Source organism: Gorilla gorilla, chromosome 18 (assembly GCF_029281585.2).
Source record: "Gorilla gorilla gorilla isolate KB3781 chromosome 18, NHGRI_mGorGor1-v2.1_pri, whole genome shotgun sequence".
NCBI classification, from domain to species: domain Eukaryota; kingdom Metazoa; phylum Chordata; class Mammalia; order Primates; family Hominidae; genus Gorilla; species Gorilla gorilla.
In genome coordinates, this window is record NC_073242.2 from 12239513 (window position 1) to 12814456 (window position 574944).

At 47.4% G+C, this 574944-nt stretch overlaps 8 protein-coding genes and 1 non-coding gene across 29 annotated transcripts; 5 read left to right on the forward strand and 4 right to left on the reverse strand.

Moving 5' to 3' along the window:
• Window positions 1–26386: 26386 nt before the first annotated feature.
• METTL22 (methyltransferase 22, Kin17 lysine) lies at window positions 26387–51036 on the forward strand. The gene is made up of 11 exons (XM_004057170.5): window positions 26387–26508; window positions 30232–30534; window positions 33450–33830; window positions 39758–39798; window positions 39887–40031; window positions 43819–43890; window positions 45870–45923; window positions 46865–46945; window positions 47201–47303; window positions 49291–49459; window positions 50922–51036. The coding sequence occupies exons 2-11, from the start codon at window positions 30402–30404 to the stop codon at window positions 50955–50957; spliced, it is 1215 nt and encodes a 404-aa protein (XP_004057218.5). The 5' UTR covers window positions 26387–26508; window positions 30232–30401; the 3' UTR covers window positions 50958–51036.
• A 15880-nt stretch (window positions 51037–66916) lies between these two features.
• On the forward strand, window positions 66917–187671 carry ABAT (4-aminobutyrate aminotransferase). 7 transcript variants are annotated; one of them, XM_063699984.1, is made up of 17 exons: window positions 77357–77453; window positions 83763–83884; window positions 136854–136964; window positions 147037–147134; window positions 149126–149155; window positions 151438–151555; window positions 158757–158806; window positions 165063–165143; window positions 165732–165824; window positions 167182–167244; window positions 169163–169226; window positions 169795–169943; window positions 173731–173868; window positions 176161–176328; window positions 179447–179593; window positions 182575–182686; window positions 184418–187671. In XM_063699984.1, exons 2-17 carry the CDS (start codon window positions 83803–83805, stop codon window positions 184537–184539), a joined length of 1626 nt encoding a protein of 541 aa, XP_063556054.1. In that variant the 5' UTR covers window positions 77357–77453; window positions 83763–83802; the 3' UTR covers window positions 184540–187671. The 7 variants fall into 7 exon arrangements, with proteins under 7 accessions (XP_055221241.1, XP_004057219.1, XP_055221242.1 ...); XM_063699985.1 differs by lacking the exons at window positions 77357–77453; window positions 83763–83884 and adding exons at window positions 114629–115902; window positions 116331–116705; XM_063699986.1 differs by lacking the exons at window positions 77357–77453; window positions 83763–83884 and adding exons at window positions 114629–115746; window positions 116331–116705.
• LOC115931120 (U7 small nuclear RNA) lies at window positions 108216–108277 on the reverse strand. The gene has a single exon (XR_004067674.1). It is a non-coding gene; the product is annotated as a U7 small nuclear RNA (small nuclear RNA).
• TMEM186 (transmembrane protein 186) lies at window positions 182852–201926 on the reverse strand. 3 transcript variants are annotated; one of them, XR_010131490.1, is made up of 3 exons: window positions 201585–201926; window positions 184402–184569; window positions 182852–183041 (listed from the first exon to the last, which is right to left on the reverse strand). XR_010131490.1 is itself a non-coding variant. In XM_004057174.5 (2 exons), exons 1-2 carry the CDS (start codon window positions 200733–200735, stop codon window positions 199074–199076), a joined length of 642 nt encoding a protein of 213 aa, XP_004057222.2. In that variant the 5' UTR covers window positions 200736–200856; the 3' UTR covers window positions 198570–199073. The 3 variants fall into 3 exon arrangements, 1 of the variants encoding a protein (XP_004057222.2); XR_002003133.4 differs by lacking the exon at window positions 201585–201926 and adding an exon at window positions 200733–200856; XM_004057174.5 differs by lacking the exons at window positions 182852–183041; window positions 184402–184569; window positions 201585–201926 and adding exons at window positions 198570–199712; window positions 200733–200856.
• PMM2 (phosphomannomutase 2) lies at window positions 200802–252897 on the forward strand. 2 transcript variants are annotated; one of them, XM_004057175.5, is made up of 8 exons: window positions 200802–201069; window positions 204901–205012; window positions 207857–207933; window positions 209395–209486; window positions 214173–214272; window positions 214731–214806; window positions 216087–216202; window positions 251294–252897. In XM_004057175.5, the coding sequence occupies exons 1-8, from the start codon at window positions 201004–201006 to the stop codon at window positions 251393–251395; spliced, it is 741 nt and encodes a 246-aa protein (XP_004057223.1). In that variant the 5' UTR covers window positions 200802–201003; the 3' UTR covers window positions 251396–252897. The 2 variants fall into 2 exon arrangements, with proteins under 2 accessions (XP_004057223.1, XP_063556058.1); XM_063699988.1 differs by lacking the exon at window positions 251294–252897 and adding an exon at window positions 240908–244676 and having other exon boundaries at window positions 200938–201069.
• Window positions 252898–256496: 3599 nt separating this feature from the next.
• On the reverse strand, window positions 256497–272818 carry CARHSP1 (calcium regulated heat stable protein 1). 9 transcript variants are annotated; one of them, XM_019012105.4, is made up of 5 exons: window positions 265377–265515; window positions 264175–264296; window positions 262876–263040; window positions 262051–262173; window positions 256497–258981 (listed from the first exon to the last, which is right to left on the reverse strand). In XM_019012105.4, coding segments are annotated over exons 2-5 (453 nt in total). In that variant the 5' UTR covers window positions 264177–264296; window positions 265377–265515; the 3' UTR covers window positions 256497–258818. The 9 variants fall into 9 exon arrangements, with proteins under 9 accessions (XP_018867650.1, XP_018867655.1, XP_018867648.1 ...); XM_019012110.4 differs by having other exon boundaries at window positions 264076–264296; window positions 265377–265514; XM_019012103.4 differs by having other exon boundaries at window positions 265288–265454.
• Window positions 272819–287462: 14644 nt separating this feature from the next.
• Window positions 287463–287663, forward strand: LITAFD (LITAF domain containing). Its single transcript, XM_055365273.2, has one exon. It carries the CDS (start codon window positions 287501–287503, stop codon window positions 287633–287635), a length of 135 nt encoding a protein of 44 aa, XP_055221248.2. The 5' UTR covers window positions 287463–287500; the 3' UTR covers window positions 287636–287663.
• A 6267-nt stretch (window positions 287664–293930) lies between these two features.
• USP7 (ubiquitin specific peptidase 7) lies at window positions 293931–364270 on the reverse strand. 4 transcript variants are annotated; one of them, XM_031002701.3, is made up of 31 exons: window positions 363545–364270; window positions 331484–331588; window positions 324408–324606; window positions 322315–322453; window positions 321522–321610; window positions 320197–320305; window positions 318184–318314; window positions 317651–317705; window positions 316594–316674; window positions 316403–316493; window positions 311882–311964; window positions 309458–309567; window positions 307541–307697; window positions 306299–306443; window positions 305543–305673; window positions 304361–304495; window positions 303487–303588; window positions 303188–303293; window positions 302268–302360; window positions 302116–302183; window positions 301657–301757; window positions 300729–300882; window positions 300247–300314; window positions 299657–299765; window positions 299486–299563; window positions 298149–298249; window positions 296799–296898; window positions 296189–296308; window positions 295942–296013; window positions 295708–295798; window positions 293931–295264 (listed from the first exon to the last, which is right to left on the reverse strand). In XM_031002701.3, exons 1-31 carry the CDS (start codon window positions 363621–363623, stop codon window positions 295158–295160), a joined length of 3309 nt encoding a protein of 1102 aa, XP_030858561.1. In that variant the 5' UTR covers window positions 363624–364270; the 3' UTR covers window positions 293931–295157. The 4 variants fall into 4 exon arrangements, with proteins under 4 accessions (XP_030858561.1, XP_004057230.1, XP_063556059.1 ...); XM_004057182.5 differs by lacking the exon at window positions 363545–364270 and adding an exon at window positions 337775–337871; XM_063699989.1 differs by lacking the exon at window positions 363545–364270 and adding an exon at window positions 336995–337013.
• A 128924-nt stretch (window positions 364271–493194) lies between these two features.
• On the forward strand, window positions 493195–520675 carry HAPSTR1 (HUWE1 associated protein modifying stress responses). The gene is made up of 4 exons (XM_004057184.5): window positions 493195–493870; window positions 494522–494602; window positions 504592–504867; window positions 518264–520675. The coding sequence occupies exons 1-4, from the start codon at window positions 493645–493647 to the stop codon at window positions 518506–518508; spliced, it is 828 nt and encodes a 275-aa protein (XP_004057232.1). The 5' UTR covers window positions 493195–493644; the 3' UTR covers window positions 518509–520675.
• The last annotated feature ends 54269 nt before the right edge of the window (window positions 520676–574944 follow it).

Here is a 574944-nt window from a genome sequence, read left to right on the forward strand (position 1 = left end):
CTTGGGAGTCTGAAATCAGGCTCCCTGGGCTAAAGTGAAAGTGTGGGGAGGGCTGTGCTTCATCTGGAGGCTCCAGGGGAGAAATCATTTCCTTGCCATTTCTGGCTTTTAGAAGCCACCTGCATTCCTTGGCCTGTGGCTCTTCCCTCACCTGCAAAGCTGACCTCTGCTTCCACCCTTCTATCTTCTTTTTCTGACCCTCTTACCTGCCTCTTAGAAGGTACCTTGTGATCACACCAAGCCCACCTAGTTAGTCCAGAATAATTTCCCCACCTCAAGATCCTTAACTCAATCCCACCTTAAAGTCACGTTGCCACGTAAGGTAACAGAGTCACAGGTTTGGGGGATTAAAATGTGGACATCTTTGGTGGGCCATGACCGTACCTTCCACAAACCCTAATAAGGTAGGGACTCTCGATCACTCCTGCACTAGAGATGAGGAAACTGAGGCCTAGGGAGATAATGTGGCATGCAAAGTCACAAAAGCAGCAGGGATTGGAAACCAGGTTTATCTGAGCTGTGAGAGTTGGGTCTGGTTTCCACTGGGCTACAAAAGGCAATGCAGAAGTCAAGAGCAGGCCAGAGAAGAAGGCTTCCAGGAAGACAGGGACCCGAGACAAGTTCTGTAAGATAAACAGGGCATTGCAGGGTGGCAGTGCTACACTCTGGCTCTCCAGAGTGACATCTATGCATGCGACGTCCCCAAAACACACCAGGCCAGGTTCCCCTGTAATTCCATAATGTCAAGGCAAAAATACTAGGTTCAGTAAGGGCTTCAACAGTTCAGCTGGTGATCTCCATTCCGGAATTCATTTTAATGTTTGGGACCTTTCTTGAAGATCAGTCTCCTGTCTGAAAACTGGGCATTATTAATGCCTATTAATCCAAGCACATTAGCCATCCTCCTCTACCTGCTTTCTTTCTTCTCCCTGACCCTGGAGAGGGTTTTTTGTTGTTGTTGTTGTTGTTGTTTTGTTGTTGTTGATGTGTGAGACAAGGTCTTACTCTCTTACCCAGGCTGGAGTGCAGTGGTGCAATCTTGGCTCACTGCAACTTCTGCCCCCAGGGCTCAAGCAACCCTCCCATTTCAGGCCCCCTGAATAGCTGGGACTACAGGCACACCACCACACCCAGCTAACTTTTATACTTTTGTAGAGACAGGGTCTCACTATGTTGCCCAGGCTGGTCTTGAACTCCTGGGCTCAAGCGGTACTTCCACCTTGACCTCCCAAACTGCTAGGATTACAGGCGTGAGCTCTCTCGCCTGGCCTTGTTTTTGTTTTTGTTGTTGTTGTTGTTGTTGTTGGTTGGTTGGTTGTTTTTGAGACGGAGTCCTTCTCTGTTGCCCAGGGTGGAGTGCAGTGGTGTAATCTCGGCTCACTGCAACCTCCCCCTTCTGGGTTCAAGCAACTATCCTGCCTCAGCCTCCTGAGTAGCTGGGATTACAGGCGTCCGCCACCATGTCCCGCTAATTTTTGTTTTTTAGTAGAGACAGGGTATTGCCATGTTTGCCAGCCTGGTCTCGAACACCTGACCTCAGGTGATCTGCCCACTTCGGCCTCCCACACTGCTGGGATTACAGGTGTGAGCCACAGCTCCCATCACTTGTTTGTTTTTTAATAATTTTTTTTATTTGTATAAATGTAAGAGATCCAAGTGCAACTTTGTTACATGCGTGTATTGCCTAGTGGTGAAGTTTCGGCTTTTAGTACACTCATCACCCGGGTAATGTACATTGGATCCATTAAGCAATTTGTCATCACCCACTCCCCTTCTGCCTCCAGTCTTCCAAGTCTCCAATGCCTGTCATTTCACACTCTGTGTCCATGTGTACATATTAGTTAGCTCCCACTTACAAGTGAGAACATGCACTATTTGGCTTTCTGTTTCTGAATTTTGTTTCGCTTAAAATAATGGCCTTCTGTAATCCCAGCTACTCGGGAGGATCACTGGAGCCTAGGACCAGCCTGGGAAACATAGTGTGACCCCATCTCAAAAATAAATAAATACGTAAACTGTTTTTTAGAAAAACTTTAGTTTCAGAGAAAAACTGAGCAAGATACCCAGACTTCCTGTGTACCTTCTTCCCATCCCTGTATGGCCTCTCCCATTATCAGCATCCCCCACCATCTGTTGCAATTGATGAACTCACACTGATATATTATGATCTCCCAGAGCCTGGGGTTTTGTTCAAAAACATTTTCCAGTATTAAGGAGCATCTTGTTTCTACAGCAGGAGAGGGAAATAAACTGTCTAGACACAGGCCAGACTAGCCTGGCCTTTTCCAACCTTAGCCATTACTTAAAGTCTGAATAGAATCCCCCAGAGAACTTGTAAGCAGAGACTCCTGGGGTCGTCCAGGCTGGGAAGGAGCAAACATACTTATTATAAAAATAGTATGTAACTTTTTTAAACTTTGCGGAAAATAAGAAAATAAAAGTCACCTATGATCTCACAACCAGAAAAGACTCTATTAACATGTCAGGTGCATTTCTTTTACAATGCTTTTTCTATGAATAAAATAATGATAATAGCATCTACTGAGCTTATTCTGAATGCAGGGCCCTGTTTTAAGTGTTTATGTGCTTGGTCCCAATCCTCACTGCCATCCTTCCAGGCAGGGACTATTATTATCTCAGTTAACAGGTGAAAATATAGAGGCAAAGAGAGATGAAACTATAAAAGGATGGATAGATGTAAATATATATGAATGGAAATGGAAGCCAGGATGGTGGATAAGAGTATGGTCTTTGGAAGAAGACCGCTTCCTATTTTTCTCTAATTTTATGTATTCCTTATATGGTAATATTGACACAAGTTGTAAAATGCATGTGTTTTAAAATTCAACAGGTACAGAATGTCATACTGTGAAAAGTCCCCTTCCCTCTCCTGAGCCCAGCTAATCAGAGGCAACCACATTTAGCAATTTCTTTGTATCTTTCCAGAGTTGTTTTACGCAGACAAATATAGCTTTGGAGGTGTGTGTGTGTGTGTGTGTGTGTGTGTGTGTGTGTGTGTGTATCTGTCTGTGCATACATTTCTCTCCACACAGGTGACAGTATAGTCTACGCTTTGCTTTGTTATAACAAAACATCTCACAGGTCATTACATGTCAGTCAAGAGTGGTTTCTAATTTTATGAGTTGCATGGTGTTGAGAGGATATTTGACGAGTTCCACCTCCATTTGGGTCATTGTGAGAAGTAAATAAAATAATGCAGGTAAAACACCTACCCAGAGCCTGTTACATAGTAAGTACTCACATGTAAGATATGATTATTAGAATTTTCACCATCCTGCATGTAGGGTTTTCCATTTTGTGCTTTATGACTAAAATTATGTCATTCCATTGGATATCACTTGAAAAAGTAAAAATAAACCTCTGTTCTTACCTTGTACCATATAGAAAAATTAACCGTAAATGGATGCCAGATCTAAATGTAAAAGCAAAAGCTATAGAGCTAAAAGAAAAATAGGAGAAAATCTGTGTGACCTTGAGTTAGCAAGGATTTCTTAGCTAGGACACAAAGAGCACAATTCATTAAAAAAAAAAAAAAAAAAAGTGGTAACCCCCAAGTGATCGCTCATCCTGGTATTCATCCCCTCTTTCTGAATGTGTGGTTGAGTTCTGTGACTTGATTCTATGAGTAGAATGCAGCAAAGTTGATGGGATTTCATTTCTATGATTGTGTTACATGGGCTTGTAATTGTCATCTTGCTAGCGGTCTCTGTCTATTTGCCTTCTTAGGTTGTTCACTTCATGTTGGACAGGCCAACATGGCTAGAAACTGAGTCTGGCCAGCAAGGAACTGAGACCCTCTGTAAGCAGCTCTGGAGGAACTTAATTCAGCAACAACATGAGTGACTTGGAATTCAAAAGGTACAGAAAATTCCAAAGGTACAGAAAGCTCCTTCCCCAGTTGAGCTTTCAAATAAGACACTGGTCCCAGCTGACAACTTGATTGCAGCCTCATGAAAGATGGAGAAGCAGAGGACCCAGACAAGATGCTCCTGACCCACAGAAACAGTGAGATAATTAATGTGCATTGTTTCAAGTGACAAAGTTTATGGTGATTTGACCCACAGCAACAGGTAACTAACACAACTGGTATGATTCTGGAGAGTGGTTTGGTCCAGTGAGTCAAGGATCTAAACAAATAAATACCCTTTGATTCTAAAATTCCAATTTGGGAATTTATCCTAAGGGAAAAAAAAAAGAGGCAATTGCACCCAAAAGTACATGCAAAGATATCAATCACTAAATTCCCCCATCAAAGAAAATGCTCTAACATTTATTGGGGGCCAACTATGTGCCAGGAACTCTGTATTCTTGGCTTCACTTGAACCTCACAACAGTCCTATTCTTATAAGATCACCCCCATTTTACATACCAGAAAATGAAGTATCCAAGAGGTAAAGAAACTCACCCATGATTAATCAGACATGCTTATTAAATTCGAAGTACAGTCTCTGGCACAAGGCAAATGCTCAATAAATCATACAGTGTTAGGAAGAATTCAGCTTCAAGTTGTAGAAACTTAACCCATAATGTCTTAAGCCAAAAAAGCTCATGGAACTGGGTAGTTTAGCAGTGCAGAAGTGCAGCTGGCTCCAGGCATGGCTGTATCCAGGAGCTGGAAGATCATCAGGGCTCTATCTTTACCAATCTACTAGCTCTGCTTGCTTCTGTTTCTCAGGCTCTTACCACATGACAGGCAAAGGCCCAGACTTATTTCCTCCTGGCCGAGAAGTCTACAGAACAAGAGCATCTCTCTCCCCAAATCCGGAGACTAATCCCAAAGAAGAATCTGATTGGCCATGGGACTGGATCACATGCCTCTTTCTGAAATTATGTCACCAGGAAGTTTAGGCTCTATAATCGGCCATTCCAGATCACATGACACTCCCCCAGGGCATGGTTGTCATGATTGACAGTCTCTCCTAGGACCACAAGGGTGAAGCAGAGCAGTTCCCACAAGGAAGAAATGCTGCAGACAATGATTACTCTAGTGTAGATATTGAGCGGTAAAGATTGTAGTCAGACCATGACCTTCCAGCTCCAGAGCTCACATTGTCTCCGTCACACACACCTCATCTCCCACCCCCCTTCCCTAACCTTTTCAAACTTCAGGGAAGATCAGGAGATGAGAACTGAAGGCTGCTGTCAACATGCCTGGAAAACAACTCATCCACTCAATAGTGTGCAGCAAAAAGCATCTTGTAAAAGATTCTCCCTTGGTGAACACAAGCCAGCCAGATGCAAAGGTCAGAGCCAAGAGGAGCTCATGCACCCCCCTGTCCTCGCACACAAGGACTCTAACACTGCCAACATCATCAGCAACACAGCAAGCCCAGGAGAGGCTCTTGAGAAGGCTGGGGGTCAGTAGCTTCTCCCTGGTCCTACCAAGACAGTGAAACGTTATAAAAATGGCTGATGTTTATTGGGTACTTCCTATTGGCCAGGCCCTGTTCTAAGCACATGGACTCACTCACTCTTCACAACAACCCTATCAGGAATGTACTATCAGCTGGGCATGGTGGCTTATGCCTGTAATCCCAACACTTTGTGAGGCCAAAGCGGCCAGATCACTTGAGTTCACGAGTTCGAGACCAGCCTAGCCAACATGGTGAAACCCCATCTCTACTAAAAGTGCAAAAGTTAGTCAGGCCTGGTGGTGGGCGCCTGCAATCCCGTCTACTGAGGAGGCTGAGGCAGGAGAATCGCTTGAACCCGGGAGGCAGAGGCTGTAGTGAGGTTGTAGTGAGCCGAGATCACACCGCTTCACTTCAGCCTGGGAGAGAGAGTGAGACTCAGTCTCAAAAAACAATAATAATAAAGGAATGTATTATCATTATTCCCATTGTATAGGCAGGGACGTTGAGGCACACAGAGAGGCAAAGTAACTTGCCCAAAGGCACAGAGTTGAACTTGGGAATCAAACCCAGACTGTATTGTTTCAGGGACTGTGATATTATATTAACCATTTGGCCATATGGTCTTTGCCTGGGACCACATAAACCAGTCCATCACAGACCCATTGAGGACCCACTGAGTTCCAACGTGGGCTCCACCCCTAAGACTACCAGGACAGAACTCTAAGGGGAAGGCACACAGAGTGGGCCTCCCTTCTCTTCTCCCCCAGGTTAGTGTTAGGTACTATCTGCTGCCTACTCACCCCCACCAAGGTGACTCTGTGACCCAGACTCAGGAAGTAAGGATTTATAAAACCTATTGCACACTGAGTACCTACTAGTGATACCTACCGTTTACCATGTGCCAGGCACTGTGCTCAGCACCTTCACATACTATCTCATTTAAACTTCACAACAACCCTGTACTAGAGGCATCATTACTATTACCATTACTATTATCTCATTTTTGAGATAAAAACTGAGGCTGAAGGAGGCGTATTAGAGACCACACCTCTGAAAAGCAATTGTGCAAAACCTCCTAGTACAGAGTAGGTCCTCTATAAGCAATCATAATTAACCCGTGGTGTAAATAACCACGGTACACTGCCCTTGGCATTCAAGAACTGAGGTGCCACCTGGCACCAGGTAAGCCCCAGACTCTGCACCTATCTTGCTCCGAATCCCAAATCTACCCCTGAGTAGCTGTGCTGAACACACTCTCAGATGGCCCCATGATTCCACCTCCTGGTGTCTAATCCCTATGCAGTGCCCTCTTGTTGAGTGTGGGTGCAACTGTTAATTTGCTTTTAACTGATGTAGTGTGGTAAGGTGATAAGATGTCATTTCGGTGATTAGATTACATGGGATCGTGATCTCCACCTTGCAAGGAGATGCGTTCCCTGCTGGCTCTGATGAAGCAAGTGGCCGTGTTGAGGAGACTCACAGGGCAAGGAACTGAGGCAGCCTCCTCTAGGAACCAAGGGCAGCCTTCGACAACCAGCAAGAAACTGAGGCTTCAGCCTCACAGCCTCAAGGAAATGAATTTTGCCGACAACCATGTGAGCTAGAAGCAGATCCTTCCCCAGTAAAGCCTCAAATAAGACCACAACCCCAGCCAACACCTTGATTGCAGCCTAAAGGGACCCCAAAGCAGAAGACCCAGCTCCTGATCCACAGAAACTAGGAAATAATAAATGTGTGTCGTTTTAAGTGCCAAAGTTTGTGGTAATATAATTATGCAGACATGGGAAATCACACAGTAGCTGCATGACTCTGAGCAAGTTACTTGACCTCTCTGTGCCTCAGTTTTCTCATCTGTGAAATGGGAGTGATCATGATCGTGGTATACCTACCTCATGGGATTGCTGGGTAAATTAAATAAGCTGGCATGTGAGCATTGTTTGTCATGCAGTATGCCCTGTGTAAGTGTTAATTATTATTGCTTATAGAGGACCTACTACGTGCTAGGCAGCCCTCTGTCTCTCAAGAGCCCTGAATTCCAATTTTGTTATTTTTGGCTGTTGTTCTTGTTAAGTCAAGAGACTTTTCCGCCTAGAAGGCACTTTTAAGATCATTGGCTCCAGCCCCTTTATTTCCCAGATAGGAAGACCACTGCTCAGATTGGGAAAGGGACTTCCCTAAGGTCATGTAATGGATAGTTGGAAGAGGAGAGTCTTGAACCTGAGGCTCCTGGCTGTTGGTTTGGGGAGGAGCCAGATGGGCCCTGAGCTTGCACTAAGCTAGAGGAGAGAGTCCCACGGCCTTGAACACTGGTCTCTCAATGAGCCCACAATTCCAGCCCCTAGGAACTGGAAATCCCCTCCATTTTTGACAGGGAGAAATGCGGGTGTCACACCCTAAAACAGCAGCAGTCTGCCATTAAAGAAGCACTGGCGGCCGGGTGCAGTGGCTCACTCCTGGAATCCCAGCATTTTGGAAGGCCAAGGCGGGCGGATCACGAAGTCAGTATATCGAGACCACCCCGGTTAACACCATGAAACCCTGTCTCTACTAAAAAATACAAAAAATTAGCCAGGCATGGTGGAGGGCGCCTGTAGTCCCAGCTACTTGGGAGGCTGAGGCAGGAGAATGGCATGAACCCGGGAGGCAGAGCTTGCAATGAGCCGAGATCATGCCACTGCACTCCAGCCTGGGCAACAGAGCAAGACTCCATCTCAAAAAAAAAAAAAGAAAAGAAAAGAAACACTGGCAGGCATCTCCAGGGGTGCTGCAGCCTGCTGCTGAGGTGGGTCCTGGGAAGCGCAGCGACAGGCATTGATTCACATGCCGAGGACATCACCCTCATGATCTCATGCAATCCTGGAAACCTGAGTCCAGGAGGTCAGGGTATAGTGAGCCATCGTCGCGCCACTGCGCTCCAGCCTGGGTAACAAGGCGAGACTCTGTCTCAAAAAATAAGAAAACAACAACCTGGGAAGTTGGGACAAATATTGCTGGAGCATTATAGACAAGAAGAAAGGAGGCCCCATATGTGACTTGCCCAAGGTGATACCTGTGTCTAGTGATGAGCAAAACTGGGGTTCCATCTAATCTGTCAGTCTCCAAAGCCAAAGTTCTGAATCCCACCACTTCCACCCTCAAAGAGGAACAGGATGCCCACAGCCCACTAGAAGGAGAGCCGTGTCCCCCAGAAAGCCTGGCTTTTAAGGCCAGAAATGTTTATCTAGGCATTGCCAGCAATGCTCCCTCCTGCCTTGTTGGGGAGTTAAGGGGAAGGGCGCTCTCCCTGTCCACCCCTGGACAATATGTCTAATGCACCACTGCAGATTATATTGTTTATTGAGCCTGTCCCATTTCTGCACTATCTCTAACTGTAGCTCCATTATGTGCTCACTAAGGCTTGCAGATCTAGGTGGGAGATATGAGGCTCTGCCATTATGCACAGCCACTTCACACCGCTGCCCCATGCCCAGTGCTGATTAAGGAATAAATTGGGGGGGGGGGGGAGGCGGAGCTTGAGAGTCGCTAGAGTAAGGCAGGATGTAGGGGCCTCAACTCTTATTTATTGAGCATCTGCTATGTGCCAGGCCTTAGGCCAGACCCTGGGGAGAGAATGGTGAGCAAAACAGCCACAGGTGCCCTTCACGAGCTTACACATAGACCAGTTTCTCAAGGTGAGAAGCATATCCAGAGATGGGGAGATCAGAGATTATTTGCAGATGGTTCATGTCAAAGGGCTGGGCAACATCTTATCACACAATGAGACGGCCAATGCCTCTCCAATTCTCCCTCCATCCTTCTGATTTATCACCCCAGGAAAGAGTGTCAATCTGATGCTAAAACAAAAGCCTTTCTTACCTAACACTTGTCAATTTCCCTTTTTAACAAAGAAGGAGCAGGCCTCAGACTCAGACGTGCGCATGGGACAGTTCCCGGCTAGAATCTCATGTCCCTATCCCATTTCCATGATACTCATTTTCACAGCTAGTTTCTCTTCATGGCAAGAAATGACACTTTTTCATTTCAGTACCAGTGCACAGAATTATTTTGGAAATTATTTTACCTAGATACATCAATTTAAAGGAAAAATACTAAGTAAATATTAAAACGATCTTAAAAGTGCCTTCTAGGTGGAAAAATCTCTTGACTGAAGTCAATAAGAACAACAGCCAAAAATAACAAAATTGGAATTCAGGGCTCTTGAGAGACAAAGGGCTGCCTAGCACATAGTAGGTTTTCTACAAGCAATAATAACCTTTACACAGGGTTAAGCAACTTAACAACTAAACTTTGGCAAAAATCATGAAGCAGGAATTTTGGGGCAGATTTTATAAAGTATATATATTACAGCTGTGCTGTCCAAAAAGATAGCCTCTAGTCACATGTGGCTATTTAATTTTAAACTACTCAGAATTTTAAGAACTTGTAGTTCATAGTATATATGTAGTATATAGCGTGCACTCAATAAGCACTTCTTGCATGAATAAACAAATTTCTTAGCATGAAATCCTCATCAAACATGAAAAACAAATACACAAGAAGGAAGACATGGAGGACTTCCCATTTCAAAAAGAAAATGGGTGATAACATATTCACCTACAGATGTGTTTATAGAAGCAAACCATATACTGGCATAACCAGACTGGCCCCTGTGAGAATTTGAGCTTGGGTCCTCTAGTCTACAGAGAATATTAGGGAAATCTAGAGAGAAGTGAGGCTCTATATAAAATACATATTTTATCTATACAAGGGGTTGGCCATCTTTTGTGTTTGTTTTTGTTTTTTTGAGATGGAGTCTCGCTGTGTTGCCCAGGCTGGAGTGCAATGGCGAAAGGTTGGCTCACTGCAACCTCTGTCTCCCAGGTTCAAGTGATTATCCTGCATCAGCCTCCCGAGTAGCTGGGATTACAGACGTGTGCCACCACACCCGGATAATTTTTGTGTTTTTAGTAGAGACAGGGTGTCACTGTGTTGGCCAGGCTAGTCTTGAGCTTCTGACCTCAGGTGACCCGCCCGCCTTGGCCTCCCAAAGTGCTGGGATTACAGGCGTAAGCCACCGCACCCGGCCTTTTTTTTAAGGGCCAGGCAGTAAATATCAGGCTTTCCAGGTCACAGCATCTCTATCCCAGCTTCTCAACTCTGACACTGTAGCACAAAGGCAGCCATAAACAAGTGTAAATAAATGGACCTGGTTGTGTTCCAATAAAGCTTTATTAACAAAAGCAGGTGGCCAGTTTCATTGGCTCATGCCTGTAATCCCAGTGCTTTCAGAGGCTGAAGTAGGAGGATTGCTTGAGCCCAGGGGTTTGAGACCAACCTGGGCAATACAGTGAGACTTTGTCTCTGCAAAAAATTTAGAAATTAGCTGAGCATGGTGGCAAACGCCTGTAGTTCCAGCCACTCAGGAGGCTGAGGGGAGAGGATTGCATGAGCCCAGGAGGTTGAGGCTGCAGTGAGCCATGATCGCGCCACTGCACTCCAGCCTGGGTGACAGAGCGAGACCCTGTCTCAAAAAAAGAAAACAAAGAATAATAAAAGCAGGCAGTGGGGCTGGATTTGGCCTATGGGCTGTGGTTTGATAACTCTTGTTCTACATGAGCACTTCAGGGACTGTTGTTTAAGCAGAGCAGAAGGCAGGAAGACGTGACCAGCCGTGGTGGCTCACGCCTGTAATCCCAGCACTTTGGGAGGCCAAGGCGGGAGGATTACTTGAGTCCAGGAGTCCTAGATCAGCCTGGCCAACACAGCAAGATCCCATCTCTACAAAAAAATAAAAGAAATTAGCTGGGCACGGTGATGCATGCCCATGATCCCAGCTACCCAGGAGGCTGAGGCGGGAGGATCGCTTGAGCCCAGGAGGTTGAGGCTGCAGTGAGCTATGGTGGCGCCACTGCACTCCGGCCTGGGGGACAGAGCAAGACCCCATCTCTAAATAAAATAAAATAAAGGAAAATGTGTTAATTGAACGATTATCTACTGGTACCAAGCTGAGCTGTTTCATTTAATCCTTAAAACAACTCTGTCAGCTGGGCACTCTTACCCTCATTTCACAGATGAAGGAAACTGAGGCTCCCAGTTACTAATAACTTGTCCAAAGTCATGTAGCTCGTTAGGGAAAGGGGCAGAACTTGAAACCAAGACTCCAGAGCCCAGGTTTTGTGCCCACATCACGCTGCCTCCCCTGGATATCCCATTACAGGTCCTTCAGCCCCCGTGTGCCCCCAGGCATCCTGGCCTCCCACATCCAGCTCCCCCAGGCTCCCTCCCTCCCGGCCCATGCCAGCTCTCCCGCCTTCTTCTCCACAGAGCTCAGCAGCATTGCTCTGTCTGCACACATTTTCCCAGGTGAGAAAGAAAAAGTCGAAAATTTTGTTTTCGTACAAGCTGCCCTTTTTGCCTGTGGCTAAAATTCCCCTCAAAGAACAGGAATAACAACCAAAGTCATACAAAAGGGAAGCTGGCAACTTGGCCCTCCTTCAGGAATAATCCTTAAGCTTGCACCATGGCCAGCCGCTGCCTAGGGGCTGGAGAGATGAGGAGGAAGAAAACCAAGCCTCCTCGGAGAGCTGATAGAAACAAGCACAGGTCCCCCATAGAACAGAGTCCGCTTAATTCAGCCTGCTCAGGCAATGGACAAAACTGTCCAAAGGATGGAGAGCTTGAAGGATGTGTAGAAATTCATCAGTGGGCAAGTCAGGAGGGAGAGCATTTCAGGTGCAAAGATCCAGAGGTAGGGCATGGTCTCTGGAAAGCAACCAACAGCCCAGTGTGGCAGTCACACCAGGAGTGACCAGGGGCTCTGTGGGGGGCATCTGAGCATTGGAACTGCCCAGCACCCTTTCTTCCTTCTTCAGGTAATGGTACCCCAATTTTCCTTAAGGGAACCATCCCTTCCCACTGCACAGTCTTAGCGGGACTGCCAGTCAAGTTGACCTACTCACCTACAGCCAACGTAGACCGGATGCTTTCTCTCTGGAATTTGCATCATAAACAGAAAATATAATGATGGAAAGTATTTGGGGCATAAAGTTTAATCGTTTCTGAGACAATGCCTTGAAGAAGGTCTCTGCTTTTGTCTTAAATTTCCTGAGGCTTTCTGGACCCTTTCTTTTTCAAGGCTTCAGTTTTCCAGCTTTTCTTTACATTTGATGTCAGATACACCTCATTACATTTTTTAGCACATATTAGCCATTGCTGGTTTCAGGGGCTTCCAATCAGGCCATGTAAACAGACACAGAAATACATCTAGCCAGGTGTGAGGACTCAGTCACATGGCCATGGGGAGAGTAGAGAATGGATTAGACACTATAAGGAGTGAGTTTGGGATCAGAAATGCCAGGTAGGTGGCGACTGCAGACATACAGATGAGCAACTAGGTGGCCCGAACTGTGACAATGAGCTTTGGGATACAGAGAAGGGCTCATGGCCCAACCCAAAGAGTAGATGCATGTATCACTCATTCAATCACAAGCATTTCTTAAGCACCTAAAGTGTGGCCAATATTTGCCCATCTTTGTGGCCACCTGCCTGTTTCTTTGTCATCTGCCGCTTGTCTCCTGGATCAGCTACCTATTGCTGCATAATACATTACCCCAAAACTTACTGGCATAAAATCATAATGATAAGGAAGGTCCATTGTCTTCTGTGGGTCAAGAATTCAAGACAGTCTTGGGTGGTCTCATGAGGTTGCAGTCAAGATGTCAGCCAGGGCTGCCATCACTTGAAGGCTTGACTGAGGCTGGAGGATTTGCTGCCAAGGTGGCTCCCTCATATGGCTGGCAAGTTTCTGATTGCTGCCAAGAGGTGGTGAGGAGAACACCACCTCCAGGAAATGGCCTGGAGCATGACCAGCCATGTGGAGAGAGAGACCAGGGGCCATCGATATAACAGACACATGAGTGAAGAATCCAGCCCAGAAGTGGATCCTGCAGCCCCAGCTATTCTGGCCTATACTGTGTGCATCAGAGAGAAACAGCCCAGCCAAACCCTTCCTAAATTCCTGCCCCACAGATCTAGAAGCAAAATAAAACAGTTGCATTAAGACAGTACATTCTAGAGTAGTTTTTTCATTTGTTTGTTTGTTTTTGCGACAGAGTCTCCCTCTTTTGCATAGACTGGAGTGCAGTGGTGCAATCTTGGCTCACTACAACCTCTGCCTCCCGGGTTCAAGAGATTCTCGTGCCTCAGCCTCCCAAGTAGCTGAGATTACAGGTGACCGCCACCACACCCGGCTCATTTTTGTATTTTTAGTAGAGTCAGGGTTCCACCATATTGGCCAGGTTGGTTTTGAACTTCTAACCTCAAATGATCTGCCTGCCTAGGCCTCCCAAAGTGCTGGGATTATAGGCATGAGCCACTGCACCCAGCCTAGAGTAGTTTTTTACTCAACGTTAGATAATGGAAACATATATTTGATTCCCTATTACCATGTTTTGCATCTACCCACAGGGTCTATAAGCTTGACTTCTTCTAATAGACTTTCTTGAGGGGACGGGAGGTACTGGATTACTCTGTCTACACTAGCAGAAAGCTGGTAGTGCCTGGGGGTTCACATCCTCCCATGGTGCCCCTTAGCCAATCACCGACTAGAGTAGGAGTATGAAAGCCCAGTTTCCTTGCTCTCATGGGTTAAATGGTGCCCTCCAAAAAAATAGGTCCACACATGGCCAGGCATGGTGGCTTATGCCTGTAATCCCAGCACTTTGGGAGGCCGAGGTGGGCTGATCATGAGGGGAGTTCGACACCAGTCTGGCCAACATGGTAAAACCCCATCTCTACAAAAAATACAAAAAATTAGCTGGGTGTGGTGGCATGCGCCTGTAATCCCAGCTACTTGAGAGGCTGAGGCAGGAGAATTGCATGAACCCGGAAGGCAGAGGTTGCAGTGAGCTGAGATAGCACCATTGGACTCCAGCCTAGGCGGCAGTGTAAGACTCCATCTCACAAAAATAAATAAATAAATAAATAAATAAATAAATAAATAAATAAATAAATAAAAATAGGTCCACACAGAAACTGTGCATCTGGCCTTATTTGGAAAAATGGTCTTTGTAGATGTAATTAAATTAAGGATATTGAGATGAGATAGCCCTGGATTATCCAGGTCAATGAGCCAATGGCAACTGTCCTTACAAGAACAGAAAAAGACATCGACACAGAAGATAAGAGAAGGCCATATGATGATGGAGGTACACGTGGAACAGATGTGTCTACAAGCCAGGGGACTCCCAGGATTGCAGGGCCACCAGAAGCTGGAAGAAAGGCATGGAACAGATCCTCCTCTAGAGCTTGTAGAGGAAGCCGACCCTGCCAACACCTTCATTTCAGACTTCTGGTCTCTAAAACCGTGAGAGAATAAATTCCTGTTGATTTTTTCTTTCTTTCTTTTTCTTTTCTTTCTTTTTTTTTTTTTTTTTGAGATGGAGTCTTACTTTGTCACCCAGGCTGGAGTGCAATCGTGCAATCTCAGCTCACTGCAACCTCCATCTCCTGGGTTCAAGCGATTCCCCTGCCTCAGCCTCCCAAGTAGCTGGCATTACAGGCATGTGCCACCACACCTGGCTAATTTTTGTATTTTTAGTAGAGACGGGGTTTCACCATGTTGGCAAACCTGGTCTTGAACTTCTGACCTCAGATGATCCACCCGCCTCAGCCTCTCAAATTACTGGGATTAGAGGTGTAAACCACCGCGTCCAGCCAATTCCTGTTGTTCTAAGCCACGCAGTTGTGGTAATTTCTTAAGACAGGTCTAGGAAACTACCACACTTGCTTCAAGGCAGGACAAATGCTAAAATGTAATTTATGCTCCAGAAACCCACAGAATCAGACTGAGGATGGAATCTCACTTGAACTTGCCCTTCCCCTTCCCTAGTCTGCTTTCCTCACTCCACTTCCAGTTTCTCCTGGGAGCCCTTCCTCAATAAATCATTTGCATATCAATTCCCATTTTCAGTCAGTTCTGGGGCAATCTGACTTAAGACAGGTAATAAGGGGCGGGGCTAAGATTTGCACCGAGACTATCTAACCCCAGAAAGTTAGAAGACTCATGTCATTTATTTCAGAATCAGACCTACCTGGGCCAGCCCCCTAGGAACTGAGTGACCGTTAGGTAAGGGGCTTAGCATCTCTGAGCCTTAGTTTCCTGATCTGCAAAATGGGGCCAGTCTTGCTATCTCCCCCTCAGGGCAGCCAGGATAATTAGAGATGGTGCATGTAAGGATGCAGCAGGAGTCCAGGCCTTGGATACTGTGTTCTGCATCACTGGGTGGGTATGGGGCAGATACATCTAGCCGGGTGTGAGCACTCAGGTGATGCAATCTCATCCCCAGGCAGTGCTCTGGAAGATGTGGACCCTCCATGAGCCCTCAGTGTCCTGTATTGATTAGATTTGGTTTGCGTAGTGTTCCCAAGATGAAAGGAGCTAATGGTGAGCCATCTTATCAAAGCATATCTGTTAGATCTGAAGGCTCGTGGTGTATCATCAGCTGAAAAAGAGAAAAATGCGAGGGGGAAGGGAAAAATCACAAAGGCCAGGAACACAATGAAAAGGGCAGTCTGTGTTCTAAATCTCTAACAGCAGCCCCACTCTTGTTCTCAGGGGATGGTGCTGATAGGGAAGGCATTTCAGGTAGGGAGGCATTGACTAAGCCTGTCCCATTTCACTCATGAGGAAACTGACCCTCAGAGAGGTTGCCCAAGGTCTCACAGGTGGGGTTGAATCCAGGTCTGCTCAAATGCAGAGGCCAGACTCTCAACCCCAGCCTCCCTTAAGCTGGCTAAGGTCTCTCCTGACCTGATTCCATTCTTCCCTTCACCCTCCAGCCTAGTCCTTATCCAGCAAGTCCAGCATTTCAAACCACAACATGTTCTTGGAGGTTTTTACTCAATGCAGCTATGACACCCAGAGGAGTCTCAGAAACAAACAAGAAAGCCTGTCTATGAGCAGAACCACAGTCACCCACCCCTTCATGATCATGGATTCACAGTCATCTATCATGGCCCCATGTCACTAAATGTCAAGACCATGCCTGCACACCTGCACTGGAGATTTCAAGATGCCACTAAGAAATAGGAACTAACACTCAGCACAAAATGTTCTCTGGAGCTAGTTTGGACATTCTCTGTAAAGAAGAGACCTAGTGGGATAATCTGAGATGCCTCAGTGTTTTATAATTATATGAGTCATTTCCACCCAGATAGGACTGGATAGAGTTTAGAATGTTACTTGCACTGTGTGCTACTATACCCCTGAAAGAGGGGTGGAACTTGCTGGAGCAAATTAACTGTGGCATTTTCGCTCCATGTGGGGTCAACCCAGCCTAATACTGTGGCAAGAACAGAGGTGAAATAGCTAAAATGGAATCAACCCAATGTCCATCTCAGTGGTTTGAATAAATCATCGTATTACATTCATTCCTTGAAATATACTGCTATGAAATGAACAAACCATATGAGACCAAGCATAGATTCATCATATATATATATGTGTGTGCATATATATACACTTCATCATATATATGTGTATATATATATACATCATCATATATGTATATATATGTGTATATATATACATCATCATATATGTATATATATGTGTATATATACACATCATCATATATGTATATATATGTGTATATATACACATCATCATATATGTATATATATGTGTATATATACACATCATCATATATGTATATATATGTGTATATATACACATCATCATATATGTATATATATGTGTATATATACACATCATCATATATGTATATATATGTGTATATATACACATCATCATATATGTATATATATGTGTATATATACACATCATCATATATGTATATATATGTGTATATATACACATCATCATATATGTATATATATGTGTATATATACACATCATCATATATGTATATATATGTGTATATATACACATCATCATATATGTATATATATGTGTATATATACACATCATCATATATGTATATATATGTGTATATATACACATCATCATATATGTATATATATGTGTATATATACACATCATCATATATGTATATATATGTGTGTGTGTATGTATATATACACATCATCATATATGTACATATATGTGTGTGTATATATATATATACATCATCATATATATATATATTTTTTTTTTTTTTTGAGATGGAATCTCTCTCTGTCACCTAGGCTGGAGTGCAATGGCATGATCTCGGCTCACTGCAACCTCCGCCTTCCAGGTTCAAGCGATTCTTCTGCCTCAGCCTCCCGAGTAGCTGGGATTACAGGCGTGCACCACCACACCCAGCTAATTTTTGTATTTTTAGTATAGACAGGGTTTCACCATGTTGGCCAGGATGGTCTCGATCTCCTGACCTCATGGTCTGCTCGCCTCGGCCTCCCAAAGTGCTGGGATTATAGGTATGAGCCACCACGTCCACCCAATTCATCTTATAATATTGAGTAAACAAAAAATCAAACACAAAAGAATACAACACAGTGTGATTCTATTTAAGGTTCAAAGCAAGAAAAGCTAAACTATATTGTGAGGGTGCATGCTCAGGCAGTAAAACTATAAAAACAAGGAAACTACTGAGAACCACGGAAGAAAGGATGGTGAGTATTTCTAGGGGAGTGAAGGGGAAATAAACAGAAGTTTCTGGGGTTCTGGCAATATCTCTAACTTGAACTTGTTGGTAATTACATGGGTGTTTCCTTTATAACTATTTGTTATACTTTATATACTGTATATGTTGCATAGATGTGTTATATGAATGCCATATATCACAATAAAAATGTTTTAAGACTGTCATTTGGGGCCAGGCATGGAGGCTCACACCTGTAATCCCAGCACTTTGGGAGGCCAATGTGGGAGGATCACTTGAACCCAGGAGCTTCAGACCAGCCTGGACAACATAGCGAGATCTTGACTGTACTGAAAATAAAATTTAAAAAATTAGCCAGGCATGATGGCATGCACCTGCAGTCCCACCTATTTGGGAGAAAGAGGTGAGAGGATTGCTTGAGTCCTGGAGTTTGAGGCTGCAGTGAGCTGTGATTGCACCACTGCACTCCAGCCTGCGTGACAGCACAAGACCCTGTTTCAAAAAAAAAAAAAATTAAAGAATGTCATTAGGGAATTACAAATTATAGACAACAATGGGATATCACTATACACCTATTAGCATGGCCAAAATCCAGAATACTGACAACCCCAAATGCTAACAAGCATGTGAAGAAACAGGAATTCTCATCCATTGCTGGTGGGAATGTAAAATGGTACAGCCACTTTGGGAGATGGTTTGGGAGTTTCTTACAAAGCTAAACATACTCTTATTATATGATTCAGCAATTATACTCCTTGATATTTACCCAAATGAAGTGAAAATTTATGTACACATAAAAACCTGCACACAGATGTTTATAGCAGCTTTACTCATGATTGCCAGAATTTGGGAGCAACCAAAATATTTTTCAGCAGGTGAATGGATAAAAACTGAAGTACATCCAACAGTGGAAAATTATTCAGTGCTAAAAAGAAATGAGCTATCAAGCCATGAAAAGATATGGACAAACTTTAAATTCATATTACCAAGTGAAACAAGCCAGCCTGAAGAGGGTACATATAGGATGATTCCAACTCTAGGACATCCTGGTATGGAGACAGTGAAAAGATCAGTGGTAGCCAGGGGTTGGGGAGGAAGAACGGATGAACAGGCAGAGCAGAGGATTTGTAAGGCAGTGAAACTCTTCTTTATGATACTTTAATGGTGGGTACATGTCATTACACATTGGTCCGAACCTACGGAAGGTACAATACCAAGAGTGAGCCCTAATGTAAACTATGGACTTGGGTGATAAATGATTGATATGTTTTGGCTGTGTCCACAACCAACTCTTACCTCGAATTGTAATAATCCCCACGTGTTAAGGGCGGGGCCAGGTGGAGATAATTGAATCATGGGGGCAGTTTCTCCCATACTGTTCTCATGATAGTGAATAAGTCTCATGAGGTCTGATGGTTTTATAAATGGGAGTTCCCCTGCACAATCTCTCTTTCCTGCTGCCATGTAAGATGTGACTTTGCTCCTCATTTGCCTTCCATCATGATCGTGAGGCCTCCCCAGTCATGTGGAACTGAGTCAACTAAACCTCTTTCCTTCATAAACTACCCAGTCTCAGGTATGTCTTTATTCACAGTGTGAGAACAGACTACTACAATGATGATGTGTCAATGTAAGTTCACCGATTGTAACCCATGCACCACTCTAGAGGGTAGGGAAGGAGGATGTTGCTAGTGAGGGAGCTTAAGGGCAGGGGCAGGGAGAATATGATCCACGCACAGGGAATCTCCGTATTTTCCACACAGTTTTGCTGTGAACCTAAAACTGCTCTAAAAATAAAGTTTATTATTATTTTTAAGTTTTAAGAAATAAAGAGAAGGCAAAGGAAGAAAAGAAAAGGAAAAGGGATCTTGGGCACATAACTTACTCTCAGCACCTCGTCTATAAAATAGGAACAACAATATCTTACTCACAGAGTTGTAAGGACAAAAAGTGAGAAAATATGCTAGCTGTCCACTGTATCTTCCATTCATCTGGAAGTTACTGACCAGGACATGAGTTCATATTCCAGAGCCACTGCCCCCTTACTAGCTAGAAAAAAACCAACTGGCCAGGAGAAGTGGCTCAGGCCTGTAACCCCAGCACTTTGGGAGGCCATGGCAGGAGGATCACTTGACCCCAGGAATTTGAGATCAAGCTTGGCCTTAGTGAGATGTCATTTCAGTGGCACATGCCTTTAATCCAGCTACTCGGGAAGCTGAGGCGGGAGGATCACTTGAGCCCAGGAGATCCAGGCTGCAGTGAGCTGTGATCTTGCCATGCACTCCAGCCTGGGTGATGAGATCTAACCAAAAAAGCAAACAAACAAACAGACAAAAAACACGCCCACTAACTTGAAGGAAACAGATGTAGTTTATTTATTTATTTATTTTTTAGACAGGGTCTTACTCTGTCACCCAGGCTGGAGTGCAGTGGCATAATTGCAGCTCGCTGTGGCATTTATCTCCCAGGCTCAAATGATCCTCCCATTTCACCCTCCCCAGTAGCTGGGACTACAGGTACATGCCACCACACCCAGCTAATCTTTTAATTTTTGTAGAGAAAGGATCTCACTATGTTGCCCAGGCTGGTCTCAAACTCCTGGCCTCAAGAGATCCTCCCACCTTGGCCTTCCAAAGTGCTGGGATTGCAGGAGTGAGCCACTGCACCTGGCCAAGATGTAGTTTAAATAAAATAGGATAAATAAATAAATAAAATAGAAACAGAAATCAAATGAAAGACCCAAAGGCTGTCGGAGAGTGACAAGTTCGAAAGTGGCTAATCCTTCCCTGGGGACAAAGGTACATTAGCCTCCCCACCCCTCATCTCACACTCTGGTTGCTCTGTGTATTTGAGGCTGAGGATTGCAGTCTGCTGGGATTCTACAATCAGCGCCAGGATTCAGGGAGGAGAGGCTCGTCAGGAAAAGACACTGCCCACGATCCTCTACCACATTTTTGGCCTCCCCAGGGTCCTGGGGGTAACCTAGAAAGAAGATAAACAGAGCAGGCTTGTGACAATTGAAAATGTCTATTTTTCTCCCAAAGCCAGACACAAGAAGGAACAGGGTGACTTCTTCAGCTCATCTCAAGGGAACACTTTGATCCAGGTCTAATGGATCACTAAAGTCTCTTCTCCCTGCTGAGTGGGTGGAATGTCAACAGCCCAGAGCAACAGTACCCCCAGTTGTGTTCCAAATGTCTTCAGTCTCTCATTCATTCTGCAAATAACCCCACCTCCAGGTCCAGCTCCTGTGATGTGCCAGGTGCTGGCATTATAGCAGCCAGGCAAGGCTCTGCTCTCAAGCAGCTAACATTGTAGCTCAAATAAAAAATAACAAATAGGCCAGGTGCAGTGGCTTACGCCTGTAATCCCAGCACTTTGGGAAGTCGAGACAGGCGGATCATGAGGTCAGGAGATCAAGACCATCCTGGCTAACGGGGTGAAACCCCGTCTCTACTAAAAATACAAAAATAGCAGGGCATAGTGGCACGCACCTGTAATCCCAGCTACTCAGGAGGCTGAGGCAGAAGAATCGCTTGAACCGAGGAGGCAGAGGTTGCAGTGAGCCGAGATCGCACCACTGCACTTCAGCCTGGGTGACAGAGAGATACCCTGTCTCAAAATAAATAAATAAATAACAAATAGGTCATTCCAGAGAGTGACAGATCTAAAAAGAAAATATAAGTTGCCAGGTGCAGTGGCTCATGCCTGTCATCCCAGAAATTTGGGAGGCCAAGGTGGGAGGATTGATTGAGCCCAGGAGTTCAAGACCAGCTTGGATAACACAGCGAGACCCCATTTCTACTTTTAAAAAATGAAATGAAATAAGAAAGAAAATTAAAGGGTGTGTAAAGGAGAGCTACTTGGGCAGACAGTAGGGGTCAACACATGATGGGATGGGCAGGGAACGGCCAACTGAGCAGATAATATTTAAGCTATGGGTCGGGCACAGTGGCTCATGCCTGTAATCCCAGCACTCTGGGAGGCCAAGGTAGGTGAATCACCTGAGGTCAGGAGTCGGAGACCACCGTGGCCAACATGGCGAAACCCTGTTTCTACTAAAAATACAAAAATTAGCCAGGCGTGATTGCGGGTGCCTGTAATCCCAGCTACTCGGGAGGCTGAGGCAGGAGAATTGCTTGAATCCAGGAGGCAGAGGTTGCAGTGAGTAAAGATCGCGTCACTGCACTCCAGCCTGGGTGACAGTGAGACTCTGTCTCAAAAAATAAAAATAAAAAATAAAAATAATTTAAGCTATGCTGGATGAGAAGGAACCAGTTGTGATGATGGAAACTGGGCTGAGAGTGGGCTTTCTGAGCCAAGGGGAATGCAAATAAAAAGACCTGTAGGCACAAATTAGCTAAAACCTTGTATTAGTCTCTTAACTAAATAAAACTGGGTGACTTCAACCAACAGACCTGCATTCCCGCACAGTTCTGGAGGCCACGAGTCCAAAATCAAAGTATCAGGATGGCTGGGTCCTTCTGGAGGCTCTGAGGGAGAATCCGTTCCGCGTGTCTGTCCTGCCGCATGGAGGCTGCCGGCAATCCTGGGCGATCCTTGGCTCTTACATGCCTCACCCCAATCTCCGCCTGTCTCCACATTGTCTTCTTTCTGAGTCCTCTCCTCTTGTGATAAGGACAGCTGTCATTGGACTTAGGGCCTGCCCTAAATCCAGGATGATTTCATTTCAAGATCCTTAACTACTTACATCTACAATGACCCTATTTCTTTTCTTTTTTTTTAATACAGGGTCTCTCTCTGTTGCCCAGGCTGGAGTACAGTGACGCAAACACCACTCACTGCAGCCTCAACCTCCTGGGCTCAAGTAATCCTCCCTCCTCTGCCTCCCAAGTAACTGGGAACATAGGCATGCACTACCATCCCCAGCTGATTTTTTAAAGCTTTTTTGTTTATTTTGCTTTATTCCTTTTTACAGCTGAATAATAATCCCTTGTATGCATACACCACATTCTGTCTAGCTTGAGAAAACATATAATTGTGAGAGTTTTTTTATTTTACATAATTGATCTTATACAGTATGAATGGCACTGTAACTTATTTTGTTTTTTGTTTTTTGTTTTTCATCTACCAATGTGACGTGGTGAAGTGAGTAAAACTGGTGGGTTCTTTAAAATATAACAGACACTGTCAGATTATCTCAAGAAATGGAAGGGAGTTATTGTCTGGAACTCTCCACGGGTGATATGCCACTCATTCTCACAACACGCCAAGAAAGGTATTATCAGTATTCGAGCCACTAGGAAATTAAGTTTCAAAGAAGTAAAGCAATTGCCCAAGTACCAAGGATATGAAAAGCTCTTCAAAATTAGGTAGTGAATGGATGAATATAATTAATCAGTGGCCGAGCTGGGGATTTGAACTCAGCTCTGTGCTCTTGAAGGTCAACCTCCTGCCTCTGCACACAGAACCAGGAACCAGAGCGTGGACTGCTGTGCATTCAAAGCAGCTGCCGTTATATGCTGATGGGAGGCGGGGGCAGAATTATCATCACCCACTTTCAGCAGTCCTGGGGGACAAGCTCTCTCTCCAGGAGGACAAAATTTTCTAGGGCTGACTGGGAAAACACATCAAGCATTTGGTAAATGCACGACCTTTGGAGAAAGGGCTGTTCTGAATAACCCAGCTAATAATAATCACCCGACAGCAATTTCCTGCAAGCTGGTTTCTTAATACACATCTGGCAGTTCATCCGCCTTCCCTCTGCTGCAGACGTGGTTTGATATTAGTCCAGGTGGTGGGAGTGATGGACACTCCAGCGTGTGTGAGCATGCACCTTAACCCTTGCTTCGCCAAGTCTGGGGGAGACTCTCAAAGCAAAAGACCTGCCTGGGACACTAGGAAGGGCATTTAACCCTAAGGCTCCACCCAGCAGACTCACTGGGACATTTTGAAAATGTGAGTCTGAGGCCAGGTGTGGTGGCTCATGCCTGTAATCCCAGCACTTTGGGAGGCCAAGGCGGGCAGATCACGTGAGGTCAGGAGTTTGAGACCAGCCTGGCCAACATGGTGAAACCCCGTCTCTACTAAAAATACAAAGATTAGCTGGATGTGGTGGCACACGCCTGTAATCCCAGCTACTCAGGAGACTGAGGCAGGAGAATTGCTTGATCCCAGGAGGCAGAGGTTGCAGTGAGCTGAGATGGCGTCACTGCACTCCAGCCTGGTCGACAAAGGGAGACTCTGTCAAAAAGAAAAAAGAAAAGAAAAGAAAACGTGAGTCTGCATCTCACTGGCTAGGTAACACTGAGCAAGGCACTTCGCCTCTCTGAGCTTAGGAATGGGTGTGAGAATGAAGCAAAACCACAGGATGAAGGGGCCAGCAGTGTGCCTTGTTTATAACTGAGGCTCCGGAACTGAGGGCCCCCTCCCACACTCCTCCAGCTACCATCTCTTCGCAGCCCTGCCAAGAAGGGCTGGCTTTCTTTCCCCTTACCTGGTGACCTATTACTGTGTTGCAAACCACCTCAAAATTTGTGGCAGAAATAATAACCCTTTTGGGGCCATCTGGGCTGCTATAACAGAATACCATACATGGGGTGGCTGATAAACACATTCATTTCTCATGATTCTAGGGGCTGGAAAGTCCAAAATCAAGGCACTGGCAGATTCTGTGTCCAATTCTTGGTCATAGATGGCTGTCTTTTTGCCGTGTCCTCACATGACAGAAGGAGTGAGGCAGCTCTTTGGGGCCTCTTTTGTAGGGGCACTAATCCCCTATAAAAGATTACAGGTTTGACAAGAGGAGGAATGTGATCTTTTCATTTTTAAGGGTCATTCCCCCGGTTTAAATTTGAAGACAAAACTCCCAAGGGTGTGAACAATGCCTTCCTAGTGCCCTCCCCACCACCCAACATCCTCTGGGGATAACTAAGAGAATCCTCAGCAAACTAGAGAGAAAACTATGAATAGAATCTGGTCCCAAGACACCCAACTGGCTCTCTGTGTACTGTCCTGGGGGATTTCAGGAAACATAATCTGTTTCTTAAAAAAAAAAAAAAAAAATTCTTATTTGTGTCGCTTAGTCACCCTATCAACTCTCCATGTTTTATCATCAGTAACCATGAAATTGATGTTGATTTAATTCTATTTTGAAAAGAGAAAAAAAGTAATTTAGACAAAGGTTGCCAGCTGAGGCCATGTGTGTGCGTGTGTGTATATGTGAACACACAGGGATATAGATTTTACATATGTGGACTTTACATATGTTCCTGTGTGTATGTTTGTATGTTCACTGACGTGTCTGAGAGTGAGCACCACTGTGTGTGTCCGGGCACGTCTGTGAACACGTCAGTGTGTATATCCCTGGCAGCTCCCCATCTCACACACAGTAAAATCCAAAGTTCTTACAATGTCACAAAAGTTCTAACCCTGGCTGCCTATGTATCCTCGTTTCCTGCGGCCCATCCCCTGGCTTACTCCATTGTGGCCAGGCTGACTTCCATGATGTCACTGAATATACAGGTTGAGAAAAGGGCCAATATCATTGACTGTACTTTTTCTAAAAATGCAGTGACTCAGGCAAGAGACGTGAGAATCTGTGCTCTATCCTGCTCATCCTCTTCAGGGGATTCTTCTGAGGGCTGTGCTCAGTCACCGACTCAGAGGCTTTCTGAAATTCTGCAGGCAAGAAAAAACGAGCAAACATGGAGTCTTATGTTTGCCACGCTGTCTCACCCCCTTGGTGTTGGAAACTTGATGAGCATACGAATTAACGAAATCACTACCACCTAATGAAATCACTACCACCTATTAATAATAACAAGTACTGGCTGGGCGTGGTGGCTCACGCCTGTAATTTATGAGCTTTAGGAGGCCGAAGCAGGAGGACTGCTTGAAGCCAGGAGTTTGAGACCAGCCTGGGCAACACAACAAGATACAGTCTGTACAAAAAAAAAAAAATGGTGCCACGCAACTGTAGTCCCAGCTACTAGAGAGGCTGAAACAGGATTCCTTAAGCCCAGGAGTTCAAGGCTGCAGTGAGCTAAAATTGCGCCGCTGCACTCCAGCCTGGGTGACAGAGCAAGACCATCTCAAATAAATAAATAAATAAATAAACAAACAAACAAACGAGTACTAAGAGCATGGATGACGGTAACACCCGTTATAATAAATGCAGTAGCATGCTGGTTAAATAGCACAGGTTATGATCCCACATCCCGGGTTCGAATCCAGGCTTTACCACTTAGTAGCTGGGCGAGTTATTTAACTCCTATTTAAGTCTTTTAGAGGAATGAGTTTAGCCACCCATATGCGGAGATGACCCCACCTAGGCGGGTCCCCCCCAGCAAACACGCCTCTCCCGCGACCAGAGCGAAGGCTACAGGTGCCCGCCGGCAACCCTCGGACGCATGCGCGGCCCGGGCAGGTAGGTGGAGCTACGGTGCGGGGCAGTCGGATGGTCGCACGCGGGGGCGGGGCCGCGCCTGCGCAGACCGCCTGTTATGGCGGCCGCCTAAGTCCCACAGAGACGGGAGTCGGGTGGGACCCCAGGCTGGGCCCCGCGGCGGGTAAGTGCCTGGGAGAGGCGGCGGGATAGGGTAGGGTGCAGGGAACCTCCTGGCGCCGAGCCTGACTTTGACATCCGAGCTCCCACAGATCTGAGGCCCAGATCCCTAAGGCCCCACCCCACTCTCAGCGTCAATTTCCCCTTCTCAACACGGGTGTTGGGGAAAGAAGTCCACGTCCTCACCTGGGTTTCCGTTCTGGGTCCAGGCACCTCTCCTTCGGTTTTAGATTAGGAAGGGAGGGCAGTGCCCGACCTGTGACTGTTTTTTGAGAGGGCAATAGTTAACCCACAAGGGTGGCGTCAGGAAGGCGACAAGACAAAGAGGACGAGTAGCCCCACGGGGGACGTCCCCGGAGCCCCTCACTACCACTCTACGCGCCGTGGCCAGGCCACGTCTTTCCTGCCCCCAGCCTGGGCCTTCACACCCTGCCCTCCCCAGCTCCTGGCCTAAATCGTCATGGGATCGCGCCAAATTCTTGATTGTTAAGTGAGTTGCAGTTATCAGAAAGAAAGATGAGGAGGGAAGTTATTTCAACACCGTGATCCCACCACACTGCTTATTTGGGACAACTGACTGGGGACCTATAGGAGAAGAAAGCTGGTAGCGTCTCAGTCTAGCCCCCACAGCCTTAGAAGAGCCAAGAACACGTTAGCTCCTGCTGCAGGGATGAGCCTGCAGCCCTATGGAGAGGTGGTGGGGCAGGTCCCCATCTGCAGCCTGGGTCTCCTTTCTCAGCTCTGCCCAGTGAAGAGAGGAGCCTGAAGCCCATACAGACCCTGCATTTCCGGAAAGAGACTTTTCCTGACTAGAGAAACTGTTACCTTTTTTCTTTCTTCCCAGCATTCACTTTAATCATTATTATATTGCTATAATGATAGTACTTACTATTGTTGCTTATTGAACGTTTACTATATGTCGTAAGCCCGAAAAGTGGTAATTGTCTCATATACTCCTCTGAGTATATGAGGGCCTGATATAGGTTCAAGAGGGCCTCCTTATTCCCAGATAGCTGATTCTAGGGAAAGCCACTTAAAGGGAATCTCCTTCATCTGGAACTTACATTGCAGCGTACATTTCTTGGGAAGCCTGGTTGGATTGAATTTAAAAATGGAAAATTCAACTAGAGATTAAGAATTTGAGGGGTTTTTTTTTGTCTATACTTAAAATTTGGTGTGTAATATTATGCTCACTTTTGGAAAAAGCAAAGAACATTGATTTTTCTGGGATGTAAGTTTTCCAATAAAATTGCACTATAGGCCATGCGTGGTGGCTCACACCTATAATCCCAGCACTTTGGGAGGCCAAGGTAGATGGATCTACCTTGGTCAGGAGTTCAAGACTAGCCTGGCCAACATGGCAAAACCCCATCTCTACTAAAAATACAAAAATTAGCTGGACATTGTGGTGCATGCCTGTAGTCCCAGTTACTCGGGACTCTGAGGTAGGATCACTTGAGCCCAGGAGGCGGAGGTTGTAGTGAGCCGAGATGGCACCACTGCACTCTATCCTGGGCAACAGAGTGAGACTCTGTCTCAGAAAAAAAAAAAAAAAAATGCGCTATGGCAAAAAAAGAAATGGCATCCTTTGGTTCACTTTTGATTTTTACAGCAATATTAGAGAGGATCTTCCCCACCCCCTTCAAAAAAAACTGTATGTGAAAGTCCTCAATTTTCCCCCAGGACGTCTCTAAGTCCTGAGAGAGCTTGATCTGCCTTTGAAATGAGTGGTAGGTATAAGCTGTATTTTCTCTTCTGGAATCTGGTCTGGTTTTGCCAGTCCCATTGATTAAGAGTGTTGGCCTTCAGGTCCAGCATTTCTCCATCACTTTCAATGACACCATGAAATTCTGCATTGATTTGCCAGATTCACAGACTTTCTTCACAACCCACTTGCATTTTGATGGCTTTATGGTGTTGAGTAGGAAAGCTAGCATGGAGATGAATAAGGAATCATCTTTTTCTTAAAAATTTTTTTGTTGGGACAGCTTTTGCTGCCCCATAGCAACCACTTAAATGTAGGAACTCCAGCAGTGTACTGGGATCATTAGGACAGCCTGAGTCATGATGACCTCATTTTGCAGTTGAAGAAATGGGGGCCCTGAAGATTTCATGACATCTACCCAGGTAGGAACAGCTCCTGTAGGCAGTCAGGGGTTACAGGCAGGTTTGGGTCAAATACCTGAAACCAACCCCAGGACAAGGAGGTTGGTGGTGTTTTATTAACACCTACTGTGAGCCAAGGACTCTGCTCAGCACTTTACCCACCCAGTAACACTGCGTGAGATTGTGGCTGAAGAAACAGATGCAGAGAGGCGAAGTGATTTTCCTGAAATCACATGGCTAGAAGGTGAGAGACCAGGGATCCCCACCTGGTCTGTCCAGCTTCAAAGCCCATCAGACTACTGCTGTTTGATGATGCTTTTTGATTAGGTGAAACAGTTGGAGGGAGGTCCCCCTGTTCTTGACCACTTTGCCTCAGCCTTGGTTTTCCAAGTTTTAGTTATTAATGTGTCACCTGCATTATTTTGCCATATCTGTGTATCACCAGTGTAGTGACTCCCTTACTACTTTTCCTTTAAATCCACTCACTCTTTTTTTTTTTTTTTTAATTTCTTTTTGAGACAGGGTCTTGCTCTGCCACCCAGCCTGGAGTGCAGAGTGCAGTGACGCATTCTCAGCTCACTGCAACCCCCGCCTTTTGGTGTCAAGCGATCCTCCCACCTCAGCCTCCCAAGTAGCTGGGACTACCGGCGTGCGCCACCACACCCGGCTAATTCCACTCATCTTTTTAAATTCAGTAGCAGAGCTTTAAGCCAGGCATGATGGCTCACGCCTGTAATCCCAAGCACTTTGGGAAGCTGATGTGGGAGGATGGCTTGGGCCCAAGAATTTGAGACCAGCCTGGGAAACATAGTGAGACCCTTGTCTCTACAAAAAAAAAAAAAATTTAATGCCAAGTATGGTGGCATAGCTGTAGTCCTAACTACTAAGGAGGTTGAGTCAGGGGGATCGCGTGAAGTTTGAGGCTGCAGTGAGCCATGATTGTACCACTGCGCTCCAGCCTGGGCAACAGAGCAAGCCCCTGTCTGCAAAAAGAAATGTTTAAAAATAAAACATTGTTTAAAATAGGAAAGCTTTATAACAACAAATGATGTGGGGACAGTTGATAACAGCTTCTAGAATAAAAAAGAAAGAGTAAAGGGCCATAACAACTAAATGCAAAGTGCAGATTGTGATTGGATACTGGTTTCAGGGGAAAAAAACCTCAAAGACCTTTGGGAGACAGATGGAGGAAATTGACTTTAATGCTATTAGGGAATTATTAATTAACTTAGATTTGCTAATGGTCTTATGGTTATATAGGGAAATGCTCTTAGGGGACAGACATTAAATAATTTAGGGGCAAAATGTCATGATGTCTGCAATGTACTCTCAGCTCAAGGAGAAGAAACCAGGGAGGGCAGGCACGTGTGGCAAAATGGTGATGATCATTGAATCTAAGCAGTAGTTCTATGGTTATGATATTCCCCTGTATCCTTACTGTTTGAAATTTTTTTGTAATAAGTTGAAAAAAAAGGGAAAGGAAACTTTATAAATGGAAATTCATATCCCTTGCTATAAATAAAAGGTTACTATGAAAATGAATATAATGAATATATGAATGAATATAAAATGAATATACTGAGTGAAATGAATATAAACAAAATGACACATTAATTTCCAGCTGGATTCTCTTCCCTGGCCAAGTCTCTGAGACCTTCTCCCAGGGCGATGCAAAGCTACTGGCTACCAGCTTGGACCTGTCTGCAGTATCTCCTCTGGGACCTGCCATGCTGAGGACCCATTCTCACCTCTGAGGGACTCCTGTCCTAGGACTAAGGTGGAGCCTGGGCCATGGTACAGCTGGCTCCTGCTGCAGCCATGGACGAGGTCACCTTTAGGAGCGACACTGTGCTGTCAGACGTCCACCTCTATACCCCGAACCATAGACATCTCATGGTACGGCTGAACAGCGTGGGGCAGCCAGGTAAGGTCCTGGGCCCAGGTGCCCTGCGGATCCTATTTTGTTTTCTGCTTTCTCATACTCATCTTTTTGGGGAAAATATTGGGAAGACTGGATTACGTAACTGTTATCCTCAGACCACTTTTTAAGTGCCCTTTTTTCTTTATGATTTTTTAAAAACCTTGTACTCTGCAATTTTTGTGTGTGGGGGTTTGTTTTGCTTTTGTTTTTGCTTTTTTTAAAGACAGTCTCACTCTGTCACCCAGTCTGGAGTGCAGTGGCACAGTCATGGCTCACTGCAGCCTCAAACTCCTGGACTCATGTGATCTTCCTTCCCCTGCCTCCAGAGTAGCTGGGACTACAGGCTCACATCACCACACCTGTCTGGTTTTTATTTTGTAGAGATGGAGTCTTGCTAGCCCAGGCTGGTTTTGAACTCCAGGCCTGAAGCAACCCTCCCACCTTAGCCTCTTGAGTCCCTGGGATTACAGGCAAGCTGCTGTGCCCCTACTTTCATTAAGCAAACTCCTGTGGTTTCCTGAGCACCTGTTGTGCGCCTGACCCAGGACTTGATGCTGGGAATGCAGATATGAATGAGCCAAACTTTGCCGTCAGCAAGCCCAGGGTCCACTGGGGAGACAAAGTGCTGGGGTTCCATCTGTCCTCTGCTCTTTTTTTTTTTTGAGACGGTAGCTCGCTCTGTCACCCAGGGGGCAGTGCAGTGGCGCGACCTCAGCTCACTGCAACCTCCGCCTCCCGGGTTCAAGCAACTCTCCTGCCTCAGCCTCCCGAGTAGCTGGGATTACCGGCACCTGCCAACACGCCCAGCTAATTTTTGTATTTTTAGTACAGACAGGGTTTCACCATGTTGGTCAGGCTGGACTTGAACTTCTGACCTCAGGTGATCCTCCCACCCTGGCCTCCCAAAGTGCTGGGATTACGGGCATGAACCACCGCATCCAACCCTGTCCTCTACTCCTTTTTTTTTTTTTTTTTTTTTTTGAGGCAGCGTCTCGCTCCGTCACCCAGGCTGGAGTGCAGTGGCACACGATCTCGGCTCCCTGCAAGCTCCGCCTCCCGGGTTCACACCATTCTCCTGCCTCAGCCTCCCAAGTAGCTGGGACTACAGGCACCCACCACCACGCCTGGCTAATTTTTTTGTATTTTTGGTAGAGACAGGGTTTCACCGTGTTAACCAGGATGGTCTTGATCTCCTGACCTCGTGATCCGCCCGCCTCGGCCTCCCAAAGTTTATCCCCACTCCCTTTACCCTAGTCCAGCCACCTCTGTTGCTTGCCTGGCTGCCTCTGTCTTCTCCCACTGAGTTCACTGCTGCACACCCTCCCCGCTTATCTCTGCAGCAGCCAAGGACGTCTTTTGAAAATGCAGATCAAATCACAGCACTTCCTGAGTTAGACCTCCAGTGGCTTTCCATTGCTCTCAGAATAACATCCAGGTTCCTCAACTTGGTCTGTGAGGCCAGCCTGACCCAGCCTCTGCTTGTGTGCCTACCCTTATGTCACTCTCTGTTGCTCTTCTGTGGCCACTCTCAGGTTCTTTCTGTCCCTCAAACACAGGGAAGGGAGAGAAGCAACCATAAGATACAAGGCCAGGGAGAAAACACCTGCTTTCCTCCCCTCCTGGCTCCTCAAGTATCATCTCCACAGACAGCCCCTCCCTGGCCACCCTCCCTAACCCCAACTACCCTGTATTAGCTTGTTATGGTGTGATTATTAATAATTCCCATTGCCCTCCTGCCCTAATTTGGATGGTACATTATACCAGGGGTATACAAACTGCAGCCTGTGAGCCAAATCTGGCCTGCAGCTATTTTTATAAAGAGTTTTATGAAGCCACAGCCATGCCCATTCATTTACGTGTTTTTACAGCTGTTTTTGTGCTATAACGGCAGAGTTGAGGAGTTGCAGCAAAGATCACAGGGCCCACAAAGCTTGAAAATAGATACATTTTATGAGACAGGGTCTCATTCTGTCACCCAAGCTGGAGTGCAGTGGTGCAGTCTTGACTCACTACAGCCTCGACCTCCCCAGGCTCAGGTGATCCTCCCATCTCAGCCTCCCAAGTAGCTGGGACTATAGGCACATGCCACCATACCTGGATAATTTTTTTGTAGAGAAGGGGATTTACCATGTTGCCCAGGCTGGTCAAATTCCTGGGCTCAAGAAATCTTCCTGTCTTGGCCTCCCAAAGTGCTGGAATTACAGGTGTAAGCCACCATGCCCAACCAAAAAACTTTTTTATCTAACCTGTTACAGGAAAAGTTTGCTCACTCCTGCCTTATGTGGTTGCCACATCTGTGTCACACAGAATGCAGTTTTACTATATTCCTGGTAATTAACACAGCCTGTAATTATCTTGTTTACTTGCTTAATGTTTCTTCCCCGACTTCACTCCTAAAATGTAAGGCCCTAACATACCAAATCCTGCTTTGTACCCCCAGCACCTGGCATGGTACTTGGCACACACTGTTCGGTGATGAATGAATGGATGATCGGACAGATCCAAAAACTGGCTTAAACCCGGGATGCTGTGGGAGCTTAGAGGAGAGGCCCCTGAGCTCATTCCTAAAAGTTGTGTGGCCTTGGTCAGCTTACTCCTCTAAGCCTCAGTTTCTGGGTCTGTAAGATGAAGCTGATAATGGTATCTTCACAGCAATTGTGGAGATTGAATGAGATGATATGAGCCAAGTGCCTCATAGATTCTCATGAAATGGCGGCTGCTCTTGGTGGTGGCCCCAGCCTCCTGGCTGGTGGTGGTCACAGCTGAATCAAGTGGGCCTTTTCTGCTGGCATTAGTATATCTCTACCTGGCCTTTAAAAATCTTTCCTATTGGTAATCAGATATTCTCAAAGAAGAAGAGGAAGGTAAAAAAGAAAACATCTTGGAATTCTCACTTTGCGTTTTGTCTTGCCTTTCAGTTTTCCTGTCCCAATTCAAGCTTCTATGGAGCCAAGACTCTTGGACAGATTCAGGGGCCAAGGGTGGCAGTCACAGAGATGGTCACACAAAGGAGCCTCCTTCTGCCGAGACAGGCAGCACAGGGTCCCCTCCAGGAAGTGGCCACGGTAATGAGGGTTTCTCCCTCCAGGCCAGGACTGACACCACTGGCCAGGAAGTGGCTGAAGCTCAGCTGGATGAGGATGGGGATTTGGACGTGGTGAGAAGACCACGAGCCGCCTCTGATTCCAACCCAGCAGGGCCTCTGAGAGACAAGGTACATCCCATGATTCTAGCGCAGGAAGAAGACGACGTCCTGGGAGAGGAAGCACAAGGCAGCCCGCATGATATCATCAGAATAGGTAAATAGAGGTGTGGTGTGGCCCACCTGTCACCAAGGCAACTCCGCAGTGTCACTGCTCAGGACTCAGTATGATCTGAGCGTGGACTCTGCAGGCCCAGGCAGCACAGGTTATGAGAACCAGCTCGGGTGAGACTGGGGAAGCTCTCTACAACCCCATCACTCCTGCCCGGCTCACACCACCACAGCCTCACCCTGTGCACTTTCTTCTCTGTGCTGTGCCTCCTTGCTAGAGTGCTTGCTCCCAGCCTCTGCTCCCTTAACATGTTCCCCATTGCCGTACAGTTTCCAGCTCAGCCACACCTCCTCCAGGAAGCCTCCCTGCTGCTGCCTCCCACATCTGTGCTCTTGCTCTAACTCAGCGTGTTGGGGGTGTGGGACAGGCTTGGCCTGGCTGGGCTGGCAGTAGGGAGCCATGGGAGGTTCTGGAGCTGGAGTGTGGCAGAGGGAGAGAGCTGTAAATGAAAATGAATGGGGCGTGGACCAGTCAGATGGACTGGGAGCTGGGAGCTAGAAGCCAGGTAAGAAAGGGGAGTGATGAAGTGGCGGGAAAAGTGGGACAGGAGAGAGGTTTGGACAGATACTCAGAGGTGGGATCAAAGAGGAACTGCTACCCAGGTATGGGGGCAGAGCAGAGGGGTTTGGTGACTCTAGGATTTGAAATCTAGGGACCTGGCACTCTAGAAACACCGGGAGCAGTAGGGAGCTGGGCCAGGAAGTGATCGGTCCTGGTTAAGCACCTACTGTGTTTTGGATATCTTCACTCGTATCGAGTGGCCTAGTCTGCACAGCCCCTCCTGAGGGGGTGCACGGACGAGGAAGTGAAAGGCCTAGCGCCATGCTGCTTGGTGGTGGTGAGCGAGCTTCAAATCCACACAGTGTCAACACCAGGGCTTTGCCTCCCCCTGGCGCTGCTCATCTGGGGAGCGGAGCTGTGATTTGAGGCCGTTCGTTGAGATCCAGGGTCCCCAATGGTGTCTTGAGTTCCCAGGGAAAGGCCTCCCCCAGCACTGGCCTTGGTCAGAGAATGGGGGTCAGTGGGTCACTCTCAAAAACAGACAAAACAGCAGCTCTGTATCTATCTGCTCAGCAAACAGTTACTAAGCGCCTCCACGGTGGTACCAAGCAGCCTCTGTTCTAGACTGTCCCAGAGAGGGCAACGTGGAACTCATACCAGTACCCAGTTCCTTGTATCCCATGGGTGACCTCTGCCCTCATGGCCTCTGCAGATAGGGATGAGTATTCCCATTTCACAGAGGAAGAGACTGAGGCTCAGCGAGGTTGAGGAACTTGCTGGGGTCACACAGCTAGTCAGTGGCAGAGCTGAGACTTGTACCTAGGTCTGTCTGACGCCACAGCCTGTGCTCTCATTCCACATCATGGGGGCAGAGCTTTCGAAAGAGGCTTGGAAAGTCCTGCTTCTCAGGGGGGCCGACGATGGCTCATTTCCCTCTGAGCCCTCACTGTTATTAGCCTCCCCAAGCTGGGGAGCAAACCTGTCAGTTACTCCACAGTGAATTGTTGTGTCTGTAGTGAATGTTCTGGGAATTTACCATCGTATGAGCTAAGAACAAAGTCCCTCGGGAAGAGGCTGGCCTGTGACCAGCTTCCCCTCCTGCCCTGTTGCGGTGACCTCACGGTGAGGCCCCCTTGTCTGTATACCTGGAAGTTCACTTTTTCAGCTGTCAGTCACTCACTACCTGCCCTGACGGAGGAGAGTGGAAAGGTAGCTAATGCATGAACCTAGGTAGTAATTCGTGATTATTTCAAACTGGCTAGAGCACTTTCATCTGCAAAACTTGATCTAATCCTGCAGGGCTGGATTTTGAGCCCAGCTCCATCTTCACAAGCCAGGTGACCAGAGACAAATGTCTTACCCACTCAGAACCACATGGTCAGAACTACGTGATCAGGGGAACCACTGTCCCTGGGTTTTAGTGATAATTTATTGAAACATGCCCAGTGAGTGCCAGGAGCAGGGCCTGGCGCAGAGTTGATGGTAAGCAGACGTCATTCGCCTCACAACCCTTTTCCTCTGACCCATAAATCAACCCATTTTTTTCAAGTTATAGACCCATTTGAGAAACTGGTTTTTCTAAAGAAAAAGAAAAATAGGTGTTTTCTTAACTATTCCAAGGGATTGACAAAGCCTTAAAAAGTTTATCCAGGGATCTGCCAGGAATCCAGAGACCCAGAATTCAAAAGAAATTATGTTCAATTCCCCCACTGTAGAAATAAAGTGAGACCCCAAGAGAACTCGAGAGAGGCAGGGCTGGAACTCAGGCCGTCAGATTCTGAGTCCCGTGCCTTCCTGCTGGAGAATCGGGCAAGTCGCTTAGCCTCTCTGAGCTCAGTTTCCTTGTCTGTACAAGGGGTACAACCTCCTCCAGTTGTAAGGAATTCAGAGAGACAGCACATACAAAGCTCTTAGCGTAATGCCTAGCACGGATTCAGTGTTCCATAAATGTGAGCCTCTGTCCTGGGGACTGGCCCAAGCTGGGAGGAGGGAGACTGGCTGACGAAGAGTCTAGGTTCCTGCAGGTCTAGAGACCCAGTTTGCAAATGAGATAAGACGTAATTCTAGAATCTGATAAGGACAGGTGAGATTCTAACACTGTCTCATCCCATTGCTAGCCCTAGAGTTTCTCATGGGGATAGTTCCTCAGGCTGGCCTTTTATGTTCTCATGATACCTTTGGGATTATTTAAATATAAACTCTGACTTTTCACAGGAGTGGGAGCCACAAGATGGCCCTGGGTAGGGAGGTCGCTAAGTCACCTGGGCCTCCACGCCTAGACTGAATCCTTCTTCCTCACCCCTACGCAGCCACCTGGACCGGGCCCGGCCCAGGGCTGACATAGTGGGCATTTGTTGTGATCTCTGACTATCCTGATGAGTCATGAAGAAGCATATTTACCCATTCGAACACTAGCAAGTGCCTGAAACAGGGCAGGGGTCGGGTAGACCTCGGAATCTCTGCACTCCGGACTCGAGGATGTCAGACACAAGAAAGGAGTGCCCTTAAGGTCGGCCACACTCAGCTTCCTGGGGAATTCATTCTGGCTTTTTCCATCTGGCCCCAGGGAGTCGCAGAGCATCCGCTTCTTCCTTTGATCCATCCCTGAGCCTCTCGTTTTCTCCCTTATCAATTCGCCCTGGTGTTTTCTCGTGTCATCAGCATCAGCAGAAAGCACATCTTAGATCAGTTTTTGGTCAGACTCCCAAATGACTTCATTTTAAATCCTCTTTTGTTTCTATTTGGCTTTAGAAAAACATGGGTCTCACTTTGCACTTTGTTACCCAGGCTGGTCTCAAACTCCTGGCTTCAGGCGATCCTCCTGCCTTAGCCTTCCAAAGTGCTGGGATTATAGGTGTGAGCCACTACCCGGCCATCTTGACACATTTTGATCTAATTAGATGTTTTTTTTCTCAGACTATGACCCTGGGCTGGTCATGTCCCCCTTCTGGGCTTCAGTGATCTCCAGCTGTGCAAGGGCTGGGGTCCTTGACCGCCTCAGTCGTTCTCAGATATCTGCTGAGCCTGTGCTCTCTCAGAAGCGCTGTCTGGTTAAACACTGTTACAGCCTTAGAAATGAGGGATGAGGCTACGTCTGCATTTTGCAGAAGAGGAAACTGTAGCTCTGTCTCCAAGAAGTTAAGTGACTTGTCACCCAGCTAGGAAATGACAAAACTGGGTTGTCATACAGGTCTCTGACCTCAGAGTCCTCATTCTCCCTCAAGGGAAGCTAGCCACCTGTTGAGGACAGCTGGGAGGCAGAACTTACGTCCACGAGACCCCTGGAAGGACGTGACCAATCACATAGGACCAAGATCGCTATGGGAAGGTTCCCCTGGCAGCAGGAACCCTTAGGACAGCTGGGGTTAGGGAGCAGACGGCAAGGAGGAAGCTTTCCCAGGCCAATGGAGGGAGAGGAGAGGAGAGGAGGCTACGAGCCACACCCAGGAGATGGCATGGGTGGGACTGGGGAAGAGGAACTGGGCAGGGACACTGACACAGAGGGCCTGGGGCCGGGGTGTAGACCACAGACACCCCTTCCCCTCCACGCACAAGCACACAAGCCTTCAGCCTGCCCAGCGAGTCCCTGTGCCTTTCATCCTGGGAGGCTCTGCCCCAGGCTTTTTAAACCGTGTCCCTGGCATGGTTCAGATTCTACATCTCCCTTCCCCAAGCAGGCTGAAGAGCTAGAAAAGGCCGGGCACGGTGGCTCACACCTATGATCCCACTTCGGGAGGCCAAAGCAGTGTATCACTTGAGCCCAAGGGTTTGAAACCAGCCCTAGCAACATGCTGAGACCCTATCTCTACAAAAACTACAAAACTAAAAAAATTTAGCCTGGCATGGAGGCATGCACCTGTAGCCCCAGCTACTCGAGAGGCTTAGGTGGCAGGGTCACTTGAGCCTGGGAGGTGGAGGCTGCAGTGAGCCTTGGCCGTGCCACCACACTCCAGCCTAGATGACAGAATGAGACCCTGTCTCAAAACAGAAAGAGACAGAAAACTGCAGACGACCTGACTTGGAACCCTGCATCTGCCACTCACCCTCTCTGTGACCACAGCCTGCTAATCTCACCCAGCCACCTTTTCCTCATCCAATAATACTCGAACCTGTCATTGGGTGATTTTGAGGATTAAATGAGAAAGCATTTAGCCCAGTGCCTCATGCAGAGAAGGTGCTTTTTTTTCTATTAACTTTACAAACAGTAATGCTGAACCTCAGTCAGTGTCTTTCTCTGTAATATACATGTGAGCCAATCAGGTAGAATCTCAGTGGCACCCAGGGCTGGCTCACAGAATGTGTCTGTCTAGTGAATGTTGGTTCAGTGAAGGAACTTGGCATCAGGTGGCTCGGCAGGTGTATCTCTGTTCCAGTTTCAAAGCAGGTGACTACGTGTTAGGACATAGCAATCTGAAGCCCTTCTGAAAGGAACATGTTTTATTAAAAGTGCCTTGTAAGCCACCATGTCAAATCTAGCCAAGATGCTGGTGGACGACCCATTAGTCACTTTATTCAGAGATCAGATTCTAACTGCCCATAGGGCTGAAATCTTTGGCCAGATTTTCCCAGGAGGAGCCCTCAGAGAACAGTGGCCCAGGTGCCCAAGAGGACCCTACACAGTCGGTTTCTTTCCTGGTTTGGGGACAGACAGAGCGATTGGCGATAGCTGTTACCATCTCACTTAAAAATACTTGAGCAAGTTATTTTCCCTCCTCGGGAGCTCTTAGACAAGCAAGTTCTTACTTAACAACAAAAAATGTTTTGCTTCATTCCTTTTCTCCTTGTTCTTATATTTCCATTGTGTTCTCCCATCCACCAGAATTTGATCCTATTAGGGTATATTATAAATACAAAATATATTATATTTTGCACTTGAGAATACTTATACTACTTTTCAACGTTTTTAAAAAGGATGTAAATTTAAACTTATTTTGTTAACTTCTAATGTAGATTTCTAAGTATAAGAAAATAATGAAGTTAAGTATGTTTCTCAGTATAAGAAAATACTTTTGAATGAGTTGCGATTATTAGTAGTATATAAATTAATATATTATGATTGTAACTTTGCAATTATTGGTCATGAAAAAAGTAGTGCACTGCATGTGGGTGCAATTAAATTGCGTGAAAACCTAATTGTGACCCTCCCTAGCCTTGGGCTGTAGGGCAGAGATACCCAGTTACATGAAAGAGTGTGAGCCCCATTCCAAAAAGCTCCCATCCTCTGAGTGGTGCTCAAAAGTCGCCTCCTAACCAGTAGCACAGCCTGTGTTTCTGCTGCTCTCTAGAACGCCTCATTCCAACCTCTGACGCCCATCTGACCGTGCTGGCAGTTGCCACACTGTCCTGTCTTGTGGTTTTCTGTCCATCCCCATTTCACAGTGGGCATTTCTCTTGGTTTCTGTCCCATCCAGAGCACACCATGGCCACGCCCCTGGAGGATGTTGGCAAGCAGGTGGGTAGGTCTTGTCCGCTTCCTGTGGCCCTGATGGGTCCCTGCAGAGCCTCACGCTGCTTGTCGCTCCTTGTCCTCTTCCCTCCAGGTGTGGCGGGGCGCCCTGCTCCTGGCAGACTACATCCTGTTCCGACAGGACCTCTTCCGAGGATGCACAGCGCTGGAGCTCGGGGCCGGCACGGGGCTCGCTAGCATCATCGCAGCCACCATGGCCCGGACCGTTTATTGTACAGGTAATGAGGTAACATCTCAGGCTGCAGGGAAGTAGTGACCTTCACAAAGCATGCACTGACTGTATAAAAAAAGAGGCAGAGGCACTGGAAATTGGATGTTAGCTGCTGTTGATTTTGCCATCCTGGTCCCCTGGCCCTCTCCACTGTCCATTCTTTCTCAGTGACATCAAAATGACCCAGCAATACCCACTCAGCAGCAGCAGCGTCACCCAGTGGCTATAAGGCCATTGAGCTTCAGGAGGTGCCTAGCACCCCTGCTGGTACCTCTCTCCCCACTCCTGAGAAAGAGCAAATATCTCCAAAAACAGGAGGAATGTACCCTTTTAGAAGCCTTTGAAAGCAAGTTTATTATTTTTTTCCTGGGTATAGAAGCCTTGCCCATTCTTTGTAGGAGATTTTTAAAACAGTAAATAAAAATTACTCTAAATTTTACAATCCCTAGATTGAATCAACAATATGCAACTTATGGGTCACCTCCCGTGTGCCACTCATTTCTAGATGTAGGAGGCCCTGCGGTGAATGGAGCTGACTAGGCACTGCCCTCAGGGCGCTTACGTTGTAAGAATCTCCTCCAAATGATAGCTGAAATCAAGCTGCAGCAGCACTGTATTCTGCTGAAAATGTTGAAAAACATTTTTAAGAGCATTTTCTTTTTTAAATATGTATATATTTAGGGGGCACAAGTGCGGGTTTCTGATGTGCAGCTATATTGCAGTGATGACATCCGTCTGGGCTTTTAGTGGACTTTCCACTCAAATAGTGAACATTGTACCCAATAGGGAAGCTTTAATCCCCCACCCCTCCCACCGTGTCACCTTCTGGAACCCCCAGTGTCTGTGTTTCCACTCAGTATGTCCATGTTTACCCACTGTTTAGCTCCCACTCATAAGTGAGAACATTTTGAGAGCATTTTCTCGTGCCATTAAAAATTATTATATAGGCCAGGTGCGGTGGCTGACATCTGCAATCCCGGCCCTTTGGGAGACTGAGGCAGGCAGATCACCTGAGGTCAGGAGTTTGAGAACAGCCAGGCCAACATGGTGAAACCCTGTCTGTACTAAAAATACAAGAATTAACCAGATGTGGTAGCGGCGGGCACCTGTAATCCCAGCTACTTGGGAGGCTTGAACCTGGGAGGCAGAGGTTGCAGTGAGCTGAGATTGCACCACTGCACTCCAGTCTGGGCCACAGAGTGAGACTCTGTCTCAAAAAAAAAAAAAAAACAAAAAACTTTATATATGACTTTTAATGACCAGATAATATTTCATCTTCTTTGTAACCCTTCTCCTATTGCTGAGCATTTTGGCCATTCCTATGGGTTTTGGTTTTTTGGTGTTTTTTTTTTTTTTTTTTTTTTTTGCATTTGTCGGTTACACTGTGATGAACATCTTTGTATATTGTCTAATCTGTCACCTAGGTTCCTAGGAGTGGACGGTGTTAGTTACATTGCAATGAACATCTTTGTGTATCATTGTCTAATAACCTGTCACTAGGTTCCTAGAAGTGGGTGAGACTATTCTTAAGCTTTTGATGAACATTACCAACTAATTTCTTTTTTAGTATTTAATTTTGAAATAATTTCAGACTCAAAAGGAGTTGTTAAAATAATCCAGCAAGTGCCATGTGCCCTTCCTCTGGCTCCGCAGTGGTGACATCACACACAACCGTAGTACAGTGATGAAAACCAGCCAGTGAAGTTAACTAAACTCCTAACGTGCCAGAGTGCTTTCTTTAGAACAAATATACCAGTTTACAAGAGAGTAGTGATCTCGTCAAGTGAACATTGTTGTTATATTTTAAATCTTTAATATCTGCTGGACAAAAAGAGGTATCAGCTGATGTGGTTTACACCTCATTGCTTCCTAGTGAACGTTTCCTGGCACAGACTCTTGTTTCTGAGATAGGAAGGAAGAAGCTAGAGATCACCAGTCCCTGAGGCACAGTTTTCAAATATGCTGAGTTAACCACTGGTCAGGAGTCTGCAGTGCAGCCACGCTATTGGCTGCTTCTTGACAATGTCATGTAAATTATCAGTGAGTGCTTCTCAGAGTCAAGCCGTCCAAGAGCTTTGCTTCGTCCCTGGTGCCTAATAGCAGGCTATAAAGAAGTCTTATCCCTGAGAGAGATTTACCAGCATGGGGAAGAAAGCTTGCATTTAGATGCCATGTTCCAGTTGGAAAAGTCCTTTCAGATGCATCAGTGCCTGGCTGTAACTTCACAGTGACTCTGGGCAGAGCCCAGGGTTCCTATCTCTGTTGTCCAAATGGGCAGACTGAGGCTGGCCCAAGGTCATCCACAGCTGCTGATGAGACCCGAGGCCCTTGATGTGGACCTGCTGGCCCACAGGGCAGTGCCCTTGTGACGTGGTGGAATTTCAGATTGTGTTGCATGGAGCAGAGCTCCCATGAGCTGGCCAAGGGATGCTGGGGAGAATGCACTCAGGGCACCAGGGCTCCTACCCCACTCAGCCAGAGCTGCTCCTGTCTTACCTGTTTTATGGGTTAAAAGCTTTTGACAGAAACTATCATAAAGGTTTAAAAACTGCTGACCCTGGCCAGGCGTGGTGGCTAATGCATGTAACCCCAGCACTTTGAGAGGCCGAGGCAGGTGGATCACCTGAGGTCAGGAGTTTGAGAGCAGCTTGGCCAACATGGTGAAACCCCATGTGTACTAAAAATACAAAAAAAAAAAAAATTAGCCAGGCATGGTGGCGTGCGCCTATAATCCTAGCTACTTGGGAGGCTGAGGCAGGAGAATTGCTTGAACCTGGGAAGTGGAGGTTGCAGTGAGCCGAGGTTGCACCACTGTACTTCAGCTTGGTCAACAAGTGTGAAACTCCGTTTCCAAAAAACTGCTAAGCCCATCGTGTGCTGTCAGGTACATATCATCAGTATTCTCTTGGCCTAGGAGATAGGGTAGATCCCTCCCTTCTGCGAGCGGGGAGCTCCTCCCGTACCTGGCTCTGTGTGACCCCTGGGGTGCAGATGTTAGTCCCAGGGAGATTGCACTGTGGGTCCACGCCCACAGTGGACCAAGCAAATGTCATTAACAAGACATCCTGTACTTTCTACACGCACATTCTTCTAATTAGAAGTTTATTTTTGGTAAAACACTGCTTCCGCCAGTGAGGATTCACTGTACCACAAGTTAGTTCTTGAAATGATGAGAAATCCCACTTGTCAGAGTAGCAGGCGGCTGGGAGGGAGATCTGGGTGGCAGCAAAGTGAATCGCGCTCAAGAGAGTGGGCTCAGCCTGTTTGAATCTGCTCTGTGTTCTGACGAATCATAAGAAAAAATCCTTCTGACCGGAAGACTGGTCCAGTCAGTTTTCCTAGAGTTTCAAAGAACGAGCCTAAATTTGGAGTTAGAAAAACCTGGATCAAATCCCAACTCTTGCTCTCAATAGCTGTATGACTTTGCTCAAGTCACTTAATCCGTGAAATGGGATTCATGATCCCAGCTCCTGTGTGGCCATAAACATGAAAAGGATGAACTAGGGAAGTGCACACGTGTTGCATGTGCTCGGATGATGTTGGGAGCTCACACTCCTTCTCTCTGGAATGCACACTGTCTCTCCCCATCAGGAGGAGAATCTCTTATTTAGGGAACAAGCCAATGAAAAGAGCCTTAAGGTGAGGGTATTTAATTTTGGCAGTAAGACACATAGGAGAAATGTTTCTCTAATTTCTGCAGTTGTGCTGTTGATCACAGCTCTCTCTAGGCAAAAACGTGGAGATAAAAGTGTCGTAGTGGCCGGCGCTTTATGGCTTGCCCTCTGTCATTCCAGATGTCGGTGCAGATCTCTTATCCATGTGCCAGCGAAACATTGCCCTCAACAGCCACCTGGCTGCCACTGGAGGTGAGGCCCAGGGGGTCTTCTGCCAGGGAGGGAGGTTTCTCTGTTTAGCAGGTAGGACAGACACCCAAGACCATGACATTGGGAGGCAGGGCTCCGTCTCTGTCCCTTGCAGCAGGTGAGTAAGGGGAGCAGGCGTCATCTGGGCATCACAGAGCTTCAGAGCATTGAGGACGCTCCTTGGGTCACCTCCTCATTCCCAGATCCACTGCGTCATCCTACTCCAGCTCTTTCTCTCCCGGACACTGGCAGCGGCCCCTGAGCTGGTCTCCCCAGCTCCTTAGTTGACCCGTCCAAGATGTCCTCATGAAACATCCAGAGTGCCCTTTCTCAGATGCAAGCCGGTCCGCTTCACTTGCTGCTGAAAACCTTCCAGGGGCGTCATCACCTGTGGGGTGAAGTCTAAGCTCCTTGAATTCCCAGGCCTCCCTGGCCCAGCCCCGGCCTGCTCTCCTTGCCTCCTCCTGACAGTCTCCTTTCCAGCCCTGCATCCAGCACAGCCAGGACTCACTCACAGGCCAGTCCCCTGTGCAGATGGGCCCCCGCCTCCATCTGCCTGGTTCTCTGCTCCCTGCACGGCCTGCAGGGATGAGTGTATGTGATGGGTGACGACAGTTATGTCCTAATGCCTCCTCCGAGCAGCCCCCAGGCTTCAAGCCCTTCAGTGGTTTCCTGTTGCTTGTCTCATCTTCTTGGGGATCTGGCCCCTGTCTGTCTGCAGCGCCCCCCCCCCACCAACAGCCGACCTCACCGTCTTTCATATCACATTCCCTCGAGTCCTTTGCCCTTGCTCTTCCCTCCACCTGAGTGCTCTGCCCTCCCTCGTCCCAGCAAGTCCTCATCACGCTCGGGGCTTCAGACCTCCAGATTTGAGGCCAGAGCCCCCAACAGACTCCAGGCACACCTTGCATGATTGCATTTTACCATCTGCTCGTGTGACTAGTTATTGGTGTTTTCCATTCCCACCGGACTACAAGCTCTGTGGGTGCAGGTACCCTGTCTGCATTTGCTCTCCACTGTCACAATGTTTGTTGAGTGCTCAGGGTACAGTAGGCAGTCAGCAGAGCTGGGAGGACGGAGGGAGCGTGCTGGTGGAAGCCTTCCCTGACATCCGCTGTCTGACATGAGTTCCTCTCTCTCCTCCTGTGCGTTTGCCTCATCCTTCTGGCATCACCCAGCCACACAGTCTTACCGTTGTTGGTTAACCTGCCAGTCTCTCCTAGGGGGGCTGGTCTGCAAGGATGGGGAGCATGACTCTTAAATCTTTATTTAAGAGTCTGGCACCGTCCCTGACACGTAGCACTCAAAAAATGCTGGAAGAATGGACAGATAAATGGAGGGAAGGGACAGAAAATGGATGATGGATGAGAAGAAGGGAAGGAGGATAATAAGGATGGGTGGGTGGATGGGTGGGAGGGTAGAAGGATGGATAGATGGGTAGATGAGAGGATGGATGGATGGATGGGAGGGAGGGAAGGAAGATGGGTGGGTGGGTGGATGGATGGATGGATGGATGGATGGATGGATGGATGGATGGATGGATAGATGGAAGGGCAGGAAGATGGGTGGGGGGGTGGGTGGATGGATGGATGGATCGATGGATGGCTAGAAGGAAGGATGAGAAGATGGATGGGAGGGAGGGAGGGAAGGAAGATGGGTGGGTGGGTGGATGGATGGATGGATGGATGGATGGATTGGATGGATTGGATGGATGGAAGGAAGGAAGGAAAGGAAGGAAAGGAAGGAAGGGAGGGAGGGAGGGAGGGAAGGAAGATGGGTGGGTGGGTGAATGGATGGATGGATGGGTGGATGGCTGGCCGGCTGGCTGGCTGGCTGTAAAGATGGAAGGGCAGGAAGATGGATGGGTGAGAGCAAGGGTGGGTGGGTGGATAGATGGATCTTCATATATAGTGTAAAAGTTTATCTTTTTTTCCTGATGATGTTTAGAGTTTGGAAAGTTCTCTTTTTGTTTGTTTTTACAGGTGGTATAGTTAAGGTCAAAGAACTGGACTGGCTGAAGGACGACCTGTGCACAGGTGTGTGTTTCTCTTGGACGTCCCCCAGTATGATTCAGTGATTGCTTTGTAATACCTCAGTGCCGCTGGCTCTGTGGTCTTGACAGAGCTGTAGTCCCAGCTGCTGCCACAGTCCCATCGGCGTGTGGCAGCTTCTCTCCATTGGCCGATGAGCATCAGCTGTCATTCTCTGAGCGCCTGCTGCATGCTGGGCACCTCACGTTCATTTTCTTCTCCAGGTGTTGTGGTTTCCCTTTGTGGTAGCATAATAATCCCTGAATTGTGAGTGCAGACTGCCCATGGGCACAGCTGGTACACAGCAGGGTAGGGGCCTGGACCCGAGTTTGTCAGACTCTGGGGCACAGACCATTTCCCAACAAACAGTGGTGCCAGGAAACCCCCTGGGTAGGACACTTTCCATATTTCTTACACAGACTACTTCAGACCTGGGTGCTTGCTCTTTCTTTGTATAAAGATGTCTTTTCTTTTTCCCTGTCAGATGGCAGATGGGGAAAGTCGTTCCTTGAGTACTGGTCACCTGCCTAGCACTTTGCGTACCGTAGGCCCTTCGACCCTCCCAATAGTCCTGTGAGGAAGTAGTACTGTGCCCTTTCTGTGAGTGCGAAACTGAGGCTGTTTTCCTGGGCCACCCAGCAGGCAGAAGGGGGAGATCACATCCTGCTCTGGGCCACAGGCCAAGGCAGAGGGTGAGGCTGAAATCCGCCCGTTGCTCACTGGCTAGAGCAGACACTCAGCAGAAAAGGTGCCTCTTCCACCATGACTCTGCACCCGGGCAGCAGTGGGCCTGAAGCAGGGAGTCTGGTCTGCCTGGCGGTGCCCACTGCACCGAGCTACCCCCAGCCCTGTTTCTTCTCTTGAAGTGCCTTTTGGTCAGTCCCAGTGAGAGTTGGTGGCCAGGAGAGAAGGCAGTGGGCACAGAGTGTGCTTTTGTTCTTTCTTAGATCCCGAGGTCCCCTTCAGTTGGTCACAAGAGGAAATTTCTGACTTGTACGATCACACCACCATCCTGTTTGCAGCCGAAGGTAAGAAAATTTCTCCTTCGCCATACACGCCCTTTGTTGTAGCATGAAGTCAAGTGCAGTCTCTCCTCACTTCCCCCGGGAGTTCAGTTTTAGAGGTGACTTTCTGGTACATGCCACCACATCTGCAGTTTTAATTCTGGGAGCTGCTGCTGTTCCATGGTGATAAGCATTCTCTCTGTGCGGATTGCTCTGAAAAGTCAATTTCTGTAATATTTGCATGTTTTCCTCTAATCCTGGCCTTTTTGCTTCCCACAGTGTTTTACGACGACGACTTGACTGATGCTGTGTTTAAAACGCTCTCCCGACTCGCCCACAGATTGAAAAATGCCTGCACAGCCATACTGTCGGTGGAGAAGAGGTGAGCTTTGCGCCACGGGAACCGTGCTGACGTCCCGAGTATCAGCGGAACTCTCACCTCCTAATTGTGTCCTTGTCAGTGTCATTATGATTGTTACTCAGTGCCACTTATTGAGCACCTACTATGTGCCAGGTCTGTGCTCATCCTTTGTGTACGTTACTGCACTGAATCTGCATCCTAGCCCTGTGTGCAGGTGCTGCTGTCCCACTTGACTGATGAAGAGAGGAAGGCTGGGAAGAATCAGGGGCCTTGGCCAGGGCACAGCTAGTTAGTGATAGACAAGGACTTGAATGCCGACTGTACTGGAACCTCAACGCTTGGCCAGTACGCACTGTCGAGAGCTTCTCTTCCTGAATGTTCTCTCTGTGGTGCCTGTCTCTTCAGCTCCCCCAGGTCTCTTTCTCTTGCTGAATCGGACAGCTCCTCACCCAACAGCCTCTCCCAGACATTTCCACTAGAATATCCTGAAATGTTAGGTTCCATTTATTGAGTGCCCACCTTGTGATAGCTACACACATTCTCCTGTAATACTTAACGGTAGTCCACAGCTTTTCTGAAGATCGTTCAGAATCCACAGCAAAAGCTGTAAAACGAAACAGACTTCTTCACCCAGCAATTCAGCATCTGGAAATTCACACTCATGGTTGTGTACAAAGCTGTATGTACTTGCACATTTATTGCAGTGTTACTTATACCAGTAATACCGAGGGCTTGCTTTGAGGCACACACTGAGCAATAGCAATGTACAGACCTCATTTGGATCCTGATTTCATAAACTGTAAAGGAAAAACATCAGGACAGTTGGAAAAAGTTGAATACTGAATATTTGATGTTAAAGGGGGATTGTTAAACTTTAGTTGAAAAGGTCTCCATCTTCTTGAGACACACACTGACATTTCCAGCTTCACAGAGGAAATGGGTTGGTGTCTGGCATTTGCTTTTTAATAACTCAGTGAGGGCAGGGGGCCCAGGAAGAGCCAAGGTGGCAGAGTGGCTGGAAGTGGACAGTGGCTGAAGCTGGTAATGGGTTCATTAGACAGTTTTGTTTTTTTTGTTTTTTTGAGGCAGAGTCTTGCCCTGTCGGCCCAGGCTAGAGTGTGATGGTGCGATCTCGGCTCAGCACAAGCTCCGCCTCCCGGGTTCACACCATTCTTCTGTCTCAGCCTCCCAAGTAGCTGGGATTACAGGCATGCGTCACCACACCTGGCTAATTTTTGTATTTTTAGTAGAAACGAGGTCTCACCATGTTGTCCAGGCTGGTCTCAAACTCCTGACCTCAGGTGATCTGCCCACCTCGGCCTCCCACAGTGCTGGGATTACAGGTGGGAGCCACCACGCCCAGCATAGACTGTTCTTACTCCTGTTGCATGTCTGGAATTTTTCTTGATAAAAAAATTTGGAAAGAAAAGGGAAAAAGGCAAAGAGCTTTAATTTCAAGTGAAACCATCTTGTAGACTAAGGTTTTGAAAGGCAAGTGGCAGGGTTGGGAGACCTGTTTCTGAAGGTGCTCACTCTCTGAAATCTCTCAGACCCCAGCTTCCCAGCAGTTTTCTCTCTGTTCTCTGTGCTTCCGGAGTCCTCTGCACCGCCCCCTGCCACTGCCTCTCGTTCATTCATTTCTCAGATAGTTATGCGCAGCTCCAGGCACCAGATTCTGTGCTGGGTGCAGGCAGGACCTGGAGGGCGTCCTCAAGGGTTGATCTGCAGGACTCTCTTGATCTTTCCAGCGGTGTCATTGTGGGCACTTGACCTGAGCTTTCTGAGCCTGTTTCCACATCTGTAAAGTGCTATCCACTTCCACCTCCTGGGCTGTCGTGCAGATGTAGGAAGGAATTGCACTCACACACTCAGCATGAGACAGGCGCTCAGTAAAAGCCCTTCCAGGGGATATGGGATCAGTGAGGGATAGGAAAGCAAGGTGGGCGGAAACAGCAAAACCCTTCCCATTGATGACGGCAGTTTGTGTGTCCGGCTGGCTGGTTTGCAGGCTCAACTTCACACTGAGACACTTGGACGTCACATGTGAAGCCTACGATCACTTCCGCTCCTGCCTGCGCGCGCTGGAGCAGCTCGCAGATGGCAAGCTGCGCTTCGTGGTGGAGCCCGTGGAGGCCTCCTTCCCACAGCTCCTGGTTTACGAGCGCCTCCAGCAGCTGGTAGGTCCAGGCCCCGAAGCAGGGCCGTTGGTTGCTTTATTGTGAAGCGGGTGACTCCGGGGCAAAGAGGTGATGAAGCAAGCCCTCCAAGCACAGGCTCCACCCTAGTCCTGCAGCGGGTGAAGTCTGCGTGCCTGGCACCATCTGTAGTGGAACCTGTTGGGGGAGCTACATCCTGTTCTTAGCAGCTACCATGTCTGGAGGCGGGCCTACAGGCGAACCTTATCTTTTACTTTATAGCACATATTCCCCCCGTGGACAGTTCAGACTCCAGAGGAGGCAAGACCGAGGCAGAGGTTGTTTGGGGAACAGGAAGTCAGTGGAGGGAAGTTTGTGGGTTGCAGATCTTGGTGCAGGCGCCCCGCTGTGGTGGCCGCTGCTCACATCTTCACTGTGGAAGGATACCAGCCCCTCTCGGACTGAACTGGCTTTTCTATTAACTGGAGTCCAAAGATTGAGAATTAACTTCTTTTGTTCTGTTTGCCTTTTGGCTGTGGCCTCCCTTTCTCTATGTCTGTGGAGACCCGGGCCTAGTTCTAAGGAAAAAAGGAGGAAGAGGGAGTCACGAGGAGCTGCCGCCCTCGCACTCTGTCTCGCGTCCTGAGCGAGGGCAGCATGGAATTCGTGTGGTTTTGTGTGCGAGGAGGATCTTGTATTTATTGCTCTGCCACTTCTGGGCAGCATTAAAAGTAGCATCACATGACCAAGAACACACATTTCTTACAAATCAGCAGCCCCAATACATGATGCCTAAGACGTCCCAAAAAGGCCAGGTACGGTGGCTCCCACCTGTAATCCCAGCACTCTGGGAGGCCACGGTCGGAGGGTTGCTTGAAGCTAGGAGTTCGAGACCAGCCTGGGCAACACAGACCCTATCTCGACAAAAATCAAGAAAAAAAATTAGCCACACATGGTGGTGCACACCTGTGGTCCCAGCTCCTCTGGAAGCTGAGGTGGGAGGATTGCTTGAGCCCAGAAGTTCAAGGCTGCAGCAAGCTGTGATGGTGCCACTGCACTCCAGACTGGGCAACAGAGTGAGATCCTGTCGCTAAAATAAAATTGTTTATAAAGATCTCCCCCAAAATGGAGAGATATGGCAACTCACTGCTATTCTGGTCTCTTCCGATTGTTTGACATCCTCTGATGCCCCTTCCCTTAATGCTGGGACTTCATCCGTCCAGCCTCTCTGCCACAGTAAAACAGAACAGCCCAGAGCAACAAAGAAAGGAGGAAGCCGCCCGTCCACTCCTGCCCCTGCTCGCCTGCTCCATGGCTGACATGTTGTCTAACTACTCTCCTTGCCTGCTCCGTGGCTGACGTGTTGTCTTAACTACTCTCCTTGCCTGCTCCATGGCTGACGTGTTGTCTAACTACTCTCGTTGGTGAATCACTTTCCTTCATGAAATTGTGATGCTCTTGTATGTGCACTTCAGAAACCTGTTGTTTTCTCTGTTTGCTGCAGGAGCTCTGGAAGATCATCGCAGAACCAGCAACATGACCCATCGCCTCCACAAGGTGCGGCGTCTCGACTGTTCTTAGAGTATATTTCTAGTAAAATCAGAAGCTCACCAAAGCAACATGCTTGAGATTTTGTCATTTTAAAAATATGGTTACATGTATCTTAGACGACCCAAGATGGTTTTCTGGGGTCTGTCCCTGCCTCCCAGTTGTAGCCAGAGAAGGTTGTTGCTGTGGGCTGGAGGTCACTTTAGTTGCCTGTTTCTCATGGTTGTGATGTGTGCTCCAGGGTCAAGCCGAGCCACGTTCCTTCTCAGCTCAGTTCCACCCGGGTCAGTCATTTCAGCTGTGTGCTTTACTTGCGGTTGCGGCCCTGGCTGTGAGGTGGATTCTTGTACTGCCCTCTGTCAGCTGTTTACAGATGGGTTGACTACCACTGCCAGTATTGCCATCATATCGCCGCTCGGCACAAAAGCCTCATTTCCTCCCAGGGTTGGGTATGCTCCACCCCATCACTCTGGTGAGGGCCCCATGAGAAGGAAGAGGCAGGAGCTGGCGCCAGGGATGGACTGGCATTGGCCTTTGTATTTAATTTTAACTCTTTATCACCCAAATCAGGTACGTTTGGAATAAACCTAAGAGCCACTCTTTGGGGTCACATGCAGCTGACCAGGGTTTGTGCAGTGATCTTCCTCAGAGGTGTTCCCTTCCACCTGGACTCATTTTTCCTCCGCCCCTTGGTCTCTCTGTCTTATCACGTGTGCACATGTCTGTCTGTCTGGTTTTTTATCTTCTCCGTCTGTGCCTCTCTCCTCCCATCTCCACCCCTTCCTGTCATCCTCTATGTCCCACTGTCTCTCTCCTTCTCTCCAGTTTCGGTCCCATCTTCCTGCTACCCTTGGCCCTCCCTGCAGCCCCTTCCCCCTGCCTTGCTGCTGCTGCACACTTTGCACCAGGGCCTTGCATGGCCCCTTTCCGCCTCCCTTGCAGCTCAGGTTTCCTGGCTTCTCCATGCACTGTCCCTGCCCACACTCGCTTCTCCCCAAGCTCCCAGGTTCCATCCCTAGGCCCATCATACCCCTGGCATTGGCTAATCCCTCATGCCAGGGGCCAGGCACTTGCAAGTCTAACTTCATCTTCCCAACAATTTTAGGAGGTCCGCAGCCTTGTGGTACCCACATTACAGCGGAGAATACTGAGGTCCAAAAAGGAAAAAGTCTCCATGAGGTCAGGGACCTTGTTTGTCTTAAATATCACTACATCCCTGGTGTATGGTCTGGCAAACAGTAGATGCTCAACACATATTGTTGAATGAATTACTAATATAAGTTACTAATTAGGTCATTATTTCCTATTTGTGAGTGATTTTGCCTCCAGGAACATTTGGCAGTGCCTGGAGACATTTTTGGTGGTCACAAGTAGGGGAGACGGGTGCCATCAGTATCCAGTGGGTGAGGCCAGGGATGCTGCTAAACATTCTATAATGCGGTATTGCACGGAACAGCCCCCACAACACAATATGATCCAGCCCAAAATGTGAGTAGCGCGAGGCGGAGAAATCCTGACTTGGAAGAAGAAAGCCAAGTACGTTAGGGAAGAAAAACGGTCTCAGCTGAACCTGTAGTGAGAGCATGCAGGAGAGTGACCTCACCCTGCCCCTCTGGGAGGAAGAAGAAAACCTATGCATGTACGTTATTATAAATCTTCAAAGAACCTAAAAGGCAGAAGTGATCCCTATTTTACACATGAGAAATCCAAAATTCAGAGAGGTTAAGCAACTTGCCCAACATCACACAGCAACCAAGGGCAGAGTCAGGTTTAGAGCCCATGTCCACCCATGTCCATCTGACTCCTGAGCCTGTGCTTTTCCCACATTCCCGCTGGAGCAGCAACAGCATCTGTGGCATCACGTGGATGCTGGTTAGAAATGCAACATCAGGCTGAGCATGTTGGCTCACTCCTGCAATCCCAATACTTTGGGAGGCCAAGGCAGGAGGATCAATTAAGGCCAGGAGTTCAACCAGCCTGGACAACAAAGCAAGACCCCATCTCTATTAAAAATTAAACAGCCAATTAGTCTGGCATGGTGTTTTGTGCCTGCAATCCCAGCTACTTGGGAGACCGAGGCAGGAGAATCGCTTGAACCTGGGAGGCGAAGGTTGCAGTGAGCCAAGATCGCAACACTGCCCTCCAGCCTGGGCGACAGAGCAAGACATCTCAAAAAAAATTAAAAAGCCAGGCAAGGTGCCGGGCGTGGTGGCTCATGCCTGTCATCCCAGCACTCTGGGAGGCCGAGGCGGGTGGATCACCCAAAGTCAGGAGTTCAAGACCAGCCTGGCCAACATGGTGAAACCTTGCCTCTACTAAAAATACAAAATTAGCCTGGTGTGGTGGCTCATGCCTGTAATCCCAGCTACTTGGGAGACTGAGGCAGGAGAATCACTTGAACCCAGGAGGCAGAGGTTGCAGTGAGCCAAGATCATGCCATTGCACTCTAGCCTGGGCAACAAGAGCAAAACTCCATCTCAAAAAAAAAAAAAAAAAAAGCCAGGCGTAGTGGCTAACGCCTGTAGTCCCAACTACTCATAAGGCAAGGTGAGAGGATTGCTTGAGCCTAAGAATTTGAGGCTGCAGTGAGCCATGACTGCACCATTGCACTCTGGCTTGGGCAACAGAGAGAGATCCTGTCTCCAAAAGAGAAGAAAAGTATCAAGCCTCAGCTCAGGACCTGATTCTGAATCTGCATCTCAACGAGACACTGGGTGATTTGCGTGCACAGTAGTTTGAGAAGCTCTGGGGCCTACCTCATAGCCCTCAACCTATTGCTGTTTTCTAAAATTCCTACACAAACTCCGTTCCTGACAGGCTTGCCATAATGGAGCAGCATTGCAGATCACTACAGGGAATATTAATAATGAGTCTTCAAATCAGAACCCCACTAGACAGAGCCACCAACTGGCAGTACGTCAGCACTAATGGTGACAATTTCGTAGCACTCCTGGGTACAAGTCCATAAATGTAATTGGCAGCAAGCAATAGAATTGTCACAGCTTTCACCTGCCGCATTAGGGCAAACTGCTTTTATGTCTAAACCACTGGGCCTGAAAGCTTCCTCTAAGTAGAGCCTGGAATTAATCTTGATCCACTGTAACTCAAAGTATCGTCAGATTTTCATTTCCCAGAGTGGGAGCGCGCCCCCATTGCCATGTTTTATGGCCTTGTTTGAGCCTCTACAAGTGCTTGTTTGGCAGCGATATTCAGAATCACCAAACCATGGGGATGTTCTGCTAGGTAATTAGCCCAGGCCAGTGGACTCAATTTTTTTTATAACATTTTCAGAAAAATATGTGACCCAAGGAGGGGACTTGGCTGTTCAGCTGCAGCCTGCATGGGAAAGAACTGTTAAAACCAACAAAGCCAGGCACAGTGGCTCACACCTGTAATTCCAGCATTTTGGGAGGCCGAGGTGGGTGGATCACCTAAGGTCAGGAGTTCGAGACCAGCCTGGCGAACATGGTGAAACCCCGTCTCTACTAAAAATACCAAAAAAAAAAAAAAATTAGCTGGGCGTGGTGGCGGTCGCCTGTAATCCCAGCTACTTAGGAGGCTGAAGCAGGAGAATCTCTAGAACCCGGGAGGTGGAGGTTGCAGTGAGCCAAGACTGCGCCATTGCACTCTACCCTGGGCAACAAGAATGAAACTCTGTCTCAAAAGAAATTAAAAAAAAAAAATAGTGACACTGTGGTCCCCAAAGCTTCTCAAACTAGTATGCACACGAATCACTTGGGATCTTGTCAAAATACAGATTCTGACTCAGGCCCTGGATGTGGCCTGATGCTGCAGTTTAACAAGCTCCCGGGTGATGCTGATGATGCTCGTCTATGGGCCACACTGTGAGGAGTGAAGTTGCAACATGTCATCCCTGGTTAAGAGCACAAACTCTGGGTTGGATGTGGTGGCTCATACTTGTGATCCCAGCACTTTGGGAGGCAAAGGCAGGAGGATTACTTGAGGACAGGAGTTTGAGATCAGCCTGGGCAACATACAGAGACCCTATCTCTAAAAAAAATTTTTTTTAATTAGCCAGGTGTGGTGACATGCACCTGTACTCCGAGCTACTCAGGAGGCTGGGGCAGGAGGATTGCCTAAGCGAAGGAATTCTAGGCTGCAGTGAACTGTGATTGTGCCACTGCACTACACCCTCACAGCCTTACAGACAGAGACGCTATTTCTAAAGAAAAAAAAAAACCCACCAACTCCGGAGTTGAGCAAGCCAGAGTTTAAATCCTTCCTCTGCTGTGTAACAGCAATGACCTTGGACAAATGACCTAGCCTCTCTCAACCTGAGTTTCCTCACCTGTAAAATAGTAAAACTTCTTGATAGGTTGGTGAATGGGTACAAACTTAGGGAAGAAATACCTTCTAATGTTTGGTAGCAGACTAGGGTGGCTACAGTTAGCAACAATATGTTGTGTATTTCCAAGTTGCTAGAAGAGAGAACTTGAAATGTTCCCAACACATAAAATGATAAGTTCTCAAGGTGGTGAATACCTCAAATACCCTGGCTTGATAATTACACATTCTGTGTATATAAAACACATTCACATGCACCCCATAATATGCAAAATTTCATGTATCGATAAATGAAAAAAAGCCAGATGTGGCTCATGCGTGTAATCCCGGCACTTTGGGAGGCCAAGGCAAATGGATCACCTGAGGTCAGGAGTTCAAGACCAGTCTGGCCAACATGACAAAACCCCGTCTCTACTAAAAATAACAAAAAAATAGCTGGGCATAGTGGCGCACCTGTAATTCCAGCTACTCAGGAGGCTGAGGCAGGAGAATTGGAACCTGAGAGGTGGAGGTTGCAGTGAGCTAAGATTGCACCATTGCACTCCAGCCTGGGTGACAGAGAAAGACTCCGTCTCAAAAAATAATATAAATAAATGGAAAAAAGGGTAAGACTTCTTTCTTCACAGAATTATTGTAAAGATCATACTAAATGGGCCAGGCGCAGTGGCTCATACCTGTAATCCCAGCACTTTGGGAGGCCGAGGTGGGCAGATCATGAGGTCAGGAAATCAAGACCATCCTGGCTAACACGGTGAAACCCCGTCTCTACTAAAAATACAAAAAATTAGCCAGGCGTGGTGGCGGGCACCTGTAGTCCCAGCTACTCGGGAGGCTGAGGCAGGAGAATGGCGTGAACCCGGGAGGCGGAGCTTGCAGTGAGCCGAGATCGAGCCACTGCACTCCAGCCTGGGCAACAGAGCAAGACTCCGTCTCAAAAAAAAAAAAAAAAACATACTAAATGATCCATGAAAGATGCCTAGAGTTATACTTGGCACTGGTGAAGTTTTCATTAAATTGCAGACTTAGTCCTAAGGTAGAGTTTTTGGCTTGGAGGAATTTTCAACTTGCACCTTGCAGCCTGTGTGATTTATAAGGTTGGATTGTCTCAACATCGTCACCTGCTAGAGACATCACTGGGAGCAATCTCTCCCTCTCTCTATAAATAAAAGGGATCCTGTTTGCTACCCTATCCTGAAGCAATAGCTGGACAAAAAGCAAATCTGAAAAGTCAAATGGAAAAAGCCTGACTTCAATTTCAGGTTCCGTGTTGTACACGAGCATCATTTTGGAGGACCTGGGCAACTCTGAGAGAGAGAAAAGTCATGCTTTTGTTCTTACTCATAAGTGGGAGTTGAACAATGAGAACACAAGGACATAGGGAGGAGAACATCACACACCGGGGCCTGTTGGGGGATGGGGGACGAGGAGGGAGAGCGTTAGGACAAATACCTAATGCATGCAGGGCTTAAAACCTAGATGACGGGTTGATAGGTGCAGCAAACCACCATGGCACACATATACCTATGTAACAAACCTGCACATTCTGCACATGTATCCCAGAACTTAAAATAAAAATAAAACAAGCGAAAAAGAAAAGTCATGCTTTATCCTGCTGATCCCAGCTCCACTCCACGGGCTGCCAGTTGGGGGAGAAATGCTGCCAGGGACACAGCCTCAGAGTTCATGCTCTTCAGTATAGAGTCCAGATAAAAGTGAGATGTAGGCCGGGCGCGGTGGCTCAAGCCTGTTATCCCAGCACTTTGGGAGGCCAAGGTGGGAGGATCATTTGAGGTCAGGAGTTCAAGACCAGCCTGGCCAACATGGTGAAACCCCATCTCTACCAAAAATACAAAAATTAGCCGGGCTGGTGGTGCACAGCTGTAATCCCAGCTACTCAGGAGTCTGAGGCACAAGAATCGCTTAAACCAAGCAGGCGGAGGTTGCAATGAGCCAAGATCATGCCACTGCACTCCAGCCTGGGCAACAGAGGGAGACTCCGTCTCAAAAAAAAAAAAAAAAAGTGAGATGTAGTGTGTGCCCTTGCCCTTGCTTGCTGTGAAACCCTCATGTGTGGCCAGGTGCAGTGGCTCACACCTGTAATCCCAGCACTTTCGGAGGCCGAGGCAGGAGGATCACTTGAGCCAGGAGTTTGAGACCAGCCTGGGAAACATAGACCCATTCTTATGTAATTTAAAAAAAATAATTATTTAAAAAAAATTTTTTTTTAATTTTAGACTCATCTAAACTAAGGGAGCTGGGAGTAGGTGGCCATACCTTGGCCCTATGTGAGTGACTGTGATGGAAATATCAGTAGGTAACCAAGCTTATGGGTCTGTGCATCAGTGATCCACACATAACACACATCTTGGCTGTCAGCTGCAGCAGCCATGTGTCCCCTGAGTGGGGAAGGGCAAAAGGAGCTATGGCTATGTGCCTGGGAGGTGGTCTTCCCCACAGGATGATGATGCTGTGTTTCCTGTCTGAGCCTTCTAGATGCTAAGTAAATGTGCTCTTAGATTAAAGCCTGTTGCATCTCAGGTGACTGCCAGTTCAAACCCACTTCTGCTGCTCAACCAATGCATGCGCCGGGCAAATGGTGGTGCTGCTGATATTGGAAGCAGGCAGTGGATCCCAGCTTCAACCAGGGAGGCCTTCCAGACTGTGCTGTTTCTTACATGGCAGTGTGGTACAGTGGCCCCAAGCAGGTATCAGCAGGAATTTGCTTTTCTAACACTAGTTACTGATAAACAGACTGATCAATCACTCTGACAGTTTTGTGAATTTTAACCCTCTGTTAAAATCACAAGGGACAACGCTAAGTTTTAATATCTAAACTGGAATTTTAGGGGGCAAGATCAGCCCCTTAGATTGAAAGAGACCCATGGAGTTGGGTGATGTCAGGTGCCTCGGACTCTTGGGGACAGCACCGATCTCTGTCCCCACATGGGCACACACTCTTGTCAGGCCTATCTGGCATTCAGTGATGACTTCTGTGTTGACAGGAAAATATTGACGGGATGAATGGAAAGGGTATAAAACATGGAAGAAGAAACTATTCTTTCATCAGTGATTAAAGCCAAGTAAAGTTCAGTGTACAAATTAATAAGGAAATCAGTCTCTGTTGATTACTAGATGCCTGGTTGAAGTGGATCTTGAATTGGTTTCCCATGGGAAGGACTTGGAGATTTTAAGTGGCTGAGTGGTAATGATTAAAATCCAACTTTATTCTAAAGCTACCATACATAGTAAAGCCTTAATTAACTAAGACTCAGTTAGTTAAACCTGCTTCCCCATCATTTCCAAGGCTCAAGCTACTGAAACGTTTCAGTAGGACCAGGACTTAGAGACAGGAACGCTGGAACCATCTCCTATATCTAAACAGCTGGGTAGTGAGAACCCAGGAAGAAGGATGATGTCAGGGAAGAATTTTGTGGAAAGCCTGACTTCAGAACCAAGCTCAATGTGGGAAGCTGAAATTGCAGTGACCCATGAGTACACCACTGCACTCCAGACTGGGTGTCAGAGCAAGACCCCATCTCAAAAAAAGAAAAAACAGGCTCAAGCAAAATGGGAGATCTCAGAGGATGGAGACGGTGATAGCCAACTGTCCTAAACATTTTAGATACATTAGCTCAGTAAATCTCCCTCCGCTCACGTGAGGCCCCACTTCATAGATGGGTAAACTAAGGAGGGAGTAGGCAAGGGGGCCAGGTAACTCTCCCAAGGTCACATAAGTTGTGAGGGATAGAGCCAGGCTTTGAACCTGAGAAGTTTGGCTTTATAGTCTAAGAATTTATCCCCCAGGCTCTTCACCACTCCTGGTAATTTGCTCATCATCACATAACTTATAAATGGCAGCTTGAAGGTATGTGTTTATAGGTGGAAAGTTACATACCACATGGTTAACCTTGATTAACCCCAGGGCATGGAATTGGGGGAATGGAATTGATGAGACTTTGCCCTTTATGTTATATACATGTATTTTGTTTTTACAAACATGGGTCATTTTTGTGTCTTTTTTACTAAAAATAAAGTTAAAAGAAGTTAAGTACATGTGCACACATGCACGCATGCATACACACACAGCCAAAATGCTACTCTCTAACAAGAGATGTATTTGAAAACAGATAGGTCAAGCCAAGCTTTTGGGAAATAAAATTTATTTTAGCCCAAAGGTTCTAGAAAGACTCAGAGAAAAGTTCGGAGGGCAAATCATCCCTTGGGTGGGTCTGGGGCTACAAGACCCTGGGCTTGGTGCTTCTCCAACTGAGCCTCAGAATGCATACAATGAGACTATGCCAGGCTCATCTGAACTCCATGTTGTCTGGTTCCCCAGTGGGAAATTTGTCATGTCCAGACTCAGGGGAGTGTGGCCATGATCTGTACTAAAGGCTGAAGTTCCACCATAAGTTTTATCCATGTTTCTAGCCCATTACATTTTTACAGAGAACGCTAATGGACATAGCAGCAAACTGAAGGTGGACATAAATCCAGCCACCATGTGGGAAGGGAAAAAAGGGAGTAACTCAAACCTGCCGGGCCTCTTCCCAATAGTTAGAAGACTCTAAAATAAGCCAAGCCCTGTGTGGGGCATTGGGGAAAGGAACTGTATTATCTATTTGCTGCATGACAAAATACCCCAAAACTTAGAAGCTTAAGACAACAAACATTTATTATCTTACAGTACCTGTGGGTCATAAATCTGGGCTTAGTTTAACTGGGTGCCTCTGTCTTAAGACCTCTGCTAAGGCTACAAGGAGTTCAGCTGTGGTCTTATCTGAAGGTTCAACTAAGAGTGGATCCACACTGAGGCTCCCTCTTGTGGTTGGTGGCAGGATTCAGTTCCTCACCGGCTATGGGTCTAAGGGCCTCAGTTCCTCACTGGCTGCTGACCACAGACTTCTGTCATTTCTCTGCCATGTGGGCCTCTCTAGGGGGCCTCTGATAAAGCCAGGACATGTGTGCTTTCTCAGAGCAAGCACACAAGACTAGAGAGAGTTTACTGGGAGGTAACCTAATCTGAGAAGTGACACTCCATCACTTTTGTCACATTCACTTCTTCAGAAGTGAGTCACTAAGTCCAGCCCACACTCAAGGGGAGGGGATTACACAGAGTGGGAATACCCAAAGGTGGGATCACTGGGGACCATCTCAGAGGCTGCCCACAAGAGAGATGCAAAGGACACATCCTTGCCCTGAAGAGGCACTGAATCTGGAAGGAAGTGGGCAAGCCCACCAGGATTGTGATGCAGAGATTGTGTTCTCATACCCACAGCTGATGTCCATTGAGCACCAACTTCCATCCAGGTGCTCTTCTAAACAAAGCCGTTCAACCTATTATCCACCTAAATGTGCAAACGAAGATTTATTTCTGAGGCATTTGGGGGATTCAGGAAGAGGAGAGGGCTGAGGGTGATGCCTAGCTTTCTGGCTTGGAGGACTGTGTCTTCTGACAAGACATAGTTCTTGAAGACTCACCACCATGCCCTTCACCAAGGTAAATTCTCCTGATGACCACATCTTTGCTCTAACACAGTGTTCTCCAAAGTATGGCGAGTTATGATACCAGTGGTATGTGGCAGGTTTTTGTTGTTGTTTTAGAGACAGGTCTCGCCATGTTGCCCACTGGAGTGCAGTGGCTATTCACAGGCATGAGCATAGTGCACCACAGCCTCCAACTGCTTGGGCTCAAACAGTCTTTCTACCTCAGCCTCCCAAGGAGCTAGGACTACAGGTGTGCACCACTGTTCCGGGCTCAGAGAGGTTTTAAGAGAAAAGCATTCTGGCCTATGAAGGCAGAGATCAGAGTGATGCTGCCACATGAAGGAGCACCCGGGATCACCAGAAACTGGAAGAGGCAAGGAAGAACCCTCCCCTCGAGCCTTTGGAGGCATGAGTCCCTGCTGACACCTTGATTGCGGACTTCTGGTTTACAGAACTGAAATAATCCATTTCCACTGTTTTAATCCCCCAGTTTGTGGTCATTTGTTACCAAAGCAAACTCATCCAGAACCCAAGGGATATAGTCTCAGAAATGTGCACCCCATGGTAAAGAAACATTACAAGCCACTGCAAAGCTGAAGGAGACAGGGAATGGGGAGGAAGTCCCCAGGCTCAATCTCAAAGATCTTGGCTGAAGCCAGGTTGCTCCTCGGCTCCAGAAGAGCTAGGTGGACATGGTATGCCTCATATCCTCAGGTGAATACTTGGCATCGGTCAGAAGGATATCCTGAGCTGCTGTGAGGGATCTTTGAAAATATTTACTCTCCAGCATGTAAATATACCGAAAGATCTTCCTGCTACGAACATATCTCCGTCTTTGTGAGGGCGGGGACTTGGCTTTTTAGTCCAGATTTGAGCAGAGTGCAAGTCAAGGCTCTACTGTAGACACCCATTCTGAGAGGTCATTGCACAAAGCCCAAATCCCTTTGCAGGGCCCACAAGGCCCTCCAAGGCCTGGCCCCTGCCTCCCTTCCCAGCCCCATCTCATCCACCATATTGAATCCTCCCCACTCCTGGAATGCACCACTCTCTTGGCCATGTGCCTTAATGCAACCCCTCCTCACCCTCTGAAACCACCCACCCAGCCCCTCTCCCTGCCCCTTCTTCCACAGAGCCTTCCCCGGTGTCCACAGCCCATTTAAAACTTGGTGTGATAATCAGCCAGGCACGCTGGCTCACACCTGTAATCCCAGCACTTTGGGAGGCCAAAGTGGGCAGATCACTTGAGGTCAGGAGTTCAAGACCAGCCTGGCCAACATGGTGAAACCCCATCTGTACTAAAAATACAAAAATTAGTTGGGCACAGTGGTTGTGCCCCTGTAGTCCCAGCTACTTGTGAGGCTAAGAAGGGAGAATTGCTTGAACCTGGGAGGCAGAGGTTGCAGTGAGCCAAGATTGCGCCACTGTACTCTAGCCTGGGCAACAGAATGAGAAAAAAAAAAAAAGAACAAAAAAAACTTGGTATGATAATCATCCATCCTTCACCAGATCATGAGTCCTGGAATGATAGGGCTGGCATCATATGAATTGCCCAGCCTGACCCTCCCAGCCATTCTGCAAATATCTACCAAGGACTGTCCACATGCTGGATATTTATGAGCTATTGGGAGGCAGCAGGGAGCCAGGCATTCTACCTGTCTGCCCTCACGGAGCCTACATTCTAGAGGAGACAACCTGCAATAAACAAATAAATGCAAAATATAATGTCAGGTAGTGTAAAGAACCACAATCCAAAAGCTACAAGTGAGGCAAAAAGGTGACTGCGTGCTAGAGCCATCAGGACAGTGCAGCACTTGTGTATACAATTGATTAAATTGATTAGGGTGCAAGGACTTCGCTTTTTTTTTTTTTTTTTCCAGACAGCATCTTACCTTGTTACCCAGGCTGGAGTGCAGTGGCGCAGTCTTGGCTCACTGCAGCCTCGACCTCCTGGGCTCAAGCGATCCTCCCACCTCAGCCCCCCCAAGTAGCTGGGATTACAGGCACAAGTCACCATACCCAGCTAATTTTTTGTATTTCTTGTAGAGACGGGGTCTCACTATGTTGCCCAGGCTGGTCTCAAACTCCTGAGCACAAGCCATCCTCCCACCTCAGCCTCACAAAATGCTAGGATTATAAGTGTGAGCCACCACATCTGGCCACATTTTTCATTTCTGTTAAACTGAAATCATGTGATGCTTTTCTCTTCTGTCTAGTAGGAAGATCACCCCAAGGGGTACAGTGATTTTGCCCTGTAGGACATTAAGCAACTTTATGTGTAACATGGCCTGTTTTTGGTTTTGTTTTTGTTTTTTTATTTGTTTGTTTTGAGATGGAGTCTCGCTCTGTTGCCCAGGCTAGAGTGCAGTGGTGCGATCTCAGCTCACTGCAGCCTCCGCCCTCTGGATTCAAGCAATTCTCGTGCCTCAGCCTCCCAAGCTGGAACTACAAGCGCACACCACCACACCTGGCTAGTTTTTGTATTTTTTTTTTTAGTAGAAATGGGGTTTCACCATGTTGGCCAGGCTGGTCTCGAGCTCCTGACCTCAAGTGATCCGCCTGCCTCGGCCTCCCAAAGTGCTGGGATTACAGGTGTGACCCACTGAGCCCAGCATAATATGGCAATTTTATCTCCTCATTTTTCCTACTTCCTAGAAGAATCCCTGTTTTTCGAATTCTCATTGGAGCCAGCTTTGTCATTCTGCCTAGGCCCTCATTAGTAAAGTAAATAAGACTTTTAATACATACTCACTACTGACTTTAAGATAATTATGTTTTAATGGTTTGAGAATTATAGCCTTCGCAGTGTTGGTAAGTACTAGAAAGAACAATAGAGCCATCGGGGGCTGGAAGAGTGTGAATGAGGGCGGTCGCTGCTTCAGGTGGGGAGATTGGGCCGGAAAGTGGGCAAGTCTTGGAGGAGGAGGAGGTGGAGCACCTGTGCTGAGTGGGTGAGCGGATGAGTGAACGGAAACCCAGAGCTACCAGGGCTCCGGACTCTGGCCCGACCAGTGGGGAAGACAGGTGAGGAGTTTGGTCTCGGCTTCAAGTCTCCCAAAGGGTCTGGAGGTCCTGTTCTCCTCCCCCAGGTTCCGCGGCTTGAGGGAGGCAGGGCCGTCAGGCACCTTGCGTCCTCGCTGGCCCCTGGCAGGATTCTCACCACAAGGTGGTGCCCCAGCCTCATGAATCCAGGGCCAGACGTGCCAGAAAGGAATCCAAGGTAATCATCAGTCCTGGCAGCCATGCCAAAGTGTGGGTCTACAGTGACTCTCGGGGGACCCTAACTAACCTGCTATACATTGTACAGCAGCACGTGAGTTCTGAGAGCCGCCAGTACCCAGCTAGCCCCAAACCCGAATTCAGATAAAACCCACCTTTGTTAAGAACTTACCGTTGGCGGGGCGCGGTGGCTCACACCTGTAATCCCAGCACTTTGGGAGGCCGAGGCGGGCGGATCACGAGGTCAGGAGATCGAGACCATCCTGGCTAAAATGGTGAAACCCCGTCTCTACTAAAAACACAAAATATTAGCCGGGCGTGGTGGCGGGCGCCTGTAGTCCCAGCTACTGCGGAGGCTGAGGAGGAGAATGGCGTGAACCCAGGAGGCTGAGCTTGCAGTGACCCGAGATTGAGCCACTGCACTCCAGCCTGGGCGACACAGCGAGACTCCGTCTCAAAAAAAAAAAAAAAAAGAGCTTAAAATTGATCTCATTTATCTGCCCAACAACTCTGTACTCTTATTATTTTATTCTATTTTATTTTATCACTATTATTATTATATTTTTGTAGAGACAGGGTCTCACTATATTGTCCAGGATGATGTCGAACTCCCGGCCTCAAGCAATCCTCCCACTTCGGCCTCTCAAAATGCTGGAATTACAGGCATGAGCCACTGTGCCCAGCCTCCTGTACCCATTTTAGGGACACGTAAGCTAAGGCTCGAATCTTTACAGAGGCTGTCCGAGGTCACAGGACTCAGAAGTAGCAAGAATGGGCTTGGTATGGTGGCTCACGCCTATAATCCCAATACTTTGAGAGACAGAGGTGGGAAGATCACTTGAGTCCAGGAGTTCAAGACCAGTCTGGACAACATACCAAGACTGTCTCTACCAAAAGAAAAACAATCAGCTGGGTGTGGTGGCACGTGTCTGTAGTCCCAGCTACTCAGGAGGCCAAGGCAAGAGAATCGTTTGAGCCCAGGAGTTTGAGGTTACAGTGAACTGTGACCGCACCACTGCACTCCAGCCTGGGCAATAGAGCGAGACTCTGTCTCTAAAAATAAAAATAGCAAAGAAGTAACAAGAGGTGGGATCTAACACCGGTTCTGTCTTTCCATTGGAAACCCAGAGCTCTTTCTGTGACCCCTGCCCAGGGTGAGTATTGTTTGTCTGAAGGAATCCAGGAGCCCTGTGGATTAGAGCTTATGCTGTGCCATTGTCTTTGGAAGGATCGAAGGGTTTGACGTGCCAGGGCTGGGACATGATGACAGTCTTATTCTGCCTGCCTCAGGCTTCAGGAACCAACTGCTGTTAGAGCCATGTGGGAGCGTTTCTTGGGGGTGTTTCTTTGGAGCATTTCTTCTAGACCAGGAAGATGACAACCTTCACAGTGGGATGCATGGACTGGTGGTGGAGTTTCCAGCTTCAGAGCTCACCAAGAAAGAGCATGAAGCTGATGGTTTGGGTCCTGGAGACAGGGACAAAAGGTACACAGCCTTCCCCCAGTACCCCTTTCCACTGGAGGTTCCTCAGAGGCAATAAAGCTTGATGGTTAGAACATGGCACCTGGCATCTGAACTCAAACCAGCCCCAACACTCACCTCTCTGAGCCTCAGAATCGTGGTCTATAAAATGCACACACTACTAGTACTTACTTCTCAAAATTGGACTTGGTAATGTCTGTCAAGCACCTAGCATATAACCGGGCAAGGAAGAAAAGCTCAAACAATGGTAGCCATCACCAGGCGTGGTGGCTCACACCTGTAACCCCAGCACTTTGGGAGGCTGAGGCGGGTGGATCACCTGAGGTCAGGAGTTCGAGACCAGCATGGCCAACAGGGTGAAACTCCGTCTCTACTAAAAATAACAAAAATTAGCAGGGCATGATGGCAAGCGCCTATAATCAGCTACTTGGGAGGCTGAGGTAGGAGAATCACTTGAACCCGGAAGGCAGAGGTTACAGTGAGCCAAGATTGCACCACTGCACTCCAGCCTGGGTGACAAGAGCAAAACTCCGTCTCAAAAAAAAAAAAAAAAAAAAAAAGTGGTAGCCATGCCATCATCATCATCATCTCCCTATTATTATTAATCTCTGTTGCATTTCTATTAACTGTCTGTCTTGGGAGAATGGAAATTCCCCAAGTAGGCGGCCTGCTCAACAGTTAATGATGGTAAAACAGTCTCACTTGCCTAACCACTTCGCCTAAGTGTTACTTGACTGACAGGGTGGGTTATTTTGGGGAGAAAAAAAATCAGTCAAGCTCTCGAGTGCACCGTCCCTGAAAGGTTTCTATGACAACACATACCTGGATGTTCCAGTGGGAGGGTCACCTGGGGAAGAGTTCAGAGCTAAAATCAAGAGGGGGGCCCCACCCAGGTGGGGGCCCCACCTGGAGGCTGGGGGAGGTCCTCACACTCCTCCTATTTTTCTGCCTGTGTTTTCCCAGCCCTGACTCTGTATCCCTTTTAAACCTCTTCACAGCCCTGTGGAGTAAGTACTATTATTCTTACGTCCATTTTACAGATGAAGCAACTGAGGCTTGGAGAAATTAAAGCTTGCCCAAGGTCAGTCTGCTGATCACACCTTGGATCATCTTAGACCTTTCTGGGTTTCATTTGTCAGACTAGAGGAGTTATACTAGAGTGAGGTTTCTCAGTCTCAGCACTGCCAACATGTTGGGCTCAGTAATCCTGTGTCATAGGAGACTGTCCTATGCATTGTAGAGCATTCAGCAGTCCCCTCGGCCTCTACCCACCAGATGCCCTGTCTCCCACCCCCCACCACAGTCATGACAACCAAAACTGTCTCCAGCTGTGGCTAGATGGCCCCAGTTAATAACCACTGGGCTAGGCAATAATCTTTCCTCTTTCCTTACGCTTGTGCATTCTAAGTTTTTTAATTTTTTTTTTTTTTTTAAATGGAGTCTCGCTCTGTTTCCCAGGCTGAAGTGCAATGGCATGATGTCGGCTCACTGCATCCTCCGGCTCCTGGACTCAAGCGATTCTCCTGCCTCAGGCTCCCAAGTAAGTGGGACCACAGACATTTTCTATTTCTTTGCAAGCATTTTCTATTTCTTTGCAAGTTCACCTGTCTGTTCACGTGTGACACCATGCCCAGCTAATTTTTGTATTTTTAGTAGAGACAGGTTTTCACCATGTGGGCCAGGCTGGTCTCGAACAACTGACCTCAGGTGATCCACCTGCCTCAGCCTCCCAAAGTGTTGCGATTACAGGTGTGAGCCACTGCGCCCAGCCTACATTTTATTTATGTATTTATTTTTTTGAGATGGGGTCTTGCTCTGCCACCCAGCCTGGAGTGCAGTGATGCTATCACGGCTCACTACAGCCTCAGCCTCTCAGGCTCAAGCAGTGCTCCCACCTTGGCCTCCCGAGTAGCTAGGACCTAGGCACACACCACCACACCAGGCTAATTTATTTATTTTTTGTATTTTTGTAAATATGAGGTCTCCTTATGTTGCCTGGGCTGGTATCAAACTCCTGGGCTCAAGTGATCTTCTTCCCACCTCAGCCTTCCAAAGTGCTGGGATGACAGGCATGAGCCACCACGTCTAGCCCACTCTAAAGCTCTTTCCCAGGACCCATCTTATGTGATCCATGTGTGTTCATGTGACATTGAGGTCTTTCATGCAAAGATCCTTATCCAGGGCCCTAGAGCAGCCCAGCACCTGAGCCAGGTGCTCAGGAAATCAGAATGAAAATCATCTCACCTGCTTGGTTGTCTGGCACGTCTCACTGTATCACCCTGCTTTAAAGGCACAGAAACTGAGGGTCCCTGGGAAGGAGGGACCCACTAGGGATCCCACAGTCTGTGAGTGAGAAAGCTGGGTGAGAGCCCTGATGGGCCTGACTCTAGGGCAGGAGTTTCCACGGTATCCTCTAAGGAGTTTGAGACCAGCCTGGGCAACATGGTGAAACCCCGTATCTACTAAAAATACGAAAAAATAATAACAATAAACAGGTATAGTGGTGCACATCTGTAGACCTAGCTGCTCAAGAGTCTGAAGTGGGAGAATCACTTGAGTTAAGGAGATCGAGGCTGCAGTGAGCCAAGACCGCACTGCAGCCTGGGTGATGAGAGTGAGACGCTCTCTCAAAACAAAATAAAACAAAAATAGCTGAGGCTGAGAGAGACAAATGCCTGAGAAGGAACGGTGGGTCTGACCTTGAACCCTGGTGACTCCAAGTCAGGAGCTGCCTCTGGGACCCAGCATACAGCCTGGCACCTTCCAGGCAAAGCCCCTCCCTCTGCTGCCTCTGAATTCAGCAGGAGACTGAGCGTTTGCATACACTTCATGTCTAAAAACTTCCAGGATTCCCAAGATTCATTTCACAAAGACTTTTCTCATAGGACAGGTATTTGAAACATCAGGTTAACAAGTACCCAGCTTGAACAAAGCCTGGATCTTCACAGCATGCTCAGTTTGTAGAAGAGAAAAACCCTACTCTGGGCTCTAATTTGCTTCAGCTCCATTAAACACATCCTGAGCCCTGCTGTGTGCCAGATGCTGTGCTAAATACCTGGCACCAGAAGACCAATCGGGCCCAGGGCTTCTCCCCAAGGAGCTTCCTGGCCAGGCGGAGACACCCCTGGAATAGACCATTTAAGAGCCTGAGGCCTGCATGTAGCATTTAGTCAGCAGTTAAGTCTAGAAGTATAAGTGAATAAATAAATGGATGAATACATGAGGGTGTGAATCAACTAGAGAATTAATGACTGAATGAATTAATGAAGTTGACAAATGCTATTACAGAAGTGAGCACAGACTATGATAGCCCAGCAGAGAGGCATTTAGAACCTTAGCTGTGGCCACAGGTGATGGTGCAGGAGGAAAAGTCAATATCTGTGCAGCATTTTCCATTTCTTTGCAAGTTCACCTGTCTCTATCATCATCTGAGACTCACCCTGAGGGTGTTCTTTGGTCTGAGAGTCTGCTCAACCTGAAAAGGACAGGTGGCCAGAAGTGCTGGGGACTTGACATCCTGAGCAAGCAGTTCTTGGCCAATGACGGGGAGTAGTTGGTGTATAAATACCCCAGCTTCCTTGCTCCACGGTGGGATAATCCTAAAGTGACTGTTCTGTGCCGGCTCCCAGTGTTCCCCAATGGAATGGAGCTCCAGTCACCCACAGTGATTATTTGCTAGATAACCCACCCTTTATTATCGACCCACCAATATCTCCTGGAATCATCCTGAGATCACCTCCCAAATAAAGCACTCAAATCTTTGTCTCAGAATCTATTTCTAGGAGAACCCAAACTACAAGAGTGATGATTATGAAAACATTGATGGTCATAGCTAATATGTTGAGTGCTTACTACATGCCAGCCACTGCCTGCTATGTGCTCTAAGGCACTTCTCCCACTTAACACTCATGAAATCTCTGAGATGCAGGCATTATGATCATCATCCCATTTTACAGATGGGACTGAGGCTCAGAAGTGAAGTCATCTATGTAAAGTCACGTAATTCTTCATCATCACAGCCAGAATATGAGCCCAACTCTCTTTAACTCCAGAGTTTGAGGATATAACCATTCTGCCATGCTGTCTCCTGATTTTCTTTTCTTTCTTTCTTTCTTTTTTTTTTTTTTTCTTTGAGATGGAGTTTTGTTCTTGTTGCCCAGGCTGTAGTGCAATGGCACCATCTCGGCTCACTGCAACCTCTGCCTCTCGTATTCAAATGATTCTCCTGCCTCAGCCTCCCTAGTAGCTAGGATTACAGGCACCCGCCACCATGCCCAGCTAACTTTTTTGTTTTTTGTATTTTTAGTAGAGACAGGGTTTCACTATGTTAGCCAGGCTGGTCTCGAACTCCTGACCTCAGTTGATCTACCCGCCTCAGCCCCCAAAAGTGCTGGGATTACAGGCCTGAGCCACCGCGCCCAGCTCTGTCTCCTGATTTTCATCTTCCATTGTCTGTAGGGAGGAGAGATGAGGACAAGAGGGAGGAAGGATGCCTGGGCTTGCTTTCTCAGTGGGGAGGAGTTCAATCTCAGTTCAGGTTTTCTTTTAACAAAATTTTTATGTTAATAAAATTAATAAAGTTGTTTTATTTATTTATTTTAAATTTTTATTTTCTTTATTTTATTATTTTATTTTAAGTTCTGGGATACATGTGCAGAATGTGCAGGTTTGTTACATAGGTATACATGTGCCATAGTGGTTTGCTGCACCTATCAACTCATCATCTAAGTCTTAAGACCCGCGTGCATTAGGTATTTTTCCTAATGATCTCCCTCCCCTTGCCCCCCATCCCCTGACAAGCCCCTGTGTGTGATGTTCCCCTCCCTGTGTCCATGTGTTCTCACCGCTCAACTCCCACTTATGAGTGAGAACACGTGGTGTTTGGCTTTCTGTTCCTGTGTTAGTTTGCTGAGAATGATGGCTTCTAGCTTCATCCATGTCCCTGAAAAGGACATGATCTCATTCTTTTTTATGGCTGCATAGTATTCCATGGTGTATATGTGCCACATTTTTGGGGTTTTCTCCTCCTCTGTAAAGTTTCAGCACAGAGTTCCTGGACGGCGCCTCAGGGCCAAGAGCTCCCCAAGAGCTCCCCAAGATGTCCTTCCTCAGCATCCTGCTGTCCTTTTCATGCAGTGAAATTGATACGTATTCCTAGGACTCCTACTGCATGCCAAGCACTGTCAGAAGTCAAGTCATCAAAGATCTCAGAAAAGAAGTACATGTTTAGCTATTTTCTCCATCAGTCTCAATGAGGGAGCTACACTCCAACTGATCCCTGGAGATACCACAGCCATGTATTGTCAAGAAGAATTGGGGTAAATAGGCAGGGTATCTCTAGCCACAGGAGGAAGGGACCCAGGATGTACTAAGCTCCTTCTATATTCTTGGAACTACATACACATTAACTCAGGCAGGGTTTCTCAAGCTCGGCACCACTGACATCTTGAGCATGAGAATTGTCTGTTGTTCACTTTCTGCCTTTAGGAAGTCCTGCAGAGCATGGGGGTGGCAGTATGACCCAGCTCCCCTGTCATTTCACTACGTCTTGAGCCAGAAGGGGGACTGCACTGCCGGGCGTCCTTTGGGCTGGCAGTGCTGGCAGTCCCAGTCATCACAATGACAGCAGAACAAAGCCCTGACATGTGTGTGACATGTCAGATGCAGCAGCTGCCTGTTGGGCCTGGCCCACTTTCTCATGCTTTCCGCATATTACCTGAGATGTTCAGAGGAGGAAAGCTGGAGGCAGCCCTTGGGTGTTCTAGGAGCCTAGCACGAGGGCCAAAATGCATAAGAACAAGCATAAGATAATCCCATAGAAGCCTTCCTCTTAGCATTCAGGCCTCAGATTAAATGTCACAGCCTTGTGGACAACTCCCTGAGCATCATGGCTGGTGTACCCACCCTGATCCCAGGAACATCATCTTATTTTGCATTTCCCTAGAGCACTTATTATCAGAAATTAGCTTCTTAGGCTGGGCACAGTAGATCACACCTGCAATCCCAGCACTTTGGGAGGCCAAGGTGGGAAGACTTGAGACCAGGAGTTCGAGACCAGCCTGGCCAACATGGCAAAACCCCATTTCTACTTAAAATACAAAAACTAGCTGGGTGTGGTGGTACACGTCTGTAATCCCAGCTTCTCGGGAGGCTGAGACACAAGAATCGCTTGAACCGGGGAGGCAGAGGTTGCAGTGAGCCAAGATAGTGCCACTGCACTCCAGCCTGGGTGACAGAGCAAGACTCCGTCTCAAAAAGAAAGAAAAAAAAGAAAGAATGAAAGAGAGAGAAAAAAAAAAGAGAGAGAGAAAGAAAAGAAAGAAAGAAAGAAGAAAAAAGAAAAGAAAAAAAAAAAGAAAAGAGTTTTCTTAGTTACACATTCACCTTCTTATACACTGTCTCCCAGCTGCAGAATGGAAGTTCCATGGGGTCAGGACCACAAACCCCAATGCCTAGAACAGTTTAGCCCCTGGCACGCAGTAGGTGCTAAATGTGTATTTGTTGACTGAACAAATTGATGGAACAATTACTAAATGAATGAATGAGTTCTGGCCCACCTCTCACAATCAAGCAGATAGTTTGGTGAAACTAGTACAACTACGTACAGGGCCAATGCACAGTGCCCAGCAGGGACCAGGAGCAAACTTCCCTTACTTACCCCACCCAATGACCTACTGTGGTATGTACTTTTTTCCTTATTATGGTAAAATACACATTGCACAAAATTCACCAATTTTTACCATTTTAGAGTGTACAATTCAATGGCATTAAGTACAATCAAAATGCTTTTTTGTTGCTGTTGTTTTTGAGATGGAGTCTTGCTCTGTCACCCAGGCTAGGTGGAGTGCAATGGCACAATCTTGGCTCACTGCAACCTCTGCCTCCCAGGTTCAGGCAATCCTCCCACCTCTGCCTCTTAAGTAGCCGAGACCACAGCCACACACCACCACACCTGGTTAATTTTTGTATTTTTTCTAACAGTGGGGTTTTGCCAGGTTTCCCAGACTGGTCTCAAATTCCTGGGCTCAAGTGATCTGGCAGCCTTGGAGCTCCCAAAGTGCTAGGATTACAGGCGTGAGCCATCGCACCTGTTCCCCCTTCCCAAGTTTTCTTCTAAGAATTTTATAGCGTTAGGTCTTATATTTATTTAGGTCTTTGATCCAATGTTGAGTTAGTTTTTTTATATGGTGTGAGGTAATGGTCTATCTTCTTTCTTTTACATGTGAAAACGTGGTAGATACTTTATTCAATTTACAGATTAGAACATAGAGACTGAGAGGGAGTAAATGACATGTCCAGAGTCACATAGCCATTGGGAGTTGGAACTAGAATTCAATATTAGGTCTGACTCCCAAGTTGATCCCCTTTCCACCACATCAAAATGCCCTTTATTATTTTGTATAGATGATATCTCTTTATTATTTTGTGACTAGGGATGTGGAAATCACAGGCCTAGTCAATAAAATATGTGCTTTAATCTGGCTCTGGACAAGTTATTCCTCCTCTCTGGGCCTAAGTCTCCTCTTCTGTACAATGGGCTGCTGATCTCTAAGAGTCTCTCCTGTGGAGACCACTGGTACCCTTGGAGCCTCGTTCACCCTTGCCTTCGTTTTCATTTCTCCTCTCCAGAGTGCAGTGGGGGCCCTCCCAGCTACAGCTGCGCTTCTGGAAGGAGCTTATTGATAGGCACAGAGTATGGGTGAGTCTTCATCCCAGGCCTCAGCCAAACTCTGGGAAACACTCTGCATTCCCTGGCAGACAGCTGCAACCCCAAGCAGCTCCACAGGAAAACTGCAGAACGGCAGAAAATGCAAGGAAAGCCAATATGGGAAGGGCTTTTTCCACATGCTGACAGTTTTCTTCACAAGTATCACAATGAAGCTATTTGAGAATCAGCTTGCAAAGCACCTGGCTCTAAATAGCCTTCTCTCCCCAGTCCTTAAGTAGAGACAAAGCAGCTCCTTTCATCCTCTAGAAGTGCCCTTTCCTAGGGCCTGACCCACAAATGGGTGCTCAATACCTAGTTGAATGAATGAATGAACAGATGAATGAAGATGGCTACACATACTTCTGATTTCCCTTGATTGCCTTAGACCAGGACACGGCAGATTTTTCCGCAAAGGGCTGGAAGGTAAATATTGTTGTCTTTTCAGGTCACAGAGTCTCTGTCACAACTACTCAGCTCTGCTGTTGTAGCTCACAGACAGCCATAGACAATGCATAAATAAATGGGCCTGGCTGTGTTCCCATAAAATTTTATTTATGCACAGTAAAATTTGAATTTTATGTAGTTTCTATGTGTCACATAACATTATTCTTCTTTTGAATTTTTTTAACCATTTAGTATGTAAAACCAATCTTAGCTCATGGTCATAGGAAAACATGATCAACTACATTTGGTCTATGAGCTATGGTTTGTCAACCTTTGGCTTAGACTCTTTTTTAAAAAAAAAAATTTATAAATAGAGATGTGGTTTCGCCATGTTGGCCAGGCTGGTCTCGAACCCCTGGCCTCAAGTGATCTGCCCGCCTCAGCCTCCCAGAGTACTGGGATTACAGGTGTGAGCCACCACTCCGGGCCCTTTGGTTTAGACTTTTCCTTTCTGTTTTTCATTTTAAATATTTTCTTCTTAGTACCAGAGTAATATATATTCATTATAGAATAATTAGAAATTAGTGACATTGTAAAGTTTATCCTCTATTAAAAATAAACCAAAGGGGATAAAAAGAAATTACTGACATGGACATGCAAATAAAGTAATATTAGAATAATCTATAATTTCAATACACAAAAATAACCATTCTCCTACTGAACACAGTTTTTCACTCAGCATTGCTAGCTAGCTATATCGGTGCCTTTTAATATGATAGCCACTAGCTACCTGTTACTGTTATACCTTAAATTAAAATTAGATACAGGCTGGGCGTGGTGGTTCACACCTGTAATCCCAGCACTTTGGGAGGCTGAGGCAGGCAGATCACTGGAGGCCAGGAGTTTGAGACCAGCCTGGCCAACATGACGAAACCCTGTCTCTACTAAAAATTAAAAAATTAAACAACGAGCCAGGCGTGGTGGAGCACGCTTGTAATCCCAACTACTCAGGAGGCTTAGGCAGGAGAATCGCTCGAACCTGGGAGGCGGAGGTTGCAGCGAGCTGAGATCGCACCACTGCACTCCAGCCTGGATGACAGAGCGAGACTCCACCTCTAAAAAAATAAATAAATAGATACAATTAAAATACAGTTATTCGGATGACTAGTCATTGCTTTTTTCAAAATTTTAAATTTATTTTTCCCTTTTCCTTTTTTTATTATTTCTTTCTTTTTTTTTTTAAACATCTTGGATACCAAAATTAGTCATTTCAGGTGTTCAATACCTCCATGTGGCTAGTGGCTACCACACGGGACGGCACAGATATAGAGCATCATAGAAAGTTATATTACACAGCATTGATCTAGCTCTACCTGGTAGATTTAACAAAAAGTAAGTAAGATGTTTAACAAAAAGTAAGACAGTACCAAATATACTGTTTTTGCAAATAACTTAACATTTTGAGATTTGTTTTGTTTTGTTTTTGAGACAGGGTCTCACTCTGTCACCCAGCTGGAGTACAGTGGTGTAATCTTGGCCCACAGCAGCCTCAACCTCCCAGGCTCAAGGCTGCCTCAGTCTCCTGAGTAGCTGGGACTACATGCATGTGCCACATCGCCCGGATAATTGTTGTATTTTTTGTAGAGACAGGGTTTCACTGTGTTACCCAGGCTGGTCTTGAACTCCTTGGCTCAAGCGATCCTCTTGCCTTGGCTTCCCAAAGTGCTGGAATTACAGGCGTGTCACCACACCCAGCCCCATTCAATATTTCATACCTATGTTTATTGTTCAATTTCATGCAACAGTTTCCCTCTGAGTCCCTGCTGTTGTGCATTCAAGTTGTTCCCAGTTTTTCCCTGTGATAAACAAAATGCTAGTAAGCTACTTTATCATTAAATCTTTGTACCTTTAAATGTTTTCAGATAAGTTCATAGGGATTGGATTGCTAGATCAAAGGGTCACCTTACTTTTAAGATTTTTAAAATAGAAATACCCAATTTCTCTCCAGAAAGGCTGTGATCTTTCTACTGCCATCATCAATACATGAAACTCCTTGAAGTCTTTGCAAAGAATAGTAATTATAATAATAAAAACAAGGTCATTTTGGTAGGTAAACTGTTTCCCTCTTTTGGTTTTAACTTGCCTTTCCTTTGCAAAATGTCATCTCCCATGTTTATTGGCTGTTGTATTTCTTTGGGCAGGTCAAGGGTAGTAAAGGGGATTGTCTTCATGGCTTTGGTTTTAAGAAAAAATTGCTAGATTTTCAGCACAGGCCCCATCAAATTCTTCAAGCAAGGTGACAATCACCCAGGCTAGAGTGCAGTGGTGCCATCTCACCTCACTGCAACCTCTGCCTCTCCATTCAAGCGATTCTCATGTCTCAGCCTCCCAGGTAGCTGGGATTACAGGCAGGTGCCACCATGCCAGGCTAATTTTTGTATTTTTAATAGAAAGGGGGTTTCCCCATGATGGCCAGGCTGGTCTCGAGCTCTGGGCATCAAGTGATCTGCCTGCCTCGGCCTCCCAAAGTGCTGGAATTACAGGCATAAGCCACTGTGCCAGGCCTCAATTATTCTTATTTACTGCTGTGTGTGCGTGTGTGTGTGTGTGTGTGTGTGTGTGTGTGTGTGTGTGTGTGTGTTGGGGGGGAGGGTCCCCAGAGGTGACATTAGGAGGTGAATGATTTGTTTGGCAGCTTTCTGTTTCTCTATGTGTTTACTTTATCTTAATTCTTTAATTTCAAGGACTATAGCTCTTGTGTAATCAGAGATAGGGCAGCCTGGATTCCTGGACAGCAGGAGAGACCTCAGGGTTCTACAAGACTCCACGGACCAAGTTATCAGCGATCAGGCTTAGTAGGGAGAACCAAGCTGAACTCTATCTCTGCCTTTAAGGTCTGTACCCTCCATCCATCCATTCATTCATTATGAGGACTTGGTGATCGCCTGTTGTCTTGATGAGCAGTTCTTTGTGTCTTTGATTTTGTCACTGAAAGATTGCATCCTCTTTCCAAATACCTCTAGAAAGCTGTGGGGGCTATCCATCCGTCACACCTGAGTATTAACTAGCTTCCACACAGCATTTTATACAACGGTAGAAAGGCACCTTCATCATATCTAGGGTCTCGTTTATACCCACGAAGGAAGTACAATCTCTGTTGTCCCAATTTCAGGAAATTGAGGATCAGGAGGCGCAGTGACCTGCTCCAGGTCATGCAGAAGGAACCACCTCTGACTCCCAGCGCCCTGTTTGTCTTCCGGAGCGCTGGGGCCAGGCGGAGGAAAGTAGCTGGGAGCAAGAAGGGCTGGCAGGGCCCTGAGCGCCGAGATGGGGAGTGAGGTGGGGAGGGCGGGATGCTCCTTCCCTCCTCCGCAAAGGAAACCCTTCTGATTCCGACTCTGGAGCTCCAGAGACCGGATCCGAGACGCGGATGGAGGTGGAGTTACACTCGCCTGCAGCCCTGAGGGTGTAAATGGCCCATGAAGATACAGGTTAAATCAACCTATGGAGCTGCCCCCCAGAGGGTCAGGATCCCCACAACTTGACGGGGGTCCTCAGCCGTCTCCTCCCCAGCCCCAGCACTCCCTCCCAACCCTCGCGGTCCCTCTGGTGGGTCCAGCCCCAGCCCCCGTCTCCCCCGCCCGCGGAGGCTGGACTCTGCCCCCGCCCCGCCTGCCCCCTCCCTCCCGGGGGCGGTGGCCCGTGGCGAGCGCACCCATTGGCTGTGGCGAAAGCGAGGGCCGGGGCTGGCGGCGCTGATTGGCCGGGACGCTCGGCGGAGCCAGGGAGTCCGGCGAGTCGCTGGGGGAAGTCGAGCAGACACCCAGCGCTGCCGGAACTCGGGGCGCGCATCCCGCAAGTCGGAACCTGGCGGATTGGATCCCGCAGATCGGAGCCGGCGCCTGGAGGTGAGCGCGAGGCGCCGGGTGGCTTGGGACGGGCCCTTCCGAGGGGAGCCGAGAGGAGGTCCTTCTGCCCTGCCCCCAGGAGAAAAACCTGGGCATCTTCTCCTAGAAACGGAGCCCTCATCTTCCCAAGACGCGGGGCCCTCCCCCGAAAAGACAGGGGCTCCCACCCCCAGAGAGCAAAATACCTTCCTTTCTCCTTCAGAAATGGGCCCTTCCTCCTGGCTCCAGCTCTAGACAGAAGTCCTCTCCCTTTTACCCCTTGAAATAGAATGCGGCCCCAAAAAGTGGTCTCCAGGTCTCTAGAGCCCCCTCACCTCTTGGGAGACTGATGCCCCTTCCCCATCCTTAAAAAACTAAGTTTGGGTGTCTTCCTTCTCCCCTCTCTTTCGGAATAATGGGGGTCTTCTCAGCTTATAAATTACAGTGACCTCCCCCTCCATGACAAATTGAAGCTCTCCCCGCATCATAAGACAAGGAAATCCCGGATCAGAGACTCTGCAAGTCACCCTCCCACCCCAGATACTGGGCTCTGGAGAGATAGATGATTCACCCTTAGCCCTGCCGGAGACCCCTCCCTACCCGTCGAGAGGCAGGGTGGCCTCTGACACCAGCACATTAAAGATTTTTGGGGATTTCCCCTCTCCTCCCCACTAAAGATGTAAAATGAGGGACCTTCATACTCAGGAGCAGGGCAAAGGTCTGGCCACCCCTCCAAGTCATCCACCTCCCTCCACTCCACCCAAGCCCTTTCACACAAACCCCATCCTAGTAACCCCCTGCACCATCCTCTCATCTCTCCCAATCCCATCCTTCTCCACCTCACCCCAACTCCACTCCCACACCTGGCTGCCCCACCTATTTCACATCGTCTCACCTTTCCTCACCCACCCTGGCCAAGGTAAGACTAGAGGGGGTTCAGTGAGATTTAGTAAGACTGGAGTTCTTAAAACTGGGATCTGGGGCCTAGAGACCCTTCCAGGAGTCTTCAAACTCTGACAGCAGAGATGGCCTCTGAGGCGGCAGGACCAGCAGAGACCACCCGCCACCTCTCCCCCGCTCCCTGCCCCAACACACGCACAAAGGCTGTGTTCAGTGCATTCTCTCTTGCAGTCTGGGAGGACAGCTGGCCCTCTTCCAAGAGGGCCCGCATTTCCCCCCTAAAGTGTGCACCCCCGCAAGCGCCTGTGGACATTGCCTGGTGGAATTCCCTGGGCACTCAGCCAAGAGAAATGGGTGCTGCTGGGCCCATCCACTGGGGAGGAGACAGTGTTGGCTTTGCTGCTTTGATGAAGCTAGACTAAGGGACAGGATGTTGGTGATCTGGGGGTGGGGAGGGGGTGGAAAGAGCTCTTCTCTGGTGGGTCAGGTTGGGAGGCAGGAGAGAGGGAGGCAGTGAGTTGTGTCTTGCTCTTTGGAGCCTGTGTTGCGGCGTGGAGTCATAGAGAAATGTGTTTTCTCGAGGCCCAAAGAGGTTAGCCACGGGGAGAGGTAAATGGTCCAGTCTGGAGTCCTAAGACCTAAAAGGGCTTCTACATTAAAGACGTGGCCCCATCATTTGACAGTTAAACACACAGAGGCACAAAAGGGGAAGGGACTTGCTCAAGGTCACCCAGCCTGTGGGTGACAGCTGGCCCCAACCCCTCCAGGACCCTTAAGGTGCTAGGATCCCTGACACAAGCCCCAGTCCTCACATTTACAATGGGGACTTGGGGACTGCTGGGTCCCAAGTCCCCACTTGTTAGAGGAAGCGCCAAGGCTCTGCGAAGGTCATGAAGCCAGGAAGGGGCAGAGCTGGAACTCAATGCCATCCCCCAGCAGGCTGCCTCGTGGAATCCATTCCTGGGTGTCAGCACATCCCTTCTTACCCTGTGCGATCTTTGTATTGAGGCCATTGCCAAATCTAGGCTTGCCAAAATCCAAACTGACCCAGGATAACTAATAAGATCAGTTGCAGCTAATGAGAATCAGATGCTGGAGTGGAGGCTACTGCAGGAACCTCACTTGCATAGCTGGGTTTGCTCCAAGAACTTTGGACAGGCCCTGAGGATGTCATATTCCTTCCCTCCAAGGTCCCCTCCCTCTTAGCCCCTGCCCACGCCCTCTGGCTTTGAGTTCCCTGCACATTGTCTCATTTCTGTTCAGAGGCCTGCGTCTTTTCTCCTGGGGCATTGCATGGGAAAATAGCTGAAATTCTGGCAGATTCTCTAGGACCACCCAGCTGGGCAGCAGGGACTGGGTCCCTACAAATGAGAGGGTCTGAAGTAGAGGCTCTCTCTGTTTCTGCCCCCACCCAGTGCCCAGCTAAAGGATTGGTTGTTGTGCCCCAACTTTGCCAAGGCGAAGTTCAAAGCATGAGGAGGACCACGGTAGAGAGGCCGAGAGGTTGGTCCCTGGAGACCTCTTATCTGGGTCGAGAGCACAAATCTGCCACTTAGTGTCTGATCTTAACCTCTCTGTGATATATCCTTGGGGTAAAATGAGTTAATCCTCATAAAATGTTCAGCACACAGCAAAATGAGCAGAAACAATGATTACAAGTGCAAAGTCATAAAACCTCTAATCATGAAGTGGGGAGGTGCTTATGCCTTAAGGCACAACTTGTAACCCTTGCTGTAGATAATCTGCCAGGGCCAAGGTGCTTGGGGGACAAGGGGATGTCTTCCTAGAGAGACAGTGTAGTATGTGGAATGGACCACAGACCCTGAAGCCAGATGGAGTAGAGAGTTGGCCACTGGTAGCGGCTGTCTGTGGAACCTTAGGCAAGTCATTCATGTCTCTGAGCCTCAGTTCCTCATCTTTGAATGAGGTTTGTTGGGGTTGGACATCAGAAGAGAGACAGGTCTAGATGAGGGGTTCTCATTTTGGGCACTGTTGACAGTTGGGTCAGAGGATTCTTTGTTGTGGGACTCCCCTGTGTATTGTAGGATATTCAGCAGCGCCTCTGGTCTCTACCCACTAGATGCCAGTGACACTCCCTACCCCATGAGTCATGTCCATCAGAAATGTCTGCAGACATTGCCAGATGTGCCCTGGGGAGCAAAATCTTCCTTTTCCTTCCCTATTGTGAACTGCTGGTCTAATACATGGCCTTAAACATAGTTGATACTTAATATAAAACAGCTTCCTAGCTGAGGCGGGTGGATGGCTTGAGCCCAGGAGTTTGAGACGAGCGTGGGCAACATGGCAAAACCCCATCCCTGTAAAATACAGCAAAAAAAAAATTAGCTGGGCATGGTGGCATGCGCCTGTAGTCCTAGCAACCTGGGAGGCTGAGGTGGGGGGATTGCTTGAGCCCGGGGAGGTCGAAGCTGCTGTGAGCCGTGATCACACCACTGCATTCCAGCATGGGTGACAGAGTGAGACCCTGTCTCCAAAAAAAAACAAAATGAAAACCAAAAACAGCTTCTTTCTTGCACAAGCTCCTCGTTTTGGTTTCTGTGTAATGAGGAGAAGGAGATGTGTCTAGCTGCAGAGCCTTCCAATATTAATAACAATTTTTAATTTCTCACATTTACACAAGACTTTTTTGTCTGGTTTTTGTTTTTCTCTTTAGTAGAGACAGAGTCAGGTAGTCTCTAACTCCTAGGCTTAGGCGATCCTCCCGCCTTGGCTTCCCAAAGCGCTGGGGTTACAAGTGTGAGTTACAACCAAAGCGCTGGGGTTACAAGTGTGAGTTACAGGAATAAGCCACAGCACCCAACCTACACAGGACCTTATCATCTCCAAAGCACTGTTGTGTCTGTGACACTGTTTTTCACTCTACAGATAAGCAAACTACGCCTCACAAAGGTTAAAAGACTTGTCTAAGACCATCACCCGCTTCTCCACCAGGCATCAGAGAAACATCCGTGCCAGAAATTGTTTGAGAAACAACTGAGTTCTGGGCCTTCTTCAGATTAGTTGTCAGGGTCTTTCAAAACTTCAATGGCATGCCCTTTGGTCCAGCAATCCCACTTTGAAAAATCTCACACAGAAATGCTCACACTTGCACTGACATAACATAAAAAGTCCATGGCAGAGTTTGCAACACCAGTATGGGAAGGGATTACAGTATATGCATTCATGTGGGAGAATGAGTAGATTTTAGATGAATGAGGTGGATCCACATTCCTGACCTTGAAAGGTTCCTGAGGCATATTATTTAGTGAAAAAGATAAAGTCACAGAATCAACATAGCCAGTATGATCCTATTTTTTTTTAAATGTAAATATGCATGAACATGGATAGTTAGGGAAGTGGGGAATTAAAGGGACCTAGATAGTATGTATGTATGAGAACATATTCCTGGGGGAAGAAGAAGAAAATAAATCTCTGCCAGCTTCCCATGCATTAAAAATGAGCAAAGTGGGCTGGCCACCTTGTCTCACGTCTGTGATCCCAGCACTTTGGGAGGCTGAGGCGGGAGAATCACTTGAGCCCAGGAGTTTGAGGCTGCAGTGAGTTGTGAGTGAGCCACTGCACTCCAACCTGGGCAACAAAGGGACACTCTAAATAATTAATCATAAGATAAAAATTAAAATGAATAGAGCACAACCCACAGAGGTTGAGAGACTTGCTAACACCAGAAGTTGCCAGTGGTGAAATTCAGCTTTGAGTTTGCTGATAGTTACGGGGCCAAGAGACAGGAATCTGAGGCTCATCTCAGCAGGCCAAGCCTCCTTCCTTACTGTGGGGGAATTCCTTCTCTGAGCGCCTAGAGGGATCCTGGTGTCAGACTGACCTCACCTGAATCAGGCTTCCACCCACGTGATGACCTCAGGCCAGCCACTTTAACTCTCAGTGCCTCATTTCTCTATCTTTAAAATAGCTAAAAGGCAAAGGAAAAAACATGAAAGCCAAAAAAAAAAAAAAGGTAGAAGGAGGAGGCAATAGTAGAACCTCCCTCATTGGGCCGCTGTGAGGATTACATAAAACCATGTGTTCCGACCCCCAGTACTTAGTAGGTGCTTACTTAACACGAGCCCTGGTCTCTCCTGCCTTTTTCTCTGCTTGCCTGCTCCTTGCCAGGATGCAGAAGACAAAAGCCTCAGAAAGGACAGTGGGGGCTCCTGAGGCCCCAAGAATGCTTAGCAGGCTGAATCAGTTGTCCTCACTTCTTCACTTTGCCCTCTGATCCACCATGACCAGTCTGCTGCAGGAGCTTTTAACAGAAAGCCTGGGAGAGCATTCTGAGGGGGTCTGTGCTATAGCTCCTCCTCCCTGAGGTCTAACCATCCTTGCTTTCTCTAGACACTCCACACATTAAACTGTCTTGCCCGTTGCAGGGATGGGATGGCATCATGTGGCCTCTAATTACACATCCCTTCAATAAGATTGACTCTCCAAGGGCAAGTTTTCCTCCTCCTTCAAAAGCTATCTCACATTGCGTCTTTTACAAGTAGTCTTCCCCGACCCTCCCCCACCTCCAGCCAGGAAAACCATTTCTCCTCCTCCCAACTCCTGTCATCCACATCCTAGACTTCCTGGGTCTGCCACATCCTATTCTTCCTGGGTCCATCACATCCTAGATTTCTTGGGTCCATCACTGTTTGCTGGATTTCTTCCCAATCCATAATTGCCTGGAAGCAGCCATCACATCCATCACATTTATTCTTGTGTCTCAAATGCATAGCACACTTCCCTATGCACACAATAGATATTCAAGGAGCATTGACTGAATGCAGAAATGTATTTTTTAAATTGGGGTAAAATACACATAACATGAAATTGACCATTTTCACCATTTTATTTTTATTTATTTTTTGTGGGGGCAGGGGGAATCTTGCTCTGTCACCCAGGCTGGAGTGCAGTGGTGTGATCTCGGCTTACTGCAACCTCCGCCTCCTGGGTTCAGGCAATTCTGACTCAGCCTCCCAAGTAGCTGGGATTACATGTGTGAGCCACCACCACGCCTGGCTAATTTTTTTGTATTTTTAGTAGAGACGGGGTTTCACCATGTTGGCCAGGCTGGTCTTGAACTACTGACCTCAAGTGATCCACCTGCCTCGGCCTCCCAAAGTGCTGGGATTATAGGCATGAGCCACTGCGCCCGACCTCCATTTTTTTATTATTATTATTGGGGTCACTGTGGCAGGTGTGAAGCAGTACCACATTGTGGTTTTGATTTGCATTTCCCTAATGACTGATGGCATTGAGCATCTTATGTGTTTGTTGCTTATTGGTATATTATCTTTAGAGAAATGTCTACTCAAGTTCTTTGCTCATTTTTAAATTGAGTTGTCTTTTTGTCTTTTTGTTCTTGAGCTTTAAGAGTTCTTCTTTTCTCTTTTTCTTTTTGTTTTTTTTTTTTTTTTTTTTTTTTTGAGACAGAGTCGCACCCTGTCTGTCACCCAAGCTGGAGTGCAGTGGCATGATCATAGCTTACTGCAGCCTTGACTTCCCGAGCTCAAACAATCCTTCTGCCTCAGTCTTCCAAGCAACTGGCACAACAGGTACCACCACACCTGGCTAATTTTTTAAAAAGCATTTTTTTGTTGTTGTTGAGATGGAGTATCCCTATGTAGCCCAGGCTGGTTTTGAACTCCTAGGATCAAGCGATTCTCCCACCTCGGCCTCCCAAAGTGCTGGGATTACAAGTGTGAACTGCCTTGCCTGGCCCAGAGTTCTTTATATAAATAAATGTTTCTTTCTGTCACTATTTCTTCATCCACTTAAATATTTGCTCAGCTCCTGTAGGTCACACACTGTCTTGTGATCCTGGGAATACCACCAGTTCCTGCCTATCAGGAACTCACAGCCTACTGCAAAGTTTCTCAGCCTCTACACTTTTTTTTTTTTTTTTTTGAGAGGGAGTCTTGCTCTGTTGCCCAGGCTGGAGTGCAGTGGCATGATCATGTTTACCCGGAACCTATGAATAGGACCTAATTTGGATATAGAGCCTTTGCAGAAATAGTTAGGTTGAAATGAGGTCTTCCTGCATTCGAGTGGCCCCTAATCCAATGACTGCTATCTTTTTTTTTTTTTTTTTTTGAGATGGAGTCTCGCTCTGTTGCCCAGGCTGGGGTGCAGTGGTGCAATCTCAGCTCACTGCAACTTCTGCCTCCCGGGTTCAAGCGATTCTCCTGCCTCAGCGTCCTGAGTAGCTGGGATTACAGGCACCCGCCACCACACCCAGCTAATTTTTGTATTTTTAGTGGAGACAGGGTTTCACCATGTTGGCCAGGCTGGTCTTGAACTTGTGACCTCAGGTGATCCACCCGCCTCGGCCTCCCAAAGTGCTGGGATTACAGGCTGAGCCACCTCTCCTGGCCCACCTCTATACTACTGATGTGGAAGCGAGGCTGTCCTGTGCCGGATGTTTAGCAGCATTCTTGGCCTCCACCCATGAGATGCTGGCAACATACCTTCCTCCAAGTTGTGACAGCCAGAAATGTCTCCAGGCATTATGAAGTGTCCCCTGGGGAACCAGATTGCCCCTGGTTGAGAATCACCGGTTAGAGGCTAAGACAGCCGTGTATATCTATAATTTCAATCAGATTGCTTGTGCCTAACAGGATACACACACACACACACAAACACACACACACACACACACACACACAGGAGGCATTCAGGATGTATTTGTTGGGTGTTGGATGGCTGGGGGTGTAGATGGATGCATGGATAGACAGACACAACTCCTTTGTTGGTTGGCTAGATTGATGGATGCATGTGTGAATGAATGGATGAATAAATGAATCCAATTTACAAATTCCACTGTGGGAAAACAGAACGCTATTCTTCCAACCAAAGTAGCCTACCCCTTTATCTCTGTCTAGCACAGTGTTTTTCAAACTTTAGCATCAGAATCCCCTCAAGAGTTTGTTAAAACACAGATTGATGCCCCTGCCCACCAGAATTATGATTTAGTAGAATCACCGTCGGGCAGAATGCTCCCAACTCTATTTCCATGTTCTCTAGGAATCCTGGACCAGCCCCCGACCCTGCCAACCTTGTCCTTGTCCAGAGGTCCCATAATCTTCACTGCCAGCATCTCCCATTTAGGTGCTAACATCTATTATCTTGGATATCGGCAACTTGCCAGCACTCTGTCCCTGGGCTGCACTGAGAATTCCTTCAAAGGTGGGACCCACTATATTCTAGTACCTTACTACTGAAAGTGTGGTCCAGCGGCCAGCAGCATTGCATCATCTAGGAGCTAGGTAGAAATGCAGAATCTTGGGCCCCACCCAGAACGCAGAATGTGAATCTGCATTTTAACAATATCCCCTGGGGTGATCTGTGTGCACTTTTAAGTTTGAGAAGCCTATTTTAGACAGATCTGTAAACCCCACACTCAGAGCTAAGCTAGGGATAGCTTTGCTGATAAGTTACATTGACAGCATCTGTTACCATGTAATTGGTGCCTGAGCTGAAGCATCTTTCAGGCATTACTGGCCATTTGTACCTCTGCCTGACGTTATCTCTTGAAATGTCTAAACTGGCCTCGCTTTACCCGTGGGAAAACAGAAGCCCAGAGGAGCAGTGCCTTGCCCAAGGTCACACGATGACCATGAAAGCAGAGTGGAGATCACTCTCCACTCCTTAAAGGGAATGGGATCAAGAGGATTGAAATGCTGTATCCACTGAGCAGGGCAGCACAAGCCTGTAGTCCCAGCTACTCGGGAGGCTGAGGCAAGAGGATTGCTTGAACCTAGGAGTTCTGGGCCGTACTGTACTATGCCAATCAGGTGTCTGCATTAGTTCGGCATCAATATGGTGACCTCCTGGGGGTGGAGGACCACCAGGTTGCCTAAGAAGGGGTGAACCAGCCCAGGTCAGAAACAGAGCAGGTCAAAACTCCTGTGCTGATCGGTAGTGGAATTATGCCTGTAAATAGCTACTGCACTCCAGCCTGGGCAACATAGTGAGACCCTGTTTCTAAAAAAAAAAAAAAAAGAGAGAGAGAGAGAGAAAAGAACTGAAAAGCTGCAATGATACTGAAAATATGGGGTGTAGGGGGAGCATTCTGAAGCTACTTAGGTCTGTCCTCTGAAAGTGGAGAAAGGAGAGATGACTTAAAAGTGATGCAAGAACAAGAACTTAAGTTGTATTCTTTTGTTCATCCAACCAGTGTTTATTGGGTACTTACTAGACTCCAGGCATGGTTGTCTGGTATCTATAGTATTGAACAAGGAAAGCCAGGCCTCCCTTTTGGTGGCTTATCTGGAGTGGACAGACATAGCCATCTGGCATTCATTCATTTGTCAATGAGTGTGTTCATTTATTGCATGATTTCCGTGTGCTGTGTACAGTAGTAGGGGTGTGTGCGTGTCTATGTGTCTGTGTGTGTGAGAGAGACAGAGAGAGAGAGAGATGGAGGGAGAGACAAAGACTCAGCTACTACACCAGCGCCTCTTCTAGACTAGCCATGAGGAAACAGGCCCCAAAACAAGGACCACACAGTGAGGAGAGTGCCGAAGGTGTGTGGGAGTGAATACAGGTTCAAGCTCAAAGTAAAAAGAGGTTACCACTCCCTGTTCCTGGGGATTCTAGGGAAGAAATTTCAGGAGGAAAAGGCAGAAAAGAAGAGAAAGAGACTCTGTGCAGGGAGAGCATCATGAACAGGCCCAGAGAGTTCATAGGAAGCCGTTCCAAGAAAATCGCAGGGGAAAAAGGAAGGATAGACCGCGTACGGTGGCTCGCACCTGCAATCCCAGCACTTTGGGAGGCCGAGGTGGGTGGACCACTTGAACCCAGGAGTTCAAGACCAGCCTGGCCAACATGGCCAAACCCCGCCTCTACAAAAAATACTAAAATTAGCTGGGCATGGTGATGCATGCTTGTAGTCCCAACTACTCAGGAAGCTGAGGCAGGAGGATTACTTGAGCCCAGGAGTTTGAGACCAGCCTGGGCAACATAGCAAGACCCCTCAAGACCCCTTCTCTACAAAAAATTTTAAAAATTAGCCAGGTGTGGTAATGTGCACCTGTAGTCCCAGCTACTCAGGAGGCTGAGGCAGGAGGGTCACTTGAGTCAAGGAGGCCGAGCGAGGCTGCACTGAGCCACAATCATGCCACTACACTCCAGCCTGGGCAACAGAGTGAGATCCTGTCTCAAAAAAAAAAAAGGTGGAGGGTAAAATCATGAATCTCATACAGATACAAAAACACTCAATGATTTTATTAGGCTCATTCAGTGAGGGAACCAGGCAGACATTAGAACCAGTTCAAAGGAAAAGTCAAATAAAGCACAAATATGTAAAGAGTAAAGGGATGTCTAAATAGATTCAAAACAGAGGCAAACATGGTTGGACAAGGCAGAATTTGCTTGTCTATCGGTTTTCTACAACTTAAAAAGGAGTCAGCAAAGTAGTTTGAAAATAATGAACAAGGCCAGGCACGGTGGTTCATGCCTGCAATCCTAGCACTTTGGGAGGCCGAGGTGGACAGATTGCTTGAGCTCAGGAGTTCGAGACCACCTTGGGCAACATGGTGAAACCCTGTCTCTACCAAAAATACAAAAAATTGGTCAAGCATGGTGGTGCGTGCCTATAGTGCCAACTACTCGGGAGGCTGAGGCACAAGAATCACTTGAGCCTGGGAAGTGGAGGTTGCAGTGAGCCAGGATCATGCCATTGCACTCCAGCTTGAGCAATGGAGACCCTGTCTCAAAATAACAATAACAATGAACAAGTGAACAAGGCTAGAATCAGATAATCCAAAAATTTGTGTTGTAAGTAGGTAGTGCATAACTCTTTTTCTATAAAACCAATGTTCGGCCGGGTGCGGTGGCTCTCGCCTGTAATCCAGCACTTTGGGAGGCCAAGGCAGGCGGATTGCCTGAGCTCAGGAGTTCGCGACCAACTTGGGCAACACAGCGAAACCCTGTCTCTGCTAAAAATACAAAAAAAAAATTAGCCTGGCGTGGCAGCCTGCGCCTGTAGTCCCAACTACTTGGGAGGCTGAGGCAGGAGAATCGCTTGAACCCGGGAGGCGGAGGTTGCAGTGAGCCAAGATTACGCCACTGCACTCCAGCCTGGGCAACAGAGCAAAACTCTGTCTCAAAACAAAAACAAAAAAACAAACAACAGCAACAACCAAAAAACAAAAAAACAAAAAACCAATGTTCAAGTGATGGAGAGGCATGGGTGGATGAGGAGTGGCAAGAGGAGGCTGTAGGAAGAGTAGGTCATGCCCCGCCAGGTGACCCATGATCTTGAATTTGGACTTGACTCAGAGACCCATAGGGAACCATGGAAGAGATTTAAGCAAGGCAGTGATGTGATTTTGTTATCACTTGAGAAAGATCCTCCTGGAAGCTGAATGAAGAGTAGACAGACACCTTCTCCCACTAGCCTCTGAGCTCAGGTTTCCTTAGGGAAACAGCCAATCCCAGGGGCGGATTGCTGACCTTCCTGCAAAAGGTTTTAGAATATGGAAGCTCCTTCAGGGCAAGGTTGGCCGAATACCAGCCAAAAGAGCAAGGCACCACCCCGGCAGGACAGGGCTGTTTTGTGCACGGGAACAAAGCCTGCCTCCTCTCTCTGCCCAGAGCTGTAAATAGCACTGTGCTGGCTTCGCAGGCTGAGTGCCGGTCTGGGGACAGGCTGAAAATGCACACACCAAGGATCATTTGTGCAAATGAATGCCTGCATGCAGATTTGCATTCCTGGCGTCCTGCCCCAGCCCTAAGTGTCCAGTCCTGCAAGGGGCTGGAAGCAAGGCTCAAAAAAGAGCCACACACAGAAAAGTGTGGACATTCTGACCTGGGGACAGGTTCCAGGAGGGACTCAGAGGCAGGCTGGCAGGGTGAGTGGGAGAAAACACGCAGAGAACCCTGGACAGAGTTTTGGCTCCAGCTTTACCCGTGATAATGACAATGACCCATGAGTAGTGGCCACTCACATTGGCTGTGTATTTGTGTGTAGTTGCTCACCTTGTCACTCACAACAGCCCTATGAGGAAAGGCTGATCAGATTTCAGAGACAGGAAATGGAAGCTCAGAAAGGATGACTGACTCGCCCAGGGTCTCCTACTGAAAGGAGCATTTCTAGTGAGAAACCGAGGCTTGAAGACTCTGGAGTCCTGGTGTCTAGGACTGACCCACATGGATGCCTCTGCATATGCCCACTGCTGGCTCTGACCTCAGTTTACTCCTTCATCAAAGGGTGCAATTGTGTCTTTGCACCTAATGATCACAGCAGAGTTTGGGAAGATGAACTACCCCTGCAAATGAGAAAGGCTTGAAAAGTCATCAGTGCTGAATATGAACTGGTGGTATGTGGAGAAAGTCTGAAAGTGCTTTCCTTAGCCCCAGAGACAGGGTGTGGAGTGCAAGGCCAACCTTGTTTGTACTCAGGGGCTTTGGAAGTGCAGAGTGGCCTTGGATGGGTGGAGGTGAAGGCATGCTGAAGCTTGCTGAACCACTCCCGGATCATAGGTGAGCCAGGTTGGGTCTAGTCTGTTTTTTTTCCCTTGAGAGGAAGAGATGGTGGGTGCATTGCGGAGAGAGAGGGAAACAGTGACCCTGAGGTGGGGACGCACATCTGGACGCAAAGTGTTTGCCGAGAGCACTTGGCCACCTGCCCTCCCACGGAGCAGGTGCTAGTCTTGGGTCCCGCTCTTCCGGGTTCTTCAGAAGCTGAGCTCCGGTCTGTAATCACAGCACTTTGGGAGGCTGAGGCGGGCGAATCACGAGGTCAGGAGATGGAGACCATCCTGGTCAACACGGTGAAACCCCGTCCCTACTACAAATACAAAAAAAATTAGCTGGGTGTTGTGGCGCATGCCTGTAATCCCAGCTACACGGGAGGCTGAGGCAGGAGAATAGCTTGAACCAGGGAGTCGGAGGTTGCAGTGAGCCGAGATCACACCACCGCACTCCAGCCTGGCGACAGAGTGAGACTCCGTCTCAAAAAACAAAAAAAAACAAAACAAAAACAGAAGCTGAGCAGCTTGCTGTTTGTTTGGGCTGAGCAGTCCTTCCAGCAGCAGCCACCTGCCAACAAATCAGATCATTTGCGGGTCATCCATCAGGTCCCACGCGGTGCATCCCCTGAAAGGCCTGTGGCGGGGCTTGGGCTGAGACCTGTGTCTTAGACCTGTGAGATCAGGGGAAAGTCCTGAGTCTGGAAAGCAGCTGTGCTGCTGGCTCCCTGAGTGCCCGGGAGCCAGTGATTTCTGTCCAGGCCTCAGTTTCCTCATCTGTAAAATGGCAACAACAAAACTACCTTTTGAAACATTATATGAATGGTTGTTAAATTGGAAAACTGGATGATAAGAGTTGAATGCTCTTTTTTTTTTAAGAGACAGGGGTCTCACTCTGTTGCTCAAGCTGGAGTGCACTGGCACCATCGTGGCTTACTGCAGCCTCGGCCTCTAGGCTCAAGGGATCCTCCTGCCTCAGCCTCCCCAGTAGCTGGAACTATAGGCACATTCCCTGCCCCGCTATTTTACTTATTTTTTATTTTTTTTGTAGAGGCAAGGTCTTGCTGTGTTGCCAAGGCTGGTCTCAAACTCCTGGCCTCAAGCAATCCTGCCAAAGTGCTGGGATTATAGGCATGAGCCACCGCACCCGGCCAAAAGTTGAATGCTTCCTACCTACAAGACACTGGGTAACACTGGGTACTACTTGGACTATCTCATTTTTAGCCTCTCAATAAGGTGGGAAAGGTCTTCTTCTTTTAAGCTTCTTCACCAAGGTCACAGAGGTAGCAAGAAGTTGAAATAGGACTTGAACTAGGATCTGCCTGGCTCCAAAACCTAAGTCTGCAAACATGGGGTTATTGGAGGACCTCCCAGGGCCAGGGACTTAGAAGCCCTCCTCCTTCCCTTCCTGTACCTTTATTCCTCAAGTCTGTATAGACTTACTCTGTTTTTTTAACAATTTACTTTTTGAATAGGCAATCATGGCACGTGGTAAAACATCAAACACTGCAAGTCAATCTACAGAAAAAAAAGTAAATTTTTCTCCCTCATCCCAATCCTGTGGACCCCTTTGCCTCATTGGAGGCAAATAGTCACCAAGGCCAGGGTCTTACTATGTTGCCCAGGCTAGTCTCAAACTCTTGGCCTCAAGTGATCCTCCCATCTCAGCCTCCTGAAGTGCCGGGATTACAGGCATGAGCCACCAAGCCTGGTCTTCCTTTATGGTTAATGCTTTTTGTGTCCTACTTAAGAAGTCCGGCTGGGCATGGTGTCTCACGCCTGTAATCCCAACACTTTGGGAGGCCAAGGCAGGTGGATCACGAGGTCAGGAGTTCGAGACCAGCCTGGCCACCATAGTGAAACTCCATCTGTACTAAAAATACACAAAAAAATTAGCCAGGCATGGTGGCAGGTGCCTGTAGTCCCAGCTACTTGGGAGGCTGAGGCAGGAGAATCACTTGAACCCAGAAGGCAGAGGTTGCAGTGAGCCGAGATTGCACCACTGCACTCCAGCCTGGGTGACAGAGTGAGACCCTGTCTCAAAAAAAAAAGTCCAAGGTCATTTGTATTGTTTCTTCTATTATCTTCTGGAAGCTTTCATGTTTTGCCTTTCATATTTATCTCCAGCATCCACCTGGGGTTGATTTTTATGTATTGTATTAGGTAGAATCATGATTAATTTTTTCCCACATAGATAGTTCATTTGGCCCAGTATCACTGCCTCCATTGTCAAAAATCAAGTGTCCATATATGCATGTATGTGTTTCTATTCTCTGTTCAGTTCTATTAATCCGTGTGTTTAATCTTTGCCCCCATACCACGTCTTGACTGCTGTAGCCTTAGAATATGATAGGCATTGCCTCGTTGCCCTCTAAAGAGACTGCACCAATCAAGACTTACTAACAATTTGACAAAAATGTATTGGGCTTCCAATACAGTGCCAGATGGTATCATGATGGGAATTCAAGTGTAATCATATGCACAGCTTCTACCTTAAAGTGTATAGTCTTATAAGTGACAAGACATGAACCAAATAATTCCACAAATAGAGGTAACATATGAATGTGATGGGGCCACAAAAGGGAGTCGTGTAGGATTCTTTGCTAAAAGGAAGATTTGATCTTGTGGGAGAGGTTCGGGGAAGTCTTCTCTGAGAAAGTGAGTCATGAACTGATATCAGAAGTGTGAGTAGAAATGAAGGAATCAGAAGCAAGGGAAAAGCATTTTGGGTGGTGGGAACAGCATCTGCAAAGACTGAGTAGAAGCCTTCCCAGGACAAACACTAGATCCTCGCGGCCAAACCCAGAGTCAGGAAGGTGCTATGCACAGAAATTGGAATGGTGATAGGGACCAGACCTCAAGGCCTTTAAACTACATTCAACAGCTGGTTTTTATACCTAGAACAACTATCCTAAGAACAATAACAAGAGTCACCTTGAATATTCTGGATTTAGGGTAGTTCCAAGAGCCTTTTCAGCACAACTAGGGTTGCTTCTTGGCAGGAGAAGAATGTGTATGGCAACCCCTGGAGTGACACATCAGTTTTATTAAGCTTCATCCCCCAGCTCCTGGCACTGAATATTTCATTTTTGCTAGCAGTGGAAGCAACAGTTTTACTGTGCAGTCAGCCCAAGTTCTGGCAGCAGCAGCATCTGCCTGGCACCATCTCAGGTCTGGAACTCTTTTCTCCCCAGCCTGGTGAGTGTCTTGCTTGCTGGAGTGTCCCTTAAGGTGGACCTGGTGCCAGCCACAGTGCTGTGAACTTGAACTGTTTCTCCTCATTCACCATCATCTCTACTCCTCACCCATGGAGGCATGATTCCTACTCTATGGATAAGAACACAGAAGCTTAGAGAGCTTAAGTCACTTGCCTAAGACCACACACATTCCAAAGGGCAAATATAAAAGTCTCCAACTGTATATTTTTCTACATTTTTTGTGGTACTTTTTTCCTTTTCAAAATATAGAGTGAGTCATACTCATCAGGAATTTTACGTACAGAATGACAACATTTCTGGGGAGTAGGACAGGATTCTGAGATGTTTCCAATCTGTGCCTTGAGCGGATCCAATGATTTATCCAGATGTAAGACCTTCATCTCATTCTCGGCAGTGCCTTTTAAATTTGGCAGCCAACATGGGATTTTGGTTCTTTCTGCACCAAGTGGAGTAATTAAGAAGGTTTTCATCAAGGTAAATATCTGCTGGGTTTCTATAGAATTGTGGAGAGGAAGTTGAATATACACCAGCACCCAAAATCTCATTAAATGGGTCTGCCCCTTGTTCCAGGACAGGAGAGCCAAACATAGCGGACAGGATTGATGTTGTTTTCATGAATGTAGGTGGCCGCTGTGTTCTTTGTAGGTTTTCAAGGTGGGAATTTGTTGGCAAATGAATGTATGAAGAAGCCAGGAGTTAACACTGCTTCAGGGAGGTTTTAGAGCCTGGGGGAAATAATGTTGTTTTAGAATTTTTAGAATAAGTATTCGCAGTGTGTTGGGGGAGAAAAAAAACCCTGAAAAATAGAATACAGATTTCAGTTAAGCTCTCCCTTCATCAAACCACACTTGCCCATATTGGCACATAGCTTGTTGCTATAGCCACACCTCCTCTGTTTATTATCTACTTAGTTCTTGGTAATATACTGTGTACTATGAGTACCCTCTCTGGGAACCCCACAATAACCCTTTGATGTGATTTCAGACCCATTTTACAGATGAGGGGCTATTACAGAACTTGCACCAGGTCCTCAGAAACCAAGTGAGGGAGTTGGGATTTGAACCCCTTCACCTGAACACTTGCGCCTGCCTGCAGTTAATACATCACATTGGAGCAGATAACCTGCCACATTTCCTGGAGAGCAGGGTTCTCTGCTGCAACTGTGCTCCCCCGGGAACTTTTTTTTTTTCCAAGACAGACTCTCACTCTCTTACCTAGGCTGGAGTGCAGTGGCACAATCTTGGCTCACTGTAATCTCTGCCTCCTGGGTTCAAGCAATTCTCCTGCCTCAGCTTCCTGAGTAGCTGGAATTACAGTCGTGCACCACCACACTCGGCTAATTTTTGTATTTTTAATAGAGACGGGGTTTCGCCATGTTGGCCAGGCGGGTCTCAAACTCCTGATCTCAGGCGATCCTCTGGCCTCAGCCTCACAAAGTGCTGGGATTACAGGTGTGAGCCACCGCACCCAGTGCCAAGGGACTTTTGGCAAGGTCTGGAGATGCTTTTGGTTGTTACAACTGGTGGGGGAATGAAGAATGCTACTGGCATCTGGTGGGCAGAGGCCAGGGATTCTGCTAACCATTCTAACTCCTCCCTCCGCAGCAAAGAATTACCTGGCCCCAAAAGTCAATAGTGCTGAGGTTGCAAAACCCTGAATAAAAGAGCACAACTTTTCTATACCCCTTCCAGTGTTTTCACAGGAAGTTCTGTTACGAACCACACCTGTTTTCAGTACCTTGTCCCTGGTGACTGGTTCTTATCGGGTTTCTGGGCTTTCCTTCCAGTAGAGTGGCAGGACCTGGGTTCCATGTTACAGTCAGTAAAACGTGGGCCGGTCACCGTGGCTCATGTCTGTAATCCTAGAACTTTGGGAGGCCAAGGTGGGAGGATCACTTGAGGCCAGGAGTTAGAGACTAGTCTGGGCAACAAAGTGAGACTTTGTCTCTACAGAAAATAAAAAAATTAGCCAGGCACTGTGGTTCATGCTTGTGGTCCCAGCTACCTGGGAGGCTGAGTTGGGAGGATAAGCCCAGGAAATCAAGGCTGCAGTGAGCTGTGATCACACCACTGCCCTCCAGCTTGGGCGACAAAGCAAGACCCTATCTCAAAAAAATACATTATAATTAATAAGTAAATAAGTAAATAGAGTCCATAAAATGCTTTTGGCAACATGGCTAAGAAGGAGGCAGTTGAGCAGGTGAGGTTTGCCTCTTACAAGCTGCATTCCAGGACATTTCCAGTACTGCAGACTCATACCTTTTTTGCTAGGGGGATTGAGAGGAAAATCCCCCCCAAAGGGCCTGAAGCTCTTAGCACTTGCCATGTCATATTCTTTTCCTCCTGATGGGAATGGAGCATGCTCACAAATTCACACCTTTGCTGCTGAACATGGTATGCCAAAGGTCACTGCACTCCGCTGGGCTAGCTATCTGCATTTCTATCTTGAAGGAGCAAGCAAACGCAAATCTCTCGCCTTGCCCTTTGTGCGGGGGTTCGGCTACCTGGCTGATTGAAAGAACACTTCCCCTACTACATTTAAGGAGAACTTTGCTTGGCTCAGAACTTTGAAGGATCCAAAGGTACCTTTTTCTTTTTTGAGGTGGAGCCTCACTCTGTCGCCCAGGCTGGAGTGCAGTGGTGCAATCTCAGCTCACTGCAATCTCCACCTCCCAGGTTCAAGTGATTCTCCTGCCTCAGCCTCCTGAGTAGCTGGAATTACAGGTGCACACCACCACATCTGGCTAATTTTTGTATTTTTAGTAGAGAATGGGGTTTTACCATGTTGGCCAGGATGGTCTCGAACTCCTGACCTCAGGTGATCCACCTGCCTCAGACTCCCAAAGTGTTGGGATTACAGGCGCGAGCCACAATGCCCGGCCTCCATGTGTAACTTTTGACTCCCCAAAAACTTTACTACTAATAGCATCCGGCTAACCTGAAGCCTACTTCAGTTAATTACAAGATTAGCCTCTCCATATATTTTATGCATCCATGACATACCTAGCTTTTTCTTAAATTTTTTCAATGTTTCTAGGCTACACAGTTTGTCTTTGAGTTTTTCTAATTGTCACAAATCTCCAAAAAAAATTCCAGTATATTTATTGAAAAAAATCCTCATATTAGTGGACCCATGCATTTCAAATCCGTGTTATTGAAGGGAATACTCTTTTTAGGTCTTTTTATTTTTATTTTTTTGAGACAGACTCTGAGTGTCGCTCTGTCACCCAGACTGGAGTGCAGTGGCGCGATCTCAGCTCACTGCAACCTCCGCCTCCCGGGTTCACGTGATCCTCATGCCTCGGCCTCCTGAGTAGCTGGGATTACAGGCATGTGCCATCATACTGGGCTAATTTTGGTATGTTTAGTAGAGACTGGGTTTTGCCATGTTGGCCAGGCTGGTCTTGAACTCCTGACCTCAAGTGATCTGCCCACCTCAGCTTCCCAAAGTGCTGGGATTACGGGTATAAGCCACCATGCCCAGCTTGTTTTTAGGTCTTGAACTTGCTTGGAGGGTTTTATTTTGTTTCACTTTGCCCATTCTTTTAAGTACATTTTTTGTTTTGAGATTAGTGTAGATTCACACACAGTCATAAGAAATGATACAGAGAGATCCTATGGGTCCTTCATCCTATTTTCCCCAACGGCACCATCTTACTAACCCATAGAGTACAATATCACAACCAAGATACTGACATTGATACAGTCCATCCATTTTAATTTTAATTTTTTTATTCTTTATTTTTATTTATTTGTTTATTTTTTGAGACAGAATCTCACACTGTCACCCAGACTGGAGTACAGTGGCACGATCTCCGCTCACTGCAAGCTCTGCCTCCCAGGTTCACGCCATTCTCCTGCCTCAGCTTCCCAAGTAGCTGGGACTACAGGCGCCCGCCACAATGCCCAGATTTTTTTTTTTTTTTTCAGTAGAGACAGGGTTTCACCGTGTTAGCCAGGATGGTCTCGATCTTCTGACCCGCCCGCCTCGTCCTTCTGATCCGCCCGCCTCGGCCTTCCAAAGTGCTAGGATTACAGGCGTGAGCCACCGCGCCTGGCCCAGTCCATCCATTTTATTCAGATTTTCCCAGCTTTACATGCATTCACCTTGCACGTTTTTTGTTTGTTTGTTTTGTTTTGTTTTGTTTTTGAGACAGGGTCTTGCTCTGTCACCCAGACTGGAGTGCAGTGGTGCAATCAATGGCTCACAATAGCCTTGAGCTCCTGGGCTTAAGCAATTCTCCCGAGCAGCTGGGACCACAGGCACATGCCACCATGCCTGGCTACCTTTTTTATTTTTTGTAGAGATGGGGTCTCACTATATCACCCAAGCTGGTCTGGAACTCCTGGGCTCAAGCCATCCTCCCACCTCAACCTCCCAAAGTGCTTGGATTACAGGCATGAGCCACCGCACCTGGGGCCAGCTTTGAAAGATTTTGATTTGAGGTTCGCAGTTGCCATTGCCACTTTGCTGAAAAAAGGGGCTCAAATTCCAGTGGAGTGTGGAGTCAGTCATGATGGGTGCATTTCCAAGGCTGAGACATCCCTGGAGTAACTTTAGGTGTCTGTCCTGGGCTGTGTCCTGGCAGAGAAGGAAGGCAGGCCGCCGCATCCTAACACCTGAGTTCCTGTTTGGGACACACAGAGAACTCTGTGCTCCCGCCTACACTCTGCCTTCCCTGACTTCCTCCCCATTCCCGACGTTTCACTTGATTGTCAGGCCCAGCTGGCAGCATTCTGCTGGAACCACTGGGCCAGCAAGCCTGAGAGGTGATGACCCTTTAGTACCTCGGGACAAGGGCATTCACCCTTGTCTGACCAGTGACTGTCCCCGTGAGCTCAGTTCTTTGTTCTGGGTCTCGAGTCTGGAGAGCCCCACCTTTGCTTGGGGACGTCCTTTGCAAGTAAGAGCAGCATGTCAAAGCTACGCGGTTTTGGGAGAAAGTGCTGAGTCTACAAGACATCTCCCCACTGGAGCTGGCATTGTGGGAGAGAGAGGAGAACTCTTCAGAGATTTCTGTTAAAAGACTGGAATGAGAAGCAGATGGTTCATACTGGTTGAGATAAGAGGCCAGCGCCTTGCTGTAGTTTTAATTTTCCGCAGGATCCCAGTGATTGTAAAGATTTTGTTTCTCTACCTCTGCAGAATCACCCCTAAGCACTGCATTCATGATTCTGCAGAAAAACTAGGCAGACAGACAGACCTGGTTCAAATCCCAACTGCCTCTTACTTGTGGCAAGAATAGGATGAGTTTTGCTCAACCTTATCTCAGCCTCAGCTTCTCAGTCTGCAAACTGGCACTACTCCACTACATCACAAGATGTTTAAGAGCATCAGTGATGTCTGGAAATCAGTTAGCATCGGGTTAGTGTAGATAAAGCCTAATCCACCGCAGGGCCTTTTGGCTTTCTTTGCCTCCGTTTTCTCATCTGCTAAGTGGAAAGAAATTTTCCTTGCATTGGAGTGATGTTAAGTCTGAAAATACATAGCACTCGACGTCAGTAGAGATACAGAGCAGTTTTCAGTGGAAGCTGAACAGAGTGGTTTGACTCCAGTACACCAGCTCAATGCCAGTTCTTGGGGCAGAGCAGTTGACCCGAGGGAGTGGATAATTAAACAATGCACAGAACCTTAGAACCTGGGACTAGGAGGGATCTCTGAGCTGATTGGGTCTAAACCAAGTCCCTTTGCCTGATGCTTAAAGCCCCTCTCCTGCATCTTAGACAAGAAGGCGTCCAGCCTCCAGAGTGGATCCCACTCCAAGGCAAGGAGCTTTCTTAGTTATTGAGCCAAAATCCGCCTTCCATTTTGTAACTTATTGAAGATTGCAGCCATAGTACAGGACAGAGCTGGGACTCAAACCCAGGTCTGAGTGCACAGCCCATGACCCTAACACCTGGGCCCCATTGCCTCTGTAATCCAAGGTTCCTACTGTTGCACTCCATTCTGTCCAGAACTCAGCACAGCACTGGGAACCCAGGAGGATTAAAGAAGGGCCAGGGTGACTGTGCAGGGGGACCCTGGGGAAGAAGGCTGACCTCTGGTCGGGAACTCTCAAAAATTTTGGGATCAGGCCAGGCGTGGTGGCTCACTCCTGTAATCCCAACACTTTGGGAGGCTGAGGCAGACAGATCACTTGAGGTCAGGAGTTCAAGACCAGCATGGCCAACATGGTGAAGCCCTGTCTCTACTAAAAATACAAAAATTAGCCGTGTGTGGTGCACGCCTGTAATCCCAGCTACTCAGGAGGCTGAGGCAGGAGAATCACTTGAAAGGAGGCAGAGGTTGCAGTGAGCCAAAATTGTGGAGCCACTGTACTCCAGCCTGGGTGACACAGCGAGACTCTGTCTCAAAAAAAAATAAAGAGAGAAGTTTGGTATCAGCAACCTGACTGTGGTCCCTGAGCTCTGGCCAGCCCTTCTTCTGGCTTGTAGATGCTGATGGGCCCATGGGACCATTACAGGAGTGAATAGGAAGTGTTCCCAGCAGCCGGGTGCCTGGGGGGCAGATTGGAGAAGCCTGGTCTTGGACAGGCCTCTTCAAGCTGACCCCAGGACATCCACTTCCCCTGTGGAGGAAGCTCCTCAGGTTAAGTGAACATTCACTGATTTTAATTTTTTCTCCTGGAAAACTGGCTTGCTGCTCCCATCCCCAGAGGTATCCATGTCCCAGGGAATTACCAACTCTCAACATGTAACTTACATTGCGCATCGACTGTGAAATCAAGGAGAACAAGAGACGAGGAGCTTGCGTGCTGGCGGAGAGCGACCGATGAATCATGAACGAATGAGAAAGAGACAGATAAGGGTGACAAAAATAAAATGTGTTGGTCTGAAAGCAGTGGGACTACTTTAAGTTGGAGTCAAGGAAGGCTGTTCTGAGCAGGTGGTATTTGGGCTGAGGAATGAGACAGCCGTTTCAGGCCCGGGGGAAACTCATTCTAGGCAGGGACACAGCAGATGCATGGCAGGTCCCGTGTTGGGAGGTCATCATTAGAAGGTTGGGTTTTATTCTCTCTGCAATTAGAGATCTTTGGTAGGTTATTAACTAGGGAGTGACATGATGTGTTTCACTTTAAAATAATCCCTATGGCTGCTCCGTGCAAAGTGGATTGAACAAGACCTCGATGGGATCAGAGAGACCACTTAGGTGGCTGCCACAGTCAATTACAAGTGGAAGTGGCTTGGATTCAGGTGGGGACAGGAAGAGAGGATGATCTGGAAATGCCCGGAACAGTCCAGGCATGAGTAACTGCAGTCAGTGCCTGGGTTCAGATCCAAGCCTTTGTAATAATGTATGAATTTGAAACTCCCTTTCCTCCTGCGCAAGTTAAAGGTTTTTTGTTGTTTGCTTTTTGTTTTTTGGTTTTTTTTTTTTTGGAGATGGGGTCTTGCTCTGTCACCCAGGCTGGAGTACAGTGGTGTGATTGCAGCTCACTGCAACCTCCACCTCCCAGGTTCAAGAGATTCTCCTGCCTCAGCCTCCTGAGTAGCTGGGATTACAGGTACAAGCGACCACGCCCAGCTAATTTTTTGTAGTTTTAGTAGAGAAGGGGTTTCACCATGTTGGCCAGGCTGGTCGCAAACTCCTGACCTCAAGTGATCCACCTGCCTCAGCCTCCCAAAGTGCTGGGATCACAGGCGTGAGCCACCTCGCCTGACCCTGTGCAAGCTTTAAATTGCAGGAGGTGATCCTTTGTACATTGGAGGTGGTAGTAGTAATAGCTGACATGATCAGTAAAAATATTCATTGAGATCATACATTCACTTCCTGGAGCTGCTGCAAAAAATTTGTCACAAACTGAGTGACTCAAAACAATGGAAGTTTATTCTCTTACAGTTCTAGAGGCCAGAAGTCCAAAATCCAGAGATCAGTAGGACTGTACTCTCTCTGATGGCTCTAGGGTTCCAACCTTGCCTGCTGCCAGAGGAGTGGCTGAGAATAACTGTGTACATGGCCCTCCTTCAGCAATTGCTCTGTTCTGTTGTGTGGAGAGATCACATTTTGTTTATCTGCTCATCTGCTCATGGTCCCTTGGGTTTGTTTCCCCCTTCTGGCTCTTTTTTTTTTTTTTCTTTGAGACAGAGTTCCACTCTTGTCCCCCAGGCTAGAGTGCAATGGCGCGATCTCAGCTCACCACAACCTCCGCCTCCTGGATTCAAGTGATTCTCCTGCCTCAGCCTCCCAAGTAGCTGGGATTACAGGCACCTGCCACCACACCCAGCTAATTTTTGTATTTTTAGTAGAGATGGGGTTTTCACCATGTTGTCCAGGCTGGTCTCGAACTCCTGACCTCAGGTGATCCACCTGCCTCGGCCTCCTGAAGTGTTGGGATTACAGGCGTGAGCCACTGCGCCCGGCCTTCTGGCTTTTATGAATAGTGCCGCAATTGGCAGGGCACGGTGGCTTATGCCTGTAATCCCAGCACTTTGGGAGGCCAAGGTGGGCAGGTCACGTGAGGTCAGGAGTTCAAGACCAGCCTGGCTAACATGATGAAGCCCCATCTCTACAAAAAAAATACAAAAATTAACCAGGCGTGGTGGCACACACCTGTAATCCCAGCTACTCGAGAGGCTGAGGCACAAGAATCACTTGAACCAAGGAGGTGGAGGTTGAAGTGAGCCAAGATTGCGCCACTGCACTCCAGCCTGGGCAATAGAGAGAAACTCTGTCTCAAAAAGAAAAAACAAACAAACAAAAAATAAGTAGTGCTGCAACGAACAGCAGCAGATAAGTATCTGTTTGAGTCCTTGCTCTCAGTCTTTGGGGTATGTACCTAGGGGTGGAATTGCTGGGTCATATGGTGATTCTGTGTCTAACTTTTTGAGGAACTGCCTGTTTTCCACTCTGTGCCACACAGTTTTGGTTGAAGTAGTTACGGAACCGCCCCAGATCAAATGTGGGGAGAGATAGATGCCACCTCCCAGTGAGGGACTACTAGGTCACAGAGGGAAGAGATTGGGGATGGGAGATGCTGTTGCGGCCATCTTTGGAATGTACAAATGGCCACTTGAGTAGTGATTCCTTCATTTATTTATTTTTGCAGGGAATTATTTTTTTTAAAGGGCCTCGGATCACCTAAGGTCAGGAGCTCAAGACCAACCTGGGCAACATGGTGAAACCCTATCTCTACAAAAATTAGCCAGGCATGATAGCAGGTACCTGCAATTCCAGCTACTTAGGAGGTTGAGTCAGGAGAATCACTTGAACCTGGGAATCGGAGTTTGCAGTGAGCCGAGATCGTGCCATTGCAATCCAGCCTGGGCGACTGACTGAGACTCCGTCTCAAAAATAATAATAAAATAAAATAAAACAGGGCCTCACTCTGTCACCCAGGCTGGAGTGCAGTGGCATGATCACGGCTCACTGCAACCTCGACCTCTTGGGCTCAGGTGATTCTCCCACCTCAGCCTTCCAAGTAGCTGTGACTATAGGCGTGTGCCACCTGGCTAATTTTTGTATTTTTTTTGTAATTTTTGTAGAGACTGAGTTATACCATGTTGCCCAGGCTGGTCTTAAACTCCTAGGCTCAAGTGATCCACCCACCTCTGCCTCCCAAAGTGCTGGGATTACAGGTGTGAGCCACCATGCCCAGCCTGCAGTGAACACTTCTTGCTGCTTGCCCTGAACGCACACCGTGCTGGATGTAGGACACAGACATGAGTATTGCACGTGTGGTTTTTGCCCTCTCACAGCTTGTGGTTACTTGGAGAAGAGCCATTAACTAAAATTGCAAAATTAATTTTGGGGAAAGGGGGCTGGACTTTCCTGATATTTTCTTCCTCCTTTTATCTTTAAGTTGATGAATAACTTAACATAGCAAATTGCACTAAACTTACATACGCGGCTCCATGAATTTTTACCTGTGAATACAACCATGTAACCAGCACCTAGATCAAGATCTAGACCGTCCCGAGCCCCCAGAAAGTTCCCTCATACCCCAGTGGGTAACTGCTATTTAACATCTTCGCCATAGATTAGCTGAGCCTATTTTAGAACTTTATAAACGGAATCATACAGTAGATACTCCTTGATGTCAGGCGTCTCCCTCTGCACTGTTTGTGAAATCCCGCAATTAATCCCTTTTTTAAAGAGACATTGACTTGCTGTCACCCAGGCTGGAGTGCTGTGGCTTGATCATAGCTCCCCTGCAGCCTTGAGCTCCTGGGATCAAGCAATCTTCCCACTCAGCTTCCCAAGTTGCTGGAACTACAGGTGTGCACCACTACACCTGGCTAATTTTAAAACATTTTTTTTTTTTTTAATTTAGAGACAGAGTCTCGCTATGTTGCTCAGGCTGGTCTTGAGCTCCCCAGCTCAAGCAGTCATCCTGCCTCAGCCTCCCAAAGTGCTGGCATTACAGGCATGAGCCACCATGCTGGCCTTAATTCTTTTTTTTTTTTTTCTTTGTTTTGTTTTTTCTCTTTGAGATGGAGTGTCACTCTGTCTGTCACTCAGGCTGCAGTGCAGTGCTGCAATCTTGGCTCACTGTAACCTCTGCTACCCGGATTCAAGCAATTATCTTGCCTCAGCCTCCCAAGTAGCTGGGACTACAGGCACGCACCACCACACCTGGCTAATTTTTGTATTTTTAGTAGAGACGGGGTTTCACCCTGTTGGCCAGGCTGGTCTCAAACTCCTGAACTAAAGTGATCTACCTGGGCCTCCCAAAGTGCTTGGATTGTAGGCGTGAGCCACCATACTAGTCTTGACCTTAATTCTTTAACAACAGCAGTATAGACTGTAAAGGAAACATGTTCTGTGCCACAGGAGCATATAGTAGTGAGCTGTAATCAAATCTGGAGTGAATAATGTGAACACTGGGTAGAGAAGCACTCACGCTTACTAAGCATGCACTATTGGCCAGGCCCTGCCCTTAGAAGGAGAGGGTGGGACCTGCCTGGCCAGAGGCCACAAGCTCTGGAACAGTCCCCCATGGGTTGGACCCCACCTCTGCTCTTCACTATCCGATGTGACTGAGCAGGTGACTTCACTTTGCTGTGCCTCAGATTTTCCTTCTGTATAATTAAAATACTGATGGTTACTGCATTATCCCCCAAACCTCAATGATCAATAAACATGGAGCTCTGTAATCAGGGAGCTTGCATTGTTCTGGGGATGCTGAGGAGATAGAGGTAAAATAGGGGATACGTGTTAAGCAGGAAGAGGGGAGGGAAGGGGAGAGGGAGGGCAGGGGTGCAATTGAAAGTCAGACAGCCAAGACCTGAGGAAGACAGGACGGGAACCCCTGTCTCTCTGTGGAAGAGATTTTTGGGGAGTGGAATGGGCAGGAGCAGGCTCTTGGGTCAGGCTCATCTGGCACGTTCAAGGAACCACGAGGGGGCCAGTGTGGCTGGAGCAGAGCAGGAGGGGGTGGCAGGGAGGGGAGAGACATGGAGGTGTAGGTGTAGGGGGGTCCTGCAGGCCTCCTGGAGGCCACTCTGATGGCATTGGCTGTCACTCTGGGATGGGGGTGTATTGGTTCATTCTCAAACTGCTATAAAGAAATACCTGAGACTGGAGAATTTATAAAGAAAAGAGGTTTCATTGGCTCATGGTTCTGCGGGCTGTACAGGAAGTATAGTAGCTTCTGTTTGTGGGGAGACCTCAGGAAACTTACAGTCATGGCAGGAGGTGAAGGGGGAGCAGGCATCTTACATGGCCAGAGCAGGAGGAAGAGAGAGAGCAGAGAGGTGCTGCACTCCTTTTTTTTTTTTTTTTTTTTTGGTGTTTTGCCCAGGCTGGAGTGCAATGGCACGATCTTGGCTCACTGCAACCTGGGTTCAAGCAATTCTCCTGCCTCAGCCTCCCAAGTAGCTGGGATTATAGGCATGCACCACCACGCCCAGTTAATTTTTATATTTTTAGTAGAGACAGGGTTTCACCCTGTTGGCCAGGCTGGTCTCGAACTCCTGACCTCAAGTAATCCTCCCGCCTCGGCCTCCCAAAGTGCTGGGATTATAGGCGGGAGCCACTGCACCTGGCTACACTCTTTTCAACAACCAGATCTCATGAGAACTCTTTCACAAGAACAGCACCAAACCGATGGTGCTAAACTATTCATGAGAAGCCCACCCCCATGATCCAGGCCCCTCCCACCAGGCCTCTCCTCCAACATTGGGGATTACGTTTCAACGTGAGATTTGGGTGGGGACATGGATCCAAACCATATCAGGGGACCATTGGAAGGTTTTCACCAGAGGGAGGACTGGTGTGATCTGACCTAACTTTTGCAAAGGACTGCTCTGGCTCCTGTGTTGATTGCACACAGACCACAGCCCATGAGAGGAGAAGGTTGATGCTTAGGACACGGCAGGAACCCTGGGGCTTGGATCACAGGGGAAGTGATGGAGGCAGGAAAGTGGGCAGACTCTGGATCTGTTTTCAAGGTGGAGCCAACAGGATTGACTGATGGACTAGGTGTGATGCATGAGAGGGTGCCAGGAAGATGCAGGCACCGAGATCCAGGCAGAGTTGACGAACACCTCTCTACTGTCAATGTATTGTTTTTACGGGTACCTTGTATTTATATGAAAGGATACTGGCTTTCTAGATACAGTAATGATATAAAAGTTTCCACTTAAATTACTGCTGTTAAGGGCCGGGTGCAGTGGCTCACACCTGTAATCCCAGCACTCTGGGAGGCTGAGGTGGGTGGATCACCTGAGGTCAAGAGTTCAAGACCAGCCTGGAGTTTCGGCCAACATGGAGAAACCCCGTCTCTACTAAAAATACAAAAAATTAGCCGGGCGTGGTGGTGTGCGCCTGTAGTCCCAGCTACTCAGGAGGCTGAGGCAGGAGAATAGCTTGAACCCGGAAGGCGGAGGTTGCAGTGAACCAAAATCGTGCCATTGCTCTCCAGCCTGGGTGACAGAGTGAGACTCTGTCTCAAAAAAAAAAAACCAAAAAATTATTGCTGTTAAAAAGCAAGATAATTTCGAGCAAAAGTCTTACAAATATTGGTAAATAATAGAGCGTTTAGGTGGATGGCAAATGGTGACTTAGGGAAAGCACACACTTTGTGTGTTGCTGACATGTTAGCAGAAAAAGGAGACAGTGTCTGAGGGCAATAGTGGCCCTCTTGGGTCTGTGTCCGTTCTCTAAAAACTGAACTCTGCTTGAAATTGAGTGAAATGGATCACCAGTTTGTTATTGGGAAGACAGGAAAGACCTATAGTTTGAAGGCTTGGAATGCCTACATGGGGGACCAGCAAACTGTTTCTGTAAAGGGCCAGACAGTAAGTATTTTTGGCATGTGGGCCATGTGGTTTCTCTTGCCACTATTCAGCCCTGCCATTGTAGCGCAAAGCAGCCATGAATGAATAGGTGTAGCTGTGTTTCAATAAAGCTTTATTTAAAAAAGCAGGCCAGTGGCCATAGTTGTGGATCCTTAGCCTACAGTCTGCATCCCAGAACACAGAGCCTCAAGAGCATCCTCTTTCCTGGCCTTCCAGAAATTTGAGACTTCTTAACTCCAAGCTTTCCTTTCTTCCACTATCTTGGGATAAGTCGAGAAGTTTCCCTTTGTGTCACCTGCAGGTGCACCAAACTCCCTGAATGTGCTGACCTACTTTCAACTTTAAGTATTTCCACCTGGGAACTAGAATCAAATTTGACTGGTTCAATGCTAGAAAGCTAATGTCCTTTTTATAGTCTGTTTGGAAGCTCATCTCCTCTTGCCACACCTTCGGAAACCAAACTGAACACGGATCAATTTCCAAGTGCCTCTGGGGCTCTCTGTTAATGCCACGTCGAGTTACTCAGTAGTTGTTTTCCTATAATTAAACATCTGGACACATTGGGCTGCCATCCACTGAAGTTACTCTCATGCCCTGGTGAAGTATCTCTGTGCCTATTATTTGAGAATGCTAGAGAGACTTCTTTTCTCCAAACATTTGATAAAATTAATAATACAGGTTATTAATGAAGAATCAGAAACTACAAAAAGGTGGCAACAAATAGACAGCCATGCCATGGCCTCATATCCAAAATGCAACGGTGCTAAACAGAAAACACATGTCTTTCCAGCCTTGCTTTGTTGTGTAGCAGTTTATGATTTTGTTTTTTTGTGCCTGTAAAAAATTGTAGCCAGACTGCATATAAAATTTTATGTTCTTTTTTTCTCTCATTACATGGCTTAAAAAATCCCTTCCCTATCTTTTTACACAGTTTTCAGTTAATGTCATATAATCAAGTTGTTGTACCACAACTTATTTGAGCAATCCTCTACCATTGGTCATTTACATTGTTTTCAACTGAGCACGCTTCTTTTTTTAAAAAAATTTTTTAAATTTTTGTACAAATGGGGTCTCACTATGTTGCCCAGGCTGGTCTCGAACTCCTGGCCTCAAGCAATCCTCCCACCTCGGCCTCCCAAAATGCTGGGATTATAGGCATGAGAGACTGTGCCTGTGGCTTTCACTGCTCTGAACATCTCTGAGCGTAGAACTATTCCTTCATGTAGTATTGCTTGCATTAGCTAAATTTCTAGACTTGGGATTTTTTTTTTTTTGATGGGGTGATGTATTAGTCCATTTTCACACTACTATAAAGATACTACCTGAGGCCGGGCGCGGTGGCTCACGCCTGTAATCCCAGCACGTTGGGAGGCCGAGGTGGGCGGATCATGAGGTCAGGAGATCGAGACCATCCTGGCTAACACGATGAAACCCCGTCTCTACTAAAAATGCCAAAAATTAGCCGGGCGCGGTGGCGGGCGCCTGTAGTCCCAGCTACTTGGGAGGCTGAGGCAGGAGAATGGCGTGAATCCGGGAGGCGGAGCTTGCAGTGAGCCGAGATTGCGCCACCGCACTCCAGCCTGGGCAACAGAGCGAGACTCCGGCTCAAAAAAAAAAAAAAAAAAATACTACCTGAGACTGGGTAATTTATAAACAAAAGAGGCTTAATTGACTCACAGTTCCACATCGCTGGGGAGGCCTCAGGAAATTTACAATCATGGCAGAAAGTGAAGGGGAAGCAGGCACCTTCTTCACAAGGTGGTGGGAGAGAGAGAGAGAGCACGCAGGGAAAACTACCACTTTAAAACCGTCAGATCTCGTGAGAACTCACTATCATGAGAACAGTATGGGGGAAACTGCCCCCATGATCCAGTCACCTCCCACCAGATCCCTCCCTTGACACATGGGGATTACAATTCAAGATGAAATTTGTATGGGGACACAGAGCCAAACCATATCAGGGGCTTTCCAGTCTTTACTGGAAAGACTGCTAGACAGATTTTAAAAGAGCTATAACACTGAGTTGGGATTTCTTGAGGTCAAAATATTTAATATCTCTTTATGTTGTTTTCCAAAAGGTCTGGATTCAGATACTCTCCAGCAGTGTCTGTTGGGAGAGAGAGAGCCAGGGGTGATGGTCTGACTTTCAGACCTGAGATCAGACAGGCAGATAGCTGAACTCCCAGGCAGTTGGTTGGTTGGTGGTTGGTTTTTTGCTAGGTTGGTTGTTCTTTTGTTCTGAATCTCATTTCAAAGAGAGCAGATTGACTCCACACCTAATGCACATCCTCAGTTTCACAAAGCAGCTAAGAGTGAAGTCAGGTTTCATAGTCCAAATGATGCTATTGCTTGAGTATAATTGTGCACCAGCCATTAGCCCACATTTCTTGGTAGAGCCTCGGTGCCCTTGGATTATGAATTTGCACACAACGGAATCACAATAATTTGTTTTATAGTTCTGTCCTTTGAGGGAGTGACATTTCTTCCAAGGTCTCAGCTCCTTTAATCTGTAAAATGGGAATAATAAGAATTCACTGGACAAATATTCAGTGTGCCTGTTGGGAGTGTTGGGCACTGTGCAGTCCATCTCTGGGGCTAGCATGGAAGGCGTACATTAAAAAGATACTCATGCTGGCTGCAGTGGCTCATGCCTGTAATCCCAACACCCTGAGAGGCTGAGGTAGGTGGATCACTTGAGACCAGTCTGGGCAACATGATGAAACTCTGTCTCTATAAAAATATATATATATATATACAAAAAATTAGCCAGGCATGGTGGCACACACCAGTAGTCCCAGCCAAGAGGCTGAGGTGGCAGGATCACCTGAGCCCTGAAGGTAAGGCTGCAATGAGCTGTGATTTTACCACTGCACTCCAACCTGGGCAACAGAGTGAGACCCTGTTTCAAAAAAAAAAAGAAAAGAAAAGGCCAGGCATGATGGCTCATCATGCCTGTAATCCCAGCACTTTGGGAGGCCGAGGTGGGTGGATCACTCGAGGCCATGAGTTCAAAACCAGCCTGGCCAACATGGTGAAACCCCATCTCTACTAAAAATACAAAAATTAGCTGGGCATGGTGGCACGCTCCTGTAATCCAGCTACTCAGGAGGCTGAGGCACGAGAATCAATTGAACCTGGGAGGTGGAGGCTGCAGTGAGCCAAGATCGTGCCACGGCACTTCAGCCTGGGAGACAGAGCAAGACCCTGTCAAAAAAAAGATACTCATGCAAATAAATGTGTAAGTACTAACTGTGATGAATGGAAAGAATTACGCAAGAAGCTATAAGAAATTACAGCAAGACAATTGTATTTCCACAAGAAGGTTTATAAATGCTTCTCTGAAGAGATAACATGGAGTGTTTGAGACCTGAGTGATTCCTAGGTTTTGGCTAAGGAGGAGTGAGGGAAGCAGACGGGGCTGCAAGAATGGCAGGTGCAAAGGCCCTGAGGCTACAGAGCTCTGTGCCCTCCAGGAATCAGAGGGTGGAATGGGTGGGGTGGCATGTCAGTACTCAGAAAAGAGATGCAGGCAGAGGTGGATTAGGCAAGGTCCCAGATGCCTCATGAAAGGCTGGGAGCCACCACTGAGCTAATAAGTGACAGGCTACGGGAGTGGAGGCTGGAAGATGACTCTCTCCCTGTGCTAGTGAGCAATGCCCATGGTGGTCTAGCAGAATAATCACTTTTTTGGTTGTTTTTTTGAGACCAGGTCTCCCTCTGTCACCCAGGCTGGAGTACAGTGGTGCAATCATGGCTCACTGCAGCCTCGACCTCCCAGACTCAAGCCATCCTCCCACCTCAGCCTCCCTAGTAGCTGGGACTATAGGCACACACTACCATGCCAGGGTAATTTTTTTTTTTTTTTTTTTTTTTTTTAGCAGAGACAGGGTTTCACTATGTTGCCCAGGTCTCCAGCTCCTGGGCCCAGGCAATCCTCCCATCTCAGCCTCCCAAAGTGCTGGGATTACAGGCATGAGCCAATGTGCCCAGCCCAGAGTTAGAGACATTTTAGAGGCAAATGAGAGTCCCTTTTCTTCCTCCCTTCCCTAATTTCACCCTCAAGCTGATGACCATGTAATTGTGGTTATGTTCAAGAAGTGAGAGCTAAAATGGGATTTACCTTTACGTCAGTTTGCAAGAGGCAAGAGAGAAGCTTACATTTCTAAAACAGCAGCCACACCGTGGAACCTAAAAGCTAGCTGGACTTAACTCCAGTGCATCCTAGCCAGGAATTAGGGAACTTTTTTTAAACTTTATTTATTTATTTTGTAGAGACAGTTTCCCAGGCTGGTCTTGAACTCCTCAGCTCAAGCAAACCTCCAGCCTTGGCCTCCCAAAGTGCTGAGATTACAGGAGTGAGACACTGCACCCGGCCAGGAGTTAGGGATATTGGCAACCCCAGGTTATCATCCCAGAACCGGTCATGAAACTCATGAAATCATCACCACCATCCCCATCTCCAAGAGAATCTCTCTAGTAGTTGCATGTCATAATTAAAATCAGTGGTGAGTCTTGGCCTGAGTAGGAGGAGAAAGCTGGAACCAGTGGACTTCCTGATATGTGATCCCATGAAAGAGTGAAGTCCGTCTTGTGTTCCTATGGGTAGCTGCTCTGGAGGGTGGAAGCCTGAACTTGATCATTCCCTCTAATTCTCAGCCCATCTAGACAAAAGGAGTCTTGCTGGGAGAGAGAAATTGTTTGGTTTATTATCAGTTCTGAAGGTCTCATGCTGGTAAGAAGTTCAGAATTAGTTGCATACTTTTTAACTCAAGAGACAGGGTCTTGCTGTGTTGCCCAGGCTGGAGTGCAGTGGCATGATCGTAGCTCACTGCAGCCTCAAACTCCCTTGTTCAAAGGATCTTCCTGCCTCAACCTCCCATGTAACTGGGACCACAGGTGCACACCACCACACCTAGCTAATTTTTTTATTTTCTGTAGAGACAGGGATGGCAGTGGTGGGGTGGTGGGGGGCGCAGGTGGCTCGGGGGCAGGGTTGTGTGTCTCACTTTGTTGCCCAGGCTGGTCTTGAACTCCTGGGCTCAAGCAATCTCCCTGCCTCTGCCTCCCAAGGTGCTGGAATTACAAGTGTGAGCCAGCGCATCTGGCCAATCAAATTCTTTAAAATTAAGTGCTACAAGTTAAATTCTTTTCTTAGAGGTTTAAATGTTACAGACACATGACTGACAGGTAATAAATATTCAGCATTCATTGGCAAGAACAGGAGAAGCCAGGTGGCTGGATGAGCTTTGGGCTTTGGTTCAAACTGCAGCTCCCCAGATAAATAGCTCCGGGATCTTGGGCATGTTCTGAACTACCTGGGCTTTATTTTTTCCCTCTGTAGCTTGTAAGAGCACCTACTCCATAGACTCATGACAATAAACAGCAGGTGCTCAATAAACGGTGTCCAGTATTGTTATTTAAGGTTTAGACTCACTTTAGGTGTATGTCAGTCCCACCTGAGCTACATTTGCCAATGAGTCATGCCTGGCTAACAAGTGCCCGAAATGGGGCTCGTCTGAATGGGGGTGTGCTGTAAGCATAAAACACACATCCAATTTTGAAGACTTGCTATGCCAAAAAGGATAGCAAAATATTAACATTTCGCTAATTAGTTTTCATACTAATTAGTTTTATGCTAATTTATTACCTGTTGAAATGATGAGATTTTGAGGACACGTCAGGTTAAATAGAATTAACATTAATTTCTTTATTTTTAGTGATTTATTTTTTAATGTATTATTTATCTTTTTTCAATTTTTGCCTTTTTCCATGTGTTCCAAAAGATTAATTTCATCTGTTTCTTTTCTTTTTTGATGTGACCACTAGAAATTTTTAATTGGCACATGTGACTCACATTTTTATTTATTTATTTATTTATTTATTTATTTATTTATTTTTGAGATGGAGTCTCACTCTGTCGCCCAGGCTGGAGTGCAGTAGCACTATCTCAGCTCACTGTAACCTCCGCCTCCTGGGTTCAAGCGATTCTCCTGCTTCAACCTCCGGAGTATCAGGGATTACAGGCGCCTGCCACCATACCCAGCTAATTTTTGTATTTTCAGTAGAGACGGGGTTTCACCATGTTGGCCAAGCTGGTCTCGAACCCCTGACATCAAATGATCCACCCGCCTTGGCCTCCCAAAGTGCTGGGATTACAGGCGTGAGCCACCAAGCCCAGCCTATATTTATTTTCAATAGTACAGGTCTAAAGACATGATATAGAAAGTAGGAATGGTTAAGGAGTGAGAAAAGTGTGGACTTGGCAATCAGAAAGATGTAGGGGCTTATCAGGGTAGCAGTACTCCCTGTATGCTATTAGAGCAGTCAGTTAACTTTTTTTTTTTTTTTTTGAGACAGGGTCTCACTTTGTCACCCAGGCTGGAGTGCAGTGGCACGGTGGCACAATCTCGGTTCTCAAGCCATCCTCCCTCCACCCCCTGAGTAGCTGGGACTACAGACATATGCTGCCACTCATAGCTGATTTTTGTATGTATGTATTTTTTTATACGGACCTGCTTTCACTATATTGCCCAGGCTGGTCTCGAATTCCTGAGCTCAAGGAATCCGCCCACTTTGGCCTCCCAAAGTGCTGGGATTACAGGCATGAACCACCAAGCCCAGCCAGTTAACTTTTGTGTGCCTCCACTAATATCTGTGAAATGGAAGCAAAAATCCCCAGCACAAAAGCATTGTTTCAATCAATGAGATGATACGTGGAAAGTACTTAGCTCAGTCCTAGGCACAAAATAGGTGCTCAAACACAAATAAAGGTTATAGCTTTTGTTACATGTATTAGGGATGTTTAGTATTCAGAAGGGGGCTAGGTAAACCCTGAAGACAAATGAATAACAGTAACTCTCATTTGTTTAGCAAGATAGACTTTTGCATGCCATTTCTACCTCCATGTTGACATTTGACCTTCAGAATGACCTTGGGAGGTATGATCAAGCCCTTAGAGAGATGAGAGGCTGGGCATAGTGGCTCACACCTTTAATCTCAGCACTTTGGGAGGCGAGGTGAGAGGATTGCTTGAGCCCAGGAGTTCATAACCAATCTAGGCAACATAGCAAGTCCCCATCTCTACAAAAAAATAAAAACATTACCCAGGGGTGGTAGTGCATGCCTGTAGTCTCCCAACTACTCAGGAGGCTGAGGTGGAAAGATCACTTGAGTCCAGGAGGTTAAGGCTGCACTGAGAGAGAGAGAGAGAGAGAGAGAGAGAGAGAGAGAGAGAGAGAGAGAGAGAGAGAGAGAGGAAATAGGCTCAGGAGCGAGCACCTTCACATCTGAGCAGGAACTAGAACTAGGCCTTCTTGTACCAACCCTCTGGATTCTCTCAACTTTCCAAGCCTCCAAAGTTTGTTTCTGTGTTCACTTCACTCTCTGGTTAGGTGGTTTCTACAGGAGTCTTTAGAACAAGAGAGAAGACCAACATTTATTACAGCCAGCAACCAACATTAATCACTTTCCCACATCAGTACATAAAGCGCCATCGCATTCTTTTTGTTGAATGCAGGTTATTCTGCATGATGGATGTACCCAAGTTTATTTTAACCAGTTCCCACTCATGGACAATTAGGTTATTTTCAGTTTATATCAATGAGACAAATTCCTTCAAGTAGAATTATGCTAGGGATCAATGGTTTGTGCATTTACAATTTTACAGATTTTGACAAATTGCTCTCCAAGCCATTTGTATGAATTTCCTCTCCTGCCAGCAATGAATGAAGTGCCAGTTCCCCTGCATCATGAATATGGCCAAATATTTCATGATAAAAAGTCAGTGTGGAGAAAGCAGAGGAAAGGTGAGATAGCAGCTGGGAGGCCGTCAGGAGGTGGGGGCAACTGTCCAGGTAGGAAACGATGGGTACCTGAACAAGGACAAAGTAAGGAGGGAGAGGGTGGAGCCCAGAGCTACCGTGGAAGTCAAATTCTGTGGCGTGGTGGTGAAGGAAGATAACAGGAAGGAGGAATCAGATTTCTTGAGTTTCTGGCTTGAACAAATGAGTAGGCAGTGGGTCTGTTAATGGAGATGCTCAACATAGGAAAGGAGATAGGTGTAGTGAAGAGAAGATGATGACTGTGAGAACGTATTGCACTTGATATGCAAGACACCCTGCTGATCCAGGGAGAGGATTTGGGGATAGTGAATCATTTGTGGAAACCGTGAGTGTCCATGAGCTCTCCCAGAGATGGGTGGGTGGAAGGATGGATGGATGGATGATTGGATGGATGGATGGATGGATGGATGGATGATTGGATGGATGGATGGATGGATGATGATTGGATGGATGGATGGATGGATGGATGGATGGATGGATGGGAAGATGGATGCGTGGATGGATGGGACGATGGATGGATGGATGGATGGATGGGAAGATGGATGGAGAGATGGAGGGAGAGAAGAATAGATGGATGGATGGAAAAATGGATGGGAAGATGGATGGAGAGATGGAGAGAAGGATAGATGGATGAATGAATAGACAGACAAAAAACAGAAACCTAGACTTTATTGTCTTTAGATTGAACCATATGAAATTACTATTTTTGGCCAGGTGCAGTGGCTCATGCCTGTAATCCTAGCACTTTGGGAGGTTGTGAGGTCAGGAGTTCGAGACCAGCCTGGCCAACATGGTGAAACACCGTCTCTACTAAAAATACAAAAATTAGCTGGGCGTGGTTGCTTGTACCTGTAATCCCAGCTACTTGGGAGGCTGAGGCAGGAGAATCACTAGAACCCGGGAGGCTGCGGTTGCAGTGAGCCACGATGGTACCACTGCACTCCAGCCTGGATGACAGAGCAAGACTCCATCTCATAAAAAAAGAAAAGAAAGAAATTACTATTTTTGTTTTAAAAATTACCAAGTGCTTAATTTTATGCAGGTTGAAATATTTTGGGGGGAAGGATACTGATGTCTACAGTTAACTTTGAAATGCATCAAAAATAGGATGTGATAAAGCACATGTGGTAATCATGTTAATGGTAGAGGCTAGTAGTGGGTATACAGGAATTTACCGTAAAATTCTTTCGGCTTTGCTGTGCATTGGAAAGTTTCATAAAAAATCATGGGAAATGGTCTAGGCGCCGTGGCTCATTGGTGAATATTGTCAATTTCATGTGGTTCCCCTCAATTTATGTTTTATTTAGCCAAAAAGATCCTTCCAGGTTCCCAATCTGTAGCATCAACAGATCTGATTTGTGGAGTCCCCTTTGGCCCTTGTTCTGCCCCGATTTGGGGGCTGGGGGCTGGGGGCTGACGTTTCTCCCTCTCAAAGTTCAGGTTGAATTGCCCTAACGTGCTGATTACTGCACCGAGGATGCCGGTATCTGGCTTGCAATAATTATAGATTTCCTCTGCGATTTGATCCCATTGGTTGCCTCGGCAACGGCGTAATAGCTCAACCGAAGCTCTGTCACGGTGATTTAGAACCAGTGTGTCTCTCCTGCAGCCTCCATTCTGGGTGCCTCCACCCCCTTGCCGTCGTCATGGTAACTGATGAGCAGCATGTGACCGAAAGCTCTCTGCCCCCCAACCCCGTACCCCCTCCCCATCTTGTGATCACCCTCATTACCTCTTCTAGGCCCCCTGAGGACCTGCGTTGACCCAGCATGGGCTACAGTGGGGGAGTTGGGTAATTGCTCCCGGTAGGTTCCTCCCCAACCCCCCAGACGGGGTCAGGTGGAGCATGGGCGCCAGAGCAGCCCCTCTGCCTTGGGTGTCTTGGAGATGACTTGGCACCCCCCGGAGCCCCGTGATGGCTGTGGCTGCGTCCACAACACTGCAACAGCAGAGTCCTGGGGAAGCCATTTAGGAATCTGAAGCCCTGGATTTCTGCTTTGTCCCTTCAGGGGTTCCTGAGCCTGTTAAAAAAAAAAAAAAATCTAGGAAGAGGCCCTGGAAGGAAAAAGGGGAGAGAGATAGCCTATTTTACAAGGTCTGAAATGATGTGGCTTATCCTTCTGGCTTAAACTGAGCTGGGCTTAAAACATCTTTTTTAAAAAATCTGTATTCTATTTTTTTCTCTCTGTTTATCGCTCTCTTTCTGCCTCTGTTAATCTTTGTTTCTGTGTAGTTGCATCCTGTTTCTGTCTGAAAACCCTTGTCTTTCTGAATCCGTCTTTCAGTCTCTCATGTTCTGTCTCTCCCCTCCTCCTTCACCTTCCCTCCATCCCTCTCCCTTGCGCACTTGCCGGGTACCAGCTGAGTGCATCCTTTTCCCAAACCTGCTCTGCTTCCAAGGGGCCCTTTCCTGTCTCCTCCACCTGTCCCTATGTTTTGGGGACTGCCTGGAAATCCGGGACACCCTCCTGAGGAGGGAGCTGGTGCCCAACGGCACCTCTTAGGATGAACCCAGCCAGCTGCGTTCCTGGCCTCTGCAGAATGGCATACAGAAGGCATTTTAAGCAAGCGAGCTGAGCTCGCCGCAGGACTCCGACTACCAGGCACCGTGAGTGCAAATGTGTTATGTGTGTCTCTGTGTGCATCCTTACATGTGTATGTATTTGCTGCCATGGGGAGGTGGTGCCAGTGTCTGTCAGTGCCTGTTATCTGTGGTGTTGGGGTGTGCAGGTTGGGGGGGCACACACCCTTGTGCACCTGTGTACATGCGTGCACATGTGCCTGGCTCTCTGTGTGTAGGACACACAAATGTACTTAACAGATTTTTCAAGGACACTTTCTGAACACAGCAGGAGGAGACCCTTTAAAATGGGGACAAAATAATGCAAGATGGATATAGAAATGATGAGATAAGGAATTGCTCTTATCAATAGGCTTGCAACACCACAGTCCGCCTGCATCTGGTCCTAGGAAATGAAGTGAGGGTCACCTTGAAAAGGCATTTTTATTCAAGCCGCTAAATAAATCCTTTCCCTTCGTTCTAAGGACAAGAACAGCACAAACACACACACCCCTTTCTCTTTGAAACTCAGGGGAATGGAAGGCTCAGGGGGCGCTGTCACTGGGCATTTCAGATAGAGTTTGCAGTGAGAATCTCAGTTGACAGCCAGGGCGGCTCACGCCAAGAGTAGATGTCAGGAAGCTCTGGACAGCCGCTCTCTTCACATCTTGTGGCTGATTAGAAGTTCATTTTGAATTTTTTCCCAGAAGCAGCCTATGCGCCAAGAGGCAACCAGAAGAAAGCAATTTTAGAAAATGCAATTTCATTTGCAGGGCAAGATGTGGGAATCCTGACAGGTTGCCGCTGAAGATCCTGCAGTTGGTGTGTGCAAGCTGGCAGCCAGGCCGCTGCCAGAGGAAGGGGGTCCTCTGTGCTTTGCATGTCCCTGGGTATTTGGGAAACTTGGCAGCCAGTTGCTTAAGTGAACCCTGACTCTGGAGTAGGCACTGGGCACCCTGGCGGAGAGGACAGAGCCGGAGACAAAGACTGGCCTCAGGGAGTTTCCAGTTCAAATAGGAACAGACCCGATCACACGCGATACGCTCACCCTCAGACACATTGCTGCTGCCTGCATTTCCTCCGGGCTGCCATCCCCCTTCCCCTGCCCTGGCCTCTGTCTACCACGGCCGCCCTTGTCTACCTGCCAAGCTCTAATTATCGTTAAACTTCCCCTGTCACTGCTTCCCGGAAATCTTTAACTTCCACCCAAGAACAGCTAACACTATACGCCCTCCTCTACCTGCAGAAATCACTTGGAGCCTCTGACATCACGTGTCCAACCGACCTCTTTCTCCACATTTGCCCGTGAGCTGCACTTCATTTTGCAAGGACATAAAGAAGACTATTCACGCAACTACATGCAAAATGACTGGCTGGGATTCCTAAAATGCCAATGTCTTTTAAAAGGCAAAAGGGCTGAGAAATGGTTCCAGGTTAAAAGAGATTAAAGAGCCATAAGCCCAAATGCAATGTTTGATCCTAGGATGAAGCCTGGATCAGGGGAACAGAAAACACTTGTGGGCTGGGCTCAGTGGCTCATACCTGTAATCCCAGTGCTTTGGGAGTCCGAGGGAGGAGGATCACTTGAAGTCAAGAGTTAGAGACTAGCCTCAGGAATATAGCGAGACCCCATCTCTACAAAAAAATAAAATAAAAATAAACTAACCAGACATAGTGGTGTGTGCCTGTGATCCCAGCTACTCAGGAGGCTGAGGCAAGAGGATCACCTGAGCCCAAGAGTTCGAGGCTGCAGTGAGCCATGAGCCATGATCATGCCACTGCACTCCAGCCTAGGTGATAGAGCGAGACCCTGTCTCTAAAAAAAAAAAAAAAAAAAAAAAAATTAAAGACATTTTAGGGATAAGTGGGAATATCTGAATATAGATTGTATGTTAGATAATAGTATTTATAGTATTTTTATGTCATGAATATGCCAATAATAAATAAATAAATAAAAGATAATAGTATTTTATTAATGATACCTTCATGAGAGTGACTTTGTATCTCAGATCATTTGTACTGAGGTTATGTAAGAGAACGTTCTTGTTCTTAGAAGATACAGGCTGAAGGATTCAAGGATGAAATATCACAATGTCCACAACTAACTCAAATAATTCAGAAGATAGATAATAGAGTGGGCACGAGTGTGGCAAAATGTTAACAGTTTCAAGGATTACAGGCGGTTGTGGAACTATGTTCATAACTTTTATGTGGGTCTGAAGATTTTCCAGTGCCCAGGCTGGACACTCTGCTTAGCTTTGTGCGTGGATTATCTCATTTCATCCTCAGAGCAGCTTGGGGATGGGAGAGCTCTATCACACCCATTTTCCAGTGGAGAAAACAGAGGCACAGCTAGTTGTAAGCCCAGGCCACATTATGCCCCCACCCCTTGTTTTGTGAAATTTAGTACTAAAGATACTACATGGCTGTGTGATGTCAGGCAAATCACTTAACCTCTCTGTGATCTGTTTCCTTTTTTTTTTTTTTTTTTTTTTTGCTACGAGTGGATAATTATAATATCAGAAGGTTGTTCTGATGGGTATTATGATATATAAAGAACTTAGAACAGGGTTTGGCCTAAAGTAAGTGATGAGCAAGTGTCTGCTGTTGCTGCTGCTAATTGTATTTGTTGCTGCAGTCGTGATCCCAGCACCCTCGCCTTGGCCAGTGATGGGGAAACCTGGAGGGTGTTTTTTCTTCTGTACCCAGGGCGTGCTTCATGGGTTTGTGATCTATATGGTCACACAGGGTCCCGTGTTCAGAAGATCCCCCCATGTCACTGGCTTGCAATTCGTAACCATTTTCTCACAAGGGGCCTCGAATATTTATTTTATGCACTGGGTCCCACACGTCATGTAGCCAGCCCTGTCTGCTCTTCCTTTTTATTGGATCCCGTTGAGAGCCTCTCCTAGACTAAACTACTTGTGCCTACCTCATTGCAGCAGACAGGCCCAGGCAGGCCGTGGCATTTCAGCAGATCAGATTGTATGTTCCTGTGACCACACTCCAATCCTGATGCAATGCATCAGCCCGCACAGGCCAGTACAGTAGCCATTCATCACATCTGGTCATTGGGCATCTGAGACGTGGCTATTCTAAACTGTGATGTGCTGTGAGTGTGAAATTCACACCAGATTTTGAAGACTTAGCACACATCCGAAAAAGAAATGCAAAATATCTTATTAATAACTATATTGATGGCTGGGCACGGTAGCTCGCGTCTGTAATCCCAGCACTTTGGGAGGCCAAGGCAGGTGGATCACTTGAGGTCAGGAGTTTGAGACCAGCCTGACCAACATGGTGAAACTTTGTCTCTACTAAAAATACAAAAATTAGCCAGGAGTGATGGCACACACCTGTCATCCCAGCTACTCAGGAGGCTGAGGCAGGAGAATCGCTTGAACCTGGGAGGCGGAGGTTGCAGTGAGCCGAGATTGTGCCACTGCACTCCAGCCTGGGCAACAAGAGCAAAACTCCATCTCAAAAGTAATAATAATAACTATATTGATTATGTATCAAAATTATTACATTTTAGATACAATGGGTTAAATAAGATACATGAAAAAAATTGGTTTCAGCTGTTTTTGCTTTTTTCATGTGGCTACCAGAAAATGTAAAATTACCTATGTGATTTGCATTGAAAGCTTGTGTTATATTTCTTTTGGGCAGTACAGTCTTAGAGCAAACTACCTGTGCCTTCATTGTGACTCCAAACCAAACCAGACCAGCAGGTGACAGTGCAGTGAACTGATTTCTAAGTTACATTAATACACTGTGGCCCTGGTGCTGTAGCTTAGACCAGAGTCTCCCAATCAATCCATCAGGCACCTCTTTCTGTTCCTTCTTTTCTATTCCTTTCTCTCTTAAGATAGTCCAAGACACTGATTTTTATACCCAGTGAGTTTGTCAAGTAGCCTAAAGATATTTTTGAGGCAATGTATTGGGTAAAAAGAAACTGAAGTTGGAATCAGAAGAACTAATTTAATAATTAAATTAAAATCCCAAATCACCTCTTTTTTTTTTTTTCTTTTAGAGATGGGGTCTCGCTCTGTCACCCAGGCTGATCTCCATCTCCTGGGCTCAAGCGATCCTCTCACCTTGGCCTCCCAACGTGCTGGGATTACACATCAGGTCCCAGGTCACCTCTTCTCCATGAGGTGAGCTTGGGCATGTTATCTCTCTGTGCTAGGAAACAGAACAGCACTGGCTTTAAAGCCTCACAGACCCGAGTTTGAAGACTGGCTCTGCCGTTGACAAGCTATGTGACACAGGATAAGCCACAACCCTCTCTGAACCTCAGTCTCATCCTCAGTCTCATAGCGTTGATGATGCATACTGTGTAATACTGTTGCAAGAATGGAATAAGATGAAGCAGAACAAATGTCCAACCCAGCAACTGGCACATGGCAGGTGTGCGCTTAATCCCTGCATTCTTAGTGGGATCAGTATTCCCAAGAGAGTGAACATTTATGGGGAAGAAAAGAAATCTTACTCTTTATGAATAAAGTACAGATATAAAATACAATACATAAGCAGATGTACAATTTATCTGTGGAATTAAAATTTCATGGGGTATGTAGCTAATAAAGAATCTTTAGGGGAATGGCAATGAAAAAAAGTTTGAGAAACATTGCATTAATCTGACGGATGGGACTCAGAGGTTGCTTTTCAGTTCAGTTCCTGTAGTTGTCAGAGTATAGGGCTGAAACTCCATGATTGAATTCAACAAGTGTTTTTGAGCACCTACAATAGCCAGGCACCGTTCTGGACCCTGGAAATGGAGGGCACCCTCCAGGTACATGCTTCCCAGAGCTGGTCTCTGAGGTCCCCTGAGCCAGCCCCTGGCTCTGGGAAGATGACCCCTAAATGGCAGCCTCAGTCAGGGGGCAGAGTTTTAGAGAACAACAGGAATAGAAGTATTTGCCTCCCAGGAGTAGATAAGATGGTGTATGTGAAACCTTGACATGATTGGCATTCATTCATAAAATCAGAGCAGATACCTGCACACACAGGCATAAATGAAAGATACTTTGAATTACAGAAAAGTTAAGATCTTTGCAAGTGCATGTAGGAATGCTGCCAGGCACACAGCGTGACTCCAGCCACCAACAAAGTGTTTCCAAGTCTGGAGCTGTGTGGTCCTTGAAGGAGATATAAATGTTTCACTTGTTATACACTGTGATTTTTGCGTACTTAGCAGTTTCTGGAGTCCGTGAGAGTGGTTTGTTTTCTCTGAACGGGAAGTGTGTTTCCTGCAATCACACCGACCTGATTTGTTTGCTGCTTGTTGGGCCTCCCCACGGGAACACGAGATCCCACAGAACACAGAAGGACGTGTCCTTGTTTACTGAGGAATCTCTGGGGCTCAGCACAGGTGTGCAGAAAGCATTTATTGAACTGAACAAACAGATTTTACAAGCCGGACCTTCTGTGGCGTTGGCCCAGGTAGCTACTTCAGCACGGGTACAAGCATCCTTTCTAAGCCAATTCCATTCTTTCACTCCTCCTCCCTTGTAGGATCAGAAATCCAAAGCTAGCTTATCCTTTTGTAGATGTTTCTTTCCATATTATTTCCTACCTCCAGAACAAGGGCTATCTGTGTCTCACATTTGGAAGCTTGGATTTGAAGCCCTGTCTGTTCATTTTTCTCTCCAGTTTTTTCACAGGCTGGGTAACTACCTGCCTGCTAGCAACGATGTGTTCGTTCTCCCTGGATTCCTGATTGAGGTGGGCAGAGAGGACTCTGAGACAGGAGCATGAGGATGAGGCAGATCAGCTTCTTTCTCATGAAATCTGGATGTTGAGGCTGGTAGCAGGACCACCGCATGTGCCAATAGTCTTTAGCAGCTCATCAGGCCATAGAAGTGCCTTTACTAACTTCAAGTCCAGCCTGGGAAACGTAGTGAGACCTTGTCTCTCCCTGTCTAAAAAAAGAAGAAAGAAGAAGGAGTAGGAGGAGGAGGAGGAGAAGGAGAAGGAAAAAAAGAAGTTGTTCACAATTTTTGTTTACTCGTTTACTTATTTTTGAGATGGAGTTTCACTCTTGTCGCCAGGTTGGAGAGCAGTGGCACGATCTCTACTCACTGCAACATTTGCTTCTCAGGTTTAAGCAATTCTCCTGCCTCAGCCTCCCAAGTAGCTGGAACTACAGGCACCTGCCACCACACCCAGCTGATTTCTGTATTTTTTGTAGAGTTGGGACTTCACCATGTTGGCCAGGCTGGTCTTGAACTTTTGACCTCAGGTGATCTGCCTGCCTCGGCCTGCCAAAGTGCTAGGATTACAGGCGTGAGCCATCGCACCCAGCCAAAACGCACAATTTTAAAGAGCTCTTTGGAAACAGAAAATGGCCTGCAACAGGCATCTCTTCCACATCCTATGTACTTTCTTCAATTGACCCTAAGCCAGTTGAGTGCCTCCTGACCTCACAAATAGATTTCATTCTTCCCATTTTACAGATGCAGAAACTAAGGCCCTGATGAGTTCAGCAACTTGCCTAGGTAATAAATATGGCCCAGCCACACTTTAGACCCAGTTTCTGGCTCTCGTTACTTTCCCCACATCATTCTCAGTCTTTATTAGGAATGGACATTTGCCTGTTTCCAAGAACAGTATTTCTGTCTCCCTAAACAAGTCACTGATAATTTTATGATGCCCAAGAGGCAGGTGATAGGAAGTCATGCCTGCAGGGAGAGAGGGCTGGGGCCCATGCAGAGGAGAAAGTCAGAAGAGGCTGTTGCAGCTGAAGTCGGAGGAGAAAGGTGGATGTGAGATAAAGCCTCTGTCCCTGTGCCACTGCCCCTGAATGGGGCCCTGTTAGCCCCATCTGCACAGGCCCACGGCTCCGGCTTTATGGGTTGCTATGGCAACCCCTGGCCTTGACAACTGAAGTGCACTTGGCTGAGTGTGTCTTTGTGTCCCTTTGAGTCTGCAGAGAAGCCAGCAGCTGGGGCTGCAGACGGGAAAGGAATGTCCTCAGCGTCTGCCAGCACTTTTGTCTTGGTCCCAACGGCTGATAGGAAAATGAGAGGCAGGGTCTTTTCTAGAGAGATCTGGGGGGTCCATTTCTAGCCGATGATGCATGCAAAGAGTTCGTGTTCACAGGACCTGGGAAGCAGCGGAGTAGAAAGGTGAGTCAGACGCCATCTTCATAGGCTGCTTGTTGAGCATTTACTGTTTATTCAATGATTGTTTGCAGCCAGGCACTGCTCTGGGGCTGGGGAAACAGTAAGGACTTCTGCCAGCCCACAAAATAGTTCCAACTGCTATTACTCCCATTTTACAGATCAGGAAACTGAGGCACAGAGACGTTACTTAATGTGCCTGAGGTTATACAGCAGGTCAGTGAGAGGCCAGGGATGTCTAGTCTGGGGGTAAGATCATTTTGAAGGATGCAAGACTGGGGAGATGCAGGGAAGAAGCAGTTTCATATCCAGCACCTCACACTCTGCCTTCACAGGCTTTTTTCTCCCTGTATCCATGGGATGTTTGACCTCCAGTTCCAGGGATTTGAGGATCATGAAGACCTGTGGTCATATGCAGGGCCCACCGTCCACCCTTTATGGTAATTAACAGTAGTTCTCAGACTCCGAGCCTCCAGAGCTTCCCCTGGTGCCCAGGTCACACCTGTGAGACTCAGACCTACTTAGTCTGGGTGGGGCTTTGAAACAAGTGTAAGCTTCTGGTGAGCGAGCGTCAGGTGCAGCCAACGCTAGAAATTTCTGGCTTTTGAGCTCTAAGACCTTGAACAAGCCTTTTAGGCTTCTGAACCGGTTTTATAAGGCCAATCCTGCAGATTACCGAAAGCATGTATGGAAGGTCTATTGCATGTGGTAGGTGAACAGTAAGTAAATAAATGGGAGCTGGTACTTTTACTATGATTATTCTTTCTCCACAGCAAATTGGAAGAGTTTGTTTCCACTTCCACCTGAATTCCTCTCACTTTTACTGATTTAAACATTGAACTCGGCCTCTTAGCTCATCTCGCCCCTCCCCGCAATGCACCAGGCACACGAAGGAAGCAGAGAGAGCTAATTTGCATTTTAATCAAAAGAAAAAGGACGAGGAGAGGTGGGTGGGACTGAAGAGCTCACTATCTGGCTAGACCAGGGTTTTGACTTGTTTTGACTGAGACACACAGTAAGGAATAGAACTTACTTCAGGCCCACTGCACAGCTGAAACAAAAATTACCAGCATTTGCTATGTACCCTGACAATTCCTATTCTGTTTGATTTACTGATGTATTTAAATTTCTCTTTCAGTTCTGATCATGTCAAGGAAAAGGTCCCCATGTGATGCCAGCCTGCCTTTAACACCTGTCTGCTCTCTGCCAGTCTCTAGGGAAAGGAGGGGGCCAGGCCTGGGGCTATAGCCTTGGGCAGTCCACTCTGTCCGGCTTTTAATTGAATAACTTAATTTGATTTTATTATGTTCTTTTCCTAGTTGCCTTGTAGCAAATAAAACTTGAGGGGGGAAGGTAGCAATTAGGTTTTTTAATTTGTTATATTTTTCTTTGTAGAGACAGGGGTTTCACCATGTTAGCCAGGCTAGTCTCAAACGCCTGGCCTCAGCTGATCCATCTGCCTCGGCATCCCAAAATTCTGGGATTACGGGCATAAGCCACCACACCTGGCCAGAAGGTAGCAATTGGAAAGGATCCTAGGAAAATTACTTTTTTAAATTGAAAAAGCAAGTTGATTTCAGGAAAAATGTTAAGTAAACACAAGTCATATGAGACATGAGAGCTCAAAGGAAGGGTAGTATGCTAAGAACTGAGGTTCGGGAAATGCATGGGGGAGATTGAGGGTCTCAGAGACCAGGAGGGCCAACAACCAGCCTGCTGTGACTTCAGATGTTCAGATTTCTCCAACCTCCTTGGTCACAATTTCATGGCGTGCCAGTGCTCTGAAAGCACGTCCCTTCTAACCAGGAATCTTTCACCTGCTTCTTTCCCCACATGTGCACATCCAGGGTCTAGCAGATTGCAAAGGGCCTGGTAGAATCAAAGAGGGATATACTAACGCCACTTCAGGTAGGAGCAAGGCTTGGGGAATATGCTGTGGCAAATTCTCAGTAATATGGAACTCTTAGCACGCTTGCCAGGTGTTTCTCAGAGTCCGAACGGGCCTTAGAAACAATGTGATCCAGCCAGGCAAGGTGGCTCATGCCTGTAATTCCAGCACTCTGGGAGGCCGAGGGATCACTTGAGGTCAGGAGTTCAAGACTAGCCTAGCCAACATGGTGAAACCCTGTCTCTACAAAACATACAAAAATTAGCCAGGTGTGGTGGCGTGCACCTGTAATCCCAGCTGCTCAGGAAGCTGAGGCAGGAGAATCACTTGAATCCGGGAGGCAGAGGCTACAGTGAGCCAAGATCACACCAGTGCACTCCAGCCTGGGTGACAGAGTAAGACCGTGTCTCTCAAAAAAATAAAATAAAGAGAGGAAGCCAAGAGGCTATTTAGGATATCATTGCCTTCATCCAGGAGAAGGATGATGGCAAGTTGGACCAGAGCATGTTGGAGACTTGCGCACAAGCAGGGATATACTGGAACCCTGGGCACCCAGCTCCCTTCTATCATCATTGATGCTTCAGGCATCTGTACCAAGAAAGAGAGCCTTCCCTTGTGGCAGCCTGCATCTGGGGTTTCCAGTGCAAGCCTGCAGGGAAAGTCTGCCTATCTGTGAGGTCTCTTTCCTTGGCAACTCCAGAAATCTCCAGGGATCTCAGACCATAGGGCTCTAGAATCAAGTATTAAGACAGGAGCAAGTCAGGGACAGAGTAAATGCAAATGACTTGTGTGCCTATGATTGTCCAGGATGTGTTCATCCATTATCCCTAATTCCCAGCACAACCCTGCAGTGAGAGAGGCATCACTATCTCCAATCTACAAATCAGGAAACAGGCTCAGAGCGTTTTCGTAAGTTTCACCCTGTTATACAAGTACCTAAGATAGGGCAGTGGTTTGGATCCAAGCTTTATATATATATATATATATATATATTTTTTTTTTTTTTTTTTTTTTTTTTTTTGAGACGGAGTCTTGCTCTGTCGCCCAGGCTGGAGTGCAGTGGCACGATTTAGGCTCACTGCAACCCCCACCTCCTGGGTTCAAGCAATTCTCCTGTCTCAGCCTCCCCAGTAGCTGGGATTACAGGCGCACGCCACCATGCATGGCTAATTTTTATATTTTTAGTAGAGACAGGATTTCACCATTTTGGCCAGGCTGGTCTTGAACTCTTGACCTCAGGTGATCCATCCACCTCAGCCTCCCAAAGTGCTGGGATTCCAAGTGTGAGCCACTGCGCCCAGCCCCAAGCTTTATATTCTAAAACCCAGGCTCAAATACCACCTCCATGCACAACCCACATATCTTAATTATCTATTATGCTGCACATAACAGACATCACTAATCTATCACATTTTGTTCACCTGAAAACCTAAAAGAGTGCTTCCTGCTAACAGGTCAAAAAATAATGAAAAATAAAAAATAAATTAAGTAAACCTAAAAGAGGCCGTAAAATCTTTTTGTTCGCTGCTCCAAATAGGCAATACTCATTGGCTAGCACTGGCACGTGTTGTAACATTTGTTTGCCATTTCAATACTGCACAGAAAATTAGCTTCTCTCGGCTAGGCATGGTGGTTCACACCTGTAATCCCAGCACTTTGGGAGGCCAAGGTGGGAGGACTGCTTGAGCCCAGGAGTTCAAGATCAGCCTGGGCAACATGGTGAAACCCCATCTCTCCAAAAAAGAAATACAAAAATTAGCCAGGTGTGGTGGCATGTGCCTATAGTCCCAGCTACTCGGTAGGCTGAGATGGGAGGATCACTTGAGCCTGGGAGCCAGAGGTTGCTGAGATGGCACCACTGCACTCCAGCTTGGGCAATAGAGCCAGACCTTGTCTCAGAAAAAAAAAAAAAAAATGGCAATCTTGGGGTCACACAGCCTGTAGCAGGTGGAAATTGAAGAATAAGTCTGTGTGATCAGAGTGTGTCATTACTCTACACGCACTTCTTTGGTCCTCTCTCTTCCCATCTACAAAAGACAGCCAACTCCATAATCTCTTTTTCTTTTTTCTTTTCTTTTTTTTTTTTTTTTGAGATGGAGTCTCACTCTGTTGCCCAGGCTGGAGTGCAGTGGTGCCATCTCGGCTCACTGCAACCTCCGCCTCCCGGGTCCAAGCGATTCTCCCGCCTCAGCCTCCAAAGTAGCTGGGATTACAGGCGCCTGCCACCACGCCCAGCTAATTTTGTGTTTTTAGTAAAGACGGGGTTTCTCCATGTTGGTCAGGCTGGTCTCGAACTCCTGACCTCAGGTGATCTACCCGTCTCGGCCTCCCAAAGTGCTAGGATTATAGGCGTGAGCCACTGCACCTGGCTTTTTCATTTTTATTAAGATAAACATAACATTAACCTTTTTAAGTGAAAATTCAGACCCTTTTAGAACATCCACAATGCTATGCAGCCACCAGCGCTATCTAATTCCAGATTTTTTTCATCACCCCAGAGACCCCTGTACCCATTAAGTAGTCATCTCTTACTCCTCCCAGGCCCCTGGCAACCACTAACTTATTTTCTGTCTTTATAGATTTACCTACTCTTGAAGGTTCCTATAAATGGATTCGTTGACTATGGGGCATTTTACCTCTGCATTCATTCATATAGCATAAAAAATGTTTTGAGATTTATCCATGTTGTAGCATGTGTCAGAACTTCATTCCTTTTTATGACTGAATAATATTTCGTTGTAAGGATAGACCATGTTTTGTTTATTCATTCATCCATTGATGGACATCTGGGCTTTTTCTACCTTTCGGCGATTGTGAATAGTGCTGCTATGTGTATTTGTTTGAGTCTCTGTTTTCAGTTCTTTGGGTTGATGCAAAGGTCATTTCCTTTTGCACCAACCTGTACTTAGGGGTGGAATTGCTGGGTCATGTAGTAGTAATTCTATGCTTAACTTTTTGAGGAACTTGTAGTTCTTAAAAGGCCATGCCAACTCTAGGACTGAGGGTTTAAGAGCTAACCCCTGCCTTCTTACTCCTCATCAACTCCCACCCCAGTGGGTGCCCTCCAACATACCTGCCTCGAGAACCCCCTCCCCAGCTCAGTGACCCCAGCATCTCATTGACATGCTGAGTGCATGCTCCCTGCCCCTCCCTGGGAGCCTGCCTAAACACAGACCCTTCTATTCTTTCTAATTTTTTTTGTACCCATTAACTATCCACCTCCCATTCAACCCCCCCACTACCCTTCCCAGCCTCTGGTAACCATCCTTCTACTCTCTATGCCCATGACTTCAATTGATTTGATTTTTAGATCCCACAAATAAGTGAGAACACATGCCACTTGTCTTTGTGTGCCTGGCTTATTTCACTTAACATGATGATCTCCAGTTCTATCCACGTTGTTGCAAATGACTAGATCTTTTTTTTTTTTTTTTTTTTTTTTTTAAGATGGAGTCTCGATCTGTCGCCCAGGCTGGAGTGCAGTGGCGCCATCTCGGCTCACTGCAACCTCCGCCTCCCAGGTTCAAGCGATTCTCCTGCCTCAGCCTCCCTAGTAGCTGGGACTACAGGCATGGGCCACCACACCCAGATGATTTTTGTTTTTTGTAGAGATGGGGTTTCGCCATGTTCGCCAGGCTGGCCTCAGGTGATCCACCTGCCTCAGCCTCCCAAAGTGCTGGGATTACAGGTGTGAGCCACTGCGCTGAATAGTACTCCATTGCATGTATGAACCACATTTTCTTTATCCATTCATCTGTTATTGGACACTCAGGTTGCTTCCAAATCTTAGCTATTGTAAGCAGTGCTGCAACAAACATAGGAGTGCAGATATCTCTTCGATATACTGAGTTCCTTTCTTTTGTGTATTTGCCCAGCAGTGGGATTCCTGGATCATATGGTAGCTCAATTTTTAGTTTTTTGAGGAACTTCCAACTGTTCTCCATAGTGGTTGTACTAGTTTACATTCCCACTAACAATGTACAAGGGTTCCCTTTGCTCCACATCCTCTCCAGCATTTGTTATTGCCTGTCTTTTGGATATAAGCCATGTTAACTGGGGTGAGTTGACAGCTCTTTGTAGTTTTGATTTGCCTTCTCTGATGATCAGTGATGTCAAGCACCTTTTCATATGCTTGTTTACCATTTGTATGTCTTCTTTTGAGAAATATCTATTCAAATCTTTTGTCCATTTTTTGATCGAATTATGAGATTTTTTTCTATAGAGTTGTTTGAGCTCCTTTGTATATTCTGGTTATTAATCCCTTGTCAGAGGAGTAGTTTGTAAATATTTTCTCTTGTTCTGTGGGTTGCCTCTTCGCTTTGTTGATTGTATCCTTTGCTGGAGCACAGACCCTTCTGGATGCAACTAGAGCAGCTGGGCTCCCTCCTCCCTTTGAGAGGGTCTCCAGAGGGCCCTATCAATCAAGATCAGCCTAGAAATTGTTGCTGGGAGTTGGCTCCAGCTGACCGCACCTTCACCTTCCCTCCCAGTGCTTTATGATTTCATACCACACCCACTCTCACTGTGCACCAGGATCCTTAGCTACTCCGTGTCATCATACACCTCCGAGCACTTGCCTTATCCCTGCTTTCTTCTTTGCCTTCTGAAATCTCCTAACTTTTGAAGATGCAGCTCAGGCAACACCTCCCTGACATTGTCACCCCAGCCAGAAAGAATCTCCCCATGTTCCCTTAGCACTTCCCTCACACCAGCAAAATAGTCGTGATTCTGTTCTATCTTATGCAGAATTTGTTGTTGACAGTGAACTGGAAAATTTTTATGTACATATCATGCTGGGTTATTTTAAGAAATTATTCACATGATGGGTAAAGCAGCCTAGTACATTAAATTCTTCCATTTTCTTTCTGCTCATAGTTCTCTGCCACTAAATTATGAGCTTCAGAAAGAAAGCAATTTATCCATCTTGGTTTCTCCTAAGAGAAGTGATGACTTGGCCAGGAGCGGTGGCTCATGCCTGTAATCCCAACCCTTTGGGAGTCCAAGATGGTAGGATCACTTGAGCTCAAGAGTTCGAGACCAGCCTGGGAAAAATAGCAAGACCTCATCTCTACTAAAAATTTAAAAAAATTAGCCAGGCATGATGGCACATGCCTGTAGTCCCAGCTACTTGGACGGCTGAGATGGGAAGATTGCTAGAGCCCGGGCGATAGAGGCTGCAGTGAGCCCTGATCGCCCCACTGCACTCCAGCCTGGGCGACAGAATGAGACCCTGTCAGAGAGAGAGACAGATTGATTGATTATATCTAAACGATGCAGTGCCTTGCTGATAACAGGTGCCTAATTAACTTTTGTTGATTGAATTAGTGGGTGAGAGGGAGTGAATGAATGACATTAACTCTTCCAATTGTTTGAAATATATTGTGCTAAGAATTAATGTCTAACAGAGATCAGATTTTGTTATAAGGTCAATTTTCAACTGCAGGCCACCAAAATGTCAACACGGTATATTTTCCAATGTGACATTTTGTAATTGAAAACGTGGGTTTGGCTCTCACTTTTGCAGAATATTCAAATGTTGAGTTCTCTGAGATACTCGGAGTTTCAAAAACGTGTTTAATGGAAATTGAATTGTGTGACGCCTCAGTGCTCCCTGTTTGAGACAAGTGGTTTTAAGGGAAAGACATGAACTGCACTTTCTACGTAGTTACTGTTGCTAAATTAATAGGCTTGCATTGAGTTGGATATCCTAGAATAGAAAAAAAAAATCCATTGAGTTATTAAGAAAAGAGTTTGGGCCGTGCACAGTGGCTCACACCTGTAATTCCAGCACTTTGGGAGGCCGAGGCGGGTGGATCACAAGGTCAGGAGATTGAGAACCTTCTGGCCAACATGGTGAAACCTCATTTCTACTAAAAATACACAAATTGGCCAGATGTGGTGGCGCATGCCTATAATCCCAGCTACTCGGGAGGCTGAGGCAGGAGAATCGCTTGAACCAGGGAGTCAGAGGTTGCAGTGAGCCGAGATCACGCCACTGCACTCCAGCCTGGCAACAGAACGAGACTCCATCTCAAGAAAAAAGAGTTTGGTTTCTCAGTTAATTCATGGCCACACTTTCCAAGCCCACACTTTCTCAAAAAGTTTCCTCTGGTGAAAAGCAATAAAATTTATTCTGTGAACTAGGTCATTTTTATTCATGAAGCCTCATATCAACAATAGCTAGGGGCCGGGCACGGTGGCTCACGCCTGTAATCTCAGCACCTTGGGAGGCCAAGGCAGGCAGATCACTTGAGCTCAGGAGTTCAAGACCATCCTTCACAACATGACAAAAACCTGGCTCTACTGAAAATAAAAAAATTAGCTGGGCGTGGCAGCATTCGCCTGTAGTTCCGGGTACTTGGGAGGTGGCAGGATGGCCTGACCCTGGGGGAGGCAGAGGTTGCAGTGAGCTAAGATTACACCACTGCTCTCCAGCCTGAGTGACAGAGCCAGACCCTGTCTCAACAAAAACAAAAACAGCTAGGTGTTTTGTTATTAGCTGGATTAACTGATGTTACAATGCATAGAGGCAGGGGCTTTGGGGTCAGACAGTCTCAGGTAAGCCTATGACTGAGGCCGAATGTCATAACCTCTCTGAGCCTCCCTTTTATCATCTCTGAACAGGGAGATTACCCTACTCCTATAGATGGTTGAGCAAAGTGAAGGGAGTAATGTACCCTTCAGAATGTCTCACAAAGACCAGGCACCATGGCTCATGCCTATAATCCCAGCACTTTAGGAGCCAAGATGGGAGGATCATTTGAGCACAGGAGTTTGAGACCAGCCTGGGCAACATAACGAGACCCCTGTCTCTAAAAATATATATATTCAAAAATTAGCTGGGCATGGTGGTGCATGCCTGTAGTCCCAGCTACTTGGGGGGGCTAAGGTGGGAGGATCTCTTGAGCCCAGGAGTTCAAGGCTGCAGTGAGCAATGATCACGCCACTGCTCTCTAGTCTTTCTTTTGTCTAGCCCTTTTTTGTCTTAAAAAAAAAAAAAAAAAAAAAAAAAAGACCCTGTTTGAATGCTGGATCATCTCAGTGGGTAGAGGGTGTCAGGACTCTGGCCCAGCCCTGTCTATCAACCATGGCCAGTAGGGCCAGGTCTACGCCCCCGCAGAGGAATGGGGAAGTATCTGAGAATGGGGAGGAAGGAAGTGCAGAGCAGACACCCCAGAAGATACTTCCTGCACCAACCCCACCCCACCCGTGATAGTACCTCAGTTGCCTGAAGACAGGATAATGACCTGTCTCTGTCTTCTAGGAGCTGCCTCCTAGAGCTCTGGGGATGAAACGAGATAGTTCTACAGCACCAGCTGAGAGCCTGCACGTAGCAAGTGCTCAGTGCTTGATGATGCTTAGAGGGTAAGGACGGCCTCTAACTGATCTTTGAATGCCCTAGTGCCCAGTGAAGGGTCTGGCACACGGTAGGTGTACCATGAATGTTCGTAGCACAAATGCATCAATGGCAACCGCCTCCCTCCTTCATTCACTCTTTCCTTCTAATAATACAGCCAACATTCTATTAGCTCTGTGGGCAGCCAGAGTGTGCTGGAACTCGCCATCCTGGGCTCCCTGCCTGATTCTCCACACTATTCCTGCCCTGTGCTGCTGAGCCCACGTGTTTCCCAGCACCTGCACCTGTACTCTGAACCCGCCTGTCATTCCTCCTTGCCCTGTTCTCTCTCCTTGGATTCAGGCCTCCCCTCCAGCTGTGGGATCTCTCTAGGTCTGTATTTATCACCTCTGGTTGGCACTTCCTATATGCTGTCATCACAGGAGCAGGGGGTGGGGGAAGACTCTTGGTCTTCATCCAGGTCTAGGATGGAATTTCTGTCCACTGTGGGGCTGGGTAGAGTCAGGCAGCCCAAGCCAGGGCTGCATGAGGAGAGGGCTGTGTCCGCAGGGTCTGTCACAGAGTAAGTTTCAGGTGTTACAACTCACAATAAATCCATGCATTAGGCACAAGCCAGGACTCCTGAGCCAGATACCTCTCAACCCCAACGCTGGCTCCACCACCAACTTGCTGTGTCCTGGGTAAACCACATGGCTTCTTTTAAAAAAATAGTTTTACTTTGTTTACTGTCCAAAGTACTCATTAATTGTTTATTTATCAAGAGAAACTATTTCTAATTTTTTGTGTGTGAGACGGTGTCTCACTCTATCACCCAGACTGGAGTGCGGTGGTGTGATCTCGGCTCACTGCCATCTCTGCCTCCCAGGTTCAAGTGATTCTTGTCCCTCAGACTCCTGAGTAGCTGGGATTACGGGCGTGCGCCACCACACCCAGCTAATTTTTGTATTTTTAGTAGAGACAGGATTTTACTGTGTTGGCCATGCTGATGTCGAACTCCTGACCTCAAGTGATCCACCTGCCTTGGCCTCCCAAAATTCTGGGATTACAGGAGTGAGCCACCCTGCCAGCCCAAAGAGAAACTATTTCTTAGCCCCCATATTCATGTTTCATAGTTCAGGAACACAGGTCAGTGATAAACTTCTAGGTAACTCAACCCAAAGAAATTCTTTATATTCCAAAATCACTTTGCACTCTGAACAATAATAGCCGTCCTCATCGCTTCTACATATGCCTTCTTTCTTGGTTCAGCCACAGCAAACTTATAGAGAGCTGCAACTCTCAGGGATATAGTGACTGCTCCAACAATGTGAAATGGCAGACTCTGGACCGGAAGGCCACACACCTGAGTTTTGTCAAAGCACTGGAAGCCGTGGTAGTTGTCTAGTTGTCCTTGATAGGTATGTCAACCTAAACACCAATGTCTTTCCTGGATCACTTTTCTTTCTTTTTTTTTTAATTGTTATTTTTAAAATCACACACATAACATAAAATTTACCATCTTCGCCATTTTTAAGTATACAGTACGGTATTATAAGCACTTTTGTTGTATAGTGAAGCTCCAGAACTACTTCATCCTGCAAACTGAAACTCCAAACACACTAAACAATGTCCTTTTTTCCCTTCCCCCAGCCCTTGGCAACCACCATTCCTCTTTTTCTGTTTCTCTTTTTTTCCCCCCTTGAAACAGAGTTTCGCTCTGTCGCCCAGGCTGGAGTGCAGTGGTGCGATCTCAGCTCACTGTAACCTCTGCCTCCCGAGTTGAAGTGATTCTCCTGCCTCAGCCTCCCAAGTAGCTGGGATTACAGGAGCTCGCAACCACGCCCGGGTAATTTTTTATATTTTTGGTAGAGACGGGGTTTCACTATGTTGGCCAGGCTGGTCTTGAACACCTGACCTCAAGTGATCCGCCCATCTTGGCCTCCCAAAGTGCTGGGATTAGAGGCATGAGTCACCATGCTCAGACCCTCTTTGTGTTTCTAGGAGGTTGACTACTTTAGGTTTCATATGACAGGAATCATGCAGTATCTGACCTTTGGTGACTGGCTTATTTCACTTAGCATAATGTCTTCCAGCCTCATCCATGTTGCAGCATATAACAGGAATTCCTCCTTTTTTAAGGCTGCATAATATTCCACTCTGTGGATATGGCATATTTTTTCCCATTCATCTGTCAATGGACGTCTAGGTTGCTTCCACCTCTTGGCTATTGTGAATAATGCTACAGTGAACATGGGTTACAATACATCACTTCTGGAGCCTCCATTTCCTCATCTGTAAAATGGGGATAATCACGCCCGCCCCATTGTTGCTGGCACGTGAAAGAAGCCTGATAAATCATGCTCCTAGCACCTTTCACTTTTCCTTCAAGGCACTTCTCCCCATTATAATGATGCCCTTGTTTATGTTATGATTCATTTCATTCTCTTTGTTCCTCATGAGGATGTAAGCTCCAGGCCTGCCTCATTCATCCCTGTATGTCCAGTCTGAGAAACAGTACTTGGTACAAAGTCAGCACTCAATGGAGTACTTGTTGCAAAATAAATAGAGGGATTTTGATGGAGTGTTTGGGCTAAGTGTTGCGTGACTGTGAGGTTTGCTGACTCTGGGGTCACACACATCTGAGTTCTGCTTTCAGATCCACCACTTAACCTCTCTGTGTCTCAATTTCCTCCTCTGTAAAAAGACCATGGAGCATGGTTGTACATGTTAATAATAGTAATAAATATTAATCATACTGTATATAAAGCGTTTTGTGCAGCATGCATCACACAGAAAGGACTCGGGAAACAGGGTCCATGAAGAGGAATGACACATGAATGGTGCTGTCGCTGTTCTGAGATACAATACCATTTATGTAAAAAATACACATACCAATTAACAAAACAGGTTTTAGCAGAAAGATCTACAGACAGAAGGAGACACACAAAACACATTTAAATGATGTTCTGGGGAGAGGGAACAGGGAGCAAGGAGAGATGATTAAAGGAAACAAACTGGGGGATAGGGGGTGCTCCAGGCTCCCAATAAGAATGGCAATCAGGGCTGGACACAGTGGTTCATACCTGTAATCCCAGCACTTTGGGAGGCCAAGGCAGGCAGATTACTTGAGGTCAGAAGTTCGAGACCAAACTAGCCAACATAGTGAAACCCCGTCTCTACTTAAAAAAAAAAAAAAAAAAAAAAAACTCGCTGGGCATGGTAGCACATGCCTGTAGTCCCAGCTACTCAGGAGGCTGAGGTTACAGTGAACCGAGATCAAACCACTGCACTCCAGCCTGGGCGATAGAATGAGACTCCATCTCAAAAAAACAAACAAAAAAATGTGAATTGAAGTATATATTCAGTATAATATAGTTTTGGGTTGGTTTTTTTTGTTTTGTTTTGGTTTGGTTTTTTTTGAGACAGGGTATCACTTTGTCACCCAGGCTGGAGAGCAGTGGCACGATTATGGCTCACTGCAGCCTCAAATTCCTGGGCTCAAGTGATCCTCCCACCTCAGCCTCCTGAGTAGCTGGGACTATAGGCAGGCACCACCACACCCAGCTAATTTTTAAAGTTTCTGTGAAGATGGGATCTTGCTATGCTGCCCAGACTAGTCTGGAACTCCTGGCCTCAAGAAATCCTCGGTCTCCCAGTGTGGCTGAGATGACAGGTGTGAGCCACCTTGCCTGGCCTAATATATAAAGTCCATGTTCAGTATAAAACCCAAGCATTTGACAATGTCAGAAGAACTTTCCCCATTAGGTGGGAAGTGGTGGGGATGGGATCTTTGGCTGAGAGGGGAGTGGTCTTCATGGGCCTAAGTCTGCATTTCTGGTTTCTTTCAGGGTGGCAGCACGCAAAGGGCGTCCCTGTCCCTCAAGGGGTCATGGCCTCCATGTTGCTCGCCCAGCGCCTGGCCTGCAGCTTCCAGCACAGCTACCGCCTGCTGGTGCCTGGTAAGCCCCGGGGGTCTTGATAAGAACTGGTACTAATGGAAGATACCACCCAGACTAGGGATTCCTGGGCTGGAAGAGCCCTTGGGAGTAAAGGGACCAGCCAGTGAGTGTTTCTGGGACTGTCCCACTGTATTAGTCTGTTCTCATGCTGCTAATAAAGGCACACCTGAGACTGGGTATTTTATGAAGAAAAAGAGGCTTAATGGTCCCACAGTTTCATATGGCTGGGGAGGCCTCACAATCACGGCGGAAGGCGAAGGAGGAACAAAGGCACGTCTTACATGGCGACAGGCAAGAGAGCGTGTGCAGGGGAACTGCCGTTTGTAAAACCATCAAATCGTGTGAGACTTAATCAATTGACTATCATGAGAACAGCATGGGAAAGACCCACCCCCATGATTCAATTACCTCCCACTGGGTCCCTCCCATGACATGTGGGAATTATGGGAGCTACGATTTAAGACGAGATTTGAATGAGGACACAGCCAAACCACATCACCCACTATCCATAAAACTATCACCATCGCCACCTCCTTTCTCTCTCCCATCTCTATCGTATGATCCTGTCCCAAGTGCCTCAGTCTGATGGGATTGGATCCACCCTGGAGCCACTCTGCCTGCAGGTAGGCAGTGGCCTCCACAGCCAGATGGTCCCAGGCCATCTCTGCAGGGACCGCTGGGGAAAACACACATCTGGGGTTGCTGCTAAGGAACAAAGAAAGCCATAAACGACTCTGAAATTGACCTAAAGCCCAGCTGTGCTTCAAGGTCACTGGATCACTGGATGGGAGGCACCATCTTAGGAATGTCTCACCCCCACTCTGCCCCACACCCATGGCCACTTGCACTGGCTCCTTCTTCCTTCTGTTTGACCTCTTTGAGACCTCCCTCCCAATAGTCCCATGAGGGAGGCTCAAGTGAATCCTATTTTATAGGTGAGAGAACTCAGGCTTAGAGAAGTAAAGCCATTTGCCCAAGGTCACACAGCCACTTGCAAGCAACTCTGTCCGGCTCCAATGCGAACTACTCCTCCGTGTGCCTCCATGTGGCTCTGGAGGCAGAGCCGCCAGCAGGAGCCTCCCTTCAGATGCCCCAAGAATGGCCTCCTGCAGAGATATAAACTGCCTGGCTCGGGGCTGGCCATGAAATAGGTTCAGAAAGACCAGTGAGCCTCCAGTCTGTCCCCAGCTCTCTCAGAGCCCCTGTGCTTGTCATCATGGTGTCCCTTGTTGTCAGGCCTTACTGCCTTCTGAAGACAAACTGCTAGCCGTGTCCTTGGTCTGCATGTTGAATGCTGGTGTGTATGTCCTGGGTGGGATAAACAGTAGGAGTGTTCACCCCTCCCCAAAGGGTATTAGTAGGATTTATTTTAAAATAAACATCTTGGCCAGGCGCAGTGGCTCACAACTGTAATCCCAGCACTTTGGGAGGCGAGGTGGGCAGATCACCTGAGGTCAGGGGTCGAGACCAGCCTGGCCAACATGGTGAAACCCCGTCTCTACCAAAAATACAAAAATTAGCCAGGTGTGGTGGTGGATGCCTGTAATCCCAACTACTCAGGAGGCTGAGGCAGGAGAATCGCTTGAATCCAGGAGGTAGAGATGGCAGTGAGCTGGATCGTGCCACTGTACTCCAGCCTGGGCAACATCAAGGCTCTGTCTCAAAAAAATAAAAAATAAATAAATAAATATCTTATTTTTAAAAAATTTTAGATTTACAGAGAAGTTACAAAGATATTACAGGGAGACCCCATATGGCCCTCACCAGTTTCCTCCGTTGTTAACATCGTACATCACCAAGATGCAGTTGTCAATACTAAGAAACTAGCTGGCCAGGCGCGGTGGCTCACGCCTATAATCCCAGCACTTTGGGAGGCCAAGGCAGGAGGATCATCTGAGGTCAGAAGTTCGAGACCAGCCTGGGCAACATGGTGAAACCTCATCTCTACTAAAAATACAAAAAAAAAATTAGCCGGGTGTGGTGGCAGGCACCTGTAATCCCAGCTACTTGGGAGGCTGAGGCAGAAGAAGCACTTGAACCCAGAAGGCGGAGGTTGCAGTAAGCTGAGATTGAGCCACTGTACTTCAGCCTGGGCAACAGACCGAGATTAAAAAAAAAAGAAAGAAAGAAAGGAAAGGAAAGCAAGAAAGGAAGAAAAGGAAGGAAGAAAGAAAGAAAGAAAGAAAGACAGTGGCTCACAGCTGTAACCCCAGCAATTTGGGAGGCTGAGGCAGGAGGATCGCTTGAACCCAGGGGTTTGAGACCAGCCTGGGCAACATAGGGAGACCCTGTCTCTGTGAAAAATACAAAACTTAGCTGGGCATGGTGACATGTGCTTGTAGTCTCAGCTGCTGGGGAGGCTGAAGCGGGAGGATTGCTTGAGCCTGGGAGATCGAGGCTGCAGTGAGCCATGATCATGCCACAGCACTCCAGCCTGGGTGGCCTTGTCTTAAAATAATAATAATAGATAAATAAATTTTCAAAGACACTAAGAAACTGACCTTGGTATGTTACCATTAACCAAACTCCAGACTTTTATTTGGCTTTCACTCATTTTTCCTTTAATGTCTTTTTCTGCTCCAGGATCCAATCCAGGTACACACATTGCATTGATTTGTCTCGTCTTCCATGGCCTCCTCTGGTCTGTGACAGTTTCTCAGTCTTTTCCTTATTCTTCTCGACCTTGGTGGTTTTAAGAAGTTATCAATGGCTTTTGAGGTTTTGCTTTTCCTTTTTTCTTTTTCTTTTGTGTGTGTGTGTGTGTGTGTGTGTGTGTGTGTGTGTGTGTGTTTGAGATGGAGTCTCACTCTGTTGGCCAGGCTGGAGTGGTGCCGTGGTGCAATCTCGACTCACTGCAACCTCCACCTCCCAGATTCAAGTGATCCTCCTGCCTCAGCCTCCCAAGTAGCTGGGATTACAGGCACCTGCCACCATGCCCAGCTAATTTTTATATTTTTTGTAGAGACAGGGTTTTACCATGTTGGCCAGGCTAGTCTCCAACTCCTGACCTCAAGTGATCCACCCATCTTGGCCTCCCAAAGTGTTAGGATTACTGGCATGAGCCACTGCACCTGGCCAAGGTTTTGCTTTATTTATTTATTTATAAGAGAAGCATATTAATGTTTACCCATAATTATGCTAAAATAAATGAGAAAGATGTAGGTATGGAGGGTTCCAAGTCAGAAAGAGAGTCTGGCACAGACGATCCATTCATCCCATAACTAAGGCTGTTGGGCACCTACTGCATGCCAAGTGCTGTGCTGGGTATTAAGGATGTGGCAGTGAAGAAGGACATGTGGCTCTTGTGGAGCTCTAGCCTGGTGGCACATGTGGCACCATCTTTAAAGGTCATTCTCCAGGACATCTGAGCCTTCCTAAGGAGACACCATGGGAAGAGCACTAGATCAAGATTCATGTGATTGGGTTGCTAGCTTCACCACACATTAACCAAGTGAGCCTAACCGATAGATCTTATCCAAGCCTCAGTTTTCTCATCAGGAAAACGGGTCTAATAATCATATCCTTCCTATTTCACAAATTTCTTGCATTAGAAGAAATGGTTCATATGGGCCAGGCACAGTGGCCCACACCTATAATACCAACACTTTGGGAGGCTGAGGTGGGTGGATCACCTGAGGTCAGGAGTTCAGGACCAGCCTGGCCAACATGATGAAACCCCGTCTCTACTAAAAATACAAAAATTAGCTGCGCGTGGTGGTGCACACCTGTAATCCCAGCTGCTTGGGAGGCTGAGGCAGGAGAATGGCTTAGAACCCAGGAGGCGGAGGTTATGGTTCATGTGAAAGCACTTTATTTATATTTACGGTAAGGTGGGAAGTGTCCTAACTCCCATTTTACAAGCATGGAAATACAGGCACAATGCAAAAAACAAAAAAAAAACAACAACAAAAAATAGAAATGGCTAAATCACAGAGTTTCTTACCTTTACCTCTTCAGCATTTTCTTGGCTGGAGCTGAATCTTTTTTGGCACATTTATGATTTAGAGAACCATGTGGTGAGATTTTGTCTTTTCTTTTGACTTATTGATTTGGGATATCTAGTAAGCCAGAATATGGTTTTTTAAGAATACTAAAACACAGTGTTGGCAAAGATAGAGGAATATGTGTTCTCTCGTACGCTGCTATTAGGCAAGTAGCAACCAGGGGAAGGATTAAAAAGTGATAGGAATTACAGCTTACTTTTAACCCATTTAGCTCTCACCACCACTCTTTCAGGTAAAGGAAACTTCAAGTCAGGGAAATTAAGTTGCCAGAGCCACAGAGCTGATGAGCGGCTAAGCCAGGCTTTTGCGCTAAGCCCAGTTGGCTCCAGGACCCGAGCCACTGTATTGGTTATCTGCCGCCACATAACACATACCTCCAAATTTAGCAGATTGGGATCCTATGTTTATTATCTCAGTTTCTGCCGGTTGGGAATCCAGGGGTGACTTAGCCAGATCCTCTGGCTCAAGGTCTGTCTTGAGGGTGTAATGGAGCTGTCAGCTGGGGCTGTGGTCTCATATGATGGCTCAACTTGGCGGTTGGAGGATCTACTGGCAGTCCCACTAACGGGGTTGTGGCTGGATTCAGTTCCTTGGAGGCTGTCAGCCAGAAGCCACTCTCAGTTCCTTGACATGTGGACCTCTTCACAGAGCCGCTTACAATGTGGCAACTGCTCCCTCAAAGCAAGAGAGGGTGCCAAAAATGGAAGCCTCAGCCTGCAACCATACCCACAGCATTTTCCTGCTTCTCCATGGTGTCTCCACCAGGTCCCTGTGAGGCCATTAAAGTGACGACAGTTAACGATCTGACATGGTGTTCCCAATGGTATCATTTTATGCCTCCCCAAAATTAATAATCTTATGTTGGTAAATAGAATACAGAGAGTGGGAGACCACATCAAAATTGTTATCGCTGGGTAGAAAATTAAATGTGTTTTCTTTTTTCCATGTTGCTTATTGGTATCTTCCTCAATGAGCATTTTATCACAAAATAAGTGGGGTGGACAGTTGCAGGAGCAGATAAAAAAAATTTTTTAACAGAAAAGCAGAGCAAACAACTCCAGTTGGACTTGACCTTCATTCTGGCCCGGCTCATGTACAGAGCTTTGGCCGTTTAGGAACACGACATTCGTTTATCACTCTCGGTCTAAAGATCAAGAGAACATTAAAAATGTTTGCTAGCTACTGTATAGTTTGGAGCTAAAAATGGACTCTGGCTTGGCATGGCCATTGAGGGCTGTGAACCCCAGAGGGCCAGGCTGGATGGACCATTCACATAGTGTGTCTGGTCTTGTGTGTCAATAACATACTCTTGCCTTCTGGATGTGTTATTTTATTCAAGAATGAAAATGCTTGATCATTCAGTATTAATTCAAACTGGTTTTTTGCATCTTTGTGATCATGATCAAAATTTGCCTTTAGGAGAAGTGTGTTGTTTTGCTGCAAATGTTTCATTCAAGGGCTAGCACTAGATGAAATCAAAGATAGCCTCAGTTCCATTCATAGCTTTTAGGAAACAGGTCAGATGGGCAAATTTCCTGCTAACCACTTGCTAGCTGTGTGATCTCGGGCAAATTAATTAACGTCTCTGAGCCTCAGTGTCTTCTTCTGTAATGTAAGAGTAATAACATTTACCTCATAGGAGTTTGTGAGAATTAAATGAGATAAGCCATGTAAATTGCTCCAGATGATTCCTGGTTTGTTCACCCTAAGTGCTCAATACACACTTGAATCTGCTTCTATGTCTTCATAGATGAGATCTAAGAGAAGGTTTACTTGTCCCTTCAATTTTTGTTCTGTTCTCTTGTGGTGTATTGTGTTATATGTCATCATTAAGAGAATATTCATTGTAATAGTACTTGGTTATTTTCCTTTTTTAAAAATGCCAACATTGAGATATAGAAGGAAAAGCAGAAGTATTGGGATTGCAAGAACCTGGGTTCCAATGCTGACTCTTCAACTCACTAGCTGTGTGACATCGGGAAAGTCACTTAACATCTCTGATCCTCATCTGTAAACTGTGAACAACAATACGTATCTATATTGTTGTATTTAATTGTGGATTACTTAAAATAGATGGAAGTCTGCCTAAATAGGGCCAGCCTAGCATTTTAGTAAAGATTGAATATGTGTTAATTTCCCCATTCCCCCACTTTCTGTTAGCGCAGTTGCAAACAAACTTATGGAAAACATGATAGGAACTGATACAGTTCTCGGAACAGACCCATCTGCCTTGCACCTGTCCTCAGCATTCCTGGCTTGTGCCCCATAGCTCCCAGTTGGCCAGTTCTCACCCTTTCTTCACCACCTCTCCCAGCTCCTGTTTCCCCATGGCCTTGACATGCTCATTATTGCAGCTCCACTTGATCCCACACTCTCCAGTCATTTCTCTCTGGATCCATTCAGCCGCAGCTCCCCCTGTGAACTGCTCCCATTCCCAGTATTTCCACACTCCAGTTCCCAAGACATCTGATTGCTACAATGCAATGTCAAGACACTTTCTGGAGAAAAGAAAGGAGGACGTGTGTGTCCTCATTTAAGAACAGCTTGCTAATTTCTGATTTTTCATTTTCCCCCTTTGCTGGAAACAAAGCAAGATCTGCACTGGTGAAGAGCTATTTTTATCAAAATATGCGTCCCTGAAGATCTAGTTGGAATCAATGCTGTCCATTTATCCTGAGTTCTGGCAAAGGAAAAGATAAATAGTTTAGTGTAGAAAACTAGGGCCGGGTACGGTGGCTTATGCCTGTAATCCCAGCACTTTGGGGGGGCCGAGGCAGGTGGATTGCCTGAGCTCAGGAGTTCCAGACCATCCTGGGAAACATGACAAAACCCCTTCTCTGCCAAAAAGGCAAAAAATTAGCCGGGCATGGTGACGCATGCCTGTGATCCCAGCTACTCAGGGGGCTAAGGTGAGAGGATTGCTTGAAACCGGGATGCAGAGGTTGCAATGAGCTGAGATCGCACCACTGCATTCCGGCCTGGGTGACAGAGTGAGACCCTGTCTCAAAAAAAAAAAAAAAAAAAGTAGCCGGGTGCAGTGTTGTGCCTGTAGTCCTAGCTACGTGGGAGGCTGAGGCAGGAGGATCACTTGAGCCCAGGAGTTCAAAGCCAGGCTGGGCAACATAGCGAGACCTCATTTCTTTTTTAAAAAAAAAAAAAAAAGGTCATCGATATGTTCTAGGACCTTTAGCTCTCTTCTAATGGAATACTTTTAGGAATTCCCTTTTTCAGATCAAAGAGAAGAAAATAAAAGCTGTTTTTCTTCATCCTTATATAAGTATAGTGCTGTATTTTAACAGTACTTTATGTTCAAAAGACAGCATGATGTTACATAATTAATTCAGAAACCTTCTTTGATAACCAAAGCAATTATGGAAAATTAAGAGTGAATTTAAATATGTTTCCAAATCGCATAGCTTTGTATAGTTCGACAAGCTATCTGCGTGTGTGTCTCTGTGTGTGTGTGTGTGTGTGTGTGTGTGTGTCACGGGAGATCTTGGCACATTTCTTCTCTGAGCTTTAGAGTCCCCTCTTGTGTAATGGAAACAGTTATATATATATACATTTTATAATATATAATATATATTTTAGTTATAATGTATTATATAATATATATTTTAGTTATAGTATATAATATGTATTTTAGTTGTAATATATAATATATATTTTAGGTGTAATATATATATTTTAGTTATATGATATATATCTTAGTTATAATATATAATATATATTTTAGTTATAATATATTATATATTTTTAGTTATAATATATGTAGTTATATTATGTAATATATATTTTTGTTTATTATATATATGAAGATGAAATTAGATTATTTATGTAATATATATAAAGTGTCCACTGATTCCCTAGTTTGGTACAATTATGGCAACCCCAATAAGAGGAACTAACATTTCCCAACCACCAAATAGTACCAGGAAGGTGAAAGATCAAGAGTAACACTGAAGGGATTTCTAGGGGTTCCTGACAGTAAACCCTCACACACTTGTCTTGGATTCACCGCACCTGTCTTTCACTCAGGGATCAGCAAGGCTTGGGCCTGAGCTGCCCTTTGTGTTTCAGCAACATGTGGAGCTAAAAAGATTGTGGGATTCACCCGGGAAATCAAACGCCCTCTGTAAACTCATTATACATTATGTGGAAAACGTGAAATGCATTCAAACAAATGATGGGTGACCATGTATTAGTCTGTTCCCGCAATGCTACAAAAAAAAAATACCTGGGATTGGGTAATTTTTAAAGAAAAGAGGTTTAATTGGCTCATGGTTCTGCAGGCTTTACAGGAAGCATGATGCTGGCATCTGCTCAGCTTCTGGGGAGGCCTCAGGAAACTTCCAATCATGGTGGAAGGCAAAGGGCAAGCGAGGTGTCTCACATGGTAGGAATAGGAGCAAGAGAGCAAGCAGGGAGGAGCCACACATTTCTTTTTCTTTTGAGATGGAGTCTCGCTTTGTTACCCAGTCTGAAGTGCAGTGGCACAATCTTGGCTTACTGCAGCCTCTGCCTCCTGGGTTCAAGCGATTCTCATGCCTCAGCCTACCTAGTAGCTGGGATTACAGGTGCCTGCCACCACCTGCCCGGCTAGTTTTTATATTTTTGGTAGAGACGGGATTTTGCCATGTTGGCCAGGCTGGTCTTGAACTCCTGACCTCAGGTGATCCACCTGCCTGAACCTCCCAAAGTGCTGGGATTATAGGCATGAGCCACGGTGCCCAGCCAGCCACACACTTTTAAACAACCAGACCTCAGCCAGGCTAAAAATACTAAAATTAGCCGGGTGTAGTGGTAAGCACCTGTAATCCCAGCTACTTGGGAGGCCAAGGCAGGAGAATCACTTGAACCTGGGAAGCAGATGTTGCAGTGAGCCCAGATCGTGTCTCTGTATGCTAATACCATGGGCATCTTTCCATATCCATAAATATTTAAAATGTCAACCTCAAAACAATGGGTGCATAATATTCCATGAAATGGTTGACTATGCCACATTCTGCTTAGCTGACCTCCGGTGCTGGACATTTAGGTTGTTTTCCCTTTGTTTTTTGTTTGTTTGTTGAGACAGCGTCTCACTCTGTTGCCCAGGCTGAAGTGCTGTAATCATGGCTCACTGCAGCTTCAACCTCTCAGGCTGAAGCAATCCTCCCACCTCAGCCTCCCAAGTAGCTGGAACTAAAGGCATCTACCACCATGCCCAGCTAATTTTTGTTTTGTGGTAGAGATGGGGTTTCACCATGTTGCCCAAGCTGGTCGTGAACTTCTGAGCTCAAGGGATCCACCCACCTTCGACCCCCAGAGTGCTGGGATTACCGGAATAAGCGACCGCATCTGGCCCTCTTTGCTGTTAAATAGACAATATATGATGAATATTGTCTACCTCCATCTTTGTGTACTGGTCCCATTATTTTCTTAGGATGAATCATAAAAAACGAGATTACTCAGTTGATAGCAATAGAAAGCTGGCGTCAGATCAGGCATGGTGGCTCACACCTGTAATCCCAGCACTTTGGGAGGTCAAGGCAGGTGGATTGCTTGAGCCCAGGAGTTTGAGGCCAGCCTGGGCAACATGGCGAAACCCTGTCTCTACTAAAAATACCAAAATTAGCCAGGCATGGTGGTGCGTGCCTGTAATCCCAGGTACTCAGGAGGCTGAGGCAGAAGGATCAACTGAGCCTTTGGAGGTCAGGGGTGCAGTGAGCCTTGCTGGGGCCAATGCACTCCAGCCTGGGCAATAGAGCAAGACTCTGTCTCAAAAAAATAAATGAATAAATAAATACAAAGAAAGCTGGCATCAGCTTGTACTCATGCCAGTAAAACAGGAGCATGCCTATTTGCCTACAACTTTGCTGACACTGGGTTTTCCCTTTTTTAAAATCTACAGTGTCCTTGTGGTGGCCCAGTTGGTCTGTCCAGACACAGTGTTCTGGGGTGCTCTGGCTGGGATGAGGCTAAGGTCCTGGCACTACCTCTGTTAGGGACATTGGGCATCTGTCAGGGCAGAATCCTCATGATCTCTGCTGTCACCAGGGATTTCTCATTGTCTTTGTTTACTGCAGGATCCAGACACATTAGTCAAGCCGCAGCCAAAGTCGACGTTGAATTTGATTATGATGGGCCTCTGATGAAGACGGAAGTCCCAGGGCCTAGATCTCGGGTGAGTTGAGCACACCTGAGTGGGGTATTTTGGAAAAGGGAAAAAGGCGCCTAAGAAGCAAGAGCACAGCCAAGCTTAGGGACCTGTATTGATTGTCAGCTGCTTTCAGAGAGTTCACCACCAGAGATCCGAGATACTCAATTAGGCCATTTTGCCATACGAAGGCAAAGAAGGGCTGGGCGCGGTGGCTGACGCTGTAATCCCAACACTTTGAGAGGTTGAGGCGGGCGGATCACTTGAGGTCAGGAGTTCAAGACCAGCCTGGCCAACATAGTGAAACCCCGTCTGTACTCAAAATACAAAAATTAGCCAGGAGTGGTGGCGGTCGCCTGTAGTCCCAGCTACTCGGGAGGCTGAGGCAAGGGAATCACTTGACTCTGGGAGGCAGAGGTTGCAGTGAGCCTCCTGAGTAGCTGGGATTATAGGCACGCACCACCACGCCTGGCTAATTTTGGTATTTTGAGTAGAGACAGGGTTTCACTATGTTGGCCAGGCTGGTCTTGAACTCCTGACCTCAAGTGATTCACCCACGTCAACCTCTCAAAGTGTTGGGATTACAGGCGAGATGGTGCCCCTGCACTCCAACCTGGGCAACAAAGCAAGACTCTGTCTCAAAAAAAAAAAGAAAAAGAAGCCAACGAAGGCATCACAGAGGAGATGTATCAGTTTTCTCCTACCACAGTAATGCTTCATAACAAACAGCCACAAAAATCCCACTAGCATAGAGCAAGCCAATTGCTCATGCATTTAAGGTTCATTGGGAGTTGGGTAGACAGCTCTGTTGGGCTCACCTCCATGCCTGGGGGACAGCTGGCTGTTGGTTGATCTAGGTTAGGCGTGGCTTGAATCACTGCAGTGATTTGGTTCTGCTCCATGTGTCTGCCATGCTCCAGAAGGCTGGATGGGGCTTGTCCTCATGGCAATGGCAAAGGTGTACAAAAGCCAGAGGAGAACATGCTATAGTTTTACTGAGGCCTGGGTTCCGCATGGGTCCGCCATCACTGCTGCCTCCTTCTGCTGGCCAAAGCAAGTCATAGCTTGCCTTAAGTCCAGAGTCAAGGGCTGGGGTACAACATCCAAACAACAGTGAAAGAACATGGCAATGTTACATGGCACAGGGCTCAGAGATCAAATGCGCACCTTTCTAATGCAAATTTATTTTTTCTTTGCACATTTTGCATATTTTGTCCATAATGTCTTTTTTTTACTGTCAAAACATACTTCTTTTGTCATTACAACTATTTTATAAATCCAGAAATCTTTGTACTAATATAAGTGATTGTAGTTATTTTGGATAGTGTTTTGCTAACAAAACGGGAGACATTTTAAATGCATATTTCTATTGGGGAGATAGATTTTAATCTAGTAGTAGTAAAATTCTTGGAATACTTTTTCATATTCTTGTCATGAATATTATCCTGTATTTTTATTGGAAATATATAATTTTATGACACTAACTGCTAACATCTATTTTATATTGAATTACTTTTGGAATTGAAATCTTTGTAATATCAAAGCGGCTAGTTTCTAATTCCCTGTTTCTGTATAGGATAAAGTACAAGTGGTTTATGGAGTGTTTGGATTATAATTATAAATGGTTCTTTGATATGCAAGTTAATATTTTCAGTTATTTATATTCTTAATGAAGTGTTAACACCTTTTTTCCCCTAAATAACAGAGAATCTGTTTTTATGGACACTAGATAAACACCTTCAGCTTAAGATTTTCTTGCTAAATATTTTAGTTTATTTTATCTTTCAGGTGTCTGAATTTCCAGCCTGTCTATCATACTAGTAATTTAAGCATGTAATGGAATAGTTTCCTGCCAACTATTTATATCAAGTAATTTTAAAGTAATATTGTTGACTAATAAAATATTTAGTTATTGGCAAAAGAAAAAAATGCCAAGACTTGGGAAAACATGAAAGATTTTAAGCTATTTTGGCAAGAGTGTGGACTTGCTATAATGCTTTTGTTGTTCTTGCCTGCAGGAGTTAATGAAACAGCTGAATATAATTCAGGTAAGTGAGGATGAGGTAACCTTCCTTCTGTTGCTTCTTTATCACAATTGAGCTAAAAGACAGATGCTTAATCTGTTCTGGCTCTTTTTTAAAAAAAATGTAGTTGACTTTTGTTCTAAACATTTTTTCTCATTTCCTTTGTGATTCCTTCTTTGACCCATTAGTTACTTACATGATGTTTAATTTCTACGCTTTGGTAAATTTCCCAAATTTCTCTCTGTTATTGATTTCTAGTTTCATTCCATTATGGTTGGAAACATATTTTTGTGATTTCAATCCTGTTAAATTTATTGAGCCTTTTTTTATGGCCTAGCGTATGGTCTAGCCTGGAGAATATTCCATATGTACTTGAGAAGAATCTATATTCTGCTGTTGTTGGGCAGAGTGTTCTATAGATGTTTCTTAGGTCTGGTTGCTTTTAGAATATTGTTCAAGTCTTCTATTTCCTTGCTAATCTTCTGCCTAGTTGTCCTATCCATTATGGAGTGCCAGATGTTGACATCTCCAACTATTATTATAAAATTGTTTTTCCCTTTGATTCTGTTTTTGCTCTGTGTATTCAGGGCTCTGTTTTTGGGTGCAAATATGTTTATAATTGTCATATCTTCTTAGTGGATTGACCCTTTATAATATTCTCTCTTTCTCTCTAGTAATATTTTTATAGTCTATTTTTTTCTGATATGAGTACAACCCCTTCTAGCTTTCTAATGGTTGCTGTGTGCATCAGATTCCTTTCTCCATCTTTTTACTTTCAAACTATTTGTGTTCTTGAATCTAAAGTGTCTCCTGTAAACAGCATAGAGTTGGTTCTTTTTATCCAGTCTGACAATCTCTGCCTTTTGATTGGATTGTTTCATCCATTCACAGTTAATGTTATTATTCATATGGTTGTGTTTACAGCTGCCATTTATTGTTGTTCTCTATATGTCTTCTGTCTTTTGTTCTTTTGTTCCTCTTATTTTTTTTTTTAAGACAGAGTTTTGCTCTTATTGCCCAGGCTAGAGTGCAGTGGCGCAATCTCGGCTCACTGCAACCTCTGCCTTCCGGTTTCAAACAATTCTCCTGCCTCAGCCTCTCAAGTCACTGAGATTACAGGCACCCGCCTCCACACCCAGCTAATTTTTTTGTATTTTTAGTAGAGATGGGGTTTCACCATGTCGGTGAGGCTGGTCTCGAACTGCTGACCTCGTGATCCACCTGCCTCGGCCTTCCAAAGTGCTGGATTACAGGTATAAGCCACCGCACCCGGCCTTTTTTTTTTTTTTTTTTTTTTTTTTGAGATGAAGTCTCACTCTGTCTCCCAGGCTGTTGTGCAGTGGCACAATCTTGGCTCACTGCAACATCCGCCTCCTGGGTTCAAGTGATTCTCCTGCCTCAGCGTCCCAAGTAGCTGGGATTACAGGTGCCCGCCACTATGCCTGGCTAATTTTTGTATTTTTAGTAGAGACAAGATTTCACCATGTTGAGGCTGGTTTCGAACTCCTCACCTCAGGTAATCCACCTGCCTCAGCTTCCCAAAGTGCTGGGATTACAGGCATGAGCCACTGCACCCAGCCCTTTTGTTCCTCTTTTAATGTTTTTGTATTTTATTTGAGATGGAGTCTCACTCTGTCACCCCAGGCTGGAGTGTAGTGGCACAATCTAAGTTCACTGCAACCTCCGCCTCCCGGGTGCAGTGATTCTCCTCCCTCAGTCTTCTGAGTAGCTGGGATCACAGGCGTGCACCACCACGCCTGGCTAATTTTTGTATTTTTTAGTAGATACAGGGTTTCACCATGTTGCCCACGCTGGTCTTGATCTCCTGACTTCAAATGATCCACCTGCCTCGGCCTCCCAAAGTACTGGGATTACAGGCATGAGGCACTGCACTCAGCCCTCTTGTGATGTTACTCATTTTGCATTAAGTGAGTACTTTCCAGTGTAACATTTTTATTTCTTTAATGATTACTACATATTTTAGTTTTCTTTGAGTTTGCTCTAAGGTTTACCATACATATCTTAACAGAATCGACTTCAGATTTGTATCTCTTTTTTTGTTCTGATGTATAAAACACATACAGAAAAATTCATAAAAAATAAAATCACAGCTTACTGAACTATTATAAAGCAAACCACCCATGTACTTAGCCAAAACAAGAAATACATTGCTGGCACCCACAGATGCCTCTGTGTGTCCACAGATAGTCACGATATGGTGTACTTCACTGATTCAAGCTTAATCCTGAAAGCCCAAGAATCTAGGGAGTGGCAGTGAGCCTGAGTTGGTCTTTTCTTTCTCCAAGAATGCAGAGGCTGTGCATTTTTTCTGCAATTACGAAGAGAGCCGAGGCAATTACCTGGTTGATGTGGACGGCAACCGAATGCTGGATCTTTATTCCCAGATCTCCTCTGTCCCCATAGGTAAGAGTTGGGAAATCATTCCTTGGATATAACCTCTGTTTCTGTCTCTCCTAGTCGTGGCTATCCAGGTATTAGGATGTGGCTTCCAGCAGGCACATCCCAGAGTGTTGCCTGACACTTCACCCAAGGGTAGGAAAAAAATAAATAATGTGTAACGGGTATATTATTAGACATATTATATGTCCTCTCTCATCTACTCCTTCCCCAAATTCCACAGGGTAAGTATGTATTAATATCCCCATTTTGCAGGTAGGTAAACAAAGCATAGAAAGGTTTGGTACCTTGCATGGGAATCATAGCTGGAATGCAAACCCATCTGTGTGACCACAGTGGCACCCAGGTAGGTGTCTTAGGTTGAGTTTCCTCGAAGAAGAGCCTGAGGTGAGGATTTCCTTTTTCCCTGCTTTTTTTTTTTTTTTTTTTTCCCCCAGACGAAGTCTTGTCCTATCGACCAGGCTGGAGTGAAGTGGTGTGATCTTGGCTCACTGCAACCTCTGCCTCCCGGTTTCAAGTGATTCTCATGCCTCAGCCTCCCAAGTAGCTGGGATTACAGGCACACACCACCATGCCTATCTAATTTTTGCATTTTTAGTAGAGACGGGGTTTTACCATGTTGGCCAGGGTAGTCTAGAACTCCTGACCGCAAGTGATCTGCCTGCCTCAGCCTCCCACAGTGCTGGGATTACAGGTGTGAGCCACTACACCCAGCCTAATTTTTTTATTTTTTGTAGAGACGGGGTCTCACTATGCTGCCCAGGCTGGTCTCGAACTCCTGGACTCAAGTGATCCTCCCACCTTGGCCTCCCAAAGTGCTAGGATTTCAGGTGTGAGCCACTGAACCCAGCCAGAGGTAGGGATTCTTGGGCAGGTTATTGATTGAGGGAGAGCTCTCAGGAGAAAGGGAAGGAAAGGAAACAGCCTGGGGCAGGGGGAAGAAGCTAAGAAGGATGAGGTCTTAGCTAGAACTATCCACAGCCTGACCCCACTTCGGGCTCTGGTGCATACACCACACCCCAGAGTTGGTCTCAGACTGAAGCAAAGGGCCTGGCTTTTTATGCCCCTTCACCAGCCAGTCATCGCCCATCAGCTGCCAGAGGGGAGAAGTTGTATAATCTCCTAGGCAAAGTGGCTTCCATTTGCCAAGGGCAATTTTCCAGGCAAGGAGGCAGCTGGAGTTATTATCAACCAACACACACAGCAGCTGGGAAACGGTGACCTGCCCAGTAAAAGTTACCTTGGTGGGATGCCCATAGTGTCTGCCTCCCCAGCCTCGCCTCCCAGCCATATAGAGTGTTCACTCGCTGTATAAAAGGGCACACAGACAGGATGGACAGGGCTAAATTGGAAATGCAGGTAGCTGCTATCTGCAGCTTGGATGGTTAATGTTTCTTTGGCTGATGGATTCCTGGCTACATTGAGTAGTCCATAGGCTGTGTCTGATGAAGCCTGTCCCTTCACAGATAATGCTGGTTCTTCTGCTGCAGAAGAGCCCGGGGCATCCTTCGCTCCCCATCAGCACCTCCCTTTGGACCCTGCTTAGAAGCCTGGAGCCTTTCCCTGAGACCCAGCCTTGGCTGTCCCTCCTCCTCTTCTTCCCCTGCTCATTTCCTCACACCTATTTATTTCCCACTAACATGAGATTAGACAGTAAGCGGATGACTCATTCTTTTGGGGAAGTCCATCATTCAGGAATGCCTCAGCTATGGAAGGCATTTTGGAGACAAGAATTAAAAAACCCCATCTCCCCTTTGTGTGGGAGTGGAAGGGATGGGCTCTTGAGTTGTCCTGGGTTCAAATCCTGGCTCTACTATATATTAGCTGTGGGATTGTGACCCACCCCCGAGGACTCCCTCAGTCTGAATGCCCAGCTAGCCACTGTGTGCATGAAGGTCAGCGAATCAGATTAGCAGCATTTGTTTAAAAAACTAGAAGTTTGGTCGGGCACGGTGGTGCACGCTGGTAATCCCAGCACTTTGGGAGGCCAAGGGAAGAGGATTGTTTGAGGCCAGGAGTTTAAGACCAATCTGGGCAATATAGTGAGAACCAACCCCAATCTCTACAAAAGAGTTTTAAAAATTAGCTAGTCATGCTGGTGCATGCCTGTAGTCCCAGCTACTCTGGAGGCTCAGTCAGGAGGATCTCTGGAGCCCAGGAGTTTGAGGCTGCAGTGGGCTATGATCACACCACTGCACTCCAGCCTGAGGCAACAGTGCAAGACCCTGTCTCCGTAAAAAACAAAAACAGAAAAATTCTAGAAGTTCTAAAAGTTCTCTCTCTCTGGCCACCTGTCCTCCCATATCTGTAGCCTTTGAAAAGATTTTTTTAAGTTAATACTTATAGAGAATTTACTATGCACTTGGCATATTGCCAAGTGCCTTATACATTGTCTCATTAAATGGCTACAACCGCCTTGGAGTAGGGTCTTTTAACATCATCTCCAGTTGACTGATGGGCCCAAGTCTCAAGAGCTTGCAGGATTTTCCTGGCATACACAGGGAGTCCAAGGCTAAGCCAGGCTGTGCACAAACAACTCTCTGCCTCCCAAGCTTATTCCTTTTTTTTTTTTTTTTTAGACGGAGTCTTGCTCTGTCGCCCAGGCTGGAGTGTAGTGGCATCATCTCGGCTCACTGCAAGCTCTGCCTCCTGGGTTCAAGCGATTCTCCTGCCTCAGCTTCCCAAGTAGCTGGGACTACAGGTGCCCACCATCATGCCTGGCTAATTTTTTTTGTATTTTTAGTAGAGACGGGGTTTCACCGTGTTAGCCAGGATGGTCTCGATCTTCTGACCTCGTGATCCACCCACCTTGGCCTACCAAAGTGCTAGGATTACAGGCGTGAGCCACCGCACCTGGCCCTCCCAAGCTTATTTCTATGGTAGCTGCCTTGCAGACGCCTGCCCCTGCCCTGCCCTGAAATGTGGGGGTCCCACAGCATCGAAAGCCCAAGGCAGGATTTCCCTGATCAGAGGGACCAGCTCCGCTTTCATCTCTTCTTCAGAAGCCAGTAAAGAACGCCACATCTGAGGCTTAATGAGGTCTACCTGGAACAGGCTTAGCTCTCCAGAGGCAGAAAAGTCATGAACACACAGGCAGTGGTGATAAGGAGCCAGGACTTAAAGACCTTTGGCCCCGAAACAGTTGGAGAAACCCAGAGCGTTCCTTTCTTGAGTAAGGTGTACTTTTCAGCCTTGGGGCCAGCGTGTGTTGGAGTAGGATGGGGGAGTGCCAGGGATGAATGTTAACCACCTTGGTCCCCCTCCAAGGCTCTCCCATCCATCTTCTCGACCAGGCAGAGTGGAACCCCAAGGCATTTCAAATCACTTTCACTTTTCTATTCTATTAGCAGAAAGTCTCCCCTGGGTGATGCCAGGTCTTTAATACCTGTCTGCACTGGCTGATCTCTTACTGTGGAGGAGTGCGCGCCCAGGCTCAGAGGCTTGGGCAGGCGACAGAAAGATTGCTCCTACTGCATTCAACCTCTGGCCTCATTGACATAAAGTCTCCTTTCAAAGTAAATGTATTTGGATGGGCACAGTGGCTCACGCCTGTAATCCCACACTTTGGGAAGCCAAGACAGGAAAATAGCTTGAGCTCAGGAGTTTGAGACCAGCCTAGCCAACATGTTGAAACCCTGTCTATAAAAAAAAAAAAAAAAAAAATTAGCCAGGCATGGTGGTGCACACCTGTAAGCCCAGCTATTCAGGAGGCTGAAGTGGGAGGATTGCTTAAGCTAGGGAGGTTGAGGCTGCAGGGAGCCATGATTACACCACTGCACTCCAGCCTGGGCAACAGAGTGAGACCATGTCTCAAACAAAGAAAACAACAAAAAGAAAAGGTTCAAGGGGTGGATTCTGAGATTAGCCGGTGACTGGTAGAAGGAAGAGGGGGTGGTCTGGAAAGTCCTCAGGCGTGGACAGTTATGTCCATGCTACTGCAGCGATTGCATGTTCAAATTCAGGAGGAGTTAGTGTGAACCTTGTGGTGGAAATTCAGGCCATAACGTCAGCAAGCTCGTTCTGCACAAACTCCATTTGACCATCTTGGTCCCAACAGATTTCAGCTCTTTTCTCCTTGATCTCATAAGCAGAGAGAGTTTCAGCATTTTCAGCAAGTTGATTTCTTTCTTTCTTTCTTTCTTTTTTTCTTGAAAACGGAGTCCCATTCTGTTGCCCAGGCTGGAGTGCAGTGGCACAATCTCAGCTCACTACAACCTCTGCCCCCCTGGTTCAAGCGATTCTCCTGCCTCAGCCTCCCAAGTAGCTGGGATTACAGGCACCTGCCACCACGCTGGGCTAATTTTTGTATTTTCAGTAGAGATGGGGTTTCACCATGTTGGCCAAGCTGGTATCAAACTCTTGAGCTCAAGTGACCCACCTGCCTCAGCCTCCCAAGTGAGATTCCTTTCTTATCTGCTATTCTTCAAACTCAAGAATTTCTGTTAGTTACTGGCTTCTTACTCTTTGGGGTACAGTTTCAGCTTTTCAGCATGTTGTTTCTTTCTTTTCTCTGCTTTCCTGTAAGCCCAAGAATATAGTCATTGATTCGTTTTTTTTTTTTTTTAACTCTTTGAGGCATGGTGTCAAGTCCTGGTTGGCCCCAGTGGCTGCCATGGATGTACTAACACTGAGGTGGGTCTCGTATGCCTCCCTCCCTCTGGTCTTCTCGACAGGGAGGGCCAGGCACAACCACAAAGTGTCCCGGGCCTGTGGAGCAGCATCACCATGGACAGGGGACTCTGCGTAGGAGGCAGAGGTGGGAATGAGCATTGTCCACCATCACTGGCCACAGAGGTGATGTGGCCACTTCCCAGGGCTTCAAGACACATGAAAGTGAGGATGCATTCATCAGGGTGAGAGCTGTGATTTTTGGAAACTCAAGTCAAACAAATGAGGTTGGCTGCTGAGTTCTTTTCTCAGAGAGAGACCCTGCTGCTCTGTTGTGCTCCAACCTTATGTGTAATTATCTCCCAGTACTGACTGGGAGATGACCTGCAGGGCAGGTGCATTAATTACCAGGAGATAGAAAATGGCTTGACTTCAGGCCGGGTTCGGTGGCTCACACCTGTAATCCTAGCACTTTGGAAGGCCGAGGTGGGTGGATCACTTGAGGGCAGGAGTTCAAGACCAGTCTCGCCAACATGGCAAAACCTCATATCTACTAAAAATACAAAAAAATTGGGGCTGGGTACGGTGACTCCTGCCTGTAATCCCAGCACTTTGGGAGGCTGAGGTGGGTGGATCACGAGGTCAGCAGATTGAGACCATCCTGGCTAACACGATGAAACCCCGTCTCTACTAAAAATACAAAAAATTAGCCAGGCATGGTGGTGGGCGCCTGTAGGCCCAGCTACTCGGGAGGCTGAGGCAGGAGAATGGCGTGAACCCAGGAGGCGGAGCTTGCAGTGAGCCGAGATTGCTCCACTGCACTCCAGCCTGGGCAACAGAGCGAGACTCTGTCTCAAAAAAAAAAAAACAAAATTAGCCAGGCATGGTGGCACACACCTATAAACCCAGCTACTCCGGAGGCTGAGGCACGAGACACGAGAATCGCTTGAACCTGGGAGGCAGAGGTCACAACGAGCCACAGTTGTGCCACTGCACTCTAGCCTGGGCAACAAGGCAAGACTCTGCTGAAAAGAAGAGGGGAGAGGAAGGAATGGGAGCTTGACTTGTTTGGGGAGGCCAACATGCGATAGAATGGTTAAGAATGTCTTTCAAAAAGCCCTAGAAGATTACAACAATCTTGCTTGAGTTTAACATAACTACAGAGTAATTCTTATTAATTAACGTCAAACATTTTTATTTTAATTTTTTTCTTTTTTTATTCTTTTTTTAAAAAAAGGGATACATGTGTAGAACCTGCAGTTTTGTTACATAGGTAAACGTGTGCCATGGTGGTTTACTGCACGTATTGTCTCATTATTTTAATTTTAATAGAGTGGGGACCAGTGCCTTTCCTAAGCCTGATCCCCATCTCAATTCCTCTCTCAGAAGCAACCTGCTTCTTCTAGAGAGATATTCAGTGCGTGGGTAAGCATACACATATCCTGTGTCTCTCCTTCTTCACTTTGCAGATCTCAGAGATTATTCTAACTCAGCACAAATAAATCTCTCTCACCCTTTTCTACAGCTGATTCGTTACATTAGAAGGCTTATTTCCCTGACCCACTATTGATGGATGTTAGGTTGCTTTCAAGTCTTGAGATATGAGAGTGTCACAATTAAGATCCATGCTCACAGATCTTTATACACACTGGTAGGATAAATTCATAGAAGAGCAATTGCTGAATCCGAGTGTGCTAAGCCTTGTTGTACAATGTCAGGCCCAGTCTGGATGGTAAATGCTGTAGGACTCTGGGAATAAGCAGATGTATGAAGGCAGGATGAGGCATGCGGGTCACAGATCGCAGGTGGCATCACTACTCGCTCAGCCTCTGAGCAAACATTTGTCGAGATTTGACTCAGCCCATGGGCGCTGGGAAGGAAGGTGAGGATCCTATCTGCAATCCAGCACTAGGGCCTGTTGAACCACGCTCCCCAGCCAGCCCCAGGCTTGAAATTTTCTTGCATTTATCTCCCTTTTTATTTATTTATTTATTTATTTATTTATTTATTTATTTATTTATTTATTTATTTAAATAGAGTCTCACTGTCACCCAGGCTGGAGTGCAGTGGCGTGATCTCAACTCACTGCAACCTCCACCTCTTGGGTTCAAGAGATTCTTCTGCCTCAGCCTCCCGAGTACCTGGGATTACAGGCACGTGCTACCTCACCCAGCTAATTTTTGTATTTTTAGTAGAGACAGGGATTTGCCATGTTGGCCAGGCTGGTCTGGAACTCCTGACCTCAAGTGATCCACCCGCCTTGGCCTCCCGAAGTGCTGGGATTACAGGTGTGAGCCACCACACCTGGCACATTTATCTCACCTTATGTTTATGTAGTCCAGTAGGTCTCAAATCTGAACAAGCATCAGAATCTCCTAGAGAATTTGTTGGATTTCTAGGCTGCCCCTTGAGAGATTCTGAGTCAGGGATGTTAGGTGGGGCCCCAGGAATCTCTTTTTGTCAACAAAGGATAAAAGACCCTTTGGTGTTTAAAGAGAGTTGGGGGGTTGGAAAGGAAGGGAGAGGGAAGGAGAGGTGGGAGGGGCATGGGGAACCCTTGGATGCAATGAGATCTCTAACAGTACTCTCCTGCCCTCAGGTTACAGCCACCCCGCCCTGCTGAAACTCATCCAACAGCCTCAAAATGCGGTAGGTCTTGGGGTTACACAGAAGAAAGACAAAATATGTTCATGGCCATTCACAGAATCACTGGGCAGACTTTGGCAATAGTCCTTTCATTCATTCATTCATTCCATAAATATGTATTGAGCCCATACTATGTGCCAGGTATGTGGCATGCCTTGATGAGTGAAAACGCAGTGCCGACATTCCCACGGAGGCAGTCAATTAACCACACACATGAATAGAGAATTGCAACAATATTAAGTGCTACAGAGTCAGGTAGGCAGCGCTTTGTGGGCATAAAAGAATGATGCTAATAGTTAATGTTTATGGAGAGCTTAATTTGTACCAAACACTGTGTTCAGCACTTTATAGCGACAATATTGACAAGTCTGTGAAGCAGGTACTCTTGTTATCCCCATTTTTCAGATGCAGAAACTGAGGCACAGAGTGGTTAAGTATTTGCCCAAGGTCACACAGCTAGTGGAGGCGCTGAGAATAAACCCACAGGAGCTGAGCTATTTGGGGATGGAGAGGGTGGGTGTCAGGGAGGCTTCCCAGGGAAATGACTTTTCAGCTGAGATCTGAAGGAGAGGAAGGTCTGGCAGGCCACGAGTCGGGAGGAATGGTCTCAGCAGGAAGAAGAGGGGCAGCGGCGAGGGCAGCAGTGTGGCTGGAGCAGAGAGAGTGGGGAGGGACCCAAGGAGGACTGGAGTAGCAGCAGGGCACAGGGTTTTCAGACGCCACCTAGGCCAGGGGTTCAGAACTCTGGCACTGTTGACATCCGTAGCCAGATAATTCTGTGTTGTGGGGGGCTGTCCTGTGCGTTGAGACATTGAGCAGCATCCCTGGACTCTACCCACTAAATGCCAGTAGCAACTGTCTCCTGAGGTTGTGATAACCAAAAATGTCTGCAGACATGGCCAGATGTCCCCTGGTGGATACAGTCACCCCACATGAGAACCCCTGCAATACAAGACACCTGTCTCTATCCTAAGAGAGGTAGAAAGCCATTGCACATTTATACTAAAGAATATGGCCAGGCACGGTGGCTCACGCCTGTAATCCCAGCACTCTGGGAGGCTGAGGCAGGCAGAGCACTTGAGGGAGGTCAGGAGTTCAAGACCAGCCTGGCCAGCATGGTGAAACCCCGTCTCTACTAAAAATACAACAATTAGCCAGGTGTGGTGGTGTGAGCCTGTAATCTCAGCTACTTGGGAGGCTGAGGCAGGAGAATTGCTTGAACCCAGGAGGTGGAGGTTGCAGTGAGCTGAGATGGTGCCACTGCACTCCAGCTTGGGCGACAGAGGGAGACTTTATCCCAAAAAATAATAATAATAATAAAATAAAAAATAAAAAGTATAACACCCATGCAGGCAGGCGTACAGCCTAAATGCACCACTCAATGAATTTCCCATGTAACCAATGTTTCACAACTCTTTTTGTTATTGGAACATCCCCTTAAGGAGCATTTTTAGACATTATTTTCCTAGTTGTTCCCTATCATGAAATTGTAATAGAAAAATACAGTACATATGGAGTGTATCTTTGTGTTGTATTTATGTCCGTGCTTTACATGGAACAGAGTAAAAATTTTTTTTTTTTACTCCCACTGAGAATGCATGAGTTGTAATGAGGAATCAGAACATGCCCCCACCCAGTTATTATTCCTTCCAACCAAATTAAGTAGACCCCTCCCCTTACTTTTAACAGATTGCTGTATTTCTCCAGTTTTGTTTGCTTGTTTTTTTCTTGAGACAGAGTCTTGCTCTGCTGCCCAGGCTAGAGTGCAGGGGTGCAATCATAGCTCACTGCAGCCTCGACCTCCCAGGCTCAAGTGATCCTCCCACCTCAGCCTCCTGAATAGCAGGGACTACAGGTGCCCACCACCATGCCCAGCTCATTTTTGGTTTTTTGTTGGTTTGTTTGTAGTTTTGTTTTGTTTTTGGTAGAGATGGGGTTTCACCATGTTGCCCAGGCTGGTCTCGAACTCCTGGGCTCAAGTAATCCTCCTGCCTCGGTCTCCCAAAGTCCTGGGATTACAGGCGTGAGCCACCACACCCAGTTGTATTTCTCCAGTTCTTTATTGCCATGTAAATGGAGTTTTGCAGTGTGTATCTTTACCTCGTCTGGCTTATTTCATTCAAAATTACATCTGGGTGATTCCTCCTGGTGTGTGTAATCACAGACTGTGTATCCTCATGGCTTTAGAGCATTCCGCTCTGCGGATATCCTGCAATCCTACTGTCCATGGGTATTTGCATAGCTCCAGTTCAGGGCTCTTAAGAAGACCACTGCTGTGGACGTTTGCGTGTGTGTGTTTTGCTGTACCCATTTATGTGTTTCTGTTAGATACGAAGCTTGGAGTAGAACTGCTGGCCATGTACAGCTCCTGCAGATCCTGCCAGACAGTTCTCCAAATTGATCGCACCAACTCCACTCCCACAGCCGGGGGAGGGTTCCAGTCTCGCCATATCCTCGCCAACACGGGGTATCACTGGAGGGTTTTTCTTTGACTCAGAGAGTAACATACTTATCCACACATGACAAGGAACTTGATCCCAAAAAGAAATCTAAGAAAGGCAGAAGGAACAAAGACCCAATCCTGTTCAGAAAAGGGGTCCCTAGCCCTAAAACGTTCTTCACTTTAAATAAACAGAGTTGGAGCTAATAGGAAAGAACCACATTTTCTTCTTTCTGAATGGGTGTGCCCTGCCTGGGAGGGGCCAGGGGACACTCTTGTCTCTGATTAGTTGACAGGTTTAGGGGCTGCTGTACAGGGAACTGGTGTCCTCCTGAAGGTGTCTGATGAGGCCCACTGCGGCCGGAGGCTCCGGAATGTGTTTACATCTAAAGCCTGGCTTTGTTTTGAAATGTTGTGCGAATCCCAGATGCCTTGGCAGTTGGTGCTGAAAAAAAATGTGTCAACAAACATGTCAGACACGTTTGCAGTGTCACCCGCCTCCAGAGGCAGAAACGTCCTCAACAACACACGACGTCAAGGCCCAGAGATTCCAGCTGCGTGTGGTGGCTCACGCCTGTAATCTCAGCACTCTGGGAGGCTGAGGCAGAAGGATCCCTGAGGCCAAGAGTTGGAGACCAGCCTGGGCAACATATCGAGACCCTGTCTGTACGATAACTGTTTTTAAAAAATTAGCCAGGTGTGGTGGTGCATACCTGTAGTCCCAGCTACTCAGTAGGGTGAGGTGGGAGGATCGCTTGAGCCCAGGAAGTCATTGCAGTGAGCTGTGATCTCGCCACTGCACTCTGGCCTGGGTGACAGAGCGAGACCTTGCCTCTAAAACAAAACAAAACAAAACAAAAACATATCCCAGAAAACAAAGGCCCAGGGATTCTGATTTCAGGGGGCAGTACTACCCTGTCCCTGCCAGGAGCTTCCCCCACCTTGCCTATCCCCCCATCACCTTTCACCTCTCTCTCCCCTCTCACCTCGTCAGGGACTGGTCCTAACCCTCACATCTCCCACTTGGCTTTCTGCCAGCAACCTCTCCTCATCGATCCCTCCCACCTCCCTTCTCACCCCCTCCAAACCATCCACCAAACTGTGCCGTGTGTGGAACCCTTCCTTGGTACTTACTGCCTTCCGGCTGTGTCCTGATCTCCTCCACCTCAAATGCTAAGCCCTTGGAGGGCTGCCTCCCGCTTTCTTCTTTAGCCTTATTGCTTGACATTTGCTCATTCATTGGTTATTGACTGAATGCTTCCAATATGCCAAGCACTTTTTGGGGCTGGGATTTGATGGTGAATCCACGTTCTCCATCCCAGTCTGGGTTGGGTTGTTCTGCAGAGGAACTGGGTTTGGGGCTTGATGAAAAGAGCACCCTGACGCAGTCTTAGAGAGGTGGCAGCTGACCTCCACGGGCTAAAAGGTTTTCAGCAGGACATGCCCAGGGCAGTAGGCTGGGTCACCACTGGCTGACATCTTGGGTCTTCCAAATTTTTGGCTGGAGATGCACTCAGGTGGTGGCGATGGTATTCTGCTTGTACAGGGCAGGTTCCTGCCACGTCACCAAAGTCCCAAGAAGGGGTTTATCAACCCTTTTGCACCCAAACCAAACCACCCTGAAACTCCACCATAATTACTTCATGTGACTTCCTAAAAATGAAACCATGTCCCTTAGATCTAATATCTGGATTCCAGTTATGATTTCTTTTTTCTTCTTTCTTCCTTCTTCTTCCTTCTCCTTCTCCTTCTCCTCCTTCTTCTTTCTTCTTTCTCTCTTTGTCACCCAGGCTAGAGTGGAGTGGCTTGATCATAGTTCATTGCAGCCTCGAACTCCTGGACTCCAAAGATCCTCCCACCTCAGCCTCCTAAGTGACTGGGATTATAGGTGTGAGCCACTGTGCCCGACCTCCAGTTACTATTTCTTATGTCACCAGGACCATATCATTACATTGCCAACAAGTTATACAATAATCATGGACATTGCATGTGCACAGTCACATTGCAATGAATGCACACAGCACAGCAGGCCTGACCAAGTAAGACACCTGCCATCCTATGACCTCTGGGTCTTTCCCTCTGCATAACTCTTCCTTTGAGACTGAACTCCTGCATCCTCTGTAGGCAATATCATCTCACTGGCTCCTTACAAGCACCTAGTGAAGAGTCTCCAGTTTAGCAGATGAGAAACCCAAAGCTCAGAGAAGTTAAGTGAGTTGCCCAAGGTTGCACAGCCACTTAAGCCAAAGCCAATTCTCTTCATGCTGTACCCTAAGCCTGCTGAGCTGACTGCAAGGGTTTAGAAACCTATCCTCATTTGATCCTGATACCCAATGTCCCAGATATCTTCTGTTCTTAATGTCACGCTTTCTCGAGCAAGAACATCACCCCCACATTGTTCCTAGACCCAGATGGCTGTCAAGCTGCCAGCCAGCCCTCCTGTCCCCTTCTGGGAGCCATTTCCCTGCTGCTAGTGAGGGCCAGCTTGCTTCCACCCTATTCTCATGATGTGATTTCTTAGGAGCCCCACTAACAGGTCAGAGCCAGAAGGAAATGTTCCTTAAAGTCCCCTCCAAGTTTGGGCACAGTGGCTCACACTTGTAATCCCAGCACTTTGGGAGGCTGAGGCAGGCAGATCACTTGAGTCCAAGAGTTCAAGACCAGCCTGGGCAACATGGCGAAATCCTGTCTCTATAAAAAAATACAAAAAATTAGCTGGGTGCGGTGGCATGTGCCTGTAGTCCCAGCTACTTGGAAGGCTGAGGTGGGAGGATCACTTGAGCCTCGGAGGTTGAGGCTGCAGTAAGCTGATATCACGCTACTGCACTCCAACCTGAGAGAGCAAGACCCTGTAACAAAAAAAAAGAAAAAGCCCTTCCAGGCAAGCCAAGGTGTCTGGGTTGTGCCAAGCATGAGCATTTTCAGGCGGAGGCTATCTGGAGTATCTGACAGAGAGTGGCATCTAAAGTCAGTAAACCTAGATCCGAGTTGTTGTTCTGCCCTTTCTTGGCTGTGTGTCTTGGGGCAAGTTGCTTGACCTCTCTGGTCCTCAGTTCCCCCAACTCTACAATGAGGACGATTAACTTCCCTCACTACTTATCCTAGACCCAACTGAGTGATCGCGAAGCAGAAAAAGCAAGAGGCAGGAATCTGCCAGTTTCTAGCAGCACAAGTCAAGTCCTAAAGCTACTGGGAGAATCATCTCTGGGAACCCCTCTGCCCTTAGGGTGTCCTCCTATACAGTGATGCTGCTTTTTGGATTTGCACTGAGTGCATTACACTGATTTTGCCCAAGAGACTCTTTCTCTACTCCAAAAGTCCCTTTTTGTATTTTTAGCAGAGAAAAGGTTTCACCATGTTGGCCAAGCTGGTCTCGAACTCCTGGCCTGAAGCAATCCATCTGCCTCGGCCTCCCAAAATGCAGGGATTATAGGCGTGAGGCACTGCACTCTGCCTGTTTTTTAGCCATTCTAATGGTTAAATATATAAAGAAAGAGACTTACAGGAAGTTGCAAAAGCAGTACAAAGAGCCCCATGTACGCTTCGCTCAGTTTTCCCCAGCGGCAGTAGCATCCTATATAACGCCAATGCAATACGGCAACCAGGACACTGACCCTTTTTTAAAACATCCACAGCAATCCTAGTGGATTTCTCTAAAGGTTTAAGGAAACCTGCCATGCCCCATGCTGACAGAACGTCATCATCCTGCAACCCCATTTGGAGGCTATTTGAACACAGGGGCTATGAAAAGCACCGTTTGTGGGCAGGGAGCTGGGTCAGGCCCCCAGAAGTCACCATTTGTCTCTTGCCCTTTTGCAGAGCATGTTTGTCAACAGACCCGCCCTCGGAATCCTGCCTCCGGAGAACTTTGTGGAGAAGCTCCGGGAGTCCTTGCTCTCGGTGAGTTCTGGAGAAGCAATCCCATTGTCTTCAGACACAGTACTGGCAGGGGAAGGGAAAAGTGGAGACGCCAACAATGAAGAATAAGGTGTTGCTACAGAAATCTTTCTCTCTGAGCTTATTCTTCCATGCAGAGTATTTTAAATTTTTCTTTTAAAGGACAGAAGGGATTCTTTGTGTGCAGGACAAAAGGAGCTGGGGAAATGAATATGTGTCGCATGATAGGAGCCTTGCATATGTCATTCAATCCTGCCCCCACTTCTCGGTTTTAGTTACTACAAACGATTAAAGCCATTGGGAGCCTCAGCGTCCCGCCTGGAACGTGTAGGTGTCTTAGACAGTGGCAGGTGCATCAGGAGTGGGCTTTTGCCCACCTTCTTTCCTCTCTGCCAGCCTCAGGGCCTCCCTGGGCTTCTCTGCCACCCTTGGAAAAGCCTGAGCCCACCCTCCCAGTCCGACACCTTCCAGGACAGCCCTGGTTGTGTCTGTCCCCGGTACGGCCCCTGCGAAGATTCAGCTCCAGCCAGGGGAAGCGGGAGTACAGGAGTCATGATGAGCCTGGGCTCACGGCTATTTCCCTCCCCACAGGTGGCTCCCAAAGGGATGTCCCAGCTCATCACCATGGCCTGCGGCTCCTGCTCCAATGAAAACGCCTTCAAGACTGTCTTCATGTGGTACCGGGTGAGGTTTGGGGCACACACACACACACACAGGCTCCCCAGCACCCAGCCACACGCTCACCCCTTGTCTGACTGTTCATTCCAATGGGCTGGAGTATTAGACATCAGTACCAGGGTTAAAATACAGGGAGGGCCACTGCTGGATGGCACTTTGAGACGGCACAGTGGGGTATGGTGCAAAGGGCTGAGGCTTTGGCATCAAAACTATGCAATGTGGGCTGGGCGCAGTCGTTCACACCTGTAATCCCAACACTCTGAGAGGCAAAGGCGGGCAGATCACTTGAGCCCAGGAGCTCCAGACCAGCCTGGGCAACATGACGAAACCCCATCTCTACTAAAAAAAAATTCAAAAATTGGCCAGGCATGGTGACGCGTGCCTGTAGTCCCAACTATTCTGGAGGCTGAGGTGGAAGGATTGCTTGAGCCTGGGAGGTCAAGGCTGCAGTGAGCCGTGGTTGTGCCACTGCATTTCAGCCTGGGTGACAGAGTAAGACCCTGTCTCAAAAAAAAAAAAAGAAGAAGAAAATGCTCCTTAAAGTCCCCTCCAAGGTTGGGCACAGTGGCTCACACTTGTAATCCCAGCACTTTGGGAGGCTGAGGCAGGCAGATCACTTGAGTCCAAGAGTTCAAGACCAGCCTGGGCAACATGGTGAAACCCCTTCTCTATAAAATATACAAAAAATTAGCTGGGTGCGGTGGCGCGTGCCTGTTGTCCCAGCTACTTGGAAGGCTGAGGTGGGAGGATCACTTGAGCCTGGGAGGTCGAGGCTGCAGTTAGCTGATATCACGCTACTGCACTCCAACCTGAGAGACACAGCAAGAGCAAGGAGCAAGACCCTGTAAAAAAAGAAAAAACAAAAAAAAACCCTTCCAGGCAAGCCAAGTTCTCTGGGTTGTGCCTCTAGCTTATTTTATTTAAATATTTAAATTTAAATTTATTTAAATATTCTAAATTGCAGAGACAGAGTCCCACTTTGTTGCCCAGCATGGTCTCAAACTCTTGGCCTCAAGCAATCCTCCTGTCTTAGCCACCCAAAGTACTAGGATTACAGATTTGAGCCCGCACATCTGGCCTCCATTCTTCCTGGCAAAACATACAACACTCTCAGCAGATCTTAATCCAACAGATCTTAATCGTTGCTGATGGTGCTTAATGCATTATGTGTGTTAGTTTCTTTTGTTGCGAGCATAGTTGGTAGCCTCACGTTTCAGTACAGACCTGCAACAATTAATACATGAGATCCACTCCTGAGAAAGCACTTTCTACTTGTCTGGACTGAATATCGGTTTGGTTGGAAAGTTGAAACCCCGACTACCCCAGAGCATCTCTGAGATTTTGTTCTGTTCTATTGTTTCAGAGCAAGGAAAGAGGGCAGAGGGGCTTCTCCCAGGAGGAGCTGGAGACGTGCATGATTAACCAGGTGAGTGCAGCTGGGCTTGCACCACGTACATCTGGGGAAGCTGCACAGCCTCTCCCGGGCTGTTGCTGGCTGGCTGGCACTGTCCTTCTCAATTAGGAAGGGCCAGGCCAGGCGCGGTGGCTCATGCCTGTAATCCCAGCACTTTGGGAGGCCGAGGCAGGCAGATCACCTGAGGTCAGGAGTTCAAGACCAGCCTGGCTAATATGGTAAAACCCCATCTCTACTAAAAAGACAAAAATTACCTGGGCGTGGTGGCACACGCGTGTAATCCCAGCTACTTGGGAGGCTGAGGCAGGAGAATCATTTGAACCCGGGAGGTGGAGGTTGCAGTGAGCCGAGATCACACCACTACACTCCAGCCTGGGTGACAGAGTGAGACTCCTCTCAAAACAAACAAAAAAAGAAAAACAAAAGGCTGGCTGCTGTGGTTCACGCCTGTAATCCCAGCACTTTGGGAGGCCGAGGCGGGTGGATTGCCCGAGGTCAGGAGTTCCAGACCAGCCTGGCCAACATGGCGAAACCCTGTCTCTACTAAAAATATAAAAATTAGCCAGACATGGTGGCGGGTACCTGTAATTCCAGCTACTCAGGAGGCTGAGGCAGGAGAATTGCTTGAACCCGAGGGGAGCGGAGGTTGCAGTAGGCCGAGATCTCACCACTGCACTCCAGCCTGGCGACAGAGCAAGACTCCATCTCAAAAACAAAACAAAACAAAAAAATGACAAAAGGGTTTCTGGAATTTGTGGGAGGAGGTCTTAGGGTTTTTCCTGGAGGTCTCAGGGAATTGGTGTTCAACCAGCATGAGACAATGCCAACCTCCTTGAGACTTGGGGGCCCCCACAGTTGCCTCTGAGGCACCTCCAGCAGTTCTGCCTGAGTCAGTTAGAAACATGTTTGGATTTCCTTGCTAGGTGGAAAGTCAGAAAACAATGCAAGGAGTTGCAGCTGTGCCATTTGCTTGGGGCTGGGAAGGGACAGGGCATCCATGCACCCCTCCTGAACCCAAGGCGCAGCTGCCATGGGAGAGCGCCCGGAGGGGGCCTCCCCTCACCCGCTTTCTAGCACCACAGACCCCTTCCAAAGGCCTGGGGGTTTTCCTGCAAGGTGCCCAGCTCAGCCCCTTGCCTTGGTCACCCTGGGATGCAGGCGTGCACCCATCAGCACCTGACCCGCCTGACACCTGCGGAGGCCTGAGTAGTAGGGAGCCAGGGGATGGGGAGGAAGTTGAAGAGCCTGTAGAACAGGGGCTGAAAACCCAGGAGTCCCCAACAGCCGGAGGTAGGCAGGCAGTGGGTGCTGCTTAGCCACCTACAGCTGCCACAAGAGGAAAATGGGTCCAAACGGTGCAGCACTGGTGAGAAGCCAGAAGTTCAGGTCTTTATGTGAAATTTCTTGATTTTAAATTTTGCAACTTTTTTTAGAGACAATGTTGCTCTTGTTGACCAGGCTGGGGTGCAGTGGCGTGAACTCAGCTCACTGCAACCTCTGCCTCCCAGGTTCAAGCGATTCTCCTGTCTCAGCCTCCCAAGTAGCAGGATTACAGGCCCCCACCACCATCCCTGGCTAATTTTTGTATTTTTAGTAGAGACAGGGTTTCACCATGTTGGCCAGGCTGATCCCAAACCCCTGACCTCCGATGATCCGCCTGCCTCAGCCTTCCAAAGTGCTGGGATTACAGGTATAAGCCACCGCACCCAGCCTAAAATTTGTGACTTAAAAAAAAAAAACATTTAAGTATGTATGCAAATAAAACGTGTGTCTTGGATATAGACCCCAGTGGTCCCATGGGTAACTTTTGCCTGAGAAGGATTCCTGGTTCTTCTGATAGATTTCTGTGTCCCTCTGGACTTGCAGGGGCAACAATACAGTTCCCCCATCCTTACAGCTATGACTAATGACTGATATTTCTTGGTTTTAGGCCCCTGGCTGCCCCGACTACAGCATCCTCTCCTTCATGGGCGCGTTCCATGGGAGGACCATGGGTAAGGAGGGACCAATGCGCTCCCAAGGTGGCGTTTAGAATAGTAATAATAACGGCAACAATAGCGGCAGCTGACATTAGCAGTTTACACATATTGTCTCACTGATTGCACACAATCCCCTGCAGAGTGGGGATTATTATTCCTGCTTTGCAGATGGTGGGAATCAGTGTTCAGGAAGAGGAAGAATTTCCAAGGCTATTCAGTGACAGAGCCGGGACTGGAACTCTTGACTCTGTCTTCAAAGCCTGCGCTGCATCTGTGATTAATCGCAATGCAAACACATACCCACGCACGCATGCCAATTAAGGGTTCGAGAGTTCCCCTTCAGCTTTCGGATGAGAACTGCGGTTCAGTATCAAAACATCTCATGTACTCCCCAAGTATATACACCTACTATGCACCCAGAAAAATTAAAAATTAAACGATAAAAAGAACTGGGGTTTCACAGGCAACAGGCCTCCCTGCCCATTGACAGCCTCGCGCTGCAATGTCTATCATCTCCTTTACAAAGACGGTACTGCCTGCTTCCCCAAGCCAAGCGTCTGCTTTTCTGTTTTGCTGAACTCAGGTTGCTTAGCGACCACGCACTCTAAAGCCATTCACAAGATCGACATCCCTTCCTTTGACTGGCCCATCGCACCGTTCCCACGGCTGAAATACCCTCTGGAAGAGTTTGTGAAAGAGAACCAACAGGAGGAGGCCCGCTGTCTGGAAGAGGTAATGCTCATACCCTGCGGATCCTCCCCAACCACCAGTCCTGTTGCTCTTGCCGCCCCAAGACTTGGGGAGAAGAGAAACAGATGAAGGATTTATCTGGGGATCTGTGCAGTGCTCCCCTAGAGGGAAGCAGGGACACAGAGGCCTTGCGTCCCAAATGTTCTATGTTGGGAGAGTTCGTGAGACACACTGTTTCTGTCACGGCATCCATCACCCAACTCTGATACCAATTTCCGTATCACTTAAGTTTCTTGGAAGACAAGAGTCAATGACTCTAAAATAAGAGAAAACAGATCTGTTGAAAGAATATGGGGCTGGGCGCGGTGGCTCCGCCTGTAATCCCAGCACTTTGGGAGGCTGAGACGGGAGGATCACCTGAGGCCAGGAGTTCGAGACCAGCCTGGCCAACATGGTGAAACCCCATCTCTACTAAAAATTAGCTGGGTGTGGTGGCACATACCTGTAATCCCAGCTACTAGGGAGGCTGAGGCACAAGAATCCCTTGGACCCGGGAGGCAGAGGTTGCAGCGAGCCAAGATTGCACCACTGCACTCCAGCCTGAGTAACGGAGTGAGACTCTGTCTCAAAAAAAAGAGAGAGAGAGAGAAAGAAAGAATATGGGATATCCCACAGGAAAAAATGGTTCCACAAGATCCTCTAAACCACTGGTTTTGTCTTCTCCTGAGTCTGTTGGCTTTGAGTTGCTGTGGGTCGGGGGATGCTATGGGAGAGGCTGAGGACAGGCAGCACCCCCCTACCCCCCGTTTCCATGTCATCTAACACAGCCCTCTTTAGATCCACTCAGTATATGGGGGTTCCAGGGAAGACATTGGAAGTCATCTGCAGCTGGAAAAAAATATCACTTTTTGGGTATAGATTTGAGCTCAAATAAGGCTGCTGGTTTTTTTCTTAGGCACATCATCATTTTCAATCAGTTCATATTTATTGAGCACCTACTAGATGTCAAGCAAGGTGCTAGGTGCTGGGTATTCAGTGGTAAATAGAAAAGACAAGATAATGGCATCAAGTACAGCACTGTCCAATAGAAATATAATGCAAGCCACATATGTAATTATAGCTTTTCCAGTAGTCACCTTTTCTTTCATTTTTACACCCTACCTGGAAACTGCCAAGGAGTCACATTTGCTTTGTTTTGTTTTGCTTTGTTTTTGAGATGGAGTCTAGCTCTGTTGCCCAGGCTGGAGAGCAGTGGCGCGATCTCAGCTCACTGCAAGCTCTGCCTCCTGGGTTCACGCCATATTCCTGCCTCAGCTTCCTGAGTAGCTGGGACTACAGGCGCCCGACACCACGCCCGGCTAATTTTTTGTATTTTTAATAGAGACAGGGTTTCACCGTGTTAGCCAGGATAGTCTCGATCTCCTGACCTTGTGATCCGCCCACCTCGGCCTCCCAAAGTGCTGAGATTACAGGTGTGAGCCACCACGCCGGCCTTCTTTTGTTTTGTTTTGTTTGAGACAGGGTCTCACTCTGTCACCCAGGCTGGAGTGCAGTGGTGCAATCACAGCTCACTGCAGTCTCTACCTCTCCGGGCTCAGGTGATCCTCCCACCTCAGCTTCTTGGGTAGTTGGAACTAAGGCACATGACACCACCACACCTGGCTAATTTTTGTATTTTTTGCAGAAACAGGTTTCGCCGTGTTGCCCAGGTTGGTCTCAAACTCCTGGGCCCAAGTGGTCTGCCCACTTCAGCCTCCCAAATTGCTGGGATTACAGGTGTGAGCCACCGTGCCTGGCCAGGAGTCACGTTTTTTAAAATTACAAAGAAATAGGTGAAATTCATTTTCAGAGCATTTTATTGAACCGAATATATTCAAAATATTATCACGTAAATGTATAATTAGTATTTTTAAACAATGTGATTTTTATATTCCTTTTTAAAAATTCCTTTATTTAAAAAATTCGTTTATTTAGGTCTAAACAAACTAAGATAGTCCTTTTCTTCGTATTCAGTTTTTGAAACACTGTGTGTATTTTACACTTACAGCACAATGCTCTAAAAACAAAGAAAAACCGGGCGTGGTGGCTCATGCCTGTAACTGCAACACTTTGGGAGGTTGAGGTGGGCAGATCACCTGAGGTCAGGAGTTCAAGACCAGCCTGACTAACATGGAGAAACCCCATCTCTACTAAAAATATAAAATTAGTCGGGCATGGTGGTGCATGCCTGTAATCCCAGCTACTCCAGAGGCCGAATCAGGAGAATCACTTGAACCCGGGAGGTGGTGGTTGCGGTGAGCTGAGATTGCGCCATTGCACTCCAGCCTGGGCAACAAGAGTAAAACTCCATCTCAAAAAAAAAAAAGAAAACAAAGAAAAGTATCTCAGAGCTTCCTTGGGGTGACTGGTGGAGACCAAGGTCAAAATCATATCACCCAAACAGAGGCTTTTTCTTAATTGTACATAACAAAGAAAGCTTTCACTTGTTAGTCTATCTAGGTGTACGGTTTGGGGTTTTTCTTTTTTTTTTTGAGACAGAGTTTCACTCTGTTGCCCAGGCTGGGGTGCAGTGGCACGATATCTTGGCTCATTGCAACTTCTACCTCCTGGGTTCAAGCGATTCTCATGCCTCAGCCACTGGAGTAGCTGGGAGTACAGGCGTGAGCCACCATGCCCAACTAATTTTTGTATTTTTAGTAGAGATGGGGTTTCACCATGGTAGCCAGGCTGGTCTGGAACTCCTGACCTCAGGTGATCTGCTCGCCTTAGCCTCCCAAAGTGCTAGGATTACAGGTGTGAGCCACCATGCCCAGCCTCTTTCTTTTTAATAAAGACAGGATCTTGCTGTGTTGCCCAGGCTGGAGTGCAGTGATGTGGTCACAGCTCACTGTGATCTCACAGTCCTGGTTCAAGGGGTCCTCCCACCTCAGCCTCTCAAGTAGCTGAGACTACAGGCATGCAGCCACCATGCCCAGCTAATTTCTAAATGTTTTGCAGCGATGAACCACACTATGTTGCACAGGCTGGTCTCAAACTCCTGGCCTCAAGGTATCCTCCTGCCTCAGCCTCCCAAAGTGCTGGGATTGCAGGTGTGAGCCACCACACCTGGCCCTTAGAACAGTTTTTTAACCAAGGATATATCTCCGATTCTGCCCCAAAAGGATTCTCACACCAATAATAGCAATAATACTGTAAGAATAGGAACAATAATAATCAATAATAATATAGTCGTGCTAATCGTAATAGTAGCAGCCACTTTATGTGTGCCAGACTCTGTGCTGTATTTTCTCTCTCTCTCTCTCTGTGTGTGTGTGTGTGTGTGTGTGTGTGTGTGTGTGTGTGTGTGTGTGTGTGAATGCTCTCACCTTTACTTCTCTCAATATACCCGTGATGTAGCTATTTCCCACATAATAAGGTTAAGTGACAGGTGCATGTTCCATGTAAAACAGAGGCAGAACCACAGCTAAAACATCTGGCCCAGCAATCAACTCATAGTGCTATATTTTCTCATTCAGTCCTCTCCATGAGCCTGGAAGGTGGATTCTGTCAGTGTGCCCATACAACACATCAGGAAAGTGAGGCTTCTGAAGCTAAATGACTTGCCCCAAGTTATTAGTTTGTATCCACCCAGGTGCTAGCACCGATTTCAAGTAGGGTACATTCCCATCCACACACATAGCTTCTAACAGAGGCTTCACTGGTCTTAGGAAATGCACACAAACACATTTCCAATAAAATTGCATGGGGCTCATTGAACCCCAGATACCCACCCACGGATACTGGTCACAAGCCTCTGTCATCGGTGGTCACTTTCCGCTTTGGGATCCAGGTGGAGGATCTGATTGTGAAATATCGGAAAAAGAAGAAGACGGTGGCCGGGATCATCGTGGAGCCCATCCAGTCTGAGGGTGGAGACAACCACGCATCCGATGACTTCTTTCGGAAGCTGAGAGACATCGCCAGGAAGGTCAGTGGACAGGGCCGAGGTTGGATGGAGCCATTGGGTTTTCTGGGTTGAGTTCCCGGAGTAACGGGCCAGCAGCACCTCTGCCTTGGAGCTTCTGTCAATCTCCAGACTTGCAGAGGCTGTCTGTCAGCATCAGGGGTGGAGAAGTTGGGGTTGGTGAAAGAATGGGGATTCTTCCCTAAAACTATACACACACACACACACACACACACACACACATATATATATATATATATTTTTTTTTGAGACAGAGTGTCACTCTGTTACCCAGGCTGGAGTGCAGTGGTGCGATCTCAGCTCACTGCAACCCCTACCTCCCAGGTTCAAGTGATTCTCCCACCTCAGCCTCCCGAGTAGCTGGGACTACAGGCACACGTCACCATACCCAACTAATTTTTGTATTTCTAACAGAGACGAGGTTTCGCCATGTTGGCCAGGCTGGTCTTGAACTCCTGACCTCAGGTGATCTGCACACCTCAGCCTCCCAAAGTGCTGGGATTACAGGCCTGAGCCTCCGCGCTTGGCCTTAAAATCTTTTTAAAAAACCTTTTTGGATACATAATAGTTGCAATGCGTAATGATCAAATCTGGGTAATTGGATATCCATCACCTAAAACATTTATCATCTCTTTGCATTGGGAATATTCCAAATCCACTCCTGTTTTGAAATAGGCAATAAATTATTAACTAAAATCACCCTATTGTGCTACTGGACACTAGATCTTATTCTTCTATCTAACTGTACTTTTGTATCCATTAACCAACACCTATTTATCTCCACCTCCCCATTAGCCTTGCCAGCCTCTGATAGGCGTCATTCGACTCTATTTCTTCATAAGGGAAATGTTTTTAGTTCCCACCTGAGTGAGAACATGCAACATTTGTCTATGTGTGGCTTATGTCACTTAACATAATGTCCTGTAGTTCCATCCACGTCATTGCTAATGACATGATTTCATTCTTTTTATGGCTGAATAGTATTTCTTTGTGTATATGTACCATATTTTCTTTTTCTTTTTTTTTTGAGACAGTCTCACTCTGTTGCCCAGGCTGGAGTGCAGTGGCACGATCTTGGCTCACTGTAACCTCTGCCTCCTCGGTCCAAGTGATTCTCCTGTCTCAGTCTCCCAAGTAGCTGAGATTACAGGTGCACAACACCACGCCCAGCTAATTTTTGTATTTTTAGTTGAGATGGGGTTTTGCCTTGTTGGCCAGGCTGGTCTTCAAACTCCTGACCTCAGGTGGTTTGCCTGCCTCGCCTCCCAAAGTGCTGGAATTAGAGGCGTGAGCCACCGCGCCTGGCCAATTGTGTATATGTACCATATTTTCTTTTTCCTTTTTTTTTTTTTTGAGACAGTCTCACTCTGTTGCCCAGGCTGGAGTGCAGTGGCACGATCTTGGCTCACTGTAACCTCTGCCTCCTGGGTCCAAGTGATTCTCCTGCCTCAGTCTCCCAAGTAGCTGAGGTTACAGGTGCACGACACCATGCCCAGCTAATTCTTGTATTTTCAGTGGAGACGGGGTTTCGCCATGTTGGCCAGGCTGATTGGCTCAGACTCCTGGCCTTAGGTGATTTGCCCACCTCAGCCTCCCAAAGTGCTGGAATTACAGGCGAGAGCCACCGCGCCTTGCCAATTGTGTATATGTACCATATTTACTTTATCCATTCATCCATTGATGGACAGATTGATTCTGTATCTTGGCTATTGTGAACAGTGCTGCAATAAACACGGGAGTGCAGGTATCTCTTTGACACACTGATTTGCTTTCTTTATATTGTGTGTTTGTTTTAATGTCTTGTGCATATATAACTGGCAATCAAACCGATAAGTTCACAGATAAAAGTTATAAGACGTGAGTTGACTTAACACAGATGCTGAGTTAGAAATAGCCCTGGTGACAAGCAGAACATGGCAGCTGAAGTCTGAGAAGCACATTCAAGGCCTCACTGTTGGACACAGCTCCCTCTGACGAGGTCGAGACCCGAGACTGAAGCCAGATGACATACCGCTCTGTGTTGGTGCAGGGAGTATTTAATGTTCTGGGTTTTTTTTGTTCCAGCTTAGCAGTTTTAGGAAACACTCAGATTCAGCTCTGGTTGGAACTGCTCAGCTTAAGTGTTTTGATTAGTTTTTTTTGTGCACAGCTCAAGAACATGGGGCTGGTTTGCTCTTCAGAAAACAAGCACGATGTGTGTGGACCCAGGGTTTGGCAGTTAGCTGGCTATGGAGGGCATGAATTTCTGGCCTCCCACGGGTGTTTACTTCTCCCTCCTCTCTCTTCTCCGGCCAGCATGGCTGCGCCTTCTTGGTGGACGAGGTCCAGACCGGAGGAGGCTGCACGGGCAAGTTCTGGGCCCATGAGCACTGGGGCCTGGATGACCCAGCAGACGTGATGACCTTCAGCAAGAAGATGATGACTGGGGGCTTCTTCCACAAGGAGGAGTTCAGGCCTAATGCTGTGAGTTGGAGCCAGCCTTCTCTCTACATCCAGGGCAGAGAAGGGAGCATCCTCTTCTCCTAACTGTTCCTTTCTCACCATCGAGGAGCTGGGTGGGCACCCACTGGGTCGCAGGTTTTCTTTTTTATTTTATTTTATTTTATTTTATTTATTTTTTTATTGATCATTCTTGGGTGTTTCTCGCAGAGGCGGATTTGGCAGGGTCATAGGATAATAGTGGAGGGAAGGTCAGCAGATAAACAAGTGAACAAAGGTCTCTGGTTTTCCTAGGCAGAGGACCCTGCGGCCCTCCGCAGTGTTTGTGTCCCTGGGTACTTAAGATTAGGGAGTGGTGATGACTCTTAACGAGCATGCTGCCTTCAAGCATCTGTCCAACAAAGCACATCCTGCACCGCCCTCAATCCACTCAACCCTGAGTGGACACAGCACATGTTTCAGAGAGCACAGGGTTGGGGGTAAGGTCACAGATCAACAGGATCCCAAGGCAGAAGAATTTTTCTTGGTACAGAACAAAATGAAAAGTCTCCCATGTCTACTTCTCTCCACACAGACCCGGCAACCATCCGATTTCTCAATCTCTTCCCCACCCTTCCCGCCTTTCTATTCCACAAAACCGCCATTGTCATCATGGCCCGTCCCCAATGAGCCGCTGGGCACACCTCCCAGACGGGGTCGTGGCCGGGCAGAGGGGCTCCTCACTTCCCAGTAGGGGCGGCCAGGCAGAGGCGCCCCTCACCTCCTGGACGGGGCGGCTGGCCGGGCTGGGGGCTGACCCCCCCACCTCCCTCCCGGACGGGGCGGCTGGCCGGCCGGGCAGAGGGGCTCCTCACTTCCCAGTAGGGGCGGCCGGGCAGAGGCGCCCCTCACCTCCCGGACGGGGCGGCTGGCCAGGAGGGGGGGCTGACCCCCCCCCCACCTCCCTCCTGGATGGGGCGGCTGGCCTGGCGGGGGGCTGACCCCCCCCACCTCCCTCCCGGACGGGGCGGCTGGCCGGGCAGAGGGGCTCCTCACTTCCCAGTAGGGGCGGCCGGGCAGAGGCGCCCCTCACCTCCCGGACGGGCGGCTGGCCTGGTGGGGGCTGACCCCCACCTCCCTCCCGGACGGGGTGGCTGCCGGGCAGAGACGCTCCTCACTTCCCAGACGGGGCGGTTGCCAGGCAGAGGGTCTCCTCACTTCTCAGACGGGGCGGCCAGGCAGAGACGCTCCTCACCTCCCAGACGGGGTCGCGGCCGGATAGAGGCGCTCCTCACATCCCAGACGGGGCGGCGGGGCAGAGGTGCTCCCCACATCTCAAACGATGGGCGGCCGGGCAGAGACGCTCCTCACTTCCCAGATGGGATGGCGGCAAGGAAGAGGCGCTCCTCGCTTTCTAGATTGGATGGTGGCCGGGCAGAGACACTCCTCACTTTCCAGACTGGGCAGCCAGGCAGAGGGGCTCCTCACATCCCAGACGATGGGCGGCCAGGCAGAGACGCTCCTCACTTCCCAGACGGGGTGGCGGCCGGGCAGAGGCTGTAATCTCGGCTCTTTGGGAGGCCAAGGCAGGCGGCTGGGAGGTGGTTGTAGCGAGCCGAGATCACGCCACTGCACTCCAGCCTAGGCACCATTGAGCACTGAGTGAACGAGACTCTGTCTGCAATCCCGGCACCTCGGGAGGCCGAGGCTGGCGGATCACTCGCAGTTAGGAGCTGGAGACCAGCCCGGCCAACACAGCGAAACCCTGTCTCCACCAAAAAAACACGAAAACCAGTCAGGCGTGGCGGCGCGCGCCTGCAATTGCAGGCACTCGGCAGGCTGAGGCAGGAGAATCAGGCAGGGAGGTTGCAGTGAGCCGAGATGGCAGCAGTACAGTCCAGCTTCGGCTCGGCATGAGAGGGAGACCGTGGAGAGGGGGAGGGGGAGGGAGCTACAGTCAATTCTTAATAGATATGAAGGAATCTTCTGGGTCGCAGGTTTTCTAAGTCCCAGTTCTTATCAATGCAATTAGCAGTGGTGTGCCCTCCCAGCTCTCTCTGTAAGGCCAACTCTGGAACAGTCCACCCATCAGCCTTTTCCTGTTTTCTTTCTGTGTGCACACACAATAATATCATCGACAGCTGCCACAGCAGACTGAGCATTTGCTATGTGCCTAGTTCTAAGTATTTCTCATATACTTTTAATCCTGAGAACAATCTAACCAAGTAGCTGTTATTTTTATCCTCATTTTACTAATGAGGAATCAGGCACAGAGAGGTTAAGTAATTTGTCAAAGGTCACACAGCCTGTTAAGTGACAAAGCCAGGATTCCAACCCAGAGCCCATACTCTTACCCACTACACTGTGTACTGCCATGTGTGCGTACAGATTTACACACACACAGCCATCAGGGGCCAACATCCTTTCACCATTGCTACATGTAGTTTCTACCCTCAAGGTTGCCTCATGGTCCAAAATGGCTTCTGATGCTCCAGCCATCACATCTCAATTCTAGGCAGTAAGAAAGAAAAAGAAGGGAAGGACAAAGTGGCCCCCTTCTTGTCTTTAGCAGCCTTCCTAGAAATCTCACATAATATGTCTATTTCCAATACTTGACTAAGACCCAGTCACATGGCCACTTCTAGCCATAAGGGAGGCCGGGAAGGGTGTTTCCGTTAGCCGCATGGCCACCCTAAATCATTCATGGAGGGGTAAAGTGGGTGATCTTTGAGGGTCACTGCCAGCAATCCAGTCCCAACTCCACCTGTAAGTCACGTCTGCCTTAGACAAATCACTTAGCCTCCCAGAACCTCAGCTTCCTCCTGTATAAAATGAGGGTTATAGGAGTTAAGGAACTGACTGTCTTGGTTTCCTGGGACTGAGGGATTTCCCAGTGCATGGGACGATTTGGTCCTCCCCATAGCAGTTCCTACCTGCAGGGCTGCTGTTGGAAGAATTCAGCAAGATTGGGTATGTTCTCCTGCTAACCTCTGGTAGAGAAGAATTCAGCGAGATTGGGTGTGTTCCCCTGCTAGCCTCTGGTAGATGCCCACTAGATTAGTTTCTCTCCTCTTCAAGAGAGGAGGAGGGGCGCCTGGGGGGAAATGACTCCTGCAGGGTGTGCATGTGTGTGAACCCTTCCAATACCCGTTCCTCATTCCAGCCCTACCGGATCTTCAACACCTGGCTGGGGGACCCGTCCAAGAACCTGTTGCTGGCTGAGGTCATCAACATCATCAAGCGGGAGGACCTGCTAAATAATGCAGCCCATGCCGGGAAGGCCCTGCTCACAGGACTGCTGGACCTCCAGGTAACACCCCCTCCCCTGCCCCGCCCCCACCGCCCATGGCTCCCCGCAGCCTCCGGGGCAACACTGGAGCTCTTCAGCATGGTGTTGTGCCTGCTGTTCCAGCAGTTCGTAATGGGCTGTGCTGCTTCTAGCCTCGGGGGCTTTGCACATGCTGTGTCCTCTGCAGGGGATGCCTCCCTATCCCTCTATCCCATTCCAACCCCTGTTCCTGAACTCCTGGTTTTCTTTGTTGTTGTTGTTTTTAATTTATTTTTTATTTTTTTAATATTGAGACATGGTCAAGCTCTGTTAGCCAGTCCGGCCTTGAACTCCTGGCCTCAAACGATCCTTCCACCTCAGCCTCCCAAAGTGCTGGGCAGCGCCTGCCGGCACTGGTTATCTTTCTTATTTATTTTATTTTATTTGTTTATTTATTTATTTTTTGAGACCAAGTCTTGCTTTGTACCCAGGCTGGAGTGCAGTGGCGCAATCTCAGCTCACTGCAACCACTGCCTCCTGGGTTCAAGAGATTCTCCGGCCTCAGCCTCCCAAGTAGCTGGGATTACAGGCATGTGCCATTATGCCCTACTAATTTGTTTGTATTTTGAATAGAGATGGGGTTTCACCATGTTGGCCAGGCTGGTCTCGAACTCCCAACCTCAGGTGATCCGCTCGCCTCAGCCTCCCAAAGTGCTGGGATTTCCCGAGCATGGGCCACTGCGCCCGGCCCTGGTTATCTTTTGACACCAAATTCAGACATCCCCCCTTTGAGAGTCCCCCAAGCACTCCCTCTCTCACCCCCTCTAGTGTGTTCATTATTCCCACCTTTGTGCAACCTGTTGCATACTTACCACTCGGCAGCACTGCCCTCCACTGCTGGAGCTGGATTACTCTCTATCCTCAAGGTTTCATCATGGGCCAAAATGGCTCCTGGAGCTCCAGCCATCGTATCTCAATTCCAGGCAATACAAAGGAAAAAGAAGGGAAGGACAGAGTGGCCCCCTTCTTGTCTTTAGCAGCCTTCCCAGAAATCTCACATAACACTTCTAACACTTGACTAAGAGCTGGTCACGTGGTCACTCCTAACCGTAAGGAGGTGTGTGGATGTGTGTGTGTGAGTGTGGCACGCAGGCCTGAAGGGGTGTCTAAATGGAAGAGACTTTATTCTAAACCATCCCAGGGCCACACTCTGTGGGAGAGGGAGGGGTGTGTTCAAACTGCCAGCTCCCCAGCAATTGACAAGTGCAAGGAACATGCTAGAGTAAGTGCTGGAAGGACTTCTGAGCCTCAGTTTCCTTATCTGTGTAGACCAAAGTGAGCCCTTCTTCACTGGCAGGGGATTCAAGAGTGTGCCCACTGCCAGGCACAGGGGCTCATGCCTGTAACCCCAGCACTTAGGGAGGCAGAAGCAGGAGGATTGCCTTCAGCTCAACTAAGTGTGAGACCAGCCTGGGCAACATGGTGAGAACCCATACTCCACAAAAAGAAAGAAACAAATTGTGCACATAAGTGTCTAACACAGTGCCCGCCTCTGTCACCCCCAGAATAGGACCATGTCTCCAGTTTTTACCAATGAGCTGCCGTGAAATAAGACTTGCTCCCCCAACTCAGCCCCCAGTACCCTGAAATTATTTGGGGTTTTCCAAGCCCTTGTTTGCTGTCCTTCATATGGACAGCAGAGAGTAAGGTGAAATCAAGGTCCTCCAGACTAGGCACCTGCATTTGTTTCCTTGTCTGCTGTAAAAAATCACCACAAACTGTGTGGGTTAAAACAAGAATTTATTCTCTCACAGTTTGGAGGCCAGGGTCTGAAATCAAGGTTTCAGCAGAGTTGGCTCCTTCTGGAGGCTCTGGGGGAGAATCTGTTCCATGCCCCTCTCCACCTTCTCGTGGCTGCCGGGAATCCTTCATATTCCTTGACATGTGGAGGCTTCACTCTGCTTCTGGCATCACTTGGCGTTCTCCCCACTGTGCCTGTGTCTGTCTCCAGATTGTCTTCTTCTAATAAAGATACCAGTCATTGAGCCGGGCGCTGTGGCTCACACCTGTAATCCCAGCACTTTGGGAGGCCAAGGCAGGTGGATCACTTGAGGTCAGGAGTTCGAAACCAGCCTGGCCTACATTGTGAAACCCCGTTTCTACTAAAACTACAAAAAAAAAATTAGCCAGGTGTGATGGCAGGTGCCTGTAATCCCAGCTATTTAGGAGGCTGAAGCACAAGAATCTTTGGACCTGGGAGGCAGAGGATGCAGTGAGCCAAGATCGTGCCACTGCACTCCAGCCAGGGCAACAGAGTGAGACTCCATCTCAAAAAAAAAAAAAAAAAAACAGTCATTGCATTAGGGGCCATTCTAATGCAGGAAGACCTCATTTTAACCTAACTAATTATTTCTGTGAAGACCTTATTTCCAAATTAGGTCCTAGTCTTAGGTTCCAGGTAAACATGAATTTAGGGGGCAGTGGGAGGAAACTATTCAATCCAGTACAGCTCCCAGTCTCAAAGCCCTGAGGGAGGACAGGCATTTCTTCTTCTAGAAGAACCACCTTTCTGGAAGAGCTGACGATAGAGATGGCTAACATATGTGGAGCACCCGCCAAGTGCCCAGCCCCGGGCTTAGGACTTAACATGTGAACCTTACCTTGCTAAAGTCTCACCACGGCCCCAGTGGGGTCAACAGCATTTAAATCCTTCAGTTTATAGCAGGGTAAACAGAGGCACTTGAGTGGCCCAAGGTTATACAGTGAGAGAGACAGAGCTGGGCTTGGTTGTTGTTGGTGGTGGTGGTGGTGGTTTTTTTTCCTCCACACAACACACATGTGCACAGCTGGGCTTTGAACCCAGGCCTGAATGTCCCCAGAGCTCTTAACCCCCTGGAGGTCCTGCCAGTCCATGCAGAGGCCGAGGCTGGACCATGGGAGGCCTTTGACGAAGCACAGCCATTAAGCCCAACTGGTACACAGGTGATGGGCTTTGACGCCAGCCTTGTCTCCTCCCACTGCAGGCCCGGTACCCCCAGTTCATCAGCAGGGTGAGAGGACGAGGCACCTTTTGCTCCTTTGATACTCCCGATGATTCCATACGGAATAAGCTCATTTTAATTGCCAGAAACAAAGGTAAGGGGCCAGGAGTGGCTGCTGAGTTTCATGAGCATCCAGTATTTCCTGCTGTAGCTGCCAAATGTTGCTAGGTACTCAGCAATATTTTATGTGGGGGGCAGGTGGTACACAGGTCTGAAAACAGCCTGAATGCTCTTTCTCCAAAGAAGAGAACATTACAAATGGGATTTCTTTATCCATTTATTTACTCAATAAGCATTCGCTGAGGAGGTGAGTTGTAAGTGGACACTGGAGACAGTTACAGTGATGATGAAGACCATCAGAGCCCCTTCCTTCAGGAAGCATGCAGTGTAGCAGGAAGGCATGGCTTTACACATGGCATTTCACAACCAATCCATTGCAATTTTAAGTCCTGGGAAGGAGAAAACGCAGCTAAGAGAGCAGACAGCTGCAGCAGTTGGTGAGGGTAGGAAATCAGGGCAGGCTCCCTTGAGCAAGTAGCATTTTACCCTAAGTCTTGACGAACAGGGATTGGCTGGGTGAAGAAGGTAAGGAAGAGCATTCTGGGCAGAGGGAAGGGTGCATGCGATGGCCTGAGGTGGGATGGAGCTTACAGAGCTGGTAAAAGGGAAAGAAGGGGGCGTGAAGGCGAACGGTTGGGAGGGGATGAAGCTGGGGGAGGAGAGGCCAGGCCCGGGTCGCATGGGCCTGCAGATCAGGCTTAGCACTCCAGACTTCATCCTAGGAGCTGTGGGAAGCCACTGAGGACATGTGTGGCAGGGGTAAGGGCAGATGCTGTGGTGAGATCACAGCACGTACTGTATGTCAGGCACATTGTCAGTTCTTATTGTGCCATCTTACAGAATCCCTGCAGCAGCCTCAGAAGGGCAGGGATAATCAACCTCCATTTTAAAAATGAGAAAACGTGGTCTCAAAGGCATAAACAGGCCGGATGCAGTAGCTCAGGCCTGTAATCCCAGCACTTTGGGAGGCTGATGTGGGCAGATCAGCTGAAGTCAGGAGTTCGAGACCAGCCTGGCCAACACAGCAAAACCTCATCTCTACTAAAAATACAAAAATTAGCTGGCCATGGTGGCGGCACCTGTAATCCCAGCTACTTGGGAGACTGAGGCAGGAGAATGGCTTGAACCTGGGAGGTGGAGGTTGCAGTGAGTGAGATTGGGTTGCCACTGCACCCCAGCCTGGGTGACAGAGTGAGACTCCATCTCTAAAAAAAAAAAAAAAAAGGCATAAACAACCTCGACAAGGAAAGGACACCAGCTGTAACTGGTGAAGTCACCCTTTAAAATAAGCAGAGCCTGTCCTTCCTCCGTAATAGCTCAGCACCTCACACATGCTTCCGACTCAGCCTGTGCTTTTGCAACTTATTTGCTTACCTATTTTCTTTTCCCACCCCTCCATGACTTTCTGGAAGGCAAGGACTTTATCTCAGGATTTCTCTATCACCAGACCTAGCTCGGGGCAGCAAAGCAGGCACTCAAAGAGAGGGAGGGAGGAAGGGAAAAAGGGAGGGTGGAGGGAAGGAAAGGAAGAAGACAATGATGGAGGAGATGAATGAGGAGAGAGAGAAAGGAAATGAAGACTGGATGGGTGGGTGGTAGGAAGGACAGATGGAAGCCTGGGCTTCCATGATGGAGGATGATGGATGGATGGATGGATGGATGGATGGATGGATGAGCATCGCCAACAGGTATCACTTTAACCCCAGCTCTCCCAGCATGTGACTTTGAGAAACCACGCTCCTCACCTACCTCCTGCCTCTTTCAGGTGTGGTGTTGGGTGGCTGTGGTGACAAATCCATTCGTTTCCGTCCCACGCTGGTCTTCAGGGATCACCACGCTCACCTGTTCCTCAATATTTTCAGTGACATCTTAGCAGACTTCAAGTAAAGAAGCCATTTCCACTACAGTGAGAAAGCCCTGATCCCAACAGTTGTCAAATTGATTAGTTTGCCTAATTCATGTTTTCACTTAAAAGTATCAGAGGTGAATGCACAGTGAAGGGTGATTTGTGGGGAGGGAACATTTTTGGTGGTCTTGGGGGAGGGGAGGGGAGGGAAGGGCTGGTGTTGATTTTCCTCCCTGCAGAACCAATGGTGCACATTGGTTTAAGCCCAGAGATCCTGCTTGATCCCTGGACTCATCTTGGGAAGGGCCATGGGAAGTTCTGGCTAGAGTTCTGCCCAACCTTGACCAACCCCAGCAATTTTTCCAAAAGCCAGTCAAGGGCATTACATTTGTTCCTGGGACTGGCAGCTGGGCCTCCTGGGTGCCAGTCCATCTCAAGTGCCATATTCTGTGATCACGGATGTTGGCTCCCCCTCGCCCTATGCAAGCAAACACACTCTCACCTCCTCTCCCAGCCCCCCGGAGCTCTGAGCACGCCCCACGCATGGTGCAGGAGGAACTGGACAGATCTGAGGAAGGCCGTAAAATGGGGACAGGAGGATTCAGCTCAGGCGTAAGGGAAGAGGTCCTCTGGCCCCCTGAAGATGAGAATCACTCCTCTCAGTGCACCTGGGGATCCCCCTAAACTGTGAATTCTGCCCTGGACAGGGCTTTGCCCTTGGAGGATCCCCAGGCATCACCCGTGATTCTTACTCGGCATCCTCCATTCCCCAAACTCCCTCCTCCCTGTTAAATGTCAACCTAGACCTGGACCTTGGTGGGAGGAACCTGTAGCCTGAGTGTCCACAGGGACACACGTGAGCCCCAGGGCTAGAAGCACAGGCCCGTCACCCCAGGAGGAAAAGCCCAGGGTCTGGGGCAGCAGAGCCATCGCATCATGTTTCCCAGGGCAACTTGAGGTCTGACTTTTGGCTCCCTCGCCCTCAGAGGCTCTTCCTCTCTTTTGCTCATCCACCTTCACACCACTTCTGAGCAGACCCCCAGGAATAGCTTGGCTGTTCCACCAGAGCAGAGGGAATCATTGCTGGACTGGATTTATTCTGGAGGGAAGCACCATGAATTAAAGGGGCCAGAGCTCCATGCATGGAAAAGTGGCCTGTTGGTTCAACGTGGTTTCCTTGTACTTGATCCTCCTGAAATGAGAGATTTTCCTGAGATGACTGAGTATGGAGATTACCAGGCAGATGATACCGAAATGCTCAACGGGGCTGTGGCTGAGGCTGTAGCATCTCTGCTGGAGGTGAGACACTCTGGGAACTGATTTGACCTCGAATGCTCCTAAAAGAGAACTTGATAGCCTGACAGCAGAGAAGTATTATTTGGTGGGGAGTCTGAGAAAGCCTGGCTTGTATTATCTGTCCAAAAGGAAGCCTCTTCATCTCCCGGTGCCTTGGTTGACTATTTTGGAAATAGGCATATCAAGGTTCCTGATTCAGCACTTTGCTCTTTTAATAACAAATCGTCCAAAGATCTCAAAGTAAGGGTTTTTTTTTTTTAGCTTCCACTCTTCCGCAGACTTGGTCATCGACCTATTTTTGTTGAGGAATGAAAGGCAATGACAAGTTTAACATATACAAATTCGTGAATTCTTGTTCATTTTGCATTCTTGCAGTCAGTGCTAATCCGTCGTTCTTAATCAGGAGTTCTGCCAGGTTTAAGGTCACCTGCACTCCCAGCCAAGTGGTGATGTATGCCTCCCACTCTCTGCAAGGTTTTCCTCATTTTTATATTCATTTATTCATCATTCATTCACCTAACTTTCATTAAATAGCTGCACCATCCCAGGCCCTGTGCGGAGCATCGGGAATACAAAAATGAGATAAAACATTGTCCCTGCCCCCGGGGTCTCACATGCCACTGGAAACAACAGACTCTTAAACTAACAATTCAAGCAGGCGCCAAGTGCTACGACAGAGGTGTGAATAAAAGCATCAGGAAATCGGATGGAGTACCACCATTCACCCAAGGGTCAGAGGACGTTTCAAAGAAAAGGTGTCATTGGAGCAGTGTTTTGCAGAATGAGCCAGAGTCCACCAAGCAGACAAGGCAAGGAAGGGTGTTGCAGAGAGGGAACAGCATATGCAAAGGCCTATCAGTTCATGGCATCACATCTTTCACTGGGGAAGCCAGATTCCACAGGCAGCATCCCAAGCTTCAATAAGGCCTTATTTAACAAGCAAGCAAAATGCAAACCAAACCATTATTCATGTATTGGGTTAAGTATGCTTTCTCCTGAAAACTTTAGCATTGGGTGCAAATATTCAGTATGGTTCTCGGAGTCCAAAGGGTTTTAAGTCAGGGCACAACCAGAAAATTGGCTCTCTTTGGTAGGGAGAGGGGCTCCAATATTTCGTTCTCTCCCCATGGGGCACTGACAGAGAAATGAAATCGTTTTATCTGGAAAATTCCAGAGTTATTATTTACTCCTTACCAAGGAAAGTTACTTCTTGTAAAAACTTTTAAGCCATTTATCAACAAGGTCTTATTGACTCAGGGCATAATGAGTTCCTGAGACATCCTCTTTTGGGGGCTGGGGCTTTAGCTAGAAGAATTTCAAGGAAAAGAATTCTCAGCAGAGCTCAAGACTGTAGAAACTCAGCAGAAGCTGGTAAAAACATGGGGAGCCCGGAGGACAGGCTGCTGTCCAGGGCAGAGGCCATGAAGAAGTGCTTCCGTGGCCGACAGTCTGGAAATGAATCCATCATACATTAGTGCCATAGAGTTTAGTAACTGTCCAGCAAGTGTCGTCACTTTTACAGAAAACAAGGTCCAGTAATAGCAAGTCTTAGTACATCCTCACTTTTATTATAAATGGGTGTTTTTTTATAATTTTTACTGACGCTCAGTAACCATGCAAAATTGTGTATAGCATTAATGTATCTACATACCTATACCTATCTATATATAAGCTCATGGTAGAAAACCATAGCTAAGTAGCATCACAGACTTACGCGTACAAAGTGATCTTGTTTACAAGTAATCTGTTGACAGTGCCAATAAATGATAAAAAAATTAACATGTCACAATGTAACGGATGACCATATGCACAATTCCATGAATTAAATCTGTTTCCTGTGTTAGTATTCTTAAATAAAATTTATAATTGAAACATGAGTGAATGTGGACTTTTTTGGTGGAAATGGTCTTGTTAAATAATTAGGTGACAAGTACTTATTAAATGCCTGTTATATACCTCTTAGGGATGTCTTGGGGAACACTCTACATGCATAACTCTGCCTTGGGATCAGGAAGCACTGTAAGGCCATGCATTTCATTAAGTAAATCGAGGACATGCTATGTGACAGGGACACAAGGATGGACAACATGTGGTCGGTACTCGCAGCTCACATTCTTTTTTTTTTTTTTTTTTGAGACAAGAGTCTAGTTCTTTCACCCAGGCTGGAGTGCAGTGACATGATCTCGGCTCACTGTGACCTCTGCCTCCCAGGTTCAAGCTGCCTCAGCCTCCCGAGTAGCTGGGATTACAGGCGCTCGCCACCGTGCCCAGCTAATTTTTGTATTTTTAGTAGAGACGAGGTTTCACTGTGTTGGCCAAGCTGGTATCGAACTCCTGACCCTGTGATCCGCCAACCTCAGCCTCCCAAAGTGCTGGGATTACAGGCGTGAGCCACCACGCCCGGCCCCCCCCCCCTTTTTTTTTTGGACGGAGTTTTGCTCGTTGCCCAGGCTGGAGTGCAATGGCGCGATCTCGGCTCACTGCAACCTCCGCCTCCCAGGTTCAAGCAATTCTCTTGCCTCAGCCTCCCAAGTATCTGGGATTACAGGCACCTGCCACCAGGCCCAGCTAATTTTTTGTATTTTTAGTAAATACGGGTTTCACCATGCTGGTCAGGCTGGTCTCGAACTCCTGACCTCAGGTGATCCGCCTGCCTCAACCTCCCAAAGTGCTGGGATTACAGGCGTGAGCCACTGCGCCCGGCCTCGCAGCTCACATTCTAGCAAGGTAAAGAAAAAAAAAAAACAATAACCAAAAAAAAAAAAAACAGTGTAAGGAGCAGGACATGGGAAAACACTGGATGCTGCAGAGGCACAAAGGCTGGGCCCCTCACATCAGTCAGGGTGGCAGTTAAGCCTCTGAGTTTCATCTTCAAGGCGGAGCAAAAACTGCTCCAGAGTGATGGAAGGCATTCCACAAGAGGTCCATGAAGGCACAGAGACAGGGCGACAGCAGGCGTCTATGAAAAGTTCAGTATCACTAGATCACAAAGAGTAGGAGACTAGAAAAGCCCAGGAAACAGGCAGGAGCTGGGCCCCTCGAGAGCCTTCTGTGCCACATGAGGGGCGTGGGCTTTCCATGCTGGTGATGGAGCCGCCAGAGGCTTGATGCAAGGGAGCAAACCAAGGGGTGTTTTAGAAAGATTGTCCTGGCTGGACGCGGTGGCTCACACCTATAATCCTAGCACTTTAGGAGGCTGAGCCAGGAGAATCACTTGAACCTGGGAGGCGGAGGTTAAGATGAGCCAAGATCACGCCACTGTACTCCAGCCTGGGCGACAGAGTGAGACTCCGTTTCAAAAAATATATATAGAAAGGTTGTCCTGAGTGTTCATGGTGAAGAACAGGGAGGCAGGGAGGCCAGTTAGGAATCTATTGCAGCCACGCTGACCTGGTGGCCTGAATGAATTAGGACAATAATGGGGACAGAAAGAGAGAAAAGTAGAGAATCCAAAGCATCCGGGACGGTGATTCTCAACACTGGACGCACTTAGGAATCACCCGAAAGAGCTTTTTGAAAAGTGCCACTGGCCAGGCACAGTGGATCCCACCTGTAATCCCAGCACTTCAGCAGGCCGAGGTGGGCAGATCACCCAGCTAATTTTTTTGTATTTTTAGTAGAGATGCGGTTTCGCCATGTTGGCCAGGCTGGTCTCAAACTCCTAACTTCAGGTGATCCTCCCACCTTGGCCTCCCAAAGTGCTGGGATTACAGGCGGGAGCCACCGTGCCTGGCCATCAGAGGGTTACTGACCTTGAAGTTCCGGTGCCTTCAACCCACCTACCTTAGCAATGTGCATGTCGGAGCTCACACTCAATGCCCGACCAGGTCAAGTTGACCTTCTAAGGCTGATGGCCAGGCTGGCCGAGGGAAAGTTCCTTGAGTGATTGACAGTTCCTACCCTCAGCTAGTCCTGAGTTGACTGCACACAAGTGCACATACACTCACATCTGTCCACATGCTAATATTACAGCATCCTTCCACATCAGTGTGTATCAAATCCTAACTTTCAAATTGTGTGATTGGGAGCAGGTTCCCTTAACCTCTCCAAGCTTCAATTTCCTCATCTTAAAAACAGGCGTACAAGACTGGGGGTGTGGTAGCTCATGCCTGTAATCCCAGCACTTCAGGAGGCCAAAGCGGGTGAATTCGCCTGAGCTCAGGAGTTTGAGACCAGCTTGGGCAACACAGCAAGACCCTGTCTCTACTAAGAATAAAATTTTAAAAATTTTATTGGCATGGTGGCATGTGCCTATAATTCCAGCTACTTGGCAGGCTGGGGTGGGAGGATTGCCTGAGCCCAAGAGATTCAGGCTGCAGTGAACTATGATTGTACCACTGCACTCCAGCCTGGGCGATAGAGTGAGACCTTGTCTCGAAAAAAAAAAAAGTATACAAATAGTAAGTCTTCACTTAATGTCATGGATAGGTTCTTGGAAATGGATGGCAGGTTCTTGGAAATGGATGGCAGGTCCTCAAAAACATCATTTCATTCAAAGTTGTCTTGTTATAACATTGTTTCTTTCAACATCTTACTATTATGATGAGGAAAAAATATTGGTTTCATTGTATGTCATTTAACTTATAATCAGTTTCCCAAAACTTACTGATGACATTAAATGAGGATTTACTGTACCTACCTCACCCGTCTGTCGTAAAAATTATAAAGCACTGGCCGGGCATAGTGGCTCACTCCTGTAATCCCAGCACTTGGGGAGGCCGAGGCGAGTGGATCACTTGAGCCAGGAGTTTGAGACCAGCCTGACCAACATGGTGAAACCCCATCTCTACTAAAAACATATAAATTAGCCAGGTGTGGTGGCACATGCCTGTAGTCTCAGCTACTTGGGAGGCTGAGGCACGAGAATTGCTTGAACTCAGGAGGCGGAGGTTGCAGTGAGCCTGAGATCGTGCCACTGCACTCCAGCCTGGGTGACAGAGCGAGACTCCATCTCAAAAAACAAAACAAAACCAAAAAAAAATTGTTAAAGAGTCACAGTTTTCTTTTTTTTTTTTTTTTTGACACAGAGTCTCACTCTGTCGCCCAGGCTGGCGTGCAGTGGTGCAATCTTGGCTCGCAGCAACCTCCACCTCCCAGGTTCAAGTGATTGTCCTGCCTCAGTCTCCCCAGTGACTGGGATTACAGGCATGCACCACCAACCCCAGCTAATTTTTGTCATTTCTAGTAGAGACGGGATTTCGCCATGTTGGACAGGCCGGTCTCGGACTCCTGAGCTCACGTGATCCGCCTGCCTTGGCCTCCCAAAGTGCTGAGATTACAGGCATGAACCACTGTGCCCGGCCTGTTTTCTATATTCTGTCCTTCTGGGGAGGCAGTGGAATGACCCAGCTCTACTGTTTTCTAGACGGGTGATCGTGGGCAAGTCACTTCAGTTCTCTGAACTTTATTCTGCAAAATAAGGATGATTATAGTATTGCTAGCTAACATTTATTGAGTGCTTGCCTGGACTGAGCACTATTTTAAGTGCTTTTCATGTAGTAAGTCATGTAATCCTCCCCACAATCCTGGGTAGGTGGTGTTATTATCTTCACTTCACAGAGGAAGAAACCGAGGCAGAGAAAGAGGTTATACAGCTGGGAATTGGCAGGGCTGGAATTCAAGCAGGCAAGAAGTTTGGCTTCAGAAGCCATATGCTTCACCCGAACACTCTACCACCTCTCTGGGGTTCTCCAACTCAAAGTGTTGCTGGCAGATTAAATGAAATCCTATAATAATTGCCCAGCACACAGTAGGCATTTAATACATGCTGGTGTCCTTTACTGCTTCTTCTCCATGAATAGCTGAGTGTGTCTCATATATAGTTCTAAAAGGCAATATTATATTTCTGTGAGAGTTAACTTCCCACTGGTAAATATTAAATCTACTTCACACCATAGGTGCAAGCCCAGCTGAATCTGAGAGTGTATTTCAACTGTTAATCAGTAAAATGAATGTTTGTGTCCTTAGAGTTGGTATGAACATGGCCATACCTAGATGGTATTGGCCTTGCCTGATGGACTCTAATCAGGCAAGATTTTACAATTGAATGGCGCAGGATCAAAACAAGGCCATTAAAAGTTGGACTCTGCCTGGAGTTCAAAGGGACCCTGTTGCTTTCTGTTTAGGAACTCACGAATCTTGCAGTCATAAAGCAGCAACATAAAGCAAGCTCCCAACTCTAGTTCTCCGGGCAATTCATCCAGGCTGTCCCCTGCAAGCTGCTCAGCCCACCAGCTCTGCTTTGGGGGGTGCATTAAACATGGTTATGCAATGATGGGGTGGCGGATGCCATAGACATCTGGCACTATGACAAGGTAAGTCTCATTTTTAGTAACCAGCATAGGAAGGAGGACAACAGCTACCACTGGGCTGTGCTTCCCACGTGCACACTGGGAGCATCACCACCAGGTCCCCAGTTGATGCAGACCTCATGTGTAGATGGTGGCCATATGAAAACTGCCATGTGGCTGGGCACAGTGGCTCACGCCTGTAATCCCCACCCTTTGGGAGGCCAAGGTGGGCCGATCACTTGAGGCCAGGAGTTTGAAACCATCCTGGCCAACGTGGTGAAACCCCATCCCTACTAAAAATACAAAAATTGGCTGAGCGTGGTGGCGTGCGCCTGTAACCCCAGCTACTCAGGAGGCTGAGGCAGAGAATCACTTGAACCCAGGAGGCAGAGAGGTTGCAGTGAGCTGAGATTGCACCACTGCACTGTAGACTGGGTGACAGAGCGAGGATCCATCTTAAAAAAAAAACAACAAACAAACAAACAAACAGAAAAACAGGCCAGGCCCAGTGGCTCACGCCTGTAATCCCAGAACTTTGGGAGGCTGAGGCAGGTGGATCATGAGGTCAGGAGTTCAAGACCAGCCTGGACAACATGGTGAAACCCCGTCTCTACTAAAAATACAAAAATTAGCCGGCGTGGTGGTGGGTGCCTGTAACCCCAGCTCCTTGGGAGGCTGAGGCAGGAGAATGGCTTGATCCCCGGGAGGCAGAGGTTGCAGTGAGCCGAGATCACACCTGTGCACTTCAGCCTGGGCGACAGAGCAAGACTCTGTCTCGAAAAACAAAAAAAATAAAACGGACATGCTCCAGACCACCCTATGAATCTAAATTATTTACATGGCCACAGCATGGCAGGGAGACGGGGGCAAAATCCAGACAGGAAGGAAAGCCACTTGACAAGGGACAAACATGGTTAAATCACAGTTGCTTCAACTGAGTTTTCAAAGACTGCATGTTTCCTTCCATCTACTCAGCTTCTGAGTCCAGAATTGAAATTCATGGGTGAGAAACTTTCCTTTGCCTAGAAAGCTGGTGGGAGGAGAAGGGAACGGAAGAAGAGACTGTTTATTACAGCATTTTTCTTCATTTGCTAGGATGAATGATGTGCTCATTATACTCCTCTCACCCTCAATGCTCTCCCAGGGGTAGCCACTCTTCACAATTTGCAATGTATGTATGTATGTATGTATGTATGTATGTATGTATGTATGCATGTGAGATGGAGTCTCGCGCTGTAGCCCAGGCTTGAGTGTGATGTTGCGATCTCCGCTCACTGCAATCTCTGCCTCCTGGGTTCAAGCAATTCTCCTGCCTCAGCCTCCTGAGTAGCTGAGATTACAGGCGTCTGACACCACCCCCAGCTAATTTTTGTATTTTGAGTAGAGATGGGGTTTCACCATGTTGACCAGGCTGGTCTCGAACTCCTGACCTCAAGTGATCCGCCTGCCTCAGCATCCCAAAGTGCTGGGATTACAGCCACTGCACCTGGCCAACATGTACTTTTTAAAAACACAAATAAGATCACACAGAACTACACTGTTCTGTGACTTGCTTTTTTTTTTCACTACCTACCTCGTGGTCTTTTCCACAGAAATAGTACAATCTCACTCTTTTTAAAGGTTGCATGTATACTACAATATTAATCTACCAACATTTACTTAACCATGTGGCCTACTAATGGAAACTTAGATTATTCCCAGTTTTTACTTTTCTTATTTATTTATTGAGACAGGGTCTCACTCTGTCACCCAGGCTAGAGTGCAGTAGCATAGTCATGGCTCACTGCAGCCTTGAACTTCCGGGCTCAAACAATTCTCCTGCCTCAGCCTCCCAAGTAGCTAGGACTACGGGCATGTGCCACCATATCCAGCTAATGTTTTATTTTTTCTTTTGTAGAGATGGGGTTTCACTATGTTGACTGGGCTGGTTTCGAACTCCTGGCCTCAAGCGATCCTTCCACCTCAGCTTCCCAAAGTGCTGGGATTACTGGCATGAGCCATCATGCCCGGACTAGTTTTTTTGCTATTGGAAATATTTCAGTGAACATCCTTATATGTACACTTCAGTATTTCTGTTAGATTATTGCTATATTCTGAATGTTTATGTCACCCCCAAATTCATATGTTGAAACCTAATTTCCAATGTGATGATATCTGGAGGTAGGAACTTTGGAAGTTGATTAGGTCATGAGGGTGGATCCCTCATGAATGGGATTAGTGCCCTATAAAAAGTTTCAGAGAGCTCCCTCACCTCTTTTGCCATGTGAGACCACAGCAGGAATAAGCCTGTCTACCAACCAGGAAACAGGCCCTCCTAGACAATGAACCCGCTGACGCATTAATCTTGGATTTCCCAGCCTCCAGAACTGTAAAAATTAATGTTGCTTGAGCCATCCAGCCTATGGTATTTTTGTTACAGCAGCCCAAGTGAACTAAGACAATCATGTTATAATTGTTGTTAAAGGGGGCAACTGCCAATATATCCACCACCCAAATCTAAAGACAACTCCCATTTTCTGAGAAGCTGCTTTGCCATCTATTGTATGGCTTTGGGTGATTCTCAAAACTTGGGGTACTGTGGAATAACCTGGGAAGCATAAACAAACAGATGCCCAGGTTCTACCAGATTCAACAAGGGTTGGGCACACTTAATGTTTTTTTTGTTTTTTAAGACAGGATCCTGCTCTGTCACCCAGGCTGCAGTGCAGTGGCGCAGTCTCGACTCACTGCAACCTCTGCCCCTCGGGCTCAAGTGATCTTCTCACCTCAGCCTCCCCAGTAGCTGGGAGTACAGGCATGTACCCTACACCCAGCTAATTTTTCACATTTTTAGTAGAGATGGGGTTTCACCATGTTGCCCAGGCTGGTCTTGAACTTCTGGTCTCAAGCGATCTGCCCACCTTGGCCTCCCAAAGAGTTGGGATTACAGGTGTGAGCCACTGCACCAGTCCTTTTATTGCTTTTGTTGTTGACTTTGGTTTTTTGGGGGCAGCTCTCAGGTACTACCCTACTGGTGCATGACAGAAGCCCTAACACATTTCCTGTTATCTGGTGGACATCTGTGATTTTAGCTTAGGGATACAGCGTTAGAATAATGCATTTGCTCTGTGTGCCCTCTGCTGGTACTGCATGAGCAGACCACACATGGAATGCCTGCATGGGTGAGAATCTGGTCTCACCTCCCAAGGCAAGCCCCTTGCAGACTTAACAGAGTGGTGATACTTCAAGGGCAGCGATGGTCAACCATGTTAGAATCACCCAGGGAACCGTGAAAATAAAAATGCCTGGTCATGGGCTTCGACAATGGGGTTTTTAAAACACTCTCCAGGAGATTCTACACATAAAGCCAGTGTTAAGAACCTATTCTTTGGGCAGAAAATTGGCCCAGGAACACAAAGTCCACAGAACCATGTGTCACTCTGGTGTCTTCTGTTCTAGCAGTCTATTTCAGAAATTCCCAGCCTGCCTGAATCTCAGAATGGGCTTCAAGCTGGTCAAAAAGACAGATCCTGGAAATCCACCCCAGACATAATCAGACTATCCCAGGGTGAGGCTCACTCAGGTCATTACTTACAACCCAACAAAGAGAGAATTTTTGGTTTTAATGAGGTTAAGGTCAAATCATTATGACTTCTTAAGACATTTTTTAGCCACAGGCTTTATCTCTTCATGGGGAAGGGAGTCACAGTCACTGAAGGAACTGACAGGCAGGTGAAGGCAAGGTACAGAAGGAATGAACAGCCACGTGTAACTGCTATGCACATGTGTCTTCTATATAATTGAATCTTCACTACACTTCTTGAGCATAAATAGTAAAACCCTGTTATACCGAGAGGATACTGAAGGGGAGGCGGTTAGTTCTCTTTGCAGATATCTAGGGAGAAAGCCTTCCAGGCAGAGGGAACTGTCAATGCAAAGGCCTTAAGGCTGGAATATTCTCGACTACTGGAGAACAGCAAGGCAGTCATGACCTGGGGGAATGATCTCCACAGAGGTGCGGATGAGGGAGGAAAGGGGAGGGTGGATTAGGCCATCAGCCTTCACAGCAGAGTGACGTAATTCTATTTTTAAGCATCACTTTGACAGCTGCAAAAACGGACTCGAGTAAAGCAAGGATGGAAGCACAGGATAGAAGCATCGAAGTGAAGGGCTAAGCGTGCTGGCTCATACCTGTAATCCCAGCACTCTGGGAGGCCGAGGCAGGTGGATCCCTTGAGTTCAGGAGTTCGAGACCAGTCTGGCCAACATGGCAAAACCACATCTCTACTAGAAACAGAAAAATTAGCTGGGCATGGTGGTGGGTGCCTGTAATCCCAGCTACTCAGGAGGCTGAGGCAGGAGAATCGCCTGAACCTGAGAGGCAGAGTCTGCAGTGAGCCAAGATCACACCACTGCAACCCAGTCTGGGTGACAGAGTAAGACTCCATCTCAAATTAAAAAAAAAAAGGAAAAGTAACCACTGTTGACAAGAATGTAGAGAAACAGGAACCCTTGTCCGTTGCTGGTGAGAATGTAAAATGGTACAGCTGCTGTGGAAAACTGGCAGGTCCTCAAAAATAAACAGAATTACCACAGGATCCAGTTAATCCACTTCGCAGTACGTACCCAAAACAACTGAAAGCAGGGACTCAAACAGATACTCGTATACCAGTGTTCACAGCAATAGCCAAATGTTCATTCATTAATAGTCAAAAGGTGACAACTCAAATGTCCATCAACAGATGAACGGACAAAAAAAATGTGGTATACACAGACAATATACACTGCACCCATAAATATATTTAACCATAAAAAAGAAATAGCACTGACACATGCTACAACACGGATGCACCTTGACAACACTACACCAAGTCAAACAAGCCAGATACAGGCCAGCCGCACTGGCTCACGCCTATAATCCCAGCACTGTGGGAGGCCGAGGTGGGTGATCATTTGAGGTCAGAAATTCCAGATCAGCCTGGACAACATGGTGAAACCCCATCTCTACTAAAAATACAAAAATTAGCCAGGCTTGGTGTCAGGCACCTATAATCCCAGCTACTTGGGAGGCTGAGGCAGGAGAATCATTTGAACTGGGGAGGCGGAGGTTGCAGTGAGCGGACATCACACCACTGCTCTCCAGCCTGGGAAACAGAGCGAGACTTCATCTCAAAAAAAAAAAAAAAAAGAGCCAGATACAAAGGGTCACATATTGTATGATTCCATTTATATGAAATATCCAGAATAGGTGAATCCAGAGGGACAGAAAGCAGGTTAGTGGTTGCCAAGGGCTGGAAAAAGAAGGAAATTATTGTTCAATGGGTATAGTTCTGTTTGGGATAATGAAAATGTTCTGGAAATAGATGGTGGTGACGGTTGTACAACTTTTTTTGTTTTGTTTGTTTTTGAGATAGTCAGGCCTGTCTCCCAGGCTGGAGTGCAGTGGTGCAATCTCAGCTCACTGCAACCTCTGCCTCCCGGGTTCAAGCTTCTCAAGTAGCTGGGAATACAAGTGCCCACCACCATGCCCAGCTAATTTTTGTATTTTAGGTAGAGACAGGGTTTCGCCATGTTGGCCAGGCTGGTCTTGAACTCCTGACTTCAAGTGATCCACACGCCTCAGCCTCCCAAAGTGCTGGGATTACAGGCATGAGGCAGTGTGCCCAGCCTGTACAACATTGTTAATATACTTAATGTCCCTGAATTACATACTTAAAATGATTAAAAGGATAAATTTGTTTGGTGTATCTTGGTATGGTTAAGAAAAATGGAAGGCTACACAATAAAAAAAATTTTTTTTTTGAGACGGAGTCTCACTCTGTCGCCCAGGCTGGAGTGCAGTGGCGTGATCTCAGCTCACTGCAAGCTCTGCCTCCCAGGTTCACACCATTGTCCTGCCTCAGCCTCCCAAGTAGCTGGGACTACAGGCGCCTGCCACCATGCCCGGCTAATTTTTTTGTATTTTTTAGTGGAGACAGGGTTTCACCCTGTTAGCCAGGATGGCCTCGATCTCCTGACCTCGTAATCCGCCACCTTGGCCTGCCAACGTGCTGAGATTACAGGTGTCAGCCACCGCCCCCAGCGATAAAACATTCTTATTGACTTTCGAGTGGCAAAATAATAAAGATCATGCCTTCCTTCCTCTTTACTGTGTTACAAATTGTATAATGAACATATATTATTAATTATGCGGGGCAATGTATATAACTGGCTTAAGTTTATAAAATAACGTACCAGCATCTGGTCCATTTGGCTTTATTACACTGCAGGGCCATCCAAAGCAAGAGCCTCTAGACCTCTGGGTGGTGAACAAATCTCAGCTGGGGTTTCGTGCCCACCTAGACAACATCTGCTCGTCAATGTGTAGTTAACATCCTGACAGACTTTCTGCCGCTGGATATGTGAGAGGCACAGCACAGGGCTCTGGAAGTCCCTGCTGACTGCTCGAAGCCTTTCTCCCTGCTAAAACCTCTGACCAAATGCTTAATAATATCTGCTGTAGGCTGTTGAGTCTGCCACACGTTTGACATTTATTGTTTATTCCCACACCCATCCCATGAAACAAGCAGGACTTTCCATTTTACAGATGTGAAAACCAAGGTTCAAAGAGACTCAATAACCTGCTCCAGGACAAATGACAGAACTGAGACTTCTGACTCCAAATCTCACGCTCCCCCGCCACACCTCTTTGCCTTTCTCTTTCACACCAATGGACTCTATGGGTGACCTTGGCATAGGTTCTTCTAAGAACCGGCTCTTAACAAAAACTTCTGGCCATTATCTGACTGAATGTCACAAACAAGTGCTGTAAGAACTTGCTTAGAGCCTTTTTCCTAAACCTGGACACCAGCTCTTGCCTTGTGAATTCCTTCACCACAAAACACATGTTCCCAGGGGCCCAGGCAAAGTCTCCAAGTACCCAATCCCCTTTCTTCAGCCTTGCCCACACCCTCAGCCTTCCTGTTAATCCAGGCGACCCAGGGTTACCCAGAGGTCCAGGTCCCAGTTGTTCACTTGAGCATCTGATGTACCCCAAACACCTGTGTGAAACGCTGTCTGTCCAGGATGCGTCCATAGCGCAGGGTGACGTAGAAGGTCTGTTTCCCACTGTACCGCTGGATACGCACGAACATCTCCTGAGGCCGGTCCTTGGTTTCTGTCAGGGGAATCACATCTGCCATCGGACAGTATGTGTCCTGCCGCCAGCCCCAGAAGTTCAGATGGGCCACCCGCAGCATGGTGCCAGACTCATTCAGATACAGGATACCAACCAGTCTCCGTAAGAAATAGCTCATCCAGCACAGCATGGTCAGGGCAAAGCCCGATATCCCACTCATGAGGCACACGGTGTTGAGAGTGAGGAGGCCCTCGGAGTACAAGTAATAGCCTGGTGGCAAAGCTACCACTGTCAGGGCAGTCTGTGCCAACTTCAGTCGTGACAGGAACCCGAAGGTTCTGATGGCATCAAAACGGTAAAACATCCAGAATTTCTCAGTCTCTGCGTTTGGTAGTTTCTCCTTCGAGATGGGTGAACTGCTGCCCACCCACCTCTTAGGATCCTCCTGCCCACTGCAGCACCACAGCCCATGGAGAGGCCTTTCCCACACAGCTTTTCCCCGAAACCTACGCACAGCTCGGAGAAGGGCAGCCTGAAAGGGAGACAGTAGACCATTTCTCTCATGGAACTCAACCACATTAATCACACGGTGAACATCTGCAAAGCACCATACTCTAAGGCTTCTGCCAATCCTGCAAGGTAACCGTTATTGCCAGAGGAGGGAAGGGTAAAGCCAGATGCTATCTCATATGGGCATCACAACAGCTATCTAAGATAGTTATCACTATTTCCACTTTACCACTAGGGAAACTAAGCCCAGAGAGGGTAAGATATTTACCAAAGAACACACAGTCAGTGAGTGCAGCAGAGTCCTCCTTCCACCAGGCAATTCCAAATAAATACGGGAAAGGAGGTGCGGCCGTCATTAATTCAAAACATATCTAGGGAGGACAAACTCTGGGCTGGACAATGTATCCACAAGGGGGTGTGAACATTTCCCCAAGCAGGAAACTAAATAATCAATGTCTTAGTGGAGAACTCGAGTAACAAATCTGTGAGATATTTATTCCAATAAACTTTCTAATTCTCTGTTTGATTCATACGCTATCTTGGGTGCTGGAGTGAACTGCTGCTTTCTCTTAGCCTAGTCTGGGGAAGGGGAAACAGCGGAGAAGGAGAAGGAGCGAGGCAGGGAGGCCCCAACACGTAGCACAAGGGTATTCTTAGGTGGGTAGTGAAGCAGTAAAAGCTCTTATTCCAATTCTGGCTCCAACAGTAATTTGTGAGCAAATTACTCCACACCCCTGAGATTCGGTTTCTTCGCCTTTCAAAATGGGGACTCAGAACACAGTGAACCAGAAGATGGTTTCAGAGTCCTCAACTTAGTACCTAATGCACTGTGAGAGCTCGGCGAGTTTTAGCTATTACTGCTGTGCGCATGTGACCCAAGGAGGGCAGAGAAAGCCCGGGAAAAGCGAACTGTAACACACGCCAGAGCTTCCTCCCACGGATCCTCCGAGTCCGAAACCCGAGCGTCGGGCCTGCCCGCCCCAGCCCTGACCCCGACCCCAAAGAGCATCACCCCCTCAAGGCTCGCCACCCGCCTCCTTACCATGGCCCCACCACCTGCTGCCGGAAGTAAATCCCACCGGCCCCCGGAACCTCTAAGAGCGCATGCTCGAATGTACAAGGCGGGCGTGATCTGCGTTGCACCCTGGGAGTTGCGGTCCAGGAATCGTGGCTGGCGCTAGTCCCAGGCGTTATGGGAACGGAGTCCCCTCCTCTTCCCGACGTGCCCTGCGACTCAGGGGCCGAACCCGGAAGTTCCGGGCCGAGTTCCTTGTGCCAACGTGTCTTGTAAGGTGCGGCTAGAAACTGGGGACATGGCAGCGCCTGGCCCAGCGCTCTGCCTCTTCGACGTGGATGGGACCCTCACCGCCCCGCGGCAGGTAAGTGGCGGCCGGCGGGCTGCTGGCAGCCGACGCGGAGCCCGTGCTGTTCCCAGTTGGGGCTATCGACCACCCAGGGTAGGCGCCAAGGGGTGGCTAAGGACCGCCTACGTCCTCACGGGGCTGAACCCTATTCTGGGTGCCCTGGAGGAACGAGAGGGAGGCCCTAACCAGCTCTTCAAGAGCTCTGGTGCTTGGAAAGATGACACGGGGCTGAAGAACTCTTAAGAGCAGGAAACTTGTGCTAGGTTGGAAAATGTAATCTGGACTCACCGCTAGTGCTTGGGACTGATAGACCAGGATTTCAACCCAAGATCAGGCCCCCTTATCAGCTATGTGCCGGCCCCAATCCTGTAACCAATGGGCTGTGCCGTGAGTCATGATATTAAAAACAGGTTTCCAGGTCAAACCGACCTAGTGGAGTCTCATCTTCACCTCTTGACATCTTTGTGACCTTCAGCGAGTCATTAACCTCTCTGAGCTTCAACATCTACAGCTTTAAATGGGGATGTTACCTGTTCCATATGGTGTCTGTGAGGATGAAATGAGATTGTGTAAGTTCTTGAAAGTATGTTGCACACAACACACTAGGCCTCAGTAAATAGTAGCCACCTCCACCACACCCATCTCCAGCCCCTGCAATGGACTAGGGAGATGGAGGAGCCCTAGGTTACTACAGGCTGCCCGCTGAGAGCCTCTTTGGGCCCTTGGAAACTTGCTTTCCACTTTCAGATTTTGCTGCTACAGGCACAGATAAGTTTCAGTTACGATCAGCCTTGAGGTGAGGCTCTCCTGGCCCCTTTTCAGAAATTGGCCACTGAACACTGGCCATTTCAACCTGAGACTGGACCCCAATGGTCTCACTATCCTCAGCTTCTACCCTCACCCCTCGTAGTTTTCGCTTGGTGGTAACAATGGTGTGCTCCGGAAGTCCACGTCAAATGCGTGTGACCTTAGACGTATCATTTTGCCCTTCTCAGCCACAGGTTTGATCTACCTAGTGATGACGCTCAACTCCCAAGTTCTTCAAAGGCTTTTTCTGATTCTGAAATTCAGTGATCACACATTTGGGTTTGTTAAAAGCCCATAGTGGTCTAAAACTCCGGTCCCCAATTCATTTTTTGTAAAGGGCCGTATAGCAAATACTTCTGTCTTTGCTGACTATATGGTCTATAGTAACCACTCAACTTTAGTGCAAAACCCTATATAAATAAGAGTGGCTGTGTACCAATAAAATTTTATTTCTTTATTACAAAAACAAACAGCTGCCCAGTGTGGTCTGTGGGCCATAGTGGCCTAGGGTTTACATTGCTACCCTTTTTCATATCACTGAACCCTCTCAACCTTCCTCCATCTTTCTTCCCAGGTAGGATAGTTGTTATTACCGTTTTAAACATAAGGAAACACACTCAGTGAAGAACTAACCTCCTCAGTTTCACACAGCCAACCTGGTACAAGTCTCTGGGCCTCAGGATATTGGTTCCTGTCAAGTTTGCCATTTCCTATCTGTGCTAAGGTGGAAGCTGTTCTAGTCACTGGGTATGCCATTCAGGAAAGTGCTTCTGATTTTCTGATTTTCACAGTTCTGACTCTTCTTTTTTTTTTTTTTTTAAAGACAGAGTCTCACTCTGTCACCAGACTGGAGTGTAGTGGCCCAATCTCAGTTCACTGCAACCTCCACCTCCCAGGTTCAAGCAATTCTCCTGCCTCAGGCAACCAAGTAGCTGGTACTACAGGCGCGCACCACCACGTCTGGCTAATTTTTGTATTTTTAGTAGAGACGGGGTTTCACCGTGTTGGCCAGGATGGTCTCTATCTCTGGACCTCGTGATCCACCCGCCTTGGCCTCCCAAAGTGCTGGGATTACAGGCGTGAGCCACCGTGTTCTGACTTTTAAAGGCCACTCCTCCAATTCTAGATTCTGTCTAATAGGTCCAGATTCCACTGTGAGAGTAGAAAAGATTGCACTCTATTACAAACCCTTCTGTATAATTTTAATCACATTCATGTATTACTCTAAAAAAATTTTTTAAAGAAAAATCATTGAACTCCAAGTGTTTATATACTGAGGTTGAATTAAATGGTTTTTTGTATTTTCTAAATTTCTAGTAAAAAGATATTCAGCCGGGCACGGTAGCTCATGCCTATAATCCCAGCACTTGGGGAGGCTGAGGCGGGTGGATCACTTGAGGTCAGGAGTTCGAGACCAGCCTTGCCAACATGGTGAAACCCAGTCTCTACTAAAAATACAAAAAAATTAGCCGAGCATGATGGCGGGCGCCTGTAATCCTGGCTACCTGGGAGGCTGAGACAGGAGAATCGCTTGAACCCAGGAAGTGGAGGTTGCAATGAGCCGAGACCACACCATTGCACTCCAGCCTGGGTGACAGAGCACGACTTCGTGTCAAAAAAAAAAAAAAGACATTCAGTGTAAATGTACAACTGACATTGCTCAAAGTGCTGAGTTATAAGACTTGTAAAAATACATTGTGATGTGTCTTGATGTAGGGCTATTTTTTCATCTTAGTTTATAACTTTTTTAAAATTATCACACAGTTTGGAATTTACCATAAGATTATACCACTAAGACCACTCTTTCTAGATAGGAGCTTTGCTTTTAGAAGAGACTAAAAAATCTAGTCATCTTACTCTTTTACATTTTTGTTTTGTTTTGGGTAATTGCAATAAAATCAATTCTAAGCTTCTCCTTTTTTTTTTTTTTTTGTTTTTGTTTTTGTTTTGTTTTGAGACGAAGTCTCGCTCTGTGACCCAGGCTGGAGTGCAGTGGCACGATCTTGGCTCACTGCAACCTCTGCCTCCCGGGCTCAAGTGATTCTCCTGCCTCAGCCTCCCGAGTAGCTGGGACTACAGGCGCCCGCCTAATTTTTGTATTTTTAATAGAGACAGGATTTCGCCACGTTGGCCAGCCTGGTCTCGAACTCTGACCTCAGGTGATCCACCCGCCTCGGCCTCCTAAAGTGCCGGGATTACAGGCATGAGCCGCCATGTCTGGCCCTAAGCTTCCTCTTTAATTTCATTATGTTGTTTTATTTTAAAATAAACAACTTAAATCCATAAATGGAGTATAGTGTAGCATTTAAAAGGAATGATGAGCTAGATCTGTGTTGGCATGAAAAGATCAGTACAACATAGTGCTGAAAAAGCAAAGTCCCTGCACAGGACATGATTCCGTTTATGTTTCAAAAATAAGACCTATTTGTATATGTGCCCATAGTTGGGTATATAAATGCATAGAAAAATAGCTGGGACAGTGCACAACAGATACTAACATATTACCTGTGTTTAAAATTTGGTAAAAATAACACTTAACTTTATTCTGGTAAAGATGCCCCCCCAGTTACAACTAAAATATTTGAACTCTGTACAGAGCTGGTAACTTAATTGGCATGTGTGAAAATAAGGCTTGTAGACCTGGCTTATGCCTGTAATCTCAGCACTTTGGGAGGCCAAGGCTGGTGGATCTCCTGAACCCAGGAGTTCCAGACTGGCCTGGGCAACATGGCAAAACTTCGTCTCTACAAAATATAAAAAAATTAGCCAGGTGTGCTGGCACATAACTATGGTCCCAGCTACTCAGGAGGCAGAGATAGGAGGATCACCAGAGTCCAGGGAGGTCGAGGCTGCGGTGAGCTGTGACCATGCCACTGCACTCCAGCTTGGGTGACAAGTGAGACCCTATCTCAAAAAAAATTTTTTTCTTTAATGTTTAAGTAAGAAAATAAGACTTGTGTACTTGTGTTACCCTTAGAGTTTTAGTCTCCTGATTATTCTGTGGCTTATGACTGTTGTATTTTCTTCCTTGAAATTTAGAAAATTACCAAAGAAATGGATGACTTCCTGCAAAAATTGAGGCAGAAGATCAAAATCGGAGTGGTAGGCGGATCGGACTTTGAGAAAGTGCAGGAGCAACTGGGAAATGATGGTAAATGATAGGTTGCTAATTACATCTGGTAAAAGATTAACTTCTTATGAGGATATTGTTGCCAAGTATCATAGGCTGCCCTAAAACCTTGTCCCCATATGGCGGACTTTCTGCTTCCTTTTTTGGGAAACACTTTCTTGGCCTTTGTTTTTCCTCTGCTTTTAATCCAGTACATTTCTGGAGTTACTGATGGAGAACTGGGGAGTCAGATGTGTGAGTAGATTCACCTAGAAAGGTCAGTGGCTGTATCTGCACATGGTAATCTCTCTGCCTGGAATACTTCTTGCTTGTACCCGTTCACAGCCCTTCTAGCCCCAGTCAGACCGGTCTTCATATTGTCCCTCTGACAGCCCCCCTCACCTCCCCATCACTGAAACAGAATCTCCAGCACAGGACCCCGAAAAACCAGAGAGGCTTATTGACCCCTTCACTGGAGAGTCTGACTTGATAGGTCTGTGGAGCCTGGGAATCCTATTTTAGTAAGTACCTCTGAGAGATTCTAGTGTACAGCCTTGCTAATGTAGCATTCTGTAACTATTGTAAACTATCCGATTATATGTTTTTGAAGAGCAGGAGTATGGGTTATTCATCTCCATAGCCCCAGGGCCTCCTGGCCTGTAAGAAATTGTAAGTGGATGCCAAGCGCGGTGGCTCACGCTTATAATCCCAGCACTTGGGGAGGCCGAGGCGGATGGATCTCCTGAGGTCAGGAGTTTGAGACCAGCCTGGCCGACATGATCAAACCCCATTTCTACTAAAAATACAAAAAATTAGCTGGGCGTGATGACGGGCACCTGTAATCCCAGCTACCCAGGAGGCCGAGACAGGAGAATTGCTTGAACCCAGGAGGCAGAGGTTGCAATGAGCCGAGGTCACACCATTGCACTCCAGCCTGGGCAATAAGAACGAAACTCCGTCTTGGGAAAAAAAAAAAAATTTATAAGTGGAGAGGTGGATGAATTGATTGTTCTTTTAACCCCTGTTGTCCCCAGAGTCCTCACATCTTGGAACCAGCTCCTCTAGAGCAAGATTTCTCACCTTCGCACTATTGATATTTTGGACCAGTTAGTTCTCCATTATGAAGGCTGTCCTGTGCATTGTAGGGTATTTAGCAACTTCCCGGGCCTCTACCCACTAGAGGCCCGCAGCATACACACACGCACACATACGGCTGTGACTACCAGAAATGTCTCCAGACATTGCCAAATGACCTCTGTGTAAAATCACCCCCGTTTGAGAACTACTGTTCTCAAAGATGTAATATGTTACAGTCCACATCTGTATGGACTGTATTTATAGGATCACCATTACTAGAAGAGTAATCTCTGCAGTCTCTTTAAAACTCTCTCTTCCACTTCCACTTCATTTTCCTGGTAGATCTCCTACTTAGAAATGCTATAAACCACATAGTGGGGATCATGAAGCCCTGAAAATCTTGTTACCTGCTCATGATCGCCCTTTCTGCATCTAGTTGTGTATTTAACCACTTGCTCAGGGAAGTTTTGTGTAGTGTAGCATAGTGTCTGCACCTGTCAGAGACATGCAACAATAGAATCAAAACATTCACAAGCCAAAAGACAGTTGAAGGCCCACCTGTATCAGAATCACCTGGGAAGCTTATTAAAATATGAGTGTGGGGTCCCCACCCAACACATAGGGGATCTGCATTTTAACAGGTACCTGAAGTTTGAGAATCCCTTCATTAAGGTTGACAACATGGATAGTTTCCAAACCAAACTGATTATAAGAATCACTGAAGAGCTTTTTTTAAAATTTATTTTATTTATTTATTTATTTTTATTTTTTTGAGACAGTCTTATTCTCTGGTGCAGTGGCACAATCTTGGCTCACTGTAACCTCTGCGTCCTGGATTCAAGTGATTCTTGTGCCTCAGCCTCCCAAGTAGCTGGGACTACAGGCGCCCACCAGCACGCCCAGCTAATTTTTGTATTTTTAGTAGAGACGGGGTTTTACCATGTTGGCCGGGCTGGTCTTGAACTTGCGACCTCAGGTGATCTGGCCACCTCGGCCTCCCATAGTGCTGGGATTACAGGCATGAGTCACCGTGCCTGGCCACCAAAGGTCTTTTAGTGCTTTGTTTTTTGTTTTTTTGGGTTTTTTTTTTTTTTGACATTAGACGGAGTCTTGCACCGTTGCCGAGGCTGGAGTGCAGTGGCACAATCTTGGCTCACTGCACCCTCTGCCTCCTGGGTTCAAGCAATTCTCCTGCCTCAGCCTCCCGAGTAGCTGGGGTTACAGGCGCCCGCCACCATGCCCGGCTAATTTTTTGTATTTTTAGTAGAGACGGGGGTTTCACTATGTTGGCGAGGCTGGTCTGGAACTCCTGACCTGGTAAAACCCCGCCAGCCTCAGCCTCCCAAAGTGCTGGGATTACAGGTGGAGCCACACCGCACCCAGCCCAAAGAGCTTTTTTAAAAATATATTTAGTCTGTCCCTCAGCAATTCTGATTCAGGAAGCGAGAGAGTAAAGCTTGGAAATCTGCATTTTCACACTGCCCTGGTTGCTGCTGGTGAACCATCAGCATCATGGACGAGTATCTTCCTCTACAGACAGTCAGGTTGAAGTCAGGGACATAAGATAACCTGTCACCAAGTCCCTAATCTCTTGCCCAGTCATCATCGTTTAAATGTGTAACCAAAAAGAGCCATTAAAAAAAACAAGGAACTTTTTTCCATACTCTTCTCTTAGTTTGTAAGATGAGATAGTCTTTCACAGTCCTTGCTGGAGTTTAGCGGTTTTATTGGTGGTCATTGTTAATCAAGGAGTAGAAACACAGGTTTTGATTCTTTGCATTCTAAGTGTTTTTTTGGTTTTGATTGTAGTGGTTGAAAAATACGATTATGTGTTTCCAGAAAATGGCTTGGTAGCATACAAAGATGGGAAACTCTTGTGTAAACAGGTAGGTTCTTGAGTATCTGAATTACTATATACTATTAAAAGTGTTTTCTAAAAGGGCATTTCACAATGAATGCCTCTAGGAAGATGAGGAACGGGTAGAAATGAATCTTTACTCTGTATTTTTTGTTTTGCATTTTGAACCATGTGACTATTACATATTCTAAATTGATAACTAAATTTTTATACTTTTTAAATCTAATATTTCTCTCTTTTCTTATTTTGTTTTTGAGACGGAGTCTTGCTCTGTCACCCAGGCTGGAGCTGGAGTGCAGCGGCGCGATCTCGGCTCACTACAACCTCTGCCTCCCTGGTTCAAGCAATTCTTACGCCTCAGCCTCCCCCATAGCTGGGATTACAGGCACACGCCACCACACCCAGCTAATTTTTGTATTTTTAGTAGAGACAGGGTTTCACCATGTTGGCCAGGCTGATCTCTAACTCCTGACCTCAAGTGATCCGCCCACCTCAGCCTCCCAGGGTGCTGGGATTACAGGCGTGAGCCACCACACCCAGCCTTTTCTTCTTTTTTTAAAAAGATGGGGTCTTGCTCTGTTAACCAGGCTGGAGTGCAGCGGTGCAATCCCAGTGGCCTAGAACTCCTGGGCACAGGTGATCCTCTGCCTCAGCCTCCCAAGTAGCAGGGACTACAGGCACATGCCACCATGCCTGGCTTTAAATCTATTAATGACATTTCTATGATGATAAAACTAGAGCAGCCTGCCTCACTATAAGCATTTTTTTTTTCTTTTTTCTTTTTTTGTGATGGAATCTCACTCTTGTCCAGGCTGGAGTGCAGTGGCTCAATCCTGGCTCACTGTAACCTCTGCCTCCTGGGTTCAAATGATTCTTGTGCCTCAGCCTCCCTAGTTGGGATTACAGGCATCCACCAGCATGCCCGGCTCATTTTTGTATTTTTAGTAGAGGCGGGGTTTCACCATGTTTGCCAGGCTGGTCTCGAGCTCATGACTTGAAGTCATCCACCTGCCTCAGCTTCCCAAAATGCTGGGATTACAGGCGTGAGCTGCCATGCCTGGGCACTATAAGCATTTTTAAGAGGTACTGTGTAGCTCTTAGTAGTAGTAAGATCATTCTATTCAGACATAAGAGAATGCCGAAGTGGAACAAATATATTTTCTGTCAATATCTGGAGATATTTTAATTGAATAAAAGTGGCAGCAGTAAGCTCTTTGGACCTTACAGGAAGCATTTGAACAATAATGAGTACAAAAATCTTGGGTGATGAAGCAGAAAATGCTTTTGACTAAAGCCTTTCTGGCTTGCCTAATGCTTTTGACCAGAGAAATAAGAGAAGGAATTAAACAGACAGTGGGGCATGTCACCATCACTGCTACATCAGCCTACTGATTTTCAACAATCGTGGCTGAAGACCCTGGGTTTGCTATGAAGCTGTTTTGAAAATGCTCCTGCTAAATCAAGTAACTCAAGTATTTTCTTCATCTAGAATATTCAAAGTCATCTGGGTGAGGCCCTAATCCAAGATTTAATCAACTACTGTCTGAGCTACATTGCGAAAATTAAACTCCCGAAGAAGAGGTGGGTTTGCTTTTAACAAAGAGGCATCACTGGAACATAGCGTAGTGTCACATGGTGGGTTAATGTGGGCATTCTCCAAATAGGATTATAAAAATCACCTAAAGAGTTTTAAAAACAAAGTCTGATATTTAGCCTGCCCCTTGGCAATTCTGATTCAGAAAGCCTGAGAGCCGAGCTTGGAAATCCACATTTTCTCTGGCTGCCCTGGTGCTGCTGGTTCACAGCAGGGTTCAGTAGCCACCATGGGCCAGCGAATTTAAATCCCAATCCCAGCACTTAGTAAGGAATAATTGGAAACAGTCCACAAAGCCAACAGTACAAGAATGATTACGTAAATGATGGCTTATCCACATGATGGAAATTTATACAGCCATTGAAGACCATATGCTTTCAAAGGCTGTCAGTGAGAGGAAACAGCAGTGAAGCAGCATGTACAAAAAGCAACAGAAACCCTAGATCGGGAAGTCTGAGACAGGAAGCCTTCGGGCCAGATCCACGTAAAACCCAAATCTGGTTGGCCTGCAGTGTTAAAGAAAATCGGATTAATTGCCGTCATGTAAAAGTCTGATTTTATGTTTGTTTTATTTATTTATGAATTTATTTTTGAGACAGAGTCTCACTCTGTGGCCGAGGCTGGAGTGCAGTGGCAGGATCTCAGCTCACTGCAACCTCCGCCTCCCAGGTTCAAGCAATTCTTCTGCCTCAGCCTCTCGAGTAGCTGGGATTATAGGTGCACACCACCATGCCCAGCTAATTTTTTTTTTTTTTTTTTTTTTTTTGTATTTTTAGTAGAGACGGCATTTCACTGTGTTGGCCAGGCTGATATCGAACTCCCAACCTCAAGTGATCCACCCGCCTTGGCCTCCCAAATTGCTGGTGTCAAAGGCGTGAGCCACCGTGCCCAGCCTGATTTTATGTTTTAAACATCTGGATTTCTGGCTTCTGTTGGCAAATCTGAGACCTGGCTACTCCGGCTCCCAGTTCCCCGCCAGCAGGTGCCACCTGAGCAGCTGCCACCTGACCCATGGACATTTGTTCCAGTCTTTCACAGACTGCTTCTCTCATTTTCTGTCTCCCTAGGCTTTCTTTTTGGTTTTTTTGTTTTGTTTTGTTTTGTTTTGTTTTTTGAGAGAGAGGATCTCGCCCTGTTGCCCAGGCTGGAGTGCAGTGGCATGATCATAGCTCACTGCAGCCTCAACCTCCTTGGCTCAAGTGATCCTCCTACCTCAGCCTCCTGAGTAGCTGGGACTACAGGCACATGCCGCCATGCCTGACTAATTTTTTAATTTTTTGTAGAGATAGGGTCTTGCCATATTGCCCAGGCTGGTCTCCAACTCCTGGCCTCAAGCCATCCTCCCACTTCACTCTCCCAGAATGTTGGGATTACAGGCATTAGCCACTGCCCCTGGCTTTCATAAATGTTTGGTTTGGGGACCTACCTTCTGCCATGGGTACAATTATCTCAGTTCCATTTTTAAAATAATAGTAATACTAATAATGATGAACATAAATGCCAACAGTGAAAAGACTGGCAGGAAATAGACCGAAATATTAACAGTGGCTATTTCTTGATGGTGAGGTTGCAAGTGATTTCTTTGAAATCCTTCTCATTTTTACCCCCAGTTTTCAACACTTACTATGTAACACCTTAATCATCGGGGTTGGAATTAAGTGGCAATTCAATTTCAGGGCTGGGTGTACTTCAGAGGCTGCTTCACACTGTTAGGATTCATAACCTGAGCGCCTCCTGCTGAGCATCTCCAGCCAGAGTGCAGGAATGTCCCTTAGCCGAGGAGGAGGCCTGCGTGAGACAGGCTGGACATGGACTTGGTTATTGTTGCAGCTGTGTAATGAGCACATGAGGACTTATCCTATTCTGTTTACTTTTGTGTGTGTTAGAAATTTTCCATGGCAAAAAGATAAAATATACAAATATCCCAGGTCAGTTCCATTTTTACTTTGGGCTGAGCACTAAGGGAGGATTTAAAAAAAAAAAAAAAAAGGCATAATCCTGTCCTCAAAGAGCGTATCATTTAGCAAGGGAGAGGGATGTGGAGAGCCACAATTCCAGAACAATAGAAGAGACCTGGTGAATCCAGGAGGCAGAACTGAGACCCACCTTGATCCACATTTGTCCACATTTGCCTGACAACACTGACTACATGCCCCACGATGGCCAGGCAGATGCAGTAAGACTTGAGAGGGCCCAGGTCTTTAGGGCGGAGCTGATTGCTTAGTAAACCGCGTTCAGCCTTGTTTTGGGGAAGGCGTTCTAAACGGCGTCAGCTTCTCCCTGTGCCTTGGAAATGAGAAGAAGAATATGTCCTTGAGTTGGGGGGAACTAATTGAGCTCTTTTTCTGATCATTAGGACCCTTAGCCCTAGGGTCACCCGGGGCACGGTCACCCGTCCCCTAGTGCCTCAGTGCTTATACACACGAGGTAGAGGACAGGCTGGGCCTCTGCCAACTCCGGGACGGCCTGGACGTGGGATTATTGAGAGAGATTTTTAGGCTCGCATATTTTGTTACATCATTTGCCTCTTTCTCTGCAAGTTGAGCACAATAGGAGAGAGGACCCAGCCGATTGAGATTTTGCTGTTTTTACTTTGATGAGTATTCATTGCTTCCCAGTTTACAAAGTACCTTTACATAACTGGCATGTTTGATTTTTAACAAGGCCCTTTGGAGGTAACCAGAGCAAGTGCCATTAGCCTTTCTGTAGGTGAATAAGAGGAGGCTTGGAGAGGTGCCCAGAGCCACACAGCCTCCTAAGAGGCCACACTGACATGGAATCAGGTCATCAGCCCTGCACGTGGCATGTGGTCTCTCGGTATTTCCGATGGCCAGTGCCAGGACATCAGGTCTGTGAGATTAAAATAGTAGAAAAAGATGAGGGAAATGTTTCGTAGGGTTCCCAGGCATCAGCGTTTAGAACTGGAAGACACTTTTCACTGCATAGTTTGTCAGAGAACGCTTAAATTTCATTGGTCAGAATGATATCTAGCTTACAAGTTATCTGAACTTTTAAGAAACTGGGTGGTTTTCTTTTTTTGGTTGTGGGGTTTTTGTTTGTTTGCTTGTTTTGTTTTTTTGAGACAGAGTCTCTGTCGCCCAGACTGGAGTGCAATGGCACGCTCTCAGCTCACTGCAACCTCCGCCTCCCGGGTTCAAGCGATCCTCCTGCCTCAGCCTCTCAAGTAGCTGGGACTACAGGCATGCGCCACCATGTCCAGCTAATTTTTATATTTTTAGGAGGGACAGGGTTTCATCTTGTTGGCCAGGCTGGTCTTGACTCCTGACCTCAAGGAATCCGCCCGCCACAGCCTCCCAAAGTGCTGGGATTACAGGTGTGAGCCAAAGAAACTGTTTTCAGACTCAAACTGGAAACCGTGGAAAAAAAACTCTTTGTTTTTTGTTTTTTATTTTTTGTTTGTTCGTTTGTTTTTTGAGACGGGGTCTCCCTCTGTTACCCAGGCTGTAGTGCAGTGGTAGGATCTCGGTTCACTGCAGCTTCCACTGCCCGGGCCCAAGCAATCCTCCTGTCTCAGTCTCCCAAGTAGCTGGGAATACAGGCATGCGCCACCATGCCCGGCTAATTTTTGTATTTTTTGTAGAAACGGGGTTTTGCCATATTGCCTAGGCTGCTCTCAAACTCCTGAGCTCAAGCCATTCACCCACCTTGGCCTCCCAAGGTGCTGGGGTTAATAGGTGTGAGGTACTGCGCCCAGCCAAAAGAACATCTTTAAACATCGTCATTTGAAGTGACTAAACTAATGTTAGTTTCTCATTTTCTGTGATCAAATCAAACATTTAGGAGCTGTCTGCTACTGGGTAAATTGAATTTCCTCAGTTATTACTGAGGCTCGTTGGACAATTCTCAGAGCCTTTTTCTGTGTAGCTTTGCTTGGTACTATCAGTCTGTTCAGAAGCTCCGTAGCAAAATAGATGTCTGGTACATGTATTTTCAGACTCTTCAGGGAAATGACTGCTGTTGCCAGTGCTGGAAATCGTTTTCATAGCTCTTTATTAACCATAAAATTATCTGCCCAGTAGCAGCACTGTGCAACAGAAATAGAAAGTGAGCTATGTATAATTTTAAATTTTCTGTAGCCACATTTTGAAAGAATGAAAAGGAAGAGGTGAAATGAATTTTAATAATATATTTTATTTAGCCTGATATTTCTAAAATATGACTTTTTTTTTTTTTTGGAGACAGGGTCTCACTCTGTCACCCAGACTGGGTGCAGTGATGTGATCTCAGCTCACTACAACCCCTATCTCCCAGGCTTATGGAATCCTCCTGCCTCAACCTCCTGAGTAGCTGGGATTATAGGCATGCATCACCATGCCAGGCTATTTTTTGTAGAGACAGAGTTTCGCCATGTTGTCCAGGCTCAAAATATGAGCATTTTAACACAAAGTCAATATACAACATGATTGATGCAATTACATTCCTTTTTCATACCAAATCTTTCAAATCTAATCTCAATTCATATTAGCCACATTTCAAGTCTTAATAGTCACAGTAGTTCATGGCTACCATATTACACAGCACAGAGCTGAGAAACATTGACCACACTAGCTTCTGCTATGTAGAATTTCCCAAGATTTTAGGCTGTTTATCTATGATGTTGCCCAAATAAATAATGTGTTTTTGGAGAAACTCTGTCAACCTTTCATTCCCAGGGGTACTTTCATTGAATTCCGAAATGGGATGTTAAACGTGTCCCCTATTGGAAGAAGCTGCAGCCAAGAAGAACGCATTGAGTTCTACGAACTCGATAAAGTACGTCTTTCTGAAATATCTTTGGTGAATGGCTGGGTTTATGGAAATAAGATATGGCCTGGTGTGGTGGTTCATGCCTGTAATCCCAACACTTTGGGAGGCCAAGGCAGGAGGATCACTTGAGCCCAGGAGTTCAAGACCAGCCTGGGCAACATAGTGAGACCTCATCTCTACAAATAATTAAAAAAAAATCAGCTGGGCATGGTGGCACACACCTGTGGTCCCGGCTATTTGTTTGGCTGAGGTAAGAGGATCACTTGAGCCTGGGAGGTTGAAGCTGCTGTGAGCTATGATCATGCCACTGCGCTCCAGCCTGGGCAACAGAGCAAGACCCCCATCTCAAAAACTAAACAAATAAATAAATCAATAAGATAATCCTACCTTTGTGGCCAGTAGTTAAAACTGTGCTTTCTAAACTGCAATACAAGAAACAATTGGTATCTTTTTGTTTTTCTCAGAAAGAAAATATAAGACAAAAGTTTGTAGCAGATCTACGGAAAGAGTTTGCTGGAAAAGGCCTCACGTTTTCCATAGGTATTGTATATATTGCCTGTGTTCCAAACTTGGATACACATTTCCCAGAGTTTGTTGTGGGCCAATGAGCTATTATTGATAATGAAGTATGTGCAGTTTTAGGTGGGCAGGAAGATTAAATGAGCAGTCCAGTCTATAGACAAAAACCAACCACTCTCTTTTCTGCATAATTAGCCATAATAGGACTTGCCTAGTCAAGAAACAGCTTACACGCTGTTGGGCTTGGTTCTAAATTCTTACCCAACAGCATTCTTTCTACCTGGACTCCTCTCATCAAAAGAGGAGCACTTTGATTACTAAAGAGTAGGAACTTCTCACACCTTTGGGCAGAAGAGAAGCACTATAGTGAACTCCATAAGGGAGACATGGAATTGAACCCCTTAGGTAAACTAGACCGATGTTTTGGAATCGTAGAATGTTTCAACAGCAAGGAACCTTAGGGGCCAATTGGGTGGCTTTTACAGATCAAGAAACTGAGGCCCAGAAAGGAGAAGAGACTTGTCCAAGTTCACAAAGCTGTTGTTTACACAGCCAGTGTGTGAACGTTTCTGGTGTCTAATGCAGAGTTCTTCCTGCAGCACGGACATCTCAGGCTTGTCTTTTGTTAGAATATTCCTGCCAAATGCTTTGCACACCGATTTCTCTTGTCAGTGCTAATGAGTCATTGCTCAAAGCCTCCTCATTTTACTAGCTTTCATAAAGGTACAGGTTGTAGGAAAACTGGAATGGCAAAGGGATTATATTTAACAGATGAGTGGGTGGGTTTTTTGTCTTCCTGAACTGTGAGATGGACATCTTTCTGACAAAGCTTTGAAAGGGTTTTTGTTGCCTATGAGCACTGCCTGTAAATCACCTTCAGTGAAGATTCTCATTTTTCCTGCAAAATATGCCGGATGCAACCTGCTTCCGGGCATTTTCCACTGAGGGTGTGTTAAAGCCCGAGACAAGCACAGCAGAATGAGGCTGGTATCAGATTTTTCATAAGCATGCTTCCTTTAAACCACATGCTTGACAGGGCGCTTAAATGCAAATGCATTTCTCACTCTGAGTTGGCATTCTGTGCCTCAGTTTTAGACCTATGTGAAATAATGCTGGAAAAAAACAATGTAGAATTAATTTCTAGAACCTATGCATGAAGTAGTCTAAGTAGCAAACTAGAGTACTGAAAATCAACCTTGGCAACCCACTAACTGACAAAAGAGTAAATTGTTTTTTTCAGTGACATATCATTAGCCCCTTTTTCACCTTTTGCCTTTGTGTGCCCCGTCCCCACCCGGCAGGAGGCCAGATCAGCTTTGATGTCTTTCCTGATGGATGGGACAAGAGATACTGTCTGCGACATGTGGAAAATGACGGTTATAAGACCATTTATTTCTTTGGAGACAAAACCATGCCGGTAAGTAGAGAAGTGTTTGTGCAGCTTCATTGTTGCATTTGCGCTTGAGGGGAGAAATTGACAACTGGGCTGTTTTTCCTGTAGCTACACTTTACCCACCCGCCCTGCTCAAACTGAGCAGTGGCTTCTGTCCTGGAGAGCGGGGTGATTGAGCCACCTTCCCCTCTAAGCTCAGACCCCCGACGCCTCTGTGGAGGCAAGGATCACACTGCATGTTAGTTGATCCTTTTCACCTTGCTTTGGAATTAAACATCGGCCACCCTGTGTGCCTTCCAGAATACCAGTCCCCGGTGCCACTGTCAAACCCTCTCTGCGTTTCAAAGCTCTGGCTGTTTCAACCTCATTTTTCCACTGTATTTGTCCACCCGAGGCATTCATTCTAAGTTGAACACGAGGGGTCATGAACGATGGGAGGATAGGGAATGATCTCATGAGCCTGAAACAGGAGAGGGCACCAGCAACAGCAAAGAGGCCAAGTGAGTCCCAGGCATCACACACGGCGGGTGCTTGGAGCTGCCCCCAAGGGATGTCAGAAATCTCGAGTCCAGGACCAAATCTAAACTGAGAACTGAGAGCAGAGCCCAGTGTTAAAGGCCAGGGCCAGCAGGAGGAATACATAGAAGAAATGCCCCCAGGTGTCCTCTCCGTGGGGCAAGGTGGATCCCCAGGAGGTCAGAGAGGCGTTGCTGCCATCAAAGGCCCAAGAGGAGGCTCATCACCACCCAGCTTTGGGCCAGCTCCTTTTCTTTCTCTTTTTTTTTTTTTTTTTTTTTTGAGACAGAGTCTCGCTCTGTTGCCCAGGCTGGAGTGCAGTGGTGCAATCTTGGCTCACTGCAACCTCTGCCTCCCAGGTTCAAGCAATCCTTGTGCCTCAGCCTCCTGAGTACCTGATATTACGGGCATGCACCACCACACCTGGCTGATTTTTGTGTTTTTAGTAGAGATGGGGTTTTACCATGTTAGCCAGGCTGGTCTCAAACCCCTGGGCTCAAGTGATCCAATCACCTCGGCCTCTCAAAGTTCTGGGATGACAGGTGTGATTTTTAGTACAGACAGGGTTTCATCATGTTGGCCAGGCTGGTCTTGATTCCTGGCCTCAAGGAATCTGCCTGCCTCAGCGATCCACCCACCTCGGCCTCTCAGTTCTGGGATGACAGGCCGCGCCCAGCCCCATCACCTTTTCAGTTCCTCCCATCCTCTGGGCCCCTCTGCCTCCCTCCCACATGCAGCCTGGGGGTGTTGGTTACCTTGCCATCAGCAGGCCCCTATCAGGCTTTCTCGCCATCCTGCACCTAGCAGGTGCATCATAAATGCTGCATATTCAGAGTTTCTCATCCCTCTGATCTCTGGTCCACTCCAAAATCCTTGCCGCACTGCTAAGATCTACCCATGAAAGGTTTGCTTTTCAGCAGGGTCCCCACGTCACAGTCTTCCAGCATGAGGGGTACACAGTGGTAGTAGAGGCTTGTTTCTTATTTTCAGAATGATAAAACTGAAACCCATAAAGGGTAAGGGATTTGCCGAAGGTCACACAGCTAATGACAGAGCTGGTGGCACCAGAAGAAGTCTACCTGTTCTTTGTATGTTTTAAATAGCTTTATTGAGGTATAATTGATCAGCAAAAGCTGTACATATTTAACGCTCACAGTTTCGTGAGTTTAATCATTGTGCCTCTTTGGTTTTGGGGGCAGTTTGGGATCTTTTTGTTGCTATTGTTATAAGAACACTTAATATGAGATATTCCCTCTTAACAAGTTTCTAAGTGTACAATACAGTATTGTTAACTGTAGGCACTTCTGTTTGTCCAACAGATCTGTAGAACTTACACATCTTACATAACTGAAACATTACACCCATTGAACAACAGCTCTCCATCTCCCTCCTCCACCGCCCCGTCCCTGGCAACCACCGTTCTTTTCTCTGCTTATATGACTTTAGCACCTTTAGATATCTGATACAAGGGGAATCATGCAGTATTCATCCTTCTGTAAGGGGCTTATTCACTCAGTATGTCTTCTTAGTTTACTCATGCTGGCACAAATGGCAAGTTTCCTTCTTTTTTAAGGCGGAATAATGTTTCATGGTATGAATACACTACATTTTCTTTCTTTTTCTTTTTTTTTTTTTTTTCTTGAGGCAGAATCTTGCTCTGTCGCCCAGGCTAGAGTGCAGTGGCACCATCTTGGCTCACTGCAACCTCCAGCTCCCTGGTTCCCTGGTTCAAGTGATTCTCGTGCCTCAGCCTCCCAGTTAGTAGCTGGGATTACAGGAGCCTGCCACCACGCCCGGCTAATTTTTGTATTTTTAGTAGAGACAGGGTTTTGCCACGTTGGCCAGGCTGGTCTCGAACTCCTGGCCTCAAGAGATTCACCTGCGTTGGCCTCCTAAATTGCTGGGATTACAGGCGTGAGCCAGCATGCCCGGTCAGAATATACTCCATTTTCTTGATCCATTCTTCTGTCAGTAGACACATGAGTTGTTTCCGTATCTTGGCCATTATGAATAAGGCTTCAGTGAACAGGGGGGTACAGATACCTCTTTGAGATCCTGACTTCGTCCTTTTGGCCATCTACCCATGGATTAAAGACTTAAATACAGGACCTGAAACTGTAAAACTCCTAGAAAAAAAACATAGGGAAAAAGCAATGATCTTTTAGATGTGACGCCAAAAGCACAGGCAACGAAAGCAAAACAAACAAGTTGGACAACGTCAAACTAAAAAGCGTCTGCACCTCAAGGGAAATAATCAGAATGAAAAAGCAACCTACAGAGGGGAAGAGAATATTTGCAAACCATATATCTGATAAAAGGGCTAGTATCCAAAATGTATAAGAAACTCCAGCAACTCAATGGCAAAAACAAAAAAACAAAAAAAATTTAAAAAATGAGCAAAGGACTTGAATAGACAGTTCTCCAAAGAAGACATGCAGATGGCCAGTGGGTATATAAAAAAAGGCTCAACATCAGTGCTCAGGGAAATGCAAATCAAAACCACAATGAGATAAACCTCACAGCTGCCAGGATGGCTATTTTATTTTATTTTATTTTATTTTATTTTATTTTATTTTATTTTATTTTATTTTATTTTATTTTGAGATGGAGTTTTGCTCTGTCACCCAGGCTGGAGTGCAGTGATGCGATCTTGGCTCACTGCAACCACTGCCTCCTGAGTTGAAGCTATTCTTATACCTCAGCCTCCCGAGTAGCTGGGATTACAGGCGCCCACCACCATGCCCAGCTAATTTTGTATTTTTAGTAGAAATGGGGTTTCACCATGTTGGCCAGCCTGGTCTCGAACTCATGACCTGAAGTGATCCGCCCACCTCGACCTCCCAAAGTGCTAGGCTTATAGGCGTGAGCCACCACACTGGGCCAGGATGGCCAATTTTGTTTTTTTTTAATGTTGGTGGCCGGGTGCGGTGGCTCACACCTATAATCCCAGCACTTTGGGAGGCCAAGGTGGGCGGATCACCTGAGGTCAGGAGTTCCGAGACCAGCCTGACCAACATGGAGAAACCCCATCTCTACTAAAAATACAAAATTAGCTGGGCATGGTGGTGCACACCTGTCATCCCAGCTACTTGGGAGGCTGAGGCAGGAGAAATGCTTGAACTCTGGAGGCAGAGGTTGCAGTGAGCTGAGATCGCGCCATTGTACTCCAGCCTGGGCAACAAGAGCGAAACTCGGTCTCAAAAAGATAAAATAAATGTTGGCGAGGGTGTGGAGAAATTAGAACCCTTGTACACTGTTGTGGGAAATGTTAAATGTCATAGCTATGATGGAAAACTATATAGTGGTTCCTCAAATTAAAAATAGAACTGCCGTATGATCCAGCAGTCCCACTTACAGATATATATCCAAAATAATTGAAATCAGGATCACAAAGAGATACCTGCTGTTTAAAATAAAATAAAATAAAGACAGGGTCTTGCTGTTTTACCCAGGCTGTACTCCAACTCCTGAGTTCAAGCAATTGTCCCGCTTCAGCCTCCCAAGTAGCTGGAATTACAGGCGTGCACTACCACAGCTGGTGATACCTGCTATTTAAATGAGTGTGCTTTCCACTACAATAAGCTCTCTCTCAGTGGGGTAGAAAGATCTTGTTCTAAATCCCAGATGAACTGGGTGCTTTGAAGGAGGTGTAGCGTTCAGGTTTGTTCTTAATGACAGTTACAAATGGTTTTATAACCACATCCTTTTGTTGAAATGCTTTTGATGCAGAAATGCTTTCAGTGCAGGCTTTGGAAAAGATCACCGTCTGACTTCATGTCTTTAAAAAAATTAAGCTAATGAAATGACACCTAGGATCTAAGGGATGCCCGGAAGCTTCCTCAGTCCTTCTCTAGCTTGGTGCCATTTCTTGTAGACAGAGAGGAGAGCTGTTAAGACACACAACAGCAGATTGTTCTGTAATGATGACATTCTTGCTTCATGTAAATAGCCATCTAGAAGCCTTAGTTGGGATTTTGCAGAATGGAATGCGGTTCTTGGATAATCAGAAAATGACTTATTTTGGGAATTCTTCATTTGGGAATTGGAGGGTTTTCTATTCTGTTTAACCATTGCATTACCATGCCTGGATTCTATTTTTAAAATCTTACCTACTTTTTAAAAAATGAGTATTATTTAATGGAAGCTTTCCCCCAATTGTAAATTAACCTGTGCATTCATTATAGAAAATTAGAGCAAGTACGAAGAAGAAAAGGAAAGTCACCTATAATCATCCAACAATGTTCCAGCCTTTCTATGTATATGATCCCAAAAGTGGGATCCTTACATGTTGTTTTAGTTTTAGTTTTCTTTGTCTTAACGTATTTTATTTTTCTCATATTAGTGAATATTCTTTGCAAAGAAGATTTTTTTTTTTTTTTTTTTTTTTTGAGACAGAGTCTTGCTCTGTCACCCAGGCTGGAGTGCAGTGGCGCGATCTCGGCTCACTGCAAGCTCCACCTCCCGGGTTCACACCATTCTCCTGCCTCATCCTCCCGAGTAGCTTGGACTATAGGCGCCCACCACCACTCCCAGCTAATTTTTTGTATTTTTAGTAGAGATGGGGTTCACCATGTTAGCCAGGATGGTCATGATCTCCTGGCCTCGTGATCCGTCCGCCTCGGCCTCCCAAAGTGCTGGGATTACAGGCGTGAGCCACCGCGCCTGGCGCAAAGAAGATTTGTAATGGCTGTATAATATTCTCTCATTAGGCATCAGTTACTCACCTCCCTCGTAGCGGCACGTTGGGTGGTTTAAGGGGTTTTGCTATGATAACTAATGCTGTGGTGAACATTCTTGCACGATTCTTTGCCCCCATCCCTGATCCTTTTCGTCAGCGGTTTTCTAGAAATGGGAATTAGCAGTCCAGCCATGTAAACCTTCAAACAACCTATCAGTTCTTGAAACTTCAGGCGCAGAGCAATCCAAATACTAGCCTTACACTTTGCATTTTCAGTGATAGACATTTAGAAAGCTGGGGTTTTTTCCTTTCCTAATGAAGTTTGATGTTTTTGCCGGCGTCCAGGGAAGTGATCCTGAGCTGAGGCTGTCAGTAAAAAAGCCATTTCTCAGCCAGGCCCTGAGGCTTAGCAGCCTCTTCCAGCAGCACAGCCTCCAGGAGGCAGAGTCTGGTGTTACATAAAGGGTACCGTCTGCTTGGAGCAACTCAAGAGCAGAGTGAGGAAGTGAGGCGTTGGCCGTTGCTTTTCAAAATATTTGCCATCTCAGAAACCCTGTCATTCTTCCCATCAGCCACAAAAGCCAGCGTTTCTTAAAATCTGGCTCTGAGTTCAGCATGGAGGCCCTGGGCCTGGCATGGAGTACCTTGGTTTGTTGCAGAGAGAGAGAGATGGCAAGGGCAGAGAGCACACACCACACATGGCTCTGCATGGCTTTCCAGAAACCACACTGGCTGGATCACCCTCAGCCACTCTGAATTCGCAGGCAAGAGAACCTGTACTTACCCATGCTTTCTGTAAAAGTCATCTTGGCTTTAAGGCAGTTGCAACATGAAAACATTCTAACACTTCATGAATATCAGCAGCTGGTTTGGTTTTTGACTTGACACTTCCATTTTAGGTAATTTGGCTATCAGTGCACTCAAGCATGTGTGAAAGACTCACGCAGAGGGTTCAGGGTTGGGGACAGCCCCGCTGCTCCTCAGGAGGCTGGCCACATGACAGTGGTCTGTCTCTGCACTGGGATGCCATGTAGCTGTAAAAACAGTCCATGTGGACCCATCTCTAGGGCTTTTTGTTAGGTGATCAAAGCAAAGTGCAGGACAATATAAGTAATGTGCTGGCTACATTTTTGTCTAAAGAGGGCAAAGGAATTTCTCTTTTTGTTAGCTTATAAATGCATAAAAGGAGTCTGAATGGATGAAATTTACAGAGGTTACTGTGGGGGTGGGGACAAGGACAGGAGAGAGAATTGCCACCTAGGTCTTACTCTTTCTTAATATGTTTGAACTATATGAATGTGCTATCTATTGAAAAATAAAATTTTTAAATCAACTTGAGAAAAGGATCTCAGTAATCCCTGTAATCCTGGCTACTAGGGAGGCTGAAGTGGGAGGATTACTTGAGCCTAGGAGTTCAAGATTATAGTGAGCCACGATTGCGCCACTACACTCCAGCCTAGGCAACAGAGCGAGACCTCGTCTCTTAAAAAAAAACAATAAAAATTAAAAATTTTTAAAAATTGAAAAAAGGGAGGAAATGTAAATCTTCCAGCACTTCCTCAGTGTCAGACCCTGAGCTGGACACTTATGTTGTACATGCTCCCAGGTGAGACAGCAGCATCCTCCCTCTTACAGGGGAGGCACAGTGGGAAGTCCAGGGTCTCAGCTAGTCAGAGACTAAGCTGGGATCTGAAAGCCTTGCCTCTGTCATTCTCCTACATCGCTTCTAAAATGCTACCTGCCTTCCTTTTAACTAAATTGTGCAACATTTTATTCTCCAGAAATGTTAATAAGGAATATCTGCCTTTAAAATTAGCTTAAAAATACAAAAATTAGCTGGGCGTGGTGGCGCACGCCTGTGATCCCAGCTACTCAGGAGGCTGAGGCAGGAGAAGCGCTTGAACCCGGGAGGCGGAGGTTGCAGTGAGCTGAGATTGTGCCATTGCACTCCAGGCTGGGCAACAGAGTGAGATTCTGTCTCAATAAACAAATAAAGAAAAATAAAATTAGCTTAAAAGAGGTTTGTATCAGTGTGGACCATGTTGACCCAGATCTGGCCCCACCATTCACCAGTGACCTTGTGACAGTGAGGACAGTGACAGTGACCTCATCAGCCCAGTGAGGACACAGTTCCTTTTTTTTTTTTTTTTTTCCTGAAACAAGGTCTCACTCTGTCACCCAGACTGGAGTGCAGTGGCGCAATCTTGGTTCACTGTAATCTTGAACTCCTGGGCTCAAGTGATCCTCCCACTTCAGCCTCCTGAGTAGCTGGGATTACAGGTGCCCACCACCACGCCTGGCTAATTTTTGTATTTTTAGTAGAGATGGGGTTTCACCATCTTGGCCAGGCTGGTCTTGAACTCCTAACCTCAAGTGATCCGCCCACCTTGGCCTCCAAAAGTGCTGGAATTAGAGGCGTGAGTCACCACTCCCGACCACAGTTGCTCTTCTGAAGGAGTCATATGAGAATGAAGTGAAGGCATCTGAGGAAAGTGGGTGACGCAGGGCCTGACTCAGGAAAGGCAGCTGGGACATGCATCTTTGGCCTGGTCCACAACCAGCGTCTGCTTCCTTCACTTTCTAAGAAAGTTATTCAAAGGCTCATCTGTTATTGAGATTTTCCTAAGAGATTGGAGCCTGCCAAGTCCCTCAGTGAAGGGCCATCCTTGTGAGTGAGCACCTTCCTACACACCTTCCAACAATTCATTAGAGCGTGAATTAGTGAACCATGTCCTACTGTCCTCAGGTTCCAAGTTAGGCTTTGGATGGCAGTTGGCCTTTGCGATCCTGGACTTACCATGCCTAGCATCTGTAGCTCTTTCAGGACTCAAGGCTAAGGAGGGCACAGAATGGATTCTGTGGATAGATCTGTCTTACTACTTATTGCTGGGACCACGTGATTTGAGACCCAGGTCTTCTTGTGTGGCTGGTGGCAGACTTAGCTTCTTAACATGTGAGTCCCTCACTCCTGGAGGGACCCTGAGTGAATTGCCGCTCCCACAGTCAGCTTCCAGAACTGACTGGCAGAAATTGATGAGAGGTTCTCAGCCTGGTGGAGATGTCCCACCCGCTCCTGTGTGGGAGGCCAGGAAGCAGGGTGTCATGCATGGGAGCCACGAGCTTCAGATGTTCCTGCTAGCCCACCTTCCTCCTGAGTGCCAGACTCCACAGAGTCCATGGCCCTGGGCGTTGGTCCCAAGAATAGGACTGTGGCTAACAACCAGCCCACAGAGTGAGCATCCCTGCCTGTGTCTGTGCTGAAGCTCTTTCATTCAGGGAGACACTGGCTTCAAACCCCTGGAGTGGGGCTGGCCTTCCAGGGAGCCCCTTGATGTCCGCGGAATCGGCATCTCTTGTGGGCGTTCCAGGCCCAGATCCGTCACAGAGCTGTCTCCTCTGCCTTTGAAGGCCGGAGAGGTAAAATGAGAGGGCTGTGCTCAGAGCCGTCAACAGACCCAAGGGTCACTCACCCTAGGGCCACTAGCCCCTTGGCCAGCTCAGGTTCCACCCTCGCCCCCAAGCCAAGGCGTGTTTTTTTCTAGATTCTAAGTCACTGGTGCTCAGCCCTGGATATATATTGGAATCACTTTCAAAACATCATGACCCTGGGCTTGGGCCATGCCCCAAACAAGCATTTTTAAGGCATCCCCAGGGACTCTAGCCAGGGAGAGCCACTACTGCTCTACGCCATTTCAGAGCAGGCTCTTGTCTCATTGGCCCTGTAACTGCCCAACAGGTTCTCCTTGCCCACTGCCTAGACAAGAGCTGATTTATCAAGACAGGAGAATTGCAGTAGACAAAGGGTAATTCACGCAGAGCTGGCTGTACAGGAGACTGGAGTTTTATTATTCCTCAAATCAGCCTCTCCAAGAATTTGGGGATCAGAGTTTTTAAGGATAACTTGGTGGGTAGGGGCTTGGGAAGTGGAGATTGCTGATTGGTCGGCTTGGAGATGAAATCATAGGGGGTGGAAGTGAGTTTTTCTTGCTATCTTCTGTTCCTGGTGGGATCAAAGAGCTGGTTGAGCCAGATTACCTGTCTGTGTGGTGTCAGATACTGCATCAGAACACAGGGTCTGCAAAATATCTCAGGCACAATTTTAGGTTTTATGACAGTGATATTATTTTCAGGAGCAATTTGGGGAGGTTCAGACTCTTGTAGCTAATTTGTTAGTCCTACAAAGGCAGACTGGTACCCAGGCAAGAAGGGGGTTTATTTCAGGGAAAGGGCTGTTACCGGCATTGTTTCAAAGTTAAACTATAAACTGAATTCCTCCCAAGGTTAGTTTGGTCTGCATCCAGGAATGAACAAGGACAGCTTGGAAGTTAGAAGCAAGATGGAGTCATTTAGGTCACCATCATAATTTTCTCAGTTAAAATTTTTGCAAAGACAGTTTCAGTTCCTCCTGTTGGGTTTTATAATACCTTATTCCTAATACTTCATACTGTGGGATATGAAGATGGGAAAAGAGTGATAACCGCTCTAGCTTCTTTCTGCTGACAGGGAGTGTAGTCAGGGTAGGTGTTGACCCAAAGGTAGGAGGAGTGAAACCACTTTGCAGCTGTCTGCTTCTACTCAGAGGTTCCTGGTTAGGGTTTGAAGGCCTGCATGACAAAGGCATTAGTATTCTCATCTATAGTTTTAACAAATGAGTCCTAGGATAAAGAGTGAAAGTCCTGGCTTCAGAAGCTTTTGTAGAATTGATCCTAAGCTCTGAGGGACCCAGGTAAATAGCTCCAAGAACCAATCAGACATGGGATTACTAGCAGAGAGAGATTTGGGTCAGAGGTTGTTAGACAGACAGATTGGGGTAGACAGGAAAGAGGAAATTTAAATATACTCTTCCTTATCTTTTTAGTCAGTTTTCCTAGTCCTAAGACTAGATCAGTTCAGTTAAACAGCTGTTTCCATTATCAAGAGATGGCACTGGAGATGGGCTAGGCATCTTTAGTTATAGAGGAGGAAGGCAGTGGCAATTTGACATGTTTTTGTCGTCTGTATTGCAAAGAATAAGCTTCAGCTTGCAGGGCCTCAGGAAAAAGGTAGTAGCAATTTAATTGAGTCCAAGTCAGAAAAGTGGGAAAAAAAATTGAAAGCATTAGTTTGGGAATTGTAGCCCACAGAGAATTCAGGATTTAGTCCAAATTGCAGGAAATAATAAAAACTCAAGAACAAAGGACAAGACTAGAATCTAACAGCAGGGTGTATCATAGTTTTTTGAAACACTTTTTTCCCTCTCCAATCCATATTTTTATTAAAGACAAACCATAGTAGGACAAGTGTACTTGCAAAATAAGTCATAGTCTTATTATGCTTGGCCTGATTATTTGTATAAAGTACAGCAAGAATAATTGTTTGCCAGATAGGCTGTTTTTAAAATTGGCTTTGCTGAAACTTTGTTCCATAAGAAATCTCAGGTTAGACTTTTTTAAAGCCTCGAGCCCAGCCATGGATTTACCTACTATACCTGCAAAGATAAACCTGTATGAGTTGGGTGAAATTTTTTCTTCTCATGGTCCTAAGATAATTTGGGGCTCCTGGGCCTGTCAAAAAGTGACAGTCTTTATTTACTACAGTTCAGGAACCCTGTACAGGGACTGTGTAGACAAGGTATGAGGCCAGCTTTTCCAAGGGACTTCTATTGGCTCTGTTAGTCAACTTTGTTCCTTAAAGCAGTCTGTTTATATTTGAAAGTATGTGGTACCAGTCAAAGCCTTGGTAAAGTAACCAGCATCTCTAATTGTATCTTATTACAAAAGAAAACAGATTGTTACTGCCCTTGCACAAATAATTATACTGCCATAAGTTGAGAATACTCACAAATAGTTTCCAAATTCTGGAGAAATCAGAGAGAAGGCAATATGCTCTAAATTTTGCTCACAGAAGTATACTTTAACTCAATTGTTAAAGTTGTAAATAGCTCAAAAGAAAAATAGTTTTCTGGACTCTGAAAAACAAAAGGATTAACAATGTTTAACACATCAGCTCTCCATGAGGATCCTAGAAGTTTTTTTTCCTCCATTCCTATGGCACAATTTGTAAAGTTATCAGAGACCTGCATTCAAGAGTACCCATTAGAGTATGATATCTGATTATAAACTGCCTTTTGAAAAGGATAAAACCAAGACAGCAACTGCCTGTGGGTAACAAAAGTCTCAGGACAGCCGTAGTTAAAGATGCAGTCAACAAGGAAATCTGGTCATCTCTGTGACACACAGTTTAACAGAACAGTTATAATTATTACTCATAACATATACTGAGACATATCAGAATTATAGGAATCTTACACAATTTTGTAACACATACTAATAACATAGTTATACGACTATAAACCCAAAGAAAGTTAAACACTTTTTTATATTTGACAGTGCTTCCTACATAATTTTAATACACCAAATAAGCCAAATATGCCTCTTTTGGACTTTAGGGGACTTTTTTTTTTTAACTCAGAATTTGATCTTGGGAAGTTTGTTAAACATCAAAGGTTTGAAACACTAGATATCACAAAGTAGAATCCCAGGTCACCATAAGTAATTCATTTAGCCACAATGATAACTCAAACATTTTGTAACAGAAAAAACCTTTACTCTGATAGAGAGAAGACTCAGCTTTCTAAACAACAAAACCCAGTGAAGATAGCATGAGGCCAACTGAATCTTTCTTTTATTTTTTTTAATAGTTTACTCCAAAGCCAAACAAAAATCTTTCATTGTCTCTCTCTCTCAATATTACATAAAAAGATTCTTCAAAAGAGAAAACCAAATTTTATCTCGCATTAGTGCATCTTTAATGCTAAAGCTAGTTTTGTTTTTGTTGTTGTTTGAGATGGAGTCTCGCTCTGTTGCCCAGGCTGGAGTGCAGTGGCACGATCTCAGCTCACTGCAAGCTCTACCTCCCGGGTTCATGCCATTCTCCTGCCTCAGCCTCCCGAGTAGCTGGGACTACAGGCGCATGCCACCACGCCTGGCTAATTTTTTGTATTTTTTAGTAGAGACGGGGTTTCACCATGTTAGCCAGGATGGTCTTGATCTCCTGACCTCGTGATCCACCCACCTTGGCCTCCCAAAGTGCTAGGATTACAGGCATGAGCCACTGTGCCTGGCCTGTTGTAGTTTTGAGACGGAGTTTCACTCTTGTCACCCAGGCTGGAGTGCAGTGGCATGATCTCGGCTCACTGCACCCTCCGCCTCCTGGGTTCAAGCGATTCTCCTGCCTCCCAAGTAGCTGGGATTACAGGCACCCACCACCACTCCTGGCTAATTTTTGTATTTTTTAGTAGAGACTGGGTTTCGCCATGTTGGCCAGGCTGGTCTTGAACTCCTGACCCCACGTGATCGCCCACTTCAGCCTCCCAAAGTGCTGGTATTACAGTTGTGAGCTACCAATCCTAGCCAAAGCTAGTTTTTAATAAAATTTTACAAACAAATCTATCCGATTTTAGTTTGACTGTAGGGTAACATTTTCATAAACCTTTTATATAACCCTTTATAATTGTTTGTTAACAAATCAGTGTTCAAAAATAAAACACTATTTTTTTTTTTTTTTGAGATGTATTCTTGCTCCATTGCCCAGGCTGGAGTGCAGTGGCACATTCTCAGCTCACTGCAACCTCTGCCTCTCAGGTTCAAGCAATTCTTCTGCCTCAACCTCCCGAGTAGCTGGGACTACAGGCGTGTGCCACCACGCCTGGCTAATTTTTGTATTTTTAGTAGAGACAGGATTTCACCATATTGGCCAGGCTGGTTTCGAACTCCTGACCTCGTGATCTGCCTGCGTCGGCCTTCCAGAGTGCTAGGATTACAGGCATGCGCCGCTGCGTCTGGCATAAAACCCTATTATTTTGATATATGGGCCCAGATTCTGGCCTTGCATCAGTATGCTTTTAATATTTAATTTATGGAAAAATTAAACAATACCCTTTCGATTTTAGCCAGCTTGCTCACACACAGAGTTCTTCACAAAGTTAATTTTTCACAAACCTTGTACAATTTGCTTAAACTTTCAGTTTTATTTTGTCTTTCAACCAAAAATAATCTTTAAACTCTCTAAATTAGAGAAGATTTTCTCTTTTAAAAAAACCCATATTCCCATGTCTTTAAGCAGTTTTAATTACATACCAGGTGCAGAGCCGAGAATACAGGACAGAACTGCAGATAAAGTCTGACTCTCTCTGGCCTAGCTAGGAGTCATGGCTAACTCCATATGTCCCCAGGCCTTATCTGGAATCTAATGGCTCTAAAGTAGGTAAATTGAACAATTAAAAGTCATAGAAGCCACTTATGACCTTAAAGCATCCAGCAGAAACAGTATCTGATCTGCCTAATTCAGACCAAATGAAGACAGTTTTATTTCATCAATAATCTTTAAAACTATCTTTATTTACCAAAGATTACTAACGTCATGTGAACTAAAATGCATTAGAGTTGCTATTTCTCTGACAAAATATTTAAGTGCTTATTTTTAAGCCAATTAATTACAGCTCTTAAACATCACACACACAACATTATAAATATACAGACCGAAGAAGATGCATTAGTTGTTAAGATTTTTCATTTGCTGATTTTTTTAGGGTTTTTTTTTCCCCATTTTACAAATCTTGTCACGACTCACAGAGACCATCTATGCCATGCTTGGACTGTCTGACTTGTCCTATGTGTCCCTCTTTCGTGAATAATCAGTCGTTCTATTTTAGGACAAGAATTTACCATACAAGATCTTTTCTCATATAAATTTCTTTTTTTATAATCATCCTTACCAAAAATACATCTTTATAGTCTTAACTTTTTTCACATATCTCTCTCCCCTACTAAAGTAATTCCTGATGCCCTCAAAAGTGAAAAAGGCCAAGTAATGTGATTCAAAACAGAACAGAGCCGTAGATTTTGAGAGGGGTCTGTCTGCTTACACTTCTTGGGGTTTTGTGAGGAAAACAGAGTTTCTCCCAAAACAGGGTCTGTGGCGCCTTCTCTCTTTTTCCCAAGGAGTCCCCAGCTGTCAGAAAGTACCTTAGGTCCTCTCATGTGGGCATTCAGAGGGGCAAGAAGACAGACTGGGGAAATAATTCAGTTGACTGAGAAGAAAGACAAACAAAAACTCATTCCTCAAAGAAAAAAAAAAACGAAATCCAGGAAGAGAAAAAGCACAAAGGCCTTTTTTTTTTTTTTTTTTTTTTTTTTTGAAATGGAGTCTTGCTCTGTCACCCAGGCTAGATAGAGTGCAATGGCATGATCTTAGCTCACTGCAGCCTCTGCGTCCCGGGTTCAAGTGATTCTCGTGCCTCAGCCTCCCGAGTAGCTGGGACCACAGGCACACGCCACCAGGCCTGGCTAATTTTTGTATTTTTAGTAGAGACAGGGTTTCACCATGTTGGCCAGGCTGGTCTTGAACTCCTGACCTCAAGTGATCCCCCTGCCTCAGCCTCTCAAAGTGCTGGGATTACAGGCATGAGCCACTGCACCCAGCCCACAAAGGCCTTTTAAATGTATGCATATGTATATATGCACACATTTATATATATAAATATGTATTTATAAATTTTTATATATATATAAATACAACTTGGATATCCATTTTTAATTAAGCAGATTTTAACTGTAGAGCTCTTTTTTTTTTTTTTTAACAAAATCTTTTTAAATTTCTTATTACCAGACTCTAGCCAGGATAGACAGCCAGTATTTCTGGCTTTTGAACTTTACCACAGGTAACCTCCTAGCAAAATTAATAAGTCTTATCTAAGATTATGACTTAACTATGGAAGTATAAGATGTCTCAAAGGGATGGTAAGCAGTTTTTTGTTTTTTTCTTTCTTTTTTTTTTTTTTAACAAGATTTAGAATCTCCCCAAATGTAGTTTAGAGAAAAGAAAATTTAAGGCAGATTTCAAGGCAAGCTGTCCATGGTGGGGAAAGAATCAATAAATGGCACACACAAAAAACTTACATAAATAACAAACCAGAGAGCACCCATTCCGTAAGCTGGGAACCAGACCCAGGCTACCACTGTGAAATAGCAAAGCTTCAGCTACTGAGCTAAAGCTGAAGGCTGTTACACTGCTGTTCTTGGGAATCCAGGACTTTACTCAAGATAATTCTTAAGGCTAGACATGACACTGTCACATGTCCTCTCAGACCAGCCACCGACATGAACCCAAAAATTCATGCCCTCTGGATGCCGGAGAACAAGAGAGGGTACCCTGACATGTTCCCAAAGTCAAGTTTTTCGGGAGGTAAAACAAGAGAAGAGGGAAACCTTATCTGGTTTTTGTTGGAGCAAAGTTTGGAACTGACCAGTCTGCCAGGCTGGATTGAACAGCGGGCTTAGAGGGGTCCTATGTCCACATCCTATTCTGTGGTCCTGCTCTCCATGACAGAGGATGCAGCTGTGAGTGGGTTTGGTTTGCGCTGTATCTCCAGCTACTAAAGCAATGCTTGGCAGGTAGTAGGTGTTCTAGAAAGGTGTGTCATATTAATGTGTGAATACTGACTCCCCCTCCTAAGTCACTGAGTGAGGAGAGAGGATGTTTGATTCATCTGAGGCATGTGAGAGCTGGCTGTGCCTTTGTTTTTGTTTTTCTTTTTTCTTTTGAGATGGAGTCTCACTCTATTGCCCAGGCTGGAGTGCAGTGGTACGATCTTAGCTTACTGCAGCCTCCACCCACCAGGTTCCAGTGATTTTCCTGCCTCAGCCTCCAGAGTAGCTGGGGATTTGTATTCACAGCACAGAGTGCACCAGATTCACTACAGCCTAAGTCTAGGCTCATAAGATTTTTTCTATTAATCAGACCCTTGCAGAGGAGACAAACGGTGATGTTTTCCGTTCATACACGGCGAGAGGGGCCAGAAGCCTGGCTGATAAGAAATGTTTACCCTTTTTGCCTGCATGTCAGGTTTCTGGGTTCCCATTCTCTGTAGCTTCTAGAAGAATGGAGCAGCCCTTGATGACCCTGCTCGCTGCGCGCTAGCTGTGGGCGCCAAGTCGCATTGCAAAGGAAAACCATCCGTTTCTGTTTTATGGAACCACAGGCAAAAGCCTCTCAATTTTTCAAGATGCTGCCCAGTGGGCTGCATGGGGAACTGAATTAACATTTTCCATCCTGGCCAGAGCAGAGTACACATGACAAAACTAGTCACTATGCTCAGTGCCCAGCATCAACTTGGCAAGGCTCACACTTGCTCCCGTTGGTCTCTGTCATCTTTGATCCACTCCACTCAAGGTGGGAAGGGACGCCTTCCACCTGGAATTCAAAGGATGGTCTCTGAGCCAGATGGAAGAGTGGATGGTCACCCTCGAGGCAGCCCTGTCGAACTTCCGAGCTTCTGCTGACAAGTCCTTCAGGGTTCAGCGAATGTGACCAACCAGACAAACTAGGAGAGCCTGATGGACTTCCTTCAGCAATTCCCTTAGACATCTCCTCCACATATACAAACACATACAGCAAAACACCTTCCAGAAAGAGTTTCCAGACCAAATCACAAACCAAGAGTATTCCTCCAAATAAGTCTCCTATTCTCTGTACAATTAGGGCAGATACCCCATGCTGGGGCTACAAACAGATACCACCTAATAGAGCTAGAGATGCCCCATGATGGGGCTACAGGCAGACACCCAATGATGGGGCTATAGACAGATACCCTGTCATGGGGCTACAGTTACAGGACGTCTCCCCAGGCCTGTTTATTGCAGTTAAATCCATACACCATGGGTTGGCAGCACCCCATTAGTAGAGATGGTGCCAGTGTCAGCCCCCAGTCGAAGAGAACTAGGTGGCCGCCTGGGCTGGCCTCTGGATCCATCACCAGTGAGGGGGGTTGGGGAGGCTACTGAATCGCTGGAAGATAGCCACAAGGGAGATCACAGATGAGCCCCCAAATTTGTAACCCCCTCAACAGGTTCTCCTTGCCCACAGCCTAGACAGCCAATTTATCAAGACAGGAGAATTGCAATAGAGTAATTCACACAGAGCCAGCTGTGCAGGAGACTGGAGTTTTATTATTACTCAAATCAGTCTCCAAGAATTTGGAGATTGGAGTTTTTAAGGATAACTTGGTGGGTAGGGGCTCTGGAGGTGTGGATTGCTGATTGGTCAGCATGGAAATGAAATCATAGGGGGTAGAAGTGAGTTTTTCTTGCTGTCTTCTGTCCTTGGGTGGGATCAAATAACTGGTTGAATCATATTACCTGTCTGGGTGGCGTCAACTGCTGCATTGGAAGGCAGGGTCTGCAAAATATCTCAAGCACTGATCTTAGGATTTACAAGCGATGTTATTCTCAGGAGCAATGTGGGGAGGTTCAGACTCCTGCAGCCAGAGGCTCCGTGGCTCCGAAACCATAATTTCTAATCTTGTAGCTAATTTGTTAGTCCTACAAAGGCAGACTGGTCCCCAGGCAAGAAGGGGGTTTATTTCAGGAAAGAGCTGTTATCCTTTGCTTCAAAGTTGAACTATAGGCCGGGCAGGGTGGCTCACGCCTATAATCCCAGCGCTTTGGGAGGCTGAGGCAGTCGGATCACTTGATGCCAGGAGTTTGAGACCAGCCTGGCCAACAGGGTGAAACCCCGCCTCTACTAAAAATACAAAAATTAGCCAGGTGTGGTGGCGCACGCCTGTAATCCCCGCTACTCGGGAGGCTGAGGCAGGAGAATCACTTGAACCTGGGAGGCAGAGATTCCAGTGAGCCGAGAGTGCGCCACTGCACTCCACCTTGGTGACAGAGTGAGACTCCGTCTCCAAAAACAAAAAAAACAAAGTTGAACTATAAACTGAATTCCTCCCAAGGTTAGTTCAGCCTATGCCCTGGAATGAACAAGGACAGCTTGGAGGTTAGAAGCAAGATGGAGTCAGGCCAGATCTCTTTCACTGTTAACATTTTCTCAGTTATAATTTTTGCAAATGTGGTTTCAGTCCCTGCATCCATAATACCTAGAAATTTGATAAATACTTGTTAAACAGCCAAAATGAACATCCACAGCAAGAATCGACTATAAGGCATGGTGGTGCACACCTGTAGTCCCAGCTACTCAGGAGGCTGAGGTGGGAGGATCGCTTGAGCCCAGGAGGTGGAGGCTGCAGCAAGACATGGTCGCACCACTGCGCTGGGCAAGAGTGGGACCCTGTCTCAAAAATAAATAAGAGTCCCGACCACGAGCTACAGAGAATCCATCTGTGCTATAGGAGGCATCCACACAGCACACACCCACTGCTACCGGCTAAGCAGTTCACGCAGGCTGTGATAGATGACACTGTTCCTCTCTTTGGATGATTGGGGTTCACTACAACACTGCACAGGTCAGCAACAGCATGTACAGAAATGGGCTGGGGTGGGGAGACTCGTCAGCCCCCTGGCATCTGAACATGGCCAACACTATGCCTTCTGTTTCATCCTCAGACTTTGGGACTATTAGGGATTTAAATATTAATGCGCGGATTTCACTGAGCCCTGGCCTCTCTTTGGTGCCTGTCAGGTACACTATAATGAGAAATTGGATCGTTAATTCATCCCTCCCCCCTTCCCTCCCTTCTCCAGGGAACAGGGTTTTTGTTCTTGGAGCTTGGGAGGTGGCTGAGTTCCCCAACTAGAATCAAGTAACCTTTAGTGCATATGCAAATCCAGCATTTGAAATTTCCGGTTCTCTAGACTTATTATTCTAGAGGGCAGCCAGCTTTCCTTTCATTTCATTTGGGGTCCGCTTCGCTTGCTTTGCAGCTACCCTGGTATGCAAGCTCGACACAGCCCCAAGAAGGCTGCACCCCAGGAAGGAGCCCACCATGCTCTGAGAGTCACAAAGAAAGAAGCAGACCCTTGGCAGGAGAGAAAGGAAGGCCTGAGGCAGGTTGTGTTTATGATGCAGATGCTCCTGCGAGCCATGCAGCTCTCTGAAAGGGGGTGGAGCTGAGGAGAAACCCAGAGAGGTTCCTGCAGCCAGGGTCGGGAGGATTTCACCTTCCTGGATGGGTATTGATTCTCCAGACCTAGCTTTATTAAGTGTCAGCGAGTTACATGCACACAGATGACTCAGATTCCACAGACACCTCCCCACCAGCCCCCAGCAGGACCATGGGAGGAGACTTGTGCCGTTAGGCCTCTGTCCCTGCATGTGACATCTGCAGGGAAGGTCAGGCCTAGCAACTGTCAGGGGACTAGCATAAACCCTTTTTGCTTCAGGGGTCTCTTCCCAGGTAATGGCCTCTGTCCTCTTTGCACCCTGGCCGGCTGCAGGAGCCTCCTAACTGCTCCCGTCAATTGCGTCCTCACCCCCCACCCGTTCTCCAGAAAGATCCTGTTGTAAAGTAATCTGATCATGGCCTGGGCTTGCAGGCTTCAGGTGGCTACCCGTGAAATCCCAGGTCCTTACCACAATCTCTGAGGCCCGCTGTGGCCCGGCCCCAGCCCCTGCCCATCCTCCCTCTTCAGCCTCTTCTCTGATGGCCACATGGCCTGTGCCCTCACTTCCCTCAGATGCCAGGGTTCCCTCACCCTCCAGGCCTGGCAGCCATCCCTCCCGTTGCTCAACAAGGCGCCCAAGAGCTGTCTGTTCATGACTGGTCTCCGCGACCACACCACAGGCTCCCAAGGCAGCTGTGATCTGGTTTTGGTTTGCGCTGTATCCCTAGCTGCTAAAGCAATGCCTGGCAGGTAGTAGGTTTCATGCGCATCCTTGTGAAGAGACCACCAAACAGGCTTTGTGTGAGCAACATGGCTGTTTTTTTCACCTGGGTGCAGGCGGGCTGAGTCCCAAAAGAGAGTCAGCAAAGGGTGGTGGATTATCATTAGTTCTGATAGGTTTTGGGATAGGCGGTGAAGTTAAGAGCAATGTTTTGCGGGCAGGAGTGGATCTCACAAAGTACATTCTCAAGAGTGGGGAGAATTACAAAGAACCTTCTTAAGGGTGGGGGAGATTACAAAGTACATTGATCAGTTTGGGTGGGGCAGAAGCAAATCACAATGGTGGGATGTCATCAGTTAAGGCTATTTTTACTTCTTTTGTGGATCTTCAGTTACTTCAGGCCATCTGGATGTATACGTGCAAGTCACAGGGGATGCGATGGCTTGGCTTGGGCTCAGAGGCCTGACATTCCTGCCTTCTTATATTAATAAGAAAAATAAAACAAAATAGTGTTGAAGTGTTGGGGCGGTGAAAATTTTTGGGGGGTGGTATGGAGAGAGAATGGGCGATGTTTCTCAGGGCTCCTTCAAGCGGGAGTAGGGGCGGCGTGGGAACCTAGAGTGGGAGAGATTAAGCTGAAGGGAGGTCTTGTGGTAAGGGGTGATATTGTGGGGATGTTAGAAGGAACATTTGTCGTATAGAATGATTGGTGATGGCCTGGATACGGCTTTGGATGAATTGAGAAACTAAATGGAATAAGAGAAGGAGAAAAACAGGTATAAAAGGTCTAAGAATTGGGAGGACCCAGGACATCTGATTAGAGAGTGCCTAAGGAGATTCAGCATAGTCCTGCCAGCAAAGATTATTTATTTACTTCAGGAGTTTAGAGTGGCAGTTTGGGGATAGCACCAGGAGATATCAGCTGTGGTGGCTTGGAGAAACAGTGTAAACCGGCAGTGTAAACAAGAGCAGAGCATGTATGAGTAGTTGAGAATGGTGAATAGGAATATGACTAGACAGGAGATAGTAGGGATGACAAGTTTTGGGGGACACAGTCTAAGTTGGTCTGGTGTCTGGAATGAGACTGGGGTGTAATAAAAAGGAGCGTGTATACAGGAGCTTAAATGGGCTGTACCTTGTAGCATTCTGAGGACAGGCCTGAATTCTGAGAAGGGAAAGTGGTAAAAGTATTGTCCAGTCCTTTTTAAGTGGGTGGCTGAGCTTGGTGAGGTGTGTTTTTAAAAGACCTTTAGTCCATTCTACTTTTCTTGAAGATGGAGGACCGTAAGGGATATAAAGGTTTCACTGAATACTAAGAGCCTGAAAAACTGCTTGGCTGATTTGACTAATAAAGGCTGGTCTGTTATCAGACTGTATAGAGGTGGGAAGGCTAAACTGAGGAATTATGTCTGACAGAAGGGAAGAAATGACTGTGGTGGCCTTCTCATACCCTGTAGGAAAGGCCTCTACTTATCTAGTGAAAGTGTCTACTTAGACTAAGAGGTATTTTAGTTATCTGACTCGGGGCATGTTGAGTGAAGCTAATTTGCCAGTGCTGGGTGGGGGCAAATCTTCAAGCTTGATGTGTAGGGAAGGGAGGGGGCCTGAATAATCCCTGAGGAGTAGTAGAATAGCAGATGGAACACTGAGAAGTTATTTCCTTGAGGATAGATTTCCACGATGGAAAGGAAATGAGAGGTTCTAAGAGGCAGGCTAGTGGCTTGTACTATAGCATAGCCTGCCTTTGCTGGTATGTGGCGATTAGGCCTGGTGGAACCGCCATCAATAAATCAAGCGTGATCAGGGTGAGGAACAGGAAAGAAGGAAATATGGGGAAATGGGGTGAATGTCAGGTGGATCAGAGAGATACAGTCATGGGGGTCAGGTGTGGTATCAGGAATAATGTGGGAGGCCAGATTGAGGTCCGGGCCAGGAACAATGGTAATTGTGGGACTTAACAAAGAGTGAATACAGCTGAAGGAGCCGGGGAGCAGAAAGTATATGCATCAGGTATGAGGAAGAAAGTAGATTTTGGAAGTTATGAGAAATGTAGAGAGTGAGTTGAGCATAGTTTGTGATTTTTAGGGCCTCTAAAAGTATTAAAGCAGTGGCAGCCGCTGCACGCAGACATGAGGGCTAGGCTAAAACAGTAAGGTCAAGTTGTTTGGACAGAAAGGTTACAGGGTGCGGTCCTGGCTCTTGTGTAAGAATTCTGACCGCAGTAACCATGCCTAGGAAGGAAAGGAGTTGTTGTTTTGTAAGGGATTGAGGTTTGGAAGATTAATCAGACATGATCAGCAGGGAGAGCACATGTGTTTTTATGAGAATTATGCCGAGATAGGTAACAGATGGGGATGAAATTTGGGCTTGACTGAAGTAATGGGGGCTGTCTGTGAAGCCTTGCGGCAGTACAGCCCAAGTAATTTGCTGAGCCTAATGGGTGTCAGGGTCGTCTAAGTGAAAGCAAAGAGACGCTGGGATGAAGGGTGCAAAGGAATAGTAAAGAAAGCATGTTTGAGATCCAGAACAGAATAATGGGTAGTAGATGGAGGTATTGAGGATAGGAGAGTATATGGCTTTGGCACCACAGGGTGGATAGGCAAAACAATTTGGTTGATAAGGCGCAGATTCTGAACTAACCTGTAAGCCTTGTCTGGTTTTAGGACAGATAAAATGGGGGAATTGTAAGGAGAGTTTATAGGTTTTAAAAGGCCATGCTGTAGCAGGCGAGTGATAACAGGCTTTAATCCTTTTTAAGCGTGCTGTGGGATGGGACATTGAGCGGGGTAAGGGTGATTAGGTTTTAATGAGATGGTAAGGGGTGCATGATTGGTCGCCAAGGAGGGAGTAGAGGTATCTTATACTTGTGGGTTAAGGTTGGGGGATACAAGAGGAGGACACAAAGGAGGCTTTGGATAGGGAAGAAGGGTGGCAATGAGATGTAGCTGTAGTTCAGGAATACTCCGGGAAGCAGATAATTTAAAGTGTCTCGGCCTAATAAGGGAACTGGGCAGGTGGGGATAACTAAAAGGAGTGCTTAAAAGCGTATTGTCTAAATTGGCACCAGAGTTGGGGAGTTTTAAGAGGTTTAGAAGCCTGGCCGTCAATACCCATAACAGTTACGGAGGCAAGGGAAACAGGCCCTTGAAAAGAAGGTAATGGGGAGTGGATAGCCTCCGTATTGATTAAGAAGGGGATGGACTTACCCTCCACTGTGAGAGTTACCCGATGCTCGGGGTCCGTGATGGTTTATGGGGCTTCCAAGGCGATTGGGCAGCGTCAGTCTTCAGCCGCTAAGCCAAGAAGATCTGGGAAGGAGTCAGAGAACCTTGGGCCAGAGTTCCAGGGGCTCTGGGGAGTGGCTGCCAGGTGAGTTGAACAGTCTGATTTTCATGGGGTCCCACACAGATGGGACGCGGCTTAGGAGGAATCCCGAGCTGCAGGCATTCCTTGGCCCAGTGGCCAAATTTCCGGCACGTGTAGCAAGCTCCTGGGGGAGGAGGTTCTGGAGGAACGCCTGGCTGTTGCGGTTCAGGCATTTGGAAGTTCTTGTGTGCTGGAGATGTGGCTGGAGTTTGTCTCACAGTGGAGGCAAGCAATTTCAACTTTTTTCTATTATTGTACACCTTGAAGGTGAGGTTAATTAAGTCCTGTTATGGGGTTTGAGGGCCAGATTCTAATTTTTGGAGTTTTATTTAATGTCGGGAGCAGATTGGGTAATAAAATGTATATTGAGAATAAGACGGCCTTTTGACCTTTTAGGGTCTAGGGCTGTAAAGCGTCTCAGGGTTGCTGCCAAACAAGCCATGAACTGTGCTGGATTTTTATATTTGATTAAAAAGAACCTAAACAGTATCTGATTTGGGATAAAGAAAAAGGAGCATTAACCTTGACTCTGCCTTTAGCTCCAGCCACCTTTTCAAGAGTAAATTGCTGGGCAGGTGGGGGAGGGCTAGTCACAGAATGAAACTGTAAGCTGGTCCAGGTGTGAGGAGGGGAGGTGATAAAAGGATTATAGGGTGGAGGAGCGGAGGCTGAGGAAGAATTGGGACCTAGCTCGGCCTGGTGAGGAGGAGAGGTCAGATGGGTCTGTAGAAAAGGAAGATTAGAAAGACTCAGCGACGCTTGGGGTTGGGACTGAGGGGACAGGCGGGAGGGAAAGAAGGAAGATTTGGGACGAGTTGCAGTGGGCACAGAGACTAGGAAGGGGCTGATGTGTAAAAGAATGCCTGGACATCAGGCACCTCAGACCGTTTGCCCATTTTACGACAAGAATTATTTAGATCTTGTAGGATGGAAAAATTGAAAGTGCTGTTTTCTGGCTATTTGGAACTACTGTCGAGTTTGTATTGGGGTCAAGCGGCATTGCAGAAGAAAATCAGACGCTTAGATTTTAGGTCAGGTGAGAGTTGAAGAGGTTTGAAGTTCTTAAGAACACAGGCTAAGGGAGAAGAAAGAGGAATGGAAGGTGGAAGCTTGCCCATAGTGAAGGAGGCAAGCCCAGAGAAAAGAGTAGAGACATGGAGAAGGGGTGGGGGGTTCTTGCTCTCCAGAAAAGCAGAGAAGGGGTTGGGGCACGGAAATAAGGGATTGGGGCATAGATATAAGAGGTTGGGGCGCAGAAATAAGGGATCGGGGCGCAGAGATATATGGGGTTGGGGTACTTACCCCTCCCCTAGACAAGCAGAGAAGGGGTAGAGACACGGAGAGAAGGGGCTGGTGTACTTGCCCCTTCCCCAGAAAAGTGGGACTTGCCGCTAAGGGTGAAGGAGCAAGGCAGGCGTCCCTGCGTGGTCTGACACCTTTGAAACGTGGGTAAATAATCAGGCGTCCCTGCAATGATTAAACACCAAGGGAAGGCTGCCTTCCCAGTCTCCGACTGGCGCCGGAGTTTTGAGTCCACGGATAAAACGTGTCTCCTTTGTCTCTACCAGAAAATGAAAGGACTTGAAATTAAGAGAAGGGAGAGATTGAAGTGTTTCATGCGCGTCCGTGTGAAGAGACCACCAAACAGGCTTTGTGTGAGCAACATGGCTGTTTATTTCACCTGGGTGCAGGTGGGCTGAGTCCGAAAAGAGTCAGCAAAGGGTGGTGGATTATCATTAGTTCTTATGGGTTTTGGGATAGGCGGTGAAGTTAAGAGCAATGTTTTGCGGGCAGGGGTGGATCTCACAAAGTACATTCTCAAGAGTGGGGAGAATTTCAAAGAACCTTCTTAAGGGTGGGGGAGATTACAAAGTACATTGATCAGTTCGGGTGGGGCAGAAACAAATCACAATGGTGGAATGTCATCAGCTAAGGCTATTTTTACTTCTTTTGTGGATCTTCAGTTACTTCAGGCCATCTGGATGTATACGTGCAAGCCATAGGGGATGCGATGGCTTGGCTTGGGCTCAGAGGCCTATCATTCCTGCCTTATGTTAATAAGAAAAATAAAATAGTGTTGAAGTGTTGGGGCGGCGAAAATTTTTGGGGGGTGGTATGGAGAGAGAATGGGCGATGTTTCTCAGGGCTGCTTCAAGCGGGATTAGGGGCAGCGGGGGAACCTAGAGTGGGAGAGATTAAGCTGAAGGGAAGTCTTGTGGTAAGGGGTGATATTGTGGGGATGTTAGAAGAAACATTTGTTGTATAGAATGATTGGTGATGGTCTGGATACAGTTTTGGATGAATTGAGAAACTAAACGGAACATACAAGGTCCAAATAAAAGAAGAAGAAAAATGGGTATTAAAGGACTAAGAATTGGGAGGACCTCGGACATCCAATTAGAGAGCGCCCAAGGGGGTTCAGCGTAATTACTTGCTTGGTTGGCAAGTTTTTGGGCTCTATGCTTGAGTTTTTTTTATGTTGTCATACATCAGGCCAGATTGATTTAGGTAAAAACAACACTTCATTTAAGAATATGCAGAGTCCTTCTTTTTCAACAGTGAGTAAGTCAAGGCCTCGGTGGTTTTGGAGGACAACTGCAGCTAAAGAGTCAACTTGGGCCTGGAGGACTGATAAAGTTTGTGACATGTCTGTGATGCTAGCAGAGAAGTCATTAGACAGGCTACGGAAGGTCGTGACAGAGGTTGAAATGCCTGCTATTCCAGTACCGAGAGTAATAGTGGAGGCAGAAAGTCCTCAACTGACCATCAAGGGAATTAGTGGAATGACTCTTCTTTGTCGTGTCGGTGTCATGAGGGGAACAGGGAGCTCTTCGGTCCTATTTGCAAATTGAATTTTGGGAGTAAGGAAGACTAGTGTGCATGTGCCTGTCCAATTAGCAGGTAGACACATGTTAGGTAAAGGATCCACAGAGGAAGAAGAGACCTTGTGCAAGGCAAAACTGGAGATGTAAAGTAAAAAGATGAGGAGTGCTGCAAGGGGTGTCTTGTACCTAGAGTCCTAGGGATCCAGCTAGGGTGGCAGCTGTCAGAGGTTGTAATGGGGACTGATGGGGTAACTGCGTAGAGGGGGAGGTTCAATTTTCATGGTGTATGAGAAAACGTTGAGTATCTACGAGCAACCTTTCACTATTATTTTCGGGGCTGGGTAAAAGTAAACAAGAGGAGGGCCTGGGAGGAAGAGTCTGAGCAAGGGGAAGGTAGCCAAGGATGGAGTGAAATACAGGGCAAGTGTCTTCCTAAGCAATCATTACTGCTAATGGTTTTAAGTTTGTCAGTATTGATAGAGGGCTTGTCTGTAATATGGAGCTGGAAGGCTCCCATTGTTTCAGTGATGTGTGTAGTTGTACTTCGGAGATGAAGAGTAAAGGAACATCGAGAAGGTGAAAGATTACCTAGGGGAATTCCAGTGGGTCTTTGCCGAGAGATACATATAGGAGCGGCCACAGGAATAGTAGTTTGTGTTGTGAGAGGTCCGAATACGGGGGTGGGGGGGGGGTAGAGTTAATATAAGGAGAAAGGTTTTTTAAATAAGTGCGAAGGAGGGCGGCAGCTTGCTGATGTGAAATGTCTGGGGAAGTCTTGCTGGACCTGTCTAGAAAGTAAATGAGTTCTTCAGGAGGGTAAAGGTGAGGGCTGTTAAAGGAAGTTCAGAGGTGTAAGCAGACAGGAGATGTTGCCCAGTCTGTCTGTAAGGTGGGGACAGCTGTGTAGGCACTGGAAGAAAGGGAAATGCAAAGCCAGCAGTTGTTCGTTAAGGAGGGATTAGAAGCGGCTAGGAGAGAATGGGTAAGGTTGATAGTGTGGTGGAGATAGCTGGGGAGAGGTAGAGGGTGGCATAAGAATGGGAATGAGAATAAGAGTGAGTATAAAAGTAAAGAATAGAACTTCATCAGGGTGGAAGTATTGGAGGGTGCCCTGCCAGCAAAGATCATCTATCCACTCTAAGAGGGAGTTAAGAGTGACAGTTTGGGGATAGCACCAAGAGATATCAGCTGTGATGGCTTGAAGAAGCAGTGTAAACAAGAGTAGGGCATTTATAAGTAGTTGAGAATGGAGAATAGGAGTATGATCAGACAGAAGATAGTAGGGATGACTAGTTTTTTGGGGCTCGGCCTAAGTGGGGGGGGTGACTTCGTAAAGCCCTGTTGCAAAAAGTAGGGTGAGGACGAAAGACCTAATAGAATGAAGGGATGTATTAGGCTCATAAGGGTTATTACTGTTCTTCAGAAATACGAGTGAGTTTAAGGGAAGTAGGGGAGAGTACTTGCGACTTCCAGGAGGAAGAGGAGGGATTAGGCTGGCTGTCCGATGGACACAGCTTTATTCTGGAACGGTGAACCCAGTGGGGAGGATCCTGCAGGTGGACGGCAGTCGGGGTACTATAGATGACTAAGTAGGGTCGGGTCCATCGAGGTTGTAGAGTTTGAGGGGTCAGATTAACAAGAACTGATCGTCCAGCTAGGGTGTCTTCATATGGCTGGGGATCTGGAGTAGGCAAGAGAAGCTTAGCAGCCTGGCGAATTTCCTGTCTAGCCTGCTGGAGGACTGGAAGACAGTCGCCTAGAGGGCTGGTGTCTGGGATGAGGTTGGGGCCAAGCAAGAAAGTGCGTCCATATAAAAGTTCAAATGGACTGTACCTACCCTGTAGCATGTCGAGGACAGGCTCTAATTCTGAGAAGAGCAAGAAGTAAAAGTACTGTCCAATCCTTTTTAAGTTGGAGGCTGAGCTTGGTGAGGTGTACCTTTAAAAGACCATTAGTCCGTTCTACCTTTCCTGAAGATTGACGATGGTAAGGGATATGAAGGTTCCACTGAATACTAAGAGCCTGAGAAACTGCTTGGGTGATTTGACTAGTAAAGGCTGGTCCGTTATCAGACTGTATAGAGGTGGGAAGGCTAAACTGAGGAATTATGTCTGACAGAAGGGAAGAAATGACTGCGGTGGCCTTCTCATACCCTGTAGGAAAGGCCTCTACTTATCTAGTGAAAGTGTCTACTTAGACTAAGAGGTATTTTAGTTATCTGACTCGGGGCATGTTGAGTGAAGCTAATTTGCCAGTGCTGGGTGGGGGCAAATCTTCAAGCTTGATGTGTAGGGAAGGGAGGGGGCCTGAATAATCCCTGAGGAGTAGTAGAATAGCAGATGGAACACTGAGAAGTTATTTCCTTGAGGATAGATTTCCACGATGGAAAGGAAATGAGAGGTTCTAAGAGGCGGGCTAGTGGCTTGTACTATAGCATAGCCTGCCTTTGCTGGTATGTGGCGATTAGGCCTGGTAGAACCGCCATCAATAAATCAAGCGTGATCAGGGTGAGGAACAGGAAAGAAGGAAATATGGGGAAATGGGGTGAATGTCAGGTGGATCAGAGAGATACAGTCATGGGGGTCAGGTGTGGTATCAGGAATAATGTGGGAGGCCAGATTGAGGTCCGGGCCAGGAACAATGGTAATTGTGGAACTTAACAAAGAGTGAATACAGCTGAAGGAGCCGGGGAGCAGAAAGTATATGCATCAGGTATGAGGAAGAAAGTAGATTTTGGAAGTTATGAGAAATGTAGAGAGTGAGTTGAGCATAGTTTGTGATTTTTAGGGCCTCTAAAAGTATTAAAGCAGTGGCAGCCGCTGCACGCAGACATGAGGGCTAGGCTAAAACAGTAAGGTCAAGTTGTTTGGACAGAAAGGTTACAGGGTGCGGTCCTGGCTCTTGTGTAAGAATTCTGACCGCAGTAACCATGCCTAGGAAGGAAAGGAGTTGTTGTTTTGTAAGGGATTGAGGTTTGGGAGATTAATCAGACACGATCAACAGGGACAGCACATGTGTTTTTATGAGAATTATGCCGAGATAGGTAACATATGAGGATGAAATTTGAGCTTCGGAGGGGGATACCTGATATCCTTTGGAGAATAAATGCTGAAGGAACAGAAGTGTGTCTTGTTGAGAAGATTCAAAGTAGGGGCTACAAAGAAGAAGGTCATCAATATATTGAATAAGGTGAGAAGCGGAGGGGTGGAAAGAAAGTAGATCATGAGAAAGAGCTTGGCTGAAGTAATGAGGGCTGTCCCTGAAACCTTGCGGCAGCACAGCCCAGGTAAGCTGCTGGGACTGATGGGTGTCTGGGTCAGTCCAGGTGAAAGCAAAGAGAGACTGGGACAAGGGGTGCAAGGGAATGCTGAAAGAAGCATCTTTAAGATCAAGCATGGAATAGTGAGTTGTGGAGGAAGGTATTGAGGACAAAAGAATGTACGGGTTGGGCACCACAGGGTGGATAGGTAAAACAATTTGGTTGATAAGGCGCAGATCCTGAACTAATCTGTAAGACTTATCCGGTTTCTGGACAGGTAAAATGGGGGAATTGTAAGGAGAGTTTATAGGTTTTAGAAGCCTATGCTGTAGCAGGCCAGTGATAACAGGCTTTAATCCTTTTAAAGCGTGCTGTGGGATGGGATATTGGCGTTGAGCAGGGTAAGGGTGATTAGGTTTTAATGGGATGGTAATGGGCATGTGATCGGTTGCCAGGGAAGGAGTAGAGATGTCCCATGCTTGTGGGTTAAGGTGGGGGGATATGAGAGGAAGACGCAAAGGAGGCTTTGGGTTGGGGAGAAGGGCGGCAATGAGATGCGGCGGTAGTCCAGGAATAGTCAGGGAAGCAGATAATTTGCTTAAAATATCTCGGCCTAATAAGGGTACTGGGCAGGTGGGGATAACTAAAAATGAGTGCTTAAAAGAGTATTGTCTAAGTTGGCACCAGAGTTGGGGAGTTTTAAGAGGTTTAGAAGCCTGGCCGTCAATACCCACAAGTTATGGAGGCAAGGGAAACAGGCCCTTGAAAAGAAGGCAACGTGGAGTGGGTAGTCCCCGTTTCGATTAAACAGAGGGTGGACTTACCCTCCACTGTGAGAGTTACCCAAAGCTTGGCGTCCGTGATGGTCCGGGGGCTTCCGAGGCGATTAGGCAGCGTCAATCTTCAGCCGCTAAGCCAAGGAGTCAGTCAGAGAGCTTTGGGCCAGAGTTCTAGGGGCTCTGGGAGTGGCTGCCAGGTGAGTTGAACAGTCCGATTTCCAGTGGGGTCCCGCACAGATGGGACGCGGCTTAGGAGGAATCCTGGGCTGCAGGCATTCCTTGGCCTGGTAGTCAGATTTCTGGCACGTGTAGCAAGCTCCTGGGGGAGGAGGTTCTGGAGAAACACCTGGCTGCTGCGGTTCAGGCATTTGGAAGTTCTTGTGTGCTGGAGATGTGGCTAGGGTTTGTCTCACAGTGGAGGCAAGGAATTGCAACTTTTTTCTATTATTGTATGCCTTGAAGGTGAGGTTAATTAAGTCCTGTTGTGGGGTTTGAGGGCCAGATTCTAATTTTTGGAGTTTTATTTAATGTCGGGAGCAGATTGGGTAATAAAATGTGTATTGAGAATAAGATGGCCTTTTGACCTTTTAGGGTCTGTGGCCGTAAAGCATCTCAGGGTTGCTGCCAAACAAGCCATGAACTGGGCTGGATTTTTATATTTGATGAAAAAGAGCCTAAACGCTATCTGATTTGGGATAAAGAAAAAGGAGCATTAACTTTGACTGTGCCCTTAGCTCCAGCCACCTTTTTAAGAATAAATTGCTGGGCAGGTGGGGGAGGGCTAGTCAGGGAAAGAAACTGTAAGCCGGAACGGGTGTGAGGAGGGGAGGTGATAGGATTATAGGGTGGAGGAGCGGAGGCCGAGGAAGAATTGGGACCTAGCTCGGCCTGGCGAGGAGGGGAGAGGTCAGATGGGTCTGTAGAAAAAGAAGATTAGAAAGACTCAGCAACGCTTGGGGTTGGGACTGAGGGGACAGGCGGGAGGGAAAGAAGGAAGATTTGGGACGAGTTGCAGTGGGCACAGAGACTAGGAAGGGACTGATGTGTAAAAGAATGCCTGGACATCAGGCACCTCAGACTGTTTGCCTATTTTACGACAAGAATTATTTAGATCTTGCAGATGGAAAATTGAAAGTGCTGTTTTCTGGCTATTTGGAACTACTGTCGAGTTTCTATTGGGGTCAAGCGCCATTGCAGAAGAAAATAAGGCATTTATTTAGGTTTTAGGTCAGGTGTGAGTTGAAGAGGTTTTAAGTTCTTGAGAACATAGGCTAAGGGAGAAGGAGGAGGAATGTAGGAAGGTTGCCCATAGTGAAGGAGGCAAGCCCAGAGAAAAGAGAGCATAGAGACATGGAGGGAAGGGGTTTGGGGGTTCTTACCCTCCAGAAAAGCGGGAAAGGGGTTGGGGCACGGAAATAAGGGATTGGGGCACAGAGATACGAGTTTGGGGTACTTGCCTCTCCCCCAGAAAAGCGGGACTTGCCGCTAAGGGTGAAGGAGAAGGGGTTGGGGGGTTCTTGCCCCTGCCCCAGAAAATCACAGAAGGGGTAGAGACACGGAAAGAAGGGGTTGGGGTACTTGCCCCTTCCTCAGAAAAGCGGGACTTGCCGCTAAGGGTTAAGGACCAAGGCAGGTGTCCCTGCGTGGTCTGACACCTGTGAAACGTGGGTGAATGATCAGAGGCGTCCCTGCAATGATTAAACACCAAGGGAAGGCTGCCTTCCCAGTCCGTGACCGGCGCCGGAGTTTTGGGTCCACGGATAAAACGTGTCTCCTTTGTCTCTACCAGAAAATGAAACGAATTGAAATTAAGAGAAGGGAGAGATTGAAGTGTGGCGCCAAGACTGAAAGGAGAAAGAGGTTGAGGGATAGTGAGGGAGGTTGGAGAAGAGAGTAAAAAGAGGCCGCTTATTGGATTTGAAATTGGTGAGATGTTTCTTGGGCTGGTGGGTCTGAGGACCTGAGGTCGTAGGTGGATCTTTCTCATAGAGCAAAGAGCAGGAGGACAGGGGATTGCTCTCCCAAGGGAGGTCCCCCAATCCGAGTCACGGAACCAAATTTCATGCACGTCCGTGTGAAGAGACCACCAAACAGGCTTTGTGTGAGCAACATGGCTGTTTATTTCACCTGGGTGCAGGTGGGCTGAGTCCGAAAAGAGTCAGCAAAGGGTGGTGGATTATCATTAGTTCTTATGGGTTTTGGGATAGGCGGTGAAGTTAAGAGCAATGTTTTGCGGGCAGGAGTGGATCTCACAAAGTACATTCTCAAGAGTGGGGAGAATTTCAAAGAACCTTCTTAAGGGTGGGGGAGATTACAAAGTACATTGATCAGTTCGGGTGGGGCAGAAACAAATCACAATGGTGGAATGTCATCAGCTAAGGCTATTTTTACTTCTTTTGTGGATCTTCAGTTACTTCAGGCCATCTGGATGTATACGTGCAAGCCATAGGGGATGCGACGGCTTGGCTTGGGCTGAGAGGCCTGACATTCCTGCCTTCTTATGTTAATAAGAAAAATAAAATAGTGTTGAAGCGTTGGGGCGGCAAAAACTTTTGGGGGGTGGTATGGAGAGAGAATGGGCGATGTTTCTCAGGGCTGCTTCAAGCGGGATTAGGGGCAGCGGGGGAACCTAGAGTGGGAGAGATTAAGCTGAAGGGAGGTCTTGTGGTAAGGGGTGATATTGTGGGGATGTTAGAAGAAACATTTGTCGTATAGAATGATTGGTGATGGCCTGGATACGGCTTTGGAGGAATTGAGAAACTAAATGGAATAAGAGAAGGAGAAAAACAGGTATAAAAGGTCTAAGAACAGTAGGTGTTCTAGAAAGGTGTGTTGTGTTAATGTGTGAATACTGACTCCCCTCCTCAGTCACTGAGGCGGGGAGGGTGTTTGGCTCTTCTGAGGCATGTGAGAGTTGGTTGTGCCTTTGGTTTTTTGTTTGTTTTTTTTTCTTTTGAGTCTTGCTCTGTTGCCCAGGCTGAAGTACAGTGGTCTGTTCTTGGGTCACTGCAACCTCTGCCTCCCAGGTTCAAGTGATTCTCCTGCCAAGCAGCTGGGATTACAGATGCGCACCACCACGCCCAGCTAGGTTGTGCGTTTGTTAGGTTCTCTGTGACTTTTACCCACTGTGCCATTCCTGAAAGAAATCTTTTTTTTTTTTTAATTAGAAGAATTACTAGAACTAGCTTGGCACTGTTGCACACAGTCTTTGTCTCAGCTACTCGAGAGGCTGAGGCAGGAGGTTCGCTCGAGCCCAGCCTGGGCAACATAGCAAGACCCTATGTCCGAAGGAAAAAAAAGGCAAAATCAGAATTACCAGAACTGATTTCACATGTGTAGGTAGCAGATGATGGCCATGCAATTCAGGTCTGTCTGAAGGCCCCCAGGCCTGGTACAAAATTGTGTAAGGCCAGTACAAGGCCCTGACAGGTTCCGAAGTGGCTGGACTGGAAGAGATGCCAAGTTCATAGCCTCCTAACCTGACTCCACCCAGCACTCCCTGGGCCCAGCGACGTTCCCTCCTGAAGCCTGAAATTCACCTCCACCTGAGGAGGCCATCTGCCTGGGGATAGGTTCTTGCAAAAATGAAAACACTGACTTCCAGAGGCAATTAATTCTTTTAAAGGATGTCAGATTTTTGGTACAAAATCATGGTTTCCACGTTGGCTTCATGCTCGGTGCTTTATGAGAAAAATCCCTTTTCTCTGCGGTTGTGTTCATTGTATTGTAAACCAATCGTAGATTATTTTAAGGTTTTGAGTTAGAGTGTTTATCCAATTTTATGAGGGAAATAAAGGAATTCCACGAGAAAAACGGGCTTTCCTGCAGGGCTCGGGGTTGCGGGAGCGGCAGATAACCTGATTCATTAACGTGAACCCAGTGGGATTGGTGGGGGTCATGGGGACACAGATTGGAGCACTCAACTCAGGCACAGGACCCCAGCAGAACATGCCCAGGTCCTCCTAGACATGGGCCCTTGCAGACTTTCTGAGGCCTCGGTTTCATCATCTTACCAAGGTGTGACCCCAACCATCATCTCTTGAACTTCTGGCCACAGAGCTCTGAGCAAGCTTCCATCATGACCCCATTTTGGAGACGGGGAGTTGGCGCAGCCACACTGCTGCTCGGTGGTAGAACCAGCATCTGACCTAGGCCACCTGTTCCAGAGACCCTGCTCTTAAGCCAGCAGCTCAGACCCCAGTCACGTGGGGCCATTTATTTATTTATTTAAGATAGAGTCTCCCTTTGTCACCCAGGCTGGAGTGCAGTGGTGCGATCTCGGCTTACTGCAACTTCCACCTCCCGAGTTCAAGCAATTCTCCTGCCTCAGCCTCCCGAGCAGCTGGGATTTCAGACGTGCGCCACCACGCCCAGCTAATTTTTGTATTTTAAGTAGAAATGGAGTTTTGCTGTGTTGGCCAGGCTGGTCTCGAACTCCTGACCTCAAGTGATCCACCCTTCTCAGCCTCCCAAAGTGCTGGGATTATAGGCATGAGCCACCACGCCCGGCCCACGTGGGGCTGTTTCAATTAAAATCAAATTAACTGAGTTCCTCCATTGCATTGGCCACGTTTCAAGTGTGCAGAGTGACACATGGCCAGTGGCTGCCATCACCGCTGATGTCGCCACGTCCCTCATCACAGGAATATCCCTGGCAGCCCTGCTCCCGGCCCTCTGCCCGCCCTGCTCCCAGCCCTCTGCCCTCCTGACGCTCCCTTGTGACTTGTTAGAAAAGCGTGGGTACAGCTAAAAAAAAAACACAAAACTGATGGCTGTGAGAATACTGTCACTCGCTGATGCCTTCTGTGTAGAAAAATAAGCCTTAGATCTTCGCAAGAACGTCGTGATGTCTCTCATAGGCATAATTACGTGTTCCAAGCCAAATTGCAGTTCAAGAGAAGGTTATAAATCTCTTCTTAATAACAATTGTACTCATGTTCCTGTCCTGGAAAATAAGAGGAAGGTAGCTGAAGAAACTCTCCCTGCCCAGTAAAATCTTGTTTTTTGGGTACTTTTGGGCTCCAGGGTCACATCAGCAATGGCCCGGGACACACGAGGGGGAGCCTTCATCTGTACTTCATGTCTTTGCAGGGTGGCAATGACCATGAGATCTTCACAGACCCCAGAACCGTGGGCTACTCCGTGACAGCGCCTGAGGACACGCGCAGGATCTGTGAAATGCTGTTCTCCTAACGCGGGAGCGGGAGGGGCGGGGTCCCGGCTGACAAGCCAGCATAGGGCATTCGGTGGCCAGAGCCGAGGGTCCTCCCACACGTGCTCACCCACCCGCAGCCCAGGCAGGCTCTGCGTGCTATGCCAGGCATGTGCAGTGTGGACCTCCACCTCCAGTGCCAGAAACTTCCAGAAGGAAGGAGAAAACTCTTGTCAAGAATGGCCCAGAGGAATGCCTCCCACAAAAGGTCTTCCCCACCCACCCCCAGCCCCCTAGTCTAATACCCACCCTGATACGTGCAATCATGTAGTTTTCGCGGAAATTTCCCCATAATTCTAGGATGATACAGAAAGAAAAAATGTGCCTGGACCCTCCCTCTTGGTGGCTCTGTGGAAACATAAGCGGTTTTTTTAATGGACCCCTGCATCAATACCAAAAATGGGGGTTTGGTAATGAGAAACAAGGACAGGCCATCTGCAGTGACCCAGCCCAGGATGAAGTTTACAAACACCTCCTGGAACGAAGCTCCCGCCTGCATGTCACCTTGATGGGGGCTGTGAGCGGGGCAGTGTGATGCCCAGTGACTAGGCGCACTCTGCGTTTTCCCGTGTTTGAGGCTGAGGCCTGCTGGACAGATGGCTGGCCAAGTGGGAGCAAACCCTAGGGAGTTTGCACCTCGGCTGGGCCGGATTCGGACCGGCTCTGTATTCACTACACTCAGAATAGCCTGGCTGCTTCTCTGTCTCCGAGACCAGAGGTAGTGGGAACCAACAGCTGGGCTGGAGAGTTGGTGCTGGCAAAACAGTCCTTCCCCTGGGGCCGGTTCTTACCCAGGTCCAGAGAAACCAACGCGGGATGTCAGACTTCACGAAAAGGACTTTCTGGTTGCCCCTGGCTGGCTTCCTGGAGGCGTTCACCTCTAGTTTCTCAGGGATGGAGCGAGAGCCCAGCCAGAGAACAGTAAGAGGAGCTGCTCTCCTATCTGCACTCACCCAGGCCTTCACCCAGACTTTACCACTGAGGCGGCTGAGTGCAGCTACAGCTAGGTCCGCGTCCCTCACTCTTTTCATCTTCTGCACGTTGTTCGTGAAACTGGAAGGATCCCGGGTCTCAGCCAGAACACGGTGGAAGAGAACTTGCCTAGGAAACGGTTCATGTGTCACTTTTCAGGATGTGGAAACACTGTGAGCCATACACCCTCCATTGCTTGGTGCTGGGGTTGTGTGGCCTCCACTGGGCACTTGCTGACCTGAGTCTGGGGCCAGGGGAGCCCAGGCTGCCCTGCACTCCTGCCTCCCAGCCCACAGCCAGGTGCTTTCATCACAGCTAAACCTGGTTCCCTCCAAACCTCCCAGCCACTCGGGCTTGTAACTGTCCGAGCCCCGGATCCGGTGGGGTGAAAGCAGCCAGCTCATCTCAGTGACTCACAGGACACAGCCATCCAGTGGCATCTTTCCTTGTTGAATGATACTGTAATGACCTTCCGAAGTGAAAAGTAGCACATTAAAGTGATTTTATTGTTTCCTGTTTCTCATTCCGATTTCTTTTTCCTTCTATGTTCCCAGATTCTGGAACGGAACCCTAGCCCTTCCAGGTCTGAGAGCCACTCTTTCTTTGCTCTGGATTTCTGTCACGTCGGGGGCCCCTCCCTCTGCGGAGTTGCATGTTGCTGTTCCTGATGCAGACTCCTCCTCCGCTGCTTTTCTGCCCACTGGGTCAGGATCTGCCATTCTTTACAAGTTTCCTTAACGTATTGCGTCAAAGCGAGACAACAGAGTCTTACTCAAACTTGTTTTAACCGGAGATGGAGCATCGCTGCTGTGTCACCGCCTGCACAGGGCTGCCCTCAGGTGAATACCCCGAGTCCGCCAGGCTGGGTGCTGATGCGCGGGGGTTTGGGCCGTCCCTGCCCCATTTCCCACAGTGGCTGCTTGAGACCCTCCCCAGGCCCCTTGAGCCCCTCCTGTACTGCCTGCTGCCTCCCTTTTGCAGTCAGAATTGACACTGCCCTTCCACCTTCTTTGTCATCACATTGCATCCCAGGCCTGCTTCCTGGGGCTTACTCCGAGGGCATCGGCTTGCCCCGCACTGTGGTGGGATGTAAAGTGATAACAGCTAAACGACGCATGCACAGCGTGTCCTGGTGCCTTCTGCGTGACCCCGGAGCAGCAGGTTCTGCACGTGGCAGGTAAGAGCACAGCTGCCAAGACTCCAAGCCTAGTTCTGCTGCTACAAGCTGCTGCGTGACTTAAGGTGAGTTCATCTTCGCCTCAGTTTCTTCCTCTGTCAAATGGGATAGTCCTTACCGTGTATGGAATTTAAAGCACTTTGAACAGTGAGTGTGAGCCATTAGTAACTCAAGTAATACCCCTTCCCAACCCAGAACCCTATAAGGCAGGGTCAGTCAGTCCCTCTCTCTGCTTTAGGGGGTTGCAGGATAAAGACACCGTCACAAGAAATTTAAACACAGTAGGTAAATTTTGAGCCACAGCAAAGCACAGAGGTTGCATCCAGGCCAGCTTAGCACTGTTGAAAGTTACCATCCCCAGCACTGCAGAAGCTGACCCTGAACTCAAGGTCACCCAGGGCTGAAGCCTCAGAGAAAAGGCCTGCGTTGAACCTGAGCAGCGGGTGAGTGCAGGGCAGGCCTCTGGCTCCCTGGAGGGAGAGGCTAGCCAGGAAGTTGAGCTTGAACCTGATCCCGAGGGAGAGGTGTGGGGCATGCTCATGATCTGTCCGGGAAGGTCTCTCCAGCTACTGGAAGGGGAGTGCCCACAGGGGCCAGGAGAAGGCAGTTGGGCAGATGTTGCCGTAGTCCGGACGCATCCAGGCATACGTGGTTTTGAATCACTTCCTCTCCAAGGGCTGCTGCTTCCTCTCCACCCCTCCCACGTGTTCTGGCTTTGGGCCCCAGCTGGCCACCTCAGCCTAGGCAGGCTCCTCCAACCTGAACGACAGGCAACCTCCACGCTGCCCGCCACGGCACCCCAAAGTCAAGACATAGAACTCATTCCACCTCCTTCACCCAAGGCTGCTTTCCCAAACGTCTTCCCAGTCCCACCTTCAGTTTTGTTTTTTGTTGTTGTTGTTGCTATTGTTTTTGAGATGAGTCACTGTTGTCGCCCAGCCTGGAGTGCAATGGCGCGATCTCAGCTCGCTGCAACCTCCGCCTCCGCGGTTCAAGCAATTCTACTGCCTCAGCCTCCCGAGTAGCTGAGATTACAGGCCCCCGCCACCATGCCCAGCTAATTTTTGTCTTTTTAGTAGAGACGGGGTTTCACCATGTTGGCTAGGCTGGCCTTGAACTCCTCACCACAGGTGATCCACCTGCCTTGGCCTCTCAAAGTACTGGGATTACAGGCATGGGCATGAGTCACCATGCCCGGCCTTTTTTTTTGTTTTTGAGACAGAGTCTCACTCTGTTATCCAGGCTGGGGTGCAGTGGCACAGTCTTGGCTCGCTGCAACCGCTGCCTCCAGGTTCAAGCGATTTTCCTGCCTCAGCCTCCCAAGTAACTGGGATTACAGGTGTGCACCACCACGCCCAGCTAATTTTTGTATTTTTAGTAGAAACCGGGTTTCACTATGTTGCCTAGGCTGGTCTTGAACTCCTGACCTCAAGTGATCTGCCCACCTCGGTTACCAAAGTGCTGAGATTACAGGCGTGAGCTACCACGCCTGCTCCCCACCTTCAGCTTTTGCCAAACCCTTCCTTGGCTACCCATGTAGTACTCCATATAGTAAGTCAGCAAATCTCATTGTTTTGAGCTAAGTGCTTACGTTAGGCTCTCCCTAAACAGGTTTGTTGGGCTGGTTTTTTCCCAATATGCTTTGGAAATCATTGTATAATACTGACAAGAAAAGTGTCCATCTCTGCACCACCCAAAATCACTGCCTCCCTTGGGAGACACCGGCCAGAGCAAAGCCTTCCCAGCAGAGCACAGCGACCCCATAGAGTGGCCCCTGCCCGTCACTGCTCTCCTGGAAACCAAGAACAGGAGTTCTCACACCTGCCCACCTTCTGCCCTCACTCCCACTGCCCCAACACCAAACCCTTCCTCCCCTGCTATGGACCTTGAAAAGCTCTCCGTCCTAGGACTCTCTGCCAGCCCCGGGCCCTCAAGCCTCATCTGCTTCCAGCCCTTGCCTTCATGCCTGAAGAGCAGCAAGCTTTTTTTTTTTTTTGAGACTGGGTGTCGCTGTCACCCAGGCTGGAGTGCAGTGGTGCAATCACAGCTCATTGCAGCCTTGACTTCCTGGGCTCCAGCAATCCTCCCACTTCAGCCTCTGGAGTAACTGGGACCACAGGCTCATGCCACCATGCCCAGCTAATTGTATTTTTTTTGGTAGAGACCAGGTTTCGCCATGATGCCCAGCTGGTCTCAAACCCCTGAGCTCCAGCCATCCACCTACCTCGGCCTCTCAAAATGCTGGGATTACAGGCGTGAGCCACTGTGCCCAGTCCTAGCAAACGTTCATCAAATGTCTATAGCAGTGGCTGGTGCTGTGGCTCACACCTGTAGTCCCAGCACTGTGGGAGGCTGAGGCAGGAGGATGGTCTGAGTACAGGCATTTGAGACCAACTTGGGCAATGTAGCAAGTTGCTCTCTACAAAAAATTTAAAAATTAGCCAAGCATGGTGGCATATGCCTGTAGTCCCAGCTACTCAGGTGGCTGAAGGAGCATCACTTGAGCCCACGAGGTTAAGGCTGCAGGGCAACAAAGCGAGACCTTGTCTCAAAAACACAAACAAAAAACACCTCTATAGCAGCAATGAGCCAGGGACTGTGGACAGTGCGCCCCGAGGCCCGTCCTCTCTTCCCACAGCTGATGGGGATGAGGTGTAACTCACACATCCTAAAAGCTTCAACAGGGCACTGGAGCGCCGCTGACCAAGTTACTGGCATTTTCTATTGCCAGGAAGCCGCATTCTCCTCCCTGCTAAGCTTTCTCATGCTAGAGAATGATGACTAAAAAACAGATGATCCCATCTTCTTATTCACCATCCCCTAAAAAAACAGACTGCCACGTGGAATGTGTCAGCCTCACCTGGGGGAGACACCCTTATCTGGCGACTTAAAAGGAAAAACTTGGTGAGCCAGCCTCCACACAAACACACGCATAGCCTTGCACAAAACAAAAATTTATTGGGAGAAAGATGGCTGATGGGAGGCAAGATCTGGATTCAGGAATCCTCAATTTTAGCTCTCGCTCTGTCACCAAAAACCTCCGTCCCTCCCAGAGCCTCCAGGAGTTTCCCCTTCTGTAAACCGGTATCGCGTCCCTTCCAGCTCTGACATCCTGCAGTTCTAGAATACCCACTGATTGAAAGAGCTGTGGCCAAACAGGAAGGACAGAGCAAGAGCTGCTGACAAAGGATTCTGCCAAGACAGAATCCAAAGGTCACCCCTGAATAGCAGAATGCAATCCCCCAGCTCATGCAATCCCCCAGCTCACTGCCAGCCAGAGCCTGCCAGTGCGCCAGCACACGGGGTCACAGCAATGCCACCCATGCCAAGGCGAGGACAGAGCGGGAGAGAGGCTTGGGGCAGTGAAAGAGCCCTCTCGGGTCTTGGCTTTGGAAGTGTGGACTGTACCAGCAGATGGGCCCTTGGGAAGCCACCAGGGAACAATTCAAGGCTGGAGAGAAAAAGGCCACCTTTGACCCAGCAGAAGGCAGAGGCGGGAGAGGAGGGTGAGGACATACAAGGAGCATCGCAGGCGAGGAAACAATGGCCAGGACCTAACTGTGGTGGGAACTGCCTTTGTCCCCACACACTCGCAATCAACATGCGTATTTGCTATTTTCAAACAACTCCCTTCCACACCCTTAGGCTGAAAGGACAAACTCATCAGAGTTGAGGAGTACCTACCTGATGAAGCTGTTCATGCTTCCAGCATCAAACTGGACGTTTACTGTCTGCCCAAAAGCCAGTTTCCAAAAGGTTTGCTTCCCTCTGTTGAGTGGATTCTTGACTACGTATAGGTCATATATTTCAAAAAATAATGCCTAGCTATTTCTACTTTTAAATCATGACTAAAGCCAAACCACAACCACAGCAAAGATAACCTAAGGATTTGTTTACCAGAAATACCTACAAAAAAGTGTGCAGGCCGGGCGCGATGGCTCACACTTGTAATCCCAGCACTTTGAGAGGCCAAGATGGGCAGATCACCTGAGGTCAGGGGTTCAAGACCATCCTGCCCAACATGATGAAACCTGGTCTCTACTAAAAATACAAAAGTTAACCGGGTGTGGTGGCACATGTCTGTAATCCCAGCTACTCAGGAGACTGAGGCGGAATTGCCAGAACCCTGGAGGCAGAGGTTGCAGTAAGCCGAGATCGGGCCACTGCACTCCAGCCTGGGTGACAGAATGAGACTCAGTCTCCCACCCTGCCAAAAAGTTTGCAATGTCGGCAGCAAAGTGCAAACAGAGCCGGCTCTGGGTGAAAGCTTTAGTTACGAAAAATAAGAAAAAAAAAATCCCTAAGCATTTCTTAACACTAGTTTTAAAGAAAACCCCTCTCCAAAGGTATGTTTCTCCTTCAACTTTCTTGACTTTGCCAGGCTGTCAGGATGCAAGCTACCTACTCTTTTCTGGATGGATCAGGACAGAGTTTTTAAACAAAGACTCTGTCCTCTCCACAAGCCCTTCCCACCACCCCCCCACCCCCCACCGCCATAATTACAGGGGCTGTGAAATGGCTGTTGAGTGATGGTCACACAGTCAGAAGGCAGATGAAAAGGTCAGGCTCTAAAAGGGGTTCAGCCTCCCAGTACCAGCCTGCTGTGCCCAGGGGTGGGAGTGCTGGGAGAACTGTCTTCCCCAGACAGGCAGCTATGCCGCCTCCCACTGCAAAGGCACCAAAAGGCAGCATCCGTCCAATCCAAAGACCGCCACCCCCGCCTTTTCCCACCCGCTTCAAGCCAGCTCCCCTAGAACCAACCAAGCCAAGAATTAGAAAACTGCTTTGCCCAGGCCCCAGGAGAGGCGCAAGGGGCTTGCCTTGGAGAAGTCACGCAAGGTCCATGTCAGCTGCCAGTGGGCCAGATCTGGGAATCTGGAGCCTCCAGCTCCACGAGGAAGAGGGCTTCTGTGGGTTGAGCCCATGTGTCTGAGCAGCTGGAGAAATACCACCCTTGATCCACTCCCTGGTATGGGGTTGGAACCTCCACTCAGCCACCAGTGGGCACCTCTCCTTTTTAAATGCTTTTAATGCTCTTAAGATGGTGAGAGGTTGTTGCAATGGGCATAGGCTGTGCTGATGGCCGGGAACACCCCACACCTGCCCCCCATACCCCTTCCTCCAGGAGATACTTGAAAGGGACCATGCCAGGCTGAAGCCCCGTCTCGTGTGGAAGAATGTCATCTCCAGTGTCTGCTGCCTCCTCCCCGCAAAGTCTCCCACAAGCACAGGACAAGGGGTGCTTCCACCATCTCCTAGGAGCTGATGACATGTCCAGACCAGGTCTCATGCTTGGTGCCTGGTGCCAGGTGAGTGATGACGACCTCCACGGCCTGCAGCTTCTCATTCTTGGGCGGGATGGAGCACATTTTATAGGTGACCTCGTCGCCTTCCACTGGGACATACTCCCCTTCCACACTACGGGGGCATAAATAAAGCAGTCAGGGCTCACACCGGGATACGACTCCCTTCCCCAAGACACCAGCCACCCTTCTGGTCACACGGCCACCAAAGCAGGCACCATCTGACCAACCACCGGGAACCTCTTTCCAAAGAACTGCCCCTCCACCAGAGGGAGCTGCCACACTGCCCCCAGCCTCTGTCCTAGCCAAGGAGGCCCTGGCCCAATCAGCTCCTTCCCTGGGACTTTTGATGCTGGAACTGAAAGAGCTCAGCCACCTGTGGGTGCTCACATGGTGACATGAAATGTGGGAGGGAGCCTGGGCTTGTGAATGAAGAGTAAAGATAGCCAGTCCAAGCCAGAGAGAAACAAGGCCATCATGGAGTGAGAATCCGAGTTGAGGGGTGGCCTGGGCAGGGCTTTCCTGAGGTCCTCAGCACTGCAGCCCCTGGTTCTGGTTCCAGGAGTCTCAGAAACCACACCGTGTCTTTGTTCTCAAATTCCCCAGTTTCCCAGCCTGCCTTTCAGCCTGCCTTTTTTTTGAGACAGTCTTGTTCTGTTGCCCAGGCTGGAGTGCAGTGGTGTGATCTCAGCTTAACTGCATCCACCTCCCGAGTTCAAGTGATTCTCCTGCCTTAGCCAAGTATCTGGGACTATAGGCATGTGCCACCACAGCCAGCTACTTTTTGTATTTTTAGCAAAGTCGGGGTTTCACCATGTTAGCCAGGCTGGTCTCAAACTCCTGACCTTAAGTGAGCCACCTGCCTCAGCCTCCGAAAGTGCTGGGATTACAAGCGTGAGCCACCATGCCTGGACTCCCAGTGAGCCTTCAAGAAGGTCGCTTTGGTGCTTGAAGCTAGTTCCTGGAGGGGCCTCTCCCTGTGACCACCCCCAGGAAGGTTCCCTTACTTTCTAGGGGACATGAGTCACCCTCTCACATGAGACTGGCATCTTGATGTCCCCTTGATGAAACCCCCCCAGAGGAAAACCCCCTTCAGATGCTAAATGCCAGGGCCAGCCAGCTCCCCTAGTAACTGGTTTGTTTTGATTGGAGAATCGTATGGTGAAGAGTGTTTCCCTCTTTGATTTGGTCACGAGGGAGCTCAGAAATAAATCTGCAGCCCACTTCCAGCAGCAGAACCAGACATCACAGTATTTCCATCTTCCTAAATATTTCTTTGCCCCAACCTCTATGTTTTCCTTACTGATTCAAAATCCTTTCTGGGACGAGGCAGTATGGAAATACCCTTACACATCCATGTATGCATGCATATGTGAAATGCGTCACCTTGGTATTCTTCTCCTGCCGATCTGATAGGTAAGCATGGGGTGGGGGTGGGCAAAGGAGGGGTAACTCCCCCATTGCAGTGGGCTCCTCTTTTCAGAAATGTGGTTTCCATGTTAGCGGGTATGCTGTGCAGAGTAGGACTCTGTCTGCCCCTGCCTGAAGTAAAAGACTTGGGGATGCTTAGGCCAAAGAAGCAGGTAGGGATAAGGGTGCAGATCGAGGGTCCTCCTCTGTCTAAAGGCTGCCCAGAGAATCAGAGGTGAAGCATGGGGGGCTGGGTGCCGTCCAGCCCAGCCCTAGGATGTGTGCGCCCCACCCCAGGCTCCCCAAGGGTTTTCAGACACTGAGGAAGGAAGGACGTCAGTAAGCATGCAGCAGGAGAAAGGCCCACCCCAAACTTCCTTCCTGGAGCAAAGGGGCAGGACAGCCCCCAGCCTCACCAGTCCACCTCCCCCAAAGGAGGGCAGGAAGCTGGACTGGTCCCCAGGCCAAACAGGGCTCCCCAGCCTCATGGGGTGTCCTTGGCCAGATATAATGGGAACTCGGACTCACCCCAGCAGTCCCTGCTGCTCACACACATGCACCATGCACAGCTGACACCACCCTGTCTCCCACAAGCATAGTCGGGCACCCCCAGAGCCATTTCCATCACTTTCTGGCTATGTGATCTTGGGCAGATCTGTTCTCTTTTTTTTTTTTTTTTGAGATGGAGTTTTGCTCTTGTTGCCCAGGCTGCAGTGCAATGGCGAGATCTCGGCTCACCATAAGGCTCACCATAACCTCCACCTCCTGGGTTCAAGTGATTCTCCTACCTTAGCCTCCGAAGTAGCTGGGATTACAGGCACCCACCATCATTCCCAGCTTTTTTTTTTTTGTATTTTTTTGTATTTTTGTGATGACAAGATTTCACCATGTTGGCCAGGCTGGTCTTTAAGTCCTGACCTCAGGTGATCCGCCCACCTCCGCCTCCCAAAGTCTTTAAGTCCTGACCTCAGGTGATCCGCCCACCTCCGCCTCCCAAAGTGCTGGGACTGCAGGTGTGAGCCACCATGCCCAACCCTTTTTTTTTTTTTTTGAAGTGGAGTTTCACCCTTGTCACTCAGGCTGGAGTGCAATGGCGAGATCTCAGCTCACTGCAACCTCTACCTCCTGGATTCAAGTGATTCTCCTGCCTCAGCCTTCTGAGTAGCTGGGATTACATGCACCTGTCACCACACCCTGCTAAATTTTTTTTGGAGACGGAGTCTCGCTCTTGTTGCCCGGGCTGGAGTGCAGTGGCGCAATCTCGGCTCATTGCAAACTCCGCCTCCCAGGTTCACACCATTCTCCTGCCTCATTCTCCTGCCTCAGCCTCCCGAGTAGCTGGGACTGCAGGTGCCTGCCACCATGCCCAGCTAATTGTTTTTGTATTTTTTTTTAGTAGAGACGGGATTTCACCGTTAGCCAGAATGGTCTGGATCTCCTGACCTCGTGATCCACCCACCTCGGCCTCCCAAAGTGCTGGAATTACAGGCGTGAGCCACCACGCCCAGCACACACAAAACCTTACACACCCATTCACAAAGACACACCCAGGGACAATCACAGGTACCGTATCGCCCCCAGCCTCACATCCCCCAACACAGCTCCGTAGAGTCTCACAACCCCACCCCAACACACACACAGGAGCACAGCTGGAGCACCAGCCAAAGGCAGAGTCACACAGGCCCGGCCATTCGTCCTAACACCCAGCGCCCCCTCCACAGGGCCAAGGAAGCGCCCACCCCAGCCAGGCCACCCAGACCTGCCGCTGACTCACTCAGAGATGTGCAGGAAGATGTCGGGGCCGCCATCAGCTGGGGTAATGAAGCCGTGGCCCTTGGACCGGCAGAAGCATTTGCAGACTCCTTTGTAGACGGGGCCCTGGGAAGCCCGCACCGTCCTGACAGAGAGAGGGGGAAATGTCAGGGACCCCATCAGCGCTCCAGGACAGCCACCAGCACTCCTGGGCACACAAAGCTCATTCCAGCCCCTGCCCACAGCTGTGCCCCATCAAGCCCTGGCCAGGACTGCCATGTACAGTCACACAGGCTGAGGACTGCACAACCCTCAACCCTGGGAGCCACTCACAAAGACACTGGGGGAAAGGACTCTTTGGATGACCCTGGCAAATTTTCTCGGGCCTGTTTTCCCTCCTGGAAAGAGGGAGTTGAATTAAAACATCACTGAACATCCCTCCAGAAACTGATGATTTACTATTAATAACACGAGCATCCTCCACTCACAGGGCCTAAGACCTGCATCTGCCAGGCATCGTGTGGGTCCTCTGCAGCCCTGGTGCTGTGCCCATTTTGCAGCTGCAGAATTCACAGTCTCACAGGGAAACAGACTCTCATGTGGTTAAAGCCCAGCGATTCTGACCCCAGCAATTACCCACCCATTGCCACTCCCAGCTGGTAACAGGTTCTTCTGGGCGGGGCAGTACCCTGAATTTACAAGGCGCCTTCCTAGTTTCTCACCCTCAGCCCACGGCCCAGCCCCAGGTCTGCCTATTTGACAGTCCGGGACATAGGCCCAAAAATGGCCAGAGACACAGTGAATCTCTGGCCTCAGGCAAGAGATCCCCAGCCCGCTCCAGACTCACGCCGAGAAGGTCCTCGTCCGGCGAGTGGGCAGTGGGCTTGGGACCACGTTGCCCCGCAGAGGGGATGGTGAGCGCTCCCGGCTCCGAGGGGTGTCCAGCAGCCCGACTGAAGCTTGATGGGTGGGGGGCTGTGGTGGTGGGGGAGGCTCAGATGACATGGCTGACCTGGAAGGAGAAAAGGCTGTCAGGGGCTCGTGCCTTGCAAGGTAGGGACCCAGTGCTTACCCCCATGTCCATGTCTGACAGTCCAGTATCTGAGGCTCATTCCTCTCGGTCACCTCAGCACCATTGTCACCTTGTCTGGGAGCACACCTGGCGAGGTCAGATGCCTACTCTGGGCTCCTGAAGCAACCGTGGGGCCCCCTCAATCATAGCTCTTCATGAAAATGCCACATCCTCCCCCATGACCAGGATGGCATCGGTCCCCTCTGTGTCCCCAGCACAAGGCATGGATCCCGGCACACTTGGGACACACAGTATTTGTGGGAGGGAATGAGGCAGGTGAGGAAGGTGAGCAGAAAACCCAAAGCCAGGGGCCGGGCGCAGTGGCTCACACCTGCAATCCCAGCACTCTGGGAGGCCGAGGCAGGCGGATCACTTAAGGTCAGGAGTTCGAGACTAGCCTGGCCAACATGGGGAAACCCAGTCTCTAATACGAATACAAAAATTAGCTGGGCATGGCGGCAGGCACCTGTAATCCCATCTACTTGAAGGCTGAGGCATGAGAATTGCTTGAACCTGGGAGGTGGAGGTTCCAGTGAGCTGAGATCGTACCACTGCACTCCAGCCTGGGCTACAGAACAAGACTCTGTCTCAAAAAAAGAAAACCCAAAGCCAGGGACATTTTAATGCCAACCACCTAGATCCAAACTCAGCCACTCCACAGACCCTCCCTGGCGCTGCTGTGAGCCAGACACCACAGGGAGGCAGGGGCAAAAACTGACCCTCACGCAGCGTCCGCCTCCAGGGAACTGTGGAACACATCGCAGAGAGCTCAGGCGCCACGTTTGGATCCCTGAGCAGCTGTCACAAGCCTGCACCCAGGACTGGGGGGCCTGCTGGGGGAGCCCAAAGGACCCAAAGGGAAAGGGAGAATTTCCAAGGCTGCATCCAGCTCCATCAGGCCCAGTGTATTTCCACACAGCCCAGGTCGCCGCGCTGTTATGAAATCAAATTTCTTCTGTGACCCCTAGTATGTACCCGTAAATCCGGCTCGAGGGAGGAAATTCCCTAGCTGCTGCTGTGCTTTTGACAATTTTTCAAGAGCAGGACACTCGCTGTACACAATAAACACTCAACATTGAATACGAAGGTGTCGGCTCTAACGCGGCCTCAGCTCGAGGTTCAGGGGGAAGAGAAACAGTCCGGCAGTCGGAGGCCCTTGATAAGTCCTTTCCCCGCTCTGGGCTCAGTTTCCGAATCTGCAAAGTGGGGCAGCTGGGTGGGCATCACTTGGCACCTGCGCAGGGCTGGTGATGGGGGTACGAGATGAAGTAGGGAGAAGCCTAACTCAGGAGGCCACTCGACGCCACACAGCGGGGAGGGACAGCAGCAGCCCTGGATAGGTTTGACTCAGGTCCCATGGGGTTTTCAAATTTAGATTTGAAGCATGGGCCAGGTGCGGTGGCTCACACCTGTAATCCCAGCACTTTGAGAGGCCGAGGCAGGTGGATCACCTGAGGTCAGGAGTTCGAGACCAGCCTGGCCAACATGGCGAAAACCAGTCTCTACTAAAAATACAAAATTAGCTGGGCGTGGTGGTGGGTGCCTGTAATCCCAGCTACTCGGGAGGCCAAAGCTGGGGAATTGCTTGAACCAGGGAGCTGTAGGTTGCAATGAGCCGAGATCACACCACAGCACTCCAGCCTGGGTGACAGAGTGAGACTCCGTCTCAAAAAAAAATAAATAACTTTTATTTTTTTGAGACAGTGTCTCACTGTCACCCAGGCTGGAGGGCAGTGGCATAATCACAGTTCACTGTAGCCTCGACCTCCATGCCTAATTTTTTTTTTTTTTTTTTTTTTTTTTTAAATAGAGACAGGGTATCACTATGTTGCCCAGGCTGATCTCAAACTCCTGGGCTCAACAGATTCTCCCACCTCTTCCTCCCAAAGTGCTAGGATTACAGGCATGAACCACCATGCCCGGCCTGAACTATCTTAAACATCCCAGGGGGTTTCCTCAAAATCCAGGTTTCCAGCTGCTCGTGGAAAGAAATGAAGCTCTCACAACCTTCAACCTCAGTTTGCCACCCCAGTCCCCTCATTTATAGGAGTCTTCGACCTACATCACCCAAAAATCCCACCATACCCCCCGAACCGCCTTCAACCATAGCCACCCAAGAACCAGGCCCGACTGCTCAGAGGAGAAGGGATGCCCCATCCCTGAAATGTCAGAACCCCCTCTCCGGACATTGCTGCACTCTCCCGTCGGGCCTCGGTTCTGTCGGGCTGGGAAGCTGGTGGCTGGCTGGCCTTCTGGAGGAGGTGGCGGCATCCTACCTCCTGTCCCTTCTCTCAGCTACAGCCGCGGCCAAGGAGGAACTTGAGTCCAGGGAGCCCCCACCTCAAAAAGGCCCCAGCTGCTGGCCTGGGGGCCAGGGCCCCCGCATGACCCACTAGCACAGGTCATAGAGTCCTAGAATGTTCAACGCCCAGAGTTCCAGGAAAGAGGCTGGCCCTGGGAGGGGAGGGCCCTGCCTAGGCCTCCCAGGACAGCAGATGGGAACAGTGGCCTCGCAACTCCACGGTTAGAGGCACTGCCCTGCCTTGTTCTATCCAAAGTCTCCCTCCCTCCTTTCTCCTGGAGTCAAGCATAGCTGACTTCTTTTTTTTTTTTTTTTTTTTTTAATTTGAGATGGAGTCCCGCTGTCACCCAGGCTGCAGTGCAATGGCACCATCTCGGCTCACTGCAACCTCCACCTTCTGGGTTCAAGCGATTCTCCTGCCTCAGCCTCCCAAGTAGCAGGGGTTACGGATGCCCGCCACCACGCCCGGCTAACGAAGCATAGCTGACTTCTAATCCTACCCCTTGCCTGCTGTGTGGTCTTGTACAAGTTACTTAATCTCTCTGGGCCTCAGTTTCCACATCTGGAAAATGGGAATTATTATAGTCCCGCTTTCACACCATCAGGCTGAACTGAAAACAAAATAATACACACTAAGCACTGGGCACACTGTCCGCCCAGGTCCAATGAGCAGTAATTGTCAGCTATGACTGTTGTTATAATTGTCATCATAAAGTCACTCAACAGATACGTGCCCAATACCGAGCCCTGTTCAAGGCCCCAGAGACAAAGGGCTGAACGTGAAGCCAGAGAATAAACAGTTAAATAAACATAAACCAGATCATTACAGATCCCAAAAGGGCTGTAAAGAAACAGACAGAAGGGGATAGGGGGAGAAGGGTGGGAATACACACGCTAATCAGGGTGCCCGCAGGACCCTGAACAGCAAGAAAGGGGTAGCCATTTGCAAAACGGAGGGAGGCTGTTCCAGGTATGGGGAACAGCCTGTGCAAAGGCCCTGAGGTTGGCAAGGGCCCGGGTGGGACTGAGGCTAGTGGGGAAACCATGTGATGGGTGGGGGACTAGGAATGGGAGGCAGGAGAGGCGGTGGAAAGGGCAGGGCCCGCTCAGGAATCATGCCGCGTCATCATCATCATCACTGTCATTGTCACCATCGTCATCCTCCTTGCATCTTCCATTTGTCACACCCATTTTCCCCTGGGTGAATGGCACAGACCCAAAATGGGGGCCCCCTTCTTTCTCCACCCAAGCCCCCTCAACAGCCCAAGTGCACCCAATCCTTCAGAGATGCCACTGGAAGCTCATGGCCTGTAGGGGTGAGGAGTCTGAGGGCAGCACAGGGCCCCTCTGTGTCCCAAGGGCCCAGCACAGGCGCTGGCACAGAGCAGGGTCTCCAGGCGGTCCAGGAATGGCCACAAGGCTGGCTCTTTTTTTTTTTTTTTTTTTTTTTTTTTTTTTTCAGATAGGATCTCACTTGGTCACCTAGGCTGGAATGCAGTGGCGCGATCATGGCTCACTGAAGCTTCTCAACCTCCTGGGCTCCGGTGATCTGCCCACCCCAGCCTCCTGGGTTGTGGGACTACGGCCACGTGCCACCACAACCAGCTCATTTTTTGTATTTTTTTGTAGAGACAGGGTTTCAATATGTTGCCCAGGCTGGTCTTAAACTCCTGGGCTCAAGCGATCGGCGCACCTTGGCCTCCCAAAGTGCTGGGATTACAGGCGTGAGCCACCACACCCAGCTTCCAAGCCTTATTCTTTGCCAGCATTAGGACCCAAAGCCCCAGCTGGCTGCCACTGCATTGGTGTGCACTCAGCACCGTGCCCAGCCCAGCAGGAGGTGGCTACATTCCTGCTCACCTGATAGTGGAAGAAACTGAGGCACGGAGCAGACGTGACTAGGGACGGGGGCAGTGCCACCTGGGAGACCCAGGAGCTTTATCCAGCCTCTCATGGCCCATCTGGGCTGGAGCCAAGCTGGGGTGGCCAGAGTAGGCCTGGCCAAGGGCCACTCACTCCCCAGTAGGCCAGCAGAGAGGAGTGAATGGCCTCAGTGCGGGGGAGGGCCGGGCAAAGTCCAGCTGGAAAGAAAACAACTGGGGGGCGGGTAGCCAGGCACCCAGAAGCCAGCTCTGAGGCCCTGGCCAACCGCTGCTGTGTCCCCTCCACAATACACACATACACAAGGATGGGGGCACACAGCAGCCCCGCCCACCAGCACAGTCCCAGCTTCCAGCCAGCCACTGCTCTCCCAGCAATACCAGCCATGGCCTTGGAGTGTCCCCAGCAGAAGACAGGGCCTGCCCTCTGTGACTAGCCTTCAGCTCCCCACAGCTGGGGGAGGGAGGAAGGCTGCAGACAGATCCGCCACTCAGATGAGCTTCTGGCCTGCAACAAACTTCGACCAAATGTCACGCCCAAGGTGTCATGACTGCCAGGCTGCGTGTACATGTGTGCTCGTTTGTACACATGTATGTAGGTGTATGCACATGTGTATGTTTGTGTTGTGTGTATACGCATGTGTACACATACATATGTGCCCACACATGGCTGTCTCTGCATCTGAGCGCATACACGTGTATGCATGCGTGAACTTGTTGCCATCTGTATGCACACGTCCATGGAGCAGGGAGCCTCACCTCACCTCACGGCACGCTGGGCACCTGTGCTGCCACAGGGGACCTTGATGAACTCTGCCACTTCCTATTGAACCAACAGATAAGGGAGTGGGACAGATCATGACTACCACCACCACAGCAGTGTCCTGGGGCCATTCTGCTTACTACTTTACAACACTTCACACAGCTCAGCTCATTCTATCCCCATTTCACTAATGGGAGAACGGAGACACAAAGAGTCAAGTAACTTGCCCAGGGTCTCCCGGCTAACAAAGACCCTGGTGAAATACAGAGTAAGTCAGACAGCAGAAATGCTACGGAGAAAAAGCCAGCAGGGTAAGGGGGAGAGGCTGCACCAGGAGGTGCCCAGCTGGCCATGCACCCCCTTCCCCAGTCAGCCCCCAGGCTCTGATGAGTGCCTGGCCAAGGGAGGGAGCCCAGGGTGGTGGGGGCAGGAAGCCACGCCCACCCTGACTGCCCCAGGGATGGGTGTGTCGGCTGGGAGAAGGGGGCCTCGGCCCAAAATAGCCTGGGAATTTTCCGTAGGCTCTGCAGCTCCTCCTGGAAGGTTCTGGAGTTCAGCTGGGTACCAAGACTCTGGCTTTCCCAGCCCCTGCTCAGCCTGCCCCCATGTCTGGAGACTTACGGCCCAATCATGCAGCCCCCGTTACCCACTCCCCAACTTCCTGCCCTCCTGGCCTGAAAACCCACCACCCACATCAATGGGAGCCAAGCAACCCTGTGCTTACTGCAAGGAGGGCTTTAGCAGTGCTATTAGCCATTTACACTCTAGTAAGAGGGAGCTCATTGAAGGAGACTCCATTCATTTTTGTTTTTGTGAGACAGAGTCTCCCTCTGTTGCCCAGGATGGAGTGCAGTGGCACAATCTCAGCTCACTGCAGACCCCCGCCCCCCAGGTTCAAGCGATTCTCCTGCCTTAGCCTCCCGAGTAGCTGGGACTACAGGCATGTACCACCACACCCAGCTAATTGTTGTATTTTTAGTAGAGACGGGGTTTCACCATTTTAGCCAATCTGGTCTCGGACTCCTGACCTCTCATGATTTACCCGCTTCAGCCTCCCAAAGTGCTGGGATTACAGGCATGAGCCACCGTGCCTGGCCAGAGATTCCATTCTTAATAGCTTCAGCCCCTTTATTGAAGACAGGATGATAGAAGGCAGGGGGATAAGAGTTCAAGTCAGACACCTCATTCTTGGCAAAGCGAGAACCTCTCCAAGCCTGCTCTGCAAAATGAGGGTGTCTTGAGCCTTCCATGAGATGCTGGCTGGGGAAGGCCAAGGTTGGGCATGGTGTTGGGGCAGCTTCCAGCCCGGAGCCAGCCCACTGCTGGCAGGTGTGGTGGGTGGATAGTGGCCCGCACTATGGGGATGGGGCAGGCTGTAGTGCTTTCAAACACCCTACAGCCACTGTCCACAGACTTCTGCGTCAGGCCCCGTTGGGGGTTTACAAACATCAACTACATGCATGTAAACATCGGCCCAACAGGGGAGGCACTTTTAGCAGCCCTGTTTTACAGATGAGGAAACTAAGGCACAGAGTTAAGCCAGTGATTCTACTTCCTACTTTAATGCAGTCAGGAATCTCTGGGGATCTTGCTCAAATGCAGATTGCCATTCGGCAGGTGTGGGGTGGGGCCTGAGATTCTTCATTTCTTTTTTATTTTTTTTTGAGACAGGGTCTTGCTTTGTTACCCAGGCTGGAGTTTGGTGGCACAATCATAGCTCACTGCAGCCTCAACCTCCTGGGCTCAAGGGATCCTCTCACTTCAGCCTCCCAAGTAGCTGGGACTACAGGCATGTGCTACCACACCCGGCTAATTTTTTTATTTTTTGTAGAGACAAGGTCTCACTATGTTGTCCAGGCTGGTCTCGACCTCCCAGGCTCAAGAGATTCTCCCACCTCGGCCTCCCAAAGTGCTGGGATTACAGGCTCGAGATTCCTGGCCAAGATTCTACATTTCTAAGGCGCTCCCAGTGAGGCAGGTGTCCCTGACCCAGGGAACCCGGCAGTAGCCCGGCTACACTGGCCCATCTCACAGCCCAAGGCTTACCAGTGCAGGAGGTGGAAGGGAAATGGCGCAGGGATCGGGGTGAGACTCTAGAAGAGTAGCGAAGTTACCTTAGTGCACCTAGGTTCCTCCTTTGTAAACAGACAGAGACACTGAGCTGACCCATCCCAGTCTCCAGCGCAGCTGAGCCCCAGCCTGGGAGAACTGCCGGCACGTGGGCCGAGAGGCGGGGCAGGTCAGCTGAGCCCAGATAGAAGGGTCCCTGAAAGCGATAGAGGCCGAGAACGAGCCAGAGGTTGACGCAGCAGCGTCAGGCTGGCCTAGCCACATTCCCCTCCATTGTTCCGGGGAGAGCGGGGGGTCTGGCGAGGGAGGAGCAGAGAGAGAGGAGGGGGAGGGACACGAAGGGATGGGGGTTGGAGTGTCCAGGGGGAGGGACGGGAGGCAAAGGGGAGGGGGCAGCCAGGCCGGAGTCAGCCCTCCGCTGGCTAAGGACCTGAAGCCAACAGTCACAGAGAAGTGCAAACAGGCGGGCAGGGAAGGTGCAGCCCGGCGCCTACGTCTGCCCAGAGCCCCCTCCCAGGCCCCGCCAAGCTGGGAATAGCTCTTCCGCCCTCAGGAGCCCCTGAGTGCTGGGAAGAGGCCGGAAACCCGAGGAGTGTACCGGGAACCCAAGGGGGCCTCCAACATTGCCGCTGCCTGTGCCCCCATTAGCACCCCCGGACGGCCTCGACCGGACGGGCGACCCCACCCAGCAGGGAGACGGTCACCCCACCGCCACCACCCACCTGGGACCCTGCGCCCGCCCCAGTTCTCAGCCTGGACTGCCCCTCCTGCGGGAAGCCCAAGCCCTCCTTCTCAACAAGAACCCTACTCTACACGCCTCCCCCACTCAATCCCTCCATCCTTCCCTCCATCCTTCCCTCCATTCTCGGGGGGCTTTGGCTCAGACCTGAGATTGAGCCCTGACTGCTCCCCACTCCCTCTGTGACCCCTGCCAGGCGATTTCACCGCCCCACCCGAGTTTCCTCATCTGTCAAAGGGGACAGGAACGGTGCTGCGTCGCAGGGCTCGGACGCTGTGCAGATGGTGCCGCGAAAATGCCAAGCGCACGGCGGGCTCAGTCCACAATAGTTGTGCGGCTGATGGTGGAAGTGTCAGGCACGGGCCCATCTGAAATCACCTTCCCTCCCATTCCTGCCCCTGCTGATGGAACACAAACCAAATGCGCTGGCTTTGCCACTCGGTGGAACAAAGACCGATCCCCTACCTAGGGGATCCACCGTCAACCACCCTCAACCCCACCCCATGGCCCCACGCTGGGCCTAGCTCAGCTCATTGAAAACATCTACTCCCAGCCGGGCTCTGCGCCTCTTTCTTGCCCTGAAGGGACCAGCATCGAGAACTCACGGTCATCACCGAGGCCACCCAGGGAGTGCAGAGGGCGGTGGGGTCTCCAAGGAGGACCCCGAGCCCAGAGGAGGGCCAAAGGTCCAAAGGGAGGGAGAACAGAGGCAGAGAGAGGCTGGAGAAGGTAGTGGCGGAAGATAACAGGAAGCCCTGCTGAGAAGTTGGGGACTTAGACGACAATGGGACTTCGGTGGACGATTTTCAGCGGGGGGTAGATCTAAGCGGATTGTTTTTATAAGTTCCCTCCGGCTTCAGAGTGGCAAGCAAATGACAGGGGCAAGACTGGGCACAGAGAGACTGAGAAATATCAAAACAGCAAATTAAAAAACAGTAGCTTACGTGTCTCCCGGCACGGGGCTAGCTGCCTCCTTTTACTCTCACACACCCTCTTATGCCAGAAGAAGTCAGAGCCCAGTCTGCAGATGGGGAAACTGAGACTCCGAGAGGCCTCCTATTTGGCAGAGATTTCCCCACCTATAAGACCCGAGGCCCTGCCTGGAGCGGGACGTCTCCGCCTCCCCCAGCCCACACATCCACTCCAACCCCAGAAAACCATAGGGCCGGAGGCTTCCTTTTTAAAAATCAAAAAAGAACATTTCGCTTCCGGCCTGCAAACCTGAACCGCCAGCGCAGCCTGCGGAAAGGCGGCCTGTGGGCGCGGGTGAAGTTTTTCTCCAGCGCCTAGGGCACCCCCACCCCCATCCGGGCGCAAACACCCGGGCCCAGCGCGCCCGGCGGCTCCTCCTCCCCCAGATGCGGCTAATCGCGCGGCGCCAGGACGGCTCCCCACCTCCCCCGCCAGGCCTGGCCGCCGTCCCAACCTCGAGCCACAGCTGGCGCGGCCAGGCCCGGCGGGGGGGTGGCTCTGCTTCCCGCGTGCGACGCCCCCCGCGCCTCGCCCCACCGCCCGGCGAGTCCCCCCTCCAGGGCTCCTGCCCACAGGCAAAAGCAGCGGGGAGGGCGGGAAGAGCTTCCCCTGCACGCAGAGAACAGGTGGCCAGGCGGGAAGTACTACCCGACGTCCGCCTAGAATCCTTGCCGCTGTTGCCACACCCACCCCTTCCCCTGGGGAGGAGCAAACCGCGTTCCCCAAACAGGCCCCGAGCCCTCCTCTGCCGAGCTAGAAGACCCTGCAGGATGGGGGACGATGGAGGCCGAGGCCCCACCCCTGCGGCTCCCGGGGCCTCGGGCCAGGGGCGCCTATCCTAGGGTCCCCGAGAAGAGCTCCCTACCCTGCAATCCGTTCTGCTCCGCCAGCCGCTTCGCTCGGACTGAGAGCGCGGAGCTGGGGAGGGGGCGTGGCCCGAGGGGGGTGGGGCGCCGATCCCCGCCCCCAGGAGCTCCCGGCCAATGGGACTGCAGGAGGGAGCCCGGGACGGTGGGGGCGGGCGGGGCGGGAGTGGCCCGGACAGAACCTTTGTGTCCGCGCCTTAGACTGGCGGGAGAGCGGAACGGAGAGCGCGGGACGTAGGGGCCGGGGCGGGGCGGGGCGAGGCTGGGCTGCACCCACCAGCAGAAAACGCCCCTGCAAAGTGAGGAAACTGTGTCCCTGCGCCCGTGCAGTTCCTTCCCCTCGCCACGCGCGCCAGGTGCGGCTCCCACCTGCCTTTGGCTCTAGAATCTGTATAAGCCCGGAGCGTGTCACTTTTTGCAGAAAGGAAATAAAGGAATGAAAAGAGAGACGGAAGAAAACAAGCAAAAAACAGAAAGGAGGAAAAGGGAAAGAAAAAATACACACGCACACACACACCAGAAAAACAGGGTTTTATTTTCTCGTTGGGAATTTTGATTTTGTTCTCTTCTCTTGTTTCATTTCTAGCCTTCCTTGAGTCCTCTGTGTTTGGAGGTAAAAAGTGTTACCTCTGTTTTGCAGGAGAGGAAACTGAGGCACAGAGAGGCGACCAGCCCATGGGCACGGCAAGTCGAGAGCAGCCCCTGAAGGCGAGCCTGGATCCCGGGACCAGGGTCAGCTTAGTATTTGAGGGGCGCGGGGAAGGAGAGAGGTCCCCGGAGCTCGCCCGGGACAACAGGGCCCCCGGAGGGGGCGGTGAGGACTGTGCCTGCCTCACTCTGCAGCCCCTATTGGGGCCACTGCGGAAAAGGCCCAGCAGCGAAACCAACTAGTCCAAGCCAGGCAAGGAACCGTCCTAGACGGCTGGTGGGAACAACCGCGCAGCTGCTGTGGAAAAAGCCCGGCGGTTCCTCAAACCACGAGCCCTGGAGTCTCCATAAAACCCAGCAACTCCACTCCTAGGTGTCTGCGCGCCCAAGAGAAATAAAAATGTTTGTCCACACAAAAATTTACTTGAGGCCGGGTGCGGTGGCTCACGCCTGTAATTCCAGCTCTTTAGGAGGCCGAGGCAGGAGGATCACTTGAGCTGAGGAGTTGGAGACCAGCCTGGCCAACATGGCGAAACCCCGTGTCTGTGAAAAATACAAAAATTGGCCGGGCTTGGTGGCGGGTGCCTGTAATCCCAGTTACTTGGGAGACTGAGGCAGGAGAATCACTTGAACCCGGGAGGTGGAGGTTGCAGTGAGCCAGGATCATGCCACTGCACTCCAGCCTGGGCGACAGCGAGTCTCCGTCTCGGGGGGGGGAAAAAAAGTTAAAAATAAATAAATAGGCCGGGCGCGGTGGCTCACGCCTGTAATCCCAGCACTTTGGGAGGCCGAGGTGGGCGGATCACTAGGTCAGGAGAACGAGACCACGGGGAAACCCCGTCTCTACTGAAAATATAAAAAATTAGCCGGGTGTGGTGGCGGGCCTCTGTAGTCCCAGCTACTCGGGAGGCTGAAGCAGGAGAATGGTGTGAACCCGGGAGGCGGAGCTTGCAGTGAGCCGAGATAGTGCCACTGCACTCCATCCAGCCTGGGCGACAGAGCAAGACTCCATCTCAAAAATAAATAAATAAATAAATAAATAAATACATGATTTACTTGTTGGGCTCGGCGTGGTGGCTCACGCCTGTAATCCCAGCACTTTGGGACACCGAGACAGGAGGATCTCTTAAGCCCAGGAGTTTATGACCAGCCTGGACAACATAGTAGGACCCCTTCTTTACAAAAAAAAAAAAAAAAAGTTTTAATTAGCCAGGAGTAGTAGCACCCACCTGTAGTCCCAGCTACTGGGGAGGCTGAGGGGGTAGGATCCCTTGAGCCCAGGAGATCGAGGCTGCTGTGATCCGTGACTGCACTGCTGCACTCCAGCCTGGGTGACAGAGTAAGGTTTATAGCAGTATTACTCATAGTAGCCAAAAGGGAGAAACAGCTCAGATGTCCATCAAGTGATGAAAGGATAAACAAAATGTTGTGTATCTATACAGTAGACAACTATTCACTCATCAACAGGAATGAAATCTTGATGCATGCTACAACACAGAGGAACCTTGAAAATATGCTAAGAGAAAGAAGCCAGACAAAGGCCGCACGTTGTGTGATTCCATCTGTATGAAATGTTCTGAATGGGCAAATCTCTAGAAACAGGAAGTAGATTAAGGGTTGCCAGAGGCTGGGGGTGGGGGTGCGGGCTAGACAGTTGATACTTAAAAGGTACAGGGGTTTCTTTTTGAGATGATGAAAATGTGCTGAAAGTGATGGTGGCGATAGTTGCACAAGTCTGTGAATATACTAAAAATCATTGCATTGTGTGCTTTCAATGGGTGAACTGTATGGTGTGTGAATTATGACTCAGTTAAGCTGTTTTTAAAAAGTCAAGGCCAGGCACAGTGGCTCATGCCTGTAACCCCAGTACTTTGGGAGGCCTGGGAGGGCGGATCACTTGAGCTCAGGAGTTCACAACCAGCCCAGCCAACATGGTGAAACCCTGTCTCTACTAAAAATACAAAACTTATCCCGCCATGATGGTGCACGCCTGTTATCCCAGCTACTCGGGAGGCTGAGGCATGAAAATTGCTTGAACCTGAGAAGTGGAAGTTGCAGTGAGCCGAGATTGTGCCACCGCAGTCCAGCCTGGGTGACAGAGCCAGACTCCACCTCAATAAATAAATAAATAAACAAATAAACAAGTGGGGACACTGGGGTGGGGGTGGGGGGAGGCCATGACCAGGAGGCGCACAAGGTGGGATTCTAGGATCTGGTAAACTTCTGTCCCTCAGTCTGGGTACAGGGGTGGGTTCACTTTATGAAAATTCATCCCCGGCCAGGTGCTGTGGCTCATGCCCATAATCCCGGCTACTTGGGAGCCCAAGACAGGAGGATGCCTAGAAGAAGCCAGGAGTTCAAGACAAGCCTGGGCAACATAGCATATTTTATTTCTAAAATAAAAAAAAAGAGGAAGAAAGAAAGGGAGGGAGGTAGGAGTGAGAGAGAGAGAAAGAAAGAAAAAAAGAAAAAGGGCTGGGCACAGTGGCTCATGCCTATAATCCCAACACTTTGGGAGTCTGAGGCAGGCACATCATGTGAGCGCAGGTGTCAGAAGTTACAGTGAGCTATGACCATGCCACTGCACTCCTGGGCAACAGAGGGAGGCCCTGTCTGTAAACAAACAAACAAACACGGACTTTGCTTTTTAGGGCAGTTTAGGTTTACAACAAAATTGAGCAGAAAGGGCTGGGCCTAGTGGCTCACACCTGTAATCCCAGCACTTTGGGAGGCTGAGGCAGGTGGATCACCTAAGGTCGGGAGTTTGACACCAGCCTGAGCAACATGGAGAAACCCAGTCTCTGACAAACTACAAAATTAGCTGGCCGTGGTGGTGCTTGCCTGTAATCCCAGCTACACGGGAGGCTGAGGCAGGAGAATCAACCGGAGGTGGAGGTTGCCGTGAGTTGAGATTGCACCATTGCGCACCAGCCTGGGCAACAAGAGCGAAACTCCATCTAAAAAAAAAAAAAAGCTGAGCAGAAAATACAGGGATTTTCCAGACACTCCTGACCAGCACACACGCACAGCACCCCCTTGCTATCCACATCACACGCCCGAGTGGTACATTTGTTACAGTCGGTGAACCTACACTGACACGTCATCGCCCAGAATCCATGGTTTAAATGCGGGTCACTCCTGGTGCTGTACGTTCTGTTTGTTTGAACAAATGTATAATGGCATGGATCTCCCATTACAGTGTCATACAGAGTACTTTCACTCCCTGAAAAATCCTGTTTTCCAACAGCTTTATTGAGATATAACTGACATACAATTAAATGCACACATTTAAAGTGTATAGTCTTTTGTTGTTGCTGTTGTTGTTGAGATGGAGTCTCACTCTGTCACCCAGGCTGGAGTGCAGTGGTGCGACCTTGGCTCACTGCAACCTCCACCTCCTAGGCTCAAGCCATACTCCCACCTCAGCCTTCCCAGTAGCTGGGACCACAGGTGCGCAACACCAAGCCTGGCTAATTTTTTAAAATTATTTTTAGTAGAAACCGGGTTTTCTATGTTGCCCAGGCTGGTCTCGAACTCCTGAGCTCAAGCAATCCACCTGCCTGTCCGCCTCCCAAAAGTGCTGGGATTACAGGCCTGAGCCACCGCGCCCGGCCTCGTGTACGAGTCTTTGTATGGACAAGTTTTCATTTCTCTTGGGTCAACACTATGGTTGGAGCGGCATTTATCACAGCTAGGGGCAGTAGAATCCATATGAAGTTGTGAAATATGTATTCATGTGTAGTGTGTAAAGATTTTACTATAAATTGCTTTTTATTTTTCTTTTATGTTACCATTGGGGCATTACACAGGCTGGAGTGCAGTGGTGCGATCTCGGCTCACTGCAACCTCCACCTCCTGGGTTCAAGCGGTTCTCCTGCCTCAGCTTCCCGTGTAGCTGGGATTACAGGTGCCCACCACCACACTGGGCTAATTTTTGTGTTTTTAGTACAGACAGGAGGGTTTCACCATGTTGGCCAGGCTGGACTCGAACTCTTGAGCTCAAGTGATCTGCCCACCCCAGCCTCCTCCCAAAGTGCTGGGATTCCAGGTGTGAGCCACTGTGCCCGGCCTTGACTTTTTTTTTTTGAGACGAAGTCTCACTCTGTTGCCCAAGCTGGAATGCAGTGGCACGATCTCAGCTCACTGCAAACTTCACCTCCCAGGGTTCAAGTGATCTCCCTTCCGAGTAGCTGGGATTACAGGCACATGCCATCACGCCTGGCTAATTTTTGTATTTTTAGTAGAGAGGGGGTTTCACCATGTTGGCCAGGCTGGTCTCAAACTCCTGACCTCAAGTGATCCACCCGTCTTGGCCTCCCAAAGTGCTGGGATTACAGGCATGAGGCACTGTGCCCAGCCTGAACTTTCTCTTAACATGTGTGTTAAGAAACATAAATTTCTATGAATTTCATCCCGGGATGGCAAAGGGCCCACTGCAAATGTTTCTTAGAGAACGGGGATCTGGTGGCTGGTAGGATGAGAAGTAAAGCTCAGAGTTTATGCCAGAAAACACCCGAGAGGCCCAGGCTTGGCTGGAGCTCTTCCTGTTGCAGGAGGTGGGGAGCAGGCATAGGCAATGGGTGGGATGGGGCTGGGGCTGGGGCTGGGGGGCACTGCCTCTCTCTGATTCCACGTGGTCAAACCTGACCCTCTTTCCCTTTGCGGCTTCTGGGGTATTCACCCCACCCTGCTCACCCTGCTGACAAGGTCAGACATATATTCTGCACCGTTTCCTGTTTCTTTCTTTCTTTTTTTTTTTTTTTGAGACGGAGTCTCACTCTGTTGCCCAGGCTGGAGTGCAGTGTTGCAATCTCAGCTCACTGCAAGCTCCACCTCCCGGGTTCACGCCATTCTCCTGCCTCAGCCCCCCGAGGAGCTGGAACTACAGGCACCCGCCACCACGCCCGGCTAATTTTTTGTATGTTTAGTAGAGACGGGGGTCTCATCATGTTAGCCAGGATGGTCTTGATCTCCTGACCTCATGATCTGCCCACCTCAGCCTCCCAAAGTGTTGGGATTACAGGTGTGAGCCACCGCGCCTGGCCTTTTTTTTTCCTTTTTTTTTGGAGATAGTGTCTTGCTTTGTTGCCCAGGCTGGAGTGCAGTGGAGTGATCACCGCTCACTGCAGCCTCTACCTCCAGGTTTAAGCAGTCCTCCCGCTCAGCCTCCCAAGTAGCTGGAACCACAGGCATGCACCACCACACCTGGCTAATTATTTGTATTTTTATTATTTGTAGAAACAGGGTCTCACATTATTGCCCAGGCTGGTCTGGCACTCCTGGGCTCAAGCAATCCTCCTGCCTTGGCTTCCCAAAGTGCTAGAATTACAGGCAGCAGCCACCGTGCCCAGCCTCCTGATTCTATCTTATTCTTTGATCTGATTTTTTTTTTTTTTTTTTTTGAGGCGGAGTCTCACTCTATCGCCCAGGCTAGAGTGCAATGGCACAATCTCGGCTCACTGCAACCTCTGCCTCCCAGGTTCAAGGAATTCTGCCTTAGTCTTCCAGGTAGTTGGGATTACAGGCGCCTGCCACCACGCCCAGCTAATTTTTGTATTTTTAGTAGACACGGGGTTTCACCATGTTGGTCAGGTTGGTCTCAAACTCCTAACCCCAGGTGATCCACCCGCCTCGGCTTCCCAGAGTGCTGGGATTACAGGTGTGAGCCACCGCGCCGGGCCTCTTTGATCCTTTTGAGAAGCCACTTTACACCTTCTGAAAGGTATTTGGGTGAGTTGGATGAGGAGGGATCCCATTCAGCTGTGCTGGGCTAAGAGCACAGGCTCTGGGGACAGGTTGGCGGGGGGTCTGACTCTGCCACTGGGTTCCTTGAGCAGGTCGCTTCTCTGCTCCGCACCTCAGTTTCTTCATCTGTAAAATGGAGACCATGTCAGCACCCACCTTGATACTAAAGCTGTTGTGTTGTGGAAGTGGAAGAGCGTGTACAGAATGCTTAGTGGGCAGCCTAGCACATGGTAAGCAATGATTAATGCTGTTACTTGATTTTCAAAACACTTCTTGCTGAAGTCTGGGTGGGGCCCCGGTAATGACAATAAATAGCCTCGAAGTTCCAGGCCCCTGTGGCGTGCCAGGCACATGTTAAAGCATGGTACAGAGAATTTTTTTTTAATTTTTAAATGTTGATTATTATAAATACATAATAGTTGTGTATATTTGTGGGGTATATGTTATTTTTGTTTTTGTTTGATACAGAGTCTCACCCTGCCGCCCAAGCTGGAGTGCAGTGGCGCAATCTCAGCTCACTATACCCTCCACCTCCCTGGTTCAAGTGATTCTCCCACTAATTTTTGTATTTTTAGTAGAGATGGGGTTTCACCACGTTGGCCAAGCTGGTCTCAAACTCCTTACCTCAGGTGATCTGCCTGCCTTGTCCTCCCAAAGTGCTGGGATTACAGGTGTGAGCCACCGCACCTGGCCAAGGATCTCATTCTTCTATGGCTGAATAATATTCCATCATGTTTAGGTACTGCATTTTCTCTACCCATTCATCCACTGATGAATGACATTTAAATTTATTACTTTTTGTTTGTTTGTTTGTTTGTTTTTGAGACAGAGTTTCACTCTTGTTGTCCAGGCTCGAGTGCAGTGGCAGGATCTCAGCTCACTGCAACCTCCGCCTCCCACATTCAAGCTATTCTCCTGCCTCAGCCTCCCAAGCAGCTGGGATTACAGGCATCTGCCACCACACCCGGCTAATTTTTGTATTTTTAGTAGAGAAGAGGGTTCACCATGTTGGCCAGGCTGGTCTCGAACTCCTGACCTCAGGTGACCCGCCCACCTCAGCCTCCCAAAGTGCTGGGATTACAGGTGTGAGCCACCACGCCCAGCCTTAGATTGCTTCTTAATCTTGGCTGTTGTGAATGGTGCTGCGGGGAACGTGGGCAGGAGAGTCATTATCCCATTCTACAGATGGGGAAATGAGGCTCGGATCAGCTCCCCCCAAACCATGCAGCAATTGCGGGCCAGGCTAGGACTGGAACCTGGGCCCCTGTGCTGCCCCACTGCGCCCCCCACAGGCCGTGTAGATGAAGCCCCCTCCCCAGGAAGCATCCGTCTGCCAGGGGTCTCAGAGAAGAGGGGGCTGGGGCCTCAGGCTCTGGGCACACTTGCTTCCCCTGTGCAGTGTCCATGCTCTCTGTTAGGGCCACTTCCTTCTGGACAGTCACCTCCTGTCTTTGGCCCAATCCCCGCCACTATTCCTCTGCACAGTAGACTCGGGGGTCCTCGCAGAACAGGAAGTGGATCTTGGCACTTTCTTTTTTTTTTTTTTTTTTTCCCAAGACGGAGTCTTGCCGAGATTGTGCCACTGCACTCCAGCCTGGGTGACAGAGCAAGACTCCATCTCAAGAAAAAAGAAAAAAAGAAGAATGTGTCTGGCATCTGTTTCCTCCACTAAAATGTGGGCTCCTTGGGGTAAGTAAGCACCTCATCTGCCTTGCTCAGTTTTGTGTGCCTGGCATATATTAGGTGCTCAATAAATGCACGTTAAAGAATGAGGGCTGGCCGGGCACAGTGGCTCACGCCTGTAATTCCAGCATATTGGGAGGCCAAGATAGGAGGATCACTTGAGGTCAGGCGTTCGAGACCAGCCTGGCCAACATGGTGAAACCCCATCTCTACCAAAATACACAAATTTAGCCAGGCGTGATGGTGCGTGGCTGTAGTCCCAGCTACTCAGGAGGCTGAGGCAGGAGAATCGCTTGAACCTGGGAGGTGGAGGTTGCAGTGAGCTGAGATCGCCCCACTGCACTCCAGTCTGGGTGACAAGAACAAGACTCTTTCTAAAAAAGAAAAAAAAAATGCTGTTTGACACACAGACACTCCACACACCCGGGCTTTCTGAGTCTGGAGATGGCCCTTCCTCCTCCACCAGGCAGACCTCCAGGCTCTGAGGGAAGGGGACGCAGGGATGGATAGATGGACAGACGGCAGCTGCTGGGGAAGAAATGGCCCTGAAACACCCTCTTCCCTTCAGCTGGGGGTCCTCCATCAGTTCCTGGGAACGAGAATTCCTCCCCCTACTTTTCTCTCCCTGAGTAAGCAATGTGGCTGGAGTAGGGAGGGTGGTGCCTACAGCAGCCCCTATACCTCATTCACCCCCATCCTGCCTGACCCGTCCACTCCCCACCACAAGCTGGCAGGTAAGGCAGTCCGGGAGGTTAGCAGAGCCGGAAATTCAACCCAGAGAGGTTAGGGGATGCCCCAGTATGACCCAGCAAGTCCCCACCCTAGGACTCCAGGGTCCACATGCAGATGAGATATATGGGACCCCACTGCTGAGCCAGAGTGAGGAAGGCAGGGCTCTGGGGGCAGCCAGCCCCTCCCCAGGCAGGAACAAGCCACTGCCCCATCTCCAGGCCCCTCTGTAATCCAGGCCCCTCTGTAACCCAACCCCCCACACGGATTGTGCAATAATTACAGGTACAGCTCATTCCTCCAATTCCTTCTTCCTTATTATCTCATCGCCTCTGCTCAAGCTGGGCCCTTCTGGGAAAAGAAGATGAGTAGGAAGGAAAAAATGTCCCATCTCCTTTTCCCATAAACAGCCCTGGCCACAGAGTCTTCCTGATTGCACAAAAGAAAGCGTAGCCCAGAGACGGGAGTCCGGTGCCCTAAATCACATAGCAGGAAAGGCCCCACACGGGACTCTCCAGGTCCCCAGCTGCCAAACTCCAGGCTCATTGCATTCCTGGGTGGCCTGCCCCCTGCCCTGGCCTTTGTGACTCTGCGAATTGAGTTTATTGTCATGGTTCTTGTTAATATGTTAATGTTAATTGCCAACTTACTGCAAGCTTCCCATGTGCCAAGTATGGAGGTAAGTGCTTCACGTGGATAACTTTTTTTTTTTTTTTTTTGAGACAGAGTCTCACTGTCACCCAGGCTGGAGTGGAGTGGTGCAATCTCGGCTCACTGCAGTCTCCGCCTCCTGGGTTTAAGCGATTCTCCTGCCTCAGCCTCCCAAGTAGCTGGGATTACAGGTGCATGCCACCACACCCGGCTAATTTTTGTACTTTTAGTAGAAATGGGGTTTCACCATGTTGATCAGGCTGATCTCGAACCCCTGACCTCAAGTGATCCTCATGCCTGGGCCTCCCAAAGTGTTGGATTACAAGGCTGAGCCACTGCGCCTGACCCATGGATTTCTTTCATTCTTCAGTCATTTGAGCAATCTTTTTTTCTTGTTCTTTTTCTTTTTTTTTTTTGAGACTGAGTTTTGCTCTGTCGCCCAGGCCAGAGTGTAATCTCAGCTCACTGCAACCTCCTCCTTCTCCTGCCTCAGCCTCCCAAGTAGCTGGGATTACAGTTGTGCACCACCACACCCAGGTGATCTTTGTATTTTTGTAGAGACAGGGTTTCGCCATGTTGGCCAGGCTGGTCTCGAACTCCTGACCTCAGGTGATCCGCCTGCCTCGACCTCCCAAAGTGCTGGGATTACAGGGGTGAGCCACCGTGCCCAGCTCATAACACTCTCAGCAGAAGGTATTATTTTTGCAGGGGAGGAAACTGAGGCTCAGCGAGGAGAAGACACCTGTTCAGAGTCACACAGCTCGGAGAGAGCCCACAGTTTGACCAACTTCATCCTCCTCTGTGCCAGGCCTTATTTGGAGGATGAAGAGGTGTTTTTTTTTTTTTTTTTAATTGAGACGGAGTCTCGCTCTGTCGCCCAGGCTTAAGTGCAGTGGCGCCATCTCTGCTCACTGCAAGCTCCGCCTCCCGGGTTCACGCCATTCTCCTGCCTCAGCCTCCCGAGTAGCTGGGACTACAGGCGCCCGCCACCACGCCTGGCTAATTTTTTCTATTTTTTAGTAGAGACGGGGTTTCACCTCGTTAGCCAGGATGGTCTCGATCTCCTGACCTCGTGATCCGCCCGCCTCGGCCTCCCAAAGTGCTGGGATTACAGGCGTGAGACACCGCGCCCGGCCTGGGGGATGAAGAGGTTTAAAAAAAAAAACACAAAAATCCAGTCTTCCAGAAGCCCTGACCCATGCAGCTTCCTGGTGGGGCACTGTGCCCTGGGTGCTGAGGGCCTGGGGTCTAGTTCAGCTCTCCCGCAGCCGTGCTGTGTGACCTCGGCTGGCTTTGCAACCTTTTCCGGCCGGGCCTGTGGGTTATGGGGTGGGAGAGAGGAGTCCTCGCCCCATGGCAGGGTTTGGGGCACAGAACCTGAAGAGGGAGAAATTGAGGCGGACTCATGGAAGCCCGGTGCTGCCCCCTGGTGGCGATGGCCGGGAAGGGCAGCGCCAGAGAGCATCCCCCCCCATCAGCTCCCTCATCCATTCACCCTCAAGGCTTCCCCAGTTCAGACATCACGCCTGGGGTCCCGACCTGTGTTAGGGGGACCATCGCTTCAAAATCCCCAGGGAAGGAGGCGGTCCCTAACCCTTCCCAAAATGTGTAACTTCAAGTCTGTACAGGAAGCCCAGGCCTGGAGCAGAGGCTCACACCTGTAATCCCAGCACTTTGAGAGGCTGAGGCGGGCAGATCACCTGAGGTTGGGAGTTCGAGACCAGCCTGACCAACATGGAGAAACCCCATCTCTACTAAAAATACAAAATGGGCCCAGCGTGGTGACACATGCCTGTAATCCCAGCTACTTGGGAGGCTGAGGGAGGAGAATTGCTTGAACCCGGGAAGCAGAGGTTGCCACGAGCCGAGATCATGCCATTGCACTCCAGCCTGGGCAACAAGGGCAAAACTCCCTCTCAAAAAAAAAAAAAAAAAAAAAAAAGGATCTAGGATAGCATCAGATTGGTGCCCCACGGCTGCATCTAACCCTGACTTTGCCCTTCCTGGCTGTATCCTTGTGTAAAGCCCTTGGCCTGCCATTGGCACAGAGGATGAGGTCTATAATTGGGAGTTCCTCTTCTGAGCCATTCAAGCCATTTGCATTTTACAATAATAATGCTGGCTTCATTATGAAGGGAAAATGAAGCAGGCAAAAAAAAGAATGCTGGCTTCATGGACCACATCAACAGCAGACCCCTCACCTGGGTTATGTCATCTGATTTCACAACAACCCTATGAGCTTCTTATTACCCCTATTTTACAGATGAGGCAGGGAGGGGTTGGAGGTTTAAAGAAAGGTGGGGGCCAGGCATGGTGGCTCACACCTGTGATCCCAGCACTTTGGGAGGCCGAGGCAAGAGGATCACATGAGGCCAGGAGTTCAAGACCAACCTGGGCAATATAGTGAGACCCCATCTCTACTAAAAATAAGAAAAAAGTAGCCAGGCATGGTGGTAAGCACCTGTAGTCCCAGCTACTCCAGAGGCTAAGGTGAGGAGGAAGACTTGAGCCCAGGAGTTTGAGGGTACAGTGAGCTATGATTATGCCACTGCACTCTGGCCTGGGCCACAGAGCAAGACCCTGTCTCAAGGCAAAAAGAAAAAAGTGGGACCTTGCCCAAGCTCATAAAGCTGAATAAGCAGGAGGCAGACTGGACTTTTGAGCAGGTAAACACACACACATTTACACCATGAATATGTGTGGACATATGAACCTATACATACCTACATTTCTTCATTCTTTTTTTAGATGGAGTTTCACTCTTCTTGCCCAGGCTGGAGTGCAGTGGCGCGATCTGGGCTCACTGCAAACTCTGCCTCCAGGTTCAAGTGATTCTCCTGCCTTAGCCTCCTGAGTAGCTGGGATTACAGGCATGTGCCACCACGCCCGGCTAAGTTTTGTATTTTTAGTAGAGACAGGGTTTCACCATGTTGGCCTGGCCGGTCTCGAACTCCTGAGCTCAAGTGATCTGCCTGCCTCGGCCTCCCAAAGTGCTGGGATTACAGGCGTGAGCCACCGTGCCCAGCCACATTCCTAAGAGGACATGAACATGCTACAATTAGATCTTCACATACATCTGGTTAGCTCCCTCAGGATAAATTCCTCCAAACAGAATGGCTGGGCTCTAACAGGACTATATTTCAGACCCTTGATCAGTTTCCCCACCCAGCCGTCAGAAATCTCCCACCCACCCACCGTGTGGGGCCGTGGAAACGTGGAGCAGGGCCATCTCCAAAGGCTGTTCAAGGCGTGCCCGCGGGAAGCCCCTGCCCTCCTCCTGCAGGAAGTGAGGATGAGGCCACAGTGAAGGCACACATCACAATGGCTGTTCCACTGGAGCCAGGCCCAGCAGGAGGTGGCCAGGTGTGGTCCCAGCTCCTCACACCTCCTGGCAACCGGGCCTCCTCATGAGAATTCCTAGAAATAAGTACATGAGCACTCAGAGCTCAGAACGCGGTGCTGCCCAGGCACTGTTGCTGGGACAGAGGCCCTCCAGAGCACCAGGATGGAATCATCCCCGGGTGAGGGCTCCCCTCATTCAGGGGCCAGGGCTGGCAGGGACCGGGAAGAAGTCTACTCTGGAGCCCGCAGGAAGCAGAGAGGAGACGAGGGTCCCTTTGCTGAGCTGGGGGCTGCCCTCAGTCCTCACCACCCTTCCCCGAAATCCTACTGTCCCCACCAATCAGGGGGCCACAGAACCCAATAGAGACCATTGGGCAGTGGGGCTTTCAAAATGCTGTACTCTCTCTTAAAGTGTTGCAAGGAAGTCACCAAATGAGACTAATGACTCCCCCACATCAGGTATGACGCTCCTGCCCGTGGCCAGAGACAACCGAGGCTGAGCGTGGAGGCAGCAGGAGGCAGAGGCTGTCCTGGCCCTGAGGCTGCCTGGCCATGTTGGTGTGGAATTGGGAAAGTTACCGAATCTTTCAGAATCTGTTTTCCAAGTGATTCTCCTGCCTCAGCGTCCCGAGTAGCTGGGATTACAGGCGCGCGCCACTGTGCCCGGCTAATTTTTGTATTTGTAGTTGAGATGGGGTTTCACCATGTTGGCCAGACTGGTCTCGAACTCCTGATCTCAGGTGCTCTGCCTGCCTTGGCCTCCCAAAGTGTTGGGATTACAGGTGTGAGCCACTGCACCCGGGCCTAAGTTTTGAGCTAAGTCCCTGGCATATAGTGAGCCCACTGATCTGAGGGTGCTTTTCTTTCTCTCTCCTAAAGATCCTTATCCTGCTGGTCCCCCTCCTCCCAATGGTCCTCCTTATGGTCCTTCTCACCGGATGTGCTTTGAAGGCCCTCAAGTTGTTCACGTAGGTGAGTGCCCCTGCCTTCCCTTGTCGCTTTCTGTCTCATGCTCGGAGCTGCCCAGAATATTCTCTTTCCTGACCTCTGGCCAAGACTCTGCCCAAACAGCACATCCTCTGGAAAGTTCTCCTCCCCTGACCCCGTAGCTGTGGGACCCCGCAGCTGGCCAGCTGCCTCTGCTCCCATGATGGCTGTGTTGCCAGTGGCCACCGAAGCATCTCTCTCCAGAGGGAAATCACTGGTGGATGGGGCCTGTATACAGTAGGCACTCAGGAAATTTTTATGGAGTAGACTCCCGTTCTCTACTCTGCAAACACACCACCCCTCAGGCCACAGAGGAGGGGAAGGCAGAGCCCCCCAGGTGGGGCCTGGGTTTTGGGAATTTAAACAAATTTTTCAAGGAATTCTCAGGCAGTCTCCAGATTCAGAACTGCTGGGTTGGATAGATTCCTGGAGGGCACAGTGAAGATGACGTCACCATTGAAAAGCACCCTTTAGGCTGGGCGCGGTGGCTCAGGCCTGTAATCCCAGAACTTTGGGAGGCCAAGGCAGGTGGATCGCATGAGGTCAGGAGTTCAAGACCAGCTTGGCCAACATGGCAAAACCCCATCTCTACTAAAAATACAAAAATAAGCCGGGTGTGATGGCACATGTCTATAGTCCCAGCTACTCAGGAGGCTGAGGCAGGAGAATCGCTTGAACCCGGGAGGCGGAGGTTGCAGTGAGCTGAGATCGCACCACTGCACTCCAGCCTGGATGACAGTGAGACTCCATCTCAAAAATAAAAAGAAAAAAGAAAAAAGCACCCTTAGAGCCCACTGGAAACCCCACTTCCAGCTAAGAACACTTCTTTCCTTAGTTTCCTCCAAACCGGGGTGGGGGAGCCACACCACACCCCCACATATCAGGTCCCCAGTCTCCAGATCCCAGCATCTCCCCATCTCAGGTGAGCACCGACAGCCCATGGGAAGTGAGAAGCCACAGGGGTCCTGGCCCGGGGGGGTCCCACCTGCTTCCCGCTTCCCACTCCCAGAGCTGTATGCCGGCATGCCCGTGGTGGGGACGTCCATGCCGGTGCAGGCTGTGTGTCCCTACTGTGGAAACCGCATCATCACGGTGACGACCTTTGTCCCGGGTGCCCTCACCTGGCTGCTGTGTACCACCCTCTTCGTGTTCGGGTGAGTGGCTGCCCCTCCGCCACTGCAGAGGCCTGAGCATTGGTAGGGGTGGGTCCGGGTGGGTCCCTGCAGGGTAGGGGGAGCTTTTGGGGAAAATAGCAGGACGAAGCATGGGGGAGGCCAGTTGGGTGGGGCCATTACCTCCTTGAGAGGAGGCGGCAGCCCTCTGACCCAGGGACCTCCCATGAGAACAGCAGGGAGCGGAGGGGTGAGGGATGCCTACAAAGCAGCCAGCTCAGGACACCCACAGCAGCTGCTGCTGTCACCAGCAGCCAAGAGCACGCGGGTTCAGGATGGCTCTTACCTCTCAGCTGTGGAGTTTTGAAACACACAGAGGGGCCAGGCGCGGTGACTCATGCCTGTAATCCCAGCACTTTGGGAGGCCGAGGTGGAAGGACTGCTTGAGTCCAGAAGTTCTAGACCAGCCCAGGCAACATAGCAAGACCTCGTTTCTACTGAAATGCGGGGCCGGGGGGAATTAGCAGGGCATGGTGATGAGTGCCTGTAGTCCCAGCTACCTGGGGGGCTGAGGTGGGAGGATTGCTTGAGCCTGGAAGGTTGAGGCTGCAGTGAGCCCTAACCATGCCACTGCACCCCAGCCTGGGTGAAAGGGTCTCAAAAAGTTAATAAATTTTGTAAAGTAGAAATATTGTTCTACTCGTCATGTTTTCAAATAAGATGAATTTCACAGAGGGGAGAAAAGAAGGGAAGAATTAGGGGGAAGAAGTAATTGGGAGCTGGGGGCACGTGAAGCCGTCTTCACTAAAATGTGGCTGGGGGCGCTGTAAGGCTCACACCGATGGGGTATTGACCCATTATTGCCCCACCCTACAGATGCAGAAGCTGAGGCTGAGTAACTACATCAGCGCTGGAGACATAGGTCTGTCCTCAGAGTCCAGCATCAGGGAGGAAGGCACAGAGGTGAGGGGTGCATGTGTGTGTGGCTGAAGGCCTGGAAGGAAGGGTGTGTGTTTATGTGTGTACGCGCATGTGTGTGGCTGAAGGCCTGGAAGGGTGTGTGAATGCATGTTTGTACGCGCGTGTGTGTGGCTGGAGGGGTGTGTGTGTGTATGTGGCTGAGGGTCTGGAAGGGTGTGTGTGTGTGCATGTTTGTGGCCAATGGCCTAGAGGGATAGAAGGGAGCATTACCTGTCTTCCATCATGTGGTCTTCAGCAGGTAGAGGTTCCGGGAAGCCATAGGTCAGGCAACAGCCATCTTGGCCAAAGCCTGGCATGATGGGGCTGACAGGTCCTCAGGTCACACCAGCCCCGGGGAAGGACAAGTTCTGGGACAGGTTTCCCTGGAGTAAAATGCCCCAATGCCTGTGCCTTTGCCACCACCCAAAGGCCTGGCTAAATCGGGAGAACAACTTCCCGGTCCACACTAGCTGCAGGCCCCAGAGCCTTCATTTCCACTTCAGAGACTCAGCAAGATTTTTAGGGTTGGATGGTGAAGTTTCTGACACAAATTAGGCAGCTAGTACCTGGGAACCCCAGTAAGTCCCTGAAGACAAAGGAAGCAACCTCTCATTTGTAACAAATAACGACACAGGCACCAGGTCAACATAGGGAGACAGAAAAGCCCCCGGTGGACAAGGCGGGTGGTCATCCATCCAGGATCTATCTCAAGGTGAGGCGTGAGGGTCTCACCTAGGACAAGGGCCCAGCCACCGGGCCTCCACCATCCAGAGGGAGAGATTTGCTGGCTCTGCAGAGCAGCCAGGCTGTGGCAGGCGACAATCGGGGGCTGCTCGGTCTTGCTGGCAAAGCCCACCTACAGCCTGAACCCTCCATCTGCAGAGTTCAGCTGGAGCCTCTCGTTCTGATTCCACCCAGCCTGTTGTCTTTCACTCGAATTCCCAGATGGCTCCAGAGACATGAGCGCCTGCAGTCCAGGGACAGTGTCCAACCATGGCCAGGCTCTGCTCACTCAGTGTGGACTGGCTGGGTGCCAGGACCTCCTCAGTCACAGGAGAGCTTTCATCGGCCCGACTCAGTCACATTGTGCCTTCAGAGGTGGCCAGGTCCTTGGCATGGCTGCAAGCTTCTGCTGTGACTCTATGGATCAGTCCCCAGGCCTTCTGGATGCAGACTGCCCCGTGTTAGGAAAACGTCACTTGTCAACTCTTAGAAATAGGATAATTCGTATAGAAAATCCAGGATTTTCACCTTGGCGAGGTGGCTCACCCCTGTAATGTCAGCATTTTGGGAGGTCAAGGCGAGAAGATCACTTGAGCCCAGGAGTTTGAGACCAGTCTGGGCAACCTACGGAGACCCTATCTCTACAAAAAATTAAAAAATTAGCCAGGCATGGTGGTAACACCTGTGGGAGGCTGAGGCAGACAGATTGCTTGGGCCCAAGAGGTCAAAGGTGCAATGAGCCATGACTGCACAACTGCACTCCAGCCTTGGCGATGGGGTGAGACCCTATCTCAAAAAACTAAGACAAACAAAAATACACATTAAAAAAAAAAAAAAGTCGAGGCTTCTCAGGTTCCGCTGTCTGAAGGTGTAGGTGCAGAGGAACTGGGGTCTTGAGAGGCTGCCAAGTGGGGCGGGAATTCATCTGTCCCTTGGCCCAGCCCCCTGGAATACCCCCAGACCCAAGCCTCGGGGTGTCTGCAGTCACTGCCTTAGACAACAGGACCTGAGCCACTGTTCTAAGCCTCTTGGTGTTCACGTGTCTGAGGCTTTGTCCCAGGGAAGCCTTAGGATCTCCTATGCCAAGACCTTGCCGCAGGGCCAGGCTACGGCAGGGCCGGGGCTTCCTTCTCCTGCACCCCTTTCCCTGACCCCTTTCCACGCCCAGGGCCGGCCTCTTCCCCAGCTTCGGGGCCTGTCAGAGGGGCAGCCCACCACTGGCAGATGAGCTTGGCAAGTTGCTGAACCCTCATTTGAAACTGGGGACAGCCCCCATCCTACCCGGCATGGAGGGCTGAGCTAGGGCTACCTGGAAAACACGGAGGTGAGGCGGGCAGCCAGTGGGGGTCTGAATGCCTGCTCCACACTGAGCAAGGCTCAAGCCCCTATGGCTCAGGGTTCTGGCCTACTTTGGGCCACCAGACGCCTCGCTGCTGACCTCTCAGGGCTGGCTCACTGTGCACAATGGTTATCACAAAGGGTTTCTTGCTACTGTCCCTCCTAATTAGCCGGAGGCAAGAATCAGAACAGCCCCCACCCCACCTTCTCACAGGAGCCCAGTGGGCAGGTGTGGCACTGGCACCAGCACGTGGGCAGAGTTCGCTGGTGGCTGGTGGCCTTCCTCACAATGCCACCCATACCATTTCCCTACTGGAGTTCTCAGCTCAGCCGGGGCAGAAAGATGCGCCAGATGCACGTGGCCTTGAGCCATGCCCTGTGGGATAAAGGCGTGGAGGGGCCATCAAGGCCAAGCTGGGAACCTTGAGCAGCTCCTGGACTAACCCTCACCACCAGGGAGGGGCTGGCCTTAACCACCTTTCTCTGCCTCCTCGCTGCAAAACCAGCTTTGCAGCAATGAGCTTCAAAGGGCTGAGTGATGCTGAGTACGGGTGGGGAAGGACAGGCGGTGCCAGTCTCTTACTCCTGGGCATGGGACTCCAAGGGTGGTCTGAATCCGTAACTTCTTCCCTCTCCCAAGTTGTCCACGTGCTGTGCAGGCACTGTGCTGTGAACCCCCAGATGCAGTCATTGACAGTTGGCAGCCTGTAGGGGGTCAGTGACCCCTTGGAGCTGATGGGAGGGGGCCTCCCTTTGGAACCTGCGGTTTTGCTCACAGACCACTCATGGCCTCCAGCTCCCAGGCCTCACTCAGTTAAAGGCTGCGAAAGGCAAGTCAGCAGAAGATGCACAAGCACCCATCTCCCCCAAAGCCAAGACGCAGGGATGGGGGAGTCTGTCCTTAACTGTTCTCACGCAGAAAACCAATGTCCCGAAGGCTTTAGGGAGTAGGCCATAAAGAACGCCCACTCCAATGCCTGTGCTTCACGCAGCACTCAACAGCCCTCGAGTTAGTCACTGTAACTCCCGAGGTGGGGAATGTTTTGTTAGAACTGCATACCCAGTAAGGAAGACATCAGCCACATGTGCAAATTAGAATAAAATTAAAATTCAACCCCCTCTGCCACTTAAGCCACATTTCAAGTGCTTTATAGCCACAGGTGGCCAGAAGCTCCACCGTGACAAAGTTCTGGTGAACACGACTGGGTGAGAACAGGGTGGTAGCAAGGCTGGCCAGAAACACTACCCATTACTCCCTCACACAAAAGCCTTAGGGATGTAGTCCAATGGGGTTGGCAAGGTCTGGTTGTTATCTTGACTCCCCTCCTCCCCAGGGAACCTACCTACACCACTAGGAGGTAGTGACTCGGCTATCTAATCTGAAGCTCTCTTGGCCCAAGAGGCCCTTATAGCAAGCCATGAAGACAGATCATTTCCCTGCAATCCAGGGTTGGTAAACCTACAAAAGGGGTTTTTAAAAACGAAGCTTTGTGGGGACAGCCTCGCCACTCAATTGTTGTCTGTGGCTGCGTTCATGCTATGTTGGCAGAGCTGAGGGTCCCAACAGAGACCATCACACAATACCTACTCTCTGGCCTTTTACAGAAAGTTTACCAACTCTGACCCTAGCATAAGCCCAAACCACAAGAGAGATGTCTTACTTACACACTTCACCTTAGTAATTCAAGGAACCTTCAGGTGCTATGGCTTTGAGACGGAGTCTCCCTCACGCTGTCACCCAGGCTGGAGTGCAGTGGCACGATCTCGGCTCACTGCAACCTCTGCCTCCTGGGTTCAAGTGATTCTCTGGCCTCAGCCTCCCAAGCAGCTGGGACTGCAGGTGTCTGCCACCATGCCCGGCTAATTTTTGCGTTTTCAGTAGAGACAAGGTTTCACCATGCTGGCCAAGCTGGTCTTGAACTCCTGACCTCAAGTGATCCACCGATCTCAAGCCTCCCAAAGTGCTGGGATTACAGGTGTGAGCCACTGCATCCAGCCCAGGTGCTATAGGTTTTATCGCATTTGCTTTAACTGTGAAGGTGATTTCAGAGTAAAGACTTTAAACTACTCACAATTTCCATCCCTGGCACCATAAACATTTGCCTCACAGCAAATGAGTGACGTTATGTATGACGCCAAATGTCCTTGCCGTCTGGTGAAAGACAAGCTGGGTCAGGGCCTCCATCAGGAAGTGATGGTGTCTAGACGTGGCTTCTCGCCCTGTCACGGCACCCACGTTGCAGGGGACTCTGCCAGGTCCCATAGTGTCTCCCTTGGGCTTTGCTCACAGCATGAGCCACCACGCCTGGCTGCTCTTCTCATTTTGAAACAAGACTGCTTCAGCTCGCTGCTCTTGTGTGTGAGGGCGCGGGAAGGGCCACTGTGACCGCAGGCCCTTGCTGTCATGCAGTGGTTTTCAGGGCTCCCCGCTGTGAAGACTCCGAATGCTGTCAACAGATGGCATCCACACCCCACAGAGGGAGAGGACACAATAGTCCCAGGGGTTACAGTGAGGCCGGGGAAGGGGAGTTCATTTTTCTTTCTTTAAAATTTCAGCTTGTCTCCCCAAAACCAGTTTAACAAACTCAAACTCCTGACACTGTAACTGCGAGTGAGTGGAAAAGGGAACGTGGCACACGACGGAAACATTACAACACGTTCTTTGGAAAAAGAGTCATTTAATACCTTAAGGGAGAGTAGGAACTTTCAGTTACCTAAGACTACAGCCAACCCCCAGCCCAGAACAAAAACAAGACACCTTAATGTTCGTTCAAAGACAAACCCACAGCGAACGGCTCTCGCACCCCTGCTCTAACTCCTCTTTCTGGGGGAGGAAGGAGGGAAGGGCCAGGTCCCCGGGGACCCTCACTCCCTGCTTTCTATCACACGGGTCACAAGGCAGCTCTCAGCAGAAGGCACACACACTGCAGTGGAAGTTGAGAAAGGAAGTCACTCCAAGGTACACACTGGCCCAGAGACCAGGAAACCGTGCCACGGAACTGGAAGGCAAGGCCGATGGGACGGTGCGAGGACCACGCCCACGACAGCGCCTGCCGCCCCGAAGGGCATCGTGACACATCAGGTCACATCTCCAGTCACCTTATTTGTACACAGTTCTCTCCTGGAAAACCTTTTATTTCTTAAGAGTAAATGTGACTAGTTAGAGGCTAAAAAAAAAAAAAAAAGAGACCCTGCCCCCGCAAAACGGAATTAGAAGGAAAAGTACATCTCAGTGAAACCTTGTTACAAATGCCAAGGTTTCCCAGGCCTGTTTCCAGGGAGAGTAGAAATCTTCCTCCACTTCCACGTCACTCACTGAATTATAATTTTTATAGAAAATTTTATTCAACATACAACATTTTCCAGCAAAAAGGCAATATACAGGAAGAGTTGGTGTACACTGCTGCCACAGAAACAACCCAAAAAGTACCGGAAAAGGATGAAAAATAAGAGTGATTTGCTGATTCTATTTTACTGCACTCAAAACTAGACACGCAGCTGGCATTAGCTCCAAAATAAAAGGAAACGGGGCTGGGACCGAAATAAAACTACACACAATGAATATCAACATCAGTGAAATTCACTTGCAGACTCACCCAACAAAAAGGAACCTCCTCCCAGTGGCAAATTGTACATGTTCATTCATTAAATATACAATTTCATTTTTCCTTTTTTTTTCATTTTTAACTTTTTTACAAAGTCGACAGCTTACTAACCACTAGTGAGCATGCCCTCTTGCTAAAAGGCTTTCTTGTTGTCTGTTCCACTTTAACGAAATTCTATTTATAATTCTTTCACCTGCTCATATGAACTGTTGAGATCGTAAGTCTGCCAAGGCAGCAGAGTAAACCTTAATTGAATTTAACAATGTTCTTGATTTAATAAAAAGACCCCCACAATGTCTGTCCGGACTGTATTCAGTGCATCCACTTTGCAAAGGGGCTGCAGACAGTAGTGGCTGACGAGGTGAGACGAGTTTATTAAAAAGCCCCCAGGCAGCTGGAGGAGGAGAACCCGAGGAAGGGCCGACAATGCACACAATGAAGGGAAGAGCGCTATTTATTAGGTTGTGAGTTTCTCTGTTTTGCCTTTACAGATGCACAAAAGGTCATTGAAAGTATAACTGAAGGAAATAGGTCAGACGAGCCTAAACACAAGACTTTCTAGCTGCAGGGCTGGTGCACAGGACCCCAGGAAGGCAGCCGAGCCACTCGTGCCCACTAGGGACAGCCCAGAGACCTTGAGCCAGGGACCCCCGATCCACTAACCTCTTCTCCCCCATTGCGCTGACAGTTGCCTTGCACTGTGGTTACCATAAAATAACTCTCATTGGCATCCAAGCTTTATAAAAACACCTTCATTTTGCTCAAAAAGGGCAGTCAATAGATACAGAGAAGCCAAACTGAACAGCCTCAATAAAATAAAATTAACACCAGCAGCGAATCCTCTTGCTGAAGACTTCGGCTAGAGGGCACGTGCACCAAAGTTCTAGGCTGTTAAGGGGCCACCCACACACCGTCCTCGCCTTGAACACACCAGCTTGGAAATCAGTTATGGATTTTAATGGCCTTTTCAAGGTAAGTGTAGCGACTCCTCTTTGGGGCTTTGTTGAAGTGGTCGAGCCCTAGCCAAGGCCGAGGATGAGACATATTACCTGGTGGGGATGAAGAAAAGCAAGTGAGGCCACAGAGCAGCCCTGGAACCCCTCAGCGGGGTGGTGGCCAGTGAGGCATGCATCCCTGTGGCTCCCCAAGGGGTAAGTTCGCAGGGAAGCCAGGACCTGAGCTACACGCCCACCTGGAGCTAAGGAGGCCCACACCCTGACTGCGCCTCAGAGCCACTGCCCTCACAACCCTAAGTCTCAATCACCCTGCACACACGTCCAAGCTTCTCTCCTTGAAGATCTCACAGGTTACAAAGGATGTAAGGATCTGCTAAGAACTCGTAGGTTATGGAATGCTATTGCTCCTGGTTCCACAGGTCGCCCAGTGGAGAGAGAGGAGCTGGCACTTGACCCTGGGGCTGCCCCTCCCAGCCCCAGACCACTTGTTTCTTAGTCTGAAACCCACACCAGCCCCCGGGGGAGAGAACCCTTACCGGGCTGTGGCTCAAAGTCTTTCAAATTTACTTCATACTCGTCTTCATTTATGTACTGGTGTCGGCCCATCATTACAATTGCAAATTTAAACTAAAAGAAAAAAAATTAAAACTCCTCCGTTATTTCTGTATATCAGCAAAACTCACATCTCTGGCAAAAAAGCCTAGGCCGCTATGCTAGGCAAGGCTTGAGCCTGTGGCCCGCCAAGCCCCCATGAGGCCCCAGCTGCACACCTTCTCAAACTCCTTCTCTTGGATGTCCAGCAGGCTCTGGATTCGCTTCATCACTTCTCGAAAATGCTCGCCCTGGAATGGCAAAGGACACGTGCTCACACAGTCACTCCCAGCACCCCCAGGCCACGTCACGTGGCAGCCGCCAAAACCAACGCCTAACCCCAGCAGGAGCGCAGATTGGGCAACAGCGGCCACTCAAAGGCTCCAGGTTTTGACGTGAGCCACTCGGCCAACCACAACAGCATACCTGGTGTATCCTCAGCAAAAACGGGATTCCAAACGTTCCGAAGACCTCTTTGTGGAAATGCGCCACTGTGACAAGCATCTCATTCTCTTTGTCTATGTCCACCTGGTCCAAAGGGATTTCCTGGGGACACGGACAACAGACACAGTTCTGTAAGTGCAAGTGACGTGGTCAAAGTGTCCACATCTCAATTCTCACACTACTCTAACCCGGAGGGTAAAGCCTATTTTTGCTAAAAAATGCCACACCTGGATCCAGCCAGAGTGATGGGCACTCATGGGAGTCTCAGCCAGAAGATATCCAAGTTTCTTCCCCCTCCCCCAAAAAACTGAATTTTAAGAGGCCAAATACTGTATTATCCCAGTTCCTGTGGAAATGTCAACAGCTCTAAATTCAAGTGATCCACAGTTTCTGTCTGGATTGGGTTGGTAACCCAAACTGAGGACTAATTTCTGTGCAAAAACACTGTAGGTCCACTCATGGAATCATATACCTCGATTACTGGTATAAAAACACAGATCAAGCTACTTGTACAACTTGCTGTGATATTTAAATATGCAGCAGATGGGGCTCATGAATTCTCTCTGGTGCCAACAGTGTCGGGGACAGATACCTCTATTCGAAACGTCCGGCTGGTTGCAGGAGATAAACATTCTAATAATTCATCTTCTTGATGAACACCAATGATTTTGTAGCTTACAATTTCTAGCAGCCTGAACAGAGAGGAAAAAAAAAAAATAGGGCAAAATGAAGTATATATATTCACATAAAATGGTTTTCTAGAAAGAAATAAAGTTACCACGATTTTTTTTTTTTTTTTTTTTTTGAGACAGTCTCAATCTGTCGCCCAGGCTGGAGTGCAACAGCATGGTCTCGGCTCACTGCAACCTCCGCCTCCCGGGTTCAAGCAATTCTCCCACCTCAGCCTCCCGAGTAGCTGGGACTACAGGTGCGTGCCACCACACTGGGCTGATTTTTGCATTTTTAGTAGAGACAGGGTTTCACCATGTTGGCTAGCCAGGATGGTCTCAAACTCCTGACCTCGTGATCCGCCCGCCTCGGCCTCCCGAAGTGCTGGGATTATAGGTGTGAGCCACCATGCCCAGCCTTTTTTTTTTTTTTTTAAGAGGATCTGAAATATCAGAAACAGAGACTGGGGGCAAGGCACGGAGAAAGGGTCCCCTCGAAGCATAAGATTAAAGGGCTCTGCTGGACAAAGTGGAAGTGGCCACATTTGGGCACAGAGATGTACAGACTGGGCCTCCGAAAGTTGTGTAAACCTTTCCCACAAGGAATTCACATTCAGCTGATAGAGGCGTTTTCCTCACTTACTCTTATTAGGTAATAGATTAGGGTCTCACTGTTTAATAATTGTTTTATTAAAACTAAAGAAAGTTTGGGAACCAAATGGCTCCAAAAGCCATTTGTCCTCCAAGCGACTACAGGGCAAAGTAGTGAGAATCATGCCCATCTCTCTGAAATAAACAATCAATTCAGGGGCTTCTTTCTACAGCCCAAATGTTGGCTAGATGGAACAGAAGTGACTCAATCTGTCAAATACAAAATCAGGAGTCACCCTTTCCAGTTTCAGTTCATCATTCAAATGGAATCATATCCTTCCTCTGTTTGGCTTTTCTATGGGAACTGCGCCTTTTTACTACAGCTAATGTTATCAGAAGATACAAGGGGAAGGAGGAAAAACGTGGCTTAACTGTGAAACACGCATAACCCTCTGCACCACAGCGGCTTGAGGGCTACCCCTGAGACTTGAAAAACTGGAGCAACACTGGGTCTGTGTTGAGCTTCTGTGCAACTGTCTTTGCAATGGAGGCACACCCCCACTGAGTCTGGGAATGATGCGCATGGATCCCGGCTGGGTGATTTCCACCAACCCAACTGCAGAGGTCAGCGTTAACTGCCACCCCTAACTAAACGTCCACAATTGGGCTCAAGAAATACTTGCCTAAGTTTCCCTGATGCTTTCTCCCCAAGCTCCACGGCCTTTTTACATTCTTCTAACAGGTCCCGGACACACCCATGCTTGTCTGGATATAGTGTTATTTCCTAAGTAATGAAAAGATAAAATAAGTGCTTTCAAGAAAGCATAAAAGGTCTGCTACCACAAAGGAAGAGAGGAGAAAGTTGCGTCATTGTTCTCAACTGTCCCCAGCTGGCCCCCATGTTCTTGCTCTCATTCCCACCCCAACTCCCTCGTCTGTGAATTCACTCACAGTGAGAACACTGGCCCTAATCTAGAACCAACCAAATACTGACGGGAGGTTAACAAAAGTGGCCTTGATGCAAAAAGCCTGTCATTTACAGAACACCTTCTCAGGAAATGGTCCCGAGGGGTCACCCAGGGCCTTCCCAACTCTCAGCACAATGAGAAAGGAATGCTGGTCCAGATACAAGACCAGAGGCAGACTGTGGGCCTTCAGGGAGCTCAATTCTACAAAGGTGAGGCTATTTATGTCTCGAATTTTCCCTCTATACTTGTAGAGCTAGAAAGGGTGAGAGATCTGGCATCCAAATAGGCACGCAGACTTTTTTGAAGAACCACCTAATGCCTGTAATGCCAACACTCTGGGAGGCCGAGGCAGAAGGATGCTTGAGCCCAGGAGCTCAAGACCAGTCTGGGCAATATAGTGAGACCCTGTCTCTACAAAAAAAAAATATATATATATATAAATGAGCTGGGCGTGGTGACATACACCTGTAATCCTAGCTACTTGGGGGGCTGAGGTGGGAGGATCACTTGAGCCCAGGAGGTCTACACTGTCCTGGGCTGTGATGGTGCCACTGCACTCCAGCCTGGGTGACAAAGCGAGACCCTCTCTCAAAAAAGAACCACCTAAAATGTGGCTGGATGTGTCTTCTGTTTGGAGCAAGCAGGTGACACTGGAGCTGTCTACACTAGCAGCTTGGGGAGTAAACGCAGAGTCAAGGACTGCTCCGTTCACAGGCCTGCTAGACTCCCTGAGATCAGGCTGCGGCAGGAATAGCTGGAGAGGGATCCTCCTCCTCAGCCAAGTGGCAATGCACAAGCATCACAGTGGGACCCAGAAGGGAAGGGCTGGCTGCTGAATGGTTCCTTAGCTCAACATGTCATGCACCCCAGAGGCCTCAGGAGGTCTTGCCAGGAGGCAGGAAAGACTGGCCCAGGGCTCCCCCAGCCCCCATCATGTGCTGTTGTTTAGAGTGTTTTTCTGTGGTGTCTTAGTTTTCAATGTCTGGGGACAGGTAGAAAACAATAAGCAAGTTCCAATAAAAATTAAAATTCATAGTATTAAAAAAACTTACCTCTTCCCTAAATTGGCTGTTTAACCATATACATTTAAAACTTCGCCTGTTCTCAAAGTCTGTGATTTTCATCTTAAGCTATTAAGAAAAGAAAGATTCACATCAGATACCGTCACCAAAACCCCAAGCCTTCTCTTTATGACCCATAGTTACATTAATTTGGACTCATACCTGCTGATAGTAAAGTTTCTTAGGTTGTCTAGGCTTGAAGAACTGTAGAAGATCTCTTAAAGTACCTTCATAATTATGTCTAAGAGGATTACCTGGGCCATCCCTATAACTACACAAGAAAACAGCATATAAATAAATGACTTGTTTATTTGCCTAAAAACAAATATCTGTGAGTGAGCATAAAAGCAAACCGCTGGCCTTACACCTGGTCTTGAAATTTGGACCTAGCATGGGGTTTAACTTAATACTCCTGTTTCCCGAGAACTAAGTCCCACTCGCTGTCACACTTGAATGCTCTCTGCAATAGTGACAAAACACACAGCAGCCTGGCAGGACTGACCAGCTGGACACATGGGAAATGCACTGAGGATGTATCTAAAGTCAGTCTGGCTTTGGATGAGTCTGTCAATTATTTTAACATCTCAGAGTAATGTGGTCAAGATGTGAGTGGTGACAATTCTGAAACTAAGCAAGAAATGGCATGTCAGGTGAAATGGCGAGCTAATTATTAAAATTAGTTCCAAGATGTTTCAATGAACTGTGGAAAGCATGCAGTCAAGACCAAGCAAGTGTCCGCACACATGACTTACCCTTGAGACTTGAAAAACTGCAGCAACATTGGATCTGTGTTGAGCCTCTGTGCAACTGTCTTTGCAACCTGAGACACAGAAAGGAAGGTTCACATTTTGGGGAAAAATTGAAACTTGGTCATAAACTTCATGCTTCATTACTTAAAATGTGCTATGAGCAGCCTGAATTTAAATTCCCTAGAAATTTATTAAACAGGAATAAACTATATTATTCCTTAATGAATCACGATGGGAGTAGCATATCTGATGAAGATAACTTTGAAAAGGTTTTCACTTTTAATGGTGAGGTCTACAGGTTCTTTTTTGATGGCGATTATTCTAGCTCCCATGGCAGAGAGCCTGAATCCATCAGTGGGAGATTTCCTCGGGCATAGCCCCTTCTGAACCAAAACCATGAGATAGCTTCTTCAACAAGCATTTTAAGAAAGAAATTTGTCTTTCTGGAGTGGGATCTGAAGAGGAAAGGAGCATTTATTAAATACCTGAAAATAATTCATTCTATTTGATAACGTAACCACAAATCCAGGATCATTAGGGATTGTTTTATCACAGAAAATGACATCAACGCGGTGGTAGAGATCTCGGAAATACTCCTTTGCGGTGGGTAATTCACTGTTATCATTTTCAGGGTCATCCCTGGTGGAGGGAGAAAGTTTGCAGTCTGAATCAAAGTCCATGGCAGGGGGTAGCTGGTAAAAATGGCATCATCTTTTACACAACAGTGACACCAACAGGCTCTCTTGCAGGATAAATTCAGGTTCCCCTTTGAGGGGGCCAGGCATCCGCCTGAGCTCCCTCTGTAAGCGAGGCAAGTATGCATGGGGATGCACTGAGCCAGGCGCAATGTAGTGGCTTTACATTCTCATCCCACTACAAAACAAAACCCCCCTAGGTAACAGCACCTGCTCTCCTCTACAGGAGCAGACCCAGACGCAGTGTCTTGCCCACAGACCTGACAGGTGGTGGAGCCCAGTCTCTGACCGTGAGTCACCAAATCTGGGCTTTCGTGTGCCATCGAGCCGCTTTCAGACACTGAGTGTCTAAGACCAAAGACTGGCTGGTTTACATGAAGACAGACTGAAATGAATTACCCAAGTAGGTACATTCTAAGGAGTTTCGATTTCATAAATCTTAGGGGAAGGAAGCAGTTGTTCCCACTCTGCTAATAGTTGCCAAGTGCACTTGAGACATTTTAAGGAATTTTTAAGGAATTGAGAAGAGCTTTATGAGATGAAAATGTTCACCACACCTAATTTCAAAACCCAGAGAAAGCCTCTCAACAGAGTTACATTAAAAAAACAAAAAACAAAAACGTGGCTCAGGATCTAGGTACAAATGTTTCTTGGTTCTACAACTTAAAAAAATCCTGAAATTAGTACAAAGTGATACAATCCTTCACAAAGTACATACTTCTGAAATACTATGATGTCACCATCCATTAGTTCATCAAGGGCTTTATCAAGAGACACGTCATAGTCCTGAATTCTCTCTGTTAAATTCGGTTTAACTTCCTACAGTGAAAGATATAAAATTGTTACACTGCACAGTTTGTCTAACGTTTAATATGGCCAGCTAGTCTTCCATGTACTTAAGTATTTTCTCTACACCCAATTCTATCCACCTTTTAAGTTAAAATGTTAACAGGAAAAGCTAAATGAATAAATCCACAAATATGTAACAATCAGATTTGATTCTAAAACAGGTAAAAAAAAAAAAATCACAAATCTAAATATGTCATTCTCAAGATCATCTGAGGCCGAGTTAGCTGGTAGACCTAACACTGTAACAAATTCAGGGTAAAAAGAACAAACAAAACCCTCCACAAACTACTAAGAATATACTAATTATGGAAAAATAAACCATCCAAACCTCATAGAGGATAAGGCTAGTATCTTGAATAAATCCTGCTCTGTCACACATAACTGGGAGCAAGTCACCTAGGAGAAAGAAGATATTTTAAATGTGTAGCTGTAATGTACTGAGCAAAATCTACTCAGAAGGTAAGTGCACGAACGACTTACGTATTTTACAGGATATTGGTGTGTAGATATGCCCACAGTAATTCAAGCTCCGCGTTTTGGGATCATACATCTTCAAAAATAACATTACATCATCTACAAGGTTAATAAACAAGTTTTGTTAAGATCCAAACACTCAGCACAATGCTTAAAAAACAAAAAAACAAAAAAAACCAGTAAGCTGAATAGCTCAATGACAAGTGAAATGACAGCTTAAGGTACCTAAAAGTTACTTCAGATGTGGCTTATTCACGAAGCTGAGGCTATTACCGCTGAGTTTCCAAACATCAGACCCATGGAAACCCACTACATTTAGACAGTCAAGACGGTACTGAGTGCAGCAAACTTAGAATTCCTAGTTCTGAGACCTGGACTGACTGGCTGGAAGAGCGTTGCCACGGGAAGATTGCGCATGGTCTTGTGTCTTTGCCAGAAGTGACCACTCACAGCAATAAAAGTCTGTCATTTTATAGCAAGGGTCAGCAAATTCCGATCCACCTGTTTTGTCGATAAAGTTGTACTGGAAGACAGCCAGCCCGTTCATTTATATATTCTTTGTGGCCGCCTTAGTACAGACAGAAAGGCCTGAAACGCCTGAGATATTGCCTATCTGGTCCCTGACAGACAACGTTTGCAACCCTGCTCTTTACGATCTGACCAACGTGATTAGCACAGCACAGCAGCTGAGACTGAAGACACAACAGGACGGCCCCACGTGGCTGCTACTGTCTCCGGGCCTCACAGGAAACTCGCAGCCAAGTCAGTCTTATTTGACTTCATCAGGAAGTCTAGTGAGCTTTTGTGGAATTGATCAACAGATCTTTCTGCAAGGGAAGAAGGCTTAACCCTGTGTGTTTAGAACAACAATCCAGGAATCCAACGCTACTGCTCTAAGTGCAGGCAGGCGTCTCGTGGGCACTTACGATCTTTATCAAACTTGGGTAAGGTCGCTCCACTAGCAGCCAGCTCGGGATCAACTGTTTCCAGGAATATTGTCCAAGGGTTTTCATTATCACTGAGCTCAATCATCTATTTCCAAAAGAGACGCTGATTTTAGAAGAGTCTAATGGCTTAGGTGACAGAGCGAAAAACTACAGTCAAGTATTGAAGAAAACGTCCAATTCTAGTTAAGTGGACCAAAAGGGAAACAAGCTGCACTAAGTGCAGAGGACTAACGCCTTCTGCACGGTTCCAAACCAGATACGCTATTAACAATATTTACTGTTTTATTGCCGTCGGCTTCATTATCTAACATTGCTGGTCGTTTTGTTCCATTACTCCTTGCTTGCATGGGCCACAATCGAATTTGATCTTGTGGAAATCCCTGAAAAAAATATTAAGAGTAGATTAAAATAAAAACACGCTCATATTTTAGTCCTCTGTATTACACACACATATGTATATACATATGTAGTCAATGTTAAGACTGTGATCGTAGGCCAGGTGCTGTGACTCTCGCCTGTAATCCCAGCACTTTCGGAGGCCGAGGCGGGTGGATCACGAGGTCGGGAGTTCAAGACCAGCCTGGCCAACATGGTGAACTCTCGTCTCTACTACAGATACAAAAATCAGCTGGGCCTGGTGGCGGGCGCCTGTAATCCCAGCTACTTGGGAGGCTGAGGCAGGAGAATTGCTTGAAACCAAAAGGCGGAGGTTGCAGTGAGCCAAGATCGCGCCACTGGGCAACAAGAGTGAAACTCTGTCTCAAAAAAAAAGAAAAAAGACTGTGACTGTAAGAAAAAGAATTCTAATTCTTCCCCAGTTGATTTGGACAACTGTGACTTATCCTTCAGGATCGAATGCCCATTTACAAAAATAAAGAGGGGGTGGGGGTGCAGGGAGTGGAGTGGGAGATGAGGAAAAGGGGTGAAAACATGTCTGCAAAATCCTGTGGGTTCCCCTGTGCAGGAGTCAGGGGCTCAATGGTTTTCTTGCACTTTCTCAGGCAGGAAATGTTCCTGGGTCACACTCCTCACTGTTAGGCAGTGGCTGGACACAGCACCTACCCCCAAAGGCAATCAGTATTTTCTAGTGACACGGAAGGAAGGTGGACGTTGGGAGCCAGGGTGGGGTATGTCCACGGAACCGGTACGTACCATGGTCTGAGAGAGGCTCTGAACAAACTCAGCAAGCGAGGAGTTCTTCAATACTTTGAACACAGTGTATTTCACTTTTTCTTCATCGTACATGTCATTTCCTTGGTGGCCACAAAACTGGTCCTCTGCGACTATCTGAAAATATGTATGAAAACACAGAAAAGACTTGACAACTGACAAAAAATGAGTCCACACTGAACACATTTAAACACTAAAATGCTGAAAACTCATTTTTTGTTCCAAAGAAACTTCTTCAGAAGACCAATGAAGAAAAACCGCAGAAAATGACCAAAACCTAAATCAGGTATTTATTTAGAAAAGGAGGCTGTGGGCAGGGCACGGTGGCTCATGCCTGTAATCTCGGCACTTTGGGAGGCCAAGGCGGGCGGATCACCTGAGGTCAGGAGTTCTGAGACCAGCCTGACCAACATAGAGAAACCCTGTCTCTACTAAAAATACAAAATTAGCTGGGTGTGGTGGCACATGCCTGTAATCCCAGCTACTAGGAAGGCTGAGGCAGGAGAATCACTTGAATCCGGGAGGCAGAGGTTGAGGTGAGCAGAGATCGCGCCACTGCACTCAAGCCTGGGCAACAAGAGTGAAACTCTGTCTCAAAAAAAAAAAAAAAAAAGAAAAGAAAAAAGAAAATGAGACTGTGTTTCACTGCAATAACTTAACTCACCTATAAATTGGACCTAGCTAGACAGCCAACGATGAGATGACCTCCTCCCTTTCTCCAACCCCCTCAGTAATTTTTGAAGCAACCTGACGTGCACTTAATCACTACTCTGTCTGGTGGCCTGACTTCTGACAACCAAGTCTTTACTCCTGAACTGGCTCTGCCCGCTACCAACAGGGCCAGGTGTTACAAATACTCAGGCAGCTGCCCAGGGCAGCTCAAGGCACAACAGTCCCGGTTTGTATATCAGGAACTACTCTGGGACTGAGACCAAGCTCAGGAGAGCACGTGGAGCAGCTTCTCTCTGGGCAGCTGCCCTGCTGTGCAGTGACCCAAGGGTCCCAGAGGAGCGGGGACTGACCTGCATTTGCGTACAGAGATGGATGCCCTGCTGCATGGTGACCTGGGAGTCCCAGAGGGGTGGGGGCTGACCTGCACTTGTGTATAGAGATGGGTGCCCGGCTGCATGGTGACCTGGGAGTCCCAGAAGGGCGGGGGCTGACCTGCACTTGCATATAGAGATGGGCTTCCTGCCGCTCCTTCCGCTTCTGAGCCTCGATCCTTTTCTCTTCTTGTAATCGCTCCACCAACTGCTGAGGAATATCATGGTCGGTGACCGCCTGTAAAACTTCACCTGCAGGACAAAGGCATCCTCTTTGACCCCTGCAGATGGACTTTCCCCTCTTAGAAGCTCCCGATTCTAGGTCATCATTAATAAAATAATCTATTAGGCCGGCGTGGTGGCTTACGCCTGTAATCCCAGCACTTTGGGAGGCTGAGGCGGGCCGATCACGAGGTCAGGAAATCAAGACCATCTTGGCTAACATGGTGAAACCCCATCTCTACTACTAAAAAAAATAAATAAATAAAATAAAATAAAATACAAAAAATTAGCCAGGCATGGTGGCAGACGCCTGTAGTCCCAGCTACTTGGGAGGCTGAGGCAGGAGAGTGGCGAGAACCCGGGAGGTGAGGCTTGCAGTGAGCCGAGATCGCGCCACTGCACTCCAGCCTGGGCAAGAGTAAGACTCCGTCTCAAAAAAATAAAATAAAATAAAATAATCCATTAACATGAAATTACTTGGTACCATGAGTCTGCATCGAAACGCGCAAGCCCAACCCTGCTCATTTCTGGGCTGCTGTGAATACAGTGGAATAAGCATAAAATGTGTTTGGACAGAAAAGGATATTGGGGATGCATGGTACAAATGTCCAAGTCCACCACAGTAAAGAACAGAACAAAAGTGAACACTACTCACTCAGTTTTGATTCCCTGATATAAACTAACATGTAAGCATTAGTGCAGTGTCGAACAGACAGGTCGTCATCGTGACCCCCATAATTGTGCTCAATTGCTTCCTCTTTAGTACACCTTGACACCACGTCGTCATCAAATTTACACCACTGCAAGGAAAACAACACACATCAGCAGTGATCAAGCACTGTGACAAGTACCCAACACTAGAAGGCAGCGTTGTTCTAAAATGTGTGAACTTCTAGGTATGCCCCTAGTTGAAAAAATATCCATGTGTGTACTTATACAGGCACACAATCGGACGGTGTGCTAGGCAGGCAGCACCTCAGGCATCCGCTCATACAGCTCACCAGGACCTTCGCAGTCCCCATTCAACATTCTGTGGGCACTGCTACCATTCGCCCAATGGCAATTTTTATAATCTACTCAAATAGCCCATTTTCCACTTACATTCAATCTACTGACACTACCAACTCTTTACAGAATTAAAAAGGCCATACTGAGCACACCAAACGAGAGTTCAAATTTTATCCTTTAGTTATAAAATTAAATGAGCTGTTTTATCCTATCCCATGGCATTTTATGGAAGCAAGTTAAGGGCCAGACTGAAGTCAGCATAGCATGTTCCTAACAGTTATCTTCCCATCTGCGTTGTGGATGCAGCCATATTAAACAGTGACGAACGCTGCTGCTACAGGCACTCTTCACTGTTCTCTCGTGCTGTCGGGTCCCTCCACCAAATCCCCTTGGCAGGAGCTGGGCGCTGGCCCTGTGGTCTTGGGCGTAGATTCCAAGACCCTTATCTGCCAAATGAGTATGGCGCCCTCTACACTCCCAAGAGTGGTGGTGAAGACTGCATGAGATCCCCATGAGAAGAAACAAGGTAGGACCAGGGGGGCACGCAGAGGGACATGCGACCAGCCAGCCTCCCCGACTGGGCCCACGGCATGGGTAATTATCCCACGAGCATTCAGAAGAAAATATAAGTGTCTCATATGACATATAAGGGATTCTGTAGGGCCCAACATTGATTACTAACAAAGAGAAGCACAAATGCTAATTTACTATTTACCTTCAAATCTCAGCAATTAAATGGATGGGAAAACAGCATTTAGCAGCCAGAGAATACACAGATCAGTTAGGGGTCCCTGACAAGGTTCCGAGTAGGAACCAGAACAGGCTGAAGCAGAGCTTCAGTGTTAACTTTCTGATGAGCTCGCATTCAGCCCTGGGTCCCACCACTTACTTTGCCATCCCCTTTGGGGTTTAGATAAACCACATAATGTCCACCATGATTATCTCCACTATGAACCAGGACTGCATGAAGAATATAATTTGCAGGGTCCTTAGGATCTGTTTTTTGCAAAAATTCATCAAGTGGTAACTGCTCTGGGAATTCAAACCTATCAGAAAACATTTTAAAAGAAATTCAGTATTAATTTACACAAAAAATATCACACTTTACAATAAGTAAGGCCATTTAATGTACTGGCTCATCTTTAATAGGATAAGCATGAATTGCCTTGGGAAGGCCTATGAAGTACATAACGTAATCCGTACTTGATAGAAATAATTATTCCTAGTCAACATAAATATACACTATGAATAATTTAGGGTGGGGGAATTCCAAATATATCAAGAAATGATTCTGAAGGTCGAGAGGTTAAGACTACTAAGGATATCTGCAAACTGAGAAACATGAAAAATCAAATTCAGAAAGACATGTAAAAATATTTCCCACTCTGAATATTGACTTAGTTTTAATATTCTACAGACATCCTGAAATTGACTTAGTTTTAACTGGCTCTACAAATTTTGATTTACTTGACCAAATTTCACCATCAGTGTTGCAAAATTAACAGAGGCAGGAAGGCAAGTTAGACGGGTGGGGGCTGGTCTCAAGCACAGCATGCACCTGGCCTGCGAAGCAGCCACCACTCAGCTCACAGCCCCTGCGGCCTTCGGGAATGGTGGCCTCAAGTTGCCAAATCTTCTGATTCCTAAACGATGCCCAAATCTGAACATTTATGTGAAATCTCACAATTTAAAAAATGTTTGCCACTGGCTCCAACAAAAATAAAAACAAAGTGAGGATCCAAAGAAACATACCAACAGGTTGGAATTGGTCTGAAGGCTGCCAGTTTGTGAGTTCTGGCTGAGACAGTTTCTGACCACGGTAAAGACTGCGAATGGGTGACCAAAGGCTCAGCTGGTGGCAAGTAAAGTGATTTGATTACACTCTCCCTTAAACCTGAAGGCTGAATGACCAACCTATATTCCACACAAAGCTGGTGCTCAAACTAATCAGGATAAAAATACTGTATTCTAAATCAGATAAGGTAGTGCACATTGTCACTCCTGCATCTAGTATTTTAACAACCTAAAAAACTACTTGTGGCCAGGTGTGGTGGTTCACGCCAGTAATCCCAGCACTTTGGGAGGCTGAGGCCGGCAGATCACTTGAGACCAGTCTGGCCAGCATACTGAAACCCTGTCTCTACTAAAAATAGAAAAATTAGCCAGGTACTTGGAAGGCTGAGGCAGGAGAACAGCTTGAGCCCAGCAGTTCAAGGCTGCAGTGAGCCATGATCATGCCACTGCACTCCAGCCTGGGCGACACAGCAAGACTCTGTCTCAAAAACATAATAAAACAAAGTAAATAAAAATAAAATAACTACTTGTAACTGGCATACAAACAACTACTTTAGCATTCTTGAAAACTCTAGCACATTCTAAAAGTTGACGCCAACTGAGAGACAACAAAATATTGGAAAATCCTATTTAAACGAATACACTAAAAGTCCCCTCTGAAATAACATTTATAATCGGTCAAAATTAAATTTATTAGAAATCCTGTGAATGCAAGAGCTGTGAAGCAGAAACAGCCCCATCCTTGTGGACTTAAATCAGCCATAGCTGAGAGCAGGGCTGGGACTGGGCAAAGCATCCTGAGAGGGGAAATGGACTCGGCAGAGGTTGACCTCTGAAACTTGACATAAAATCATTCCTTTAACACTGCGGCTCTTGGCACACAGAGGTAGAAGGAAAATCTAAATAAATCAGATGTGGGACTGAAAATATAAAGACTGAGGAAAGCACTGAGACTAACCCCCTAGACCAGCATGATGATGAAATCTTAACTTTATATCCCACTATAGATTACCTATCATTGATCTTGATATTTTGGTCCGTCTGAGGGTCATACATAAATCTCATCAGTTGTAGATGTAACACTGGTGGCAATGTTAGGAATTTCACACCTTTCTCTGCTTCCTAAACATTGAAAAACAAATGCAAAGGTAGTTAGCCTCTACTTACTCCTGGAAGCAATGAAAGCAACAGCGGTTCAGCAAGATTGGAACATGTCTGGGGACTCTGGAGACAAAGGCAGGGAAGTTTAGGTGTCCATTTAGGGCATCTTTGAAATGTTTTCTTTAGGTCTGTTTATGGGTCTCTTTGTTTATTAAAATAATGCTGCACCAGCACTGACTGTGAGAGATTCTCTTACCTTGGATTATATTCTAACTCGATGCCCAGCAATCAGGGAAGAAATGGTTAAGGAAATTTAGACAGTCATTTGCTGCTGTGTTATACAGTCATTAAACACTGTGCAAATTATGGAGAAGCACAGAAAAATCATTAAATGGAAAATCAGAAAACTCTGGTTACAATTACCCAAGATTAGGTATGCTTATGAAATGCCCAAACAGAACAAGCAGCAATGAACACAGTGATGGGTCGGCAGGATTATAAGCTTCCTTTCCTTGGGCTCTTTGATGTTTGCATAAGAACCCATATATCACAGGGCACGCCCTTAGTGCTTATGGTTCAATCCCACTTCTAAGAAAATGTTCTGATTCAGTGTCAGCAAGGCCCTTCCCCAGCTGACTGCCAGACTCTGTGGGACAGGACACCCCAACTTCTCAACAAGCCTTCTATGGGGACACCGGACTCTAAGCTCTTGCCCTGCTCTATCACTGCTCCATCTTGGCCAGCTCTTTGTTCCTCAGTAAAATCAGGCTTTGCCTATCTCGACCACGGCCAGGCGGTCAGGGGCCCTCACTGCATGTCTGACTCACAGCTCTATTTCCAATGCAGACCTTCCTTCTGGCTGGAAATCCACCTGCCCAGCAGCCAGCGAGAGACCTGGAGGAACTGGGGACCATGACAAGGCACACCCATATGCCAAGGTTCTTTGGTGTACACGAGCTCATTTAAGAAGACAGAGCTATCTCAGGAAAGACAAAAACAGACCTCAGAACCCCACTCCACAGTGGGGAAGGGCCTGTTTTTAATACAGTCTGAAAGATAAAAGGATTCTGTCTCCACCACTGTCCACTGAGGCTTTGACTCAAATACATATTGCTCAACCAGACCCTAAAACATCCAGAATAGAGAACAATAATTCTCGTGAACAGATCAGAATATTTCTTCATCACACCAAGCTGCCAAAGTTCTCATTAAAAAGCAACTTTCTGGATGAGCGAGTGGCTCACGCCTGTAATCCCAGCACTTTGGGAGGCTGAGGCAGGCGGATCACAAGGTCAGGGGTTCGAGACCAGCCTGGCCAATATGGTGAAACCCCAACTCTACTAAAAATACAAAAATTAGTTGGGCGTAGTGGCGGGCGCCTGTAGTCCCAGCTACTTGGGAGGCTGAGGTAGAAGAATCACTTGAACCCGGGAGGCAGAGGTTGCAGTGAGTGGAGATCACGCCACTGCACTCTAGCCTGGGGAACAGAGCGAGTCTCCGTCTCAAAAAAAAAAAAAAAAAAAAAAAGCAACGTTCTGATCTATACCTCAGTCCCTCAGTCCAACTGGACCGACCTAGCAGAAGAGTACATTTGGAGCTGACAGCTGACTACAAAATGGGTACACAGGCACCATGAACTATACATTGGCAGGCTTTGTAAGCACAGGCCAGACTGACATTTTTAATTATAAATTAGTTGAGTCAATGAGTCAAGGTTATAAGATTACAAAACAGACCCTGGATCACTGGATCCATGAGGACACTGCAGATCCAACAGACCAGCCAGACCAGCAGCCAGGAACAGCCCATTTCCCTTCATCCAAGCGGGGGCTGGCCACCTGGTCGCCCACCAAGCTCACTGCTCTGTCAGATGCCCAGAAACCTGGGGGCCACAACCCTAGAGAACACACTACTCATTCTAAAGTCGTGATCCTCAGAAAACTAAATTCATTAAAAATACATTTAAAAATAAAGCAACACAACCTAAACACAGTCCAACTTACTAAGAAATCCCACTTGTGACCAGGAGAAACTGAGGGAAAACTGGAGCAGTGACACCAGTAAGGTGAGGAACAGGGAAAGGACAAGATGCCTAAAACCGCACAAGACCCTCCGGACTGCTGGATGTGCTTCTACAGGATAAACCAGCTGCACTCCCATCTCCCAACATCCCCCTCTCCCTCCCCATTCGATTATCCAAGAAACAGAATCCTTGTATACTCTAAATACCAGAAACACATGAAAAGGCACAAGCAATTTTTTATTTAGCAATTAGAAGAATTGAAAATAAAGAAGAAAGCTACAACAGAACACTAGCACAAAACACTCAATTTACCTGTAAGCCATGTTCCCCAGCGTCGTATTTATTGTCCCCATCGAGCTGTTCTACTGCCACATAATCCACAAATGATTCAAATACTTTAAAGAGAGAGAGAGAAAAGTCAAGTGCTAAAGCTTCATTTATAATATAGCCAACCCAAGTATAAGTTATTTAAATCAGCATATTTAGGATTAGCAGAGAAGGTAAACAACACTAATTAAGAACAGTAACTCTCCCCCTGTAGCCAAGACTGTAGGTGAATGTGCTGTTAGCACCTTTGCTCATTGGCCAAAGGTCATCGGTATCTTTCTTAAGGACATTAAAATGAGAATATGGAGGTAACAGTTAAGGTTTTACTGTTATTCGAACAAAGCACATACTGTAAAGCTATGATTATGAAGACAGCTTGGAAATGGGCAGTGTGGACAACCCCTTGGTCTCAAAAGCAGAGATGCACAAATGTGAATGGCTGGCTGATGTGGCAGAACGACAAGGAAAACCTCGATTTCCTCAGAGGTCAACACGGGGTTGGGTGGAAGTTGGTCCTGACATCTCCCCACCCCCACCTGTTCCAGGTGGATTGCAGATAAATGGAAAAGGCAAAATAGTAAAAGGTAACAATTTTTTAGGACATAAAAAGCAAACAAGGACACACTATTTCCCTAAAATTAAGAATGGTAACATTAAGAGTGAAAGGACGAGCCACATGCTGAGGGACAAGCTCTCAATCCAACACGGAATTGTATATCCAGAGTGTATGGAGAGCTCGTCCTGCTCCGGTCATGAAGGAAAAATGAAACTGCACAACACTGAAAACAGCGCTGTCATGCTCCGGACACATGCGGTACAGGACAGGGATCCCTGAAGGGACAAATGAGAGCCCCGTGATGGGCCCAGCTCTGCTGAAAGTTTACAGGCTGCAGCCCGGAGAAGGCAAACCCAGACAGAGCCAAGAAGTGAGAATGAGAGGAGCTCAAGGGAGCGGGAACCTGCTGGGCAGAGTAGCCTAAAGCAGAATGCTGCCCAGAAAGCGAGATCTGGGGATGTGCAGTTTCTTCCGAAGCTGTCAGTGAGAACTGATCAGTGAACTCGAGGAAATTACCTGGGGCAAGGAAAAGAACCAGCAAGAGGATGAGGATTGGGGGGAACAACCTTCAGAGCTCATGACAGGCTGGGAAGTCTGTGTTCCCACCAGCCACCGTGGAAAAACCGCTGAACACCTGGGAGACTCAGCTAACAACTGAAAGGATGTGGGGACAGGTTATCCCTCAAGTAAAACCTGTTCTCCCACCTAGCAAGGCTTAAAAACAAGCCTCAAAGGAAGCAAATGACTTACAAGTCACTTATTTGTGCATAAGAGCAAAGGTTAGGAATATCTAACACCCAGCAAGATAAAAACCACCATGCCTGCTGTTCAATAAAAAAGTTACCAAGCATGTGAACCAGTGCAGTGGCTCAGTGGCTCACGCCTGTAATCCCAGCACTTTGGGAGGCCGAGGCATGTGGATCACCTGAGGTCAGGAGTTCGAGACCACCCTGGCCAACATGGTGAAACCCCATCTCTACTAAAAATGCAAAAATTAGCTAGGTGTGGTGGTGGGCACCTGTAATCCCAGCTACTCAGGAGGCTGAAAGGAGAATTGCTTGAACCCAGGAGACAAAGGTTGTAGTGAGCTGAGACTGCACGACTGCACTCCAGCCGGGGCGACAGAGTGAGACTCCATGTCAAAAAAAAAAAAAAGAAAGAAAAAAGAAAATAAACATTACCAAGCATGCAAAGAAGCTGAAACCACCACCCATGATGAAGACAACAATCCTTCAATAGAAACAGATGCAGAAATCTCACAGATGACAGAATTAGTAGGCAAGAGTATTATCAACTATACTTAAGTCCAAAGGAGAAGAAAGCAAAAGCATACTAAGAAGAGACACAGGGCTGGGCATGGTCCCAGCACTTCGGGAGGCCAAGGCGGGCAGACTGCTTGAGCACAGGACCTCCGAGACTAGCCTGGCCTAACACAGCAAGACCTGGTCTCCAAATAATTATAATTAATTGATAAATACATAGAAAAAAAAAGGAGAGATAAAGATTTTCATTAAAAAAAAAACCAAGTCAAACTTCTAAAAATAAAAAAAATTTTAAAAAGTTTGAAAATGAAACACCATGGATGGGATTCACAGAGAACTAGACACTGCAGGCAATTAGTGAACATCAAGACAGAGCAACAGAAACCGCAGCACAAAACCCAGAGAAAGGAGACTAGGACATCTGGAGGCTGGGGGTAACCTCAGGCAGCCAGAATCAAACAACTGAAAACCAGTGAGAAGGAAAAAACCTTAAAAGCACATGGGAGGCCGGGCACGGTGGCTGACACCTGTAATCCCAAAATCTTGGGAGGCCAAGGTGGGCAGATCACTTGAGGTCAGGAACTCGAGACCAGCCTGGTCAACATGGTGAAACCCCATCTCTACTGAAAATACAAAAATTAGCTGGGCATGGTGGCGCATGCCTCTAATCCCAGCTACTTGTGAGCCTGAGGCAGGAGAATCACTTGAGCCCAGGAGGTGGAGGTTGCAGTGAGCCGAGATCGCACCACTGCACTCCAGCCTGGGCAACAGAGTGAGACTCCCTCTCAAAAAGAGGAGAGAAGAGGGAAGACAGGAGAGAAGAGAAGTGAAGCGAAGCGAAGCATATGGGGGCTTGGGGCAGAGAAACAGATGAACAGAAAGAGTAAGGACACTACAGCCCACTTCTCAGAAATGATGCGAGCAAGAAGACGGTGGAACGTCTAACAGACCGAAGGAAGGAACCTGCCAACCTAGAAGTCTACACCTAGTTAAAATGTCTTTCACAACTGCAGATGAAATAAAATCTTTCTCTAGGCATGCAAGGTGAAAAAACTCATCTCAGCCGACCTGCACTAAATGATTCCTAACGAGAATCCACATCCAAATTAAAAACGGAGGAGCATTGCAAGCTGTAAATATGCGGGTCAACATAAAAGCACTTCCCCTCCTCACTCTTTTTATTTTATTTTACTTTCTTGAGAGAGGTACTTGCTCTGCTGCCCAGGCTGGAGTGCAGTGGCACAATCATGGTTCGCTGGAGACTTGAATTCCAGGGCTCAAGCTATCCTCCCACCTCAGCCTCAAGTAGCTGGGACTACAGGTGCATGCCACCACGCCCAGCTAATTTTTGTATTTTTTGTAGAGATGGAGTCTCACTATGTTGCCCAGGCTGGCCTCAAACTCCTGAGTTCAAGCAATCCTCCCGACTCAGCCTCCCAAAGTGCTGAAATTACAGGCATGAGCGACCACACCCATCCTCCCCCTTACTTTAAATATTTCTTTAAAAGAGTGACTATAAATCAGTTAAGGAAAAAGAAGAAGCCAATACTATTTAAACAAGTATTTAAACAAGCATTTTATAAAGGAAGACATCCAAATTGCCAATAAGCATTTGAAAAGGTAAGAACAACCTCACTGATCTTCAAGGAAATACAAACTAAAATGCAGATAGCACTATACTCCCACCAAAATCTTTCAAAGTCTGGCAATTGACAGCTCCAGTGTGGGTGTGGAGCAACTGCAACTCTGACACCTTGCTGATGACTGTGAAATTGATAAACCACTTTGGGAATCTTGCTAACTTTATCCATCAAGCTGAACATATGCACACCCTACAGGCCAGTAATCCTCTTCCTCCAAATGCAAACAGGCATTAAGAATGGTCAATATGCCTTATGCCTAACCACCTCAAATGGAGACCAACCCAAATATCAATCAAAAGAAGAAAGATTTCAAAATTTTTGTGGTATATTCTCAAAATGGAATATTATAAACCAACAAAAATGATCAAACTATGACTACTCCCAGCGTGGATGTATCTCATGAATGTGCTGAGCAAAAGGAATCAGACACAGGCTGGACATGGCAGCTCATGTCTAATTCCAGTGCTCTGGGAGCCCAAGGCAGGAAGGTTGCTTAAACCCAGGAGTTCAAGACCAGCCTGAGCAACAAAGTAAGACCCCATCTCTTAACCAAAAAAAAAAATTAGCTGGGTGTGGCGGCACACGCCTGTGTTCCCAGCCACTGGGGAAGCTGAAGCAGGAGGATCGCCTGAGTCCTGGAGTTCGAGGCTGCAGTGAGCTATGGTTGCACCCCAGCCTGTACAGCACAAGAAGACCCTATCTCAAAAAACAACAGCAAAATAAACAAACAAATACATCCTACTACAAGGTTCTATTTAAACAGACACCTAAAACATGCAAAGTTAACCCAGAATGTTAGAAGTCCACGTGGTGGTTTCCTGTGAGGAGAGGGAGGTGGTGGCTGGGAAGGGCTGTGGGAGTGCTGGCCAACACTAGAGCTGGGTGGAGGTGACAAGCCTGTGTTCACCCAGTGAGCTGTTTGCTTAAGATCTGAGCCATTCTCTGTGTTTAGACTATTTAAAAAAACATCACTTGTGTAAATGAAACATTAAAACACAATAGAAATCATCAAAAGATCATGCCATTAGATACACACAACACTTACTATTTTTCTTTCCTTTGATACTTAGCTGGATATCATAATAATCTTCTCTTCTATCAGACCGATAGTCTACTTCTTTACACTGGATATAGGACTGCAAATAAGGAAAGTAAAAGTGGTTTAACTAGTAACAGTCAAAAAATTCACATTCTAAAACCTTTAAAAATCATCTTTTAGAACTGGTAGCCACATACCACCATTTTGCCGCGGAATAATTTGGGTATGGTGCCCTCTACACAGGTGCCTTTCATCTTATTTTCCACATTATCGAGCAACTGAAAAAGAATGTTTTGGCTTTAAAAAAACTTTTTTGTACTTAGTAATATATACAGTAATTTTACAATTGACTAGAAATATCAATGTTCAAAGAAGTTGTAGACTATAAAAATATGACCTCTGGCATGCAATTATCAAAAACATACAATATCTTCTTTCTTGGTTGGATTTTTACAAACATCTCTACATGCAACAGTTGAGGTTAACCTTTTATACAGCCTTTGGAATAAATTAGTAATCTGTAGTGCCTTTAGAAGCATTTTTATATTTTTTACCTCTGTGGAAAAGCATGTAAAATTGTTCACTAAACTTAACTCGTAATGGTCCACACCAAGAGATTAATGAGGTTGAGCCTGTCAACAGGATTGACTGGTTTGTCCATGGATATTTAATGAACTGGATTCAATCCAGCTAGTGCTGCAAAAAAAAAAAAACACCTTGCCCAGCCAATCACCTTGAACAGCCATTTCATGTTGTGTGTGTGTGCTTCTGTGTCTTTTATCACAACTGGAAGAATGAGGATTTGCTAGTGATTAGTGATGGCACGGGGAGAGTAATCACCGCATGCTGAGGTCTGCTCAATGAGAACCTCGCTGCACAGGAGGGGTCTGGACACTGGAGTAAGAACAGAGGTCACCACTCTACCGTGACTCAGGACCAACGGGACAGCCAACAAAGCCAGTCTTTGGTTTCTGGATTAATAACTCATGTATATATACCAATTTAACAAATTAAAAGCCTACTGCCTGCTAGTATTAAAATTCAAGCTTCCTCACTTCACCTTCAAATCCCTATTCAAGTAACTCTTACCAGCCTTTAAAACTAGACAGGTGCTGCCTTTTTGTAGCCTAAGTCTGATCCTAAACAAAGATGGGCATTTTCTGAATTAGGTCTGAGGTTTTACTTGGTAATAACTTCTGACCATGCTTCAAAATATTCATTGTAAGAAATATACAAGTATTGCTTGAAACTTACCACTCGACAAAGCTCCTGAACATCATGTTGCATGAAGCTATCTAAAGTTTCCCACCTTTCAAAGATAAAACAAACATCTCCATTTAAACGCTCAACTTTCAAATGAGAAAATTAAAAGTAACTTAGATTGAAAACCTAAACTGGATAATCAGCTATTATTCTCAAATTCCTTTTCTGTGAAGATTACTTTTGGGAGTCATAATTCAAAGACAGATTTACTGCTGGGGAAGTGGTGTTTCCAAGAAAATGTAATAAATCTGAAAGCAGTACAGGTTCTTGTGTTGAAAAGTAAAAACCTTAAGCGGTGAATTCTTTCTCAAGCAAAATTCTACAACAAAGTGTCTATTTCCAAAGAGATAAAACAAAATACAACGATAAAACCACTGACACGATTAAATGCTCAAGCCTCCCTAAATTAAGTGCCTACAGTATGCTCTACTAACTTTTCTATTCTCTACTCACTTGTCCTAAAAAAAAAAAAAAAAAAAAAAAAAGAGGAAGCAGAATGGCAAAGGCAGATGTCTAATACATACCCAAATGACTTTGTTAACTTTTTTGTTCCTACAGGTTTATCACTGTGCTGTAATTCATAGAACACTCTTTGTAATGCTAAAGGGACACTTTTAGACGAATCATCCCCCTCGGTTGGCATCATGTACACAGCCTGAAAGAATTAATTAAGAAATAAGAATTTTTACTCTGAGAAGATGCAGGGGAATTTAAAAAACAGTAAGAATTTAATCTTCATGTTTAAAAAAATCATTTCTAATAACACAATGGCTAAGGTTGTTGTTAGGGCTTTTAACGATCCCCAAATTGGTGGGAAAGTTTACAAAATCATGAACGTCTTTAGGGATACTGGAAAACGTAAGAATGCAAAAATAAATTTTGAAAATCACCACCCACGTGACACGAAGTCTCACTCTGTTGCCCAGGCTGACGTGCAGTGGCGCAATCTCAGCTCACTACAACCTCCGCCTCCTGGGTTCAAGCAATTCTCCTGCCTCACCCTCCCGAGTAGCTGGAATTACAGGCATGCACCACCACGCCAGGCTAATTTCTGAATTTTCAGGAGAGACGGGGTTTCGCCATTTTGGCCAGACTGGACTGAAACTCCTGACCTCAGGGGATCTGCCTACCTTGGCCTCCCAAAGTGCTGGGATTATAGGCGAGAGCCACCGCACCCAGCCTCACCCATATGTTCTTGATAAAAAGATAATACAGAAAGAAGTAAACAAAAAACAAAATCACCCCCCAGAGAACTACTTTTATTTCCTACTTATTGGAGCACCATTTCTTTTTTTGTTTTGTTTTGTTTTGTTTTGAGACGGAGTCTTGCTCTGTCACCCAGGCTGGAATGCAGTGGCGTGATCTTGGCTCACTGCAATCTCCGCCTCTCAGGTCCACGCCATTCTCCTGCCTCAGCCTCCCCAGTAGCTGGAATTACAGGTGCACGCCGCCATGCCCAGATAATTTTTTTTGTATTTTTACTAGAGACGGGGTTTCACCATGTTAGCCAGGATGGTCTCGATCTGCTGACCTCATGATCCGCCCGCCTCGGCCTCCCAAAGTGCTGGAATTACAGGCATGAGCCACTGCGCCCAGCCATGGAGCACCATTTCTTAACTTACCATTACTTGTGAACCAAAGATTTGATTAAAAACTTAAATGTGACTAGAATTACCCATACTGAGCTGTCCCTGGGATATATCACGACAACCTGTCTGGGTGGCTGTGCAAACATGCTTTGAAGGCTGACAAGCCAGCCAGCTCCCTGCCCACCCCACAACCAGGAGTGCTGTACTGCTGTACCCCACAACCATCTCCTGTACTGCTTCATAATAATCACAAGTAATTCTCAAAATAGAACTGACTCATCTATATTAGATTTAATGTATGTCTATTCTTTTTGTTAAAATTTTCAATAAAAGTAAGTTGCATTGACTTTTCAACTCAGCTTTTATATAAAACTTTGCAAATGTTGCTGTTAATGGATATATGATTATATGATTGTTTTTCTAAATACCTTCACAAGTCTGTAAAATTAGGTCATGGTGGCTCACGCCTATAATCTGAGCCCCTTGGGAAGCTGAGGCAGGTGGATAGCCTGGGGTCAGGAGTTCGAGACCAGCCTGGACAACATGGTGAAACCCCACCTCTACTAAAATATAAAAATTAGCTGGCCGTGGTGGTGGGTGCCTGTAATCCCAGCTACTCAGGAGGCTGAGGCCAGAGAATCACTTGAACCCAGGAGACAGAGGCTGCAGTGAGCAAAGGTCACACCATTGCACTCCAGCCTGGGCGACAGAGCAAGACTCCATCTCAATAAAGAAAAAGGTTGGCGGTGGTAACTCTGAATCACTGAGGCAGGTTACAAAGTAGGTGTCCCAGCACTGGGGAATGAAAACCCAGCATGAACTAGCAGCCATCTAAGGAGACAGGGCCAGAGGAGGGAGACGGCATGTTTGCTGAGAGGACTTTGCTCTGGTATACCTAAGAGGAAAGGGTGGGCGGAAGGCTGCAGGAGAGGAACACTATCCATTTACCTTTCGTAGCTGATTCGTGAAAAATAACGTCTGTAGCAGGCTGTTCATGTAACAAGTCGCTCCCTGATTCTTTAAGCCGACGTAGCCTGTGTGCTTCTTTGAATCCCACCTGAAAGATCAGTTCAAGGTTGAGGGGATCTTGCAGATACCCCATTGCTCCTGCAGTGTGTGTGAAGCAATCTGACTCAAGGTCAGCCTTAAGGAAACCGAGGCCAGAAACACTTAACACACAGCATCCTTCGTTGGTCACCGATTCCCTTCTGCTTGCCCCAGTGTGTGAACTGGTGCAAATGCAACCCCCACATTCGCACAGCCCTCAAAGCACCTGCCTGCTGACAGTGGCACTCCTGTCACTGATCAAGCCCAGCACCAACAGACACTTAACGGAGACCTGCATGCTCATACCCAACATGCCTCACGGTAGAGTTTGGTTACATAATTACACTTATCACACGCAAGGTCAGCACAACATGGAAAAAGCTGAAACTCATCTTTTCTGTAGACACACACACACAAGAAGAAACAGGAGTGTGTATTCGCCAAGTTTCACCTCAGACTTCTAAACTCCCAGAGCTTTATTTTGTGATTTTGGTGGTTGTTTGGGAGCAAGATAAGATTCTCAGAATTAACTGTGTCTCGTTCCTTCCCACCCCCACCCCAAGTAGTAAAAGGAAGCCACAGAGAACGGTGCCAGAAAGCAAAGCAATCCTCCCACCTCCACGCCCATCTCCCTCTGTACACAATGCCACGACCTGAACACACGACCGTCACCAAGCGGGACCAATGCTGGGGGAGACACCTACTGCGCAGTACCATTCACCAGCACCTTGCCACTCCAGGGGTTAGCTCCCAGCCTTGGAAACACTCAAGTACACCTAACGGCCTTGTCACCCCTCTTTACTCCTCGCTCACCATGTTAGTTGTCGGTGATGCTCACCTCTTCCCCCAATCCCCCCTTCCTCACACTCGGAGAGGACTTCCTCCCTGCCCTCATCAAAGTAACAACAGAGCATCTCTGCTCTGGGTATTTATGTACTGGTCTTAGCTCCTCTATGACAGCTGAGTGTACATTCTTTAGGAACAGAAAACCACAGCTGTCTAGTTGGCCATGATTATACACTTATGTTCCAAGGGTCTAACATATAGAAACTGCTCAATCAATCTGTTAAACGAGTGTCAAGCAGGTGTGACTGTGTGCCACAGGCCAAGCGCAGAGAGGAGGCTTACTGATTAAATATGTGCATCTCTATTACATGCACGCTAAAGCTTCTTTCACTGCAGCACAAAAGACATTTTTAACAGCACCCGATTAAAGAAAAACTTACGCAACTCCATGGGGAGCATCCGCCTGTACAAAGACTTCAAAGGTAACTTTGTCATCATCTATAAATCCTTTCTCAGGATCGGTCACTTCCTATAAAACATAAATAAGAATATCCAGCTTGAATAAGAACACACACTTTATTCCCAAGAGACAAATTACATTAGTGCCCTGTACTTAATAGAGATGAAAATATTTTTAATACATCCCAAATTTGTTGCTAATTTTAGACTGTTTCAATTTTCTTTTAACAGTGGTCTCACAACAAATACAGCAAATGCTTGGCACCTCAGAGGCATCCCAGAGGTACCCAGGGGCTCAGTGCCACGGCATGGACAGGAGAAATCTGTGCCCCTCTAAGCAGGGGAGGGGCTGGAGAATGCAATGATAAGTGACTTAGCATAATAAGAAGTAACATTCCTAAGATTGTTCCACTGGTTACCACCTCTGCAAAAAGCAGCCAAAGTGAACTGAATGAAGTTACTGGAGTCACATGGAACCACTCAGTACTATGCCTGAATCATGAAAGGACCTCAAACAGCATTATGTCTTTTAAAGGAAATTTAGCCCACTGGGAACTCCCTTTGAATGTCTGACTAAAAAGTGAGACGTGAATCCAGAAAGCTGCTAAAAACGTAAGTACGAAACAGGAGAAAACATGTTTTCAAAGACACTTGTCCAATTTAGAAAGTAAAAATCTGACTCTAAAATGAATAAAGGACTTGAAAAATCAAAAAGTTAAGGGAACAACAAGCAGTAATACACCAATTGTTCAGACTAAATACACTGTTACTTACACTCCAGGCCATAAAATTGGAAAATCCCCAATCATTTTCTTTATGGAAGAACAAATGACTAATACGACGACTGAACGACTTTTCATCATCTCTGTAATTTATTATCTTCAGCACTGCTTGTGCATGGCAAGACCATGACCTGTTTAAAAGAATAATCTGAGCCTTAGTTGACATTATTTACCAGATGTTATACATTTTTAAAGACAGTAAACATAGCACACCAAAATTCCCATTTATGTTTTCATTGCTCTCTCCTTTCGGGTTGGGGTGAAAGGTAAGATGGAGGCATTTTTACCTTTAATAGAGAAATGGGTGTTTGGGGCTCCCCCAGTGTATTCTGTAGTGATTTCACTCATGGTTTCATTTTTTAATTCCTCAGAAGTTGAAACAAATTTTCTTTAATTGTATCTATACAATTTTGACCTCTGCTTCTACTGCTGATATAGGGGTCCCCTCTCAGCGTTGCTCCTGCCCCTGCAGCCCTTCAGTGCCATGCCTCTCGAGCTCTCCTAGGATGCCCTCCAGCACATGCTGGGGAAAAACCAGCACCGGGGAGCTCTGTGGCCTTAGAGCTTGCTGTCCTGCCCCGGCATGGACGAATTCACTGATGAGGCACAAAATTACAACCACAAGAGAACTACTGTACCTGCAGTCAAGTGTGGGGTGGACCACAAAAGGGCCTCTAGATCCAGGTTCAAAAACCACACATAAAGCACTTAAGCCAAAGAAAGTTAAGGTTTGCGATTAAAGTGGGGCCTTATCAATCAATGCTGCAACTGAGCCCTGAAATGGTTTGACTCTTCAGGACAAGGGTAGGACAGTGCTGTTCCCACAGCACTTCCTGCTTGCTCGGGACGCTGACACTGGGTATGGACCATTCACTACTTTTCCAAAGTGCTCTTCAGGCTAAAGTTGTCCATTAGACTAAAACAAACCTAGCCCAAATACTCATCAGATCACATCATAATGTGAACAGAAGAGGACAACTTTAACCATCCACAGGCCCTGGCTGCATCATAAAATTACCTTAAACAGTAAAGAAAATGAAAGTACGGCCAGGTGCGCTGGCTCACGCCTGTAATCCCAGCACTTTGGCAGGCCGAGACAGGCAGATCACCTGAGGTCAGGAGTTCGAGACCAGCCTGGCCAACATGGTGAAACCCCGTCTCTATGAAAAATACAAAATTAGCTGGGTGTGGTGGCACACGCCTATAGTCCCAGCTACTTGAGACGCCGAGGCAGGAGAATCGCTTGAACCCAGGAGGTGGAGGTTGTGGTGAGCCAAGATCAGGCCACTGCACTCCAGCCTGGCGACAGAGTGAGACTCTGTAAATTTTATTCCCTGGGGGATCTGACAGAACAGCCAGAGTCAGTTCACTCTGGGGAACATGTTACTGAGGGTTCCAAAGGGCCACTCTGTGGCGTGGCAGGGAGACTAGGACAGGTGCAGTCCAAGTCAGCAGCTTCCCCTGGTTCCATCTGCAGACAGGTTGACAAACTGGTCCGTACTCCCAGAATCAACTGGGTTTTTGATAAAGGGTGAATTAATTTTCTAATTCATCTAAATAGAAGGACCATCAAGATTTCTCCATTTTTGGACATTTCATAATATACATGAATGTTTAAATGTTCCTCAAGTCAGAGGGCCATGTTGTATAAATCCTTCACAAAGTATGTTTCACTTGTTCTTTCTGAACAACCCATACAAATTAGCTATCACACAATGGAAAGGATGTCTGGCTCTGACAGCTGCCATTTTCTGCTCAGTTACTGACAGAGTAAGAGTTAAGCCTCGTGGCTCAATGATCAGCTAATCCAGGCCGGCCCTGATTCCATGGGCTGGTAGATTCTAACAAACTATTTTTAGTTTTTTTCACTTACAAGATAAAAATATACTTTTCTAGCTTGGATATTATACATATACCAGCGGGTTTTAAAGAGAAACACGTACTTAATCTAATTTAAAATCAAAAGGCTATGTAGAGGCAGCAAAGAACTTAAGATAAAATTGCACTAGGCTGATCAAATTTGGCTTCCAGTAATGAAATACAACGATGTGGGGGTTTGTAGTTGCATCATTTAAACTGTCTTACGTGGAATCAGATTCAGCATTGCACTGGAGAAAGAATCCTACGCTTTTTTGGTGTGGTCTGTCTGGATAAAAGCGTGGCATCACCATAATCTTCCATGGCAGATTTCGCACAAAACACGGAGGGCTAAGGACCGACTCACTCAGTCTGCTGAAGCGCTCCACAGTGAACTGAAAGGTTGCCTCGGAGCGCCAACTAGTGTCTGCAAAAAAAACCCATCATCAGTCACAGAGCCTGTGCATTGACCAAAAGCACTAGCATTAATCGACATGGAGTAAACTGTTCTATACATCCTGATTTAACTGCTAAAATCTAACAGTTTGAAAAAACTGCTTCCAATTTATTAAAACCCTAAGACTGAGATAACATACAGTTTCTGAATGGATTAATTCTTCCTTAAGAAGTCCAAAACTCAAGAGTGCTAACCATACACTTGCCATCCCTGTCAGACTGGGTTCCACATGAGAACAATGTCTACTTTACTAAAGCTGAATTCCCAAGGACCCCAGGCACCAAGTGAGTGGAGAGACCTTGGAGAGAAGGAACGACATGGCTCATATCTGTTCAAGGACAGGACTTCTGGGGGTAAAGACCACGACATGGGACTTGGGCTGACTTTACAGAGCACAGAACACACGGGCAGGACTTGAGAGCCAGGGAAACAGCCATTCCCCTAGAAGCTCAGCACTGCTCAGAGGAAAAGACAATGGCTACAACAGTAGCCTAATAATAAATGGTAACCTCATTGGTTCACGATTTTTGCAGAAATACTAGCCTGGACACCCTAGGGGGAATAATTTTTTTTTTTTTTAAGAACTGGTATTTTTTCCCACATGAGTAGTATAAATTGTTAAATGATAACAAGACCAAAGGCTGATTTAGGATATTTAAGTTTCTGACAACACAGTGCCTCTTAGCACAGGTCCAACTGAAGGTCTCCATTTAAAATTCAATCTTTCACTGATGACAGTGACTATTCATTTGCATGTGGCCATCGGTCAATCACCTTTGACAAACCCTGCAGCATCTTACTGCTTCCCAAACGACTCCTGCGAAGGCACAGTCCTCCCGCACCCACACCAATCTGTTATTGACCAATACTTTTATAAAGTATCATGAAATTGCCACAGCAAAGTCAACATGCTACACAAGCTTCTAAACACTTCCTTTCACTTTCTGTACCTATCTCATTATAGTGTGCACACAGCCCACTGACTGGCAGGAGTCCCAGGGCCACACCAAGGGCCAAGCTCTACAGGCAGTGCCTGGAAGGCTGTTCCCGGCCTAGAATCAGGTGCTATTTTGACATCCCTGACCACCAGGCTCCTAAGGCACAAAACGAGACTTGTAGGCTTGGGTAAAGAGTGCCTGAGAACATCCTCCCATCCTTCATCTTCAGGCCCCTGAAGGCAGTCACCATGTCATCCAACAACCCTTCAGACTCCAAAGTTCACTAACAACTGAGTTCTCAGCATCAGCCACTTCTCAGGGAACAGAATTTGCTTGAAGTTTGTGACTGAGTTTGGTCTTAAGAAAACATGTCCATCAGTCCTCCTGGGAGGGTAGTATTGAAATATCAAAAGCATGTGTGATGGTAAGCACTTCTACCTTCTTTGAGACACTCTTCATCCCAAATTATTTTATTCCACATAACCCTGCTGAGCACAGGAACTTTGGAAGGAAGAGCAGCTGAAAGAGGCTCATCTTGTCCAAAATAATTATTTATTTGAGCCTCTTCAAGTGGTATTCCCCTAATCCTTTTGAGGATAGATGTCTACTAAAAGGCAAGAAACTTGTTTAAGATAATAACGTCTAGAATGGCATGGTGGAATAAGTTTTGCCATGTGCTTTTAGGATCATGCAATTCACAGCTGATCAGGAGTTAAGTTCTGCAAGGTAGACAAGAGACAGATGTCAATTCCCACATTTTAGGTGAGGAAATGGAGGTTCGCCGAGGCTGTTTTACAAAGTGACAATAGAGGATTTTAATATCCAAGATTTGTCAAGACACTATGTGCAGTGACCCTCATTCTGGTTTTTAAAATTCCACTCCTGGAAGTTACTATAACACACACAAAACGCAGGCCTCAACAAAATGAGACTGCTAGCTTGCCCGCTTTATGAAGCCCATGTATACAGAACTGCACAGAAGCAACCAAATGGAAAATCACTGCAGGACCTAAAAAGCTGAAAGAAACAAGGTCATGCCTCTTTTCCAACCCATCTATTTTATATAATTCAGCTCTTTATAGGGTTTGATTTTATGTATACAAAATCAATACATATTGTAAGTGCTTTTGGAACTTTCACCCTATACAATAAATTTTCCAAGGTATTCCTTAAACATTAAAAAGACCCAAACAATGGTGAGACTCAGAACTGAAGTTTGCACTTGGTCCACCTGCTGCCCAGCCCCGCAGAGGCCACCGCGCATCCGTCTGTGCCCCCGAGTGTGGCACTGCCCTGACACACAGTGGTTAGTTCACAATTAGTGCACTGCACACCCGATTTCAGCCTCACACTCAAGGCACATTTCTTAGAACAGACTTATCAAATCTGCAAGCACAAAGTTTAGATGACACTTCGAGTGTATTAAAATTTCACCTCACTTCCTGAAAACTCTTCATACTAACAGAATAATTGAAAACTTTTACTAGGCCAGGTGCGGTGGCTCACTCCTGTAATCCCAGCACTTTGGGAGGCAGAGGCGGGCGGATCACGAGGTCAGGAAATCGAGACCACCCTGGCTAACACGGTGAAACTCCATCTCTACCAAAACTACAAAAAATTAGCCGGGTGCAGAGGCTGGCGCCTGTAGTCCCAGCTACTAGGGAGGCTGAGGCAGGAGAATGGTGTGAACCCGGGAGGCGCAGCTTGCAGTAAGCTGAGATCCCGCCACTCCACTGTAGCCTGGGCGACAGAGCGAGACTCCGTCTCAAAAAAAAAAAAAAAAAAAAAAGAAAAGAAAAGAAAAGAAAATTTTACTAAAAAACAAAAGGTCGGCCGGGCGCGGTGGTTCGCGCCTGTAATCCCAGCACTTTGGGAGGCAGAGGCGGGCGGATCACCTCAGGTCAGGAGTTTGAGACCAGCCTGCCCAACATGGTGAAACCCCGTGTCTACTAAAAATAAAAAAATTAGCTGGGTGTGGTGGTGCACGCCTGTAATCCCAGCTACTTGGGAGGTCCAGGCAGGAGAATCGCTTGAACCTGGGAGGTGGAGGCTGCAGTGAGCTGAGATCATGCCATTGCACTCCAGCCTGGGCAACAAGAGCAAAAAACTCTGGTCTCCAAAAAAAGTCAAGATAGGAGGGCCAATAAAAAGGAGAAGTGGACTTGGAAATCAGCTTTCACAGACACGGCCAGCCAGATTGTCCTCCTACGAGGAATTACATGAGACTCAGTGATGGAGATCTTTACCCAAGAAAATAGTTAACAGTACACTGGATCCTATGTACTATTTTTTGCAACTTCCAAGTATGCTAGGGATTAGCAAGGACACCCACATTCGCTGCAAAATTAGCGCTTCATGCACAAAGACTCCAATCTGCCTGGATGCCACTAACATTAGCAGACCACCATTTCATTACCGCGTGCTTCTTTTTACTGTAAATGACAGAGCAACAAACTTCTACAAACTGGTGTCACCACAAATCCTCAACCAGATTTCTTGATAACTCACTACCTTCCAATCTGGCCCCTGGAGACTCTTGTACCAGGGGCAGGGACAATTACCTACAGCACGAAGTTCCCACTGTGCGCTTTGTTACACCAATTTTATCCTCCCAGGGCAAAGGCCAATAGACCAGCCTGGGCTTCAGTTGCAAAAAGAAAGGTAGGCCAGGCGCAGTGGCTCACGCCTATAATCCCAGCACTCTGGGAGGCCGGGGTGGGCGAGGCGGATCATGAGGTCAGGAGTGTGAGACCAGCAGCCTGGCCAACATAGTGAAACCCCGTCTCTACTAAAAATACAAAAAATTAGCCAGGCATGGTGGCAAGCACCTGTAGTCCCAGCTGCCTGGGAGGCTGAGGCAGGAGAATCGCTTGAACCCGGGAGGCAGAGGGTGCGGTGAGCCAAGATTGCGCCACTGCACTCCAGCCTGGCCAAAAAGAAAAAAAGAAAAAGAAAAAAAAAAAGAAAGAAAGTTAAAGAAAAACACAATACTTCAGATTTTTGAATCAGAAAGGTTGGTATGAAATTTCTCCAAATGGTGCTGTTGCAGTGATTTTAGCAAACTTCCGCTCTTCATTCTAATACAAGTTCTTGCAAGTCCTAGTCAATCCCTACAAATTAGTTTCATGGAGAACAACATTCTAAATCTAAATCCATCTAGATCTTCAGAGGCTGTATTTGCTCTAAAACTTCCTTGGTGGCTCTCACTTGTAGTCCCAGTACTTTGGGAAGCCAAGGCAGGTGGATCACCTGAGGTCAGGAGTTCAAGACCAGCCTGGCCAACATGGTGAAACCTCATCTCTACTAAAAATACAAAAATTAGCCAGGCGTGGTGGCGTTTGCCTGTAATCCCAGCTACTCGGGAGGCTGAGGCAGGAGAATCGCAAAAACCCAGGAGGTGGAGGTTGCAGTGAGCTGAGATCTTGCCACTGTACTCTAGCCTGGGCGACACAACAAGAACCTATCTCAAAATAAAATAAAATAAAACTTCCTTGGGCCAAGTGCAATGGGTCATGCCTATAATCCCAACACATTGGGAGGCCAAGGCAGAAGAACTGCTTGAGCCCAGAAGTTCGACACCAGCCTGGGCAACATTGTGACATCCCATCACTACAAACAATTAGCCACACGTGGCAGTACTTCCTTGGTCATCTCATGAAAAATAGTGAATGAGGAACTAAAAGTAGAATGAGTAGATACAGTAAAAGATAATTCTGATACTTGCCCGAAATTCTATGTTAACAGGATTTTTAAATAAGTTCTCTCCCTCAACTATACATGTCTCCCATCTCTTTGTCTCATTAGCTATTTAGCATCTTACACAAGAAATGTCCCTTACTAAGAAGTCTTCTGTGCAAATCAGTCAAGTCGCTGATAGTTTGGCTACAGACAAAACTTCTAATGAGGTGCTTCCCAGATTGTGTGCCCTAGTCTGAAATGGACACTCAACACTCAAGGACACAGGACACTCAAAAAAGGGGGAGCTCTGAAGTCCAGAGTCTTAGGGAATCATTAATAAAAACTTATTTTGGAGAAGCAATTTATGCTGCTTCTGATATGACAACCCTGAGACATACGACAGTAAATAAAGCTTGTTTAGCCCAGCACATATCCAACTTCCTAGAATCCTGTGCATTTTTCACAACACACTTATCCCCTGAAGAAGAGGGTTGCGCAATTTGTACTGCAGCTGGAAAACGCTGCCCTCAGCTACAAGTTCTTCTCCTACAGTCAGAACCACCTCCCTCCTGCGCACTTTGCCATCAGAAAGATATTACATGCTGGGTCTTTCGACGGCAACCACAGTTCCAAACCAAGGAAAGGTGCTACTGAAGATTACTCAACCTTCTCGGATTATATGCTTTTTCCATCAAGGAGGTCGTAAGAAGGGCATTTCCACTTTCGGGTCCTATGGCGTGGCACCACTGTCTACTAATTTAGTGAAATGTACCTCAAAAGGAAGGGGACTTTTACCCATATTGTCCCCTCATAAGTCATTCTCCCCAGGAGACACCTGGCAATGTCTAGAGACATGTCATGACTGCAAGTGGAGGGCAGCGGCCATGGGCATCCTGGAATGCACAGGACAGCCTCCCACAACCAAGAATTATCCAAGTTGCCATGAGAAGCTGACAAGCTCCGCCCTGTATCTATGTCTCCTCCCAAGACCTCCCCCCTAAAAAAAAAAGAAAAAAAACAGTAGGGAAATGTTGGAACAGATTGCTCTGTGGGAACTAGACCGGGAATGCTCCGATAGGGCAGGGCCTGTCACTGCTACACAAGTGGCTAGAATTGATCCCAAACGCACACCTAGTGCCTCAGAGCGGGCCATGCCTTCCCAAATGCACTCACTCAACCACTTTCGGCATCTCTGATGTCTAAAGTAAAACCTCCAAAAGCCCAACAACCAGCGAGACCACACCCACACCACTGCCCTCGTCTACGGTGGAAAGCGCACTCCACAGGTAACAAAGCAGCGGGTTTAGACCACGCCTCTTTACCTTCCTCAGATATTGCCTCAGCCAGCTGCCAGGGGTAAACCGCACTGTGAGAGAACTCTCAACTACGGCTGCAGTTTCTCATGGAGGCTGAACTTTTGGCAGGAGGTCTGAACAGCAGTCCTTCTGGTGGTGCAGCCCGTGACTGATGGTTTCTTTCAACTGCCCCGTTACTCCCCTGGGAAGGACACAACCCTCATGAGGATTGATGGACATGCTTTTTGACAGAACATGGTTTCATATTACACTCAAGACTCCAGGGGCTGCATACTGCAATTACTGGCTGCTCCCTACTCACAAGTGTGACTGTGCAAATATTGAGGTCACTAATTTGATAAATTTAAAGAAGGAATGGTCTCGGAAGAAAAAAACTGATTTCCTACACAAAAAATGTCCATGCACATACATATGAGTATGCTTTCTCACAGAGAAGCTATAGACCAAAACTCAGTGAGGGAGAATGAAGGCCAAAGCTTGAATCTGATTTCATCCCTAACAGGAGCGGGGAGGGATTCATAGCTATCATCAACTGATATACACCCTGCAATGAGAATGCAATGGAAAGCCAAGTTCCAATGTCTGCACGTATCCTGCTGCAAACAAACAGGAAGGAGAGTAAGACATGCTTGTAGTTCCCAATACTAGCAGTGGCTGGAGACCTGCAGGCAGGAGTAAATACCCACCTATCAAATTTAAACCTACATTACACCTCCTTGCCTAGGCTAGGGAGACTCTACTTACCTGCAAATGGTGTAGGCAATCTTGAAACTCAAAACTCAAACAGGATTTTCCTCAGTTACAGCCTCCTGAAAACTAGCTACGCTCAGAAGTACCCAAGGAAAAAGCATGGATCTGAACCTGTTTTCTGACAAGTTTCCGCCCGCTGCGAGGAGGCGAACCACAGGCACTTACCATCCTCCATGTCCTCCTCCGCGTTGTTGTGTCCATCACTCAGGGCCACATTCCCATTGATCACAGGGTTCTGAGTAATTCTTGGTGGGTCATCTGTATCTCCCGCTTTAAAGAAGAAAAAGAAATTCCACAGGTTTTACATTCATGGCTTTAATAGAATAAGCAAAATATAAACTTATACTTTTGATGTTGCCTAATCATTAATAAATTCCAATTGTACCACAATAAAGATTCATTCTAATCCAAAAAATATTTATACTAATGTTTACTACATACAAACTTTCGTTGTTTCAAAACACTAAATGGAATTTGAAAACATGCTATACCACACTATAATTTGCTTTATTTGCAATGATACTCTGCACAAAACTTTTTATGTAAAATCTCTTATGTAGGCCAGACATGGTGGCTCATGCCTGTAATCCTAGCATTTTGAGAGGCCAAGGCGGACAGATCACTTGAGGCTAGGAGTTCGAGACCAGGCTGGCCAACATGGTGAAACCCCGTCTCTACTAGAAATGCAAAAATTAGCTGGGTGTGGTGGCGCATGCCTACAATCCCACCTATTCGGCAGGCTGAGGAATGAAAATCACTTGAACTCAGGAGGCGGAGGCTGCAGTGAGCCAAGATCATGCCACTGCACTCCAGCCTGGCCGACAGGGTGAGACTCAGTCTCAAATTAAAAAAAAAAAAAAAAAAATTCCTTAGGTAGTTCTTACTTTACAATAGCTAATCAGCGTAAAGAACCTTTATCTAATCATGCAAAGTCATTATTTTACTATAGGTTTCCTAGTAATTAAAACAATTCTACAGGCAATTTTGTTGTGAAGATTACTGAACATATGCAAATGGTATACATTAAAACAAATATTTTAAACGTTTTCATCATGAACACATGCCTGTCCCCCAGCCTGGAGTGCAGTGGCGCAATCTTAGCTCACTGCTACCTCTGCCTTTCCAGTTCAAACTATTCTCCTGCCTCAGCCTCCTGAGTAGCTGGGATTACAAGCACGTGCCACCACGCCCAGCTAATTTTGTATTTTTAGTAGAGATGTGGTTTCACCATGTCGGTCAACTGGTCTCAAACTCCTGGCCTCAAGTGATCCACCTGCCTTGGCCTCCCAAAGTGCTGGGATCGCCCACCCATGCCAGTGTCTTAAAACATCAAATCATCATCCTCAAGGTGTCAGTGGACAATTCCTGTATAATTATGTAAAGATCCTGGAAAGTGTTTAGGAAAGGATAAAACTGTTTTATCACTCTAAATGCGTGCTAAATGCTTGGGCTGAAAAACACATATAACTCAAGTTCGGATTCAAAACATTTTAAGTTACCACTGGCAAATAAGGTGTAAATTACAACAACATTCCAATCACTTTTCATTAATTTTAAAGCATAAATTTCTCACACTCACACAGGTGGTTATTCCACAAGCAGAATAATCACAGCAGGACTTTTAGGTTTTACCTAGGTTCACACGTCCCATTTAAATCAATTTGTTTTTCCCCATATTAGAATAGCTCACTGCAACTAATGCTGGCCCCACGGTTGCCTACACAGTCGGCTTTCCCTGGTGCATTGGACACCAACAGAAATTAAGAATCTCAACTGCATACAGGAGATGTGCTTTTTAACAGCCAGGTAGTTGTGTGTGTGGCCTTCACAATTTCAGAGCCTTTCTGCTATCCGAACCAGCAAGCAATCTGATTCAGCACCACGGACAGTGCCATGCTCACTTCCCCCTCCAGGAACTCTCCAAAACCCCCAACACTTAGATTACATCATAAACCTCTCCAATAATTCCTGAATAAAATGGTACTCCCCACCACCCAAGCATCTCAAAACATTCAAAATACCAAGAAACAGGTATTACCACCCAGACGTTTAAGATTAAGACATTAAAGATCAATTTCAGTCTTGACGGTCTCTTAATACACTTAATTAATGATGCATTAAAAGTTATTTCTGGTCTGACCCGTGGCTCATTGCCTATAATCCTAGCACTTTGGGAGGCAAAGATGGGAGAACTGCTTGAGCCCAGGAGTTTGAGACCAGCGAGGGAAACATAGTGAGACCTCGTCTCAATTTATTATTATTTTTAAAGTTTATTTCTGAAAACATATACAAACTTCTAAACTAGTCCCTAGACCATCATGTCTTGACAGAAATACTGTGGAAGGGGGTTAAGGAAAAGAACTGAGATGTACACTCAAGACACAGGATGAAGAGAAGGAAAAATGTCTTTTCGCTGGTTAACTAGCTCAAATGCTCTAAATCAAATATACATGCTAAATTTAAAAAAAAAAAGAAAGAAATGAAAAATCAGGTACTCTGAAATGTCTTTCATCCACATTCATTTTCCTAGAACTACATCAAATCTTTAAAAAGTTTTATGAGATTCATAAATTGTAAACCAAGGACAGTGACTGGCCCTAGAAAGTGGAGGAGGCAAGAAGGGAACGGGGCTGGGGATGGACAAAGCTGGCTAGTGCCTTATCTGCGACATTTAAAGATGAAAAATTTTTAAGAAGTAACATGTATATTTAAACTTAAGAATATATTTATGTACTAACTGAATAGGAAAAAAAAAAAACCTATGAAGGCCTATTAAATAAATTATGGCACATTCCAATGGAATTTTTTTTTTTTTTAATGGAGTTTCGCTCTTGTTGCCCAGGCTGGAGTTCAGTGGCGAGATCTAGGCTCACTGCAACCTCTGCCTCTGGGGTGCCAGCGATTCTCCTGCCTCCATTTCCCAAGTGGCTGGGATTACAGGTGTGTACCACCACACTTGGCTAATTATGTATTTTTAGTAGAGACAGGGTTTCATCATGTTGGTCAGACTGGTCTCAAACTCCTGACCTCAAGTGATCCACCTGCTGTGGCCTCTCAAAGTGCTGGGATCACTCATGAGCCACCGCGCCCAGCTCCCAATAGAATGTTAAAAAAAATTTAGCCAAGCACAGTGGCTCATGCCTATATAATCCCAGCACTTGTGGGGGGCCAAGATGGGACGATCACATAAGTCAAGGAGTCCGAGACCAACATGGGCAATATAGTGAGATTCCCAACTCTATTAAAAACAAAAAAATTCAGGTACCAAGCGATATGTATCACATACAACCTTTATTAGAAAAGGAGAGTCCTGTGTTGAAACAGAAATATATAATTTCATATTCCCTTTACAAAATTCAAAAGATGTCTACAGAAACAGCAGGACACATAAGAACCTACCAGAGATTAGGGTTACATAGAATCAATGTAGTTTCTTCACTGTATATGCACACACTCACACTATGTGTATGCGCTACAATTTTTTTTTTTCCTTAAAGAGACAAGATTTTACAATGTTGCCTAGGTTGGTCTTGAACTGGACTCAAGCAATCCACCCCTCTCAGTCTCCCAAAATGCTGGGATTACAGGCATGTGCCACCCTGCCTGGCCTATACAAACTTTTTTTTTTTTTTTTTTTTTTTTTGAGATGGAGTCTTCCTCTGTCTCCCAGGCTGGAGTGCAGTGGTGTGATCTCAGCTCACTGCAGCCTCCATCTCCTGGGTTCAAATAATCCTCCTGCCTCAGCCTCCCAAGTAGCTAGGATTACAGCCGTGTGCCACCATGCCCAGTTAATTTTTTTTATTTTTAGTAGAGACAGGGTTTCACCATGTTGGCCAGGCTGGTCTCAAACTCATGACCTCAAGTGATCTGCCAGTCTTGGCCTCCCAAAAGTGCTGCGATTACAGGCGTGAAACACCACGCCTGGCCTATAAATCTTAAAAGTAATTTGCTAGAGGTACACCCAGTACTTTTAACTTCCTTGGTTCAAACTTATCCTACGACAATAGCTTTAAAACATGGTTTTAATGCATGGATGCAAAAATGAGGGCTCATTTTCTGTACATAAAACTTCATGTCTAAAATCAGGATCACATGTAAGTGTAAGCAGTCTAAAGTATGGAAAATAATCGAACTCTACAACTGCTCTGTAATTCTGAGGTACAGGTTATGGTTTCATGAGGTCCAGTGAAATCAGACTGAGACACAAGTGAATTCAGATTAGAGCTCAAAGAAGGGCTTGTTTGGGTGACTTGAGAGAGACTGCATTGTCTCCAAAAGTTACAGCAATAATAAAAACCAAGATCAATTCAAGAGCGCATAACATCTTACAGGATGGGGTGGGGGAAATGCTCTACCCCCCATTTTCCAGCAGTGGGATTAATTGCAGTGTGATGACTAAAGAAAGCCTATTATTTTCTGAAATGGTTCTAGTGTGAAGTTAGGGCTTCTCTGCAGTTGGCCTTGAAAATACAAAGCAAGCAGAGGTCTGCGGTTGCAGCAGAATCTGAGCAAGACCCCAGCTTTTACATCCAAAGTAACACATCTGAGTTGGTGTGGCCAATCTGCCCTTTTCCACCTGACAGGTGCAGAGAAAGTGGTCAAGGCCAGTGGCTGTGAAATGGCAAAGGGCCACTGGTTGGCCACTGAGTACATAAGGGGTGGGTCCTGGCCACCAACAGCCCTATGGGTGTCCAAGCAGCCACCAAGGTGATTCCAGCCCAGCTCCCAGGGGCAGGAGATCCCATTTTTAAAAGCTCCTCATAAATGAGTTAGTTCCGCAAGAGGATTAAAATTTTAATTAAGACATGGTAAATCCCTGGTCCAGAAGTAAATGATGAAAGCACAGGACAGCCACACACACAAGAAATCTGCACTAGACTTCTAGAAATAGCCTAAACGATAAGGCTGCCTTCTTTTATTGTTCAAGACAGATGTACAAGATTGGCATGCACATACATTTACTGCCATGTAAGAGTGATGTAATACCAAGTTTTATATGCCACCTTTTCGGAAGTTTTTAAGACATGGGGACTGATTTGGCCAAACACTTGAGCTAAGTCACTAATTTTTTTTTTTTTTTTTTTTTTTTTTTTGAGACAGAGTCTCGTTCTGTCTCCCAGGCTGGAGTGCAATAGTGTGACCTCGGCTCACTGCAACCTCCTGGGTTCGAGCCTCCTGGGCTCAAGTGATTCTCCCACCTCAGCCTCCTGAGTAGCTGGGATTACAGGCACCTGCCATCATGCCCGGCTAATTTGTCTGTATTTTTGTAGAGATGGGGTTTCACCACGTTGGCCAGGCTGGTATCGAACTCCTGACCTCGGGTGATCTGCGCACCTCGGCCTCCCAAAGTGCTGGGATTACAGGCGTGGGCCACCATGCCCGGGCTATGGCACTATTTTTGACACAAAATTATCTCAAATAAGACTGGGGACATGTTTGGCAAACACAAGTGACAATGTGCAATGTCAAATAGACAAGCCCTGGATGAAAAACGTTTATAGGAAATAAAGCAATTACCATCCCATAATAACACATATCCCACCCAGAAATAGAAAACAGTCTCCATTATTGGTGATTGCTAGGCCTTTTAACGCAATATGTATATGAAAAGGCAGAAAATATGTTTTCGAAACACCAAGTAGGCTCCCTGGCTAGTTCCAGGGCCTATATTCCCACCTGCTCTACTGGGCACTTAACGCCTATACCCAGCTTTCCTCCCCGTGAATTCCATTTGTGATGTCATAACACAGAACTGCTACCCCACCAGAGAACACCTCCCAATCGCTATGGAAGTTACGTAGACCACTTCAGCACGCGAATCTAACCCGAGATAACAGATCAGAATAAGCAAGATTCCAATTGGCTGGCTTTCATATTTTCTGCCACTTCACGAAGATTTATCAATCCTCCCCCAAAAAGCTGGCAGGGGGCGGGGGTTGCGAACACAATACAACCCTGGTGTGTTGAAACTAAGAGTCCATGTCCTGCCACCAGGTGGTGCCTTGTCCATGAAGACCCAGCTCAGCCTCTGAGCCACAGGTGTCTCCACTCAGCCCCCCAGCTCCTTCCACTAGTAACAACCTAGTGATCAAAACTACAGCTGTTATTACGGCAGATACGCATGGGCCAACACCTGGTCTCTCGGTGGCTCACATGGCGCCCTACAGCCCATCTCACCCCGCCCCCATCAGTTCACCTTGAGCTCCCTCTGGCTTCTGCATGGTCCTCTCTTGACCTCTCATCTCCTCTCCCCACACTGAACTCATTTAAATGTATGACTTAAAATAGACGCTACAGAGGTAAACTAGAAAGCAGTGATCTTTATATAAATTTTACTGATACAATGTCTAGATGCATAGCCCCAAATATACTTCAGAAGTCTGGCTGAGACATGTCAGTATTGGTTATCTCCATCCATCACCAGCATAAGGAGCTCAACCTGAAAACCTGACTCACCTTCGAGCCCAAGCCTGTGGTTCCCAGCCATCTCTGCATGGCTCTGCAGTGGCGTCTGCTGGGGGATGGGGGAGGTTCTCTCACCCACATCAGAGTGACTGCATAGAATCTCTAGGAGCTCTACCTCAGCATTCTTTTTTATTTTTTAAAGCATCCCACAGAAGCCTTGTCTTTAGGACCAGAAACATTCAAGCAACCTCAGTTTAGATAAGGCAGTCCAGGAACAGAAGAGGATATTAATGGAAAAACTGGTGAAATTCTGAAAGAATCTGACTTTGGTTAACAACACACCAATGCCAGTTCCTTGGCTGTGACAAACTCCGGTTTAAAACACTGTATAAAACACTGGTGATATAAATTGTTAACAACCCAAGAAAGTCTGTGGGGGGCACACAGGCGCTCTGTCATAATTTTCCAACTTTTCTGTACATCTAGAATTGCTCCAAAATTAAAAGCTAATTTTAAAAAGGCAAAGTAGAATGCCCTCTCAGCCTAACAAGCAGGAGGAATAATTGATGTAAGTGAAAAATTTCAGGGCACCTTACCACACATCAGTAATCCCAGGCACTTAGGACCCTGAGGCAGGAAGATCCCTTTAGCCTGGGCAACACAGTGGGACTCTGTCTTTTTTAAAAAAAGGATTAACAGGAAACAACGTGTATAAGATAAGCAATCTGGGCCAGGCAGGGTGGCTCACGCCTGTAATCCCAACACTTTGGGAGGCTAAGGCGGGCGGATCACCTGAGGCCAGAAGTTTGAGACCAGCCTGGCCAACATGGCAAAACCCCATCTCTACTAAAAATACAAAAATTAGCCAGACGTGGTGGCGCATGCCTGTAATCCCAGCTACTCAGGAGGCTGAGGCAGGAGAATCACTTGAACCCAGGAGGCGGAGGTTGCAGTGAACTGAGATCATGCCATTGCACTCCAGCCTGGGTGACAGAGTAAAACTGTCTCAAAAAATAAGAAGTTGGGTGTGGTGGTGCACACCTGTAATCCCAGCCACTTGGGAGGCTGAGGTGGGAGGTAAAGGCTGCAGTGAGCAGGGGCTGCACCACTGCCATTCCAGCCTGGGCAACAAAGCAAGACCCTGTCTCTAAATAGGCTACAAAAAAAACAGAAAGGGGAAAATGTCAGCATTATGCACCTACATAGAGCATGACTTAAATTCTCAAGCAATTCAAGGCAGACAAAAAAGCAGTTTGGGAGCTGAAACACAAAACACTTCCCACACAAATGCCAGGAGACAACTGGACAAGAGAATTGCTCAGGAGACCTGTAGCCAGTCTGGGGAGCTTGCATCTATGTGGGAGCAAGAGGGGGAGAGAAGAAAATACCACGTGAGAAGGAACTACCATCTGCTTAAGTATTTCATGAATCAGTAACTCCAAGGAGCCCCTATTATGTGCCAGGCCTTGTACAATTCTCAGGTAATCGTCACTGGCCCCAGGGTAAGGTAGGGCAGAATATCCTCCCTATGTCACCAGACCAGGGTCACAGCTGGACTGGCAAAGGCACTGCCACAAGAGGCCCTAGGCAGGAAGAATGGAAAAGTCCTGAGCAAACAGGCACGACACTCCGAGAAGGCTGAAGTTCTTTGACTACATATGCTTTTAAATATGGATATTCCCAAAATAACCTGGATTCCTGTAGGACTGCTACTACACTATACTATACTGACTTGATTAAACTTTTCTTGATTAAACTTTGAGATAACTGTAGATTCACACACAGTCTTAAGAAATAATACAGTCAAAAAAAAAAAAAGAAAGAAATAATACAGTCAGTCTTCCACATCTGTGGATTCAACAAACCACAAATCAAAAACACTAGGGGGGCCGGGCACGGTGGCTTACACCTGTAATCCCAGCACTGTAGGAGGCCGAGGCAGGTGGATCACAAGGTCAGGAAATCGAGACCATCCTGGCTAACAAGGTGAAACCCCGTCTCTACTGAAAATACAAAAACTTAGCTGGGCACGGTGGCAGGCACCTGTAGTCCCAGCTACTCCAGAGGCTGAGGCAGGAGGATGGCATGAACCTGGGAAGCAGAGTTGCAGTGAGCGGAGATCGCACCACTGCACTCCAGCTTGGGTGACACAGCAAGACTCCATCTCAAAAAGAAAAAAAAAATTGAGGGGACGGGGGAGTCTGTACTAAACATGTACAGATTTTTTTCCGTGTCATTATTCCCAAAACAATAGTCTACCAACTATTTACATAGCATTTACACTGTATTAGATATTATAAGCCACCTAGAGATAATTTAAACTATACAGGAAGATGTGTGAAGATTATATGCAAATACTACACTGTTTTGTATGAGGAAGACTTGAGCATCTGTGGATTTTGACACCCTGAGAGGGGTCCTGGAACCAATCCACCATTAATACCAAGGGACAGGGAGAGATCCCGTACCCTTTTCCTAGTTTCCCCTTACAGCACCACTTTGCAAAACTACCCTGCCTGCAGTATCAACAGCCAGGGTCCTGATGTAACCCACCAACCCAATGAAGATTTCTCCACATTTACATATACTTACGTGTATTTAGTTATCTGCAATTTTATTTTGTGTGTAGATTTGTGTGTCCACTAACACCACAGTTAAGATCCTGAACAGTTCCAACACCACAAGGATCCCTCCAGTGGCCCTGTTATGACCACCCACCCCGGCGTGCGTGCTCCCCCATCATCCCCGGCAACCCTCATATGTTCTGCATCTCTGGGATCTTGTCACTTCACCAATACTATATAAATGGACACAGTGTGGAATGAGTTGTTCCTTTCTCCGGTATTCTAGGATATCATGGCAGGGATGGACTGCCATTTGACCATTCACTTGCTGACATCTGGGTCCTTTCCAGATAGAGGAAATTCAGAAATAAAGCTGCTATGAAAATATCGGACTGGTCCTGGTTTCTATTTATTTCTACTTTTGAGTTCTGAAAGAAGTAAACACAAGCAAGCAAATGTTAGCTAGCAACAATGCAGACATGAATAAGGAGAAATCAACTGGCCTTCCCTGAGTGCTAACATGAAGGAAACCATGAATGTTTCGCCTCCAGGCATTCTCAATGTAATGTTCATATGTACATATCATGTACATTGCTCATGCACTTTTTCTCATGAAGGAAAACACATATACTATTCACATTACGTGGGTAAGTTTAATAACTCCAAAACACTGTCATGATTTATCAACCACTCCCCTAAAGACTGTTTCTGGCCGAGCGCGGTGGCTCACGCCTGTAATCACAGCACTTTGGGAGGCCAAGGAGGGCAGATCACGAGGTCAGGAGATTGAAACCATCCTGGCTAACACGGTGAAACCCAGACTCTACTAAAAATACAAAAATTAGCCGAGCATGGTGGCACATGCCTGTAATCCAAGCTACTTGGGAGGCTGAGGCACAAGAATTGCTTGAACCAGGGAGGCGAAGGTTGCAGTGAGCTGAGATCATGCCACCGAACTCCAGCCTGGGTGACACAGCAAGACTCTGTCTCCAAAAAAAAAAAGGGCTGTTTCCATCCAGGTTTTTCCTTTATTTTATTTTTGTGACTCCAAATGATGCTCTCACAAACAGCTCTGTCCTGTGGCTCCCATCCTGCTGCCTATCTACGCATCCTATAGCCAGGTCACCTGTCTACTCCGCATCCTATAGCCAGGTCACCTGTCTAGGCATCCTACAGCCAGGTCATATACACATCTGGCCTCTGCAAGTAGCTAACCATGCTTTGTCCAATGGCAAATGTCAACACTGTTATCCAAGAACCAGAACACCGCCAAACGCTCCGGTGAGCTCCAGCACAGGACCAGCCTCCAGCACAGTGCTCGGGAGAACTCTTCGGCTTCTTGAACACAACGAGAGGCAGAAGGTGTACTAGGAATGTCCAAGAAGCTGAGCGCCACCATCAAGGCTGTTGATCAGAGTGGGAGGGCAGGGGTTACCTTGGGACCAGGTAACCCAGGGCGGGAGGTGGGGCAGTTACAGCAATGGCCCCTGCATCAGGAAGGGAGAGGTGGGAGCCTGTAAGCTCCCGAGGCATCCACAGAAACAGGGACGATGGTGGCAGCCAAAAAAGACGGAGTTACCGCACTCCCTAAGAAGTTCCTGACCGCCATCTTCTGGACATTTCCAGGGAGTGGGAAAGATCAGAGGCTGTGGAGTGAGATCAATCCCCTCTGCGAGGCCTCTCCTAGGTGAAGCTCAAGCTGGCTTCAGGTAGGGCCCTGGAATATTAGCCGGACATGGAGGCGCACACCTGTAATCCAAGCTACTTGGGAGGCTGATGCAGGAGAATCGCTTATATACAGTGTCCAGAACCTGGAATATATACAGTCTCCAGAACCTGGAGGTAATCAAGTGGGGGTGAAGGTCATAATAGGATACAATAAAGTCAGGAATAGCAGGAAAGAATTATCTCTCCTCCCACTCCAGGACCCTTCTTCTCGTCCAGCACTCAGGGACTCAAGGTTCACCTTCCAGCCACTGATTGGAAAGTGGTAGGTGCTGGCCAGGCCACACTGCCCATGTTTGCCAAGGAGCTGCTGCCCAATTCACATGGGGCCCATGCCCCATGCCCATGAGGACCCCCCGCCCCACCACCAAATACTTCCCAGCCCTCACGCCCTCTGTGCCCGACTGGATACCTGAAACCTCTTGGAAGGAGCCAATTCCAGAACATGAACCTAAGTGGAAAAATTAACTATGCTCAAAAATAACCCTGAAAGCACCTTTCTAAGCTGCTACCATTAGCTAGGATTTCATGCATCCCCTAAAGGGTGGACATACCCTACATATCCTGCAGTCTGCGGTTAACAACTTTTTAACAAAGACAACATTTTATTCTGTAGCCTAATACGTTACTTTTCCAGGCAGGAAGGACCTGAGGGGTAAAGGCACGTATCTCCAGCCGCATTTCAGCAGAGCCCACCCACTTCTCGCAGGTCAACCGACATGTCCAGTAACTTGTATGTGCCCCGAGCATGGCTGGGCCCAGGGTTCGGTAAGGAACTGGGTGGACACGCCCCCTGGTCTCCTGGTGCTCACTAGGAAGTGGGAGGCAAGTCCCTTGGTGATCATTGCAATAGAGGGCAAACGGCACATAGTGACAGCCACAGGGCTGGTTCATGTCCCTTAGTCATGAAGGAGGACACAACTGGCAAGCACAGAGTGGCAAGCTCTGTGGCAAGCACTGCAAGAAGCCTGCCGGCCAGAGATGGAAAAGTGCAGTCCAGGTAGAGCAAACCGCAACAGGAACAGGAACAGGGCAGTGGGAAGGGGAAGGTGGGCAGGGCCAAAGCTAGGGAGGGCCTTGAAGGCCATGATAAGCATTCTTAACTTCACTCTAAAATGTCCCCTCCCAGCAGGTGCTCCACCCAATGAACAGGAAGCCAACCATGTCCTTGGGAGGTACTGTGACACTCGGGGTGACTGGGATGCCCAGTGGAGAGTCTGTCGGACCTGAGACAGCCCCAGCATGGGAATCCTGGTGCCAGCCCTTGCCAAATATCACAGCAGTGGGGTCTGTCCCACCCTTATCACATGCTAGGGGTCTCCCGACAAGCTCCTTTGCTGTTCTGCAGGACTGTGAGGGTCTGACCACCCGCACCTCACCCCAGCCTGTCAAAGTAGATCCCTGTGTACTCTAAAACGGGGGCCCTCCTAAGTAACTCTGAATCCCTCTGGTCTTATTAACAATATTTGGCTTATGGCTTATTTATTTTTGAGACAGGGTCTCGCTCTGTTGGGCAGGCTGGAGTGCAGTGGTGCCACCATGGCTCACTGCAGCCATGACCTCCCAGGTTCAAGCAACCCTCCCACCTCAAGCTCTCGAGTAGCTGGGACTACAGGCGCACACCACCACACTCAGCTAGTTTCTGTATTTTTTGTAGAGATTGGGTCTCACTACGTTGTCCAGGCTGGTCTTGAACTCCTGGCCTCAAGCAATCTCCCAGCTCGGCCTCCAAAAGTGTTGGGGTTACAGACATGAGCCACCACGTCCAGCCACTTTGTGATTTTATACCCTCCAGTTATTTGGCCATATGCACCCTCATTAGGCTGGCTGGAAAGCCATTTCCAGGGGACAGTCCTGTCCTACTAAGCTAGGTTGCCTTCAGTTCTGTGCCTTTTCAGGCACTGCCGGCCCTGAGGTCAGCCGACCACCTGGCTTTGGAGCCTGAGTGTTCAAAGTGGACCCACTATGACGGTTTGCTCTATATGCTGAAATAATCCTGATGTAAATTAGCTATATGAAAACCAAGCCCCAAAGAAGGCCACATATAATATGTGATCCTTAAATAAAACTATTTGTTTGGAGCTTTCAGTTTAGCATCATTATGTAAAAATCATCTGTTCCCTAGAGATCATCCTAACTACCAAAAGTGCCTGTCCAAACACTGATGATTGGTTTTAATACTGTGTTGTGCACTGAGAGGGGTTTAAAATACAGCACAAGTAAAGAGCTTATAATTACGCCTGTACTGCTTCTACATGTATGGTTTGCTCCGCAAAAGAAACAGGATTATCTGCTCAACTGTGCAGCACAATGCAAGTAGAAGTTGCAGCACGCACGGCCGGAACCGAGCTGCACAGACGCAGTTAGGGCAAGGGATGCCCCTACCTGGATGGAGATCTGTGACACACAAGAGCCAAAGGATCAACACCAAGAATGCAGGGCCCCAATGCCATGAGAAACACAAACGACTAACCAACAGGCTCCACTTCCCCTGTTAACATGGGATACCACCCTTCCTCTGCTGGATTAATGGTGAAAAGCAATGGAGATGCCCACCAGTACTGAAGGTCTAGCATATGGGTAGAGTCGAATGGCTGGCGGGAACACACTTTTCTAGAGTCAACTGTCCTTCCCAACGGCAATATGTATTAAAACCAAAACGTTGAATGTCCTTTCACTCATTTTGAAATGTTACCACAAAAACCCATTCCCCAAGAAAATGAGCATTCATGCTGGGGGATAAACACAAACAGTGCTTCCTGCACTGATGCACAACTTTAAACGTAAGTTTAATTTTTTACAGGAAAACATTTTAGTTTTTAAATTTTCATTTTTCTATTAAATTTATTTTATTGCTTATTCTACAATAATTGGGTTTTAAAGCAAAACTATAAGGTGCGGGGGAGGCAGTATACAGGAGTTCAAGACCAGCCTGGGCAAACAAAGGGAGACCCCCGTCTCTAAAATTAAAAACTAACAAAAAAGGATGAACTGGGACAACATCCATAATACATCAAGTATATAATGGTAGTTCCCTCTGAGGAACAGAAACTCTCCTTCTTGCCTTTTTGCTTGCATGTTTGAATGTTTCCGGGAATATGCATTGCTCTTAAAACAAAAGCAAAAATACGCAGAGCAACAGAGGTGCAAAAAAAAAAGCACAGCCAAAATACTGGCTGAGGCTTGACACCCCCTTGGCAGCTGAGAGAGGGGATGCAACAGCTGCCCGCCTGGAGTCAGGAGGAGGCCAGAGTCCTGGAACAAAGGAATTGCCTGGGCTATTTGTGGCCTGGAAGGTCCATTTACACCTTGGCAACTAACTAGCAGCTTCCTCTCTTAAATGTCTGTTTTTCCCTAAAAATTATTTGAAAAGACAAGCCAGTTTGGGGACTGGGGATGAGGTCAGAGGTAGAAAGGAGATTTTTATACAAACTCTTGGTTGTGCTAATTTAAGTCCTTTAAAAATAGTCAAACATAACCAACTTCAAACAGGTTCCTTTATTTGAATAAAACCACAAAAGGGAACAACCTAGCACAGAAAGAAAACCATTTTTTTCTCTTTTGCACCATGTCACAGGCTGCCAGTCTACTCTAGGCCACCGGAGACACAGACCACCATTCAGGTTTTAATCCCCTTTAGAGGGGACCTACTCAGACTCTCATGGAACACCTGCAATTCAAGGGCTGTCAGATCTTTTGAAAAACTAGCGTCAAAGGTATTTTGAAAAGTTCCTGGCGGCTGGACACAGTGGCTCATGCCTGTGATCCCAGCACTTGGGAGGCTGAGGCGGGGGGCAGATCGAATGAGGTGAGGAGTTCAAGATCAGCCTGGCCAAAATGGCGAAACCTCGCCTCTACTAAAAATACAAAAATTAGCCGGGTGGACCGGGTGCAGTGGCTCACGCCTGTAATCCCAGCACTTTGGGGGGCCAAGGCAAGTGGATGACCTGAGGTCAGGAGTTCAAGACCAGCCTCACCAAGATGATGAAACCCCATCTGTACTAAATAAAAATACAGAAATTAGCTGGGTGTGGTGGCGGGCGCCTGTAATCTCAGCTACTCAGGAGGTGGAGGTTGTAGTGAGCCGAGATCCTGCCGTTGCACTCCAGCCTGGGCAACAAGAGCGAAATTCCATCTTCGAAAAAAAAAATAGCCAGGTGTGGTGGTGCACACCTGTAATCCCAGCTATTCGGGAGGCTGAGGCACAAGAATCGTTTGTACCTGGGAGGTGGAGGTTGCAGTGAGCCAAGACCATGCCACTGTACTCCAGCTTGGGCAACACAGCAAGATACTGTCTCAAACAAACAAACAAAAAGTTCCTGGGAAGACTAGTTGTCCAGAGAGTAGCAAAGGAAATCTTGTTTTATTTGTTCATGGGGTAGTGGGGGCTTGGGGAACAGTTCAACCTATAAACCAACAGACACGTTGAACATTTCTGTGCACTAGTGATGTACTGTGAATGCTAGCCATTCATAAGAGGTAAAATCACTGAGACTGGGGACATACCGTGCCCATGGAGTGGGAGACAGCACAGTAAAGATGTTCTCCCCAAATTAATCCATACATTTAAATACAGTCCAATTAAAAAGCAGGATTTTTAATAGCTATGGACAAACTGATTCTAATATTTATATGGAACAATAAAAGATTGAGTAGGTAAAACAATTTTGAATAACACAGATCCACTGGGTGTGGTGGCTCATACCCTATAATCCCAGCACTTTAGGACGCCAAGGCAAGAAGACTGCTTGAGGCCAGGAGTCAGAAACCAACCTGGGCAACATAGCGAGACCCCACTTCCAAAAAAGAAAGTAAAAATTAAAAGAAAACAACAGCACAGATTGAGAAATCACATTACCCGATTATGAAGCTTCCATAATCAAGACAGCACTGCTGGCAAAGGAACGGACAGGGGAGAATGGAAGAGTCCAGAAACAGATCCCATTTGATTTTTGACAAAGGTACAAAAGCAATTCAACGGACAAAGACAGTCTCTAACAAAAGTCATGGAACAAATGGACTCTATAGCCCCTCCTCCACAAGACTCTCAACCTAAACCTCACACCTTATACAAAAGGTAGCTCACAATGAAATGTAAAACCCTAAGACTGTAAGAAAACACAGGAAAACATCTGTCATGATGGGTAGGGCAAATATTTGGACATAATACCAAAAGCAAGGTTCAAAAAAACAAAACACAACAACAACAAAAAAAAACGGCAGGCAGCGGTGGCTTACGCCGGTAATCCCAGCACTTTGAGAGGCTGAGGCAGGAGGATCACTTGTGGCCAGCAGTTCAAGACCAGCCTGGCCAATATGGTGAGACCGCATCTCTAAAAAGAAAAAAACTGTTGATCAACTGTGCTCCAGAAAGACTTCTGCTCCAGAAAGAAGCTGTTAAGAGAATACACACGAGCTACAGACCAGGAGAAAATATCTGCAAATCGCGTATCTTACAAAGACTCAAATCCCAAACATATAAACAGTTCACAAAACTCAACAGCTGGACAAAACTCAACTAAAAAGTCAGAACAGCTGAACTGACACTCTGAAGAGCACACAGGCATGGCAAATGCACACCTCCAATAATCTGGTCACTGGCCTGTACCCCAGCCCCACACACCAGCAGATGCAAAGGCGGCCTCCACACAGCCACTCACGCTCAACCACTCAACCATCTGCCAGCACGCAGAAAGCTCCACCTACAGAGCAAACAGCAGCAGGCGTTTCGAACAACGTTGTTTCCAACAACGCCAATGTCTGGGCATATAAACTCAACTTTTTAATATAACTGTATAATAAAATGTATCAACATTTAGCAGACCTGTAAAACTTGATGAATCCATATTTTCCAAACGGCCAATAAATGCAACTGGAAAAAATCCACTGAAAGTGCATGACGAACTTAAGGTAACAGGGCGGGGTGAATTAACCTTCATTAAGTTACCACTTGTTTTGCTTTGCTGTAGTATCAGAGAATAGTCAATCACCCAAAAAGGCTACTAAAGCATTCCTCCTGTTTTTTTCAGTATATCTCTGTAAGATTGGGTTTTTTTCATATTTGAATTAAAATTACACTGCAGCTGACTGAACGCACAAGCAGGTAAGAAGTCTTCTATTACAACAGACAATAAAGAAATTTACAAAAATGTAAAGCAATGCTATTCCTCTCAATACACTTTTGGAAAATAATTATTTTTTATACAACATTACCATGTGCTGGTTTATTGTTTTTCCACAGCACTGCCCTCCCAACACACACACACACACACACACACACACACACACACACACAGGGTCTCACTCTATCACCCAGGCCGAAGTACAGTGGTGCCATCTCGGCTCACTGCAACCTCCACCTCCCAGGTTCAAGCGACTATCCCACATCAGCCTCCTGATTAGCTGGACTACAGACATGCACCACCACACCCAGCTAATTTTTGTATTTTTAGAAAAGACTGGGTTTCACCATGTTGCCCAGGCTCGTCTCGAACTTCCGGCCTCAAGTGATCCACCCACTTCAGCCTCCCAAAATGCTGGGATTACAGGTGTGCGCTTATTGTTTTTCAATCAATAAACATTTAAGGTTGGCCTTAATTTCTATATGGTAAATAACAGTAGCTATAACCCACCCACCAAAAGCTCTTTAAGGGGTGAAGTCTTTCAGGACTTCGACAGGATCCTGCCATCAAAAGCTTAGCTATTCCAGATATGGGACTGCCTGATGGGTTTGTGCCACACTGCCTCAGCTAGGTGGGCATGCCATGCCCCTCCCTGCACAGCTCCCACTTTTGAGACCCTCAGTGTGCAATTCGGAAGGTGGGAGTAAAGCAGCTGCCACATGCCATTATGCCTGGGGATTTCTCTGTCTCCAGGGTCTTTAGGCTCCATTACTGCCCTGGAGGCTTGGACATGGTGACAGGCACTTTGGAGCGCAGCACTGCCTGGCTCCCCACTCCCACCCATCACCTCTCGAAGACTGCATGCCCTGCAGATGTCAGTCAGCTCTAGCACCACACCCAGATGCTAATAAAGCTCCCACCACTGTGGCCGGTAAAATCCCACTAATAAATCCCTGCATCCCTTTCTCACAGTTCCGCTCCCCTGATGGAACCCTCAACTGACCTTGATTCCTCCCTCCCACCAGCCCAGGCTGGAGAATGAGTGGCACCATCTCAGCTCACTGCAGCCTCAACTTCCTGGGCTCAAGCAATCCTCCCACCTCAGCCTCCAGAGTAGCTGGAACTACAAGGACACGCCATCATGGCTGACTAATTTTTGGCATTTTTTTGTAGAGACGAGTTTTCACCATATTGCCCAGGCTGATCTCATACCCCTGGGCTCAAGCTATCCACCGGCCTCGGCCTCCCAAAGTGCTGGGATTACAGGTATCAGCTGCCACACCTGGCCCCCAGTTAACTCAACTTAGTAAGCGAAGCATATTCCTAACTGCAAAAAAAAAGTTCAAATCCCTTTAAAAATACTGACTAAAGCCTATTACAGATGACAATCCTAAGAATCTGCACATCTCTTTGCTAAATCATGGTGAAGTTCCACACGATGGAATATTATTCTGCAAGAAAAGGGAACGACTACTGGCTACGATGTGGATGAACCTTGAGGATATTAAGGTAAGTAAAAGCAGCCAAAAACAAGCATGGACAACACAGCGAAACCCCGTCTCTAGAAAAAAAACACAAAACTTAGCCAGGCGTGGTGGCGTGTGCCTGCAGTTCCAGCTACTCGGGAGGCTGATGGGAGAGGATGGCTTTGGCCCAGGAGCTTAAAGCTGCAGTGAGCTATGATAAAACCACGGCACTCCAGCCTGGGTGACAAGATCTTGTCTCCCAAAGGGAAAAAAAAAAAGCTTACACAGTCTATGAAATGTCTAGAATAGGCAAATCCATAGATTAGTGGTGACTGCTAATGGGTACAGGATTTCCTTTTGTGGTGATGAAAATGTGCTCGAATTGAATGCTGATAGTCACACAATTGTGAATACTAAAAACCACTGAACCCACTTTAAATGGGTGAATTGTGGTATGTGAATTCTCTCTCAATTAAGTTATTTTAAAAATCATGATTGTTACCGAATTTTATCAAAAAGCACAGATGCAAATCTAATCCTTTACAACTGTTACCAAACCAGGTAAAATTAAGGTTAACTGGCATTTAACATCGTGGCACGTTCCACTGGGATTGAAACTGAGACATAAAAATGCAATGCAATTGATTATTGGGTACTATGTAGGGAGAAACTATTGTTCGAGGCATTGAAAATGCCTGGGGCACAGTCCCTGAACTTTACAACCTCAAAGTCTAGTGGAGAAGAAAAGCAAAGTAACACAACACAACATGGCAATTCCAATACAATGGACATACCCAGGACAGCCGGTGCTTCTATTTCCATCCGCCCAGAAGCCTTGCCGCTGCCATCCTTACCTCCAATTCCCCGAGCTCAAGTCCTAACCCTACTTTAAGGCCCACGACAACACCACCTCTTCACCATGCCTTCCTTCTCTCAGAGTGCAATCTTGTTCTTCAATTTCCAGGCCCCTATCTGCTCACCTCTGGGCATTCATCACCTTCTGCCCTCATTATTTGCTCATATGACCTATCTGAACCCATGCTGGCTTTCCTTAGGCAGAGACACCTTATCACTTCATCTCTGCTTCCCCTCCAAGCCCCCAGGGCCTGAAGCAGTGATTACCAGCAAGTATGCCCTAAGCGGAGCTTGGGGAAGCTCCTTCTAAGAAGTTATACATGAAAATGATTGGCTTTCCATATTCTAAACCATACTGGTCAAGGAGGTCTAACGGTTGCTATCCCCTAGAATAGCAAAGGAAAACCCCCATTCACAGGCTCTGTCTAAACAGCAGTGCTGTCCCACCAACCACAGAAGCCAGGAGCTACATGTGGCAACTGAGCACTTGAAACATGGCTGTTGTGACAGAGGAATTGGTATTATTAATCTTATTCAATTTAATTTTATTTAAATAGCCACATGTCCTTATTGAGCACATGAAATATGGCCATGGAGACCAAAAAATCAAATATTTATGTATTTAATTTAATCAACCACATGTGGCTAGTGGCTGCCACAGTGGACAGCGAAGGTCTAGAAATAATTTTATCACTCAGAGCCTTGGTTTCTAGGCTTGCAGAGTAGAAGACACAACAGACATTTTCTGCTCTAAAAAAAAAGATGGGACCCAGTGCTCTCTGATAAACACTCAAGATTAAAACAGTATTTTAAGGAAAATAAAGGCCTTTAATTTCATCAAAAAAGAATTACATTTTAAATAACAGCTTCTGATTTCCAAAGGAAATACTGATCATTAAGAGTAAATGCAGATGTGTGGTGCTAATTCTTCCTCTCCAGACCCCTTACTCCAAGGCAATTAACCCCAACTTGAGAACACTGAAGACTTTGATCACTTGGGCTGGGACAGAGCTTTCAGCAGCACATTTCCCACAGGACTGGGCGCTGACAGAGACAACAGTCTCAGTTACCAACCCAGCCCTGCCTGCCACGAACATGGCACTGCTAATTGTCCAAGATTCAGAAGCTGTATGTGCCTGGCTGCCCTGCATCCTGAAGCTCAACCAGTCACCCGCAGGGCCACATCCCACTGGCGAGGGACCCAAGGGTCACCTGGCTTACATGCATGTCTTCCCCAGACACTGACCAGCGCACGACAGTGATCTGAGCGGGCACTATTTGTCACTTGTTTCTGCACACACAGTCACTCCTGACCAAGTTCAATGGGGCCAGAACTTGGGTCTCCTGTCTTATTTTTCCCAAGAGAACCTCACGTACAATTGGTGACCAGTTAAGTAACCATTCAAGCTAATATCTGTGCACGGACTGAAAAAACTGATCTGATGCAACATCCCAAGAATTCACAGCTCTTGTGCATTGTGTGAGCAGCAGCAACACACAGAAAACTAAGATAAAAAAGCCATGTTTATTTCTACTTTCTTCGATCAGTGACTTAACAGGCAAGACTTAAAGTCAAACCAAGTAAGGATTTCTGTATTTAAAACTGTAGGCTTGCCACTGTTTGACTGCTACAGTCACTTTACAAACTATTGTTTCCAAAGTTGCCTATGAAGATGTACATCATATATATACATATATATATATATATATATATATATATATATAAAATCTTTAAAATCTGTCAGGGATAGAGGCCCACATGGAAAATATTCAAAATATGCCACAAAAACAATAAATACCACACAGCCAGCTACAAGTTAATGAAGCAAGGAGACTGGCTTCTTAAGTCACCTAATTTCCTTCAACCTCTGCTCAGATAAGGAATCCTGAGCCTCTGGTAGCCCTGACCCAGTTTTCCTTCCACCTTGTGAAAGCTGTCATCTTAAAGAAACTAGGTGATTTAGGCAACAGGAAGGACACCACCCCAATTGGCCAAGGCTCCACAGAGAACACAGCCCGGGGAGCAGGGGGCTCACCCACCTGGCCCTGAGCCAGCCGGATTCATGTGATGAGCTCTGCAGGCTTGGAGAGAGCCCCTGGATATCCTATTTGCTCATCTGTAAATGCAGAGGGCTTGTGGGCATGAGGATGACTGAGGACCTGAGCGCATGAGGCTATAGTTAGGTCTAAAATGCTGTAATATCTAACTCTGTACATCTAGAGACCTGGGTATGCTGAGACACTGTGCACCTGCACCCTGAGCCCTCGCAGACAAGACTCAGGCCTTTTCACATTTAAATCTCTCCATACACTCAGATACATACAGCCCAGCATGGTTTGCTTTAGGAATGATTCATTCAGCTCAGGATCTCATTAAAACTTGTTACTGAACACCTGATTCACAAAGGAAGCAATCTACCAACGTGCATTATTTTGCTTCATCTCTTTTTATGCCACGAAATGCCACCTGCAGTGTATCAGTGGCCCTGGACTATTCAGGCAGTGGGCTACTTTCTATATTCAAAGCATGTGGGGAACCACACCACAACCTTCAGACTGGGAAGCCCAACTGCAGTTCACGACTTTTGGGTGGTGAGGTAGGAAAATGGATGAAAGCAGGAGGGTGTTTAAATAAAAAAGTAGACCCCCGTCTATACAAAAAAGAAAAAAAAAATGGCCGGGGGTGGTGTGCCTGTAGTCCCAGTCACTAGGGAGGCTGAGTACCAGTCACTAGGGAGGCTGAGGTGGGAAGACTCCTGAGCCCCAGGAGTTTGAGGCTATAGTTAACGGTGACTGCGCCACTGAACTCCAGCCTGGGCACGAGGGAGAGCCTGTCTCCAAAAAAATAATAATTAAAATTTAATTATTAATTAATTAAAATTCAGTAACCACTACTTTATGACCAATAGCACTTACTGGCTATGGTGAAGCCGGACCACATGTGTTCCAATCCCAGCTCTGCCACTTGCTCTGGGTGACCCAGGTAAGTTGACACACCTTGTTCTTTCACAGCTCTGAAGGTCAGAAGTCTGAAATGGGTCTCACTGGGCTAAAACCAAGGTGCCAGCAGGGCCGCATTCCTTCTGGAGGTTCTAGGGGGAAATGTTTCCCTGCCGCTACCGGGTCCTAGAGCCACCCCATTCCTGGGCTCCCCCCTGCACCTGTCTTCTCAGGTCCCCTCACTCTGGCACTGATGACTATGAGTACACTAGGCCCACCTGGGGCATGCAGGCCCACCTCCTCACTAGGGATCCTGAATTCAATAAGGTCTGCAAAATCCCTTTGCCATGTAACGTAACATTTGCAGGTTTCAGCGATTAGGACATGGACACCTTTCCGGGGACGGGAGCATCATTCTGCAAACCACAGACCCTAAACCTCTAGTTACAGAGTCTGGCAGCTCTCAAATTCATCCTGCTATTCCACCCCTCCCGCCTGTGACCACACTCACTTTTTTTTTTTTTAAGACGGAATCTCATCCTTGTTGTCACCCAGGCTGGAATGCAGTGGCGCAATCTCAGCTCATTGCAACCTCCGCTTCCCGGGTTCAAGTGATTCTCCTGCCTCGGCCTCCCAAGTAGCTGGGATTACAGTCACATGTCACCATGCCAGGCTATTTTTTGTATTTTTAGTAGAGATGGGGTTTCACCATGTTGGTCAGGCTGGTCTTGAACCCCTGACCTCGTAATCCGTCGCCTTGGCCTCCCGAAATGCTGGGATTACAGGTGTGAGCCACTATGCCTGGCCTCACCGCCTCTTTTCACACTCAGCTGTGTCGCCTTCTCTGTGAGGCCTCACCTGAGGCTCCCCCTCCCTGCGGTAAGCCAGTCCTGTCTCTCCTATGCCACAGCTGCTTTGCGGAAGCCGTCCCCTGCACACGTGTTCAGGGCTCCTTCACTTTCTGAGGCAGTCCCATCCGGGGCAGAGCTGGGACCATAACCCAGCAGCCAGACGTGTTCCTGCCAGTCAGCAGATGTTTGATGAATGAAAGCCTACACCAGCCTCTGTGGACACTACAGGACACCAAAGACACTCCTGCTGCCACTAAGTAAAGTCTGAGGTACGATCCAAGGGGAAACCAAGACAGTAAGAAACGGGGATTGGGGAGAAGACACGTACCCCATATGCAGTGCCACTGGAAGCAGAGGCTTTGAACAGGTGCCCCTGGGAACCTAAAGGAAATGGAGATTGAGGTTTAGATACCTTTTTAAGAAATCTGACTCTGCTGCAACATCCAAACGTGTTCAGTGGGCTCGCTCATCTCTCTAAACAGAGCATGAGGTAGCTCGCGTGTTCTCAAACTCATCATACGAGGCGTGACTGCATTCGGGTCATGGGCAATGGGACCACAATACAGCTTGTGAGATTTTAGGATTACCCTGTTAACCGTAACTCAAAAAGTCAAATCCACAATCTATTTTTTGCAATGGAAGACAATTTCGCTGTAAGTTTATAGGATGTATTCTGGAAGCTTTCTACAGAGATGAAGACTTGCCAAAAACTTTACTAACTAAATATGAAGGTATGTATTCATTTGAGGTTTTCATAGTTTATAACAGCAATTGCAGGCCGGGCACGGTGGACTCACACCTGTAATCCCAGCACTTTGAGGGGCTGAGGTGGGTGGATCACGAGGTCAGGAAATCGAGACCATCCACGGTGAAACCCCGCCTCTACTAAAGATACAAAAAAATTAGCCAGTGCGGTGAGGGGCGCCTGTAGTCCCAGTTACTCAGGAGGCTGAGGCGGGAGAATGGTGTGAACCCGGGAGGCAGAGGTTGCAGTGAGCCAAGATCGTGCCACTGCACTCCACCCTGACAACAGAGCGAGACTCCACCTCAAAAAATAAAAATAAAATAAAAAAACAGTAACAGCAATTGCTGTTTCACACAACATTCTGCTCAGCTACCACGAGATGAATGACAGTGGTGTGTGGACCAGTCACTCTATTAATCACCTATACCCACTTTCTATGAATCTGCAGTTTCTGCAATTCTTTTATTTCTTCCCACGTATGCTTGTTCTAAGAATAACCGCTGAAATGTAATTTTACATTTGCTGTATTTAATAAACTTGGGTTTCTCTTTCCGTATGGCTGGTTTTTTTACTTCTTATTAATCTGTTTGCATTTCATTTCTACATGATGGACAGTATTGGGGCCAGTGTCTCACCCCAGGCTAGAGTGCAGTGATGCAATCTTGGCTCACTGTGGCCTCGACATCCAAGGTTCAAGTGATCCTCCCACCTCGGCCTCCCAAAGTACTGGGATTACAGGCATAAGCCACCATGCCCAGGCTCACAAGCTTGTTTTAAAATAGCAATTGCATGGCCAGGCGCAGTGGCTCACACCTGTAATCCCAGCACTTTGGGAGGCCGAGGCGGGCAGATCATGAGGTCAGGCCTGGACAACATGGGGAAACCCTGTCTCTACTAAAATACAAAAAATTAGCCGGGAGTGGCGGCACGCCCCTGTAGTCCCGGCTACTTGGGAGGCTGAGTCAGGGGAATCGCTTGAACCTGGGAGGAGGTTGCAGTAAGCCAAGATCACACCACTGCACTCCAGCCTGGCAACAGAGCGCGATTCCGTCTCAAAAAAAAAAAAAAAAAAAAAACATTGCACAGGGTTAATTAAGAGTCATGAAATATAATTTATTCCCCAAAGTCTTATTGATGAAATGTGCTTGCAACTTGAGGTCAATGGCTTACAGCTTTTTTAAGGGGCTGTGGAGTAGAAAGATTTGCTCAGCCTACACATTCAGAGCAATGCCACATGGTGTCCCTTGGAAACACACCTCTCAACTTTTTCTGAAGTACTGTGAATGGGGTGGCAAGAGAGACAGCCAGAGTTAGATTACCACCCAGACACTTGCAGCCCCACCCTGGGATGGGACCATGTTCCGCAATACAAGTCACCCTACCAAACTCACACAGCACACTTTCCAAACCAGATGCCAGTTTAACAACTTATTGCGAGAGCTGGAGGTTAGTACATAACACAGGACACTGTCCTCCCAATATTGGGATGTCAGGAAACCTTAGTTACTGGCATGTAATCAAAACAGAGGGGCCTGGATTTTTTAATCTTCTATGGCAGGCAGGAAAATCACATGACCTGTCCTGGTTTCACAAGGGAGCCTCCTTCCTTCTAAATAGTTTTTAGATTCTCAATGACCCAAAGAGAATGATCACCACCTTGAGAATGGGCCACAACGCTCGCTCCCAGGTTTCAAACATTCATGAAGTTAAAGCTCCTGGCAGGTAACATGGGCTCTTCCAAGGACACACGGGCATTTCTGCAACTATGAACAGCTGTGACTTCACAACAGTGTCTCCACCCCTCAAGGGGCATGCTAAGAACTGAATTCGGGCCAGGCGCAGTGGCCCACGCCTGTAATCCCAACACTTTGGGAGGCGGAGGCGGGCAGACTGCCTGAGCTCAGGAGGTCAAGACTATCCTGGGCAACATGGCGAAACGCCATCTCTACTAAAATATAAAAATTAGCCGGGCATGGTAGCGTGTGCCTGTAGTCCAGCTACTCGGGAGGCTGAGGCAGGAGTATGGCTTAAACCCAGGGGTCAGAGGTTGCAGTGAGCCGAAATCGTCCCACTGCACTCCAGCCTGGGTAACGAATTAAGACTTCGTATTAAAAAAAAAAAAAACAACAACAACACTGAATTTGCTTTACACAGCCACAGGCACAGGATAGTAAGAGCCCAGCCCCCCCCGCAGGCAGTGCCCCATTATCCAGGAGGACTCCCAGCGCAGCCTCAGCCATGCCCAGCCCTTCTGGGCAGCACAACACAGACAAGTCGATGCTATCTCTCAGGGTGCCTTCTCCCAGACGCCCCTCTGCCCATCCCATGCTGGGTTCTTGCCAGCCTCTGTCTCAGGAGTGTCATCACTGAATTCTGGAAGCATCCCTGCTCTGGCTCAGGTTGGTGTATTTCCCCATACAAGAAACGTACTAATTACTGTTTCCAACTTCCAAATAAAAAGTTAAAATTACCAACCCTCAGAAGTAGACCTGCTTCTCTTCAAAAATTTCAACACATCTGACTTCTCATTAGCTGAGGCATGTGTTAACTTACTAGAAAAATGGCATAACTGACTTTCTTGCCTACGCATGACACTTAAAACCCTGCTTCCTCCAACTTTCTTAAGTCCAAATTAGTTCAGAACAAGTAATTTCTAAAGTAGGTGACATTTAACATCTAACTCTGTCATGGTATATGGCAAGAAATATGTTGTTACAACTATTGTTCTCCAGGATACAATTTCTTTGCCTTGGAAATCAAGCAGGATATCCACGCTATTTGTTACTCATGCAAAAAACCATGAATGGGCTGGGTGAGGTGGCTCACGCCTATAATCCCAGTGCTTTGAGAGGTTCAGGCAGGAGGATTGCTTGAGACCAGGAATTCCACACCAGCCAGAACATAGCAAGACCCCATCTCTACAAAACTTAAAATTCAAAAAAAATAAATAAAATTAGCCAAATGTGGTCACCCTGACCCTGTGGTCCCAGCTACTTGGAAGGGTGAGGTGGGAGGATCACCTGAGCCCAGAAGTTTAAGGCTGCAGTGAGCTATGATTGCCCACTGCACTACAGCCAGAGCAACAGAGCAAGACCCTGTCTCTTAAATTAAAAAAAAACAAAAAAATGTAAAAACACAAAAACGATAACAAAAATAGACTTTACAAAATACCGAAAAGAAATTTTCAGTTATTTATGAAAGTCTATCAATGTCTTTGTCTGGAAAATGGGCTTTTACTTCCAAAAGGATCAAAAAAACACCATTACATTAATGTTAAAAGCAATAAAACTGAATGAGCACCTATCAAAGCAATACCGCTTTATGGCTTCAGCGTCTCTTTCTCAGAGCCACTTGCCAGCCAGCCATCTCCTGCATTACTGTTTATTCTCAGAGTACACTGAAAAAAGTGTTTCCTGAATGAGCATCTCCCACAAATAAATTTAACAAAAAAGGAAACTGAGATGGTCACCTTCAGAGCAAACAAGCCAACGGTGTAGAAGAGGCACCCCAATGCCCATCCCACCGGCACAGTAGCAGGTGGGGCAAAAAGTGCATGGGTCTTATGCAAGCCAACAGGGAGAGGCAACTAGAAAGGCTTAGGGGAAAGGTGGCCCCTGGGTGGGATTCTGAACCACTTTCCTGGGGTATCTGTCCTGTTTGTGCCCACACAAGTGCATGTGTGCTGGGAACCGGCAGCACCAAGGAGGCTGGGGCCATCCTAAGACTGCGGCTGTGCGGCTTCCTGTAGAGAAGGCAGGACACCGAGTCCTTTTCAGCAAGGCGGTGACGGACAGAAGTCCTGTGGGCAGCAGCTTTCATAAAGTGTGGGGTCAGGCAGGCTGGAAGCAGGACCAAGAGGGAGGCTACCACCACAGTTCCAGCATGAGGCAGCAAGGGCCTGCTTTCAGAGGATGTCTGAGACAGCCAAACGGGCCTGGCAACAGGATGTGGGATAGAGACAGCAGAGTTCAAAGCCGACTCCCAACGTCTGGACACTCAGGGACCTGGTTTCCTGCCACTATCTAGTGCTCCACTTCCCCACACTCATCGCAGGGAGCTCTAGCACTCATGGAAGAATCATCAGAAGGCCACCAGGCTGACTACAGCATCAGTGGCGCATGGCACCAAATCCACTTGACTTTTATCATACAGTGAATCATTCTCAAAATATTACACTTTTAATATTAAAATCCCTATTCAAGCACATCAAGCCCAAGATTTCAAGACTAGCATTGCTTAGGCAGAGGCTGGATGGCTTCTTCCTAATCCACATCGGATATGGTTACTGTGGGCCCTTTCTGCATAGCACCCATCTTCGATGGCCCCACCTGTGGTGTGTGCCCCACTTTAGTTCTAACATAGTGTCACGTTTTCTTGGCTGCAAAAGCCCTACCACCAAGGCAACACCATGTGCTGAACATCTCCTATGCTCCAAATTCCACGCCAGGCACTTTAGATGTGCCTGGCGATTCCAGTCTCACAACAACCTTGACGGGCATGAATGACCTCCTTTAAGGGATGGAGAAACTGAGGAACCAAGAGCTTAAGCAATGTGCATTAGGTCCCACAGCAATTAAATGGCAAAACCCAGATTCAAACCCAGACATGGCTCTAAATCTAGACTGCCTTAGTCACCACAGTCTGTTACACCATGAATTTTAACTTAATGACCTCTTTCTCCTTTTCCAAAACACTAATTCAAAAAAAAAGGATACCTTCTTCCTATATTTGCTAGTATCGATCATTTCATTACAGAGAAAAAATTAATAATGAGGATATCAGCAGCCTGAAAGAATCAGGAGGGCTGGAGCCTGGGGAATCGCTTTGAATCCTTAAAACCTGACATGCTCACATCAGAGTGAGATGCTAGGTTTGGCCTAATTTCTCTCTACTGGGTTCTCTGAGCTGATGTTCATCTTGTAACTTTGCAAAGAATTATCTTAGCAACATAAGCCAATGTAAGGAAAATCAACACTCTCGAATTATTTGACTTTTGTCTTGTTACAGTGCTATTTGAAAGAATCTTCTATTAGTTATAATCACAACAGCACAAGTTTATCTGGCTGGGTGTGTTCAAGAGAACTCACATTCTACTCCCAAACATGCTTCAGCAGAAAAGTAACTGCACAAGTTTGGAAGAAACCCACCACCACCCCCGTAACAAAAAACACAGAAGCCTAGATCAGAAGCTGCAGCTGACCCATTAATTTGCTCCTAATAGCAGCAGTCTAAGTGTCATACAAAAGTCTAACATCTATCCCATTCGTCTCAGAGCCGACACTGAAACAGAGACTGCTCACTTGGGCACAAGAACCACACCAGGGAAAAAAACAGTTTGTATGCAGAAGCAAGGCCTCCTGATAACTTCCTGTTGATTCAATAGCGTCTACACGGACCATCTGAGTATTCAGAGGGCAGAGACCCATGCAAGTCACTCCTTCAGCCCCCAGACCTCCATGGCCACCAAAGTTAGCGAATAAATAATACACTGCCAAGCAACCTTATTCCCAGCCAGACCTAATCATGCCACCACCTCCACAGCTCTATCTGCCTTCCAACTAGAAACATGCAACTGGCTGCTTCAGGCCTTACAGGGAGTGTGTGGTTGCAACCCCAGCAAACTGCATCAGGCCCCTCACCTCTTCCCTCTCCGCACTTCACCCTTCACTTTCCTAACTGCTCAGGGCATTTCAAAAATAACTATTCCAGAGCACTGCTGTTTTCCAGTGAATATACAAGGGCTGTGCAGAGTTCACTCAAAAGCAAATGCAACCCCAAGAATGTGAGGCCGGAGAGCAAACTCACACTGACCTATTGATAGAGAAAAAACAACCAAACGAAACAATCTCCCAGGCTCCTTCGAAACCACTCTGCCCAGGAGGCGCAGGCAGGATGCTCCAGGTTTACAAAGCCTTCCCTTCCTCAAGCTGTTCAGACCCTGACAGTTTCCAGCTGCTAGTTCGTTAGGAACCGAGGCAGACACTAAACAGGTGCCAAGTCTCTAGCTCTGACCAGGACCCCACTCACAGCCTGGTCCATGAAGCCAACCAGAGTCCACTAAATTCCACCCTTCTGGCTTTTTAACAGAAGTGTTCTCTCACTCTTTCGGGTCCTAAGTCATATTCCAATCGTAAGGCTAGCACCACATTTCAGGATTCGGAAGGCTGAAATAGATGGCCTAAGACACAAGTAGCTTTTTAAACCACACACCAGTGGGTACTCACAGATCACTATCATTTGTCCACAGCCTCATGTGCTCACTACAAGACAAGGGACCTTCTGGATAATTAAATTGAAACAGAGGCCCAGTCAGAAGAAATGAGTTTCTTAAGTTTAAGGAATCAGCATTAGTAACTAAAACCTCTGCCATCCAATTTGAGATTCTGCTAAATTTACAGATTAACTGTCCTAGGAGTTACCTTTCCAATACAAACTGTAATATGAAAATAAAGCTTCATTTTATGAGAAAAGAAAGTAGCCTTGAAAACGTGCATGGAGACTGATGAATTTCTAAAAATTCAACACCCTCTAGTCTTTTAAAAGCAAACACCGGCCAGGCGCGGTGGCTCACACCTGTAATCTCAGCAGTTCGGGAGGACGAGGCGGGCAGATCACCTGAGGTCGGGAGTTCGAGACCAGCCTGACCAACATGGAGAAACCCTGTCTCTAACAAAAATACAAAAGTAGCCAGGCGTGGTTGCACATGGCTGTAATCCCAGCTACTTGGGAGGCTGAGGCAGGAAAATCGCTTGAACCCGGGAGACGGAGGTTGTAGTGACCCAAGATCGCGCCACTGCACTCCAGCCTGGGCAACAAGAGCAAAACTCCTCTCAAAAAAAAAAAAAAAAAAAAGGAGGGGGGGCAAAGACCTTGAAATTTGTGGACCTGGTCATTTTCCCAAAGATACAGGTCTGTAACACACATGCTCTGCAGTAATGTCTGTTTATTAATTCTCACTAGTGTCCAAAAACACCTGGAAAGCGGTAGGACAATGTCATGGGAAATCCATATGCTCGTGTTAGTGGATATTTGTCTTGACCGGGTACCATTTGAAAAGGAAACTGAAAAGCAACCCTCTTTTATGTTTTAGATGGGCTGCAAAATACAGCACAAAAGGAATACACAAAATTCCCTCAGTAAAGTACTTCTTTTCAGCTATTTGGTTTAATCACACATAACAGGCGCTCTTAGTTGCTGCTTTGCTGGGGCCAAGTGAAACAGATAACCCAGTTCTTGGCGTGGACTCCGCTCTTCTGTCCCCCATTACTGCCATTGATAAATACCACTGGGGAGTGCCTACTGCAGAATCCCAGCCACTTTGCCATTTGCAACCTGGCCAGCCATTTTTTCAGTGACTATCCAATTACTGGAAGTAAGTTATTCTATTCAGAGGTGAACACCAGTCACGCTTAAGTGTTCCCACCAACCGGTGTGCAGCGCCCCACACTTGGAGCCACCGCACAGGAAAAATACTGCTTTTCCTGAGCTCCCCTGGAGCTTCATTCATTGAGGCAACCCAAGATCCCTTGCTAAAAGCAAAACTAAAGCATTCCACGCCCTTTTCATTCAGGTGGCCTCCATTTGACTCCCGACAGCCTGAACTCGTCACGTAGGTAAGAAAACTTTCTAAAGACCATTTGGACTTTGCTTTGTTTCAGTGAAATGGGTCGTGAGAAAAAGTGCCTTCCAATGACCAACTCCGTAAATCCAACACCCTTCTCTTTACAGTGTCTTTACATCCAACCTTTATAACCAAGACTCTATACCTCAAACTACAGTGCCTTGGAAAATTACTGCCACATAAGCAGAAAACCGAGTTACCTTTCGAGTCAGGTTTGATTCTGATGCAGGCAGCCATGTGCGGCGGGGCTTTCGCACGATTGCAAGCGCACACCTGGCCGGATGCTGGCTGCACCACACACTACCAGGTACAAACTCCCCGAAAAACAAGTGGATTCGGAAACCAACAGCGCCCGGGTCAGAACTCTGGGCCAGTCCAAAGCCTGACAACATCTGCGTTCCTTGCAGGTGTTTTCGAACGTAAGCCCGACGCTAGGCAGTGCTGTTAGAAAGTGATTTGGAAGAGCGCTTCCGAGCCACGGCGCGCCCTCCGGGGGAGCGCACCGGAGCAGGTGCGGGCGAGCCCCGCGCCCGGGGAGGTCAGGAATTCCCCAGCCACACCAGATCCAACCGGACGCCCCAGAACGGGGACGGTCCCCGGAGTCCGCCTCCCAACCCGGGTGAGAAAACACCTCCGTCCCTCCGCTGCCTGAGCGCTCGAATTTACAACTCCGGGCGCTTTGTGCCGGGGAGGCCCGGCGGACGCGAGGTCGGGACAATGCACGGGGCCGGGGTCCCGGCGGCCGCCCCTCGCCCGCGGACCCGGCATGACTTTGCAGCTTCGCCGTGCCGGGGCCGGGAGGCCAGGCAGAGGCCCGGCGGCCGCCCGGGGCCTGGTTAAAGATGGCGAGCCCCTCGCGTGGCTCCCGCGGCTCCCCCGGCCACAATGAAAGGCGCCCCCCGGCCCCGCCGCGGCCGGCCCTCGGGCCTCACCTTCCATCTCCATGTCCTCGGGCTCGCTCAACTGCTGCTCGCCCGCTTTCTGCTGCTGCTGCTGCTGCTGGTGGTTCATGTCGGCCGCGGCCTGGGCCTCGCCTGCGGCCGGGGGCCGGGGCTGCGAGCCCGGCGGGCGGGCGGCGGCGAGCCGGGGCGGCGGCGGCGGCGGCGGCGGCGGGGCGGCCTCCTCCTCCTCCCGCGCGTCGTCGGCGACGGCGGCCCCGGGGCGGCCCGCGGCGGGCGGCGGCGGCGGCAGGGAGACGCGCACGTACTTGCTCGCGATTCGCCCAATCTCGGCGCCGAGGCGGGCGGGCGGCCGGCGGGCCGGGCCGGGCGGCCTCGTCGCTCGCTGCGGCCGCCGCCGCCGCCGCCGCCGCGGGGCCCGCCTCCCGCCGCCGGGGCCGGGGCCGGGGCTGCGGGGCCGCGGGCCGGCCGGGGGCGGAGGGCGGCCGGTCGGGGGCCGCGGAGTCAGCCCCGCCTCGGGCCGGGCGCGGCGGACGGGAGGCCTGGCCGGCCGCGGCGGGCCTGCGGGCCCTGGGGCAGGCGGGAGCGGCGGAGCGGGCGGGCGACGGGCCGGCCGCGTTCCGAGAGCCGCGGCCTCCGCCTCCTCGGCGTCGTCGTCGGGGCTCCGGCAGCGGACGCGGCGCCCGGCAGCTCGGCTCGGCTCGCTCTCAAAATGGCGGCGGCGTGAAATGTCACATCCGCATGGGGGGCCGCGGAGCGAGCGAGCGAGCGAGGAGAGCAAGCGGGCGGGCGCCGAGCCGGAGGGCGGAGCGGGAGCGCAGGGCGGAGCACGGGAGGCGGAGCAGGGAGCGACCCGCCTGCCGCCGCTGCCGAGGCCCGCCTGCCCCGCAGCGCCGCGCCCCGGCACCGCCTGCCCCGCAGCCCCGCGGCAGACCCTCGGCGCTCCCTGCCCCCGGGCCCTGGGGGCCGAGGCGGGCCGCCCGGTGACTTAGCCCTGCGGGAGTGATGCGGAATCCTTCCCATCCTGGGGAGCCGGACACCCCGAAAGACCCAGGAGCAGCAATGAGGAGGGGCCCAGAAGCCACCCGGCAGCCGGGGTTCAGGTCCCAGCCTAGCGCGCCGGGGCGACCGCTGGAGGTTGCCCGGAGACTGCTCGGGATAGGGCCCGGAAGGGAGCTTGGGGTCAGCGCCTAGAAGTTCCTGTTATTGTCGTTACTTACCCTCGCCCGCTGACGTGCACTTTTTCACCCAGTATCTACCGTGGAAGAATTTATTTTCTCACTGTCAGCCTAATCTGGCAAAGTTTGGCTCCTCAGGAGCAACCCCAGGCGGGGCGCAGCTGCTCACACCTGTGATCCCAGCACTTTGGGAGGCCGAGGTGGGAGAATCACTTGAGGCCAGGAGTAAGAGACCACCCTCTCTACAAAGTTTTTGGGTTTTGTTTTTTATATTTTTAAAATGTATTTTTAATTAGCCGGGTGTGGTGCCTCGTGCCTGTAGTGACAGCTACTTGGGAGGCTGAGGCTGGAGGTTCGCTTGGGAGGTTGACTGAGGCTGCAGTGATCAAAGATGGCGCCACTGCACTCCAGCCTGGGCAACAGAATGAGACCCTGTCTCAACTAATAGTGATAATAAAATAATAATATAAAAATAAAACAAGCCCACTACCCTTCACATTTGGCATTAATTTACTTCCTTCCTATCAACCCAGTCTGGGATCATTCACCCGGGGCCTCCCTATTCCAGGAGACATTCGGTGACTATATCTCCTGTCCTGTCTCATACAGTCATTGACAGATTGATGATTAGGGTCTCAACTTTTCCAGTTAATCAAGGCAGTGTGGGTCAATAAAAATGGAGCAAACCGATATACATTTCTACACATCTCAGGGGAGAATAGAATTTCACCCTAACAAGGCCAGAAGATTGTGGTACCTGTCTTCTCTCCATCTCCCTATACCCGCTTTCCCTGCATTTTTCTCCCATTTATATACTGTTCATCTCCCTTCCCCCCGAAAGAATGTTTTGCTCACTGTTGTATCACAAATGCCTGGGATACACAGCAAGTGCTCAATAAAAATTGGTTGGGCCAGGTCGGGCGCGGTGGCTCACACCTGTAATCCCAGCACTTTGGGAGGCCAAGGCGGGCGGATCACTTGAGGTCGGGAGTTTGAGACCAGCCTGACCAACATGGAGAAACCCCGTCTCTACTAAAAGTACAAAATTAGCCGGGCGTGGTGGCGCATGCCTGTAATCCCAGCTACTCAGGAGGCCGAGGCAGGAGAATCACTTGAACCCGGGAGGTGGAGGGTGCGGTGAGCTGACATCCCGCCATTGCACTCTAGCCTAGGCAACGAGCGAAACTCCATCTCAAAAAAAAAAAAAAAAAAAAAAAATTGGTTGGGCCAGGCACGGTGGCTCACGCCTATAATCTCAGCACGTTGGGAGGCCGAGGTGGGCGGGTCACCTGAAGTCAGGAATTCAAGACTAGCCTGGCCAACATGGTGAAACGTCATGTCTACTAAAAATACATACAAAAAACTTAGATGGGCATGGTGGCATACGCTTGTAATCCTAGCTACTCAGGAGGCTGAGGCAGGAGAATTGCTTGAACCCAGGAGGTGGAGGCTGCAGTCAGCTAATCACACCCCTGCACTCCAGCCTGGGCAACACAGTGAGATTCCATCTAAAATAAATAAATACATAAATAAATATTGGTTGAATGGGCCAGGCACAGTGGCTTACACCCCTTATGCCAGCACTTTGGGAGGTTGAGGCGGGAGGATCGATCACTTGAGCCCAGGAGTTGGAAACCAGCCTGGGCAATATAGGGAAACCTGATCTCAATCAGCCAATCAGTTAATCAATCATTAGTCAACTGGTTGAATGAACATATGATTCAAGCGTGACTGGATCCCCCTCACCAGCATTTCGTACACTTGAAGGTTTTTCACCACTATATTTCCTGCCAGACCACAGAGGTGAGCAGGGAAGAGCCCAGTCACTTCAAAGGAATCCCTTGGGTCACCCCCAGAATCTGAAGAAGAGGTATTGTTATTCACACAGATTCTCACAAATGCTAATCAACAGCGCTCAGATGCAAAAGAGTCCTTCTCTCTAGTATTCTGGAAGCTTGGAGGAGGGAAGAAAGTGCCTTTCTGGCAGAGGAAGAGGTGGCAGAAAGTTATGTATGTGGCTGTCAGTTCACATTGGCCAACCTTATCCTCATCACTGAATTCAAAACCAATCTGGCCAGGCACGGTGGCTCACGCCTGTAATCCCAGCACTTTGGGAGGCTGAGGCGGGCGGATCATGAGGTCAGGAGTTCGAGACTAGCATGACCAACATGGTGAAACCACGTCTCTACTAGAAATACAAAAATTAGCCGGGTGTGGTAGCGCGCGCCTGTAATCCCAGCTACTCAGGAGGCTGAAGCATGAGAATCGCTTGAACCTGGGAGGTGGAGGTTGCAGTGAGCCGACATTGCACCACTGCACTCCAGCCTGGGCTATAGAACGAGACTCTGTGTCAAAAAAAAAAAAAAAAAAAAAACACAATATCTATCTCTCTTTCTAGAAGCACCTTGAGGAAGAAATTGTCTTGTCTACAGCTCTATCCTCAGTACAGCACCAAGCTTACAGTGGATGCTGAGTGAAGATTTGCCGATTTGCCGAATGAATGCTTTCACCCCTGCAACTGTTTACTGCCTGCTAGAAGCTCAGAGCCTCTGGGATACAGGCTGGGAATGACAGTGCCTGCTTGCTTGGAAGGCCTCTCATCTGGAGTCAATAAAACAGCACTTCTTTGCTTCTTCCTGGCTGGTCCACATCTTTCACTGAGGAGTGGATGGTGGAGGGAGAGTTCATTTCTAGGGCACCACAGCTATGAGAAAAGCAAGACCAGTGCCCTTGGAGGCCCACTAAAAAGGCCCCCACTGGATTATTCCAGCAGGCTCGGCTGGCCTGTTTTCTTCCTCCCCTGGTAGAATTGTGCCTGCATTGGCTATAAAGTCCATTTGCACACAGAAGGGGTGTGTATGGAAGGACTCTGCAGAAGTGAATCCGCTGAGTAATGCCTGCTTCCTCAGAGGGTGAATGCCAAGATGCCTCCAAAGGACATGAAGGACTCTGAAGGGGAAGATGACTGAGGGCACCATTTTTGATCACTGCCAATTAAAAAAAAAAAAATTCATGACCCCTACCATGGTTCAGAAACCGGGGACTAAGGAGAAGATGAAAAACCGGGGAGACAGGAACCGCTGGAGAAACTGACTTGTCATTAGCTAGAGCCAGTAAAGGGCAGGGAGGGGCCACCCTATCATTACTTGGATCAAAACATATTTTGCTGCTCCCAGGGCCATGCCATGACTTGGCATAAACAGAGGGTTGGTTTTTCTTCTTGAGAACCAAAATATTTATCTACCTGGAAGCTATGTTGGTCAGGGTCTAAAATTATTTAATAGAAGTGTCAGAGAAGAAATGGGATTAACAGCTTTCCCCCTCTCCACGCCTTCATCTGCCCCCACCCCCCGCCCCACCGGGATAACTAAATTCCTAAATAATCCATACCTAGAAAGATGACCTAATCCCATACCACAAGGTTACTGATGAGGATTTGGGTTTAGAGAAGATAAGGGACTTAGCCAAGGTCAAGCAGTGTGGGAGAGTAAGGGGCTTTAGGATTCAGAAACCGGGTGGAACCCAGCTCCATACAGGGTTCTGTAAACTTGAATTTGGGAAGCTTACTTAACCTTTTCTTTTCTCTTTTTTCTTTTCTTTTCTTTTTCCTTTTTTTTTTTTTTTTGAGGTGGAGTCCAGCCCAGGCTGAAGTGCAATGGCACGATCTTGGCTAACTGCAACCTCCGCCTCCTGGGTTCAAGCGATTCTCTTGCCTCAGCCTCCTGAGTAGCTGGGATTACAGGTGCACATCACCACACCTGGCTAATATTTGCCTTTTTGGTAGAAACGGGGTTTCACCATGTTGGTCAGGCTGATCTCAAACTCCTGACCTCAGGTGAACCACCCACATCGGCTTCCCAAAGTGCTAGGATTACAGGCGTGAGCCACCACGCCCGGCCCAACCTTTTCTAATTCTGGATTCTTATCAGGGAAATGAGAAAACAGTCTCTACCTGAAACCATAAAATATCAAATGCTTCAAAATCCACAGGTTGGCCAGTGCATTCGCTCACGCCTGTAATCCTAGCAGTTTGGGAGGCCGAGGTGGGCAGATTGCTTGAGCTCAGGAGTTTGACAACAGCCTGGGTAAGATGGTGAAAACCTGTCTCTACCAAAAAATACATGAAAATTGGCCGGGTGTGGCCAGGCACAGTGGCTCACGCCTATAATCCCAGCACACTGGGAGGCCAATGTGGGTGGGTCACCTGAGGTCAGGAGGTCGAGACCAGCGTGGCCAACATGGTGAAACCCCGTCTCTACTAAAAATACAAAAATCAGCTGGGTGTGGTGGCGCACACCTGTAATTCCAGCTACTTGGGAGGCTGAGGCAGGAGAATCGCTTGAACCCAGGAGGCGGAGGTTGCAGTGAGCCGAAATGGCGCCACTGCTCTCCAGCCTGGGCGACAAGAGCAAAACTCCTTCTCGGGGGAGAAAAAAAAAAAAAAAAAGAAAATTAGATGGGTGTGGTGGCTTGTGCCTGTGGTCTCAGCTACTCAGGAGGCTGAGATGGAAGGATCGCTTGAACCAGGAATGGAAGTTGCAGTGAGCCAAGATCGCACTACTGCACTCCAGCCAGGGTAACAAAGTGAGACCCTGTCTCAAAAACAAACAAACAAACACACAAACAAAAAAACCAGGCATGGTGGTGCATGCCTTTAGTCCCAGCTACCTGGGTGGCTGAGGCAGGAGAATCGCTTGAACCTGCGAGGTGGAGGCTGCAGTGAGCTGAGACTGTGCCACTGCATTTCAGCCTGGGCGACGGAGAGAGACTTCACCTCAAAAAAAAAAAAAAAAGAAAAGAAAAGAAAAAAAAAAATCAGAGGTTGTGAGATCATTGTTCTAAGAACAGAATGAGGCTGGGCACAGTGGCTCACGCCTGTAATCCCAGCATTTTGGGAGACTGAGGCGGGCAGATCACCTGAGGTCAGGAGTTGGAGACCAGCTTGGCCAACATAGTGAAACCCCGCCTCTACTGAAAATACAAACATTAGCCAGGCATGGTGGTGCACACCTGTAATCCCAGCTTCTTAGGAGGCTGAGGCAAGAGAATGGCTTGAACCCGGGAGATAGAGGTTGCAGTGAGGCAAGATCGTGCCACTGCACTGTAGCCTGGGCAACAGAGTGAGACCCCTTCTCAAAAAAAAAAAAAAAAAAAAAGAACAGATTGAGACCCCAGCCTCCAATTCCTGACCCCCGCAATCCACCATCCTTTCACTCAAATCTGTTTTTGGGATGAGTGCCTATTATGAGATAGGGACCCTGTTGCCTCAGGCTAAATGAATAGCAAAAGTGACTGCCAGAGTGGCTAAATAAAACGAAGTCATGTGACCAGCATTCTTCTGGGATTGGTTTTGGAAGAGAGACAGCCAAATGCAAATGAAAGCTTTATGCCAAAATGACTGCTCCCAGTTGGCCAGGTGTGTGTATAGTGGTTGGAGTCGTGTTCCTTTTTTTTTTTTTTTTTTTTTTTTTGAGATGGAGTTTCACTCTTGTTGCCCAGGCTGGAGTACAACGGCATGATCTTGGCTCACCGCAACCTCCGCCTCCCCAGGTTCAAGCGATTCTCCTGCCTCAGCCTCTGGAGTACCTGGGATTACAGGCATGCCCCACCACGCCCACCTAATTTTGTATTTTTAGTAGAGATGGGGTTTCTCCATGTTGGTCAGGCTGGTCTCGAACTCCCATCCTCAGGTGATCTGCCCGCCTCGGCCTCCCAAAGTGCTGGGATTACAGGCGTGAGCCACCACATCCGTCCAAAATTTTTAAGAAAACAGTTCGACAAAGGTGCTTTGGTAGAGTGACTGGGTTGGCTCACATTTAGACGAAGTTGCAATGAGAGTCAGTGAGAACATGGACAGCCAGCATCAGTGTCATCTTTTTCTTTTCTTATTTTTTATTTTTAGGAAAATTAGTCAAATTGTTACTAACAAGATCTTGCTATGTTGCTGTTGCCCAGGCTGGTCTTGAACTCCTGGCCTTAAGTGTTCTTCCTACCTCAGCCTCCCAAAATGCTGGGATTATAGGCTGTGATTATACCACTCCTGGCTAGAAAATGGCATTTTAATTGGAATCTGTAAAGCTAAAATTTAAAACTACTTTTTTTTTTCTTTTTTTTAGAGATAGAGTCTTGCTCTGTCACCCAGGCTGGAGTGCAGTGGCCAAATCTCAGCCCACTGCAACCTCCGTCTCCTGGGTTCAAGTGATTCTCCTGTCTCGGCTTCCCAAGTAGTTAGAACTACTGGTGTGCACCACCACACCCAGCTAATTTTTGTATTTTTTTAGTAGAGATGGGGTTTCATTGTGTGTTGGCCAGGCTGGTCTCAAACTCCTGACCTTAGGTGATCCTCCTGCCTCGGCCTCCCAAAGTACTGGGACTACAGGCACGAGCCACCATGCCCAGCCTTAAAACTACATTTTTTTTTTTTTTTTTTTCTTTGAGACGGAGTCTCTTGCTCTGTCGCCCTGGCTGGAGAGTGGTGGTGCGATCCTGGCTCACTGCAACCTCCGCCTCCTGAGTTGAAGCGATTCTCCTGCCTCCCCGAGTAGCTGGGACTACAGGCGCATGCCACCACACCCGGCTAATTTTTTTTTTTTTTTTCAAGACGGAGTCTCGCTTTGTCGTCCAGGGTGGAGTGCATTGGCGCGATCTCGGCTCACTTCAAGCTCTGCCTTCCGGGTTCACGCCTTTCTCCTGCCTCAGTCTCCCAAGTAGCTGGGACTACAGGCGCCCGCCAGCATGCCTGGCTAATTTTTTACATTTTTTTTTTTTAGTAGAGAGTTTCACCGTGTTAGCCAGGATGGTCTCGATCTCCTGACCTCGTGATCTGCCCACCTCAGCCTCCCAAAATGCTGGGATTACAGGTATGAGCCACCATGCCTGGCCCCTAATTTTTTGTATTTTTAATGGAGACAGGGTTTGACTGCATTAGCCAGGATGGTCGCATCCTGACCTCCTGATCCGCCGGCCTTGGCCTCCCAAAGTGCTGGGATTACAGGCGTGAGCCACTGTGCCCGGCCTAAAACTACATATTTTAAAGAGGGGTGGGACTCAATTTAGCCCAGGAACTACCCCCAACCAACATTGCTTTTGGCACCAAAGGCTTCACCTACTTACCTGGCCATGGGATGAGGCAGGTGTCTGCCCAGAGGGGCACCATTAGCTTGCACAAGGGCACTGTAAAAGCTAGTGCCAGCCCTGCCTATGAGAGGTGCTATTATTACTCCCATTTTACAGAACAGGACACTAAGGCAGCAAAAGGCTAATGGCCCCAAAACTGGTCCAGTAAGAAGCAACACCGAGATGTCAACTCTGAACACAACCCCAGTATTCATCAACAAGAGAGTGGGTCAACAACAGTGATCTATCAGCACAATGGAATATTATTCAGCCATAAATAAGAATGAAGTACTGATTCATGCTACAACATTGATGAACCTTGAAAATACCATGCTAAGTGAAAGAAAGTAGATACAAAAGGAGAACTATTATACGATTAATTGATATGAAACGCCCATGAAAAGCAAATCCATAGAGACAGAAAACAGACTAGCAACTGCCTGCGGTTCACAGGAGGTGGGCAATGGGGAGTGGCTGCGGATGGGTATAGGATTTGGGGGGAGAAATGACAATGTCTTAAAATTGACTGTGGTGATGGTTGTACAACTCTATGAACATAGTAAAAACCATTGCATTGTACAATTAATACAGATAAATTGTGCAGTAGGTGAATTATATTTCAATAAAACTGTTATTGGCCGGGCACGGGGGGGGCTCACACCTGTAATCCCAACACTTTGGGAGGCTGAGGCGGGTGGATACGTGAGGTCAGGAGTTCAAGACCAGCTTGGCCAATGGTGTGAAACCCTGTCACTAATAAAAATACAAAAATTAGCCGGGTGTGCTGGCAGGAGCCTGTAGTCCCAGCTATTCAGGAGGCTGAGGCAGGAGAATTGCTTGAACCTGCAATGTGGAGGTGGCAGTGAGCCAAAATTGTACCACTGAACTCCAGCCTGGGCAACAGAGTGAGACTCTCTCAAAAAAAAAAAAAAGCTGTTATTTTTAGTTTTTATTTTTAAGAGGTTTCAACTCCCCGCTGGAGTTCCTAATGAGTCCTATCATGTCTTTACCCAGGCTTATCAGTTTTTCAAAACCCACATCCAAAGAAAACCCTAAATTAATATTCTGCCACTGAATGTATACACATAGCCATTGTTTTCCCTTATCCACTCTGTACCAGCCACTTTTCTTTTTTTTGAGACGGAGTCTCACTCTGTTGCCCAGTTTGGAGTGCAGTGGCGGGAATTCAGATCTCAGCTCACTGCAACCTCTGCCTCCTAGGTTCAAACAATTATCTGCCTCACCCTCCTGAGTAGCTGGGATTCCAGGTGCCTGCCACCACACCCGGCTAATTTTTGTATTTTTAGTAGAGATGGGGTTTCACCATCTTGGCCAGGCTGGTCTTGAACTCCTGATCTCGTGATCCTCCCGAAGTGCTGGGATTACAGGCATGAGCCACTGCGCCCGACATTAACTTTTACAAAGTGAAAGGCAGTTCCTCCAAAAGCTAAAGAGTTACCATAGGACCCAGGAATTCCACTCCTAGGCATATACCCCAGAGAACTGAAAACAGGGACTCAAACAAATACATGTACACACACAGCAGTGTTATTCAGTCACCAAAAGGTGGAAACAACCCAAATGTCCACCAAAGAATGAATGGATGAATAAAATGTGATCTAACAGCTGAGCACTATGCTCAGCTGCCTGTAATCCCAGCTACTCCAGAGGCTGAGGTGGATTGCTCAAGGCCAGGAGTTCAAGACCTGCCTGGGCAGCATAGCACAGACATGACCTCTAAAAGTAATAATAAATAAAATATATCTTCCATAAAATAAAATACTATTCAGCCAGAAAATGCAATAAACTAGATTCATACTACCACTTGGATGAATCTTGAAAACATTATGCTAAGAGAAAAAGCCAGACACAAAAGGTCACATATGCTTCCACTTATAAGAAATATTCAGGTTACGCAAATTATAAACAGAAAGTAGATTAGCTTTTGCCAGGAGCTGAAAAGAGGGGGGAAAAAGGGGAGTAACTGCTAATGGGTACGGTGTTTGTTTTTGAGACAGAGTCTCAATTTGTTGCCCAGGTTCAAGTGCAGTTATCAGGATCTCGGCTCACTGCAACCTCCCTCTCCTGGGTTCAAGTGATCCTCCCACCTCAGCATCCCTAGTAGCTGGGACTACAGGTGCAAACCACCATGTCAAGCCAATTTTTGTGTTTTTAGTAGAGACGGGATTTCACCATGTTGGCCAGGCTGGTCTCGAACTCCTGACCTCAAGTGATCCACCCTCCTTTGGCCTCCCAAAGTGCTGGGATTACAGGCACGAGCCACCACGTCCACCACTGGTATGGTGTTTCTTTTCGGCTGATGAAAGTGTTCTAAGGACACTGGGTGTCATGGCTTACGCCTGTAATCCCAGCATGGTGGGAGGCTGAGGTGCAAAGATCACTTGAGCCCAGGAGTTCAAGACCAGCTTGGGCAACATGGTGAAATCCCCATCTCTACTAAAAATACAAATAATTAGCTTGGTGTGGTGGCACACGCCTGTAATCCCAGCTACTCAGGAGGCTCAGCTGGGAGCATCACTTGGGCCCAGGAGGTCAAGGCTGCAGTGATCCGAAGTTGTGCCACTGCATTCCAGCCTGGGCAACTGGAGTGAAAGAAACCCTGTCTCAGAAAAAAAAAAAAAGAAAAGAAAAAATGTTCTGGGATTAGATGGTGGTGATGGTTGCACACTTTTGTGAATGCACTGAAAACCATTGAATTGTACATTGAGTATTGAAAATGTTCAGTGTGGGCCGGGCGCAGTGGCTCACATTGATAATGCCAGCAGACCTTTGTTGGGGAGATATAATGATATTGCTAAATAGTCAATTCAGCAGCACTCAATGAGGGGATCTGTTCTAGTTTGGAAGAGATTACAAAGGTGATTTAAGGGATTTAAGGGTAATTATGATCCTACTTGATTTTGGCATTTGTTCCAATCTCGGAACCTCTGTTCTATGCAGGAGTCCTTTAGCCATTACTCTTGCTGCGCTAGATCACATCTCACCCTTTGCTCTCCACCCTGCCTCTAGCCTGTGTCCCAAATTCATCCTTCCACTTGTTGCTGAAAAGACCAACTCGTAGACAGGTACTGTGGCTTATGCCTATAATCCCAGCACTGTAGGGTGCCAAGATGAGGGGGACTCGGCTAGGCAACACAGTGAAACCTCATCTCTGCAAAAAATAAACAAAATTAGCTGGGCATGGTGGTGCGCGCCTATAGTCCTAGCTACTCGGGAGGCTGAGGTAGGAGGATTGCTTGAGCCCGGGAGGCTGAGGCTGCATGAGCCAAGATGGCACCACTGCACTCCAGCCTGGGTGACAGAGCGAGATCCTATCTCAAAAATCAAACAAACAAACAAATAAAAAAAAAAAACAACCAACTCCGTTTTTATCAATCCAATCCATTTCCAAGGAACACCAGGAAAGGCAAGAAGAGAAAATACAAGGTCAACTGCAACTGAAGAGGCCAAACACGGATTTGGAAATGTCATGCTTGCATGCCTAAAACCCTCCAGAGGAAACACAAGCTATCGAAAGCACTGTACATTTTCTCTAAGGTGACCAACGGCATTATCTATGTCCATGAAGTTTTCTTATAGCCAGCAATCAAGTTGGAAAATATAATTTTAGAAAACATACCTTGTTTTGTGCTGTGATCACTGCAGCTGGACTCAGCCAGTAGCCACAGGGACTGGTGGCTGGTACTTGGGTCTTCCTGGGGAAGGCACCTCAGGGCCTTGGGGAGGGGCTGAGATTTGCGCCTCTGGCTATGCTTGAAGCTTGGCTCACGCCTTGATTTCCGAATTGGTCTTAACGGCGGCATGGGGAATCTCCGGAAAGCAAGCTCTCTGGGGCCTTCCTGAGCTTTCTGAGCCCATTCAGAGGAAAATAGGAAATAAGAGAAAGTGATGTGATCCCTGCCTTCTCCGCCTCCAGCTTCTTATAATTCAACTCCCACCTACCCACCCTTCCCCACCCGGCTCACTGAAGGCTGGATCTGGACTGCTTACCTCATTTGCATAGCTTAAAGGTTTACTTAAGGCGGTCCCAGAACAAAAGAACAGGCTAAAGTAATTTTGAAGCCTCCACCTTTGTTTTTATTTTCTTTCCTTTTTCTTCTATTTTAACTTTTTTTTTTTTTTTGAGACAGAGTCTCACTCTGTCACCCAGGCTGGAGTGTGGTGGTGCAATCTCAGCTCACTGAAACCTCTGCCTTCTGGGTTAAAATGATTCTTCTGCCTCAGCCTCCCAAGTAGCAGGGATTACAGGCGCGTACCACCACACCTGGCTAATTTTTTTGTATTTTTAGTAGAGATGGGGTTTCACCAGGTTGGCCAGGCTGGTCTCAAACTCCTGACCTCAAGTGAGCCGCCTGCCTCGGCTTCCCAAAGTGCTGGGATTACAGGCGTGAGCCACCACGCCCAGCCCCGGACATTTCTTTTTTTCTTTTTTTTTTAATTTTACTTTAAGTTCTAGGGTACATGTTCACAACGTGCAGGTTTGTTACATATGTATACATGTGCCATGTTGGTGTGCTGCACCCGTTAACTCGTCATTTACATTAGGTATATCTCCTAATGCTATCCCTCTCCCCTCCCCCCACCCCCCAGCAGGCCCTGGTGTGTGATGTTCCCCACCCTGTATCCATGTGTTCTCATTGTTCAATTCCGACCTGTGAGTGACAACATGCGGTGTTTGGTTTTCTGTCCTTGCAATAGTTTGCCCAGAATGATGGTTTCCAGCTTCATCCATGTCCCTATAAAGGACGTGAACTCATCCTTTTTTATGGCTGCATAGTATCCCATGGTGTATATGTGCCACATTTCTGAATCCAGTCTATCATTGATGGACATTTGAGTTGGTTCCAAGTCTTTGCTATTGTGAATAGTGCCGCAATAAACATATGTGTGCATGTGTCTTTATAGCAGCATGATTTATAATCCTTTGGCTATATGCCCAGTAATGGGATGGCTGGGTCAAATGGCATTTCTAGTTCTAGATCCTTGAGGAATCACCACATTGTCTTCCACAATGGTTAAACTAGTTTACAGTCCCACCAACAGTGTAAAAGTGTTCCTATTTCTCCACATCCTCTCCAGCACCTGTTGTTTCCTGACTTTTAATGATCGCCATTCTAACTGGTGTGAAATGGTATCTCACTGTGGTTTTGATTTGCATTTCTCTGATGGCCAGTGATGATGAGCATTTTTTCATGTGTCTGTTAGCTGCATAAATGTCTTCTTTTGAGAAGTGTCTGTTCATATCCTTCGCCCACTTTTGAGGGGGTTGTTTGATTTTTTCTTGTAAATTTGTTTAAGTTCTTTGTAGATTCTGGATATTAGCCCTTTGTCAGATAGGTAGATTGTAAAAATTTTCTCCCATTCTGTAGGTTGCCTGTTCACTCCAATAGTAGTTTGTTTTGCTGTGCAAAAGCTCTTTAGTTTAATTAGATCCCATTTGTCAATTTTGGCTTTTGTTGCCATTGCTTTTGGTGTTTTAGTCATGAAGTCCTTGCCCATGCCTATGGCCTGAGTGGTATTGCCTAGGTTTTCTTCTAGAGTTTTTATGGTTTTAGGTCTAACGTTTAAGTCTTTAATCCATCTTGAATTGATTTTTGTGTAAGGTATAAGGAAGAGATCCAGTTTCAGCTTTCTACATATGGCTAGCCAGTTTTCCCAGCACCATTTATTAAATAGGGAATCCTTTCCCCATTTCTTGTTTCTGTCAGGTTTGTCAAAGAGCAGATGGTTGTAGATGTGTGGTATTATTTCCGAGGGCTCTATTCCATTCCATTGGTCTATATCTCTGTTTTGGTACCAGTACCATGCTGTTTTGGTTACTGTAGCCTTGTAGTGTAGTTTGAAGTCAGGTAGCGTGATGCTTCCACCTTTGTTCTTTTGGCTTAGGATTGTCTTGGCAATGTGCAGCCCCAGAAATTTCTATGAGAAACTACTGCACTTCTTTCTTTCTTCTCTCTTTCTTTCTTTTTCTTCTTTCCTTCTTTCCTCCCTCCATTTCTTCCTTCATTTTCTTTTCATTTGTTTCTTTATTGTCTTTCTCTGTCTCCTAGGCTGAGTGCAGTGGTGCAATCATAGCTCACTGCAGCCTCAACCTCCTGGGCTCAAGCGATCCTCCCACCTCAGCCTCCTGAGTAGGTGCAACTATATGTGTGTGCCACTACGCTTTTTGTTTTTAAGTTTTTTGTAGAGATGGGGTGGCCATGTTGCCCAGGCTGGCCTTGAACTCCTAGCCTCAAGAGATCTTCCTGCCTTGGCCTTCCAAAGTGCTGGGATTACAAGTGTGAACCACCAGGACCAGTGCCTGCACCTTTTTCTAAGTACACTACAAAAATGTCTCATGTAAAGACTTTCATTCTCTCCTTCACTTGGGAGGCTGGGGTGGGAAGATCACTTGAGCCCAGGAAGTCTAAGCTGCAGTGAGCTGTGATCACACCACCACACTCTAGGCTGGGTGACAGAGTGAGACTTGTCTCAATAAAAAATATAAAAACAGGCCGGGTGCAGTTGCTCACGCCTGTAATCCCAGTACTTTGGGAGGCCGAGGCGGGAGGATCACTTGAGGTCAGGAGTTTGAGACCAGCCTGGCCAACATGGTGAAACCCCCCTCTCTCCTAAAAATATGAAAATTAGTTGGGCATGGTGGCACATGCCTGTAGTCCCAGCCACTCAGGGAGAATCGCTTGAACCTGGGAGGCAGAGGTTGTAGTAAGCCGATACTGCACCACTGCACTCCAGCCTGGGCCACAAGAATAAGACTCCGTCTCAAAACAATAAATAAATAAATAAATAAATAAATAAGAACAGGACCTGGTGTGGTGGCTCAAGCCTATAATCCCAGCACGTTGGGAAGCTGAGGTGGGAGAATCACTTGAGCAAAGGAGGTCAAGACTAGCTTGGGCAACATAGCAAGACCGCCTTTCTACAAAAATTAACGAAAAAATAAAAATAAAGCCAGGCATGATGTCTCATGCCTGCAATCTTAGCACTTTGGGCTGAGAGGCAGGAGTATTGCTTGAGCCCAGAAGTTCAAGACCAGCCTGGACAACATAGTGAAACCCCATCTCTACAAAAAAAAGGGGAAAAAAAAAAGAAAAAAATTAGCTGGGGATGGTGGTACATACCTGTAGTTTCAGCTACTTGGGAGGTTGAGGTGCAAGGATCACTTGAGCCTAGGAGGTTGAGGCTGCAATGGGCCGTGATCACACCACTGCACTCCAACCTGGGCGGCAGAGCAAGAACCTGTCTCAAACATAAAATAAGGCTGGGAGTGGTGACTCACGCCTGTAATCCCAGCACTTTGGGAGGCTGAGGCGGGTGGATCACCTGAGATCAAGAGTTTGAGACCAGCCTGGCCAACATTGTGAAACCCCCTCTCTACTAAAAATACAAAAATTAGCCAGGCACGGTGGTGGGCACCTATAATCCCAGCTACTCAGGAGCCAGAGGCAGGAGCATCACTTGAACCCAAGAGGCAAAGGTTGCAGTGAGCCAAGATTGTGCCATTGCACTCCAGCCTGGGCGACAGAGCAAGACTCCATCTCAAAAAAATAAATAAATAAATAAAATAAAAATAAAGTAAAAATTAAAAAACACTGTCACTCTCCAAATATCTGCTAGGACAATTCGATGAATAATACATACATACATAGATAAATTTAGCAATGGTCCAAAAAAGCGTCTGCCATGTAAATGCTGTGCATTTCATTGTATGCATTGTTTTCCAGAAGATGTAGCCCTTCACGGGTCCCAGTGTTTGCTTCTGCCAGGTGCCTTGGGAGGCTATGCAGACAGGTCCACTTTGGATAGTATCCTTATCATCTTCACCATGTTATCTCATTGTTTACATTACAGAACAGGGTCTCTGCATGGTTAACAGAAACATAATTTAACATAGCACAATTGCAGGCCATACTATATATTGTTGTTGCTTATTTATTTATACTACATCTTTAGAAGTAGTTCCCAAGTTGCTTAGTTGATACATTACTCCCGCTCATGAGTTTACTAATATGAAATAATCTGGTAACATTATTATTATTATTATTATTATTATTATTATTATTATTATTTGGAGACAGAGTCTCAGTCTGTCACCCAGGCTGGAGTGCAGTGGCACAAGATCAGCTCACTGCAACCTCCACCTCCTGGGTTCAAGTGATTCTTCTGCCTCAACCTCCCAAGTAGCTGGGACTACAGGTGCATGCCACTACTATGCCTGGCTAATTTTTGTATTTTTAGTAGAGATGGGATTTCGCCATATTGGCCAGGCTGGTCTCTAACTCCTGACCTCGGGTAATCCACCCACGTTGGTGTCCCAAAGTGCTGGGATTACAGGCGTGAGCAACCACCCCCTTGCCCCCACCAACCCGGCCTCTAGTTTTGTTTTTAGAATACAAAGAATAAGTTCTAGAGATCTGCTGGATACCATTGTGTCTACAGTTAATACACAATACAGTGTTGTACACTGGAAATCTTGTGAAGAGTGCAGATCTCATATTAATTAAGTGTTCTTGCCACAAAAACCATAAAAAACAAAAGACAGCAAGGGGACCCAGCAAATATTTTGGGAATCATGGATGTGTCTATTACCTTCATTATAGTGATGGTATCGTGGGTATATGCATATGTCCAAGCTTGTTAAAACGCATAGAGTTGGCAGGGCGTGGTGGCTCATGCCTGTAATCCCAACACTTTGGGAGGCGGAGGAGGGCGGATCATGAGGTTAAGAGATCAAGACCATCCTGCTCAAGATGGTAAAACCCCATCTCTACTAAAAATACAAAAATTAGCCGGGCGTGGTGGCACATGCCTGTAATCCCAGCTACTTGGGAGGCTGAGGCAGGAGAATCACCTGAGCCTGGGAGGTGGAGGTTGCAGTGACCCGAGATCGTGCCACTGCACTCCAGCCTGGCGACAGAGCGGGACTCCCTTTCAAAAAAAAAAAAAAAAAAGGCACAAAGTCCACCCTTGCATCTGCAGGAGACTGGTTCCACTGATTCCACAATTCGAGGATGCTGAAGTCCATTATCAAATGGCAGAGTAGGCCAAGTGTGGGCTCATGCCTATAATCCCAGCACTTTGGGAAACTGAGGCAGGAGGATCCCTTGAGCCCAGGAGGTTAAGGCTGAACCGAGCTGTGATGGTGTCACTACACTCCTGCCTGCGAGAAAGAGCAAGACCCTGTCTCCAAAAAACAAAAACCCACAAAAAATAAATACGCATACCTCAATAAAGCTACAGAAAACAACAAGTGATGAAAAAATAAAATAGTGCTTTTCACATTATATATATGTTTATATATGTATATATATGTATATACATATATGTATATGTGTGTGTATATATATATGTATATATATATATATATTTTTTTTTTGAAACAGAGTTTTGCTCTTGTTGCCCAGGCTGGAGTGCAACGGCGCAACCTCAGCTCACCGCAACCTCCGCCTCCCAGGTTTAAGTGATTCTCCTGCCTCAGCCTCCCGAGTAGCTGTGATTATAGGCATGCGCCAGCACGCCTGGCTAATTTTGTATTTTTTTAGAGATGGGGTTTCTCCATATTGTTCAGACTGGTCTCGAACTCCCGACCTCAGGTGATGTGCCTGCTTCAGCCTCCCAAAGTGCTGGGATTACAGGCCAACATGCCCAGCCTTCACATTATATTAAAGGGAATTTTTAGGCTGGGCATGGTGGCTTACACCTGTAATTCCAGCACTTTGGGAGGCCAAGGCAGGCAGATCACATGAGATCAGGAGTTCAAGACAAGCCTGGCCAACATGGTGAAACTCCGTCTCAACTAAAAATACAAAAATTAGCAAGGCGTGGTGGTGCACACCTGTAATCCCAGCTACTTGGGAGGCTGAGACAGGAGAATCGCTTGAACCTGTGAGCTGGAGGTTGCAGGGAGCCGAGATTGTGCCACTGCACTCCAGCCTGGGCAACAGAATGAGACTTCATTTCAAAATCAATAAATCCTCCCCCTCCCCCTTCCCCTCCCTCTCCCTCTCCCTCTACCCTTTCCACGGTCTCCCTCTGATGCCAAGCCGAAGCTGGACTGTACTGCTGCCATCTCGGCTCACTGCAACCTCCCTGCCTGATTCTCCTGCCTCAGCCTGCCGAGTGCCTGACTGGTTTTCGTATTTTTTTGATGGAGACGGGGTTTCGCTGTGTTGGCCGGGCTGGTCTCCAGCTCCTAACCGCCAGTGATCTGCCAGCCTAGGCCTCCCGAGGTGCCGGGATTGCAGACGGAGTCTCGTTCACTCAGTGCTCAGTGTTGCCCAGGCTGGAGTGCAGTGGCGTGATCTCGGCTCGCTACAACCTCCACCTCCCAGCCGCCTGCCTTGGCCTCCCAAAGTGCCGAGATTGCAGCCTCTGCCCGGCCGCCACCCCGTCTGGGAAGTGAGGAGCGTCTCTGCCTGGCCGCCCATCATCTGGGATGTGAGGAGCCCCTCTGCCTGGCTGCCCAGTCTGGGAAGTGAGGAGTGCCTTTTCCCGGCCGCCATCCCATCTAGGAAGTGAGCAGCTTCTCTGCCCAGCCGCCCATCGTCTGAGATGTGGGGAGTGCCTCTGCCCGGCTGCGACCCCGTCTGGGATGTGAGGAGCCCCTCTGCCCGGCCACGACCGCGTCTGGGAGGTGAGGAGCGTCTCTGCCCGGCCGCCCCGTCTGAGAAGTGAGGAGCCCCTCCGCCCGGCAGCCGCCCCGTCTGAGAAGTGAGGAGCCCCTCCGCCCGGCAGCCGCCCCTTCTGGGAAGTGAGGAGCCCCTCTGCCCGGCCGCCACCCCGTCTGGGAGGTGTACCCAACAGCTCATTGAGAAAGGGCCATGATGACGATGGTGGTTTTGTCGAATAGAAAAGGGGGAAATGTGGGGAAAAGATAGAGAAATCAGATTGTTGCTGTGTCTGTGTAGAAAGAAGTGGACATAGGAGACTCCATTTTGTTCTGTACTAAGAAAAGTTCTTCTGCCTTGGGATGCTGTTGATCCTTACCCCCAACCCGGTGCTCTCTGAAACATGTGCTGTGTCCACTCAGCGTTAAATGGATTAAGGGCGGTGCAAGATGTGCTTTGTTAAACAGATGCTTGAAGGCAGCAGGCTCCTTAAGAGTCATCACCACTCCCTAATCTCAAGTACCCAGGGAGACAAACACTGCGGAAGGCCGCAGGGTCCTCTGCCTAGGAAAACCAGAGACCTTTGTTCACTTGTTTATCTGCTGACCTTCCCTCCACTATTGTCCTATGACCCTGCCAAATCCCCCTCTGCGAGAAACACCCAAGAATGATCAATTAAAAAAAAATAATAAATAAATAAATAAATAAATAATAAATGAATAAATAAAAAAAAATAAAAAAAGAAGGGGGGAGTTTTAAAGTACCCATTGAACCAACTATCATGCACTTCATGTCACTTTTAGCTTTAGTTACAGCAGCTTCTATAAACGTGCATGACATCTGGTAGGGGGTCAAAAGCTGTGAACAGCAGGAAGAAAGGAAGGAAGGAGGGAAGGGGATGAGGACTATGAATATAATTTAGCAGTAAAAGAAAAGACTGAAATGGTTCCATTAATTAATTCAATCTCTCAACAGGCATTTACTGAGCACGTACTATGTGCCTGGCATTGTACTAGGCAGTGGGAACACAGGTGTGAACAAAACAAGTGTAGCAACCACCTCAGCAACTGTGAGAGCTGCCAGAAGTGGTATGGTTTGGCCGGGCGCGGTGGCTCACACTTGTAATCCCAGCAATTTGGGAGGCCAAAGCCAGTGGATCACTTGAGGTCAGGTGTTTGAGACCAGCCTGGCCAACGTGGTGAAACCCTGTCTCTACTAAAAATACAAAAATTAGCTGGGCATGGTGACGCATGCCTGTAATCCCAGTTACTTGGGAGACTGAGGCAGGCAAATCGCTTGAACCTGGGAGGTGGAGGTTGCAATAAGCTGAGATCGTGCCATTGCACTCCAGCCTGGGTGACAGGGCGAGACTGTCTCAAAAAAAAAAAAAAAAAGTGGCATGATTTTAAAGGGTTCATTCAAGTCTGTTATACTCATTTCTCCCTAAATCAAATGACTTTCAGACGTGTCCGTGATGCCACCAGCAGGGGATAATTCATCTTTGAGTGTCCCTTTCACCTTACGTTCTGGTGGGAAAGTGAGACAAGAAATGAACACATCCGTGAGCGGCAGGAGGCAGAGAGAGGAGAGAGTGGTGGAGAGCACTCTTCCCAGGACGGGGCCTAAGACAACCTTGTAGGAGGTGACTGGGACCAAGAGTCAGACAGCCCTGGGCTTCGCTGACAGCCAGCACTGCTGCTTCTCGGGCTGAGGCCCCCCTCTGGGTCTGTCTCAGTGTTTGAATTCGTAACAATGGAGGTACTGATGGTCCCCCGTGGAGTTACTCTGAAGATGGAATGAGGCAATGAAATGAAACAGAGGCCCCCAGGTGTGCGCCGTTATTATCCTGAGTGTGCGGGCAGCAAGCCCTGTTTCTAGGACGTCTGCCCTCATTCTGATGCTGTGCCTGGGACTGAGGAGTGGGTCCATTCACCTCCATACAGAATGCTCAAAATAATAGGCCGGGCGCGGTGGCTCACGCCTGTAATCCCAGCACTTTGGGAGGCCGAGGTGGGCGGATCATGAGGTCAGGAGTTCGAGACTAGCCTGGGCAGTATGGTGAAACCTCGTCTCTACTTAAAACACAAAAATTAGCCGGGCATGGTGGCGGGTGCCTGTAATCCCAGCTTTTTGGGAGGCTGAGGTGGGAGAATCGCTTGAACCCAGGGAGCAGAGGTTGCAGTGAGCTGAGATTGCACCACTGCACTCCAGCCTGGGCAACAGAGTGAGACTCCATCTCAAATAATAATAATAATAATAATAATAATAATAATGCAAAATAAATCGAGCCTTGAGGCTAGACAAAGTTGGTGGGGAAGAACCACACGGGCAGAAGTTCCAAGGCATCAGGTGTCCCACTTGCAGGTACGTGACTGGCTGTTTCTGGAGTAGTGAGGAGACTGGGATGGGCTCTCCCTGGGTCGACTTGATCAGACTTGGGTTTTCAGAAGACCTTGGAATTCCAGCACTTTGGGAGGCCGAGGTGGAAGGATTGCTTGAGCCCAGGAGTTTGGCTTGAGCTCAGGAATTTGGGACCAGCCTGGGCCACACAATGAGACCCCCATCTCTAAAAAAATAATTAAATAAAAAAAGACCCTGGGCTCCTGAGTGGAGATTAGATTTAGCTTCTCATCTCCTTCGGCTCCAATGCCCCAACACCCAGGTTGATCTTAAGCCATCTTTCCTCTGAGAAGGAAACACTGGTTCATCTTCCATGATGAGATGACCTTTAGAAGTCCTTCTAGGGGTGCTCCCGACCATTTCTGGACCATGTCCTATTTTATTTATTTACTTTTTTGAGACAGAGTTTTGCTCTTGTTGCTCAGGCTACTGGAGTGCAATGGCGCGATCTCGGCTCACCACAACCTCCGCTTCCCGGGTTCAAGCGATTCTCCTGCCTCAGCTTCCCGAGTAGCTGGGATTACATGCTTGCGACATCACGCCCAGCTAATTTTGTATTTCTAGTAGACATGGGGTTGGCCAGGCTGGTCTCGAACTCCTGACCTCAGGTGATCCTCCTGCCTCAGCCTGCCAAAGTGCTGGGATTACAGATGTGAGCCACCGCGCCCAGTCATTTTTTTTTTTTTTTGAGAGGGAGTCTCGCTCTGTCGCCCAGGCTGGAGTGCAGTGGTGCGGTCTCGGCTCACTGCAAGCTCCGCCTCCCGGGTTCACGCCATTCTCCTGCCTCAGCCTCCGGAGTAGCTGGGACTACAGGCGACCGCCACCATGCCCGGCTAATTTTTTGTATTTTTGTTTGTTTGTTTTTGTTTTGTTTTTGAGACGGAGTCTCGCTCTGTTGCCCAGGCTGGAGTGCAGTGGTGTGATCTCGGCTCACTGCAAGCTCTGCCTCCTGGGTTCATGCCATTCTCCTGCCTCAGCCTCCCAAGTAGCTGGGACTACAGGCGTCCACCACCACGCCCGGCTAATTTTTTGTATTTTTAGTAGAGACGGGGTTTCACTGTGTTAGCCAGGATGGTCTCGATCTCCTGACCTCGTGATTCGCACACCTCAGCCTCCCAAAGTGCTGGGATTACAGGCGTGAGCCACCGCACCCGGCCATTTTTTTTTTTTTTTGAGACAGAGTTTTGTTACCCAGGCTGGATTTCAGTGGTGGGATCTTGGCTCACTGCAACCTCCGCCTCCTGGTTTCTTTGCAGCCCTGTGTCCAAGCACCATTGCCTCCCCTGCATCCCATTTCTGTCTGGGATGGTTGTGCAGGGGGCAATGGTGCTTGGACACAGGGCTGCAAAGAAATGAACAAAAATTCAGGCAACGTAGTGAGACTCTGTCTCCTGCGGTTGATACCTATTCTACCTCCCATGGCTACTCTTGCTCCCTTCCCATTTGCAGGGGCTGTTAGGACTCCACTGAACAGTTCAGTGCCTTTTTATTGAGTGCCTATGAGATGCCAGGCCCTGTCCTGGGTATTGTGGGCACTGTGGAGCGAGATGTCTTTGACCCTAAAGAGCTTTTATTCCAGTTCAGGGAGAGAGACTAGGCGAGACGTGAAATATGCAGGGTCACAGGAGTCTCAGCGGACTGGGGTCGGGGAGAAAGCAGAGGAGAGCGAGGAACCAGGAGAACCCTGGCTTGGGGAGGTCAGGGTGGTGTCCAGGCAGGGAGGGGTGTGGGGAGGGTGTGGCAGGAGGAGTCTCATCAGGAGTGGCTGACTGCTGGGACTTCTCATTGCTGCTGATGGGATGCCAAACCTGGGGCCAGGGAGAGGCGGTTGATCTTTCCTGGGGGTGGTGAATTCGATTGTGTTATTCTCTGGCTCCCTGGGTTCTTTGTTCTTCTTCCTCCTTCTTCTTCTTTTCTTTCTTTCTTTTTTTTTTTTTTTTTTTTTTGATTGAGACAGAGTCTTGCTCTGTCCCCCAGGCTGGAGTGCAGTGGTGCGATCTCGGCTCACTGCAACCTCCACCCTCCGGGTTCAAGCGATTCTCTTGCCTCATCTTCCCCAGTAGCTGGGATTACAGTCACCCACCACCACACCCAGCTAATTTTTTGTATTTTCAGTAGAGATGGGGTTTCACCATGTTGGCCAGGCTGGTCTTGAATTCCTGACCTCAAGTGATCTGCTGGCTTTGGCTGGGATTACAGGCATGAGCCACCACACCCAGCCTGGCTTCTAACCCTCAAGGGTCCCCATTACTCTTGGGACAGAGGTGAAGCTTTCCAGGGGGTGGTCTGGCCTCTGCACTTCTCTGCATCCTCGGCTACTTCTACCTCTCCCAGCCCCTCCTCACCAGCCACATAGGCCACAGGGCCTTTGCAAAAGTGGCTCCCTCTGCCCAGAAAATTCTTTGCTTCCTACTTCCCTTCATGCACTCCCCGACTAGTTCAACCCCTCATCAGCATCTCCCTTGGGCACCTTCCTCCTCAGTACTTGTTCCTGTTGTCAATACACGTTTATTTGGGCAAGTGTTTAATAAACGACTCTCTTGTCATCTGCAGAACCCTCAGTATCTCATTACAGGGCCTGCCACTTAGTAGGGAGGCAACTTGGTTTTTTTGCTTTATGTTTTTGAGACAGGGTCTTGCTCTGTTGCCCAGGCTGGAGAGCAGTGGTGCAACCACAGCTCACTGCAGCCTTGACCTCCCAGGCTCATGCAGTCCTCCCACCTGAGCCTCCCAACTAGCTGGGACTACAGGCATGCACCAGCATGCCCGACTAACTTTTGTATTTTTTGGTAGAGACGGGGTTTTGCCATGTTGCTCAGGCTGGTCTCAAACTCCTGGACTCATGCAATCTGCCTGCCTTGGCTTCCCAAAGTGCTGGGATTACAGGCTTGAGCCACTGTGCCCAGTCAAGGTTTGTTCAATGAGAGAACAAAAGGATAAATGCACAAAGGTCTCTGCATTCACGACACGGTTAGGCACACTGGGATAAAGTCCAGGCTTAGCCACTCCCAGGGCCCAGCCTGGGTGAGGCATGTGGTCTCTTTGAACTTCACTGTTTGTCATTTGTAACATGGAGTGATCACAGTAGCTCCTGCTTTATTGGTTTTTTGTTTTTTTTTGAGAGAGAGAGTTTTGCTCTTGTCATACACGCTGGAGTGCAATGGCTCCATCTCAGCTTACTGCAACTTCCGCCTCCCGGGGTTCAAGCAATTCTCCTGCCTCAGCCTCCCGAGTAGCTGGGATTACAGGCATGCACCACCATACCCAGCTAATTTTTGTATTTTTAGTAGAGACGGGGTTTCACCATGTTGGCCAGGCTGGTCTTGAAGTCCTGACCTCTAGTGATCCGCCCCTCTTTGCCTCCCAAAGTGCTGGGATTACAGGTGTGAGCCACCGTGCCCGATTGCCTATTGAATTTTTAAAATTGTGTTAAAATATATATAACAAAAAAATTGCCATTTTCACCATTTTCTTTTCTTTGTTTTTTAGAGACAGGATCTCGTTGTGTCACCCATGCTGAACTGCAGTGGTGGGATCATGGCTTACTGCAACCTTGAACTCCTGGGCTCAAGCAGTCCTTCTACCTCAGCCTCCTGGGTAGCTGGGACCACAGGCCCGTGCCCAGCTTCATTTTCACCATTTTCAGGTGTGCAATTTGGTGACATTATAGGCCTAAAGTTTTCAGCCCAGGCTTAGGGATGGGAGAAACGCTTTGAAAACAGTGCTAATTGTTATTGTTATTATTATTATTTTTTTTTTGAGACAGAGTCTCGCTCTGTCTCCCAGGCTGGAGTGCAGAGGCACAATCTCGGCTCACTGCAAGCTCCGCCTCCCGGGTTCACGCCATTCTCCTGCCTCAGCCTCCCGAGTAGCTGGGACTACAGGCGCCCACCACTGCACTGGCTAATTTTTTTGTATTTTTAGTAGAGGCCGGGTTTCACCGTGTTTGCCAGGATGGTCTCGATCTCCTGACTTCATGATCCACCCTCCTCGGCCTCCCAAAGTGCTGGGATTACAAGCGTGAACCACCGCACCCGGCCAAAAACAGTGCTAATTATTATTAGTAGTGTGACAATGATGCCAATAAACACTTATTTCACACTTGCCCACGCAAGCAGTGAGTGCTCTGGGCTCCTGGACAATTGTAAATTCATTCAGTTCTCATCCCAATTCAGTGAGGTACAGGTTATGTGATCCCCATTTTACAGATGAAGTAACTAGGATAACAGAGGGGTTCAGTAACCTGCCTAATATCACACAGCAGAGCTGGGGATTCAGCCTGGCTCCAGAGTCCACGTTCTTTTTTTTTTTTTTTCTTGGAGACAGTCTCGCTCTTTTGTCCAGGCTGGAGTGCAGTGGTGCAATCATAGCTCACTGCAGCCTTGACCATCCTGGGTCAAGGAGGGTCCCACCTCAGTCTCCTGAGAAGCTGGGGCTACAGGCGTGCACAGCCATGCCTGCCTAATTTTCATTTTATTGTTTTGTTGAGACGAGGTCTCACATTGTTGCCCAGACTAGTATTAAAGTCCTGGGCTCAAGCCAGATTCCCCCCGCCTTTTTTTTTTTTTTGGATACAAGGTCTCACTATGTTGCCCCAGGCTGGTCTTGAACTCCTGGGCTCAAGCAATTCTCCCACCTCGGCCTTCCAAAGTGCTGGGATTACAGGCGTGTGCCACCGCACCCAGCCCAAAGTCCGCACTCTTAACCTCCATGCAGTGCCAACCTCAGACAAAACCAGAGCAGTTGGTGTTTTCCCAGAAGCAGGACAGGGTTAGAAAGTAAAGTTTCCCAAGGAATAACTGGGGGCTGGGGGCAGGGGGTGGTTTACTCAACCCGGGTGCCACCTGTAGGTGGCACAAACCTGCTGCTTGCAGTGAAACAGGGCGGATTCCCAGAAGGCATCCTCCTGGCCCCTCGGCCCCTTCTCTTTGATGTATGGCCTCTTCTAGCCTGGCTGTCGCTTGTTGGGCGGGAAGCAGGTCATGAGCTTCCGAGTGGCTTTTTCCCCAGGAGTTGTGACCAGCTGTGACCTGTGACCGGCTCTGCTGCCCTCACGGAAACCACAAAACACTCTTTCAGTCCTGACATGGGCAGGATGGGAGCTGATTCAGGCCCAGCACTCAGCTTCCTCTCAGTCCGTCTGCCGTCAGAGGGAAAAGAACCGCCGGACAGTGGAAAGGAAGAGGCTCCATCCCTCTGGCTGCCACACCCAGATGCTCAGGACATCCCAAGCAGAGACCTGGTGGGCACAGTGGCTCACACCTGTAATCCCAGTACTTTGGGAGGCTGAGGTGGAAGGATCACTTGAGCTCAGGAGTTCCAGACCAGGCCGGACGCGATGGCTCATCCCTGTAATCCCAGCAATTTGGGAGGTCAAAGCAGACAGATCACCCGAGGTCAGGAGTTTGAGACCAGCTTCACCAACATGGTGAAACCCCGTGTCTACTAAAAAAAATACAAAAATTTGCTGGGCATGGAGATGCATGCCTGTAATCCCAGCTATTTAGGAGGCTAAGGCAGGAGAATCACTTGAATCTGGGAGGTGGAGGTTGCAATGAGCCGAGATCACGCCATTGCACTCCAGCTTGGGTGACAAGAGGAAAACTCCATCTCAAAAAAAAAAAAAAAAAAAGAATTCCAGACCAGCCTAGGCAACATAGTGAGACCTCGTCTCTACTAAAATTAAAATCTATCTAACTGTCTGTCTGTCTGTCTGTGTATCTATATATCTCAGCGTGGTAGCACACACTGATAGCCCCAGCTACTTGGGGTGCTGAGGTGAGAGGATCACTTGAGGCCAGGAGGTCGGGACTGCAGTGAGCCATGATTGTGCCACTGTGCTCCAGCCTGGGGGACAGAGCAAGACCCTGTCTCAAAAACAAACAAAACCCAAACATAGACAGTCATTTCCGTTTTCCTGCTGAGATTCTTTACAAAGAGAGAATTATTTTTATATTTAGTAAGAATAAGAATCCAAGAATCCCTGGGGAGTTTTTAAAATGCAGATTCCTCGGTCCTCCTACCTCTGCGGTATTCACCAGCTCCCCTCCCAGCCTCAGAAGGGTGGTTCTTATGGGCTGGGCACAGTGGCTTCCGCCTGTAATCCCAGCATTGGGAGGCCAGGGGAGGCCAAGGCAGGCAGATCGCCTGAGCTCACAAAAAAACTACAAAAATTAACGGAGTGTGGTGGCACAAGCTTGTAGTCCTGGCTACCTGGGGAGCTGAGGAACGAGGATCACTGGAGCCCAGGAGGTCGAGGCTGCTGTGAGCCAAGATCACGACGCTGCACTCCAGCCTGGATGACAAAGTGAGACCCACTCTCAAAAAAAATAAAGATGAAAAATAAAGGTGATTCTTGGACTACCCTTTGAGAAACCCTAGGAATGCAATATGGTATTTTATTATTATTATTATTATTATTTTTAGACGGAGTCTCGCTCTGTTGCCCAGGCAGGAGTGCAGTGGTGTGATCTCGGCTCACAGCAACCTTCTCCTCTGGGGTTCAAGCGATTCTCCTGCCTCAGCCTCCCAAGTAGCTGGGACTACAGGCACACACCACCATGCTTGGCTAATTTTTGTATTTTTAGTAGAGACAGGGTTTCACTATGTTGGCCAGGCTGGTCTCAAATTCCTGACCTCAAGTGCTCCACCTGCCTCAGCCTCCCAAACTGCTGGGATTACAGGCGTGAGCCACCACGCCCAGCCTGTATGGTATTTTATTAATTAATTAATTTATTTATTTATTTATTTTTTGAGACGGAGTCTCACTCTGTCACCCAGGCTGGAGTGCAGTGGCGCGATCTCGGCTCACTGCAAGCTCCGCCTCCCGGGTTCACGCCATTCTCCTGCCTCAGCCTCCCGAGTAGCTGGGACTACAGGTGCCTGCCACCACGCCCGGCTAATTTTTTTGTGCGTTTTTAGTAGAGACGGGGTTTCACCTGTTAGCCAGGATAGTCTTGATCTCCTGACCTCGTGATCCGCCTGCCTCGGCCTCCCAAAGTGCTGGGATTACAGGCGTTAGCCACCGCGCCCGGCCCCATAATTTATTTTTTCTAGAGACAGGGTCTCCCTACATTGCCCAGACTGGACTTGAACTCCTGGGTTCCAGCCATGTCCAGCTTTTAGAAAGGTATTTTAATTTTACATGGGGATGGCTAAACTGGGCGTGAATACCTTTTCTCTCTTCACACACCTTTGTAACAGCTGATAGAATCACCTGGGTCTGGAAAATGTCTGAGCTCTTAATTTCTAATCACTCCTATTGAGATCATAGTAATAGCAAGAGCAAATATTTATTTAGGACCTACTAGGCAAATTTGCATGACATTTGCATCGCAGTTGCATTTTTACCCTCACAACACTCCCAGGAGACAGTATTATAATAATCATCTCCATTTCTCAGAGGAAACAGCCAATCCCAGCTGGTAAATGGGAGAGCTGGGATTTGAACTCAAGTCTGAGTGTTTAACCTCCAGGCTGTGCTGCCTTCATCAACTAGACACCCTAAGCATATGGCAGGTTCCCATGAATACAAAGAACAGGAAGTCCAACAAGGCATGGTGGCGCATGCCTGTTCCAGCTACGGGAGGCTTAGGTGGGAGGATGTCTGAGCCCAGGAAATGGAGTTTGCAGTGAGCCATGATGACACTACTGCACTCCAGGCTGGGTGACAGTGCGAGACTCTGTCTCGAAAAAGGAAAAAGAGAAAAACAGCCAGGTGTGGTGGCTCACGCCTGTAATCCCAGCACTTTGGGAGACTGAGGTGGGCGGATCACGAGGTCAAAAGATGGAGACCATCCTGGCCAACATGATGAAACCACATTTCTACTAAAAATACAAAAATTAACCAGGCATGGTGGCGCGCACCTGTAGTCCCAGCTACTTGGGAGGCTGAGGCAGGAGAATTGCTTGAACCTGGGAGGTGGAGGTTGCGGTGAGCCAAGATCTTGCCACTGCACTACAGCCTGGGCAACAAGAGCGAAACTCCATCTCAAAAAAACAAAACAACAACAATAAAAAACAAAATCACACCCCCCCGCCCAAAACAATAGGCTTATTTTAAGCAGGGCACCACTTATGCTATAAACATTGCTTCTTATTTTATTGCTATAAACATTGATGATTATTCCCCTATCCCTATGCAAATCAACACAGTGGGAAGATAAAGCAGATAGCAGGTTTGGTACCTGGTGGTCCCTGTCTCCTCTGCAGAGGTCAGGGATGCCTCTGAGAGACCGTGCTTATTTTTGTCTCTTGCAGTTTGTGACAACCACATGCACTCTGCGTCCCAGGGTAGCCCCTGGCTCGCAGCGGCCAGCAGAGCCGGATTCTATGTAAGATGCAAAATGAGACCGGATGTGCGGCTGCTCCAGTTAGTCATTTCCTCAGAGGGCTGCTGTGATGGGCAGAATCATGGCTCCCCAAACATGTCCACACCCTAATCCCCAGAACCTGTGCATATGTTACCTCACGTCAAGCAGAAATTAAGATTGCTAATCAGCTATTTTTGATTTTTATTTTCTTTTTAAAGACAAGGTCTTGTTCTGTCACCCAGGCTGGAATGCAGTGGTGCAATCTTGGCTTACTGCAACCTCCGCCTCCTGGGTTCAAGCGATTCTGCTGCCTCAGCCTCCAGAGTAGCTGGGATTACAGGCGCCCACCAGCACGCCCAGCTAATTTTTGTCTTTTTAGCAAAGATGCGGTTTCACCATGTTGGCCAGGCTGGTCTCAAACTTCTGGCCTCATGTGATCTTCCTGCCTTGGCCTCCCAAAGTGCTGGGATAACAGGTGTGAGCCACTGCACCTGATCCAAGCTGACTTTATTTTTTATTTATATATATATTTTTTGAGATGGAGTCTGGCTCTGTTGCCCAGGCTGGAATGCAGTGGCGGGATCTTGGCTCACTGCAACCTCTGCCTCCTGGGTTCAAGAGATTCATCTGCCTCAACCTCCCGAGTAGCTGGGATTACAGGTGAGTACCATGGAGCCCAGCTAATTTTTTTGTTTTTAGTGGAGACAGGGTTTCACCATGTTGACCAGGCTGGTCTCAAACTCCTGACCTTAAGAGATCCGCCTGCCTCAGCCTCCCAAAGTTTTGGATTACAGGCCACAGCCACCACACTCACCCTGGCCAGCGTTTCCTTTTTCTTTTTCTTTTCTTTTCTTTTTTTTTTTTTTTTTTTTTTTGAGATGGAGTTTTGCCCTTGTTGTCCAGGCTGGAGTGCAATGGTGCAATCTCAGCTCACCGCAACCATCACCTCCCAGGTTCAAGCGATTCTCCTGCCTCAGCCTTCTGAGTAGCTGTGATTACAGGCATGTGCTACCACATCTGGCTAATTTTGTATTTTTAGTAGAGACAGGGTTTCTCCATGCTGATCAGGCTGGTCTCGAACTCCTGACCTCAAGTGATCTGCCTGCCTTGGCCTCCCAAAGTGCTGAGATTACAGGCATGAGCCACCGCACCTGGCCTTTCTTTCTTTCTGTTTTTGAGACAGGATCTCACCCTGTTGCTGAGACTGGAGTGCAGTGGCGTGATCTCTGCTCACTGCAATTTCCACCTCCCAGGCTCAAGTGATCCTTCTGCCTCAGCCTCCCAAGTAGTTGGGACCACAGGCATGTGCCACCATGACCAGCTAATTTTTGTATTTTTAGTAGAGACGGGGTTTCAACATGTTGCCCAGGCTGATCTCAAACTCCTGAGCTCAAGTGATCCACCCATCTCGGCCTCCGAAAGTGCCGGGATTATAGACGTGAGCCACTGTGCCCGACCCCTGGCCAGTGTTTCTGATGGCTTCCATTTCTGGGCCCTCCTGGGGCCTTTAGGTTTTGCAAGATGCTATAAGGATACTGATCCTTATAGCAAACCCTCCCTTTTGCTTAAGATAGCTGCATTCCTGGCTCAGCAGATGCCTAACAACAGAGGAAGCATTTGGTTACAGCTATCATTCTCCTGTGTTGACAGGGAGAGACTTGCCAAACACCCCGGAGAGGTGAGATTGGGATTATACCCAGTTTACCAAGGAAGAGTTGGTGGTGGTGATGCTGGGTGTCCCTGGAGGTAGTGATGAAAAATGATGTTTGACTCTTTGCGGTTGATGGATGAGAATATACCCACTTCCACCCCCCTGAACTGTAGCTATTCTAGGAAGCAGCTCTGGCATCAGTGAGAGTAGCTTCCACAAGGAGAATGCTCCATGGGTATATTAAAAGAAATCCTTTCCATGAACCCTAAAAGCGTCCTGCTAGACAGTTTGACTACAGGTCTTTTCCATTTTTCTGGGTCACAAGGCCCAGGACAGTGAGTCCATGTCATTTTCACGGTGAATGTGGTGATTTCTCCCTGCTCTGTAAAACACCAGGAGTAGGATTATTTTATATCAGATCCATGATATGTTTGTTTGTTTGTTTGTTTGAGACAGGGCCTCACTCTGTCGCCCAGGCTGGAGTGCAGTGGCACTGTCTTGGTTCACTGCAACCTCCCTTTCCCAGGTTCAAGCGATTCTCCTGCCTCAGCCTCCTGAGTAGCTGGGATTACAGGCACCCGCCACCCTACCCAGCTAATTTTTGTATTTTTTAGTAGAGACAGGGTTTTGCCATGTTGGCCAGTCAGCCTCCCAAAGTGCTGGGATTACAGGTGCGAGCCACCCAGCCTGGCCAGATCCATGATTTCATAATATGGATTGATCTACTCTGCAAACATAGCATAACCTTGTGTACATCTTTTTTTTTTTTTTTTTTTTTTTGAGACGGAGTCTCGCTCTGTCCCCAGGCTGGAGTGCAGTGGCGCGATCTTGGCTCACTGCAAGCTCCACCTCCTGGGTTCACACCATTCTCCTGCCTCAGCCTCCTAAGTAGCTGGGACTACAGGCACCCGCCACCATGCCTGGCTAATTTTTTGTATTTTTAGTAGAGATGGGGTTTCACCGTGTTAGCCAGGATGGTCTCGATCTCCTGACCTCGTAATCCGCCCGCCTCAGCCTCCCAAAGTGCTGGGATTACAGGCGTGAGCCACCGCACCTGGCAACCTTGTGTAAATCTAAATGTCGCCTGTTAGGTCACAGTACCCTCAGTGATAACACGACGTGCTTGGAAGAGGTGGCTGCGGTCCTTTGGCTTAAGGGACTGTGTAGTTCAATGTGCATTTTCTTTCTTTCTTTCTTTTTTTGAGACAGAGTCTTGCTTGGTCAACCAGGCTGGAGTGCAGTGGTGCTATCTTGGCTCACTGCAACGTCGGTCTCCTAGGTTCAAGCAATTCTCATGCCTCAGCCTCCCGAGTAGCTGGGACTACAGTCACTCGCCACCATGCCTGGCTGATTATTTTGTATTTTTAGTAGAGATGGGGTTTCACTATGTTGGCCAGGCTGGTCTCGAACTCCTGACCTCAAGTGATCCGCCTGCCTCTGCCTCCCAAAGTGCTGGGATTACAGGCATGAGTCACCGCTCCCGGCCACAATGTGCATTTTCATCTCCTTTTCTCTACGTTTCTTTGGGAGAACTTCAGGTGGTCCTGTCTCTTCTCATCTCTCCGTATGCCTAAGGCTGGTCAGACTGACTCCTCCCCCTGGCCACTGGATTGGCTCAATAGTCAGGCATGTGACTCAGGCTGGACCAATCAGAATTTTCCCTAGGATTGGCCAGGCACAGCGGCTCAAGCCTGTAATCCCAGCACTTTGAGAGGCTGAGGCGAGGGGATCACTTGAGGTCGGGAGTTCGAGACCAGCCATGGTGAATATGGTGAAACCTGGTCTCTACCAAAAATACAAAAATTAGCCAGGTGTGGTGGTGCTCGCCTGTAGTCCCAGCTACTCTGGAGGCCGAGGCACAGGAATCGCTTGAACCTGGGAGATGGAGGTTGCAGTGAGTCGAGGTCAAGCCATTGCACTCCAGCCTGGGCGACAGAGCGAGACTCCATCTCAAAACAAAACAAAACAACAAAAAACAACAAAAATTGCTAGGGTCCCTTCCAGGATTTAGGAAGGGACAATTTAGGATCCCAAAGCTCAAGCTTCATGACTCTCCCGTGAAGGCACCTCTGTTTGCACCCCAGAATCAGTCACTTCATTTGTTTTCAGTTATTACTTTCTTCTGAACATTATGTCAGATTAAGCTAAAGCATTGTGTCCTGACTGCATTAGCCTCTGTCTACAAGGCTCCTGATAGCTGGCAAATGGTTAAGAATATTTATACTGTTTCTGTGTTAACTGTATCAAAAAAAATTAATCTCACCGGTACTCTCTGTTCTCTCTTTTAATAACCAATTTAGCAGCTCCTTGCACTCAATTCAGCTCCTACTAACAACACTGAAAAGCTTAATAATAGGTGTCAGGTACTGTGCTAAGTGCTTTAAAGACATTTTCTTATTTAATCTTGTTGAGAACCCCGAGAGGCAGCGTAAGGGACACTGTGGATTGCGACTCTGCATCCACTCTGCATTTTCTTAAGACCAAACGCCTGCATGTAGCCCATGTGACTGCACGGGGCCAGCCCCACTCCCAGCTCCAGGGATGGGCTCTGATTGGTCTGAACATGGTTATCCCATTTCCCTGCCTGTGATTGGTTCAAGTAGACAGACCTAAGCCAATCAGCTTCAGGCATCCCACCATGTGACTGGGTTCTCAGTCTCTGGGTGGGTATGAGACTTATATTGGACCAATTATATTGAAAGGAAGGAATTTTATTTCACGATGGGGAAGGACTGTCTATTGCTCCCTGGATATGAACAACAAGGCATGTGGCCTGAATTACCACCAGAAGCCATCTAGCAAACACGAAAAACAAAAACAAAAACAAAAACAAAAATAAAAATACCCCACAACTTTGAGGCTGGGCTGAGGGTTTATGAACCCAGGAGTTTGAGGATGCAGTGAGTTATCATAGTGCCACTATGCTCCAGCCTGGGTGACATAGCCAGATCGTGTTTCTAAACAAAAGCAAAAACAAAAGCGAAAACGAAATGAAACTTAACCTGAAGGTGAACCTTAGATATAGAGATGGAAAGTTTCTGGGTCCTTGGTGACCAGGTTCAGCTTCTTGATCAGCCTTTTCTTTTTTCTTTTTTTTTTTAGACGGAGTCTACCTGTGTCACCTAGCTGGAGTGCAGTGGCACAATCTCGCCTCACTGCAGCCTCCGCCTCCCGGGTTCAAGCGATTCTCCTGCCTCAGCCTCCCGAGTAGCTGGGACTATAGGCGCCTGCCACCACGCCCAGCTAATTTTTGTATATTTAATAGAGACGGGGTTTCACTGTGTTGGCCAGGCTGGTCTCAAACTCCTAACCTCATGATCCGCCCGCCTCAGCCTCCGAAAGTGCTGGGATTACAAGCGTGAGCCACCGCGCCCGGCCTTTTTTTTCTTTTTCTTTCTTTCTTTTTTTTTTTCTTTTCTTTTTTTTTTTTAAGACGGAGTTTGGCTCTTGTCCCATAGGTTGGAGGGCAGTAGCGCGATCTCAGCTCACTGCAACCTCCGCCTCCCGGGTTCAAGCGATTCTCCTACCACAGCCTCCCGAGTAGGTGGGACTGCAGGCGTGAGCCACCTCACCGGGCACTGGATACTGGATCAGCCATTTCTGAAGGCCAGAAATGGCCTTCTGGGATTTTTGCTATGTGGGATAATATATTCTCTTATGGTTCTAACCAATTTCTGTTCCTTACAGCCAAAAACATCTGGTGGATATATGTAGATATTACTCTCATTTCACATTTGAGAAAACTGAACTCAAAGAAGTTATGTAATATAAATGAGTCACTCAGCTAGTAAATGGCACAGCTGGGTCTGTCTGGCTTCCAGGCTAATGCCCTTAATCACACCAGTATGAGGATTAGCTTGAAGCATCCATGTCCCATCACCCCCATTTCTGCAAGACAACTCATAACAACAACAAGAATAATGGGAGCTAATAATTGTTGAATATCTATCATGTATCAGGCACTGTTGTTTTTCTTTTTTTTTTTTTTTGGTTTTTTGTTTGTGTTTGAGACTGAGTTTTGCTCTTGTCACCCAGGCTGGAGTGCAATGGTGTGATCTTGGCTTACTGCAACCTCCACCTCCCAGGTTCAAGCGATTCTCCTGCCTCAGCCTCCTGAGTAGCTGGGATTACAGGCGCCTGCCACCACGCCCATCTAATTTTTTGTATTTTTAGTAGAGACGGGGTTTCGCCATGTTGGGCAGGCTGGTCACTCCTGCCCTCAGGTGATCCACCTGCCTCGGCCATGCTGGTATTACAGGTGTGAACCACCTTGCCCAGGCATTCAGGCACTGTTTTAAGTGATTAACCTGCATTCATTCTTTTTTTTAATTATTATTATTATTATTATTATTTTTTGAGACGGAGTCTTACTCTGTCCCCAGGCTGGAGTGCAGTGGCGCTATCTTGGCTCACTGCAGACTCCGCCTCCCGGGTTCACGCCATTCTCCTGCCTCAGCCTCCCGAGTAGCTGGGACTACAGGTGCCCGCCACCACATCCGGCTAATTTTTTGTACTTTTAGTAGAGACAGGGTTTCACCGTGTTAGCCAGGATGGTCTCGATTTCCTGACCTCGTGATCTGCCCGCCTCGGCCTGCCAAAGTGCTGGGATTACAGGCGTGAGCTACCGCGCCCGGCCTAACCTGCATTCATTCTTTAAAATAGTTACTTTTTTCTTTCTTTTTTTGAAACAGAGTCTTGAAGCCTTGACCTCTCGGGCTCAAGTAATCCCCCAGTCTCAGCCTCCTGAATAGCTGGGACTACAGGAGTGTGCCACCATGGCTATTTATTTATTTATTTATTTTTGAGATGGAATCTTGCTGTCACCCAGGCTGGAATGCAGTGGCATGATCTCGGCTCACTGCAACCTCCACCTCCCAGGTTCAAGCTATTCTCCTGCCTCAGCCTCCTGAGTAGCTGGGATTACAGGCACCTGCAACCATGCCAGGTTAATTTTTGTATATTTAGTAGAGACGCGGTTTTGCCATGTTGGCCATGCTGGTTTCAAACTCCTGATCTCAGGTTATCTGCCTGCCTCAGCCTCGCAACGTGCAGGGATTACAGATGTGAGCCCCTGCGCCTGGCCTTATTTATTTATTTATTTTGAGATGGAGTCTCACTCTGTAGCGTAGGCTGAAGAGCAGTGGCTCGATCTTGGCTCATTGGAACCTCCGCCTCCCGGGTTCAAGCAATTCTCCTGCCTCAGCCTCCCGAGTAGCTGGGATTACAGGCATGGGCCACCACACCCAGCTAATTTTTGTATTTTTAGTAGAGACAGGGTTTCACCATGTTGGCCAGGATGGTCTCAAACTCCTGATCTCAAGTGATGTGCCTGCCTCGGCCTCTCAAAGTGCTGAGATTACAGGTGTGAGCCACCGTGCCTGGCTTTTTTTTTTTTTTTTTTGAGACAGGGGTCTGGGACTGTTTTCCCAAGCTATAGTGCAGTGGCACAATCATGGCTCACTGTAGCCTTGAACTCCTGAGCTCGAGCAATGCTTCCAACTCAGCCTCCCTAGTAGCTGGTAGCTGGGACTGCAAGTGTGCACCACCACGCCTGACTAATTTTTGTAATGTTTTGTAGAGATGGGCTTGGGGGGTGGTGGGGAGTTGGCCATGGCTGGTCTCAAACTTTTGGACTCAAGTGATCCACCTGCTTTAGCCTCCCAAAGTGCTGGGATTACAGGCTTGAGCCTCTGTGTCCACACAATTCTTTAAAAATTTTTTTCAGAGATGAGGTCTCACTATGTTGCCCAAGCTGGTCTTGAATTCTTGGGTTCGAACTATCTCACCACTTTGGCCTGTCAAAGTGTTGGGATTACAGGTGTGAGACACTGTGCCTGGCCTTTTTATTTGTTGATTTATTTTGAGACACAGTTTCACTCTGTCACCCAGGCTGGAGTGCAGTGGAGTGATCTCGGCTCACTGCAACCTCCACCACCCAGGTTCAAGCGATTCTTGTGCCTCAGCCTCCTGAGTAGCTGAGATTACAGGCGTGCGCCACCATGCCCGGCTAATTTTTGTATTTTTAGTAGAGACGGGGTTTTACCATGTGGCCAGGCTGTTCTCAAACTCCTGATCTCAGGTGATTCGCCCATCTCAGCCTCCCAAAGTGCTGAGATTACAGGCCTGAACCACTGTGCCCCGCCTCTTGCATATCATTAACTTAGGAGCGGAAAACCTTTCCAAATGTACAAAAAGGATGCTAACCCATGCTCACTGCTTGTCTAAGTGCTTAACATGTACTCCTTGCAACAACCCCCAAGGTAAGTTATATTATTATCATTCCTCCTTATAGATAGACAGGTGTGCCTGCTGAGGCACAGAGAGATTAAGGAATTTGTCTAAGGTCACACAGCAGTATGAAACAGAGCAGAGATTTCAACCTAGAAAGTCTGACTAATCACACACAATGGTGAACTCCACCATTAAACTTACTAGGGGAAGAAAGGAAGGAGCTTTTTTGTTTTGGAGATGGAGTCTCCCTGTGTCACCCAGGCTGGACTGCATTGGCAAGATCTCAGTTCACTGCAACCTCTGCCTCTTGGTTCAAGTGATTCTCCTGCATCAGCCTCTCGAGTGGCTGGAACTACAGGTGTGAGCCACCAAGCCCAGCTAATTTTTTTTTTTTTTTTTTTTTTTTTTGCATTTTGAGTAGAGATGGGGTTTTGACATGTTGGCCAGTCTGGTGTCAAACTCCTGACCTCAGGTGATCCACCCACCTTGGCTTCCCAAAGCACTGGGATTACAGGGATGAGCCACTGAGCCGGGCCGGAAGGAGCTTCCAAAATGTTAGTTAAAGCACCCCAATCCCTTGCTGGGCCTAGTTAATACTTTTTAAGTTGAGATGATAATATTTTGCACATACTGGGTTAAATAAAATATGTCACTAAAATTATTTCCACCTATTTCTTCTTGCTTTTTTTGTTGAGACAGAGTCTCGCTCTGTCACCCAGGCTGGAGTGCAGTGGTAGGATCATGGCTCACTGCAGCCTCGACCTCCCAGGCTCAAATGATCCTTCCACCTCAGCTTCCTAAGTACCTGGGACCACAGGCAAGTGTCACCATACCTGGCTAATTTTATTTAACAAAAATTTTTGGTAGAGATGAGGTCTTTCTACATTGTGTCGAACTCCTGGGCTCAAGTGATCCACCCGATTCAGCCTCCCAAGTGCTGGGATTATAGGTGTGAGCCACTGCACCCGCCTCTTTACCAATCTTTTTTTTTTTTTTGAGACAGAGTCTCGCTCTATTGCCCAGGCTGGAGTGCAGTGGCGCGATCTCGGCTCACTGCAACCTCTGCCTCCTGAGTTGAAGTGATTCTCCTGCCTTAGCCTCCTGAGTAGCTGGGATTACAGGCACGCACCACCAGGCCCAGCTAATTTTTTTGTATTTTTAGTAGAGATGGGGTTTCACCATGCTGGCCAGGCTGGCCTCGACCTCCTGATCTTGTGATCTGCCCGCCTCGGCCTCCCAAAGTGCTAGGATTACAGGCGTGAGCCACTGTGCCCAGCCTGCCTTTACCAATCTTAGACACCTCTTGGAATATTCCCTGGAATTATGACAACCCGCTGAGACTCCAAGCACCACTGCCAAATCCATCTCCCAAAGTACCACTTAGCTCCTTTCCAAAAACCTGCCAGCACTGGCTTCTGTGTGAGTGAGTCCAAATTTTCTAGACTGTCATGCAAGACCTTCTGATTAGCATCAGCTCTCTTAGCACATACAGGATGTGGCTGTGGCATCCCAGGGACCTGGATTCAAGTCATGCCTCCCCTTCTTGGTAGGTGTGTGATCCTGGGCAAGTCACTTCACTGTTCTGGCTTCCATTACCTCATCTGTGGAATGGGGATGATAATATGCACCTTGTAGGGACAATGATGTCTTCAGCACAGAGCTGAGTGTGCAATGAGCACTTACCACTGTGAATCCATATTATTATTACATGGTGTTTTCTTTTCTTTTTTTTTGAGAAAGAGTCTCACTGTGTCACCCAGTCTGGAGTGCAATGGCTTGAATATAGCTCGCAGCAGCCTTGACCTGCCAGGCTTAAGTGATTCTCCTGCCTCAGCCTCCCAAGGAGCTGGGACCACATGGGTATGCCACCACTCCTGGCTAATCTTTTTTTTTTTTGAGACGGAGTCTAGCTCTGCCTCCCAGTGGCGCGATCTCAGGTCACTGCAAGCTCCGCCTCCTGGGTTCACGCCATTCCCATGCCTCAGCCTCCCGAGTAGCTGGGACTACAGGCACCCACCACCACGCCCCGCTAATTTTTTTGTATTTTTAATAGAGACGGGGTTTCACCGTGGTCTCTATCTCCCGACCTCGTGATCCGCCCGCCTCGGCCTCCCAAAGTGCTGGGATTACAGGCGTGAGCCACCGCACCCGGCCGACTCCCGGCTAATCTTTAAATTTTTTGTAGAGACAGGGTCTTGCCATGTTACCCAGGCTGGTGTTGAACTCCTGGACTCAAGTGATACTCCCACCGCAGCCTCCCAAACTGCTGGGATTACAGGTATGAGCCACCACACCCAGCTTACTTTGTGCTAATTTTTTTTTTTTTTTTTTTGAGACGGAGTCTCACTCTATCACCCAGGGTGGAACACAGTGGCTCGATCTCAGCTCACCACAACCTCTGCCTCCCAGGTTCAAGCGATTCTCTCACATCAGCGTCCTGAGTAGCTGGGATTAGTGGCACCGGCCACCACGCCTGGCTAATTTTTGTATTTGTAGTAGAGACGAGGTTTCACCATGTTGGCCAGGCTGGTCTCGAAGTCCTGATCTCAGGTGATCCTCCCAAAGTGCTAGGATTACAGGCGTGAGCCAGGTCGCCCAGCCTTTTTTTTTTTTTTTTTTTTTTAAGAGATAGGGTCTTGCTCTGTGTCCCAGGCTGGAGTGCAGTGTTGCAACCATAGCAATCATAGCTCACTGCAGCCTGTAACTCCTGGGATCAAGCAACGTTCTTGTCTCAGCCTCCGGAGTAGCTGGAACTACAGGTGTGAGCTACCGCACCCAGCCTTATAATTACTTTGGTTCTATTTACCCTCCCAGCTGGCTAGGCTGGTCTGGTGACCATAGTGTAAGGAGGAGTGCCTCATTCTTGCCAATAATAGCGACAAGGATGAGGATAGTCAAACAACTCACACCTACTGAGGTCTATTCTGTGCCAGGTACTGTTGGGGCCACACTATAACTTCCATGGACCCTTCCTTCATGAAAAAATATTGTCATTCATGACTGTATTGGTACAAAGAGAAATATAAGGGAGACTGGATTATATTCATTTTTCAGTTCTTATTTATTTATTTTTGAGATAGAGTCTTAGTCTATCATCTCAGCTCACTGCAACCTCTGCCTCCTCGACTCAAGCAATCCTCTTACCTTAGCCTCCGAAGCACCTGAGACCACAGGCACAAGCCACTACACCTGGCTAATTTTTTTTTTTTTTTTTTTTTTTTTTGTAGAGCTAGGGTTTCACCATGTTGCCCAGGCTGGTTTTGAGCTCCTGAGCTAAAGTGATCCACCCAGCTTGGCCTCTCAAAGTGCTCGGAATACAGGCGTGAGCCACTGCACCCAGCCTATTTTTTTTTTTAATTCTAATATTAAAAGAAATTTAAACAATTCCCTGGGCCCCTAAAAATATTGAGGGACCTAGGCACTGTGTCTAATGTAGATCTTGGTCCTGGGCATAGTGCTAAGCACCTTGTCATTTGTCATGACAGCTCCAGGGAGCAGGGACAGGGTGGAATACCCTTTATTTCTAGGATTTATTCCTGAAGACTTGGCATTATTTTATTGTGTTATGTTATTTGTTTATGAGACAGGGCCTCACTCTGTTGTCCAGGCTGGAGTACAGTGGTGTAATCACAGCTCATTGTAGCCTCGACCTCTCAGGCTTGTGATCCTCCCCCTCCCACTTCCAGAGTCACTGGAATTACAGGAGTGAGCACGCCCAGCTTGGCATTGTTTTATTTTATTTTAATTATTTTTCATTTTTATGTTTATTTTTTTGAGACAGGATCTCACTCATTGCCCACGTCAGAGTGCAGTGGCACGATCTCAGCTCACTGCAACCTCCGCCCCTTGGACTCAAGCGATCCTCCCACCTCAGCCTACCAAGTAGCTGGGACTACAGGCATGTGCCACCACGCCCGGCTAATTTTTGTATTTTTAGTAGAGACGGGGTTTTGTTATGTTGGCTAGGCTGGTCTTGAACTCCTGATCTCAGGTCATCCACCTGCCTCGGCCTCCCAAAGTGCTGAGATAACAGGCATGAAACACTGCACCTGGTCTATTTATTTATTTTGAGACAGAATTTCCTATTCTCACCTGGGCGGGAGTGCAGTGGTGCCATCTCTGGTCACTGCAACCTCCACCTCCTATGGCTCAGCCTCCCAAGTAGCTGGAATTACAGGCACCTGCCACCACGCCCAACTAATTTTTGTATTTTTAGTAGAGACGGAGTTTTGCCATGTTGGCTAGGCTGGTCTTTAACTCCTGGGCTCAAGCAATCCACCTGCCTCAGCCTCCCAAAGTGCTGGGATTACAGGCATGAGCTACTGCACCCGGCCATGATTTTAAATTCGTGTAATTCATTAGCAAGCCTGACTCAAGTTGGCAAAGATGTCAATTTCCCAAAGAAACTCACATAGCAGGAGCCATCAAATAAGTAGTCAGTATTATAGGGCTGACAATCCTCAGACCTAGTAACTTTTTTTTTTTTTGAGTCAGAGTCTCACTCTGTTGCTCAGGCTGGAGTACAGTGGCGTGATCTTGGCTCACTGCAGCCTCTGTCTCCTGGCTTCAAGCGATTCTCCTCCCTCAGCCTCCCAAGTAGCTGGGATTACAGGCGCAAGCTACCATACCAGCTGATTTTTGTATTTTTAGTAGAGACAGAGTTTCACCATGTTGCCCAGGCTAGTCTCGAACTCCTGGCTTTAAGTGATCTGTCTGCCTTGGCCTCCCAAAGTTCTGGGATTACAGGCATGAGCCACCGCGTCCAGCCAAGACCTATTTTCATCTGCAACAAACAGATTTTGTGAGCAAAAAGGGGGGAAAGTGACTGCTGGGGGAACCACACCAAACTTCTCAAAGGCGGGGACCATGTTTTAGGTGTCTCCTTTTGCCTACATGGGGCTTATAACTCAAGCAATGTTTGTGAATGAAAAAAGCCAAAGAGGCCGGGCGCAGTGGCTCAAGCCTGTAATCCCAGCACTTTGGGAGGCTGAGGTGTGTGGATCATCTGAGGGTGGGAGTTTGAGACCTGCCTGGCCAACATGGCGAAACCCCAGCTCTACTGAAATATAAAAATTAGCCGGGCGTGGTTGCTCATCCCTGTAGTCTCAGCTACTTGGGAGGCTGAGGCAGGAGAATGGGTTAAACCCAGGAGGCAGAGGTTGCAGCGAGCCGAGATCGCACCACTGCACTCCAGCCTGGGCAACAGAGTGAGACTGTCTCAAAAAAAAAAGCAAAAGAGAATTTATTTAAGAGTTTGATTCAGCTGCAGTGGCTCACGTTTGTAATCCCAGCACTTTCGGAGGCTGAGGCAGGAGGATCTCTTGAGCCCAGAATTTCGAGACCAACCTAGAAAACATACCGTGACCTTTTCTCTACAAAACAAAAAATTAGCCGGGTGTGGTGGCGTGTGCATATGGTCCCAGCTACTTGGAAGAATGAGGTGGGAGGATCACTTGAGCCTGGGAGATCGAGGCTGCAGTGAGCTATGATTGCACCAATGCCCTCCAGCCTGGGCAACAGAGTGAAACCCAGTCTCAAAAAAACAAAAACAAGAAGAGTTTAAGGAACATTTTTCCTGAAACATGGTTCATGATAAATTTAATCTCTAAAAATGTTTTAGGAGGAAATGTTGTAAGTTCAATAAAATGCCTTTCTCTGTACCTGTGGCAGGTAGGCAGAATAATGACCCGAAAGGTGTCCACGTCCTAATCCCTGGGACCTGTGAATACGTTATGTTACACCGCAATGAGAAATTAAGTTTGTAGATAGAATTAATGTTGCTGATCAGTTGATCTGAGATGGGGAGAATACGATGGCTTATCCAGGTGGGCCCAAAGTAATCAGAAGGGTACTTACAAGAGGAGGCAGCAGGCTTAAAGAAGAAAAAAGGATCACGTGCAGTGCCTCACGCCTGTAATCCCAACACTTTGGGAGGCTGAGGCGGGTGGATCACGAAGTCAGGGGTTTGAGACCAGCCTGGCCAATATGGTGAAACCCCGTCTCTACTAAAAGTACAAAAAATTAGCCTGGTGTGGTGGTGCATGCCTGTAGTCCCAGCTACTCAGGAGGCTGAGGCAGGAGAATAACTTGAATCGGGAGGTGGAGGTTGCAGTGAGTTGAGATCGCGCCACTGCACTCCGGCCCGGGTGACAGAGCAAGACTCTGTCTCAAAAAGAAAAACAAACAAAGAAACAAAAAACTGGAAAAGGCAAGAAAAAGGATTTTCCAGCTGGGTGTGGTGGCTCACCCCTGTAATCCCATCACTGTGGGAGGCCAAGGTGGGAGGATTACTTGAGCCCAAGATGTCGAGGCTGCAGTGAGCTTTGATTGTACTACTGCACGCCAACCTGGGTGACAGAGCTAGACCCAGTCTTAAAAAAAAAAAAGGATTATCTTCCAGAGCCTCCAGAAAGGAAATACAGCCTTTCTACCCTGATTTCAGCCCAGTGAGACCCGTTTTGAACTTCTGACCTCCCGAACGGTAAGATGATAAATGTGTGTTATTTTAAGCCAGCAAGTTGGTGGTAATCTGTTACAGCAGCCCTAGGTCACTGATACGTCATCTCCGGTGTCTAGTCCCTAGCAATGGGCCCCTGGGAACTACATTTCTGGTGCTGGCTCTCTGGAGTTGTCCCCTCCCACACTGAATCCAAGCTGCCTGCGACTCACCAATGCATGATGCCAGATGTGGTGCTGTGTGGGCTCCAGACCCAAGATTTAAGAGGACTGGGGCAGATCCATTTTTGTACTTTTGGGAATCCCAAAATGCAGTGTATGAAGCTCAGCAACCCTGTTGGGGAGGCCACGTGTGGAGGCAGTACCCCGCAGCAGCGCGGGAGTGAGAGGAGGCAGCCTTCCCAGCATCCTGCGGAGCCTCCAGAGGACTCTAGCCTGTCAGGCTGTGACAGTGTGAGAGACCCCCAGTGAGATCAGCAATGGAATGGTTCATCTGAGCCCAGTGCGCCCACAGAACCAGAGACGTAATGACATGGTCGTTTCAAACCACTACATGTTGGAGCTGAATTTATTTTGCAACCATCATAACCAAGCCACTGTCCTATTTTAGTGGCCATGAGTTGAGGGCTACCATGGTGGGTGCTGGGGAACTATTGTCTCATTCAAGTCACTCATTGTCCTGCATATTACCCCCACTTTTTCTTTTCTTTTTTTTAGAGACAGGATCTGGCTCTGTCGCTCAGGCTAGAGTGCAGTGGTGCGATCATAGCTCACTTCAGCCGCGGACCACTTGGGCTCAAGCAGTTCTCCCCCTCAGCCTCCTAAGTAGCTGGGATGACAGGCACACACCACCATACCTGGCTAATTTTAAAATATTTTGTAGAGACAAGGGTGGGGGCGGGGGGGGTTCTCACTATGTTGCCCAGGCTGGTCTTGAACTCTTGGCCTCAAGCAATCCTCCTGCCTTGGCCTCCCAAAGCCCTTGGCTTACAGGTGTGAGCCTGTACCGTCAAGACGAAGAAACGGAAGCTCTGAGAGGGGAGATCCTAAGCCTGCTGGTGGATGGAGGAGCTGAGTTTGAACCCAGGTCTGCATCTGGAGCCCCAAGCTCTGTGCACGTCCCACTGCCACCTCCCCACCGGGTTCATGATATTATTTCTCAGAGGCCTTGGTTGGTCCCAGCCGCAGCTTTGGCTCCCTTGCCCACCGCTGTGCTGGCTTAAGCGAACTCATAGCTATGCTCCTTCCCTTTTCCCCCATCGGAAAAGGGAGCAGGATTACTTACAGTAAATGAAAACCAAGACTTGTACAGGAAGCACGGCCCGATCCATTACAGGGTTATTCTAGCCCATAATGTACCTGTGCACTTTCAGACACAGCCAGACTGTCTGAAGAGGGGTCGAGAGGGTTTCAACGGGCCAGTGGTATCAAGGCTCAGAAATGCAGAACTGACGGGGAGCAAAGCCCCCGCCCCCCAGCAGTGTGCTCATTCCCACGGGACTCCTGGGGACTGCCGTCCCACCCACGCACTCCAGAACGTGCGGCTGGCTCAGAGGTGGGGGTGTCCACCGCAGTCCTGGGTTCCTGAGCCTGTTGTTCCTTCCCTAGGGGCGCAGGCAGGGCCTTCCAGCGCCAAATCACCAGCCATAGCTCAGGGCCCTGACCCCGGCTGGGCTCAGATTCAGCCCCTGCTTGCGGTCCTCGCACCCTCTAGTGGCCACGGGGGAGAAAGAAGTAGCTCAGCGGAGATTCTGGAGCTGGGTCCGGGTGGACACTGCGCCCCACCCGGCAAGCAGGAGAGAGAACCCGGAAGAATGGATGACTCCCTCACACGTCTCTTTCTAAAGCATGCTGGCGCTGAATAAGCACAGGGGTCCGTGATCTTAATCAATTACATGTGTCCGGCCTTATTAGCTCTTAAAGGAATCTTGTTTTCTCTCTCGCTGTTTTTTTTTTTCCTTTGAGACAGGGTCTCACTTTGTTGCCCAGGCTGGAGTGCAGTGGTGCGATCATAGCTCACTGCGACCTCTAACTCCCGAGCTAGATTCTCCCACCCCAGCCTCCCGAGTAGCTGGACTACAGGAGCACCACCACACCAGGCTAATTTATTTATTATTTTTTTAAGATATGGGAACTCGGCCGGGTGCGGTGGCTGACGCCTGTAATCCCAGCACTTTGGGAGGCCGAGGCGGGCAGATCACGAGGTCAAGAGATCGAGACCATCCTGGCCAACATGATGAAACCCCGTCTCCACTAAAAATACAAAAAATTAGCCGGGCATGGTGGCAGGCAACTGTAATCCCAGCTACTCGGGAGGCTGAGGCAGGAGAATGGCTTGAACCCGGGAGGCAGAGGTTACGGTGAGCTGAGATCGTGCCATTGCACTCCAGCCTGGGCAAAAAGAGCGAAACTCTGTCTCAAAAAAAAAAAAAAAAAAAAGATATGGGAACTTGCTATGTTGCCCAGGCTGGTCTCCAACTCCTGGGCTCAAGTTATCCTTCCACTTTGGCTTCCTAAAGTGCTAGGATTACAGGTGTGAACCACTGCGACTGGCTGATACTCAGCTTTTTTTTTTTTTTTTTTGAGACAGAGGCTTGCTTTGTCACCCAGGCTGGAGTGCAGTGGCATGATCACAGTTCACTGCAGCCTTGAACTCCTGGACTCAAGCCATCCTTCCACATTAGCCTCCTGAGTAGCTGGGACTACAGGTGCACACTACCATGCCAGGTTGATGGAAGAGCTGGGTTCAAGCTTTATTTTTATTTATTTTTATTTTTTTTACTTTTTGTAGAGACGGGGTCTCACTGAAGTGTTGCCCAAGCTGTATTCATGTATTTTTGATCCATAAAAAGTCAATTTCGTATGGTTCAGCCTAAATTTCAACAATTCACATGCTTACTTATTCACATCCCCAAAGAGATCCACAGAGATTTTCTTCCTGAAATATGATGACCTAGAGCAAGCAAGTTAAAATAAATAAAAAAGAGTCACCTCAAACCACTTAAAAGGAAGACAGGACAATTGCCAAAAAAAGAGACAGTCATTGAATGTTTTCAGTTTTAGTTTTTGAGATGGAATCTTGTTCTGTCACCTAGGCTGGAGGGCAGTGGCGTGATCTCGGCTCACTGCAACCTCCGCCTCCCAGGTTCAAATGATTCTCCTGCCTCAGCCTCCCGAGTAGCGGTGCTTATAGGCATGCACCACCACACCTGGCTAATTTGTGTCTTTTTAGTGGAGACGGGGTTTCACCATGTCGGCCAGGCTGGTCTCGAACTCCTGACCTCAAATGATCCACCTGCCTTGGCCTCCCAAAGTGCTGGGATTGCAGGTGTGAGGGACCGTGCCCGGCCAGTCAATGCATGTGATAGTCATTGTACTTGAGTTTAGTTGTTTCTAGGAATTCAAGGTGAAAATGGAAACATGAGAGTGTAGGCTGTCTGCTGTCAGATAAAAGGAACTAAGTTGAGAAGGGGATACAGATGTTATCCTCAGCCCAAATCTGGGAGAACAATGTCCAAGTTAACACTTAAAATCTCAGCGAGTCATCATCTCCTGAACTTCAGTTCTGACAAAATGACATTTTTCTTTAGGCTGGAGGAGTTAACAGTGAGTGGCTTTTAGTTCCAGCAGAGAACTAAACTAAAAGTTTAGGCTGAAGTGTAGTGGCATCACTACAGCAGAAGGCAATTATTGGATCAAAGGGACAGTTTAGTGCACCTTTCGAAGACACTAATTTGATGCAGAGGTGACAACCAAATCCTGATCCATGATCATGCCATGCAGTGCTCAGCTCAGAAGGGAAACTAAATGCTACCTGTTTTGTTTCACTTCAAAAAAACTCATCATTTTTGCGTCACACTTTATTTTATTATATTATATTTATTTTTTTGAGACGGAGTCTCACTCTGTTGCCCGGGCTGGAGTGCAGTAGCATGATCTCGGCTCACTGCAACCTCTACCTCCCAGGTTCAAGTGATTTTCCTGCCTCAGCCTCCCGAATAGCTGGGATTAAAGGTGCCCACCACCACACTTGGCTATTTTTAGTAGAGATGAGGTTTCACCATGTTGGCCAGGCTGGTCTTGAACTCCTGACCTCAGGTGATCTGCCCGCCTCGGCCTCCCAAAGTGCTGGGATTACAGGCATGAGCCACTGCTCCTGGCCACTTTATTATTGTTATTATTTGAGACAAGTCCTCACTATGTTGCCCACTCTTGTATCAAACTCCCGAGCTCAAGCAATCCACCCGCTTCAGCCTTCCAAAGTGCTGCGACTGCAAGCATGAGCCACCATACCTGGCTGACACTTTCTTATTTATTATTTTTATTTTATTTTATGTTTTTGAGAGACACGTCTTACTGTGTCACTCACGCTGGAGTGAAGTGGCATGAACATGGCTCACTGCAGCCTCAACGTCCTGGGCTCAAGCGATCCTCCCACCTTAGGCTCCCAAGTAGCTGGGACTACAGATGTATGCCACCACGCCTGGCTAATTTTTAATTTTTTCTGTAGAGGCTGGGTCTCACTATGTTGTCCAGGCTGGTCTTGAACTCCTGAGCTCTGTCGATCCTCCTGTCTTAGCCTCCCAAAATGTTGGGATTACAGGCATGAGCCACGATGCCCGGCCTATTTTTATTTTTTATTTGACACTTGTTGTGGACTAGGGAATGTGTTAACACTTTACTTTTTAAAAAATTATTTATTTATTTATTTTTCTGAGACACAGTCTTGCCTTGTTGCCCAGGCTGGAGTGCAGTGGCTCCATCTCGGCTCACTGCAACCTCCGCCTCTCGGGTTTAAGTGATTCTCCTGCCTCAGCCTCCAGAGTAGCTGGGATTATAGGCACTCACCACCACGCCCAGCTAATTTTTGTATTTTTAGTAGAGACGGGGTTTCACCAGGTCTCAAACTCCTGACCTCAGGTGATCCACCCGCCTTGGCCTCCCAAAGTGCTGGGATTACAGGCGTGAGCCACTGCGCCCAACCAAACAATTTAAATTTTCATATAAACATCTATTTTATTCTCACAGCATTAAAATATAAACAAAACCCCAGAAAGCTTCAGGGTCAGGTAAGAATTTGTTTCGTGCAGGGTTTCTCTAGATCAGCAAACAACACGCTTTGGGGGCCTTACTTTGAAAGAAATCCAGATTCAGAATTCACAAGCTTGGTTTTCCCAGCCGCTCTGGTCCATAATTACTCACAGCTAAGAGCCTCCTTCTTCAGGTCAGAAGTCCTCAAATAGGGATGACGGGCAAAGGAGGAGTGATTCTTCCCTCTCCCAGTGGACATTTGGCTGTGTCTGGAGACATTTTTGGTGTCATAAATAGGGGGAGGGTGGCAGGATGCTCCTGGCATCTGGCTGGCTGAGGGTAGGGGTGCTGCTAAATAGCCTACAGTGCACAGAAAGTGGGCGCAGTGGCTCATGCCTGGAATCCCAGCACTTTGGGAGGTCGAGGCAGCAGGATCACCTGAGGTCGGGAGTTCGAGACCACCCAGACCAACATGGAGAAACGCCGTCTCTACTAAAAATGCAAAAATTAGTTGGGCGTGGTGGCGCATGCCTGTAATCCCAGCTACCTGGGAGGCTGAGGCAGGAGAATCACTTGAACCCGGGAGGCGGAGGTTGTGGTGAGCCGAGATCATGCCATTGCACTCCAGCCTGGGCAACAAGGGCGAAACTGTCTAAAAAAAAAAATTAATTTATTTTTGGAGAGACAGGGGTCTCGCTGTGTTGCCCAGGCTGGTCTCCAACTCCTGGCCTCAAGCGATCTTCCCACTTGAGCCTCCCAAAGTGCTGGCATCACAGGCATGAGCCACACCGCCCCCTAGGCCTTCAGTTTCAGGTGGGAGTCCTGAGATGGGGACTGGAGCTCCCGGATTTGGATGTTAAAGGGAAAAAGTCACTCCAAGCGAGGAGAGCCCTGGAGACCCTTTGCGTTTCCCAGGCTACAGAATTAATCCGGGCGCACCCAGCAGTGGGGAGCTGTTCTTCCCATTGGCGTCCCCTCTCCCCTCTCTGCCAGCACAGGGCCGGCTGGGGGCGACGACGGTGCGTGCGGAGGACGCGAGCTCCATCTGCCGCCTGCAGGGGTGGGAGGGAAGCAGGCTGGACCACTTTGGGACTGAGCTCCCGGGAGGAGGAGGCGGCGGCAGCAGCTGCCTGCCTGCCCCCATGCCAAGTCCGGCTCCTGTTTCTCACCTGGTGGGAGTCGTAGTGAGCAAACCAGCGGAGGGAGATACTGAGTTCCTTTTCTTGCAAATGGGACAGCAAGACGTGGGAATAAATCACCCAGGCCTCGTGCTGGAGCAGAGCGAACACGGGCTGTTCTGCTTTGGATTCTGCAAGCCTCCTCCCCCAACTTCTAGAATCTTCTGGTACTCGCATTAAGAGGTATGACGAAATCACATCCATCTGGACAGTAGGAATAAGGAATCTGGGTTCACCAGAATATGATCTGGGATATAGGAGGATCTCAAACCTGACTGCATGTTGGTATTAGGTGGGGAACTTAAAAAAAAAATACTGATGGCTGGGCCCCATGTCCAGAAAGCCTGGTTCAATGGGTCTGGGGGGTGTGGCCCACCCCACTGACTTTTTTTTTTTTTTTTTTAAGACATGGTCTCACTCTGTTGCCCAGGCTGAAGTGCAGTGGCAAGATCATGGCTCACTGCTGCCTCAAACTCCTGGGCTCAAGCAATCCTCTTGCGTCAGTCTCCTGAGTAGCTGGGACTACAGGTGCATGCCACCATACCTAGCTAGTTTTTTTTTTTTTTTTTTTTAAGAGACTGGGGGTCTCACTATATTGCCCAGGCTGGTCTCAAACTCCTGGCCTCAAGCAGTCCTCCCAAGTCAGCCTTCCAAAGCACTGGGATCACAGGCATGAGCCACTATGACCAACCTGGATACTAAAAAAACAAAAAAACCTTCTCAGGTGTTTATAATGTGCAGCCAGGACTGAGAACCAGTGATTTTATGCAGAGAACAAAACAAAACCCAAAATCCTACTGAGCAGAGAAAAACCGTAAGCCTGTAGGCATCCTATAAGCCTGGGTTTAATTCTTGACCTCATCAGTTGAATCCTGACTACACCTGAGCCTCACAGAGTCCAGCCTGTGATCCTGGCCAAGTTTCTGAACCTCTCTGAGCTTTATTTACCTGTAACACAGGGAGGGTGGCAGCTGCATCTCAACATTTGTGTTGCTGTCAGTGCTCCAGGCACACTGGGCTTCTTGTCTCCAGACACTGGCATCTTTCTGGTCTCCTTGCTCCTACCCAGGCTGCCCTCTCCACCCAGCTCACTCCAAACATCTTTAATACCCAGCTCAAGTATCATTTGCTCTGAAAGCCTGTGTGTGCATGCAATTGTAATTCCTTCTGCCTGAGATTTTCTTCCTTCAGCTTGTGGCAGTGAATTCTAACTTTCCCCTGATAGCCATTCTCCTCTTCTTTCTTCAGTACTAGGTCCCTGTGTGTTACCTGAGCACTCAGAGGAGACCGTGTTTGCCACTTGATTAAACTCTGGCTCATAGAATGTGAGCAAAGTGACACGTCCAACTTCTAGGTCGTGGCCTTAAAAGCAACAAGCATGCTCTCCATTTTTACTTCCTGCTGGCTGGATTGTTAGTGTGATGGTGGGTACTGAAGTAGCCCTTTTTTTTTTTTTTTTTGGAGACAAAGTCTCTGTCATCCAGAGTAGAGTGCAGTGGCGCAATCTTGCCTCACTGCAATCTCTGCCTCCCTGGTTCAAGCAATTCTCCTGCCTCAGCCTTCTGAGTAGCTGGGATTACAGGTGTGCACCACCACACCCGGCTAATTTTTGTATTTTTAGTAGAAACGGGGTTTCACCATGTTGGCCAGGCTGGTCTCAAACTCCTGACCTCAAGTGATCTGCCTGCCTCAGCCTCCCAAAGTGCTGGGATTACAGGTGAGAGCCACTGCGCCCGGCTGAAGTAGCCCTTTTAAAAAAATTTTTTTGAGACAGAGCCTTACTCCGTCATCCAGGCTGGAGTGCAGTGGCACGATCTCAGCTCACTGCAACCTCCACCTCTTGGGTTCAAGCGATTTTCAGGCCTCAGCCTCCCTAGTATCTGGGATTACAGGTGCCCGCCACCACGCCAGGCTAATTTTTTTATATTTTTAGTAGAGATAGGGTTTCACCATGTTAGCCAGGCTGGTCTGAACTCCTGATCTCAAGTGATCTGCCCGCCTTGGCCTCCCAAAGTGCTGAGATTGCAGGTGTGAACCACCGCAGCCTGAAGTAGCCACTGTGGACTAGGATGTATCAGCCTGAATCTCTGACACTGCGGAACTGGCCTATCAGTCCTGGATGGAGGTGACTTAAGAGAAAAACAAACCTTTATCTCATTTTGGCCCCTATTAGTTTGACCTTTGTCACAGCAGCCAAACCAGTATCATAACTTGGCCAGGCGCGGTGGCTCATGCCTGTAATGCTAGTACTTTGGAAGGTACAGGCGGGAGAATCACCTGAGATCGAGGGTTTGAGACCAGCATGACCAACATGGAGAAACCCCATCTCTACTAAAAATACAAAATTAGCCGGGCGTGGTGGCACATGCCTGTAATCCCAGCTACTCGGGGGGCTGAGGCAGGAGAATCACTTGAACCCGGGAGGCAGAGGTTGTGAGCCGAGATCACGCCATTGCACTCCAGCCTGGGCAACAAGAAACTCCGTCTCAAAAAAACAAACAACAAAAAACAAACAAACAAACAAACAAGAAAAAAACAGAGAGTCTCACTCTGTTGCCCAGGCTGGAGTGCAGTGATGGGATCTTGGCTAACTGCAGCCTCTGCCTTCTGGACTCAAGCGATCCTCCCACCTCAGCCTCCCAAGTAGCTGAGACTACAGGTGTGCACCACCACACCTGGCTAATTTTTGTATTTTCTGTAGACTTGGGGTCTTGCTATATTGCCCAGGCTGGTCTCAAACTCCTGGGTTCAAGTGATTCACTTGCCTCAGCTTCCCAAAGTGCTAGGATTACAGATGTGAGCCACTGTGCCCAGCCCAGTTTCTGACCTTAATTATATTAGCAATGTCATATTCTATTTTTTTTCTTTAGAGACAGGGTTTCACTCTGTCACCCAGGCTAGAGTGCAGTGATGCAATAGTAGCTCACTGTAACCTCGAACTCCTGGCCTCAAATGATCCTCTTGCCTTGGCTTCCCAAAGCGCTGGGATTACAGGCGTGAACCATTGCATCCAACAACAATATCATAGTGTATTGGCTAGAAGTAAATCTCAGACCGGGCGCAGTGGCTCACGCCTGTAATCCCAGCACTTTGGGAGGCCAAGGTGGGTGGATCACCTGAGGTCGGGAATTCGAGACTAGCCTGACCAACATGGAGAAACCCCGTCACTACTAAAAATACAAAATTAGCCAGGCATGGCGGCACATGCCTGTAATCCCAGCTACTCGGGAGGCTGAGGCAGGAGAATCACTTGAACCCAGGAGGTGGTGGTTGCGGTGAGCCAAGATCATGCCATTGCATTCCTGCCTGGACAACCAGAGCGAAACTCCGTCTCAAAAAAAAAAAAAAAAGCAAAGTCACCCAGGGTCTGTCACAGGGAATCTTGGCTGCAAATCCAGAGCTCTTTCCAGAAACCCTCAAAGTTTTCAGAGACATTATTGTTTTGCTCTCTCTGCCTTGGATGTTTCAAATAACAATTGCCATTGTTTGTCTTTATCAACCATGTTTATCCATGGGGCAGGCAAGTCTGCAAAGTGAATGAGCTGCTGAATGGCCTGTGTTCTCACCACTTCCTTCCCCATAGTTGGCAGCCCGGAGGCATCCTGGACATGAGACTTCAGTGAGCACAACCACCACCTCTGGGGCATTTGTTTACTCATTGCCCAATTTTGGCCACACTGTGGGGTCAGGATGGCACCACAATGCGCCATGACACAGAAAGGGACCAATCAAGGGAGATACTGTTGTTCCCCATCATTCTGTCCTGGATCAGTGGAGGGACAGGATAGGACCATATTAGGAGTTAGTAGTTATCAAATGCTTCCTCTAATTCAGACAAGTGCCTAGCACTTTCTGCATGGTTATTCCACTTAATGCTCAGAGCAACCCTTTAGGGTAGGCAGTATAATCAGCCTCATTTCTGGTTTTTTGTTTTTTGAGACAGAGTCTCATTCTTTCACCCAGGCTGGAGTGAAGTGGTGTGATCTCGGCTCACTGCAACCTCCATCCCTTGGGTTCAAGTGATTCTCCTGCCTCAGCCTCCCGAGTAGCTGGGATTACAGGCATGCACCACCATGCCCAGCTAATTTCTGTATTTTTAGTAGAGACGGGGCTTCGCCATGTGGCTAGGCTGGTCTCGAACTCTTGACCTTAGGTGATCCATCCGTTTTGGCCTCCCAAAATGCTGGGATTATAGGTGTGAGCCACCACACCTGGCCAGTCAGCCTCATTTTATAGAAGAGAAAGTGGAGGCTCAGAAAGGTGAAGTGACTTGCTCATAGTCCCATAGCCAGAACATGGCAGAGCTGGGTCTCTCTGGTTCCCTAGCCAGTGCCTGCCCTGCTGTGTGCCCTTCTGTGCCTTTAGTGGATGCCTTTCAAAATCCCTCTTTTCGCCCATTCACACTGAGGCTCTGGAAGACAAATCTCCAGGTTTTAACAGCTTGGTACTCAATGCTAGGGAGATTCTCTAGCCCCATGAGAATTATTCTTGGCGGCCGGGTGCAGTGACTCATGCCTATAATCCCAGCTACTCGGGAGGCTGAGGCGGGTGGATCACCTGAGGTTAGGAGTTTGTAGATCAGCCTGGCCAACATGGCAAAACCCTGTCTCTACTAAAAATACAAAAATTAGCTAGGCGTGGTGGTGCAGGCCTGTAGTCCCAGCTACTGGGGAGGCTGAGGCAGGAGAATCACTACAACCCGGGAGGTGGAGGTCGCAGTGATCCAAGATTGCGCCACTGAACTCCAGTCTGGGGGACACAGCAAGACTCCATCTCAGAAGAAAAGAAAAAAAAAAGGGAATTGTTCTTGGTATTTTCTTCTGAGCATGAATCTGCCTGTTTTTTCTTGGTTCAGAAACAGCCGCTGTGTGCAGTGTTGTGCTGGAGCCAGCCCATACCAGCTTGTGAGAACTGATTGTTAAGTCTTCAAAAATTTTGTTGTATTGTTTACAACAGCCAAAAAATGGAAATAAAAGAAATGCCTATTAGTTGGTAAATACAGCATATCCAGGCCGGATGTGGTGGCTCAAGCTTGTAATCTCAGCACTTTAGGAGGCCAAGGCAGGTGGATCACCTGAGGTTGGGAGTTTGAGACCAGCCTGGCCAACATGGTGAAACCCCGTCTCTACTAAAAATACAAAAATTAGCTGGGTGTGGTGGTAGGCACCTGTAATCTCAGCTACTTGGGAGGCTGAGGCAGGAGAATTGCTTGAACCTGGGAGGTGGAGGTTGCAGTGAGCCGAGATCATGCCACTGCACTCCAGCCTGGATGACAGAGTGAGACTCCATCTCAAGAAAAAAAAAAAAAAGTGAAGATAATAAGTACTCAAAACTCATCACTTTCTAATTATTCTATTACATTTTAGCATTATCTGTGTGTTTGAGTTATTTATATCTCTTTCATCTGTATGATGGGGACACTGTATCATGGTGTGCCACTGTACATCTCTTCCCATCATCAACCTTACATCATCTCATGTTGGTAACTTAAAACCAGCCATGTTGGCCAGGCACATTGGGTCACACCTATAATCCCAGCACTTTGGGAGGCTGAAGTGGGAGGATGGCTTGAAGCTAGGAGTTTGAGACCAGCCTGGGCAACACAGTAAGACCCCGTCTCTACAAAATGTTTTTTTAAAAATTAGCCAGGCATGATGATGCACACCTGTGGCCCCAGCTACTCAGGAGGCCGAGGCAGGAGGATTGCATGAGCTCTTGAGTTTGAGACTACAGTGAGCTATTACTGCACCACTGCACTCCAGCGGGGGTGACACAGTAAGAATCTGTCCCTAAAAAATAAAAAAGAGGGGCCAGGCATGGTGGCTCATGCCTGTAATCCCAGAGCTTTGGGAGGCCGAGGCAGGTGGATTACAAGGTCAGGAGATCAAGACCATCCTGGCCAACATGGTGAAACCCCATGTCTACTAAAAATACAAAAATTAGCTGGGCATGGTGGCGCCCGCCTGTATTCCCAGCTACTCGGGAGGCTGAGACAGGAGAATCGCTTGAATCCAGGAGGCGGAGGTTGCAGTGAACCAAGATTGTGCCACTGCACTCCAGCCTGGCAACAGAGCAAGACACCATCTCAAATAAATAAAAAATAAATAAATAAATAAGAGATTAGCAATATCAATCAATTGTAATGTTTGAACCTTATTTGGATTTTTTTTTTTTTTTTTTTGAGATGGAGTCTCACTCTGACACCAGGCTGCAGTACAGTGGTATGATCTCAGCTCACTGCAACCTCCACCTCCTAGGTTCAAGCGATTCTTGTTGCCTCAGCCTCCTGAGTAGCTAGGATTACAGGCGTGCATTACCACACCCAGCTAATTTTTGTATTTTTAGTAGAGACGGGGTTTCACTGTGTTGGCTAGGATGGCCTCCATCTCCTGACCTCATGATCTGCCCACCTCGGTCTCCCAAAGGGCTGGGATTACAGGCGTGAGCCACCGTGCCTGGCCCCTTATTTGAATTTTAATCCAAATAAACAGTAAAACATTCTCAGAGATTTGATCACTAAACTGGATTATTTACTTATTTATTTATTTATGTGAGATGGAGTCGCACTCTCTCGCCCAGGCTGGAGTGCAGTGTCATGATCTCGGCTCCCTGCAACCTCCACCTCCCAGATTCAAGCGATTCTCCTGCCTCAGCCTCCTAAGTAGCTGGGACTACAGGCATCTGCCACCACACCCAGCTAATTTTTGTATTTTTAGTAGAGACGAGATTTCACCATATTGGTCAGGCTGGTCTGGAACTCCTGATCTTGTGATCTGCCTACCTTGGCCTCCCAAAGTGCTGGGATTACAGGCATGAGCCACCGCGCCTGGCCTTTATTTATTTATTTATTTATTTATTTAATTTCAGACAGATTCTCACTCTGTTGCCCAGGCTGGAGTGCAGTGGTGCCATCTCAGCTCACTGCAACCTGCGCCTCCTGGGTTCAAGGCATTCTCCTGCCTCGGCCTCCTGAGTAGCTGGGATTACAGGTGTGTGCCACCATGCCTGGCTAATTTTTGTATTTTTAGTAGAGATAGGATTTTGCCATGTTGGTCAGGCTGGTCTCGAACTCCTGATCTCAGTTGATCCACCTGTCTTGGCCTCCCCGAGTGTTGGGATTACAGGTGTGAGCCACTGCGCCTGGTCTGGATATTTTATTACATTGAGGAATTACTGAACTATGGTTTTAGTGTGTTCCCTCCAAAATTCGTGCTTAAACTTAATCCCTACTGTGGCAATATTAAGTGATGGGGCCTTCTCTGCCCTCGTGAATGGACTAGTGCCTTATAAAAGGGCTGGAGGAAACAAGGTTGGGCTCTTTTAGCCTGTCATCCCTTCCACTACGTGAGGACACCTAGTCAGTGACATCTATAAGGAATGGGTCATCACCAGACACCAAACTTGCTGGCACCTTGATCTTGAACTTCCCGGCCCCTAGAACTATGAGAAAATAAATTTCTCTTATTTATAAATTACCCAGTCTGTTGTATTCTGTTATAGCAGAACAAACAGACCAAGACATACTGTTAAAATTGCTAGCTGTGATGATGATGTTGTAACTATGGTTCTGTTTTGTTTCTGTAGGGACAGGGTCTCTCTGTGTTGACCAGGCTGATCTTAAGTGATCCTCCCACCTCACCCTGGTAACATTGCCTCTTTGTTTGTTTGTTTTGGTTTTTTTTTTTGAGATGGAGCCTCACTCTATCTCCAGGCTCGAATACAGTTGCGTGATCTCCGCTCACTGCAACTTCCGCCTCCCAGGTTCAAGCGTTTCTCTTGCCTCAGCCTTCCGAGTAGCTGGGATTACAGGCGGGCACTACCAAGCCCAGCAAATTTTTGTATTTTTAGTAGAGACGGGGTTTCACCATGTTGGCCAGGATGGTCTCTATCTCTTAATCTCATGATCTGCCAACCTCAGCCTCCCAAAGTGCTGGGATTACAGGCATGAGCCACTGTGCCCTGTTTGGGGTCTAATCTGAAATATTTATGTTTGAAATAATAAGAATGTCTGAAATTTGCTTCAAATTGATCTAGTGGGAGTAGGAATTGGGTGGAGATAGAGGTGACACAAGACTGGTGATGAGTGGCCAGTGGTTGAAGCTGGCTGATGGGGCCACAAGTGGGATCATTGTGCCATTCTCTCTATTTTGGCGTATGTTTGGAATTTTTCTTAAGAAAATTAAAAAACTGTGTGCATGTGGGAAGGGAGAGAATATATAGAACTAGTTGCTAGGATATATGTAGATGCTTTCTGGAAGGACAAAAGGAACCAGTAACAATGTTGGCACCTGGGCTGAGAAACTGGGGAAGAGAGGCGAAGGAGGGAGACTTCTCACTCTCTACACTACTCAAATATTACTTCTTGTTGTTTTTATTTTTTTTTTACAGAGTTTTGCTCTGTCACCCAGGCTGGAGTGCAGTGGTGTGATCTCGGCTCCCCTGCAACCTCTGCCTCCCAGGTACAAGTGATTCTCCTGCCTCAGCCTCCCAAGTAGCTGGGATTACAGGCAAGCACCACCATGCCTGGCTAATTTGACCACAGCTTCTTTCATCCCCCTTTTACAGGTGAGGAGGCAAAGACTCAGAGAGAGAGGTGAAGGGACTTGTAAATGGCAGAGCTAAGACTGAACCCAGGCTTCCTGGAGCCCTGAGTAGGACATAGAATCAGCAGAGAATTCTAGAACCTAAAAGGCCACATGCACCAAGATGGTGGATGTCTCCATGGCAACCTGTGTTGATAAATGACAGAGGGGCACTTTGGTACCATGCCACCCTCCAGGACCGTAGCTCAGGTGTGGAGAGGGGTGGGAGTACTAGGAAGGACTTGGGCTTGGGCTTGAGTTTGGCCTAGCTCAACAATGGCTCAAATAGAAATGAACTTGAGTCTGGTGCAGTGGCTTATGCCTTTAATCCCAGCAATTTGGGAGGCTGAGGCAGGGGGATCACCTGAGGTTAGGAGTTCAAGACCATCCTGGCCAACATGGCAAAACCCCGTCTCTACTGAAAATACAAAAACTAGCTAGGCGTGGTGGCACACGCCTGTAATCCCAGCTACTCAGGAGGCTGAGGCAAGAGAATCGCTTGAACCCAGGAGGTGGAGGTTGCAGTAAGCCAAGATTGTGCCACTGCACTCTACCCTGGGCAACAGAGCAAGACTTTGTCTCACAAAAAAAAAAAAAAGAAAAAAAAAAAAAGAAAGAGAAAGAAAGAACGAAATGAACTTGAACTCTAGAAATCTAAGAAAGTGATGTGCTTGCACAGTTGAGTTTGTGGTCTATATATAGTAGTAACTGGGCACAGGAATCAGACTGCCAGGTCAATATAACTAACCTAGGGCTGCCTATAAGGCACAGCGACTCACATCTGTAATCCCAGTGCTTTGGGGGCCGAGGCTGGAGCATCGCTTGAGGCCAGGAGTTCAAGGCAGGTCTGGGCAATATAGTGACCACTGTATTCCAGCCTGAGTGAAAGAGTAAGACCCTGTTTATGAAAAAAAAAAAAAAATCGACCATAGTGGGAGTATTTACAAAAGAGCCATCAGCAGATACTACAAACCCTGGCTTTATTTGTTGAGTTGATTGTCTGGGTTTGAGAAAGTGATAGTTTTTTTTTTTTTTTTTTTTTTTAGATGGAGCCTCACTCTACTGCCCAGGCTGGAGTGCAATGCCAGTATCTCAGCTCACTGCAACTACAACCTCCTGGGTTCAAGCGATTCTCCTGCCTCAGCCTCCCACATAGCTGGGATTACAGGCACGTGCTGCCATACCGGCTAATTTTTAGTAGAGATGGGGTTTCACCATGTTGACCAGGCTGGTCTTGAACTCCTGACCTCAGGTGATCCACCCGCCTCTGCCTCCCAAAGTGCTGGGATAACAGGAGTGAGCCACCGCGCCCGGCCTGAGAGAATGTTAATAAGGCAGGTCAAACTCAAAGCGTATCATATCTGTAACTATTCCATTGTGAATAGTACAACAAATGGAGAAAAATCTTGCAATATTCAAGATCCAATTCAACAAATATGTTGCTCACATTGACAAATGAGCAAAGTTCGCTGAATGCAGTGGCTCACACCTGTAATCCCAGCACTTTGGGAGGCCAAGGCAGGTGAACCCCTTGAGCCCAGGAGTTCAAGACCAGTCTAGACAACGTGGCAAAACCCTGTCTCTAAAAAAGAATACAAAAATTAGCTGGACATGGTGGTGTGTGCCTGTAGTCCCAGTTACTCTTTAGACTGAGGTGGGAGAATCACTTGAGCCCAGGAGGTTGAGGCTGCAGTGAGCTGAGATTATGCCACTGCACTCCAGCCTGGTGACAGATCAAGACCCTGTCTCAAAAAAAAAAAAAAAAAAATAGAAAAAGCAAAGTTCCAATATACACTATCATTGTTTCATTTCACTTTCGTCTCACTTGTTAATATAAATTTAAATATCAGCCAAATTTATCCAAATTATACCTGGAAGGCTGGTTTTAAACATTTACTAGCACACCACAGGTTGTGTGCCCTTTGTAGGCCAATAATCCTAAATTAAAATCTTTGCTTTGCCACTTATTTGCAGGGTGACCTTAAAAAGTTCACTGTGTTTTCTGAACGATGTATTTTCCTTTACTGTAAAATAGGGTCTATAATACTGACCTCATATAATTAATCATAGCCTTAATGTGTACTACTATATGCCAACTATATGCTAAGTGTATTAAGGATTATATAGATACTGTCTATAGTATATAGTAGCTGGGATTACAGGCGTGAGCCACCACACCCGACCTCATAATTACACTTGCAAAAAAACCTCAGTTGGCCAGGCGCAGTAGCTCACACCTGTAGGTCCAGCACTTTGGGAGGCCAAGGCGGGTGGATCACCTGAGGTTGGGAGTTTGAGACCAGCCTGACCAACATGGAGAAACCCCATCTCTACTAAAAATACAAAATTAGCCGGGCGTAGTGGTGTGCATCTGTAGTCCCAGCTACTTGGGAGGCTGAGGCAGGAGAATCGCTTGAACCTGGGAGGTGGAGGCTGCAGTGAGCAGAGGTGGCACCACTGCACTCCAGCCTGGGCAATAGAATGAGACCCTGTCTCAACAAAACAAAACCAAAACAACAACAGCAACAGCAACAACAAAAACATTTCTCCAAAAAGCCCTTTGGGTCCAGGGGCTCCACAGTTTTCTTTTTATCCTCCACATGAACTTTAGCAAATGAAACAAGCTGTTCTGCATCATACTTCACTTAATGATACAGCCTGGATATGATTGCATATAATGTGCCTTAGAGTTTTGAAGACAAAAGCTCAAAAGATTATTTCTGTGTGATACAGGATCCCTTGCTACACCTCTCCCCAGAGGCAATGAATGTTTGAATTCAGAGACAGGAAGAGGAGATACAGAGAGAATACTCAGCAGATGGAAAATCCCTGAACGCATTACCTAGAGAAGTGCATCAGCAATAATCCCATCTTCCTTATTCACTCTTTGGTCATATCTTTAAAAAAATGCCTTTCAATTTAATAATTCTTTTTTTTTTTTTTTTGAGATGGAGTCTCGCTCTGTCTCCCAGGCTGGAGTGCAGTGGCACGATCTCCGCTCACTGCAAGCTCCACCTCCCAGGCTCACGCCATTCTCCTGCCTCAGCCTCCAGAGTAGCTGGGACTACAGGCGCCCACCACCAAGCCCGGCTAATTTTTTTTTTTTTTTTTTTTTTTTGTATTTTTAGTAGAGATGGGGTTTCACCATGTTAGCTAGGATGGTCTCAATCTCCTGACCTGGTGATCCACCCACCTCGGCCTCCCAAAGTGCTGGGATTACAGGCGTGAGCCACCGCGCCTGGCCAATAATTCTTTTTTTGTTGTTGAGACGGGGTCTCTCTCTGTTGCCCAGGCTGGAGTGCGGTGGTGTGATCACAACTCACTGCAAGCCTCGACCTCCCAGGCTCAAGCTATCCTCCCACCTCAGCCTCCTGAGTAGCTGGGAATATAGGCATATCTCACCATTCCCAGCTAATTTTTTGTATTTTTTGGAGAGATGGGGTTTCGCCATGTCACCCAGGCTGGTCTCAAACTCCTAGACTCAAATGGTCTGCCTGCCTTGGCCTCCCAAAGTGTTGTGATTACATGTGTGAGCCACAGTCCAGTAATTCCTTTTTTTTTTTTTTTTTTGAGGTGGAGTCTCACTCCGTCGCCCAGGCTGTAGTGCAGTGGCACAATCTCCGCTCACTGCAGCCTCCGTCTCCCAGGTTCAAGCGATTCTCCTGCCTCAGCCTCCTGAATAGCTGGGATTACAGGCACACACCACCACACGTGGCTAATTTTTGTATTTTGTTTTAGTAGAGATGGCGTCTCTCTATGTTGGCCAGGCTGGTCTTGAACTCCTGACCTCAAATGATCCACCTGCCTCAGCCTCCCAAATTGCTGGGATTACAGGCATGAGCCACTGTGACTGGCCTAGTCATTCTTAAGAGTGGTAACACACTACTTATGGAAGAGCAAAAAATGCATTTAGTCAAATACAGTCACGCATCGCTTAACGACGGGGCATGTGCTGAGAAAGGAGTCCTTAGGCAATTTTGTCATTGGGGGAGCATCACAGAGTGCACTTGCACAAACCTAGATGGTCTAGCCTACTACACAGCTAGGATGTAGGTCTAGCCTATTACTCCAATGCTACAAACCTATACTGCATGTTACTGTGCTGAAAGGCAATTGTAATGCAGTGGGAAGTAGTTGATTATCTAAACATAGAAAAGGTACAGTAAAAACCTGCTATTATTATTTATTTATTGTTATTATTATTATTATTTTGAGATGGAGTCTCACTCTGTCACCCAGGCTGCAGTACAATGGTGCACTCTTGGCTGACTGCAGCCTCCGCCTCCTGGGTTCAACCGATTCTCCTGCCTTAGCCTCCCAAGTAGATGGGATTACAGGCATCTACCACCGTGCTTGGCTAATTTGTTGTATTTTTGGTAGACACGGCATTTCACCATGTTGGCCAGGCTTCTCTCAAACTCCTGACCTCAAGTGATCTGCCCACCTCAGTCTCCAAAAGTGCTGGAATTACAGGCATGAGCCACCGAGCCCGGCCAAAACCTGATATTATCATCTCTTTTTTTTTTTTTTTTTTTTTTTTTTTTGAGACAGAGTCTTGCTCTGTCGCACAGGCTGGAGTGCAGTGGCGCTATCTCGGCTCACTGCAAGCTCCGCCTCCCAGGTTCATGCCATTCTCCTGCCTCAGCCTCCCGAGTAGCTGGGACTACAGGCACCCGCCACCACGCCCGGCTGATTTTTTTGTATTTTTAGTAGAGACAGGGTTTCACTGTGTTAGCCAGGACGGTCTCCATCTCCTGAACTCGTGATCTGCCCCCCTCGGCCTCCGAAAGTGCTGGGATTACAGGCGTGAGCCACCGCACCCCGCCTGATATTATAATCTTATAGGACCACCGTTGTATTTGCAGTCTATCGTTGACTGAAACGTCCTTATGTGGCACATGACTGTAGTCACCTTTTAACACATAGTGCTGAAAAATTCCTTCTCTTGTCTCATATAATTAGGGTATGCCAAAAACCATAGCCCCATTCAGGAATCATAGGAAAACGGCAGTTTGTCCATCTCCAATTTCCCAGAGCCTCAAATAATTCACTTTCTTTCCTTAACAGCTGAGATTGTAGTGAGGACGCTGCAAACTGAATTCTAGAAACTCCTGTTCTCTCCACCTTCCCCTACACTCAGCCCCCTCCCTCCTTGTCTTGTCAGCTTCTGACAGGTTTCAGCAAGAATCTAAAGTTCAAAAAGTTATGTTCCCAGAACTAAATGCCCGGGAGCCTCGAGTAATCTTTCTTTCCATAATACAGTACTTAGGGTTACTCTTCAAATGCCAAAATGCCTTCTGCCTTTCTTTCTCAATTCTGATACTGAGAAATAGTGGATACTGAGAAGTACTGCTTTGCTGAAAGAAAAACAGCAGTTCAAATGTAAAGGTAATCCATTTGAAACTCAAATTTCAGCCTCATCCCTGGGCAACAGTAGAGAGGGGTGGAGACTGCGGCGAACTAGGGTTGCATGCCCTTCCTAAAGAGGCAGCTCCTGTTGAATTCTGGCTGCTTGTTGCCAGGGGAGGTGTGGGCACAGTGTTGCCACATCTTAGAATTTTTTTTTTTTTTTTTTGAGATGGAGTCTTGTTTTGTCACCCCAGGCTGGAGTGCAGTGGTGCGATCTTGGCTAGTGAGCCGAGATCCTCCTCCTCCAGGCTTCGACCGATTCTCCTGCCTCAGCCTCCTGAGTAGCTAAGATTATAGGGGCCTGCCACCATGCCCGGCTAATCTTTTTTTTTTTTTTTTTTTTTTTTTTTGAGACGGAGTCTTGCTTGCACTGTTGCCCAAGCTGGAGTGCAGTGGCGTGATCTCGGCTCACTGCAAGCTCCGCCTCCCATGCCCAGCTAATTTTTTGGGTATTTTTTTGTAGAGACGGGGTTTCACCATGTTGGCCAAGCTGGTCTCGAACTCCTGACCTCAACTGATCCACCCTCCTCAACCTCCCAAAGTGCTGGGATTAGAGGCATGAGCCACTGTGCCTGGCCAGAAATTTTCATTTGTCTTTTTATTGATTTTTAAAAAATTGACAGGGTCTTTCTATGTTGCCCAGGCTGATCTCAAACTCCTGAGCTCAAGTGATCCTCCTGCCTCTGCCTCCCAAAGTGCTGGGATTACAGGCATGAGCCACCAGCCCCATCCATTTTAGCAATTTTCAAGAGATATTGGAAATCTGCAGTTGATGTTTGTTGAGTTTTAAATGGTGACTCAATTTTTTAAATAAAGCATTTTGCCAGCCAAACAAAAATACATTTCTGGGCTAAATTCTGATTTTCAGACCTTTAGTTTGTAATTCTCTTTCCTTTACTATTTATTTATTTGTTTGTTTATTTATTTATTTATTTATTTATTTATTTTTGAGACAGAGTCTCACTCTGTTGCCCAGGTTGGAGTGCAATGGTGCAGTCTCGGCTCACTGCAACCTCTGCCTCACGGGTTCAAGCGATCCTCCTGCCTCAGCCTCCCGAGTAGCTGTGACAGGCACCTGCCACCACGCCCGGTTAATTTTTGTATTTTTCTTTTTCTTTTTCTTTTTTTTGAGATCCGTCTCACTCTTGTCCCCCAGGCTGGAATGCGATGGCGCTATCTCGGCTCACTACAACCTCTGCCTCCTGAGTTCAAGAGATTTTCCTGTCTCGGCCCCCCAAGGAGCTGGGATTATATAGGCGCCTGCCACCACGCCCAGCTAATTTTTTTGTATTTTTAGTTGAGACGAAGTTTCACCATGTTGGCCAGGCTGGTGGAGAACTCCTGACCTCAGGCGATACGCCTGCCTCGGCCTCCCAAAATGCTGAGATTACAGGCATGAGCCACCACGCCCGGTCAATTTTTGTATTTTTAGTAGAGATGAGGTTTCACCATCTTGGCCAGGCTGGTCTTGAACTCTGGACCTCAAGTGATCTGCCTGCCTCCGCCTCCCAAAGTGCTGGGATTGTAATCACAGGCGTGAGCCACCTTGCCTGGCCATAGACTTTTTGAATTTAGGTGTCAGGTTCTATGTTGGGTGTTGGGTTGAAGTTCTAGAAAGGGGATAATAGGAAGAGGGTAACATTTGTGCCTAATCAATTGGTCACATCATTTGTCTACCTAGCTTTATTTTTTTTTTCGATTTTTTTTTTTTTTTTTTGAGACGGAGTTTCGCTCTTGTTGCCCAGGCTGGAGTGCAATAGCGTGATCTCGGCTCACTGCAACCTCTGCCTCCTGAGTTCAAGCGATTCTCCTGCCTCAGCCTCTCCAGTAATTGAGATGACAGGCGTGCGCCACCACACCTGGCTAATTTTGTATTTTTAGTAGAGATGGGGTTTCTCCATGTGATCAGGCTGGTTTCGAACTCCCGACATCAGGTGAACTGCGCCTGGCCTTGTCTACCTAGCTTTCTAAGTACTTACCTACCTGGGGCCTCCCTATCTTTTTCTTTTTCTTTATATAGTAAAATGTTTTTCCTTCTTTTTTTGTGAAAATTAAATTTACATCACATAAAATTAACCGTCTCAATTCAGTGGCATTTAGCATGTCATCATGTTGTGCAACCACCACCTCTATCTAGAGATCTCTCTCTCTCTGTTTTTTTCCAGACAGGATCTGGCTCTGTTGCCCAGGCTTGAGTGCAGCAGTGCCATCCTAGCTCACTGCCACATTCACTTCCTGGGCTCAAGCAATCCTCCTGCCTCAGCCTCCCAGGTGACTGGGCTCACAGGTGCCTGCCTCTATGCCTAAGTTTTAAAATTTCTTGTAGGGACCGGTGTGGTGTCTCACATCCCAGCACTGTGGAAGGCCGAGGCAGGTGGGTCATCTGAGGTCAGGAGTTGGAGACCAATCTGACCAAGATGGTGAAACCCCGTCTCCACTAAAAATACAAAAAAAATTAGCCAGGTGTGGTGGCACACGCCTGTAATCCCAGCTATTCAGGAGGCTGAGGCAGGAGAATTGCTTGAACCCGGGAGGCAGAGGTTGCAGTGAGCCATGATTGCACCGCTGCACTCTAGGCCTGTGCAACAAAAGCAAAACTCCCTCTCAAAAAATAAAATAAATAAATAAAATAAAATAAAATAAAATTTCTTGTAGGAATGGGGTCTCACTATGTTACCCAGGCTGCTCTCTATCTCCTGGGCTCAAGGGATTTGTCTGCCCGGCCTTCCAATGTACCGGGGTTACAGATGTGAGTCATTTTACCTGGCTGAGGTATCTCTTTATCTAGAGATACCTAATATTTCTAATATCTCTCCAAAACATTTTCTTCATCTCAGAAGAAAACTCTTATTAAGCGAATTCTCCCCATTCCCTCCTCTTCCAAGCCCCTGACAACCACCAATCTGTTTTTCTTTTGTTGTTGTTGTTTTTGAGACAGAGTCTCACTCTGTCGCCCAGGCTGGAGAGAAGTGGCACCATCTAGGTTTGCTGCAACCTCTGCAACATCCCCCTGCCCCACATTCCGGGTTCAAGCGATTCTCCAGCCTCAGCTTCCTGAGTAGCTGGGATTACAGGCACCTGCCACCGTGCTTGGCTAATATTTTGTATTTTTAGTAGAGAGGGGTCTCCACCATCTTGGCCAGGCTGGTCTTGAACTCCTGACCTCATGATCCACCTGCCTCGGCCTCCCAAAGTGCTGGGATTACAGGTGTGAGCCACTGCGCCTGGCTGTGTTTTCTATCTCTATGGATTTGCCTATTTTGAAAGTGTCAAATGGAATCACACAATATGTGACCTTTCATGTCTGGCTACTTCCTGCGACTACAGGCTTGCGCCACCATGCCTGGCTAATTTTTGTATTTTTTAGTAGAGACAGGGTTTCGCCATGTTGGCCAGGCTGGTCTTGAACTCCTGAGCTCAGATGATCCGCCCGCCTCGGCCTCCCAAAGTGCTGGGATTACAGGTGTGAGCCACCGTGCCTGGCAGTAGCTCATTTCAATGTCAGAATAATGTTCCATTGTACAGGTATATCACAGTTTGTTTATTCATTCATCCATTGATGGACATAAAGATTGTTTCCACTTTTATCCACTATCACTAATACTGCTACTATGAACATTCATATACAAGTTTTTGTTTGAAGACCTATTTTCAATCTTTTGGGTATGTACCTAGGAGTGGAATTGCTGGGTCATATGGTAACTCTATGTTTAACTTTTGGAGGACCTGCCAAACTTTTCCACGGCAGCTGCACCATTTACATTCTCACTAGCAATGCACGAGGGTTCTAAATGTGTCCATATCCTCACCCACACTTGCTATTTTCCATTTTTAAAATTATTACCATTCTAGTGGGTGTGAAGCAGTATCTCATTGTGGTTTAGATTTGCATTTCCCTAATGGCTACTGATGTCGAGCATATTTTCATGTGCTTTGTTGAAGATGTGTATACTTTCCTTGGAGAAATGTCTCTTCAACTGTTGACCATTTTAAAATCAGATAGTTTGTCTTTTTGTTGTTGACTTGTAAGAATTCATTTTTCTTTTCTTTCTTTTTTTTTTTTCTTTAGACATCGTCTCGCTCTGTCACCCAGGCTGGAGCGCAGTGGTGCTATCTTGGCTCACTGCAGCCTCCACCTCCCGGGTTGAAGCGATTCTCCTGCCTCAGCCTCCTGAGCAGCTGGGATTACAGGTGCACACCACCACACCCAACTAGTTTTTGTATTTTTAGTAGAGATGGGGTTTCATCATGTTGGTCAGGCTGGTCTCAAACTCCTGACTTCAAATGATCCACCCGCCTCGGCCTCCCAAAGTGTTGGGATTACAGGTGTGAGCCACTGCACCCGGCCGATGTCTATACTTTCTTTTAAGAGCTTTATGTTTTTGGCTGGGCGTGGAGGCTCACGCCTGTAATCCCAGTACTGTGGGAGGCCGAGTCAGGTGGATCACCTGTGGTCAGGAGTTCAAACCCAGCCTGGGCAACGTGGTGAAACAACGTCTCTACTTAAAAAACCGCTGGACGTGGTTGTGCGCACCTGTAATCCCAGCTGCTCGGGAGGCTGAGGCAGGAGAATCTCATGAACCTGGGAGGCGGAGGTTGCAGTGAGCCGAGATGGCGCCATTGCACTCCAGCCTGGGCGACAGAGCGAAACTCTGTCTCAAGAAAAAACAAAACAAAACAAAAAAACCCAAGAACAAAAAAAGAGCTTTATGTTTTTAGTTCTTATGTCTGGGTCATCAATCCTTTTTTTTTTGAGACAGAGTTTCGCTCTTGTTGCCTAGGCTGGAGTGCAATGGCACGATCTCGGCTCACTGCAATCTCCACCTTCCATCCCAATTCTAAGAAAGGCACTTCCACCTAATGAGTTCACATAGACACTACAACATAAGGAGGGGAACCACCAGTTAAACCAACAGGCCAGTATTAGGGAAACTGAATATCCACATTCGAAGAAATGATGTTGGATCCCTACTTCACATCGTATGCAAAACTTAATTAAAAAAGATTAATGGCCAGGTGTGCTGGCTCACGCCTGTAATCCCAGCACTTTGGGAGGCTGAGGCAGGCGGATCACTTGAGGTTAAGAGCTTGTGACCCGCCTGACCAACATGAAGAAACCCCATGTCTACTAAAAATACAAAATTAGCCGGGCGTGGTGGTGCCTGCCTGTAATCCCATCTACCTGGGAGGCTGAGGCAGGAGAATCGCTTGAACCTGGGAGGTGGAGGTTGCGGTGAGCCGAGATTGCGCCATTGCACTCCAGCCTGGGCAACAGAGTGAAACTCCATCTCAAAAAAAAAAAAAACAATAAAAAACAAAAACGAAAAACAAGCTGGGCATGGTGGTGGTGGTGGTGGTGGTTACCTGTAGTCCCAGTTACTTGGGAGGCTGAGACACAAGAATCACTTGAACCCAAGAGGCAGAGGTTGCAGTGAGCCGAGACTGCCCCACTGCACTCCAGCCCGGGTGACAGAGCAAACCTCTGTCAAAAAAACCAAAAAAACAAAAAACAAAAAAGGAAGCCAATGCATGGGCTCCTGTGGTGGCCACAGGGTCCAGAATTCTCAGGTCTCAGGGACGACTTCACTAGGGCAGTGCAGAAGGGAAATGTGGGGTTGAAGCCCCCACACAGAGCTCCCACTGGGGCACTGTCTAGTGGAGCTATGAGAAGAGAGCCATCGTCCTCCAGACCCCAGAATGGTAGATCCACCATGCACTGCGCACCTGGAAAAGCTGCAGGCTCTCAACGCCAGCCCGTGAAGGCAGCTGGGAGGGAGGCTCTACCTGCAAAGCCACAGGGGCAGAGCTGCCCAAGACCATGGGAACCCACTTCTTGCATCAGCGTGACCTGGATGTGAATCATGGAATCAAAGGTGATTATTTTGGAGCTTTAAGATTTGACGGCCCCGTTGGATTTCAGACTTGCGTGGGGCCTGTAGCCCCTTTATTTCAGCCAATTTCTCCCATTTGGAATGGATGTATTTATCCAGTGTCTGTACCCCCATTGTATCTATGAGGTAACTAACTTGCTTTTGATTTTATGGACACTTGGGCCCTAGGACCTGAAATTCCTTTGGTTTCCCTTCTTGCAGAAGCCTTGTCTTTGGTCTCCCAAGCTAATCTTGGGCTTAAGAGACTAGACAAGTGCCCTCTGGTGGCGAAAGGGAGCCTCTGGGATCTCTCAAGTGGGATCTCAAAATCCTCTGGGATCTTCTCTTCCCAAATCTGGGTGGAGGAGGGACCTTCCCTCCCTCCCTCCCTCCTTTCCTTCCTTCCTTCCTTCCTTCCTTCCTTCCTTCCTTCCTTCCTTCCTTCCTTCAGTCCCTCCCTCCCTCCTTCCTTCCTTCCTTCCTTCCTTCCTTCCCTTTCTTCCTTTTTTTTTGACGGAGTCTCGCTCTGTCACCCAGGCTGGAGTGCAGTGGCGTGATCTCAGCTCACTGCAACTTCCGCCTCCCGGGTTCAAGCAATTCTCCTTCCTCAGCCTCCCAAGTTGCTGAGACTACAGGTGCCTGCCACCATGCCCAGCTAATTTTTTGTATTTTAGTAGAGATGGGGTTTCACCGTGTTGCCCAGGCTGTTCATGAACTCCTGAGCTCAGGCAATCCACCTGCCTTGGCCTCCTAAAGTGCTAGGGTTACAGGCGTGAGCCACCGCGCCCAGCCTGGACATTGGTTTTCTGAAACCCAAGTAAATGGAATGTGCTGCCAGGGTTGAGAACCTCCGCTCGTGGAATGTATTGCGTTTCCACCGGAAGCTCTGCTCCTGGGCGAGTCTGTCCCATCGTAGGTCTACAGGAAACATCTCATTGCAGTCTTCCTCTTCTGAATGTAATTTATTTAAATGTCTATTTATAAGTGTATAGATTTGTTTAATTATAAAAAAAGATCAAACATCATTTTAAAAATACAGATTGTAGGCCAGGCATGGTGGCTCAAATAATCTCAGCTCATGTAGATTGGTGGCTCAAATAATCTCAGCTCAGCTGAGATTACATGGTGCTCATGTAATCTCAGCACTTTGGGAGGCTGAAGTGGGAGGATCGTTTGAGCCCAGGAGTTCAAGACCAGCCTGGCCAACATGGTGAAACCCCATCTCTACAAAACATACAAAAGTTAGCCGGGCATGGTGGTGCATGCCTGTAGTCGCAGCTACTCAGGAGGCTGAGGCAGGAGGATCGCTTGAATCTGGGAGGCGGAGGTTGCAGTGAGCCAAGGTCGCACCACTGCACTCCAGCCTAGGTGACAGAGTGAGCCTCTGTATCAAACAAACAAACAAACCAAAAAAAAAAAAAAAAGAAAAGAAGGAAGAAAGGAAATATATAGATTATAACAGGAGATCATATTCCTATTATGTGATTGGTGTATTAGTCTGTTGTCACACAGACTATAAAGGAATACCTGAAACAGGGTCATTAATAAGAAAAGAGGTTTAATTGGCTCACAGTTCTTCAGGCTGTACAGAAAGTATGGCTGGGGAGGCCTCAGGAAACTTACAATCATGGCAGAAGGGGAAGGAGGCATGGCTTACATGGCCAGGGTAGGAGGAAGAGAGAAGGGGGAGGAGCCATATCCTTTTTTTTTTTTTTTTTTTTTTAGTGCAATAGCCCAATCTCAGCTCACTGCAGCCTCTGCCTCTTGGGTTAAAATGATTCTCCTGCCTCAGCCTCCGAAGTAGCTGGGATTACAGGCACCAACCATCATGCCCGACTAATTTTTCTATTTTTGGTAGAGACAGGGTTTCACCATGTTGGCCAGGCTGGTCTTGAACTCCTGACCTTAGATGATCTGCCCACCTTTGCCTCCCAAAGTGCTGGGATTACAGGTGTAAGCCACTGCACCTGGCTGAGGTGCCACACACTTTTAAACACCCAGATCTTGTGAGAACTCATTCACGTCACGAGAACAGCAAGGGGGAAATTCACCTCTATAATCCAATCACCTCCCACCAGGTCCCTTCTCCAACACTGGGGATTACAATTTGACATGAGATTTGGGCAGGGACAGCCGGGCTCAAGGGCTCATGCCTGTAATCCCAGCACTTTGGGAGGCTGAGGCGGGCGGATCATGAGGTCAGGAGATAGAGACCATCCTGGCTAACCGGGTGAAACCCTGTCTCTACTAAAAATAGAAAAAATTAGCTGGGTGTGGTGGTGGGCGCCTGTAGTCCCAGCTACTCCGGAGGCTGAGGCAGGAGAATGGCATGAACCAAGGAGGCAGAGCTTGCGGTGAGCCGAGATGGCGCCACCGCACTCTAGCCTGGGCAACACAGTGAGACCCTATCTCAAAAAAAAAAAAAATTGAGATTTGGGCAGGGACACAAATCTAAACCATATCAACGGATAAAGATGAAAAGTTTTGATAATGCAAAGTGCAGGGGCAGGAGGAGGGCTATAGGGAAAGGGCCATCCTCATTTTGTGTTGGAAAAAGGCACTGTCACTTGGTACCCTCTTTTTGCAGGGCAATACCTGTCCAAATCCAAACCTGGACTCTCTTGTGATTCAGCTCATTTCTCACAAGCAATCCTCGTCCAACAATTGCTTGAGTGTGCCCAAAGTGGTGTCATTTCAAAAAACTGAAAAGAATGTTCAAATACATCCGTTGGACACTTGATAAATAAATCATGAGACTTCTGCACTATGGCTGGATTGTCATGCTGCCTTTATAAAGAATGAGGCAGAGAACACCCTTAAATAGAATTGTCTGCCAGATACATCCGGTTGGAATAGCAAGCTGCAGAACCACATGCCTAGAATGATCTAACTTCTATGCTATATACATATGTCATAGAAGTATATGTATATGTGTGTGTGTATATATATATACACACACACACACATATATACATATATACACACACACACACACATTATATGTATAGGTTTAAGAGACAGGGTCAGCTGGGTGTGGTGGCTCATGCCTGTAATCCCAGCACTTTGGGAGGCCAAGGTGGGTGGATTACTTGAGGTCAGGAGTTCAACACCAGCCTGGCCAACATGGTGAAACCCTGTTTCTACTAAAAATACAAAAATTAGGTGGATGTGGTGGCACATACCTGTAATCCCAGCTACTTGGGAGGCTCAGGCCCAAGAATTGCTTGAACCTGGGAGGCGGAGGTTGCAGTGAGCCGAGATTGTGCCACTGCACTCCAGCCTGGGCAACAGAGAGAGACTCCATCTCAAACAGACATACAAAAAACCTACCAAGTACAGGTCATTCAAGGTGGCTCATGCCTGTAATCCCAGCACTTTGGGAGGCCAAGCGAGGAGGACTGCTTGAGGCCAAGAGTTCAAGACCAGCCTGGGCAACATCCTGTCTCAAATAAATAAAATTAGGCCAGGTGTGGTGGCTCACACCTGTAATCTCAGCACTTTGGGAGGCCGAGACGGGCAGATCACTTGAGGTCAGGAGTTCGAGACCAGCCTGGCCAACATGATGAAACTCCATCTCTAGTAAAAAAAATACAAAAATTAGCTGGGCATGGTGGCGGGCCCTTGTAATCCCAGGTGCTCAGGAGGCTGAGGCAGGAGAATTGCTTGAACTCAGGAGGCTGAGGTTGCATTGAGCCGAGATAGCACCACTGTACTCTAGAACTGGGCAATGGAGTGAGACCGTCTCAAAAAAAAAAAAAAAAAAGATGTGGCCATGGTCCTCTAAGAAGTCACAGCCACATTGGGCCAGGAGGCACCTGCTTATTTTTCCTGTGCTGTAATGAGTAGAAGATAAGTAAGTTTCAGTAGCAATTCCTTGTTGAGGCATGAATAAATGAACAGCCAACAACAAGCAAATTCAGTGTGAGCAAGGTCAGTGGGCGGAATGTGCTATCTGGCCCCAGGAAATTTGCTACCCAAATACCACATCTAGAGTTTTTCTTAGTTTTCAAGATGTGTACTTGTAAGGTCATGAAATTTTGACTCCTGCTAATTCACTTTTCTGAGCCTCAGTTTCCCTATCTATAAAACAGAATAACAAGAGTATCTCAATGAAAATGTGATTTTAGGAGGCTGAGGCAGGCAGATCACCTGAGGTCAGGAGATTGAGACCAGCCTGGCCAACATGGTGAAACCCCGTTTCTATTAAAAATACAAAAAATCATCCAGGCATGGTGGTATGTGCCTATAATTCCAGCTACTTGGGAGGCTGAGGCAGGAGAATCGCTTGAACCCTGGGAGGTGGAGGTTGCAGTGAGCCAAGATCATGCTATTGTGCTCCAGCTTGGGCAACAAGAGTCAAACTCCATCTAAAAAAAATATATATATATGATTATGAAGATTAACTGAGACAAAGCATACAAAGTGCTTAGCATAGTGCACTCAATAAATGTTAATGGGCCTGGCGCGGTAGCTCACACCTATAATCCCAGCACTTCGGGAAACTGAGGCGGGTGGATCACCTGAGGTCAGGAGTTCAAGACCAGCCTGGCCAACATGGGGAAACCCTGTGTCTACTAAAAACATAAAATTAGCCAGGCAAGTGGCCGGCACCTCTAACCCCAGCTACTTAGGAGGCTGAGGCAGAAGAATCACTTGAACCCGGGAGGCAGAGGTTGCAGTGAGCTGAGATCGTGCCACTGCACTCCAGCCTGGATGACAGAGTGAGGTTCCATCTCAAAAAATAATAATAAAAATGGCCAGGTGCGGTGACTCACACCTGTAATCTCAGTACTTTGGGAGGCCGAGGCAGGCGGATCACAAGGTCAAGAGACCAAGACCATCCTGGCTAACGTGGTGAAACCCTGTCTCTACTAAAAATACAAAAATTAGCCAGGTGTGGTGGCGGGCACCTGTAGTCCCAGCTACTTGGGAGACTGAGGCAGGAGAATCACTTGAACCTAGGAAGTGGAGGTTGCAGTAAGCCAAGATCACACCACTGCACTCCAGCCTGGAGAAAGAGCGAGACTCTGTCGGAAAAAAAAAAAAAAGAGAAGAAAAGAAAAAAAAGAAAACCCAAAAAACAATAAAAACAAATGTTAATGTGCCAGGCATGGTGCCTCACACCTGTAATCTCAGCACTCTGAGAGGCTCTGGTGGGAGAATCACTTGAGGCCTGGAGTTCAAGACCAGCCGGAGCAACATAGCAAGACCCCCATTTTCCAAAAAAAAAAAAAAAAAAAAAAAAAGGAAATAAAGGATAATTAGCCAGTCATGGTGGTGCGCACCCACAGTCCTAGCTGCTCAGGAGGCTGAAGTGGAAGCATCACTTGACCTCAGTAGCTGGAGGCTGCAGTGAGTTATCACTGTGCCATTGTATTCCAGTCTGAGTGACAGAATGAGAGCTTGCTTCTCAAAATAAACAAATGATAAAGATGACCATTATTGCTATTATGTTTCTTTCTTTTCTTCTTTCTTTTTTCCTTCCTTCCTTCCTTCCTCTTTCTTTCTTTCTTTTTTTAGACAGGGTCTTGCTCTGTCACCCAAGCTGGAATGCAGGGGCGCAATCTTCACTCACTGCAACCTCTGCCTCCTGGGTTCAAGTGATTCTCCTGCCTCAGCATCCTGAGTAGCTGAGATAACAGGCACCCGCCACCACTCCCGGCTAGTTTTTGGCATTTTTCGTAGAGATGGGGTTTTGCCATGTTGGCCAGGCTGGTCTCGAACCCCTGACCTCAAGTGATTCACCCTCCTTGGCCTCCCAAAGTGCTGAGATTATAGGTGTAAACTACCAGGTCTGGCCTATTGCTATTCTTTTTTTCTTTACTAATAATGTAATTCACATATGTCATTATTAAGTTATGCAACTACATATTGAGGTCTCCCATAAGACTGTGGGCTCCTTGAAGGTAATGTCTATCTTAGCCCTCTTTGTCTCTACCATAAACCGAACCAACTTATGACCAGGAGTGGGGGTCAGAGAGAGAGAGAGAGAGACACGTCCTTGTCCACAGTGCTGAATCTTCATGGCCTGCTAGTGCTTGGGTGTTTCCTGTGCTGCTTCCTCTCCAACCTGTATCTCACCACACCTTTTTACTACGCATTTACAAAGACGTTTATGCAAGCATAAAAAATGCTGGCCTCTAGTCCCAGCTACTCAGGAGGCTGAGGTGGGAAGATCCCTTGAGCCCAGGAGGCAGAGGCTTCCAATAAGCTGAGATTGTGCTACAGCACTCAGCCTGGGTGGCAGAGAGAGACCCTGTCTCAAAATAAACAAATAAATAAAATAAAATAAAAAATAAAAATTTTAAAAATAAAAATGTAGCTCTGTCAAGAATGTTCTTTCTTCCTTTGTATATCTGCATGGTGCCTTCTTGGTCATCCATTGAGGCTTTGCTTAAGTGCCTCATTTCTGGAAAGCTTCTCCCAGTCTATCTGCTTGTATCTCCAGCATCAGTCCAATTCATTCATTTATTCATTCATTCAAATCGTATTTCATTCATCCATTATTTATTTGAGAACCTATCATGTTCTAGGCCTTTGTTGAGTATAAATAAATACAAATAAATATATTTATGTTCTAGGCCTTTCTTGAGTATAAATAAATATAAATAAGAACTTGTCCCTCAAAAACTTGCAGCCTTGTTAGGGAGACAGACGCTTAAATAAGTCATGACAATGTAGTGTAATGAGAGCAACAAGCAAGATAACCCAGGGCACTATGAGAGTGGGGAGCAGATCCCCTAAGCTGGCCTGGGGAAATCAAGGAAGGGCTTCTTGGAGGAGGAGAAGAGGTCTGGGCTGAATTTTGAAGGAAGAAGAAAGATAATGAGTGAAAAGTGGAAAAGGGTGAACAGCAAGATGAAGCTGGAAGGAACAGATTGCTGAGGCAAAGAAGGACAAAGTGAACACAGTTCAGCCAAGGAACTGCAGAGTTCAGAGGAGAGGGGCAGGACTCCTTTTTTTTCCCCTTATTAAAAACCTGTACTTGTGCAGTACATAAATTGAACAAAAATTCAACCATGCAAAAATTAGGAGATAAAAATCATCTGAGGCGGGCAGATCACCTGAGGTCGGAGTTGGAGACCAGTCTGGCCAACTTGGTGAAACCCCGTCTCTAGTAAAAATGCAAAAATTAGATGGACATGGTGGCGGGCACCTGTAATCCCAGCTACTCGGGAGGCTGAGGTGGAAGAACCCAGGAGACGGAGGTTGCAGTGAGCCGAGATCGCACCATTGCACTCCAGCCTGGGCAACAGAGTGAGACTCTGTCTCGGAAAAAAAAAAAAAAATCTGTGATTCCACTCACGGAGATAAGTGTTCATGTTAGCATGTATTCATTCCAGCATTTTTTTCTGTACAATATGGCATTGGATATATGCTTTTCCTATTACCAAAGCAATAGTATATTGTACATAAGATATTGTTTTATTTGCACGCCATCAGATATTCTATGGCAGGGGTCGGCAAACTTTTTCAGTAAAGGTCCAGAAAGTAAATACATTTGGCTTTGCAGGTCACATGTTCCTTGTAGCAACTACTCAACCCTGCTCTTGTAGTGTGAAAACAGCCACAGGCGATACGTAAATGAGTAAGTGTGGCTGTGTTCCAGTAAAAGTTTATTTACAGTCCCTGAAATTGGAATTTCATATAGTTTTCATGTCTTTTGATTTTTTAACCATTTTTTAAAAAGTAGAGACTATTCTTAGCTCACAGACTGAATAAAAACAGGTGGGGGTGGGGGCTACATTCAGCCTGCAGGCGGTTGTTAACCAACTGCGCTGCTACATTTTTTTCTGGCCGCATAGCATTGCATTTCATAAATGCACCATTGTTTACTTAAATCATCCCTTTTTGCTAATATTTGAATGGCTTCAATATTTTGCATTTCTGGAAAGCTGGGACAGAAAGCACCTTTGAAGTCCGGGCACGGTGGTTCACGGCTGTAATCCCAACACTTTAGGAGGCTGAGGTGGGAGGATGGCTTAAGCCCAGGAGTTTGAGACCAGCCTGGGCAACATAGGGAAACTCCCATCTCTACAAAAAAGAACGGAAAGAGGGAAGGAAGGGAGGGAGGAAGGAAGGAAAGACAGAAGAAACCTTTGTGGCCCAATCTTTGGGTACACCCTTCACTAAATTCCTGGATGCAAAATTGTTGGTTCAAAGAGTAAACACAATTTAATATGTTTCTTCTTCTTCTTCTTTTTTTTTTTTTGAGATGGAGTCTCCTTCTGTCGCCCAGGCTGGAGTGCAGTGGTGCCATCTCAGCTCACTGCAACCTCTGCCTCTCAGGTTCAAGCGATTCTCCTGCTTCATCCTCCTGAGTAGCTGGGATTACAGGTGCCTGTCACCATGCCTGGCTAATTTTTGTAGTTTTTAGTAGAGATGGGGTTGCACCACATTGGCCATGCTGGTCTCGAACTCCTGACCTAAGGTGATCCACCTGTCTTGGCCTCCCAAAGTGCTGGGATTACAGGTGTGAGCCACCACGCCTGGCCTGTGTTTTTGTTTTTAACAAATTAACAAATTATTAAAAATATTAAAAAGCTTAAAGGCTAGGGATGGTGGCTTATGCCTGTAATCTCAGCAGTTTGGGAGGCCGAGGCAGGAGGCTCACTTGAGCCCAGGAGTTTGAGACCAGCCTGGGCAACATAGCAAGACCCCATTTCTATAAAAAATAAATAAAAATAGAAAAAAAGCCTATAGAATAAAGATATAAGGAAAGAAAAGACTGGGCATGGTGGCTCACACCTGTAATTCCTTCACTTTGGGAGGCTGAGGTGGGAGGATCACTTGAGCTCAGGAGTTCAAGCCCAGCTTGGGCAACATGGTGAAACCTGGTCTCTACAACAAATACAAAAAAAAAAAAAAAAAAAAAAAATAGCCGGGTGTGGTGGCACTTGCCTGTAGTCCCAGCTACTTGGGAGGGTGAGGTGGCAGGATAACTTGAGCCCAGGAGGCAGAGGTTGCAGTGAGCTGAGATCACGCCACTGCACTCCAGCCTGGGCGACGGAGCCAGACCTTCTCTCAAATATATATATATGGTCCCATATGCCTTTCCAAAGCCTTATTCCTCATTATCAAGAAGCAGAATCTATTTCTTCTGCATCTGAACTTGGTCAGGACCTTGTGACTGCCACAGTGAACAGAATATGGGAGAAATGACTTCCAAAACTAAGCCGTGAAAGGTGATCTGATTTCCACCTGTCACCCTTTCTTTCCAGATGCTTGGCCTTGAAACCCAGCCGCCATGCTGTGAGGAAGCCCAAGCCAGCCACACAAAGAGATCCACGTGGAGAGGCACTGAGGCCCCGCCTACAAGGAGCATCCTCTTACTCACATGGGAGGGAGGGATGGAGGGAGCCTTGAATGATCCAGACCCTGGCTTTCCAGCTGAGGTTCCAGACAAAAAGGAGCAGAGACAAGCTGTCATCATGGATGTTCTGTGTCTGAATTCCTGACCCATTCAACCGTATCCATAATAAATGGTTGCTCTATGTCACTGAATTTTGGGGTAGGCATAAAAACTGGAGCAGCTTATAAGTTCGAAGTCATAAAAACGGGTGCAGCTAACGAGCGCGGAAGTCAGGGTTTGAACACAGGCATCCAAGACTCTTTCCACTACATTTCCCCACTACCCCACTCTTGCTGTGTGGCGAAACACCAGCATCATCACATTTATCCGCCTCCTCTCCCCCTGCCTGGGACCTCTGACTAATCTCAAGAGCACTCATTTTTATTTGGAAAAGAAAAATCAGAATTCAAAGGAAATTGTTCACAGAGCGTGTAAAAGCCTTTCCCAGTGACAGCTGCAGTTCATTTCACAAAAAAGAGCCACCAGCCCACTTATAGCAGCCCCCCTCCCCACCCCCAACAAGTGAGAAAACCTGAGTCAAACAAAAGTAATGAGAACGTCTGTTCATTTCTACCGCCCATGCTGTTTGCTTATATCACAAAGTCTCCAAGGATCTGCTGAGCCAGGCCTTGTTTTTTTTTTTTTCTTTTTCTTTTGAGACAGGGACTCACCGTGTCACCCAGGCTGGAGTGTAGTAGCGCCGTCAGAGCTCACTGCAGCCTCGAACTCCTGGAGTCAAGCAATCCTCCTGCCTCAGCCTCTCGAGTAACTAGGACTACAGGCAGGCACCACCACACGTGGCTAATTTTTTATTTTTTGAGACAGAGTCTTGTTCTGTCGCCCAGGCTGAAGTGCAGTGGTGCAATCTCAGCTTACTGCAATCTCCACCTCCCAGGTTTGATCAATTCTCCTGCCTCAGCCTCCTGAATAGCTGGGATTACAGGCACCTGCCATCATGCCTGGCTAATGTTTGTATTTTTAATAGAGATGGGGTTTCACCATGTTGGCCAGGCTGGTCTGGAACTCCTGACCTCAAATGAGCCACCCACCTCGGCCTCCCAAAGCGCTGGGATTACAGGCATGAGCTGCCACACCCGGCCATGCTTTGCTAATTTTTTTTTTTTTTTTTTGAAATGGAGTCTTGCTCTGTCGCACAGGCTGGAGTGCAGTGGTGCGATCTCGGCTCACTGCAAGCTCCGCCTCCTGGGTTCACGCCATTCTCCTGCCTCAGCCTCCCGAGTAGCTGGGACTACAGGCAGCCACCACCGTGCCTGGCTTATTTTTTATATTTTTAGTGGAGACTGGGTTTCACTGTGTTAGCCAGGATGGTCTCGATCTCCTGAGCTCGTGATCTGCCTGCTTCAGCCTCCCAAAGTGCTGGGATTACAGGCGTGAGCCACTGCACCCGGCACTTTGCTAATTTTTAAAAAAATTTTTTTGTAGAGACGGGGGTCTCAGTATGTTGCCCAGGCTGGTCTTGAACTCCTGGGCTCATGGGAGCCTCTGCCCTCAGCCTCCTAAGTAGCTGGGACTATCGGCACAGCCGCCACACCCAAGCACTGTCTTTTCTACACCTACCTTGCCTCCCTCCAAATAACTTTTCAGCAGGCATAGAAATTCAGCACGTCTTCAGACTTGAGAGCAAAGTTTAGGTGAATGTGAATCTGTTTTCTTCCCTCTGGGCCTGTGGATCAAATAGGACTCATTGCACGATGGAAAAAATAACAAAAAACAAGTCAACAACCCCAGACTAAGCTGTTTAAAACACATTCGGCCACGCACAGGGGCTCACACCTCTAATCCCAGCACTTTGGGAAGCCGAGGGGGGAGGATCGCTTGAGCCCAGGAGGCAGAGGTTGCAGTGAGCCGAGATGGCACCACTGCACTCCATCCTGAGTGACGGTGAGACTCTGTCTCAAAAAAATAAAATAAAGTTTAAAAAACATTTAAGACAACAACAAAAAAAGTCGTTATGTACACAATGGGGAAGTTCAGATGTTGTTAGACTGTGGACGTGGCTGGATCCAGGCACTCAGATACTGATACCAACAAGACTCAGAATCCCTGCATTTCGGCCAGCCACAGTGGCTCACGTCTGTAATCCTAGCAGTTTGGGAGGCCGAGGCAGGTGTATCACTTGAGGTCAGGAGTTCGAGACCAGCCTGGCCAAAATGGCGAAACCCCGTCTCTACTAAAAATACAAAAAATTAGCTGGGCGTGGTGGCACATGCCTGTAATCCCAGCTACTCAGGAGGCTGAGGCAGGAGAATCGCTTGAACCTGGGAGGCGGAGGTTGCGGTGAGCTGAGATTGTGCCACTGCACTCCAGCCTGGGTGACACAGCAAAAAAAAAAAAGAATCCCATTTCTCAGCTTCATCTTCTCTGTGCTGTCTTCATTTTCTGGCTCCTCTTTGGAGTCCCCTGGCAGCTTCAGGTTCTCCATGTCACCAAACCCAATAAAAAGAAAGGCAGAGTCTCTGCCCGAGAGCTCAAAAAGAAGTCAAGCAATAGAATCTTGCTGTCCCTGGTTGGCCTGTCTGGAGTCAGGAGCCCTAAACCCATCACCATGGCCTGGGAGATGAAGTTGGCTTCCTTTAGGTCAAAGGCTGTGAATTTGGCTACACAAGAAAGTGGTGAAAAAGTGGAAAATCAAGTGTTATCACAAGAAGCAGGAGAGGATTTGAGCAGCTGGAACATAAGCAGTCACTAGAAGGTGAAATTGGGTGCACTGGCTGGGCGTGGTGGCTCACGCCTGTAATGCCAGCACTTTGGGAGGCCGAGGCAGGTGGATCACCTGAGGTCAGGAGTTTGAGACCAGCCTGGCCAACATGGTGAAACCCTGTATCTACTAAAAATAAAAAATAAAAAAAATTAGCCAGGTGTGGTGGTGGGTGCCTGTAATCCCAGCTACTCGGAAGGCTGAGGCAGGAGAATCGCTTGAACCTGGGAGGTGGAGGTTGCAGTGAGCTGAGATCGTGCCATTACATTCCAGCCTGGGCAACAAGAGTGAGACTCCATCTCAAAAAAATAAATAAATAAATAAATAAATAAATAAATAAATAAATAAATAAATGGAAATTGGGGTGCACTAAGAAAGAAACATTAACTGTCCATGATCCTAACAGGCTCCGACAGGCCATTCCCAGAGGACAACATGGAAATAGTCACTATAAACATTACAGGGCCGGGTGCAGTGACTCATGCCTGTAATCCCAGCACTTTGGGAGGCTGAGGCAGGTGGATCACCTGAGGTCAGAAGTTTGAGACCAGCCTGGCCAACAGGTGAAATCCCGTCTCTACTAAAAATACAAAACTTAGCCGGACGTGTCAGCGGGCACCTGTAATCCCAGCTATTTGGGAGGCTGAGGCAGAGGAATCACTGGAAACCGGGAGGTAGAGGTTGCAGTGAGCAAAGACCATGCCATTGCACCCCAGCCTGGGCAACAAGAACAAAACTCTATCTCAAAAAAACAAAAGACATTAGAGAAGGTCAGGAGCAGTAGCTGATGCCTATAATCCCAGCACTTTGAGAGGCCAGTGCAGGAGGATCACTTGAGGTCAGGAGTTTGAGACCAATCTGGGCAACATAGCAAGACACCATCTCTACACAAAAATTAAAAAATTTTAAATTAGCTGAGCATAGTGGCTTGCATCTGTGGTCCCAACTACTCGGGAGGCTGAGGCAAGAGGATCCCTGGAGCCTAGTAAGTGGAGGCTGCAGTAAGCTGTGATTGTGTCACTGCACTCCAGCCTGGGCAACACAGTGAGACCCTGTCTCTCTCTCTTTTTTTTTTTTTTTTTTTTTTTTTTTGAGATGGAGTTTCACTCGTGTTGCCCAGGCTAGAGTGCAATGGTGTGATCTTGGCTCACTGCAACCTCCACCTACCAGGTTCAAGCGATTCTCCTGCCTCAGCCTCCCAAGTAGCTCGGATTACAGGCATGCGCCATCATACCCGGCTACCTTTGTATTTTTAGTAGAGATGGGATTTCTCCATGTTGGCCAGGCCGGTATCAAACTCCTGACCTCAGGTGATCTGCCCGCCTTGGCCTCCCAAAGTGCTGGGATTACAGGCATGAGCCACCATGCCCAGCCTGACCCTGTCTCAAAAAAAAAAAAAAAAAAAAAAGATGCTTGAGAAAATGCTAAGTGCCAAGTGAAATGTCAAATGACACATCTCTTTCCCACCTCCCCCATCAGAGGAGCTGTAAGTGACAGCGCTATCCAGTGTTGGCTAGAGCATGGGGATTGGCCACACACAGAAGATCAAGTGTAAATGGAAGCATCCTTTTGGAAAGTCAATCTGACAATATTTCTCAAAGATTTAACTCCTTACTTCTAGAAATCCCTACAAATCAATGCATGGGTGCCCAAGGATGTATGTGCAAGTGACAACTGACAAAGGATTATTTGTGAAAATGAAACAGTGGAAACCCCCTAACAGTTCATCTTTGCACTATAGAATGCCACATAGGACTGCGCCACCATTAAATGCAGAGAAGCATGGACAGACATAAGGTGCTCTCCAAGATTTATTAAATACAAAAAGCAAAATGCAAAATATGCACAAGGTATGACCCCATTTTTGGAAAAAAGAGAATATTCGAGAGACAATAGAATGCAATGGTTGTGAATAGACTCTGGAACCAGGCTGCCTGGGTTTCAATCCCAGCTCTTTTTCTCTGAAGCTGTGTGACTTTGGGGAAGTTACTTTACCTCTCTGGGCCTGAGTTTTCTCCTCTGTAAAGTAGAGCTAATAATAGAGTTTGCCTCATGGGGTTTTGTGAAGACTAAATAAATGAATCCATGTAAAGTGATTAGAGCAGTGCCTGATATGTATCAAAATGCCCAACTAGTGTTAGCTATTAGCCCCGTGCACATATATACATAAATGGAGAGAGAGAGAGAGAATGAGAGAGAGAGAGATTGTAAGGATGTGCTCCAAACTGTAGATAGTGGAAGCTGGTGAAAAGGGACTCCACATTTTGCTAAAATCCAGATTGCTAAAATCTTTCACAATAAACATAGATTGATGTATTACTTGGGTGATATTTTTAATACTCTCCACTTCCAAATCCCCAACCATGATGTCAGTTAACATTTTTCCTTCTGTGGAATATTCTCATTCTGTGTGAGACAGGGCAGAGTCTAGCATGATCATTGTGCAGTTGGAGAAAGGTAAGCTGCTGGAGGTTAAGCCATTTGTCCACCTTCAGCCTTAGACCCCCTGGTCAGCCTGGCCTGGCACACAGAACCTTGTTTTCCCCCAACTCCACTCCATCCCATCTCTACCATGGGGTTCAGTCCTCAGTTGCCTTTATGACTTTAAAGTGTGTTTCTTCCTTCTTTAGGCTGTGCAAAGAGCTCTCACTCAAAATGTCTCACGCCTTTCTCTTGCCAACCCTAGCAAGTAGACAATATTATGACCTCATTTTTCAGATGAGGACACTGAGGCACAGAGTTGTATAGTAGTGTGCCTACGGTGACACAGCTAATAAGGGGCAGAGCTGGGCTTCAAACTCACTTCTTTCTGATGTCAAGGCTTGTGTTGTTTCAAAATTTAATCAGTCATATATGCCCACAGTTCTTTCAAAATTTAAATAAGTCAGGTGTGCACACAGTTACTGCAGGTGCCCATCCATCCAAGAAAACCTCCTAGCAGGAAGCCCCTGCAAGGCAGGAGCCTCTCTGCTGCCAGTGCTGTGATCTTGCAACAGTCTTGGAGTCTTGCCTCCAGATCTGCAGGGCTCTCTGGGGAGTGCTGGCCTGGACCCACATCCAAGCTTGTGTCTGGGTCAGACTGTCCCAGCCAATAGGGCAGTCTGGAAGGTCAAATAAGAAGGGAGCCAGGGACTATGTTGAGCGCCTGGCCACTCTCCCAGCAACAAGCTCTGGGAGAGCAAGAGCCGGAGGTCTGAATGAGTCAGCATAGTGGGAAGTGGAAATGATGACTCAGCTCTGGGCCCTGATTTTCCTCTTCTTTGTCTAAGAGATGAGTCATCGCCTTTATGCCTTTAATTTTCAGACTTCAAACTCATCCCAGCAATGTAGAGGAAGCTGATGAGGGAAAGCTCCCTGCAGCGTGGGCTGTGCCCCCAGGAGCCCCTGAGTTTAAATTCAGTCTCTGCTACTTACTAATCACAGGATGTTGGCAAATCGCTGAGCCTGCATCCCCCCATCTGTCAAATGGGGGTGCTAAGGCCTACCTGGCAAGATTCCTTCACCTGATCAGTGCCAGGCGCTGGGGAGATGATAGTAAATGACACAGACAAAATTCCTGCCCCCACAAAGCTTACATTCTGGCGAGGAAAAACAATAATGAACAAATCTATATGTACAACGTAAGGCCAGCTGGTGGGGACCATGGTGAAGAAAAATTAAACGGGTGAGGTGTAGAAGTAAGAGAAGGTAAGAGGATTGGATGAGAAAGTCCCTCTAGAGTGTCTGGAACAGGGCCTTACACAGGCTAGGGCTTCAATAAATAAGCACAAATTGTCCTCTTTGTGGTTTAGGAATTAAAGGGCACATGGCTTTTAGGACTGAACAGACCTCCGCTCCCTGGAGGAGATGCAAGGTGGATGATCCCACACTGAGTTCTAGCACTGGGCCAAGGATTCCAGGTCCAGGGCAGTGAGAAAAAAGACACTCAGCTTTTATATATATATATATATAATATGTATACATATTATATATATATGTGTGCGTGTGTGTGTGTATGTATATAGAACGGGTGCATTATATATATAATACACATATATAATATATATCATATGTATACATATTATATATAATATATATAATATGCGTGTGTGTGTGTGTGTGTGTGTGTGTATATATATAGAATGGGCGCAGTGGCTCATGCATGCCTGCAATCCCAGCCCTTTGGGAGGCTGAAGTGGGAGGATCCCTTGAGACCAGAAGTTTGAGGCCAGCCTAGGCAACATAGGGAGACCCCCCCCCGCCCCCAGCCATCTCTATAAAAATTAAAGAAAATTAGCTGGGCATGGTGACGTGTGCCTGTAGTCCCAGCTACTCAGGAGGCTGAGACAGGAGGATCACCCAAGCCCAAGAGTTTGAGGTTGCAGTGAGCTATGATGATACCACTGCACTCCAGCCTGGGCAACAGAGGGAGACCCCATCTTCAAAAATAAATAAATAAGTAAATAAATAAATAGTTTTTATTGAGGTGAAACTCGTGTAACATAAAATTAACCATTAACTATTTTAAAGTCAACAATGTAATGGCATTTAGTATATTCACAATGCTGTGCAACCACCCACGCCACCTCTATCTAGTTCCAAGATATTTTAGGCACCCAAAAGGAAACCCTGTGTCGAGTAAGCAGTCACTCCTCATTCATCCTGCTCCCTAGCCCCCGACAACCACTAATCTGCTTTCTGTATATTCGTTTACATTCTATTCTGGATGATTCACAGAAATGGGATCATGCAATATGTGACTTTTTGTGTCTGGCTTCTTTCACTAAACATAAAGTTTTTCGTTTTTGTGTTTTGAGACAGGGTTTCTCTCCCGTTGCCCAGGCTGGAGTGTGGTGGCACACTCTTGGTTCACTACAAGCTCTGCCTCCCTGGCTCAAGAGATCCTCCTGCCTCAGCCTCCAGAGTAGCTGGGACTACAGGCATGCACCACCACACCTGGCTAATTTTTTAAATTTGTTTTTTGTATTTTTTGTAGAGACAGGGTTTCACCATGTTGGCCAGGCTGGTCTTGTACTCTTGACCTCAAGAGATCCTCCCTCCTTGGCCTCCCAAAGTGCTAGGATTATAGGCGTGAGCCACCGGCCTGGCTGAGTATAATGTTTTTGAGGCTGTTTCATGTTGTAGTATGCATCAATGCTTTGTTCCTTCTTATAGTTGAATAATAATCCATCGTGTGGATATACCATCTATGTTTATTCATTCATCAGTTGAAGTGGTTTTTAAAATTTTAAACTTTTTTTGGTTTTGTTTTGAGGCAGAGTGTCACTCCCTGTTGCCCAGGCTGTAGTGCAGTGGCATAATCATAGCTCAGTGCAACCTTGACCTCCCACCTCAAGCAATCCTGCCTCACCTTCCTGGGACCACAGGTGTGCATCACCACGCCCAGCTAAATTTCTAATTTTTTGTAGAGATGGGGTCTCACTATGTTGCCCAGGCTGGTCTCGAGCTCCTGGCCTCAAGTGGTCCTCTCACCTTGGCCTCCTAAAGCGCTGGGATCACAGGCCTGAGCCACTGCACCCAGCACATTTCACCCTCGTGATGCTTTGCTTGCCTGGTCTTAGTCCCAGCCCTGGGAGATGATGTCAGGAATCACTGGGAGGGAGAGGGAGTGAAGGGTACAGGAAGGCCAGAACCAGCAAAAGGTGCAGATTATTGTACGCAAATGGGGCTCCTCTGGGAGACCGTGAGGAGTATATGTCATGACGCCCCAGTAGAGGGTGGGGAGCCTGAGGCTTTTATCCAAACAACTCCTAACGTGACTGGTTGAGGTGGCCCTCCGTACTGGAACTCCCCCGACATTTCCAGGGTGAGCCTGTGTTTGGTTGAGCTGAAGAGCGCCCCCAGGTGGAGAAGCGGAGCGATTCGGGCCCCTGAAATAGGAAGTGCTGAGTCAACTGGAAACCATCTCTTCTGCAGCTGCAGGTGAGCTCAGGTGAGCGAGGGGATACAGGTAGCATCATCAGCCCCTACCGGCACTTACGCGATGCTTGGGAGCTTTACAAATATCAGTTCACTGACTTTTTTTTTTTTTCGAGATTGAGTTTTGCTCTGTTGGCTGGAGTGCAGTGGCACAATCTCAGCTCACTGCAACCTCCACCTCCCGGATTCAAGCGATTTTCCTGGCTCAGTCTCGCAAATAGTTGCGATTGCAGGTGTGCACCACCACACCAGGCTAATTTTTGTATTTTTAGTAGAGGCGGGATTCCACCATATTGGCTAGGCTGGCCTTGAACTCATGACCTCAGTCAGGTGATCCACCCGCCTCAGCCTCCCAAAGTGCTGGGATTACAGGTGTGAGCCACTGTGCCCAGCACAGTTCACTGACTTATCGTGACAGCCCTATAAAACAGGTATTGTCATTCTCCCCATTTTAAAGGCGAAGAGTCTGGGCGCGGTGGCTCACACCTGTAATCCCAGTACTTTGGGAGGCCGAGGCAGGCGGATCACGAGGTCAGGAGTTCAAGACCAGCCTGGCCAATATGGTGAAACCCCATTTCTATTAAAAATACAAAAATTAGCCGGGCGTGGTGACGTGCGCCTGTAGTCTCAACTACTCGGGAGACTGAGGCAGAAGAATCACTGGAACTCGGGAGGTAGAGATTGCAGTGAGCCGAGATCACACCACTGGACTCCAGCCTGGGCAACAGAGCAAGACTCTGTCTCAAAAATAAAGAAGTAAATAAATAACTAAAAAAAATAAAGATGAAGAAACTGAGGCCAATAACGTACCCAAGATCACGCAGCAAGTGGATTTCAGAGCAGGATTTAAACCCAGGAAGTCTGTGCTCCTCATGACCATGCACTGCTCTTGTCCACTCAGTTTTGCTTCCTTTCATGGTTTCCATGGGCACCAACTCCATCTGCAGACACCATGCCCACTACCCAGTTAGGGTGGCCAAATTTAGCAAATAAAAATACAGGATGCCCAGTGAAATGCGAATTTCAGAAAAACAATGAACAATTTTTTTAGTATTTTTTTAATAGGTAAAATATTGTGTGGGAGATACTTACACTAAAAAATAATTGGCTGTTTGTCTGAAATTCAAATGTAACTGGGTGTCCTGCATTTTATCTGGAAACCACATTCCTTCTCCTCACTATTCTTCTGGGGTGGAACTAGAAGCTGGTGAGAGGGGTTAGAAGAAGCCCCCTATTGTTCTTTCCATTTTTTGCTTGTTTGTTTGTTTTTGTTTTTGAGACAGTCTCACTCTGTTGTCCAGGCTGGAGTGCAGTGGTGCAACTTCGGCTCACTGCAACCTCCACCTCCCAGGTTCAAGCGATTCTCCTGCCTCAGCCTCCCAAGTAGCTGGGACTACAGGCACATGCCATCATGCCCGGCTAATTTTGTGTATTTTCAGTAGAGACGGGGTTTCACCATGTTGGCCGGGCTGATCTCGAACTCCTGACCTCTAGTGATCTGCCTGCCTCAGCCTCCCAGTGCTGGGATTACAGGAATGAGCCACCATGTCCAGCTCTTTCCATATGCTATGAAAGCTCCACCTCCCTTTTTCTTTTTCTTCTCTTTTCTTTTTTTTTAATTGAGACAGGGTCTTGCTCTGTTGCCCACACTGGAGTGCAGTGGAGTCATCTCAGCTCACTGTAGCCTCTGCTTCCTGGGCTCAAGTGATCCTCCCACCTCAGCCTCCCGAGTAGCTGGGACCACAGGCGCATGCCACCATGCCCGGCTAGTTTTTGTATTGTTTTGTAGAGATATGGTCTCCCCATGTTGCCCAGGCTGGGCTCAAGCAATCCTCCTGCCTCAACTTCCCAAAGTGCTGAGATTACAGACGTGAGCCACCACGCCCAGCCAAGCTCAGATTTTTTTGATTTTTTTTTTTTTTTTGAGATGGAGTCTCGCTCTGCTGCCCAGGCTGGAGTGCAATGGCGCTATCTCATTGCAATCTCTACCTCCTGGAGTGCAATGGCGCTATCTCATTGCAACCTCTACCTCCCAGGTTCAAGCCATTCTCCTGCATCAGCCTCCCAAGCAGCTGGGATTACAGGCGTCCACCACCACACCTGGCTAATCTGTATTTTTAGTAGAGATGGGGTTTCCTCATGTTGGTCAGGCTGGTCTTGAACTCCTGACTCAGGTTATCCGCCTGCCTCGGCCTCCCAGAGTGCTGGGATTACAGGCTTGAGCTCCCGCGCCCGGCCCTGAGCTCAACTTTTTAAGGTGGATTTGATATAACGGCTGTGTATTACTTAAGAGAACACCAGCCACCGTAACAAAGAAACCCTCAAAAGGACAAACAAAAACAAAAACAAAAACAAAAAACCCGAAAACAAAGAAACCCCCAAATCTCAGTGGCCTAACACAAGGAGAATTTATTTCTTGCTCATATAAAGTCCAAAACTGGTATTCCTGATAGGCAGGTGGCTCTCTTCCATTACCTGATCCAGGGACCCAGGCTCCTGCTTGCTCGGGGCTCTGCTTTCTCCATTAAGATGAATAAAATGCAGGAGCACGGAGGTCAGCCCAGGAGGTGGTTACTAGCAAGGCCACTAGCAAGGGGTTGGGGGAATGCCTCTCCTTGCATTCCTTTGGCCCAAATCCAGTCACGTGCCCATCCTCAACAGCAAGGGATGCTGGGAAATGTAGTCCAGGCACAAGCCAAGGAGGAGGCCAGGAACAGCGAGCCTTTGGCCAACTCGGAGGCCCTGAGTGATCTGAGTCTGAGCTCACGCCACCTTCCTCATTCACTACGCTGTAGGTACATTGATTCCTATAGTTCCCCCAAATGAAAACCTCTTTCCTACCTCAGCTTTTGCCCTGGCTGTTCCTTCTGCCTAAATTGCCCTCCTCCTCTGTCCACCTGGCTGGTTCCTTCCCATCCTTCAGGTCTCAGCATGGGGATCCTCTTCTAAGAAGCCTCTCATGACCGCGCCATCAAAAAAAGATCCCTTCAGTCCAGGCTCGCTGGCTCATGCCTGTAATCCCAGCACTTTGGGAGGTCAGCGGTTCCAGACCAGCCTGGCCGACATGGTGAAACCCTGTCTCTACTAAAAATACAAAAATTAGCCTGGCGTGGTGGTACACACCTGTAATCCCAGCTACTTGGGAGGCTGAGACAGGAGAATCGCTTGGACCTGGAGGCGGAGGTTGTGGTGAGCGGAGATCACACCGCTGCACTCCAGCCTAGGTGAAAGAGTGAGACTCCACCTCAAAAAAAAAAAACAAAACAAAACAAAAAACAGGCCAGGCGCAGTGGCTCACGCCTGTAATCCCAGCACTTTGGGAGGCCGAGGCAGGTGGGTCACCTGAGGTCAGGAGATCGAGACCAGCCTGACCAACATGGAGAAACCCCATTTCTACTAAAAATACAAAATTAGCCAGACATGGTGGGGCATGTCCATAATCCTAGCTACTCGGGGGACTAAGGCAGGAGAATGGCTTGAATTCGGGAGGCAGAGGTTGTGGTGAGTCCATATTGCGCCATTGCACTCCAGCCTGGGCAACAAGAGTGAGACTCTGTCTCAAAATAAATAAATAAATAAAAATAAAAAACAAAAATGAAGAAAAATAAACCCCTCCCACTAGTCTCTAACGCAGATTTCTATTTTTTTTCCTCGTGGCACTCAACAATTTGTAATGATTATATCTGGTTTACCTATTTAGCATCCGTCTCCTTTGCTAGACTAGAAGCTCCATGAGGGCAGGAGCTGATCTCCCTTGTTCACAGTTGCACCTCCAGTTCCCAGCTCAGGGCCTGGCTCAGAGTAGAGCTTAACAAATATTAAGAGCACCTGGAGTGTAGTTGAATAATTAAATAAATGAACCCAACTTACAAAACATCCTGATGCCATATATCTATAGGTCTGGCATATACAAATTATACTTGTTGTCCAAATATTAATTAATGAAGTCTTTGCAATTTCCCCGAGGAGTTGGCTGAGGGTGCTTTCATGTCGAAGATACAAGACACAAATAGAGCAAAATGATTTATTCTGGGTCACTGGTGACTCAGTGTCTGGGAATAGAAACATACTCAGAAACCTTTGCTCTAATTAGTCAAGGTAATTATTAGGCACAATAATTAAGCATGAATGACCTCAGCCAGGCTGTTTTGTAACCTCTGGAATTTAAGACCTGTACTAATTTTGCTTTAATGACAGTATTTGTTGTGGCTTGCCACAAACCCTTTTTGCTTTTTCTGAGAAATCAAAGATATTTGCCTCAAAATATAGGATTTTCAATGATGAATGCTTTGATTGACTCACTGTCACATTCTGGAGTCATTCCTTACATTATTTCCCTCTAATATAATTTTTGTTTTTGTGGGGTTCTTCTTTTGTGTTTTAGTTTTTGGTTATTTTTACAGGTCAATTCTAGTCCCATTAGAAACTCCCCCCCAGCCCATTTTATTATTGAATCAATATTTATTGTGGGCCAGGTGTGGTGGTTCATGACTGTAATCCCAAAACTTTGGGAGGCCCAGGTGGGAGGACCACTTGAGGCCAGGAGTTTGAGACCAGCATGGACAACATAGCAAGACCCCATCTCTACAAAAAATAGAAAATTAACCAGGCATGTTGGTGTGTGCCTGTGGCTGAGGCAGAGGATCACTTGAGTCCAAGGATTTGAGGCTGCAGTGAGCTATGATTGTGCCACTGCACTCCAGCCTGCGCAACACAGCGAGCTCCTGTCTAAAAAAAAAAAAAAAAAAAAAAATTCCACCCCCTACTGTAAGCAGGGTTCTATAAGGAACAAAACACAGTTCCCACCTTGAGAAACTTCTCTAGGCTGGGCGTGGTGGCTCACACCTATAATCCCAGCACTTTGGGAGGCCAAGGTGGGAGGATCACTTGAGGTCGGGAGTTTAAGACCAGCCTGGGCAATATGGTGAAACCTTGTCTCCACTAAAAATACAAAAATTAGCCAGACGTGGTGGTGGGTGCCTGTAGTCCAAGCTACTTGAGAGGTGGAGGCAAGAGAATCGCTTGAACCTTGGAGGCGGGAGGTGGAGGTTGCAGTGAGTGGAGATTGTGCCACTGCACTCCAGCCTGGGCAACAGAACAAGACTCCATCTCAAAAAAAAAAAAAAGAGAGAAGAGAAAAAACTTATCTACGTGTGTAATTGGTAGTATGAAGAGGGTTTGTAACACTTTAGTTATTCCTTTAGCATACTGTTTGCTATGACCTCACTCAGCCAGCATCTCCTGTGGTTTTACACCATGCAAGGCTTGGCAATGTATGAGTTTGCTCCTTTAATCTTCAAAGCCGACCTAGAGGAATGTGCTATTATTAGTACTATCATTCTTATCCCCAGTTTACAGATGAGAAAACTATAGCATGAGGGTTTAAGTAACCTGCCCCCAAATCACACAGCTGGTAGTTTGGTGATGGTGGCAGAATCTGAACCCAGGGAGTTGATACTTGAGCCTGTGCTCTTACCTTCGTCCTACTCAACTCATGATACTACAATTTGTGATTGTCTAAAAAGGACCTTAACTTCTCTAATATTGCACATTGCCCCTATATATTCATGCAACAAGCATTTGCTGATGGTTTGAGACCCTGGGGCCAAATCCTGGCTTGGTCAGCAATTAGGATTGCAGATTTTGGTAACAAAAATACAGGTCAGGCCTGGGCGCGATGGCTCACACCGGTAATCCCTGCACTTTGGGAGGCCGAGGTGGGCAGATCATCTGAGGTCAGGAGTTAGAGATCAGACTGGCCCACATGGCGAAACCCCATCTCTACTAACAATACAAAAATTAGCCAGGCATGGTGGTGGGTGCCTGTAGTCCCAGCTACTGGGGAGGCTGAGACAGCAGAACCGCTTGAACCCAGGACACGGAGGTTGTAGTGAGCTGAGATTGCACCACTGTACTTCAGCCTGGGTGACAGAGCAAGACTCCGTCTCAAAAAAAAAAAAAAAAAAAAACACACAAAACACAAAAAAACAGGTCACCCAGTTAAATATGAATTTCAGATAAACAACTTTTTTTTTTTTTTTTTTTTGAGACAGAGTCTCGATCTGTCGCCCAGGCTGGAGTGCAGTGGCACGATCTCGGCTCACAGCAAGCTCCACCTCCCGGGTTCACGCCATTCTCCTGCCTCAGCCTCCTCAGCAGCTGGGGCTACAGGTGCCTGCCACCATGCCCGGCTAATTTTTGTATTTTTAATAGAAATGGGGTTTCACCGTGTTAGCCAGGATGGTCTTAATATCCTGACCTTGTGATCCTCCTGCCTCGGCCTCCCAAAGTGCTGGGATTAAAGGTGTGAGCCACTGCACCCGGCCAACAACAATTTTTTTTTTTAGCATAAGTATGTTCCATGCCATATTTTATTTTATTTTATCTGTCAACCCTGCAGGGAATTGCTGTGTGGCCTTGGGTACGTCTCTCAAACTCCCTGGTCTCAGATTCCTTGTATTCAAAATGAAGAGAGCAATCCTCATTCACAGACTTGCTTTGAGAAGTAAATAAGAATGCTGCCGGGTGCAGTGGCTCACGCCTGTAATCCCTACATTTTGGGAGGCCAAGTTGGGTGGATCACTTGGGGTCAGAAGTTGGAGACCAGCCTGGGCATCATGGTGTAACCCCATCTCTATCAAAACACAAAAATTAGCTGGGCGTGGTGTCACACTCCTGTTGTCCTAACTATACTTGGGAGTGGGAGGCAGGAGAATCTCTTGAACCTGGGAGGTGGAGGTTGCAGTGAGCAGAGATTATGCCATTGCACTCCAGCCTGGGGTGACAAAGTGAGACTCTGTCTCAAAAAAAAAGAAAAAAAAAAAAAGAATGCTTATAAAGCACTTGGAATGCTGCAGTGCCTCCTAGCTGGTCTTTTTATAGGCAGCCTCCTTCAAATTGTGCTCTGTGCATTAGCTAGGCTAGAGGAGACTTTTATCTTAAATTAATTAATTAACTAGTTAATTAATCTTTAGAGAGAGGGTCTCAATCTGTTGCCCAGGCTGGAGTGCAGTGGCATGATCATAGCTCATTGCAGCCTCAAACTCCTGGGCTCAAGCAATCCTTCTGCCTCAGCCTCCTAAGTAACTGGGACTACAGACATGCACCACACTTGGCTAATTTTTTAAAAATTTTTATTTTAAGAGAGGGTCTTGATATGTTGTCCAGGCTGGTCTTGAACTCCTGGTCTCAAGGGATCCTCCCATCTTGATCTCCCAGAGGGGACTTTTAAAATCAGGCCACTGCCTATTGAAAACTCTCAAAAATTCCCATGGCCGGCTGCGCATGGTGGCTCAAGCCTGTAATCTTGGCACTTTGGGAGGCCAAGGCGGCTGGATCATTTGAGGTCAGGAGTTTGAGACCAGCCTGGCTAACATGGTGAAACCCGGTCTACTAAAAACTGAAAAAATAGCCAGGCTTCCTGTGGCGCATACCTGTAATCCCAGCTACTTGGAAGGCTGAGGAAGAAGAATCACTTGAACCCAGGAAGTGGAGGCTGCAGTGAGCCGAGATCACGCCACTACACTTCAGCAGCCTGGGTGACACAGTCAGACTCTGTCTCAAAAAAAAAAAAAAAAAAAATTCCCATGGCATCTAGACGAAAGCCCAAAGGGTACAGGGAAAGCACTTGAAGTGAAGGAGGAGAGAAGATGGTTGGGGATTTGAAACAAGATGCTGAAATAATCTAGGACAATACAGCCAAGCATATTTGAAGCCATCCTTCTCTTCTGGCCATTTCTGTCCCTCTCCACAAAGCCACCCTACTTCAGACCTCACTTGCTCCTGCAGCTGCTACCCTTCTCACTGGTCTCTCTCTTCCATGTGAAAAATAACAACCGGCCAGGTGCAGTGGCTCACGCTTGTAATCCTAGCACTTTGGGAGGCCGAGGTGGGTAGATCACGAGGTCAAGAGATCGAGACCATCCTGCCTAACATAGTGAAACCCCATCTCTACTAAAAATACATAAAAATTAGCCATGTGTGGTGGTGGGCGCCTGTAGTCCCAGCTACTCCGGAGGCTGAGGCAGGAGAATGGAGTGAACCCGAGAGGTGGAGCTTGCAGTGAGCCGAGATCGTGCCACTGCACTCCAGCCTGGGCAACAGAGCGAGACTCCGTCTCAAAAAAAACAAAGAAAGAAAAATAACAACCAATTTTTTTTCATTATAGACATTTTCAAAAGATATACAAAAGTAGAGTGACTAGAATAAAGAACCCAACTTCAACCAGCTCATCAGCTCATGGCCAATCCAGTTTCAGTCACTCCTCAACTCATTGGAATTTTAAATTCCTCCTCCAGGGATTTTTTTCTTTTCTTTTCTTTCTTTTTTTTTTTTTTTTTTTTTTTTTTTTGAGACGGAGTTTCGCTCTTGTTACCCACGCTGGAGTGCAATGGCGCAATCTCGGCTCACTGCAATCTCCGCCTCCCAGGTTCAAGTGATTCTTCTGTCTCAGCCTCCTGAGTAGCTGGGATAGTAGTACCAGGCGCACACCACCACACCCGGCTAATTTTTTGTATTTTTAGTAGAAGCGGGGTTTCACCATGTTAGCCAGGCTGGTCTCAAACTCCTGATTTCAGGTGATCCGCCTACCTCGGCCTCCCAAAGTGCTGGGATTACAGGCGTGAGTCACCGCACCCGGCTGGATTTTTTTCTTTTATGTTGAAAAATTTCAGTCTCAGGGATAGGATAATATGACTTTTCTTTTCTTTTCTTTTGAGACAGAGTCTTGCTCTGTTGCCCAGGCTGGAGTGCAGTGGTGCAATCTCGGCTCACTGCAACCTCCACCTCCCAGGTTCAAGCGATTCTGCTGCCTCAGCCACCGAGTAGCTGGGATTACAGGCGCACACCACCACGCCCAGCTAATTTTTGTATTTTTAGTGGAGATGGGGTTTTGCCATGTTGGCCAAGTTTGTCTCGAATTCCTGGCCTCAAGTGATCCTCCCGCCTCACCCTCCCAAAGTACTGGAATTATAGGCGTGAGCCACCACGACTGGCCCTAACTTTTTGTCAGTTCTCCTGTAGTAAATCTCTTGTTTGTTGTGGTGTAAACTTTATTCCAAGATAGCTTCAGGGATTTGCTTTGAATTCAGAGTTTTGATACTCAAAACCAAGTTAAAAGAACTAGAAAAAAAGAAAGAAAAGATAGAAAACAAAGAAAAAGGAAAAAGATCCTCTTTTTGCAAATCACAAGTCTTGGCTTTCTTTCTTTTCTTTTCTTTTTTTTTTTTGAGACGGAGTCTCGCTCTGTCGCCCAGGCTGGGGTCCAGTGGCGCGATCTCGGCTCACTGCAAGCTCCGCCTCCCGGGTTCACGCCATTCTCCTGCCTCAGCCTCCCGAGTAGCTGGGACTACAGGTGCCCGCCACCACGCCCGGCTAGTTTTTTTGTATTTTTAGTAGAGACGCAGTTTCACTGTGTTAGCCAGGATGGTCTCGATTTCCTGACCTCGTGATCCGCCCGCCTCAGCCTCCCAAAGTGCTGGGATTACAGGCGTGAGCTAGCGCGCCCTGCCAAGGCTTGGCTTTCAAAATGATTCCTTCAGGGATTTGCTTTGAATTCAGAATCAGATACTCAAAATTAAATATGGAGAAGAAGGAAGGGAGGAAGCAAGGGAGGAAGGGAGGAAGGAAGGAAGGAAAGAAAGAAAGAAAAAGGAAAAAAGCCTCTTTTTACAAATCTTGCAAATCAAAAACCTTGGCTTTCAAAGTTATTATTTCTGCCATGAATTTCAAAAGCTTACTTGGGAACTCATAAAATAAAAAAATTTGGCTCTTTCTTCTTTTCTTGGTTTGAGTCAAACCTTTCCAATTGGTTTATCCAGTATGATTCAGCCTCAGCCTTAATATATGACTTTTATGGGGAGAGGGGTCACAGGGTTTTTCAGAAAAGGAAAATAAGCATAATATTGCAACATGTGCAAAAAATGTCACCCATTGCTGTTTTTATTGTTGTTAAAGGAATTTTAGTGGACTTAAGCTATTTATCAGAATATCTACTGGCTGTGATGCTCACTATCCTGTTTTTTCCCTGTGACTTTAACCTCTTCAATTATAATTTCTCCTAATATAAAGTTTTGCATGTCCAGGCATCGTGGCTCATGCCTGTAATCCTAGCACTTTGGGAGGCTGAGGTGGGCAGATTGCCTGAGCTCAGGAGTTTGAGACCAGCCTGGGTAACAAAGTGAAAGCCCTTCTCTACTAAAAAATACAAAAATTAGCCAAGTGTGGTGGTGTGTGCCTGTAGTCCCAGCTATCTGAGTGGCTGAGGTATGAGAATGGCTTGAAACTGGGAGGTGGAGGTGGTAGTGAGCTGAGATCAGGCCACTGCCCTCCAGCCTGGGCGACAGAATGAGACTCCGGCTCAAAAAAACAAAAAACAGTTTTGAAAGATGCTAACTCCCAAGTTTGGGGTAGTTCTCTCTCTCTTTCTTTCTTTCTTTCTTTCTTTCTTTCTTTCTTTCTTTCTTTCTTTCTTTCTTTCTTTCTTTCTGTCTCTCTCTCTCTCTTTCTCTCTTTCTTTCTTTCTTTTCTTTCCTTCTTTCTTTCTTTCTTGCTTGCTTGCTTGCTTGCTTGCTTGCTTCCTTTCTGTAGAGTTAGGGTCTCGCTTTGTTGCCCAGACTGGTCTTACACTCTTGGCTTCAAAAAATCCTCCTGCCTTGACCTCCCAAAGGGCTGGGATTACAGATTACATGTGTGAGCCACCATCTCCAGCCTGGGGTGGTTATTTTTCATTTAATATGTCAATATCCCAGGTGTTTCTGCAAAAGCAGCATCTTGGGTCTCTGCACTGTTGCACACTCACAAGCCAGTGTCTTAGAGGTCACCTAAAGTTCCATGTCATTTGGAAGTCTGACACTCCAGTTTACCCTTGCATCATCGGATCCCCTTAGTCATAAGCACTGGCATTAATGTTGAAGTTAGGCACCTGTTAAAGCAAAGTCAGATTTTTCTTTTCACGCAGATCCACTGGGAAATTTCCCAATACTGTGTTTATCAAAACTAAAAGCCTCCTAGAATCAGGATTCATCCAGACAGCATGATTTAGGCCCAAACATAATATAGATATACAGAAGGGGAAGGAAGGATGGTTAGCGGTTAGAACCACTTACTGAGAATAGAATCACTTATGTTTATTCTCAGCTCAGCCAACAGCTTCCCTGGCAACCCAAAGTGCCACAGCTGGGCTTAGCTTCCTCATGGGCAGTTTTCCTGGTGATAAAATCAGAATAGCCTGTGTCCTTACAGCCAGAGGTAAGAGAGCTTGTGTTTTTTTTTTAAGTGGCCCCAATTGTTACAGTTGGGTGCGCCTTGATTTTTTTTTTTATTAATAAGAAACTTTTTATTTTATTTTATTTTTTGAGGCAGGGTCTTGCTTTGTCACCCAGGCTGGAGTGCAGTGGGATGAACATGGCTCACTGCAGCCACGACCTCCCAGGCTCAAGCCATCCTCCTACCTCAGCCTCCCGAGTAGTTGGGACTACACGCGTGTGCTATCAAGAACAGTAAATTTTTGTATTTTTTGTGGAGACGGGGTTTCACCATGTTGCCCAGGCTGGTCTCGAATTCCTGAGCTCAAGCGATTCTTTCACCTCAGCCTCTCAACTTGCTGGGATTACAGGCGTGAGCCACCGCACCTGGCCATTTTAATAATTTTTGCTGCATAGATCTACTTAAAGGAAGATTAGTTTTAACCTATTTGATTTTAGTTCATCCTTTAAATAAAGGCTTTTTATATTTTTTTCAGATAGAAGACATTTTATTACATTAAGAATATCATGCTGGCTGGGTGATGTGGCACATGCCTTGTAATCCCAGCAATTTGGGAGGCAAAGGCAGGCAGATCATTTGAGGTCAGAGTTTGAGAACAGCCTGGCCAACATGGTGAAACCTCGTGTCTACTAAAAATACAAAAATTAATGAGGCGTGGTGGCCCGCACCTGCGATCCCAGCTCCTCAGGAGGCTGAAGCAGGAGAATCGCTTGAATGTGGGAGGCAGAGGTTGCAATGAGCTGAGATTGTGCCACTGCACCCCCTGGCATGGGCAACGGAAACTCTATCTAAAAAAAAAAAGAATATCATGCTGAAGCAATTTGCAGAGATTTTTTAAACCCATATTTAACATCCAGTGTTAGTGAGGATGTAGATAAACAGAAGTTTCATTGGCTGTCTGGGATAAGGAAAGAGGGAAATCAGGAGAGATTTTGGCAATTCATATCCAAAGCCTTAAAATGTGCCATCTGAGGCAGGGCGCGGTGGCTTACGCCTGTAATCCCAAAACTTTGGGGGGCCAAGGCGGGTGGATCACGTGAGGTCAGGAGTTCGAGACCAGTCTGGCAAACACAGTGAAATCCCGTCTCTACTAAAAATACAAAAAAAATTAGCCGGACATGGTGGCATGCGCCTGTAATCCCAGCTACTCGGGAGGCTGAGACAGGAGAATCCAGTGAACCCGGGAGGTGGAGGTTGCAGTGAGCCAAGATCACGCCACTGCACTCCAGGCCAGGTGACAGAGCGAGACTCTGTCTCACAATAAAATAAAATAAAATATGCCATGTGAATCCATCAATTCTACCTTTAGAAATTCATATGAGGAGGCCAGTCTTGGTGGCTCACACCTATAATCCCAGCACTTTGGAAGGCCGTGGCGGGTGGATCACCTGAGGTCAGGAGTTCAAGACCAGCCTGACCAACATGGAGAAACCCAGTCTCTACTACAAATACAAAATTAGTCGGCCGTGGTGGTGCATGCTTGTAATCCTAGCAACCCGGGAGGCTGAGGCAGGAGAATCGCTTGAATCTGGGAGGCGGAGGTTTCGGCGAACTGAGATCACACCATTGCACTCCAGCCTGGGCAACAAGAGCAAAACGCCATCTCAAAAAAAAAGAAAAGAAAAGAAAAGAAAAGGCCGGGCGCGGTGGCTCACGCCTGTAATCCCAGCACTTTGGGAGGCCGAGGCGGGTGGATCACGAGGTCAGGAGATCGAGACCATCCTGGCTAACACGGTGAAACCCCGTCTCTACTAAAAAATACAAAAAATTAGCCGGGCGTGGTGGCGGGCGCCTGTAGTCCCAGCTACGCGGGAGGCTGAGGCAGGAGAATGGCGTGAACCCGGGAGGCGGAGCTTGCAGTGAGCCGAGATAGCGCCACTGCACTCCAGCCTGGGCGACAGAGCGAGACTCCGTCTCAAAAAAAAAGAAAAGAAAAGAGAAAGAAATTTATATGAGGAAAACAAATGTGCATGCAAAGATTTAGCTAAGAAAAACCCCTCATAATGATATTATTTGTAAGCCTGGACAACATAGCGAGACCGTGTCTCTGTGAAAAAAAAAATAGCTGGTTGTGGTGACTCACACCTGTAGTCCCAGCTACTCAGGAGGCTGAGGAGGGAGAATTGCTTGATCCCAGGTGTTCCAGGCTGCAGTGAGCCATGATTGCACCCTGTCCTCCACCCTGAGTGACAGAGAGACCCTGTATGAAAAATAAACAAAGGCGGGTGAGGTGGCTCACACCTGTAATCCCAGCACATTGGGAGGCTGAGGTGGACAGATTGTTTGAGTTCACAAGTTCAAGACCAGCCTGGGCAGAATGGCAAAACCACACTGCTACAAAATTTTTTTAAGACATTAGCCAGGTATGGTGGTGTGCCTGTAGTACCAGCTACTCAGGAGGCTGAGGTGGGAGGATCGTTTGAGCCTGGGAGGCAGAGGTTGCAGTGAACTGAGATCACAACACTGCACTTCAGCTTGGGCAATAAAACCAGACCTTGTCTCAAAAAATAAAATAAAAATAAGTAAATAAAATAAATAAATAATATTATTTGTGGGAACCAAGGGATGAAAATAGCCCAAGTGCTCCCAAACAGAAAATTAGCTTTAATGTTGATGACACAACTCCACAATCCAATTCCAATTACTTTAAAAGGATGTGAAGACATAGGCCAGGTTCAATGGCTCATGCCTGTAATCCCAGCCCTTTGGGAGGCCAAGGTGGGTAGATCATTTCAGGTCAGGAGTTTGAGACCAGCCCGGCCAGCATGGTGAAACCCTATCTCTACTAAAAATACAAAAATTAGGCCGGGTGCGGTGGCTCACACCTGTAATCCCAGCACTTTGGGAGGCTGAGGTGGGCGGATCATGAGGTCAGGAGATCGAGACCATCCTGGTTAACACGGTGAAACCCCATCTCTACTAAAAATACAAAAAATTAACTGGGCGTGGTGACGGGTGCCTGTAGTCCCAGCTACTCGGGAGGCTGAGGCAGGAGAATGGCATGAACCCAGGAAGCGGAGCTTGCAGTGAGCTGAGATTGTGCCACTGCACTCCATCCAGCCTGGGCGAGAGAGCGACACTCCGCCTTAAAAAAAAAAAAAAAAAATTAGCTGGGCATGGTAGTGCGTGCTTGTAGTCCCAGCTACTTGGGAGGTTGAGGCAGGAGAATCACTTAAGCCCAGGAGGTGGAGGTTCCAGTGAGCCGAGATGGTGCCATGCACTCCAGCCTGGATGACACAGCAGGACTCTGTCTTAAAAAAAAAGGGATGAGAACATAAGAAGATGGTCATGATTTATTAAGTAAAAAAAACAAAAAACAAAAAACTGGGCCAGGCGCGGTGGCTCATGCCTGTAATCCCAGCATTTTGGGATGCCAAGGTGGGTGGATCACTTGAGGTCAGGAGTTCGAGACCAGTCTGACCAACATGGAGAAACCCCCGTCTCTATTAAAAATACACAATTAGCCGGGCGTGGCAGCGCATGCCTGTAATCCCAGCTACTTGGTAGGCTGAAGCAGGAGAATCACTTGAACCCGGGAGGCTGGGGTTGGGGTGAGCCAAGATCGTGCTGTTGCACTCCAGCCTGGGCAACAAGAGCAAAACTCTGCCTCAAAAAACAAAAACAAGTGTGGTGGCTCATACCTAGAATCCCAGCACCCTGGGAGGCTGAGGCAGGAGGATCACTTGAGGCCAGGTGTCTGAGACCAGCCTGACCAACATAGCAAGACCCCGCCTCTACCAAAAGAAAAAAAAAAAAGGCAAATTAGTGGGGTATGGTGGCTCATGCCTGTAATCCCAGCTACTTTGGAGACTGAGGTGAGAGGATCACTTGAGTCAGAAGTTCAAGATTGCAGTAAGCTATGATTGTGCTGCTTCATGCCAGCCTGGACAATGGAGCAAGACCCTGCCTCTAAAGATATAATTTTTAAGAAAGAAAAAATTAAGAATAGTATGTATAGGAAAATTCTAATTTTATAAAACACATATGCATAGAAAATGTAATGGAAAGATATCTATGAAAATATTACATTACACTTGTTTTTGGATGGTCAGTCACTAGTTTGATTGGTTGTGTCTTCTCATTTATCTGCACTTTATAGTTTTGTTTGTTCATTTATTTATTTATTTTGAGACGGAGTTTTGCTCTTGTTGCCCAGGCTGGAGTGCAATGGCACGATCTCGGCTCGCTGCAACATCTGCCTCCCAGGTTCAAGCAATTCTCCTGCCTCAGCCTCTTGAGGAGCTGGGATTACCGGTACAGGCCACCATGCCCAGCTAATTTTGTATTTTTAGTAGAGACACGGTTTCACCATATTGGCCAGGCTGGTCTCGAACTCCTGACCTCAGTTGATCCACCTGCCTCAGCCTCCCAAAGTTCTGGGATTACAGGCGTGAGCCACCATGCCTGGCTAAAATACATTTTTGAACAATGAGTTTCATGAGCTTCTGGGGTGGTGAACACATCCAGGTGCTGGGAGAGCAACACACCTGGAGGGGTCATGGAAGCTCCAAGCTCCCTCTCCCCTGTCTTTACCAGTAATATTAAGTGCAGCGTTTTCCTGAGTTCTATGAGCTGTTCTAGCAAATTACTGAACCTAATGAGGGGTTTGTGGGAACCCCCAATTTATGTCTGGTCAGTCAGAAGTATGGATGTCCCAGACTTGGGATTGGCACCTGAAGTGGAGCAGCCTTATGGGACGAAGCCCTTCATCTGTGGGGTTTGATGCTAACCCCGGGCAGCATCAGAATTGCATTACGTTGCATTGCTGGACACCCAGTTGGTGTCTGGAGAATTGGAGAATTGGTTGTTGATGTGGAAAAAGCCCATCAATTAGGTTAGAAACCTCTTTGTGCTTTAACTCTATCTTTATATATATATATGTTACATAATTTTTTGGTTTTTTTTTTTTTTTTTGAGAAGGAGTCTCACTCTGTTGCTCAGGCTGGAGTGCAGGGGCGTGATCTCGGCTCACTGCAACCTCCGCCTCATGGGTTCAAGCGATTCTCCTACCTCAGCCTCCCAAGGAGCTGAGACTACAGGTGCACGCCACCACACCCAGCTAATTTTTGTATTTTTAGTAGAGACAGGGTTTCACCATGTTGGCCAGGCTGGTCTGGAACTCCTGACCTCAAGTGATCTGCCCTCCTTGGCCTCCCAAAGTGCTGAGATTACAGACCTGAGCCCGAATGAACTTTCTTGGTTGTCATGCTCACGTCTCCACCCTGGGAGGAGCTATAGCTTGTGACCATGGCATGTGACCTAGGTGCTGGCATGATTACTTACTGAGTCTGTGCCATGGAGACCCCTCCTCTATGTGGAATGACGCACCATCTCCCCTCTCCATCACCGCATAAAACCCTTCTGTCACTTTCCCTCAGAGAGACACTGCTTTCGAGAATACTCCCAGTTGTCCTCCTTACTTGTGCCATGTAATAAAACTATTGGTGGCCGGGCGCGGTGGCTCATGCCTGTAATCCTAGCACTTTGGGAGGCTGAGGCAGGTGGATCAAGAGGTCAGGAGATCGAGACCATCTTGGCTAACACAGTGAAATCCTGTCTCTACTAAAAATACAAAAAAAAAAAAAATTATCTGGGCGTGGTGGCAGGCGCCTGTAGTCCCAGCTACTCGGGAGGGTGAGGCAAGAGAATGGCGTGAACCCAGAAGGCAGAGCTTACAGTGAGCCGAGATCGCGCCACTGCACTCCAGCCTGGGAGACATAGCAAGACTCTGTCTCAAAACAAAACAAAAACAAAAACAAAAACTACTGGCCTGGCATGGTGGCTCATGCCTGTAATCCAGCATTCTGGGAGGCCGAAGTGGGTGGATCACTTGAGGTCAGGAGTTCGAGACCAGCCTGGCCAAAATGGCGAAATCTTATCTCTACTAAAAATACAAAAGTCGGCTGGGCATGGTGGCATGGGCCTGTAATCCCAGCTCCTCGGGAGGCTGAGGCAGGAGGATCACTTGAACACGGGAGGCAGACGTTGCAGTGAGCTGAGATCGTGCCATTGCACTCCATCCTGGGAGACAGAGCAAGACTCCTCTCAAAAATAAAAAATAAAAAATAAATTAGCTGGGCTTGGTGGCACACGCCTGTAGTCCTGGCTACTCTGGAGGCTGAGGTAGGAGGATCGCTTGAGCCCAGGAGTTCAAGACCAGCCTGGACAACACAGCGAGACCTTATTTCTACTAAATAAAACAACAGCAACAACTACACAAACCCTACGTTCTCATGGAGAGTCATTTGCCACTCACTTCGGTGAACCGAACCCTGTTTTTTTCAGGTAACAAATATAACATGTGAAATTGTGTGTGTGAGTGTCGCGGGGGTGGGGGATTTCCGTTAAAATGTTGTAATTAATTTTGAAGCAGCCAGGCTCCCCCGCTTTTTTTTTTTTTTTTTTTTTTTTGAGACAGAGTCTTGCTCTGTCACCCAGGCTGGAGTGCAGTGGCACAATCTCGGCTCACTACAACCCCTGCCTCCTGGGTTCAGCCGATTCTTCTGCCTCAGCCTCCCAAGTAGCTGGGACTACAGACCTGTGCCACCATTCCTGGCTGATTTTTGTATTTTTAGTAGACACGGGGTTTCGCCGTGTTGGCCAGGCTGGTCTCGATCTCCCAGCTACCCTACAGGTGTCCATTACAGGAGCCCGTTCTTAGGTGATCCACCCACCTTGGCCTCCCAAAGTGGGAGGCTACCCAGCTTTAACAGCAGGTAAGAATACTCACCTCTGAATATTAGTGTCTGCATTCAATCTCCTCCTTGCCATATGTAATTGATATTCACACTGCCCAATATCCAGTTCTCCCTTCCTTTTTCAGTGTATGGAAGTACCTTCCCAATGACTTTGAGTTAGGCAGGGCTACATGACTAGTTCTGGCCAATAGAATATGAATCATAAGTGATGTGTCATTTCCTTTCTGAGGCCCCTGCAAGATTCTCCAGGCTTCATCTTGCTCATCATAGAGGAGGCCTTGTATTGAAAGCGTGGAGCCACAAGATAGAAGCTGCCTGGATCCCTGAGTCACCACATGTCATCACGTGGAAGGCAGAAGCCCTGGAGAGTGGTATGGACCCAGAGCCTGCTTTGCCTGAACATGAAATAAACTTTTGTGGTGTTTAGCCTATTAAATATATGTGTGTGCGAGTATATATATATATATATATATACATATATATATGTATATATATATATACATATATATATGTATATATATATATATATATGTATATATATCCTTTTTTTTTTGAGATAGAGTCTTGCTATGTTGCCCAGGCTGGTCTCAAACTTCTGGCCTCAAGTGATCTTCCTGTCTCACTTTCCCAAGTAGCTGGGACTACAGGCATCAACCACCATGTTGCCAGGTGTACATAATTGTATTGTTTTCATTTGTTCATTTATAGCAGCATAGCCTGTCCTGAGCAGTACAACATAGCAATGAATATTTCTAGAAGATAATCCAGACTGTTTGGGGAATCGGGCACACCCCTGGCATCTTTCATCCCACCACACTTTTATGCTTCTGTTCTCTTCCAACAAGCTGTTGCTTTAGCTGCTGGAGAAACCACAGAAACACATACTGCCAACTGCATCAGCATCATCAGCTCTTATGACCACTGGGACAGGACCAATGATGCTATTTATTTATTTATTTATTTTGGAAACAGAGTCTCACTCTGTTGCCCAGGCTGGAGTGCAATGATGATGTGATCTTGGCTCACTGCAACCTCTGCCTCCTGGGTTCAAACAGTTCTCCTGCCTCAACTTCCCAAGTAGCTGGGATTACGGATGCCTGCCACCACACCCTGCTAATTTTTTTTTTCTTTTTTTTTTTTTTTGAGACAGAGTTTCACTCTTGTTGCCCAGGCTGGAGTGCAATGGCACGATCTCAGCTCACCGCAATCTCTGCCTCCTGGGTTCAAGCGATTCTCCTGCCTCAGCCTCCCGAGTAGCTGGGATTACAGGCATGCGCCACCACGCCTGGCTAATTTTGCATTTTTAGTAGAGATGGGGTTTCTCCATGTTGGTCAGGCTGCTCTTGAACTCCCGACCTCAGATGATCCGCCCACCTCGGCCTCCCAAAGTGCTGGGATTACAGGCGTGAGCCACTGTGCCCAGCCTCCGGCTAGTTTTTAAAATATTTTTAGTAGAGACAGGGTTTCACTATGTTGGTCAGCCTGGTTTCAAACTCCTAAACTCAAGTGATCTGCCCACCTAGGCCTCCCAAAGTGCTAGGATTACAGGTGTGAGGCACAGCTCCCGGTCGATGCTATTTTTTATTTTAATTTTTATTTTTTTAGAGGGAGTCTTGCTCTGTTGTCCAGGCTGGAGTGCAGTGGTACAATCTTGGCTCACTGCAACCTCTGCCTCCTGGGTTCAAGCAATTCTCCTGTCTCTGCCTCCCAAGTAGCTGGGATTACAGGAGCCCGCCACTACGCGCGGCTAATTTTTGTATTTTTAGTAGAGACGGCATTTCACCGTGTCGGTCAGTGTGGTCTCGAACTCCTGGCCTCAGGTGATCCGCCCACCTTGGCCTCCTAAAGTGCTGGGATTACAGGCGTAAGCCACCGTGCCTGGCCGATGGTATTTTTTTTTAAGGAGGAAAGAAAATGTCCTTGTGAAGTGGTTCTGACCTGTGAGGCCAATATTAATGTGCCCTCATTTGGGCAGAGAGGGAGAACACTGCATGTGTCTGCTTTCATACTTCTGCATGTTCCCATTTGTTACGTGAGGTGGGCAGCCTCTAAGAGAGCTCCCAAAGATCCAGCGCCTCTTGGAATTCATTCTGTTGTGTAACATCCAGCCCTCGAGTGTGCATTGGATTGACTGACTTATCTCAAATGAATAGGATACAGCAGAAGTGATGGATGTCACCCCTGAGAGTGGGTTATAAACAGTGGTAGTTTCCGTCTCTTGGACACTCTCTTTTGCACTCTCCCTCTGCCCTAAAGAGCCAGCTGCCAGGTTGTGAGCTGCCCTTTGGAGGGCTAATTAACACGGCTATCACCCAACCTGTTTCCTTGTCACCCCAAGGGGAAGTCAAATGGAATCGAATTCCTCCTTCACTTCCCCCTGGCCCTTCCACACATCCCCAGGCAAATGGTTTGATCTGTTTTTTTCCTGTGGCTATAGACTGATTAGTTTGCATTTTCTATAATTTTATGTGAAGGGAATGAATTATAATGCACGTATTCTTTTGTGTCTGGCTTTTTTCACTCAGCATAATTATTTTGAGTTTCATCTCTCTCTCTCTCTCTCCCTGTGTGTATATATATATATATATATATATATATATTTTTTTTTTTTTTTAGATGGAGTCTCTCTCTGTGCGCCCTATGGCCCAGGCTGCAGTGCAGTGACACAGTCTCAGCTCTCTGTAACTTTTGCCTCTCGGGTTCAAGCGATTCTCCTGCCTCAGCCTCCTGAGTAGCTGGAATTACAGGTGCCCACCATCACACGTGGCTAATTTTTGTATTTTTAGTAGAGACAGGATTTCACCATGTTGGCCAGGCTGGTCTCGAACTCTTAACCTCAGGTGATCCACCCACCTTGGCCTCCCAAAGTGCTGGGATTACAGATGTGAGCCACCGCACCCGGCCTCATCTATGTTGTATTGTGTACTCATAGTTTATTCCTTTTGATGGATGAGGAGTAAGTTGTCCACTGTGTGAATGCATCACAGCCTGTTTATCTGTTCATCTGGACATTCGGGTCATTTCCAGTTTTTGGTGATTATGCATAGGGCTGATATAAACGTTCAGTTTTAGTAGAGATGGGGTTTCACCATGTTGGCCAGGCTAGTCTTGAACTCCTGACCTCAGGTGATCTGCCTGCCTCTGCCTCCCGAAGTGCTAGGATTACAGGCATGAGCCACCGCACCCGGCCATCTCAAATTATTTTTGAAAGTGATTCTACCATTTTACATTATCACCTGCACCCTATAAGATGGCGAGCAATGCTGGCAGCCACCCACTGGATGCCAGAGATCACATCACCGTGACAACCCAACACCCACTCTCTGTTTACAAATGTCAGCTTGAATGGGACAGTGATGCCACAATGGAGAACCACTAGACCAGTGTTCCTTTTGTTTTGACAAACCCCATTTAGGAACCACGGGAGATGTACGGAAGGAAAGATCTTTCCTCACCCATTGCTAGGTCCATGGCTGAGTCCCCACAATGAAAGACAGATTAACACATGCATTTAATATAAGTTTAATGTGACATGAGAACCTTCAGAAATGAAGATCTAGAAACAGGAAAACCTGTGTGTGTATGTGTGTGTGTGTGTGTGTGTGTGTTTTGTTTTTTTTTGACAGTCTCGTTTTGTTCCCCAGGCTGGAGTGCAATGGTGCAATCTTGGCTGACTGCAACCTCCGCCTCCTGGGCTCAAGCAATCTTCTCACCTCAGCCTCCCAAGTAGCTGGGACCCCAAGTGTGCGCCATCACGCCTGGCTAATTTTTGTCCTTTTTTTTTTTCCGAGACGGAATCTCACTCTGTCGCCCAGGCTGGAGTGCAATGGCAAGATCTCGGCTCACTGCAACCTCCATCTCCTGGGTTCAAGCAATTCTTCTGCCTCAGCCTCCCTAGTAGCTAGGATTACATGTGCATGCAACCATGCCTGGCTAATTTTTGTGTTTTTAGTAGAGACAGGATTTTGCCATGTTGTCCAGGGTAGTCTCGAAGTCGTGACCTCAAGTGATCTGCCTGCCTCAGCCTCCCAAAGTGCCAGGATTACAGGCATGAGTCACCATGCCTGGCCAATTTTTGTACTTTTTGTAGAGATGAAGTTTCACCATGTTGGCCAGGCTGGTCTCCAGCTCTTGACTCAAGAGATCTACCCAGCTTGCCTTCCCAAAGTGCTAGGATTATAGCCATTAGCCACCGCACCTGGTCAGAAACCTGTCTATTTTATGCTTAGGTTTGATGAAGAGTGGACAGTCATGGAGAAGGATAACTGGACACCGGGGCTATGACCTAATGGGAATAAACTGGCTGGAAGTTGGCAAGGCCTTTTTGTTTAGGCTGTTCCCTGTGTCTTCAGAGATAAGGATGTTTCTTTCCTCCAGGTACAGGGTGCGTACCTCTGACAGGTCTTACGATCTGTTCTAAAGGAAGATCAGAGAATCCTTTTTGTGTTTTATGGCTTTTTTGCTTGAAGGGAGAAGGCAAAGGGAAGATGAGAGGGATCTTCCTGCTTCTGCTGTTTTTTTCAAATGCCATGGTACCATATTTTGGGGTAGCATGAGCCCCAACAAGGAAAACAGTTCATATTCTCAGCTGAATTCATGATAGCACATTTCACAAGATGGCAACAAGCATGAGATATAGCTATGAGCAGTACATTTTGGCTTAGCTTTGTAGTCTGTGGTTTTCAGTTTCTGAAAAGACCCAAATGTTCTTCATTTAAAGAACCAAGGTTCACATGCCGTGGTGAATCACAACGTGGTGGTTAGAGCCCAGTCAGACGGTCCATTTGCTTTCTATTCTTAACTTTCTCACTGGCCCCAGAGCCTCTTAGAACCTCCCTGGATAAAAATAAGTGGTGTTTGGTAATCCTGAGCTGAAAGGTGGTACTTAAGTCAAAAGCACACCTGAACACAGCTAATTTGCACTAATCATCTAGATCTGCCATGAATCAGCCAGAGGGGAAAACGTCATTATGATGCAACCACAACCAGGTATTGCAGGACCTAACCAACCTCAAACATGATTTTCATTTCTGAAATCGACTTCTAAGCCCCCTCAGGTAGTGGTTATCAAATGGGAGCCTGCATCAGAATCCCCTGGAGGGTGTGTTACGAGATTGCCAGGTCCCAACCCTGGAGATTCTGATTCCAGGTAACTGGAGAAGTCCTGAGTATTTTCTTGTTTTTTCTTTTTTCTTTTTTTTTTTTGAGACAGAGTCTTGGTCTGTCACCCAGGCTGGAGTGCAGTGGCGCGATCTTGGCCCACTGCAACCTCCGCCCTCGGGGTTCAAGTGATTCTCCTGCCTCAGGCTCCGGAGTAGCTGGGATTACAGGCGCCCGCCACCACGCCCTGCTAAACGTTGTAGTTTTAGTAGAGACAGGGTTTCACCATGTTGGCGAGCCTGGTCTTGAACCCCTGACCTCAGATGATCCGCGCGCCTTGGCTTCCCAAAGTACTGGGATTACAGCCATGAGCCACCATATCTGGCCCTGAGTATTTTTATTTCTAACAAGATCTCAGATGGCGCTGAAGCTGCTGGTCCTGGGGCCACATTCTGAGACCCTCATTTCCCATACAAAACAAGGTTTCCTATCAGAACCTTATTTTTGCCAGTTTATTTTTTATTTTTTCGAGACAGAGTCTCGCTGTTGTCACCCAGGCTGGAGTGCAGTGGTGAGATCTTGGCTCACTGCAGCCTCTGCCTCCCGGGTTCCAGCAATTCTCCTGCCTCAGCCTCCTGGGTAGCTGGGATTACAGACACGCGCCACCACGCCCTGCTAAGTTTTGTATTTTTAGTAGAGATGGGGATTACAGGCGTGAGCCAATGTGCCCAGCCCAGTTTATTTGTTTATTTTTTAAAGAAATGTGGTCTCACTCTATTGCCCAGGCTGGAGTGCATTGTCGCCATCATAGCTCAATGCAGCTAGAACTCCTGGACTCAAGCGACTCTCCTGCCTCAGCCTGTCAAGTAACTGGGACTACAGGTGTGAGCCACTACGCCTGGCTAATTTTTTAAATTTTTTGTAGAGATGGGGGTTTCACTGTGTCACTCAGACTGGTCCTGAACTCCTGGTCTCAAGCAATCCTCCTGCCTCAGCCTCCCAAAGTGCTGGGATTACAGGCATGAGTCACCATGCCTGGCCTATTTTTGCCAGTTTAAAGTGGTAAATGAGGCCGGGCATGGTGGCTCACGCCTGTAATCCCAGCACTATGGGTGGCCAAGGTGGGTGGATCATGAGGTCAGGAGTTCGAGACCAGCCTGGCCAACATAGTGAAACCCCGTCTCTACTAAAAATACAAAAATTAGCCAAGTGTGGTGGCACGCACCTGTAGTCCCCGCTACTCAGGAGGCTGAGGCAGGAGAATCGCTTGAACTGGGGAGGCAGAGGTTGCAGTGAGCTGAGACCACACCATTGCACTCCAACCTTGGTGACAGAGTAAGGCTCCATCTCAAAAATAATAATAACAAGAAGTAATAAAGTGGTAAGTGGGCTGGGTGCCATGGCTCATGTCTGTAATCCTAGCACTTTTGGAGGCCAAGGCAGGCGAAGCACTTGAGCCCAGGAGTTTGAGACCAGCCTGGGTGACATAGTGAGACCCCATCTCTACAAAAAAATGCTAAAATAGGCTGGGCGTGGTGGCGAGCGCCCACAGTCCCAGCTACGCAGAAGGCTGAGGCTGGAGGATCGCTTGAGCCTGGGAGGCGAAGGTTGCAGTAAGCCGAGATGGCACCACTGCACTCCAGCAGGGACAACAGAATGAGACCCTGTCTCAAAACAAAAACAAAAAACAAACAACAGCAACAAAAAAAGTGGTAAATGTCCAATTATACTAGTGATCTTCAACTGTGGTGATTTTGTCGCCCCAGAAGACATTTTTGGTTGTCATTACTGCAAGAAGCTGCGTGGGGTGGGTATTACCAGCATCTAGTGGGTAGAAGCCAGGGATGCTGCTAAACAGCTTACAGTGCTTAGCCCAGCCCTCAACAAGAAATAATTATTTTGGTCCAAAATAGCCACAGTGCTGAGGTTGGGCAACTCTGAACTCCAGGGGACTGCTTAAATAAAGTAGAACATTCTTACAAGGAATAAATATTATGTAGTCATTGAGAAGAATGTGCCTTAAAACTTTTTAACATTTCTATTTATTTATCTATTTGTTTGTTTATTTACAGAGGTGGGATCTTGCTATGTTGCCCAGGCTGGTCTTGAACTCCTAGGCTCAAGCGATCCTCTCACCTTGGCCCCCTGAAGTGTTGGGATTACAGAAACAAGCCTCTGCACCCAGCTAAGACCTTTTTAGAACTTAGAGAAATGTTTATGACATGATGTGGGGGATAAAAGGGTAACAGGAGTCTATTCAGCATATCACCTGTTTTAATTTTCTCCCTACTTTATATCACTACTTACAACGATCTTGTTTGTTTCCACATTTACTTGTGTATCGTCTGTCTTCCTTTACTAGGGTGAAGGTCCTGGTATACTGTAGGGGAAAATGAAATAGTCGGAGAAGTGAAATAGGGGAGAGTGGAATGACAGGGTAAACCTGATGATAATAAAATCAGTGAAGTGCTGGTAAATGTTTAACAACTGACTGTGCAAAGAAAATCCCTGATTTATAGAGTAGCATTTGCCAATTTCTATGGTGTAAATACTCCCACCATGGCTGATTTCAAGCTACCTTGTGATGTCAATGAAGGAGGAGCAGAATAGAGACATGAACAGCTGCCTATCCAAGCCCATGGAAGCTGGCGCTAGCACAACACTGGAAATACTTCTGTTAATATAAAAGACTGAAAGGTGGCTGGGGCAGTGGCTCATGCCTGTAATCCCAGCACGTTGGGAGGCCAAGGCAGGCAGATCACCTGAGGTAGGAGTTCGAGATCAGCCTGGCCAACGTGGTGAAACCCTGTCTCTAATAAAATACAAAAATTAGCTGGGTGTCGTGGCACACACCTGTAATCCCAGCTGAGGCAGGAGAATCGCTTGAACCCGGGAGGCGGAGGTTGCAGGGAGCTGAGATCATGCCACTGCACTCCAGCCTGGGTGACAGAGCAAAATTTCGTCTCAAAAAATAAAATAATAAAAGACTGGAAGGAAAACTGCTAAAATTTGAATGGAGAGCAGTGGGATTAGATACATATTGGAAACCACCGCCGGGTGTGGTGGTCCACGACTGTAAACCCAGCACTTCGGGAGACCCAGGTGGGCAGATAGCTTGAGTGTAGGAGTTTGAGAACAACCCGGCAACATAGCAAGACCTCATCTTTACAGAAAATAAGAAAGGAACCAGGCATTGTTGTGCATTCCTGTGGTCCCAGCTACGCATGAGGCTGAAGTGGGAAGATCACATGAGCACGGGAGGTCGAGGCTGTAGTGAGCTGAGATCATGCCACCGCACACCAGCCTGGGTGAGACCCTCTCTTAAAAAAGAAATAAACAAAGTGAAAAATAAGAAAGAAAAAAAAGGAAACCATTGAGTTGGGCAAGGTGACTCATGCCTGTAATCCCAGCACTTTGGGAGGCCAAGACAGGAGGATGGCTTGAGGTGGAAGTTTGAGTCCAGCCTGGGTAACATAGGGAGACCCCATATCTACAGAAAATTAAAACAAAAAATTAGCTGGGTATGGTGGCGCAAGTCTGTCGTCCTAGGACTCTGGAGGCTAAGGCAGGAGGATTGCTTGACCCCAGGGGTTCAAGGCTGCAGTGAGCTATGATTGCTCCACTGCACTACAGCCTGGGTGACACAGTGAGACCCTGTCTCAAAAATAAACAAATAAATTTAATTAATTAATTAATGCAGACTCCCAGACCTCCAGAACCAAAGTCTGTATTTGAATACGAGAGCCTGTGTTACTGCTATTTTTGTACACCAGTTGTGGTCAGAGAGTGTAGCTTTATCATATAGATGTCTTGGCTCGTCAAGAAGCTGGTCCTCACGTGATACCTGGGTTGGCCCATGAATCTGAGTCTTTTTGTTTTCAGAGCCATGCCACTTTTAGAACACAGTTTCAGGAAAATGGGGGAACTGTTTAGTCATCAGAAGCAAGAGACCTGAGACACAGTCTATAGGTGGCACCTTCCTCCATGGCACTGTCATCGTGCTGAATGAAGCACATCTCCAGCCCAGGGTCTGCCTCCAATGCAGGCTCAGAGAACCACCCACAGAGTGGCCACAAGTCGGGCAAGGCCACAGGCAGTCTTTCTGAAAATGCATTTAACTGCCTGTGATTCAGCCCTCAGATAGCAGAGTCAGGATGAGAGATCACATTCTTATCCTGAGTACTATCTGATAACCGGCAGCAACTTGCAGCTACTGTTCTAGGCTGAGGACCAGCTTCAGAAGGAACACAAGGCTGTAATGGAGAAAAGGTGTATAAACACAGTGGGTAAAAGCAAGACGAAAGCAAAAATGAGGAACAACCGCAGATCTCAAACTACAAAACATCACATGTATTGAGAAATCTGCAAATTACCAAGAGCTTGTCGGTTAATAGAGTTAAACTACGTAAAATACTTAAAGAGATTTATCTGAGCCAAATATGAGTGACCATGACCCATAACAGCCCTTAGGAGGTCATGAGAACATGTGCCCAAGGTGGTTGGGCTGCAGCTTGGTTTTATATATTTTAAGGAGGAATGAAACATCAATCAAATACATTTAAGGAATACATTGAGTTGTTCCAGAAAGGTGGGACAATTTGAAGTTGGAGGGGAGGGGCTTTCAGGCTATAGGTAAATTTAAACATTTTCTGGTTGACAACTGGTTGAGTTTTTGTCTAAGGACTTGGTATCAATAGAAAGGAAATGTTCAGCTTAAGATAAAAGATTGTGGGCTGGGCACGGTGGCTCACGCCTGTAATCCCAGCACTTTGGGAGGCTGCGGCAGGCGGATAACCTGAGGTCAGGAGTTTGAGACCAGTCTGGCCAACATGGTGAAACCCCATCTGTACTAAAAATACAAAAATTAGCCAGGCATGGTTGTGTGCGCCTGTACTCCCAGCTACTTGGAAGACTGAGGAGGGAGAATCGCTTGAACTCGGGAGGCCGAGGTTGCAGTGAGCCGAGATCGAGCCACTGCACTCCAGCCTGGGCAACAAAGTAAGACTCCACCTCAAAGGAAAAAATAAAATAAAAGAAAATAAAAACAGATCGTGGAGACCAAGGTTCTTTTCAAGTCTCATAGCAGCTGCCCTTAGAAACAATAGATGACACACATTTCCTTTTCAGAAACTTTAAAAGGTGCTAGACTCTCACTTACTCTATTCAGAATTGGAGGGGCCTGGAAGGAAAACGTCTAGCTATGTTAATAGGGATTCTTTACAGATGTGAATTTTCCCCCGACAAAGGACGAGTTGCAGGGCCATTTCAAAATGTTACAAAGAAACATGTTTTGGGGGTAAAATATTTTGATTTTCTTCCTTGTATCCTCATGTTATGCCAGAGTCAGGCTGAAAAGTAAGTTAAGACATATATAGGGTTAAATAAAACCCATCTGATGAGAATTTACGGTTTGTAGGGCATGACTCCCCAGACCCCTTAGATAGGAATTTGGGCAAGATAAAAAAAAAAATCAGAATTTAGTTCTCAAGCTTTACATATTATAAGGATGAATAAATTGTGTTTAGTTCGTACAGAGACATGACCACAGTTGCTTATATAAACTAGAGGTTTATTTTTCTCTACTTAAAAAAGTCTGGAATTAGGTAGTCCAGGGATGTTGACAAATTCTTCACGCACTTCCTGCTTTCTTCTCCACCATTCTTAGCACATGGTTTCCTTTCTTAAGGTTACTTCATGGTCAAAGATGGCTGCTGCAGCCCTCAATGTTTTGCTTGTGTTCCCGGCAGCGGGAAGAAGGAAGTAGCAAGAGCCAGAGGCAAGCTAAGTCATTTCCCTTTAAATAGCTTTCCTGGAAGCCCCACCCAATGACTTCCTCTTATTATTTCATCATCCTCCCTTAGCTGCAAGGGAGGCTGGGAAGTGTAGTCCTTAAGATGGGCACATTGCTCACTTGAATAAAATTCAGACTCTGCTAGCAAAGAATAATGGGGGAATGGATATTAGGAAGGGAGCTAGTGGACTCCATTATGCATACATTATCCCATTACATGCTCACTTTTGAGACACCCTTAGGAAAATCTAGTATTTCCTCCATTAGGAAAATCTACTATTCTCCATTAGGTTAAAAATTTAAAGAAAAAAACTAAATTAAAAAAAATTTTTAACATTTTTTTTATAGAGGCGGGGGTCTCACCATGTTGCTCAGGCTGGTCTTTAACTCTTGGGCTCAAGTGATCCTCCCACCTTGGCCTCCCAAAGCAGTGGGATTGTAGGCATAAGCCACCACGTCTGGCCTACTTACTTCTGGGTAAAAGTTTTTCTGTTTCATAGAGAAGAGACTGGCAGTATTTGCTATTGCTTTTTTAAGACAGGTAGAATTTGATTGCCCAAGGTAAGGTGCATTTCACAACAAGGGGAGGAGAACATATAAGCCTTTTGATTTCTGTTAAAAAAACCTCTTTATTTAAAATTTAATTTTGTTTGCTATCTGCGCTTTTATTCAAAAGAAGAGTTTAGGGCCCGGCATGGTGGCTTACACCTATAATCCCAGCACTTTGGGAGGCCAAAGTCGGAGGATTGCTTGAACCTAGGAGTTGGAGACCAGGCTTGGGCAACACAGTGCAACCCCACCTCTATAAAATAAAAAAACGTCGGGCCAGGCACCGTGGCTCATGCCTGTAATCCCAGGGCAGAGTACCTGTGGTCAGGAGCTCGAGACCAGCCTAGCCAACATGGTGAAAATCCATCTCTATTAAAAGTACAAAAAAATTAGCCGGCCATGGTGGTGTGTGCCTGCAATCCCAGCTACTTGGGAGGCTGAGGCAGGAGAATCGCTTGAACCTGGGAGGCAGAGGTTGCAGTGAGCCGAGATCGTGCCACCGCACTCCAGCCTGAGCAACACAGCGGGACTCGTCTCAAAAAAATAAAATAAATAAATAAATAAATAAAACATTAAAAATCATAAAAATAAATAAAACAAGACTTTAGAAAGAAACAATTTCGATCAGAAGAACAAATGAAGTGAGTTGTGACTGGATTCAATTATGAGCTTGCCATTTCTGCCCTAGGGGAGATATTCAAAAAGGGGCCCTAGGATGGGCTCGGTAGCTCATGCCTGTAATCCCAGCACTTCGGGAGGCCGAGGCGGGCAGATCACCTGAGGTCAGGAGTTGGAGACCAGCCTGACCAACATGGAGAAACCCCGTCCCTACTAAAAATCTCCCGGCTCACTGCAACTTCCGCCTCCCGGGTTCAAGCAGTCCTCCTGCGAAAGCCAACCCAGTAGCTGGGATTACAAGCATGCGCCACCATGCCTGGCTAATTTTGTATTTTTAGTAGAGACGGGGTTTTACCACGTTGGTCAGGCTGGTCTCGAACTCCTGACCTCAGGTAATCCACCCGCCTTGGCCTCTCAAAGTGCTGGGATTACAGGTGTAAGCCACCATGCCTAGCCAGGTTACCCAATTCTATGACATTCCTACCTTCAAAAGGTAGATCCTGGCCCGGGTGCAGTGGGTTAAGGCTGTAATCCCAGCACTTTGGAAGGCCGAGGAAGGTGGATCACTCGAAGTTTAGGAGTTCGAGACCAACCTGGCCAACATGGAGAAACCCCATCTCTACTAAAAATACAAATATTAGCTGGGCATGGTGATGGGTGCCTATAATCCCAGTTAGGAGGCTAAGGCAGGGAGAATTGCTTGAACCTGGGAGGCAGAGGTTGCAGTGAGCCAGGATTGTGTCACTGCACTCCAGCCTGGGCGACAGAGTGAGGCTCCGTCTCAAAAAAAAAAAAAAAAAGAAAAGATATTTGATCCTCAATGTGGCAGTGTTGGGAGGTGGAGCCAAATAAGAGATGTTGGGTTATAGAGTCAGATCCCTCATGAATGGCTTGGTGCTGTTTCTGCAGTAGTGAGAACTGAATTGATTTCCATGGGAATGGATTAGTCCCTCTGAGAGTGGTTTGTTATAAAGCCAGGAACCCTCTTAGGTTTTCCTCTCTTCACATATGTCCACTTCCCTTTTGACTTTCTCTGCCATGTTGTGACACAGCACAGAAGCCCTCCCCAGAGGTCAGGGCCATGCCCTTGGCCTTCTCAGCTTGTAGGACCATGAGCTAAATAACTGTTTTTCTTTATACATTGCCAAGTCTGAGGTATTTTTTTATAGCAATACAAAATGGACTAAGACAATTACTAAATATTATCTGAGAGGAAATAAATGGAGATACTTCCTGGCTGGTTTCTGTCTCTGAGTTTCTTGAAGTTTCTCATTTGCAATTAAAATAATCAAGGGCCAGGCGCGGTGGCTCCCGCCTGTAATCCCAGCACTTTGGGAGGCCAAGGAGGGCGGATAACTTGAGGTCGGGAGTTTGAGACCGGCCTGGCCAACATGGTGAAACACTGTCTCTACTAAAAATACAAAAAAAATGTAGCCAGGCATGGTGGCGCATGCCTGTAATCCCAGCTACTTGGGAGGCTGAGGCGAGAGGACTGCTTAACCCAGGAGGCGGAGGTTTCAGTGAGCTGAGATTGCTGCTACTGTACTCCAGCGTGGGTGACAAAGCAAGACTCTGTCTCAAAAAAAACAAAACAAAACAAAACAAATAATATAAAATAAAATAATCAAAAGCATGGTCTAGGCTAGAGAAAAAAAGTCAAACTTGATTCGGGCACGTCTGAAACCAGCCTTAACAACCCCATGATGTGTTTATCACATGGGTACTGCACTTGGTAGGCAGCCAACAAACCAGAGGTCTTTCAGAAATACAACCCCAGAGCCTCATACCTGGAGATGATTCTGTTCCAGAGCTCTGAATGGGGCCCAGAGACCCCAGTTTTTTTTTTTTGAGACAGAGTCTCACTTTGTCGTCCAGGCAGGAGTGCAGTGGCGTGACCTCGGCTCACAGCAACCTCTGTCTCCCGGGTTCAAGTGATTCTCCTGCCTCAGCCTCCCAAGTAGCTGGGACTATAGCTGTGCATCACCATGCCCGGCTAATTTTTGTATTTTTTAGTAGAGCCGAGGTTTCACCATGTTGGCCAGGCTGGTCTTGAAGTCCTGACCTCAGGTGATCCACTTGCCTCGGCCTCCCAAAATGTTGGGATTACAGGCGTGAGCCACCGTGCCCGGCCCAGCTGTGGGGTTTTGCATGAGTTATCTACCCCCTCTAAGCCTCAGTCTCCTCACCTACAAATGGTGACAATTGACAGTAACTGTGCCACTAGGCAGGTGTGAAGAAAAATGAGATAATGCGTATAGATCATGGTTTCTCACCCTCAGCACTGGTGACGCATTGGACCAGATAATTCTTTGTTGTGGGGCTGTTATGCACATTGTTGAATGTTTAGCAGCCTCCCTGGCTTCTACCCACTAGATGTGGCAGCAACCCCCAACCCCCAACCCCCAAGTTATGGCAATCAAAATGTCTTCAGACATTCTTTTTTTTTTTTGAGACGGAGTTTCACTCTTGTTGCTCAGGCTGGAGAGCAATGGCGCAATATCGGCTCACCACAACCTCCACCTCCCAGGTTCAAGCAATTCCCCTGCCTCAGCCTCCCAAGTAGCTGGGATTACAGGCATGTGCCACCATGCCTGGCTAATTTTGTATTTTTAGTAGAGATGGGGTTTCTCCATGTTGGTCAGGCTGGTCTCGAACTCCTGACCTCAGGTGATCCATCCGCCTCAGCCTCCCAAAGTGCTGGGATTACAGGTGTGAACCACCATACCCGGCCCTCCAGACATTCTTTACCAAATGCCCCCTGAGGGAGCAAAGTTGCACTCAGTTGAAAACCCCTGATATAGATGACCTAATTCTGTGCAAGGTGCTTAGTTAGTATTCAATAAACGATAATCATGCTCATTTTTCCTCTCTTTGGATTGCAATAATATAATATTTCGATAATACTTTCCTAGACATTCTTTTTAAAAAAAAGTTACTTGCATTAAAAAAAAAAATTAACTTGGCTCGGCGTGGTGGCTCACGCCTGTAATCCCAGCACTTTGGGAGGCTGAAGCGGGCGGATCACGAGGTCAAGAGACGGAGACCATCCTGGCCAACATGGTGAAACCCCATCTCTACTAAAAATACAATAATTAGCTGGGCGTGGTGGCGAGCACCTGTAGTCCCAGCTATTCGGGAAGCTGAGGCAGGAGAATCACTTTAACTAGGGAGGCGAAGGTTACAGTGAGCCAAGATCGTGCCACTGCACTCCAGCCCTGGTGACAGAGCGAGAATCTGTCTCAAAAAAAAAAATTTTTTTTAACTTTTTTTTTTTTTTTTTTTGAGACAGAGTCTCACTCTGCCACTGAGCCTGGACTGCAGCAGTGGCGTGATCTCCGCTCACTGCAATCTCTGCTTGCTGGGCTCAAGTGATTCTCATGCCTCAGCCTCCTGAGTAGCTGGGACTACAAGTGTGTGCCACCACACTTGGCTCATTTTTGTGTTTTTAGTAGAGATGGGGTTTCACCACGTTTGTCAGGCTGGTCTTGAACTCCTGGCCTCAAGTCGTCCATCCTCCTCAGTCTCCCAAAGTGCTGGAATTACAGGTGTCAGGCACTGCACCCGGCTCATACATTTTTTGAAATGTATGTGGAATAGTTAATTTCATGTTATGTGCATTTTACCTCAATTTAAAAAACTGTGATGATAAGCAGCGTAAGACAAAATAGATAAATTGTACTGCATGAAAATTAAAAACATTTTGTGCTTCGAAGGACAGCATCAATACAGTGAAAACACAATTCACAGAATGGGAGAATATATTTGCAAATCATTTATCTGATAAGAGACTATTATGTAGAATACATAAAAACTCTGACAACTCTATAACAAAAAGACAACCCAATTAAAAATGAGTGAAATACATGAATAGACATTTCGTTGTTGTTTTTTTTTTTTTTGAGACAGAGTCTTGCACTGTCGCCCAGGCTGGAGTGTAGTGGCACAATCTCGGCTCACTGCAACCTCTATCTCCTGGGTTCAAGTGATTCTCTTGCCTCAGCCTCCTGAGTAGCTGGGATGACAGGCACACGCCACGACCCCCAGCTATTTTTTGTATTTTTAGTAGAGATGGGGTTTCAACATGTTGGCCAGGCTGGTCTCAAACTCCTGACCTCAAGTGGTCCTCTCACCTCGGCCTCCCAAATTGCTGGGATTACAGGCACGAGCCACCACGCCCCGCCTGAATAGACATTTCTTCAAAGAAGATAAACAAATGCCACAGCACATGAAGAAATGATCAACATCATTAGGCAACAGGGAATTGCAAATTAAAGCCACAGTGAGATACTACATCACCCTCACTGGGATAGCTATAATAAAAAGGACAGGCGCTGGTTGTGGTGGCGTGTGTCTGTGGTCCCAGCTACTCAGGAGGCTGAGGCGGGAGGAAGGGCTGTGCCTAAGGATGGGGGTTCCCAGGGCAGAAACAAAGCGGTCAAAACTCCCATGCTGATCAGTAGTGGGATCGCTCTGTGAATAGCCAATGCACTCCAGCCTTCGAAATAGAGGAATACCTTGTCTCCAAAAACAAAACAAAACAAAACAAAACAAAAAAGATGCTGGCCACGGTGGCTTATGCCTGTAATCCCAGCACTTCGGGAGAGCGAGGCAGGTGGATCACCTGAGGTCAAGAGTTTGAGACCAGCCTAGCCAACATGGTGAAACCCCATCTCTACTGAAAAAATACAAAAATTAGCCAGGCATGGTGGGGTGTGTCTGTAATCCCAGCTACTCAGGAGCCTCAGGCAGGAGAATTGCTTGAATCAGGGAGGCAGAGGTTGCAGTGAGCTGAGATCTAGCCACTGCACTCCAGCCTGGGCGATAGAGCAAGACTCCATCTCAAAAAAAAAAAAAAAAAAAAGAAGACACAATAACAAGTGTTGGCGAGGATGTGGAGAAATTGGAACCCTTGTGCACTGCTAGTGGAAATGTAAAATAGTGCAGCTATTTTGCATAACAGCTTGGCAGTTTTTCAATGAGTTAAATATAGTTACGCTGTGACCCAGCAATTCCGCTTCTATGTGTAGAGCCAGGAGAAATGGAAACATAAGTCCATGCGAAACTTGTATGTGAATATGCATAACCACATTATTCATAATAGTCAAAAATTGGAAGTAATCTAAGTGCTCATCAACTGATGATTAGATAAACAAATTGTGGTATGTGTATGTATATATGCAATGAAATATGAAATATTTGTAATACTCTTTGGCCATAAAAAGAATAAAGTACTGATACATGTTATGTCAAGGAAGAACCTTGGAAAAACTATGTTAGGTGAAAGAAGCCAGACACAAAAGGCTAAATATTTTATAACCTAATTTATATTAAATGTCCAGTATAGGCAAATCCAAAGAGAGAGAAAGTAATTAGCGCTTGTCAAGGGCTCAGGGGAGGGTAATGGGGAGTGACTGGTAATGATGAGGGGGTGGGTGTTCTTTTTTTTTTTTTTTTTTTTTGAGATGGACTCTCGCTCTGTCTCCCAGGCTGGAGTGCAGTGGCGCGATCTCGGCTCACTGCAAGCTCTGTCTCCCGGGTTCACGCCATTCTCCTGGCTCAGCCACCCGAGTAGCTGGGACTAGAGGCGCCCACCATGACACCCGGCTAATTTTTTGTATTTTTTAGCAGAGACGCGGATTCACCATGTTAGCCAGGATGGTCTCGATCTCCTGACCTCGTGATCCACTCGCCTCGGCCTCCCAAAGTGCTGGGATTACAGGCCTGAGCCACCGCGCCTGGCCTAGTGAGGGGGTTCTTTTAAGGGTGATGAAAGTGTTCTGTAATTAGATAGTGGTAATAATTGCATAACTCTGTGAATATACTAAAAACCACTGAATCATATACTTTAATGTGCGAACTGTAGGCTATGTGAATTACATATCAATAAATGTATGTGAAAAGAATCTGTTTCAAAGTAAGGACATTCAAATTCCCATGGTTCCTTCATTGTTATAGTCTTTATTTTATTCTATTTTGAAACAGTTTAGCTCTGTTGTCAGGCTGGAGTGCAGTGGCGTGATATCAGCTCACTGCAACCTCTGCCTCCCGGTTCAAGTGATTCTCCTGTCTCAGCCTCCTAAGTAGCTGGGACTACAGGCGCGTGCCATCATGCCCAGCTAATTTTTGTATTTTTAGTAAGAGATGTGGTTTCACCATGTTGGCCACGATGGTCTCGATCTCTTGACCTCGCGATCCGCCCATCTTAGCCTCCCAAAGTGCTGGGATTACAGGCGTGAGCCACTGTGCCTTGCCATAGTCTTTATTTTTATTTATTTATTTGAGATGGGGTCTTGCTACGTTACCCAGGCTGGCTTTGAATTCCTGGGCTCAAGTGATTCTCCTGCCTCAGCCTCTCAAGTAGCTGGGAGTACAGGTGAGCACCACTGTGCCCGGCTAATTTTTTATTTTTGTGTAGCCACTGGGTCTCCCTATATTTCCCAGGCTGGTCTCAAACTTCTGGATGCAAGTGATCCTCCTGCCTCAGCCTCCCAAAGTGCAGAAATTACAGGCCTGAGCAACCGCTCCTGGTCTATTTTTATTTTATTTTATTTTATTTTGAGACGGAATCTCGCTTTGTCGCTCAGGCTGGAGTGCAGTGGCACTATCTTGGCTCACTGCAAGCTCCGCCTCCCGGGTTCATGCCATTCTCCTGCCTCAGCCTCCTGAGTAGCTGGGACTACAGGCGCCCGCTGTCACGCCCTGTCAATTTTTTGTGTTTTTGGTAGAGATGAAGTTTCACCGTGTTAGCCAGGATGGTCTTGATCTCCTGACCTCGTGATCTGCCCTGCTCGGCCTCCCAAAGTGCTGGGATTACAGGCGTGAGCCACCGCGCCTGGCGAGAGTATTTTTAACTTTTTAATGTAAGTGTGCACTACTCTTATAATTTGACAAGTGCTAAAAAAGACAGCATATATAAAAGGAATGTAGCACATTTTCATGCCTATTACAATTATACAAACATCTGCTGTTTGAAATGTGAATAATTCTAACATCATTAAGGGCAGATAGATCGCTTGATTCAGAATCTCATGAGCTTTCATCTTTTTTTTTTTTTTGAGACAAAGTCCCACTGTGTCGCCCAGGCTGGAGTTCAGTGACATGATCTTGGCTCACTGCAACCTCCGCCTCCTGGGTTCAAGCAATTCTCCTGCCTTAGCCTCCCAAGTAGCTGGGATTACAGATATGCACCACCACACCCAGCTAATTTTTATATTTTTAGTAGATACGGAGTTTCACCATGTTGGCCAGGCTGGTCTCCAATGCCTGGTCTCAGGTGATTCGCCTGCCTTAGCCTCCCAAAGTGCTGGGATTACAGGCATGAGCCACCGCTCCCGGCTTATGAGGTTTGATCTTTAAACTGAGGAGTAGGTGGCATTGGAGAGAATCTCCACATTGACAAGGTCTTCTATTTGCTGACTGCTGGTCATAATATGTATCGTGCATTGTCATTTGACATTCCTCCATTCCAAGTGGCATTGATTATAAGGTACACATGAATAAGAAGATAATAAGCATTTGTATAATAGCTCAAGTGCTCTAAGACTATCAATTCAGAATTCAGAAACTTTTCGAGGTGGGTTGGGTGCAGTAGTCCACACCTATAATTCCAGCACTTTGGGAGGCTGAGGCAGGAGGATTGCTTCAGTCCAGGAGTTGGAAACCAGCCTGGGCAACATTGCAAAACCCCGTCTTTACAAAAAATACAACATTTAGCCAGGCATGGTAGCATGTGCCTGTAGTCCCAGCTACCTGGGAGGCTGAGGTGGGAGGACTGCTTAAGCCCAGGAATTGGAGACCAAGCTGGGCAACATTGCAAAACTATCTCTACAAAAAACACAAAAAATTATCTGGGCATGCTGGTGCACACCTCTGGTCCCAGCTACTAGGAAGGCTGAGGCAGGAGAATGGCTTGTACCCAGGAGGCAGAGGTTGCAGTGAGCTGAGATCACGCCACTGCACTCCAGCCTGGGCGACAGAGTGAGATTTCGTCTCGAAACAACAACAAAAAAGAAACGCTTAGAGGTTAACACAAAGCTCAGGGTCATGGAAATCAAACAGATAGGTGGTGCTTTTCAATATTTATTCCTTTTTCTTTAGACTGTTTTTTCTAACTGACAAATATTTATTATAGAGCCAGCGTTTATGCTATTCAATATCATTCCTTCTTGTATCTATGGCTGAAATATTATATTCTTACAAGAAAAGGCCAGAGGCTTCTGGAACAGTGTCTGAGTTACATGAAGGAGAAGAAGAGCAGCCTTCATTCTGTAAAAACTCGAAACCTTTGGACTGTCCAAAGTGGTGTGTGGCTTTTGAAGTGGAGCCTGCAGGCAGCGAAATCGTCCAGCTGTGTTCTCTCCTTTGTCATACCTACATGTGCAGGCCTGGACTTCCCACGTGCTACCGCGAATGCAGAAATGTAGAAACTGACATATCAACAACCATTGATCCTACACTCAGCAGGCAGTTTTATTGATTGATTGATTGAGATGGGGTCTCACTCTGTCACCCAGGCTGGAGTGTAGTCGCACTATCTCGGCTCACTGCAACCTATGCTTTCTGGGCTCAAGCAATCCTCCCGCCTCAGCCTCCTGAGTAGCTGGAACTACACGTGTGTGCCGCTATGCCTGGCTGTGTTTTGTATTTTTTTTTTTTTTTTTTTTTTTTGAGACGGAGTCTTGCTCTGTCGCCCAGGCTGGAGTGCAGTGGCGCGATCTCGGCTCACTGCAAGCTCCTACCTTGGCGTGAATGGTGTTCACGCCATTCTCCTACCTCAGCCTCCCGCGTAGCTGGGACTACAGGCGCCCACCACCACGCCCGGCTAATTTTTTGTATTTTTTAGTAGAGACGGGGTTTCACTGTGTTAGCCAGGATGGTCTCGATCTCCTGACCTCGTGATCCGCCCGCCTCGGCCTCCCAAAGTGCTGGGATTACAGGCGTGAGCCACCGCGCCCGGCCTGTTTTGTATTTTTTTGTAGAGACTGGGTTTCACTATGTCACCTAGGCTGGTCTTGAACTCTTGAGTTCAAGCAATCCTTGCGTCTTGGCCTCCTAAATTGTTGAGATTATAGGTGTAAGCCACCATGCCTACCCTCCTAAAATATTTAACTCATATACCTTGTGACTCTAAAATACTATTTCTGAGGATATATATTCAATACACATATGTATATATGCAAGGATGTTCACTGTATTACATATGTACAAGATGTTCATTACGGCATTGTTTATAATAGCCAAAGACTGGTCACAACCTAAATTTGTATCAATAGGGGCCCTGTTAAATACTTTATAGTGAATCCATACAATGAAATTCTTTTTTTTTTTTTTTTTTTTTTTTGAGACGGAGTCTCGCTCTGTCGCCCAGGCTGGAGTGCAGTGGCGCGATCTCGGCTCACTGCAAGCTCCGCCTCCCGGGTTCACGCCATTCTCCTGCCTCAGCCTCCCGCGTAGCTGGGACTACAGGCGCCCGCCACCACACCCGGCTAATTTTTTGTATTTTTTAGTAGAGACGGGGTTTCACTGTGTTAGCCAGGATGGTCTCGATCTCCTGACCTCGTGATCCGCCCGCCTCGGCCTCCCAAAGTGCTGGGATTACAGGCGTGAGCCACCGCGCCCGGCCCATACAATGAAATTCTTTGCAATATTTTAAAAGAATAAATAAGTCTTTAGGTCCCAATGTGGAGACATCCAAATTATGTTAAGGAAAAAAGGCTTGTAGGATAGTACACATAAAATCATCTTTTTTTTTCCTTAAGAAGGGACATACTTGTATATAGGTACACACACACATACACACTCGACGTACACATAACACCGTTTTCAAAGGTCACAAGTTATTTCCTGGGAATAGGATTGGGAGGATGTAGAATGAGGTAGGTAGAATGATTTTTGTTTGCTTTTCACTTTATATTGTTCCCTACAATTGGAAACCTGTTTTTTAGCCACCGCGCCAGGCCCAATTTAGCATTTTAGATAGTGATCGATGTTATGAAATAATATAACCAGGCAATACGAGACAGTGTGAAGGGTGCTACTTTAGGCTTGTCCTAGTAGGCTTCCTAAACAGGAGCTGAGGAAAGAGGAGGAGGAAGAGCTTCCAGAGATAGCAGACTGGGGCAGGAAAGAGCCTAGTGTCCCAGGGAAATAAGGCAGGCCAGTGTGTGAGCGTCCAGGCGAAGGGGGGAAGAGGGGGAGTGCGCAAGGTACAAGCCAAGTAGGGGATTGTGTGAGAGGCGCCAGGGCCAGATCTTGCAGGGGTTTGCAGGCCACGGTGAGGGGGTCAGATTTTCTTCCAAAGCCGCCTTGCTCTGCGCAAGCGCACTATCGCAGGCTGCGGGCGACGCTGCCTCTGGCCGGCGCCCTCAGCCGCTCCAGGCCGGCTGGTGCCTGCCGTGGGCATGTAGGCGGGGATGGTGGGTTTTGCCTCTGTGCGGTCACCGCCTGTCTGCGTTGCTGCCTTCTCCGGGGCCTCAGACCCTGGAGAAAGCCCCGACAGGGGAGGGGGGCGCGCAGCCGCAGGAGCGTCCAGCTATCGCGCACTGCTGGGGAGTAGGGGAGGGCGCAGCGCTCGGCACCGCCACGCGGGTTCCGGCCGGGGAAGGCAGGGGCCGGTACGTGACGCGGGGCATGCACGTGGCCTGCGAGTGTGCTTTTCGGGACAGGTGCGGGGGCCGCCGCGCGCGCAAAGGCGCAGACGCACGCGTGCGGGCACCGTCCGCCGTCGGGTTATCCTTGGCTCCGCGGGCGGCCGCCGAGGTCCTGTCCACCGGGAAGGCGCGACGTCCTCGGGAGACGCCAGGGCGTAGAGGCAACTGAGCCGACTTCGCAACTCGGAAGTTTTTCTTTGGCTGTGATGGTCGATTTGCCCGTCTAAGAAATGGGACTCTGGGCCGGGCGCGGTGGCTCAAGCCTGTAATCCCAGCGCCCTGGGAGGCTGGAAGATCGGCTGAGGCCAGCAGTCTAGACCTCGAGAACGTAGCAAGACCCCGTCTCAAAAAAAAAAAAACAAAAAAAAGGGGGGAGTACTCAAAAGAATAGGAAAGCGCTTTGCAAACTTGGACACGAGTTGGGCGTTTTATTCACTTTCTCTACTACCCTCCTCCCTTTGGGAGCCCCAGGGGCTGGAGTAAGCACGCTACCACCCACTATACCTCTCAGTGCCCGCGGCACAGGAGCCGCACTCGACTTTGCATCCCCCAGGGCCTGTAAGCGCCGGAAAAGCTCCCGCGGGCTGCGGTCGCTGGGCCTGATCACGTGATCGCCACTCAACTCCCCTGTGCGGAGGGGGGGCAGCGAGCAAGTGCGCATGCGCATCCCTTCTAGCTCGTCCCCTCCACCCCCTCACCCGCCCCCTTGGCTCGGACGAAACCACTGTCAGCTCCTCCCCCTCCTCCTTCTTCATCCTTCCTGACATTCACTCCCTTCCCCCAGCCAATTGGTTACGTCAGGCAGACAGGCCGAAGAACCAATCACGATGCTGTGCTTAGAAGCCGCCACGCGGAACCGGCCGGATCCGACTAATAGGGGCCCTTGGAGCGGCCACGCCTCAACCGGGCAGGGTAGCTCGGGCCCAGTGGGCGGTGCTTCTCCAGTCAGCATGTGGGCGGGGTAGGGCGGGGTAGGGCGGGGACTAGCAGCCGCAGAGCCGTCCTCGGCGGTGGCGACGACGACGACGTTGCTCAGTCTTGGAGTGCGCTCCGCGGTGCGGGCCGAGCTGCGCGGAGGGCTCGGCGATCAGCGGCGGCGGCGGCAGTGGGGAGGCCGCAGCGCCATGGGGGGGCGTTAGACAGGCTGCGGCGGCCGAGGAGAGGGGCGGCAGCGGTTATCTGGTCCGCGGCGACCTTCGGCCGGGCCTGGGGGTGGGAAGGCCTGGGGCGGGGGTCGTCCCTGGTTGCACGGGGCCGCGGGGCGGGGCTCGCCGGCCGTCGGGGTGCAGGAGGCCTGGGCCGCTGAAGGGAGAAGGCGCCGTCGGTCGCCAGGCCCTGCCGCCGGGCCGCTTGACGACGACGCTCCCGCGGGGGCCCCGCCTGAGGAGGACGCGGCGGCGGTGGCGGCGAGGCCGCGGGAGGCCGCGGAGGATGGAGGAGCGGAAGGAGGAGGGCGAGGCCGAGATCCAGGAGCACGGGCCCGAGCACTGGTTCTCCAAGTGGGAGCGGCAGTGCCTGGCCGAGGCCGAACAGGACGAGCAGCTGCCCCCCGAGCTGCAGGAGGAGGCGGCGGCCGCCGCGCAGCCCGAGCACAAGCAGCAGAAGCTGTGGCACCTCTTCCAGAACTCGGCCACCGCCGTGGCCCAGCTCTACAAAGGTGAGGCCGCCGCCGCCATCTTGGTACCGCTTGGCCGCCCCCGCCCGGCCCCGGCCCCGGCCCTGTTGGCTCAGCGGCCGCTTCGGGGGGCCGCGACGGCGGCGGCCTCGGGGATCCCGGCCGGTGGCTCCATGGCCCTGCCGCCCCCTCCCCGCAAGATGGCGCCGCGGAAGGGAGGCCCGGGGTTGGGGGGACAGGCCAGAGCCGGCGTGGGGGGAGCCCCGCTTTGGGGTGGTCCGAGGGTCCCCGCTCTCCTGGCCCGGCCACCCGGTGTCCCCCTCGGCCCGGAGAGGGGAGAGGAGGAGCCCCCGTCACAAAATGGCGAAGGGAGACGGCGGGGCGGCCCCATTGTGCCCTGAGTCGGCCTCGGGGCGGGGACTGCTAGGGGGGCGCTTCCCTGCGCCGCGGCTCGTCCCTGATCTGTGTCCCTGAGCTCTGCGGCATCCCCTTCTCCCCGCCGCGACCTCCCTGCCCCCCGGTCCTCACTCTGGGTTTGGGATCCCGAAACCCCTGAACAAAATGGCGAAACCTAATATGGCCGTTCCGGAGTGATTGACGCCCAAATAACATTCTTGTTTTGTTTCTTTCTCTTTCTATGTGTGTTTCTTTTTTCTTTTTGGTGTTTTTTTTTTTTTTTGGCTTGCTTTTCAGACCGAGTGTGTCAGCAGCCAGGACTTTCTCTCTGGGTCCCCTTCCAAAACGCAGCCACCGCCGTCACCAACCTCTACAAAGGTAAAGATAACCTTGCTGCATTGCCGATTCAGGGAAGGGCCGCCTGCGTCAGGGTGTCTGCCCTGCGTTCCAAGTGTGTTTTCTGCTCCCCAGCCCAGCTGCTAACCTTGAATACCTTGCAACTTGAGAATCCCGGCGGTGCTCTAGCTAGATCCACCGGAGGCGATTTTGACACCTCCCTCCGCCACCCGGGACAGATGGCAACGCCTGGGGACGTTTTTGGTTGGCTTCTCCTAGAAGGGGCTGTTGTTGGCACCCAGTGTATAGAGGCTGCTGAAGGTCCTGCAGTGCCCAAGATAATCCCCCCGACGCCCTCAGCGAAGAATTATCCTGCCCCTAAAGTCAGTAGTGCTCAGGTTGAGAAGCGTTGAGCTGGAAGACGGCTGAGCCTTGCTTCCCTCTGGAAAAGACATTGAGGGAAGATAAGAGTTGATGTTTTTTTGTACTACAGTCGGAAGTGGGACGAACTTTATGGAAAAGATTCTTGAGTTAGGCATTTGAAAGCGTGGCAGTCTATATAGTTTTGAAGTGCTTGAAAGCTTGCTAATCGGAGTCATCTGCGCGCATGTTAACGTGCTCCTTCTCTAGCAATTTGATCAAGTGTTTTCTGTTAAAACGATCCTATATTTGATTATAAGTTGCTGGCAGGAATTCTGTTGAGAGTTTTGAGTCCATAGGTTTGTTTTATGGTGGTTCCTCTCTGGAGTTAATCCCCCTCCCTTTGTGATGACATGAAGATGTGTAAGTAAACGTTCTTGCCCATTTGTGCATTCTTGGTAACGGTGGGTTTAGATTTTGTGCCTTACTGGTTTTGAAGATTGAGAAATTTGGGGTTGATTTTTTTTTGGCAAGATTTTTATGGAAAAAGGATTTGACTTTGTTAATCTTAAGAAATATGTATGTAATTAAATGTTTTCAGACTTTTAAGAGTTGCTCATAACAGTAATGGAATTTTGTGCATTTCAAAAATACCAATATTGGTATTTTTGCCATATATATTTAGGCCATATATAGGTTGAAGCGGGCTATGAAGGTGCTGCTTGACTCTCAAGTTGTTAATTTTTGCATAAGAATGTGCAAATGGCCGCAGCATCTTGTAGGAAAAAATATCTCTTATTGTGAGATTTCTTGAGTAGACTACAGTTTTTTGGGACAGTAATTTGAGAACTGGTAACAAAGTGGTGAAAAGAAACGCTAACTTTAGGGAATGAGGAACTATAATAATAATAGTCCAGTCTTACTGAAAAAAGGGAAACATGGTTAAATAGTGCCCCAGTGGTTAGCTTTGATTTTATATAGCTGTTTGTTAAATTGTGACTGAGTAAATTGCTTCAACATCTATCAGTGCTGACGGTCTTGAACGTTTTGGAATGGCTCTTGGTTTTGTCCAAAAAGGGAATTTTGAAATAATAATTAAAAAAAAAGGTTTCTGGGAGTGTAATTTACATACAGTAAAATCACTGTTTTAGGATATATACTTTGATTTTTTTTTTTTTTAAGAAGTAGAATATATCTATCACCCCCACCCTCGAGTCCCTGGCAGTCACTGATTTGATTGCTGTTTTTTCTTCTCCATCATGTCCTAAATAGAACCGTGCAGTCCTTGTAGCCTATTGTGTCTGGCTTGTTCCAGTTACTATGATAAGATTCACCCATCGAGTTCGCATTGCAGGTGTGCATAGTTCAGTGCCTTTTGATTGGCTAGTATTACTCTGTGGTGTGGCAGTACCATGGTTTATTCTTTTGCTTTTGTTGGTATTGCTTTGTGCTTGAAGGGGAAGGCAACACATTGTTAGTGTTTTTATGTGCCAGGTTCTTAGCCTAGGCCGTATAAAATGGGAGTGTCCTCTGGCTTTGGTCCTGTTGGGTGCTTGTAGAATGTGTCCCTTTAGGACTAACCTAGCAGTTTTCTTTAATGCTAACTTTTCGTGTAAGAAGATGGGTTCAGCAGTTGAACTCTGAAATAATCCTTGATTTGATTACTTCATTTAAAAATGTTTACAATTTGTTAGTTTTCCTGCTCAGAAAATTTAAAGAGGAACATTAATTTTATTTTTAGAAAACATCACATATGATTCTTGGATTATTGTAAATGCTAGATTGTTAGTCTGAACTAGTTTTATTTTGTACCTTGTTTCTGTACAGTGAAAACACATCCCTTGCCTAATAGAAATGGTAAGTTGTGTCTTGTGGAATTTGATAGTGTAGTAACGTTTTGTTATTTGATTCAAGGAGTGTGTGGATAATACTCTGGATAGCCTCACACTTTCTCTTTTCAGGGTGTGGTCTTTAGAGAACAGGCATACAGCTGTAGGAATAATTGGTTACCTTAAATAGAACCAATAAAATTAGCAAGGTGGTGTCACAAGTGCATGCAGCAGTAAGTAGTACTAAATTTAAATGATATTGGTTATAGTTCTGATTAAATATTTAAATATAATTTAAGGGGGTAAAAATTTGGTGGATACTTCTAAGTGGGCAGCAGGCAGCATTCCTGTATTTTGTATAATATCTGACAAGGTAAAAATGGCTTATTGTGCAGCCTGGGGCCAATTTGGCACTCCTGCCAGCTTCTTGATAACTACCAAGAAGTTCATTAGGTGTTTATCTCAATCCTGACCTTCATTAAGAAGGTCAGGATTGAGATTAAAAACCCAGCAGAGGGTCGCTTTTAGTTGTCAGAGGGCTTTTGAAAAGTTGAAAATTGAGTTAATTGGTTTGGTTGGAATGTGGCTAGAAGGATCCGGAAGATAATGTAAATGTAAGTTGAACTTCAGCAAGGACAGAATTCAATAAAATGGAGTGGGTGGTTACCTCTACTGTAAATAGTAGGGTCAGACTTGTCTTCCCCTTTCCGAAAAAGGAAGGAAGCCAAAATACTGATTGCTGGTTTTTGATTTGATAAATGCAAAGAGGATGGTGTTTCTTCAATATTCAGTAGTATCCTTAGATAAGTGTATTTTTTGATTCCTGGAACTAAAGAAGGGGAGTAAAAAATAAGTTTAATCTGGCTAGGGTTGATGTTTACCCAGTGTCATTGTGAGTTGGAGTCTACTGCCACATTGCCTGAGTTCAGATCTTGGCTCTGTTACTTCTTATCTTTATGGTCCTGGAGCCAGGGAAGCCAGGTGTTAATTCACCATTGTGCTCCTTGACTTAATTAACTTAAATAGGGATAACTACCACAGATTCTAGTACAAGCTCTTAGCTTTCTGCCTGGCATAGTGAGTGCTCTGGCATTCATTGTGTTGGTGGTCAAGTTTTAAGTATTTTTTGGATTTTTCTCAATGTGGGCAGTGCTTAAAATGAAGGGAAGTAATAATAGTTTATTTTCTGTCTTTTTAAAAATTTTTTTTGTGTTGAAATAAACTCTGGTGTGTACTTCCTTCTTCATCTTCTTTCCCTAATTGGAGTAAATGTAAGTAGAATTGACAGGTGGGGAAAATAGTCTGATGCCCTTAAGTCCTCACTTTTGATACATCTTGATGCCAAGCCCTCTTTATATGTCTCACTTCAGTGTGGCCATTTTGGACTTGTACACTAAAGGAGAACTGAGCATAACTGTAAATGTGTGGGCCAAGTGGCAGGTGACTTAGAAACAAATGGCCAGAAATCATATTCTACCTGGAGACTGGTGGAGCTGGTTTGTGACTCACTTGGCTGCAAAAAATTATTACTGAGTTTGAGACTTTGTTCAAAATACCTTAGTGTGGATTACAGTGAGAAACCCTAAGCATTAAATTTCTATTTAACTTTTCATGCCTGTAATCCCAGCACTTTGGGAGGCTGAGGCAGGAGGATTGCTTGGGGCAATATAGTGAGATCCTGTGTCTTAAAATTTTTTTTTAATTAAAAAATTGTAGCTTTGTCAGAAGCAGTAGCCTCAGTTATTCATAATACTTATTTTTTATAATAGACTGCTTTTTTTGTGTGTAGCTCTTATTTTTTTCCTTTTTTGAGACGAAGTCTCGCTCTTGTCCCCCAGGCTGGAGTGCAGTGGCGTGATGTCGGCTCACTGCAACCGCCTCCCTGGTTCGAGCGATTCTCCTGCCTCAGCTTCCCCAGTAGCTGGGATTACAGGCGCCTGCCACCACACCAGGCTACTTTTTGTATGTTTAGTAGGGATGGGGTTTCACCATGTTGGCCAGACTGGTCTTGAACTCCTGACCTCAGGTGATCCGCCCGCCTTGGCCTCCCATAATGGTGGGATTACAGGCATGAGCCACCGCGCCTGGCTCTTTTTTTTTTTTTTTTTTTTTTTTTTTTTGATACAGGGTCTTATTCTGTCACCCAGGTGGGAGTGCAGTGGTGCTGTCTCAGCTCACTGCAACCTCCACCTTCCAGGCTCAAGTGATCCTCCCACCTCAGCCACTGAGTAGCTGGGACCACAGGCACCCATCACCATGCCCAGCTAAGTTTTTGTACTTTTGGTAGAGATGAGGTTTTGCCATGTTGCCCAGGCTGGTCTCCTGAGCTCAGGCGATCCACCTGCCTCAGCCTGCCAAAGTGCCGGGATTACAACTGTGAGCCACCATACCCAGCCTGTGTGTAGTTTTTCTGTGAAAGGATATGTTGGTTGCAAGTATGAGAAAACACAAGTTGGGCTGGCTTTAGCTGTATGGCCATGTATTGGCTCCTCTGACTTAAAAGGCCACAGTAGGATTGACTTAATTGAGCGGCCCAGGCTCCCCTGCTCTGTTCTCCCCTGTGTGCACTCGCACACTTTGTTATTAGGCTGGCTTCATTATGTTGGCAGAATGGCTTGTGGCTCACATCTTAGAGCCACTTAGTGAAGCTTAGAAGAGCCTAAAAATGACTTCTGTCATCTCTTGGCCATAACGGGGTCACTTGCTTACCCACAACCATTAATAGGGATACATAGGGTTATGCACATGAGTTGAGAGCTAAGCCACAACCCCTTGAGCAAATGTGGAGGGAGCTTCTCTCAAAACATGGTTGCTATCTAAACAAAAACCTGGAGTGCTTTTAGGAAGGGGAGGACAAGGATTGGATGCCAGGCAGGCAACAAACTGGTTATTAAGATTCTCCCCCAGGGCTGGGGCGGGGGCTCACGCCTGTAATCCTAGCACTTTGGGAGGCCGAGGCGGATGGATCACCTGAGGTCAGGAGTTTGAGACCAGCCTGACCAACATGGAGAGAAACCGTATCTCTACTAAAAATACAAAATTAACTGGGCATTGTGGTGCATGCCTGTAATCCCAGCTAACTCGGGAGGCTGAGGCAGAAGAATTGCTTGAACCTGGGAGGCGGAGGTTGTGGTGAGCCGAGATCATGCCATTGCACTCCAGCCTGGGCAGCAAGAGCAAAAATCCATCACACACACACACAAAAAATATTATCTCCCTGGTTCCTGGTCCTTTGTTTTGTGTGCTAGGTGAAGATTAAGTAAATACATAAGTAGCTAGGAGGTATGCTTATTTTTGGATACCACTTCCTTAGGGAATACGATTGGGAACAGTTTTATTTTGGCTGTGACTTAGATTGTTACATTCCTAAAGAAACAGTACATTTTCTTTACTGGTTGGAGTGCCAGGCCTCACACCTGTAGTCCAGCACTTGAGGCTGAGGGGAGAGGATCTCTTGAGGTCTTGAGGCTAGGAGTTTGAGATCAGCCTGGGCAACATAGTGAGACCCTGCCTCTACCCTTCCTCCCAAAAAAGAATAAAATATTTTTCTGTGTGGTGGACTGGCTAGTGCAAATTTAATTCTTAAGTTTAAAAATCACGTAGTCAGTAGTATTTCTTTAGAAGTGTTGCTTTGATGTAGCATTGTGCTCTTATGGTTTGTAGATTGTCTGCAATTGAGAGATGGCTTCTCATTTGAGGAAGAGAGGTCACAGAAGGAACTCTGTCACTGAACTTTGGACACAAGGCCCTTTGAACTTCAGTTCCTTGTTACAAACTTGAGATACCTGCTCTAATTCACATGAATCAATGTGTATCAAAAAGCTATAAGTAGTGTAATCTGATTAATTTTTTGCAGTTATGTAAGAAAGTTATGATTTGGTCTTCAGAATCAATATAATTCTTTGCCCTCTGCCCCCACCCCAGCCCGTTGTGGTGGGAGAATTTGTCTTCTAAAATCTCTTGGATTCAGTTTCCCATGCTTATATAAAAGCATTAAAAAAAAAAATGGGAAATATGGGATACCTGCTATGACTGGTGTATGAATCAGTTCATTTTCTTTCTTTTTTTTTTTTTTTGAGATGGAGTCTTGCGTGTCACCCAGCCTGGAGTGCCGTGGTGCAATCTTGGCTCATTGCAACCTCTGCCTCCCAGGCTCAAGTGATTCTTCTGCCTCAGCCTCCCAAGTAGCTGGGATTACAGGTGCCTGCCACCATGCCTGGCTAATTTTTATATTTTGAGATGAGGTTTCACCATGTTGGCCACGCTGATCTCGAACTCCTGGCTTCAAGTGATCCACCCACCGTGACCTCCCAAAGTGCTGGGATTATACGGATGAGCCACTGTGCCACGCCCGCCCAGTTCCTTTTTTGAATAAGGAAATGAATGTGTTGTGGTTAAAGGTTAGATTGACATTACAGTGCTCGTGGAGTTTGCCTAACCTTCAAGTATGTGGCTCTTTTCCACAGTGACTTTGGTTTCGGTAAAATAGTGTTGGACGCAAGACTGGCCACAGCTTCTGTGCTGTTTTTCTGGGATAGGTACCCGAAAGTCCATGCTTCTAGAATTGGGGTGTGCTCAGAGCAGTGTTTGGCTGAGAGCCTTCAAGAGGCCGTGTGTGTGTGTGTATGAGATTATCCACTGGACACTAGTTTGTCCTGGGATTATGTTAAAATGTAGTCATGCCTAAGATTCTCCAGTAAGCATGCAGGTCTCCTAATTAGCTCAAGGTATGAGAAAAGTTTGTTTTCAGTCAGGTAACTACTTAAAAAGGACTCTATTTTAAATACTTCACCATTTACATGGGACTTTGTATTTTGGGAAATAACTGAGGTTGAGTTTGAGTGGTAAGGCAATTGGACTTGGTTTTCAGAATATATACTGTTAACAGTACAAAACTACATTATGCCCCAGTGGTGCAAAAACATACCTAAAACCTTAAATGTTGTTTCTCCTTTTCTCCTCTAGGACCTTCTAGTCTGTAAGGGTAGTGTTTGCAAAATGCATGACTTGTAGTGTGCTCATAGTTGGTTCTGACACTGAGACTTCGTCATCTCAGAATTTTTGAGGTGAAATAATTGGTCATTTGCATAACTTTTTTAAAGAGGTTCACAACTTGTTACATAACTGTCTTACATCTAAGCCAGGCCACTAGTGATTACTGAGTTTTCCCGATGTTCAAATCTGTGATGAAACCATTAGTCCCTTGCAGATCTGACTGTTGGACTTCTTGTGTCTTCAATCAAAACAACCCAAAACTTGGCCAAGCTCTTCACAGGATAGTTTTTTTTTTTTTAAACACCTCACGTGGCCCCTTCCTTTTGGCCCTTGAGTTTTGTATCAAGTTTAGCTTCTCTTTTTTTGCTGTCTGGTTTGCCAGGTGTATGTTTACATGCCTCCTTCATCTTTTTTTTTTTTTTGAGAGAGAGTCTTACTCTTTCGCCCAGGCTGGAGTGAAGTGGCGCATTCTTGGCTCACTGCCATCTCTGCTTCCCGGGTTCAAGTGATTCTCCTGCCTCAGCCTCCCGAGTAGCTGGGATTACAGGTGCCTACCACCCATGCCCGGCTAATTTTTGTATTTTTAGTAGAGGCGGGGTTTTGCCATCTTGGCCAGGCTGGTCTCGAACTCCTGACTTCAGGTGATCCACCCACCTTGGCCTCCCAAAGTGCTAGGATTACAGGCATGAGCCACCATGCCCGGCCATCTTTCTTTGCACTCTCCAAGCCTGCTTCAGACTTGTTTCTTGTGTCCCTTTTACTGTGCTTTAGACTTTTTTTCCTCTGTTTCTCCAGGGCTGGGCTTACCTCCATTTGGCTTTTGAAGAATAAAATATCCTCATTCTCTTCAGAAACAGAAATTTCTTCATTTACAAGCTTGATTAAAAGCAATTCTTCTAGGTAGGATAGGTTTAAAAACCTGATTGCTTCTAGGTTAACACATTTTACATTTATCCTTTATGTGGTGTGATAAGTTTAGTTGGTCAATGACTTGATTTCTCTTAATGCCTCCAGCTCTTTCAGAATCATTTAAGTTTTAGGTACAGTATTACAAGGTCATCTTTAGGTTTGTCCACCCATTTAGGGTTGGCTCATCTAAATCTTTTCCTAAAGAGATGGGAAAAGTGGTGACCCTCTCTACTGTTATTTACATTCAAAATGGAGTTCATGCTTTGTTTATGAAGAAGTGAGAAATCAAAATTGTTGATTCACATTATACCAGTAGTGAGACACTGGAGAAGTTACTTCACTCTTGAGCTGCTTTTTATATTTGTAAAATTAGAATAATCCACCTTCTCAGAGTTGTGATGGAGAAGATATGAATGCACTCTATAGCATATCAGGTTTCCAAATTGATGTTGAATTCTAGTCCTGGTCCTTTTCATTTTAAAGTATTTTTTCTTTCTTTTTAACATCCCAGGTCCTACTTTGATTATTTTTTTAAGAGAAAAGATGTGTGGACAATATCCTTGTTTTTCTTTGTCTTTAGCAATAAAGACTGTCATCTGCTAAAGAGTAGGCCTTATTATAAAGTTCTGGTTGTTGTGCTTCCCTCTTGCCATTTTCTTTAATAGTGCAAATCCAGCTTGGGATCCTCTGCGATGTCTGGATGATTGTTTTTTTTTTTTTTTTTTCTGGAACATAGCTTTACATTGTTTGACTATTGCCCATCCTTTGAGAGTCTGCTGTAGATGTAGCAGACAAGAAATTAAAGCCGCCGGGTGCAGTGGCTCATGCCTGTAATCCCCAGTACTTTGGGAGGCTGAGGCAGGCAGATCACGAGGTCAGGAGTTGAAGACCAGCCTGACCAATATGGTGAAACCCAGTCTCTACTAAAAATACAAAAATTAGCCAGGCATGGTGGCGTGAGCCTGTAATCCCAGCTACTCAGGAGGCTGAAGCAGGAGAACCTGGGAGGCGGAGGTTGCAGTGAGCTGAGATCGAGCCACCGCACTACAGCCTGGGCGACAGACTCCGTCTCAAAAAATAAAATAAAACGAAATAAAGCCGGGAAAAGTAATAGAGAAATGTACACAGTATTGTTGCTTTTACGGAAAGTTCAAGGATAAAGTAACGATGTTGGTTAATGCCATTAAAGACATACTGGTGATGTTCTGCTGGCACAGCAGCTCAATTAAAACTAAATAATAGTCACTTAAATTTTCAAATATTTTTTTCAACTAGATGAAACCACTTAAAGGTAGAGATCATTTTACCAAAACCCAGGTGGAGTATATGCAGATAATTTAGTCTAGGAGATCTATTGGGAATGGTTGAGTTACAGGAAGCTGTTGGGAACTGGAAGCAGAATGAGTATACCCAGGGAAATGAATAAAGCTTTTTGTTTTCCACCATGCTATTTGATTTTAGTGTTGAGCCGTCAGTCAGAATTAATTTTTCCTTCTAAAACATTTGCCGCTGCCTTCAGCTTGTTCCTGATTCTTGGTGCTGAATCTGTCAGTAGGAATGTATCTCCACAATGACGTGGTAAATGCAGATGAGCGTGGCCTGAGGCATGTGCAATATTTAGACATCTGTTGAATGATGTGATGCAATTTATTTTAGGTAGTTTCATTAAAGATACCTAATTTCTCTGTTTCTGTTACCTTTTTTTTTAACAAGCCAAGCTCCAGGACTGAGTAAACACTGAATTTAGACCATTAAGATTAAATGTTACATATAACATTTTCATTATGACTGAAATCATTTCAGTTTATATTACTGATGGGCTCAGAGGCCACATCATGGTATTCACTTTGGTTAAATTGTAAAATGGTTTTCTTTAGAAGGGAATACGGGCTCTAATGATCATGATACATGTTTTCTCTTTTTCTTTTTTTCTAACAGAAAGCGTGGATACCCATCAACGAAGTTTTGATATTGGAATTCAGATTGGCTATCAGCGACGCAATAAGGATGTGTTGGCTTGGGTTAAAAAACGCAGAAGAACTATTCGTCGAGAAGATTTGATCAGCTTCCTGTGTGGAAAAGTTCCTCCACCACGAAACTCTAGAGCTCCCCCAAGACTGACTGTAGTGTCCCCTAACCGAGCTACTTCAACGGAAACTAGCTCATCTGTAGAGACTGATTTGCAACCCTTCCGGGAAGCCATAGCTCTGCATGGTAAAGCCGTTTAAACATATTTCTTTGGAAAAATGGTTAAGAGGGTGCCTGTGGACCCATTTTTCACGGTTAGGTTTAGGTCCAGATATACTGTTTTTTGTCTTACAGTAAACAGCTTGCTCTAGAAATGTTTAATAGAATGTAAGCTAAGAACTTTATATGGGCGATTTCTGTCAGCTAACCCATCCTAGAAAATGTTTTTAGAAAGTTAGTTTGAGCTTATTGGTGTTAAAATGACATATCTTTCTGCAGCGTTGATTAGAATTTATCGCTTTACACTTATGTGTTGTACGTGTTTTTTCCTCTTCTGAAGTCAAAGAGGAAGTTCTTGTGTGTTAAGAATTCTGTTATATTTCTAATGGTCCATGACAGGCAAGTAAGGTGGGAAATTGTTGGGTTAGTTCTCATGGGACCTGGGACCTCCCTTGACACCTTTCTTACTTGGTTTGCTGTAGATAGTGGGAGAGGATGGATGTAAGACTCGACCTTCTGCCTGTCGTCCCTCAGGTCCCTTGCGCTTTAAGAGGCGGGACCAGCAGAGTGCAGCCAGTGGACAGGTGGATCACTATCTCCCCAGGCCAGACCTGTCATAAGAGGGCACTCTTGGCTAAGGGATTTTAGTATTGCTGGAGAAGCCCGGGAAATGTAGTCAGTGATAAGTCTGTTGTTGCTTGTTGCTGTCTAATACAGACTTCCAAATAGAGCTGGGAGAGTTAACCTGTGTGACAGCATTTAATACTGCTGTAGGAAAAAAAGCAACAGAATAATAAGACTTGCTTGAAACCATGATAGAAAGATGGATCACGCAGGTGGCTAAGCAGGTAAAAGTAATTAGGTCATGAATCCTTTTTTTTCTTTTCCTTTTTTTTTTTGGAGACGGAGTTTCGCTCTTGTGGCCCAGGCTGGAGTGCATTGGCGCGATATTGGCTCACCGCAACCTCTGCCTCTAGGTTCAAGCGATTCTCCTGCCTCAGCCTCCCGAGTAGCTGGGATTACAGGCATGTGCCACCACGCCGGCTAATTTTTTAGAGACAGGGTTTCACCGTGTTGGTCAGGCTGGTCTTGAACTCCCAACCTCAGGTGATCCGCCCACCTCGACCTCCCAAAGTGTTGGGATTACAGGTGTGAGCCACTGCGCCTGGCCATGAGTCTTGTTGAAAGTTAACATTTTTGGGCCATAGTACAGGACATCTAAAACAAAGTAACCTGGTAAGGTACTAAGAAATAGTGGGATATAAAGAAACTTTATAGACGTTGAATCATTGAGACTTTATAATACCTGTAGAGATCTTGTTCTCTCTGGCAAACCGTAGTTCTTTCCTGAAACCCCAATGTTGTTTTTTCCCTTGATGGTGTTTAGGACAATTAAAAACAAAAACATGAATTGCAGGAAAGTTCAGGTTGTGTGGATGCAGTACTTTAAGACTGCACACTGTTCCTGACACAGTGGAGTAGTTAGGCTGTCAGAACTTTGGAAGCTCAGGCAAAAATGGGATTGATCTGTTTATGCTGAATTAGAGAGGTTCACATCTTTCCCCCTAAAGTTTGGGAAAACAATTAACTAGAGGTGTACATAGTTTGTTAGATTAATTTTAGTGCATGGTAATATTTGATGCAGTTGTCTCTCCTTAAGTATTGTGATTTTCTTCCTTTATTAAGAGGGTTGTGGCTCATTCCATGCTTCTCTTAAGGTATCTTTTTACTCTATTTTACTGTTACGTTTTAGAAGATAGTTTTAAGAAACATAAAAACCATGCTTGTTATCTTAACGTAGTAGTAGTGTACATAATAGTAAAAAGGGTAAGCCAGCCCCCTCTGCCCTTGAAATACTGTATTCTCCAACTCCCACTACATTTTCTCATATTGAATCTGTTCCACCTGTGATTTATTGTTTTCCTGAACTTTGGGAGTTTTAAGTAATGATACAGTTGAAGGGACTGTTCATAATTTTCACATGTTTAAGTTGTGAGGCTTTAAAACTTAAATATAAGGCTTTGTGTAGGAAAAAAATGATCTTTACCTTCAATAAATTTATAATGTAGCACTAATCCACTATAGATTGGAGACTGAATGCATTCTTACTCTTAGGGTTCAAACCTCTAATTCATGTGGTTAAGACAGTGTTGTGGTGAAGTAATAGGGCCCCTTGAAAGAATCTACAGAAACATAAATTATACTGAGTTGTGCTCTACTGGTTTGTGAGAACATCAGTGTATTAAGGAGAATGGTAGTTTAATTTGAATATTTAAAGAAAGTAATTTGAATGGTTCTAGTACTAGGGCCATTATTAACTAGTAACATAGATTAGTGACTTTAACTGGGTGTCCTTATTATCTGATTTGTCTGAAGTGAAAACTGTTAAGGTGCTCTTTTAAAATGTATTTGGAAACACCATAGTTAGGGTAAATACAATGTCAGAATTCAGTCTTGAATATTATTTGCTTAGCCAAATTTATGAATTCTAAGTTAGGCCAAATTGAAGGTTTTGGAGTTTTACATTGTGGGTGAGTCTAAATTCATGCGTTTGGCAAGCACAAGGACATGGGGAAAGAATTTGGTATTTTGAGGCAGGCTTGAGTTTATAATGAAAGCAAACTCAGTTCCTCTTCATGTCTTATGTATTTAAGAGAGGACAGTTTTCCCTCAGTTTTTTCCCCCTTCCTTACCCCTACCCCCATCAAATACAGCCCAACCAAATAACTGTGTTCTTAATTTAAAGGAAAATGGCAGACTTGATACCTGCTGAATATTTCGTGTAGACAGAGTATGACAATGAATGAGATCCCCAGTTATTGCCCTTGTAAGCCTGGGAACCCAGTTTAGTGGGAGAGACTAATGTAAACAGCTTTAATCAAAAGTATATCAATTGGCCAGGTGCTGTGGCTTATACCTATAATGCCAGCACTTTGGGAGGCCAAGGTGGGTGGATCACTTGAGGTCAGGAGTTTGAGACCACCTTGGCCAACATGGTGAAACCCTCTCCCTATTTGAAGAAAAAAAAGTAAGGCATATCAATTTATGGTTATCAAATAGGTTTTTTTTTTTTTTTTTTTTTTTTTTTTTGAGACTGAGTCTCGCTCTATAGCCCAGGCTGGAGTGCAGTGCTCACTGCGACTTCGCCTCCTGGGTTCAAGTGATTATCGTGCCTCAGTCTCCCGAGTAGCTGGGATTATAGGCGCCTGCCACCACGCCCAGCTAATTTTTGTATTTGTAGTAGAGATGGGGTTTCACCATGTTGGCGAAGCTGGTCTTGAACTCCTGACCTCAAGTGATCTGCCTTAGCCTCACTGCTTGCCCCTAAGTGGTGGGATTGCAGGTGTGAGCCACTGTGCTGGCCTCAAATAGTTTTTATCAAAGCTGCTTCAGTTAGTGGTTAGCAAGGCTTAAAGACTAATTCAGTGCTTTATTTTGACACTTGTTTGCAACATGTTGCTTTTTTTCCTGTGTCCTATGGGACCTAGTCATCTGTATGTTAGATTCACAGAGGAATTAAAGAGATAAACATGCATGTGCTAAATTGATTTCTGTCTTGCTTTGTTATCCTATAATGTTATAAAATAACATTATTATAAATTTCCCAAGAGTTGAATTAATACTAACAACTGGTAACTCGTTTTTATGTAAACAGCATACTTGAGACCAGAAATCTTCTGGATCACTTTGTGGATCTCTGCCTGCCATTCTCATTGGTCCTCTGTTCATCCCTTTTCTAGAGCTTCTCCTTATCTTGGCTTCTCTTCTGCCACATTGGCCTGCCTGACCTGTCCTCAGGCCCTGTCACTGCCCTAGATTACGTTTCCCACGTCTTCACTTCCAAATCTTGACCTCTCGTTTAGACCTTCTCTCTTGACTGCCAGACGGCATGTCCCACTGTCCATCTCCAAAGTGTCCCACAGGCATTTATCTCAGATGAAGTTTCAGGTTGGACTCATTCTTCTGCCCCAACAGCAGAATGACTCATTGAGCCATTGAGCCATTCAGCACATTCTCTATATGGCAGATTCGGTGCTGTCTCTGGAAATACATAAACATAGAGCGATTCCTTTTTCTGTTGAGGCAAATATGGATTTGGATAATTTCTATTCAAGTCATGAATGTGGTATGTGGAAGGTCGTCTGAGAGCAGAAAGAGATGTTTCACAGCACAGCCCGGCTGTGTGGTGCTCAGGGCAGGCCCTCTGGAGGAGGTGAGCCTGGGCTCTTGGCCTAATGTTTCAGCTCTCACTTTCCAGTCATGAGCTGTTGTCGCCAGTCCATCTTTCATGAGACGATTGGAGTGATGTTTCTGGTCTTGTCACTTCATGGTTTAAAGTTTCCTGGGCCTACACAGTGAAGTCCAAATTCAGCATGGTATTACAAGACCCTTATGATCCAGTCTTAACCATTGGCTAGGTATCCTAGCCATACTGTTTTATCTCTTGAATACCTCTATGCTCTTTGACAAGTCCAGCCCCTACGTGTTCATACCTCACTTCTGTGACACAGCCTTGCTTCAGGGCTCCCAATCTCTGTAGCCTCCCTGAACTGTGCATTTGCTCTGCTGCTTGATTTGTTTCTGTGACTGTTCCATTCTCCTCGGGACACATAGCAGGGACCTTGTTCTTGGTCCTTTTTTTTTGGCTTTAACAGAACATAGCAAAGAACCTGACATAGGTGTAGTCTGAGTTTACCACTGGGGTTATCACAGAGGTCTGCTAAGTGAATACAACACAGTGGGGACCCAGAACCTCTAGAAGGGGTTGAGGATTACAATCCCCAGATAGCTACAATCAGGGAATAATGTAACCTGTTTGCCTAGGGTGCTACATGGTAATCTTGAATTAGAACAACTGAGACTTCCATGGGACCTTAGGGTGATAACCATTAAACCTACTCTTTCAGTGTTTACTTTGTAAAAGCATCACACTAAGGAGGTTGTCATTTAATCCTCACACCTACCCTGGGTTATTAACACTGTTGATGAAGAAAGCCTTACTTGGCTAAGATATGGAGCAGGTTAGTAAGTGGTAGAATAGATACTCCAGTCCTGTCTCCAAAATGCAAATTTTTTTTTAATTAAAAAAATTTCTAATTTTCAATATATTTATTTTTGATTTTTTATTTTCTGTAGAGTTGGAGTTTCGCCATGTTGTCCAGGCTGGTCTCAAACTCATGGATGCAAGCCATACCCCAACCTCGAACATCCAAAGTGTTGGGAATACTGGCATGAGCCATGGTGCCTGGCCTCAAAATGCATACCCTTAACCACTGTGCCCTTACATTTTTAGATGTGGGATTTCTGTCTATGACATCGCCCCCACTAAGACCTAGGGCTTAGGTGTCGAGGTGGGAAAGATCTTGAGGCTTTTCTTCTCAAAATTAATCAGAAACGATGTGAATTTTATATCTCTTTCTGAGGTTTTCCCCATAAGCCAATCTGGATTAGTAGACTTAAAGGTGAATGACCAACTGTATCCCTGGTTCACTGGTTAGGAAGAGTACATAGTCTTTGTGTATAGGCTATTTTCCTCGCTAACCTTGGGCAACATGCTCGACTTCTCCAAGCCAGTCTCCTTTGTGAAAGGTGATATACTTACAAGACATTATATTAAATGAGAACCCAGGCAGGTTACCTACCCTACCATGACACTGGAAGTATTCTTTGCCTTAAGAAAAGGAGAATTGCTGGTTGGTTCCAGGTCCTGTGGGTACCCTCATTTCCCCTGGGCAATTTTACTATAAAAATAGACCAAGGATCTCAAGGCCCAGTGGCTTTTGCCTTCTGGGATACTTTTTTACCTCCCTGTTTAGTAGTAAGGGTCACATTTTAAATTGCAGCTATCACACTGGAGGGGTCAGATCATTTAGAACTTTGACTGCTTAAATATTACTTGCTAAGATCTTGAGCTTGTCTCATGTTGACAGACTAGTGAAGTTGGTTACATTGTCTCTCTCCTCACTGGAGGGAGAGATTCAGAGTTGCCCTGTCCAACCCAGTGCTATCTGTGGAAAGGGTTGGATTGAAATCTAGTCTGCCTTCATTCTGAGGTATAATCATGGGGGTTAGGTGAAAGGGTCCCGAGTGAGAAGATGGTATGGGTCCTAGGGTGGGGAGCCCGATGCCAAGTCAGACTTCACTCGGTATGTTTATTCAAAGCCCCACTTTCACTCGTAGCATATCATAGGTGGTCTCTGCAAGTTGCTGACCCTGATTTCAGACTGTTCCATAAAAGTCAGACACTTGGTTTTAGTTCCCAAACTGATTTTGATGACATTCTTGACTGCAGGGCTTGGAGTTAACCCCACTGGGCCTGAGTTGTCTCTGTGTAAAGTTACACATCATTTCAGACTCAAAGGCCTCTAGCATGCAGGGTCTGGTGTCATAATAGGCACCAATGGGAACCATTACTGTCATTGCCTTTTTTGGCTTTAATCTTCCCAATTGTAAGTTCCTTTCATGTTTAAAACAAGTTTAAAAAACAGGGGGACTTAGGCAAGCTCAGGCAGTCTAGCCTTTAATGTAAGAATTTCAAAACATAAAGGAAAAAAACCTTTTTTTTTTAAGCAGTACTTTGTGAGTTACAAGACAGCAGCAGCTCCTTAGTGTTGATTGCCGAGGCCTTTTTGGTTTGAAAACTCTGCTTCCTTTGTGAATTTGGTGTTACGAGTTCTTATTGTTATTCTGCAGCCTTTACTATTGTCCTTTATTTACTGAACACAGTGAATACCAAGCACTGTTTATTAGAGGTTAGGAGTTAGGGGCAGGTGATTAAAGAAACAAAAAAGCTAATAATCTCCTCAAGCAATTTCTGGCCTAATAGAATTATAGTAGACAGTGAAGTATCTAAACCCAGGGAATCAGATTGAGGCACCATGTCCATCGCCTTGAGAATTAATAGGCTGCATTTCTGGGTTCTTTTTTTTTTTTTTTTTTTTTTTTGCCCAACTGATTCTTTCTGTGGACTTACATGGAACTTCTTATTCTCTTAAATCATTAAGTTACTTGACGATATTCTTGGATTTGGAGAAACTGGATGTAGGGCCGTATGAAAAAATCATTCGAAATCAGATTTAGGGGTATAAGGTTGGATAGGAATGTTTTACAAAGAAGAATGTAAGGCAGATAACTAATTTGTCACATCCAAAGTATAAAACTGCTACTTTTTCCCTAGAAAAGGGAAGCTCATTTTAGGCAGCCTAAACCAGTAAGATTTTGTTCCTCCTCCAAGTGCAGATTTTTGTACCCTTTGTTTGTCAAAACATTCTTTGGCCCTATGCATGCCAGAGTGATATAGAAAGGAAGTTACCACATTTTTTTGAGAACAAATCACTCCTGATAAAATTTCTTAGACAATTGATAATCATTTTAAGAAGAAATTTAATTGTATTTAGCTCTGTGTCTCACCCCTTTGGTGTCACTCTTCTACCTCTTCCATCGCTATAGCTAAATATTTAGAAGTATGTCTTGACACCTAGCACAAATGTTTTGGTTAAGTATCTTAAAACTGATGGATGGTATGACTGGGCAGCATGGCTCACGCCTGTAATCCCAGCACTTTGGGAGGCCAAGGCGGGTGAATCACCTGAGGTCAGGAGCTTGAGACCGGCCTGACCAACATGGAGAAACCCCGTCTCTACTAAAAATACAAAAATTAGTCAGGGGTGGTGGCGCATGCCTGTAATCCTGCCTACTCAGGAGGCTGAGGCAGGAGAATTGCATGAACCCGGGAGGCAGAGGTTGCAGTGAGCTGAGATCGTGCCATTGCACTCCAGCCTGGGCAACAAGAGCAAAACTCAGTCTCAAAAAACAAAACAAAAAACCTGATGGTATAGTACGAAAGAAACGTCTTGCAGTTTTCTGTTGCAGAGAATTAATTAGAACCAACCTGTTGGATTATACACGTTCACCTTTCAGAATCCTTTCTTCTCTGTGGAAACCCACACTCTCAGCAGTGTGTGGGAACACAGTAGATTCTTAAGGAATGCTTGTTGAATGTTGCAGTCTGCATCTTCTTGAAGTAACAGAACTGTTGGTAGCTGTTTAAAAGTAAAATGTATCTAACAACCTTTTGGAAATTAAGATGTAAGAGATTAATGCACCAAAGCAATCTCTTAATTACTTAAAATGAATTATTTCAAATAATCTTTAATTGAATTTTCTGTGAAGTCTGGAATTTGTAAATTATGTCCCTTTGTTCAAACCAGCCCCTGAAAAGAACAATTAAGGCAATTAAGATAGCATTAAAGTTTTCAATGAAGTTGGCATTTTCTATGTATTAAGATTAGATGTTAGCTGCTGAAGTTTGTGGAGGTCGGACATAAAGCTTCCAACATCAGTAATGCAAAATTGTCTTGAACCTGCGATAAAATTTTGTTGGACTTTTTTTTCATTGCAGTGAAAAGGGCCATGTAGCATGCCTCCAAGCCAGGTTACTCAGCCTAGTCCTTGTTTAAGCAGTTTTGATATTCATTCAAGTTCAATTTTCTCACTGATTTTATGATTAATTTCTTGGAAAATTTGAAAGTTTTCAAGAAGTAAAAAATTAATATCTTGTTATCCCACTATATAGAGATTAACTGCAGTTCAATGTTTGGTGCATTTTCTTCTAGTCTTTTTTTCAATGTATAAATATTAAAGTTATTTCATAGTTGAGATCATACTGCATATATGATACTGTATCTTGCTTTTTTCATTTTAACGTCGTGAGCAATTTTCCCATGACATTACAAACTGTCTTTGAAAAATGGAAAACATTTGGGGCTGTCAGCATAACTGAAAATGTTTTCTTGGTGTGACACATGTATCTTTGTAATTGGTTTGATTTAGTGTGCTTTATTTCAATAAAAATTCAGTATTATAATTTACAGATTGGGGTGGGGAGTGGTATCTACTTCAAATTACTGAAATCTTCCTAGTAGAATTCCTTTTTAAATGTTTGAACTCCCCTGGTACATCTTAAACACGACCTTGACACTGCAAGTGCTTGGATGTCCTGGCACCTCAGAACACAACTTTGTGCAAAAGGAGTGCTGTGCATCTGAATAGTGCAATTCATTTCCAATGCAAGAATGCCAGTTTCTTAGGGCCCCCCGGTCAGGATATTACCCACTTTGTTTAAGTTGTGACTTCAAATCCCATTTTCTATGGGAGATACACTGGTGGAACAAATCTGCAGAGGGCCCTGCACCTGCGCTGGTGGATCAACAGTGTCTTCTCACCTCCAGGGCTAGCTGCCTTGCCTTCCCTCGTGGGGCTTAAGTGGCTGGGAAGCAGATAGACAGTGTAGATGAAGTCCTGGGCCGCTGGCTGCTGGACTGAGGCAGTGAGATGACTGGGCTGGCATTTGTTCTTTCTCTGCCTGTGTGTGACCTCTAACTATGTGCCTGGAAACTGAATTACATGTAATTAATGCTGCAAACAGGATTTTCTTATTGCCTAAGCATGAACTTGGTATGAAAATAATAGTTAATAATTTACTATGTAACTTGGATTCTTATAACCTGGACTGTAAATTTGTTTTAGCTCCAGTGGGAGTTTCCTTTTCAAAGTATGATGAAACCATCCTCATCTTTTCTACCCCTGGACTAATCATTTAAAATGGATACAGACACTTTAAAACTGCTGAGTTTATCTTGTGTTAAGCAATTAAGACTTCTCTGTCTAATTATGCTACTTGTTCTGCTTTTGTCAATTGATACTCTCATAGCCCTTTTGAAAAAGTATGTTTTTGGTAGAAATTAAGTTGTATGCCCTCAGGACGTACAACTTGGTTTTTTTTGTTTTTTGTTTTTTGTTTTTTTTTTTTAGTTCTGAAGCATGTTTAGATTTTTCTGTACTTGTATAGGTCTGATTGTTTATGTGGCTTAGCTAAGGTTTCCTAAAGCATCTTCTAGTAGCTGTCATTGGTTTGTAAAATAAAATTTGGGCTGTCAAAATGCACATTTTTTGGTTGTTAATCTTAATTATTTTTGACACTTGTGGAAAGTCTTTTTGGGGAAGATTAGGTAGGCAGACTTTGAAAATATTTTCACTGCTATGAGAGTCAGTCATAGATCATATTGCACATTAAAGTTATAAAGCTAAACACCCAGATCATACACCCAGTAGAAAAAGATGATTTCCCAGAAGCTGCTAGAATTTTCAGATTGACCAAATTGATGTTTAACATATCTTCTTTTTCATGGAGAATGGCAACTGAAACAATAAGGAACATTTGCTTGAAATCCCTAGTCCACTTCTGATACAGTGTTTTGAGCCTTCCATATTTATTGTTAGGTGTTAAACGTGCTGCCATGAGACTCCTATGTTAACAAGGGCATTGGGATGGGGTTTGTTGAATTCTTTTTATAATTTGAAATGATAAAGGGGATCTTGATTTTAATTATTGAAGTAGCCCAGTTTATTGCTGAACGTGCCCATATTTTGCCGTTATAATTAGCTTTTGGATTATGAAACAAGTACGAAAGGTTATCTGTGAAGAACATGGGCACCTTGTAATATGTTACAGGCTGAGACACTAGGATGAAAGAAGGCACAGCTCTCCCCTCAAGTTTAGTCTTGCGGTAGAACTTTTAAAAAAAGCCAACAATGGGGATAATTGAGTTTTAAACTTGATGGCAATGATTTAAGTGAAGAGAACACCTGGGTTTATTTCCTGGTGTTGGAGAGGTGAATAAACATCAACAGTTGAACCTTTGATTTCAGTGGATTTCAACATGGGGGTAGGACTTTGAAGTATTATTCTTTTTCAGAATTCATAAGTGCCAGGCACTGTGCTTAGGTCATTAGATGGAGATGAAAAGGTATTTTCTATAGGAAGAGACGGTTGATTGTACCATGCTGTAGAAAGATAGCTCAAGATTTTTTTTGGTTTATTTTGTTTTTTAAAAGTAAGCTTGTGCCGGTTGGAGAAGAGGAAGTGAAGTTCCTTTTTGATGGTGTTGAGTTTGAGATGTCCAGTAGGCAGTTAGAAATCTGGGAGGGCCGTTGAGCTCATTAGTCTAGTTTTGGGAAACGTGTGTGGGTAAGGTAGGGGTTGAGGATATCACCCAGGGTGACACCAGCCTTTCAGGGGCAGAAGGGAACCCCACCAAGGTGACTGAGGAGTGAGCGGAGAGTTTCAATTTCAAGGAGGGGGAAAGAGGAGCCAGCAGGAAACTAAAATGGAGAGGTAGGAGAACCAGGGAAGGAGCCTCATAAGGGAGGTGCTGGGGAACAGGTGGACTCACTCAGGGAGTGAATGTTGGGAGAGAGAGACATTTGCAAATGTTGGAAGAGACAGATAGTTGCAGGCCTCACTATTTCAGAGAGCTGCAAATTGCATGATGTTGGTAGTGGGGATTCGGTCTAAGGGTGAAGTGAAGAGAGCAGGAAGGGAAGAGAGAGAAACTGTTCAAAGAGATGAGGCCTAAGAGGCAGGCTGGCCCTAGGACCAACCTGAAGCCACCTTTTTGCTAAAATAGGCTTGGAAGAGGATCAGAATAACTGAATAGGAATATAGATTACACTTGGGTGGGAGTCCCAGCTCTTGTTTACTACCTGTTGACCTTGGATGAATTAACTTTTAAACTTGGGTTTTCACCAGCAGAAAGGAGATATTATAGGTGTCATAGGAAGTAATTGACATAGTACCTGACACAGGAAGTATTCTCATGTTAATGCTTCTATTTTTTAATAGGTGCTAGCCTTGGAAAGGTTGAGAGGCTAAAGAGGGACAGTTTGATTTCCTCTGACCACCAGCGGGAAGGGAGGATGTGTCTTCTGCAGGGAGGGCAGCCAGGGGTATTGGGTGGATCAGTGCAGAAAGGAATGGGGGCACCTAGAGTGCGGAGTTGAGCACCTCAGAAGGGAGGTGTGGCCCGCAGGACATTGTCAGCATGTGCGATGATAGCGGAGGCCATGGATTTGAGAACATTTCACAGAATATTTGATGGAGGGAAACGCCAAGGGGAATGTAATAGATTTGATGTGATAGGAGGCAGAGACTTTTCAACTTAAAATTCAAATTTAAACTACATATTTAGGGAGTTCATGATTAGAAAGAATGGGCCCCTGTCAAATGAAACCTCTAAACTTACTTGAAAATCTTATAAGTCCCTATTCTTTGAAAATTAATTGATAGTCAAGCAATAACATCCCTAGGTGAGGCGAGAATAGTGGAAGGGGAAATTCCTAAGGCAGAAGATCACTGCCAGTGACGGTAGGTTTTTAAAAATGCAGCACTGTGTTTGGTGTTTCCTGACCTGACTCATACCTTTCACAGGTTTATCCTGAATGTTTAGGAGTGGAATGTAAGTTTGGCTCCTTAACTGTGTAAGAGTTTAAGGAAAGGAATAAGTATCCATGAGTGCTGGGTATATTCTGGATTCAGTAAAGTAACTCTTGTTTTTGAGACGGAGTTTTGCTCTTGTCACCCAGGCTGGAGTGCAATCTCGGTTCTTTGCAACCACCGCCTCCCGGGTTCAAGCGATTCTCCTCCTCAGCCTCCCGAGTAGCTGGGATTACAGGCGCCTGCCACCATGCCGGGCTAATTTTTGTATTTTTTAGTAGAGATGGGGTTTCACCATGTTGGCCAGGCTGGTCATAAACTCCTGACCTGAAGAGATCTGCCCAGCCTCCCAAAGTGCTGGGATTACAGGTGCGAGCCACTGCGCCTGGCCCTGGATTCAGTAACTCTTGATGTTGAAAACAAAGCAGCAGGATTCTTCACAACCCTCTCCCCTCCCCACTTCCCTGAAGGATTAGAGAGGCTCATGATTGAGGCTGTCCTGAAGGATATCTACCAAATACATTCCAGACCTTAGGTGATCACATAGCCTGATTTGTCCAGGGCAGACTGACTTTGTACCTCATGTCCCAGTAGAAATTTTAGCAGTGACTCTTTTCGGGCTCAACAGTAATCTGTTTTGGATGGCAAGTTATGTGATCACCTTATCTAGAGGGGATGTTGGAACAAGCCCACCTAGGCCTGGAAGTGATTTCTGGCTCTCCTGAATACATCACACACATACACACTCATCAGAGGGGTCTGTTGGAATGGTAACTTTGGATAACCAAAAATGTCTTGTCTTAAAAGCAAATGTCTCCTGTCCTTATCTGTAAATTTTGTGCAGTACCTACCTCATAGATGGGAGAATTTAATGAGATATTTGTACACCTAGCACGGTGGTTGACACGTAGTAACTTTTAGTAATTGGTAGTTACCAATATTGTAGATATTGGTAGTATTACCAATAAAATATATGTCAAGGCCAGATGATATGTTTTTCCAGAATAAAACTTAATTGCTTACTAGTAATCCCTTATAAAGGAAATAGGCAGACATGCTTTGACATTGTGACAACATGGAAAGTAAGTGGGTTGCTTTCAAAAGGGTTACATAATTGAGCAACTCTAAAACCTTTTTTCTTCTTCCTAGGTCTTAGTGGTGCAATGGCTAGTATAAGCGTGCGTTCGAGTACCCCAGGCTCTCCTACACATGTAAGCAGTGGATCGAATGCTAGTCGAAGGAGAAATGGACTCCATGATGTCGATTTGAACACTTTCATATCAGAAGAAATGGCACTCCACTTGGACAATGGTGGAACTAGAAAGCGTACCTCAGCCCAGTGTGGCGATGTCATTACAGACTCACCAACCCATAAACGCAACAGAATGATCTAAACTGCAAACATTTTCACACCCACCATGCTGCTTGAAAGCCACTTGATCCTCAACATATACTATAATTGCAAAGGAAACATGAGGCCATCTTCCCTTGTTCACTGTTTAAGACAAGTGAATTCTATAGTGGTTGCCATAAAAGGAAGTTCTAGGTATTTATAGTAGATGCCTCTTGTAATTATGGCTTTCTTAAAACTATAATCCTAGCAGAGGACATCAGATATTGTGTAGTCGTTAGCAAGATCATCATAGGCAAACATATATCCGTTCCAAGGCTAAAAGTGACCTTAACTGTATTTATTCTCAAAGGGAAAGGAAATATCAGATGTTTATTTGGTTATAGAATGCTTTTTTTTTTGGGGGGGTCCATTTCCTGCTGTGTTGAGTATTTTGCTTCAACAGTATTGCCAGGTTCCTAAAATTGTCTAAAAAGATGATTTGGCTTCCATTTTTGCAGCTGCACTGTACCATGCACCTGGTTTCTATATAGTAACAGTGTGCAATTCTAATTATTGGACTGTGCCCTGTTTTTAGTTTTCAAAGCAGTTTCTAATTCTGGTGATTGTGTGATGTAAAGAGGTGCTATGATGGTCATGCAATTAATACTAAATATTGAATCAATGCACAGAGCTTTATTGGATTCACTTTGTGTGTGTTAGTGCTCTAAAGTAGCAGTATTATTATTAAACTGTCCCCAGAGTAACCCTGTAGGCCTAAAGTACTCAGTTTTAAGACAAACACTACTTCCCATGCGGGGTACTTTCCTTGTGGTAAATGTAAACATGTAGACTGCATTCGAGGTGACCTAAAGTAGAGAGGTCGTGAACCTTGAGAATGGGCTTCCTTTTTGGTTCAGTATTAGTGAGAGGGAGAGGGAGATGGATGGTGGGGTAGGTTTTCTAGTCTATCATTTTACATTTTTCATGGAGTCCCTGCTTAGTGCAGTTTCCATTGGAATGGGTGGAAGATGATAAAGCTCTCTTTTATCTACTAATAATGTGATTGCAACTTAAAATAGCAAAACCCAACTCTCCCTGTCCCTCCAGTCCCTCTCCTAAAAAGTTCAGTTTGGAATCTCATTCTGGAAAAGATGGAATCGCATGGAGATTCTCTAGCTGTTAGGTAGACCTAAATAAAAAGTTCTCAATAGATTCCTCTTTTGAGTAAATATAAGACCTCCTGTAGCTACAATGTTTTAGAGCATGTTTCATCTTCATTTTTAATATCCTGAACTGAATGATAGTGTTTTTTTAGATGAAGAACTGATGTCAGCCTGCCAGGTAATGTAATTTATTCTATCATATTATTATATTATATATCAAGTAGGACAGTGAAAAATGTTTCCTTGCAAACTTGTAGTCCAGTATCAGTTACTTCCTATTTTTATCCTTAAAAGACCATTGCAAATCAGTGTAAGGGTTTTTCCAGTTATTACTCACAGCACTTTGTTAAAGTTTGCAATTTCTTCAGCCATTTAATAATATCTTTCTGTGAAGAAACTTTGCTGAGTTAACCATAAATATTCATTCATTGACTGGGTGGGATGTGAATGGAATGTTAGAAATGTTGTGTGAATTGAAGTTCTATATTCATTATAGATGTAGCCCTTATTTAAAAAAGTGAATTCCATACTAAAACTAGGAATGAAAGTGAGAGATTGCTAAACTTTTGCGAAAGTGGATCATTTTTTGTTTGACTATAATAGCAGGAAGAATTATAGCAATCTGTCATTTTACCTGAAACAGACAAGCCTATGTATTATGAATACTTTCAAGCTTCCCTTTGGAATATACAAGACATGCATTTGGAGTTACCTTTGTTTTTGTATCGTTGTAAATTTAGATTCTGGAATTGGGGTTTGGTGGTGCAATGTGTTGCTCACAAGTGGCCAGAACTCCTATTCCTAAAAGGATTTTGAGATGGAGGAACACATATTTAATTCCCGTTTATGCCTTGGTTCTTGTTCCTCTTTCCACGTTGGATAACAATTTTTTGGTTGTTTTGTTTAAGTTGGTGCTCTGAAGCTTAATCTCAGTACCCTTTACTCTGAATTGTCAAATTTTGATAAAACGTGCCATTTTCTTTGGTAAGAGAAAGCAGGTCTTAATGTCTGCCAGAACACAATTTATATGCCTTATTGGCTTCATTAAACTTTTAGAAAACTTTAGCATTTGTTACTTTTTTCCATTGCATTTACTTTCAAATGCACCTAATGGATTTGTCACCCAGTCGCAACTTTTCCCTTCTCTTTCCCACTGCTTTCTCCTTTCCCCGACGCACAGAATAAACATGAAGCTCAGCAGTAGAAGCATAATGATTTCTCTTAGGAAAAACTTCTGACAGCTAGGTTTTTCAAGGGTTTCCCTGTGCGAGCTGAGATGCAAAACAAATCATGGAAGATTGCATACCTGTGTGGTACTTTAAAAACGAGTTGACTTTTTCAGTTTCTTGAACAGTTAAGGGTGGATTTAAAAACTAGACAGTTTAGTTTTGGGGAACAGAACCTCTCTTCGTCTTAAGCCAGATTCTCTGATTCTTTTAGACGTCATAGCTCCTTAGTTCTGCTCCTGTCGCCCTAACTTGGCACGGGCAAGTTGAAGTTCATCCTTAGACTGCAGCGTTCTGAGCATGGCTGAAGTATTAAAATGTTTAATATTTTTTAGAGCAAAATTGATGGAAAGCATTTGGCTGAATCTAAAGACCTGCAGTCAGATTCTTCAATGTGGTTTACCCAACTGGAGTAGTAATAAACACCTTAATCATAAAATGAATAAAAACAAAAAAACCATGGGGCTTGTCTGCAGTTTTGTTTTGGTCATCACATCTGAATAACTTTTTGATGCAATCAAATGAAGTTTAGGCTTTTAAAAAAGAATTAGCTTTCTAAATGTTTTTTTCTAAGGGCTACTGGAACTCATTAAACTCGAATAATTGTGGCTTTGGGCCTGAAGATTTCCATTCAACAGTGAAAACTGGCTAGCTTCCTTTATAGTGAGAGGGATGGCCAACATCCAACACAGAGGGCTAGTCAGCGTCAGAGGCCAGTGCAAGACGCCAAGAGATAATTTTGAAATGGGGCCATAATTTTAGAAAATTATGAACAGAATGATTAAGTTTTTGGCCTGGGTACTACCTCTAGGGGTGACTGCGTTAGCAGATTAATCTCATTGCATTTTACTTTAGTATGTTGTAACCTGGTGCTTCATTCATTAGATTGATGACTGAGGTATTTAGTTATGGCGAGGATGGGAATCTTCAGAGATGCATTCTGGATTTGTGGAATAAAGTGACTAGAAAGGTTCTTCCAGAGCAACCCCTTGTTTAAAGTTATAAGTGTTTATGGTACCTGCTACCTCTTCTGGAAACTTGTCGGCTTTGATGGTTTAGATGACCTTACCCCATAAGGCCAGCTTCTAGCCTCCCTTTGGAATATTTGAGGTGTGTGATGTTTTAGTGGGGGCAGCATTTGAGAGACGAGCAGGCCCGAGCACCCAGGCTGGCTGTCAGACCGTGTGTTGTGCTGTTGGGTTTGATGGGATGAGATCCAGGGTTTTACTTCCTATAATGGGATCTGCAGGCTCCTTGTGAAGTTCAGTAGACAGTAGCCTGTGACGTAGCAAGTCAAGTTTTCGATGGCCCCTCATTTTTTTTTTATTTAGTGCTTAAAAAAAAGATTTAAAACAACCAAAATCAAGCCACACAGCAGCTTATAGTACATACAGGTCTTTTATACATTAGAATTAATATGGTGAAATTTTTTTTTTTTTTTTTTTTTTTGTGATGGAGTTTCACTCTCTCACCCAGGCTGGAGTGCAGTGGCACGATCTTGGCTCACCACAACCTCTGCCTCCTGGGTTCAAGCAATTTTCATGCCTCAGCCTCCTGAGTAGCTGGTATTACAGGTGCCTGCCACCACACCTGGCTAATTTTTGTATTTTTGTTAGATACGGGGTTTCAAATATGGTGAAATCTTGTGACAGAATAGTATTCCCTTGTACAGATGAGCCTTGATGCAGGTTGCAGATTTTTTATAATTAGTAATGCAGCAGTGAAGTTTTTTCTTTTTCTTGTTTTTTGCGATGGAGTCTCTGTCGCTGGAGTGCGGTGGTGCGATCCCAGCTCACTGCAACCTCTGCCTCCCGGGTTCAAGCGATTCTCCTGCCTATAACTACAGGTGTGCGCCACCATGCCCAGCTAATTTAATTTTGAATTTTTAGTAGAGATGGGATTTCACCATGTTGGCCAGGCTAGTCTTGAATTCCTGACCTTAAGTGATCTGCCCGCCTTGGCCTCCCCAAGTGCTGGGATTACAGGCATGAGACACTGCGCCTGGCCTATGTTTTAAGTTTCTCTATGACAAATTTCTGCAGATGAACTATCTGGGTCAAAGAAATTCATCTATAAAATACTGATGGGTCTTGCCAAAGTACCTTCTGCAAGGTACCAGTTAATACTTCCATCAGAAAGTAAGAGCACCTGTTCCCTTACATCGTAGCCAGTGTTGGGTATTTATACTTCCTTTGGCAGAAGTGACCTTTCAGTTTTAATCTATTTTTTACCTGCTCGTATGAAGGAAGACTTTTTGCTTGATATCACGTGGGTTTGAATGCTGACTCTACTACCAGGTCTGGGAACCTAGGTAAGTTTGCCTCTCTGGGCTCAGTTTTATCATCTGTGAAATAAATAGAAAACATAGAAAAATAAAAAATGTGAATGTTAGTGACTTGTGTTCCTTGGAAGTTGGATACATTTACATCTCCATTTATAATTCTCCCATCAGCAGAGCCCTGGAGAACTCTGGAATGTGGCTGATAGCTTATCTTAACATGCCATTGAAAAATTAGCCCTTTTTGGCTAGGCGTGGTGGCTCACGCCTGTAATCCCAGCACTGGGAGGCCGAGGCGGGCAGATCACGAGGTCAAGAGATCGAGACCATCCTGGCCAACATGGTGAAACCCCATCTCTACTAAAAATACAAAAATTAGCTGGGCGTGGTGGCACGCACCTGTAGTCCCAGCTACTTGGGAGGCTGAGACAGGAGAATCACTTGAATCCGGGAGGCAGAGAGGTTGTGGTGAGCAAAGATTGCACCACTGCACTCCAGCCTGGTGACAGAGCAAGACTCCGTCTAAAAAAAAGAAAAAGAAAAATTAGCCCTTTCTTTTTTCTCTGAGACAGGGTTTTACTCTCTTGCCTAGGCTGGAGTGCGGTGGTGCGATCATAGCTTACTGCAGCCTCGATAGGTAACACGCTAAGTGGTGAGTTTTCAGGGAAGGGGCTTGTTCACATGTGAGAGATTTTAATTTTTTGAACTGAAGTTGAATGCCCTCCTAGGAGATGCCACAGGCCGGCAAGTACAGGCTGCCTCACTTCACTAGTACTTAACCCTCAAGCAGGGAAGCTACTCCTCTTTAGCCCAAGTAGACGGAGTATGGGGTGCTGGTGTGGTTGCTGTGCACTGCCGCTGTTGGGGAGGGCTATAGCATTTGCTTGTGTTTTAGGCCTGGTGGGCATGTTCTCTGAGTTGCTGGTGGAAGTGTTGGGGCTCTCATCACTTAGTGGAATTGCCTTTGGGAGCTTCAGAAGGCCTGTGGTTTTCTGTAGCTTCAGCAACAAGGAGGGCTCAGCTGGCTGACAAGAGTTTTGTAGCTTGACCCTGGAAGAAGGGTTTGGGGGTGCCTGGGGCAGCCAGCTACCACTGGGCTGCTTTTGGCACCTGTGGGTCCAGTGGGCTCAACACTCAGTACTATTTGCTTGTGGACTCATAATCCGAATGCCCTCTATAAACCCACCAAGGTATGTGCCACTATAACTTAGAGCTTTAGGGAAGGATTCTAAGACCATTCATACCTCTTCCTCAGGAGTGGCGGTGCCAGGGCTGAAGTTCCCTGGGGAAAAGGGGATCACTTGCTAAACTGTCCTTGAGTGTAGTGGGCAGGAGCTTAATCACTCCCAATCTCTTCTCCCCATGGTGAGTCTCAAGATCACCATGGCCATGTTGATTTCAAGGTGTATGTAGAAATTTGTAACTACCAAGAAGTTCTTATTTGCTGTTTGGGGCCTCTTAGGTTAATGTGAATGTTGTATAGAACTGTGTTTGCGTACACAATTGCATTGGGCACAGGAAGGCTCGCCTCTTGCCCATCCTCAGTGTTTCTCAAGACATGCTGGACTGTGATCTGTGGTAAGAAATACCTCTCCCATCAAGATCTTTTACCCAGCCACACCTTTTGTGAATGAACACACACAGAACTGATGAAACAGGTCTCAGTAGTTCTTAGCTTTCTATGTCACATGCACTTTATAGCTTCTTGCTGTTTCACTGAACAGGATGTTGTATGTGACCAACTGTGTTGATTTCACAGCCAGCTTGAAAACCTGGGCCCTCTGGACCTCAGCATGCAGCGCAGGGTAGGTATAGACATTTCTTGAATGAGTTCATAAAAGGTGGCTTGAAGTTTTCTAGGTTTTCACAAGGAACTCCCTATTTTTCCTCTTCCTGGGCCTTAGGTCTGTCGAGAACTAGGGTGGTGGTGAAGAGAAGGACTTTGGGGTCAGTAGGGTGTGGGTGACAGTCCCACTGGCGGCCTGCCTCCCGGGGCCCTCCCTCAAGGTTATGGTGTGGAAGATGCCTAGCACCATGCCTGGCGCGAAGTGAGGACTCAGATGTTAGCCTTTAAATGTGCTTGTCGTGGCATGGCTGGATAAGATTCCCTTCTCAGAGTCCAAGGGCTCTCTTCTGGGTTCTGCACTGGCCTCCAGCCTCAGTTTCCCCCGTCTCCTCTTTGCTCTCTAGTTTTGTGTTTCTCATCCTTCCTTCATGTTCTTAGAATCTGCCACTGGGCATGTGGTACCCCAGAAGAACTAGATGGGACTCTGGGGTGGGGACCAGGCACCAAGATTTTCCATGCTTCAGCAGAATGTACGTTTGGCACATTCCGCAGAGGGAATGTTGCTTTTGCTCCTTTGCAGATTGTTAACTGGGTGGGTGGCTAGTGGCACTGGGCTCCTTGGGGCCAGCCCTGCGGCTGAGGACAAATGGGGCTGTCAGAGGACTCAGCCCCTACTCTTGGGCCGCCTGCCACCCACCCTCAGTCTCTTGGGCTTTGGGGAAGTCAACACAGTCAGTGCGTTCCTCTGGGCCAGGGTGTTTGACTGGCTTGGTAGGAGGAAGTTGGCACCCACAGGGCCCAGGGCGTGGTGAGTCATGGCTCACCAGGGATGACCCAGCAGGTGTGCCTTGGCGACAACTCCCTGAACCTGGAAGCTGGTGGGGCTTTGTCTTCTGGAGGGAGGTTTAATTTACAGATTTCTGGATTCCCCACCTGGACACACATGCTGAATCCAAAGGTCTGGATAGGACGTGGTATCTCAAAAAAAAAAAAAAAAAAAAAGCAAAGAATTAAAAATGGGTTCTGGTCAGGTGTGGTGGCTCACGCCTGTAATCCCAGCACTTCGGGAGGCTGAGGCAGGTGGATCACTTGAGGTCAGGAGTTCAAGACCTGTGTCCAACATGGCAAAATCTCATCGCTACTAAAAAATACAAAAAAAAAAAAAAGTTCTAAGTCTTACTACTTGTTTATCTCTTTACCTCTGTTTACACTTGGGGTTAGGACTACTTGGGGGAGGGGGGAAATGGTATAGGAAGGTACAGGTGAAGTCTTCTGGAGGGTCTCCTGCTCCCAGATGTCACCTGCAGGTGAGCCTGGAGTCACCGCAGCCTCTTGCAACTACGAGGGAAGCTGGACCAAGGTCAAGGCAGTTGGATGCAGCAGAAAATGAAGAGACCCTTGATCCTCGAGCAGTACGTCAGCCATCCTATTAATTGGAATCCTGTGATGTGCAGCAGCTTTCTGCCCGTATTCCTGTAGACCCCAAATCTACCCACCCGGCCAGGAGCTACTGGTGATAACGTTACAAAATACCTGTCCGGGGAGTATACCGTATTCCTAGAAAACCATATACCAAACGGGTCTTATACACACCACTTCTTTCCCTGTTCAAGTAGATGGGAGCCTTGTTACCAGTCTATGCAGAACTACATCTTTTGTTATGTAAAGGATATTGCAGTGAAAAAGCTAAGGATTACCGAGTGCTTAATGCCTTTGCTAACCCCATCGGGCAGGTTCTGATATCTCCATTCACGTGATGAGATGGTCTGCGTGACCCAACGGCGCCCCTACGTGGCCCCAGGCTGGGTACTGATTGGACCCCTGCCTTGTGCCCTGGGGACACCCAGCGGACCCTTGGGAAGCCCTCACAGGCTGTGATGGCAGCTGTGCCCTGAGCTTCCAGGTGCAGCCTGCCTGTTGGTTCAAAGGCTGTGTCCCTAGCCCATCTTGGCAAGTTCTTTAGCTACTTTGCCTTGGTTTCCCCATCCATAAAGAGGATGATAAGGTTGTGAGGATGAAATGAGGTGTTGCCTAAAACACTTCAGAAGGGTACCTGGCACTCAACAAGTTTTTAATCCTGGCACTGTGGCCACAAGATGGCATTCTCTCTCCATTTCTCCACGGGTGACTTGGAACAGTTGGGCAATTGTGAACCATCCCGAGATGAGAAGAGGTCATTCCCAGGTGAGAAGAGGGGCTCTGGAGGAGGAGGGGGTTCACTGAGGTCGGCAGGAAGCTTGGTGGACAGTCATCAGGAATGGCCTAGGTGATACTCATTCCTTGGTTCGTCACAGACCCAGCTGAAAGGAAGTGTTTCTGCACTGTTGTCAACCTTAACCCACGCGCAGAACGACAGGTGGGCTCTTGCGAAGCTGTTGTGACCTGACATCGGGACACTGATGCAGCCCAGTGCAATCCCATGTTAAACCAACTTGCCGAGCTTGGCTTCTGGAGCCTTCACTGGGCCTTTGCGCCAGCTGCTGAAGCCTGGGTAACCGGCTCGTCCCGAGGGCGTGGTTGCTGTCCTTGCATAGGCTGCTGGGGGAGCCGACTGGGACGGGGGGGCGGGGGGGGGGGTGGTGGTGGTGGAGTATTTCCAAGCCCCGGGTGGCTGAGATGGGCCTTCTGAGCCTGGGGAGGGCCAGGGCTCTCAGTGGGCCCAGCAATTGAGATTTCCCTTCCTTCTGAGGTGTGACCTAGCAGGGCCTGGTCTGCCCAATGGAACCTTCTCCAGAGGCCTCCCTTGTTAACATTTACTTCAGCTGCAAGTTTGACAACTACTGTGGTTTACATCTCCCAGGACGTCCTTCTGCCCATTCTTTGGAAAGGCCATCCGCCTTATTCTGGCTCATCTGTCGTGTCCTCCCGGGCATGTCTTCACCCTCTCCTCCTGTGTGAGTCTCTGGGCCCCTTGTTTCTCATTCTGCCTTGTGATGATTTTCCTTGCTGGTTTCCTGGTGTTTTGGGTCTGCTATTGCTGTAGGGCAGGGTCTGCATGTGTGTATTCACTGTTGGCCTGGCACTGAATAGACACCAGTACGCAGTTGAATGAGGGGATTCCCAGCTTACAGATGAGAGGGCTGAGGCACTGAAAGGTTTGGGGGGGTGCGCAGGTTTCTCTGGCTTCTGTCCTGTGAAAGGTTTGGGGGGTGTGCAGATCTCTCTGGCTTCTGTCCTGTCTGAAAGGTTTGGGGGGTGTGCAGAGCTCTCTGGCTTCTGTCCTGTCTGAAGGGTTTGGGGGGTGCGCAGATCTGTCTGGCTTCTGTCCTGTCTGAAAGGTACTCATGAGTATTTCTTGTCAAGCCCAAGCTTGGGTTCAAATTCAGGAGGGGATTGGGGAGTGTGGGCTGGTAGGAACTTGGGCAGATAACTTAATCTAAGCCTCAGTTTTCTCATCTGTGACGGTGGGCGTGACAAAGGTAGCTAACTCACAGGACTGCGAGCACATCAAACATTTGGTTGGTTCTTAGTGTGCTTTCAACAACCTCTTTTTTTTTTTGAGACAAAGTCTGTCGCCCAGGCTGGAGTGCACTGGCACAATCTCAGCTCACTGCAACCTCTGCCTCCTGGGCACAAGCGATTCTCCTGCCTCAGCCCTCCAAGTAGGTGGGATTACAGGTGACAGGTGTGCCCCACCACACCCAACTGCTTTTTATTTAGCAGGCTGGAGTGCAGTGGTGTGATCTCAGTTCACTGCAACCTCCACCTCCTGGGTTCAAGCGATTCTCCTACCTCAGCCTCCAGAGTAGCTGGGATTATAGGTGCATGCCACCACGCCCATCTGATTTTTTTTTTTTGTATTTTTAGTAGAGATGGGGTTTCACCATGTTGGCCAGGCTGGTCTCGAACTCCTGACCTTGAGTGATCCACCCACCTTGGCCTCCCAAAATGCTGGGATTACAGATGTGAGCCACTGCACCTGGCCCTAATTTTTGTATTTTTTAGTAGAGACGGGGTTTCACCGTGTTGGCCAGGCTGGTCTTGAACTCCTGACCTCAGGTGATCCACCTGCCTTGGCTTCCCAAAGTGCTGGGATTACAGGTGTGAGCCACCGTGCCCGGCCAACAACCTCTTGTTTTAAGGGCCTGGCTTTGCCCGGTCAGTGACCCAAAGATGCCCGTGAAACCTGTTTGACCCTGGTTGACTCAGATGAACCTGGGCTGAGTTAAGAGACCTTCCCCTCAGTCACACACCATTCAATGATGTCAGCAAATGCTGAAATCATCTTTCCCCACCCACAGAGCCATGCACCCACAAAGGCCTGACCCCCACGGGGGCATCTGAGGTCAGCCTCGAGCCCCCTAAGGCTGGGAACCCTGTATTTTCCTGTGGTGACTCACTTCCTGTTGGGGCCTTGGTTTTTGAAAGACAGAAACAGCTCAGAGTCTGCTTCATGGAAATGGCTGGGTCTGCCCACCAGAGCCTTAAAGTGACAGTTTTCCTACAGCAGGGCTTGTCCTGGTAGGTCCCTGGTGGAGAATGGGGTGCTGACGAATGGGCCCAGAACTTCTTGAGTCAGGATTTGAAGCGAGGGGGCCTGCTGCCAGATTCCACAGCTCAGACACCTCCTCTTTTCCCCACCCGGATTTTCATTTCCCCTGAGGAACCACCTCTCCGTCTCCGAGTGCCCAGTCTGGTTCACTGAGCCATTTGTGCCCAGAAGGACCTGTAGTGCTGGGCATTTACTTGCTAACCTTGTTTAACTCACTGCCCTGTCTGGGCTCCGCTGCCTTTTGTCTCAAACTGGGTGATAAAACCCCAAGTTAATTGTGAAAATGCATCCTGTTTGCTTAGGGTGGTGCATTCAGATGCTGGCAGCCTGAGACCACAGCGATTCGCAGAGTGCACATCTGTTTAAGGACACTCGAACCCGTGTATTTAAAAACAGACCACGTTGACCCACCGAGCACATCTGTGGACAGGGCTGGCTTTGGCTTCTCTTGGGTCAGGACACCTGGGAAAATGGGCAGGTACGCTTCCATGCTCCTTCGGAAACAGCTCTCTGGGCCTCACTTTCCCCATCTCTAAAATGGGCTCCCTCGCCTGTCCTGGATCTGGGGTTCTGGGCTGGAATGCTCAGGAATCAGTGAACTATACTCGCAGGTGCTTATTCTCTGGGTTTAGAACCTGCTCCCCCTGCCCCAAACATCTTCCCGTTTCCATACTACCAGGTGGGGTCCTGATGGTGCCCTGGGCCTGCCCTTCGGGGCTCTGTTCTATAGGACCCTAGGGCTCCTGGTTGTGGCTGTAATCCTGTTATCCTTTGGCAGCAGACAAACCTATGGCTGTGTGCAAAGCAGGCTCCGACTTTTCTGTAGGCAGAAGAGTCGGGACAAGACAAACAGGAAGTCCACCAATCCTGCAAGATTTCATGAAATGCCCACAGTGGGATGCGAGGGGCCAGTCACCACAGTCGTCTTGATAACCCCATTCCCCAGCCAGCTCCTGGGTGCTTTCCATGCACGTCCCCAAGGGACGTGTTTGTGCCTGTTTTGCTGATGCTCAGAAAGGTGAAATGATTTGTCTGAGATGTCCAGTCGCGACTCTCACTTAGGATTTTCTCTCTGTAAGGTCCAGGCCCTCTTCCCCTGTGCAACATTTGCTTACCTGATCCCATCAGAGCACAACCCTTGCTTCCGTGGAGCATGTGATCCAGGAGAATGACATGTGGGGTCACTTTTATGTGTTTAACTTGGCTTTTTATTCACTCCAGATAAACGGTGGTGGTTCCCTGTCTAAGCAGAGAGAGAGAGAATAGTTTCTGTTGATGCTTTTTCCACTGAATTATGCCTTTTAAAAAAATCTAATTTAATTTAATTTTTTTGAGACAGTGTTGCTCTGTTTCCCAGGCTGGAGTACAGTGGTGCAATCTTGGCTCACTGCAGCCTCTGTCTCCCAGGTTCAAGTGATTCTTCTGCGTCAGCCTCTTCAGTAGCTGGGATTACAGGTGCCCGCCACCACGCCCAGCTAATTTTTGTATTTTTAGTAGAGACGGAGTTTCACCATGTTGGCCAGGATGGTCTTGAACTCCTGACCTCAGGTGATCTGCCCATGTCAGCCTTCCAGAGTGCTGGGATTACAGGCGTGAGCCACTGTGCCTGGCCTAAAATTTTAGTGTTTTTTTTTTTTTGAGAGTTTGGCTCTTATTGCCCAGGCTAGAGTGCAGTGGCGCAATTTCGGCTCACTGCAACCTCCGCCTTCAGATTTCAAGCAATTCTCCTGCCTCAGCCTCCCAAGTCGCTGGGATTACAGGCGCCCGCCACCACGCCCAGCTAATTTTTTTGTATTTTTAGTAGAGACGGGGTTTTACCATGTTGGTGAGGCTGGTCTCAAACTGCTGACCTCATGATCCACCCGCCTTGGCCTCCCGAAGTGCTGGGATTACAGGCATGAGCCACTACTCCTGGCCTAAAATTTTAATTAAAATTTTTTTTGAGACAGGGTCTCAACTATGTTGTCCAGGCTGGCATCAAACTCCTAGATTCAAGTGATCTTCTTTCCTCAGCCTCCTGAGTAGTTGGGACTACAGGTGCACACCACTGTGGCGGGCTCCAAATTATGCTTTTTCTTTATGAGAAAAATAGAATTCTTTATTAAAGTGGCTGGTTTAGAATACTAAAGAAAAAACAATACGACAGGACTAAACAAAATAATGCCGATGCGCAGTCTCTGGAGACAGGCTGCCTGATTGAGTCCTGGCCGCACCACTTATTGAGTTGTGTGACCCTAAGCAAAACGCCCCCCCCCTTTTTTTTTGAGACAAGATCTCGCTGTGTCACCTAGGCTAAAGTGCAGTAGCACAATCATAACTCACTGCAGCCTCAAACTCCCAGGCTTAAGCAATCCTCCCACCTCAGCCTCCCGAGCTGGGACTACAGGTGTGCATTACCAGGCCCATCTAATTTATTTTTTGTAAAGATGAGGTTTCATACCCTCTTCACACGTAAGTGCTATTTCTTTCCAAATTATAGTTCTAACACAAATCCAAAGGGATTTTGGGAAACTGATCGGAAGTACTATATTCATGTTTGGCTCAAAGAATTCACAGTTGAGAATAGCTAAATAAATTTTGAGATAAAACAGAATTAAGGTCAGGCACAGTGGCTCACACCTGTAATGGCAGCACTTTGGGAGGCCGAGTAGGGCGGATCCCAAGGTCAGGAGTTTGAGACCAGCCTGGCCAATATGGTGAAACCCCGTCTTTACTAAAAATACAAAAAATTAGCCAGGAATGGTGGTGGGCACCTGTAATCCCAGCTACTCAGGAGGCTGAGGCAGGAGAATTGCTTGAACCTGAGAGGCCGAGGTTGCACTGAGCCAAGATCGTGCTACTGTGCTCCAGCCTGGGCAATAGAATGAGACTCCGTCTCAAAGAGAATTAAGACATGACAAAATTGTAATAACTCAAAGTTAGGTGTTAGCACAAAGACTGAAACAGGATAGCTACTCCAGAAAATACCCTGGTTAATATAAGAAGTTGATATCTCATCAGGAAATAACACAAAATGACAGGGAAGGGATGAGTTAATCAGTTAATGGTGTTGGGAAAACTGACTTCTTGGGGAAAAACACATAGGTAAGTTAGAGCGTCACCTCAGGTACCCGAATATATTGACATTAAAGACTTAAATGCGAAATGGAAACATTAAAAAACTGGTGGGAAGTATAGCGTGTACTTAAGTTTATTTTTTGAGAGACAGGGTCTACTTTGTCACCCATGGTGAAGTGGAGTAGTGTGATTGTGACTCACTGCAGCCTCAACCTCCCGGGCTCAATTGATCTTCCAGCCTCAGCTTTCCAAGTAGTTGGGACTAAAGGTGTGCACCACCACACCCAGCTAATTAAAAATTTTTTTTCTTTTTTTTTTTTTGTAGAGACAGAGTCTCGCTATGTTGCTCAGGAAGGTCTCGAACTCCTGGGCTCGAGTGATCCTCCGCTTCTGCCACCCAAAGTGCTGGGATTATAGGCGTGAGCCACTGCACCCAGCCTGAATATTTTTTATAAACATAAAGGCAATGGAAAATATATTTTGAAATAAAAGATTGATTATGAGCATAAATGTAAGCTTTTGTTTATCATCAATATAAAAAAATATTGAAAATGGAACTGTGGCAAACAGGACAAATTTAATCCCTCCCACCCACAGAGTTCTTATATGTGGATAAGAAGGTTATATGCCAAATAAGAAAAATAGGGGGCCGGGCGTGGTGGTTCACACCTGTAATCTCAGCACTTTGGGAGGCTGAGGTGGGCGGATCACGAGGACAGCACATCGAGATCATCCTGGCTAACATGGTGAAACCCCATCTTTACTAAAAGTATAGAAAATTAGCCGGGTGTGGTAGCATGCGCCTGTAGTCCCAGCTACTCAGGAGGCTGAGGCAGGAGAATCACTTGAACCTGGGAGGCAGAAGTCGCAGTGAGCCAAGATTGCACCATTGCACTCCAGCCTGGGCCACAGAGCGAGACTCTGTCTCAAAAAAAAAAAAGAAAAAAGAAAAACAAAATAAAAGATAGGACCAGGGAGTTTTCAGAATCAGAAATAAAAATTACCAATTGATTTACGAAAAAAATGGCTCAACATTATTTTGTGAGAATCAAATTTTTAAAAGTTGCCGGGCGTGGAGGCTTATGCCAATAATCCCAGCACTTTAGTAGGCTGAAGTGGGTGAATCACTTGAGGCCAGGAGTTCGAGACCAGCCTGGCCAACCTGGTGAAACCCTGTGTCTACTAAAAATACAAAAAGTAGCCAGGCGTGGTGGTGGGTGCCTGTAATCCCAGGTACTCGGGAGGCTGAGGCAGGAGAATCATTTAATCCCGGGAGGCGGAGGTTGCAGTGAACTGAGTTCGAGCCACTGTACCCTAGCCTGGGTGACAGAGCAAGACTGTCTCAAAAATGGAAATGGAAAAGGAAAAACAAAAAAAAGTGATACTGTGTTTTGAATTGAGTTTTGTAAAGATAAGTGGCTATTACTTGGGGTTGGGAAGTATGAGATGACGCGCCCGCTCACATGCTGCTGCTGAGAGGTGCTAAAACATTTTGAAAAATAAGTTGGCTGGGCCTGACACAGTGGCTCACGCCTTAATTCCAGCACTTTGGGAGGCCGAAGCGGGCAGATCACTCGAGGCAAAGAGTTCGAGACCAGCCTGGCCAACATGGTGAAACCCTGTCTCTACTTAAAAAAAAAAAAAAAAAAAAAAAAAAAATGGCTGGGCCCAGTGGCGGGTGCCTGTAATCCCAGCTACTCAGGTGGCTGAGGCATGAGAATCGCTTGAACCTGGGAGGCAGAGGTTGCTGGGAGCGGAGATCACGCCACTGCACTGCAGCCTGGGCAACAGAGCGAGACTGTCTCAAAACAAAAGAAGTTGGCTGTATCTATTAAGATCTTCAAAAGTGGTCCTAATTTTGGGTTTTATAATCCTGTTTCTAAACATATATTCGGAGGGAATAACAGTTGTAAAAGAGGATTTTCTTTTTCTTTCTTTCTTTTTTTTTGAGACGGAGTTTCACTTTTGTTGCCCAGACTGGAGTGCAATGGCGCGATCTCGGTTCACCACAGCCTCCGCCTGCTACCACGCCCAGCTAATTTTTGTACTTTTAGTAGAGACGGAGTTTCACCATGTTGGCCAGGATAGTCTTGAACTCCTGACCTCAGGTGATCCACCCGCCTCAGCCTCCCAAAGTGCTGGGATTACAGGCGTGAGCCACCGTGCCCAGCCTTAAAAGAGGATTCTGGTTTTTTTTTTTTTTTTTTTTTTTTGAGACAGAGTCTCACTCTTGTTGCCCAGGCTGGAGTGCAATGGCTTGATCTCGGCTCACTGTAACCTCCACCTCCTGGGTTCAAGTTATTCTCCTGCCTCAGCCTCCTGAGTGGCTGGGATTACAGGCATGTGCCACCATGCCTGGCTAATTTTGTATTTTTAGTAGAGGTGGGGTTTCTCCATGTTGGCCAGATTGGTCTTGAACTTCCGACCTCAGTTGAATCCCCCGCCTTGGCCTCCCAAAGTGCTGGGATTACAGGCGGGAGCCACCGCGCCTGGCCAAAAGAGGATTCTAATGCAACAATATGAAGTGTGGTACTTGGAGTGGAAGACAGTGAGGAATAACCTAAAGCCCTAATAATGTGGACTGGTTCATCACATCTTATTAGTTTCATTAGATGGAAAATTATGAAGCCTTTATAAAGCATACTTTTTTTTTGTTTTTGAGATGGAGTCTCCCTCTGTTGCCCAGGCTGGAATACAGTGGCGTGATCTTGGCTCACCGCAACCTCCGCCTCCCGGGTTCAAGCAATTTTTCTGCCTCAGCCTCCTGCGTAGCTGGGATTACAGGTGTGCACCACCACGCCTGGCTAATTTTTTTTTTTTTTTTTGTATTTTCGGTAGAGACAGGGTTTCACCATATTGGCCAGGCTGATCTCGAACTCCTGACCTTGTGATCTGCCCGCCTCATCCTCCCAAAGTGCTGGAATTACAGGTGTGAGACACCGTGCCTGGCCTAAAGCATACTCTTGAATTTTCTTTTTTTTTTTTTGAGCCAGGGTCTCATTCTGTCACCCAGGTTGGAGTGCAATGGTCCAATCTTGAGGCTCAGTGCAACCTCGACCTCCTAGGCTCACGTGACCCTCACCTCAGCCTCCTGAGTAGCTGGGAGTTACAGGCGGGTACCACCATGCCTGGCTAATTTTTTGTGTTTTTAGTAGAGATGTGGTTTTGCTGTGTTGCCCAGGTTGGTCTTGAACTCCTGGGCTCAGGCAATTTGCCTGCCTCAGCCTCCCAGAGTGCTAGGATTACAGGTGTGAGCCACTAAGCCCAGACTTTTTTTTTTTTTTAGACAAGATTGCTCCCTGTCACCTAGCCTGGGTTGCAGTGGAATGATCAGGGCTCACTTCAGCCTCCATCTTCTGGGCTCAGGCAATCCTCCTGCCTCAGCCTCCTAAGTAGCTGGGACTGCAGAGGTGCCCCGCCATGCCCAGCTAATTAAAAAAAAAAATTTTTTTTTTTGGTAGAGATGGGGGTCTCCCTATGTTGTCCAGCCTGGTCTTGGACTCCTAGGCTCAAGCAATCCTCCCACCTCGGCCTCCAAAAGTGCTGGGATTACAGACATAAGCCACCTTGCCCGGCCTTGAAAAATATTTCAAGACATGGAAAAATGCTTGTAATATCATGAGAAATATAAACAGGATGATCTCAATTTGGCCAGAGAACAGTGGCTGGCAGCAAATTTTCAATAATTGTTAGCTACTATCATTAATAATTCAAACTCTCATATGATCTTCCTCCCTCCCTTCCATTCACTTCTCAGTTGACAAGTGTCTGAGCATCCGGGGTTCCAGCCTGGCTGCACCTGTCTGTGAGCCGGCTGGGGCCAGTTGTGGGGGCTTTGGCCCCTGGGCTTTCCTCACCCTCCCATGTGCAGCCTCAGGACTCAACAGCCTCCTGCATCCACCCCCTCTGGCTCTATTTCTGGCTGGGCACTGCCATCTAGAGGCTCCTGGAGCACAGGGCACCTGACCCTTGGAGCCCCTCACCCAGTGCTGAGCTCCAGCCCCAGGGGCAGAGAAGCCTTTCTCATTACTGCACCCTCCATGCCTGAAAGGGCCGTTTGTTTTCTGGAAGCCTCTGAGAATGTCAGTGCTACAAAGACACTTCAAGATGCCTTATGCTGATTCTTAGGTAGGTCAAGGAAATCTTTGGGGCAACATTCTTAAAATATGGTCCTTGGACCTGCATCCGACGTCCAAGGTAGGAGACGGTTAGTGATAAAGATTTCAGGGCCTATCCCAAATGCGCAAGTCAGACCGTGCTGGGGGGTGAAGGGTGCTGAATATCTAACTATTTACAGACTCTCTCGTGTTGTTCTTATTATTATTACTTTGAGACAGAGTCTCACTTTGTCTCCCAGGCTGGAGTGCAGTGGTGTGATCTCGGCTCACTGCAACCTCCGCCTCCCAGGTTCAAGCAATTCTCCTGCCTCAGCCTCCCCAGTAGCTGGGATTACAGGCACCTGCCACCACGCCTGGCTAGTTTTTGTATTTTTAGTAGAGATGGGGTTATGTCATGTTGGCCAGGCTGGTCTTGAACTCCTGACCTCAAGTGACCCACCCGCCTCAGCCTCCCAAAGTTCTGGGATTACAGGCGTGAGCCACCGCCCCCGACCTTTTCCCAGGTTATTCCGATGCACACTGAAGTTTGAAAATGATTGACCTGGACCCGGGATACTTATGATTTGGTGGTGATGGGCTTGGCATAGACCCTTTGAGAATCTGCTGACAACTGCAGACCCTCTCCCTGGAAAAATACACAGACATTTCAGTAGGTTTCTTGACTCTGAAGCTCACTCCTGTATCCATGGACTGAGGTTACGAATCTCTTCTCTGATTTAACCCAAAGTTTAGATGAGGACACTGCGGATCAAGTATTCATTGACCTCTTATCACCGGCCAGGATCTGTGCCCTGCCGCAACAGACAGGATGTGGTTTCTGCTCTGTGCAGTTTACAGGCTAATGATGGCAGACAGCTAAATACAGGTGTTCGGAACAGCCCTGCCAAAGGTCCTGGGTCAGTGACCAGAAGGAAGTGCCTGGAGCCCCTGGGGAAGCCGGAGGGGAGTGGATGATGAAGTGGAGGGAGGAGCAGGCAGGGCTCAGACCATGCAAGACAGGACAGGTCAGGATAAAGAGCTCAGATTTCATTTTAAGAACGATGAAAAGCTATCAGACAACTTTGGGGCTAAGTATATACCCAAGAGAATTGAAAACATATGTTCATAGAAAAACGAATGGAAAAATGTTCATAGAAGTGTTTTTCATATTAGCCCCAAAGTGGAATAATCCATGTATTCACCAGTGAATGAGTGGATAACAAAAGTGGCCTATCCATATAATGGAATATTATTTAATTATAAAAAGGAATGAAGTACTGACACGTGCTACAACATAGAGGAGGCTTGAAAAGGTTATGTGGTGGTTTTTTGTTTTTGAGATGGAGCCTCGCTCTGTCGCCCAGGCTGGAGGGCAGTAGCAGCTATCGTGGCTCACTGCAGCTTCCGCCTCCTAGGTTCAAGCAATTCTCCTGCTTCAGCCTCCCAAGTAGCTGGGATTACAGGCGCCCACCACCACGCCTGGCTAGTTTTTGTATTTTTAGCAGAGACGAGGTTTCCCATGTTGGCCAGGCTGGTCTCAAACCCGTGACCTCAAGTGATCCGCCTGCCTTGGCCCCCCAAAGTGCTGGGATTACAGACGTGAGCCACTGCGCCCAGCCTTGAGTACAGAGGTTTGCTGAGGTTCCAATTTGACTGATCTGGCAAGACTGCCTCGTAGGAGGTGTAGTGTCCTCCCGTCAGGATGCGCATAATGTCTGGTTGTCACTCTGGGGGATGGCAGCAGCTGTGGGTGTGCAGTGCCTGGATCCATGAATTCATTTGGGGTTGCAAAGTGATGGTATTCTCATTCTATTATTCCTTTTCATTTATTACATCGAGGAGTTCTATGCACACAAACTTTCCCTCATCTCCCATTTGATTACTCAGCGGTGCAATTTGCAAAGAAAAGGAAGGATAAATACTTGATTCTTTCCCCCCATTAAAAAAAAATGAATTGGCTCACTAGAATTTTCCAGCGGGGACTAGTGAGCATTTAAAAAATATTTTTAACATTGTTATAAACCCATGGATAGAAACATATTTAGTATGCAGTTATTTTTTTATTGATGCCCAAATGGTCCCATCTTTGGCTAGTAGGAGCCTCTTTAAGTTGGTCTTTGTTGTTGCTACTGTTTTTTGAGACAGTGTCTCACTCTGTCGTTGCCTAGGCTGGAGTGCAGTGGTGCAGTCTCGGCTCTCTGCAACTTCTGCCTCCCGTGATTCACGCAAGTGATTCTCCCACCTCAGCCTCCGAGTAGCTGGGACTACAGGTGTGTACCACCACACTCGGCTAAATTAAAAAAATAATAAATTGGGCTTGGCTTGGTGGCTCACGCCTGTAATCCCAGCACTTTGGGAGGTAGAGGTGGGTGGATCACCTGAGGTCTGGAATTTGAGACCAGCCTGGCAAACATAGTGAAGCCCCGTCTCTACCAAAAATACAAAAAAATTATCTGGGCATGGTGGCGGGCACCTGTAATCCCAGCCACTTGGGAGGCTGAGGCAGGAAAATCACTTGAACCCGGGAGGCAGAGGTTGCAGTGAGGCGAGATTGCGCCATTGCACTCCAGCCTAGGCAAAAAAGGTGGAACTCTGTCTCAAAAAACAAACAAAAAAACAAAAATGTTATTTTTATAGGGAAGAGATCTCACCCTATTGCCCAGGCTGGTCTCGAACTCTTGGTCTCTGCCCGGCATGGTGGCTCACGCCTGTAATCCCAGCACTTTGGGAGGCTGGGGTGGGCGGATCACTTGAGGTTGGGAGTTCAAGACTAGCCTGGCCAACATGGTGAAACCCCGTCTCTACTAAAAATGCAAAAATTAGCCTGATGTGGTGGCATGTGCCTGTAGTCCCAGCTACTTGGGAGACTGAAGTTGCAGTGGGTTGAGATCGTGCCATTGCACTCCAGCCTGGACAACAGAGTGAGACTCTGTCTCAAAAAAAAAAAAAAAAAAAAAATCCTGGTCTCAAATCATCCTCCTGAGTCCGCCTCCCAAAGTGCTGGGATTACAGGCGTGAGACACCACAGCGGACTGAGCCCACACTCTTAATCCCTCCATGTGGGGCCTCCCGTTGTGTACACACAGTCCTCTGGCTTTCATTGTCCTAATAGCCCTCGAGTCCACCCGCCTCTCTTCACCCCTCCACAATTGACCTAGTTCAGGCCAACGTCCCCCCTCACCCAACATCTGCAGTGACCTCCTAACGAGTTCTTGTCCTGCCTGCTTCCAACCCGTGTTCCACCCAGAAGCCATGGAAATCTAAATCTAAACCTTCATAAGTATAGACCTGATTGGGACACCGTCCCTGCCCATGGCTCTCTGGAGTGTCCGCTTTGCCCCTGCCACCCTGGCCCCCTTTCCTTTCCATGGGCAGGCTCAGTCCTAGCTCACCTGGAGTCTTTGCACCTGCTGGTCCCTCGGTCTTGGGGGCTCCCCTCGCCCCTCTCCCACTCCATCTTCCCCTGGTCGGGTCCTCATCCATCTTCAGCTTTTGTTTCAAGCCAGGTCCCACCCAGGCCCCTGCGCATTTTCCCACCTTCCCCCCATTCTTTGCCTTCATCATGCTTGTCCCAGCTTATTATTCATTGAATTCTAGGTGTCATTGTCCTGCTCCCTTTTTAGGGGTTGGTTGGGGACCCTCTCTCTCTTGAACCGTTGCATCCTTCATCCCTGGCACAGCGCTTGATACAAGAGAGGGGCTGACGTGGAGCTGGCAATGAGTGAGCTGGTGGGGCCCGGCTGGGCAGGAGAGACAGTGCCTAAATGGGCTTCTGCACTCTGGATTTTCTGGCATGTGGGGGAAGGTAGCCCCCCGTGTGACTCCGCAAAGCCCCGTAGTCCTGATTCCCATGTTCCTCCCTGACCCGCTCCCCAATTTGCTCCCACGCTTCTCGCAATCATGATCTTTCCTCATCGATCTCCCCACTTTTCTCTCTGTCCTTTTTCGCTCTTCCCACTGAAGTTTCCCCATGCTTGCCACGAGCAAGGTGGGAAGGAGGGGCTCCATTTCTCTGTCCCCTGTCCCTGGTGTAGACGCAGCTGTGGTTGAACTCCCATGTCGGGGCTCCAGGCGGCCTGTAGAGGGCAGTAATGCTGCAGCTATGGCCACAGGGAGCGCTGCCTGGATGGGGGAAAGCGGCATCGGAGCAGCTCACAAGCCCTCCGTGGGCATGAGCAAGGCAGACCCCTAAGCCTCCGTGGGCATGAGCGGGGTGGACCCCTTTGCCCTCCTTTCCCCGGAGATAGAGAAACCCCATCTTTCTGTTAAGTCTGCACACGTTCTCTGCCTCAGGAATAGCTGCCCTGAAAAATTTCTATTTGATAAAATAAGCAATGACTTCAGTATAAAGAACAAAATTTTAAATGTGCGTTTTTCTTTTTTCTTTTCTTTCTTTTTTTTTTTTTTTGAGATGGAGTCTCGCTCTGTCACCCAGGCTGGAGTGCAGTGGCGTGAGCTCAGCTCACTGCAACCTCTGCCTCCAGGGTTCAAGTGTTCTCCTGCCTCAGCCTCCCATATAACTGGGATTACAGGCGAGTGCCACCATGCCTGGCTAATTTTTGTATTTTTAGTAGAGACGGGGTGGTCTCGAACTCCTGACCTCAAGTGATCTACCTGCCTCGGCCTCCCAAAGTGCTGGGATTACAGGCGTAATCCCTGGGCTGCGCCCAGCCAAAGTGGTGTTTTTGTCTCCTGGGCAATGTTGAAGGGTTAATAACCAAGACTTTACTAATGTAAGGTGCATGAAGAAAAGTGTCACAAAATATTTTGCAGTTCATCACCTAGTCACACTGTGACTTTGATCAGGTCACTAACTTCTGAGTTTCCTCATTTGTAAAAGGGGATTAAAGATGGGATCTACCTGTGGCAAAGACTTCATACTCATGATCCCTCAAGACCCATTCTCACTTGGTTTTCAGCTGGGGCAAATGGCTACACTGAATAATGACTACATTTCCCAGCCTCCCTTGCAACTATGTGTGGCCACGTGGTACGTTCTGGCCAATGGGATGTGGGTAAAACTGTGGGAAAGTCCTTGAGAGTGTTGCCCTATTTCTCCTCTTTCCTCCTTCCACTGATCTGGATTGCAGGTGCAATGGCTGGAGACGGAGCAGCCATCTGGAACAAGACGTCGTTTTCGGAATGGAGAATGAAGAACATGCAACAAGACAGAAGAAAGTCGTTTTCCTGACACTGCGGACCCATCACACCAGCCCTGCACTACCTCATACCAGATTTTTATGTCATATAATCTTTTTTTTTTTTTTTTGAGACGGAGTTTCACTCTTGTCACCCAGGGTGGAGTCCAATGGTACGATCTTGGGGCTCAGTGCAACCTCCACCTCCCGGGTTCAAGCGATTCTCCTGCCTCAGCCTCTCGAGTAGCAGGAACTACAGATGCATCCCACCACGCCCGGCTGTTTTTTTGTATTTTTAGTAGAGACGGGGTTTCACCATGTGGGCCAGGCTGGTCTCAAACTCCTGACTTCAGGTAATCTACCTGCCTCAGCCATCTAAAGTGCTGGGATTACAGGTGTGAGCCACTGCACCCAGCTCATAGAATCTTTTTATGTTTTATTTAGGCCACTGTCATTTTGGGTCTCTGTGACCTGTAGTTGAACTTAATCCTAATAATGCACTAATAGCTTTCTCCAGAAGATTAAATGAGATACTGTGTGCAGCTTGCCTATTGCAGTCATGACATATTGTAAACACTCAGTAAAAGCTAGCTTTTTATTATTAGCTTATCTAGCGTCATGTTATAATAACTGTCCCTTAGTCCCAATGAAAACTCTAGGGATGAGTTCTGGAAAAAAGAAAAGATCAAGCAGCTGGGCACGGCAGCTCATGCCTGTAATCCCAGCACTTTGGGAGGCTGAGGTGGGCAGATCATGAGGTCAGGAGTTTGAGACCAGCCTGGCCAACATGCTGAAACCCCATCTCTACTAAAAATACAAAAAATTAGCCAGGCGTGGTGGCAGGCACCTGTAATCCCAGCTAGTCAGGAGGCTGAGGCAGGAGAATCACTTGAACCAGGGAGGTGGAGGTTGCAGTGAGCCAAGATCGCACCATTGCACTCCAGCCTGGGCAACAAGAGTGAGACTCTGTCTCAAAAAACAAAACCAAAAACAAACAAACAACAAATGGTCATGTTGTTAACTTCTTTTAAAAATTCTGGCTGGGCGCAGTGGCTCACGCCTGTAATCCCAACACTTTGGGAGGCTGAGACAGGCAGATCACGAGGTCAGGAGATTCAGGCCATCCTCGCTAACAGTGAAACCCCGTCTCTACTAAAAATACAAAAAATTAGCTGGGCGTGGTGGCACGCGCCTGTATTCACAGCTTCTCAGGAGGCTGAGGCAGGAGAATCACTTGAACCTGGGAGGCGGAGGTTGCAGTGAGCTGAGACTGCACCACTGCACTCCAGCCTGGCGACAGAGCTAGACTCTGTCTAAAAAAAAAAAAAGAAAATGGTCTGATCACAAACAAATTCACCTAGAAATGATATCATTCGAGTTGTTCTGTTAATTAGTTTTAGCTGACAAAGCTCAGCCTTACACATTTGCATCACATTTGCATGGTATTTTAATTGGGAGGAAAGTCATACATTCTTTTCAATAGCCATGTTTACAAATACATAGCTTAATTGTCCCACATTTGAAGCCCAGCTTTCAAAACAATTTTTTTTTTTTTTTTTTTTGGCTAGGTCTTATAGGATAGGACTGATCAAAACAATTTAGTCACATTCTTTTCCAGGTCTTTCTCCATTTCCAAAAACGTATCTGGACATTTTTTTTTTCAGGAGCCAATGGTCCTAGTTTAACTTTGTGCTTTGTAACCTATGGATGGGTTCATTTCATTTTTGTATTTTTAGTAGAGATGGGGTTTCACCATCTTGGCCAGGCCGGTCTCGATCTCCTGACCTCATGATCCGCCCACCTCAGCCTCCCAAAGTGCTGGGGGCATGAGCCACTGTGCCCGGCCAATATCATTACTTTTAACATTTAATAACCACAAACATTTAACGATATTAAATATAACATTTGGGAAGAAGATATAATGCCTGTTACTACTCTACATTGATTAAAAAACCAGTAAGTACTAATATTTTAATACTGGGATAAAGCAGTTATTTTATTTTTTATTTTATTATTTTTTGAGACAGTCTCATTCACTCTGTCGCCTAGGCTGGAGTGCATTGGTATGACCTCAGCTCACTGCAACCTCCACCTCCCAAGTGCAAGTGATTCTCCTGCCTCAGCCTCCCAAGTAGCTGGGACTACAGGCGTGCGCCACTACACCCAGCTAATTTTTGTATCTTTAGTAGAGACAGAACTTCACTATGTTGGCCAGGCTGGTCTCGAACTCCTGTCCTCAAGTTATCTGCCCACCTAGGCCTCCCAAAATGCTGGGACTACAGGCGTGAGCCACTGCGTTGGGCCGAACCTGACTTTTTCTGACTTTCTCGTATCCCGCTCTGTGTCTCCTTAACAGCTTGAGTTTAGTATTTCTTAACATGGAATGGGAGCCACCAGTTAATTGCTCATGAATTTTATGCAATATTGAGTGCAGGAAAGGCTCTTTGAATGAATCCAGACAGTGCCCTTTCTGGGAGAGCAGGCTGAGAACAAGGAACCTGTCCAAGGTCCTCTGGACCTGGTGGCTGAGCAGGACTTTGGGAAAAGGCTTTGCCTGGAGGCTGCACAGCTATGAGGTTGAGAGGGAAGACCTCTGGGCCACCTGCTGGAATCTGGCTTTGGAACCCACTAGACGTGTGACCTAGGGCAAGTCATGTGACTGCTCGGTGCCTCGGTTTACTTATCTGTGAAACTGCTATGAATGGTACCCGCCTCATGAGGATTAGGAGAGGGAATGTATTTAGGGTGTTTAGCGCTGTGCTTGGCACTTGGTGATGGTTCAATCGTACACGAATCTTCCGAGATGTTCAGTGCAGGAAAGCATCTTTGGATAAATCCAGGAGGTGCTCTTTCCAGGTGAGCAGGCTGAGGACAAGGAACCTGCCCAAGGTCTTCTTGGGTCTGGGGGCTGAGCAGGATTTGCCACTCATTTCAAGGCCATTCCTCTAAACTGCACCCTGGTGATGCTTGTCCTGCAGTCCCGCCTAGATGTGGGCATGGGGGAGCTGGGACTCTGCAGCCAGGCACCCCCAAGTAAGAATCCTGGCTTCCCCACTTCCTGGATGTGTGATCCTGGGCAATTTGCTTCAGGTGTCTGAGCCTCAGTTTCTCCATCTTTTTACTTTTTGAAGTGAAGTCTTGCTCTGTCACCCAGGCTGGAGTGCAGTGGTGTGATCTCGGCTCACTGCAACTTCTGCCTCCCAGGTTAAAGCGATTATCCTGCCTCAGCCTCCCAAGAAGCTGGGACTACAGGCGCATGCCACCACGCCCATCTAATTTTTGTATTTTTAGTAGAGATGGGGTTTTACTATGTTGACCAGGCTGGTCTCGAACTCCTGACCTTAGGTGATCTGCCCACCGTGGCCTCCCAAAGTGCTGGGATTATAGGCATGGGCTACCATACCCAGCCCAGTTTCCCCCTCTTTAAATAGAGTGAATGATATTACTAATCATAGAGTCACCATGAGGCATAAAGATCATTCATTCGAGCAAGGCACAGTGGTGCACACTTGTAGTCCAAGCTACTCAGGAGGCTGAGGCGGGAGGATTGCTTGAGCCCAGAAGTTCAAGTTCAGCATGGGCAACTTAGTGAGATTCCCCATATCTCTCTCAGAAAAAGAGACCACTTATTCATTCATTCATTCATCCAGCAAATATTTGTTTCTGTCTTTCATGAATCAGGAGCCTGTCTAGAGATAAACATTAAAAAATCAGGGAATCATTTAGCAAATTGGAAGAATGTAGGTGCTACAGGGAAAAAGCAGAGAATGGGGAAGAGGTGTATCTTAGATAGCAGTTGAAGATACTCAGTTTACAGCCTAGGCAACATAGTGAGACACTTTCTACCAAAAAAAAAAAAAAAAAAAAAAATTAGCCGGGCATGGTGGGTGGCACGTGCCTGTAGTTCCAGTTACTTGGGAGTTTGATGTGGGAGGATCGCTTGAGCCCAGGAGGTTGAGGCTGCAGTGGGATATGATTGTGCCACCACACTCCAGCCTGGGTAATAAAGTGAGACCTTGCCTCTCTCTCTGTCTCCATACACACACACACACACACACACACACACACACACACACAGCATAAGCTGGGTGGCTTACACAATGGACATTAATTTTCTCACAATTCTGGAGGCCAGAAGTCTGAGATCAGGGTGCCAGCATGGTCAGGTTCTAGTGAAGACCCTCTTCCTGGCTTGCAGATGGCTGCCCTCTTGCTGTGTCCTCACATGGCTAGGAGAGGGAGCAAGTTCTCTGGTGTCTTTTTTTTTTTGAGAGAGAGTCTCGCTCTGTTGCCCTAGCTGGAGTGCAGTGGTGTGATCTTGGCTCACTGCAACCTCCACCTCCCTGGTTCAAGCGATTCTCCTGCCTCAGCCTCCTAAGTAGCTGGGATTACAGGTGTGCGCCACCATGCCTGGCTAATTTTTGTATTTTTAGTAGAGACGGGGTTTCACCATGTTGGTCAGGCTGGTCTTGAACTCCTGATGAGCCACCGCGCCTGGCCACTCTGGTGTCTCTTCTTAGAAGAGCACTAAGGCCATCATGGGGGCCCCACCTTCATGCCCTGTTCTATCTTATTTTTATTTTTTAAAAATTTAATTATTTGATTTGAGACAGGATCTCCCTGTGTTACCCAGGCTGGTCTTGAACTACTGGGCTCAAGTGATCCTCCTGTTTTGGCCTCCCAAAGTGCTGGGATTACAGGTGTGAGCCACTAGGCCAAGCCCCTTATGGCCTCTTCTAAACCTAGTTATCCCCCAAAGTCCCCATCTCCTTATACCATCCCATGGGGGGTTGGAAATTCAGTCGCTCAGAGGCAGAATGGGAAACAGCAAGTGGTAATTTTATAAAAGGACACTTCTACAAAGCCCTGAAGGGGGCAAGGGAGTGAGGAAGTTGGGAGGTGAGGGCACAGAAAGTGCAAATGCCCCGGGGCAGGAATGTGCTGATGGTTTGAGGGTGAGGATGGAAGGCGGTATGGCAAGAGCGGATTGAGGGATAGAGGTTGCCAGAAGGACCTTGGCTGGGCGAGGTCAAGTTTAGCTGTTGAAAACCATCCACTCGCTGGGTGTGGTGGCTCACGCCTATAATCCCAGCACTTTGGGAGGCTGAGGCGGGTGGATCACCTGAGGTCAGAAGTTCAAGACCAGCCTGGTGAACATGGTGAAACCCTGTGTCTACTAAATATACAAAAATTAGCCAGGTGTGGTGGTGGGCACCTGTAATCTCAGCTACTCAGGAGGCTGAGGCAGGAGAATTGCTTGAACCTGGGAGGCAGAGGTTGCAGTGAGCCGAGATTGCACCATTGCGCTCCAGCCTGGGCAACAAGAGTGAAACTTCGTTCCAAAAAAAAAAAATGTTAAAACCATCCACTCATATTTGTTGGGTGCCAGTTTTGTCCCAGGCACTGTGCTGGGTGTTAGGGACAGTTCAGGGCTCCAAGAACTCAGCCTTGCATTTGGGGGCAGTTGGGAGCTTGCAGATGGGCTTTCTGGGGAGTCCATGGGTCATATTGATACAGAATGGCTGGGGCCCCAGCTAAGCCCCACTCTCAAGCCTGGAACCTCAGCCCTAAGTGAAAACAGCTGACCCTATTTTTTTCACCCAAATGATTGCCTTTTTGGCCTGCCACACCCCTATCCTGTGTCCATAAAAAGACTTAAGCTGGTAGAGCAACAGTAGCGGCTGATGAAAGTGGTTGGGGATGTGGTCTGCTGAGCCTCGGGGATACATGCGGCTGAGCGTCGGGGGATATAAGCTGCTGAGCCTCGGGGCTACATGAGCTGAGCGTCGAAGACTGTGGATAGATGTGGCTAACTTCAGGCGGTGCAGCTTCTGGGAAGGATGACCTTCTTCCCATACCATCCCCTTTCCAATTCCCCATCCCGCTCAGAGCCACTTTTATTGTCCAATAAAGTCTTCCACATACACTACCCTTCAAACAGTTCGTGTGACCTGATTCTTCCTGGATGCCGAACAAGAACTCGGGTGTCAAAAAGGGCAGGTGCAGGAGGCTGTCACCCTGACCCTTTGCTGAGCTGTTAACACTTAAGCCATCACTTCAGGCTGAGTGAAACGAGTCACTTCAGTTCCTTCCCATGAAGGGGGTCAAGGGAACTATCCTGTCTCAAAACCAGGGTGTACTTCGTGATGAGAAACTGATGCTCTGAAGCAGAACAAATACACCCTTTCAACATCTCGTGGCTTATTTATTAGAAATGACTTTTAGGTTTTTTTTTCCCCCCCTAGGAGTAATTGATGTCCTTTGAGTCTGGGTCTCTTCTCCTCCCGTCCCCGCTGGCAGCAGAACTGGGTTCATTTTCCTTTTCCTGCAGCGCTCCAGGAAGAGCTGCCAGCCTTTGGGATGGATACAGATAATATATTCTTTTGAAGCACAGGCATTTTTATTGTTATTCAAATCTTTAAAATGTTAGTCTATTGAATTTGGAACTTGGATCAGATGGGGCCCCGGGACCAGTTCTTTTCTTTTCTCCTCCCCTCTCTCCCTTCCTGTTCCCCAAGTCGAGTTTTCCCTTCTATTAGCCTCACCAGATGCCAGTTCCTCTCTCTCTCTCTCTCTCTCTCTCTCTCTCTCTCTCTCTCTCTCTCTCTCTCTCTCTCTCTCTCTCTCTCTCCTCTCTCTCTCTGTGTGTGTGTGTGTGAGAGAGAGAGAGAGAGAGAGAGAGACAAGGAGAGAGGGAGAGAGAGAGAGATTTTCTGTTTCTGATCTCTGTCTATTTCGGTCTCAACTTCAGCAATGTTGACATTTGGGGGCTTTGTTGTGTGTGGGGAGCTATCCTGTGCACTGTAGATGTTCAGCGGCTTCCCTGGCCTCCACTCACTAGATGCCAGGAGCACCCCTTCCACCTCCAAGTTGTGAGCCTCTCTCCCAAGTGTCTCTAGACATTGCTGAGGGAGCCCTGGGAGGCACAGTCGCTCCCAGCTGAGAAGGAGTCTGTTCTCTTCTGCATCTCCCGTTAGCTCTGTCCCTGGTGATCATAAGCCAGTAACTGGGGACTGAACTGTCCTCGAGGCTGGGAACTCAAGGCCACACTGCAGCACCCCACCTTTCTCTGATTCGGGGCAGCCTCCTCAGCTCCTCCAGGCCAATCTGGGGGATGGAACTCTGATCTGGCAAAGAGTGGGAATGAAGAGAGGGACCAGAGAGAGCTTTCTGCTAAGTGCTCCCGTTGTGGGCCCTGGAGCATGCACAGTGATCCGGGCCTGGTTAAAACTGGAGCTACAAGACCAGGCATGATGGTTCACATCTGTAATCCCAGCACCCTTGGAGGCAGACGAAGGCACATTGCTTGAGCCCAGAGCTTGAGACCAGCCTGGGCAACGAGGAGAAACCCCATCTCTATGAAAAATTTAAAAACTGGTGGGGCATGATGGCGCCTGCCTGTGGTCCCAGCACTTGGGAGGCTGAGGTGGGGGCATCGAGGCTGCAGTGAGCTGTAATTGCGCCACTGCACTCCAGCCTGAGCGATAGAGTGAGCCTCTGTCTCAGAAAACAAACAAAAACCATCTGGAGCTTCCTGGGCTCACCTCCAGCCTCTGGTGATCCATTTGAGGCCATTGTTTTGGGCTTTGAAAACATTCAAGTGATAGTGTCGTGTGTCCCATGTCCAGGATTCCAAAATGTGCCTCAGTAGATGACTGTCCACTCTGCACGGGCTGCCTGCCTGTCGCTCTCAGGACCCTGCCTTTGCGAATGTCCATTCCATAAGGGCCGAGGGTCTCCTGAGTTTTTATGGCTTGGGCTCTGGCCTGTACCCTACTCAGTTATTTGGGACCAATCACATATAAATTCTAAGCTATTAGGCTGTAGCAGGAGAACATCATTGGCCGGGCGCGGTGCCTCACGCCTGTAATCCCAGCACTTTGGGAGGCCGAGGCGGGCAGATCACAAGGTCAGGAGATGGAGACCATCCTGGCTAATATGGTGAAACCCCGTGTCTACTAAAAATACAAAAAATTAGCTGAGCGTGGTGGCTGGCGCCTGGAGTCCCAGCTACTCGGGAGGCTGAGGCAGGAGAATGGCGTGAACCCAGGAGGCGGAGCTTGCAGTGAGCCGAAATCACACCACTGCACTCCAGCCTGGGCAACAGAGCGAGACTCTGTCTCAAAAAAAAAAAAAAAAGAAGGAGAACATCATTGTCCTTAATCTTGAATTCTCGAGCTAGGGCCCTGTGAATTAGATGAACAAAAGACTGGTGAGTAAGAGAAAAACAAATACATGGACACGGGCATCAAATTTCCACTCGAGAGCACTCAGCCATGGGAGTGGTTAGAACTTGGGCTTCTAGAGCAGTGTTTCCTAACCTTTTTGGCACCAGGAACTGGTTTTGTGGAAGACAATTTTTCCACGGACGGGGCAGAGTGGGGGATGGTTATGGGATGATTCAAGCATGTAACATTTATTGTGCATGTTATTTCTATTATTATTACATTGTAATATATAATGCAATAATTATACAACTCACCATGATGTAGAATCAGTGGGAGCCCTGAGCTTGTTTTCCTGCAACTAGATGGTCCCATCTGGGGATGATGGGAGACGGTTGACAGATCATCAGGCATTCGGTTCTCATAAGGAGGGGCCAGGTGAGGTGGCTCATGCCTGTAACTCAGCACTTTGGGAAGCCAAGGCGGGCGGATCATTTGAGGTCAGGAGTTCGAGACCAGCCTGGCTAACGTGGTGACCACCCCGTCTCTACTAAAAATACAAAAAGTAGCTGGTTGTGGTGGCGCACGCCTGTATTCCCAGCTACTTGGACGGCTGAGGCAGGAGAATGACTTGAACCCCGGAGGTGGAGGTTGCAGAGCTGAGATGGCACCACTGCACTCCAGCCTGGGCGACAGAGCAAGACTCTGTGTCAAAGAAAAAAAAAAAAAAAAGATTCTCGACCAGGCGCAGTGGCTCACGCCTCCTGTAATCCCAGCACTTTGGGAGGCCGAGGTGGGCGGATCATGAGGTCAGGAGATCGAGACCATTCTGGGCGACAGATCAAGACTCCGTCAAAAAAAAAAAAAAAAAAGATTCTCATGAAGACTGCACCACCTAGATCCCTTGCATGTGTAGTTCACAATAGGGTTCGAGCTATGACGATCTAATGGGGCCACTGATCTGGCCGCTGATCTGACAGGAGGCGGAGCTCAGGCAATAATGCAAATGATGGGGAGAAGCTGTAAATACAGATGCAGCTTCACTTGTCTGCCTGCTGACACCTCCTGCTCTGTGGCCTGGTTCCTAAAGGGCCATGAACTGGTATGGGGACCCCTGTTCTATAGCCTTTTCACAAAAGAACAATACTTTGTAGAGAAGTGACAAGAGAAAGGAAAGTGACTTTGGAGTTTCTGGGGCGGCAAATTGTGGAAACGCAGCTATATTGGGGAAAGTAATGGTGGGAGGGGCTTATTACTCAGGTTTGCTGCGTAGATACCTCCAGGCTGATGAGGGGCTAGACTTGTTCCAGGGATTAGCTCCTGTCCTTCCTGGTAGAGAGGGGGAAGGGACACCTTGACAAATGTATGTCCTGCTTTTAGGTAAATAGAGGGACAGCAGGGAGCTTTTCTGGTATCTGCTTCTTCTCGATTGCCTAAAATAATAAGGCAATTGCCTTAAATAATAATGAGCTTAAAATAATCCTTATGCCTACGTGGCATATTTTGGGGTGGTGTATGCTGCTACCCTTCAAGGCGAGCAGTGCTGCCCTAGAAACCCTCGTCCCTCTGTCCCACGTGTGGGCAGACTCGCTATCCCGGACACCGCACACAACACTCCCTCCCTGCAGACGCCTCTCCGCAGCGTGCTCACCTCCCTCTCCCTGAATTGCCACGTGTGGCCCTGCCTGCCTTCCCCAAGTGAGCTGTGAAGTGGCTACTCTGATGTCCCTCAGCCCTGAAGGTCTCAGATATCAAGCCCTTCTTTCGGGATGGTGGTGGGGGGGGCGCCCACAGTGCGTGCTGAAGGCGGCAGAATGGCAGAATGGAAATGGATCTTAGTCCATTTTAGGTTGCTTATAACTGAATCCCTGAAACTGGGTTATTTATAAGAAATGCATTTTATTTCCTGCAGTTCTGGAGGCTGGGAAGTCCAAGATCAGAGAGCCACATACGGTGAGGGCCTTCTTGCTGGTGGGGTCTCTCTGCAGAGGCCTGAGGTGGCCCAGGGCATCACATGGGGAGGGGCTTGAGTCTGCTAGCTCAGGTCTCTCTTCCTCTTCCTATAAAGCCACCAGGCCTGGCCGGGCGCAGTGGCTCACGCCTGTAATCCCAGCACTTTGGGAGGCCAAGGCAGGAAGATCTCTTGAAGCTAGGAGTTCAAGGCCAGCCTGGCCAACATGGTGAAATGCTGTCTCTACTAAAACTACAAAAATTAGCCAGGTGTGGTGGTGAGCACCTGTAATCCCAGCTACTCAGGAGGCTGAGGCAGGAAAATTGCGTGAACCAGGGAGGCAGATGTTGCAGTAAGCGAAGATCGTGCCTCTGCACTCCAGCCTGGGTGACAGAGTGAGACTCTGTCTTGGAAAGAAAGAAAGAAAGAAAGAGAGAGAGAGAGAGGGAGAGAGAGAGAAAGAAAGAAAGAAAGAAGCCACCAGGTCCACTCCTGTGACAAGTATCCATGAATGGATTAATCCAGAGCCCTCAAGATCCAGTGACATCGTAAAGGCCCCATCTCTCAATACTGCCACATTGAGGATTAAATTTCAACATGAATTTTGGAGGAGACAAATATTCAAACCACAACAGGATCTCACATTAGTGTGGACAGGTAGACCTGATTTGAATCCAGATTCTGCCACTTACCAGCAGTGTGACCTTGAACAAGTTACTTCCCCTCTTAGAGCCTCCATTTTCTACAAAATAGGGATATACCACCCGGTGGCCTTTATATCTTATATGACACCCAGACGGGATCTTTTTTTTTTTTTTTTTTTTTTCCGAGATGGAGTCTTGCTCTGTCACTCAGGCTGGAGTGCATTGGTGTGATCTCGGCTCACTGCAACCTCTGCCTCCTGGGTTCAAGTGATTCTCCTGCCTCAGCCTCCCAAGTAGCTGCACACCACCACGCCCAGCTAATTTTTGTATTTTTAGTAGAGATGGGGTTTCAACAGTTTGCCCAGGATGGTCTGGATTTCTTGACTTCGTGATCTGCCCCCCTCTCCCTGCTGCCTCCGAAAGTGCTGGGATTACAGGCATGAGCCACCACACCTGGCCCGGGATCATTTTTTAACACTCCCTCTTCTTTTTAAAACATATATAATTTCCATAATGTACAATTCACTTCACTCATTTGAAGTGTACAATTTTTTGGCATATTTCATTATTAAAACATTTGTGGCAAAATACATATAACATTAAATTCACCATTTTGGCCATTTTCAAGTGTACACATCAGTGGCATTAATTACATTAACCTCTCCTCTTCTATATGACAAAATTATCTTCTGTAGTAGTCTTATAATAGTAAAAATAACTATTTTATTGTTCTTTAGCTTTAAAACAAATGATTAACAACGGAAAGAGAAGATATTTCAATTTTTTAAATTTTTCTTGAGACAGGTTTTTACTCTGCTGCCCAGGCTGGAGTTCAGGGTCACAATCTCAGCTCACTGCAGCCTTGACCTCCCGGGCTCAAGCCATCCTCCCACCTCAGCCTCCTGAGTAACTGGGACTACAGACATGCACCACCACACCCAGTTTGAGATGTTGTTGGATAATCTGTAATTAGATAGCAGAAAACAATTAGAATTTATTTTTATTTTTATTTTTTAGACGGAGCCTTGCCCTGTCGCCCAGGCTGGAGTGCAGTGCTGTGATCTCAGCTCACCGCAACTTCTGCCTCCTGGGTTCAAGCGACTCTCCTGCCTCAGCCTCCTGAGTAGCTGGGATTACAGTTGCCCATCACCATGCCTGGCTAATTTTTGTATTTTTAGTAGAGGCAGGGGTTTCACCATGTTGGCCAGGCTTGTCTCAAACTCCTGACCTCAAGTGATCCACCCGCCTCAGCTTCCCAAAGTGCTGGGATTACAGGCATGAGCCACCATGCCTGGGCAAAAATAAGAAAAAAAAAAATTTAAAAATGTTATTTGAGTTCAATAAAATATTTCATGTGTGAACTAAAATCTGCACTCACCAGACAAAAATGGCACACCTCCCAGGTCCCGCTGCCATGCTGTTCTAACCTGTACACACGTATACAAATTCCAGGTTTTTACTTGCAGACAGGATATCAGAATGAAAGCCACTGAAGTTCCAGTTCTTTGCCATTGGGCTCTCCTTGTTTACATTGCATCTACTGTTGCAGCTCAGGGATACAACCTGCTGCAGGTAGTTGGAGCCCCGAGGAGACAGAGCAGCAATAATCCGCACCGGCTGGGAACCTACTTGCAAAACAAAGGTGCGTAGCTGTGTGCCTGGGGCTTCTCATAATAAACTTCCGTGTAGAAGACAATTTTTTTTTTGTTTGCTTGTTTCAGTTTTTTTTTTTTTTTTTTTTTTTTTGAGACAGGATCTCCCTCTGTGGCCCAGACTGGAGTGCAATGGCGCCATCTCAGTCCACTGCAACCTCTGCTTCCCGGGTTCAAGCGATTCTCCTGCCTTGGCCTCCCAAGTAGCTAGGATTACAGGAACGTGCCTCCACGCCTGGCTAATTTGTTTTATTTTTTGTAGAGATGGGCTCTCACCATGTTGGCCAGGCTGGTCTCTACATCCTGGGTTCCAGCAATCCTCCAGCCTCCATCTCCCAATATGCTGGGATTACAGAGGTGAGTCACTGACCTGGGCCACAGTGTTTACTAAAGGAGAAGAAACAGCCACGTGCTAATCTGAAGGGCATGTATATATTATTAGAGCCCAACAGGAAGCGCAGCAGCTGTTTAGAACTTAGACCAAGGAAAGATTGTTTGGGGGTGGAGTATTGCATGGCTCATTGTTGACAATAAAAAACAGACCAGCTTGTGCTTGGTTTTATTCTTGTTTTTAAGTTCTTTTTTCTTTTTAGAGACTGCTGTGCCACCTAGGCTGGAGTGCAGTGGCGTGATCATAGCTCACGGCAGCCTCCAACTGCTGGGCTCAAGTGATCCTCCCACCTCAGCCTCCCAAGTAGCTGGGACCACAGGCACACGCCACCATGCCTAGCTACTTTTTTTTTTTTTTTTTTTGGTACATATGGGGTCTCGCCGTGTTGCCCAGGCTGATCTCAAACTCCTGGGCTCAATCAGCCTCCTGTCTCAACCTGCCAGAGTGCTGTGATTACAGGCATGAGCTACCATTTCTGGTCTTTACCCTTTTTTATAGATAATGTGGCCCCTTATTGTCTGCACCAGGCGGTCTACTCCCACCACCCCGCTAGGCTTGAGGAGGACTAGCATTGATGTGCACCATGCAGAATGGACAGTTGCTACAGAATTCATGCCTGTATTATGATTAACATGGGCTCATGCTGCCTATTTAGGAATTTCTGCATTTCTAGTCTTGTGTGTGGTCCTCATTCAAGCATAAATTAGCGTGTCCCCTCTAAAAAGACCCTTCTCCAAGAGGACAAGAATATGGAATTTTCGACAGTTGAGCCTGCTGCTATTTTTCGATGTAATTTGCTGGGGAAGAAAGAGTAGCCCACATGGCTCTGAGTCTTCTGCTTGGGGGATATCAGCAGAAGCGCCAGTCAGATCCCCTTTTTATTAAAATCCTCAAAGTAAATTCCACTGACGAAGTGTCCACACATTACAGAGAGTATCGGAACAGCCAGGCATTTAAAGATGGGCTGGAGGTGGCGCTGGAAGTAGAAGTTTGGAGTTTTAGCTCTGCCCCGGATAATACTGGATGAAATCCCAGCAGAGTCCTTCCTGCCTGGCCCCACCTCCCTCTGCTCACCCTTCCCAGGGAGCCCTACAGCCCGCTTGCTGTGAGCTAGAATCAGATCTGTGCTAGGTTTCCTTCTATCCTTAGCACACCCTGGGGGCTGGACGCTTGCACCCCATTTCGGGGTGAGGAGCTCACAAAGGTTAAGTGAGCAAGTATCTGCGCCTCTAGTGCAAATCTTCCCACTCCTAAGTCCTTCTAGGGCACCCCATACTTGAATTGTGCGTGTGCACGTGTGTATATGTGTATTTGTGTATGTATGTGTATTTGTGTGTATGTGTTTTTGTGTATGTGTATTTGTGTGTGTACGTGTGTATATGTGCGTATTTGTATGTATGTGTATGTGTTTGTGTATATTTGTATGTGTATTTGTGTGTATTTGTACATATATGCGTGTGTATGTGTATTTGTGTGTATATGTATGTTTGTATTTGTGTGTATGTATGTGTGTATTTGTGTGTATGTATGTGTGTATGTGTGTATTTGTGTGCGCATATGTGTATTTGGGTGTGTGTATGTGTATTTGTGTGTGTACATGTGTATATGTGCGTGTGTATTTGTGTGTATGTGTATGTGTTTGTGTATGTGTATTTGTGTGTGTATTTGTACGTATATGCATGTGTGTGTATTTGTATATGTATGTGTGTATTTGTGTGTGTATATGTGTGTATATGTGTGTACATGTGTGTGTGTATTTGTGTGTATATGTATGTGTATTTGTGTGTGTATATGTGTGTATATGTGTGTACATGTGTGTATGTGTGTTTATGTATTTGTACGTGTATTTGGGTGTATGTGTATGTATGTGTATATGTGTATTTGTGTGCGCATATGTGTATTTGGGTGTGTGTATGTGTGTATGTGCATTTGTGTGTATATGTGTATTTGGGTGTGTGTACGTGTGTACGTGTGTGTATTTGTGTGTGTGTATGTGTATTTGGGTGTATGTGTATTTGGGTACGTGTGTATTTGGGTGTGTGTGTATGTGTTTACGTGTGTATACGTGCGTGTGTATGTGTGTATTTGTGTGTATGTGTGTTTGTGTGTATTTGTATGTGTATATGTATGTATAAGTGTGTGCATGTGTATGTATATGTACTTGTGTGTATATGTATATGTGTGTGTATTTGTGTGTGTGTATGTGTATTTGTGTGTGTATATGTATGTGTGCGTGTGTGTGTGTGTGTGAGAGTGAGTGTTCCTAGTACCTCTCACACGACCCCCCCCATGGCTAGTTTCCCAGGTTTGTTTTCTGCTCCTTGATTGTCGGTTGTTGGCTTTGTTTGGTCTCTTTGGGGTCCACCTCTCACTGCACCCCACTCCTGGGCCCTGTTTGAGCTTCCTGAGTCTGCCATAAGAAATGACCACAGCCTGGGTGCCTGCATCAGTAGGACCAGAGGGTTGGTTCCTTCTGGTGGCCCTGACTCTGTCCTAGACTCCAGGGCCCCCAGCAACCCTGGGCGCTCCCCGACTTGTGGCTGCATCACTCCAGTCTCTGCCTCCATTGTCACGTGGCGTTCTTGTGTGTCCCTGTCCACCCTTCTCTCTTCTTAGAGGTCATTGGAGTGAACGGCTCACCCTAATCCTGTATGACCTTTTTAAACGTTAGCTAAAGACATCTGCAAAGACTCTTTCTGAATAAGGGCCTATTCTGAGGTTCTAGGTGGACATGAATTTTGGTACATGCACCCACCCATCCCGATTCTCATCCCAAAACCTGTTGGTAACCCTCTGCAGGCAAAGGGCCCAATGAGACACCCTCCAGAGCGCCAGGGCAGTGTAGCCAGGGGGCCGTCTAAATCGAATGGCGCACAGAACCAGAGGGCGGGGGGACGTGGCCATCCACCGGGAGAGGGAATGAAAAGGGAGCGGCCGGATGGGTGCGGGTGAAGCGCCCAGGGCTAGGATGCAAACCCAGCGAGGGAGCTGGAGACAATTTTTCCTGTGGCTTCTGCTTGTGATGCAGGAGGAGGGGGTGCGATGAGCTCAGAGACAGCTGGGCAGGATGCGATGCCGGGAACATTCTCCAAGAGTGGGTAGCTCTCTGCTCAGATCTGCATTTGGGGTCGTGGGAGAAGTGCCGCGCTAGCTACTGCGGTGGTTTTCAACCGCACACCCAGACGCCTTACATCAGAATCGCCGAGGGTGGGGCTCCGGCCCCGGGACTTCAAAATCTCTGCAGGTGGTTGTGTTGCGCAGTGAAGGCTGAGGACTTCTGAGCCCGAGTCCCCGCGGGACAGGCACGTTTCCCTGGAGAGGGCGACCGGGGTAGGCTCTGCAGACAAGCAACCTTGAATAGCCCTTTCTCAAGACAAATATTCACCTCCACACAGCTCAGGGCAGGGGCTTGGGGTTGCAGGGGCAGTAACTCATAGAGTACATAGGGGGCATGGGTGGAGGAGGGTCGCTGCTGAAATACTGTCCTCGGGACCTGTCCCTGACAGCCCTGTTTCTCTCCAATTACCCCAGTGACTGCAGCGATAAATCCTGTTCACAGGATCTGGGTGCCTGACAGACTGGAGGGATCCGTCACAGCTACGCTGTCCTGCCCCAGCCGTTAGCAGCCTCGTCTCTCAGTGGGCTCCACACCTGTTTCTCCCTCTGGCATGTCCCCCCTTCCTTCAGATGAACCCCATGGGAGAGGTGACATTGCTTGCCCTAACACACTGTATTATGAAATGCATTGCATGCTCCCTGAAAATTCTCATGTCGAAGTCCTGACCCGCTGTACCTCAGCGTGGGACTGTATTTGAGACAGGGTTTTTAGAGAGATGATTCCATTAACCACCCTAATTGGGTGGGCCCTAATCCAATAGGATTAGTGTCCTTAGAAGAAGAGGTGATTGGCCGGGTGCGGTGGTTCATGCCTGTAATCCCAGCACTTTGGGAGGCCAAGGCGAGTGGATTACCTGAGTCAGGAGTTCGAGACCAGCCTGACCAACATGGTGAAACCCAGTCTGTACTAAAAATACAAAAATTAGCCGCGTATGGTGGCGGGTGCCTGTAATCCCAGCTACTTGGGAGTCTGAGGCAGGAGAATCGCTTGAACCCGGGAGGTGGAGGTTGCAGTGAGCCCAGATTGCACCACTGTACTCCAGCCTGGGCAACAGAGGGCGACTCCATCTCAAAAAAAAAAAAAAAAAAAAAAAGGAATAACAAGAGGAAGAAGACGAAGAGGTGAAGACACAGGGAAAAGGCGGCCATCTACAAGCCAAGGAGAGAGGTCTCAGAAGAAACCAATTCTGCTGACACCTTGATCCTGGTCTCCTAGGCTTCAGGATTGCCAGAAAATAAATGTCTGTTGTTTAAACCACCCAGACTGTGGTCTTTTGTTATGACAATGTAAGCAAAGCAATAGACATGCCGGGTGCGGTGGCTCATGCCTGTAATCCCAGTGCTTTAGGAAGTCAATTTGGGAGGATGGCTTGAGCCCAGGAGTTTGAGGCAGCAGTGAGCTATGATCATGCCACTGCACTCCAGCCTGGGTGACAACAGCGAGACCCTGTCTCAAACAAAACAAAACAAAACAACAACAAAAACACACAAAATAACAAACCAATAGACAGTCCCACTCTGCCCCTGGGATTTTTGATTTAGCACCCATCCAAGTGATCATTTGCAAACTTTATTTCTTAAGCCACGGAGCCCTCTTTTTTTTTTTTTTTTTTTAGACTTGCTCTGCCGCCCAGGCTGGAGTGCCGTGGTGCGATCCCAGCTTACTGCAACCTTCACTTCCCGGGTGCAAGACAATCTCCTGCCTCAGCCTCCTGAGTAGTTGGGATTACAGGCACCTGCCATCATGCCTGGCTAATTTTTGTATTTTTGTAGAGGTGGGGTTTCACCATGTTGGCCAGGCTGCTCTTGAACTCCTGACCTCAGGTGATCCTCCCACCCCGGTCTCCCAAAGTGCTGGGATTACAGGTGTGAGCCACCACGCCCGGCCCCATGCAGCCTTCTTTTCCAATGAAACCTTATCTGACAGGTCAATGAATGGAACAGATAAAAGCAGGCTTGTTCTGATGGATTGAAGTGGTGGGAGGGGCTGTGTGGCTTCACAAGTTGACATCCTTATTCTATTCTCCCCTCACCTCCTTCGGCCTCTGTGCTTTCCACAGGGGACAGTTTAAAACCCACTGTAGCAGAGTTTTATACCAATTTTGCAGAAGCACTGTCAGTCTGGGGCTGGCAGGAGTAATCCCCACAGGAAAATGTGAAGCCTGTCACCTCACTTCATTGAGCACACCCTTCCTTCCCTCGTGGTATCATGATTATGTTTCAGGCTTATATTGTTACAGAGATAATCAGTCTGAGGGATTGATTCCCAATCAATGTGAGGAGAAACAGTCTAGGATACAATATGGGATTTGCAGTCAGACACCGGAGCTCAAGTCTGTCCTCCCTCATTCACTAGCTGAGCGCCCTGGGCAAGTCACCTGACCTCCATTAGCCACAGGTGAATCATCTGTAAAATGGAAACATACTAAGATTTTGAGCAGGGAGGCAGCTTCGGGTAATTGAATAAACATGAGTTTTGGAGTCAGACAGACTTGAGTTTGACCTCAACCCTGCTGCCTGTTGGCTCTGTGGCCTTGATCTTCCCTTCCATCTTCTCACCTGTACCTTGTGGGTAATAAGGGCACCTGGAAGGTTGCCTTGGGGATTAGCAAGGTCATGTGTGCAAAGCACCTTGCATAGAAATTGTCTTATAGTTGCTCAACTAAAGCCAGTTCTTCAGTATTTTTTCTTTCTTTCCTTTTTTCTTTGTTTGAGATGGACTTTCGCTCTTTCACCCAGGCAGGAGTGAAGTGGCGCAAGCTCAGCTCACTGCAACCCCTGCCCCCTGGGTTCAAGCGATTCTCCTGCCTCAGCCTCCCAAGTAGCTGGGATTATAGGTGCCTGCCACCACATCCGGCTTATTTTTTTGTATTTTTAGTAGAGACGGGGTTTTGTCATGTTGGCCAGGCTGGCCTCGGACTCCTGACCTCAGGTGATCCACCCCCCTCCGCCTCCCAAAGTGCTAGGATTACAAGCTTGAGCCACCACTCCTGGTCTCTTAGTTTCTCTTCTTCTCCCCTCCCCTCCCCTCCCCTCCCCTCCCCTCCCCTCCCCTCCCCTTCCCTTCCCTTCCCTTCCCTGTCCTGCCCCTCCCCTCCCTTCCCTTTCTTTCTTGTCTTGCTCTCTCACCCAGGCTGGAGTACAGTGGTGCTATCACAGCTCACTGCAGCCTTGACCTCTCAGGCTTAAGTGGTCCTCCTACCGCAGCTTCTGGAGTAGCTGGGACCACAGTTATGTGCCACCGTGCCTGGCTAATTTTTGTATTGTTGCTAGAGACAGGATTTCAGATTTCACCATGTTGCCCCAGCTGGTCTCAAACTCCTGAGTTCAAGTGATCTTCCAGCCTCAGCCTCCCAAAGTACAAGGATTCCAGGCATGGTGCCCAGCCTCTATTTTTTTTTTGTAAGAGACAGGGTCTCGGTCTGTTGCCCAGGCTGGAGTGGTGCAATCATAGCTTACTGCAGCCTCGAACTCCTGGGCTCAATCAATCCTCCTGCCTCAGTCTCTCAAGTAGCTGAGACTACAGGTGCATGCCACCATGCCTGGCTAATTAAAAGAAACAATTCTTTTTTTGTAGAGGCAGGGTCTCACTTTGTTGTCCAGGCTGATCTCAAACTGCTGGGCTCAAGCAATTCTCCTGCCTCAGCCTCCCGAGTAGCTGGGACCACAGGCATGCACCACCACACACAGCCCAGTTGTCTATTTTTTTATTTTTTATTTTTTATTTGAGATAGAGTTTCGCTCTTGTTTCCCAGGCTGGAGTGCAATGGTGCCATCTCGTCTTACAGCAACCTCCATCTTCCCGGTTCAAGCGATTCTTCTGCCTCAGCCTACCGAGTAGCTGGGATTACAGGCCGGCTCCACCATGCCTGGCTAATTTTGTATTTTTAGTAGAGATGGGGTTTCTCCATTTTGGTCAGGCTGGTCTTGAACTCCCGACCTCGGCCTCCCAAAGTGTTGGGATTATTGGTGTGAGCCACCATACCTGACCCATACATAAAGTTTTATTGGAATACAGCCACATTCATCATTGACATATCATCTACAGCTGCTTTCTAGATACAAGAGCAGAGCTGAGTCATTTGGACGGAGACTGCATGGCGCACGAAATGAAAATATTCACTCTCCTTTTACAGAAGTATGCTGATCCCTGGTCTACCAGAAGAAAAAGGAGACTTCAGAGACAACTGGAAGCCAGGCACTGTGGCTCACGCCTGTAATTCCAGCACTTTGGGAGGCCAAGGTGGGAGGATCCTTTGAGGCTAGGAGTTTGAGACCAGCCTGGGCAACAGAATGAGATCCTGTCTCTACAAAAAAGTAAAAACAAAAACACACTTTATATATGGACATCGAGAGTTGAATTTTGTATACTTTTCACATGTTACAGAATATTATTCTTTTTTGGGGGGGAGACAAGATCTCACTCTGTGGCCCAGGCTGGAGTACCAGTGGCACCATCATAGCAGCCTCCACCTCCCATGCTCAAGCAAACTTCCCTCCTTGGCCTCCCTAGTAGTTGTGTCTACAGTTGAGTGCCATCACACCTGGCTAATTTTTTCATTTTTTGTGGAGGTGGGGTCTTGCTATGTTGCCCAGGCTGGTCTTGAACTCCTGGACTCATACACAGCCTGACTCTTTGCAGCACCCAGGGAACATTTGGTGAACGACCGGGATACTGAAGGTCTCTCTCTCAGAAATACAATTGTGGGAATTAGTGGAGAACATGAATGTGAATGGGCAGGCATAGTGCAGATACTGAAGGTAGTTTTGGAAAGGCTGGCTCATTTTGCAGGGGAACTTGCATCTTTCAAGAGGAGGCGGGGAGACTACGAGTCAGAGAGACCGGAGACTTTGAAGTTCCTGCATTCCCAGCTGCGTTCACTTCTCAGCCATTCCCAATTCAGCCAGCAGGGGGCAGCAGGGGATCGCCGTCCTCGGGGAGTCTCAGGACCCAGGTAGCCTCGCCTGCTGCCGCCCAGACAGGAGACAGGAGAGGCTGGGAGATGGCCCAGATGACCTCCGAGTGTCTTTTCTGCTGCTTAAATCCCTGTTCGTTTTTGCAGAGGAAGGTAGGGGGATGAGCCGCCTGGAGTCAGCCGGGGGCTCGTATTCCCAGAAAGGGAGTGGCTTCCTTTCTCTCAGGAGATGGAAGAAAATGAAAACTCAGCCAGTGCTGCAGGTAGCTGTCACCCTGGAGTTTCAGTGTGTTCTATTTATCCTTCTTTTTGGTTAGTACGTATGTGTTTATAGAGGGATTCATGGGGGCGGGGGCAAGCCAGGGCATTCTTTAATTCAAGGCAGACACATTAAGCACATTGACAAATACCAGGCAGAAAGAAAATGGTCATGTGGGCCGGGAGCGGTGGCTCACACCTGTAATCCTAGCACTTAGGGAGGCCGAGGCGGGTGGATCACCTGAGATCAGGAGTTCAAGACCAGCCTGGCCAACATGGCGAAACCCCATTTCTACTAAAATTACAGAAATTAGCCGAGCGTGGTGGTGCACGCCTGTGATCCCTGCTACTTGGGAGGCTGAGGCAGGAGAATCGCTTGAACCCAGGAAGCGGAGGTTGCAGTGAGCCGAGATCATGCCACTGCACTCCAGCCTGGGCAACAGAGTGAGACTCCGTCTCAAAAAAAAAAAAAAAAAAAAAAGAAAATGGTCACATGGATCTAGGCTAGGGCACTGAGAACCCACAAATGACACCCTCTTAGCCTTTAAAACCTCAAAGGAAGCCGAGAGGTGAGGCTGCCTGACTGCCCCTACGGCTGCCTACGTGGTCTTGGGTGGTGATAAACGTGGTCAGCTCCATGATGTTTAGTGCCCTCTCTGCAAAACAGGGATGAAAGAAAAGATGACGGACAGGTCCACGTGAGGGTGGTGTTTCTAAAGCACGGTCCCCAGACCACCAACATCAGCGTCGCTGGGGACTGTCTTAGAAAGGCACACTCTAGGGTTGGGGGGCAAGCAACTGGCCCCTAACAAGCCCTCCAGATGAGTCTCATGGATTATTATTAATATTTTTTGAGACAGGATCTTGCTTTGTTGCCTAGGCTGAAGTCCAGTGGCACAATGACAGCTCATGCAACCTCGACCTCCTGGGCTCAAGCCATCCTCCCGCCTCAGCCTCCTGAGTAGCTGGGACTGCAGGTGTGCACCACCACGCCTGCCTAATTTTTAATTTTTTTTTTTTTTTTTTTTGTACAAATGGGGTCTTCCTATGTTGCCCAGGCTGGTCTTGAACTCCTGGGCTCAAGTGATCCTCCCAGCTCAGCCTCCCAAAGTGCTGGGATTACAGGCGTGAGCATCCGTGCCTGGCTAGGCTGATGCATTCTTAAGGGCAGGAACCACTGGTATCCTGTAGCTGTTTTCAGCATTGGTTGCACATTGGAGTCAACTGGCTTTTTAAAATCCCTAATGTGTGTGTGTGTCAGAGGGGCCACCCTAGACCGATTCCATCAGACTAATCACATGCTATAGGGTTGGGACCATAATTTGTGTGTGTGTGTGTGTGTGTGTGTGTGTTTTGTTTTTCTTTTTGTTTTTTTGAGACAAGGCCTCACTTTGTTGCCCAGGCTGCAGTGCAGTGGTGGCATCATAGCTCACTGTAGCCTCAAACTCCTGGGCTCCAGTGATCCTTCTGACTCAACCTCCCCAGTAGCTGGTGTGTGCCACTGCACCCTGCTAATTTTTAAATTTTTTGTAGAGACAGGGTCTCACTTTGCTGCCAAGGCTGGTCTTGAACTCCTGGCCTCAAGTGACCCTCCCTTCTCAGCCTCCCAAAGTGATGGGATTACAGGCATGAGCCACTGTGCCTGGCCTGTATGTTATTTATTTATTTTTGAGACAGAGTCTCACTCTGTCGCCCAGGCTGGAGTGCAGTGGCACAATCTTGGCTCACTGCAACCTCCACCTCCCAGGTTCAAGATTCTCCTGCCTCAGGCTCCAGAGTAGCTGGGACTACAGGCATGCACCACCACGCCTGGGAAATTTTTATATTTTTATTAGAGACAGGGTTTCACCATGTTGGCCAGGCTGATCTGGAACTCCTGACCTCAGATGATCCACCCGCCTCAGCCTCCCAAAGTGCTGGTATTACAGGCATGATCCACCATGCCCAGCTTATTATTTTTAAAGTTCTATATAGTCATGATGATTCCAATATAGCCAAGGTCAAGGCCCAGTGATATCATTGGAAATGATTTTGGGCTCAGCCAGACCCTTAGTTCAAATCCCAGCTTTGACACTTACTGGTTGTTTGACCCTGGGTAAGGCACAGTACTTCTCTGACCCACAATTTCTCTTCTGTAAAAACAGGATAATCTTTCCTCCCTTGCGGATTTATTTATTAATAAATTGTTTAACGATGGAACTAGGAAAGTATTTAAGTGTCCCATGCATGGAAGCATCTAGAACAATGTCTGGGACCTAGTGAGTGTTTAGCACATGAAAGTTCCCCTTCCCTGCTCTCTGCTGTTGAACTGTGGGGTTTTCTAGAACAGGGACCACATCATATTTTTCTCTGCATCCTCAAGAAGCAATCAATTCCTTGTTTCTACCACAGCCCTGGGGGAGAGCTGGGAAGTGAGTGTCTGACATGAATAACAGCTGGATTTCTTTTTTTTTCTTTTTGAGACAGTCTCACTCTGTCACCCAGGCTGGAGTGCAGTGGCATGGTCTCTACTCACTGCAACCTCCACTTCCCAGGTTCAAATGATTCTCCTGCCTCAGCCTCCTGAGTAGTTGGGACTACAGGCACCCACCACCACACTTGGCCAATTTCTGTATTTTTAGTAGAGTCGGTATTTCACCATGTTGGTCAGGCTGGTCTCGAACTCCTGACCTCAGGTGACCCACCTGCCTCGGCCTCCCAAAGTGCTGGGATTACAAGCATGAGCCAACACGCCTGGCCTTAACTGCTGGATTTCTTTTCTTTTTTTTTTTTTTTTTATATGGAGTTTCACTCTTGTTGCCCAGGCTGGAGTGCAGTGGTGTGATCTTGGCTCGCTGCAACCTCTGCCACCTGGGTTCAAGCAATTCTCCTACCTCAGCCTCCCAAGTAGCTGGGATTACAGGCATGTGCCACCACACCTGGCTAATTTTTTGTATTTAATAGAGACAGGTTTTCACCATGCTGGTCAGGCTGGTTTCAAACTCCTGACCTCAGGTGATCCACCCGCCTTGGCCTCCCTGCTGGGATTACAGGCATGAGCCACCGCACCCGGCTCTGGATTTCTTACCTTACGGTCTTGCTGGACTGGGGTGATCTTTCTTTGCCTTGTCCTAACTCAGGTGAGTCCTGATGTCTGTTTAAATTAAACATGCCTGGCTGGGCGCTGTAGCTCACGTCTCTAATCCCAACAATTTGGGAGGCTGAGGTGGGGAGATCCCTGAGGTCAGGAGTTTGAGACCAGCCTGGCTAACATGGTGAAACCCCGTCTCTCCTAAAAATACAAAAACTAGCCAGGTGTGGTGGCAGGCACCTATAGTCCTGGTTACTTGGGAGGCTGAGGCGGGAGAATCGCTTGAGCCTGGGAGGCAGAGGATGCAGTGAGCCAAGATCAGGCCACTGAACTCCAGCCTGGGTGACAGAGCGAAACTCCATCTCAAAAAAAAAAGCCCAAAGTCCGCTTGACTTTCAGGAATCTATCCTGATACAAGCACAATCACCAGCATGTGAAGATATGTGTGCAAAGATATTACTGTGTTGTTTGCCTTGGAAAAAGTTGGAAAGACAAATTATCAATAGGTAAATAATAGAATAAACTATAGCACATGCAGTGTTATGGAAACCATGAACTATGAAAAAGAACTGGGTAGATCTATGTGTAGAGATCTGGAAAGAGATGGACTGCCCAGTGTTAAGTGAAAAAGTAAATTGCTAAATCATGTCTGTATCATGATTCCTTTTTTGTCAGAGGTGGCAAGAGGTTCCATATTATGTGTACTGTATGCTTACTTGTGTGTGTTTTTGTGGGCATAAGGGAAAACATGGAAGAATGTACTCCAGGCTGTTTGAATTGGTTACCCTGTGCGATTAGACAGAGGGGAGATTGACTCATTTATTCATGGGGGAGTGTGGTGGTCCATGCCTTTTATCCCAACACTTTGGGAGGCTGATGTGGGAGCATCACTTGAGCCCAGGAGTTTGAGACCAGCCTGGGCAACGTAGTGAGACTACAAAAATTACAAAGAATTAGCTGGATGCGGTGGTACATGCCTGTGGTTTCAGCTACTCGGGAGGCTGGGGTGGGAGGACCACTTGAGCCTGGGAGGTCGAGGCTGCAGTCAGCCATGGCACCACTGCACTGCACTTCAGCCTGGGGTACAAGAACAAGACTTTGTTTCAAAAAAAAAAAAAAAAGATGGGGCGTGGTGGCTCACGCCTGTAATCCCAGCACTTTGGGAGGCTGAGGCCGAGGATCACTTGAGGTCAGGAGGTAGAAACCAGCCTGGCCGACATGGTGAAACTCCGTCTCTACTGAAAATACAAAAATTAGTCGGGCTTGGTTGCAGGTGCCTGTAATCCCAGCTACTTGGGAGGCTGAGGCTCAAGAATTGCTTGAACCTAAGGATGGAGGTTGCAGTGAGTGGAGATCGTGCCACTGCACTCCAGCCTGGGTGACAGAGCGAGATTCTGTCTCAAAAAAAAAAAAAAAAAAAAAAAGAAAAAAGAAAGAAAGAAATTGATTTACTCATTTATATTTTGATCTCAGTAATATTCTTTGATGTCCACTGTGTGCCAGGCACTGTTTTAGCCCTGGGGAAAAAACACAATCGGCATAGACCAAGTCCCTGCCATCATGAAGCAAGAGTGTTGGTGACTGTCCTGGTTTGCCTGGGACCATTCTGGCTTCAGCAGTGCGGGTCCAGTGTCCCAGGCAGCTTCTCAGTCCCGGGCCAAGAGGAGCAACCTGTCGTCCTATGGAGCTTGCATTTTACCACGAGAGACACACATAGGGGAGCGGGGCAGATATTTTGCTGGTAAAAGCGCCATCTTGGAGCCCTTCCAATCCGCTTCCAGTGAGGATAATCCTGTTGCCCCGGGCCGAGGTTCTCCATTAGGCTCTGATTGATTGGCAGTCAGTGATGGAAGGGTGTTCTGAGCATTCCGACTGCCCCAAGGGTCGCTGGCCAGCTCTCCGTTTTGCTGAGTTGGCAGTAGGACCTAATTTGTTAATTAAGAGTAGATGGTGAGCTGTCCTCGTATTTTGATTAACCTAATGGCCTTCCCAGCACGACTCGGATTCAGCTGGAGACATCACGACAACTTTTAATGAAATGATTTGAAGGGCCATTAAGAGGCACTTCCCGTTATTAGGCAGTTCATCTGCACTGATAACTTCTTGGCAGCTGAGCCGGCCGGAGCCGTGGCCCAAACACGCACTTGGCTTTTGGTTTTGAGATACAACTCTTAATCTTTTAGTCATGCTTGAGGGTGGATGGCCTTTTCAGCTTTAACCCGATTTGCACTGCCTTGGAAGTGTAGCCAGGAGAATACACTCATATACTCGTGGGCTTAGAGGCCACAGCAGATGCCGCTGGTCTACTGCCCGAGTCCCGCTGGTCCCATCCCCGGACCTTCCATCTGCAAGTACCTGGGAGCCCGTGCTGCTCCGCACTGGGCTGTCTTTGCTGGAACTGCTAGGGAGGGAGGCATTTTGGGTTGAATTGTGACCCCACAAAATGTGGAAGTCCTGGCTGGGCACGACAGCTTATGCTTGTAATCCCAGCACTTTGGGAAGCTAAGGTGGGTGGATCACTTGAGGTTAAGAGTTCAAGGCCAGCCTGGGCAAAATGGTGAAACCCTGTCTCTACAGAAAATACAAAAATTAGCTGGGCATCGGCCGCCCCGTCTGGGTAGTGAGGAGCGCCTCTGCCCAGCTGCCCCGCCTGGGAGCCTTTCTGCAGGTGCACCCAACAGCTCCGAAGAGACAGCGACCATCGAGAACGGGCCATGATGACGATGGCGGTTTTGTCGAAAAGAAAAGGGGGAAATGTGGGGAAAAGAAAGAGAGATCAGATTGTTACTGTGTCTGTGTAGAAAGAAGTAGACATAGGAGACTCCATTTTGTTCTGTACTAAGAAAAATTCTTCTGCCTTGGGATGCTGTTAATCTATAACCTTACCCCCAACCCTGTGCTCTCTGAAACATGTGCTGTGTCCACTCAGGGTTAAATGGATTAAGGGCGGTGCAAGATGTGCTTTGTTAAACAGATGCTTGAAGGCAGCAGCCTCGTTAAGAGTCATCACCACTCCCTAATCTCAAGTACCCAGGGACACAAACACTGCGGAAGGCGGCAGGGACCTCTGCCTAGGAAAACCAGAGACCTTTGTTCACGTGTTTATCTGCTGACCTTCTCTCCACTATTATCCTATGACCCTGCCAAATCCCCCTCTCCGAGAAACACCCAAGAATGGTCAATAAATACTAAAAAAAAAAAAAAAAAAAAAATTAGCTGGGCATTGTGGCGCATGCCTGTAATCCCAGCTACATGGGAGGCTGAGGCAGGAGAATCACTTGAACTCGGAAGGCGGAGATTGTAGTGAGACGAAATTGCACCACTGCACTCCAGCCTGGTTGACATAGCGAGCCTCTGTCTCAAAAAAAAAAAAAATTGTGGCAGTCCTAATCTCTGCACTTGTGAATTTGACCTTATTAGGAAATAGGGTCTTTGCAGACCCTATTTGTAGAGACAGGGTCTCACTTTGCTGCCAAGGCTGGTCTTGAACTCCTGGCCTCAAGTGACCCTCCCTTCTCAGCCTCCCAAAGTGATGGGATTACAGGCATGAGCCACTGTGCCTGGCCTTTATGTTATTTATTTATTTATTTATTTTTGAGACAGAGTCTCACTCTATCGCCCAGGCTGGAGTGCAGTGGCACAATCTTGGCTCACTGCAACCTCCACCTCCCAGGTTCAAGATTCTCCTGCCTCAGGCTCCAGAGTAGCTGGGACTACAGGCATGCACCACCACACCCAGCTAATTTTTGTATTTTTAGTAGCGATCGCACCTGGCCCAAATTTCCCATTTTTTTGTTTTTTTTTTTGACATGGAGTCTCGCTCTGTTGCCCAGGCTGGAGTGCAGTGGTGCGATCTCACCCCATCCAATTTGACTAATGTCTTATTGATTGATTTTTTATTTTTTAGAGGCAGAGTCTCATTCCATTTGCCCAGGCTGGAGTGCCATGGTACAATCTCAGCTCACTACAGCCTTGAACTCCTGGGCTCAAGCAGTATTCTCACCTCAGTCTCCTAAGTAGCTGGAACTACAGGGACGTGTCACCATGCCTGGCTTTTTTATTTGCTTGTTTTTTTGTAGAGTAGGGAGTCTTGAACACCTGGCCTCAAGCGATCCTCCTGCCTCGGCCTTCCAAAGTTCTAGGATTACAGGCATGAGCCACTGTGCCTGGCCCCCCACCCCAATGTCCTTATAAAAACGGAAGTTCTGGCTGGGCGTGGTGGCTCATGCCTGTAATCCCAGCACTTTGGGAGGCTGAGGTGGGTGGATCACTTACCTGAGGTCAGGAGTTTGAGACCAACATGGTGAAACCCCGTCTCTACTAAATATACAAAAAATTAGTCTGGCATGGTGGTGCATGCCTGTAACCCCAGCTACTTGGGAGGCTGAGGCAGGAGAATTGCTTGAACCTGGGTGGGGGAGGTTGCAGTGAGCCGAGATCGCACCACTGCACTCCAGCCTGGGCAACAGAGCGAGACTCCATGTCAAAAAAAAAAAAAACCAAAAAAAAGGGAAATTTGGGCCAGGTGCGATCTCTACTAAAAATACAAAAATTAGCTGGGTGTGGTGGTGGGTGCCTGTAATCCCAGCTACTCAGGAGGGATGAGGCAGGAGAATCGCTTGAATCCAGGAGGCAGAGGTTGCAGTGAGCCAAGATTGCGCCATTGCACTCTAGCCTGGGCGACAACAGCAATACTCCATCTCAAAATAAATAAATAAATAAAAATAAAAGTGAAATTTGGACACAGAGAGAGACACACATATGCAGCGAGAATGCCACCTTAAGATGAAGGCAGAGATGGGGGTGATGCATCTACAAGCCGATGAGCAGTGGGGGCTAGCAAGTGACCAGAGGCTGGGAGAGAGGAGCAGGGCAGATTCTCAGCCTTGATCTTGGACTTGCATTCTGCAGGACTGTGACACAATGAATTGTGTATGACTGTTGTCTACACCTGCCACTCAATTTGCAGTATTTTGTTACGCCAGCCCTAGCAAACTATTATAACAGAAGGGTTTGCACTGGTCCTGCCCTCAGGGAGCATCCTCCATCAGTGGCTGATGGGAGTTGCTGGGTAACTACTCCAGCTCCCCAGCCTTCCGGGTGGGGCGCTCTGTCTCTCAGAGAGTGGCCTATTCACAATACAGGGACATCCTGTGTTGACCACCCTTCCCATCTCATTTCTCTTCTTCTACCTGTGTTTTTGGGATCATAAGCAATTTGCACTTGAATTTCCCTCTCCCAGTCTGCTTCTGGGACAGAGGCTCTGGCTAATCTTGACCACTGGTATGCATAGGTGTATGTGTGTGTGCATGTGTGTGCATGCCTGTGTGTGAGCATGTGTGTGCATGCCTGCGTGTAAGCATGTGTGTGCATGCCTGTGTGTGAGCATGTGTGCATATCTGTGTGCGTGCATGTGTGTGCCTCTGTATGTGCTTGATACGGTTTGGCTCTGTGTCCTCACTCAAATCTCATCTTGAATTGTAATCCCCACACGTCGAGGGAAGGAAGTGATTGGATCATGGGAGCGGTTTCCTCCGTGCTGTTCTCACGATAGTGAGTGAACTCTCTCGAGATCTGATGGTTTTATAAGTGGTAGTTTCTCCTGCGCTGACAAACACACTCCCTCCCGCAGCCTTGTGAAGAAAATGCCTGCTTCCCTGTCGTCTTCCACCATGATTGTAAGTTTCCTGAGGTCTCCTAGCCATGCTTCCTATAAAGCCTGTGGAAATGTGAGTCCATTAAACCTCTTCCTTTATAACTACCCACTGTCAGGTAGTATTCTTTATAGCAGTGTGAGAACGGACTAATACAGTGCTTGTGTGTGTCTAGGAAAGGAACCTTCGGGTCTGATCACTTTTTGCCTGAGCGGAACCCTCAGACCCTGGGCTGGTACAGTTGTTGTTGTCTACAGGGTCCCTGGGTTGCTCCTCTCCCAGGATTGTGTCTAAGTCCTGGCAGAGAGGCTTCTGGGGTCCAAGGCCTTTTGGGATCATGGATGTAAGCCACCACCTTCCTAGGATGAAATGTCCTTTCTTTCTTTGTTTTTTGAGACAGAGTTTTGCTCTTGTTGCCCAGGCTGTTGGGCAATGGCGAGATCTCAGCTCACTGCAACCTCCTCCTCCCAGGTTCAAGCGATTCTCTTGCCTCAGCCTCCCAAGTAGCTTGGATTACAGGCATGCGCCACCATGCCCAGCTAATTTTTGTTTTTTTAGTAGAGAAGGGGTTTCACCATGTTGGTCAGGCTGGTCTTGAACTCCTGACCTCAGGTGATCCGCCCGCCTTAGCCTCCCAAAGTGCTGGGATTAGAGGCGTGAGCCACCGCGCCTGGCCGAGATGTCCTTATTTCTTTCTGGATTGTGAGTTTCAGCTCATCTAAGTCAATGCGGTGGTGGTGTCTTTTTGGCCCAGCCTGGACTCAGCTGCTGCCGGGTCCTCCTCAGCTGTCCTGCCCCCACACTCAAGGCCCCAAGAAACACACCAAAGCTCCCTCCCAGAAGCCGTTCCCCACTTCCAAGCCCCTTTCAGCAGCACGAGCAGGCCTGCGACGCACTGTGCACCAGGCTGGATGTTTTCCTTCAGGGGACAGAGCTGGTCCTGGGATGTGGCAGCCAGACCTCAGGGACAGTGTGCACTGCATAGACTCCCCTGCAGGCCGCTCACATGTTCTTGTTTCTGTTTCTGCTGTGATACCGACAGGATTCACCACCGCCACCCAGCACACATTCCTGGGTGCGATCATGGCAGGGGTCCCCCGGAGCAGGAAGAGAGACTTGGCAGGATGGGACTCAGGGCCATGTGATTTTTGAAAATTCCATCAGTAATATACACACGTACGGAATAACTCAGCATGGAAACATTTGGAGTCAAAAATGAAAGTTGGTGGGGCACAGTGGCTCCCACTTTTAATCCCAGCACCTCGGGGGGCCGAGGCAGGAGGATCACTTGAGCCCAGGTACTTGAGACCAGCCTGGGCAACATAGTAAGATCTTGTCCCCCCTCCAAAAAAAAGTGAAAGTTGTCTTTTTCTTTTTTTTTTTTTTTTTGAGACAGATTTTCCTTCTTGTTGACCAGGCTGGAGTCAATGGCGTGATCTCTGCTCATTGTAACCTCTGCCTCCAGGTACAAGTGATTCTCCTACCTCAGCCTCCTGAGTAGCTGGGATTACAGGCGCACACCACCATGCCCGCCTAATTTTTATATTTTTAGTAGAGATGGGGTTTCACCATATTGGTTAAGCTGGTCTCAAACTCCTGATCTCAGGTGATCCACCTGCCTCGGCCTCTCAAAGTGTTGGGATTACAGGCGTGAGCCACTGCGCCTGACCAAAAGTTGTCTTTTGATAACCTTCATTTTGTCTGTTGGTGACATTTTGTTTCTCAGACTTTTATGTAAATACGGATGTAGCTATAGACAGATAATAGATGTAGATGGATATAGATATAGATAGATAGCTCTACTATGGATGTAGAGTAGATATAGATACAGACATGTGTGTAGATACAGAATTCAAGACATAGACCAAGATAGACATAGATATATGTATGTAGATAGGGATACAGACCTATCTATGTCTATACATATAAATAGGTAGGATGGCATAGTTTTAAACATAAATGTCACTGTGCTTTCTGTGTGGCTTGGTTACTTTGTGTTATTACTGCACAGTTGTCTTGAAGGTCTTCTGAAACAGGCACATACCCACCTCGTTCCTTCTAGTCAATCCCCTGTTAATGGGCAATCACGTCGTTCCCATTTCTTTCTTTTCTTTTTCTTTTTTTTTGGACAGAGTCTTGCTCTGTCGGTCAGGCTGGAGTGCAGTGGTGCGATCTTGGCTCACTGTACACTCCGCCTCCCGGGTTCAAGTGATTCTCCTGTCTCAGCCCCCTGAGTAGCTGGGATTACAAGCGCCTGCCACCACACCTGGCTAATTTTTGTATTTTTTAGTAGAGATGGGGTTTTACCATGTTGGCCAGGCTGGTCTTGAACTTCTGACCTCAGGTGATCAACCTGTCTCGGTCTCCCAAAGTGCTGGGATTACAGGCGTGAACCACTGCGCCCAGCCAAGTTGTTCCCATGTCTTTTCCATACAATGCTGCAGGAAACATAGTTTAGGTCATCATGTATTGGTGAAAGTATTTCTGCAGGACGGATTCCTAGAAGTAAAATTTCTGAGTTAAAAGGTAAGCATATTTCACCTTTTGGGAGGTGCTATCAAAAATTGCCCTCCAAAAAGGTTGAACCAATTTGTGCTCCCAGAGTAATTTAATTTGAATATTAAAAAGGATGGTGACCTCATTTTGTACTCTAAGCTGGTGAAGTGGGACAGATCAGTTACATGTAAATAGGTTATTATGGAGCGAGCAGGTCTGAACCGGCTCCTGCTTGGCCGTGCTTGGTTGTTTATTTTCAATGCACACACTTGAAGGGGAAACAAACTGCTTTTCTTTAATATGTTTCAGAATTCAAAATGTTTCTGGTAGATACAAGATTTTTCCTTCTTCCATGGCAGTTTTGGAATTAGTGAGGCCTTCCTTTACCAATTATAGCTGATTATAATGGAAGATTGTCCACGCGCTTATGTAATTATAATTCAGATACAAGAAATTGGGCTTTTGATTCCATTCAATCTGCAGGAGCCTTCCCCACTCCCCCCCATGACCTACTGTTTAAACTTACGCCTGGAGTTGTGAAAATGCAACAGAATCACAGACTTTAAGGTTGAACAACCCCGGAGTGGTTCTCTCTCAATTCTTTCTAATTTTTCCTAATTGAAGAGAAATGGTGCCAGTAACCAGGGTCACCTCGACATGAGAGGGGGTGGACTCTTTCGCTATATCTGGGTTTCTATGCTATAACACATTACTTTTGGTTAATAGAACTGTTTCTGCAGGCTGGGTGCGGTGGCTCATGCTTGTAATCCTAGCACTTTGGGAGGCTGAGGTGGGTGGATCACCTGAGGTCAGGAGTTCGAGACCAGCCTGGTCAACATGGTGAAACCCCATCTCTACTGAAAATACAAAAATCAGTCAGGCGTGGTGGCGGGTGCCTGTAATCCCAGCTACTCGGGAGGCTGAGGCAGGAGAATCGCTTGAACAT

What these genes read in the sequence shown, in the direction of transcription:
- METTL22 (XM_004057170.5), top strand. Translation starts at nt 30,402, where the DNA reads ATGGTACAGCTGGCTCCTGCTGCAGCCATGGACGAGGTCACCTTTAGG. An exon ending in TGGAGGATGTTGGCAAGCAG is followed by an intron (nt 39,799 to 39,886) that starts GTGGGTAGGTCT and finishes TCTTCCCTCCAG; the next exon opens with GTGTGGCGGGGCGCCCTGCT. An exon ending in CATCCTGTTTGCAGCCGAAG is followed by an intron (nt 46,946 to 47,200) that starts GTAAGAAAATTT and finishes TGCTTCCCACAG; the next exon opens with TGTTTTACGACGACGACTTG.
- CARHSP1 (XM_019012103.4), bottom strand. Translation starts at nt 265,371, where the DNA reads ATGCCGCCACCTCCTCCAGAAGGCCAGCCAGCCACCAGCTTCCCAGCC. An exon ending in CGACGGGAGAGTGCAGCAAT is followed by an intron (nt 264,297 to 265,287) that starts GTCCGGAGAGGG and finishes CCCACTTTGCAG; the next exon opens with ATTCGGAAACTGAGCCCAGA. An exon ending in ATCTTCCTGCACATCTCTGA is followed by an intron (nt 258,982 to 262,050) that starts GTGAGTCAGCGG and finishes ATGCCCCCGTAG; the next exon opens with TGTGGAAGGGGAGTATGTCC.
- LITAFD (XM_055365273.2), top strand. Translation starts at nt 287,501, where the DNA reads ATGCCCGTGGTGGGGACGTCCATGCCGGTGCAGGCTGTGTGTCCCTAC.
- ABAT (XM_063699984.1), top strand. Translation starts at nt 83,803, where the DNA reads ATGATCATAGCTTACTGCAGCCTTGACTTCCCGAGCTCAAACAATCCT. An exon ending in TCCGGGAGTCCTTGCTCTCG is followed by an intron (nt 165,144 to 165,731) that starts GTGAGTTCTGGA and finishes CCCTCCCCACAG; the next exon opens with GTGGCTCCCAAAGGGATGTC. An exon ending in CTGTCTTCATGTGGTACCGG is followed by an intron (nt 165,825 to 167,181) that starts GTGAGGTTTGGG and finishes CTATTGTTTCAG; the next exon opens with AGCAAGGAAAGAGGGCAGAG.
- USP7 (XM_031002701.3), bottom strand. Translation starts at nt 363,623, where the DNA reads ATGAACCACCAGCAGCAGCAGCAGCAGCAGAAAGCGGGCGAGCAGCAG. An exon ending in TATTCCGCGGCAAAATGGTG is followed by an intron (nt 316,494 to 316,593) that starts GTATGTGGCTAC and finishes CCTTATTTGCAG; the next exon opens with TCCTATATCCAGTGTAAAGA. An exon ending in CTAGCCTTATCCTCTATGAG is followed by an intron (nt 301,758 to 302,115) that starts GTTTGGATGGTT and finishes CTTTCACTGTAG; the next exon opens with GAAGTTAAACCGAATTTAAC.
- HAPSTR1 (XM_004057184.5), top strand. Translation starts at nt 493,645, where the DNA reads ATGGAGGAGCGGAAGGAGGAGGGCGAGGCCGAGATCCAGGAGCACGGG. An exon ending in CGTGGCCCAGCTCTACAAAG is followed by an intron (nt 493,871 to 494,521) that starts GTGAGGCCGCCG and finishes CTTGCTTTTCAG; the next exon opens with ACCGAGTGTGTCAGCAGCCA. An exon ending in CGTCACCAACCTCTACAAAG is followed by an intron (nt 494,603 to 504,591) that starts GTAAAGATAACC and finishes TTTTTCTAACAG; the next exon opens with AAAGCGTGGATACCCATCAA.
- PMM2 (XM_063699988.1), top strand. Translation starts at nt 201,004, where the DNA reads ATGGCAGCGCCTGGCCCAGCGCTCTGCCTCTTCGACGTGGATGGGACC. An exon ending in CCCTCACCGCCCCGCGGCAG is followed by an intron (nt 201,070 to 204,900) that starts GTAAGTGGCGGC and finishes CTTGAAATTTAG; the next exon opens with AAAATTACCAAAGAAATGGA. An exon ending in TTGGAGACAAAACCATGCCG is followed by an intron (nt 216,203 to 240,907) that starts GTAAGTAGAGAA and finishes TGTCTCTACCAG; the next exon opens with AAAATGAAAGGACTTGAAAT.